The 576,716-nt window shown below is 40.0% G+C and overlaps 8 protein-coding genes, 1 long non-coding RNA gene and 5 pseudogenes across 16 annotated transcripts in view; 7 read left to right on the forward strand and 7 right to left on the reverse strand.

Moving 5' to 3' along the window:
* The window catches only part of CDC50B (cell division cycle 50 P4-ATPase accessory subunit B), a 1,100-nt gene extending 1,002 nt beyond the window's left edge, over positions 1-98 (forward strand). Inside the window, exon 1 of the mRNA XM_087814136.1 lies at positions 1-98. This exon is cut by the window's left edge and continues 1,002 nt beyond it. Coding sequence (XP_087670262.1) covers positions 1-60 — 60 coding nt within the window. The 3' untranslated portion in view covers positions 61-98.
* Positions 99-144,930: 144,832 nt separating this feature from the next.
* SLC38A6 (solute carrier family 38 member 6) lies at positions 144,931-204,577 on the reverse strand. 6 transcript variants are annotated; one of them, XM_016198222.2, is made up of 17 exons: positions 204,442-204,567; positions 203,243-203,373; positions 201,389-201,462; positions 188,921-188,973; positions 185,915-185,954; positions 174,277-174,355; positions 166,804-166,886; positions 166,270-166,328; positions 161,787-161,852; positions 161,489-161,542; positions 159,554-159,633; positions 159,105-159,205; positions 154,452-154,576; positions 153,144-153,288; positions 152,942-153,036; positions 149,156-149,237; positions 146,638-146,708 (listed from the first exon to the last, which is right to left on the reverse strand). In XM_016198222.2, the coding sequence occupies exons 1-16, from the start codon at positions 204,550-204,552 to the stop codon at positions 149,205-149,207; spliced, it is 1,329 nt and encodes a 442-aa protein (XP_016053708.1). In that variant the 5' UTR covers positions 204,553-204,567; the 3' UTR covers positions 146,638-146,708; positions 149,156-149,204. The 6 variants fall into 6 exon arrangements, 5 of the variants coding, with proteins under 5 accessions (XP_016053706.1, XP_016053708.1, XP_016053711.1 ...); XR_001602103.2 differs by lacking the exons at positions 146,638-146,708; positions 149,156-149,237 and adding exons at positions 149,311-149,351; positions 149,730-149,904; XM_016198220.2 differs by lacking the exon at positions 149,156-149,237 and having other exon boundaries at positions 144,931-146,708; positions 204,442-204,577.
* Positions 204,578-204,700: 123 nt separating this feature from the next.
* Positions 204,701-213,809, forward strand: TRMT5 (tRNA methyltransferase 5). Of its 2 annotated transcripts, XM_016198218.2 has the most exons (5): positions 204,701-204,798; positions 205,966-206,621; positions 208,651-208,775; positions 211,417-212,071; positions 212,820-213,809. In XM_016198218.2, the coding sequence occupies exons 1-5, from the start codon at positions 204,794-204,796 to the stop codon at positions 212,897-212,899; spliced, it is 1,521 nt and encodes a 506-aa protein (XP_016053704.2). In that variant the 5' UTR covers positions 204,701-204,793; the 3' UTR covers positions 212,900-213,809. The 2 variants fall into 2 exon arrangements, with proteins under 2 accessions (XP_016053704.2, XP_087676149.1); XM_087820023.1 differs by lacking the exon at positions 204,701-204,798 and having other exon boundaries at positions 205,916-206,621.
* Positions 213,810-219,516: 5,707 nt separating this feature from the next.
* MNAT1 (MNAT1 component of CDK activating kinase) lies at positions 219,517-365,478 on the reverse strand. The gene is made up of 8 exons (XM_016198215.2): positions 365,349-365,478; positions 326,890-327,042; positions 325,500-325,573; positions 315,472-315,575; positions 308,304-308,444; positions 303,583-303,708; positions 277,766-277,887; positions 219,517-219,976 (listed from the first exon to the last, which is right to left on the reverse strand). Exons 1-8 carry the CDS (start codon positions 365,435-365,437, stop codon positions 219,856-219,858), a joined length of 930 nt encoding a protein of 309 aa, XP_016053701.1. The 5' UTR covers positions 365,438-365,478; the 3' UTR covers positions 219,517-219,855.
* LOC107525934 (melanoma inhibitory activity protein 2-like) lies at positions 220,471-221,958 on the reverse strand (annotated as a pseudogene).
* On the forward strand, positions 346,424-347,002 carry LOC107525920 (large ribosomal subunit protein uL6 pseudogene; annotated as a pseudogene).
* An 846-nt stretch (positions 365,479-366,324) lies between the features above and the next one.
* On the reverse strand, positions 366,325-374,119 carry LOC148094070 (uncharacterized). The gene is made up of 3 exons (XR_015714995.1): positions 374,090-374,119; positions 371,539-371,758; positions 366,325-366,822 (listed from the first exon to the last, which is right to left on the reverse strand). It is a non-coding gene; the product is annotated as an uncharacterized LOC148094070 (long non-coding RNA).
* On the forward strand, positions 373,080-385,080 carry SIX4 (SIX homeobox 4). Its single transcript, XM_016198217.2, has 3 exons — positions 373,080-373,996; positions 376,640-377,325; positions 380,766-385,080. The coding sequence occupies exons 1-3, from the start codon at positions 373,146-373,148 to the stop codon at positions 381,557-381,559; spliced, it is 2,331 nt and encodes a 776-aa protein (XP_016053703.2). The 5' UTR covers positions 373,080-373,145; the 3' UTR covers positions 381,560-385,080.
* A 12,351-nt stretch (positions 385,081-397,431) lies between these two features.
* LOC107525922 (SNRPN upstream reading frame protein pseudogene) lies at positions 397,432-397,711 on the forward strand (annotated as a pseudogene).
* A 19,104-nt stretch (positions 397,712-416,815) lies between these two features.
* On the forward strand, positions 416,816-420,221 carry SIX1 (SIX homeobox 1). Its single transcript, XM_016198214.2, has 2 exons — positions 416,816-417,651; positions 419,597-420,221. Exons 1-2 carry the CDS (start codon positions 417,092-417,094, stop codon positions 419,886-419,888), a joined length of 852 nt encoding a protein of 283 aa, XP_016053700.1. The 5' UTR covers positions 416,816-417,091; the 3' UTR covers positions 419,889-420,221.
* A 77,057-nt stretch (positions 420,222-497,278) lies between these two features.
* LOC107525967 (small ribosomal subunit protein eS27-like pseudogene) lies at positions 497,279-497,582 on the reverse strand (annotated as a pseudogene).
* Positions 497,583-499,118: 1,536 nt separating this feature from the next.
* LOC107525966 (single-stranded DNA-binding protein, mitochondrial pseudogene) lies at positions 499,119-499,564 on the reverse strand (annotated as a pseudogene).
* A 7,822-nt stretch (positions 499,565-507,386) lies between these two features.
* SIX6 (SIX homeobox 6) lies at positions 507,387-509,157 on the reverse strand. The gene is made up of 2 exons (XM_016198255.2): positions 508,586-509,157; positions 507,387-507,555 (listed from the first exon to the last, which is right to left on the reverse strand). The coding sequence occupies exons 1-2, from the start codon at positions 509,155-509,157 to the stop codon at positions 507,387-507,389; spliced, it is 741 nt and encodes a 246-aa protein (XP_016053741.2).
* Positions 509,158-523,912: 14,755 nt separating this feature from the next.
* C1H14orf39 (chromosome 1 C14orf39 homolog) lies at positions 523,913-549,949 on the forward strand. Of its 2 annotated transcripts, none has more exons than XM_016198273.2 (17): positions 523,913-523,961; positions 524,057-524,113; positions 525,077-525,203; positions 526,406-526,495; positions 528,308-528,495; positions 528,582-528,624; positions 530,305-530,425; positions 531,605-531,696; positions 533,198-533,328; positions 534,052-534,128; positions 538,350-538,435; positions 538,523-538,581; positions 541,300-541,361; positions 542,606-542,781; positions 544,927-545,071; positions 546,470-546,527; positions 549,747-549,949. In XM_016198273.2, the coding sequence occupies exons 1-17, from the start codon at positions 523,913-523,915 to the stop codon at positions 549,947-549,949; spliced, it is 1,764 nt and encodes a 587-aa protein (XP_016053759.2). The 2 variants fall into 2 exon arrangements, with proteins under 2 accessions (XP_016053759.2, XP_087670280.1); XM_087814154.1 differs by having other exon boundaries at positions 544,933-545,071.
* The last annotated feature ends 26,767 nt before the right edge of the window (positions 549,950-576,716 follow it).

The following is a 576,716-nucleotide window of genomic DNA, read 5'->3' on the forward strand; positions in this document are numbered from 1 at the left end:
ATGCTGGTCGTCTACATTCGCTACCAGGACCAGAGCGACGAGGCCGACGACCAGGAGTGACTCCTGCCTTCGAAGCCTCCGTCCTGCTGCTTGTCAAAACTCTCCTGCAAGCTCCTCCTGGCCTCCCCCCTTCGCCCCGCACCCAGTGCCACCCTAGCCTCCCCTCTGGATGAGGGGACCAGAGAGTAATTATGCCCCAGACTCTTGCTGGGATGTTGGGGCTACCGAGGGTGACAGCCTTGAAAAATCCCCCCATCTCCTTCACGACTGACCGGTTGGCTTCTTCAGGTTCCACAGCATTTGAGAACAGAGGGACGGTGGAGACTCCTTTCCATCCATTTAATGGAGAGACCTAGAGCTGTTAAACAACTCACTCAAGATCAGGCAGCTACTCCTTGGCTCCCCACTCCGATTCCGGAGCATTTACCACTGCTACAGTGGTTTTCTTGTTTCTTTTATTTTTTCTTTTGGCTGGCCTGGGGGGTGGGATAGAGAGTGAAGCCCACAAATAACTTGCTGAGGTATGGCGGGGTGGGAGAGACCATGTTTGTTTAAAATGTGGGTAGATTAGGAGGCACCATCCCCAGAGGTTCTGATACAATAAGGCTGGGGAGAGACCCTTGAAGCTGCATTTTAACAAGCCTGTCTGGAAATTCTTCCTGCATCCCCTTAAACTGGGGAATCACTGTCCTGAGCCAGGAAACAAGTAGATTACTAATTGTTTCCCAGTTTCCTCTTGGGTCTGAGGCTGGGCCTGAAGCAGTGACCCGAGCCTGGTTTTTCAGGTAGTCCTTTATTCCCAGGGTCAGTCCCAATCAGTGCTGCAGGTTTGGTCTAGCACTCCTCCTTGAACACAGAAGGGAATGTTTTCATCGTAGAATTAGATAGCTGGAAGGGATCTTAGAGGGAAAGGGATCTTCCTAAATCTTATCTGTGTCTCCTGAGTCCCAGCTCCGTCCTCTGTGTCATCTGGATTATTTTTATGCTTAAAGAGAAAGGGCTAAAAAACAAAACAAAAACTTTTAAATCTGTGCTCTCAGATGAAGTTTGTTGGTTCCTAGTAATATGTCTAAATGAATGCTAAGGAATATAGTCTTATACATAAAATAGAATCTTAAGAATTATTTGAACATTTGAGATAATGTTAAACTCTAACTACTCTAAAATTATCCTAATATATACAAAGTTATTCTAAGAAGCAATAGAATTTTAAAAAACAAAACAAAAAAAACACAAGTTTTAAAACTTTAAAACACCAAATGGTATCATCTTAACCAGTTCATTTGCTGAAAGCAAACAAGTTATATGGTCATGTGGCCAACAGATTTCTCCAGTGCCTGCTCTCTACACAGCTACTTTCCAGTTACTACTGTCTTTGCTCAGGCCCGTGAGGCAGTGCAAGACCTTGAAGTATTTTCCTTTTAAGCAGTCAAAGAAATTCTGAATTGTAATGAGTATTTTACATTAATTTTCTTTTACTCTAGTTCTTTAAAAATTAATAATTGGTGGACAGCATGAATGTTCATGCCATCTGGTCAGATCTTTGGTACTGTGGTGTCTGTTCCACTACTTGCATAAACTAAAAAATGTTTTAGCAATTCCAGTGTGTTGGCTTCTGAATGCCTGAAGATGACACAATTTTATTGTCAGATTGCACTTTGTGATTTTAGACTATGAAACTATGATCATTATAGAGAGTAATTTTTATTTATTATGAATGTTTGATTCAGCAGATCACTAGCCTAGCCCTTCTTTATGCCGGATAAGAGAACTTGTTACATTGTTTTACTATGTAGTTGAGAACAATCATGTTTTTTGCTGTCATTTGTACAGTATCCAGTCTATTGCTATAAAGTTTTAAGTGAGACTGCAAAATGTAAGGTATCCGATTAAAGCAATGAGTAAGGTTCCAGGCCCTATCTCTGGGTTTTTGAAAGAGAATAAAGGTTATGTTTGTTTTACCTTTGTTATCGTATTTGTTAAATGCTTTCGAACTATGATCTTAAAGGCACAAACAGTACCAACCTCTCTACTCACTTATTATTAGCAGGCTTAATACTGCAGCAAGAAAATCATCTTTGAGAATGGGGCTCAGAGTGAACTCAGTCATTCAGTGCTGACTTCCTAAAGCAATTTCAGCTCATCTCAGCATCAACATCTAGTATGAGTTAGGTGACCTTCAACTATTGTTTGAATTAGGTAAAAGGAGGTCAATTTAAAAAATAGATTTAGTATTAAAATTAATGAATGTGACTGTAGCAGTCTTCTTCATTTCTGCATTCACTCAAGTTCTGAATTGCAATTATTTGTCAGGTATTTTGTACAATGCCTCGGAAGCCTTAAAAACAAAAATGTGAAACATTTTCCTGTGCTGTTAGCATTTTGTTTGAAATCTCAGGATTCTAGCTGGGCTTGCATTCTGTTGTCCAGTAAATGCATCCTACCTTAATCTGTCTTCTGGGGTGAGAAAGAAAAGAGTGAAGCTCAACAGTTGGACTGGAAATGTACTTTGATCTATCTTGATAAAATAAAACACAAAAGAGAAGCTAATGTGGCCAGTGGGAGCTCCCAAAAGGGAATAACATAAGAAAGATTTTTCCAGGTATCTCTAGAATGAAGTCAATTAAACAGCTTGTTAATTATGCAACTGTTAAAAATCAGAGGCAGAATAATAGTCTGGGAGTTCCTTTAGTAACAAATATTACTTCACAATATATAACCACAGCACTTCTGCTTCACTTTAATCCATTGCTCTCTTCTTGTCATTGGCACTCTCAACAATCATAAATTCTCAAAGAGTTATTGCTAGAGCTGCAATGTCATCAATTCCTTACATGCCCTTGGATATAAGTCATCAGTTCCGGTAATAATAGTAAATTCCTTCTTTATTTTTATCAGGCACTTCTTTGCATTCCAGATTTTTTTTTCTTTAGCTAAAACATAGCTGACTGATTTTAGATAACAAATTTTTTAAAAAAAATTTAACTTTAATTCCCCCCTCAGGAGAATTTTTCTTAATTTCCCTGCAACAAAAACAGAGTAGTCTTTAAAGTGTCATTAAGAAGGCCCTAGTGAATGTGACTGAAACACATTGAGATCCTAAGGAGATCCTACATGAGAGCAGCACCTTGTGTAAAGAATTGGCAACAATGTTAACAGCATTGACTATATACAGCCACCTGCCATAATTGCCTTAATAAGACTAAAAATGTGTATTCAGGAAAAAAAAATACTTCCCCACTGTTTTGGTACCTGTGTTACAAGTCCCACCATTAGTGGCATTGTGCAAATTAGGTCACTGCAGTAAGCCAGTATGGGGGTTCAGAACAAGTCACCCCAAGATGTGCCTCTGTTGTATGCAGATTGTTTTGGGCTAAAGACAACTTTAGCCTCTGGCTCAAAAGAAGCTTTTCAACTATCTAAAAGAACTTGAATTAGAGGCCTTGCCCATAATGAGATTACCAGAGAGAAAGTGGGGTGGGAGGAGGTAGAAGATAGTAAAGGGAGTATAAATGGTGACGGAAGGAGACTTGATTTTGGGTGGTGAACACACAATACAGTTATAGATGATGTATTATAGAAATGTACACCTGAAACCTATATAATTTGATTAACCAATGTCACACCATAAAGTCAATAAAAATTAACAAAAAATAAATAAAAATAAAAACAAGAGATGATCAGAGATGGCCTCTTTTGACCTATCTACAGGGCGGAGCAAACTTCTATTTACTAAGCCTGCTCTTACCAACCTGCAATGACTCTCTGAAGCCCCCAGGCACCTCGCCTCACCCCGAGCTCAGGACGTCTTATACATCTGTCCCCTTTCTGTCTCTGACCCTCTCGTGCATGTGGGGTCTATGACTCTCTCAGGTGTGCGGGATTCCCCTACAAATGTATGTGTTCAATTTGGTTATTTTTCTAATCTTCCACATGTCTATTTGATTATGAGACCAGCCAAAAGAACTTAAGGGTAGAGGAAAGCTTGTTCCTCCCCCACACTAGAATTTATTTATTTCATGTATGTGGCTGAGCAGGTCACCAAAGAACAAAAAAGTCCTATGGCGATGAAACCCAAAATAGACTGGGAGTGTAGAAAGGTAGGAGAGGGGAAATAAAAGGGAAAGGTGAGGTTTGGAGCATGAGGCATTTTTCTGGGCCAGCAAGGTGTCCAGAAGGCGGGCGGGCAGGCAGTGAAGGGAGCCCACGGCAGAGAGCAGAGCTCACCAGTGGACTCATTGATGACAAGGCCTTTGAGGAATCCAGTAAGCCCACGGTGGCTCACCTCCTTCTGAACCCCTCAGCTTGTCTTTTTGATCAATCTGAGTGTGATTTATCTTTTTCCTTAGAAGCAAAGGTATTACTGTCAAGAACCTTCGTTAATAGCCTTGCCCTCCGCATTGAGCATGAAAGTTCCCATTAAAGTGGCTGAAACCTTACATTGCTGATGAAAACTGTAAATGATATGTCATTAATAATGATACTTTGTTCTTCTAAAAGGCCTTTGTTCTGAAAGTCCAAGGTGCTTAACACCATGTGGTCTCATTAATCTTACCCATCAAAACACATGAGCTTTTAGAAAGTCATCGAGACTGATGGAGTAGAAGTATATTCCTTTCTATGTTCCTCAGTTTGGGTCAGAATTCTCTAGAAGTAAGTAGTGTTTTAAACAAGAACATAACTTCTGGGTGTGGGAACGCTAGTAATTTAAATGGACCGCCTGAGTATTTCCAATGAAAGACATGATTGATTCCTCGTAGGATTTTAATAAGTAAAAGACATTTCCCATTTTTGTTGATGAGTCCAACATGGGAAAGACAACACTTCCTGTTCCTAGGAAGTGATGGAATGTAAGATACTTTTTATTCTTTTCCTGCAGGGCTTTGGTGGTTAAGAATTATCTGTTATATCAACACAGTTTGCAAAGACAAAAAAGGAAGAAAGAAACTGATCTGTGATATTTCTCCAGTTTTACCTGTTCACTTCCACGAATCTGTAAAAACATTGCAACGTGTAAATGGTAGACCGTCTATCTCCACCCTAACTTCTCTCCAAACTCACATTTCCAGCAGCCTCCGCAACACGCCTAGGTTTCCTGCAGGCAGCATGAGCTCCGTGCGGTCAGCAGGAAACTCGCTGCCTCCCCCAGCCCCCGTCTTCCAGGAACGGCCTCCGTGTTCCCCTCAGGCACCCGGGCCAGAAGCCTGGCCTCCCTCCCTCCCTCCTCCCGCGTTTCGTGCCAAGTCCAAACTGGATGTGATTCTATATCCCGAATGCAGTTTCCTTCGGCTTCCTCTTTGTCACTGCTCTGGCCCGGGGCTTTGTCATTTCTCATCTGGAAGTTGGAGGAGCCTCCTAATTGGGCTCCAGTTCATTCTCCACACCCCAGCCACAGTGAGCTACCGAAACACAGCTCTCATTAGGTTGCCCTCAACTTAAAATCTCTCATGTCCATGCACAGCTTATAGGAGGAAGTCTAAATTTCTTAGAAGAGCCTACAAGACCTTCATGGTGAGCCTTGTTTTAAGTCTTCATCTCCGTTTCCTCCAAGACCCCCCCCAATTCCAGCCATATTGAATGATTTGAAGAGGCCTGAACCCAACATCCCCTTAGGTCTTTGCCTGTGCTGGTCTTGCTCACCCACCTGACCACCCAGATCTCCCCATCCATCCTCAAGACTACGCTCAGTGTCTGTGTCCTGTGTCCTCTGTCCTCTGCCAGCCCTCCTGGCCTCCTCCACAACCTGTCCCCAGTCTGCCTTCCCTTTGTGTGTATCCCATTCCTCTCTCACAGCACTTACTACGCTGCCTAGAAACTGCTTTTTGCTCATCTGTCTGGACTGTTGGTTCTTTGAAGGCACCTTTATTATTGCCAGTGCCAAGCTGAGTGACCAGCATATAGTGGGTCCTCAAACATTTGTTGAATAATTATTAGGAAACCAACAATTCCATTACTTTACTACCACTGAACATATTATTTCTTACAATATAGTTGGATGAATAGGAAATAATTGAGAAGGCAAACAAGATGTGGAAATGACACCCTAAACATTTCAAAATCTTACAGTAAGGAGTGCTGGGCATGCACAAATATTCATTTATTTATTTATTGAAATCCTCACCAGAGGATATTTTTTCCATCAGTCTTTTAGAGAGAGAGTTGGAGGTTCAAGGGAGAGAGAGAGAGAGAGAGAGAAACATAGATGTGAGAGAGCCATCAACTCATTGCCTCCCGCACGTGTGGGAGCGAACCCGCAACCAAGGTACATGCCCTTGACAGGGAATCGAACCCAGGACCTTTTAGTCTGTGGGCTGATGCTCTAACCATCGAGTCAAACCAGCCAGGGCCACAAATGTTCTTAACAGCATGGAAACGCTGAGCTTAAAGTTCCCATTTGGAGAACTTCAATGTGCAACCAGGTTTTCCTCCATAAACTAACTTGCAGAAATAAATAGCAGTTGGGTTACATTAATCCATTGATAATGGTAACAGTTACTTAATACCCAAAGGTAATCAATGTCTTTCCTATTGAACTGCAGTGAGTTAATGGAATGTTTACATTTTTGTGGTGCTTCTCAGTAAAGGAGAATTTTTACTCACTGTAGTGTTCTATAATAAAATGTAAATGAACACTGCTTCCCTCTGCCAGGTAATTACCCCAGAATCCACTTAAATGAAAATAACATTTGCAGAGAAATATCCAGAAAGGAAGGCAAAAATAAATGGAATACTCGTCCCATTTGCCGACTGGTGTTTGGTTCATAACATTTGGCACATCTTGATATCTACATAGTAGTAGTTTTAGAACCATAAATAATATTTAACAGAGGTCACACTGTAGTTATTTAAGTTTAGGGGTTTATTTCCCTGAGCACAAAGTAGCTATGAATAAATTATGTTTAGTCTGATCTGCCACAGAAGGGCCATAAACCTCCAAGTCATAGCAAACTGTGGACTATTATTCCAATACGTCAGGAAAACTGTACATGTAAAAGAATAATGCATGATAAGGGAAAGGTATTTTTATTTTTTAAAAGTAATATATGTTCCTGGGCAGGAGCTATAAAATTTTGTTATGTTAAACTTTCCTCTGATTCTGGAAAACAAGTTAAGCAGCAGCTTTGCATGGTCAGCCCTAAGCGAGCAAAGCAGGCCGTGGCACCAGAGAAAGGGCCTAGGGAGGAGGGTCTGGCCTTGAGTCAGGAATGGTTTCTCTCCCGAAATACCTGCCCCTCAACAAGATGAAAGCAAAGAAAAGCTGCAAGAACATAAGAGGTGGTTTTGCAAACTTCTCCTGACAACCAGCGCTCTCTGCCAGTGACTCCCAGGCAAGTGCTTCTGTAGATACTCCGAAGTGAGGAGATAGTTTTTAGCATTAAGGTGCAATTTACTTTTAAAATTAACTCTGGTTAAAACTTTTAAAATTGGTTTTCTCATTTAATTTTTCCAACCCTAGTATCATCCCTATTTTGAAAATGTAGAAACAGAGGCCTGGAAAAATAAAGAAACTGGTCCAAGGTGACACATTTGGCAAGAGACAGCCGCCGGGGATTGCAGCCGAGGTCAGTGTGCCTGCAAAAGCTCCCTGCTATTGAAAGTCAATAGAGACGCTTTCCAGCCAATGTCCTAGGCCCTATGTTATCACACTGTCATCCTCACCAAGATCCTGTGGAACAGCTACTATTATACCCATATGTCAGGTTGAGGAAGCTGATGCTCAGAGAGGTTAAGTAACCAGCCTCACGCAGCACAGATGGTAACTGAGAGCCACAATTCAAACCAGCTCACCAGGGTGAGAAGCCACACGAAGGCGCTCGACTTCACATCCTCTATAAATATTAAGATTAATCTTACTTGGAAATGAGAATAGACAAGACACCCCTCAAAAAGAAGAACAGGGGTTGGGGAGAGTGGGGTACCAGGGAACCTCGTCTGACCCACCGGAAATGCAGACGTACTGTACAGCTTCAGCCAGTTAGGCCAGGTGATTTTAGAACAGGGACAGACAGCTGGACCCAGGGGACAGACTAGCAGGGAACCACACTAAGAAGGAAAGCTCAGAAATGATTACAGTTCCGGAGAGTGGTTACCTCTCAGTGAGACGGAGGCAAATGAAAGGAAGCAGGAGAGGGCACAGAGGTCACAGAAGGTGCTGGTAACAGCCTGCTGCTTAAACTGGAAGGCGGCTACTCTGGTGTCCATTTGCTGTTACTCCTGAAATCGTGTCCAGCACAGTCCTGAAAATAATAACAGCTGGGCACTGCACCCTCTTCTCAGGAAAAGCTGCGGCCCGGGTTCTAAGACCAACTACACTTCCATGACGGCTTCATTTTTTCTATTTTATTTATTTATTTAAATTTACTTATGTATGTAAATTTATTTATTTAATCTCCCCCCCCCCCCCACGAAGCTGTAGATTCTGTTCCTTTCGGTGGTGTTTCCAGTGCCTTCTATAGACTCAAGTAATGCACAAGGTTAGAGTAAGTCATTCTGAAGCATTTGTCACCTCGTGAAGGACCTGGGAGGAGTTTTTATTTTAGCATTTTCTTTAAATTGACTAATAAAAATGACATTAGATGGACTGCTGCCCAAAGTACTCCATTTTAACTGAAAGTTTAAAGGAACAGAGGCACCTCGGCCGGTCAGTCCCCCGGGAACCCCGGTGGGTACGGAGCTCCCAGTTTGTCCCAATACTGTGTGAAGGCCGCGAAGCTCCCAGGCAGTGGCAGGAGGGAGGGGCAAGTTTTGGGATTAGAGAACCTACAGGCCCAAAGCCTCACACCTCCTCCTCATTGCCTCGCATCAGAACCTAAAACAGGAGGGCATGCAACCTCCGTGCAGGACTCTTGGGAAGGGAATGCATCGCATTTTAAACACGTTTCCTCGAATTTGTTACAAGGGTGAACTCCAGCAGCGGAGCGAGGGGGCTCTGTCCCAGGCCCTCACATTTTTCCCGGGCACATCCCAGGGCTGGGGCCGGGGCCGGGGGAGAGTCTGCAGGGCCGGGAAGAGGCGGCTTCAGCTCAGCCACCCGGCCCTCTTTAGCCAACTTGCTGTAGCCTTGCTGGCCCTGCCGAGGACTGTGAGCAGACGGAGCCTGACACCGGAGACACCCAGGGCGGTGTGAGGTTTCTCAGGGTAACCCGGGGCCAGCCTGAAATGGGAATCGTGCTTCTAAAGATGTGCACTACTGCCCTCCGCTGGACGGAGACAGAATCACCAGCATTTAACGACCTCTGCCCAAGTGGGAAGGAAAAAAAAATCCGCTTTTATGAGATTGTGCATGATCATGTGAAACACTAGTTTCAAGAATTAAAGTTCCCGAGAGTAAAGAAAATATGAATGCTTATAAATTGCATAATAATTCCGTGAGTTTTAATACATTCCAATTAACCTAGCAAAAAAGAAACTGGCTTGTTTACCTTTAATTTTTGTTCAAATCATATAGAACATTTTCTTCAAATATAATCTAGTAGTTACTACCAATTTAAATCTTTCCCTCAAAAAAACCCTGTGCTTATTTTAAAGCTATGGCATAAAGAAGATTCCTGATGCTAATGTTGGGAAAATGTATGTCAGCTACTTTGTTTCAAGCTTAGGCACAAAAATTGAAAAAGACGACTACTATTCTTCTTTTTACCAAATAACTTTGCCAAATAGGCATGAATATGTCATTTTATATTAGAAATTGTGGGTTTTTAAAAATGAAAGACTGATAAATATTGGCAGACCCCTCTCCCGGGAATGTGAAGCTGCCTCACAGTCTTGCCAGACAGATGGATAAAGCCCTGTCAACAGCCACTTCTTTGAAGAAGGAAACCTCCAGAATCTCTCGTAAAGCGAATTAAGTATATTCACCTAGGGTCCTATGAACTGCTCACACTGAGACAGTAATTCAAGTGCGGATGATTTTAAGCTTTGCATATTTTTCTGAGGTTGATCATTGAACCTAAGAAATACAAATAGAAAATTTTGCAAAATATTTTAAAATCTTGTATGCATGAATCTTGTACCATGCTTTGATACCAAAACATGCCATATGTCTTCCGTCCTAAGATGCATCTCCTCCCCCCACACATACATTTTAATATCTCTAAAATCAGGAAGTGTCTCAAATTCCTGGCTTCTCAGTATCCGGGACATCTTACGATTGCTGTCACTGAGACTTACTGTCAGCCAGGTGATGACCGTGTTGCAGTTGTCCTAGTGCTGCATTGTCATTGTATTTGGGGGCAACACACTACATTGTGTCCAATGGCATAGACATCGAAGATTCTGTCTCTAGGGGGATTTGGAAGAGCTGGATTCTGAATAGGAAAAGTTTTAGGAGAAACTCAGCTCATTTATTTTACATATGTTTCCCGTTTTACATCTGCTCCAATGGGTTACACGATAAAAATCTATCTGAATAAATATAAAAGAATCCTTTTAACAAGGGCAAAATACAAAACTTTAAGTGTCGGGAATTATTAGGGCTATTTTAATTGGCAGCACTTTTTATCTTAGTGGTACATAAAATAATGGTACATGTTATGATGGATGGCTTCTTAAATTCAATGAATTATAAAGTATAATAACAGGGCAGTGGAAAGAATGCTTCTGAATTCAAAACCAGATGACATAAGATGGCATTCACCGAAAAGGCACATTCACTCAATTCCCACAGTCTGCACCATCAATCAATTCTGAGAAGGAAATGGAATTTTTGAAATCCTCTCACTCCTCTGATATACCCAAATATTAGAAGAATCAAACAATGTGCCACATGCCAGCATAGATCAGCCCCTCAGCCTTCAGCATCTCGCTGTAATTACTGGATACAGGCCAACAACTTGCTGGATCACCAGGAGGACAGGTGAGGGACTCAGAGATCAAAGCCAACACGAAGCTCATCTGAAGCCCAGGCAATATACCTCACTGGAAGGATGCACAGGGGGATAGAGTGTCAGAAGAGTGAGAATACTGAAGTGTCTTGCTCGGTCCCTGAGGCCTGCTTTGGACCGGGAAGCTCTGCTGAGCAGGCATAGATCACAGCTCTGCGTATCACATCGCTCTGCGCTCTCTCGATGTGAGCTGCATGCGCGTGTGTGAAGCTGATGACCAAATATAAATCAGAGTTATTTCTGTTGACAGGAAATAAAGTTAGACCATCAGACATACTCAGAGCCAATATCTGCTTTCATGTTTTGCAAAGTTATAGGGAAAAGATGTCTTCCATTATTGTGACTGTCTTGTCAGAGCTAAGGCCCAGCCAATTCCATTCCAACTCAGTTCTCTCCTCGACCAAGAATGGAAACCATACTGTGATAAAACATTTTCAAGGGAGGCGCCCAAATAAAAGCCTCCCAGGCAATTTAGACTCCGCTTGGTTGAAGACTCCCTTCCACCCCACCCTTTACCACCCTGCTCAAGAAATCAGGTTTTGGTTTTTCCTTTAAAAACTGTGTTTCTTGTTCCCCACCACCCATCTGCACCTCCTCACCTTCCTCCCTAGGCTCCATTTCAGCAAAGCTCATAGAATCAAATTTTTTTTTAATGTACACAGACTCTTCTGCCAATTTTTAGGTCTCTGGTAGTATAAAATGTACAAGAATATGGGAAACAGCAGGTTTATAGGTGACTCGGGCATATGCAGTCAATTTTTGTTACACATTCTCATGAGACAATTCCTTTTCTGTCCCTTCGAAAGATACGTTTCCATCTGCCCTCATCTGGGATCCAGGCTTGTTTCATCCCTGAGTCACGCTGCTGGCTCAAGAGACTCAAGAATAGTTCTCGCGATGGCATTTTCCTGCAATGAACCCCATCCCTTCTGCACCCTCAAAATTTCCTTAAGTTTGAAAACTTTTTCTCCTGATCACTTTGTGCAGCTTCAGGGTCTCTTTGGCACCGCAGACTCCCTGGATCTATAATTTTCCTAAAAGCCTTATATGTTTTTTTATTATTATTATTATTATTTATTAAATATATCCTTATGTGTTTTAAAAACTCTTCCCCCGCCCTGGAGCATCCCTTTTTCTAGTTCTCGGGGTCTCGCTTTGGAGCTCCCTCGATACTTGCTCCTAGGACGTAGCTCATCCTAGGCAGATATTCGCACAGGACGCTGATGTAGCAACCTTTCAGTTTGAGGTTCTCAAGTTCAGACTAAAATTATTCTAAATTCACAGATGATTTTGAGTGGGGAAGAATCGATTCTCTGAGTGGCAGATGGTGACACAGACAAGCGCTGGCTAGGGAGGTGGAGAACCTGGGTGTGGTCAATTTTCTGTCACTACCTGAGCATGTGACTTGGATAAGTTATTGAATGTCTTGTGCTCCCTCCTTTGTAAGATGAGCTCTCAGACTAAACCATTGGATTCCTTTTCAGTGACAGAATTCTGGGACTTGGGATTTCGATGGAAAAATTTACAGTGGACTAGACATGGGACTCATTTTTTGTTTTAATGTTGAAACATTAATCATTTCCCTGAAATGTCTTCTGTAGATTATTTCTTTCCATAAGATGCTACATTTTTCTTTTCTTTTTTCTGAAGTGTGGGGAAGTCCATGGTCAAACAAGTTAAGGTTTCCTTCCTGCAGGACTTTTCAGAACCTTTAAAATGCTTATAAATCTCCAGGAAGGAGATCAAGTATTGCAAAACTATGCAAATATATTTGAACAAGTCCCTTTTTCTTGTTCAAACACCATTTACCATCTTACAAACATGGAGTTCCACATAAGGCATCTTGGAGAAGTGCCCCAGAAATGAAGTTGTCAAAACCGCAAGAGTTCATAAGAGAAGAGAGTCCTATTATTTTCAATATTATAAATTTGAAAAATGTTAAAGATTATATTGAGGTTTATTTTGGACTTGGTTCCTTCCAATGTCAATTTCTAAGGTTTATTTAAATGATATGATTATTTCAGCCCTACATGTAGAGAAGGAGCACTTGGCGGCCGTGTGATCTTAACCTCTTCCTACTCCAGCCCCAGGCCGGCCGCACCCCTCCATCCCGCCTTGCCCTTTGCACTGACACAGACTCTTCCGAAAGGCGCACTGAGCCTGCATCCCGGAATAGCTCAAACCTAGGGAATCCAAGCCTCCAAGTGTCCCTGCCAAGCCCTGTTCCGAGAAGCTCGCTGATCTTTGAAATCAGCCAGCTCCTCAACCCACGGAAGGGGGTCAAAAGAGTTAAGAGATTCCAGACGGGGCCACAGCAGCCTCTCCAATTTCTTCCACTTCTGTTGCTCATTCAGGGTGTGACCTGTACAGGTCACTAAATCTCTATGTGCTTTCAACTCCCCATTTATAAAACGTGGCCGATTCTTATTGATTTTTAGGATGCTTAGAGACCCTTGAATTGAAGTCGCTACAAAGGGCAAATTCCCCACCTGATTTTTGTGTTATCACCAGAGAAGGCCATAGGCCCTTCAGGAAGCAGCAATGGACGAGAAATTGACCAAATAGGGCTTTCTTAGCTCTGGAGCCCCTGCTACCCAATTAAATCCGCACACTCACGTTAGACAACCTCTAGTTTATAAAGGCAAATATTTAATTAGTCGGACCCTACGACTGGCCGTGCTACTTCTAACACTTGTAACAAGATACCCTAAGCTTGAGAAGCAAACCCTGTAAACTTAAACTACTGTAAAATTATAAAGTTTAACATAAAAATGGAAAATCTTTAAATAGCTGTTTTGTACAATATTCTTAACAGACAAGACTGCCACACAATGGAACTGTGTAACTGCTGGCAGCAGGCACTCCAGGAAGATAAAATAAACTGGCTTTATGGACCCGAGGAATTGATCTTTAATGAGATTCTGCTTGGCTATAATGGCATCCTGAGAGAGTGATCCAGTTTCCATGGCCTCTGGTATACAGTTATAAGGTGCAGAGCAAGGACTTGGTGAAACAATGCCCGTGCATGTGCCCTTTTAGTGCATGAGAGGAAATAAAATGAGGATGTTGTTCTAAGACACACTCCAGAAAATACATGTACACGTGTGCACATGTGCTCGTGCACAGGCTACTATACCTTCAGATACTTTTCCTAAGACATTACCTGCTTGTATATTCTGAATTTTAGAGGGTCGAATGCATCGAAATCATATGCATATGTTTGATATTTCTCTACCAGAGTGTAAGGACCCCTAAATTATTAGATAGACTTGACTGATTCTTTCATACTCCATAACCTGGGTTCCTTGCTGACATATATGTTTATAGGTATATATGTATAGCAGTGGATATGAATAAGGTGATATATAAGTATAGATAGAGATATGCTATAGATAACAGGTACTATAGAGTGGAGAAAGTAATATAGCATGTTGGTTAAGAGCTTCTGCTTTGAATCTTGCCTCTACCACTTCCTAGCTGTGTGTCCTTGGGCATGTTAACTAACTTCTCTGAGCCCCAACTTTATCTTCAATAAAATGTGGAAAAGAATACCTATTTCATAGGGTTGTACTAAAGGTTAAATGATGCAAAGACATATAACAATTTAGATGAATCTTAGCAATATAATACAAAGTGAGAAAGGTAAATCCCAAAAGATTACGGATAGCATATTTTTTCATAAAGTTAAAGGTAAGTAACGTTAAATCTGCATGTGCAAGAATTCACATAGCATTAATAAAACTGTGTGTAAAAAGAAAAGAAAAGGAATTATAAACACAAGCTTCAGGATGATGATTAATTTGAGTGGGGGAAAGGTAGGAGAATGGGAGATAGGCTCACACAACCAGATAATAGGCTATAGTCAAGGTTCTAGTTTGTGTTTGGGTGGTGGGCTTGCAAGTATATATTACAAATAAGAATAACTAGCTAACTAAATAAAACCATCCATGCATGGACCAGTGATGAGAATGTGTCGTGAGTCAAGGAATATGACTAATCCAATTCTATGCCCTGGAGAGTCAAAGAAAATGAGTAGATTAAATGAGATAATAATAAAGAGAAAAGCACAGTGCTTGGTACATAGTAAGCACTCAAGAAAATTTTAGGTAGCTGGCTAGGTATTGCTACATATATCTCCATACATTTGCATCCTTAATGAGTTTAACATGCCCCAGCTTCATCAATTTCCCCTTATATTGCTTATTTCCTGATTTCTTCATCCATTTATTTTTTCCCAATATAATTTTTGTATTTCCAAAATCTTCAACTTTTTAATTTTTAGAAACCTTGAGGTATAATTTTTACACAATAAAAGGAACAGGTCTTAGGTGTTCAGTTCGATGTATTTTGTCAGCTGTGTTCACAAATACAACTGTTATTCAAAACAAGATATAGGTGATTTTCATCACCCCCAAAAGTTCCTTAGTGACCCTTTCCAGTCAGTTACCCCTTTGCCAGAGGCAACCTCTTTTGGACTCCTGACTTCTGTCATTAGAGATTAGTTTAGTTTTGCCCATGCATGGGCTTCATATAAACGAATTATACAGCATATTCTCTTTTATATTCAGCTTCTTTTGATCAACTTCATGTTTTTGAGATTCTCCATATTGTTGCGTACGGATCAGTTGTTCGTTTTTTATTGCTGGGTGGTATTTTGTTTTACGAATATACTTCAATGTGATCACCCTTTCTCCTATCGATGGACGTCTGGGTTGCTTCCAGTTTGGAGCTATTGTGAGCAATGCTGCCATGAACGTTCTGTATGATTATTTTTGTAGACAGATCTTTTGATTCCTCTTGGGTAATACTCCAGAGTGGAACTGCTGAGTTGTAGGGTAGATGCTTGCTTATCTTTTTGAGAAACTGCCAGTTGTTCAAAGTGGTGGAATCATTTCAAATTCCTAAGTTTCTAACATCCCACTCCATGGAAAGCTGATTGGCCACACCAACAATGACCCATTTGTGTCAGGTCTATGTCTTTTATCAACTCCAAAAGGATTCCCAGGCTGGGAAAATAAATATTTTAAAAAAGAAGTGAATGTAAATGGCAACAGATGGATTTAAACTTGTCTGATGGTAGAATGTACAAAATCAGAGCCACAAGAAAGCATTTCCCTGCTGATTCGGGCCATGAAACAAATGCTTTTCAGGAGTACTACGGAGGTGAAGTGTGAGTCTAATCCTAGGTTCCTCAGCTGGGTGGATGCCCCTTTCTGCTATCGGCATCCACAAATAGAGCAAATCTATTTGGGGAGGGGGCGGGTGACCCATGGTAGGGATACTAACTGCCTTCCATTCATCGGCTGGCTGCTCTGGCTGTAAAGAGAAAGGCCTGCCCTAGCCCCAAAGAGCTTACATCTGTTTCCCATACAGCACAGCCACCCATGCTGCTCCCACCATCCCCTACTGTTGGCCAGGCTACCACTTTATTGATTTTTCCCTTGCCCTTTTAAAAAGATGAAAGTTCCTAAAAGCTTTTTGCATGCAAGCATGTGTGTTTGTACGCACGCACATGTGTGTGTTGGTGAGAGCAATGGTTTAGGTTAACAAACCAAGCAGCAGCCAGGGGAGCCATCCGGTTTGGGGGTTTTGTTTCGTTTTGTTTGTTGTTAATCAATTACTCCAGGGTTGTGCACCCCCAGCGGTGGAGCCGGCAGAAGCGTAACCGTTAGAACGTGGTGACAACAACTTAAAGATAATTAGTTGACAATGACTTGAGACCTCATTAACCCCTTTAACACCTCAAGGTTTATGATTAAAATGAAATACTTGGGGATCGTTTAAAGAACATCCTGCCTCACGACCAGCAGTCGTTTGGCTATAACTAGAATATTTGCTATTTCTTTGACGTGTCTTCCATTATTTTGTAAACATCACCGATGGTTATCCAAAAAGGTTACCCTTATTCTGTGGAAATCAATGGATTACGGATTTGTGCTTTTACCCAGAATCCTACTTTCCCCCACTACCTCCCACTCTCATCCATCCTTTCTAAATGATGTTCAAACTTTTTTTTTTTTCCAGAGAGCCAGTTTGTTCCCATAAATAACACGGATTGATAATGTTAACTGTGATTTTTACTGGAATCACTCCAATTGGGAGTTTAGTGACTGGAAAATTCCACCAGGAGAACTCACTGGTGTGCCTGTGTTTAGATGAACCTGGGATACTCGGCAAGTCTGCTGGCCTCGGGCTGCGATAAGCAGATGATAGTTTCCCTTTTTCTTGATGAGTCTTCAATAAATGTTTACCTGATAGAGGAACTGATGCTGAGGCTCCATGATCTTTCAGAATCTATTCAGTTTCACTCTGCCTCTAAAACAGACACCATTTAAAAACACTGAAGGCAAAACCCAGTGGTTCTATCCTTTGTTCCTAAATATTTCTTAAGACGTTACAGTGCTTCTGGGACAATCTATCAAACAGCAAATATCAGAAAAAATTCTAATGTTTGCTCAAGTTTTGAATAAGCTTTATTTTGAATATAAAATGTTAATCCCCTATGATGCTATAATCTTCATATTAGTTGTACTGTTTAGGCATGTAATCAGTTGTACTCTCTAGACATCCCAACCATTTGTTTGATGTGGAAGGTCCATATTAATGAGGCCAACACAACTGAGTTGGTCCACTTTCAGGACAGCGGTCCTTCACCTCTTTTGGGCCACAGACTGACTTGTTTGGGAAGATGGTGACACCTATAAATCCTTCCATCCAAAAAAGGGCTCCAGTCACGCACCAAATTTATTGGATTTTCAGGGATTTGTGGATTCTAGATTAATATTCTCTTATCGTCGGTAACATAGAGATGATAATTTATCTATAAAACAAACGAAGTGTAAATGGGCCCACTGTGAGCCGACTATACTCAAATTGGAACTATGATTTGAGAAAGCCACCTTAGAAACCCAAAGGGGGGATGAAAAGGTGCCCTGTAAGAAAATAAGGGTCAAGTGTTCAGCGGGTATTTATTGAAAAGATTGATTGACCAGAAGTTCCAGACAAGTGCTTCTTGAGACGTAATTTATATGACTCCTTTAAAAGAATTAGCAGAGATGCCTGTTTAAAATGCAGATCCCCAGGCACACAATCCCGTGCAGATTCCCAACGAAATCGGCATCTCCTCTGATGGGAGCTGGGGCCCTGCAGGCCAGCTTAACAAATCTCCAGGTGATTCTAATACGCAGTTAAATTTGAGCCTGTCTCCTGCACTCTTACTCTAAATTCTCATTCTCTGTCTTTTGCAAAGCCCTTTATTTATATTAGTATCATTAGTCAGTCAATGTGAATGAAGATCTTTCATAAACATCCGGAAAATGCTTTTGATAACTCCAGTTTGAATAGTGGATGTCTTTGGGGAGGGAACCCTTGGAAGGCAGCTGCAAACAATTGTCACTCGGCTGCATTTAGCCATCAGAGTCAGGCCACTTTAGATGGGCCCATCACACTGTTTCATTTTTTGGTACTTAGTCATTTGTTACAATAAAAATTAAGTTACAGGGAAGGAACACTGTGACAGGATAATGGACTCCTGCTCAGAAGAAACCAGCCTGCCTCCAATTCATCATGGCATTTATAGTGCATTAGAAGACATGACAGTGACAACATCATTCCTCTGGGGCAGGAAGGAAAACCAGATTGAGTGGGAAAGCGGGAATTTACTTCATGCACTTGGCAAAAGTGAAATAAAAATAGAAGCCAGGGGTGGTTTAAATGGCCGTGTTCAGCAAAGGACAAGGGAAAAGCTAACGATCTCGGGGACGAACATTCCTAAATGTTGAAAAGCTAGCTTATTTCACCTTGCATCACACGAGTAGTTTGTGGGTTAAAGTGAAGGGGTTGCCTGAGCAATAACAGAGAGGCCTGGACAAAATGGGCAAAGTTAAGGCAATTTAAAATGATGAAAGCCCACAAAATATTTTGCAAATATAAAATCCTGGAGAGAAGCTTAATGATAATATTTGTGCAATGGACTGGGCCAAAGATATCTATATTGTCTAGGTATTTTAATTGGAGGCCTGCAGTATCATTATAAAATCATAAGAAATCCATGTCTGTGTTCTCATAAAAGTAAAAATGGTTGTTTGATGTTGGAAGGTTGTGTTTTGAAATGTAGGGGCGAAAGGAATGTGGTGCTGGGTAGGCCTGTCTGCCAATTTAGACCTGGGAACTTAATAACTTTATAGCATTTTTACTATTATACCCTACACTGTGTTAAGCCTGAAAAAAAAAAAATGAGAGGGCACCAGGCAACTTGGTAAAATAGGAACAATGTCTTAATTCTGTGCTTTTTAAGGCAACATTTTTAAAACTATACTTTTTTATTACATTAACATTATTTCACAGATCTCATATTTGGGGGAGGGGGGTCAGTTTTCTCCTTAATAAAATCTTTAATTCACTTAAGAATCAATTTGAACCAAAGCCTGTGTGGTCTCATTTTCTTGCCCTGTCAATCTGTGTTATTTCCAGGGTGAAAGGTAATTTGGACCATAAACATGGTTTCCATCACACATTTCTAATTTTAACCTATTTGTCTCCGTTTGATTTACATTGGGTCTAGAGCAAATTAACTATTGTGAGCTTTTATTGAAAATTAATTAGGTGGCTAAAGTGCCCATGGCAGACTCTGCCAGTCCATGTTTCTCTCTGGGTCGCCAGCCTTCTCCAGTTAAAACACCTAGCAACTTAAAAAATCCATAAAATGAATGATATAATTAGTTCCAGAGTGGAACTCGATCTCTTTGAAATCAGATGCTTTCTTCTGGTGCTGAAGGGCCGTGCTACAGTGAGCATTTATGGTATCAGGGGATTTCCTGGGGTAAAGAGTGGCTCATTCTAGCTGAATCACCGCACATGACTTACAAAAGGTGTCCTCGTGGTACTAAATATAGCTGCCTCCAGGATCCTGATGCCTAAGTCAGAGCAAGGAGAAAGAGGAAAGCTGGGTTTACAATACACAGAGATCTAAAAAATAATAATAAGCTATCCAGGTTGGAACCTAGACCCCATGAGTGTGTGTGTATGTGTGTGTGTGTGAGAGAGAGAGAGAGAGAGAGAGAGAGATCTCATACTTAGGAAAAGCCAGGATGTAAATGTGATTTATTGTAGAATAGTTCCACAACATTAAAATGAGTTTTTATTTTCTATGTATGCCGCTTCAAAGAAGAGCTCTGTGGGCTCATAAAAATGCAGAGAACAAATAGGGGCCTCTAAGTCCAATTTATATGCCATGGCCACTGTGCGCTGAGACACATATAATCTGTAAAACGTCAGCTTCAAAGTTCCACCGAGATCGGCGTTAACCCTGACCTCTGGCCCCCGCCTCTGGCTGGGCCTGCGTGCTTTCTTTACCAGCTGTTTTAGATAAATGTGCTCCATTTTTAAGAGATTGTCTCAGCGCTTTTTACATGAAGAGTGGTAATATTATTAACTCTCGCTGGAGAAACCACCTTCCCTGAGAAGGCTTCAGGGAGGAACCCATCCTTCTGTGCCCCATGCGGAGTCGTGGATTAATAAATATGTCATTGTACTGAAAATATTTAAACAACACTGGGAGAAAAGAGCAAGGCATATAACAAAAGGAAAGCATATTAGTAGTGTTTCCTGTCAAAATACACAGAGGAAGCACTTTATTTGGGCCATTTTCTCCATAAAGAGACATGGCGGGCCAAGATAAACACAGCGAAGGAATCTGGTTTATCCCACTTTGGAGATTGGAGACCATCCGCTCAACCGAAGTTATGAGACCAAAAACCAGGTTTTCTCTCTTGAGGCTGCTGAGTGAAGCCATCCGCAGAGGCAGGCAGATGGGCTTAGCGGATCAATATCGCAGTTAAGCGGTACACAGGATTTCTCACATGGTTGCATGGAACAATTCCCTAATGAGGATCGATAACTAGGAAATTCAGAGCAACGTATATAAAATTTTAGTGGAGAGGATTTGCCCAACCAAGACTGTAAACAGAGGCTCCGCTCAGCGCCTGGGGACGTCTCTCCGTTTCAACAGAACAAAGTAAGGCCCTGAATTACTGTTTACTGAGTGCTTCCTGGAGGCAGCGTAGTTCTTGATGTGGGGTGAGTTTAAAGACACGGAAAAAAAGTGCAATTTCTACTAAGCGAAAGCATTCACTTTCCAGGATCAAAAAGCCGGTCAGACCTCACAGGGACGGCACTGTCATCAGGAAGAGCCCGCGCAGATGGAACTAAATGAGCCTGGAACCTGGCGCGCACATGCTGAGCCCCGCCGGGGAGACACGGCCCGGATCAGCTCCGACCAGCAGCTGGTCGGACCCGGGTTGGCAGCCGGGAAATGGAGCGGGGTGTATGTGCTGAGGGAGACAGAGTACAAACAGAAACGGACCACCTTCTGGTAGGAAACAGGCAGTGTGAACCTCCTGAGGCCAGGAAAGTGGGGCAGGGGAGCCCATTTCATTCCCCCCTGGGCAGGTTTTACCAGCTGTCAGTGTCCCTCATCTAGAAATTCTGACTGGTACCCATTCCGACAAGTCGTGGGACTATGATTTGCAAATCATACATTCAAAATTTAAGTTGATGACAGAAAACATGGCAAGACCCTGAAATCATCACACCCCCTTCAACTCCACATGCACTTTGAAACAGGATCCCTAACTCTCACCATTAAACTTTATGTGCTAGGACACTTAGGAATTCTTTCATGTAAGAGACAGAACATCATTTAGATAGGAAAAGCCACCATTAGTATTTTTTAACATGAAAAGGTGCCTCAAAATAGATAACACTGTCAGAAACCACTACAGAAATCATTTTGAAAGGGTAGCTATGCTGACTCCAGGACAGCGTGTTATTAGTAAATTTGGCATTCCCAAATGTGTTACTCAAAAGTATTAAGTCTACACCAGGTGAGAAGGTTGTTTTTGAAATTGATCCTGTGGAATTGTCCCTTTTAAGTGGCTGCTTTCATGAACCAGCCAGTATTTATATATTATTATAAAGATAATACCCTAACTCACCTCACAAGGGTGTTTTGAGAATTAATTAATGTTTGCCAAGTACTTTGAGCTCCACAGATGAAAGGTGGGTGGAAATGCTAAGTAGTATTATTATTTCCATCTGCATTTGAACTTGCCTCTTATAAGACCATCTTTTATTTTTAAGATAATAATCTCTCCTTTGGGGGAGAAAAGGCAAAAATTGCTTCATGTATAATCAAACTCTCATGAAGAGGACAGGTGTGATTATTAGGATTTGGGCTAAAGAATAGATTGAAGCGCATGGCAAACTTCAAAAGAATGTATTCCCAACTCCCAAGGCCTCTCCCGGGAGTCCCACAAGTGTCAAGTTCATCCTGTAATCCCTGCTGAGATAGGGCCACATGTAAAGGCCAGGACCAGCTGGGTATCTACGTGGCAGAGAAATAACAGCCCAAATCCTTTCAGTTAACCTTTTTGCTGCTAGGCGCTCATGAGGTCCACAATCTGCTTACTGAAGAGAAAGATACTCCCTTAATCCCGCCAAGAGTTTAAAGGACAATGTTGAGAACTCAATTTGACTAAGCCAGTTGGCTAAATTGGCTTGAAAGGAATTGATTTAGCTCTGGGCCCTCCAGTCAGTGCAGAGAGAGCGGCTGCTACAGATCTCAATGGGCCCATCTGAGAGTGTGTGGGACTCTGTTGAAGAAGGAACCGTACAAATCTCAAGATCCTGACAGACTCTGAAGCCTCCTGCCCCTCCCACTATGGAGCATGCACGTCTCTGGAGGGGATGGGTCCTAGTTATCAGCATTTTTTTCAATGCCTGGCAGGTACAGAGCTGGTGAAAGAGGAACTGACGTTGCCCTGATGAGTCGGGGGTGCCTGTCTGTACCACGAAGACCAGGCTGCCTCTAGAAAAGTGGTTTGAAATTCCCTGGAGGTTTTCAACCTAATCCTTCGGTGGAGATAGCCAGAGAAACCTTAAAATCAACTCATTTTTATTCTTGCCCCAAATTAAAGGGATTTAATGATTTCCCTCTCACAAGCTGACATATATGATTGCAATCTTGTAGCATGGTTTTAAAAAATCATTATTTTCTATGTCTTCGCCTCTCAGATTGAACATTTTCACCTAAAGTTTGCTGGGATTATTCTGGGGTGTTAGCAAACAGGTTTTAGAATCACAAACCTATATCCAAGTGATAAAACATCAGAGAGGCTGAAAACTCCTTGAGGGAAGGAAAGGTATCTTTTTCAGTTTCTTTTGCTCCTCTGTCTCCCGTAGAGTATTGCATTTGGTAGAGGAAGGAAGGAGAGAGGGAAGAAGGGAGGGAGGAAGGGAGGGAGGGAGGGAGGGAGGAAGGAAGGAAGGAAGGAAGGAAGGAAGGAAGGAAGGAAGGAAGGAAGGAAGGAAGGAAGGAAGGGAGGGGGCAGGAAAGGAGGGAGGGACAGAAGGAGGGAGGAAGCTGTTTGTATATAGGTTTAGCTTACTTTCAATAATCATACTGTGTATTTATTGAGCATTTAGTGTGGGCCAGCTACCATCTATGCACTTAGCACACAGTATCTCACCCCTAAAGTGAGCACTATGAGCAACTCCAGTTTACAGAGGAGGAAACTGAGGCTTGGGAAGCTTAGGAAACTTGCCCAACGTTGCCTAACTAGGATGTGGCAGAGTCAGATTAGAGACCATTGTGATGAGGCATTTTGACGTGAGAAGCAGTGAACTGAAACACCGAACTCTGTCTTCGCCACGCCCCTGAAACAGAGTGTAGAGAGGACACTGCGAAGCAGAGCAATTTCAGTGCATCAGGATATACGCTGTGAACAAGGAAACGGACTCTTTTTTAAAAAAGCATTCACCCTCCAAATTAAGGAACTAAGGATTCTGAAAATACCCAAATTCCACTGCGGCCAAGGGGAAAAGTTTGGCAAGATGTGTCAAATTGTCTTTGAACGTTCTTGACCCCATCGACCTTTCTCAAACACGTCCCTCTGCCCCAGGCAGTTCTGCAAACGGAGTCTTGAAGGCCACCATATGCTTTCAGGTTTATCAGAATCACTCCTGACCACCAAGCAGATGCCTTCCTGCCTGTGCACAGATGACGTGGAGCACTGGCAGGCAATTAGAGCAGAAACAGTTCAGCTATTAGCAGTTAAGCTGCTTGCGGAGCTCTTAAAAAAATCACTGCAGTGTCAGCATGCTGCAGAAGTAGCAAACACTCGACAAAGCTTGTTTCTGGAAACCTGAAAAAGGATAAGTCTTATGGGTTTGTTTTTTAATCCAATAAAGCTAAAAGAGACAATTTTTTAAAACAAAATCTTTTTTTTCTCCTGCTCCCGAAGCACTACTTGAAAACATTTTTCTTCTTCTTTTAGGCCCGGGCCCTGGAGGTTCGCCCCGACCCATCCAGCAGGGGTCGCTCTTGCCTACCGTACTTTTTAAAGGCGCCTTTGCCTGTCTGCTGTGCCAGGGGCTTGATTCTGAGGCCGCAGAATGAAGAAACACAGGCAACGACAACAGGCCTGAGAGGCTGAGAAGAACCTGTGGTTTGGGAGGTGGGATTGCAATGCTGGGGAAATGGATACTTTAATAATGATTCTGTGTATGAACAGTAGGCTTCAAGTCTGTACTTAGTCTCAATTTATTGGAGAAATCAGTCAGTTCTTATTGCAAAATTATTACTTGGTTCCACTCCTGCTGTTCAACCATATTGACTGTCTCTTTTCTGCGTGTCAGGATCAAGCTGGGTAAACAGGGAGAGGGAGTCGAGCTGCAGTCTTTCCACGAGCCCAGGCCATTCTCAGGCAGATGTTTCATCAGCGTTCAGCCAGACCGTGGGCGGGGTGGTTCAAGCCTCAGTAGGGCAGTGAAGGTCCAGCCTGGCGCCTTTTGACCATGTGGGCTTTCCTAGTTTGGACCCCCAGAAGGTGACAGTGTTCTGGTGGGGCTGGGACGCCAGTCTGCAGCCTGAGAGCTACTAGCCGCAAGCACAGCCCTCCCTCACGCCTCCGACGGTCCCGGGGTGCCAGCCTACACCTTTGCTTTGTTTACACTGCCGTGGTCTCTCTGTCATTAGTATCCTTTTTCTGTCAATTTTTTTGGTTTTAGCAAATAGTTTTCCAAAAAATAAGCCAGCTGCAGATTATTTTGATGGTTGAGGTAACATGCTGAATGTCAAAATGTAAGTGTCCCAGTAACTGCAGGTGGGTGAGCGCCAGCCGAATGGATGAAGTTGCACCCTAGGTGTGGTCCACCGGGCCATTCTGGGAGTGCTAGAGAACACCGAGAAGAGAGAGCCGTCTACAGAATATTGATTTTAAGTGATCAGTAATGTCGTCAGAGGAGACAGCTCATCAGAACTGGAGTCTGATCCATTGCCTTTAGCACTCCCATTTCTTAGGAACAGACCCACACCGTACAAGGTAGTCCCGTAGCTGCACAACTGTGAAACGACACCGAATGGCTGTCTCCACTAAGCAGTTGATGAAATAGCCTGTTCTTGAAGCCATTTTAGAATTATAGAAAAATTATGGAGGTCAGTCTATCAAAGCTGGGCCAGCACTGTCAGATGATTCCTAGGTAGTCCCCTTAGCCACGGGGGATATATTTCAAGGCCCCCAGTGGGTGCCTGGAACTGCAGATGGTATTAGACCCTACTATATACATTATGTTTTTCCTATACATACATACTTATGATAAAGTTTAATTTATAAATTGGGCACAGTAAGAGATTAACAACAATCACTAATAATAAAATAGAACAGTATACTGTACTAAGAGCTGTGTGGATGTGCCCTCTCTCAGCGTATCTTCTGGTACTGTGCTCGCCCTGCTGATGACGTGAAATGACACAGCACCTACGTGATGAGATGCAGGAGGCACTCAGAACAGCACGCAACTAAAAACTTACGAAATGTTTATTTCTGGAATTTTCCATTGAATATTTTCAGACTATAGTTGACCACTGGTAACTGAAACCTCAGAAAACGAAATCTCAGATAAGGGAAGAGTTACTATACCATTGTCTTCAGGTAACTGTGTAACTTTACTTCTCCTACTGGAGGCCACTTTAAAACCTCCCAACGTCAGGTGCTCTATGGCTAATTTTTCCTGTTGCTTCCAATCATCCCACCAAAACATCCTTTAATTTATCAGCTTTCAAAATTATTTGGCTTTTTATTTAAATTCATTCTTCAGGGGTTGAGATGTACCCAGAACATGCAGCGAGACCTAGTCATGATAGTTAAATACCTGTATAGATGTGTTCCTACAAAGTTAAAAAAGAAAAATGCCTGAAGCCCTGTGGAACTTTGCTGTGGGAAGCACTTCCTTTTGGGCAAGTTATCGTTTAGTTTTGTGTATCAATTATTTCCTAATGACACCTCTTGCCTCGCACTGCATGGAGAGGATCAGATAATGGGTAGGACATTGGCCCTGCCCTTACGGTGCTCCCAGCGCCTGTGGGGAGATGGGACATGTCAATGTGCCCCAGGGGTGCTGTGTGGGGGGAGGGTCAGGGTGGCCGCACCTCTGCCTCTCAGCCTGGAGTTCTTACTCTGAGCTGCTTCTCCAAATAACTCGCAGGAGTCAAGCACATGGGCAATGGGGGCAGAGGACCCAGGAGAGGACCGCACGCGTTTTGAACGACATAAGCAAAAGGAACCAATGTGGCTGGTGACTGAAGGGCAAGGAGCAGGGCTGGAAGGGAGAGGCTGTGGAAGTTCCTAGGAGTCCGCCTTGGGGTTTGGACTCCTCGCTGTAGGTAATGGGGGGTCATGGCGGGGTTTTTTTTTTAGCTAGAATATTCTGATGGTTACACAGGTGATCATGGCTTGGAGGAAGCAAGACCAGTAGCAGGAAAATTACTGAGAGGGCGTTGCCGAAAGTTCAGGACTGAGATGGGGGGTATGGGTTCATGACTCCCAAACAAGCTAAGTGGGAAAATTCTTTTCAGTGTGACTATGTTGCAGTGTGCTCCCTGATTGTCCAGTGGGTGAGGGCACTTGGAGAGGGGAGAAGGCCTGGGGCACCAGGTGTACAGGTCTCACCTGGAATCTCTCCCTCACACCACTGAGCATCCCCAAGACTACAAGCCACCAACTACTGGGTGTGATTTTGGAAATAAAGACAGACCCCACTGATGCTAGAAAACCATTTAGAGCAAGGATTAAAAATAAAATACCTGCATGAGCCTAACTTTTCTGTTATATTTACTAGGTTTTGAACTCTAAAACATTTAAGCAAAGTAAGAGATGGAACAATCCAGTGCCAGGGCCTGTGCTGGCTGTCTTCTATCTGCCCCTGCAGGAGGGTTTTCTGCCCCTCCACGGCCTGTTCTGTGCCCCGGGAGGCGGGCCACTGTAGGCAGCACCACCATAATCCTTTGCTGAAACTCCCACTGGGTTCTCATAAGGGCTCCTCCACCCTTGGCCCCTTGGCATTGCGGTGGGAACAGCACCCCGCTGGTGATAGTTACTGGGCACTCTCCCATCCCTCACCCGTTCTCTTTACCTGCCCCCATACTGCTAAATAGCTCCTTCATCTAATCCTCCTCAGTGAACTCTTGAGGAGTTTCCTGCCATTCCCCTGCCCATAGGGGTTCTTTTTCGCATCTGTACTTACTTTGGTAGGGAAAGGACACTGAGCCCCTGAGCATGAGAGTAGCCGTGGAGAAAGGAATAGGATTCCAGGGTCATAGAAGACCTCCTTCCCACCTCATCTAGGACTGCCCGACTGCCCATCTGCCCGGCCCCTCCTTCACTTCATGCTTATGCTGTTTGAGGAAAAGCTGGCCTCACAGATCTGGTTTGAATTTATGTTAAAAAAAAAAAAAAAAAAATTCTGCATTGGTTTGTAAGCTCCAATCTGTAATTCATAACGACTCCATCAGTAGGTATTTCTTGTCTGAGTGTGTAAGTTAGTAGAATCATCACACGGAGGGAAACAAGCCACACACAGCTGTCCTCTTGAACTGGGCGCATAACAGAGTCTTCAAGGGTTAAACAGCCACACGCTGCGCCTCAGGTACAGTAGGTTTACCAGAGGTTTTCCTTTGTGCTTAAACAATAAAGTAGTTGGTGGTCTGCTGGCTACAGCCTGTTACACATTCCTTGGTTTTATTAGGATAACCATAAGCCTCACAGACCCACCCTGATGTCAATGGCAGGTTTTATAGAACGCTCGCAAGTTTCTTCTTGTTGTATTCGGGGGTATATAAAGTGTGAGGCATAATAGGGAACAGGTTGGAAGGCCAGTCGAAGGCCGACAAAAGCCCCAGTTCCTGATGTGAATATTTAATAACTCCTCATTACAAGAAAAGGTTGACTACCAGATGCCTGTTACTGCGGCTCCAGAGCCCCCTAAACCTCTGAGTTACTCCAGGAGCGAGAGTGTGTTTTGGCAGATCCCTCTGCCATTCAAACAGCCTGGAGGTCAGGACATGCCCGTTTGATTTGGGAACTCGGGAGAGGAGCGTTTGCTGGAAACATCTCATCTGTTATTCGGCAGCCAAGCGGCTAATTACTTCTGATACAGTGGTTTCCTGAGATGAGAGAGCATGGTAGGTTTAAAAAAATTATTTTTTAAATAAACTCAAAAGCTTCGCAACAAATGTAAACGTCACGTTGGCGTGTGGGTTTCAGGATGCGCATTTATAGAGGTCCCTGAGATGGTCCCGAGCTTGAGCTCTGGGTAAGGGGCATGACAGTGACCTGGCTCTGCACCCCTGAGCTGAAAACACCCTCCCGGTCGGTCAGGTTCTAGGACTGTCATTTGTCCAGCTGCGTTTGGACTGCAGCTGGTCTGGGAATTGAATCGTTCCGCATTTCCATGGCACGTGAAGTTTCATGACGGAGTGGTCATGCGGTGGTCTCCCGCCTCGAGTCCCAGGGGTGCGCGGGAGAAAAGGGTCTCTGGCTGCCCAGCCTTCTGCCATGTGCCCCGCCCTTCCCCGCATGCGACACAGGGAGAAACAGGCCGCAGGGAGTGCCCGTCACTAGCCCGCCTCCCCTATGAAGGAAGCGAATAGTTCCAGAACAACTACTTATTATACAAAACACGCTTACCCAATATTGTGATATATAGGATGAGTCTATTGAATTGGCCTTAAAAATCTGAATCCAAGAACTCCTAGACTATAGATAACAAATGATTTGAAATACTGTTGTTTTCTTTCTTTTAAGTTTTTTTTTTTCCAAAATGGAAATAGCTGTGTGTCACTATCCTGCTTAAAACCCTAGCTTTCTATTCCTATTATAAAATGCAAACAGCCACTGTGGAAAGCAGTATGTAGGTTCCTCAAAAAATTAAAAATAGAACTACCATATGACCCAGCAATTCCACTTCTGGATATTTATCAGAAGAAATCCAAAACACTGATTCAAAAAGATATATGCACCCTTATGTTCATTGCAGCCTTATTTACAATAGCCAAGATAGGAAAGTAACCTAAGTGTTCAGCAATGGAAGAGCGAATAAAGAAGATGTGGTGCACATATAAATGGAATATTACTCAGCAATAAAAAAGAATGAAATCTTACCATTGGGACAACATGGATAGACCTAGAGAGTATTATGCTCAGTGAAATAAGTCAGACAGAGAATGACAAATATCATATGATTTTACTTATATGTGGAATCTAAAAAACAAAATAAATGAACAAACAAAACATAAAAATACTCATAGATACAGAGAACAAACTGATGGTTGCCAGATGGGAGGGGGTCTGAGGGGATGGGTGAAAAAGGTGAAGGGATTAAGAAGTACAAATTATGAATTATAAAAATAGTCATAGAGATGTAAAGTACAACATAGGGAACATAGTCAATAATATCGTAATAACTATGTATGGTGTCAGGTGGATACTAGACTTATTGGAGTGGTCACTTCCTAAGTTATATAAATGTCTAATTGCTATGTTGTACATCTGAAGTTAATATAATATTGCATGTCAACTGTTACTGAAAACAATTATACCTAAAAAAATTAAATGCAAATATCATTAACATAATCTATAAGGCCATGCTTGCTCTGACCATTGCCTTATCTGACTTTCTCCTTCCCCCAAAATAAAGCTGCTCTGGCCTACTTTCAGCTTCTTGAATTCACCATGCCTCAGGGCCTTTGCACATGCTATTCTCTACACACAGAATATTTTCCTTTTTCTTTCCTCCCCCCTTCCCCCTTCAGATTTTTAGCTTTTTTTTTTTTAAAATATCTTTATTGATTTCAGAGAGAGGAAAGGAGAGGGAGAGAGAGAGAGATAGAAACATCAATGATGAGAGAGTCATTGATCGGCTGCAGCCTGCAACCCGGGCATGTGCCCTGACCGGGAATCGAACCCTGATCGCCTAGGATCCTAGGTTGACGCTCAACTGCTGAGCCACGCCCGGCCGGGCAAGATTTTTAGCTTTAATATTATTTCTTCAGGGAAGCCATATCAAACCCTAACTTAGGTCAAGTCCCTTTGACTTCATAGGACCCAGACTTGTCTATTGAGACTACTGTCATTAGAAGCAATTAATTATTAGTATAATTACTTATTCAATGTCTTATTCCCTTCTAGGCTACAGACAGCAGAAGAGAATAGATGCTGTATTCTCAATGCCTGGCACACTACCTAGTATACAGACAAATGTCTAACTGCTGAATTAATTATTTAAACAATGCTTGCTTACTGCAAAATATATTATAGGAAGTTCAGAAAAATACAAAGAAAATTAAAGTAATCTACAACTGTTCATCCCAGGCATGATAACTATTAACATTTCTGTGTACTTCCTTGTGGCCTTTTAAAAAAACAAATGTATGTGGCATATAGATAAGTATTCCTTGCTGAAAGCTGGATTCTATGGACAGTTAGAAAAAACTCTTAAAATGCACCAGGCTCCAGGTGTACAAAACCAATGTCAGCAGGGAGACCTTTGAGCAGAGATATCTCCATTTATAGTTTCTAAGGCTGGTGAGGGATTAAAATCCAGCTCCCAGGAGCAAGTTCTGGGATCTTCCTACCGGACTCCACTGTGCCTCTATGAGTGGTTATTTAGACCCCTTTAGTAAAGTAACAATTTCTTAAATATTTGGAAATATGTCATCTCACTGTTTAATTTTTGTTGCTGCTATTGTTACTCTTCCCCTAATTCATATTGTAGGGGACATTTTTAAGAACTGTGGTACCAGATTGCCAAGTCCTAGCTCTTTTGCAAAGGGGGAAGTGTCTGGAAATAGACTGGGAACATCTGAATAATCTCCATTTCCAGACAATGGAGCGATTTCTAGGCCCGAGCACCTAACACAATTTATTGTATGAAACTCGTGTCTACTGATGGGCTAAGTGCATAGATCTGGTACTGCTGTTAGGCCTATTTTATACATGAGGAGATGTGGCTTAGAGAGGTCACAGAAATTGCCTATGGCCACACAGCCAATCAGTGGCTGAATCAGAGTTAAAACCTGAGTCAGCCTCGCTCCAAAGCCCAGGCTCCGAGCCACCACACCATGCCACCCGAAGTGGCTCCCTCTAGATTTCGCCAAGGAGATCAGCAGTAGGAGTGGACTTCACAGATCCTTCAAAACCCCTGAGCTTGTATACAAATTTTGAGTGTCTACAAAGATTTTGTATTTTATCTCAGGAGAAGTTCTCTATATTTTATCTGATTTGTTTGAAACAAGAATAATAAGTATTCATCTGAATTAACAATGAACAAACTACTATTTGTTGATTGGTTACCAAGTACTGTTCTAAGCACTTTACATGTATTAAGTCCTTCAGTCCTTACAATAACCTTGTACCATACATACCATTATCCCCATTTTATGGTCAAAGAAACTGGAGACACAGAGAGGCTGTTACTTGCCCAAGGTCACACAGCTGACCTCTAGTGGAGGGGTTTCATCCAAGCAATCCACTTGGCTCTGCCCTCTTCCTAAGTGCAGTGAACAAATGCCCCCTTTGCAGGTATCTCAATGCTAATCTGCATTTTCCTTCCTCGAACTTGAATGTAGCTCCCTGTATACAATCCATGTAGTAGTTTCTCCTTCCTCTCCCTAAAAGCTATTAAGAAATAAAATGGATGTTGGATCTTAAAAGAGAGGACATCCTAGAGCAGAAGAAATGAGCAACTCTCCTTGCCAGGATTAATCATACCAGTGATTCACACCTTTGGAAAAACTATTTTAACAAGACTGTAGTCCCTCTGGTATGAGATTTGGACAAAGTCTTAATGGAGGCAGGGTTCTGAATTAGAAAGGGGCCCTGTAAGTGGAGGCAGGGACAGAGAAGTGGCTAGAAGTGAGGGGGGACCCCAGTGAAAACCACTGTATGTGAGGGGGTGGTCAGAGTTCACATACAGCCCTCGGTAACGTGTACATTTATGAATACACACTTTGATTATACATACAGGCCAATACACATTTGACTTGGTTACGATAGAAGCTATTTGATTCTAATTACTCTATTTAAAATCGATTTTAGAAAGAGAGGGGGAAGAGGGAGAGAGGGAGAGAGAGAGAAGCATCGATTTGTTGTTCCACTTATTTATGAATCATTGGTTGATTCTTGCATGTGCCCTGACTGTGGATCAAACCCACAACCTTGGTTGTATCGGGATAACACTCCAACCCACTGAGCCACCTGGCTAGGGCATGACAGATGCAACCTGGATTACTTGATACTTTCTGTATACCTTTTGAGATAACAAGACACAATCCTAAGTTGTTTCCAACTGGCTTTCAGGGATGACTGCAGTTGGGAACTGGACACACTTCCCAGTTTTTCCCTTAAAAGATGGAAAAACAGAGGGAGCGTGGGGCCACTCGTTCAGGGAATCGTAGCAGGTTTAATATAAAGCTAAGAAGAGAGTTATGACTTTACTGCTCCTGCTGAGGACTTAGAATTTTCCTGATTAAGTGACATTGAGACCAAAGACTGAAATAACAGAATCTAAAAGATGAGAATTGAATCTGCCCAGAGTCCAGATGAAGTGAAAAACTAACAGGGAGCGTGTGCGCATTCGGCGTGAGGCCTTGGCCGGTCCCCACGCATCCTCCTGGCCTGAAGCTGAGTGGGTGTGGGAGAAAGGCCTGGAAAATCTACCCTCCGCTGGCTTTCGAGAGAGGAAGATCTTGTACCTTTTTTTTCTCTGAATGTTCAAATTTTGGCAGAATCCTACGTTCAGGCCCATTAAAATTCAGGAAGGAAAAAAGGGGAACAAATGAAACCGTTTCAAAGAGGGAAAAAGACAAACACACCCACCCTTGCAAAAATAAAATCCCACCCCAAAAAAACCTTTATGAAAATGTATTTGAGCTTTAAAAACAGAAGGGGGTTGGAATGTTGATGGGGTGCAGGCCACGGAATGACTCTTAAATGTGGCATTCCCACTGGCTCCCGGGGTACGTGTGTTAACCTTGTTTGATCCTTGGAGAGAAAAGTCCAGTTCTGTCCTGGAAGAGGGACTAGAACCCATTTCTAGGGATGGGCTAGAGCCCACTGTGTGTTAATGTGGTTAGCTGCAGTGTGGGGAACAATTTGTTCTAATTCACTGCCTCAAAATAAGAGCCTCTCCCTCTGGAAGCTTCCTTTCCAACCCACCCTCCAAAGCAATCCACAGTCCTGGCCAAATCCTTCCTTTAGGCTCAGATTTCGGTTATATAAACTGTTTTAATCAAACAGTCTCCTTCCAATTCAGAACAGGGTAAAATAGCTATTTACACATAGAGCTATGTAACCAGATCCCAATGCACAAATTCTGAGAAATTTGCTGGTTCATTCAGGTGCCTCCGGTGGACAACGGCAGGCGCATTCCCTAGCGTTGGTCTCCCTGACTAAGGCAAAACTGGGTTCAGGCGGCTGGGAGCCTCCTGAGAGGCCTGTTCCTCCTGCAGTCCCTGTGCAGGTCAAAGAGCCCCACTGTCCCCTGCACATTACCCACCCGCGCAGAGTGTTGTTCTTCACAGAAAATAGATGGAGCATTTATTTTTCTATTGGGGTTAAAATGCTGGACTATATCTCCTGGTGCTATGAGGTTTTCTGATGACAAAAACCATATATATTCAGAATTCAAAAATTTGAAAAATACCAAAAAAAAGAAAAGAAAATTAACTTCTGTAATTTCACACCCCAGAGCTAGTTACTTTTAACATCATGTGCATATCCTTCCTGTCTTTTTTCTATGTGTATCATATACATACATGTGATGTGTGTGTATATCTATATAGATATAGATACGTGTTAGAGATGTGCATCTATACTAATAAATAAATAATACATTGTGGCTGTACTTGGAATTCTACTTTGAAATCTGCGTTTTTACTCAACATTGTCATCGCATCGATCTCATATTTGCTCTTGTGTTTATCTTTTTTTAACCTCAGTTATCCTTATAATTCCTCTGCGAAGCTGCTGTTGTTAGGATGGGTAGCTAGCAAAGGAGGGGAGCAAAGGGGATCAGATGCTACTAAGCAAAACAAACTAGGGAGCTGCCTCGGACAGTGGGCGGCCTCCCTGGGAAGCTGCAGCGTCACACGCCCTCCGGGGAGCCACCGGTCTGTTCCCTGCAGACTGGGGGGGGGGGGGGGGGAATAAACAATAAAGGGAACATTCCTGGGCTGGTCACACGCCCAGTAGAAGTCAAGATGGTGCAGGGGGAGGTCCTTCCACTTTGCACTTCGCGGGTGCTTGGTAGGGGCGCTGAGCATGACCATAAAGGGGAGGAGTCCAGCCTGGGGGAAGGGTCGGATTGGATGCGGGACCCAGAACCCCAGAAGATCTAGGGAATGGACAGGTTAGGGGGAGGCCCCAAGGGAGGAAGCCAGAGAAAGACTGAGAAGTCGATTGGAGGTTTTGAAAGGCGCCTGGTTCCAACCAGGCCTGAGACCGTATCACCCGAAGTTAAAGAAGCGCCGGCTGGCCCTCCCCTCCCCCTCTCACAGGCGCTCCCCCAATCCTCGGAGCCTTCTCTCCCTTGCCGCCCCCGGGCCCCCGCAGACCTTGGGGGCTCCGCGCGCGCCTGGGCACCGCCCCGGCCGAGGCGCGGCTGGGGACAGAGCGGCCGGAGGGCGCGGACAGACGGACCGGGCTGCGCCCAGGCTCCAGTGGCGCGGAGCGCTGGGACCTTGGCCTTTGCGCTGGGCGTGCTGAAGACGAGCTTGGACGTTTTCCGCAGAGGAATGGACAGAGACGGGACATGGGGAACCGGGGGGCAGCCTTCTGTTTCCACCCAAACAAATCCTGCGGGACACCTCGACCTCCGTTTGTAAGTCTCCGAAAGCTTTGCTCGCACCGCCGGGAAAGGGCGTCATTTCCACCCGCGGCGGCTTCTCGGGCAGCAGGGGAAACTGAGGCTGTGAAGCCTGATCTTAGGCACTGCCTGCCTCTCACTGCTGTTCACAGACTTCTCTAAGGAAGGATTTTAGTGGCCGTTTGGCATTCTCGTTGTATTCTATTTAACCCATCCACTACTTCAGAGTGTTGGGATAATTTCCATTTGGGGGACTAGTACAAATAATCCTGTGAGGAACAGTCTCTGTTATAAATATTTATACTACTGTTCCCATAGCATAAAACCCCAGCAGTGGAATTTCTGGGTTAAGGATATGCCCGCTTCGATGGCTTTTTACTGTATACTGCCAGATTGCTTTCCAGAAAGGTGAAATGAATTTATACTCCCACAAGCCCCTGCCCATACTCTAACCAAAGTCATTTCATAAATTTTTTAAATGATTAAAACTGAAGGAAAAATATTTCTCAACCTGCTTCCTTTAGGAAAATAAAATACATATAGAAAATGTTTGATGATCTGCCTGTTCTCTCTCATTTACTACGATACAATTTCTAGAAAAAAACACACCTTGAGAAGACTAAAATATAACCGCGAGCTGCTATAGGACTGATGTGATGGATTCACTTTCAGTCCCCAAACCATAGAGCCTCAGGTTGCTCTTCCCCTTCCCGTTGGGCCCTGTCCTGCAGACACCAGCCCCAGGTTCTGATGCCAGTCCCAAGGGCTCATGGGGGCAGGCGGCCTCTAATGACACAGCAGAAGGGCACTTGCCTGATGGGGAGAAAAAAGGGCTCAGGTTCCGTGCTGTCAGCAAAAACCTCCTATAAACAGAGTGCAACACATTAAACCCTTGCTGTTAATATGCTGTCTAGACGTGAAAAGATTGCTTTTCTCTCTGTCTTGTCAGCTTCAACTTTTGACCTTGTTTCTGTCCTTGTGTCTGTACCGAACTCAAGCATCTCTTCTCTGATGGAGGTTCAATAGTCAAATTACTTGTCACCCAAACTACTGCAGCAACCGCATGGTGACAGGATCCTCGGCATTTCTCCTCTACAGAAAGGATGAAAACCCTGACGATACCTGACCCGTGAGGCTGAAAACGCGGGGAGTCCCCCTTCTTCTGTTTTAAGGGTAAAATGATACTCTCCATGGAAACTGGAGCAGACAACCCTTTGTTGGTGGTGGATGGAATCCTGGAAGGTTCTTGAAGGAGGGTTAAGAAGGAGAGTTTGTGAGTGCCACGCTTAGGGATGGAAACACGTTGCTGGAAAACGATCGTGAGTCTTTATTGTTGAGTGTGTTTCCCTCAGGGATGTTTCTTCTCCCTTCCACATCCCCAGGATTCCCAGTGCTCTCATGCTAACATCTGGCTGCTCAGGTTCCTCTCCAAGATGTAATATTTATTAAGCATTTGCTATATACCAGGCATTTCTATTGCACTAACCCCAAAACGTTCTCATTTATCCTCATAACTGCATCTTATGAGGTAGATACTCTTATTATCACTCCTGTTGCACAAATGAAGAAACTGAAACAGGGAGGCGTTATGCACCTTGAAGATCATAGAGTAAGGGCAATGGTCTGACTCCTAGAACCACATGATTAACCACTATTCTACACTGCCAATCAATCTAGATATTTTTTGTTCTAGATTTTTCTTCTCCATCGTCAAAAAATAAAATAAAATCAAATCACTTGTCCTTTCAATCTAACTGGGCCATGCCAAGGTGGCTAACTTAATCTGATCAACAAATTTAGTCTGCTAATGGCTGATGATGGAGCACTGTGTTACCCATCTCAGGAAATGCATAATTCATTGGAACTTTCACCGTGAAAAGACTAGTGATGGCAGCCAAGCATATCTGAGAAAAATATGTTGGCAGGAGGGGACAGTGGTGATAGAAGGTAGTGAGGTGTGGCGGGTAGAATGTTCTTAGGTAGGGGAGCCTCTTTCATTACCAGCCAACGGCTCACTTAGCATGCAGGACAAGACAAGCCCTGACCTAATATTTAGGCCTTTAAGAGAAATGGCCAAATGCTCAGAGGTTTACCCTCATAATTAAGAGAGCTCAGAATCTTTAGAGATGACCGTTGTCTGCCAACTACTGCCAAACACCATGCTTTATGGGAGCCACATAATTCCACAGTTTATCCAGAACATTCAGTTTCCTGGCATATTTTTTGTGATTAAGGAAAGCGAAAGGAGTAAAGCATGGTTGCTCCATACAAATCTGTCACCCCTACCTGGTATAAGCCAATCAAAATATCACAACCCCCCCCCCATCAAGTTGTCACACCCTTTTTATTTGATTGACACACAACATCCGGCAAATACTTGCCTCTCCTGACTCTCTTTGGGACCAGGCAGACTGTGGAAGAGCAAAGATGACTTGCTGAAGGGTGTGGCCAAGGAATAATATAATCTTTGGCTTGAAGATGTGTATTTTGGTCCTGGACAAATGTATTTAAAAGATTTTAATGAGTCATGAAGGTAGTGCTGACACTTAGAATAATATTTTTCATGTTCTGTAGGATGAATGTCTAACACAGTACCTGGCTCAGTGTGGAGGCCAATAAATGCTTGTTGGTTGAAAGCATGTGAGTACTGAGAAACTAACATGGTATAGTTTCCCTACAGTTAAGACTGTGCTGTAACAGAGGTGAGTCTTTAGAGGAGTCTCAAAGGGGCTGCCAGACTTTGGTAAATGATTTTTATTTAATCAGTCAGTTTTACAAACCATATCAGTTGACCTAGGTATTTTGCTTCTCATTAAAAACATTCCCTCTCCTGAGATTGCATTTATTTTTTTCAAGAATATTTAGATATTTCCACTGGAGTATGTTGTTTTGCCCTGTTTATTTTTATAAGCTGACTGAAGAAGAGGAAACTTTCCGCGTTATTGCTGTAGCAACAGCGCCGACGATATCTGCTTATATGTGGGTAGAGCGATCTTTCCCAGAACCCCGGAGAGTCTACGAATGCTATGAAGCACCGCGCTCCTTGCCCCATGACCCTTCACGGGGGCCGGAGGAGGAGGGCTGTGCTCCAGTGTCTTCATATCACACTGTCTCTGGCACCAGGAGCTGCCCATCTTTAGTCCAGTCTGTCCAGGTTACAAAGTGTTTAGCAAGATGCTCTGCTGGGACCTCATATTGTCCTCTCCACTTGGCAGGTGGCAATTCTGAGGCCCCAGAAGGCGAAAATGAATTTCCTAAGCCTAGAGAGTGGGAGTCAGTGGTAAAACAGAAATAGGCTCAAAGATTTTTATTTCCCAACAGGAAGTTCCAGAGCTAAAACTACAAAACGCACGTGCAATTACAAGCCTGTGTGCAACCCTCCCCCCCCCCCGCCCCCTAAATACTGCCCATCCTGTGAGCCACACATTTCTTTTTCCAGGACTCGGATCAAAACAAAATCCAATGCAAAGCCACCGAAATTTAATGGAGAGAGCGTTTTCCCAGTGCACACAGCACTGCGGTGCTCACCTCGTAAAAGCTGATTTCGGTGCAGAGGCATCGCTATAAAAGCGTGATTAAAATGACGGAGTGAAAGCCCAGTAATCTGGCAAGTGTATGAACTGCTCCTGAGAAGGTGTGAGTCCCGTCAGGAGGTGAGATCCTGCTGACAAAGTCTGATTGTAGAGCCACAGCTCAGAGGAACAGTCCTAGCACAAGGTTTGGTGCTCAGGAGGGCCCCACCCATTTATCAAATACAGATAAGAAACACAGCGGGCGCCCAGGAGTGTGTCTGCACTTCAGAGACTTGCTCCAAAGAGCAGAATATGAGAACGTGGAGGGGGTAAATATGAAAATGTGGGGAGGGGGTATCCTCATGATGGAGAAACCTTGGAAACAACTCCTCAGCCAGGTGATCAAGGTCAGCACCAACAGTAATAAGTCATGCTGACAGCATGGAACTGCTGATAGGATGTGATGAGAACAGCAGGGTAAACCTCCCTGGTTTTCCTCCCAGTCTAATCATGAGAAAAACATCAGACTAACCCCAATTGGGGGATATTCTACAAAATACTCAGCCCAGCACCCCTCAGAACTGTCAAAGCCATCAAAAACAAGCAAAATCTGTGAAACTGCTACAGCCAAGGGGAACCAAATACGCTGGCTAATGCAGCATCCTGGATGGGATCCTGGGCCAGAAGAAGGACGTTGGTGGAAAACCTCGTGACAGATGAATGGAGTATGAAGCTTAGTTAATGGTAATGTACCGATGTTCATTTCTCAGTTGTGACCAATGTACCATGGAACTGTAACATAATACCAATAGAGGAAATTCGGTGAGAATGTGCGAGAACTTTCAGAATTATCCCTGCAGTGTCTCTGCAAATCTAAACTATTCTAAAATAAAAAGCTTATTTCAAAAAGCAAATAGAAAAGTAAAACTAAACAGAAGCACAGAAAGGTCTTATAAGAAATGAGTAAAAGTGGTTGCACGTGCACAGGGTCAGGTTGGAGCGACACTTCTCAGTGTGTACTTTTCATATCATTTTGAGCTATGAACATGTGAATGTATTACCTGCTTAAAATAAAAAAGACACACTCTAGTTCTGCAGCCACCTTAACCATATCAAATGAGAACAATTGGAAGGATTAAGCTTATTAGACAAAATGTTAATTTGTTAAAAATACAGCCAGTGTACTATCTGAGGGCCAGACATACGGGTATAAGGTTGCCAGTTGCAAATGCACTCCCCCGCCAGGAGCCGCTTGTGGCTGCCCGACTGGGCTGTTGGATTGTGAGTGTGAAGTTTTGAAAAAGCAATTTGGCTCTGAGGGGCCTCCAGAGGGTTAGATCTTTTGCCAGCCCCTGGCCCTTCCTTTCTGGGTGCTGACTTCCCATGACTGTTTATGACAAGCAGCGCCTCTCCTTCGCTCTGCTGAGAAGATACTGTGTCAGACAGGAAGTGCAGGGTTGTATATTATAGATATGAGCCCTAATAAATAAATTCAGAGACAAATATCATGCTGTATAATGGAGTGTGGGAAAAGAGCAATAAAGATCAGGCAACAGAGTCTTCCCAGGAGGCAGGGGAGGAGGGCAGGAGTGGGAGAGGAGCTGAACTCGGGCCAAATGGTAGGAGCCAGAGATGAAACTGTGGGCTGCAGGCCGTGGAAATTGTGCTAAGCTCATCTCAGCAGGGGTCGCAAAGGCAGGCCCTCTAGACTGTCTGAAAGCTAGAGAAATGAGTTGTAGGGAAACGTCACTTCACTGTAAACCCAAGCCAAAAGTCAAAGCTTTAACCTGTACCCCTCTTCTTGTCCCTTGATGTCAGCCACTTTATGGAGCTTGATGGTAGAAGGTGTCTGGAGTCTGAGGTTGAAACAATCTTTTCTTTCTGTGTCATGTTGTAAGATTCCTTCTACCTGGCTCCTTTCCTGTGTTGAAACTGTTTAAATGGGTGAGGCTAAAAGACCTCTAGGGTCTCTTCTCCTTTTAAAAGTCTATGAAATACCTGTGCTTAGGGGGAGTTAGATTTCAGAACTTAAATCCCCTGGGATGATCTGACAGCACTAAGAGTTGGGTTGGTGCAAAATTTTTTAAAAATGAGAGTCAATGGCTTTTATTTAAAAGTTTGGGGGTTTTTTGTTTGTTTGTTGTTTTTATATTTATTTATTTATTAATCCTCACCAGAGGATATTTTTTCCATTGCTTTTCAGAGAGAGTGGACGAGAGGGGGAGAGAGAGAGAAACATTGATGTGAAAGAGATACATGGATTGGTTGCCTCCCACATGCACCCCATCCGGGGCTGGGGATTAAGCCTGCAACCGAGGTACATGCTCTTGACCAGAATCAAACCCAGGACCCTTCAGTCTGCAGGCGGATGCTCTAGCCACTGAGACAAACCAGCTAGGGCAAAAATTTGTGTTTTTTTAGGGGTGTCTTGACAGGCTGAAAATATCTCCCTGGTTTTCCAGGTCTCCTACATGTTATGGGTGTGAAACTGGCCACTGGGAATAAAATGTGGAAACAGGAATAGATAAATTAGCTGAATCTTTGAGGTTCAAATTTCATGAGCTCATGAGAGCCCTTTGGTCTTCTGAGAAGACAGGATTTATGCAAGAAGCTGAAAGCTTTTTGTCCGTGCAGAGTTTATTTTTTCAAACGCTGCTTATCCATTGTAAAACTAACAGTCTTTGCTGAAAGCCCATCTCATGAAACATTTCAGGTAGAGGCAGAATATTTTATGCAATCACATTTCCCCAGGAGTAAACCCATCCTGAGCTCAAATGATTCACACACGGAAAAGTTCATGGAGTTGTTCATGTCTGAACTCAAAATTATCAGGAGATTAGCTTGTTTGATAAACCAGAAAGAACAGTGTTTCTGTGCAAGTATTTTAATATAGGAAATATGAGTCTAGTCTATATCTTTTCAAGTCCACGTGTATAAGGGAGTTTGAAAGTGAAATGCCACTTATTGTCTTAAAAACATAGTTAACAGAGATACACACGAGGATACGTCCAATGAAGATGCTTCTCTGATCTGTACCGTGCCAAATAAATATCAGAAGTGCACACAATCCAATAAGAATGACAGCACTAAAGCAAGTTGCTGCGTGACACAGAATCATTTCAAAGATTCTTCCCTGTGAAAATCTTTTTCAGTGGTCTTGGATACACAATTTCATAATTAAAACACAACACCACACATCAAATTGTGTAGCAAAGAGTAGGGCCTACGGTGAGGCTCAGAATCAGCCTGACAACATTTCTGAGATTGGAAAAGGGAAAGACAATCACTTTACAGAATCTGTTCTTCAGAAGGTGACATGAGCAGTCCGGGGAGACCTGAGCAAAGCCAGGCGGTGCAGGGGAGGGGGCACAGGGCTGCCTCTCCCTCCCCCCACCCCGAACCCCAGAGCCAGACAGCTGACTCTCAGCTATGAGCACATCGCACTGAAGAACATCTCTGTGGACCATTTGGATTGTAAACATTCTCCCAGGCTGCCTTTTTAGCAAAAAGTCATTTGGGGAAATGGGCACCTGAAACCCTTCCTTCTCCCATCGGGCGAATGTTTTAGAAACTGATTTTCTGAGGCTGCAGCAAGAAAGGAGAGGAAGGGAGCCTGGAGCGCAGGGCTGGAGGAAGGATGCTGCCCTGGGAAGAGCTAGAAGCTGCTGCACAGCCAGCTGTGCACGGGGCACTGAGGCTCCGGGGGGGTGGCAGGCCCTGCCCCTGGAGGCCACTGTTAGCTCCAGGATGGGTGTGGGAGGGATGGGGACAGCAGCGGCTCAAACCTCAGGTGCGGCCCCAACAGGCCTCCACCCCTCTTGCAGAGAAGATGGGGGGCAAAGGAGAGATGAGAATGGGGAGGGGGCATGCGGAGGGAGCGAGGTGAGCCTCAATTTCCCCAGCAGAAGATGAGGACAATTACAGACAGGTTAAAAAAAAAAAAGGTAGGAGGGATTGAGGAACAAAAGAAAAAAAAAGAAAGGACTTGTGGATGCAGGCAATAGTGTGGTGATTTTGGGGGTGGGGGCAAAGGTGGGTGGAGGTGGAAGAGGGGCTACTGGGGATAAATGGTGATGGGGGAAAAATAAAATGAAATAATTTTTAAAAAGGAAAATGTAAGTAAAATAAATTAAGGTGTTCCTGAAACTTCAAAAGAAAAACAAAAAACAAAAAACAACAGAGCTAATCACAAAAGTATCTAACGCCCAAATACAATCTCAGTGATGTCGTCTAAGCTCGTGGCCAATACTATCAATTTAATGGAAAATCCCTAGAGAAGTAAGCGTCCAAAATGACAAGTTCCAGGAAATCGATACCTCTGCTCCCCCAGGGACCTGGCAGCTGGGTTCTTCTCGTTCTTGGTGCCCGGCAAGTTTCCCAGCTCCCCCCAGGTCAGCTGCTGCCGCCTGGCACCCCACCTGCCCTTTGCTTCAGGCCTACTTTCCTTCTTTTTTTTTTAAGACTGATCTGAAACCCTCACCTTTGTCCTAAATTTGAAGCTCAAAATACATTTTTTTAAAAATGACCTGCCCCGACAGCATGTAATATTTATAAATGCCTTCCCACCACTAGCGCACCGAGTAGTAAGACTCAGATCCCCGGGGCCCCGTTATTCTGCCAACCCCTCCTCCCCCCAGACTTCCCCGAGCGCGGGACATCGGCCAGGGAAACACAATAAAATCTGGGAACAGGAATAAATAAAAAAGTTTTAAATTCTGTAGCTCTGCCTCCTTAGTTTTCCTTTCTCACTTTAAGCCTTTTCTCTCCCTCCTTTTCCGATCCCGTCATTTATTTGGACCCCAGTTTGGTTTTGCCTCCTGCCTGTGTTGATGATGTTAACACATCCACCCCTTTTCCTGCGAATTTTCCAGGCGAGCGGCCTGCGCCGCTGAGCGGCTTCCCCTCCTGCCTCTTCTTGTCACCCCCGTGCGGAGCAGGTCCTTCCGGCCCGGCCCCTCGGCCTGGGTGTTGGGTGACACAATCCCATCTCTTGGCTCCTCTCTTGCCAACTCTTGCGGATCTTACCAGCTCTTTCACTGTCGCAGTGCTTCCTTCTGGTCCCTGTAAGGCCTCTCCCCATCCCCTGTGGTGTTTCTTAAGAAATCTCTTTAATCCTCCTGTGTCCTTCTGAATTGGCATGAGATAATTTTGGGCTTCGTTTTTCTCTACCCAACCTAAAAAGCTTTGAATATTGGTTTTTCCCCCACTCCTGTTTGGTCCATTATCTCTCTCTCTGTCTGGGGTGATCAAAAATGTTTCCCTCTTGGGTGTACACCTTCTAGCAGGACTTTGTCACCTGACAGAGGAGGTATCCTTAGAAGGGGACAATCAGGAGCATTCACCACAGGCATAAGCATTTTGGGGTGGGGTACATGCAACAGGAAATTGGGGTTTGCTGTTGGAGTCATTTGATTAAGGAGAAAAGGGGGATGGTGGGGCCCTAGGACTGCGCCTTTCTGGGTGTTCCCCAGGACCATGGCAGCATCTCTCATCACTAACCACTGAGCCAAACATACAGATGCCTCCCACCAATGCTTTCCTTATGCCCTTAGTGAAAATATACGCTGAGCCCTCCCGAGGAACCTAGTCAGGTAGCAGATTCTCAAGTCTTACATAGTAGATCTATTCTAATGTTACCACCTCCCTGAGCCTTCCGACTTCTTTCTCAACATTATGACAAAGCAGCTCTGACTTCTCTTTCTAAACAACAACAATGACAAATGGGATACATAAAAAGGTTATGTTATAAAGTTGAAAAATATGATGTAATTCTCTAAATTATTACTGCTAGAGGAAACTATAGCAACTCAAACGCTCATTTTGCATGTTTTTATTTTTCATTTAATGATGGGTAATGATTCCTTTGAGTAACATCAAGTAATACAAATAGTAGGGTAATAAAGCTCTAAGATACAAAGGAACGTGTCCACATGGTGACAGCATTTTAAGCCTCAGTTCCTGGCTTATGGAGCGGTGGTGCCCACAGGCAGCAATTTCCCTGCTTCCTCATGAGGCTAACTCTAGGTCCTCACCTGAGTAAGAGTGAAGGGGAACTGGCATTAAGAAATTATGGACAGCCCTGGCCGGTGTGGCTCAGTTGGTTGGGGATCACCCTGTGCACCGAAAGATCGCCAGTTCGATTGGCAGTCAGGCACATACCCAGGTTGCGGGCTTGATCCCCAGTTGGGGTGTATATGGGAGGCAACCAATTGATGCCTCTCTTGTTCCCTCTCCCCCCTCTCACTTGCTCTCTCTCTAAAATGAATAAAAACATTTTTTAAAAGAAATTATGGACAAATAGAACCAGAAGTGACCCAAAGTTTTCAGATGGAGCTTTACAGAAGCTTGCCAGCCTTGCCTCAGTCAGAAGGATGGAATGTCAAGAACAACACAGTTCCTTCACTCATAAATAACACTATGGTCACCATGCACTATTTACATTTATACTAAAACATTTTTTGTTAGCTATTCAAAATCCAAACTTAACTGGGCAGCCTATATTTGATCTGGCAACCCTAATAGCACACAACCACCACACAGCACGCTTCGTTCCTATGGGAGCACAAGGACAGCTGTCCTTCTGCTCATGATAACCTATTAGACACCTACGAGAGATTCAAATTCCCTTCCCAGCTCCAAAGCCAAAGGAGGTTTGTGAAATCCAATTTGGGGTCATTTCCAGACTCAGTTGGGGCTGTTTACTTCAGGGACACTGATTAAGTCATATATTACAAGGAAGCCTCCCATCGCCCCTAATTTGAAACAGCTGAGCCCGTTTCTCCTGCCAGCCAAGCCTCACGGTGGAAGCCTCAGGAGGGGACTGCGCTTGGGATGCGGAGGAGGGCAGTCGGGGCACAGGTTTAATATTAAGAGAGGACAAGTCTTAATGCTCTTGTGGAAATACTGCTTATGGAGCGTCAGGTTACAAAGCCCCAGTCAGGTGGGGGGCGAGGAGGGCCGGAGTGGAGAGGGGCACTGGAGAAATCGCTGCAACATTTGAGGATCAAAGAATGCAGCCTGTCAAGTGCTATGATATTTTTTTCAGCAAGGAAACAAGCTCACATTTTCCCCCTGAGGGCTTAGAGACAAAAGCCAAGGTTCAACGAACATTTTTTAAGACTTTTTTTTAAACCACAAACTATGTCTGTATATGCCTTGCTTCCACTTTAACTTTTTCCCCCTTGAAATGGGGGGTGGGGAGTAGAACAGTGTATTCTGAGGCTATCCTGATAGCGGCCATTTAGGAAATCTGGCCATTTTGGGATGTACAAAACTGTCCGGTGCCCATGACTCTGGTGAATGTGTTCATTCACTTACCAAAGTTGATCGCTCCAGCAGTGAGGGAGGATGTTTCACCTAAATCTACAAGGTGATGCAGGGCTGGCCACGGGTGTGCATGGAGCTGGCCCTGCCTCCTGTTTTACGTTTCCTTGTTTTCCTTCCCTGAAGCGTAGGCCCCTGCACTGCCCAGGGTTGAAGATGTATGCGGGGTTGGAGGGTCAGAAGAGAGGAGGCAGAGGACAGGAAGATGACTGTGATAGTGAGGTAGATGCATTTTCCATTCCTTGAGCACATATTTCAAGTTTTGCTTTTTTGGATAGAACCCAGCTTGTTTTAAGTTTGTTTGCCAGTAGGTAATGCTTCTATGAATGTGTTTGAACTAGAGAACAGAAATGAAAGAGAAGTCAAGGTAAGCATGCTCTGGGCTGAAATGTCCCTGTTCAGAGTTATTCCGCATTCATGTCTATTGACCATAAGCATAACATTGGCTATGCCAGAGAAATAAACAGATGATAACATCAAAACTAGATCTTCATATGGCTCCAAGGCATGCCCTATACTTACCTTAGCATGAGGTTTACAATATCTGTTCTAGCCTGATAGAAGTTTGGAAACTCATAACACAAGGTTTTTTTAAAAAATGAGAAGAGGGATTTGAGAAGAACAGAAGTTGCTTGTCAAAGATCCTAGCTGAGATTTGAGTCAGTCTGTGAATTTAGAGTGCATATCTGTGTATCACAATACAAGACCAATGTTTTCATTCTTTTAAATGTCAGAATAACCTTCTTTCCTGGCCTGGCCACCAGCCTTTCCCATAGGCATCAAGAAGATCCCAGTGGAATTCCCATCAGTTAGTGGGGAGGGGAAAGGTGATGATGTTCCTGTTGTGGCTAGGGTGATATCATGGAGAGGTCAGGAAGAAATGTGGAAACCATAGGTGGAGAACTAGACTGCACTAGACTGCATGGAGACACTAGACTGCACTTATAAGTGCTAATGGGAACTCAAAAGATGGACTTAGCACCAATCCACCCTCTACACTGTTAGGTTCTTTTTAATATTTTTCTTTAAACTGAGGGATAGCAGTATAGCTCACTTTTAGTGAAGGGCACAGACCTTAAGTACACAGCTTGATGAGTTTTTACAAATGTATGTGCCCATATAGCCACTCCCAGATTAAGGGTCCAGATTTCCCAAAAGAAAGCAGCCTTGACCACAACATTCCATGTGCAAGAGTTTCATGCTTTTCAATGCCAGAATAACCTTCTTTTCTGGCCTGGCATCAAGTATTTTTCATGGAGAAACAGCCATATTAAATTAATTACAATTTTTAAAAATTACCTTAATTTTGTAACACAAGGCTACACAAAACAACTTGAAAGCTTTCATTTTCACCCTTGAGCTTAATCAAAACCATCCATGTGACAACATCTCAAGAACCAGCCCTTGGGCAGCCCAACTTCTTTTAAGCCTAGAAAGCAGTGAAGTACTTTCCATGTGAGGATGTAAGCATGAATTAAGAGCTTGGAGAAATAAAGATGGAATTTGCTAGCCTCTCTATCCTTCAGAAGGTATGCTAATGTCTCCCTTCATCTGTTCACCACTGCTTCTTATTTCTTTGGTAACCCTTAATTTTTTCTGAATTTTTTTTTTTAATCCCAGACTTTTTGCCAACCTGACAAGAAAAGGTACCTAGGATCTGGATTACAAAATAAATGTGGAGATAAATAGCTCAGAAAGGCTTCAAACCCTGGACCACACATTTTATTGGCCAGAAGAGTATGTGAAATCTGCCAAGAACTTTCCACCACAACCTTGGACAGACTATATTGCACAGTCCTGGAGGCCCTAGCGGTTCTCCTGGACAACTCTTAAAACTTGTACCAATTCTGAGCAGTAGTCTCAATTCTGAGACTGGAACAGAGGTTTCCTATGACACACAAAATTCCTCCTTTGGGAAACCTCCGTCTTTGTTCTTAAGGCCTCCAACTTATTGATAATTTCCCCTTACATTATGAAGGGTAGTCTGTTTCACTTAAAATCTACTGATTGTAAATGTTAATCCTATCTTAAAAATACTTCACAATAACATTTAGGCCTGTATTTAACTAAATGACTTATCACCATAACCAAGAGAAGTTGACACATAAAATTAACTATCACAGCATCTAATTGCTTAAACACTGTGCTAAGGACTGTGGATGACACTCATGAAAAACAAGACACAAGATAAGAAATAAGCCTTCCTCAAGGAACTTATAACCTAATAATGTAGAGAAACTATAAATGCCTTCCCTTCCCTTTCCAGAAATATAGTCAAAGAAGTAATCTGAAAAGTCTTTCTGATGAAGTAATAAAAATAATTATTTAAACAATGATGTTCTGAATTAAATGAAAGCAATGAATCTGCAGAGGCCAAAAGTGCACTGAAAGCAAGAACTCTGGAAGGCTATCCATCCAACTCTGGTGACCTCAAGCTTTTATTATGATGGCTGTTCAGGATGTGAGATAGGAGATAAAGTCCAGGACCCAACCAAGCTGAGGAATCAAGTAGGAGCCCTTCACGTAAAGCTGAGATCCTAATGATCCACATATCTGAGTTAGAGTAGGCTAAAAATAAGCTCACACTGAACAGAGAGACAGATATCAAGGAAACTTGGCACTGGATGTAGTCAGTCTTCATATAGGTTTATGACCTAAATTCATACTATCTCTGTAGGCTAAAAACCTCACGTGGAGAATTTAATTAAAAGTAGTTGCAAGTTGTAATTACTTTTGCAAGGCAACTGACAAAAAAAAAAAAAAAAGCAAGCACAAATCTTTCTGGAGTTGTCAACTGCAACTCAAGATTCAAATAATTCCCACAGATAAAGTACTGAGAACATGAACTCACAGTCACAAATCACAAAACATATAAACAAGGCACCATGAATGATGGAAAAATTAGACCTACAAAGACTTCAGGGACTGAAATTATTAGATACAGAATAAAATAATAGGTTTAATATGTTTAAGGAAATAATAGAAAGACCTGAAAAATATAAGCAAAGAACAGGGAATGATAAAAGTGGAATTTCTAGCCATGTGTGGATTAGGTGGTTGGAGAGTCATCTCATACACCAAAAGGTCAGGGCACATACCTAGGTTGGGAGTTCAATCCCCAGTCATGGCACATGTGGGAGGCAACCAATCAATGTTTCTCACATCTCTCTCTCTCTCTAAATCAATAAAAATGAAGTAGAATTTCTAGAAGCTAAAAATTCAGTGGATATGTTCACTAACAGATTAAACAGATAAGAAAAGAATTTGTAAACTGAAGTAAGTATTGAATTTGCAGAAATTAATCCATGAACACAAAAGGGTAGAAAATACTAAAAAGTGAAAATATATATATATATATATTAAAAAGTGGCTAAGCATTATGGGTAAGTTGAGAAAGTCTACTGTAAGTCTAAAAGGAATTCCAGTTATTTCCAAAATTACTGAAAAATATCAAACTTGATATTCAGGGAAGCCAGTAATCCCAGTTAAGATAAATAACTAGAAAACATATCTAGACACATCATAATAAAACTCAGAAACAGCAAAGACATAAAGTTTGGAAAAACATCTGGAGAGAAAAGACAGAACAAATATAAGACAAGTAATAGGGAAAAGAAAGTAACAGAAGAGAAAGGACAGAAAGAAAGTAAAAATAAGGTGATAGAAATAAATGTAAATATGTTAGTACTCAAATAAATATAAGAAGGAAATATGCTGTTACAGAGATTCATAAGGACACAGAAAGGTTTAAAGTAAATGGATAGAAAACCATCTATCAGGCATATAGACCAAAAGGAAGTTGGTATGTCTATTTTACTATCACATCAAATTGATTTTTAAGAAAGAAAAAAAAGAATTGCTCATGGTAAATAGGGTTATTGCCAACTGAAAAAAAAAAAGGTTTAATATATTAAAAATATATCAATTATAAAATGTTATGCATTTGATATGTAAAATAAAAGTTAAGGAAACATAAATGCAGGAAAGTATAGTGTACATTTTTAAGTGACAAGTATTATGGAAGAAGAATGAACCAATACTATGCTAATTCAGAGGAGAAAGGCAATAACAATCATTAACGTTCTGGAACATATGGTAGAACCAGATTATGGAGGGTGCTGGGTGAGAGAAACCTGGACTCAGCATGATAGGAAATTGGTAACTACCTATATTCTTAAGCAGGAAAGTGACATTATGGGAGTGGTTTCTTAGGAAGCAAAACAATCTGGCTATTGCACACAAAATGAATTGAATGAGAGAGATCAACATCAGGGTACAAGAAAAGATGAGGCAACACCAGGGTCACAATATCTTGGATCTGGAAGATAGAGAACATAGGAAGAAACGGTAAACCCAAGAGACATTTTCAGACACAAAATCAACAGGAAATGCTGTCACTGTGCCATTTGGTGGGCTGTCTTAGTAAGGAACTGTAGGAAATAGGCTCCCCAAAGACACCCACATGAAAAGAAACCTGGGTGCTAGCTGATTCCTGAAGAACTCATCTCTATGAGCCTCAGAAAGTAAGGCCAATGGCCCCAGGCTTTGTGTGTCACAAGTCAATTTCCACCTGGGCCCTGTATAGATGATTTTAAAATGTTGATTGAATGAAGCACCCAGTCGAAGCTTATTTGCCTTTCATCATGGTGCAGGCAGGGCACAGTCAAGTTAGATCCAGAATCAAAGATTGTTTATAGAGACAGAAGTCTGGATGTACCACCTTGAAAATTTTTTTCCACGCTGAAACTTACATAGTTGTGGTATAGGGAACAGAATATGTGGCCTTGGTAGCTCACCATGACTGATGCAATAGCATAGATTCAAAGCAGGTTCTGAGCAGACTGTGTCCTGCCCACAGGTACTCCCCTGGTTCACCTCTAAGTCCAGGTAACATGGCTGCTGATTCAGGCCTGCGACTTTATTTGATTTCTCAGTTTTTACAAAATATTGTTAAACCTAATCTCAGAACAAATATGTATTAAAGCACATAGCTCTATCTTCAACTGGGCACCACAATTGAGAGACAGAATAGAAAAGGAAATTCAAGTGCATTGTGAGTTAATATTTAGCAAGCATTCCGCTGCAATGACCAATGATCTACTATTTTTCAAGCAATACTCTTTAAGGTATTCTAAAATCTACCCCTGGATCAAGCAAAGGCAGCTGAGAACTGGTGACCTGGTCCACAACATACCCATCACCCAACAGGTGGATTTTGCTGAATTGTGTTTTTGACAGGATGCCATTAGCCTCTGTTGAGGATCTTTATTTAAAACCAATTATGAGATTCATTGTTGTTGGGGTTTTTTTCTGAAAGTTGTAAGAAAGTTAAGTATAAAATCATGCAGTGGTCTCTTTCGAAAAATCCTGGAAGAAATTCCAATCTCATCTTATCGTCAAAAACAGTTGCACTTCTGAAGTTGGTATTTACTTTCTGAACACCAAATTGTACACTGGACCAACTTTATTTACCTTTCACATTATAGCCAAACACGTGGCCCACCTGGAGGGAATGTGTTGACTAGAGTACACATTTTAGTCCCAACCCTCGCTTCTTTCTTATGCTCCTCCCCCACTTTCTTTCTTCTTTTCTTAGATGTTTATGCAATCTTGTTGTATATTATATATTCTTAGCATTTTCCTTAAATCCTATGGAGAACAAATTCAGTATAAATAAGTAAATGAACAAAAATAATTTGAGATATGTTAGAATTCCCTGCCCCCCTCCCCATGGGGTTGGGACAATGTACCTTCTGTGGGATTTTGCCTAACAGTCACACCCTTGCTTAGCTGCTTTCCTTTTCCTGTTCTGCTGCTTCCACTCAGAAGCACTTTCTTCAGAAATCACTGGCAGACGAATCCTTTACTCGGGATGGGCCTGTTTATGGAACCTCCCTCACCCTCTACCTTCAAACAATCACTGATTCTGCCTCCTAAGTGTCTTTGGAGCCTGTCCATTGTCCCCACCCTAGGCCAGACCCACCATCTCTTTTCCACTGGATGACCACAACAGCTTCCTGGATTCCAAACTTATTCTATTTCAATCCTTTCTCTATGTGGTAGCGAAGAGAAATCAGATCAGGCCATTTTTCGGCTTAGAATTCTTCAAGGATGTCCTGTCCCACTGACCTTCAGACAAAGTCTAAATCTTACTGGGCTTCCCGGATTCTCCAATATCAAAACCCACCTTTCTTCCAGCCTCCTTCCTTCCTCCCCCTCCCCATCTTGCCCTCCTATCTCCAACCTACCAAACTTTTTTTTCACCTTCAACCTGGGGCATGGGCTGTTCACGCCTTCCGAGCACTCTTCCTCTCCTCCCCACCCAACTCTCCTCGCAGCTTTTGTTTGGTGAAGCCATTCATTTCCAGGTATTGAGACTGGCCCCGAGGAGGGCGTGAGTCAACCAGCCACTCTGCAGCTCTGAGCACAGAGGCCCCTTTCCCAGCGACACCCTCTCAGTCCCCCCTACTCAGTTGGTGACTCCCTGGGTTGCTTTGAGCTCCGGTAGCACTGTAACCACCACCATACTCTATGCTAACCACCCGTCTAATGTGCGCCTCTAAGTTTTTTCTAAGCTGCAAGCTCCCAAAGAGCAGGTCTGGGTCTGTCTTGTTTTCTGCATTATCCCTGGATCATAGCATAGTGGCTAGCTTTAGTAGTTGCTCAATAAATTATTGTTGAGAGAATTAATTTCTCCCATTTTTGCATTGCAAAGATGATGGCTCCTGTGGCCAGTCCTTCTTGCTCCGTCTGCATTTGCAGTAGACTCAGACGTGGGGAGAAGCAGCAGAGCAGCCTCACCTGGGCCCCTTCTTAAACCATCGGTGCGGACAGTTTGGGTTCAGAAATAACCCAAAATGCCTTTGTCCAGAAGATATTTTTCACCTACCAATTTTCGCAATCCTGTTTGTTCGAGATGAAATTTGATCCAGATGTTTCAGGTTCATTTACGTTAAACTCATCACCACGTGACAGGCTAACAGCTTTTGATGCCCATGAGGTCCTTTTTCACAAACGAGCCAGTCACCTTTGCCAGCTCTACATGAGTGCAGGACCCCAATTCTTTGCATGTGGGTCCAAATTTAGCGTGGACTGAGGGAGTGTGAAGTCTGGCAGCTGCTTGTCCCCCCTCCCTGCTGAGGTGGGGATGGGATTTTATGGACGGTGGAATGCAGATCCCCTAATGATTCAGCTGAATGTCAATATGACGGTTTAATCCACTCAAAGGACAGTGAAGCAAGACTCCGCCTCGACTTTGTGATTTTTTCTGTTCTAGAAAGAAGTGGGAGAGAGGGCAGAGGGTAAGGAAGGAGTTTTAGAAAATAGACAATGAAACCCACACAAATACACACACGTATCCAAAATTCTTAGCAAGCTAATGGTTCACTAACAGTGCCAAGACTTTGCATGTGCTAGTCCCTTCGCAGGCAAAGAGCCAAGGCTTCCCTCCCCTCCCATTCCCTGTGCTTTTCTCTACCAGCCCTCTCTCCCTGACATAAGGGTAGGTTTTGGCACTAAAAGACGACGCCTCATTCCATTGAACTAACTCAACACTGCAAAACTAACTCAAAGTGATCTGTATGGATATTTTATGGCTCACAAGGGTGGTTCCCTGAAACAATGGGGAAATGTTATCTCAGCGCAGTGACTTGCTCCCTCCTCTGCTTAGGCAGCACTTGACTCTGTCTTTGCTCTTAACATGTTGTAATTTATCTGCTTAAAAGACTGTTCCTGCCCTGACTGGTGTGGCTCAGTTGGCTGGAGCATTGTCCTGTACTCCCAGTCAGGGCACATACCCAGGTTTCGGTTCAATCCCTAGTCAGCACTGGTGTTTCTCTCCCTCCCTTCCTCTCTTTAAAAGATTCTTTCTAAAAAACGCTGTTCCCACCAATAGACCGTTGAAATCCAAGGACAGAACTTTTATCTCATTTATTCTTGGGTACTCAGGACTTAGCCCAGGGTCTGGCACATAGCAGTTGCTCATGAAATTTCTGATGAATGAATGAATGAACATGTACCTCTACCTTAACCAGAGCTCCCAGATTACTGTTCTACCACACACACACACACACACACACACAGTAGTTGGGGGTGGGGGAGAGGGAAAGAATATGAAAAAGAAAGGAAAATCTTCTATTTTTTGAAAATCCTGGGAGAGGAACTAAATAATTTTAAACTCAAGCAAGGAGCAGTAAACATAGATTCAAACATACCTATACATTGCCCTTGCATTTTACTTTATGCTGCCATTTTTTTATAGGCTTTTTAGGGAGGCAAATCCCTGAAAATGGACACTTCTCAGACTTCTGACGATGCCATATTTACAGTCTCTCTGCAACAGGAAAAATCCATGCCTTCAATAATATTGAAAAACATACCACAAATCCTTCAGTGAGCCAGGACAGTTATGCCCTTGCTTAAACCCAAAATTAATGACATCTGTTTATAAAGGGGGAATAGAGATCATAATTTTTTTAATTGTGCTTTTCCATGTGCAGCTGGATTTTCTAAGTCAGACTGAAAGCCACATGCTTGCTGGACCACGACAGTGCTCGCAAGCAGGAGTGGCCAGCCTGTCTGAGACGAAGGAAAGGGTGACGTCAGCCCCAGCAGTTAAGGGCTGGAGGGATTATGAGATTTGAAGCGGGATTTGGAAAAATCTCTGGTGCTGTGAATATTGGGGGCTGCTGGCTGTCTCCTCACCTGGGCAGAAACACCCCGCTCTGGCCCCTCCAGTCACCGAGGCTGTAATATAATAACCGCCCTCTTGGCTAGCACCGTGACAGGTTATTTTTTTGTCATTTTTTCCACTCCAAGTTTCAAGGGCTTTTTCTGCGGATCTTAATTTTTTTCCTTCACTTTTCTTCAAATCTTTTTGACAAGGTTTCAGATTATGAGCAATCTGAAGTGTGGAAGGATATTAAATGCATGGTGCACTTGGCAACTTAGGAGATTCAATGGAGAAGCAATTAAGGAGGCGAGGAGGGGGCCGCAGCCGCCTGGGATCGCTCCGACGCTGTGAAGGCTGCACAGCTGTCTTGGCTTAACTCGCGTGAGACTGCAAACCAAGGCGACTGATATTGACATTGCTTCATCAAAATGGAACATATTTATGGAGTATCCACTATGTGTGAAGCACTGTCCTAGATGTTGTGTAGAACTGTAACAGTAAATAGAGCTTTCTTGTCACCAGGATATTTTCGATGCAGTAAAATCTATGCAAAAACACATGGTGGTTTTGTGCTGTGTCAGCTTAGCCGCGCTGAAACGACCTTCCTCAGCATTTCCTTTTCTGTTTGGTTCTGGGACAGGGATGCCCACGTGAGAAGTTTGTGGACGTGAAGGTGCCTCCCTGTGTGTGCTCAGAAGGTGGATGCAGGGTACCCAGCACCGTGGCACCGTTCACACGGTCACTGGCCTGCTGGCTGGCCTGGCACAGCAAGGGGCAGCACCTAGACCCACAGCAACTCGCGCTCCTTTTTCAGCTTCTCCAGTCCTGGGCCTTGCACCAGGGTTACTCCACAGCAAAGGGCACCAGCTTCTTCTGCACCCAGAACTCCAGCTGGAGTTGTTGAGGGACACAGGCAGGTTCCAGTTTGTCTTGTGGGTCCCAGGTGTCCAGGTGGGTTTCCAAGTCACCCTTGCTCTTGTCCATGTTCATCTTTCCTTCCCAACTACAGCCCCTGCTGACCAACAGCAGCTTCAGGTTCAACAGGAGATAGGGAGACAGCAGCCGGCACTGCTTCCTCCCTCAGCTGCCGCAGTTGCCTGCGGTCTAAACCCCTCACCAGTTGCCTCGTTCCACGTCACTCCCGGTGCTTCTGCTCCTCTAACGCAACCCTGACTGGTATGGCACTTATTCGTACAAAGGACGCTTCATCTGTGTCACGTGATCACTTGGACTTCTGTACATTTATTCCAAAGATGCTGGCTGACTCAGCCATCTGGGACCCGGACAGTCACTTCATCCCCTGACCTCATCTGTAAAATGAGATAGATCAGCATCTTTCATCTTTGTCTGATCATTAGAATCACCAAGGTTCTTATTATAAGTACAGAACCCCAGTATCAAAGCTCAGACCCACCGAATCAGAATCTTCGGGGCTGCGATCAGCAAAGCTTTATTTTTACTGGTACCCCAGGTGATTCTTACCATCGGGAAAAGTCGGGGCAAGGCCGCCAGGTGTGGTGCTCAAGAAGGTACATGGAAGCTGGAATCGGCACGTGCTTCACTCACTGAGCCACGTGTCCTGGGGGAAAGCCCAAAGACGACGTTCTTTCCAATTTGCACAAAGGCTCATGGCAGCCACCTTGAACAAGGTCAGGGCTCCACGTGATGCGCAAGTCTAACTGTGGCTCTCAGGGCACTTGGTGCGCCTCCTTCCCCGCTGCCATAAAATATCCTTTCTATTGTGGACAAACAGTGCTACTTCAAGACCACGGAAGGGTCTCATGGACCCTCAGAGGATGTCAGGACGCCTGAGGGGTTCTGTTGTAGAAAAAATAAAGCCATTCCTAAAGGAGCCAGGTGCACTGGCAACTCGCCATTGCTCCCCTCCCTGCCCTCAAATTATCCTAATCATTTTCTGACATGCTTTTGGGCCCCAGGTGCTGCCCCTACACGTTCCACTTCCCAATCGCCCTTGCCCTCTTGTTTCTGGAGGAGTTTGGCCACTTGCAGGAGATTGGTGAACGGAAGGAAATGGAAGCCTGAGTATTCCCTTACCTTCCACCCACACCCTTCCTGTAGTAAGCTGAATAGTGCCCTCCCCCCCCTAAAAAAAATTTATGTCCACCTGGAACCTCAGGATGTGACCTTATTTGGAAATACGGTCTTTACTGATGTAACTTGTTAAGACGAGGTTATCCTAGAATAGGGTGGGCCCAAAATCCAATGACTGGTGTCCTTGGAGAAGAGGGGAGGACACACACAGGCGTGAAGAAAAAGGCAGTGTGCAGACAGGCAGCGACGGGAGCGATGCAGCCACAGCCAAGGAGCTGGGAAGGGCAAGAGGACCCTCCCTCGGAGCCTCCAGAGGAGCTGCACCCTGACAGCACCCTGACTCCGGGCATGAGAGAATAAATTCTGTTGTTTTAAACCACCAAGTCCCTTTCTGTTTTAACTCCCCCCTGCTCCTGCCAATTACAGCTTTTTGGGGGCTTTTTGAAGGAAGAAAACCCAAGAGGGACGATTAATGAGCAGTTACCATGGGGGCATAAGAGGCTCAATCTTACTGGACCCTCTGAGAAACAATGTAGAATTACCCCAGAATCTTCCAACAGAGAGATGGGAAGGTGGGGCGTCTAACCACTGACGACCAGCCCTGCCGAGCTGAGAGTCGCCCCTGGCTGGGGGTGTTTCTTCCTCAGCATTTCAGCTTCGTCCTAGGCAAGGGCTGAGCCAGCGCCACGGAACTGGGGGAGCCCTCAGGCAGGGGAGCAGAGGGGCATGGCGCTTGGGTGGGATGCTGCCAGCAGGAAGGAAGCTGTTCACCTCCCACAGGTAAACTCAGGCGGCAGCCGAGCGAGCTCAGGGCAAAGCAACAACAGTTTCTACAGCACAGGGCTCCAGCTCCCGCAGGGCTTCTTTCCCGCACCCCTGGAGGCCCAGATGTGGTAATGGGCTTCCCCTAGGTGCCAGTGCCTGCTTGCTCAGCTCTCCCGGTTAGTTGTCTTTATCCTGCCCACATCTTGGACATTGTCTCTTCATAAAATTGTCTTCAAAATCCCAACTGTTTCCATTTCCTGCCAGAACCCTGACTGACAGAGTGGGGCAGAGCCAGGGGTTTCTCAGAAGGAACCCCTGCTGGGCTCCCTGTAAGGAAACCCACAGGCTCCCTTAAGGCAATCAAGCCCATCTGTCACTCTTGGCTGTGGAAATACCTGTTCCAGGTACACTAGGACCTTGATGCCTGTCGGCTAGAATTAGCTTTCGTCTTGAGGGTCACTTGCTAAAACCTCACTGTTGCCCCAGTGTTGGTGATGTTGATAGTGCGGGTGGGGTGTTGCTTAACTTAGAAAATTCTGATCTCAAGGAGAATGCAGGACTCTTTCTGTATACTTATATTAGGCTTAAATTTGATTTAAAACTTCATCAAAATAATACAAAGCACATGGTAACAAATAATAATATCACCGAAGCTAACTTACCCAGTTTCACACTGTACAGACAATTTATTTTAACTTCTGTTTTTAATTCTTTTGGTGGTAACCTCCATAATTCCATATAGTATACTTACACACGCTTTCTTAGTTTATAAATTTTAAACAATATCTATTAACCCTCCAATAGAAAAGATGAAAATGATCTCATACCTTCCCTTCGCTCTTCCTCCTTCCAACATTTAATATTTATGTTCTTATACTTTTACTTGTTACTTTTGAAGCTTTAAACTTCATACAAAGTACAACATCCCTTTTTCTTATTTTGGCAACTTCATTTTGTGTCTTAAATGTTTATTATGAAATATAAAAGTATAGAGAATAATATAACACCTATATTACTTCTCAAATATCTTTTATATATACACTTGTACATATCCATAAATAATATATAGCATTTCCTTCTGTTTTAAAAACATATACAAATGGTATTATTACTCTGAACATTTTACTTTAAAATTTTCTTTTTTTATTCAACTTGATGTTTTCAAAATGCATCCCGGTTAATACATGTAAGTTGCAGTCCTTTCATGTACTCCTTCTATGAATGAACCACAGAGTATTTATTCAGGCCTTGTTGGTGAAAAATAATAATAATAGTAACAACAATGCTGAGTGCCTACTATCTGCCAGGATTGTTCTAAGTACTTTACATTGCTTACGTAATGTGATCCTATCGCAATCCTCATTTATCTATGAGAAAACTGAGGCCCAGAGAGGAAGTCATGACTGAAATCTCAACAGCTAATAAATGACCATCTAGTTCCAAAGTCTCCTCTCTCTTAACAGCTATGCAGTACCGCTTCTCAGTCTAGATCAATTCCTTTGAACTATCCCAAACAATGCTGCAGTGAGCCTCTGTACTTAAGCATAAGAGATTTTTTAGGATAATTATTGGAAAGTAGGGTGGGAGCATCTTTAGTTTGCCTAGATATATTGCCAAATTGCTCTCTGAAAATTTCTTCCAATTCACATTCCCACGAGTTTCCATTTACTTCCAACAGTATTCTTTGACTCTCTACTTTATAAAAATGAGGCAATTATTCCATTCTGGTTTTTTCTCTTTCCTTTCTCCTACATTCTACCTCCTGTTGGTTACATTTTTTTATGTGGTTAAAGTTGTTGACATTTATCACCTGTATAACCTCAATTAACTTTCTCTGCTTTGTCCATAGAGTGGCTCTAAAAATTAGACACCAGTGAAAGGTATTTACACATTTATAACCATTTAAATATTGTTCAATGCCTGGGCAAGCTGTATGTTGGGATTGCATTTCCTTCCCTGCAGCTCCTGTCACCAACCCAGGACCTTATCAAGTATAATATTCATAGTGTCATAGCCTCTTTTTTCTTACATTTAGTATTTGCTTTTAATCATGTCAAGTTGACTGAGGTACTTGTATAGCTTTCTCTATGCCTTGGAATTCCTTACTGTCTTTTATTTAAATTTCAAACCGTTTCCCATTGTCACATTCTCAAAAATTTCCCAAACTCTCTATCATACCATTTTTTCTACTGAGTGAATTGGCTTTTTCCTCAAAAAACCCCTCCATTTTAGAGTCATCTCTCCTGCGCCAATATGGACTTTCCCCCCAAGCCTACTGTACTACTGCTATCATCCTGGAATCTTTTGTCTGTCCCTGTCATCATGGGTCAGACTTGTTAGTTTATGGATAGCATGTCTTCTTCCTTCTTAGTTTACTCCCTTATTTTGCTGGAGCACATCCTTAAGTAACTTCCCACAATAAAGGGCATGGAAGATACACTTTCTAAGTCCTCACAGGTCTGAAATGTTCTTACCATTACACTTAATACTTTGGCTAGATATAAAATCTTGACCAATAGTTACACTGTGGGAGACCTCCATCTCTTAATGAGAAGAAAGGTATGTATGGGAGGTCTTAGCCTTTCCCCAGAATGTCAGTTCAGTTTTTTTGGAGCAGAGCTGGCAGATTTTTTGCACTACGTGTCAGGTAGCTGCCTGTGCTTTACACAATAAGGGGGTGGGATTACACAAGTATGCCAACAGGGGTAGTAGTCTAGTTTTTACTCCCAGTTATCACCTTGACCCTTGGCCGTACCTGCTGATTCTGAGCAGAGCCTCTCCATGATTTTGTTAGGTAGACTGGCTCTACCAAATCACCTTTGTAGCCCTCCAGGGAGACTACATGAGCTTTCAAAATTTCATTCAATAGCTTTCTCCCGTGCACTTCCATCTTACAGAAGTCTGTTGACTTTTTTCTATCTCTTATGTGTTTCCTGCTTTCTCTCTTTTGTAGTTTTATACTTTTGTTTCCCCATTTATTAGCTGTGAGACCTGAGAAAGTTATTTAACCTTCTTTACCTCAGTTTTCTCATAAAGTGAAAAATAATGCAAACATTTTGTTTTGAGAATTAAAATAGTGAATACATGTAAGTCAATAGAATGGCACCCAGCACACACTTGGCTCTGTAATACAAGCCAGTTGTTGTTATCATTGTCATCATTATTATTTGGTGGGGTGGGAAGTAGGATCCCAGGATAACTGTAGGCTGAAGTATTTAGACAGTTTCCTAAGTTCTCTGGTCTCAAACAGAGGAAATCCATGGAACAAGATCACCTGAGGTCCATAGGTACGCATTACTCACCTTTAGCTAGGGGTTCCCTGGGGCAGTGCTTCTTAAACTTTAATGTGCATCACAATTATCCTGGAACCTCATTAAAATTCAGACACTGATTTAGTAGGTGAAAAGTGAGCTCCCTATTCTGCATTTCTAGCAAGTCCCCAGGCGAGGCTGCTGCTGTTGACAGTGTGTAGGATTCTGTGTGTGCACTAGATACTGTGTGTACAGTAGATATTTTCTACTGTAGGTCATGGTAAAAAATGTTTTCAAACCACTGCTTAGAGAAATATCTTTCAGCCTTACTCTCAGCTGTCTCCACAAGACACTCTCCCCCACCAGTGCCAACCTTGGAGGTCAGGGTTTGATTTTATCCAGGAAGCAGAAGGTCTCCATACTGCTCCTAATCACCCTGCAATAAAAGTTTGGCTCGAATCCTAAGTCGTGCTATTTGAGTCCCCTCCCCAGAGTCTCTGAGATGGTACCTGGCATTTTCTGCATCTCATTGCTGGTTTTCTCAGCGCTTTTGGGCTTCTGGCTTGGCGCCACTTTCAGACCACCAGAGACCTGACATCCCCCATCCCTTCCCTGGGATATCTGGTTTCATTCTTTAGCTACTGGTATAGGGTTTCTCTTCCTTGGGAGACAGGGACAGCTGGGAATGTGGATCTCATCCTGTCTGGGTTTTCCCCTGACAAGTGGTGGTAGTGGCAGGATATGAGGTGCTTGAAGACCACTCATGATACTATTATCACAGAGCAGAGTCAGTAACGGAAAGAACAGGTGCAGTGGACCGGATTTCACTTCATGGGCAAGTGGGAACGGCCAGCCAGGCAAGCACGGGAATCCGGGCTATCACGGATTTTTAAAAAATCGATTGGGGGAGCGATGACTAGGTGGAGCCAGGGGACCTTTAGGACAGCAAAACTATTCTGTATGATACTGTAATCATGAATAAATGTCATTATACATTTGTCAAAATCCATAGAACACCAACACAAGAATGAATTCTAAGGTAAACTTTGAACTCTAAAGTTGACTAGAATTACAAAGTTATTTAGTAATAATGTATCATATAGGCTTGTTAATTGTAATAAATATACCACACTGATGCCAGATGTTAATAACAGGAGAAACTGGGCAGACAGTGAGGGTAAGTACATGGGAACTCACTATACTTTCTACTCCATTTTTCTGTAAACCTAAAACCGCTCTAAATAAGAAAGTATTAATTTTTTAAAAAGTAGCATAACTAATCTTGCTGGGCTATTGCAATGATTTTTAAATCTTGGATAAAACATTAGATGTTTTAGGTAAAACATCTGAAAGCACTAAACAAATGTCCATAACACCAAAAAAAAAAATAAAAAAATAAGAAGATCCATTACTCATGCCATCCAGGAATCCATTGTCCCTCCCTCCTCCTCTCCCCAGAGGAGCCTGCTGTACTGAAGTGGCTGGTGTCCTGGCGGACCTTGTCCAGTGAGTTTATAACATGCAAGCGAGAGAATCCTTGTGAAACCACTGGGCACTTTTTTGGGGGGAGGCTGCTTTCCCTTCCCCACCCCACCTACCATCGAGGCCAAGCTGCAGGGACTGCTGTGCCCGGAAAGAGAGGGTAAGACACAGGCCGGAAACGGAAGTGGAACTACGTCACTGTCTCACCCGGAAGTGCAGTGAAAGAGGAAAGAGGGTGAGCGGAGGAGACGGACGAGAGCGCCCTCCTTGTGCCCAAGTTCGAGCCGCACCTTGGCAAAGGTGGGGTGTAAAAGACATTCGGGGTGCTAGGAAGAGGCCGCAGACCCGCTGGGCGGGCGGCGGCGGTTACCCAGCAGCCCCTGCGGAGGCTGCCCGTCAGCCCCTGAGAGAAGCGCCTCCTCTTGCTCCGACTGAGAGGCGCTCGGCGTGCACGCGGCCGGCGGTGTCCCGGGAGGAGAACGAGGCCGCGGGCTGCGGTGCGGAGCGTGGACGTGGTTTTTATTATCGAGTGTAAAATGTGCACATGGAAATAATCATTTAAATGAAAAGGTATAAAATAAAATATAAAAATCTCACTTCATGATCCCCGTTCCAGACCCGCTCTTTACAGGTAACTGGCTTTCGTCTGCTTGTTTATAGTTTTTGTTTTCTGGTAGTCCCATAACCCAAATGACGTGTTTATACTGCTTCCTGACTTATCAGCTCTGAGAAGAACCTACTGAGGACGGCTTTGAAAAGTAATAAATTTGGCTCGCTTATATTAAGCGCTCCTCCAGCTTTTGTTAACTTACGTTTTTTACTTTTAGTTCTATTAGCTACTCTTATAACCTTAAAAATATAGCTCTTTCGATGCAGTAACATTAAGTGATATTTCTCCCACCGAGAAATATAAGGAAATAAGTGCTCTTTTCCCTTTTTCCCCTAACTTCCTTTTTTTTTTTTTTAATCCTCACCCGAGGATATGTTTACTGATTTGAGAGACAGAGAGGAAGAGAGACAGACAGACAGACATCGGTGTGAGAGACAAACATCGATCAGTTGCCTCCCCTACGCGCCCCAACTCGGGAGGAACCTGAAACCCGCTGGCCAGGGCTCCCCTAACTTCCTTCCTTTTATATTATTATTTTTATGTGGCCAAGGTTGAATGTTTCCAGTCTCTTTTGTAAGTACAGTTGTTCTGCATGCTTTAGCTATAGAATTTTTTTAAAAGATCAAGAGAATTTATGATAATTGTGTAATTATGCATTCCTGATTGGGATAATATAGTCAGAAACAATGTATCATAGAGGTGAAGTGTGTGGTTTAGAGCAGCTTTGCCACTTAAGAGCTGTGTGACTTGGTATAGTTAGTTAGAGGCACTTCTCTGTGCCTCAGCTTTTCAGGTGAAAAAAAATTGGGATAATACTACCTACGTCGTGGGATTGTTTGAAGATTTATTATTTCGGTAGAGTGAGTGGATCCGTTAGGGAGGTGTTGTAGTGCTTGTGTTATTAAGCCTGGGTTGTGCTGAGGAGACTATTCCTGATACCAAGGCTAAATGGATTGTCTCTCTTGACAATCCATCAGTTCAAAATCATGCCACCGTTTAATTTGCTTTATTTTAGAGCATGACTTTTTGTATTTCCTGACATGTTTAATTGCCTTTATATTTTCTTGTTGAGTGAAGAAACTTACAATAGACTATACCATACTGTGTGTTGAATGGTAAATTTTGAGAAAAACGAGATTGTGCACGCCCCGACAAATGGAGAGAGAGAGCCCCTGGCTTCCGACTTTCTAGTTTTGGCCCCATGTGACCTGGCTCTTTTCTATTCCTCAGACACCTGAGAGATTCCCTATCCTATCCGTATAATATGCCCCCTACCCGCGTGTGCAAGCACACACACACACACACACACACACTCATTCCTGAAATAGTACCACATGAGGGTCCTTTTCTTGAAATCCAATAATGTTGTAGAGGGAATTATAATAAATACATCTAGGGACTCTCCCGGCCCCGACATTTTTTCTGTGGTTTTAAGTTCTGGTTGTCTGCTTACCCAGTCTCTCTACTCTGGGTCAAGTTCTTTCTCTCTCTCCCCACCTTCCCTCTGTTTTTGCCCTTTTGTCATCACTGGCCCTCAGCCTTTTACAAAGCACACCAGTGTGTTAAAGGCAATCATTGTCTAACTCTAAAAAGTTCCAAGCTGCACTCAGTAGATTTAAAGGGATACCATGTAAAATGCACATTTTAACACATCCGAACCATGATCGCTCTAGGGCAGGAGGAAGGAGCATTTGTCTCTGGATAAGAAAAAGGAGCTGATCATTCTGTCCATCTTGGCAGGTATGAAATCAAAATTAGGGGGTGGGATCCTATCCAAAAATCTTGAAATATACTAGGAATGAATATCCTTGGGGTATCAGCTTGAGATTTTGCTTAATGCCAACCTTCCCCCAAGACCAAAGCGTGGAGCGGGGCGGGGAGACATCATAACAGCCCTAAGCTCCCCATAGGGAACTATCGCCTGAGGTTTCATGACGCTTTCCAACAATGCAAATGGTGTCAGTTCCCCTACATTGACTGTGGTGTTTTAATAAATCAAATTTTCAAAGCTTCATGGACGTAAAAAAATGAAATGAAAACAAGTGAAGCAAGCATAGTTTGCTACGCAAACATCAAAGGACCCCAAACCATAAATCCAGAACATTCACTTTCAAAAGCAGATGATGAAAAATATGGAATGAGTTTCTTAGATTTAATTTTAAAACAGCAAAACTATGTGAAAGCAGAGGAGAAATGCTGAAAAGCAGAAACCAGAGCAGAGGGCACTTGGTTTGAGAATGTTTAGCTTCTCCAGGGAGCGAAAGAGCTTAGTTCCTTGACTGCTGGAAAGCCATCGGCGAAGTTTGCAGGCTCTTTTTTGCACTGAGCCCAATCATTCAGCTCAAGTCAGTAAATCAGACACCCGGGGGATACATAACACATTATTAAATTTAGGCGAGAGCTCTGAGTTCATCAAGGAAAATAAAGAAAGGTGCTAAATGTCAGGAGTGATTTTGCTGGTAATCAAACCATCCAATATTAAATTAACTTTTAAATCACAGAGTCTCCTGTTCTGAAAAGTTTCATTCAGAGTAGTAGACTTGTCACTTTTTAATTTTTTTGTTTAGACCCATTTCATTTCTCTTCTGATAACATCCCGGTTTCCTTTGAAGGAACCTCTTTTCTCCATTGTGTGTCATCTTGGTGTAAAGTAGTGCCTGTCCTCAGCCCCAGCCTTGCAAGCTGATGAGGGGAGGTGGAGCTCATCCCAGCCTCTCCATGGAGCAAGCAGGCAGAAGGTGTGCATGTGACCCAGACTCAGACGATGAGACACTTTCCCCAGCCTGAGAAACTCATGATGGGGAGGGTCAGGGGGGGAGGGAGGTGAATGCAAGGATATGAGTGGCAATGAGAAGTTATTTGTCCATGCGGATTTTGCTCTCAGGTTCCATTGTGTCCTGCTCATTTTCTAAACCTGATCTTCTAGCCCTTCATTGATCTATTTCCAGTAGCCATCAAAAAACATTATTTTTTTCTTGAGATCATTGATCTATTTCAGTTGCTGTGACCAGGAGGTTTAAAAGATTTCTTGAGTATCTACTATGTTTGGCACTAGGAATATTGAGACATGGTTCCTGCCCTGAGAGTGTGGTATAAATAGATCATTACAGAGCATATAGGAAGCACTATCATAGAGATGAACAAAGATCACAAAGGAAGGAGCTAGTGATTCTGCTTAGGGAACATAGGGAATATTCCACAAAGGGGGCAAAGAATAAGTCTGGTTTTGAAGGACAAGTAGGAGCTTACCTTTGCAAAAAAGATGAGGCTAGCTTACCAGCAGAGGAAATAGCACAAACAAAGGCATAGAGGTACTTTCAGAATTAGGCTGGGGAGGAGCCTACATGAGTGAATGAGTTTGGATGAGGTTGAGTCTACATCACCAAGGATCATGTACCCAGTGCACTGGGATTGGTGTTGAAAATAGCCTGTGGAATGGCTAATGCAAAGAAAATGAAGAAAAAACAAAACAAAATGATAAACATCACCTTCAGCTACACAAGGTCTCAGAGGCAGAAGTGGGGCCGCAGTAAAACTTAAAGTAGAAAAATAGATGCTTCAAACCAATCGTGAATAACTTTCTTTTTCAAGGATTAAGTCAGGAAAAATAAAAATATTTGCAGGCCATATTTTACAAATGACACAATCACTTTAAATCTCATGGGATTCCAGTTTTAATGATCTACTCTACTGATCAGAAAATGTCAGGGAGAACACTGGTAACTCTTAACAGTTGCTAAAATGTTAATTCTTGGGAATATTTGAGAATTACCTACCTTGGGAAACAATTCTTTCTCCATGGGTGTCTTGCATTTCTGCACAGCTTGCAAGCACAGACAGTGTCTGCCCTCTGTTTTAGACTGCCTGTGCAAGACTATGTGCAAAGTGCACAACCTTGGAAGCCAGTGATAGTGTGCCCTACACAGCAAAGGGCAGAATATTGAACACCTATTCAGAGCTCAGCACTGGGCCAGGCCCTCTGAGGTATGAGAACAAAGAATGAAACAAGCCCTACTTCCACTATGTGCAGGAAGGTGACCAACAGGTCCGAAACTAGAGTGAGCAACACAAAATAACCTAATCAAGTACTATGGTCCCTAGCAACAGATGCCATTTCATTTGTATTGTTTAGATGCTTAGATGTTTTGAACACTGTCAGATTTCAGAGGAGACAAAATCAGTTAAGACTTGACGATTCAGAGGAAGCTTCTTTGGAGGGGGGGGGCTTCAGCTGGGCTCTGAATGTTGGGAGAGTTTTTATGGGGGAAGACAGGAAACATTCATAATTAGCGTGGAGAATGAGGCAGTTGAGGAGCAAGTAGTTGGTCTAGTCGCCTAGGGTGTCTCCTACACTTATCCTCTAGGTGTCTCAGTCTCCCTATCTGTGAAGTCTGGGCAATAATGTCCCTATTCCTGGGGGAAGTTATAGGGAAACAATGAACCCACAGGTGTGAAACCTCTTTTGAAGTGGAAGCACATAAAAGACAAGATAAGTAAGCTAATTAAATCAACAATCATCTTATCACTGCTGAATCTGCTCTTCTCCAGGCTAAATGTCCCTCAGCAGCTATAGCCATGTGTCCCATGACAAGGCATGAGTCCCTTCTACTGTTCTGTGTGACTATAGCATACTCTATGTATTTCTCAAGGGTAGTGCTCAGAACTCTCCAGTTAAAACCTGACAGACATAGATTGGACAGGGGCTTTTGCTTTCTTTGTTATAGATACTGTATTTGTACTAATGCAGCCAAAAATGCTATTAGCACTATTAACTCTTATAGTCCTGTCAACAAAAGTTCCCGTTTATTTTAACATGGTCTGCCACCATATTTTCTCCATCCTGTACTTCTGGGCTCAAAGGCAGGAATTTCAACTCAAGCTTCAATTTGCTGTCTCTAGATGACAGCTGATATGAAACGGTTGAGCAGATTAGCAACCTCAAGGATGTGTAAGGTGTTACCTAAACTAGACATCATCACCCAACTGGGAAGCCTGAGCCATATCATTCTTTCTCCTCAAATCCCTTACTTCCAAGTGTCACCTCATTCTCAAGTAACTTTGCTCTTACACAAAGCAGAATACCTACAAATGATTCATCTCCACTGGCACCAACCCTTCTCCTTCTCTCTGTGATCCAAGGCTATACTTTGGCTTTTTATGATCGTCATTCCAATAACCCACGTTCTCTCCCCTATATCTATAATATTGCCTTTCTTACTGGCTCTTTGACCTCAGCGCACACACACACAAAATCCTTCCTGTCTTCTCCATAAAGCCCATATGGTATGGACTGAATAGCTGTGTTCCCTCAAATTCACATTGTGAAGACCTAACCCCCCAGTGTGGCTGTATTTGGAGATGGGGCCGCTAACAAAGTAATGAAGGTTAGATGAGGTTATAAGGGTGGGGTCCTGGTCCTAATCTCTGTCTTCATTAGCATGCACCGAAGAAAGGCCATGTGAGAATGTAGCCATTACAAACCAGGGAGAGAGCTCTCACCAGAGACAGAACTTGCCGGCACCTTGATTCATAGACTTGGCTTCCAGAACTATGAGAAACTAAATTTTTGTTGTTTTAGCCACCCAGTCCATAGTATTCTATTATGGCAGCCTGAGCCAACTAAGCTGCTACACCTTGACTTTCCCTCTCTCCAGCTATTGTCCAATTTCTCTATTTTGGTCTGAGCCAAGTTTCTGGAAATAGCACCGTAGGTTCACCATCTCTACTTTCTCACTTCCCATTCATTCTTCAACCTACATCATAGAGATTCAGTCTCTACTGCCCTGCTAGGCATGCTCTCACTGAGGCTTCTTGTGACCTGCAGTGATGAAAGCCAGGAGTGAAACACTGTGTATCATTCAGTACACTTGGTCACTCCTTCCTCTGCCTAATGTCACACTCCTGGTTTTTCTCCTGCCTTTCCTGCCATTTCTTTCCATCTTCTTCCCAGCTACCCTCCCTGCCCCAAATCTTTCAATAATGACTTCTGTTTTTCTTACTCTATACTCTGATACATGGGTGACCTCAATCAAACTTTAAGGTGATGACACTCAAATGCCTATTTAAGGTCAAGTTCTCTCTGCTGAAGTTCCACATGCCAATGACCTAGGCCATTTGAATGTTCCCATATTACTTTAAACTCACATGTTTTCCAGTACTGAGCTCACATTTCTCTTCTTCAAGCCTGTTCCTCCTCCACTATTCCCCATCACAGAGCCTGAAACCTGAGGTCCTCCTAGATCTACTCTTTCCACTCAATGTTTGCATCTATACAAATGCCTGAGTATATTCATATATAAATATAGAGAAGAGCAGAATGTTAGTCTCTGTTAACAATCATTTAACCCTATAAAGTAGATACTGTCCTCTGTCTGCCCCAACTTTACAAATGAGGAAAGAGGTCCCTAGAGGCTAAGTAATACATCCAGAGTTGTACAACTAAGGGCAGAGGGGGTTTGAACCCAGTTCTTATTCCAAAACCCAAACTCTTACAACTATACAATACTACCTCGTAATAGCCATTCTTTTCAATATAGCTCATATTCCTACATCTTTATATCCACAGTTCTTCCTGACCTCTTCCTGTCTTGATTACTGCAGTAGCTTCCTAATTATTTCCTTAGACTACACTCTGGATCACTCCCTTGCCAACTTCAACATTGCCACCAGAGCAATATTTTAAAAACACAACTTAGATAAGTTCTCTCTTCTACTTGAAACCCTTCTGTTGCTCTTTGTGGCCTAACTCTTTAAGTCACCTTGTGCTCTGGCCATTGTCTGCCTGCTTGAGCATGCCCTGTTGTTCCATACTGCTTGCAGTTTCCCAAATGTGAATAACATTTTGCAGCAACAAACTTTCACACATTTGTTCCATATTCCAGAAAGGACTTTTCTCACTTTAGATTTGTGCAGACATGGTGGTTAACTAATCCAACAGCCCTTCCCAGCACTCTGCTCCCTGTTACCTTCCTCATCTGAAGCCTGACAGCTAGATGCTCCTTTGCCAGTTCCCTTGCAGCCAGAGGTGGCTACATGACCCACTTCTGCCCAGTGAGATGCAAAAAGAAGTTTTCTGTGGTACTCCTAGGAAACAAAGACTAATATGGCTGGTGCTGTCTTTCTCTCTTTTCCCACCTTCAACAGGGATGTTATTCCTGGAGCTGTGACAGCTATGTTGAAATCATGAGACCATAAAAGCATGAGGATAGAAAGCTCTCACACTAAGGACAGCATGCAAAAGAATAGAGTTAAGATCATAAATGCACAGCTAAATCAATGTCAGTGCCTCTAGACTTCTCATCTAAGCCACTGTTAGTCAGACATTCTTACAGACGAATGACTCTTAACTGATACATGAGCCTAACAACAGCTACCCTTTTAAAATTCAATCCAAGGTGCCCTGTATGGTGTGGCTCAGTTGGTTGAGTATCGTTCCATGCACCAAAAAGTCACTGGTTTGATTCCCCATCAGGGCACATGCCCAAGCTGTGGGCTCAGTCCCCAGTAGGGAGCATGCAAAAGGCAGCCCATCGATGTTTCTCTCTCCCCCTCTACTTTGCTCTCTCTCTCAAATCAATAAAAATATTTTTTTTTCCAAAAATTCATTCCAAGGTGTCTTTCCTGGGAAATATTCCCTGACTCTTTAATTCTGAAATTCTGATCTGGATGGTCTTCCTTTGGCTCCTAAAATAACCTGTGTAAATTCTATAGCAGAACTTATCACACTTGATGTAACCTTTCCCTGTCTTCCCTAAAAGATTATGAGTTGTCAAAAGACAAAACCATGTTTTATTTGACTTTTATATTCCTAGTGACTAGCTCATGGCACATGGGGGGCCTTTAAGATCTGACACATTATAGGTTTTAAGTTATAAAATGCACTGTGAACCCTCCCTTTTAGGCAAAAGACACACCGGAAATCATAAAATATAAAAAGTTTTCATATCATTGAAGTCTGTCCTTGAAGGTGGGAAAACCAATTCATTTGTGTAAATTTGAGCAGAGAAATTACCACAAGTAGAAGAAACACTCATAGATCACAGAGTAAGTTTCAAAATAAAGGCTCTCAGACAAACAAAAACTGAGAGAATATGTTGGCAGCAGACATTTACTTAAAAGAAATACTAAAGTGAGCTATTTAGGCAGAAGGAATATAATTCCAGACGGAAACATGGTAATACAGGAAGGAATGTAGAGAAATGGATAAGGTAAACATGCGGGTAAAACATAATAAATATTGACTGTTTAAAACAACAATCATAATGCTTTGTGGGAATAAAAGTATGTAGAAATACAATACATGACAACAACAACAGCCCAAACAGGGAAATGGGGGAAATGCTGTAAAGTTGTTTTATTGTCCAAGAAGAATTAACAGTATTAATTTATAGTTAACTAATAAGTCAAGGACACATGTTTGCAATCTCTGTGGTAGCCACAAAGAGAATAATTAAAGAATGTATAATTGAGAAGCTAATAGGGAATGGAAAATGGAATTATTTTTAAAATACTAAATTAATATAAGAAAACAAACAGAAGACAAGAAGGGAGAAAAAGAGGAATAAAATAACAGATGGGACAACTAGTAAGCAGGGACGAAGTGGTAGATTTAAACTCAGATAGGCAGCCGTGGTGGGCCTATTGTTCCAGCAGGAAAAGGCCTCCTGGGGAAGAAACGTGGTTTTCATGGAACAGGTGTGCAGGGGAGACAGAGAGAGGACGCCTTGTGCCTTCAGATAAAGATGAAGAGATGTATTATTAGGTCAACTTTCTAAACTGATTATACCTCCTGCACATGCATTTTCTGAGAGTGAACGTCTCCTATATCCTTACAACAAACTCTCTTTTCTGAGCTAATTTCACGCAGTTGTGTTCCAACCTTCTGTTGCAAACAAATGACCCCTGACTCAGACAGTGGTCACGGTTAATAGGAGCTGAGAAATATGGTCTCATTAGAATGGCCTCTGGGGAAAGAGAACTAGTGTCTTGGTCATGAAGCTTCTATCACAAAAATGCGCTTATATTCCAGGTTTATGTAATAATGAATCCTGTTGTTTTTTAAATACTCTGGAACACCAGACAATCACTCATTATATTAATCTTAATAGAAAGATGGCTTTGCTTATATATAACAATACTGAAATTCATAAAGTGAAAATGTTTCGTACTAAGAAAACAAAGCAAAAATAAGGCCTCTTGGTTGATTTTTCTACCACGACCATCTGGTTTTATAATTAATGTCTTGCCAATATACTAAAATATTTTCTATGTAAATCTTTTACATTCTTGCTGCATTTTCAATTAAGTCTCTGAATTAAAACTTTGTACCATGAGTCAGCAGTTACAGCAAACATGTTTTTTCCATTTATCTTCCTTTGGGAAAACCCAGCCCCAAATGCAGAATGCCTGCCATCCTTTCGTTCTTTTCATCAATCCAGATGTCCGTAATTACTTCTGGAGGTTACCACAGTGGTTTGCCCTGCCATCTGACACCGTCTTTCCCATGATTGCCTAGATGGCTTCCCTTGCCTTTCACCGTTCCCTATAAATACTCCCATTCACAGAGAAGAACATAACTGTGGTCTGCAGATCAGAAGACCTGGAGACACCTCATGTTCATGGGTGGCTTCAGGCATGAACTGCCATTTTAGATTAGTGCTGAGGCAAAGAGACTCTCTTTATATTCCATGTTAGAAGCAGCCGTCTTGTTCGCTGAACTATATTACAGAAAGCTAATATTCTAAGGCAGACAGGCAAAGTTGCAAAAGACTCATGACAAAAGTCACAAGGTTCGCACAGGCATTATTTATGATAATGTCCTCCCCTCCAATGCATGACCTCAAAGCCATCCCGACCCTCGTTAACATTGGGTTGACCTTGGACAAATAACCACCTGACCATCTGCGGTGGATGCAGGTTAGTAAAGATGCTGAATTTAGTGGTGTCTGATTACCTAAATATCTAGGCCAGCAGCACTGCTTTTCTTGAAGAAGCCCTTCTGAAAGCAGTCCTTTTGGTCACCTGGTCACTCTGGACATTTCTTTCTGCATGCTCCTCTCCACACACACCCTACAACCATGTTGGTGATGATAGTGTCATATAGAACTTCATCCAAAATGTTCCTAAAAACTAGATAGGTAGGACCATTTACCATTTGTTAAAACTCTACTATAAGCCATACATTGTTCTGGGAGCTTTGCTTACATTATCTCTACTCGCAACAACTCTGCAAATGAACATCTGTATCCCTATTTAACAGGTGAGAAAACCTAGCCTCAGAGCAGTTAGATTAATATGCTTCAAATCACATGGCTACTTATTTTCTCTTACTGACATGGCTTTTCACTTAGGAAAATTTACTACTCAGGAAATATTTGCTCAGGATTTGAAAAGAGAAGAGAAAATCCTAAGATGCCAACCAGTACATCACTTCTTTGAAAATAAATTCTCCTGCTTAAAATCTTCCTATTTCGCATATCAGAACAATACCTAACTATTGGACTTGCCTGTTTAGGACTCTGCGCTAATGTATCACCACTTCAGGTGCAGACAAAATGTTTTAGGAAAAGTTTCATGTTCTTCATATACTTTGGACATGTACCTCCCTGCCAATGATCCTGGGACAAGTTGGGCATAAATGAATCTAACCATGTGGATTACATTTTTGTGAAATACGTAGGAGCTTGTAAACTAAGAGGGGAAAGAACGTGGGAAAATGTTTATTTGGGGGTTTGATCAAAACCAAATTACTCAAGAAAAAATATATATTATCTGCAGTAATTCAACAAACTCCCACAGCCATCCAAGCCAATGGACTTTAAACAACCCAGCCAAACACACCAGAAAGAGTGGGGTAGGGCTTGTAAAAATTCGAATCCAATTGCTTAGTATATGTTATTTCCAGAATTTTCTCTATGGAAACCAAATTTTATTTTTTTAAATTTTTCTTTAAAAAAAAAGAAGAGCTCATTAGCTCATTGGTAGAGCCTGAGAAAAATTGAGTAAGCCAGCTACAGCTGATTTTCTTAACAGACCTAGTCAGTGTAGGTGTTGAATACATAAGAAATTATCATAATTACAATAATAAACCCATTCTTTCATCCCACTTTCAATGGAATCTGCTTGAGGGGAAAATTTTCATCTTCTTTAGGCTGAAGAGAAGTCAGCGTTTCTCACTCTTTTGTGAGTCCTTCAGTAGTTTTCCTGGGGCAGAATCATATCCATCCAAGCTCTGACCACAGGCTATAGACTCAGGCTTCCTATTAAGAATGATCACTTTTTATTTTAAAGACTGGTTAATCCTGTGACCCTTCCTGCTTTGAGAGCTATTGCATTTGTTTTTGTGGCCTTTTGGCTTGAGCTGATTGTTTATAAGTTATTTCCCCCCTAAATTATAGTTCCACTCATTCAATCAATGGATGAATAAATAATGAATCCCAGTGCTATGGAAATAAACAAGGTGATGTAAGTAGATGCTAACTGGGGGTGGGGTACAAGTGCTACTTTAGGTCGGGTAGTGGGATGGCATATCTGAGGAGGTGACCTTTGAGCTGAAAGAGTCAACTGTCCAAGGATAAGAGTCGAGGGGAACAGTGAGCGCAGAGCCATAAGGTGGCAGGGAGCTTAACGCCAGCAGAGAATACAAAGGCCAGAAAAGCGGCCACGCCCAAGGGCAGGGACAAGGGTGGGGGGAGGGCCTGGGTGGGCTGCGCGGGGCAGGGGGTCACTGGGGAGAAAAAGGGGCATCTGTAATGTTTTAAACAAAAATTAAAAAAATAAAAGGAAAAAAAGAAAGAAAAGTGGTCATGGAGCTGAAACAGCGAGAGGGACAGAGGTGGGAGACAGCCGGAGAGGGCAGCACAGGAGGCCGTTGTCCCTGAGAATGCAGGTTAGATCTTATTCTAAGTATAAGGGGAAAGAGATCACTGAAGAATTTCCAGAAAGGGAGTGACGATCTGGGATTTCTGAAGTGTGTTGTTTGTTTGTCTGTTTGTTTTTGAATTTCTGTTTTTAAAAGGCTCTTTGCTGTTTGGAAAATGAACTAAAGAGGGCCAACAGTGAAGGCACACAGATTATTATATGAAATGATATGGATATTTAAGTTGAAGGACCTTGAGGACACGATTGATCCAAGATCCCAGAGCCCGGTACCTGTGAACTAAAGTTTTCTTCAGGGGCAGAGAGGTAGATGGGAGGGTTATAGAACTCGTTGTATTCAGAAGAGCAGCACCTTTTATTGTGCTTGTGTCCTATGTGCTGAGTACATTATTATTTTTAATATTATATTTAATATATTTCATTAGTCCAACAGTCTTATAAAATGAGCATTATTAACTATTTTTCAGGTAAAAAAGTGGAGGCTTAGAAAGGCTAAATGATTAATCCAAGGCCACAAAGCTAGTGATTGATGAAGATGAAGATGAGATCTGAACAAGTCCCTACTCTCTCCATCGAGAGAGAGAGAGAGAGAGAGAGAGAAACAGGGGGTACCAAGTAGAGAAATGAAAATTGTATCACTTGACTTTTGGGGAAGAGGGATGGGACTCTCAACATATATTAGAAATTAATTTTAAACATTTACTTCAAATTTTGACTGCCTGAGAATGATGAGAGAGGGGGAAATAGAAAATGGCTAGGCCAAACTTTTAGAGAGCAAATAGATCTAAAAGCATGGTTATTATCAGAAAGAAAAAAAATCAAACTCTCAACCCAAAACAAAGGAAGGGAGGGAAGCAGAGAGAGAAGGAGGGAGGGAAGGAGAGAGAGAGAGAGAGAGAAGGAGGGAGGGAGGGAGGGAGGGAGAAGTGTCACCCCCCCACACACATACAGTAAGAAATAAAATTCTCTTTCCAGAGAGGCAACATTTCCAGTGCAGCCTCTCCTACGAAGGAAGCTTTTAGAGTAGGCTGACAGGAGAAAGGCCCTCTTCCTGAGACAACTCAGAGAACAGGAGTATCTTAGAGAGGGTCACAACTCATTCCCCTCTTTGACTGCCTTTTCCATAAACTCAACTGAGACTTTTGCAACAACAGCAACAAAAATTAAGGGCTTTGCTGTCAACTCTGTTTTTTAAAGAAACAGTGACCTCTCGAGAAATCTCAGCAAAGTCAGGGCCCAGAGACTGGCTAGCTGGGGACCCCCGCTGGGATTCCCAAACACAATCCACAATCGGCCTCCCTTTCCTAAGGGGCCTTGCTGGGGGAAGCGCTGTGAGCCGCTGCCTAACATTTGGTTTCGCTCAGAATAAGCAGATTGACTTTTGAATCCCATTTCCCTAGGCTGCTGTTGTTTTATTTTGTGTACTGTTGTTTTTTTCCCGTTCAAAATACACAAATGTCTGTGGGTGGGGTGCCTCGGCGGCCCCTGTGGGCCCTGGAAAAGTCCCAGCGGCAGGAGGACAGGCCTGAATGTGCCCTGAGCCGAGGGCGAGGGCAGAGAAGCGGGTGCCCCCCCCAAGCCAACCAGCCTCCCTGCTGGGGGCCCTGACACCATCCGCCCCAGGAGCCCAGAGCTGGGCCCTTCTTTCTTTTCCAGGCCTGTGAGGGGAGGAGAGCCAGAGCCCACATCCTCCTCTGAGCCCACCGCTGCCCATCCCTGCTCTGGGCCCTCAGATAACACTGGGCTGCCCGTCTCCCTCCCCAGGAGAGCCCTGCACCCCACCCTCAGAGGCGGAGGCAGAGGTGAAACCAGCTCTTGTCCTTCACAAAGGCCAGCTCTGGGGGCCCTGGGGACAAATGCAGTGGGGAGTAGAATATACGTGATATATGCCGTTCCTAGCTGCCCAAGGTCACATATCTAGTAAGTGAAGCGCTGAGATTCAAACTCGGCTCTTGATTCCAAAGCCCTGCTGTTAATTTGGATTCATGAACTGATGTGACAAATTTCTTAAGCACCTACTATGTGCCAGGGCAGGACAAAGACCAATGAAGGGCCAAGACTCTGAAAAGATAAAGGGGCCCCCACCACGCTCAATGTGGGATTTGATTTCCTTAAAGGTTTCATTGTTTATAAATTAAGAGAGCATATTTGATTTTTAATTTCCATTTTTCTGATTGAAAAGTTCTGAGTAAGTTCACTGAAGCTAAACTTTTCTCTCTCGTGTGTGCGTGCAGTCCAGCATGTGCCTAGGTAACCCAGGCCTGGGTGTGACTGTGAACAGGACATCTGAGCCCCGGCAGAGGCGGGCAGTACACCTACAAACACGCAGCAGTCCAGGGGGAAGCCGAGGCCTCACTGCAGGCTTCTCCCCTGGATCTGGCCTCCCGGTACCCCTGCACTGACAGACCCCAGAGCAAATCTGGAGGCCAGGGAGCAGGGCTGGCAAAGCAGAGCTCCCGGGGGTCATTAGGCCCGAGTTGTCCACAGGTGCTACCCAGGTGGTCTCAGCCCCCAGCGATGACCTAGGAAAAGCCATGGGACTGCTCAGCTGCAACCAATCCTCCAGGCTGCCTGCCTGCCTCCTTGAAATAGTCCAGATTTGACTTATTAAACATATTAATCCGAAGTTAACAATTTGTGGTAGTTTCACTAAATGGCTTGAAGAGAAAGACGTAAGGAAAAAGAATTCGATCTGATGGGAAGGCTTAACCCCGATGGACTAAGTGGCCTTCATATCCTGCCTTTGAAATAACTGGAAATGAAGGGACTATTCACAGAAGTGGAGTCAGAGGGTAAACCTAACTGGAGTTAAAGAAACACAAACAAAAACCCATCCCCTCTCGGCCCCAGCCTGCCATGTGACTCTGAGGACATTGCTTGCTGCAATGACAGCATTTTAAACAGCTGCCCAGAGGGATTTTAAATAGACTTGATGTAATTCAGTGATTTATAGAGCATGGGTTACCAAAATATTAAAGTTCTGAAATACCCCCAAACGAAGACCATGGCCCCAGCCCTCCCCACTCTGAACCAAATAATTCTCTGCTGAAGTGTGGTATGTGAGGCTCCTCCAGAAAACCGTGGCTGCTCTGAATGAGGGGCCAGAAAAAGATAAACAGCCTCTGATGAATAGTTACTTGGATTCATTCACACTCAACTTATCCCAGAATCACTGGCAGGGAGATACATGTTCAAAGTATGTAAAGGCTGGTGTGGTTCAGCAGTTGAGCATCTACCCAGGAACCAAAAGGTCATCGATTTGATTCCAGGTCAGGGCACATGCCTGGGTTTCGGGCTCAATCGCCAGTAGGGGGCGTGCAGCGTGCAGGAGGCAGTTGATCAGTGACGTTTCTCTCTCACTGATGTTTCTATCCCTCTCCCTTTCTCTCTCTCTAAAAATCAATAAAAAACATACTTAAAAACTAGAAAATTTTCCTAAACATTATTTGTGCGTGTGCCTAAAATGATCATGCATCAGCTCAGTCCTAAATAGACAGTTTCAATAGTTAGGTATTACTCTCCCATGTGAAAACACACTCTCCTGGTCTTCAACAACTCAGTCCACGGAAGGCACCACTTTCCAGGAAACAAGCCAGGCAATTATTCTTTAATTGCATATAAAATCCAAACACTCAAGGAAATTGCAGGGGGATAGAAGAAGAAATTAATCTGGCTAATGAAGTGCCCCCAGACCTCTATTTTATAAAATAAGCCATAATTATGTAAACATTTTACAGCCTTCATCAATAGCCCCCCAAGTGCAATGGTCTAAAAGTGCACTCAAGTTTGGAACTGGAGATCATTTCCATTCTTCCGTTACATTCTTTTCATTACCTTGGAGCAACTCTCCTTTCCCTAATCCTCATGGATCTTCCTGCCTCAAAGAGAACACCCTGAACCAAAGGCAGGTCTCAGAGCATTCTGACAGTTCTGTTTATGTCAAAAATAATGAAAGATGACAGGCTATCACATTTAGACTTGTAACATGATCATTGGCTTCAGGACTCCCTGCTAAGATTAATTTGGAGACAGAAGAAGGAAAAAGAGGAGGAGGAAGCAGGGGGAAGGGGGAGAAGAGCTCTAAAATGCCCTCCTTGAAAGCAAGGAGGAGGGATGGGCAACCTGATAGGTGCTTTTTACTTAGCTCAAGGGGCGGGAGAAAATGGAGCGCATATCTGCGTGTATGTAAGCTCTTACCTAATGTCCCTCATAGTCTAAATGTTTATTTTGCAGAGAAGCATTGCATTGAGAAACAATAGGAGCCATCAGTCATAATGCCTCAGGTGTGGAAGAAAGCAGCGGGGAAGACCACCCTCTCCTGTGTGCTCATGACCACCACCTCTACCATTACGGCCACCATCATCACTGCCTCCATCACCACCATCACTACCACCATCACTTCTACCATCATCACCACCACCTGCACCATCATCACCACCTCCACCATCATCACCACCCCACCATCATCACCATCACTACCACCATCACCCCAAAATAGGATGTATAATTTCTTTCAGGTAAACTTGTATACCCAAAATAGTTACTATCTGTCAGTCCAAACCAATTAGACAATAGACTTCAACTTTTCTATTTAGCAAGAATTCCTTCGCATTCTCAAGATAAGGCCTGACATACCAAAGGGAAATTGTGTCTCAAGGAGAGGGATTCTTCTGTGAAACGTGCCTTGGCGCAGGGATTGGTAGTTGGAAGGAGCCAAGATAACATGGCAGGTAAGGACCTTCTCTTTCAGATGAGCTTGGGGAAAGTCATACAAGATTTTCTGCTAACACGTATGGGTACAGAGACAAAACATTTAAAACTTTTAGCCTCACATAGAACCCAACATGCAAAGTCCTCCTTTGAAAGAGACACAAAGGCAATGAATTGATCCATTGATCCAATTAAAAAAGTTGCATATCAAAGGCTAATCCCCACCTATTGGTGGTGGCTCCCTGGAACACTGTATTGAAAGTTTTGGGTCTCTTTCTTTCTTTCTTTCTTTCTTTCTTTCTTTCTTTCTTTCTTTCTTTCTTTCTTTCTTTCTTTCTTTCTTTCTTTCTTTCTTTTTTCTTTCATCAACAAGAGAAAAAAATACAGACACATCACATACACACAGATAGTATTTACTTGTTACTGCATGCCCATGGGTGAGGGGGAGAAAATGGAGACCTTTCTTTCCACCACTTATTTATCATCTCCATCCCTCCTCCCTCCTTTTCCCAGGTAGCCAACGTGTCTGATAATTCCACATTTATATTCAATCACATCCTAATGCACTAGCCTCAGAGGCTTAATACCATCTTCTGAGAGCCAGGAAATATATCACTAACACACTGGTTATTGGTTCACATTACCAACCCATACAAAACCACAGGTGACTTGAACAGAGGTCTCAAACACCACCAAAATTCACCGTTTCTCATTTCTGCTCCTCTTAATTGGTGTCTGCTCTACTCTGCCAAAGGCACTTTCTCCATGCCACTGGCTATGTCTACTTAAAGCATTAGAATCACACCTGCGGCCTCAGGAGCAGAGGGGAAAGGCTCTTCATCTTCCCTCATACCAGCTTTAGTTTTGGAAAAAATTCCTGGGGGAAGGACTCAGACTGGCTTAGCTTTAGTCATGGGCACATTTCGGCATCAATCATGGGGGCAAAGGTGGGGAAAATGATTGGCCCAGCTTGGGGCAGATGCACATCCCTCAACCCATGAGTGTGGCCAGAGAGGTGAAGTCCTATAAACAGAAGTCTGCTCCTATTCAGGTCCCATGGCTGGCGAGAGGCAGTAAAGAGGAGGAGAGTTTGCTTCCCCCAAAGAAGAGTGAGTAGACTCACAGTGGCTACTGGGGCCACCAGTGTGAGTGACACAGACACTTCAATTGGAGCCTCCTACAGAAGGGATTTGGAAAATCCAGTGTGATATAGCTCAGCTAGACAAATATTATTATTAAGGAAAAGACCTGTTCTTGGCCCTGAAGACCTTGCCAGTTCCAGAAACAGCTGTGGCAGAGAGGTTGACAAGCTCCAGAACAGAAGTGCAAAAGACATAGTGGGGGAGGGGGAGGTTTATAATGCAGCTTCCGGCCCCATCCCCAGAGACTCTTTTATAGAAGGTCCAGCATTTTATCTGACACCATGACCCAAGATTAGATGCATGGCCAAGTTCTCCTGAGAGTGGGAGTGCACACAGCAGGAAAGCTCTGTCCTTTACCAACTAACCAAGGCTTTTTCTGCTGTTTCTGTTGCAGGTTGAAAGAAACTACCCTTCCTTTCCTAGGACTTTAGTCCTAAAGTCTTTTCATCAGAGTCTCAAAAGCCCCAGCCATACAGCTCCTAGCTAACCTGCTGCTCCAGGGCCTCTCCCTTGCCTTCCTCCCTAGAGTGGATCCTGGGTGCTCCACCCTCCCTTCGGGGCTGAGGTCTCATTCCCCTGATGCTGAGTCCAGTGGATGTACTCAACCAAGTCCACATCCAGAAACTACCCTTAGACTATATCTTACCTAAAGTCACATCCTTGGCAACAGCCTGTACCCAATGACCCAAGTCAATACAAGGTATAAAGACCCCACCACCTCCCTCCAGACAGGACAGCCCCAGAGCTTCCTATGGGATTAGCTGAGTCTCTGTGGCAACTACCTTGGTCATTACTATTTAAGCCTCCCTCTGCCCACTCCTCTTCCTCCACCTCACGCACCCATTCCACCCAGGTGTCAATCTTGAGGACCCTCCGCAATAAACTCCCTTAAGGCAATTTCCATCTCAGAGTCTGTTTCCCCAGGAACCTGAACCAAGACCCACCTCAACTCAAGTACCCCACCTTCCAAAGTGCCATTCTCCCTCCTCTTATCAATAGTTACCCATTTTCAAGTAACATTCTAGTTTAGCCTCACAGATGATGAAGGAGCCTGCAGGTAATGAACTTGCATTTCAGAAAAGCTTTCTGGAGAAAGGGAAAGATTGCAGGATGGACTTGCAGGGAAGAAAACATGATACGTACGAGCCAGTCAAAGTACCTCATAGTTTAGGACCTATCCCTGTCTGAGCAGCCACTCTCCTGGGAGACCACAGGAGGCAGCATAGGCCCAGGAGTGTGCATGAGCATGAGTGAGTGAGTGAGTGAGTGTGTCTAAGAGGCAGGGAACTCTCTCTTTCCTGGAAAGGACAGGGAGGGAAAGGGCCTTGGGGACTGAGGAGACAGGCCAAGAACAAATTAACCCAGCTCTGAGAGGAAATGGGACGCACAGATGGAAAAATAGTGAGGACTCCAGAATCCTGGGTTCAGTCACAGCTCTGCCAATCTTAGCTGTGTGCGAGGGCCTCAATTTCTTTATCTGTGAAATGGGAATAACAGTGACAGCCAATTTCTCTCTCCCGGGATTCTCACGACAATGAAGTGAGATAATGCGCGTGCAAACACTGTGGAGAAGCTACTCTGCCTGTGGCCCTACCACCTCCCCGCCCCTGAGCCTCACACTCTTTTACGGTCACTCCCAAAAGCATTTGGAGCAGGAATGTAGTGCTTTCCAAACTGCTTTAATAATCATAATTATGTGACTTACTGAGCACTTACGAGGTGCACTTTCTGTTAAAGGCTTCCTTGACGGAGCAGGGAGCAAAGTGCCAGCACTTGACTCATATGCTTGACGACAACCCTGGAAGGTGAGTGCCTGCTCTGCTCAGCAGAAACATGAGGATCACAAAGTTCATCAACTTTCCCAGAGCCACACATCTAGTAAAAGAGGGAGGTAGGGCTTGAACTAGCTCTGTCTGGAACCAAGGCTCTTAACCACCACACAACACTGTCTGGGGGGAAAAAAATTCAGCCCCGGCCGGGTGGCTCAGTTGTCTGGAGTGTTGTCCCATACAACAAAAGGCTGTGGGTTCAATTCCCCGTCAGGGCGCACACATCCAGTCAGGACAGATATGGGAGGCAACCGATCGATGTTTCTCTCTCACATCGATGTTTCTCTCTCTCTCTTCCTCTCCTCAATAAAAAATCAATAAAAAACATATCCTCAGGGAGGGATTTAAAAAAAGATTCAGATGTGTACTCACATTCTGCCCTAAACCATGTAATTTTAGGAGAAAACTCCTGAGTAGCTAATGGAGTTGGGTTTTCTCTAGGGTTGGGGAAAGGGTTAAAAATGTAGGATCTTGTCAAAAACACACCAGTAACTCTCCCCTTTTGTTGCATTCCAAACACACATGTACTTCCCGCCTGCTCCGGGGGCTGAAACATCCTAGCAGAGGCTGCGGCTTATGACCTATCATCACCTCCAAGATCAGCCTGGAAAGTAAGAAAAATATTATGTGAGAGGTTTTTCTCTCTTAAAGCCAGTCTTAGGGAACTAGCCATTTTCAGAGGAAAAGCAAGATTGTCGAAGGCCAATACACAGTGGGTTTATTTTAGCCCTATGTGATGCAATAATAATAACATATTTTTTAAAAGTGTTGCTTAAGAACAGGCTGAGGAGATGGGGAGTCAGCTGGCTTGGGTTTAAGAGCTGGTATGCAGCAAAACAGCCAGATATAGTTCTTTGGGGGAAAAGAAATCTGAAAAGGAGGGGGAACCTCCCTAGGTTTGGGAAAGGGCAATATGAAGGTGTGTGGAGTCGTGCCAAAAGCAAAAGAATATTTCACTGAAACCACAACCCCAGTCATGTGTTATTACTTATGCTATGCTTGACAATGACTGGCACAGGGCATGAAACAATAATGTCTGGTGGATTTGGCATCGCTCTATGTTAACAGGAAACCGTGTTCTTTTGATTCCGTTGATTGGTTTCCTGCTGAAGGCCATCCATGACAGAGCAGGGAGTATACAAGACTATTGTCCAATTTCCATTTCTCCCCGTGCCTCTTGCTTCTGGCGGGGAAAGCTGGCCGCCTTGTTTGATGTGATCAGGCCCCAGCATTGTAATAAATGCATGTGAGGCCCGTTGTAAATGCTGCATTGAGCAGGTTGGTTAGGGAAGGAAGAAAAGCATTGAAATGCAGCAGCAGACACATGTACAAACAACCACAGACGAGGCACCGTTTGTTCGGTGGCAAATGCATGGACTCCATTCATTCCCAGCCATCAACCTCAAGGCGCCAGGTCACAACGGAGCAGAAGATCGGCCTCCCACTGAGACTTGGAAATGATTCAAAGGGATAGACTGGCTCAGGGAGGTGAAGGAGAGTTGAGCTCTGGGTCTCCTACCCCCGTGGTTTCTAAGCCAAATCATCCTGAAAAGTCACTGAAAACTTGGTGGAGAGAGAACGGTTGGGCCTGATCCTGAGGAAACCTTGTTCCTCAGTTGGCGTCATCTGCCAGGCCTGTCTACGTGTGCGCTCGGGGTTCTTGGCAACATCATGGATTGAGTTCTACATTTGATGGACATCATGAATCGTTTTCATTGACTGATTTCAGGATTGGATTGTGAGCAATTTTGTCTTTGGCTTTCTATTATTTGAATACCATGTCTGTAACGAAGTAATTCTTTTAAAAATGATAAAGAAAGACAATTCATGTTAAAAATGGGCTTCACCTGGGCCCTGGTAAGGCAATGTCCCAACTGCCAGGGCATCTTCAACCTCAGCATTCCTCTCTGCTCCTCACCGGTCACTAGTCACCAGCCAGGTAGAGATCTCTCCTCTTTAACCAGAGACTAGTGAGCCCCAGAGGCCTCTCCCAACTCTGCTCACTGACCTGGGCCATCAACCACATCTCTGTTCAAGCAAAAGTAAGAGTAACAACAACAATGATCATTCATTCATTTCCAGGTGAGGCATCTTAGGCCACACAACATACACAAGGGTAGATTACAGGTTATTTATTTAATCACAGATTCTGTTGTATATGGCTTAACTCATACCTTTGGCTCACTACCCAGCTAGGAGATCCTTCTTAGCCCCTGATCCATGAAACCCAAATCTTTTTTGTTGAAGCTGTAAGTACAACATTCTCATTCCCCCCACACACAGGTACATGCATGCACAACAGCCACACAAGATAGTGCTAGGCCAAAACCACGCTCGCTGCAGCCATCAACACTCTGATTTGGCCACTCCCCTGAATGGTCTTGGTGGGTGGCCTGCGACACTGGGGGGCTACAGGGCCAGATGGACACAAGAGGACTTAGAAAGAGGAGCTGAGACCACTCCAACAGGATGGAGCTTCTTCCGAATGTCCAGGACAGGAGGGGGAACCAGCCGAGCCCCTGCTGGCTGCTGCAGTGGGGAGGGGGGAGGGTAGAACTTTTGAGAACCAAGCTGAGCTACGTAGATGGGGGACAGTGATTAAGAAGGGAGGTGCTGGAGAGAGCTTGGTGGGCTCACTTTCCTTCTCTCTAGAGGCTAAATGAAGTGCTGGACCAGGTTCCAGCCTTCTCTTTGTTAGCATTACTCTCTCACACTGTCCCTCCCTCTCGTGCCTCGGGCCTCAGTCGGCCTTTAGCTGAAGCTGTCTCTCTCCTCCCATCTTTCTTTCTCTCCCCTCCCCTGCCGCCTCTCCTCTCTCTCCTTAATGTAGTGTTTTGCTCCTGTTTTTAATAAGGTCTTTGCTGCAAGGCTGCCAGTCGGATGGATTGGTGTGCAGTGGTCACCAAGGTCAGTTGGGAGGACAGGGCCCTGAAGCGCAGGCCAGAAGGTAGGGTCAAGGGAGCAGCCAGATGGCCAGGGTGTGTGTGTGGGGGGGGGGGGGAGTGTCAGTGAGTTCTGACCTGGGTTTAGAGAACACAGGGCACCAGTGAGGCAAACCTGCCCTCACTCCCAGCAGGAGGGCAGCCGGGCAGGCAGCCAATTCCTCCTCCAGATCCTCCCTGCCCAGCCTCCCTCAGCCACAGTCCGGTCGCAGGTAGCTCCTCAGTCCTTCACTCTCTGGCTTCCTCAAGGCTCTGCGAGATGCTGGACCCTGGCCGCCCACCACAGCCCCTGCCCCTGGTCCAGGTTATTGCCAGTTTTGTCAGGTACCCACTCTCCTATCCATGCCGGTTCTGTCCTTGTCGGGGACCCTTCCCTGGGCCTCTTGACCTTCTGTTCTGTCCACCCAGCCTGCAGGACTGCCTGCCTCTCGGGGTCAGTTATCCGCGAGCCCGGATTAGACGACGGATCTCTGACTCCTGGTCCTCAGCTCTTTCTGCTTCCCAGTGTTGCCTCTCTTACTTCCCAAGCTGCTGCCTGCTGGCTGCAAACGGTCCTTTTGTAGGAAACAGCCTCAGATGCATTAATCTAAGTCAAGCAGAACTGAAGCTAATCTGGTGCAAAGTGTTTTCTGTTTTGTTTTTCCGTTGGTGGCTTGGAATCCTACGGGACTTGGGGCATTGCTTTCTGTCCCCAGACACACTTTGGAGTCCATGATTGAACTGAGCTCTGCATTTACATTAGGAGAATCCTTAACCTCAGATGAGGCTTCAAAAACACAGAATAGGTGATGTCAGGGACATCAAGAGGTGCCCTTTATTTTCCCGTCCCAACCAACTCCACACCCCTGGGGCTTCTCCTAGGAGATGGGAGCCCCGGGTATGAGGCTGGGCAGCCGGGAGAGCCAGGGCTCCAGACAAACCTTAGAGCTGCTAAAGCACAGAGCCCTCCTCAGCTCCATTCATTTCCCCTCCCCTCCCACTCAGCCAAGTGCATGTGTTTGCAGCATCCTGGAGCTGGACATTCTGAGAATATTTTTCTTTCTTTTTTGTATCAGAACTTCATTCCTGTTTATGGCTAAATAATATTCCATTATATGTTATAATATTGTGATTTATAATAAGAAATATATAACATATAATATTATAAGGGCTGGATTGAAAGATGCCATTTGGTTCACTGTTTCTTTGTTGCCTTCTCCGAGGTACCCCACCAGGGCAGGGCTTGCTCCGACTCTCTTGGTGCCCGCCTGGAACACCGAAGGCGCCCCACAGATGCTGGTGACACAAAGGAGTGAGTGCTGGCTCCATCTCCCACAGCCTAAATGTCCATAATCAAAATAAGATGCCAAAGGCCGGAGTCCTTCATTGCCACAAAGAGAGCCCAGTTTTCCCGTCCCACTGGGAGATGATCCCATCTCCTCAATGACCTTCCTTTTCTGCCTTGTTTTTCTTTCCATTCTTGCATGTCTTTAATTCTCCTACTAACAACACAAGTGACCCGTTCCCTCTGCTGTTTCCAAACCACCGTCCATGCCAGTTTCCCTTCAGTTTGCCTCTGGTGAAAAAAAATTCCGCCCAGAAATGTGACTCAGAGGTAATCGATGTAAATGTCATCCAAGGCCGTGGGGAATTTCTCAGCCATGAGTCACAGTCCCTGTGCTGAGAACCTGGGTTTTAATCAAAGCAGAAAGTTTCTAAACCAACCCTGGAGACACCCCTTTCTTCCCCAGCCCCGTGCCCATTGGCTGCAGGAATTTCCTTGTCATTGGTTTCTGTCGCCGCCCTTGGCCTCGCAGGTGAGGGCTCGGTGGCTTCCCCTCCATGGCTGCTGCAATGGACTTCACCGCCCGGCGGGAAGCACACGGCTGCTCCTTCCCTCCAGCAGCTGTGGCTGCCACTGCCCATCAGGGGACAGGGAGACAGAGCCCACAGCCAGGTCTCACCGCGGGCTCAGGGCCAGAACACCTCAGATTTTCTACTCTGGCTGGAAATAGGTCATGAAAGGTATGGGTTAGGAGGGAGCCATGGCCACGGAGTTCAGAAGCCTCATTCATAAAGTTAAAAAATATTTTGTTTTCCATTATTAAATTGGTCTGCTTTCTCTGTTTTTTCTTTTTTTCCTCTCAAATTTGTAGAGTGGGTCCCAGTGCATAAATCCGAAAACAGAAAAGGAAGAAGAAAGGAAGGAAGGAAGGAAGGAAGGAAGGAAGGAAGGAAGGAAGGAAGGAAGGAAGGAAGGAAGGAAGGAAGGAAGGAAGGAAGGAAGGAAGGAAGGAAACCAAAGGTCACCAAAAAAAACACAAGAGTGCCCCTTGGGCCCATACTATCTAAATGGAAGGGAACAAAGTCTGTACCCAGACGGGAGAGGCAGTGACAAATTGAGAAATTGTTATCCAGGTCACAGGAAGGTCATTGGCAAGTTTACAGGCTTCAGTAAGTTGGGAAACGACTGAGACTGACAGCTTCTAGTAACCTTGACTAAGACACAGGCGACCTTGAATGAGAGAAGCTGGACAGCACAGGGTTTAGTGCACAGACTGGGAGCCAGTCAGTTCAGGGGTTCAGGCTGCAAGAAGCAAATGATATAACCCCCAAAAAGAGTGATCCTGGCATATGACAAGTACCGGTGGAATGAATGAATGAATGATTGAATGAATGAATGAGTGAGTGAATACGTGAAGTGCTTCTCCGACCTGGGCATGTAGAGGTGCTCCCTGAATAGCAGCAGACCCAGCAGCAGCGAGCTCATTCCTGAGCTCATTGCTGGGAGCAGTGGGACCCCATCCTGCCACTGAACCGGGGTTTGATGGGAGCTGTCAGGACCTCACAGGACCAGGAGGAAGAGGAGGCGTGGCTACACCCAGAGCATCTTCTCGCCTACTGAGCAAGGCTGGCGACAGCCACAGGCGCAATGGCCCTGACAGGGACAGTGTCATCTGAGAGGGCAATGTCTAAATGGGTGCAAACCAAGTCGGATCCCCTCCAAAAGACGGACCACAGCTGCTCTGCCTGGGGCCGGTCTTGGCCAGCACCCAGAGGATGGAGGAATGACCTCCCTTCATTTTGTGCCTGCAGCACAGCCCAGGCAGGACCTCCTATTTCAAGGGCAAACCTTGAAATTTAGGGGGACCCTCTACTTGGTCAAGTTACAAGGCAAAATGTAACAGAAAGTCTCCCAGGGCTGGGAGAGAATTGGAACATTACCCAGGCAACTCTGCAATAGCCAAGACCCTGCATTACTCAAAGAATAAATAAAAATTTAAAAACCCACTTCAAACTACTTTAATCAAAAGAAGAAAATTCCTGGCTCAAAAAACCAAACTTCACAAAGACGGGTAGAACTGGCTTTAGGAAGTAGTAGGACCAGGGATTTAAGCACAGTCAGGACTCAACTCCAGGCAGTTCCAGGCTCATAACCAAGCTTTGGGATGTGCAGCTGCAGTTTTTTCATCTGTATAATGGGAATATTAACTTTCCCATCTACCTCACAGAATTCTTATAATGATCAACTGAGAAAATATAGGAGCAGCAGTACCCTAGACAATCTGCAATAACACTTGTTTTGAAAATGCAAGTTTATTACCATTAGATTAATATATTATGGGACAATTTGAGCATAATGCAAATTTTCACAGGCAATTTTGTGAGAAAAATGAGGTGACACAGAGGCCTGCAGCCAGCTGAACCAGGTCTCATAGGAATGCACAGAAATGGACACATGCACACACCTCACACATCTACCTTGAACACGTGTTGTCCTACCATCTGATTTATCCCAACCAAGTGCGTTACCCTGCAAGGTTGTGTTTGCTGTTCTTTCACGTTTGCGAGCTCTCCAACATTTTAAAAGATTCGCTCAACACCTGAAGCATGTCTAAGCATCCTGCTTCAGAAACACCAAACAGGTCATGAGAAAGAAAACCTTTATGTATCGAGAAGCTTGGAGTGAAAATGAATTTCGAAAGAATCACGAGAACACATGATATTTCCCAAGCAACAGACCTAAAGGAATCCACAGAACCATGCCAATAAAAGAAAATGTCCATGGAGGGAGCAACTCTGGTGTTGAGAAGTCGATTAAAAATAAGGCCTGAAGCCCTAGCCGGTTTTGCCCAGTGGTTAGAGCGTCAGCCTTGGGACTGAAGGGTCCTGGGTTCAATTCCAGCCAAGGACACGTACCTCGGTTGTTTGCAGGTTGGATCCCCGGCCCCGAAGGGCACCGGTGGGAGGCCACCAATCGACGTCTCTCTCTCACATTGACGTTTCTCTCTCTCTACCTTCCACTCTCTCTGAAAAGCAATGGAAAAAATATCCTCAGGTGACAATTAAAAAAAAAAAAAGGCTTGAAGAGGCAGAGGGATGAGCATTGTTGAGATTGAAAACCAAACAGTGAAAAATGGGGGACAGCCTCCCAAAGAAAGGTTGTCTATATACAAAGATCTTAATGGAAATTGCCCAATGCTGCACCTTTTAGTACTCTGAGTAGCTGGTTTGGTGCTTTCAAACATCCCTACAATCAGAGCCTTCAGCTGTTGGATGCAGATGAGAAAGCTAGGGAAGAATTTCAAGCAGGGATACAGAAGTTAACTGAAAACTGTACATTGAATCAGATTTTCAATTTGGATGAAGCACTTATTATAAATGCACGCTTCAAGGGGCCTGTATTTCAAAGAGAAAGAAGCTTCAGGATTTTAAGTTTGCAAATTTTTATAATCTTCCTTCTACCATTTCATAACAACTCCCAAGCTGCAAAGGCCACTTCCACAAGCAAACTTCAGGTCCTTTTCAAGATTAGGTGCCATATTTATTGAAAGATGTATGTGTTCCTTAATCATTTAATGCAGACGAGACTGTGTTATCATTTTGTTCAGATTGCCTGTTTTTTTGTGTGTGTGACTAAGTTTTACGGATTGTACGCTTGATACCCCCCCCCCATTTTTCTCTAAGCCCTGTGGTTTTTTACTGTGTAATTTTGTATAGGGAGGTGACTTAAAGAACACATGTGATATTATAGCAGAACTGACTGTACTATAATGAAATATATAAATGTACTAGGATATTACTATCTGGATCTTTTTATTTCCACCTTTCTCCCTCAATCCGTGTTTGGCTACTATAGGTTACAGGTATGAACCCCTAAATTAGACCTGTCTCGCTCTCTGGGCCCCAGGACAGGAATCTCCCAGGCTTCTCTTCACTCCCTGAGGCCCTCAGGGCTCACTAACTCTCTTGACGACTCTATACTGCACAGCTACTTTTCAAAGGACACCCGGAATCCCACTTGTCCTTCAGCAGCATGTTCTTTCATCTTCAAGTCCATCACCTTGTCCTTTACCCCTTGAGGCTACCTGCTAGAAGCGTTGTGTGTCTGTGTGGCTCCTATTGCTTATTTTCCTTGTACAAGCACCTCCTCCCCTTCTCCATCACCATGGGGTGCTGCTTGAGTGTCAGGAGCTAATGGAAGCTGGGGCCCTTTCCTGTGTAATCAAGGGAGCAGCCACTGAAAGCTAGTGTAGCTCTTGGGTGACACAGACAAGGTCTCAGAAGGAGCCTGGGTCGTGAACTGGGTGTCCTCCAGACTGTCCTTGGGCTGTTCTGGGAGGCTTGGCTCTTCTGCAGGACTCTGCGGACCTGTCTCTGCAAAAGCAACCTGAGACCAGCCCCGCAGGAGGTGAGGAGAATGGGATGGAAACCTGACCCATGGCCACCTAGAAAACCACATTTTAACCACTGCCATTTGTGAAACGCTTTTCCTGGGGAATTTTATTATTCTTTCCTGACTACCTAACACATGCCAGAGTTTGGAGAGTTAAGGAAATCCCCCACTGTGTAAGCTTTATTTTACTTTAAAAAGTGAGTTTCTAGCCCTTCCTGTTTCTGAACTCCAGTAGCTTTGTCTACATAAGAACACCACTGTGCAGCTCAGCTAAGACAACCCCAGGATGAAAGGTGTAAATTATGTCACTCCAATGAGGCAGAAACTTCAAAACTGTTTTAGTTTTAAAGAGTCTAAAGGTAGGGATCAATAGAATTCTCCCAAAACACGGCTTTCTTTAACCCTTTAGTTCAGCTGAAGTGGGTGTGTGTGGTTTTGGAGTGGTTTTCAAGGGCATAGCATTAAACTTTATCAGCAATTAGCAGAACTGCCTTTGATTCTGAATTCATCTCCTGACCTCTTGGCATGTGGCTATTGCAGCTCTAAATCACAGGCCACAGTAACGCAACGCTCAACAGCATCTAGCACCAAAGGGAAAAAGTCATAGTTACAGCCTGAAGGAAGTGTGTGTGTCGGGAAGGGTGGTTGTGCAGAAACATTTGAGTAAGTGCATTGGTTTTAAGTCAAGGTCAGACATCTACACCAAAGGCCAGGGGTTTGCTGAGGAACACCCCTGCTCGGGAAGATGGTAGAGTCCTATATGCAAGAGTGAGCTTCCGTGCCAGGCTGCCCGGGTTTGATCTTGACTCTGCCATCAGCGAGTCCCCTGATCTTCAGGACATCACTTTCTGTCGTCTTTCCTTAACTGTAAATAAGCATCATAGTAACACTTGACTCATACGTTATTATAAAAACTCAATGGGAAGTTCAGGGAAAATATCAGGTATGCAGTAAGCAGTCAATAATTGTTTGCTATTTTTAGCCATCTCGAGCTGCCCTGTGAACAGTCTAGAATAAGAAGTAGTTTTATTCTGAAGTACTCACTGTGGTTATTTGTTTAGGAGGTCTACTCCTCCTCCTAAGTACATTTCTCATAAAGTTATAATGAAGATTAAATGAGTTAATACATGTGAGGTCCCTAGTGCATGGCGGGCACTCAATAGAAGTTACCTGCTATTGATTGTCAAGTGGCGTGTGACTAGCTCTAGGACAGCATAGGGAGAACACTCAGAAATATTTGTTGTTGTCATTTTACAAGAGGTGTAGCCCTCCATCCTTTCTGCCTATTTGGATCCAAATACAGGTTTGGGTTCTGCTAAATGAGTTAGTTTAAACGCTGAGTTCACAAGGTCACACTTGAAGGAATCATGGTCGAATGTCGGTTGTTTGTGTTGAAAGAGGAGAGGGAACAGACACACAGCAGAAATCTGTAGAAAACACGCGGCGCCCGCCCTCCCTCCTGCAGGGGTCGGCGGCTGGGCCCACGGGCAGGGGCATGCCAGAGCCCACTCGGCCAGCTTGCCAGAGTCAGGCCATTTTGACATTTCCCCCTGGCTCCTCCTTCAGTGACGCCTTCCTTGTTCACTGGGGAGCCTGAGAATCGGTGACGGTGAGAGTGTTTACACCATGAAAATTTGCCCATGCTACACATTAGAGATTTCTTTTCTGGACAGCCATTTGTTCAGTATTTACTGGCATACATGGCATGGTGGTGCCAGAGACTTTATCCCTTAGTGTATGAATCGTCTTTCCAGGGATCCTCCGCAGGCTAGGGGCCATCTGCCACCCCTGTTGCTGGCTGCCCCGAGGGGCCTATCACCATCTGGCCCTGTGCGAGCTCTGGTCCTCGGGTGGGCTGCCTGCCTTTTCCCCTGGAGAAGGGGAGGCAGGACGACTCCCTCATTACTATATCCCCTCGGTCAGCACAATGCTAACACACACGCTGCAGAGACACAGGTGAATTTCTTTACTAATGGGTTAATACACTTTTAGAAAGAAATAACAGCATAGGGGAGACAACGGCTAAAATCAAAGTCAACCTGGACTTTATGGGTCCAGGACCCATCCCCAGAGAGAAAATTACATCCCTTCCCCTGGGAGAGCTCTACACGAGCCCCTCCCCATAGGAAGGGATCTCACTCTCAGAATGCCCAGTTCAAATGGGTCCTTCCCCTACCACCTTCAGAAGAGTAGACATGGATGTTTATTGCCACCTCTTAGCTTGGGGGTACAGTGGAGACACAGAGGGATACCTCTAATCCTATGGATGAGGGTAGATGTGAATCCTTGAATTCAAGTTTCCCTTGCAACATTCCCACCAGTAAAAGAGCTAGGACTACCAGTTTTCAAACTCATTAACGCCTTAAAGCACACACAGCTCCAAAAGACAAATATATTTTTCTCAGACACAATATAATCTAAACCAGTGGTTAACTCTGGTTATACATTAGAATCACATGGGGAGTTTTTGAAAAATGCTGATGCCTGGGTTTTGGGTGGGTTTGGGCCCAGCCATGGTTCTATTTTAAGGCTCATTAGGTGAGTCTAGTGGGCAGTCAGGTTTGGAAGCAACCAGTCCAAACCCACGGTGAAGGATGACAATTTCCTAATCAGCAGGCTCGGTCTCAGTACAGTGGGCCCCCATTCTTATATCAAAGCACTCTCTTGATTACCAGTGAGGGGGAAAAAATTGGTCTTCATTAAATTCTTTTCATTCAACAGTTCACCTCTGATTGGAGTGGGAAGGAGGGGGAGAGAAAGATTACCAATCCTCCCAACATGTCCTTTCCCTTTTAAGGCCCTAGTTGTCACAATTACAAAGAAAATCAGTAGAAGAGAGTAGAAAAAGCCCGAAGACCTGGTTAATCAACACCCTGAATCATTACCATGGTTCTGACTAACTGTCCTTCACCAATATGCTGAACAGATGGAGGAGTTTTTGTACCTACCAATACCTTTCCCAGGAAATGAATGTCATTGGCCCAGGGCACCCAACAGAATTTTCCTTGTCCCAGTTCCATTGACAACTGCCTCTGGACATTTCTGTAGCTATTCATCCCACACCAGTAGGAATTTCTCCTCCCAAGACCTTAGCCTAGAATTCATTGAGTTCATTGGAGTCTCCAATAGCTTCCATTCCTTTCCATGAACAGCAAAGCCCAGACTCAAAGTAAGGCTCCCCCAACAAGGAGTTGGATGAGGGAAGAAAATGGGGTTTGTCCCAAAGAGCCAGAATTGAAGATACCCCACTGATATCGGGAAAGAGCCAGATAATCAAATTGGAGCAGAGTCTGGAGAAAGAACAAAAACTGAAGATGGAAACCCTGAGGTCTAGGAGGAGAAGTGAATTGAAAATGAGAAATAGCTCCATGCGTGAGTGAGGTCCATCCACAATGGCTGCCACAGCAGATGACACTAGGCTCCTATAAAAAGGCGGCTTGGGGACCCGTCCAATAGAGAAGAGCTACTCTCAACTATCAACAGAATCTTTCATGTCTCTGAAAACTGATTTCATTTCTAGGAAAAAAATATGAAAATTTCCCATCAGTGTGATGGTTGAGGTATAAATACCAAAAACTGATTCATATTTGTGGAGACAAATTCAAGTGTTTTGTTTCCCATGTAAAATTTAAACAAAACATGAAATAAAAACATTCCAGCTTGGAATGCAATCTGAGTTCCCTGAATGTTTTGAAATGGTTTGTCAGGTATTTAAATCTAGCTCCAAACCTAAAATTATGTTTGATTATTTCTTAATTATTAAAATTTTGGGTAAATTTGAAGGAAATTTTATCTCTAAATTCCTGATCCGTTTGCATTCAACTCACCCAAACCATATTGAAATGCTACTTCATTTCAAGAAATCTTTACAGAACCCAAAACAAGAAGATCCATTTTCCAAAGAGTAAACAAATTTAAACACAAAACAGTTCTCGTTTGGTGGGATTTGCCTAGACCAAAGAGACCGACTGAATTCAAAACTTGGCAAAGCGCAGCCCCCTCCCCACCAGACTTACTCTATCACATGCAAAAAGTTATGAGGTGCTCACAGGAGAAAACATTTAAATGTAGCCTAGATTTGTGTACTAAGCTTTGTTCATATCAAACAGGAGTAGAAACTTTCAAAGCATGAAAAGTTTCTGTCCTTTGTGTGGTGGTTTTCATCTCAATTTCTCATGGGATTCCAAGGCACTGGACCACTTCCATCATTTTACTGGAGTTCATATCTCTCGGGAAGAGAGTCCCAGCATATCACTCTCACAGGAAAATGCCGAAGGGTTTTATTCATTTACTACAGTACCTGCAACAGCTATAATTTATTTTGTCATAAATTGTAGTGATTATGTGAACGGCCTTGTTGCGTTTACGGAGAAAGTATATTAAAATCCCTAAATGGTTTTTCATGAATGCTAACTCATTCACTTCTTTTTCTTTCTTTAGTTATTCAGCTTTTCCACTGGGAAAGATAAAACGTGAAATGCTGGCATTGCAAATACCAATGAGTTTAAGTAAAGATCACTTTTAGATTGACCAGATGACCATAAACCTTTGAATTCTTAGACTCTTAGAAACTACTCGAGACACAAGCGCAAAAATATTAGACATAAGTTCAAGAGGCAATAAGAAATGACAACCTCAGAGGACCAGCCAAAAGGCTGGAAGGAAAGGAGACACACAGACGAGTGTGAAGTAGCAGATTCTTTATCAAGAGTGATTATTTTGTAAGCTCCAACAATGGAGAGGTTCTATTATAATTAAACCCAGTAGAGCAGATTGATTTTGTTAATCACTCCAATTCTTTACCTTCCCTGTACCCACACAATTCATGGTGCAGCTTTCCAGGGCTGTGCCACCTTGGAGTGAAGCCTAATACCTAGACCCTCTTAAAAAAATCAGCTTTATTGAGTTATAACTTATATACCATAAAACTCACCCATTTTTAAATATATAGTTTGATGAATGTAATAAATATGCCCAATTGTATAATCGCCACCACAATCAAGATGTAGAACATTTCCACCCTGGCTGATTAGCTCAGCTGGTTGGAGCATCATCCTGATTCGCCAAGGTTTCGGGTTCGATCCCCCGTCAAGCTACATACAAGAATCAACCAATGAATGAATGAATAAGTGGGACAACAAAGGGATCTGTGTGTGTGTGTGCGTGTGTGTGTGTGTGTGTGTGTGAAATCAACAGGGGGAAAAAGACATAGAACATTTCCATCACTCAAAAAGTACTCATGTCCCTGTGCAATCAATCTCATTTCACCATCTCCAGCCCCAGGCAATGACCAATCTGGTTTCTGTTATTATAGCTTTGCTTTCTCTAAAATTTCATATACGTCGAATTATGTAGCATGTAGTCTTCCACATCTGGCTTCTTTCACTTAGCATAATGCCTTTGAGATTCACAGGCTGTTGCATGTATCAGTAATTCACCTCTTTTTGTTGCTGAGAAGTATTCCATTGTAAGGAAATTTGTGTATGTATTTAGCAGTTAATAGATTTTTGGTTTTCAGTTTTGAGCTACTGAAAATGAAGTTGCAATAAACATTCATGTACATATCTTTGTGTGGACATATATTTTTTCTTTTTCTTATGTAACTATCTAAGAATTGAACTGCTGGGTTCAATATAAGGGTACCCCTGACAAACTGTTTGCCAAAGGACTATGCCATTTCCCATTTCCCATCAGTAATGGAAGATAGTTTCAGTTTCTCCGCATCCTCACCAACACATGGTAGTATAAATATTTTTAATTTCAGTCATTCTAGTGCACATGTAGCAATATCTCATTGGTTTTAATTTTTATTTTCTTAATGATGAATGACATTGAGCATGTTTTCATGTCTTTATTTGCCATTTGTATATCTTCTTCGGTGAACTGTCTGTTTAAATCTTTTGCCTAATTGCTTCTCTTTGATTACAGAGTTGCTAGAATTTTTTATATATTCTGACTACAAGTCCTTTATAATATATATGTTTTATAGGTATTTTCCCCCAACCTGTGGCTTGCCTGGCCATTTTCTTGACGGTGTGTTTAGAGAACAAAGATTATAAGTTTGAAGAAGTCCAGTTTATCAGTTTTCACCTGTCAAGGTTCGTGCTTTTTGTGTTCTAAGAAATCTTTGCTAACCCAGTTCAAGTTTTTTTTTTTTTTTCTGCATATTTTCTTTATAGATTTGCTCTTACAGTTAAGTATATATTATCTACTTAAATTTTGTGTATGGTATGAGACAAGGGTCAAGGTTCATTCTATTTCTTTATGGATATCCAGCTGTTTTGATTTTTTTTTGTTGTTCTTTTAAATTTTTTTCTTTATTTTCTTTTATTTCTTTTCCATCACCATTTATCCCTCCATACCCTCTTCCACCTCCCCCACCCCCTCCCCCTGCAATCACCATATTGTTGTCTGTGACCATGAGTTCTTTCTCTTTTTTTCCCTTTTTGCTCAACCCCTCTACCCCCTCCGAACGCCACCTCCTCCCCAACCAGAGCTTCTGCCTGCTCTCTATGAGTCTGTCTCTATTTTGCTTAGTAGTTCAGTTTGTTCATTAAATTCCACATATGAGTGAAACCACATGGTACTTGTCTTTCTCTGACTGGCTTATTTCACTTAGCATGATGCTCTCCAGGTCTATCCATGCTATTGCAAAGGGTAAAATGTTCTTCCTTTTTACGGCTGAGTAGTATTCCACTGTGTAAAAGTACCACAGCTTTTTTATCCACTCATCTACTGATGGGCACTGGGGCTGCTTCCAGATCTTGGCTATTGTAAATAATGCGGCAACGAACATAGGGGTGCAGATATTACTTTGAATAGTGTTTCAGGTTTCTTTGGATAAATTCCAAGAAGTGGAATCACTGGACCATAAGGCAGCTCCATTTTTAATTTTTTGAGGTAACTGCATACTGCTTTCCACAGTGGCTGCACCAGTCCGCATTCCCACCAACGGTGCACTTGGTATACTTTTCTATGAATTTTTACAAACTCATGCTGTCATACAATCACCACTACAATCAAGACACAGAACATTTCCATCACCCCAGAAAGTTCTCTCATGTGCCTTTGGAGACAGTTCCATCTCTCCAAGTTCAGGTCCCTTGTAATCAATGATCTGACTTCTGTTCCTACAAATTTATTTTTTACATACTGTCATACAAATGAATCTACCTTCCTTCAACTTAGCATGCTATTGTATGAATAGGTATTCCATTCCTTTTCACTGCTGAGTACTATTCCACTGTATAGATGTGCCGTAATTTAGTTACATATGTATTCACTAGTCAAAGGAGATTTGTCTGGTTTCCAGCATTGGTAATTGTGAATAAAGGTACTATGAACATTTCGCACTGGGTTTTTGTAAAGACATATGCTTTCATTTATTTTGGGTAAATATCCAGCCGTTTTAGCTTCATATTTTTGAAGCTTTCTTATTAGATACATGCACATTTAGGGTTATGTCTTCCTGATAAATTTACTCCCTTCTCATTAAGAAACGCTCCTCTATGTCTCTGGTATTGTTTCTTCTCTTGTAGACCAGTATACAGAGTTCATGGAATAGTCTGGTTAAAAACCCAGAGGTTTCTGGCAGGTCTTTGGCCCAGAGGAGTGGATGGAAATCAAGGTTGTCCAGGCACCTCAGACTCGGGCTGCAAAGCGATGCTCAAGCACCTTGGGATCAGAGCGCAGCCAAGGGGAGATCCAGCCGGCGAGAAAGCTGCACTGCCCTAAAATGTCTCCAAGTACCACAGGCTCGAGTCTCTCCAAAGCAGCCGGAAATTAAAATTTATTGAAAACTCCTACTGCACCAGGGCTCAGGGATCGGGATGAGTCAAAGATGAGACGATGCAATGTCAGGACTGGCTCGCAAGGTTTTGGTTCGTAAACTCTTGGTCACTGCCTGTCTTTTCCTCTCGTCTCGGTTTCTTCCAAACTGCTCACAGATTCGTGTGAAGCAGGGCCGGCTGTGCCCATGATTTGCACAGACATGGGGGTCAAAAGGCTGTCCTCATGGGCTTCTGCCGTTCCTCCCTGCTCTTCCTCCCCGTCTTCTCTGGCACCCCCTTTCCTTCCCTCCCTGTCATTAATCATTTATTCAGCTAGTCCCGCTGTGCACAAAATAGAGTAGTGCAGCTGCTCTCAGACTTTTTCACCATGACCCACAGTAGAATCATTTTTACATTTTTACATCAAAACCCCATGTGCATGCTCCCCTCCCACTCCCCTCCCTCCTCCCTTCCCCTCCCCCTCCCCAGCCTTCCCTCTCCCCCTCCTCTCTTCCTCCCCCTTCCTCCCCCTTCTCGCTTTCTCTCTCCCCCCTACTTTGAGGGTGGCACTGCACCCGCTAACAGAATAGTGTACACCAATGCCACAGCCTCATCCTCACCCAATTGCCGAGCAGAGCTCATTTACCATTTTTTTAAGATCCCAAGTAATTTTAATATAAAGTCAGGGTTGAAAGGCATTCAACTTAATAGTGTTTAAGGTGCGTGCATCTCCCTTCCTGGGAAACTGAGACTAAAATATTGAAGGAATGGGCGCCAAGTGACCCAGCGAGCCAAGGCCAGAGCCCTGCTGTCCTGCGCACCCACACCCCACCCCTACACGCCCGCGGAGGCTGGATGTACAGGCGCTCGGTGCCCTCTGCCTAGCATGCCTGAGAACTCCTGTCTTCTCTTTTGCTGTAGCTTTTAGGTACTTTACCTATTAACAATATCCCTGCTGTCAGTGGTTTTTAATAACTTTTACACTATCAAGAGCCTACAGTGTGCTCACTAATAGCTGGGAAGCATCTTAATAAATACCCAGCCTTTTCAGCTAATCGGCCTTAGTCATTTCCTCTGGTTAAACTGGCTGAGACAAAACCCAGAGCGGGCTTGTTCTTTTTGTAATTAGTGAGACTGTGAGGAAGTGCAGGTGATGTGACTTCCAGGCCTGTTCCCCACGGGAGAACCCGGCTGAGAGCAGAGAGGAGGTGAGAGCACACACATCCCTCCGCTGATGTCCAATTACCCGGCAGCCTGCCGACAGCTCACGGGCCCGGTTCAGACGCTGCTGCTGGAGCTGAGGCTGGATTCCTTCGAGCAATCCACACAAAAGGAAAAGAAATCAGCGTGATTTTCTTTGACACTTTTCCCCCAAGTTCCTTTTCCATTATTATTGTTAGAAATCCCAGAAAGAAAAACACTGAATGGAGCATTAGATACATTTCTCTCTTGAAGAGAATTGGGTGTGTGGGTTTGGGGTTTATAATGAAAGGCTTTTTGTACCAAGTTACTTGGTAACCCAGGAAAAGCCACAGAAACCCCACGACTGGCTTCTCTGACTATTAAATGGGGTCAACAAGTTGCCTTCAAAGGCCAGACTCTAACTCTAGCCTTGCTTGACTCTGATTGACTGTTGGGGCGACCCAGGAAGCCGTGGACTCTCCTCAGCAGAAGCTAAAGTGAGCTGGACCGGCAGCCCGGGTCCCAGCAGGAGACAGACGGCACACTCAGGAGGGGCGACTGAAGAGGGTTTATGAAGGGCCATTTGCAGGGGCACGGGTCAACCTACAAAGATGCCAAAGCACCCCGGGGCTGACAGCAGTGCTGTGCCTTCCCATCCTCTGCCTGAAAGGACAGGAGAGCAAGTGGTTCCCAGAACTGCTGAGGCCTGTCATCAGCGGAGGGGTGCAGCCACCGCAAGCCCGGTGCGGGGAAGGGGGAGCAAATACCCTAATCTCACTCTCCTCCACCTTGTGATCTCCCCCTGGGCCTCCCTTTGGCTGAGCCCAGCAGGAAATGAGGGCGAAGGAGAGCCCAGCTGTGCAATCCATACGGAGCACAGAGCAGGGTGGAAAGCGGGTAGAGTGGGTCCAAAAAGCAAACAGACTGTCCAGCAGAGCTGGACACACAGCCTCAGAGTCCTCCAAAACAACAAATCCCAAAATATACATCTACAGCATATATATCTCCTTTAGCATTATATCATGATGTACCACTGTTAAACGTGACTATGTATGCAAAAGCACATGACCAACCATAAAGACCTCTACATATTCCTATTATTATTATTGTTCCTATTATTATTATTCACAAAGGACTTAGACAACTCTACAGCCATTGGATGTCAGGGGCAGAGCAAACAAAGCAATTCAGCAACTGTAACTTGCAGAGGTTATGAGGCCGCCCCCACCCAGTGCTGCATTTGGCTCCATCTGTAACACCAAGTGGCCCCCCTGGAAATTCCAACAGCCTCAGCTACAGTCACTCTGCCTGCTCACTGTGATCTCCCTCTCTCCCCAGCTCCTGCAGGGTGGAATGTCAGCGGAGTGGCAGGGAGCCTGCTCACCAAGGGGCTGGATGATTGCTTTGGAAACCCATCCCTCTACTGGAATTTAATAAAAACCACCCACCAGATGCAGGGGGGGGGGGGCATTTGCTCTTTAAATGATGCTTTTCTTTAAGGGGGAAAAAATCTATCTGTGCCAGTAAGAGAAAGAAGAGAAAAAAATCTAGTTATACAAAAATGGGAGAAAAAATGTTTTTAATTTGTAACTTTGCTAATTCCATTCCCCTTCTCCAGATTCTTTGATGGCTATCATTGCTGAGGGAATACATTTCAAATGCTTTCGCCTGAGCTCTGCCCAGGTTTTTCTACCAAAACTCTCATCACTCTCCTTCAAGTATCCCCCTTCCATGAAGTGATCGAGTCAGTGGATATTTTCTGGGTAATTCCAGGTGTTTTCTCACACTCGTGCTGTAGACGAGTGGTTCTCAACCCGGGGCAGTTTGCCAATATATCTGCAGACATTTTTGATTGTCACAATGTGGGGGGGGGGGGGAGAATTGCTACTGGTATCGGGTGGGTAGAATCTAGAGAGATTGCTAAACATCCCACGATGTACAGTACAGCCGCCCATAAGAAGTTAGATGGCCCCAAATATCAACAGTGCCAAGGTTGAGAAACTGGTCAAGACTATGCCTGGATGTCCTCCCACTGTCCGCATGGAAATTCCGTCCATTCATCATCGTCTAGAGCTACATTGTCCAATAGAGTAGCCACTTATCACATGTGGCTATTGAACCCTGGAAATGTGGCCAGTCCCAACTGAGATGTGTTGTGTCAAATACTCATCAGCGTTCAAAGACTTAGCATGAAAAATGGAATGTTAAATGTTTCATTAATCATTTTTACATTGATTACATGTTGAAATGATAATACTTTGGATATTCTGGGTTAAATAAAATACATTATTAGAATTAATTTTGCCTGTTTATTTTTACTTTATTTATGTGGCTACCTGAAAATGTTAAATTACGTATGTTACAGATGAGAGAAATATAAAAATGATTCTTGTTGTTTTTCTTGTTGTCATAACTATGTTTTTAAAACCCAAGTATTTCATATTTCTATTAACACTGGTCTAGACCAGGGATTGGCAAACCTTTCTATAAAGGGCCAGACAGTAAATATTTTAAGCTTTGAGGGCCACATATTGCCTGTCACATATTTCTTCCTCCCCCTCTTCCTCTTCCTCCAACCTTATAAAAATATAAAAACCATGCCTCGCTCTGGGGCTGTATAAAAATAGGCCTTGCTTTAGATTTAGCCTATGGGCCAACCCATGGGGATCAATGAGCTACAGAAGCACCTTTCTCTCCTGTTCTTTCACTGTGAATTTGGGCTCCTCCACACCCTTCCTCCTATAAATTCTAGGGTCCCCATCTCAGCCCTTTCTAAGTCCATTGGCTCCTCGAGAGCTGATAACTGTCTTTCCCAAGCACAGGTCCTCCAGAGAGAATGGTTAGATGCCTCTCACCAGGCACGGCGCACCCAGGGAGCGAGGCTCCCAGACTGCCGCTGGTTCCCACGGCCTCCAGGACTTCCCATGTCTTCAGCTCCAAGTGGCGCTACCGGCAGACCCCGGCTCGGGGACTGAGCATGCGGAGTACTGACGAACAGCACCCAGCACTGTGCCGCGAGGGTGCTCCTCACATCATCATCATCATCATCATTCCTCTAGGAGTAACTGCTGAAATTATTAAAACGTGTTTCAGTTACAGAGATGAGAGAAATATAAAAATGATCCTTGTTATTTTTCTTGTTGTCATAACTCTGTTTTTAAAACCCAAGTATTTATGAATTGAATTATAAAGTCTATAGAATTATGGTCTACTGCTTCCAAAAATCTGATTGTTTTTCCAGGGAGTTATACACATGCATGAATGTGTATATGTTGGCAGCTCAAAATTAACAGAGTATTTTTTTAAGTTCTAAATTCCTCTCAAATGGGAACGAAGTGTTCTCCTGACCCTTCATACACTCCATATTACTGTCGACATCTGCAACTAATTGATGATCTATAAGTCAAAACTGTGACCAATGCAAAAAACCTTTAGCAAAGCTTGCCTGGGTTTGACTGACCCTTCTTAATGTATTTCAGATTAAGACTAAAACAAGCCACCTTTTAACTGTTCAACCGAGTACCGAACAGTGGCAGTGAATATTTATCAAACATCAAATAATAACATGATCAGATAAAGTGTTTACCAGTGAAAATCTAATTTAGAGCATTTTAAAGTTTTCATTTGGATTTTTTTAAACCCAGATATTTTTTAAAGGTATAGAGGAATGTATTGTCGGCATGCAATTTGACTGATTAAAGCAACCCTTTAAGTCAACAAATCAAATTATGACCATCTGAATATCTCTGTAGTAAAGGAATGACACTAAGGAACCACAGGAAGAGGCCACGTAGTATTTTAGTAGAGAATTTGGGCCCTGGCACAGACAGACCTGAGGCTGTGCCCTGGCTTTGCCGTTTACTCTCTGGACGACGCTGGGCGATTGCTCAACCTCCCTAAGCCTCTGTCCTTATCTTTGAAATGGGGATCATAGCAGCTTCCTTGCGAGGGAATTCTTGTGCGGATTAAATGTGATACCCTGGAAGGAAAGTGCTTGGCACACCGAGAACTCCGCTTCAAACCGGAGGAACAAAAAGGCTACCCAATGCAGAGTCCTGACAAGAAACAATATCATTTTTAAATTAAATTACATAAAGGTAATGGCTCGACAGCCTATCCGTGTGTTTACGGACTGGCCTCTCCTGTGTTCTTCAGGAGAATGGTGAAATAAATCTCCGCTCGGCTCACAGTGGAGCCAGCTACACAGAGTCGCCCATGTGAGAAGCAGCTTGTTGCAAATCAACAACCACATTCCAGCTTAGGGCTCATACGCAGCTATTTGCTTTCTTGGCCCAGTGTCTTAATTCTGGTGCCAGTCCTCCCCAGCTGCCAGTCAGGGCTACCTGTCACCAAATTTTAGTTTCATTCCCTCTGAAGAATGACGGCTTACCTCTTTGGGATCCCCCCAGGGCAGAGCCTCGATTTTCTGTGAGACCACCCTAATATCTCCAAATCTGGTAAAACCCGCCTAGCTGTTTTCCCGAAATGTGGTAAAGTCAAGCAAAGCAGCAGAAACTCCATTTCTAAAATACAATGTTGTTCATTTATGATCCAATTCCCCAAACAGGTTTTTTTTTTTTTAAAGATATCTTTATTGATTTCAGAGAGAGGAAAAGAGAGGGAGAGAGAAACATCAATGATGAAAGAGTCCTCATTTGCTCAGCTGCCTCCTGCACGCCCCCGACTGGGGACCGAGCCTGCAACCTGGGCGGCAGGTGCCCTGCCCGGGAATCGAACCACGACCTCCTGGATCCTAAGTCGATGCTCAACCGCTGAGCCACACCTGGCTGGGCTCCCCAAGCAGATCTGATGTGACAGATGTGTATGCATTTTAAAAGCATGAATAGCCTTGAGAATGATGACTACACTTCAGATTTTTTTCAGACATCTCTGCGTGTCTCAAGCTCCAGGTCAGGCATCTGCATAACTGTAGACATTTCCATCCACACTTAGGAGGAAGTTGTCCTCTCCCACCTGAAGTCACCAATAGGCTGGTCCAGCCTTGCTTCCATGATCAGGGTAAGATATGTTCCTGGGGCAATGAGTGTCAGTGGTGACACCCTCACTCCTGCTCCAGCCCAAGCATGTCCTGCAGCAGGGGAGGGAATGGTAGCCATTGACACAGTGCTTTCAAAATGCTTGGCAAGGTGCTTGGTGATTTGTGTACATTATCTCATTTAATCCACAACCTTTGGAATAAGTCATTTTTCTACCCATTTAACAGCTGAGGAAGTTAAGGTTCAGGGAAGGTAAATTGCTTGCCTGAGGTCCTGTAGATCATAAGTGGCAGAATCCAACCCTAGTCTGCCCGAGGTGTTCATACTCAGACCACCACAGCAGGCCAGGAGAAGGGATGCCAGAGCTGTCCTCTGACGGCCACCTGTGTCAGGGTCACTGTGACTGGGTCTTTGTTCCAATGCTGAATGCACACGCACACTGAAGGGTGCAAGAGGAGCACGGCTGTTTTGTTGTGCTCCGAGTTAGACTCAGGGCCCCGGAGTCCTCCGCTCGGCTTGCATTCATTCGGAGCTGAGGGCTGGCCAGGCCTCAGAAGCCCAGGGCCGTCCATCACTCATGTCTCAGGTTTGCTCCTCGGAGAGCCGGAGTTGACCACAACTGCCTTGGCTCAGGTCCACTGTGAGGGAGTCACAAAACTGGCATTTAAGTCCGGAGCGGAAAAAACACCCCAAGCTTGTTCGTTTTTCTGACAGGTGCTGGAGCCCATGAAAGGTCAGATTCCAGCTCGCAGTCACATCCTGGCTTAGCCGGCTCTGGGCGCACAAAGGCCCGTCTGTCTCAGCCAGCGCTGGGAGTGGGGACCAGGCCAAGGGCTTACCATGGCCGCCTGATGGCCCGCGCCTGCTGATCCGGCCCTTCACGGGCATTGGCCTCAATGAAGCATTGGGAAGCCCAGCTGCCAGGGGTGTGTGAAGCGGGCGGGGGAAGAAGAATGCAGGCTTTTTTCGGATGTGCGGTGGCAGGAGATATTAACCCCCCGGCAGCCCATGAATCCAGGCCCTGACGGCCAGCCTGCTGCGGCTCATTTGTAAAAGCCCTGGGACGCTTCTGTTTCATGTTCGAAGGCTCGCTGGGCTGGAGGCCTGAGCGAGAGCTGTCCCTCCAAGGCCCAGCCAGGCTGCTGGGGAGCGAGGGAGCTGCTTCTCTTTGCTGGTCAGCAGGGATAGCTCAGCACTGCGCGTCACTGGAACACAGGCTGTGTGTTGAAATGCACGTAGCCACAGGCTCTCGGTTGGGAGCGTTTGATTTTGCAGCCTTTGTGAAAACACCCCCCAATTCAAAATGGCTCTGAGGACCCACAGTCCTGCATTTTCAGATCCCCATCAGCAGCTGTAAGCTGAGGCTCTTCAACATCTCCAACTTCCTTACAAGACTGTCACTCCCAGCTCTCCAGCCTCCCTAATCATGTGATTTTCCCCCTTCCCCATAACTCTCCACCAAACTGTGATGCTGACGGAAGCCAAAAGCTATGGTGGCTGCTCCACGCCCCCCTTGTGAGGAAACATGGGAGATCTTGATCTTATAAGAATTTCATTTAAAAGCTTCTGTTAAATAATAAGCTCAGAGGACCAATGAAATTCTTTTTTTTAATGAAAGGGGGGATAATAAACTTGCTTATGGAATAAAAAACAGTTGCTTTGAAATAATTTGTCCCCACCAGTTGAGACTCTCACTCTGACAAGATCCTCAGTAAAAGAAAGCACAGCCTGGAAACCGGGGTCCTGGCCCCCGGTCCTGGCTGTGCCGGGGAGTTCTGGGTCAACACGTGCTCAAACCCAGGCCACAGGGACCCCAGTGGCGCAGTGAGCAGCAACAAGACACTGACTGTAAAGCTCTTCCTTTGGCCACTTTGTGTCCTAGATATGTCCCCAGTCCCTAAAAGCCCCATCTCTGCCACATTCAGTTGCAAAGATTCCATCTCATAAACTCTACCAATGGTTTGACTCAATGAACTTTTGCTAGCAGCCTCTGTGAAAAAGGCAAGGTGTCCTTGGGGCCTGTCCTGCAGCCACTCTGTCATTGAATCTCTCTATCTCTCATTGAGGAACACAAACACAATCCTAATAAGCATATTGATAGTCACACCTACTATGTGAATACATTGTGCTAAGCTCTTTCTCATCATGGTCATATGCTTCTCCCCCCCGCTGTGTGAAGTAAATATGATTTATTCCATTCTATAGAAAAGGAGCCTGAGGTTCAGAGAGGCCCCCTAATGTGGCCGAGCCAGCACACAAACCGGCAAAAAACTGACACCAAAGTTCATGCTCTTAGCCACCACTGTGCAGTGCCTCTCATCCTAACTAGGGCTATTAGGAATAAATAATCCCCAATTATCTTTTGAAAGAGTATAGAAGAAAACACTTTGATCAAAACGACGATCATTTCATTGGGCTCTCTGTATGTGCCAGGCACTGCTAGAAGCTTTGTGTAAATCATAACATTCCTACAGGGTAGGTATTGGGTCCCCATTTTATATATCAGTAGTTTGATAGACATAAGAAGGCAAAAACCTGAGTTTGATCCTAGCATTAGAGGACCTGTCAGTACAGCTGGACTGTGTACACTATAAAATTGGCAGCATTCAAACACGTCATTGCTCCATCGCTATTATTTATTATTATCAGAAATAATCACTGTGGCATTTACTGAGCCACATGCTTTAGTGTTGGCTCCCTTCCTGCTAGGTTTGTGGTCCCGATCTGGGGATGTCAGCTTTCAAAAAATGTGATTCCTGTGATTTCCCAGACTGCCTAGGGCTCCATGCATGTGTGTGCGCCCGTGTGTGTTTGCACATACCTGCTCTGGGTGTCTGTCACACTGCAGGGAGCTTTTCCTCATTTAAACAGCCAATTAAAACCCACTTTGACACTTAACGCATATCACTGCTTCTCGGCACTCGGCGGCCTTCCCAGCAGGCCTTTAATTTGATAAAGAGTTTCTATTAACAACTAACAGAGCCCCAGTAAGTTAATTAAGCCTCGTCCTTTATTTTGCTTTCAAGGTGTGCCCTCCTTGTAAAAGGCCCAAGGTTTGAGCTGGCAGATGACTTCAGACAATGTTCCATGCTTCAATGAGAAAAGTATGTCTGTCATGTCCTGGCAAGTTACACTTAAAGTCTCAATTTCAGCATCATGTCAGGCTTTAACGGAGGCCAGAAGCAGATGGAAAAAACCTCTGCACCCAATTGTATGGAAGCCAGAGTTAGCAATGGAAGATGAGTTTCCTCTGAGAGTATAATGCTGAAAGACGACCTGGCTGTCACAGCAAACCCCATTTATCCCATTTCTTTAAAGTAATCTGAGAGTCCAGATGGGTTGTATAAACAGGAGAGGAGGTTCCTGGGAGTTCACTAGCTTAATGAAGCCCGTATGTTTAACTCATGTAATAAGTATTTAATCATGCTGATGAAATTCATTTAAACTCAGCCACACACGCTGTTGCCGAAGCCCTGATAATGCCTTACATCACTCGGGCTAGCGGCGCTGGAGCAAGATAGGCGAGACAGAGTTGGTGACATTTCACATGGTAAATGGCTTTGGAGGGTGGGGCAGGGGCAGGACACTGAGCCCGGAGAGACTGACTTGTAGTCCACTGCATCTGGGTCTTTGAAGTTCGATTCTGCATCCGCCCGTGGTAAGGTGCTAAAAAACAGGCGACAACTCATCTGTTCTCTCTTCTTAATTTCTGAGTGGTCAATGCAGAGAAGATACATCAGTCGGGAAGCTTCCTGCTGCTAATAAAGAAAGCCTAACTCAACCAGGTTACACAATCTGGGATTTTTCTGAGTGCACGTAACTAGAAGTCCTGATACACGGTGCTGTCAGACCTGGCTAATTCAGCAGCTTGATTGCATCACCAACAACCCAAGTCCTTTCCCTGTGTCTTTTCTGCAATTCACGATATGCTCAGTTGTCTACAGGCCAGCTGCCCTCATGACCACAAGATAGCTGCCAGTACCACATTGCAGTGCAATATGAATTATTGTAGTCTGTCATGCCTAGTGGAAAAAAAGAAGCCACTCATTCCTTTAGTGATAAAGAAAACTTTTCTTAAAGTGCTAATCCCATTCCAGAATGTTTTTTGCTCATAAGTAGATTACTGACAGAGGGATGGGATCACCATGATTGATTTAGACTATTGATCCCAAAGTGTTGATAGGGCAATGTCAGCGTGGAGCCAGTGGACACCAGCATGCAAGGCCTGATAGTGTGCATCACTTTCCAACCCTCCATTTAGTGACCTCATGTTGGTAGCCTGAAATTGGCAATAATGAGCATATTTATACCACAGGAACTGGCAAACATTACATACAGGGCTTTTTTTCCCTGAAGAGCCAGTTGATAAACATTTATCAGTACATCAATGCAACAGAGTCATCTTCCTTAAGGCAGGATACCAAAATAAAACTGGGATTCTTTTAGCTAGAAAAAAACAATAACACAGGGAAATGGATTCAGAACGAGCCTTCAATAATACCTGTGTGAGAAGGGCTCAGTTGTCCACTCATTCTTTCTAGAAAACACAGCACTTGGAGGCTGAGCAAGGTTGAAACACCTTATAAAAGTGTGGGGAGAACCCAAAGTGGCTTATACCCTAAAAGAACTTGCTCAGGTAAGAAGCACTTGTTTTGTTGGTTTCCCCATTTTTATGCCAAAATTGAAAAGATTCTCTAAGAAAGGTCTTAGTTTCCTTCTGGCTAAAATGGTTCTCCACACTTAATGAGTTTCACAACCACCTAGGAAAATCTGGTAAAATGGCAGACTCCTAGACAGTTTACCAGGTAATTGGTTCAGTGGGTCTGGCCTGGGGACCAGAAAGCTACACTGTCAACAGACATTGCCCTCCACCCCTCAGCGATTCTGATGCAAGTTGCCTGAAAAGCATTTCCATGAAGCAAAAGAAAAGACCATCCACTTGGTGGTCTAACTCAGAGGTTGGCAGACAATAGCCCACAAACAGAAAGGCTTTTATATTTTTAAATGGTTTAAAAAAATCAAACGAAGAATACTGTTTTGTGATGTTAAAATAATGTCAAATTCAAATTTTAGTGTCCACAATAAAGTTTCATTGGAACACAGTCACACATTTGTTTATGTGTTGTCTGGGGCTGCCTTCATGCTATAACGCAGAGTTGAGTAGTTACGACGGTGATCCTATGACCTGCAAAGCCTAAAATATTTACTATCTGGCCCTTTACAGAAAAAGTTTGCCAACTCCTGGCCTAACATGCTCCATTCAGCTGAAGAACCAATGAAATGGGAAAGACTTTGTCAATCCTCGAGCAGAGGGTTCCCAACTGGTTGAAGTACAAGCCACCAGCCACATCAAAGTCAGCCTGGGAACCAGCCTGCAGCTCCATTTCCTTTGGCTCAAGAACTAAAATGGCCAGGTGTCTTTCCCTTTTACTGTGAGAGAGCCCTAGATGGTATGGAGAGCAGGTAGTCACGTCTTTCTCAGTAATATGCTCCACTGCATACAAAATCAGAACCATCTTGCCATTCCATTATCCATGAGGCCTCTACTCTACACACCATTTTTCTTGCCCATGGTCGGATCAGTGGGAAGCGGATACAAATACATATGGCGCTTGGCTTCTGCCTTCCCGGCGCTCACACTTTAGCTGGAAGAAAATACAGAGAACCTCCAGGCAGGGCAAAAAACAGCAGTGGTTCCCCTTCAGGGGCTTTTCTCAAACATAGTCAGAAATGTATTCAACCATTGGCCATCCCAGGTTGGGGCTCTAAGAAGTCAGTGTCCTTCATGAGAAAGGGACCACAAAGGAGAGCTTCCAGGCCCACAGGTCTTTGACTAAGGAGTCTAGAAAGTTTCATTCCACGAGTATTTGCTGGCAGAATGTCCCTGATGAGAAGGACAGAGAGTGTGAATCCAACTAAGAAGGGAACTCAGAAGAGGGGCTGAACAGGGATCACAGAAGAACACACAGAGGAAAAGATATCTGAGAAGGTATTAAAGGGGCGGACAGAGCATCAGACAAAAGACGCAGAAGCAAGAAGGTGTCTGATGGGTGAAAAGAATTGTGCATCTCCTGGTGGGGTTGGATGAGGGTGGTTAGGCTGAGAAGGCAGGTTGGGTCATGGTGCAGAGGGCCCTGAATGCCAGAGTCAGAAATTGGTTTTTTAATGCCATAGAAAAGGGGGAACAGTATTTTTAATATAAATTTTACTTTGAAATATAACATATACAAAACGGGGCACAAATCACAAGTGGATTTTCATAAAGTGAGCTTATCCGGGCAACTAGTAGTTCTATTCCCTGCCATACACCGATCTGCAAGAAGTCTCCCCACCCTAGTAGATAATTAATAGTAACAGTGATCATGTGACTTACATTTATATAGAATGTTATAATTTATAAATCGTATGTACGTGCATTATTTACGCCTCTAAAATTATGGGATAGATATTATTACTATTGTCCTTGTTCTACAAAGCATAAATCAACAAGGTCATGTGAAGATTAGGTAGAAGACTTTGGACTCTACCTTATGTATCTTCACTTCATTAATGGTTCAGTCATTAAAATGATGCTATAGATACATATTTATTCACATAGAAACATGGTCAAATATATTATGGGGTTTAAAAAAAATAGGCTACAGGGACAGTCATATAAGATCTGGTGTATGAAAACATCATGAGGCATTAGAATATACAAGAGTCAGATCACCTGCGTTCAAACCCTGACACTTACTGGCTATGTGACTGCTGTGGATTGAATATCTGTCTCCCCACAAAATTCATAGACTGAAGCCATAATCCCCAGTGCAACATAATCCCCAGTATTTGGAGGTGGGGTCTTTGGCAGGTAATTGGGATTACATGAGGTCATGAGGGTGGGGCCCTCAGGATGAGATTAATGTCCTTGTAAAAAGAGAAAGAGATATGAGATCTCTCCCTCTCTCTTTCTATCTCTATCTGTCTTTCTCTGTCTCTGTTTCTCTCTCTTCCTCTCAGTATAAGCATGTGAGCATTGGAGTCTCAGCTCTTCCAATTACTGGTCATGTGATCATTGATAATTACCAAGCTTCTTGAAGCTCAGTTTCCTCATCTACAAAAGTTGGAAAATAATACATTCCTGAAGGTTGTTGAGAAGACTCAATGAGATGATGTAAAGTACTTAGCGCCGTGCCTGACAGAGTATGTGCTCCAAAGTGGTAGCATACATTACTAATTGCCCACAAAATGACGTCACTGGGGAGCAGGGACACCTGAAACTCCCCACATCCCATGAGGCTGCAAAGCATCTCAGAGTCTTCAGCCACACTTGTGCTTAGCTCTGCTGATGGAAGAGGCTCATGTAGTCTGGTGGAGGCCACAAAAGCTACCAGAGACAGAGAGATGGCAGCCACCTGCAGCAGTCTGGCAAAGTCAAAGAACCAGCCTTGGCCTCCCTGAGCCCTGACATGTTCCGCTGCTGGCGGCGACATTTGGAGCTGAAACCCAATCGGCCTGGCTTATGTCAGTTCTCCTGAGTAGAACACGGAGGGGCTGCTGTGGGGTGAGAGAGGGGATCTTGGTGCTGGACTGTCTACCCTTCCTCCCCGTCACCCCTCCCTCACGAGGGATAGCGGAGGGGAAGAGGCTGCCCCCACAGGGTAGCTGTTCATTGCTTTTTGCTTGTGATTTTCTGTAGATGCCTCAACCTGGTAAATGCCCAAGCGTCCCCTGCGGTTTGAGTGAGTGAAGACTCTTTGCCAAGGAACTCTGGCTTCCAAAGCTGGCGAGGCTGGGAGGAATTTCCCAACCTCCCCCCTGCTCTGTTCTTGGCTGTGTCTCTGCCATGTCCCAGGACCCGAGGACACCACTGCCCTGACGGGGCACAGAATGATGCGGGGCATGTGAGAATAACAGAGAGAGTTGGGTGCTCTTTTCTTGTTCTTTCTTTGACCTCCTGGAGCAAAGGGATGATTTTGGAAGGAGCTCAAGGTCAGTTCATTGTGCGGCACACACAGCGGGCTCAAGGCCCCAGCTGCCTGGTGGCAGCCCAGAGAGGGCAGCTTTCATGACTGTTCTACTCTTATGGAAGGAAACCCCAACCCCTCGGTTTTCAGGCCAAGAAAGCAAGCTAAGATTTATGGATTCTTATAGAAGGAAAGAAGGAAGAAAGGAGGAAAAGATGGAGGGAGAGAAACACTTGATCTCATAGTCTTGAAACAGACCTGCAATACACAGACGGGCAGTAGATCCTGGCAACCAGCCAAGCCATGGCAAGCGTGAGGCTGGCGCTGTGGCTCAAGCACCAAAGAGCCAAGGATGCCAGCAAAATGCATGTGGCCACTGACCAACAGCCATCATTCCCCCAGAGCAGGTGCAGAGGGGAGATGGGTAAATGGAGCCTCTTTGTCATCGTATCATTGTGCCCACGATGCTGTGAAACCCCTTTGTCCCAGCAGGAAGGGACAGAAAGAGGAGAAGGAAAGAGATGGCTGCTCACTCCGGACCCATAAATCACTGGAAGGGAGAGACCTTATCCTGTGACGTTGGAGGTTCTACCTGGCACCACCCTGATGGTGAACTGGTGAACCCAGATACCGTAAATCACCAGGGCTCTGCCAACAACCGCCCCACCCTCTGGCCTGGCGCAAAGGTGGTGGTTGTTTTGCTGGCACTGAGGCAGGTGTCTGCCTGCCCGTGGATGTGGGCCCATTCTGTGTTTTCCCTTGGGTGCCATGGGGAAGGGAGCAGAGTGGGTAGCTGTCCTGGGAACTTGGCCCGGCGGCCTGGCAGAGATGGAATGTCCTTGGCCAGCTCTTTGTGAGCAGTCAGAGATGGTCAGGAGATGAGTCTCATGATCAGATGATTTAGGCTTGCTGGAGTATTTTCCCCAGGTTTCAGAATCATCTGAGGTCACTTGAGTGTCCTTGCTATTCTTGTTGGGTCCCTCAGGTAGCTCTCTGAGTTTTAATTGTTCAGCTTGTTTAGGTTGGATGGGGTTGGCCATGAGGTATATGCCTCAAAGTAGACTTAATAGTTTACCTCTTTGTCCCATCCATCAAGGAAGGCTGTACACAAAAAAGAACAGACGGGCTGCCAATAGCAGTTGTCCCCGCGCCCTAACATTCCAGGTGGGCTCCACGTAGCCCTGTCCCCAGCCTTCACCACCATCAGAATCACATCCACGCTCATACACCTGCAATGGCCCTTCCATGGCAAACACTTAATGCTACAAGGCCCTACTCAACAGTCCTGCCTTCTAGGAAACCTTCCTTGACATCTCTCCAACCCCACACCACCACATACTGGAGAACCAACAAGAGCCCTTCTTTCCTTCATTTGCTTAACAAATGGTTATTAAGCCCCTACTATGTGCCAAATGTTGTCGATAGGGATGCAATCTCTGCCTTCATAGAGCTTACTCTGCTATAGATTAGAGAGAGAGTAAATATAAATAAGATGGTCACACTTGACAAGTGCTTTAAAGGAAATAAGAAGATGAGAACACATAATGTGGATTAAAGTGGAGAAATTACCACATGTTGGACGATGGGAGAAGGCTACTTTGAGGAAATGATATTCACTGGAAGCTGAAAGATGAAACGGAGCTGGTGGCACATAACAGAGGAAGAGCACCCCAGGCAGAGGCCCATGCGATTGGAGAGCAGGCAGATCACACGGGGCCAGGAGTCACAGGAAGGAGTCGGGCGCAGTCCATGCTCGGGCTCCTTTGATAATTTGTCATTTCACGCTATTTTGGCAGGTGTTCTGTTGTACTGTTCCCATTGGTCTTCTTCCCTACTTCCAAGCTGAGTGTGAGTCCTTTAAGGGCAGGCTTGTGCTTCGTTCATGGTTCATCTTTGGCAATAGCCCATTTAATGAATCGTGAATGAATGAAATGGCAGCACTTGGTCCCTGACCACCGGGTAGATTTCATACCTGTCTGCCCTCTCCCCTTTTCCTCCCCTTTCAAAGGCGATGAAGAAGCCCTTGTTGGCTCCACCTGCTGGAGCAAGGGGGTGCAGAGCCAAGTAGCCAGAGTAACTGACCTGACCTTTGTCCTGAGATAACCCTGGCACCTGAGACTCGAAGTCCCCAGGCCTGGAACTGCTGCTGGCTCTTGGTGCCTTTCAGCTGTGGGCAGTGCCAAAGGTTCTCCTGTAAGACTGAGCACCTTTTATGGCCTCAACCATTTCTTGAATGCATGCCTGAAACTCATGGTCAGTTCCCACTCAATGTTTGGGAATTGTTACCATACACGATATCTGATAAAAACATATCAAGTGATACATGTTCATCAATAGATGATTCAATCTGTGGCAACAAGCATTGAACATGTGTACACTTTTCTATTTCAATCCAACACATTTTTCCATGTCAGGCACAGAGATGCTAGGAACAAGCCCTTGCCTTCAGAGAGCTTACTGTCTGGTGAGGCAAAAAACAAAAAACAAAAAAACAACAACCTGTAAGCAAGGAAATGCTAGAAAATATTTTAATTGCTATGATGTAGAAAGATTCTGGAAAGTGAAGGAGTTGGAATCGCTACTGAATGCTGCTTTGGTGTTGGGGAAGGACTTCCACTCTCAGGGGTTAATGATGGTACCTTTCGTGGAGGCGAAATACAAAGGGAGGAGTAGATTTTGTGGGAAATTCATCATGTTTTAAATAAGTTGAGTTTGACATGCTTGGGACCAGACTTAGACTTGGGCAACTGGGTCCCTGCCCTGGGCCCCAAGCTTTGGGAACCCATTCTAGCCCTTCCTGACCCCACTTTCCATGAGGCAATGAGAAGCCTGTGGGACCAAGGGAATGTGCCCACCTAGATCCAGTGAAGTCTCCTAGACCTTGCTGCAAATAACTGGAGCCTGGGAATTCCCGGCCCAAGCAGTCCCAGCCTGTGACCTCTCCCCAGGTTCATCCTCTCAAGCCTGGCCAAGTGCATGCTGCTGCTCCTGGGCAGTGGCCAAGTGGCAGCCCTTTGGTGGGGTATGGAGATGCAGCTTGGATATGGGTTGTCCATGCACATTCACGTGTGTAAGCACATATGTGTGTGGGACAGGGGAGGGGTTTGGAAGAGAAGCAGCCTCCATTTCTCTCCCACCAATATTAAAGGCAGGCCTGCAGGTAACCTACAGATTATTTCTTAGTGTTCTGAAGTCTTCTCTTTTCTAGACTGGTTACAATATCTGCAATACCTCCCCACCCAAGTTGCTCTGACTTGGTTTCCAGACCTCCAGGCCACCCCCCCCCCCCCCATCATCCTGGTTACCCCTTTTTGAATTGACTCTACATTTTGCATAACTAGGAATTTGGATACCTGTTGCCCAAGCTCCGTAATTGGGACAATTGGGGAATATGGATATCCTAAATCCCCCCCCCCCCAAAACACTGATGGATGTAGACAGAGGTGACTCAGGGATTATGTCAGTGGATGGGAGGGGGTGCTACCTGAGGAGGGGTTTGGAGCTGCCAAGCTATGACTCAGAGGAGCAGGTAATGAGCAAAGAAGGGAGAGGACGGGAAGTTGAGAGCAAGCATCTCAAAAGACTCCAGAAAAGTCAAAGACACACCTAAATGTCCCATAGGCAGCATCAAAGACAAGGGCAGGGCCCACATCTCCTTTAAGCCCGAGCTCCTCACCCAGGCTCCTCACTGTCTTCCTTTTGTCTCTTTCATGCAAATCAGTAGGTCTCCCTGGCCCTTGCCCTCTGCTCCTTACAGTGTGTATCCTAGGGAGCAACAGCCACCCGGGTTATCTTCTCTGCTTCTGGCCTCTCATCATCTCATCATCTTTTTAATAATCTCATCTGAAAACATCTGTCTCTTCATTTCTCCCTCCTCCAGCACTTTCTTCCCTCCCTCCCTCCCACACCACCTCCCCTCTTTCTTGGAAACCTTATTATTACTTTATAGAACACTAGGGGATAGATAGCCTGGAAAACACGCACTGTAAAGTAAGCATATATGGCTGTGTCTCCGAATTATCCAGATCTAGTCCAGCTGTGCAGCCTCACAAGTCCAGCTGTTCACTGGTGCACAGCCCAACAGCTTTGCGATGTGGGGACAGGCTTAAAAGTTACCCTGTTCCTGGTCAGGAGCTTCCTGAGCACAGTTCACCTTACACCACGGTGATGAACTGAGCACAGCCCTAGTAGATCACCCCAGCCTAGTCCCCTGGCGAGCCCAGTCGGGAGCACCGCACCAGCCGCGGCTGGAGCAGATATTAATTCCAGGCCATCAGGAGCCGCCTGACATCGGTGTCCCCGTGGTGTTTCATAAGCCCCGACAGCTCCTCACCATTGTTTTGGGGAAAGCCGGGCTCCTCTCGCTTCCCCACCCCACTGCTTCCCTGGAATTGAACACTCTCTCCCCATTTCGAATCTTGTCCCAGACGAAGGAGGGGAAATGACTGCACATATCAAAAAAGGGCAAGTGTGGCCTGAAAGAAAAGGGTGCTCCATCTGCGTTTCGCAAGAGCCCTTCCCAGTTCCTTGCAATTAGCTTGTTTTGTGCTCCTCTCAGGTGGGGCGAGCCCAGGATCACTCTGTCAACAGCTCTATGTATAGCAGGAGCCCGGGGACCCGGCCTTCACCCGGCCCCGAGCCTGCAGGGCGCTCGCTGACCCCAGGCTCAGCTGTGAGAATCAATCACCTCCTTCCAGGGCTCATCATTCAGCAGCTGCGGGGCCTCAGCTATTTTTATCGCCCCAGGAAGCCGCTGGCCAAGGACGTGCTGGGCTACCTTCGGGAGGTGTTGCTGCAGAAATGAGCTGCGGGTTGTCAGGGCAGCTGAGCCTCTGCCTCAAGGTTAAATCCAAAGTGCCGGCCTGGAACAGAAGAGCACTTGAGCTTCCTCTGCTTTGCAAGAGTGAAAGCACCCGGCGGCTTTGGCTGGGGAAGCAGATGCTCCAAGGAGGGCTGGGGGCCAGGGACACCGTGGGAGGACTTGGGGTGAGAGGGAGCAAAAAATCGGGTGCACATGAGTGTGCAAGTGCCTGGGTTTCTCCTACGCAAACAGGGATATCAGAAATCATAACATACCCGGCAGCTGGCCTCAATCACCTGCGTGTCCCAGCCAAGGAACGCCCATCTCGCTGCCTTCCCATCAACAACCAACACTCATGGGGCACCTTCTAAGTGCCAGGCCCTGCACTGGGCCTGGGGACCCAGGGTCTGCCGTGGGGTTGTCCAGAGTCTAGAGAGGCCAAGTTAAACAGAGCATCAACAAACCCACGAGGGCCCCCTGCTTCCCAGCCTAGCCTGAGTTTACAACCATCTTCCTGTTTGGTTCCCAAGGGAGCAACCTGTGTGGTGTAAGAGCGGGTGACGCAAAGCATTTATATTTGTAAAGGTCCATCCGATACCCTACACAAGTCCCCTTCAGCACAATTCTCTGAGGTAAGTCAGTATTTTTAGCCTGTTTAAAAATAGTCTGAACGGCCAGAGTCTGGGCAGCCTGTGCTCAGGCGTGCTTTGCTCACAAAGTGGGAAAAGCAGAGCTCACCAGACACGTCCCACCAGAGCGGAGGGTGGGAGAAGTCTCGGGTTCCGTGGCTCTCCCATCTCTGGAAAGGAAAGAAGGGAATCTGGAAAGGACAGGGGAGCTATAAGACTCCGTGTGTGTGTGCTCCCATGGCTTTAGGGAGAGGGAGAGCAGGCCCATGAAACAGTCTCCTGCAGGGACAAGGGGATGTGGTAGCTGAGGCCCCTGACCCCGTCCACGCTCCAGTGAGGGAGAAAGGATGAGTTTGGTGGGCCCAGAGACCCAGTTCCCTGCTGAGCTGGGGAGAAGACTGGTCTGCCCAAAGCCACCCAGGCCTGTTGAGGAGCAGCTGGGGGGAGTGGCTGAGGGCACCGTATCCAAGATGGAATGAGGGCTCCCCCAGGGAATACTCTATCCCCAGAGCAGGAGGCAGGGGGTGAGGACCTGTTTGGATTACAGGAGCCAGTGGGCATCCCTGCTGGGGCAGGGCAGCAGGACCAGAGGTCCTGAGAGGTCTGTTGATGGTCCGACCCTAAGGCCTTGCAGTCCAGCCAAGCCAAGAACTCCCTCAGTGCCCCAGGCTCCCTGTGGCTGTGACTGACCAGACACTTAACTGCCCTGAAATAGTCTCTCCCACAGCCAACGCCAAATTAGCAAATCATTTAAAGAATAAAGTCACTTGACACTCTCACTTACAGCTGGGGAGTGTGTAAATTGACATAACCTCTCTGAAGGACAATTTGGCCATTAGTATCGAACCTTAAAAATATTCACACCCCTTGAGCTGATCATTTCTGCTTTATATATTTCCCCAAAGTAAAGAATGCCCAACAATAGCAGAAAAGTGAAATAAATAACAGTGCGTCTCTTTAATGAAAGACTGTTATTACATACTTAATGAGATGGGAAAGTGCTAAAAATGCAATGTTCAATTAAAAAGGGCAAACAGAATAAAGACTGTTTATAGCGTATGATCCCAAGATTTTTATATTATAACAGAAGAGAAGTCCTTGTTTAAGAAAATTCCTTCCCCAAAAAAGTCCATCAGGCACTTGTATTAGAAGGGAGGCCTTAAAGGTCAGTTGTTAACGGGTGCAAAGCGACGGGAGAAGTTTGGGGCCTACGGTGGAGAGGGTGGGGAGAAGGGGGTATAGAACCGAAAGAGGAGCGAGGGGCCGGGAGTTTCTGCAGCTCACGTTATCAGATCTGTGGAAGGGAACCTATTTCCCTGCAAACTGAGGCAGTTACAGTTGTTGGAAGGATATACTCAACCACTGTCTCCTGATTTCTTTGCCTTCCTTTGGTCTCTGTTTATATGTATCGCCTAAAAGCTGTAAGGAAAACATCATCCCATGCTGGTTTTTGTCTCTGCATATCTTTCCCCTTCTTATAATAGAGCAGAAGCTTACACTGCCGAATCAGTTCTCTTTTTTCCGTCCTTCTATTGAAGGGAAATTCTGCACAGAGTAAGTAGAGATGAAGAGACAAACTAGCCATATGCCCATTGCATCTTTGGCTGGACAAAGCAGATATTTCTGCCTTAGACAATAATATACATTCATACTGTCATACTTAGAATTTTTCTACCATTGCCTATGTGGGGACCTGAAAATGCCTTACTGCCCAGCCATGAATTCTCAAAACCATTTTGAGGAAAAAGAGAAGAAGCTGGGGAAAATTATTTGCTGCATTCTTTCTCTGGATGGTGCCCTCATATTTTTTGACTGTGGCCAATTTAGGCTTGGCAGAAGTCCCCACAGCTTGTTCCAGAAGAAAAATAAAATAAAACAAAACAAAACTTAGTAATAATAAAAAAATTTAGAGGAACAAGAGGCCATATTCACTTGACAAAAACATTATAAACATATATACATGATTTTACACTAAATTATTTCTGTTATATATAATACCTATTTCTCATGATATGTATATATTTTATAATATGTATTATTTTATAATATGTACATTTTTATATTGCAATATATTTTATAATATGAAACAATGCTTTCTTCAAAAGTTTAGTAGTGCTTAATAATTCTTAGTAGACTTCAGGAACTCCTTTGGGAGTTCACAGTAATGAAAGTTTGTAGAATTGGGCATCATTTTCATGAAAGAAATTGGCATTTTGGATTTCATGATCCCCTCTTGGACCTTCCATGGGCCTTGGACAACAATTCAAGCTGTGTTTTCCTGGAAGGCAACAAAATAGGCACTTTGAGCACAGACCCTTTTCACTGGGAAACTGTCCCAGCACAGCCAGGCTCACACTGGCAGGACACAGGGATGCATTCTGATCACAGGTTTTCTCTTTGGGTCCTCAGAGGATTCAAACTCTCGGGTGCTTTTGCCCAACCAAGGATCTTGGGGTGGTAGAGTGAAAAGCAGTGGAGAGCCCGGGCAGGGAAAATAGTTAGTTTGCCAATTTCTTCCTCAAATGCCCAAGCTCTTCTCCTGGGGTCTCTGGTCAGGATATTGAGCACTGAGTCAGGAGAGCAGCACAGAGAAACGGAGGGGTAGAGTCTAAAAAAAGGTGAAACCGTGCTCACTGGAAGGCCTGATAGAGAGAAAAAGATGAGATAAATGAAGACGACAGGTGCAGGCTCAGAGGCCACCGCACATCACGAAGGCCAAAGTCAGGGAACGATCAGCCGTCCTAATCACTGAATGGTTAAAACTGATCTTCACGAGCCAGGGACACACGGAGCACAACAAACGGAACTGCGAAGGGGCTTCAGTCCCCGGGGGCCTGGCAAACTTCTACCTCCTTTCTTTTCTCTTCCTTCTAGAATTTGGTTTGGATGTAGGCTTCTCTTGGATTCAATGGAATCCCAGGCCTCTAAGAAAAGAGTTTCAGAGAGGGCTCACTAACCCTTGTTAATGCTACAATCAACCCCAGTGGAGAGGACTCCTTTCTTTCATATCTCCCTAAAGTTTGGGGCTATTTAAGAACACCAAATTCTGTCACATATAACTTAAGACTCACAGTAGCACTAACCCTCCCTCTGTTTTCACAGATGAGGACACTGAGGCTCAGAGAGGCTGAGAAGTGAGTTTAGGGATGCACAGGAAATAAGCGGCAGAGGCAGGCCTAGCATTGAGCTCTAATTCCAGAGACTGAACTTATCCTTCAGCAGGGTAGACGCCTCCTCTGGGTCATCAAGCACAGTCCTTGGACATCCCTTGGGGATACGAAAAGAAGGGCAGCATGGAGATGTGGAAGGGCTGGAGGAAGCAGCGGGGTTGGAAGGTCATGAGCAACCGTAAATGAGTATGTTCAACCAGCGAGTGAATGGCAGGCACCCCCTGTGGCCCCGTCCCCATGCCAAATGCTGCGGAGAGCACCAAGGAACCAGAGGAGGTGGACCCTTAGTCACATTAGCGAGGCCAGATAAGTGAGGTCAGAGGGCAGATAAAGGGGTGGTCATTATGGGGCTGAGTAGGGGAATCTCAGGACTGGGGGTGGGAAGGGAGTGTTGCCTGGTGAGGAAATGCATGAGGTCAGGGTTAACACTGGGCATGCTGTGGTGAGTACAGTTCATGGAAAACATGCCACTGTTCACCTTAACAAACAATTTAGACTTTTTAAGTGACCCTTGCATCCAGGCTGGGGCACAGATTTCTTTTCTTGAGTGAAGAGAAATGGCCTGTAGGTGGACTTCCAGGCCCAGGGCTGATTTTATTTGTATTACAAAAGTATAAACATCAGAACTTTTTTTTAAATTGATTTTTAGAGAGAGAGGAAGGTAAAAGGAGAGAGGGAGAGAAACATTAATATGAGAGCAAAACATCAATCAGCTGCCTCCTGCACCCTCCCCACCCAGGATCCAGCCTGCAACCAGGCATGTGCCCTGACCAGGAACCAAACTGGCTACCTTTCAGTGCAGAGGATGACACCCAACCAACTGGGCCACACAGGCCAGCGCCGGAACATTTTTAAGATAGCAAATTAAAATAAAGAAACACAATGATACTGGGGGTGGGGGAGGCAGGCTGTGTGGAGGGATTGAACAAAAATGAAAAGACAAAAAAGAGAAAGAACTCATGGACAGGACAACAGTGTGGCGATTGTGGGGGAGGTTTGGGGGAGCAGAGGTAGAAGAGGGTACGGGGGGATAAATGGAGATGGAAAAAGCAAAATAAAATACAAAAGAAACACAATGAGCCCCTGATGCAACTCAACACACAAGGTCACAAAGCTTCTCAATGCAAGGTCTACTGTTCTCTGTCCCAGGCATTCAGTCCCCGAAACAGCTGCGCCAGGCCCCTGCCCCCTTGAGCACTCTGGGTTCTCTGTGCTGCACACTCCAAGTGACCTGTCACTCATCCTCCCGAGGTCCTGGCTCCTCGGGACGTGCCCTGGCGTAGAATGCAGCTTTTCCTAAGGTGGGTGTCACTCTGGCTTTTGCTGTCTTCCCTTGTAGTTAAATATCCACCTCTGTGAAATTAAGTGATTTGGTGGATGCTCTCCCACTTTTTATATTCTACAAGGAGTGGGCACTGTCCCCGTGCTCTGAAAACCCTGTGAACTTGGGCTAGCCTTGCCCGCAGGCCAGTGGAAAGGCCTAGATGGAACTAAGGCTGACGGAAAGGGGTTGGCCAAGCCCCAAAGAAAATAAAATGATTCGACCCCAAGGAGGCAGACGGTCCTGATTCCGGGCACACAAGGTGAACGCCGAATGGAAATCCAACTGCTGCAGAGAGTGATTACTCAGATGGAGCAAATGTGCTGTGAAATCAGCCCTTGGAAAATCATCTGGAGTTCATCTTAGTGAAATCCAAAAACAATAACGGACTCCCCGGCCACTCCGGAGGGAGCCTCAGGAGCTCCCCTCATCAGAAGCCCGGAAAGCCGCGGCAGGAGCTAGGCCTTGGGTCTCGACTCTGCTCTTGTTTATTTACAAGCCTGCTTTTCTTTCCCACCTCAGTTCATGCCTCAGCTTTGCTCCCCGGGGAGCTCAAGGCATCCATCACGCCTCTCACTGGGCGCCACAGAGACACAGATGAAAAAGAGAGACAGTTAACACTGTGCCTGCCTCCCCGGCCCAGAGCCTGGGCCCAGGGTCCCTGCTCCAGCGTGGGAGGTGGGCACACCTAAGACCTTCCTCTGGGCCACTGCAACAGACACCAGATGAGAGGCGCGTCAGAGGGAGATGCTGAGATGTCCTAGAAAATAGAAGGACTTTTGGTTGGGCTTTGCCTGTCACAATGCACATTCTTAAATGTCAGAGAAGCACTTCTGGTCCCTGGTCCCTGATCCCCGGAGCCTATTTCATTCTTGCACAGGCCTGAGCTCATCTGCATTCCTGAGGCACCAGGAGCCAGCCCAGGGAAGCTTGCATCACTACCAGCCAGGAGAGCCAGAAGGCCTGTTGGTGGGAATGTGTGCAGCGTAATTGCTGTGATGGGTCCCACAGATGAGGTTGGAGCTCTGAGGGACTTAGGGATTAGTTGCCTTGGGATGGGCAGGCTTTTAATATCACAAAAGATAGCATGAAATGGGGGACTTTCCTGAGGACGGATGGCTCCTGTTCTCAAACCTCACATCTCCCAGACACCCTCCCACTCTGGGCCTGTGATCTCACTTGGAAAATTCAGAGTCCGGCTGAAGCAAGGAGCTGGAGGGAGCCATGGGAAGGAGCAGGAATGTTTGTAAGCTGCTTAGCAGATGAAAGTGACAAGGCGTCAGGTTTTCCAAGCTGGTTTCCAAAGCATCCTGTTAATGGCTCTTCCAGAAAGCTCATCTCTTAACAACATGAAGGAGTTTTGGTTCCCAACTTTTTCTGCCACAGCATAAAGATGATGACATTTATGTGGGCAACATACTCCCATGGACCAGCCCGTACTGATGCCCAATTCCCAGCATAGGACCTATCCTCCACCCTTCCTCTCGCTCCCACAGAAGCAAATTGCAATAAAAGTGAGTGTGGGAGGGCTTTGTTATGGGGTGATCTAGAAGCCACTCTAGTTTTTTAAAAAAATTAGTGAACAAGCCTTTCACACACTTTGATACTTTACTGGAAGGGACAGACGACAGTTGTCCATGCACAGTCCTGTTGGGACGGTGATGGGGAAGGAGAGCCGGAACTGCGTCAAGCTTCCTGAGCGTTTGTGTTTGACTCAGGGTCTGGGGTGGGGGCCTGGCCATCATTCCAGGCCGTGTCCGCAGCCTCTCAGAAGTGGTAGCCCATGGCCGGTGCGCCCACTACAGGAGCATTTTAGCTTTCTGCACTCCTGTTGTTGTAGACTGAGAATTTCCATGTCTAGCAGGGGCTGGGGTAACTAAAGTATAATTACATGATCAAGATGATGATCTCATGGCCCCAAAAAAGACATGAGACCCAGCTTCTGGGCCATTTGAGAAAGTAGATGAGACTGAGGAAGGTGGGCTGGCGATGAGGGCCTTTGGACTTTGAGAGGAACCAGAGGGGAAAACATGGGGAAATGACGCCTATAAGAAGAATTCCCAGGAACTGGGCTGGAAGGACTCAGCAGATTCTAGAATCTGCTGTCCTTATTCTATATCCTGGGTCTCCAGCAAGCTGATAACTTCTTTCCCTGTCTTTCGTGCCTCTAACAGGGAATGCAGCCGAAAGTATGTGTTTCAGGGCAGCGACTCAAGCTAGCAGCAACCACACCACACACGACCGAGCCCTACTTCTCACACGAGAGCCAGAGGTTCTTGGACGAACTATCACTTGGGAGGCCGCTGCCCACACCCAGTGAAGGCTGCTGCGAGCTCCAGGCAGGCCCAGAGTTCTCTCAAGCTAACTGGGTATTTAGATGTGACTGAAACCAAAATGGATATTCCACAGAAAGCCTAAATACGTGTCCCTCTCTTTGAAACACCTCTCAAATCCTCTGAGCAGAAGTCAGGGCGTATGTATACCAAATTAGAAACTGGGAGCTATAGGCATTAACAATAATATAAACTGCCTTAGTTTGTCTAATTTGCAGCATCAGGGTCCTGGCCCCTGGCCCTTACTGACCTTGGGTAGGAGACATCAATGTTTTTATCTTAGTTTCATTTTCGTTCATTCTGCAAACATTTAAGTGTCGTCAACATAACACACACAGCCCTGCTCTCATGGAGCTGCCCTTCTGGTAGAGACAGACAAGAGGCCAATATAGAAACATCAATTGGCTGCTCCAAGACAGTAAGGAATTTTGTCCCCCCAGACCCCAGAAGAGTCTTTGGCAATTGATAGGTTCTCAACAAATGAGCATGTTAGTAACCATGGAAAAGTGTCAGAGCTCTGCGTGTGATGGGCAGAATGAAAGTGGTGAGCTACAGAGGGGCCAGGGAAACACCTGCAAATGCAGCTGCTGGGAGGTCAGATCTGTAAGTCACTGCTCATGGGCGCGTGGCCTTCCATGACTGATCAGCGCATGGCTGTTACGTGGGAGAGCTAGAGCTGCTGTAGCAAATGCTACGGGCTAGGAGGCTAGACGTCCAAGATCAAGGTGTCGGCAGGGTTGCTTCCTTCTGAGGCCCTGCGGGAAGATTTGTTCCAGCCCCTCTCCTTGGCTTGTAGATGGCCACCTTCTCCTGTGTCCGTTCACACCATCTTCCCTCTGTATGTGTCTCTGTGTCCAAATTTCTCCTTCTTGTAAGGACACCAGTCGTACTGGACTAGGGCCTCCCCAAAAGATTTCATTTTAACTTGATTACTTTGATAAAGATCCTATCTCCACATGAGGCCACACCTTGAGGTCCTGGGGGTTAGGACTTCGACATGTGAATGTTGGGGTGGATGCGATTCAACCCGTAAGTGTTTCATAAATATTATTAATGATATTTTGACGATGACAATAAAATCAATAACAAAGTAGAAACAAAAAACAACAACAAAATAAAGCCATTGATAATAAAGTTAAATCTTTTGCCTCGTTAGCTCAAAATCTTTCAGTAGCTCCATGTGGCCCAGGAGATGAAGACCAGGTCCCTGGCCTGACAGTCAGGAGCTTCCATGATAAGTCGTCATCTTTTCCAGCCTCCCGCCCCGTTCCAGCAAAGTCTCCCAGCCTTCGCTCAGTCTCTCCCGGCACCTCTGCCTGGGCTGTGCCTCCCCTGGAAAGCCCTTTTGTCTCCTCTCTGTTTACCAGCTTCAACCTACCCTCAGAAGCCCAGCTCCAGGCTCTGCTCCCTCAGAGGGCATTTTCTAAGCTGGTTTACTGGTGAGTGGCCAAGCACAAGCAAGGGGACTGGGAAGAATGAAGGGACTGTTCCTGCTGTTGCTGGAAGCAGGGGCCCGCAAGAGCAGGAAGCCACACCATCCTGCGCCTCTACAGGAGCTGTGGCTTTAGAGGGTCCAGCCAAACCAGAATCGCAGCAAGAAGGGAGGAAGCAGAGGGAGCACGTCAGGCCTCACTCGCCTCCTGCCCTCCCATGTCCTGCCTGTGGCTCCATTGGCAAGCCCAACTGGAAGCTGGGGGCAAGGGACTGGTCAATGTGGTCTAGAGCGGTCTGTCCCAAGGCACCCAGCAGAAAAGAGAGGGGCTCTGGGGGTGCATAGCAGGCAGACAGACTCATCAGCACACATGCTGTCCCATCTATCATGCCCTCCTCCGAACCCACAATGCATTACCTGGACCGCTTATGTGACCTATAGCCAAATAGAGTCACCCTGGCTGGTGACCTCAGTTTCCAAGTGTATGGCTGTCACTAAGGCTAAAGTATAAGCCCAAAAGCAGAGAGCATGTCAGATGCTTCCTCTGTGCTCTTCCTACTCCCCTCCTCCCTCCTCCCCTCCCCCCGCCCCCCAGCCCTGAGTACAGAGCTAGGCTTGTAGTACGTGCTTAGTAAATCAGTGTTGAATACAAGCTGGGGTTTTGGATGAGGCGTGGGTGGGATCGTACAAATGCACACTGAAAAATCACCGGCTCTGGAAGAACAATTGTCAGGCCCATTTCCTGCTGCAGATGGAGCCAGGAGACGCTCAGGGCTTGGCAATCTGACAGCTGAGGAGCAGCCAGGGAATTTAGCAGGAGACAGAGAAAATGAGCCCTGCGGGTCTGGCTCAGCCCCATCAAAAGCAGACTCAGGGCAGAGTCTCTTCCCAGATTGGGGGCCAGTGTGGGGTGGGGGGCTGGCTCTGTTTGCTCGGGTCTGCTGTGAGCCAGAGTGTGGGGGAGTCAGGGAGGAGGCGCAGTCAGGGAGGAGGCAGCATCGTTTTTTTGGAAGCTGATGGCTCAGCCTGAGGTCAGCTGCTTAAGGGCATAGAAATTGTCAGCTGAAGGGAGAGCACTGATATATCAGTTGTGGCTCTTGCCATGCCCTAGCCTCTGGTAGAAACTGTCTGCCCTTGACCTAGGCTGCTTTGGGGCCAGCAGAGGGCACCTGCCTCCATGGCAACCTGGCCACAGGCCAGTCATTGACATGTGATGGTCACTGTGGTTCTCACCTTGATGCCCTTCCCACCCTAGAGGACCTTCCAGGTCACTTCATTTCCCTTTCCAAGGAATGAACATGTGACTCAACTCTAGCCAATGAAATTTTAAAGAAGTCTGCTGGGGATTTCTAGGAAAAGAGAAAATGACGACGACCATCTCCCTTATTTCTCTGAATGCTGTGTCAGTGAGATCCTATGACTGGGCTGCCATCTTGCACCACCAGCTGCACTGAGGCTACAAGGACACAGGGGTGGAAAGAACTCAATCTTCGATAAGATAATTAAGCCTCTAAAACAGCCAGTCTTCATACCTCACTCCAGTTGTGTAGGGTAATAATAACTAACCTTATTATTTAAGTCAGCTGCAGGGGAGTTTCTGTCACTTGAAGCCATGAGCACCCTATCTGTTCTAACCTGAGAGGTGATCAGCTAAGCCAGTGGTCTATCTCCCTCCAGGACAGGTAGCCCACCAGCAGCTCAGGAGATGAATTTAACTGGTACACATTTATTTTAATAGTTATGTGTTAGTTTTAACATCAATCAACATAAACATATTAAGTAGACTATCAACCCAAACAATGTTTCTTTTCTAAATAAATTTTTAAGTGTAAAAAATGTGAGTTATTTTAAAGGAGAATATTAGGTAAGTAATAGTACAAGTGGCACAGAGTGAAATATGGTATATGGAACATGACTCTGAAATGTGGGCAAATTGGATTAAAGGCTGCTAAGGAATTGGCCTTTAAGGAGTGAGAGAAGGGAGCAGAGACACCAAGACTAAGAGACCTTCAACTCAACAGCCACGAATTAAGTACCTTTATGTGCAAAGCCTGGGCCAAGCACTGGGCATGCAGCGAACAGCAAAACACTCAGTTGCCCCCCTGTCCTGGTGCTTCCCGTCTAGGGGGGAGGTGGCCGGTGACTAGGTAACTTTACAACACATTGGTTCACTACAGGGCTGCTAAACTCTACGTGGAATACATGGGGATTCGGAGTGTGTACGTCAGAAGGACCCGGCTTCATCGGGAGGAAAGAAAAAGGCCACGAGAGATTAAAAATGAAGTTGTTAGGGTAGGGCCTAATCCAGGACGACTGCTGGGGCCATTCGGGCACAGGGACAAGCACAGGGAGAAGACGATGTGAAGACACAGGGAGAAGACAAACGTCTAAGAGCCAAGGAGAGAGGCCTGGAGAGATCCTTCCCTCACAGCCCTCAGGAGGAAGCAAACCTACTGAGACCGTGATTTTGGGCTTCCAGACTCCAAAACCGAGATGATCGATTTCTGTTGCTTATGCCCCCCACTCCGTGGTAACATCACAGCAGCTCCAGTAAACTAACACAGAGGCCTGAGTGAGGCTGGTGTCCTCTACAGTTAAAGAGCCCCACTCACCGTGGGAGCAAACAGACTTGAGTTTGGGCAGGGAGGGTCCTGGCTGGGCCTGGGGACTTAGCAGAGCAGCACCCTTGTGCTCCGTAGGCCTCACGGTTCTCCATCCCTCAGCCCCCAAATGGGAGATCTGCAGCGGAAACCCTCTTCCCTCCCGGGGAGCAAGCAGGTAAGGAAAACCCCCGGCCCTGCCAGGTTATGGGCTCCCTGATGTTCTAAGCTTGGATCAGTTATAACAGTCCCGCCGGGACCGTGGGGTTTATTGCCAGGAAGAGAAACCCCAGGAAGCCAGCCTTCCTGCTTCTGGGGCAGTGGGGGCAGTGGGGTGGGGTGAGATTCTGCAGCCATGACTCATGCAAGGTTTCACGGGGAAGGAAATGAAGAGTCATAATGACCATACTGAAAAGTAGTTAAGATCATTTTCATGGCGGCCTTACACAGAATTAAAACTGAAGATTCGATCCTGTTTGTGACTGCAGCTGCCATGAACTAACATGCGAGCAGACGGGGCAGGGTGAGCTTAGTGCCCGGACCCAGGCCGGGCACAGTGAGCATATAGGCCTGCATCCAGGGCAGGGGGACTCGGAGCTTCTGTGGAAGAGGCTCACCCATCCGTTCCCTTCCTAGGCCTCGGATCCCTTGGAACCTCACGGGTGTCTGCCCCTTGGGTGGGGTCACCATCAGGGCTGGCCCTGGCCGGTAAGAGAAGGGCAGGGGCCTCCCTTGGCCAGACTTCAGAGAGCCCGAGAATGAAACTCCCTGTTGTCCTGGTAAGAAGAAACCCTCAGGCTGCTGAGAAAGCGAAGAATTTGTAGCCAGGCCTAGAGCTGCTAGTTTTTCCATTCCCAGTGTTCCTGGACCTGAGCAACACCCCCGGCAGCAGAAAGACTTGGACAGACAGCACTGAGGAAATCCCAGAGAAGTGGGGGGCCCAGCAGGGAGAAAAACAAGCTTTCACAGAGGCCAGGAGATTGACAGGTGCTAAGTTGGGGGTGTGAGGCTGAGCCAGGGCTGTGCCACACACCAAGACTCAGAAGCTGGGAGAACCTCTCCTCGCCAACAGCCAGTGCTCTGAGGGCTGGGCAGGCAGTACTTTCAGGCCAGAGGTTGGCATCAGTGCTTCCGTCTGTCTGCTAGCATTTATTGAGTGCTGAGTGTTTACCAAGCGCAACATTAATAACAGAGAACTTGACAAGTAGGAGGTTGTTCTGTGGTGTCCCTGCCTTTGAACGTGGTCTAGATGGGCAGAGGCATCCTATGCCTTCTTTCAATGGAAGAAAACAGCAGGAATGGTCATAGAAAAAGGAGTCATTTGTCCAACTGCTTTAGCTGTCCCTGGGCTCATCCAAGCCCTATTTGCTTTGTGCTGACCCGGCTTCCAAAGTCAACCGGTATTTGCTGTGTGCCCTGCTGAGGGAAGTACAGAGCAGTACATGCTGGAGTTCACGCCTACAAGGAGAAATGCACACGTGAGCTATCACTAATAGCACAGGCATTGAGGGTGAGGGCCCAAACCTTTGCCCTTTGCTCCACCACTTCCTCTAGGCGCCCTCCAATGACCCCTGTCCTTGCCTCTCCATGATGCCAGGAGGAGGAAACATTTTTAGAAGGGAGCACAACAGAAAAGACCATATTCCCCCAGACCCCCTCACCCCTACCCCTGTCCCTGATGGGGAAGAAAATGCCAAAGGATCACAGAGGAGCGAGCTGGCTTGCCCACCCTGAAAGTTCTTGGTAACCACGACCAGAACTATTCAATGAGGGCAGGGCCTGCTATGTGTCAGGCACTGTGCGGTTCTTCTTTCCAATCTTCACAATAATTCTGTAATATAAGTGGTATCTCTCCATTTTATTGGTGTGAAAATACAGACAATGAAAAGATTAAGTCACTGCCAAGGGTACAGAGCTGGAGGCAGGATTTAATGGGGGAGAGTCCGATGACAAAGGTTTCCTCCCAGCCCGCCTCGAAATTGTTCACTGTTTCCACAGTGATTACAACTAATTCAATTTTAAGAATAATAAATTTGGAGTGCGTCTGAAAGGGAGTCAAGCAGCTATAAATAAAGGCTCATTTCTATTTCTCCTGAGCAAGATCCAGGAAATTGTACGGAGCCACAGTTCTACCTGGAATCCATTTCTCATCCAAGGCGCGAGTGAGCGGCGGCCGTCCTTTCTCTGGGCACCGCAATGCGAGCGGAGAGGCCATCCGCACTGTCTCCGTGAGTGCTGCTGTGCGTGCTGTGCGGTGGCAGTTTATTCCAGGAACCACGCTGCGGAGCATGATCAAAAATAGAAATGTGGGTTTTGCACATTTCATTCCCACTTTGACCCTCTCCATAGTGGGTCGGATGGCTGCTGTGGTTAATCAAACTTTATTGACACTCGATGTGTCCCAAGTTAGCTTGAAATGCCAGGTGCCTCGAAGGTGACAGTTACCTTCAGAAGAGCACTTACGTCAGTCTAATTTCGTAAGCACATTAGCCTCACTTGAGGCAGTTTCTAAACTTCAACAGGCACTTAGAACTGTGTTCTTCAAAGCTTGGGCCGTGGTCAAGCATGGGTTTTGACTTAATGTTTTGAAACAGTGAGGATGACTAACCAGGGAGATTTGATATGGCCTAACTAACAACAGGTCCATTTAGGTTCATTCCTGACCCTCCTGGTTTGGACAGTTGATCCTAGCAACCAAGGCTCAGTTCCCATAACAGTCGTGAGCTGGAGGCCGACAAAGTGAGCTACTGAGGCCTGTATGGAGGGAGCCAAGGGGGAAATGGAAGGCAGGGCAGCGAAGAAACCCTGCATTTTCTGGTCTGTTCCCACTCAGCCCCTGCTGGGGTCTGACTTCCCACCACTTAGTATTTATTCATCTCTTCTAGTCAGTACTGAACTTCCCAAACGACCACCACCGATCAGCAGCAACATAAAGGTAGATTTTCATAAGCCAATTATATGCCATGTAAAAGACTATCCTTTATTGTAAAAGTCTACCCTTTTCATTATTTCTTGTTAAAATATGCTTTTAGGAAGTATTGGTGATATTAGGTGGGAATTTGTTCTCTTTTGAATGTTCTCACATAGCAAGATTAAAAGTTAGCACTTTGTCAGGGGTTGCTAAATTTGAGGAATTTTACTGGATCAGGAACCTTTGCATTAAAACATTATTCTCAGAAAGCCTGCCTTTGGAGTGCCAACGGCATGGTGAGTCCAGTCCAGTCCTGTGAGAGTGAGCTTGCAGGTTCCTCCTGCTCTGAAAGGTGGGGCCCAGTTCAGCGAGCACAGGGAGAGGGGGTGGGGAAGACTTCATGCTGGGGGTGTCAGGCAAAGGCACGGGGTGTTTACTTTATAATTCCGCCAAAGCTCTTCCTAGCTGCCTCTCCACCAGAGCGAGATGGAAAAAAAGATGCAAATAAATCCCCTGAGGAAAGAGAAGGAAAACTGGGCAGAGTACAGTCTGGAAGGGAGGTTATATTATGGGTGATTTATCGTCAGTCAAAAAAGACGGGTTATTGTCAGGGCATCTCTTATCAGTGTTTTCTATCTTTTCAAAGTCCTGAACGAGAGGAAATTGCCTCAAAATGAAACAGCAACGGGTCTAGTTAGGACTTGCTCTTCCCCCAGTCTAGAAAGCTCTTCCCCACCTTCTCCATCTTTCAAGGCCCCAATGAAACTGTTCTTCACCCCATTCCAGCCTTCCCCAGGTAGGCCCACTGCCTCCTTACTCTGGGCCCCCTCCGTACCTTATTCATAGTTCTAGTACAGCCCCTCTCGTTAGATATTTTTAAATAGGTCACTTCCTTCTGATTATGAAAACATAAAAGTTAAAATGTTGAACCTTTGAAATAATAACAAAGCTCGCTAGGAGCCTGGCCCTCTTGTAAGCAGTTTCCAGATGTCAGCCAAGTTAATCCCCTCAATAACCCTATGGCTCAGCAGCCCCAGGGGTCACCCCACTTTCATAGCCAGAACCGGCCCGATTGATCTCCCCGCCTCTGGTGCTTGACACAGTGCTGGCCACAGTCAATGGCTAGTAAAAGATTTCTGAGTTTACAAGAAAGAGAACAGTTTAATTTGGATTTTTCACGTGTTGCAAATTTAGGACTCTGGGACTGGTCTAAATGATGTTTGGAAGCTTTGTCCAGCTGTTTAGTTGTGGAAACCAGCAATTAACTTGCACACTCTAGTCTCATTGAGTGTGTATCAGTACACTCAGATTTGCCAATTTATTGATGACTGACTGGCAGTTCTGGGTGGGTATGTAATTCTATCTCCACCTTGGATGTGCTGAAGTTATGTGGGTGTGTACAAAATTAGTTATGTGTGTGTCCCAAAGGATTGGCAAATTAGTACATTGTGCCTGTGTCAACACTTCTATTTTTAAACTCCACTATTTACTTACTTAACTAGCTTTTGGCTTTACTAACAGCTATTAGTACAGCAAACTGGTATTTAATGAAGCAGGAAAAATAATAAACCATATTGACGTTATTCCCCCAAATCACTGCTTTTTAAAAACATCTCTTTGCTGGGAAGGCAAAATGGAGCTGGAGAAGATCCAGAGAAATGCAATAATATGGTCAAGAAAATGGAATTATAGAGCCAAAAAAAAGAGTCTCTTTTTCCTGGAAAGATGAGAGAAAATGTAATAAAAAGCTATAAAATTGTGAAAGGTACAACGAAGATAAACATGGAGAGTTGGTTCCAAATTCCAAAATAACAGAATTACTTTTCCTTTCTACCTTGGAGGTCAAGGTAAATTGAGGTACGTAAAGGAAAATATTACTGGGGGGAGTGGGGCGAGGGGTTAAGATGGTGGCGGAAGAGGTGGATCTTTCTCACACCTCCTCCCAAAACCAAACTGGAATTAAAACTAAGTGCCCTCTACCAGTCATGCCTCAAACCAAATATAATGCCCAATGACCCATGAATCAATGCATGTATTTCCTATTGTGCTTGTATATCAGATGATGAATTCGATCTTCCCTAGTATATACGTTATTTTCCCTTGGCCAGCTTCATAGCATCACTATTGTATACAAACAATTATCTTCTAATAACAGGTATTGTTTTATTGACGAATGACAGTCTTTCCCAACAGAACTGCCAGCAGGACACTATAATGCATGGGCTATTTGGCTGCTCTCTTGGTTATTAGTTCAAGTTCTGCCTTTGGCCGTAAGACATCTCTATCCCTCATTCTAGTGAATCCCAATCACTAAATTACCACGCGTTCCAGGTGCAACAGCCATGTCAAGGACCCCTCTGCCCATGTCAAGGACCCCTCTGCCCATGTCAAGGACCCCTCTGCCCATGTCAAGGACCCCTCTGCTCATAAACTCGCCTTTGGCTTGAGACACTGAGTCCTGGCACCCATGCCATCGAGGTGCCCCCAGACACATGTTCTAACACATAAGAGGGGTTGATGAAAAAGGGTTGGAAACACGGGTTTTGGTTGGGCATGAAGTTGCCCTTCTGCTGGCTTCTCCCCACACAGCCTTCCCTTAGCAGATAATCACAGTTCACCCACATAAGATGGATATTAGCGCTGCAGCGCTGCCTCGCAGGGGCCCTCCCCCGGCTGCAGGGCGAGTGTGGAGCGCGTCCACAGAGCAGGCGGCGCCAGCATCCACAGCTCCACGTAAATCTTGGAGATTCTGCTTTCAATGGTAATTATTCTGGATACCTTGCTCTAACCGTTATCCTCCCAAAAGCGGGAAATGACTTTGTGGAAAGTCTTTTTTTTTTTTTTTAATAGTTTTAGTAAAGGCATAGTGGCTTCAGAAATGGAATATGTGTATTTCCATGAGCCGTTATGAAATGAACTTGCAGTGACTAGTAATTATTTCACATACCCACTCACCTCCTTCAGAGGCCTTCCAGGAGTCAAGACCCCAAACCACTCTTAGGCTAGGGAGAAATTCCCAGGAAGCCCCTTCCTCCCAGACGCAGCACCGTGGCCATGCCAAGGGAAAAACACTTCTGAAACTGTGTTTCCCAATATTAGGGTACATTATGGATATGAAGTCTTAGTCCAAATCCCCTTGGTCATATAAAACATGTCACATAATTGTATTTTTGGTCAGGGAGGAGTGTTACAAAATAAATATTTCCCCATTAGAGCACACTGGGAAATGTTTGCTGACACCTACACTCAACCCCAGCAGGTTCCCTCGGAAGAGTTTGGCAAAGAGCAGGCCCCTCCTTAATGAGGTGCCGGAGTTGGTTGAAAATTAAATACTAATTTACAAAAAATTGTTGCATCTTAAAAATCAAAACTGAGGCCTGCATGTGGGTGTCTGCGCCTCTGCATTCCTCTGGCTTCGGGTCTGTGAAATGTCCCGGGTCAACGAAGGGTCACCGTCTTTTATTGAATTGTGTAATTCCTTCTCTTTCTAAAGCAGGCTGTGGAAGACATCAAGAAGTTGTGTTGCTTTTTTTTTTTCTTTCTCAGAGTTTTTTTCTCTATTTTCCCTACTGGAAAATTCTTTCAGAAACTATTGATTTTTTTTTCATTTGCTTCCAAGAGATTCATAGTTTCAAGGGCCATGCGAGTACAAATCAATGGGTGAGATACGTGCCGGTTCCTCCTGTGGAACTTTTTCCTCCAGCACCGCCCCCGCTAGTCCTTGCCACCCTGTTATACCCAGGGGCTCTGAGGAGTCTTGTCTGCCCTGGCTCCTGGTTTCCTCTGGCTGCCAAGTTCAAGTGCGATGACCACAGAGCTGGCGTGGGGCTTGCACTCCCACTGCCCCTCTCCACAAGGTGGCTTAGTGTCTCATTTTCCACGACTCGGGTGCTCTCAGTTCCAGATCCAGCAATTTCCCCTCCAGCTTCCACGTTAACAGAATTCCTCGCCCTTATTTTCCCACACATGCACACCCTCACTCATTGGATTCACATAAAACTCGGGCTAGCTCCGTGGCATGCATTTTTAAGTGGAGTGATGGCTGCAAATTAGTTATTACACTGGTCCTTCCAAAGCAAACTGCATACATTTTTAATCCCCTAAGGTTCTAGAAGTATTTCTTTTACCTCTAATGCAGGCTTTTCGAGGTACCAGGGCCAAAGGTGAAGATGTAGCAGCAGGCTGGCCTTGGAGGAGTCTTCCAGTCACAGTACTGGCTCTGGCTGCTATGTTCAGATCTTAGGGATGGGAGTTCTGACACTATCCGAGACCCAAATTCATCTATGTATTTTAACACCATTTTAACCAGAAAAGATCCTTTTTTGAGAGGTTGGAAGATGAGGAGATAGACAAAAATGATTCTAAATACATGAGACTAGCCAAGAAAAAATTTTAATGAATAATAAGGAGGGTATACGTGCTTGATTTGATATGAAAACATGAGTTCCACTCCTGCATAGTATTCAGAAAGCTGAAAATAGTGCCTCTCCCATCCTAACGACAACAGAGAAGTCAGATAAACCACAAAACCATATATTTTCTTAAATGAATCAGAAAGCCAAGGCCATACAGAATCAAAAAGCCTGAACTCTCAGGAAATACAGCACCTCCAAGGAGAGATGGGACATAAGCACAGGCTTACTCGTGCTGAGCACAGGAAGAAGGTACCATGCAAAAAATAATAAAGAGAATTCAGCTAAATTTTTAAATTGCTAAAGGCCAAAAGCTGACAAGCATGAGTATATCACCCCTCCCCACATGTGCAAATACGAGAGGAATCCACACCCCCTTTCAGGCTCTTCTCCAGGGCCCTCCACCTTGCTCAGGGCTTGAGAAAGGGCTGAGAGCAGGGCAGTCCAGCAAAGAATCCCCCTCCCTGGCGAGGGCCAGACGAAAACAAGACAACAGCCCCAAAATGGAGGCACTTACGCTAAGTTCCACATCACCAAACCAAGACTTAACTTAGTTTCTGCCAGAAACGGATGCTGCCCAACTCATGAGTCGCTCAATAAAGCCAGTAAGATCTTTAACATTTACTCAGTTGAATTTCATTTTTTAACACACGTAAGAACCTTACCACAGTGTATTGCCAACTGCTCTCCCCCAACATTTGTACAATTTTATACATTTGACATACACACTTTATGCGCACATAATATACTGCTGCTATGTTTTTACTCCACACTTATCTTTTAGAACAAAACAAGTTTTAATGTATTGTACTTTACCTTCAGTTGTTCCACTTCCAGTGCTCTTCGTATCTTTGTTTAAACGCGGGTTTGTTTTGTTTCACGTCCCTCCCGCCAGAACGGAACTTCTCTAACATTTCTTGTAGGGCACATCAGCTGGCATTAGTCTCAGTTTTTCTGAATTGTCGCCCCTAGGTTAGCGTGGAGGGTTCTGTTTTTGCTTTTCTGCTTCCTCCCCCGTTTTCTGCCAGTGCTCTAAGGAAAACAGTGCTTCGCCTTTTCTGCCTTTGCGCCTGGAGACTGAGGCTGCTGTTCCCGAGGGAGATGGAGGAGGGTCTGGGTGGGGTTTCGTGCCCTGGGCAGAGGCTGTTTTCCCCTCCCCAGACCCGCACCACGCAGGGGTCCTTGCTCGGGACTGTGGCCAGTCTTTCCTGCAAGCTCGATGCTTTCCGTGGAGAAGAGCCTGCAGGAAGCTGCAAAGCCCCTCAGGCGTGTAGAACCCCGAGACTCCGGCCCCCGCCCCAGCCCCCGCGGAGAGCGCCACCAACGCTCACCTGTCCCAGGCGCGCATCCGCCGCATCTGAACCCAGTTAAGCAAGGCTATGCCCACGCTTCTCCGCAGGCCCCGTTCATCCTTAGGTTTCAGGCTAGTTGATTGCCCTCTGGCCTCAGCTTTCTGATGGGTCCAAAAAAAGAAGTAAACCTGCCGTTTGTCTGGAGCTTTTAAAATAAGAGTGGAGGTGACACTCCTTCTAAATCTCTACATCTTGAGCTTTCTATCCTCTTGTCACCTGGTTAACCCACGAGGCCATTTCATTCCTCAATATGCTTTTCGTACCCACAAGAACGCCTTAGAGACAGCCACAGCTGACGACAATTGCAGATAACAGTACACTAGCAAGGAGGGCCTCCCATCACCCAAGGGAGCATTCTTCCAGGGGCCTGCTCTACCCTGGGGGGAGCCCGAGGCCCAGCAGAGGGGGAACCCTGGGTCTCTGGCCCCATGCTGGGAAGGGCCGGTAGAGAGGACAGCTTGCAGAGGGGACAAGGCTTCAGGAAGGCACCGGAGCCCCTCCCTTTCCAGGCCCCGGCTCAGTCTCCAGCACCTGTCTTTCCCCTGGGAGGCTGGGCCCTGCCCCACGCTAGCAGCATCCCCGCGTGTCATGTCAGGATACCCCTCTCTGCAGCCGGGGAGGGGGGTGTTTCAGCGTTTGCAGGTGGAGATAACATGGTTGGGAAGCCTCATTTATTGGCATAGAAACAGGGACCAGAAGACATGGTCTGCTCCTACTCCGAGCTGCCTATTGTTTAAGGGTCTGAGCTGCCTTGGCCTCCAGTTGGTTCACTTGACTTCTCTCTCCTACAGAAAAGGGGCACAAGGCAAAGAGAGGCGCACATTCACCTGCTGTGCCGACGGGGCCTGTATCCGTGTGCAAGTCCATTTCTTTCTTAATGAAGAGCTAATAGGGAGCTTCTGAATTACACTCAGGGCAGTCTTTCAGAGCAAAAGTCACCATTCTCTTGCCTTCAAAGTTTTCGATCTTTCTGTGTTTTTATCAATGAAATTGCTTATGGATATGCTACCCAAGAGCACTTTCATTCTTAGCAGGGCTCTCAGTTAATTCAAATTAGCATCCAACATGCACCTCAAAATACCCCCAAGAAGTAGCTTTTGTTTTCTATGCTTTACAGACAAAAAAATTGAACCTCATAGGGAATGACTAACCCAAAGTCACTCAGCTCCTAAGGAGAGGAAACACATTGGGTACCCAGGAGGGTTCAGGAGGGGTTGGTAGGGCACAGTTTTAGGGGGCTGCTTTCAGTGATGTACGTTCTTGCCTTTGTCACTAAGTCCTCCTGTTAAAGTCTTAACTTATCAGTTTTGGTCCCAGCAAGAAACAGATAACATGCCCAAGAGGAAAGTTTAGTAAAGGGACTTACTTATACAATGTAATAAGCAAGGTTTGAGGAAATCACCAGGGGATAGTGAAGAACCCTCAGGCTAATGTATTTGTTTGCTAGAGCTGCCATACCTGTAGCAAAATACCACAGGCTGGGTGGCCTAAACACCAGAAGTTAACTAGGTCACAGTCTGGAGGCTAGAAGTCCAAGAGCAAGGTGTTGACGGGTTTAGTTTCTTTTGAGGTCTCTCCGGGGCTTGCAGATGGCTGTCTTCTGTGTCCTCATATGTGTCTCCTCTGTACATGTGTATCTCTGGTGCCTCTGTATGTACTGACTCCTCTTTTCATAGGGATACCAGGCAGAGTGGACCAAGGCCCACTCAAATGCCCCCTTTTAACTTAATCATCTCAAAATATAGTTACATTCTGAGGTGTTGGGGTTAGGGCTTCAACAAATGAAATTTGGGGGACACAATTTAGCCCATAACGGTGGGGGGACTGTTACCGCCCTATGACTGAATGGGCAATAGGAAGCGGAGATTACCAGGATCCAGGCCCCAGCAGGGATGGCGACATGGAGAGGGCCACCTGATAGGAGTGGGCATTTGGTAGAGAGGCGCAGCCCACGGGCCTGGCAGGGAAAGTGGGGGGATAAATACCCCGACATCAGTTTCCTCCCCTCTCTGAGTTCCCACTGGCACCTCTCTTTGGCTGAACCCAGTGGGAAGCGAGGGGCAAGGGAACCCATTGACGGTCCACTGCAGTCACCTCCTAGGCTTAGAGCGGGCGGGCCAGGGTAGAGGGACAAGTACAAGATACTCAGTGGCTGGCAATCTGAACATTAATTCTGCTCTGCAGCAGTGGTGACTTATGGGAGGCGCATCCACATGCTTGGCTTTCAATTATTCCTGGGTGTATTCAAAGGTGAGAGGACACTGAGGAAACAGCCGTCTGCAGGGTCATTCTGAGGAGACATTTCCTAAGAAAGCAGTCGTCAGCGGTGTCTTCCCTGAGATTAGTGTCAGAAGTGTCACCACACTGCTCACGCAGAGAGGTTGCAGGTATGACCTGGCTTCCCCCTCTCCTCGAGTCCTTGCCAGTCACCGAGTCCAGCTGCGTTCACGGGGGCACACGATTGAGCCTCTGGGCCTTTGTCCTTGCCGCCCCCTCTGCCAGGGGCACCCCTCAAACACCTGGGCACTGGCGGACTCTCATCCTCCCAGAACCCGTGCCTGGACCCTTGGGCCCAGTGCGGTGCCCTCAGGGTGCTCCGCCACATCTGACACTCCCATTGTCATACCTGGCTGCGTGGCTGGAACACACTGGCAGAAGAAAATTAACAAGTCCATTTGGGGGGCACCATGACAATAGGCCTTGGTCAGATTCAAAAACAAAATCAAGGCAGTCACAGGACTAAAGACATTCTCTGAACTTCCTGTAATGTTAGGAGACTCCTGTTGGAGATGTAACAGGCACCCCAGTTTTACTGTTTTAGCCACGTGTCAGAGGACAACAGCAAGTGATAGGAGTGGTTATCCACAGACCTCAACGTTTTAATATGTCTTAGGGAGGAAAATAGCATAGGTGAGGGTGGAGGGGGCTGGTATCCATGCATCCCTCTGAGCATAAGCTGGGGGACACTGCTAGGAGGTCAGAGGGCCCAGAGAGGCAGAAGTGACGGTCCCTGCCCTGCAACCCTTACAGCCGGGCAGCGGGACAGCGCTACGCACGCGAGGCTCCGGCAGCCGCGCGGCGCTCCTGGGGCACCTCCTGGAGGCGCGGACCCTCTCCGGGCGCACAGCGAACGCGGCACTGACTGGCCCACTCGCGGTTCAGAACGCAGGCTGGGGACCGGCTTCCCATCCTGACTCCTACCGCCCTGACACTGGACACATGATTTAATCTTTCTGAAGCTGTGTCATCATCTGCACAATGGAAATAACAGTGCCTTCCGCAGAGGATTGCCGTGAGGGGGAAATGAGCTAGTAGCGCAAATTAAGCACTCAGTAATGGTTAGTTGTCTTATTGACAAAAGTATACAGGGGCTCAGGAGAGAAATCCCCATGGGCTGGGCGGTCAGGAAGCTTCATGGAACCCGAGACTGGAATTAGGCCTGGGAAGGTGGGTTTGAAATGACTGTGGGTGAAGTGCAAAAGGATGGGTCAAGAAATGACCCAAAACACCGGCCTAATGAGAGTAATTCCTATTGCCTCTGGGTTTAGACCCTTGTCCAAGTTACTTTGGTTTCTATTCTTCAATCAAGACTTCGGCCTCAGGCACCACCCCCTCCACAGCCTGTTTCCAGGTCTGGCTAATTCCCCTCCGCTCCAAACCTCCATGATTTGCTACATGCCATGTGGCCCTCTAATTCCATCCCAAGGCTCCAGAGGTGCAGATCTGCAAACCAGCATGATTAGCCACCACTGCTGGCTTCCCATTCAGCATATAAATCTAGTGCCTGGGATTACCTCATGCCAGAAAACCGAAATCCAAGTCAGATGGTTAAGGCATTAATAGCAGTGAGTGTTGTAAAGACTCAACAATGCAAACCTTCCCAAAATGAACCATCCTGACCTCCCTTGCGCTGACAATGCGTGTGTGACATCATGTGTAAATGAGCCTTAAATTTGAACCAGGTGCCGAGAGCTGTCTGGCGTCTCCTGGCTGCTGTATTAACCACTAACATGCACAGGGGGATTCTGAGGCAGTAAAATGGAGCAAAACGATGGCAGTGACCAGCCCTGGGCGCAGCAGCTGTGCAGCGAACATTCAAATCACGCCCACCCTGTTGGGCCCAGGCCCCCAGGCCCTGTAAGGCTTATTTCCGGAGGGCTGGGGAACCCAGGGAATTTGGCTGGCTTCACTCAACCGACAAAAGCCTTCTATGCAAATCAAATCACTGAGACTTGCTTCCCAGACTTGATTCTGGGCTCTGTTTTGATTTGCATCCATGAGGTAGGACTCTGAAGCTCAGGCTAAAGCTTGGCAGCTGGTACCAGTCAAAGCCACCGCATGCAGGGGCAGGCAGCCTAAGATATATTTGTGAAGGGCACCATTTCCAAGGAAGAGAGCCAGCTCCGAGTCTTCAGGTGCTATGATTTTTACCAGGTTGGCACCTGAAGATAAAAGTATGTCTCTGCCCATCGGGCATCACCAATTCCCCAAAGCAGGTCACATGACAAACAGGCTCTAGAGATCACTAAATAAAATTTGGAGGGGCTGGAATTAGGTATGTATGCGGGGTGGGCTGTCGCTACCATTGTTACTTGTAGGTATGAGAAAGTAGATGAAGAAAGGTAAAGGTAACAAGAAACTAAGCCTGGATAAAATTAAGGGTTTGGTTGGTTGGTTTTTGTTTTTTAATGCTTACTACTCATGGTGCCCAACAGCATGTTCATGTTAATAACCTGTATTCTGATCATCACTAGCAGGCCAATACAACCGGAGACAGTGAGCATAGGAAGGAGGCATATGAAGTGACTCTCTCTTGGTGGGGACTGTTCTAGAAGCTGTACATATGCTAGTGAAAAGAAGCTGGAGCCAAAGAGAGGTGAAAACCCACACTCCATAGGTCCTATAGGATTTCAGCTCCAAAGAAGTCCCTTGTTCAGGGCAAGCTCTTAAACCACTAGCACTCACTGCACTGTACTGTGAAGTCGGGTGTGGTGGGGTGCGGATAGGAGGCAGGTCTCAGACAGAGGGTATAAAGGGGCTGGTACATGTAACATCTTTCCTAAAAGCTATCACAGTGTGGTTAGATATAAATATATAAGAATTTGTATATTTTGTAAAAAAAAAAAAGGGAAAAAAAGTAAAAGTAGCATCAAGGTATTGGGGATGGGTCTCCTAAAGTTACATGAAGTCACAGTCTTAGAGGTCATTCAAGAAGACGGAGTATTGAGTAGGTTTTGAGGACGAGCAGGAGCTTGGGCAAGGAAGCAGAGCACAGCACAGAGGGCGGTGCAGAAGTGTGGAGGCAGGAACGCATGGGAGTCCCTTCAGGTAACAGAGTAAGACCCCTTACTGCTAACAGGCTCTGAGGGCATGAGGGATTCCCCAAAACTCCTGAAAAAGTTCCTCATGACCCCTGGAGCTGAAACTCTGGAACAAATTAAGTGTGGGTTTATAGATGACCAGCACTTGAAGGCTCAAAGTTGTTCTTTTCATATGGCTTTTGGGAGATGATGATGGTGACAGTGCAGAGAGGCAACTGATGTTTCTCTGTCCTGCCCCTCTCAAAGGCCCTCCACCAAGACTTACTTTTTATTTGATGTAAAGTCCAAACTCAGCCTCGCTTCCAATATCCTCTACAACCAGGATCCTACCCTTCAGCTTTATTTCTCAAACTGCCATTACATCTTTGCTTCTGGCAAAATTTTTACTTGTCATTTCAAAAATATACCATTTTCATGTACACTTGTTAACTATTTTCTTTCCAAACCGGAATGCCTTCCTCCCTCTCACTTCTACTTTGGTTATCCTGTGATTTTGCTCAGTTCTTACTTCCTCCTCAAAATTATCCCCACTCCCCCAGAAGGCAGTGAGCCCCCATCCCTATGAAATTGTCCAGCAGAGCTTTTAATGTTCATATTACCCATCAAGCTACATCATTCTTTCAACAAGAGCCCACTGATGGCCCAGTATGCACATGGCGCGCACAATGGCCAACCCTGTCCTCGGGATATTACAATCCTAGTCATTATACAGAGGTCATCTCTACTAAATTGTCATCCCCAGGAGTGGGTTACCAACTAAAGAACAAATACCATATATGCTGAACAATGCCACGGACCTATGTGACAGGCAAAATCACCCTCTCACAAACGAGGTTGGGAATGGAGTTCAAGAATTTTCTCTCGCCAGAATAAAGTTCTAAGTTGCCAAAGTCTGGCTCTCTGATTTACTGAAAGCCAGTTTTTGTTTTACTATAGAAGTGACAACATTGTGAAATGTTTAAGTAACAGTCTGGGAGTGATTAGACATCTTTTGGGAGATTTGAAAAGAAAAAAATCTGGGAAACCATTTTTACATTGACATTAAAATGCCTGAATGCAACTCTATTTAGTCTGGTTAGCTAATACGTTGAAAACTATTCTGGATGAGTGGAGGGAAAAGAATTTGTGTGAATGCAAATGAATGACAAATCTTTAGACAAAGACATGGGGGCCCAAGTCTCTAAGTATTTTGCTTCCCTATGAAATATGTTACTGTGAAATGTAAATACATTACTGATTGACTTTCTATATAACATTTAAACCTATGAAGTTTTATAGTAAAAATACTGTTTATTTACTAAATCCTGAAATGTTGACGAAACTTTGTAAAGTCTATAAATCAGGAATCGATTATTTAGATATTTTCCCTTCCAAAGTTTAGGATCAGCAATTACTGGGGAGAAAGTCAACTAAATCATTAATCCATTTCTATAACCAACATCTATTTATATACATTTTTCTTTCCAAATATAAGATAATTGAATTCAATGAGAATTAGAGGTGAGAAAATCTTTACTGAATTTTTAAATATAGACTCTGCTTATTTAGATCAGTAGTTTTCTAATGCTGGCCCACAGGAGAGTTTTCATTGGTCTTTGAGAAAAATAAGAAATATGTAGCAAGTTTTTAACAAATGTAGACCTACTGAATTTAAGGAACTCTATTTTATATTATGACCTTCCTTACCTTTTCATATGAAAGGATGGTGATAATAGGTGGCAAGTTTTTTTAATATCCTCAATCAATTTGCAAAATAAAAAGTTGATAATCTTAAAAATGTCCCCCAAGTTTATTTTCAAGTTCTAAGGATCCAAAAGAACTCCAAATTCTAGGAAACACTGAATTAGACTGTTGATAGTATGAGCTATATTTCAATTTTTTAAAAAATTGCATTTGCAGAGAGTCGTAGAACACAACAAAATGGGTTTATTCATCCCTTTTTTAAGGGATCCAAGATTTTTCAAAGTCTGATTGACAAATATTGGAACACATACTTGGTCTATGTAAAAGCCCACATACCTCTCCTTTGCCTAGAATTTCCTCTGAAATACTTAATAAAGAAGAAACAACAAACACTGTGAAAATAGACCATGACTCAGGACGGAGACACAAAGCGGGCCAATGCTGTCTGGCTGGTGTGATGGAACAAACTTAGGCAAGTGCAACATTTTAAATGAAAAAGCAGCTTTCAGCACAGTTAATACTGACTATGTATCTACTATGAGCAGAACCTTTCTGTGGGAAAAACTCCAACAGTTGGATATACTTAACGAGTGTTAGTGTAATAGTTAAGCACACGTTTTATAGTCAAACTTGAGCTTAAATTATGGATGTGTGACCCTGCACAAGTCACTTAACGTCATAACCTCTCTGAACTTTAATTTGTAACCTATTAGGAAGTGGGAGATAGGACAAAAGCAAATGTAGGAGATGTTTCAAAGGAAGAACTGATATGGTGACAGATTGGAGTAAAGAGTAAAAAGATATAGTGTGTAGATTCCATTATGCATTCATTCAACAAATATTTATTAGCCTCTCCCAGGTACCAGGTACCAGGTACCAGTTTAAGCTCTAAGGATTTGGTGATGAACCAGACAGACAAGTCCAAGTTCTTATGAAACTTGCAGTCCGGTGGACTCACAACAAACAAACAAGCTTGCTGGTAGTGACCTGCACAGCACGGTAGTTACGAAGCATGACTGCATGTTGGGGGTGGCTTGTTTATGTAAGAAGGTCAGGGAAGACCTCTCTGAGTGGGTAATACCTGGGCTGATGCTTGAACGAGGAGCCAGGCCTTGCAAAGAAAGGCTTTGCAGAGAATGTTCTAACTGGGGGGAAAGGTGCACACCAGGGAACACGTTTGGTGTGTTAAAGGGACAGAAAGGCCTGTGCGGCTGCAGAAGAGTGAAAGACATATGAGACGAGGTCAGAGGAAGATGCAGGTACAGACGAAATAGAGCCTTGTAGGCCGTGGTACAGGTTTCACTCTAGGTGAAGCAGGTTAGTGACATGATCTGATTTACATTTTAAACAACTAGTTTGGCTGCAGTCTGAAAATGGGTTACAGGTGGCAGAAATGGAAGCAAGAAAACCAGTTGGGAGGTTAGATCAAAACAGTGGGGCCGCTGACAGACATAGGAAAACTGCAGAGAATAATCCTGAACACGTTGGGTTTGAGGTAACTGTGAGGCACCCAAGCGGAAATGTCCCGGAGCAATGGGAAATATGGAAAATAGGGGAGACTTTAGGTTGTGCCTACTGACTTGGGAGACCCTTCCAGGGGGCTAAGAAATCAAGATTAGAGGACTCCATGGGGACATAACAACCTCACCCAAAGAGACTAACAGCAACTTAGAGGAAACATTTCTAGTGGTGGGGTTCCAGGCTCTGTAGTCACTCTTGTCTCATTGAACATTTTTATCTGTGAATGAGATAAATGGTAGGATAGTGAAGGATGGCAAAAAGCTGGGAACAGCCCTGGCCGGTGTGGCTCAGTTGGTTGGGTGTTTTCCTGTGGTTCGATTCTCCGTCAGCGCACACACCCGGGTTGTGGGCTCGATCCCTCAGCATCAGTGTTTTGCTCTCACATTGATGTTTCTTTCTCTCTCTCCTTCTCCTTTCCTCTGTCTCTAAAAATCAATTAAAAATTTTTTTTAAAAGTTGGGAACAATGATGCACTAGAATCAAGATTCAAAAAAGGATCTTGACCGCTGAAAGGATGAGCTGAAGCTAACAAAATGAAATTCAGCAGATATATAATGTAGATAACAGGTATGTGTATACAAATATATGCATGTGTGTGTGTGTAAATATTCCTTCATACTTAAAAAAATTAAAATCAATAGCACAAGTCCCAGAAAATCTGACAGTTCGCTTGAAAAAGAGCTGGAGCTTCTTATTGACCACATACCTTATCAGCCTAAAGTGCAACATCATCATGAAAAAGCTGATCGGAGTATATTGAAACATACTCAGAGTAAAATCAGAGTGTGTTGATAACATTTAATATAAAACTACAAAAATTATTTTTCTGGGGAAGAATATACATCAGTAGTGCAAATTAACTACATCAATCAGGATTATTTCTAGAAAACTATTTTCTGATCAGGATGCTGAGTAGGTGAAAACTGTGATTTGAAGAACAGTCAAGTAATAAAATTGTACATATATTCAAGTCAGTGCTTAACAGCGTGCTCGAGCTCTTCCCAAATATCATGTAATCTAATTTATCTAATTTAAAGAAACAAAGTGTATTTCCCCTGGTTGAGAGAAAACTCAGTCTTCAAACACTGAAGGTCTTCAGAGAATTCAGAGAATTAAAGTAACTTGTCCAAACTTAGACAGAAAGAGGTAGAACTAGAATTAGAACACAAGTAAGACTGACTCCAAAATCTTCTTTAAAAAATATAAATATAAACCTGGCTGGTATGGCTCAGTTGGTTGGAGAATCCTCTGGTGCACCAGAAGATCGCAGGTTCAATTCCCAGTCAGGGCACATATGGGAGGCAACGGATCTATGTATCTCTCACATCGATGTTTCTCTCTTTCTCTCTCCCTTCCTCCCTCTCTTAAAAAAAATAAAATAAAATGTGTAACCTTAAATATTTATATAAATACAGATATATATATACATACATGAAAAAGTGTATATATAATTCTTCCTCTGAGTTAAGCAGTTTCACTTATCAAGTCTATCTGAAAAAGTTCAATCAGAAAAATCAAGATCGTATCTGAGCCTTTTCCAGGTAAGAAATGTGCCTAATTTAACTTTACAACTTTAGGACTGGTACAACCCTTAATACATAATATGTGATTAGTAAATATGTGCTCAATGAATTAGCCAGCCCCTTTGCTTAAATTTGTACATCAGTCACATTTTAGCTTATAGTGTGCCTAAGATAAAACACATACACATTAAAACACGTGAAAAACATTTCTCTGCAAGGCTTTTTTTCTTTATAGCATCCCATATTAGAATGTCTTTTAATCCATGTGTCTTTTTTTTTTTCCTGGCAACTCAATTTCCCTTTTCACCCATTTATTTCGTCCCACAGGTAAATGAACCCCTCATTCCCACCTGGTCACCTGGCCATCGGCCAAGATGAGTCTTCCTGCTCCTCATAACTGCTCACCTTAACTGACGGCCCGGCAAACTAGGACAGTGGGTCATGATGACAGTAAACACAGATATCAGACTGTTTAGGAAGGGGGAGAGGCAGCAAGGATCCTGATTGCAATGAGGAAACCACACCCACAATATCTTTATTCATCCTTTATCATAACTTTGCTTTCCTATTTTTCCCACTTCATATGGAAAGACTATAGAAGGATTACGGTAGGAAAAAAAGGATAAATTGTGTGTTTAAATTGGAAAAACAAATTTCTTACTACTATAGCAGGTTCTGAGAAGTTCTAAGACCAAAAATTATGACACCTAAAATTCAGGCAGAAGAATTTGCAGGAAACAAGTTGTTTTCAATAGTGCTAATTCTAACAGAGCCCCTGAGTACTGTCGACATGCCAAGAAGAAAAACAGGTTAACACTGATTGTTTGGGTCCCTGTGTTTCTAGCATCTACTTTCCATTTCTATATACTGCGCTGGCAATGTCAACGTGAGAGGCAGCCCAAATAGAAATACTCTCCACACCCAGCTACCCACAGATTATCCAGTAATTTGATCCTGCAAATACACAGGGCAGAGAAAGGGAAGAGAAAAACCGGTTTACCTTAAAAAGAGACCTTCCAAATTCATTAACATCTCATACAGTGCTCACAGAACTTTATTCCCAGGCTCTGCAACTGTTTCAGAGTCAATGGGCTATAGGACTTCCACCAATGGGAGGAACACACATCTCAAATATAACTAACATAGGACACACTGAGAAAGAAAGGCATTTTCCCAAAGGATCTCTGCTCACTTCACTCCCACCCCATCCCCCAGTGGGGAAGAAAATAGTTGTTGAAGGGGGATGTTTTATGTGTTAGGCAAATACAGAACAGGGAGATGTGAAGATGATGTTTTTAGAAGGCCGAGGATTATTTCATAACCCATTTAAAGGCATGTGTAAAGTTTACCTGAAAATGGATGGCTTGTTTCTGCTTTTCCATTGGTGAATTACTAACTTTAGTATAAACAGCGCCACGGTGGGAAGAAGCACTAGAGTATAGGAACAAATAAAGCCAGGTGGAAACTGCCAGATAATAGAGAATCTATGGTGCTTTCAAGACTTCAGCTCTAGACCTAGATTGTGCTGAATTTCAGATTCTGCTTCTAGGTGAAAAAGAAAAAACAACAACAACAAAGATTTCCAGGCCTTGGGTGTTTAAAGGGCCTTCACACAGTAAATCAACCCACTGCTGTCTTGTTTTCTCCGCAGCCAGACTGAAATAATACAGCACCAGCAGAGGTGTGAATTACCCCCATTCATCTTAATGGAGTGTTAACTTCAAAGGCTTGTTTTAACCATTTAAATGCTAAGCTCATGAGTAAACATTCCGTTAAAAAAGTACAATTTAAACATTCACCCTCAACATATGAAAGTAATTTATATTCTCAGCACTTCGTCTTTTAATTTAGCAAACAAGTCTCCAAGTGTTGGAAAAGTATATATTTTGTGCTTAACTTAGTTTTATTTTAAATAGTTATTACCTAATAAATTATGAACATTAAGCCCATAATGAGAAGGCCTATATTTCCCAGGAAAAATGCTGAGGAGCAGTTGAACAACGTTTTCTGGTAATTCCGGTGAAGGGGGCACAGCTCTTACCAGCCATCTTATTAGCCTCTTCCAAATTCATAGGCAAAGCTGTGACTAAACAGGCAACTAGATAAGGCAGAATATTAAAGTAAAATGAAAATAAACACCTCCACAAATAATTTCTCTTGATATTAACTAAATTTTGTGCAGAGTGCTCAATAGGTTACTTGTCCCTTTGCCAAACCTCCCATGATCCTATCCCGGGAGCAGGTGACAAATGTATTAATTGATGCCCAGCTGTCATCACACTTAACATTTGCCCCAGGGGGCATCCTTGCATCTGTTGCAGATTTAGGGTTATTTTGGTATCACTGGAGTTAGATTTATTTAAGCAGCTGAACACCTATTTGTATTTGGATCTATAATTTCATAAGCAGAGAAAGAGGGTACAAGGATGAGCCTGCCAGGTTGATGGACTCCGGCTGACCTGAAGCCACATGGGAGGCCAGGCCTGGCTATGCCTCTGGGGCCAGGCTAAGTGCCCAGTTTCAGGAAGGCATTAGGAGAGTACAGCTGGGGTAGAACTGTGGGAAAGCACTAAAAACAGAGCTCATGGGGCCAGTTCCCCTGTGAGTAGAGGCAAGAGAAGGATTCTAAATATCATAGTTGTGCAAGATGGAAGATGAAGAAATTCCATGTCCCTGAGTGAAAGCAAATTCATTTTACTGCTCCAGATAAAGGGATGGGAGAAAGGGGATAAATAGCTAATCTATGAAGGGGGTCTGTTTCAGACTGTACCTAATTTATACAGGTCACTTAATCCTTTCAACACAACCCTGTGTAATGGCATTAGCTCCATCTAATACCTATGTGAAAGTGGATGCTGAGAGAGGTTAAGTAGTTGCCTAAACTCACTGAGATTTCAATCTAATCTTTCTAACCCCCAAACTTGGACTTCTTCCATTACACCATGCTAATCTCAGGTTGCCTAAGTATCTTAACTCAAAAGAGAAGCTCAGTTGTCAATTTTTCTGCCCATTTCCTAAGTGGGAAGCAAGGGGGCACCTGCAAAAGTGTGGATTTCCATACATGCAAATTGGCACTTTGGTTGCAATTCCCTACTTTACCTGTGCACAGGGGCGGGGTTACATTTGTACTGATGCACCCTGGCTTGGTGGGCTGCTCAAGTGCCCTTTACATAGACTACTCATGGGGAGGAGAGACCTAGCTTCTGGTTTCCAACCAGAAATAAGCCACATCAATGGGAAGACTGGAATGATTTATAACCTCCAAACAAAATATGATATAAATCATCAATATTTGTCTCTGTTTGCCAAGTAGAGAGTCACATGTTTTAGTGACAAACAAGAAAGCTCAGAGAGCTTTCAAATCCACAGGCAATCAGCACACCTCTATCTCCTAATGCACAACAGAGAAAAATCACAGGCGTTTCTTAGACAGGATTTGGAGTCAGGGCAAAGCACCAAATGGAATAATCCCACAGTTTTGTTATTAGTGATTGATGTTGAAAACATTAGCCCACAAGCTAAGATTCAATTTTGTATATAAGCTTAACACACAGATTTCTTAAAAAACAAACCAAAGCTTGACTTAACATATTTAATAGCACAAAAAACCTTCTGCTCTGTGAAAGACACTGTTAAGAGAATGGAAAGAGAAACAGACCAGGAGAAAATCTTTGCAAAACACCTATCTGATAAAGGACCGGTATCTAAAATATACAAAGAATGTTTAAAACTCAACAATGGGAAAACAACCCAATTTAAAAAACAGGCAAAAGATCTGAACCTCACCAAGAAAGTATGCAGATAGAAAATAAGCATATGATAAGATGCTCAACATCATATGTCATCAGGGAAATGCAAGTTCAAGCAACAATGAGATATAACTATACACCCATTAGAATGGCCAGAATCCAGAATACTGACAACACCAAATGCTAGTGAGGAGGTGGAGCAACAGGAACTCTCATTGCTGGTGGGAATGAAAAATGGTATAGCCACTTTGGATGGCAGTTTGGCAGTTTCTTACAGGACTAAACATATTCTTACCGTAAGACGCAGCAATTGTACTCTTTGGTTTTAGCTCAAATAAGCTGAAAACTTACGTCCACACAAAAACTTGCAGTTTTATTTAAAACTGCCAAAATTTGGAAGCAACCAAGAGGTCCTTCAATGAGTGAATGGGAAACAAACTATGATACATTCATACAATGGAACATTATTCAGTGATAAAAAGAAATGAGCTATCAAGCCATAGAAGACATGTAGGAAACTTAATTGCATATTGCTCAGTGAAACAAGCTGGTCTGAAAGGTTAGATACTATATAATTCCAACTATATGACACGCTGGAAAAGGCTCCGAGTTTTTAGGAAGATCGTAGAAAGATTAGTGATTGCCAATGCTTGCATCAAGAATGAACCCCAATGTAAACTATGGACTTTACTTAATAATAATGTATTGGCTCAACAAGTATAATAAATATACCACACTAATTCAAGATGCTAATAATATGGGAAACCTTGGGGGTTTGGGGAGTGAAGGAGTATATGGGAATTCTGTACTTTCTGCTCAACATCTTCTGTAAAAATTAAAATGACCCTAAATAATAAAGTCTATTAATTTTTTAAAAAAGCAACAGACCCACAAATAAACAAACACAAGATTGACCTAATACATTTAAGAGCATTTTGAGTTTGTTTCTTATTTTGATTAAAACTGCTATGAGCACACTTTCCCCTGCCCACTCCCATTCTGTTCCACTTTTCTGTTAATAATGTTTATAAAAATGTCAACCAATATTAAGAACTTTCATCCAGGTGCCTTCCAGAATTATTCCTTTTTGTATATGGAAGTAAATTATTCTTCATAAGAAATGGGAAAATATATCTTTCATTTATTATTAACCCAATTAAAAATGATGAGTGCTAAACTAAAACTCCCAACCAAAATTCCAAAGGTGAGCAAAACAAAAACCTGTGGAAATAAGAAAAAAGATAAGAACAATTAGAGTATTTTTTTAAAAATCTCCACCCTATCCGATACTGTACATTATTCTTGATGTAGATAAAATTATTATAAAATGACAAATTATTTCTTAAAATAGGATTCTTAAAAGAAAAAAAACAAAAACAAACCTACCCCAAGCTTTTTCCATGAGAGTAAATCCTCTCTGCTAAGTTTCAGATAAAACAGTCCTGGAAACACAAATATCAAACACGTGGATGTACTGGAACCTTTAAGGGGGAGGGAAAGTGAGGATTACTGCCAGACTCAGATATGAGGCTGGTAGACAATTTTATCTATTTTATTATGTGGATTTTTTTTGAAATAGAAAACTTACCAACAACACCAAATACATTCTTAATGTCAGGAACATATATTGCAAGTAAAACAATGATAATATTGAGTGCCAGAGTGATCAAAAAATGAGGAATCCATAAGAAGGGGAAATTGGAGAAAAACACCATCATTAAAGCTTTTCTTGCCTGTATAACAAAAAGAGAAACAGATGTAAGCAAAGGGAAAGTGTGAAAGCCAAAATACTCGCTTAGGGAAACACATGAACAGTACCGCACCCATGATATTTCTGTCCCCTAAACCACTTAGTTCTCAAAAATATAACAAATTATTATCATTAAGTGCTAACTATTCATAAATTAAGAAATACATATTTCTGTGTGATCTTCATACAAGTTATTTTGCTTTAATTCTTGAAAAAATTTCACATGCAATTGCAAGTTGCATAATTTTCAAAATTATCAAGAGTAACACTGTGTGATGAAATCTCCGAGAGTCATTTTCATTAAATTCAACAGAAAAACAAAAGATTTAAAACAAGAAAAGAAATCGTGCCATGGGAAAGAAACACCATTTACTATTTTATTTTATATTATCTGTTTCACAGCATGTAAATATGAAAACTAATTCCTGACACTTCCCACTGCTAAGGCAGGCTGCAGGCGGTCCCATGCACAAATGTTTACACAGCCCCTGCTGCACTCCTGGCCCTGCAGTCTGCACGGGGAGGGGGCAAAAAGTCTTGAAGGCCCACTTCTTAAGGAACTCACTGTTCAGGAATCTAAGACATCCATGCCAAAGCATTTATACCCAAAGCCTTTGTTTCCATTTTCTCAGAAATTCTTAAGATTCTTACGTATGGTAGCTAAATGCAGAATGAAGATCTGGTCTGTCCCTTAAATTATAATTGTAGAGCAAATAAAACAGCTTGACTAAGATTAAACTAGAATGTCTATGTGAAAATAAATTTATAATAAACCAGAAGGAGCTTCTTTTTGCTGACTTGGCTTTTTCCTCTTCATGCACATTCTTTTGAAAACAGAATACAGAATTAAAAGGGGGGGGGGGGGGCAAAACCTTAGAAGAACTATAGTCTTTAAATTGGAAACAATGCTGTGGGAAAGCGTAAATCTAAACTAAATCTCAAAAAGCACAAATTAGCTTAGTGGTTCACTGTTATTTCAGTGCATTCATGGGGCTACATGCAAGTATGAGGTCTTTGATCAATTACTTAGCAAATGAATGAGATACACAAGGCTACACGGCATTCAAACATTCTGGTCTGCAAAGAATTAGTGTTGCCACATTAGGGAGCTGTACACCAGGCAACAAAACCTTTAAGGGTACTTACAGGGAAGTGGATTAGAGGGACTGTCAAAAGCACAGCAAACAGTATGCATAACTTCACAGTCCTGACAACAACATCATGTGGCAAGTATTTACTATAATCTTGGAGTATATCAGACGCCACTTTGTCTGTAAATTTGAAAAAATAACAATAAGGATCACGTTAAAAACTACTAAGATATCAATAACAGCAAAATTATTTTCCTTTGCACACAGGGATCTTAATAGATTTTGGATTCTCAGTACCCAATTAATCTCTGGCCTTTTTTCTCTCCTATGAAACAAAGAGACATTAGTTAAATATCTTCTTGAAACCCACAATCTCTTCTTTTAATGAAACTAGAAATCAGCACAGGCAGAACCTAAATTATTACAATAAATATACATATATAAAATCCCTCTTTAGAACTTTTCCACAATCTGAAGGTTTTGAACATTTGTGCTGTTTGTTTTGTAAAGTGCTTTCATGTGTATGTCTACCGAATTTGATCCATATGATAATAAGAGATTGGTAGCTCATAGGGGCAGAGCTGGCACAGTCGTACACCCAATTGTTTTTTGGTGCCAAAGCCAGTACCTTTTCTTCAATACGACAATTTTTCTAGTCTCATAGAGTTGTGCACATTACCAGCTTCATCAACATTTCATCTGTAGATTCATCTTTCATAAACATTTTAGGAAGCTGGCTTACTTAGCAAGCCAGTGTGGCAGTGGGTGACAGAATCTGCACATGCTAACCATGCCTCGCTCCATGATGTTCCTCCATTCTCATACTTTCCACACCCAGGCCAGACAAGGGGTATTCAAGTGTGGGTGTTTAAGAACACTGCAGATCACTGCCTTGTAGGAAAAGATCAATTTGTACTTAAAATGGAATGGTGCTTTTTTAATTTGAATGTGTATGGTTTGGAAAAGATGCTTTGGAGGAAATAAGAAACAAATCAAACACACCTCTGTTTTCAAGGAACTTAAAATTTAAAGGGCAGACGACACACACACACACACATATAATAGTGTATAAACACAGATACACACATAATGGCAGAAGAAGGTCTAAACAAATAGCTACGGTGATTCTGAACACAGAACGGTAACTATGGCCTTGGGACAAGCAAGGAGACCCAGGAAGGCTTGGGGAGGGGCCTCATAATGTAGTGGGCAGCAGGGTGGGAGAGGGGGTTTGAAATCTAGAACCACACAGACTAATGTTCAAACCCCACTACTTAATAGTAAATTAACTTTTCTGAGTCCCTTGGTTCTTACATATGTAAAATGGAGACAATAATATATTGACCTATAGAGTTACTGAGAGCATTAAATGAATTAATGTGTGTGTGCTGACACTCAAAGACATGGGGAAGAGATTCTAGGAGCAAGAACCAACACAAGAAGCAGCCTGAAGCAGGAGAGGGAATATGCATCTGAGAAAACGAGTATTCCAGAAGGACCACAACGGCTGAAGTAGACTGTGCTGTAGTTAGTGCAAGAGCAGTGGGTGAAAAGGCTGGAAATGCGTTTGAGACCCAGCAATGGAACTCTTCTGTGGTAGGGTCTGGGCTCAGTTTGGTAGGCCACAGAGATGCAATGACTTATGAAGAACAGTGTATTATGATCTGAACTAAGCAGGAGGACAGACTGGTTGAAAAAGAGATCCAAAACAGGCATAGCAGAAGGCAACTGTCATAATCACTGAGAGGTAATGCGGATCTGGACCAGACTAGTGATCATGGAAAACTAACTGTCTGCATTATCAAAGATACACTTTACACAGTGCGGAACTGTGGACTAAGCAGGGGGTTAAAGTTGAATTCTATTCCCAAATCTGTGAGGTACTTGTGAGTTTTGGAGAAATATGGCAAACTATTTTTTTTCTACTTTCTGAATCATAAAAATGAGCTATTAACACTTATTGCTTAACAACCTCATAGACTTTTTACATGGTCTGGTTATTATGCAACATTTGGGCATTGGCCTGGCTCACCAGAGGAACCCTTTTTTCCCCTCACCTTAAAATGCTTTAACATCTGTAATGAGAGCCAATATGAGTAATCTAGGTACATACTCATAGGTCTCTTTAATCTGACAAAATTTAAGTATTAACTAAGCCTTAGAAGCCCTGAATGAAAGAATCCCAAGCAGCTCCTGAAGAATTAGATTTATTATATATTCAAAATATCTGTTGCATGTCCACTTCCTACTTTCCCAGGATTAAAGCTTTCCTCTGAGCCCGACAGTTCTGTGTTCTTAGCTGAGCCTTACCATATGTAAAGAATAGAGTACGACACGCTTCTCTGGATTCAGACAAATCCCTACAAATCTCAGTAAGGACCCGATGGTGATCTCTGCAAGTTGTGTATGCTATTGAAGTCAGGAGGCTGTCCTGTTTAATACACATTGTCAAACTGGTATGAAGTTTATAAAGATACCACAGAGCAGCGGAAAGACCATGGGATTAGTATGCAGGAGGCCTGCCACTAATCATGTGACTGGTCCCTTTACCTCTTTGGGCTTTAGTTGCTCATCTATAAAATGAGTTGAAGCCTTAACTTGTGATGAGCCCTTCTGATTATGGTCTCAGACTTAATTAGCTATTTATTTCCACAAGACTGAGCACTACTGTTGTACAGATAGAAATATACCATAAAGTATTTTCCCTGGTTATGATTAACAACCCAAAAATGAAACACTGTGAACAGCAAATCAGTATCTGAATCTTCTGTCTTTGGAGAAGAAATTCCTTTTCTTTATTTTTATCTATCTATCTATCTATCTATCTATCTATCTATCTATCTATCTATCACCTACCTACATACCCACCTACCTGCCTGCCTATCTGCCACGTGACTTGTCTTAGATGTGCATTTTTCCGTTATATAAAATGTGGATACTCTGAAGAATCTGCATTGGCGGAGAAGGGTTAAGTCAGAGACAACATAACACCTTTACTTGATAATCAGGAAAATCCCTGTGTAGTAAACATTACATTTACACAATGAAAATGGTTAGCCTCTGTGTTCAAGCATCAGTGGGTGGGTGGGTGGGTGGGTGGGTGGATGGATGGATAAGACAGACCGAGACAGATAGATAGACCGAGATAGATAGATAATGAGCCAGGTTTTTCCAAAAGTCCACTTAGACAAAAACTTGGAATGAAGGAAATCTGGGTTCTATAACATATTTCCTGAGGAGGTAGCCGATAAAGGCATTAACTTTGGAGAGAGTTAGAATTAGATTCAAATCCCAACTTACTATTCATTAGCTGGCCTAATTACTCAACCTCTACGAACCTATACCCTGCAGAGTTACAAGGACTGAGGCAGGCAATGTATGTAAAACACCTGGCACTTACATAATAAATATTAGCTCCATCAATGTATTAGCACCCATCCTTCTTCCACCTCTCTTTCCATTTAATACAGCTCCTAAGCATCCCCTGGTAATTTATGTAACTATTTCTCAGCTATCCTGGGGACTTGCAGGCCACCTGAGGTTTCTTCCAGATAGTTCTATTTATCCACAGGGGGAAGAAGGAACACCATCTTTTGGGTTTTTTTTCAACGCTGAACACTCCTAAGTATAATAGTATTTGTGCCGGCTGACAATTAGGAGATGAAGATACTGTAAGGTGTAGTATTCCATTCAAAGTCACACAGCTCTTTAGAGCAGAGCAGTTATTTAAACCCCATCTGTTGGATTTCAAAATCTATACTCTTTCCACCCGGCTTAGGAAAGGTGGCTATGCAAGTAAATGTTGTCCAAAAACTTGTGGGTTGTGGACAAGCTCTGAGACATAAGCAAAGCCCTGTTACAAGTCATCAGGGATGGCTAAAACCGGAAACAGGAGCACAGGCCATCAACTGTGAAATCAGTCACAACAGCTAACTATCACCAAGTAATAACAGCCATTTACGTGGAGAGTTGTTATAAAAGCATCATAACTGAAAAGTATACTGAAGAGTTTGACAAATTAAGTGTAATTTGTTATAACGTGTTTGTTTTCAAATTAAATAAGAGAGCTTACAGGTTTTTTTTAATCTTGTTCTAGACTTTTAAGTTTTACTTTTTCTTGAGGTTCTTATCAGAAGAGAAAAAAAACACATACCAAGCAGACAATTTTTCAAAAATAAATAAAAAACATTTACTTTTTAAATTTATGAATTTGAAAGAATCCTTTTAAAAAGTATGAAGAAAGGTCCTGGAACTGTACGAGTCGAGTGCGAAGGCAGAGACCTCTGACATGTAAGCAAACAACTACATTTCAGTGTAAAACCCTTTCCTTCCTCAACTCGTCCTGCAGTTAAGATGACCAGTTCTCCCAAACTGCTAAACTAGAGTCTGATGTATTGAAAATAAGATCCATTCTAAAATATTTCACACTTTTCTTGCAGAAAGACATCAATGTCCCTATGCCTAAGGTTTTATTCAGGTGTTTAAGGAAATCTGCATACAAAGTTATTAATCTCGAACTTGATCTACCTTTATAAGAGAAAGAAAATCAATTCTTTAGGCCCACAGAGCCACCACAGTATTGCAGCGAGTTCTGGCAGCCTGAACAAACTAACTTAATAATGAGAGGCAGAAACAAAGTTCATATTCAAGTGTGAGATCAACTGTAGAACCATTTATTTTGTCATCTATAATTAAATAATATACTTACCATAAAAAGTGAGGTACCCAAAAAGTGCCAATATAAAATAAATGAGAAAACTTAAAGCAATTGCTGTATTGGTTACATTCTGCATTCTTTTCTTTGAAGGGCTAAAAGACAAAAATGGCAGAAGTAGAATCAGTGATCTGATTTATATTTATAGAAATAAGTCTTCCAAGCTAGTCAAAAGGATTCCTTAACCATTCAAGACCTAGTTCATTAGTTATTCCACACTAGAATTTCTGATTTGAAATTACTGCACAAAGATTACGCTTCCAGGAAACATTCTCAATTTGGACAGAATTAATTCTCGGTTGTTTTGTTTTGTTCTAAACTGACCCTTAGAATCCAGTGATGGAGGGAAAGGATTCATAAAGGAGAGTGTCATTCAGTCTGAAAGGCCTAAAAGTAAAAAGACATACTTAATACATTGAAAATATTCCGGGATTCTATGGTACCTTTGAAGTTCACAGTATATGGGCAATACTGAGGTATGGCAGAGAAATGAGAAGGCCATGGTGGGTATGGCATAAGCACTCTGAAAAAAAATTCAAAGACAAAATTACTAAATGCTACTCTGTTGAAACCACTACTTCACTTGACAAGAAGCTCAGTTCTTCAAAAAATCAACTGGGTTAAGTTTATTTCATTTTTCATAAATCATCTTTATAAAATAAGGTTTTATTTAGTGTGGATTTTGTTGTTGTTGTTGTTTCTAAGAGAGACACAATTATGGTAATCAGCAAATCTTTTCCTTGATAGATGGGCTGTCTGTCCTAGCCAGATATTTCTTGTTTGGCTTCTATATAGCATGTTACTTTTACTACAATAGCTGCTGTTCATACATTATTTGGGTAAGATAAAAATAGTTTAGATGAGAAAATAATATTTAGGTAAAATTCAGAATAATAACATATTAGAAATAATCTTACTGTAAATCTCAGTCTCTCCTAATAGATGCATTAGGAAACTTAAAGACATCTTACTACTCTAAGCGGAAATAATCGTTAATGCTTTTGAAACTGCTTTTACCAACTCAATCCAAGGCAATATCACCAATTTAATCTAAGGAAATACTGAAAATATTAATCGCATCTCAGCATCTTTGCCTAGGTTCTCTTTCAATGAGAATGAACATGCTTTATTCTAGACTGGCAAATTCTTAGAGATCCACTGGAATTCATGAACCTAACTTGTTTTTAAAAATTAGAATATTTACGAGCCAGAGATAGTTACAAAGCAAACAAAAGTTACTATCTAAATGAAAATACTGTTTCTACAAAATGGATGGAGATGATTTACTTTCTTTTCTCTGCTCTAAAAAAATTTTCCCCTACTAACTTCAAGCTCTTCAGCAAAAGAAGTTCCAGATGACTGAGACCTATCTTGGGACATAATGCTTCCTCAAATATTTGAAGGGAATTGGGAGGAAGGAAAGCTGTAGTGTTTCCTGAGGCTGGATTAGGGGAATGAGACTTTAATTCACAAATTCTCTTTCATATATTGCTCAATTTCCTGGCTTGTCAATTATCCTACCTAGATCTTCAAGGCACACAGAGGCCTTTACCCTGTGAGATGTGGTAACCTCCCTTGTGGGGCCAGAGAGACATTTCTCATGTAAAAATTGTGGATAAAAAGGAAAATTCTGCATGGAGGAGTTACTGCACCAACATGCTACACTGACAGAGTTGTACATGAGTGGAGGGGATTCTAGTAACTGGAAGCTGCATTTAGCGGAATCAGAAAGTATAGATGAAGAAACTTGCAGCAACAGGGAAGACTTTTAGCTCTTCCAGAATGACAGGGATTACCCAGATCACAGTTCCTGTCGCCTATGCTGATGCCAGGGGCTCTCGCAGACATTTTCAAAATCCTGGGGCTCTCAGAGAAGGCCAGGGGACTTGGTCTTCTAGTTTCCACTTAAGGCATCATAAATTTCAACTCTGGAATGTCTGCCAGAAGACATACTGGCAGTGCTCAATTGCTGGTCCAATGATGAGGCCGTTTTGCTACAGACCAAGGTTCTACTCACAAGGGAGGAGTTTTTGATATAATTGGCTATTTAGCTTTACAAGTCCAGAGGGCAACAGGAAGTCTGTATCCACAGAGGACCTTATTGGCCAGACCAGACATTTAGTAAATCTGTTCTTTTAGGCAGTTGCCCATTTAAAACAGGCTCCATTTAAAAGCATGCCAAAAAAAAGGTGGCTGTTTCATAATAGGCCACCCTGTGTTAAATAATATTATTCTTCTGGTAGGCAACCCTATACTTAGCACTTTCATGAAAATTAATTAGTTACAGGTACAAAGACCTAAGAGACCCTGTTACACAAATCTCTTAAAAGTTGAAATGTGAAAAATCAACCAAAAGTATCTGTTAATAACTTACACACCTCTTTGGAGAAATGAAAGAGCTTTGGTTTACAATCATCTGTAGCATTTGAAATCTGTTTAAGAGGATTGAGGGGAAAAAGAGAAACCAACAGTCATTAAAAGTCAGAAAACATCAACAAACATTATGAATTTATTATTACCAGGCTTTCAAATAAAAATATTTCAAAATAAAGTTCCAAATGCAATCTAGTCATCACTTTTCCTTTTATTAGGAAAAAGGATATTAGTCTGATTTTTTTTTTTCTTTTTAGCTTAAAATAAAAAGAAAGAAACTGAAAAGAAAACATAAACTATTACCTGGAAATACTGCTCTGTACAATTTAATGTCAGAGGACAAGGGATGGACCACTTTTTAATTATTATCTGTAAGAATAAGTAGAATCAACACTAGATTATTTCTTATAAAACTCATGACAAGAAATTGATTTCAAACAGGTCAGTATTATTTCAATTAATCTAACACCATGCCAAACCACATGCTGGCTAACAGAGGATTCTTTGCTTGTATGATTTCCCCCAGTTAGAATGGGTCGCCTGGGGGGGGGGTGAGGCTGGGTGCTACGTATCTGTTTAGTGGGGACCTTCCCCATTAAAGACAGAGTACTCTCATGTCAACTTTCAAAACTCCAATAGCATCAAGGCAGTAAAAACAAGCGCAACACTAAATGCTTTTAGTGACAATGGTACAAGACTATGGTTATTTGTGGGCCTGGCATCAGTAGCAGATAGAGAAATTTTAACAGCCGTTTTGGAGATAGCCACAGGCAGAAGGAGACCTTATGCAAAGGATGGGCTCAGAGACTTCTGACATATAAGTACTGTCTCTCCTTGTTTCTTTCAGACTTACATTGCTTTCAGTGAATGCACATAAAACTGGCTAAGAATAAGGGCACGTGGCTAGGGAACCCCAGCTGTCAAAAATAAATTTAAAAAAAAAATCCCAAGGGATGCCATTTCCCAGAAATAATCAATTAAAATGTTTCAGAATTTTACTTTTATTTCTTCCTTTTTTCCTTCAGGATTTTACTTTTCATTGTGGGCATCCTGTTCCTAGACCTACAGTTGTGGTTGTGTCAACACTGCCATTGTTGCCCTTGTTTCTGGGCACATAATTACTCTGTAAATGTTTGCTCTAGGCTGAAACCCAGCACACAGAGGGGCAGGGAGAATAGAAGAAGCCTGTCCTTTGCAGGAGACCAGTAAGTAAATACTGCTCCTATTCCTATTGCTACTTGGTATTTATCTAGCTTTGGATTTAAACTAATTCAACCGAGATTTTATATAGTGATAAAACAAATCTAAGGAAAACATACACCTTTAGGATTAAGTTAATGAGTACACTAAAGAAAGACTCTTAATTAAAACCCTCCCCAAGGGGGTGGTGCTGGGGGAATTATAAGGATAAATCAGGAAAATTGCTTTGACATTTCTAGATAGGTTTTTAAAATGTAATAAAACTAAATGGTCAACTTACCAAGAGAAAAGAAAAAAAATTAAAAGCAATAATCTCACCATCTTTTTCTTGGTATGTTTTCCAAAACAGGAGATATATGGGTGGGGTAGAAGCTAGTCTCCTCAGCCCGGCTCCAAGCTCAGTGTCTTTCCTTTTATTCCTCACTAACAGTGGGGTGGTGGCAGCAACAACCATTTATTGTGCATTTGCTGTGTACCAGGTACTGCAATAAGGTCAGTATGTGAGCTACCTCATTTACTTTGTCACTAGACTTGCAAATCAATATATTTCAAAAACAGTGCTCAAAATGCAAATATAACCATTATTTTTCATTCATTAGAAGATATCATTAGTAACCTGATTTTATATTAATATAAAATTAGTTACTACAGCTAATTTCTCTGCAGAGATCCATCCCAACCCCAAGCCTGCACAGTGGATTGGGGTGGGTAGGGGTGATGTCCTACGCAGCAGAAGTACAGAACCGGAATGGAAAAATACCCAGTGACAAGAGTAACAGGGAGTCCTTGCTCAGGGTGAAGATAGGATATGGTAAAGGATAATTCCAGGGGTTAGAAAGGTAGATGGAAAAAGATGATTAAGTATTAAAAATACTTTTCATGTGCACAAAAGGCCCTTCCCTTCCTTCACTCTTCTCCCAGTCTTTCCCATCTTTCAGTGCTCAGCTCAAGTTTACTTCCTTACACAACCTTCTTTACTCTAGCTCTCAGACCCTTAACTCCTGCAAATTTTATTCTGAAGCAAATAAATCAATACTTAATTATATATTACCTATACCGTTCTCTACTTTTTCTAATACATTTATCTTATCTCGCCTCCTACACTGACAGATCCTTAAGAGCTGTGTCCAGGTTAAACTCCCACATGCCTAACACAGTGCTCAGTAGAAGGAAAGCTTCCGACTAAAATACATTCAAATAGTTCTTAATTTTGATTTCTGACTTATTAAAATACTTCTTAGAATACTAACCTGTTCTCAAGGCAGAACTTTTGGAAAAAATGGAAATACATTTGTGTTCTAAAATGGACCAAAAAGGTAAAGCCATCTGGTTAGTCATTCTACGCCACTGCTAAAATAAAATGTTTTTTTAATTTTAGATATTTCAGAGGGGGCATAATTTATGCTAAAAAATTTTATGCTAAACAAGGATGTGGGGCAACAGATAAGAGTATAGGTTTTGTAGAGCATAATTTAAGAAAATAATTGTTTTCTGGATTTTTTAATGTAATCTAAATGTTATACAGATTTACAAACACATTTACAAAACTGACAAAAACAATTAATGAAAAATTGGCATCTTTTAAAAAAATTTGTGGTAATACATACACATGCCTTTTCCCTTACCACTATATATTCAAAACCTAATACTTAGCAACTCTAAAATAAATATGCCAATTAAAAAGGGAATTTGAAAAAAAGTGCACAGTGTCTTCATCTTCCCACTTTAGACCAAATTTAAATTGTGCTCACAGGTAAAAATATGAGCAGATGGTTTGTAAAGCATTACAGTAAGGGTATTATTTCCATATGACTGCTACAGTAGAAACCTGCATCGAATTAAAGAGTATCTGCAATGACAGAAATTAATCCAGTGAAAACTATGTACAATAGACATATTGTATCAATACATTTCACCTGCTTCAAACTATCAGCAATAAAAATCAAACTACTCCTACCTATGCAAAGTTTAGGATGCCAATTATCTGGGAGGAAAAAAATTCATTAACTATATGGATTCTTGTTAATATCCATATGTTCATTTGCATACATAGGCCACTCCTAACCATGTAAATGCTTCTTAATCAAATTATGATGAAAATATTTTGTTGTTTCCCTCTTCATTGTGGGGCCTAAAAAAATGTATGTTCATGGATGTTAACTAAACTCACTGTGATGATCATTTCACAATATATATAAGTCAAGTGATTATGCTGGACACCTTACATTTATACAGTGCTGTATGCAATTATATCTCAATAAAGCTGGAAGAAGAAAAATAAAAGAAAGTGTATGTTCAATTCACTTGTAAGATACAAGTCAGACAATTTGAAGAGGGAGGACAATGTTGATAAATTCGACAAATGATTAAATGTAAAATTGCTGAGTATTTTGAGTTTTAAGAGCATTCATTAAAGTATAATTGTTTTTTGTACACAGAAACCAATGTCGCTTCTACTCATTAAAGTGATCTGGAGTTGTTTTATCCCTGTATCCCAGAAGATCAGCTCAGACTAAGTTAAACGCTTCTTAGATTGTTTGGACAGCACAGAAATCTGGCTACTTAATATGGTTTAACTACTGACGTAGTATCTTGCTCTTTTAGGTGGCATTTTTCTTTTACTCATTTCTCATTAATAAGGGAGAATTTAATCAAGCTTATGAATTTAAAAGTTTAATCAAGCCATTTAAATATATATTCTTTTGGCAAGTTTAAAATGTTTAATCCTACTTAAGGTTTGACAGAAACTGTGGAATAAACTGCTACGCAAAGAGAAAAAAAGCTTTTTCAAAATTTCACACAGAGATACTAACTTTGAGAGGTTAAAATCTGTTTTAGAAGAATTAGAAGGAAATAAGAAATTCAAATTCTCTTTTATCTTTATATTAAATTATTTTATGAATAGTAAATTAAGTTTACCATCTGATATTTTTCCTATAATAAAATAAGCTAATTTTTAAAGTAAGAAAAAACATATTACACATGTAAAGAAAAATATTTCTTTGCAGTAGTAGTTTTATGATAACTTATCTATATTGAATATACCAGTTTCTCTGCAGTAGTAGTTTTATGAGAACTTATCTATACTGAATATACCAGACATCCCAGTTCCTACTAGATCTCAACAGTTACGTCCCAGAAGCTCTTGCTTCATTAATGGAACAAAGTTTCATAATTAAATAACTAGTGTCAAATTATTTTACAGATTAGAAACCAGACTGATTCTCATGCTTGAGTACCCCGAGACACACACACACACACACACTCACAGAGTATTGTACTGAAATAAAGTGATACACAACCTACACCAAGAATTACACTCCATCTAAGGTTTTAACAGAACTGGCATGCTCTCCTTTCTAATTAACCACAAGTGATACTGAACTTGAAATGCTGGTCTAGCTAAACCTCTTCAAAACAGATAAAATGAAGAAAATAATTTTTTGAAATAAAGCGCTTTTGAATAACACATTGAAATAAAATGGGATACCTCCCCAAAACAAAAGAGTTAAAAGAAAAAAAGACATTAAGACAATGAGTTGAATTTTAGTGAGGAGATAAGTAATACACTATATTTTAAACTTACCACAAGAGCAAAGAACACCATAAAGAAAAATGATAAACTACTTGTGTAGCCAAGAAAGCCTGTAAAATAACAGTAAAATAAAAAGCAATTTATAAGGAAAATGATCCTAACATACAGCTAAAGCTATACATCTTGGGCATGTTTTCTATTACAGCGCTTGGTGTCTGGGGCTCGGGGCCGAGAATAACATTCCAGCTATCTGTCACAGGCCGTTTACGCAGCTCTGTACGGCAGAATTGGAACTGGCTTACCACTAATGGCACACTGTAAGGAAAGGCTGCTCTTTAATGTTCCGCTGTAAAGATTTTATTTTAGTGGGGCAGACAAAATACTACTGCAAACCAAGTGATAGGTTAACTAGACAGGGCTGAAGGCTGAACAACCTAAAATAAGTCCAAGTTCAAAACTACGCACAACCACCACCTTTCTGCTGAAAATGTGGTACTGTGAACTTTCAAAGCCCCTTAATATTATTTTCTTTCTTTCTTTGTTCTTTCTTTTAAACAAATAATGTTTTCTTCAACAAAGACTCACCCATTTTAGGAAGAAGTGCCAGAGGGAACACAATGACAACACAAGTGATGATTAGTAGTGTTTGTCCGTCAAGATACCAAGACCTATTAGAAAAAAAGTTCTGTTTTAGGCACAGGACTCCAGTGTTTGGGTACACACACACACACACACACACACACACACACACACACACACACGAAAAGCCTACTTCCTTTTGTTAAAATGTGTGTGTGTGTGTGTGTGTGTGTGTGTAGGATTCTGATATTCTTACTAATGAAGTTATATTTTAAAAATGTATCAAAACAATGAAATGCCATTTTTCAATGACCAAATTAGCAAATAATTTAAAAAATAAGATAATAGTCAATGCTGCTGAGGAGTGATGAGGTGCACAAAACTGGTGAAAGTAAAAATTTTGTATATCACCTTTCTGAAAAGCAAGTTGGCAATAGATAATGAGAGCCTTCAAATACATAACACTTATAAAAGACCATTAAAAATAAGAAAACAGCCCTGGCTGGTGTGGCTCAGTTGGTTGAGTGTCATCACATGCACCAAAAGGTAACCGGTTTAATTCCCGGCCAGGGCACATGCCCGGGTTTCGGGCTTGACTCCCAGTGGGGGGCTTGCAGGAGGCAGCCAACTGATGTTTCACTCTCACATCAATGTTTCTCTCTCCCTCTCCCTTCCTCTCTTTCTAGAAATCAATAAAAAATATTTTTTTTTAAGTTTTAAAAATAAGGAAACAATCAGTAACAAGAACAAAAATTTTTGTAAAAAGATGTTTTTTGAAAACATTTAAAAGAATAACCACTGGAAACACACATCTAAAACCATGACAATTTAAAAATAAATTATGGAGCCATGGTACAATCATAAAAGGTCATTTCATAGACATAATAATATAATGAATATTCAGTAAACATATATATAGAGCATGATAGCAATTTTGAGGAAGAATATAGATTCATTAAAAATATAAAGGAATTGCAATAAACCAACAGCCATTATCTCTGGGCAGTAGAATAATGGGTAATTTTTCTTCTTTATAGTTTATAATTTTCAAATTTTCAGGAAAGGACAAAAAAATTAATAACATTTTCATATAAAGTCATTAGAATGTTGAATTAGAAAAGATAGGTTTAAAATGTGATGATGTATTTAATTATTTTAAAAAACTGAGTGCACATTTTTTAAAAATCTGAAGAATATACTTAAAATACAAAAGGTAGATATTTCTATGTGGTAGCAATATGAGCAATTTTATTTTCTCCTTGTTTGCATATATATGATTTTAATTTTTCAATATAAAATACCTGTGCAGAAGTTTTAAAAAGTTAAGAGTTAATTTCCCAAGACTTTAATAGTAAAGACTTTACTTCAGTATGTAAAGGACAAACAACTCATGAAAGAAGTACACCTAGTAAATACACATGACGAAAAATCCAATCTCTGATGCAATTAAAGAAAGAAATAATGAAGCTGTTGAAATTAAACTAGTAAAATTATTTTAAACACGATATTTGAGGATGTAGCATAATTGGTCCTTCACATGTTGCTAGTGACCTTGTCAATCTAGTACTATCTTGGGGGAAAACACTGATAATATGTAGCAAGAGCAATGAAAATGTGGTAATCTACTCTAAAAAATAATCTAAAATATAAAGAATTCTACATGCATGAAGTTGTGAATGCAACATTATTATAATATTAAAAAGCTGGGGGACATTCTATATATCCAACAATAGAAAATGTCAATAACAACATACTCAATGAAATACTGTGCAGCTTTTTTAAAAAGAGGGTTTAGTAAAATGGAAAATGGTAATCACAGAAATACAAGATGTATTATTATTTGTTATGTTTTTTAAAAGCTTTTGTGGAAAAATTCAAAGGAAATTAAAAGATAACAGTGATTAGACAAGAGATGGTATTATGTATCATTTTTATTCACTTTCTTTTCTAAATTTTCTGTAATAAAGCTGTCATTTTTACACTGAAACATATATATTTATATATGTAAATGCACAACAATAACAAAGTAAAATCCATACTAATATGGGAGCCAGGAGCATCAAAGACAATAGGGATTACTTTTTCAAATAATTTGGCAGATGTTCTCAGAATTCTAAGTTGGTGATAATCAACCTCTGTCTCTATCAGATAACCAAAGTGTCCCACTGCCATATTCTATCAAGAAAATGGATAAATTCCTTGAAACATACAACATACCAACACTGAATCCTGAAGAAATAAAAAATATGAACAGACCAATAATAAGTAAGGCTATTGAATCAGTAATCAAAAGCCTCCCCAAAAAGAAAAGCCTAGGACCAGATAGTTTTACTAGTGAATTCTACAAAAACATTTAAAAGAATTAATGTAAATCCTTTTCAAACTCATTCAAAAAATTGAAGAGGGGGGGAACACTTCCAAACTCACTTTACAAAGTCATCATACCTTAATACAAAGCCAGATAAAAACACGACTAAAAGAGAAAATTACAGACCAATATCCTTGATTAATATAGATGCAAAAATTCTCAACCAAGTATTCGCAAACCAGATTCAATAGCATGTTAAAAGGATCATACAACGTGATTAAGTGGATTTATCCCTGGAATGAAGGGATATTCAACATATAAAATCAGTAAATGTGATGCAGCACATTAATAGAATGAAAGATAAAAATCATATGATCATCTCAATAGATGGAGAAAAAGCATTTGACAAACTATAACAGCTTTTCATGATGAAACCCCTCAGCAAATTGGGTATAGAAGAAACATACCTCAACATAATAAAGACCATATACAACAAACCTACAGCTTACATCACACTCAATAGTGAAAGGTTGAAAGCATTTTCTCTAAGATCAGGAACAAGGCAAGGGTACCCACTCTCAACACTCTTATTCAACATGGTACTGAAAGTCCCAGCCAGAGCAATCAGGCAATATAAAGAAATAAAAGGCATCCACATTGGAAAGAAAGAAGTAAATAAATCTGTTTTTATTTGCAGATCATATGATCTTATATATAGAAAAACCTAAAGACTCAACACAAAAACTGTTAGAACTAATCAACAAATTTAGTAAAGTTACAGGATACAAAATCAACATACAGAAATCAGTTGGGTTTCTATATATTAACAATGAAATATCTGGTTTATGAGGAAGTCCCCTCTAATGTATCCTTAATGGGCACTGTGGGTGCTAACAGCTTCCTCTTTAACAGGACAGAAGGAACAACAGCAGAAATAGCGCCATGATCACAACTTGCCCTTTTCCACCCTAATCCATGTCTTTAGGAAATGCATGTGCCAGAAACGAAAACTTATGGACAAGTACTTCTAGGTCTAACGGACTTGAAGCTGTGCCCTCTGCATTTTCACATGCCCCTCAGTTCCTGGTAGGAGGGAGGCCTGAGAGAGGACACATATTAACAAAGCAAAACGGTATTCGGTGTGTTCATCTTCTAGCCACCCTTAACCAGGTATGAATCAGAATGAGAAATGCAAAATACCCCTCACTGAGGAACACCTGGCAACTAAACTTCTTAAGCTGGCAAAAAGCCCAGGGCTCTGTGCCTGAAATCGCCTTCCCCGGGGACTCAGTATCAGACCCAGACAGTTGCAACGCCAGGAGGAGAGAGGCCCAGAGGAGCGCCAGAGCAGAATCCAGCTGTTGGTGCTGCTGTCCCTGCTGTCAGGAAGGTAGAGCTGTGAAGGGAGCACGCTAATCCTCAGGACCAGGCTCTTTTCTCTTGCGTAAGGATAAAGGAACACTTTGAAATCATTTCAAATCACAATTTCACTCATGTTCAGAGAAGCCATGTGACCGCCCCCAGCACTGAGCTGGCGGGCTGAAGATGACTTCACCTCCTCCCAGCAGTCACTCAGAATCACAGAGTTATGGCACATTAGAGCTGGAAGGGACCTCACAGATCACCTGGTTCAACAGCTTCATCTCATATGTCAGCACAATCAGCAGAGGAATGAGGGTGATCTTAGGGAGAAGCAATGGAAATATTCCCCTCTCCTGAAGAGTCACTTTGAGTTTATGGTGTTTTCCCGATACTGCCTCATTTTTCTCAAGACTGTGCTTCCTTTACTCTCCTCTTTACTAGAATGACTTTAAATTCCTAAAATTAAAAAACCCTATTCAAAATATAATTTATCTATCCCTGTGTGGCTACTGGTTATTATTAATCATTTCTTACCCTTATTAAGTTACATTAATAATGTCAACAATAAAGGCAATATAGTAATACACAGCCAAGTTAGTTTACATTTCACCATGCATGTCACAGAGGTGAATAAACTTTTAAAATACAAACCAGTAAAAAGAAATCTCAAAAAGCACATATTAAGTATGTATATTTTATAAATCAAGATTTTAAAAGACTACCCTAATCTTAAGTTCTTTCCTAAGCAGGGGAAAATAATTATCAAAGAGAGCCCCTGTTTTCCTACTGTGATATAAACATACACTCTCTTTAAGCTAATAGAATTAGAGTAAAAGGTTCTATACTACACTTCCTAGAAAACCTGTTTGATCTGTGGATTTAATCCTATATGATAAAAGTGTTCCAAGTATGAAATATAGAAGCTAAACCCTAAGCTGTATTTCAAGTGCTTTGGCATGCAGATGTTTTCTTCCCCCCATATTTTAATGAAAACCAGATTTATTTATAAGTTGCTTTAATTTCATTCTCGAATGGAATGGAACAAGAGTATCATGTGTTCTGAATTAGGGTCTAACTCACATCCCATATCAATTCTGTAACTCAAATGCAAGACAACTTAATTGGGTCAATCATATTCCCCTGACAAGATCATTAAATGTTAACAGAGCGCTTCCAAATTTTAACAGCCATAGATTTTTAAAATATAAGTTATCCTATGAAAAATATAGATGTCTTATAATAGTTTGGTATACCTGTTATAGCTTCTGACTTCTAATAGTAATTTTTAAATTGGTATATTATGAACATAAAGTTTCTTTTAAATAACATCTTTGTAAAGGTTTATGTTTCACAAAGATACATCAAATCTCACAGACGACTCAGAAAATAAGCTCACCTAAGATCTTAGCTGCAAGTCACTGTAAATCAAACTCTAAAACAAAAGCCTATCAATAGCAGATTGATCTCATTGAAAAAAATATTGCTATGTAACCCTACCCAGAAATAAACTGCCCTAGACAGTTATGTAAATTATCATAACATGTTTCTTAATTATTTTACAGCATTAAGCTTTAAAGACTAATGATTTATCTGCATTCTAACCAATATAGTCACTTACTAATTTTTCCAAAACTTTGAAATCCAAAATAAGCAAATATATATTAGATTTTAAACCCAAAGCTGTTAAAATGTGCAATTTTAAAACATCATAACAGAGATAATGCAAATTGGCCACAGTATTTTTACGTATATAATTTTCAAAACTCAACGTGTGACATGTAAAAATAACATTTTTATCAATTTTATACTAACATAAGTAAGATGAGAGTTAATTTTTATTTTTTTAAACAAGCCAGGAAAAAAAGCAAATAGCAATTGATTTAAATGAAGCTATGGTAAAAGTATCACTTTTAGAGAAAAAATACCTAAGTTTTAGTAGCAGTTCTGTCATATGCTACCTTAATTATTTCTAAAATTGAATATGTATTTTTATCCCTCCTCTTTCCACAAACACATATAACAAATAAAAAATGTGAAATTCAGCACAAAGAAAAAGGAAAACACATACGTGTGACAACAATTAGGATTAACATAGTTTATGCAAAACATTCACATTCAGAATTGACTCTGACCTTCCTGGCAAGCAGAGCAAATAAGAAAAAAATCATCTTTAATGTAGTCATTATTGAAATTTCTTCTCTTTTAATTCTGCATATTGACACTATGCTGTCAACTTACAAAAGCATGTGTACGTATAGTATTTTATTTCATCATCCCAACCATTTTGTTAAAAAGGCGATACCAGCACCCCCATTACAGCAGCTGCAGAAAACTAAGGCTCAAAATTAAGTTCCATGGTGAAAAGAAGTTAATTTCCTGAGTTACTGAATATGAAATGGGTAGGACACACACCCCCTTACCCTGAGTTTAACATTCATTTTACCTCATGTTGCCTTGAGTTCTTAGCCCTGAGTTATAAAAGAAATATATCACATAGAACTTCTTGAGTAACAGAAGTTGTCTGCGATATTTTTACTGCAAGCACAAAAGTGATTTTCACATAGCTATTTCTTATAGGAATTATTTATCAAACTAAGAGCATAAAATTTAAAAGTAACTATAAAACAGCTGTAGATAAAACAAGGTACTTGTTAAAAAAACACACCAAGGTACTTGTGAGCATCAAGTGTGATAATGAATGTGGAAACCTTGTGAACTAATAAAGTACTAAACAATTTTTCTGGTAATGAAAATCATTAAGAACTTCTACCTATCTTTTTTCAACCACATTTTCTTGATAGTCCTTAGTGAGATCTAAAGTATACCATACTTTTTATTAACAAATGTCACCCCAATAAATTTAATGAAAAATAAAGTATACCATACTTTCCTTATAAATATGTATTTGCAGTTATCTTAGTAGAACTCTTTCAAGAAAGCCAAGTTACAAAAGCTAAAAACTAAATTTTGAAAACTTGCCCTTTAAACCAGAAAAAGTTCAAATACTGGAGCAAAACAACCAAATATTTAAATCTAAAAGTCTGACCGCCTTTTTTGTTGTAGTTTAGAAATTACGTAAAATAACTTGATAACAAAATAATTTATTCTATCTTTTTGAGTTTATTTTTCTCAAATTTTCTTGTTCTACATCGTTGAAAAGTATAATTAATCTGTGTTTCCCCCCATAAAAAAGAGACGAGTCACTGAGAAAACAGTGTTTTTAAAATAAGGAGAAAAGGTATAATGTGACTTGGCATTGTTTATAATATTGTTAAAAAAAACAGTGCCTGAAAATAATTTATTTTTTCAAATCATGCTTTATAATAGGAATCTCACACAAGTATGGCTGTAACTTTCCCAAAGTGATTTATCCTTATACTGTGGTTGGCTGAAAGTGACAGAGGCACTATCCCCTCCATGCTTGGCTGGCCTTCACTCTCAGTGTTTGTGTCTCCCTCCATCCCCCCGCCCAGCCTTGCATATCCCAGGAGTGTCTCCTTTGCTCTTCTCCAAGACCTAGCTCCTACCTGCCCCGGCTGTCACCCTTTGCTCTTCTCCAAGGTCTAGCTCACACCTGGCCCAGCTGCAAGGGTCCCACCTGCACCTCAGAGGGTTCGCAGCACAGTGCTCTGTACAAAATGGATCATCAATAACCGTCTGCTGAGTGTTTGCTTCTCCATTGCTACTCTGCTCCTGCCTAAGATGTAAGTGTCTTGAGGGCAGGGACTACGTTTGTTTTACTTTCCACTCGCTTAATATTTATTGAATTAATAAAAAAATGGACACAGTGTGACGTATTTTTTTCTTACCCACTATAGTCGCCAGGCAAAAACTCTGAAATAGCAGTAGGAAGCTCTGTTTTAATAATTAAAAGATAAGATGACATAGCTGCAAAAAGAATAAAAAGAATTCCTGTTAGAATTCTATCATTTCCAACCACTTAAAGAATAACTTATCCAGAAACACAGATCCCCACTGGGACTATGTGGAAGATTAACTTATACTGCACTGTCCTCAAGGTACATATATACATGTATACCAAGAATGGAAATAACTAACTCTGTAGGGAAGAAGAATTCTAAGTTCACTAAGTATCCTTTGTTTACATTTCAAGTCCAAGTTACATTTCAGTGATTCAAGTTTCAAATCATTTTGGTAAGAGAAAGGGTATTGATTATAGGTCATTTATAAATGAAATTTTGGTTGAAATTTTGCAAAACTTTTGTTATGTCACCCCTGTCCAAGGCATTAGAGGTTAGTTTAGCAACAACTGATATAGAAACAGGAGTATAAGTATAGCTAATAACTTTGATAATTTGTTCTTTCTTACTAGAGAGGGACCTCCCTCTAGAAGTCTCCCTCTCTTGCCCTTTCTCTGTTCCCCCGCCCCCACACACATATGGACAGGTTATGGCAAAACAAAAACAAAGTGCATAATGAATTACATTTTTAATTGTCCTCTAAAACAGATTATAAAAGATTCAATGGAAACCATTAGGCACATTAAAAGAATAAAACTTATAACTTTTATTCTACTTTATTAACAGGGCTCATCTGTATTATGTTACTGAAACCTGAAGCTTGCATTATTTCTCACATTTTACCTGAGAGGATTCAAGAAAAAAAACAAACAGCTTTTACAGCATTTTAATAATGATGTTATTTCTGATGTAGCTATAAAAAAAAAAAAAAAATCCAAAAACGAAATCCTATAAACCTTCCATTACATACTGGGAAATAACTGTTTTACTATGGCTACAGAGTACAGAACTCACTGATATAGAAATACTTGAGTTTAAGCTTAAATGCTTAAGTATATAAAAACCCGGATGATTTGGAGTCAGAATGTCAGTTTAACAGAGTAATTAATCTCTCTTTCCCCCAGAGATTAACTATATATGGAAAAAGAGCCAAAAAGAAGATGTCCATGGAGAGTAAAGAGTGCACTCTGCGTGCACGTTAATTTTATTACTTATATATTTCAGACACCCCTCACTCTCTCCTTAGACCTACAGAAACTAAGAACACGAATGAATGCCAAATCTGAAAGGCAAAAATCTAGGGGGAAGTGATTAAAAGGTTCAAAGAGTTTAAGAAGAAGAATGTATATTTCTCAATCAACATATTTAAAAGAAGCTGAACTTCTGCACAATTACAGTGCTATCTGACCAGTCAACCCTGGAGAGAGAAAAAAAGAATATATATGTACTACTTTGTGTATAAATTTGTATGAAGATAGAAAACACACAAACAAACATACATTCAATTTTTTTAAGTAAAATAACATGTACCTATGGCAAAGTAAGATTTACAACAGTTAAGTAACCACTTCTTTGTAATGAAAATGTACATATACACATTTTTCACTTTGTGACTATTTGTTTTCCCCCAGCAGTACAGTACATTTCTTCACACCCTCTTTGACTTGAGGGTTATTATAACTGACTGTATGTGAAAAGGTGTTTTATACTGTTTACACTCTCACAAGGAAAAATGCTACCAATTTGGTTTAATTTCTTCCACTCAAGGATTTGAAGTCTCTGTTTATAATACTTTATCTAGACCAAAGAATCATACACATATGGTGTGATGATAAAAATCAGAAACTGAATTTTCTGAAGCTGGCCTAGAGCTACTTAAATATATCTTACCAGGAAAAAAAAAAAAAAAGACAAAAATACCCTGAGAACAAGGAATGCAGACTTCCTACACAATGTAACTTATTATCTGCCCATCAGTCTTTCTTGCTTGGATTAATCCAACACCACATGGATTTCTGAAGTTTCAGACATTCATCTCTTTCAGTAATTTTCTATTATTTCTTTTAGATCTTTAGTTGTAAAAAGCTTCAATGAATATGAGATCATATTTCTTTCTAATATACAATCTGTCATTCTTCCCAGAATTCTATTAGCCCCTGGCTAATCATTTGATCACTTTTATCCCCTGTTGTAGCCTTAACTCTGGTTTTCAAATGGGTGTCCGATTTCATTAGATTCCAGTCTCAAGAATCATGTATATTTCAAGAAATGTAAACTCAGCAAACAAATGTTTCTCTCTCCAAAAAAGATCTCAGCATACAAGATATAAAAATATAATAAAACAGGCAAAATACTGCTGCTTTCTGAGAGAATGCTGGTGCTTGTTTTAAGAGCTACAGAAGCACAGAACTCATGATAGGGAAAAGCCCCACTGACTAAGGAAAACAAAGAAAGACACTATCCTTTCCACTGTCTAAATTATTTTTTCTTAACTGCAAGTAAACTTTATTGCAAGGACTAGCACCTTAACATATTATATATAATACAGAAAGGAAACAAAACTATACATTAAGCTAGGAAATACATCTTAATTAGATTCACATGAAAAGAACAATCAGCTTAGTAAAATAAACTGGAAAAGTTTCAAAGATATGATATGAATAAGAAAGCTCATATATCTATTGATTTTTAACCAAAAGGCTCACTAGATCAAATAGCTGCCTGTCACACCTTTTGTCTTATGTCTTCTATTAATGGCATAAGGAAGTGTTTAAAGACATCTTAGAGACAGGTCATAAGCAAGAATTTGTAAATGATTTTTACTGACATCCATACATAGAATAGACTCCTAATACAAGACACACCATGTTGTACTCTAAATTAATAGCTGTAACAGGGTCATCCATAAGAGTCATGGTTATGGTTAAGTGGTTCTGGCCTACACACCACCAAAGCCAGAACCAGTGCTAGAAGACATACCTTGATGACAGGTATTCAACCATTACACATCATTTAGTTTCACCACATTAACTAAATAGGTGTTCTTTTCTCCTTCATTTTAAACATAATAGAACTCATTTAATGGAAACTGCCCTGGGAAGAAAATTTTTAAAATCTGTCAACCTAATCAAAACATAGAAGTTAAAAGTATTCTTTAAAAACCATGTGGGAAAAGCAATTCTTATATAAAAAGAAATTAGTAAAATAGGGTAAGATGTGATGAGGCAATAGCGAGTGGTAAGGTATTAATGCTGGCTGTCTAACCATAAAGAGGAACACACGAGCTGGCAGTACGGAGGCTGAGGGGAGAGAGGTCAGAAGCAGAGAGAAGGGGAAGGGGATCCGCGGGACAAGCATGAGGACAGTGGACAGTGTGCGGTTTGGGTGCCTGCTGCGTGCTTGACAGTGCTCCAAGTGCTTCATAAGGCACCTCTCATCTAACCTTCACCACAGACCCGCGAGGCAGGTATTATTTATCTCCAGGTGAAGAAATGGAGGCACGAAGGAGTAACTTGCCCGAGCTAGCGGTGGTGGGAACAGCCAGGCTGGCTTGAGGAACCTGCACTATTAACTGTTCTGCGGTGGGAACGCAAGGTGCAAAGTGAAGAAATCCGCCACTGCAAAGGAGAAAGAAAGTCTATCAAGAGGATCATTCCCCAGGATTATCCTTTTTTCTTTTATCAGCAGCATTTAAACAATAAATTGTTTCTGGATGCCAAGTTTAACATTTGGGTTCAAAGAATTTATACAGCACAGAAAATTAGAAGCTTTAGAGCACTTACAATGTTCATTTCACGTTGAAATGTATTTTTAGCATACTTCATTTTTGTAAGAGGGGTTGGTGAAGTGCTTAGTCCTAGATTCCTCAGACAGGCTGAGGAGTTTCGTGGTAGGACTCAACCTGCTAGGACACTATGGATAGGACTCTACCACTATGATTCTACTGGATCAGCAACTATTATTGTAGTTCAGAAAAGTTTCCTATTCTCACACATTTGAGACATTAACACTATGCTGAAATCTAAAAAAATTAAAACAAAAACCAACTCCTCTTCTCACAAACTCTGTACTCTTATGGACTATTTTTCTCAGGACCCCTTAAAATATATATATATGCAAATGTAAATACACATATATACATACACATATATACATACATACATACATAAAGCTCCAATTGGAGTTTGGGCCTAAGGAATCATTAGTTTACAAAAATAATTATCCTTTGTGTTAAACACTTGAAATACACACATGAAGATAAGATTACATACAGCTATTTTAAAAACAGAATTAGGTTTTCAGCACTTGGAGGAAGTTCAGCAGCTTCTTAAAGGATTAGTCAGCCAGCCCTAAACAGATGTACTATGAGAGGAAATAATAACTTTGCCTTTCCATCTAAGAGAGGTTCAATTTTACTTCAAACATGTTTTTAGTCATGGATGGCAACTAGTTTATTATATTCAACACATCTCATTAACCTGGTGTTCCTACTAAATGTTTAAATACCATGAAAGTCTATCCCCACTCAAAAGAGTACACAAACACAATCTGTCTTTTATAAAAAAGGATTTTTTTAAAAAAAACCCTGACCACAATGTCATTTCCCTAATTTGTACACAAAAGAAAATCAAAATATATGGGGAAATTTTTTCCCCCTTAACTCTAGAAAAATATATAACTTTGTTTTATCATTATCAAGATCTTTGAATAAAAAATGACCAGAATATTTACTATTCTGAAGTTCCTATAAATAAAAATTATTACTAAGAAATGCATTATTTTCTATACCTTTTTAAAGTAACAAGTTATCAGTAAAGTTTGCCACAGGAAGTACGTGTGAAAAAGACTCCTTCCAAATTTCCTCTCCTAAGGGAGACAGTATTGTTCAGGCTCAATAAAGCTGCAGTTTGACTCCAGATGATCTTACCAGCAGATGGCATTGTAACAGCGCACCCAATCCTTGGTTCCCAGGAGACAACACAAACTAGTACATCTATCACTATCCTACCGAAAGAAGAAAAAAGGGAAAAGCAAAGATAGGGGAAATAAAAGATAAGGGAGAGGAAAGGAGAGGAGAGGGAGGGGGGGAGGGGAGGGGAGGACCAAATAGTTTCTAAATTATCTAATATTAAATCAGAAATTTGGAAAATACTGAGAATCTGAAATGTTTATAGTTCTTGACTGAAAATGATCTTATTTATACTTTTCTGTTTATGAATGAGATTTAGTAACTATGTTGCTTAAGGACATAAAGGGCTGCCGAGTTTCTCTTAAAACTTAGGTTCCCAAGCTGAGGTGTTAATTGAGGCTGCTGGAGTAAGGTTAGTGGGATCCCCGCCACACTAGAAAAGCTGGGTCATTCCAGCTATTTCAGGTTTCAGTAAGACTACTACTGTCTAGGGTTTTCCTTTCACAATATGCAGCAGTGATTCAACCTCCACATTCTTTCTAGGACTGTAAAGAACTAAGGAAAGAATATCCTATCCATAGTGGTCTTTCATAGTTTTAAGAGCAAAACAAGAATGCAATATACTTCTAGGAGCCACTCACATTTCCACATTTTGAGTTGAGCAAGATATAAAACCAGAAATAACATCAATTAACTTCACTTTTATCATGTACTTGTAAAAGTTCATAGTTAATAGGACTTTCTCTAACTTGACTAAAGATAATTTAGGGTTTACTGCTTGATTTCCAGGGATATTTTAGCCTACTGGGTGGTCTATCTCAGGAGTTCAAGTGAACTGAAACAACGTAACTACTTACCTTGGTTCTTAAGAATTTCATAATGCAACACGGATAGACAAACTATGTGGAAACTATACTACCTATACTTATTTGCTATTACAGTTCTTAATCCTTTTACTAGTAGTACACTAAATTCAAACTCTAAGCCAGAGTTCTCTTGCCCGTAACAGGATTAAATATTTAAAACTTCCAGATGCCCCTTTTCTGGCTTTGTGTCCCAGCAGCAACAACTCTCAGCAAATATCACTGGGCTCCTGTGGAAAGGGGCAGCTAGGGGTTCTCTCTGGCTCTGGCCTATTTCAGGCCCCTAATTCACTAGTGTTGGGAAGAGATCAGGAATTGCTTTTCAGTGGTATTTTACTATGTGGCTCTCCATTTTCCAAAGGCAAAGTTTCCCATAACCTTACAATAAAAGCACTAAACTTAGTAAGCCACGTTTGTTTCTATCGTAAGTTTAGAGATTGTTCAAAGACAGATTTTTTCCAATCAACTTGTTAGGATACATTAGTGCCCAGGAACAAATGCTTAGTGCCTGGCTGATGGTGGGGAAACAAGATTTCCTGGGACGTTCTGACAGTAGACTCTTTCCTACAGAAACTCCATGTTCACTTACACATTCTGTGGCCTTCCCTTCCTAGTGAATAAGCTCTCTTTTCCTTGAAAGGGGTCCCATGCAATGTCGCTGGCTTTTTCCTTCTTGCCCTCCATCTCTTATTCCCTCCTTTCTTCCTATAATAAACATTACTGACTAAATGCCTACTATGTGCTAGATACTAAGGACATCAATAAGCAAGTTACTTAGCTTTGTGGAATGTGGAGATGTAGGGAATAAACGGGGTTTTCAATGAAAGATCCAGGTAATAATTATTGATCAAGAGCAATTCCTGACCACTTTGTGGGTAAAGGTTTCTCTGTTCCATTTTTCTCATAGATTCATCAGGGGCACAGAATCCCAAGAAAGCTGAGAAATGTTTAAATGTTACAAGGAATGAAAGTCAGGAAACATTAATCTAAGACATAATTACCTAACCTAAAAACAGTAGATTTCAAAATACCTTATTTTGTATTTGACATAACATCTAACTCTCCTCAATACTTTCAACCTTTTAATTTTTATATAATTCTAAACTACAAATCATTCAATGGACTTTCAAGTCTCTTTCTATCATTTATATAGTATATAAAATTGTCTCTTTGAGGCAAAATCTTAGGCTTTTAAGTAGAACTTTTTTAACTGTCTCATTCACTCAACAAGTATTATTTACTGAGTTGCTCTACCAGAAACTAGGTCAAGTTATGAAAACATAGTTCCTGTCCCCAAGGAGTTTTTAAAATCCTCAGCGTTCAATCTTTTCATAGCTTTTCAAACATTTACCATATCATAGCAGAAAGAATAAAGGCTTTAGACGCAGACAGAGCAAGGTTTGAGTCCTAGCTTGATTAAGGGGCAAAGGGAAGCAAGTTACTCATGCCGTCCGAGCACTGTTCCCCGCCTCTGTAAAACGAGGGTACCACCTACCCTGAAGAGTCGTGGTGAGTAGAATTAAAGTGACTAGTGTGACACTTGACCTAGACAGAAGCTATTATATTATGTTTCTCTAAGAAACCACTGCAAAAACTCAGGCCATTTATACTAATAGATTATAATACCAGAATATCTTGCCCTGGCCAGTGTAGCTCCGTGGTTAGAGCATCTGACCACACACCAAAGGGTTGAGGGTTCATCCCCTTCCCGGTAGGGCCCAGACACATAGATGGTTTTCTTTCCTCTCTCTCCCCTCCCTCTCCCCCCTCCCTTTCACTCTCTCTGAAAATCAATGGAAAAAAATATCCTCAGGTGAAGATTAAAAAAATAATAACAAAATATCTTATTTTTCATGCTATCCGAGTTATATTATATGCAAATAGGCATGGAAGAAGTGTAAAAATTCAATCCGATGCTACACACTTTATATCCTTATAAATATCCAAAGTATTTCTTTTTTTTCCTTTTTTTTTTTTTGTTAATCCTCACTGGAGGATCTTTTTCCCATTGATTTTTAGTGAGTGGAAGGGAGGGAAAGAGAGAGAGACAGAGAAACATCCATGTGAGAGAAACACAATGACTGGATGCCTCCCGCACACACCCTGACCAGGCCCGGGATGAATCCATAACCAAGGTTTAGGCCTCTTGTCTGAGAATTGAACCTGTGACCCTTCAGTGCATAGGTGGATGTTCTAACCACTGAGCAACACCAGCCAGGGCTCCAATGTATTTCTAATTAATAATGAAAAAAGTCAAAATCCATTCTGAAGAAATAACATTAAATAAGTTATACGCCCAACATGTTAAAGATCTTCCTAAATAAGTGTTTCTTCAAGCATACATGGTCTAGTAACTGTTCAGGGCTTCCACAGACCCAACTTACATCAATCATGGAACTACTTCTTCAGGCTGGAGCTCCTAGTCATTAAGCTCAGAGGCTCAGCGGCCACCCTAAAGTTCCAAGAACTGACACTTCCCCTTTCTGACCAGAACCAGCATGTATGAAAGCTTTTAGAGCAGCAGTTGCTGATTTGTTAAAGATACCTAAGAAAATACCAAATCATCTTTTGAACCAAGCATAACCCTCCCACTGAAGTTTCCTGTAATAAAAAAAATTTAATGCTCTTAAAGAATTAACATGCCTTCCAAAGTACCAAAATTAGAATTCAAATTTTGGGATAAGAAGGGATCTTAAGCTCCCTGCTTCCCATCCTACCTCCAGCAACTTAACAAAGAGAAAACTGAGGCAAACGGAGTGGCTACCCAATGGCAGAGACTGGAGTAGATAGAATTCAGGTATCTGACTTCCAATCCAGTGTCCTGCTCACCAGAGCAAGCTTCCAATTCAATTAAAATAAGAGAATGACTGATGTATACACAGCTAAGACAAAAGAGCTGAAATATGTTTCAGTTATTACTTAGTGCATGGTCAATAAATAAACTTTTAACCAATGTAAAGAAAATCATGGAAACGTTCTTTTAAAAACTAAATAAGCATTACTTGCTTTTCTGAATTTGAGGCACATTAAAAATCGCCGTGACTGTTTCTAAGTCAATTTTTTTTAAAAAGCTTCTAAAACAAAGCAAGCAAGCAAATCAACAAACTCAGAGTTGAGAGAACTGATGACTTATCTGCCACCTAATGCAGGAATCCTTTCTAGAACATTCTGACATTTGACCAACCAGCCCTGTTTGAATGTTCTCAGAGATAAGGAGCATTTTCAAAGGAGTGTAGGTCATCCCCAGTATTACACAGCTTAGTTACAAAGGTGTTCCAGATGAGCCCAAATGAGCTTCACCGTAGTCCCACCAGAACCAGCTCTGCTCTCTGGAACAATACTGAATCAGTCTAGCATCTTCCTTTGCATTTCATGTTCAGCTTTTCATATCTTTAAAAGTAGCAATCAGTCTAGCAGTCCCCTTTTCTCTTCCTAATAAATATACCTAGAACACGTAAAAGTACTTGGAACTAGCTCATACAAACCATATTCTGCGCCAATCAGTTCAACAGAGGTTCATCAAGCCTCAGGTGTTGCGCGAGGTTCGGGGAGTACAAAGAGAAATGAGACATAATCCTTGCCCTGGAGGAGCTTACAATACAGGGGGGGAGAAAAGCATATACAGAGGTAACTTTAATAACAGCAAGTGCCAAAATAGAGTCATGTTCAATAACGGTTACATACAAGACTAGAGAGCAAGGAAGGGATCAGGGTGAAGGATCTAGAGAATATAACAGCAGGCATTGTGCCAGGGTCACAAATTTGGATCCAAATTCCTGGATTGAAAATTCTACATAAAATGCTAAACAGTAGCTCAACCTAATCTATACAAAATGTGGTGGTGCTTAGTAGTCACATGGAGAAGATAATGACGGACTGAAAATAACAAAATACACATTCATATTAGAGACAAGTGCACGGTTAAGCAATACATATTTGCTAAAATAAATTATTCCAAAGAAGATTTTAAAGTCAATGGCATTATATAGATTCCTTAAAGAAGAAACTAGTTTTACTGAATTCTACTCTGAAGAGTGAAGTAGTGTTCGTTAGAAGTAAATTATTTTGTATGGCATCCGCGAAAGCATTCCTCATTCAGTAACATTCGTTTCCATGAATGTTGAAAGAATTAAAACATGAATGTTCGGGATTGCCAAAACAATGGCAACTACAATTTATTGTTGGAATGTTAATTTTTTTAAAGTCATGGAGAAGTATTTTATTTGTGAGGCAATGGAGAGTCACTGCCTGATCCAGAAAGTCACAAAAATAAGCTACAAATACAAAATTAGGTTGGAAAGGGCAGTTTCTCCAACATATCCAAATGCTTGTCTTCACAGGCTCAGCCATTCCCTCCAAGAGAATCCTGGAACTCCATTGGGTCAAGACTCCTTTTGAATGGGTGGGGAAACTAAGGTTTGGAGTGAGAAAATAATTTGCCTCAAGATATGACTTAAAGTTAGTCACAAAGGATAAGCTAGAAGCAAGGTTCCTGATCACATAGAGCTGAGATGAAATATTTGGCTCTAAAGACCCAGATTCAAATTTTAGCTCTATAACTTAGCTATGTGGATCATGAGCAAGTTCTTCAATGCCACGAGCTCTTAATTACCACATCAATAAAATGGGAATAACAACAGTGTTTGGGGAAGATAAGATAACCTGGGTAATTTGCTTAGCTCTCACTAAATGTTAGCCATGGGAATGTTAATTTTTTCCTTAGCCAAGAAACCCATTAAAAATAGACTTCGGCTGAACAAAACTTAAAGTGAAATAGTTCAGATCTCTAGTATCAGAGTTGGACTTTATTAAAGCTGTCATCTTTAAATTATTTTGAACTGTTACATATAAGAAGTAAGATTAAAATTTCCTCTGACCATACAATCTTGTGTAAGATCCAAAGTGCATGTCAACCTTCTCTGTGTATATTCCTTTAAACCAGCGATTTTCAACCTTTTTCATCTCATGGCACACATAAACTAATTACTAAAATTCTGAAGCACACCAAAAATTTTATTTTTTGACAATCTGACAAAAATAATAGGTGTAATTTGGATTCATTCACACCAGGTGGCCAGTGTTGTGCTAGCTGTTGTCATTTTTTTCATTTAACAGTCTAAGGGAAAAGAGGCCAGTGTCTCTGACTAAACAGTCAGGTATTGCATGTTTTAAAAAGTCTTGCAGCACACTGGTGTGCCATGGCACACAGTTTGAAAATCACTGCTTTAAACTAATAGAATTTATTTAGCACTCTTGTCAATGCTAAACGCATGTTCAGCACTATGTAACTTCTTTACAACATATACAAACATAATTCCCACATTTGGGGTTTAAATGTGTAGTTGTCTATAATTAACACTAATTTTTGGTTCTCGATATTGGGATTTTCTAATGGGAACAAGATAACAGATAAATGTGACAATGTTTGTCTCAGGTTTATTTTTAAACCACTTTGTCATTTTTAATTTCTCTGCTACAAGAGGACATTGCTTGTCTACACCTGATTGTTCACAGCTCATAGGATACCATTCCCACTAAAGCAGTACCCACCAATGGGGGTGGTTAGGACAAAGTAGAGGGGAAGTATTTTAGCATCACCTGGAGAGTTTCTCTATACAGTACCTCAGTAGTATCACAAGTACAGAAAGCAAATGCTTTAGTGGTGTGTTGCAGACCTAATAGCAAGACTGTAATCAAGGGTTAACCTGGAACTTATTTAGAAACTACTGTCCAGAAGGGCTGCTAAAAAAAATTTACAAAAAAAAAAGATTGAGGACAACACACATAGTTTTTGAAGCTACCTGTGTCTACAGTGGCTCATGTTCCCAGCTAGACCTGTGGTAAGGCAAGAAACCAAAAGAGGAAATAATTTCCATCACACCTATGCATAAGCAGTGCACTTGCAGTTGCTTACCTCCAATATTCTGAATTACTATGGTGCCTGCCACCAGCACCTATGAAAGAACAAATGTACTTAGAAGATGAAAGGGGAAATAATATAAAAGGATCGGTATTTTATTAAAATCCAATAACTATTACTAAAAAACAGATGCAGAAATCCAGAGAAGAAAAATTGGAAAGAATAAATTTTGCCAGGCATTTGTAATACATAAAACTAATAATCATAACATAAAAAGCCTTTCTTTAATAGTTCCATGGTTACTATAAAGAATACTTTTGAAAATTTTCTTGGCAGTCATTTTTAAACAGTTAAAAGTGTTAAAAAGCTAGTAATCAGTGGTTATCAAAGTACCAAAAAGTTGAAATTGAATCTGTCTGGTCTCATTCTCTCATTTTTACTGGTTTACCACATTGCTCCAGTAGGTAGACCGAGACAGCGTGAGGTGTGCTGTGCCAATGCCATACTTCATAAAAGGAAATGATAGTCTTCTGAGTGTATCAGCTTGGCATACATCAAGGCTTCAACATCCCTGTCCCAGGGAATAATAATCTAGAGCAGAATACATGAGAGCCCACATATTCTCAAATCTGAAAATTTAACAAAGTTCCAAACTCAATATTATGCAATGGGCTGTAAGTGTAAGACAATATGAGGTTGTAAAGACTGCAGAATAGAATTGGTGAACTCCTCCCTTTCAAAATGGGGCAGCTGCTGCTCAGCTCTGATCAGCTGCTGGCATATGAGCACGTGGATCCAATGCAGCCAGATCTTCTGATTTTTGAAACAAAGTCAGAAATTGAATTCTTTCAGAATTTCATAATTCTTAGTTGGCAATCAGTTAAAAATAAAAAGGGTTTGAACCAGACAAAATATGCTTGAGGACTAAGTTCAGCCTGCAGGCTGCTAGCTTGTGATCTTTGATGAGATTCCTGGGAAACTCAAAGACAGCACTCGATCCATTCTTGGTAATCACATGTACTAAGAGGAAATAAACATTCTGCTCCCACTTGGGTCTTTCTATCACTCAAATTTTGGTGGATCTGCACCCCCAATGTATGTTTGGAGCTGACGAGCTACCTAGGATCAGGCAGTCCTACATGGATTGGGAACAGATCACCCTCAGACCCACCTGTACTAGGAATTCCATTACTGGCACCGCATTTGCCTATTCCGGGAACAATCTAAGTTTCTGAGACCTAGAGGCCTTGGAGTCTGCAGAGCAAGACTAATGACAGAAAAATTTAGAGAGAAGTCTTTGAAGTGTGGTAATTGCCACTCTAACATTTCCCAGGGGGGTAAAAAAACAACTCTGCATATCAACCCACTAAAAAATTAGTTCCCAAATTCAGTTATTTGTGAAAAGACTATTTTGAACTTTTGTACACTATCTTTTGTACGCAAGTGATGCTTATTGTCAGCCAAACATGAAAATTGATTTTTCTACTATATTGTAAAAAGTAATAATATCAACTTATTGATGATTGTTTTCCATTTTTGTAGCTGAATTTAAGCATTTAAGATCTAGAAAGTCTGTCTGTCTATCTGTCTGTCTTCGGTGTCTACCACAGAACATGACATATGGTATTTGCTCAATAAATATTATGTGGTGAGTAAATAAATCAATTTATAGACAATTTTAAAATTCTTCCTTAAAAAGTTCAAAAAACATTTCAAAAATATTTCTTTAATTCTCAGAACAATGTTATCCTATCATATATCATATCCCTATCCATATCATATCTGGGAAGAAGGAAATAGATAGTTTCAACCCAATTGTGGAAATGAAGAGAAAAGACTTAAAAAGCAAACAACTCCTTATTTAGAGTACCCTCTGCCTGTGTACCTGCCTACTAAGTACCAGGTGCATACATTAAAATGATAATGCAACTATTCTAGAGTTTTACGAAAGACAACTCTCAACAATCCATGCTCCTCTTTTAGACCGTGCTGCTATATACAAGGAATTCAGGAAATATTCATGTGAGATAATAGTGATGACACTTACAGTCAAAAAAAAAAAAAGACAAGGTCCAAACCAGGAGGCTACATAGTATAATTAAAATATTCCTTTTTGTACTTCAACAATGAAGTTAATTTAAATGCAAATACAGTTTTTTCCCTATTACCTAGCTATACCTTTTTCCTTCCAGACTTCTTAAAAATTAGTTCAGTCATCTACAAATACAGTATCCTTTGAGATTAGAAACAAAATAAACAAGCAAAAAACATAAACAACAGATTTACAAATAAAAAGAAAAAGGCCTGTTTGGAACCAACGTGAAAATAGGTTTTAGAAGTATGATAGCTCTTCAGAAACGAAAAAAAAAAAAGAAGGTTCTATGGCACTAACAATAATATTTACTTCCTGATTGCGTGTGGAAGAAGAAAGTGTTTCCCCTGCTTTTTAAATCAGTTCAGTATGGCTCTCACCAATGAATGCCCAACCAATTGCTGTTATGAGGAGGAAACACAGATTTGGACTATAGAGCCCTTTAAGTGACTGTGGACAAACAGGCCCCTCCATTTCTCTGGGTCTTAATTTCCTCACCCATAAATGAGGGGATGGCTAGGTAATCTTTCAGCACTCTTCAGCTCATAAATGATATGATCTTCTAATTATCAGTTTTGTAAACAGTCATGCTGTCATTTTAATTCTATGCTGCTTTATTCTCCTGTCTTTATGGGGATTTACTCAGAGAATATAATCAAAGTTAATAAGTAAAACTTAAAATAGGTCATTGTTACTATTTTAAAATTATTCAAGTCATTGTTCTCCTTCATTAGGGTGAAAAATACTAAAAGATTTAAGTGCTGAATTAAATTTATTGATGCATTTTTAGGAAGGGCGTATAGGGAGATTTCTTCTTTCACTTCCTGTTCCCAACATTCTGCCTTCAGTTTAGTTTCCTCCTACTCCTCTGATTTCTTTTTCTGGTACCTACTTGTCTCTTTTAACTGGAAACAGAAGGAAAGTATGCCTCTCTGGATTCTGGACTAGAAAGGAGAGAAAAAAGTTACCTTTCCAGATAATCCAAATGCAAAGAGTCCAAGATCTTCATAAGATGTCACAGCTGTAAGAGAAATTGTAATTTTCATTTTTACACAAAACTGTTTGTGTGCCAAGTCTTAAAGGGAAGAAAGGTATTCCACTATGACCTTATAGCTATTGGCTGGTCACACTAAACTTAAAGCAGAAGTAACCACTTTGGGGAAAACTTTTTAAGACTTATGGTCTGTGAGGACACAGTTCTCTTAGACTAAGTGGAGCTTAGCAAATCCCAAGGTCGTCCAACAACCACCCAGGCTGCATTAATCCAAATGGAGTAATTACTCAACAACAACCGCACTTCTCACTGAAGAGTACTTGCCTACTCCACTGTCCAAATGTAAGTTTTTGTTGGCAAGTTTCTGAAAACTGCATATGTAAATTAAGTTAAGGTATGAAAGCTGTATCATACTTTCAGAAGTTACCTTTCCAGCTACCTAGGATAATGATACCACGTTCATGATAGAAGAAACACCCTCATCCCACAGCTAGTAGGTCATACATTTTCTTTTTCATCATAAAGGAGTATAAAATTATACTTCCATTTCATATGTTGAAGAAATGGGGTCACAGAAAAGATGAAAATTAAATGGTTCATAAAAGAACTAAATTTTTCTTTAACCCATATAGCTTCAAGCTCTAACTAGTGACACCACTGGTAAAAATAAGAGAAGTAAAAACATTTGTATAACCCTACAGTTTGAAAAGTGCTTAAGCTCATACTTCTTGCACTAAAAAAAAAGCACATTAGCAGGTGCTAAGGCTTGGTATAGCAACACACATCTATTGAGTCAAAGATATCGCTCATCATTTCTTAAAGCAAGTCTTCATTTATCCTCTCAAGATATACATGTGTTTTCTTTAAACTGCCACTAAATTAACAAAAAATTCCTCTATATTTTCATAAACAAAAATGTCCAGGTATGTAAAAATAAGCATTTTAAAAACCATATATGGTCTTTACATGTGATAACTACATAGTCATAAAGAAAACAGTGAAGTGTTGAAAAAATACGTTTTAATAATGAAGAACAAAAATATTAACTTTTCTTGCCAAGCATATATTTAAAATTTTAACTTTATTATCAGAGTTGATCAAAGAATTTAGAAACTTTTTGGATGATACAGCTAATTACACACTACTAAACATAATGGACAAGGACAATTTAGTTTTGAATTTGGGATATATAAGTTGACTTTGAGTAAGAAACTTCATGCTTTAACAAAGAAAGACTTCAATAATATCTTACAGGGGTAGACTTTAAGTACTACACAGTTGGCCCTGAACAAATGCGAGGGTTAAGGGCACAAATGCGCAGGCAGTCAAAACTCTGTGTATAACATTTGACTCCCCAAAAACTAACTGCTAATAGCTTACTGTTCACCAGGAACCTTACTGGTAACAGAAAGTCCATTTTTTGTATATGTATTATATACTTTATTCTTACAATAAAGTAAGCTAGAGAAAAAATATTACTAAGAAAATCATAAGGAAGAATACATTTACAGTACTATACTGTATTTATCGATGTAAGTTCATGTCATCTGTTTTACAAGATGCATCACCTGTCAGTATCTACATCAATATTGTCTTATATGATACCAAACACTATAGATGCTATATATATTACTAACACTAGGCATCAAAAATGGAAAGATAATGTGAAAAAGAAATTCATATTTATTTACACATATAACGATCCATGCACCAATAATGAGGAAGCAGCAACGTGTATCTAGCGTAACTGATACAATTGTTTCACAGTAGTAAAAAATTCTCCAAATATTTTTCCAATATAGTAGCTGAAAAAAATCTGCATGTAAGTGGAGCCACACAGTTCAAAACTGTGTTGTTCAGGGGTCAACAGTATTTTAGAACATAAAATTTAAAAGCAGAATTACAAAACTAAGAACTGGAAATTTTTCCTCCTATGAAAAATGCTGACATTCTTTTTTTCTCAAATGCACATAATCTAACATGAATGCATCACAAAAATTAATAATTATTTTAATCAATAAATCTTTACTAGTTTAATATTCCTAAACACAATTGAGTGTTAATGTTATATAGGGGCACAATTCCTTATATTTAACATTCCAAAGCTTTAAACACACACACACATAATACATATATACATATATAAACATACACATATATATATATTTTTAAAAAGCAGAAAATTCACACATATACATATATACATATATAAACACATATACACATATACATATATATTTTTTAAAAGCAGAAAATTCACATATATACATATATACATATATACGTATATAAACACACACACATATATACATTTTTTTTTTTTTAAAGCAGAAAATTCTCTAAATGTTAGCTTCTATCTAATCTGGCATGGGGAAGGTGATTCCATTATATAATATGTGCATGTGAACCAAGTCTCCAGAAGGTCTCCTTTTGTTGTTGTTGTTTTTAACCCTTACCCGAGGACATTTTTCCGTTGCTTTTCAGAGAGAGTGGAAGGTGGGGAGAGAGAGAAACATCGATGTGAAAGAGGCACATTGATTGGCTGCCTCCTGCACATGCTCTCACCAGGGCCGGGGGATGGAGCCTGCAATGGAGGCACGTGCCCTTGGCCAGAATTGAACCCGGGACCCTTCGGTCCACAGGCCGACACTCTAACCACTGAGCCACACTGGCCAGGGCTCCAGAAGGCCTCTGATCTGTCACTATAAGGCATGAGATTAAAGAAACATCATTGTTCATTTTTAACACCCTTTATTTTAGCCTCACCCAAGAATACGTTTATTGATTTTTTTTTAGAGAGAGGAAGGTGGGGGGAGAGGGAAAGGGGAAGAAAGAGAGAGAGAGATGCAAGAGAGAAGAGAGAGACGTCATCCGCCCTGACCTGGGAACTGAACCCACCACCTTTTGGTGTACAGCCCGATGCTCCAACTAAGCCACCCAGCCAGGGCAACATTCCTCTTTCATATTATAGTTAAATATGTCTATTCTTTCAAAGAATAACTTTCCTTCCAAGAATTTAAAGCAAGGAGAATTTTCAGTGTTAATATCAAATAACTTGCTTTTATTTTTAAATTAAATTTATTTTTATTGAATTATAGTTGACATACAATAGTATATTAGTTTGATGTATACAACACAGTGATTTTCTATTTTTGTACGTTACTAAATTATTACGATACATCTAGTTACCATTTGCCACCATATAAAACTATTACAATATTGGTGTCAATATTTCCCACACTGTACATTATATTCCGGCGACTTATTTATTTTATAACTGAAGTTTATACCTCTATTCCCCTTCACCTGTTTCACCCACCATGCCATTTCCCTTCCCTTTGGCAACCACCCGTTTGTTCTTTGTATCTATAAGTCTATTTCTGTTTTGTCCAAATAACTTGCTTTTAAAATAACCTATTTTCCAATAGTCTCTCGGTGAGCATGCTATAGAAATAATAATCATCAAAAAGTTTAACTAGGGTTTATTTTTAAACAACATAAACAAGTATAGATTATATATTTAATAAACATAAAAAGCAAATAACTTTCCCATAAGCAAAAATCATATTAAAAGGTTCTGAAAGGAACTGGTATTTCAGTTATCTAAATTTAAATAAATTAAACATTTATTCTTAATTTTTAAATTAGAACACAACTTTTATTATTCCAGAAAATATAATCAAACCAACAGCATACTGAAGATACCTATAATTGCGACTTCTGACAATAGTGGCACACATTTTAGCAATCTCAAATTGCTCTCTATTATTTTCCAGTTTTATAAAAGTATCTCTAAATGCAGCACACTCTTAAATTTAGAGTGAAAAAGGCTTAGACTTTTAAGTGGAGACTGAGTACAATGTTCATATCCTAACTCTGTCTTTAAAGTAGCATGTCTGGCTAGTCATTCAGTCCAGTCACTGTCACCATACTTCTTTTATGTTGCAAAAATCAGAAGCACTTTTCCACATCTGAGACATCATGAATATGAATAATGGCTTCTGGCTTAACATTGAGACTGTACTAAAATATGTACACAGTTACTCAACTGCTTTTTCTCCACATATTCACTTTTTAATGATTTTCTGGATCAGCTCAACACATAAACCAAAACACCACCAGTGAAATACTTTTAAACTTCTGTCATTTGGGCAGTTGAGATGCTGGAAACAGTATAAACTGGTACTGACTTCTGGACTTCAATTTGAACAGTGAGCCTTTAAAATACTTATAACATTTGACCACTAGGAGCCTACATCTTAGGAAATAAAAACAAAAACCAGAGAACAAAACAAAATAAAAACAAAAATCATTACATATATGCAAAAATACTCACCATTCATTATTTACATTGAAAATAAAAAACTACTTAAGTACTCAACAATGGTAAGGTAATTAAGTAAATTATGATTGGTATACCTGATGAAATAATATGTAGCCATTAAAAACTATGTTTATAATAACAAAAAATGTCAATATAAAGTAAAAAAATAGTATTCAAATATGACTTATAAAGCAAAACACAAAGAGTGGAATGAATTATAAACAAATAGTTGAGCAGTCTTCTTTTTTTCCTTTTTTGAGGGGGGGTAATTCAAATATTCTCTAATGACTATAATGGAGAGGTAAAACTTTACTTTTAAAAACCGTATCACTTGAATAGTTCTGTTTCCGCCACCAAATATCTGATAGGGTTTATTTAAGCTGCAGTTTTTAATTTCTCTGGTATTTAGTACTTTAAGTATCACTTCATCTACTAATAAGGGATATTTCTGCTGCTCTTTCATATGATCAGTATTTTAATATCTATAAAGTGAAAGATGTTTTGAGAGATATCGGAATAAGATGTGGTGATGACCAATTACATTAATAGCATATTCCTACAGAATAGGAATAACATTAATTATGAAAATTATGAAACTAATTCAGTCTTTTACGGGAATTCACACAAGCAGCACTTGGCATGATTCTCCTTAAATAAATAACTGAAAACAGTCATGGCGATCTATTTTTGGAAATTATTTTTTGATATTAAAGAAATCAATGTTATGTTTTTGAGGCGGCAGAAAGGCTGTAAATCCTAATGAAGTAAATTGGGGGAAATTTCTTCTTTAATGTACCATCAAGGTACACTTTAGTGCTATTTTGGCCAGACCAAGACTTTGGCCTCCACAGGAATCATCTGGAAAGCTGCTTCCCATGAAGCAGTGGAATATTTCCAGCTAGTTACTCTGGTGTTCTGTCTGCTTTGCATTTTTCCCTCAGTGAAACAGGACAATTAATAAACTGTGGTTACAGTACAAAACCCAAGTTTCAGCAGCAGCAATATTATCTTTGGATCTGGATTGAGGGACATGAGTTATTCAAATACAGTTCAACTCTCAGAAAGCTGGCCATTTGGAACGCACTCCTGTTCTTCTGAAACCCTTTTTTTTCTTGTGTTTTCCATCATTTTCTGCTCACCTTTTTTCTAATAGTGTCATGCGGCCATTCATTTCTTGAATGTCTACTATGCAATTATATTGCCATTTCTCATCTTTCTTAATAAGTGCTTAAGTGTCAGTTTATCAACTAAATGTGGCACGTTTCAGAGACCTCGATACAGTAAAAAAATGGAATACTGGGAACACTCTCCTTTCAAATGGCACAGAGACTGTGACAGCGCATCCATAAAGAGCTCTGGGATCCTGGGACACCGCTTGGCTCTATGTAAACAATATTTACATAGTCATATCCTATAAATGCTATTCTTAAGTTTTCAACTTTTAGAGTCAACTTATAGATACAAGAATCACTTAAATACGATTACAAAACAGAAATCTCGACAGTGTGAGAGTACAGCAGAAGGACTGTGGGAAAACAGGAAGAGCACAGGTGAGAGACACGATGGGAGCACTGACATCACATACGGCAGAGAGTCGATAGAACCTATCTGAAGTACACAGAACAAAAATAAAGGTTTAAATGTATTATTTAGAGTTATAAAATGATCAATGAAACTGGATACAAACTAATGAAAATTAGAAACGGGAAAGGAGGATTCGTGTACCCAAGCTAAATCCTGACCTTTTGTAATGAAGTGTCAGCAAATAATCTATTAACCCTATGCGGTCGTTTGTCTACTCTCAGCCACCAAAGCTTTTTTACTGTTCTGGTCATATGTCTACTCTCAGCCACCAAAGCTGTTTTACCGTTCTGGTCGTATGTCTGCTCTCAGCCACCACAGCAAGGAACCGTACGAATCTTAACTCTATTCATTCATGTATCAGTTCATAATTTCTCTGAAAGCTCTTAATTCCCACCAGTACGACACCCATGTCCAAATTTAATATGGCCGCAAAGGGTTAAATCAATAAATAAAAGTAGAAGAATATTATTTAGACTTAGGAAGATAACACCAAAAAAAAATTAAAAACAAAAACTCTAAATGTTGCTAACTGGGAAATGAGACCAGAAGTGGAGAAGAGCGGGTGCAAAAATGCTCCAAGTCCTCCTGTAAAAGTGCACACGTACACACTCATGCACGCGGGTGTGACCAGACTACTTTCTAGCAGGTTAATTACAAAATATGTTTAACCCTACAGAGATTCACACACACCCTTTCCCCTGTAGCCCAATAGCAAGCTGAGTCTCTGCTACAGGAAGCACTACTCTAATGCCAAGGCAAAGGGCATGAAGGTGACACCACATGAGCAGAGCACGCGCACAGTCTAGCCCAGGGCTTTCAAACTTGCCACTTCTAACGTTTTTGATTCAGGTAATTCTTTGTAGCACAGGGCTGTCCTAGGAGGGTTAGCAGCACCCCTGGCCTTTATCTCCTAGTTGCCAGCAGACCTGTGACCACCAGAAATGTCTGGAGACATTGCCAAATGCACCTGGAGGAGAAAACTGCAGCTCAGCTGGGAGCTACTCATTAGCAAAAGGGTGCGACAGGAGCACCAGCCCGCCGAAGGTGGGGTCACTGCTCAGCCCACGGACTGAAGGGTGTGTCTACCCAACTGTGCTCGCTCGCTGAGGATGAGAAGAGCGATGAAAGCGCGCACAGTGGACGCTGGGATGAAAAGGAGTCCACTCCTTCTGGTCAGCTCCATCCCATGCGCCCTCCCAGGGAGAGCCGTGCAGGGCTGACCGGGGCTCACCGTGGCCCTGGGGCAACCCATGCCCTTCACACGGCGCCCAGACCAAGGCTCGGCCGGAAAGAGAAAAGGCTCTCAGCGTCGCTCAGAAATGGTATGTTCACGTCCAACCTGCCATGTAAATGTTGAACGCTATTTTATATGCTATATAAGAAATTTTCAAAGGGAATTTTGACTATATGTAATCTTTGCCTTGCGTATTGAGTTTGGAGCTTTTAAAATAGAATCTCTGTAGCTCTAATCCATCCATCCATTTATTGCCCATATATCCAGCTTTTATTAAATACGCTGTGTGTCAAGAACAGTTCGGTAGCGGTGAGGAAATAATGGTTGTTTGAATATACAATGAATTTTCAGGGAATATAGTTACATGTATACGTGTATTTTGTTTTGTTTGGGACTTTTGTCAAAAATTGCTCACCATTCAGGAAAATCACATAACCAACAGCATTTACTTTGGTTTCGGTTCTCCTTTACCTTGCTGTACAGCACTGCACCATGTATGGGTAGTATTTAGTTTCCCAGGGCTGCTGTAACATACTGTCACAAACTTGGTGGCTTAAAACAACAGAAATTAACTCGATCTCAGTTCTGGAGGCGTAGTTTCAGTGGTTCAAAATCAAGGTGTCAACAGGGCCACGCTCCCTCAGGGGCTCTAGTGAGAACCCATTCCTTGCCTTTTCCAGCTTCTGGTGACTGCAGCCTGCCTTGATTTCCTTGATTTGTGGCCATACCTCTGCCTCTGTGGTCACAATGCCTTCTTTTCTGCTGCCTATAATCTCCCACCAGGATCATCTCCCCATCTCAATATTCTTAACTTAATCACACCTGCAAAGTCCTTTTTTGCCATAAGTTAACATTCACAGGTTCCAGGGATTAGGATATAGGTAGTTTTTCAGGGGCCACTATGCAGTGCACCACTGGTAGGTTACAGTACCTCTAGGAATTTCATTTCCGATAGTAAAGGGAGCATCTAGAGTTCTTTTATATATATAAAAGAGGGGTGTTGTAATGGATGGTATGGAGAATTACTTCTCTAGAGGGTTTAAGTAAAAAAACAAAATGCAGAGCGCAAGGGACCATTTTTTTCCTTGTTTATTTCTTCACCATTGCTAACAATTAAAATACTTGTAAAAGGACTGTAACCTTAGTTCAGGAAAAGGAAACTAGGAGACTATGTTCTCTTTCTCAATGAGCTCCAGGAAGGAGCAAAATTCTCACTGGAACTGACAAGTGGTGAGCCCCAGTATCTACCTTGACTCTTTCAAACACATCGGTGCCTTTTCACTGCCTCAACAACTCCAAATTCTTTAGGGTCTGACACTTCCTGTTTCTTCAGTTTCATTTTCTTCTGTGTACTTACCTTAAGTAAAATATGCAGTATATGCCTTTGCATCTTTGTATATGCTGGAATAGTCTCTCTTGCCTTGTCTGTTAGTCAAATTCCTTGTTAGCTCAGTCGTCCAGTAATTTTTACTGACCCTCACTCCCCAACCCAGACAAGGCAAATCACTCCCTCCTCTGAGTTATCACTGCACCTTGCACATACTTAAATTGTTACACTTATCACACTACATTACAAATTAATTGCTCATGCATTTGTCTCCCCTATGAGGCTATAAGGTTTTTTCAGGGAAGTGAGTCTTATTTATCTCTGTAGATAAAAGAGTATTGAATAAATAAATGAACCTCTATTCTGGGCTTCAGTTCTAGGACCTGTCCCATCTAGATATACTTCAAAGTCCACATATCCAAAACTGAACTAATTTTTATTTTGAACCAACACCTCCTGCTGAGTTCTTGTCTCCATTAATGATACTATAAATAACCCAGTAACCCATGCCAATAATCTGGGAGATACCCTTAGACATCTTCTCCATTACTTTCCACATTCAGCAAGACATCAGCTTCTCTCAATTCTAATTCCCACATTCCTTAGCCTGTTTATTTCTTTTACTTTCTTTGATAATACCTTGTTTCCATCTCCCACTATTTGATTCTTAGTCCTTTGTAACAGCCAGGCCTGATGCTAACCTCCTCAGATACTATTAGCGCAAATTAGAGCGATAGAGATAAATGAGAAAGGTATTCCCTTCAGGAAAAAGAAAAAAAGAAAAGGGTTTCTATCCTGAACACAATCCTGAGGGCAAGGCTGAACTGGAGGGCTAACTGTGCCTATGTAAAAAGAACTACTCCCATCTGGAGGTGGCTATTAGATCTGCTGTTCAGTTGTTGTCCTGGAAATTCCCTTTACGTCTCTCCTGTGCTAGATTCCCTTTTCTTTGTTACTCCCTAACTTTGGTAAATGGCATCTTTCATTGCTCATCAAGTAAGGGTTCATGGGAGATAATTTTTGAGCCCTTGCATGTATGAACGTGTCACTATTCTACCTTCACATTTAAATGATAATTTGGCTGGGTATAGAATTCTATAGTGAAATATTTTTCCCCAAGATTTTTGAAGGTCATTGTCAGTATGAGGGACATGGAAGAGAAAAGAGTGGCTACTTGAAAGGACTATAGTATCCTCAGAAAAGACTTGTGTCATCTTAGAGTAAGAAAATGAAGGAAATACGGAAGAGTTGAGGACACAGGAGTTTTGTTGCTGATTGACCGTGAGTTCTGGAGAGCAAAGTGCAGGGGCTTCAGGAGTCTGGGAGGAGCAGAGATGAGCCAAGAATATGGATGACAGAGCCATACAGGGTGAGTCTGGGAAATGAAGGATAGCCTAGCATTCCTGGAGTGCTGATTATAAACTGAGATCACGGGTAAATGTAATTAATCCAAATGATGTCAAGCCAAATAATGGTAACAATTACATGAGCAGTAGGGGTAAGGACTAGAGAGCAGGGGTTTGATGAGGCGCATGCAGAGCTCTGAAGCTCTCACTCCCTCCTGGTGAGGGGATGTGGAGGCTGGAGGAGGGGAACTATGAGTTTATTCCCAGAGCACTGAATTTTCCCAAAGAATCGCAATAAGCCAACTGTTTCTCACACAGCAGTGTAAAAAGTCCTTAAGGGTTTCACTCCCATGAGAGCCCATAATAATAAAAGTTAGTATTTACCAAGGACCTGCCATCTTACAGACATCATTTTATTTCATTCTCACAACAATCCCAAGAGAAAGATATTATCATTACCATTTTATAGATGACAAACTAAGGCTAGAGAGATTAAAGTACCATATACGCTACCTCAGCTCCCAAGAAAAGTCCTTGACAGACCCCAAACATTATATATAATCTAAAATAGTGAATTCCATATGAAGGCGTCCTTTACTTTCATAAAGATAAAAATTTCTCTTCACCTTTTACCTCCAGGCAAGTAAATAAAGAAGGTATTTTGTAAAGATTTATCATAATGCTTTTTCTGAGCAATGGATTCTATCTAAGCACAATACTCCTTTATGGTAGTTCAGTAAACTGGGGAGAAAGTTTAGCTACATGTTATTCTATAGTATATAGGTATTTTTTTTAAAAGCCTACCTCCACAGAGAATTTTACAATGACTGGAGGAACTCAAGCAACAGAAGACAGGTGCCTCAGTGTGTATGAAGAGTCATGAAGAAGTTAGTTCACAGACCAAGATAACCACAAAAAATCAAAGAAAAAGAAAGGAAAACAGAGGCTTTCACTTTACATGCCCCAAAGTTACAGAAAACAAGAACAGTTTTCAGAACTTAAAGTTAAATACAGACGAGCTGAAGGAGAACAACATATTTAGCCTTACTCGGAAATCTTTACAAGCTGAATATTACTCCCAAGTAATTGAAATTAATAAAACAAAAAATTTTAGCTAGTGAAAACACAATTGTGACATAGTTGATTAAGGTATTAATTTTTTATAAGTATCCATAATAAAATATCTTATTAAGGTGGTAGGTAACTATCACAATTTAGTAAAAATACTTTTTTCAGAAAAATAATCAAAATTTCAAAATATATCACAAAAACCTAGTCAAGTTGCAGGAGGATTTACAAATAAACTTCTTTTAATGCTATTATTCCTGACTTTGGGATGCTGATATGAACAACTTGTTACTTTGAGATTAACATCTGCATTGTTTCCTAGCCTTTTCACCTGTCTGCACTTTTTGTGCCACCCCCATGAAAGTAGGTTAGATGGCCAGAGCCACTGGCACAGTTACAGCAATGAACTATGGATCCTAAACCAGTTTTGCATAAGAATCACCTGAAGAACTTTTAAAAAATATACTTCTGAATCCCAACTCAGATTCTTGGAATTAGAATCCCTGAGGCATAGGAATGTCTGTTTATTAAAAGATCTGCAGGTGTGTCTGAGGCATAGACAGGTTTTGGGAAAATAGACCAGAGCTGTGAATTTAGAACTGCGTTCTGAAGAGTCATAAAATTGTCATGAAACACCACTGGGCATCTCTCACCTGTTTCAGCAAGAATAATTCTATTTTTATTTATATCAAGTATCTCTTACGCTTCTTAAAAATTTTAAACTGCAAGACTGGCTGGAACAAAGTGAACTCACCCACATAGATACTAAACTCATGATGTTGGCATAATAACTGACCGAATTCGAAGACAAAGAGACTAGACAGAAAAAGGCCAGAATTGAGGAACATAGAATATCTGTTAATGCCAAAAGGAAAGCCTTGTAAAAGCAGTTCTGTAATTCATATACTGTACTTTTTTTTATTACAACTTAAAAGAACTTATTCAATACATGACTGAATTGCATAATAAAAGTTCTCCAAATGGAAAAAACACACATAAACATAATGTATTAATTGCATATATAACTGTCACTTATTAAACAAAAAACTACCTTACTCTAGACTTGCAAGTAAAACTACAAACTATTTAAATAAATCCAAAGCTTAGTGACCTTTCCTCGTACAATCCTCATTCTGGCACACAGAGAGGAGGCAGGGAAGGCAGTAGTGGATCTGGGAAGGTGTGCTCCTGGAGGAAATGATCACCCTCAGAGAAATATGATCAGAATGAACACCTATCTACTGCTTCCCCATAAGCATAAGGTTTGGATCCTTTGAACTCCTTTCTTGTCCTTCCCCAATATACTCTAACCCAGAAAACTAAGTGTGTCGTGGAGAAAGGCAGGTAAGAATGTTAGTGTCCTCCTCCCGTCCTGTCCTTAGATATTTCCCAATAGAACTGACTCTATAGATCCTGGCCTTTTGAAATTCTCCATTTCAACCACACCACCTAATAATAATGTATGCCCACTGGAAATAAGATTTGAGACATCCAGTCTTGTACAAGGATACCGTCTCAAGGGGCTGCCTCATCAAATGAATCAGCATGTTTTTACTCACCTGTCTGAATACACATACTAAGCAGGAGATGAACTGAGAAAGAAGCCAGGAGAGCAACTATCAGCAGCAAAAAACTAAAATATAAAAGGGTACAGAAAAAGTTTTTTTATGGTATCTCATTACAGCAACAATTTTTTTTCACATTTAAATGCTCATAGGGACTGTCTTTGAGTAGTTGGATTATGATCATTAAAGAAAGTAAGAAGGTACTTTTCTGTATTTACCAAATTTTATTTAAATGAAAACGCACTGTTTTTAAACTCAAAAAAGAAATCAGAAAGAAACAATCTTTATTTAAAGTAAAAACAAATTTCCCCTCCCCCACTAAAAATGTAGTTAACACACTTCTAATAACACAATTTGAAAAATGTACAAACAACGTAGCAATTGGGGTCCTGGACCAACAATGTGAAAAAACAGCAACATGTATATCCCCTACTTATTCTCAGGATGATACTGACAGGATAAACTTCTACAAAGCTGTCCCCAGTGGAGTGCCCCAGTAGTTACAGAAATTCTACCTTTGTGCTTCACTTAATACTTGTTAATAAGTAGCAAAACTAAGAGGTCAAAGTATACTTGTTAGTAAACTAACAACAGAGACTTCACAAAATAACAGTTTGGTGTCACCAAATGGGACGTGCAATGTATGATATGATTCAGCACGCACACATTCGGTGGTATACATCTGCATGTAAGAACCTGGAGTATAAAAGGGATTTTTCAGAGGGAACCAAAAATTAAGTCCTATGATTATGTCTTGCCTAAGGTGTCACATGAAGTTTGAAAATACATCGATGCCATAATAAAAGCAAATTGAGTTACTTAAAAGTAGATTTGCTGATCAAGAAATTCAAAATTAAAAAAAACACACACACACCTAGGGAGCACGTGGGGGGTGGGGGGCGGTCCCTTCCCCTCTTCTTCCCCCAGGCACATTTGCTTTGCCTTTCTCTCTCCTAAGCTCCAAGGGCACTTCTTTTGCCTCTGTATCTTGTTTCCCGAGCCTACGCAGCCCAGCTAGCTCACTTCTACTACCCATTAACTTTTTCTAAATAAACTTTCTCTTATAATATGAAAAATTAATTAATTAATCATAATAATAATAATAAAGAAACCTAAATGAGACTCTGTATGTTTTAAATTTCCTAGTAAAACAGATCTGCTTCTCCTGGCAAAAGAAACTTGTTCATCTATTAACCATGGTGCTAAATGCTGAAGTTAAGGTCCAGTTGTAAAGGATTTCAGACATTAGTAGGGAAACTAACTTGCAAACAAACCATTATATTACATGACACTAACAAAATGAATATACAAAATAATATGGGAACACAGAAAAGCCAGGACTTTCTTTTATTTTGGGCAAACTGGCATACGAGCAGAGTCTTGAAAGATGAAAGGAACAGACAAAGGCCACGTCTGGCCTGGGAAAGGAAACAGACTGCCTAACAGTGGGAGGAAAGGAGGAGTCAGACAGAAATGAAAAGATCATGTGCTCACGTTCATAAAATTGCTATTTAGAAGTAATTAATCTGCATGGCTAATAAATTTTTATTCACTTTGGCCAACTTGACACAACAAACAAGCAACTTCTTAAGGTTATAAACTAGAGTGGATCAAGTCTCCATTTTTTTAAATTAGCCACACTTTTGGATAAAAAATGCAAATTATATAGCATCCCTCCAAGCTACAGACTAGCAACCACATAAAAGTATCAGGAAAATGCTAAAATCCCAGAAATAATTTAACTAAAAATCGTATAACACCAACTTCTGGAACCTATCTCGTTTTTCTTATTGTACTATCAAAATGGAAAAGAAAACAAAGTAATGGTAAATTAAGAAAAAAACTCACCTAAATCCAAGGATACCAGTATGAGCCATAACATAAGCTAAGCCAAGGACACCACTTCCCATGATGGCATTCATCACATTAAACACTGAGAAACCGTATGAAACACCAGGGGATCCCTGTCTGTGAAGTTCCTGAAAGTGCACAAATTTAATAGTGTTAAGTGTTTGCATGGTGAATTCAAGTTGCATCAAGAAATGACTGACGGGTTATGGAGAAAATCTGCAAACCACAGGCACTGTGGGACACACTAGCTGCTCAGTCAGCACTGGCTGGTTTCCTTTCCTTCCCTTCTCACCCCCCACTAGCAGCTCTAGGAATCCAGTTTCCACGGAAAACCATCTCCACCAGTGCGGAAGCCAGGCTTTAGGAGGAGCCGCGATGAGCCTGTGACTGTAAAAGACTAAGGTAGGAGAGGAAGGGAGTGGGGAGGGAGAGCAGGCAGATGGCCTCGGCTCATGTGATTCCTGAGGAACTCCTGAGTCATCTTGAGGCTGCTGAACACTAGTGTTGCTCCCAAATTACTAGTACTGAAACACTAATTTTTATTTATACACTTAATGAATTAAGCCCACCCAACTGGAAGGATGGTCAGGAATACCTTCCAATGAGGGTATAATCGGCAATTTATGATGCTCTGGAAAGGATATCTCTATAGTTCCCAAACTAGAATCTGTTACAGCTCAGGGACTTGAGTTAAAAAGCCGAATGCCCACTGGGCAGACTTCAGGGTCAGGACAGCGTTATGAACTTATTCCAGGGCCACCTCCACTCCTTCACCTAAGAATCTCTATATCAAGATGTTTACAGGCTCCCAATGACTAAGTCGAGAAAAGAAAAATCTTGTGACCCTGGCAAAAATCTCACAAGACTGGTGGAGGAAACAGGAAGCTGACAAAGATACCAGCGGACGGCCGCGAGCCGCAGAACCCCAGGGGCGGCTGCTCCAGCCGACGCCCGCCGCGCCGTCCCGCCTGCGCCCGCCCGCGCCTGGGGGCAGCTTCCCTCCTCGGGCGCCTCAGGCTGCTGTCACATTCCTCAGCTCCGCCGGGTCGCGTCTAACTCTCGGCTGCTGCCTCTGGGTCCCGCGCCCCACGCCCCTCTTCCCGTGCCATGCCCCTTCTCTTCCCGGTCGTACTCGGCAGACACTTCAGCGGAGCCGGGCGGCAGTCAGCGCCCAGGAGCCAGCGGAGCAAACTTACGTTGCCTAGCAACGGGCTGGACTCTTCCGCCTCCGCCGCCTCCTCCTCCGGCTGCTGGGAAGAGAGGTACCAGCCGGGCTCGACATTAATGACACCCCAGGGCGCCTCCATGCTGCTCGCTGGCCGACTACCAGGGCCATCTGCGAGCTCCTACCCCTGCCCTCCAGCTGTTACTCGCGCCAGAGGCGGAGCTGTGGGCCCGGCCCTTCTGGGTGCCCGTACTTTACCCGGGCCGGGAGATCGGCGGGAGGCGGCGCGACCTGGGGACGCTCGCTCTTCAGCGGCGAGCCCTGATGACGTCATCGAGGGCCAGCCCTTCCACCCGCGACGCGCCTCCGAGCTGCACCGGAGCATGAGGTGAGGGGTCTGTCTGGTCCCGGAGCAAGATGCAGAGCGACACCACGAATTAGGAGGGTGACCTTGGTGAGGTGGCCGCTGCGGGGCCCTTTTTAGTTCGTAGCGGCGGAGGGCCGGCTGGGGGTACCTGCCTGCCGGGCTGCCCTCCGCCTCGCGCTGCCCGGGCGCGGAAGCGTCGCGAGGTCGCCGGTCGCCAGCCCGGGCGCTGAGCCTAGGTCCGCGCGCTGGGTAGGGAGGACCGGTTCCTTCTTTTCGAAAGCCTTCTGACAGATCCTTTACACACGTTTTACATGAGGGAAGCCGAGACTCATGAAGTAATTTACCCGGGATCACACAGCTGGTTAACTGCTAGGCCCAATTTGAACCCTGGCTGTGAAGTTTGGTTTGCTTTACAGGCTCGGGGCAGGGCCCTTTCCTCTTACAATTCTCTCTTTTGTATTCTAGAAGGCAAAGTGAATAACTGATCATTTTAATGGCATGTGTATGTAACACTCGGCAAAGTCCGCGTCCTCAAAATACTGAAACCTAGTTGTAGGCAGGACTTGTGGCAATAAAGCATCGAAGGTAACATTGCAGTATGTTAATAACACAGGCACTGAAGTCAGTCAGACCTGGGTTTTAATCCTTGCGCAGCCATTTACCAGCAAGGAGAGTGGGTGAGTTAACCTACTTCTGAGCTTTAGTTTGCTCATTTACAAAATGAAGGTGTGATACCACACACCTCCCAAGGTGGATGTGTGTAAAGCATTTAACTTACAATAAGCACCCACAAGAAAATCCTAGGAAATATTGCCATTGGTAAAGCCATAAATATGACGACCATTTCATTTAGAGATAATCCCTTAAATCTCAGTCTTCCAGTTCCAAATGTATTCTGTAGCAAATTGTGGGTGGAGAGGTTCATTAAGTATAGGGAGGTTGATAGATCAGTAAGCCCTCATCGTGGCAGCAGGTGGGTTGAAGGTGCTGGTTTTATTATTTACCACTAATAAAAGTCATTCTGTCCTGGAAAAGATGGTATACCTCTCACACACCACTGAAAGTTTTAATTATTAGCATTTAGTGGGTTATGTAAAACAGCAGAATTTAGATTTTCATTCTCAAAACCTATTGGGAACACTAAGTTGGTTTGTAGCTTTATGGTTTTTAAATGAATACTTTTTTTAGGATCTTATGGCGGCCATTTGGATTCTTAAGAAGACTTCTCAAAGTGGAAAGCTGTAGAATAACTGAATCAGAATCATTGAGCCCACTAGCTTGGACATCACTGATACAGAAACTTAGCAGAGCAGCCGGTATTTTCTTGGTGGATCAAAGAAAAAGACTCTCAACCATGCCTGAAATGGAAACAAGTGAGAGAGAGTCAGAATTGTTTTCACCACCCTCTGATGTTCGAGGAATGACAAAACTTGATAGAACAGCTTTTAAAAAAACAGTCACCATCCCAGTGCTTAAAGTAAGGAAAGAAATTGTCAATAAATTGATACGGTCCCTTAAAAGGGCAGCATTGCAGCGACCGGGCATAAAACGTGTTATTGAAGATCCAAAAGATGAAGAAAGCAGACTAATTATGTTGGATCCCTATAAAATGTTTACTAATGATTCCTTTGAGGAAGCAGAACTCACTGTTTTAAAGCAGCTTAATGTCAGTCCACAGATATCTAAGTATAATTTGGAACTAACTTATGAAAACTTTAAATCAGAAGAAATCTTGAGAGCTGTGCTTCCTGAAGGTCAAGATGTGACTTCGGGATTTAGCAGAGTTGGACATATTGCCCACCTGAACCTTCGAGATCATCAACTACCTTTCAAGCATTTAATTGGTAGGTATGTCTTAGTAATATTTTGTACTGGAAAGCAATTACAAAGTTCTAATTTTAGTTTTTTAAAATGCCAAATTGCAGAAGTTCAGAGAGAAAGAGGGAGAGAGAGAAACATCAACAATTAAGAGAGTCATTGATCTGCTGCCTCCTGCACGCCCCCAACTGGGGATCGAGCCTGCAACCCGGGCATGTGCCCTGACCTGGAATTGAACCCCGACTGCCTGGATCCTAGGTCCACGCTCAACCACTGAGCCACGCCCAGCAGGGCTACCTTTTTAATTTTAAGCAGGCTCTTAAGCTACATACTCTCTTTTGAGGGCCATTCTGAAATAAGCTTTCCAGAGTGTAGCCAGCTTTAAATATCAGTTCAAGCTTTTGTGTACACAATACATAAGCTTAGATAACACTTGAATTACTTGCTTTGGCAGAATTCTTTGGCAGCTGGTCACTTTGGTACACAGGCCTTATTAAGCCTCAGGACTATGTTGAATGCTAGGTTTCATAAATTTGAGTGTTTTATAGTCAAAATTGCAAAACACCGTTTACTCATACTTTCACGGATTCAGCTAACTGAGCCTCCTCTGTATGTCAGTATAAACTTTGTTTTGTAGTGCTCCTGCTCTTTTAGAAACAGTGTTTGTGTATGTTGTACCTCTGGAGCTCCAACTTTGAGCCTGGATCCTTTATTCTTTGGGATAAAAGAAGAGTTAAAAATGAATCAAAACTGCGCTTGTCCTTAAATGAATATTTGATGCCCATGCATCCTCCAGATTATTTTAATGTAGAGTAATTGTCAGAACTTCTGGGAATTATTTTCAGCTTTAAAATGTAGTGGTCAGTATTTTGCATGGGTAGGATTTCAGAAATAGGCTATTATGCATTTCTTTGTTTTATTGATGAAAGGGGCTGATAATGCATAATGATAACATAATAAATTCTTAGGCAGATCTTTATAGTTATGACTGGGTGCAGATGTCAAGTCTAGGTTTTCCTATGAGTCACTGCCTATCCTAACTCAAACATTACATTTGTCAATCCTATTTTATAAACTCTTTCATAAAGGGGCACTTACAGAAGAGAAGTGAAACAGTTTCATACAGTGGTAATTTTTCAACTTTTATTATAGACCTTCAGAATAGGTGTTTGTGGGGTTTTTTAATTTGGTTTCTCATATCAAACTAACATCTGTACCTTAAAAACTGAATTCTGATACCTGATGCAGAACAAGATAAGAACAATGACTGACTAGAATTTATTGATGTAACATTCAGAATCAGGTATCTAGTTAAATATCAGAGAGAAATCAGACAAATTCTGATTGTACTTAAGCATATTTGTATTATGAGTACTTTTTACTAACTTACAAATCAAATTATTTTCCTTATGCAATGAGATAGAATGTAGATTCTTATAAAATTTTTAACTGCTGACAAAAGTAGACCTTGTAAAGGGCATCAATATACCGTTTCTGGTGTATTTTATGTATTATCTTTGTAGCAGCTTCTGCTGTGGCAAATATTTGACAAAAAGAACAATTTAAGTAAATGAAAATTTTATTTAGCTTAAGACTGAAGAATCCGTTTCCTTTATTTGAAAACATTATTTTGCTGTATGTGTTTCCAAAGTGGAGACATGTATTTTAAGTATACAGTAAAACAAACAATTGGTTTGAAGCCAGTGGCTACAGGACTCGTGTTTTCTGACACCATTTTTTGCCTCAGGCCTTATAGCTCTTCTTTCTATTCTTCACCAATTCCCTGTGGTCTAACCTTTTTGCTTATTGTAGTACACATGAGATTTAGTAAAAAAAGTGGAAAATAATAGGTAGACCCAAACTCCTCAAAACTGTTTCCTTAGAAATGTACCCATACATTTATTGTGTGTTTCTATTGGAGGCTCTCAGACATTAATTTTTAGTAATCTGTTGAATTAGAATTGCATGTCACTTTACACACACTAAATGCAGTTTTCATTTTTCTTTTGCAATCAATAGGCCACATTTGTTATGAATTCTCATCCTTTCTTTTAGGCCAAGTTATGATCGACAAAAATCCAGGAATCACCTCAGCAGTAAATAAAATCAACAATATTGATAATACTTACCGAAATTTCCAAATGGAAGTGCTATCTGGTGAGGAGAACATGATGACCAAGGTATAGAGTATTTTGTCTCCTAGTATGGTGTTATATCAAAATTAATGTTTAGAATGAGAATAGATGACAGAGTTTAAAGTGTTTTTGGTATCTAGTATTTAATATGTGAGAATGCGAGCATTTATATATACTATTGATGGGAGTACAAATTTGATGCATTCAGGAAGAATGTATGCTAATATGCAGGGTGGGCAAAAGCAGGTTTACAGTTATTCGTTTGGAAAATAATACAATAGTTAACAAATAACAACATAAGAATAAACTCTGCTTCACATGCAACTGTAAACCTACTTTTGCACCACCCTATATTGCAATTTTGAATAGGTATGTCCTATGACCTAGCATTCCATTTATAGGAGGTTATCCCAAGGATATAATTAAGCAAAACTGTAATGATGTATGTATTAGGTTCTTCATTGTTATTTTTATATTAACAAAATAAATAAACAAATGGAAACCACCTAAACGTTCATCAGTAGAGAACTGATTAAATTCTGGTATAACAATACAATGGAATATTCCATCATTAAAGGTTATTTAGCTCTATATATATTAAAATAAATTGCCTATTGATGGGTGAAGCAACAAAAAAGCAAGTGTGTAACATAGTTCAATTTTAACTAAATATCTATGTAAGTATGTACATACATCAGAATGTTCACAGTGGACATATTTTTATTTATGTAGTTATTGGTGACCTTTGTTATCATTTTTATACTTTTCTACTGACCACATTTATTTTATAAGAAATATATATTTCAAAGAAAAAAGAATTTAAAATATGTAGGAACAGATTCCTGATATAAAACACTTTATAATCCTCTACCCCCCAAATCATCTGGAGTGCTGGATATAACGAACTGTTTTTTAGCCAGAAGTCTTAGATTGTGATATGTTAACATGAAATTTTGTACCATGCTAGGAGATAGGCTAACCTTTCTTTATAACTTGACAAAAATGTTAATAACAAAGGCCACTCTTAAAATGTTAAACATATCTTTTAAACAGGACTTTATGAAACTCAGGACAGAATTTATGCAAATTAATTATTTAAGATTCTAGGCCACATAGCCTTAGATGAATATTATTTTTAAGTATAATATTATTTCTCTATAATTTCATAGTGTCACTATTAAAATACCATTTACTACACACTTACTGTTAGGCCCTGAGCTAAATGCTTGAAATATAACAAATCCGAAGAAGCCCACAAAATAATGATTGTTGTTATTAATATTCTCTTTATGCAGGTGAAATAACAAGGAATGACTGGGCAGGGTGTTTGGAGCCAGGCTTCTGACTCCAGAGTCCATGCATGGTCTTTCCCTGTATACCAAACCTCCACTGCCTACTACTTGTGTATAATGCATGAGGTCTATTATGGCAAATAAAATCTGGATGTGAATCCTTTGATAATAACTGCTTATTTCAGCTGCCATTAAGGCATGCCCTTCAGTCATATGCTGATTGAACATTGTGCATGTTCTTCATTTGGTACTGACTCTTAGGGTAACAGGTAACAACATCATCCTTCTCAAGAGAAGACCAAAAAGTTCTGAGGAACTTCTATAATTTTATCAATGCCTTGTAATTGATTTCCTAAGTCATGAAGTTTGTTCTTAGGGCATATTTTATACCTAATTTTTTACCATAAAATATACGTTAAAGGTCAGTATAATTTCTGTGCTCCAAACAGAGTCACATTTAAGTTTAACTTTAGGAGCTCATGCAACATTTAAGTACCATGTATGAATATTGTGAGTAAAAAGACTCCTGAGAGTGAATTTGGCTGAAATTAATGCTAAGGGAATGAGGTATCAAAGACAGCATGAATAAACCAGCATACTTAGAATCTAATTTTTAAACTAGATCTGTGCCTCACAGTAAGGACCTTAAAAGGGGGAATGGAAAGGAGATTTCAGGAAAAGTAGTCACAAGACATATTTAAACCTTCTAAGTTATGTAGCCAGAAAGCCTTTTAGTTGGCAGAATCATGAGGAAACATTTCCAACTCTGGAGCCTTAATAATATAGCCAGAGCATCTGATATGGTTGGGGGGGGGGGGGGGGGGAATATGTTCAAATGTGGAATTAAAAGTCCATGAAAGCAGAATATAGAAGATACATCTCTATTGGATTTATAGAACTTTCTGACCTTTGATTCTCTATGAATTAGAATTGGGAAAGGAGAAAACAGGAGAATGATTTGTTCTGTACACTGGTTCTAATTTACAAACGTGAAACTTGCAAAGTCCAAGTAACTATCTAAAAACATAGCAAAATACCTGCAAATTGAATGACACGACACATCTATCATGCCTCCCTCTTACAAATTGAAAACTAAATAAGGGAAGCTTGTTTGCTGTGTGGAAGTGCTGTCTGCAACTTAGCTACCAACCATGAAGATACATGTAGTATGTATTCATCAGGTCAGCCAGCCAGTTGGTCTATCTGAAAAATTCCTCATGTGACTTGGGAACCACTATATGGCCTCTTAGGATGGATGAGATAGGGAACCATTTGACTTTGAAGAGATGACTTCTCGTGAAAAAGTCTCATGCAGGATTTTAACTGGCCTTAAGGATAGCATGAACACCAGAATTCTAATTAAAATGTCTTTAAATGCACAATACCTTTTTCAGGTTCGAGAAAACAACTACACCTATGAATTTGATTTTTCAAAAGTCTATTGGAATCCCCGTCTCTCTACAGAACACAGCCGTATCACAGAACTTCTCAAACCTGGAGATGTCCTGTTTGATATTTTTGCTGGGGTTGGGCCCTTTGCCATTCCAGCAGCAAAGAAAAACTGCACTGTATTTGCCAATGATCTCAATCCTGAATCCTACAAATGGCTATTGCACAACTGTAAATTAAATAAAGTGGACAAAAAGGTAAAAGTCTTTAACTTGGATGGGAAAGACTTCCTCCAAGGACCAGTCAGAGAAGAGTTAATGCAGCAGTTGGGACCACTGTCAAAAGAAAGAAAACACTCTGTGCACATTGTCATGAACTTACCAGCAAAGGCTATGGAGTTTCTCGGTGCTTTCAAATCACTTTTGGATGGGCAACCATGCAGCAGTGAGCTCCTTCCCATAGTGCACTGTTACAGTTTTTCCAAAGATGCGAATCCTGCTAAGGATGTTCAGCAACAAGCTGAAGCTGTGTTGGGCATTTCCCTGGATGCGTGCAGTTCAGTTCACCTAGTAAGAAATGTGGCCCCTAACAAGGAAATGTTATGCCTCACCTTTCAGGTTCCTGCAGCTATACTCTATAAGGACCAGACCCTAGATCTAGGTGAGCAATTTCTGGGAAATTAAATGTAAGCTATAATACTTTTCATGTAGTTTTCTTAGACTATATTATTTATTTAGTTTGGAATAGATTAAACTAATTCTAGTTAGATATTTCAGTTTAATACCCCTTGCCATTTGTGACTAGTTTCTCCCAATTAAACAAATTTTAGTGTGTCACACTGTTCAATCTAGTGGAAGGCTCTTTCATTAAATAATAAATCCAGAGTCTAAAGAACCTAATAAACTGATAAACAAAATAGATTCAGTGACATGGAAGCATGGATCAGACTGACGAATCTCAGAGGGAAGGTGGGAGTAGGTAGGTGGGTGGGTGGGGAGAGATTAACCAAAGAACTTATATGCATAACCCAAAGACACAGACAATAGCATGGTGAGGGGCTGGGGAGGGGAGTGGATGTGGGATGGAAGGGGTCAATGGGGGGGAAAAAAGGACATCTGTAATATTTTTGAATAAAAAATAAAATACTTTATTTGATAACTATTAACAGATCAACTGAATAAAATATATAGCTCTCAAATAATAATAATAATAAATCCACAGGAATGTTACTATTTCATACACAAATTGAATAGATTAAAAACCTTTACCTACGTTATTTGCTTTTTAGGCCTTGGGCCGGACACTGGGACCACTGAGCCAAACCAGCTAGGGCTACATTATTTGCTTTTTTAAAAGTATTTTCAAACATTCAGTATCTTATCTAATATGTTTTCTGGATCTATTACAGAGAATCATGAAGATCCTCCACCTCTTAAACGCCAGAGGACAGATAAAGCCTTTTCAGAAGACAAAACCACCTTTGCTTAAATCACTTTAATTGGAAATGTTTTCTCCATCTCCCCACTAGATTGTTATGTAGTAAAATATAATTTGTATGATTTCATAAAATTTTAGCATTTGGTTACTTTAGTATTGAACTATTATATTTAACCCTTTCTGTTTTATAAATTGAGGATTATCAAATAAAAGTTTAAATGAAATAAGCCTACTAAACATTTTTATTACCTAAATTATACTACATAATTATAATTTTATAATCTAAGTTACTTAAACGTGTTTAAATATGTCTGTCTCTTGGGAAAATAGTTTTTGAAGGCAGGGTAGTTACGTGCTAACTAGGAAAGCACTAATATCACTGCAGTTATCCTTAGCTGAAGACTATAGCTAAGTTTTATATAGTATTCTTATACTATCACTATAAAAGTAATAAAAATGAGATTATTTAGATCAGGGATATGCAAACCATGTCTGGCATGCCAATTCTGGCCTACCACCTGTTTTTGTATGACAAGTAGCTTGAGAATGGTTCTTATATTTTTAAATCATTGATAAAGAATCAAAATAACATTTTGGATATGAAAACTATATGAAATTTAACTTTCAGTGTCCATAAATAAAGTTTTATTGGAATACACCATGTTCATTTGTTTACATACTGTCTAAGGCTGCTTTCATGGCATAAAGGGAGAGTTGAGTAGTTGTAACACAATGAAGTGTAATTCTCATCACTTCATACTTGTGCTCAGTACACTACAAATCACAATGATACTGTAATAATTTAATAGTATTTTCACTGCTATTTATGTAACTAAGCTATAACATTGTATTTTATTACCAGTGTATATCCATCATTTCAGAACAAGAAAGGTGGGCTTTTAATGTGTTTTTGAGGCAGTAGTGGAGTGTGAATTATTTTGGTATTGAATTAGATGACAAAGCACCTATTCCTGCACTAAAAAACAGCAATATCGACATTACCAAAAGAAGTACTCATCTCAGCATTTCCAACTCACAGACAAGCTACTGTCAGAAAAATTAGAAATTTAAACTGGAAATATTATAGTATAATTTCTTCACAATTAAAAATAGAAAACAAGGCTGCAACCAAAGTAAGTCTCCAAGTGACTTGTAAGCCAAGCAAGGTCAGCCATTTAATCAATTCACTAATTGTGAATTAACTGTGTTTGGATACAGCAGCCAAAGAAATGTGTCCAAAGAAAGTAAACTTTTTAAATCTATTGGCCTTTTGGCAAGAACAATTGCTCAGAGTTGAGAACACTGGGAGCAATATCAATTGTCAATTAAAAAGGTAAATGAGTCCAAATGGTTCTTTGACACTTGATGAGTTGATAGATATTACTAATACTGCTCAGTTCTTATTTATTTGAGGCATTAATGCTGAGTTTGAAGTTACTAAAGAATTAGCCCTGAATACTCTGCATGGAACACCTACTGGTGAATATTTTCAAAGAAGTTGAGAAAAGTAATTCTGTACAAACTGAAGTGGAATGTGCTAAGATGTTATAAGTGATGGTGGTAAGACCTAGTTGGAGAAGTTTACAAAGCTTGTGAAAATGTAAGGTGTTTAAAACCTACGGTTATTCACTATCTTTATCAGCAAGTACCTTGCAGAAAATTTTTGAATCATTTGTTCCTGAACCAATAGTATCAATTGTAAACCATTTGTTTTCATGGACTTGAACCATTCTGTAGTTCTTGAGTTTGGTCAGATACTGAAGCTGAATTTCCTGACTCGCTTGATCTAGGTTTGATTTGCTTAGAATTGTAAAGTGTGATTGCAATTTTTTTGAGATGAGGGTCAAGACTGAAATTTTTCTTTAAAAAAACCACCCTTAAACACTATTCTTAGAACAATGAATGGCTTTGGAAATTAGCTTTTGCTAAAGATGATAATATTTCTTAAAGATTTCAATCTACAATTATAAGGCAAACATAACTTTAATGTGTAATATACTGCAGTAGCCATTTCAACAGCGGACATTTGAATCACATTATCCTGTGTTGTACATTTCTCATGCTATGAAAAATTAATATAAGAGCCCTGGCTGGGTAGCTCAGTTGATTAGTGTCCTCCTGATATGCCAAGGTTGTGGGTTCAATCCCTGGTCAGGGCACATACAAGAATCAACTAATGAAAGCACGAATGGGTAGAACAACAAATCGATGTTTCTCACTCTCTCAAAACATAAAAATAAAAAATACTAAAAAAAAATTAAAACAAGATTTCCCTTCTCACACAAATTAGCAGTGGATACACTTTCTGAGTTCAGCATTTTTGGGACCTTGATGCAAATGCAAAGGAAATTTCTGTATTTCAAAATCCACTGAACTACAATTCAACTTCCACCTCATCTTCAATTGAAAGCGAATAATGTGCTATGTAATCACATGCTAAAAGACAGATGTCAAGGGAAGAATCTAACAGTTTTACAAATGCCTTCCAAGTGGTGAATCATATCCTTCTGGATTGATACCAGTATTAAGCAGTATCTGTGTGAAAAGACATTTTTTAAAAGGTGAGGTGTGTAAAATCTCATTACAGATAACCATTAACAGGTGATCGTTTACAATTGATTTTAATGATAGGAAACACTTAGAACCCCAATTAAAGGAAATGTGATTCCCAAAAAAAGACATTACAAAAAATATACTCAATTATATTTGGAATTTTGCTAATTAAAAAATTGTGCCAATTTATTTTTTGTTATATAAGTACCCACTTTAATGTCCTCAATTTTGCCTTAGTCCACAAGGCCCAGTATATTTACTGTCTAGTCCTATGGGAAGTTTCAGGACCCCTGATCCAAGTCATTTGATCCAAGCTCAAATGCCTCCAGAAGCCAGGCAGGTAATATAAGTAGATGAAGACAATAAATGATAAGAAGTGTAGGGAAGTAATGAATTGGAGCCTTTATTCCTTATCTAAAGGCACTTAAAATTGTTTTGAAACTCAACCCAACTTATCCGCTGCGAGAGCTTGAGGGCTAATTCAGCCAGGAATTGTAGTTTGGGACTTCTAATTTTCTTACCCTCCCTGCCCTCTCAGGGAGAAGTAAACTGGTAGGGGTGAGCAAACTTTCTCTAATGGACCAGATAGTATTTAAGGCTTTGCAAGCCATAAGGTCTTTAGCTTCTCAACTCTGCCACAGTAGCCCAAAAGTAGCCATAGATAATACATAAACACTGTGCTCAAAAAAAACTCTATTTATGGACACTGAAATTTGAATTTCGTATGCTTTTCATGTGTTAAAAAGTATACTAATCTTTTGGCTTTTTTCAAACTTGAAAAAAATGTGGACACCAACCTTAGCTTACAGAGCATACAAAAACAGGCAAGCAGCTGGATTTGGCCAGGGGTCAATAGTTCCTCCACTTTCTCCTGATCTAGGTGAAGAGAGTTAATTTGCAAGTAGGAATAAAATTTTCTTCTAATACTGTACATTGATGTGCTAGGTTATGTGAAAAGTTAAAGTTGGTGGTATGCGGGCAGGCTAAATAGCCATCTCAGATGGTGAATAAAGAAAAATTAAATTTACTTAATTAAAGGGAATGGGAGATGGGGATAACCCAAGGGAAGGTCTACACAGCACTGAGTCAAAGGGCATTGGGTCCATGGTGGCAGCAAACCTTAGAACGGTGAAACAAGGAAGGTGCATAGAAGCAACAGGAGAGCCCAGGCTGGGCTGCTCTGGCTCACTGAGGAGTCAGAGAAAAGGGGGCCTTGGAGACAGGTTCAGGGGGTTAGCCCGGGATGAAATGCTGCTGCCCATTGCTCCCCTGGTTGCATGTCTAGTGGGGTCCCCTCAAAGGGAAGGAAGGAGATGACACTGAATCCTTTGTCCTGAGTGTATTTATCTCTTCCTTGCAGGTGGAAATCTTATGGAAGGTCTCAGGGGAGTGTCTCAATAGAATATTCATCAGCCTTCCAGGTGTGCTCTTTCAGGATCATGGTCTCCACTGATTGGTTGGTGCCAGGGCAGGGGGTCATTAGTCAATGTAGTTGGTCCTGAGGCAGCCAAGGCCTCACTTGACTGGTTATGCTGCTTTTCTGGGCCTGAAGCTGAAATACAAGTGAGGCCTACAAGTTATCTTTAGGGAGGAACTGCTCAGGGGGTCTAAACCACATGACCGGCGATAGGGGAGGATAGGTTACCCTGGGGACAAGGTTTTTGTTTTCCCAGTTTTGCCCCTTGCTAGGCATCTGGGGCTTTCTGCCCTGGTGAGTTTCTGTACCTAGCTCATGGTCCTTGGTCTGCTCATGTTTGTCTAACATTATGAATATTAAGTGTGGGTACAAATGATGTTCTTATTTGTACATGTAAAGTGGTACAATTCCTGCCTCCATTTAATCATGCCTTAATTAGACAATATGTAGTATATTGATGTAAAGAAAACATAATCCTTAAATGCTTCTATTAACATCTTAACCCCTCCCCCCTTTTCCCTCAGCATGAAAAATTTTTAATTTTGTTAATTTTTAACAAGTTTTGTGCCACCTTAATTTGAAATGATTATCTCACCACCTGTTGATTAAAGATAACTTCTAAAGAAGCTTAGATCAAATATTTATTGAATGAAATTAAGGAATACTAAGTAATAATGCATCCTAACTATGACGTAAATGTATTCAATACCATTAATATCTGCTTAAAAGGGAGTAGTTAATAGTCAATCATGTTCTACATAATTAATTTCTTAAAACTCTCAAGGGTATCTATCTAGAAGGTTAGTTGATATCGTTTATATCTCATGAAAAACTAAATACTTGATCTATAAAATTTCTTGAAGTCTTAAGAAATCTTCTACTACACAGCTGTTGCTTGCAAGTTTGAGCCTGACAGTCATCTCTAGAGCATGAACTCTGGAGTTTGACCACTTGGATTCAAATCCAAATTATGCTACTTTTAAGTTGTGTTGACCTTTGGCAAGTTACTTACTCTTTCTATGCCTCAAGTTCTTCATCTGTTAAAGTGGGGAAAATAAGACTAGCGATGTTGTAAGGATTAGAAAACACACAAAGCAGGAAGCACGGTGCTTGGCACATGCTTAGTAGTTGTTAGCTATTTCTGTGCTAGTGTTGTAAAATGTTAAAAGACTTAATTCATGTAGATGAAAGACTTGTACAACCTTTTGTCTCAGGAAATCACTTGAAGGATAGGAAATAACCTCATCAATTTAGAATATTTCTGTTATTTAGTGAACTGTTATTAGGTTATCTTTCACCATTCCCTTTGATCTAATAGGATCATTTAACAACTTTTAAATCCTGCCTATTGAACAAAACATGGCAATAGTAAAGGACAAACTATTTACAAATGTATAGAAGTTTTGGAATTTATTTGCCAAATCAAGTGCAGGCAATTCCCACAATAATAAGGTAGACTCAAAACAGTTTCAAAAGCTTTTGAAGTGTTCTATTACTCCATTAATTCCATTTAAATACATCATGCAAGGTACTGAGAACTAGTAATAGTGTTTCTTTTTTAAAAACTGGATACCTCACTTTGGCAGCTAAGTAGATAAAGCAAAGCCTTAACAATAGGTCCAAAGTTCTCACTGTTCTTTGAATAGATTTATAGATTTTACTGAAAATGCTAATCCTCAATTGGGGAATATTAATAGATATGAGAAACAGATGCAGACTGGTATAGATAAAACTAGACTTCAAAACAAAACAAAAGACCTGTTTTCTAATTCTGGCTTTTTATTAACTTAGGTATAGGATCTTGGCCTACTCAATTATTCGATGCCTTGGTTTTCTCAATTATCAAAGATAGTTAGTTAGAAGTACAGTACTGAAAGATGAAGGTGTTTATACCTGCTTAGTCAGAGAAGATGGAGTTATTACATACCTGAAATTAATATCTGCTTAGTCAAATAAGATGGAGTCGTTATAAGAATATTTCACCCTAATGAAACCAATCATCTTGTTTCAAGTAACTTTCTACCCATAAAATTAACATCTATTGTAATGGAGATTGGATAGGAAATCCCTTAATTTGCTTGAGAAACTATGTCCCATACCCAGCGGCCTATATAACAGTCATACAGTTATCCATCCTATCCACATCCAAACTCTTTAAGCAAAATCCTGGGTATACTAAGTGCCTTTCAAGTTTCCGCAGAAACTATATCAGAGACCCAAAGGGAAATTTCATTTAAAATGTATCCATTCCAGTCTCCAAGATTTCATCATAAAATGAGTTCACTTTTGAGGTGAAAGGTGCCATTTAAATATTAAATTTTATTAACTAACTTCTTTGAATTTGTCATGAAAGCAGGTTTTAATACTCTTCTCTGGTTTATCCTAAGTGTGGCTCACAGCCGGGAACTATAACACCTTGATCAAGGTTTGCCTCACTTTCCGCTGCTCAAAGCAGGCACTGAGTCCTTAATATTAAGAGAGTGACATTATCACAGGTCAGGTTTTACTTGCCGTAACTTGCTAGTAGAAGGAAATATATCCACTTGTCTGGACTAGCATTAAGAAGACATTGGGAAAAAAAAGGACATTTTATGAGAAGAAATAATAGGCTTGGATAGTAGCACTAAATGTTGTATTCAAAATGCCATTTTATAATATGTTCAAGTAAAACACTGTAATAAGAGAAAAACCATAAAACTTAGCATAAAGGCTAGCTTTATTTTAAAAAAGATTTTACAAGTCTGTCAACCTCAAATATACATAGGTAAATTATTCATATCTTCCATCAGATGAGGCTTCCGGCTTCAATCCTTCTCAAAAAAATACGTAAAAAATAAATCTTTTCCCACAAATCTTTATCCACTATATTGCTCAGCTTAGTTCTGAAATTTCCTCTTTATAAATACTTTAACACAGCTGCTATGCTAGTACTGTTGTTGTGTAGCAGCATATGGCTATAATTTTACAAGTCTGCTTTTCTTTAGTCAGCTCCCTAGGTCTGCTCCCAGGTCCAAATCTTATAAAGGAGAAATAAAGATTAACTGGCCTTCCAGAAAAGCCCACTGAATGCATCCTGTAGTGCTCTGTGACAGGCAAGAGAAGAAGTATAGCCTCCAGCAAGGTCCTGTGGAGAGGCAGCTCTGACGTGGTTTAAATACCTAAAACAAAACAAAAATGTAGCATTGATATAGAAAACACATAAAACTTGGCAACATTTTTAAAAGCAATAGTAAAGCTGTGGAACAAAAATGGGCCACATACTAAACCTGACATGCTCAGGGGAGGCCTGCATGGCAGCCTTACAAACTCAGAGACCTAAAGTAACCACACAAGATGGTCTGAAATTAAAACTTCCTAACTAAAAGCAAGTCATGGTGGGTAGTCCCTGTCCTAGGCAGGTATCCTCCTTGACAAAGGTCAATCTTTACCTTAGCTAAGTCTGTCTATAGTCTTTTTGCATCTGTGATAACAGAGGAATGCCAGGGTAATTTCCTTTTTCCAGACTCTTCAGGGCACAATCTCACAAAACCCTTCATTGTTATTGTTATCATGTTAATTGTTAACTGTTAACTATCCTAAACCCACCTATGTAAAAGAAGTTTGTGTCTATTCGGTTTACTTGTTATCCAATCCCAGAGGTTCCCGTTTTGCTTTTTCCAGCCTCCCTAATCTATCACCAATGGATTCCAGGTACCCCCCTTTACGCCTGCCTCCTCAGACTGTAATGTATAAAATAAGGTGCAAAACTGCCGTTCTCTGGAGCATTTTCTCAATCCGTTGAGATTTTGCTTCCCGGCAACTGTCGTCAGTTTGGCTCAAATAAACTCATAAAAATTCTTACAAGTTTGGACGTTTCTCATGTCGACAAGTAGATTCAAATTTTAAAGAGGAATTCTGATTTGAAATGTACATCTGATGAGAAAAGCTCTTGTTTCAGATGAAGGTCGACCCAATGGTGAGGGACCATATGGGGAACGCTCTCTGCCAAATGCTGTATTTCGAGCATCAAGTGCATAAAGATCTTTTTCCAAAAGTTCAAATTTAAGTCCTTTTCAGTTAATTTTTGTATGAGGTAGGAATTTTCTTTCTTTAAATCACTGAAGTTTCTTTCAGCAGTCTGAGATGCCAAGCAATTATCATGTGCTTTTTTCTCAGGGGAAATAATCTGTCCTTGATAAGAATGAATGGTTCTCTCCAATTCTTCAAGATCTTTGGCTCGCTTTCTATAGGTCTCCAGCTCTTCAGCTGCACGGCTCATCTTTTCACCTGCTTTACAAAGTTTTTCCTCTTTCTCTCAGAGGTCATTTTCCTCTGTTATTTTCCTGAGGAGTATGATTTCATTTACTTGATATAGCTTAGCCGTTATTTTACATCTCTGCTGAAGCTTTTGGTTCTCATTTTCAAGGTGTTCATTTTTTTACTGCAAAGATGCTTGTTCAGTCTGGAGATTTTCAATACACTCTATAAACTCTTCCTTTGTTTTATCTACTTCAGTTAATTGCGTGTATATTTGGTTTGTTTCTCCTTCTAGGGTTTTTAAAGAAGCCTCTAACTTTGCAGCATGAATGGGCTTCTTCAGAGCTTCTCTTTTGATCATGTACTGTGCATCACTTTCTCAGTCACCCGTTTCCAATTCCAAGTCATCCGTTAGGTCTTCTCTAAGCATAACAGCCCTCTCTTGCAACTTTGGCAAGCACTGCATCAGAGACTTGATCTGATTTTCTTTATCACATAGAACTGGTTTTGCATATTCTTTGGAGTCTTCAAATGTTATTTTCTGTTTATTACTTTCACTCACTTATCCTTTCCATTCTTCCACTTCCTGTAAAAGCTGTTGCTGAAGTGGCTTTCCTGAAGCCGGGAATTTTTGCTCAGAGCATCTCTGATAGCTACCTTAAGACGTTCTTCATTGATCTGAAATACTCTGAAGGCCGTTTGGCTTCAGCTACCTATGATCTGAGTGATTCTGATTCATCTTCTAAGAGCTGTACCCTCTTTTGAAATATCCACCATCCATTCATCTTATTCAGAATGTTTAGATTTCTCTCCCTTTAACTCTTTTTCTAGAAAGTATTTCTACCTCAAATTCAGATTTGGAACTGTTCAGCTTTTCACATACTGCCTCCAAACTTTGAGCATGTTAACTGCTTCTCAAAGCTGGAAACCTTGAATGGCTAAGCTGTGCGGAACCCAAAGCCCAAAGCCGCGCCCAGCAACAGCAACTAGACACCCGCCCGGGCCTTCGGGGGAGGAGGGGGTGCTGGAGGAAACGGCGCCTACGGGCCTCAAGTGTCCACGCTGCTCGCTGGGGAGCCTCGGCCATATGACCCGAAAGTCCAAGCCCATCCCACAAGAGCCGGCGACTAGCCCACACCTCCGTTTAGGGAGGCGGTAAATTTCCGCTCCTCCTTGCGTGAGGGTCACAGCCCGGTGCTGGGCGTCTGCTCTTTAAGGGGCCGCCCCCACCCCCGCCCCCACCCCCGCCGGCCAAGCCACCCGCCTCTGCAGGGCCAGCAATCGGGGCGGAGAAAATGGGATTCGGCCCCAGGCTCTGCACTGCGTGTGGGCCTCTCGACTTTGGCCCAGGACATACACACAAACACTACGGGGTGACGGTGATGGAGTGAGGATTCCCCGGGAGGCCCCTCCACGCAGCCGGGCGGGGCGGACACCGCCCTCTCCACGGGGCTTTCCTCTCGCAGCCCCGCAAGAGCCTTCCGTCTGTACCCCAAGGAAGCCCTGACAGCGTCCTATGCCGGGGGACCCCGCCAGTCCAGGAAAACGGGTCACCGACCTCATTCCAGTTACCCTAAAATAAGAGTATTTATTATTTACATTTGTTCCCAGGGTTTCCTTCTTTTTGAGTCCTTAAGTTGTTTGTATGTGAAATTCAGATAAGCCATTTGGGAGGGAACTATTATGTTTTTAATTATTCACTTTTTTATTTTATTTTATTTTTTTATTTTATTTTATATTTTATTTATTTTATTTTTTAGTTTAATTTTATTTTATTTGCCTTTATTGATTTCAGAGAGAGGGAGGGAGAGGGAGAGAGAGAAGCATCAATGAGGAGAGTCATTGATAGGCGCCTCCTGCACGCCCCCTACTGGGGATCGAGCCGCCACCCGGCATGTGCCCTGACCCGGAATCCAACCCCGGATCTCCTCGATCATTAGGTAGATGCTCTACCGCTGAGCCACGCTGGTCGCACTATTATTGTTTTTTAGAAAGTCATTTTCAAATGATGTGGTAGGATCTTTGACAACATTTTATAAGCCCTTCAGATCTATATTTAATTTATAAAGGTTTTATTTACAATGATGAACCCTTAAAGCACAGGGCTTGGGACAACAGCAGCTTGTTTCTGTCCTCATTACAAAACCAGGATCTTTGGTTTGACTGCTTCAACTAAATTTACGTTTATTTGGGCAAAGATACATTTACTTAAGTCTTCTTTTATGAATACTCTGCTGAGTTCTGCTCTCTATACTTTTTCTTCATTCTTTCATTTGCTTTATGTTAGTGTGATACTGCCAACTAACCTATGATAATTTATGTATTTTTTCATTTTCTTTAAAAAAGGTGGTTACTTTTGTTGAAATTTGAAAGCATTCTTAGAGGTGATTTGTGGAGCCTCCTTAGATGACCACTGGCAGTCACTGTCTTTGAAAGTTTTACTACTTTCTATTACATAACAATTGAGTCTTCATGCAACTGACCTGATTCTTTATCATTCATTAAATTTTTAAAAACCTTGAAAGTTTTGGGCTTTGGTCTCCATTTTGTATCCTTCCTACTTTGTATAAATGAAATTGCCCTAATCAATTAGATTAAAATATAATCATATTGTGAGGAAAGAGTAAGTCTACATGGACAAAACACTGTACTCATTGTCAAAGGGCATCAGAATAGAGAATGACCTTGGAAGATTGTTGTGTGACAGACATCTGTACACTGAACTCTATCCCTCTTATTAAAGAATTACAGATGGGGAAGGCTTATCTATTCAGCATTTACAGGGGTAGGCAAAAGTAATTTACAGTTGTAATACAAATAAATACAATCATAATAATAACAATAATAAACTGTTTCACGTACTCACAACTGTAAACCTACTTCTGCCCACCCCTGTATGTTCTGAAACAAATACATAAACAAATGGAAGAAGGGAGAGAACATACCAGTAGCTTCAAAATTACAAAATATATTGTGTCTACTTTACAGGAAAGGAAACCTTAGAAAATTACATATCCAAGAAATCTCTGAGATTGAGCCTGAGTTGAAAAGAATATCCCAATTAGTAAATACAGAAGAATCTTTTGAACTCACCTCAAAAGACAGTGTAAAAGACACTATTTTTCTTCAATCAGACATACTTAGCAATTCAAACTTTCTACCTTACTAAAGGTAGACAAACAGACCTAAAAAGATGGGAGAATCCTAGCCAAAGGAGGGCAACTTGTTAGCATGACTACCAGCACTGTTAGAAAACAAATATTTCCAGCTTTGCTTTAATGCCTAGTTTAAGAAACCACATTGTTTCTTCAGGCCTCAGGAAGTAAAGGAGCTTCACCCACCTTAGAATTACGGGTATGGCAAATGAATAAATCAGGCACCAGAACATTTTAATAACTTGGAAACTTTTCTACTCATTCATTCAAACTTCCTGTGTGTCAAAGTCTTGATGCATGAGCAACTTATTATTTCTAACATAATAACAAGTCTGTTTTTCATTTGTATCCATGTTTAATAAGCTTGTGTGATTAAAAAAATATATGGCAATATAAGAGGCCAAATAGAAAAAGTGGTCAAAGTAAGACACGGCATAAGCTCCTGGAATTGGCTATAATTTATTCACATTGCCACAAATCAAGGTGTTAACTCAATTCTTTGCTTCTCTGCCAAGGGTGAAAGGGAAAAGTGGAAGGAAAGGGGAAATTAATATTTATTAAGCAATGATCTCCAAACTTTTTCAATAGTATACTTATAGTAGTAAAAAAATATTTGAGCATGCATCTCCAAAATCTGTATACTTATAAATTATATACATGTAGTATTATATAATACCTAATTATATACATAATATATTAGTATATTATATAAATATTTAAGGATGAGATTAAAATACTTAATAAAAGTTCCAATAATGTCTCCCTAATTCCCATCTTACATACCTTGGTGGAATGCATCCCACTTTGGAGACTACTATTATTAAATAGTCATTGTCAAACTCCTGACAGAATCTTAGGTCCCACAGAATTTAAATACAAATTCACCAAACCTACTACATGGTCATAAAAATATCTGTTTATTACCTCCCATAACACAATAAAATGTCAAACTGTTAAGACTCTGATGCACAAGAAATGAGGTAAGTGTTAAATCACCTTAGAAAATCTAAAAATCAACCTGGAACAGCATAAAATTATTAGGAACTCAATAACTATCACACAAGTAAATAAGTGAATAATATTTTTACAAGTATCTTGGAAATGCAATGTTTCATTCCTGATATGTTTCCAGCTTATTTTTATCGTTACTCCAGATAATGTATCTGTCACCCTTTTTCCTTTCCTCAGACTCTCAAAAGAAAAGCATAGTCTTGGCTCCAATGGCAGTTCACTCATGGCAAAATTCAAGTACCACAGAGGAATGTCTGTCAACCTTCTCAAGCCAACTATTGTAAATGAGAACTGGTTTTCATAGTGGTAATGCAAACCACTATGCAACTTGCTGTTTTGATTCATCACATTTTGGTACAACTTGCTTCTGGGAAAGTTGAGTCATACACCATCTCTGGCTTGGCAATCGAAGCATAAACCTGCAGTGTACATACAGCTTTTTATATGTTATCCTGAGAAACCTGAAACAGCTGCACTGCTGGCAGGAAAACACAGGACCACCAGTAAAATATCCAAAACAGTTGCATCTTTTAATTTATGACTGGGCACTGTTTCCATAAAGAGTATATAAAACAGTTCAACTTTTTATAGGTAAAATGTAATAAACAGTCATACTCATTGATGCCATAAATGTGTAAAAAAAGTTTATTTAAAATGATTAATTAGTGTTTGAAAATAGTGTTTCTTGAACACAGTCATAATCCAGAGCAATGAACAAATATTTTTAAATTTGAGATATTAATGCTAGGTTGTAGATTCTCATTGCCAAAACCAAGTCAATTAAAATTTCTTTGCATAGCACTGAAGAAAATGCATTTCCTTTCTAGCAATCATTTACATGAAACATGTCTGTGAGAAAGATTCTTTAAAGACCTGCCTATTTACATTGCTGTTTTTGATCTCTAGGGCTGCACAAAACAGTTACTGTTAAGTATTTCAACCTATTTTCACCATGGCAACCTACATTAATTCCAATTTTCAAAAATAAAACATAGTTCATTCTTGTTATTCAACTGTGGGCTTTATTTCCTAGGTATCTTAATGTAATGTTCTTAAACACTTTAATTATTGTGGTACACCAAAGTATTTTAAAGGGTCTGCCACATTGAAACCACACAAAGAGAATTTTGTGTTTTGCCTACTTTTTCACATTAATCCACATCTGTGTTATTTTAATTCTTTCATGACCGTTACAAGTACATCACTGAATAGGATTCCTGGGGTTTCTGGCAGAGGTCAGTATCATTTCATGTACACCTTTATACAAATGAATGAGGAAGAAGTCTTAGCCAAATTTATTTCCAAAAGTCAAGCTCAGTTGGATTTTGGAGCCCAGAGGTAATTGCTCTGACTATTCAGCCAATCCCAGAGCACTATTTCTGTTTTTCATGGGTTTATTTTAAATACCTGTAAATCTTATAAGCAGAAAGCAAGGGGGGTAGAGGGGGAAGAAGTCTGCTTATTTTGGTACCCATACCTTATTATACCTTTTTACTAAAAGCAGACTAAACTCAAAGATTTAAAAATCACATCTTTGATTATTTTCTTTTTTTAAAAAATATATCTTTATTGATTTCAGAGAGAGGAAAGGAGAGGGGGAGAGAGAGACAGAAACATCAATGATGAGAGAGTCACTGATCGGCTGCCTCCTGCAGGCCTCCGACTGGGGATCGGGCATGTGCCCTGACCGGGAATCGAACCCCGATCGCCTGGATCCTAGGTCCATGCTCAACTGCTGAGCCACGCCTGGCCGGGCTGATTATTTTCTTAATAAGGCTTCTTAAAAAAGTATGTTTTCAAAAGCATGTCTAAGATAATTCCTTTACAAAGGGCATCTTATGCCCTGATTTATACTCCGTCTAAAGTTGCCTTCCTTTGCCATTACCCATCAAAATCCCTTTCAAATAGACTTGGGAGAAGGGGGAGGAAAAGGAGTCAGTGGATCCTGAGAGGGGAGTAAGAGTGGATTAAGCATTAGAAAACCACACTTGAAGTTTGTTCCTGAACTTTGATTTCCTACACTGTCATTTTCTTGTTACATTTAGCAGCTTTTGCTCCCAAAGAAGGTGGTATAATTTACACTTAGCTTCAGAAAGACTTCATTTTCTCAGTTCTTTAACATAAGAGAGTTCCTCTGAGATTACTCTTTTACCATTTCCCTTCCTTTAAAAGCCCTATATTGACCATCTGGCTGAAGTCTTGGACTGAGCTCATTTTAGTGCTATTCAACAATGCTTTGAGTTCTGAGCTAGGGGCAGAGGGCAGGGTCGTCACTCAAGACCAAGAGGCAGCACACTTCCCCTCCAGTCATAACCTCCTCATGAAAACCCCTGAAAAACTCTGGCTCCAGAGATTCAAAGAACCTTGGAATTTAAATTGAAATGAAAATGTGAAGTTCATATTAGTTCCCTCTACCTCAAATTACCAGGCCCTATGGAGAGTTAAAAGAAAAAAACCATGGAGTTAAAAACTTGGACTGGTTTAAACTAAGAGAGAGTGAGCTCTAGAGACTAAGATTTTATTTTTACAAGGTGGCCCATTTTTTAAAGTCTGCATTTAAAGCCATCATGCATTAAACAGACCAGTTCCAAGTAGTTCTGCCTCCCAGCCTACAAAATTTAAATATAAGTGCCATTAAGAGAGATCAGCCATCTGATCTCAGCTGTCAAGACCAAGAGCTCTTGTAAGAAATTCAGCCAAAGCTATAAAAGATTTACATTAACAACCTGGAGTCTATCTCAATGAGATTTAAAAACAATCAGAGCAATACTGTGCTCACTAGAAATTACCACTAGAAAGCAAAAACATTCTGAAAACTGAGGTTAGTGCTCAGGTACCCTAACCTAATCATGATGTCCAGAATAACAGACAAACTGTCTACAGAGGGAAATTGATCATCATATATTCTAAGATAAATGAGGAAAGCACTACAAGTCAGAAATGTCTATAATTTCTGACCATAAGGGCAGTTTGGTTATAAAAACACATGGCTTCATGAATTCCAAGCAAAAACATAATAAACTTCCACAAACAGTCATGATGTTACTCTTCGCTTTATTATCGAGCCATCAAATGAGAACACAACTTGAATAAATTAATTATTAAAGCTGATTTCAGATGTATACTAATACACTTGGGAATCAAGTGACCAATTATTCCAGACATTCAGACCATCCAAACACAAAAGCTCAGGTTTGACAAAAGCCACATGATGCCCAAGTGTACAGCTGAACACAGCTTGCTCAGATAAGCCTTTCTGAATTAAAACTGAAGTAAACTGTGCAATTTTTCACTAGGTATTTTAGGACAGGCAGCCACTGTTACTGAAAGTTAATGTAAATACACAGCAAAAGGAATACTTCCTTAATTTGAATGTGAACTGTCAAAACATAGAAGACAGAACTGTAACACATCCTATGAACAACTGGCAGTTGGCAGTTCTGGATACCTCAACCCACAGACCTCTAAGAACAGATTTCATCAATTCAGTACGGACAAATACAGGAATGTCTCAGGAATCAAGCATGATGAGATAAATCTGAATAGAGCCATGAAAACAGTAGTCAATAGATCAAATGATTTTTTATAAATCTTAAATATACTTCTGAAAATCAGATGTTTATCTCAGCAACAATTACATTTGGCTAATTTCAGTATTGTTCTTATATGCTTAGATGAGATTAAGCAGAAAAATGGTATAAATGTTTTTACTTACTGATTTTTAAAACATGATACTCATTCCTATGAATTTATTCAAGATAATAAACAGGGGAGATAGGAGAAGGCACAGTTCCATGAAAATCTAAAAAGAAGTCACATCAGAGTCACATAAAAATAACTAATCATATGTAGATTTTTGTATATCCCAGTGAGGGACAAATGCCACTTCTGTGGTGGAAATAAAAGAGATATTATAAAAATAAATATCCTTGTTTCTGAATTTCTTAAATAAAGTTCCTTAAAAAAACTAGTGCCTGATTCTGGTCTAATTTTTTTACTATGAAGTCTATGCTGGGTGGGTATTATCCAATCTGTTGAGGGCCTGAGAACAACAAAAAGGTGGGGGAAGGATGAATTCACTCTACCTGGCTGTTTTAGCTAGAACTTCGATCTTCTCCTGTCTCGATGCTCCAGACAGGCATCTACACCATTGGTTCTCTTTCAGGCCTTTGAACTATGCCACTGGCTTTCCTGCGTCTCCAGCTTGCAAACAGCAAACTGTGGGACTTCTCAGCCTCCATAATTGCATGAGCCAATACCTTATAATAATAAAGCTCTTCTTCCTATCTGTAGTCTCCTCTCTCTTTCCCTCCCTCCCTCCCTCCCTCTCTCCCCTATAGATTCCATTTCTCTGGGCAACCTTGACTAATACTGAAACTAAGATATTTTGAAGAAAAAGATGTGTTCAGGCTTACCATGTGCTGCAATCCTCTCCCAATACCTCATACAGTCCCTTCCCCTGGACTAGCAAAGGAGGTAGAAGCGAGAGAGGTGTAAGCAACTTGGAAAGGAGTTAGAACCTGCTTCTTGGCTTGACTTCTTCTTGTAATAATAGCAGAGACAGGGCCAGGAAACTTATTAGATTTCCCCATCTAGGCTCCAAGGAGCTATTCATGGTATATGTAGCAGTAGTGTTTCTTATAGCAAAAGAACAAAAGGAACAATCCAAATGTCCATTGACGGGAGAATGGACAAACTGTTATTACTTACATAGAATACTACATGGCAATAGAAACAAAGGAGCTACAGCTACATACATGCATCAACACTGCCAAACCTCACAATGCTCACTTTAAAACAAACAAAAACAAGTTACAGAAAATATGTAGAGCATGTTCCATTTACATAAAGTTCTGGACATGTAAAGTAAAACTAAACATGGGCTATACAGATATGACCAAATTATAAAGAAAAATAAATTATGATAATATTTAGGGTGAGTGAACCTCTGATGTGAAGTGGGGCCACAGTGGGGGCAAGAAGAATGAACACGGGGAGCTTCCACAGCATTGGTTATGCTCCATCTCCTAAATCAATGACTGGAATTCAAAATACAGGACTTGAAGGAGTACAGGAGGGCGAAGCAATGAGAATGGAAATGATTCCGCAATTGTTTCATTATTATTCTCTGTAAACTATATAGACTATGTATTTCCTCTATGTATGAAATATGTCATTAATTTTAAAAAGTAGTGCACAGAACATTGTCACAACTGCAGCTGCCATTAATCCAGTCAATAATCTGCACGAAACACTGTTCAAACCATTCTTAGTTGGCCCTGGTTTCACTGAATATTACTACTTCTAGCTACTATGATTCCATTAGCAGCCTAAGTGCTGACCAATGGTTAAAAAGGTGACTTACCAAAGCAGCAAAAACAAAGTGGCAGATAAAAATCAGTTAAGTGGTCAACAAAACCTCAGCCAAGGCCCTAATAATCTGGAATTTTTCCCCATGATAATACTGCAAATTTCTATTTCTTTATCAGAATGAAACATACTTAGCTCTCTGTGGCTAATATTCAGTAACAGCCTAGATGGAGAAACCTCTCCCTGTTAAATGGTAGCTAGTCAAGCACCCTCCCAAGTTTGCAAAAGGAAAACTCTCCCTATTAGTGTTGTTTTCTGCTGATGGCAAACTCTCTTAACTAAATATAAACAACCTCACTCTTCTACCTTGTATCTTTTCCCATCTTTCCCTGTACCACATAAATACATAAAGCCATCATGGTTTGGTAGAAAGGACAAAGATTTTGGAAACAGATACATCTGAGTTTGAATCCCTCCTTGGACAATTATTAACATTATGATTTAGAAAGTGCTTCTATTTTTCAAGCCTCAGTTTCCTTATCTGTAAAAGTGAGACAATACCTCACAGTATTTTTTAGAAGATTAAACAAGAAAAGGTATTTAAGCGTCTGGCACAGAACAGACATTCGATAAAGTATAATGTCCCTGTCCACCTTATATATTCTCTTTGATACTATTAATACAAAGTACGCTTTCACAATGAATAGGCTTTCATAACTCAAATTTCCAAAGTGTTTTACCTTCTGCTAATTAGTATGTACTTCTCCTTTCCCAACTCTGTGACCTTCCTGTCTATTCCCACATCTATTCCAACAATAATGTTGCCCTCTCTCTTCTGCCTTTCACTGTACCCCAAATATGAAGATCTAAGCTGAGGTTATATTGCTGGTGTGTGTTTTTTTAATTAGACAAAACATAAGGAGTAGACTTGCTTGTTAATCTTTTACCAGAGGGCAACAGAGCAATCCAAGGACACAAATACCTACTTATTAAAAAAACAAAAGGGAAAATTTACATACATACATAGGCATATATATACAGAATCATGTATGTACAGATCCATATTTCACAAATCCTACGCATACCCTAGTAATATTTTATTTCAAAAGTAAAAATGCTACATTATTTTCACTCTCACTGACTTTCCTTCCTCGTGTTCCTCATAACCAGTATCTTGACTCCCATTACCACTGAACAGCCATTTCCCTGTCCTCACCCTCCACTGCCTCTCTAAATTCTGGAGACAGCCTCCAGCTGTGAAATGCTCTTAGCCTCTGATTCCATAACACTGCCTATAATCTGGGCCATACTTCTCCCCTTTGACAAATGATTCCCTAAATTTCTCATTTCCCACCTGCTCCCTAATTACTAGTTTTCTTCTTGGTTCACCTCCTCTTTTCCTGCACTTGACTCTCTCTCTGAAATGCATGGCTTCATTTGTCACCTCCGCTCTACTAAACCCTACAATTCTATCTTTTGCCCTTTTGCCCATCTTAGATATAGCCCAGCATTTTTATCTGTTTGCGTGTCCCACTGGCACTGCAAATTTAGCATTCTCATTACTGATCTCATTTTCTTTTACAAACCTACTCCTCTCTGTGTGTCTTAATTTCTCTTACTGGTTTCGACCCACTCCTAGGGTCACCTCGGAATCCTCTTTCTCCTGCGCACCAGTGAGAAACCTGCATCGCACTCTCTGCAAACATCTAATTCACACCCTCTTCCTCACCTCTGTTGCTGCCTGTTTCAGCTCTTTATTGCCTCTTCCATGGACTACTACTGTTAACTGCCTCATAACTGATCCCTCCATGCACAGTAAGTTCTCTCTTACAACCTATTAACGGTTACTAGATTAATCTTCTTACAGGAAAACTTTACATCACTCTCACACAAACAGCCATCCATTGGCTCCCTGCTATATAGTCCAAATTCCTTACCCTACCACTCAAGGCCTGCTGTACTTGATTCCAACCCACCTTTCCAAACATATTTCCCATTAGTCATTTCCATGTACGCTAAACTTAAGCCAAAGTCAATCATGAGGTTTTCAGTTACTTCCTATGAAAGCATTATAGCACTATAACTACTCACTCCGTATCTTTGCTTACCGTGTTTCATTATCTTGGAATGCCCTCACCATTGCCTATCTTGCAAAGCTTTGGTTCAAATGTCAATCCCTCAATTCTAAACAGAGACATGAAGCTTCCCTATGCAACACGAAGTGTTTATATTTATACATATAAATATAACAACAAACAAAAATAATAAACAACTAAGCTTAAAAGCAAGAAAACTCTCAGGTGCCAGAAATTATATAGGAATTCAAAGTTAGAGCATGAGCAGAGGCTAAAGTTCAGAAAGGTACTGAGTACCAGTGACTCAACACCCATATAAGAACAGGAGATGGGCCTCAGTCCTGTCAGAAGTAGGAACTGGGCTTGGCTCCCTGCCTATCAACCTGGATCTACAAAATGCTATTCCATCTGTAAAACAACTTGTAGGAAAATTTTGCTCACTTGCCTATGGACAGTCACAAGAAAGTCTAGGAGCATGGGTAGAAAAGAAATCATAGAACTATCCCTTGTGGATTCCAAAGGACTGTTGTTAAGTTTTGGGGGAGTCAAAAGTTATGCAGAAAGAAATAGATGCCACAAGGCAAGAAAAAAGAAAATATAAAAAGAAAAGGTATTTTCTTTTAAAAAAAAAATCAAACAGCAATTCTGGGAATAAAAATCTCAATGGACAGGTTAAGCAGTTGAAATTAGCGAAATGGAAGATGTATGTGAGGAAAAACACAAAGAATTTAGCAGAGCTAAAAGATAGAAACTGAACGCAGCATAAAAGGAGGTATTTCAGCAAGAGGGCAATTAAACCCCAATGGGAAAAATAGGATATAAGGATCAAAGATGAGCCAAAAACACCACCACCATACACTGGTAACAAAAACAGCAAGAAAAGTAGAAGGAGGAAGTGTAAGGTTAAGCATTCTACAGTCGGAGGAAGAGAGGTATGACCTTTTGACTTCTGAAAACATTTGTTAATACTGAGTGGCAGAATTACAATATTTCTTTTTTATATTACTCTCTGTATTCCTCTATGTTTGAGATATTTAACAATATTTTAGATGCCACCTCCTCTAGATTGCCCAGGTAGAATTATTTCTTTCCTCCTCTGAGTTTGCATAGCACTTTATCTCTACCTCTCTTGTAAGTACTATGGCTATTTATAAATATCATATATTTCCTGCTAGATACGTTTCTTGATAGCAAGATAAGCATCTACTCACTAAACAGCCATCACTTTTTAAAAAAATAAATCATCCTAACTTGAAGTAGAGAGTATAGAACTTTAAAAGTAAATCAAGATTCTAGGTCTTTAAGATATAGAGCTAAAGAATGGCCAGGATAATAGAGGGCAAATAAAAATACAGAGGATCTGAAGAATTATCACCACAAATTATGAAGCTGTAGAGGAAGATGGGAGAGGATTAAATGGAACACAGGTTGTATATCAGTCACTGAGGAAGACAGGAAAGTTTCCTGGAAATAAGAAGATGCCTATAAAAATGGCAGAGAGATGGGATGTAATGTATAGTTTAAAATAACTTTATTTATAAATATGAGCATTTTCTTTAATAGATATATTTAAAAATTGCTTTGAGATTTTACCATCCTGTTTCAATAAGCTGAATTCTCAGTGTATTAACCAATTTTATACTAAAAAAGACATACTATAATGGAATATAGCTGTGAATGAAAAGAAAAACAAGAAATTCAAACAGAACTGGACACACCCAAAGCAAGATATTTTGTAAGATATTTATTTTTCCATTCAAAGCACCTTCTCAAAAGCTCTATTTTACACACTGGAATCTGAATCATGTCAATAACTTATATAAATCTCTAAAGCAAACAATAACAAGCAAAGACAAAGTCAAGTGGATAAAATAACTGACGTTTTCTCTTAATTATGGAAAATTCTATTTTCCAGCAAGTAGAAACAAGTTCATAAAACATCTACTCAAGGGACGAGTGGCTATAAGCAATAAAATATGAAAAAGCTCCAAGAGTTCTGGTTTAATGCATAACAATTTCATGTTTTTAAGAAGTATTTTTAATACTTAAACCCACAGAAAACTTGCACTCTCTTCCAAAAGCAAAACCACAGCATCACTTTGGGGAAAAAAAGAAAAAAACTATGCCCATTACCATAAGTAATGTGCTAATGCAATCAATTTTATCAAAAATGAAGCTTTTCTGGAACAGAATGCTTTAATAGACTAGTCAATTAGTTGGTTACATACCATTTGAAGCAAAAACTTCATGTGTAAAGAAACTATTTTCCTCTTATTTAAAAAATTATAGCATTGTTTTCAGGATTCTATTTTGTTTCCAGACTACATTTTTTGGCAATGCATTGTGACTCTGCACATGCTGGTATAATATTTTAATTAAAAACACATTCTAGTCATTTATATATGACTTGTTTTGAAAGTCATAAGCTTTACAGTTTAATTTAATTTTTAAAATGTTTAATTCAAACCTACATTTCTTACTTCATTACTTTAAAAGGATGAAGGAAAGAAGGAGGAAAAAAACCTATTATTTTCTTGAATTCTATCTTTTGGAAGAAAAACTATTTCCAGGTTCATAAAGTAAACCACATTGTTTTCTTATTTCTAGATCATGGTTTGGGGTGAATCTGCCACAGTGAGTTAACAAAAGTAAAAAAAAAAAAAAAAAAAAGAAACAATATCCAAACCAAGATTATTTTGGTATATTTTGTTCCTAATTGGCCTACATTTGTAAAAACCAATGCTTTATGGCACTAAAGATAGGATTTTATTTGAAATGATATAAAATAAATACCAATGAAATAAATCCCACACTTAAAAATACACTTCAGATTAATCCTACATGAGGTTACTGAAAATAAGTGTTAAATGTTTTATAAAATAAATGAGAAAAATAGTAGGTAAAGACAGTATACACAGTACAATAAGGGAAGTAACTCAGAATCCTAAAACTGAAAGGGAACATTATAATGAGATCATCTTATCCCAGGCCCACACCAAGACACATCATAATTAAAATTGCAAAGGTTAAAGACTAAGGGAGAATCTTAAAAGCAGCAAGAGAAAGACAGTTACCTACAAGGGAGCATCCCACAAGACTGTCAGCTGATGTCTCAACAGGAACTTTTCAGGCTAGAAGGAACTGGCATGAAATATTCAAAGTATTGAAAAGCAAGGACCTATAACCAAGCCTATCATTTAAAATTGAAAAAGAAATAAAAAGCTTCCCAGACAAGAAAAAACTAAAGAAAGAAGTTCATCACCACCAAGCCATTGTTACAAGAAATGTTAAAGGGATTTTTTAAGAAGAAAAAAAATCATCTTTCCCCACTGCCTCATAAACAGGTCAAGCAGCTGACACCGATAGGTTAAAATTTTTTATCTTCTGGGAAAGAATCCATTTATTCAATAAACATATCTTAAACACTTACTATGTACTTGTGTTGTGCTAGGTGCTAGATGAGAAGACAGTCCCTATTCCCAAGGAGTTTAAGGTCTAGTGTAAAGAAAGGCATGAAAATATGCAATTTTTAAATATAACAGAACTGGAAACGTAGAGAAGTCAGGAGAGTGTTTGTAGAAAACACAGTGCGTAAGTTGATATATGAAGGGAGAACAATAACTTGACAGGCAGACAGAGGCAAGGAGGGTGCCTAGAAAGGGAAAAGAACACAGAATGTTTGGAAGCCTGAGAGAACACGATGCATTCTGAGTGTCAAATGTGAAGGGCACTGTATGCATTAAATATTTTTTAAAATAAATAATGGGGACTCGTGAAAAATGTTGGTGGGTAAGTAATGCACTCTGGCCTGAATTTTATAAATCTTTGTATAAAAGACAGATTGGAGAGAGAAAGGGTGACAAAAGAGGCAAAGAAAATGATTATGAGTCCCTCTAGGGGTTATGACCCTAAGGACCTTAACTATCTAATTATATTCGAGATAGCAGCAAGAAAAAATCTTTAACAACTCCCAAGTCTTGGACATATGAAACTGGCTGGTTTAGGAAGATTCACCACAACAGAATGTACAATAGTTAGAATAGTTTTCACAAAGAAGATAGTTTCCTTTTGAACATAAGGAACAGAGGTACTTGTCAAACACACAGGTAGAAAAATAGAAATTCCCAGGATCCAGCTGGAAATCTAAGTTTAAAACAAATAAACACAGGCTTAGGATTTAATGTAAATCATTTTACCTTTTAAATTGCCTTTCTCAGTTCTAAGTAGTAAGTGCTTTTAGGGCATCGTGAGGGCGAAATGGAGAGGAGGCCAAGCTGGACCCATCAGCCCACTGTAACAGAGTAGTTATGCTTTCATCTTTTGGGGTCCTAGAAAGATATATTTTTAAAATATTCTGTTTCTTTTAAAAGTTTGAAAATGATTATAATATAGCTTTAGAATCAAGCAGATAGGATGTTAAGTCCTGACTACTCTCTTGGTAGTGAACTCAGGAAAATTACATGACTTCATATAAGTTAATATAAATTGTCAGGAACAATGTACAAGAAGTGCCTAGGACAGAGCCTAGCACATAACAGTTACTCAATAGTACATGGGACCAAAACATCAAAGAAGGACCTTGCGTAATAACAAGTTTAGCAGAGGGAGAGAGTTAGCCAAAGAAGATTTAGAAGGAGAGGGCAGAGAGGATAAAAGAAAACTTAGTGTCACAAAGGAAAGGAAAGACACAGTTTGAGACAAAGAAAGTAGGTTCAGCAGAGAGATAAAATAAGACAAGGGCTACATGATAACTTGCCAAATTTTGAACCGGGGAAATTAATGAGAATTAGCAAAATCAGATTCTAAGTAAAAGCCAAAATGGACTTGGTTTGGGGAATAAATCAGAAATAAAGCATTGATGATAGAAAGCATAAAACTTCTTTCAGAAGTATGTTGATGAATATGTGAGAAAGGCAGTATTTAGAGGAAGATTTAGGATTGATGAAGTAAGTTGTTTCACGATGGAAATTTGAGTATGTTCATGTGGTAAATTAAAGATCTAACAGGGAAGAACTGAAAAAGAGGTGGAGGCTAACTTGATGTTATAATATCCCTGAGTTGAAAGTCAAAGTAGACCATACAACACAGTTGGCAGGAGTAGCTTCAGATACAGAATAGGCCCTTCTGCCTCTAAGGATGGACAGAGGAGTTAACAATGTGTACAAACATAGACAAGTTTATGGTTGGGGGTGACTCAAGAGAATACATTCATACTTATATTTTCTTTGTGCAGTGGGTTAAAAGGTTAGCTGCTGAGTCTGAAGGAGGGAAGGTAGGGGTGAAAGATTTGGGAAGGGGGTGATCTGAGAAAGCCATTGTGGAAAAAGAGAGAAACCAACCATGGGTTTGTGGAAAATGATTGGTGAGTGGCACCAAATCTACTCAGTTGTATGATTTTCTCCAGTTGTACTCAGCAGAACCCATTTAATTACTCATATAGTTTAAAAATATTTCCAATTATTCCTTGTATGTAAATGCCATATACTAACACAATATAATTAAAACACTAAAATTACTCATGTGATCTTGATTCATAAAAAATAAAGTATGTGCTTATAAAGGAATTTCAGAAAGTACCCCAATGCTTTATGCCCTTTTTGTCTTGTGACTGCAGAGAAGAATGACCAAAGATTTATTCAGCCTCAGGTCTGGGCACAAATTGTAAAGTGTTGCTTATAAGAAATCTATTTTGTATTCAAATTTATTCCAAATAAAAACAAAGAATACACATAATGTTAAAATTCCTTCATATAGAGACTCTATCTTTTTCCTGGCAAAGAGTTCTGGATACAGGCCAAAGTACCTGACTTCTCTCTTAAATAACTTTTTTTCCATAACTCAAAAGATAAAATTTTTAAAAAGGAAATGCTACCAGTGTCTCAAGAAAACATTTCTGAATACAGTAGGAGGCTCTAGTTTTGGAAATATCCTTACACCTAAAGAAGTTTACCTAGAACAAGAAAGCACACTGCTGAGACTTGATAAGTGAAAAGCACTTGAGCCCACATGATGATAGTAAGTGGTTTTTAGTAGCTTTGAAATTCTGATTAATGTCTTCACATTAGCAGCTTAATTGCATGGACTGAATTTTTCATTAGCTGACCAAATACTTACTTTATTGGCTTTGGGAAACTGTTAAATCATATTTACAGTAAGAATTTTCTAAACATTAATTTCCTCACAGTGAACGAAGACTTAACACTCCTTAACAGCTATGTTTACATGAAAACTCCTTGAGTTCTCATTATTTATTTTTCTATGAATAGTTAAGACAATAAAATGGTGCTCAGTACTAGCCAGAAAACCAGAGACAATTTCTCATAGAAAATTATTAGTTCTAGAAACCAAAATTGAAGTGCCTGACTTACCAGAACTTGGACAATTTGTAGTTTTGTAATTCTTATGGAATTTTGTAATTCTTAAGGCATTAGGAGAAAATCAGCTTTTATGCTGGAATAAATCAATATATCTTGCAAACTTAAAAAAACAGTCACATGCTGACTAATTTGGGCAAACATTTTAGATATTACCTAAACAAGAAACTAAAGATCTCACTTTTAATATCCTTACACCTAAATAGCACAGCATAAAGAAAACAGAGATTAAGAATGATTTGTAAGATGCAGAAAACAGTACAGCTTTTTAATCAATTTATACAATTTTAATCAGCTTTAATACTGTAGGTAACTGGCACTGTTTAATCTCAGATTTAATTACAAAAGATTGAAAAAAGTTTGATGATGCGAGTTTCCAACTAGTTTGCTTCCTTTTCTTTCTTTGCTAAGGGCAAGCATTTTAGTCTGCAGTGATGCAAAAAATATGCACGTTCTGTTGTAACCATAATCTGCTGACAAAATATGTAGAACAGAGAATAGATTCAGAGCTCCCTGTTTAACTTATTTCTACTTCATGGTTTTTGATGACTCATATTTCAATGACAAAAGAAAATAAGCCATTGATAAGGTTTCACATTAACAGACTATATAATCAGATTAACTGTGTACAAATACTTTTATGTTCATATTCTTCTTTGGTCTTCATAAGAGCCCACTGAGGGAGGAAAGAGAGGAGGAAAGGAGAGTATCCTCAATTTCTAAAGAGTAAGTCATGGCTCAGAGAAGTTAAATATGGCCAAGGTAATGTCACCTCTGCCTACCAGGAGAGGATAATAGAAACATGAATAAGACTCTCTATAAAGTGATTACATATGGTGGTCTAAATGAATTATAAAAGTGAATGAGGGACCAGAACATTAGGAAAACGGTAGCGAATACAGTTCCAAAGTCCCATCCTTCCACAGAGACACTGAAAACATGTAAAAACTGTCAGAACCAACTTTGTCAAACTCTGGAAAATAGCTAAAGGTTTACAGCAACCAAGGCCATGCTGAATCAAGGAGGAAAAAAAAGTTACTTAAAAATAGGAGGACAGCTTTGTGACATTTTTACTTGCCCTTGTCCCATACCCTCCCCAGCTCGGCAGCCCACCAGCCTGTGTAGGACCATGACCCCTGGGGTTCCAGAGGGCACATAGCAGACATTACAAGCAAATTACTGTGCTTGTCTGTTCTATCCGTCTAGAGGCGACTTGAAGAAATGGCACAAGGCGCTCATCACTATCTGGGGAAAAAGATATGGTTGAGAGATATAGTAAGATGCCTAAAGTCTGGGAGGAAATGCTAGGGTGAGAATATACTTTTTTTTAAAATGCATATGAAACACTTTCTTGGACAGAGCATATGTTAGGCCACAAAACAAGTCTTAAGATTGAAATCATACAAAGCATCCTCTCTGAAATGAAGCTAGAAATCAATAAAAGAAGGAAAGTGGAAAATTCATGAATATGTGGAAATCAAACAACATACACTTAAACAAGCAATGGGTCAAAGAAAATCGAAAAGGAAATTAGAAAATACTTAGTGATGGATGAAAATGAAAATACAACACACAAAACATGGATTATAGAGAAGGCCGAACTTAGAGGGAAATTTATAGAACTTAATGCTTACATTAAGAAAGAGAAAGTACTCAAATCATAACCTAATGTTATACTTTAAGGAAGGAATATAAACTGAAAGCTAGCAAAAAGAAAGAAATAATAATTATTAGAGTGAACATCAATGAAAGAGAGAAAAAGAATAAAGAAAATCAATGGAAAAAAACTTGACAGTTTGAAAAGATTAGCAAAATTGACAACCTTTAGTTAGACTGACAAGGAAAAAAAAACAAAGATGCAAATAACTAAAAACTAACTATAAACAAATTAGATACCTAGATGATACGGACAATTCCTAGAAACACAAAATTTGTCTAAACTGATTCAAGAAGAAACAGGAAATCTCAACAGACCTACAAGTAAGAGATTGTATCAGTAATCAAAAACTTTTCAGAAAATAAAAGTCCAGAACCAGGTTGCTTCACTGGTGAATTCCACCAAATATTTAAAGAAGAATTAACATCAATCTTTTCCAAACTCTTCCAAAAAATAAAAGGGAAGGGACACACTTCCTAATTCATTCTATAAGGCCAGTATTACCAATATCAAAGCCAAATAAAGATTCACAAGGGAAAAAAAAATTACAGACCAATATTTCTTATCACTGAAGATATAAAAACCCTCCACAAAATACTAGCAAACCAAATTCAACAGCATATTAAAAGGATTATATACTATGACCAAGTGGAATTTATCCCAGAAATACAAGGGTGGTTCAACATTAGAAAATTAATCAGTGTAATATACCACATTAATGGAACAAAGTGAGGAAAACACCTGATCAACTCAATTGACATAGAGAAAGCATTTGGCAAAATCCAACACTTTTTCATATAAAAACACTCAGAGAACTAGAAATAGACATGATTTAGGGCATTTACCAAAAATGCAAATCAAAACTAAAAATGAGGTTAAATTTCATACACTCACTAGGATAATTATAACAAATTTTAAAAAGGAAAATAAGTGTTGGCAAGGATGCGAAGAGATAGGAACCCTTGTACATCGCTGGTGGGAATGAAAACTGGTACAGCTGCTGTGGAAAACAGTTTGGTAGTTCCTCAAAAAGTTAAATATACCACATGACCCTGCAATTCCACTCCTCAGTATATGCTCCAAAGAACTAAAAAGTAATGAAATAAATACATCTACAGGTAGGTTTATAGCAGCACTTTTCACAATAGCCAGGAGGAAGAAACAGCTCAATATCCATCAACAAATGAATGTATATACAAGTTATGTCTATCCGTCCAATGTAACACCATTGTCCATAGAAAGGAAGAAAGTATATGCCCGGCCGGCGTGGCTCTGCAGCTGAGCATCGACCTACGATCCAGGAGGTGGAGGTTCGATTCCCGGTCAGGGCACACTCCCAGGGTTGCAGGCTTGATCCCCAGTGGGGGGCGTGCAGGTGGCAACCAATCAATGACTCTCATCATTGATGTTTCTCTCTCTCTCTCCCTCTCCCTTCCTCTCTCTGAAATGAAGAAAGAAAGAAAGAAAGAAAGAAAGAAAGAAAGAAGAAGAAGGAAGGAAGGAAGGAAGGAAGGAAGGAAGGAAGGAAGGAAGGAAGGAAGGAAGGAAGGAAGGAGGGAAGGAGGGAAGGAGGGAAGGAGGAAGGAGGGAAGGAGGGAAGGAGGGAAGGAGGGAAGGAGGGAAGGAGGGAAGGAGGGAAGGAGGGAAGGAGGGAAGGAGGGAAGGAGGGAAGGGAGGGAAGGGGGGGAAGGGAGGGAAGGGAGGGAAGGGAGGGAAGGGAGGAGGGAAGGGAGGGAAGGGAGGGAGGGAAGGGAGGGAGGGAAGGAAGGGAGGGAAGGAAGGGAGGGAAGGAAGGGAGGGAAGGAAGGGAGGGAAGGAAGGGAGGGAAGGAGGAAGGGAAGGAGGAAGGGAAGGAGGAAGGGAAGGAGGAAGGGAAGGAGGAAGGGAAGGAGGAAGGGAAGGAGGAAGGGAAGAGGAAGGGAAGGAGGAAGGGAAGGAGGAAGGGAAGGAGGAAGGGAAGGAGGAAGGGAAGGAGGAAGGGAAGGGAAGGGAAGGAAGGGAAGGGAAGGGAAGGGAAGGGAAGGGAAGGGAAGGGAAGGGAAGGGAAGGGAAGGGAAGGGAAGGGAAGGGAAGGGAAGGGAAGGGAAGGGAAGGGAAGGGAAGGGAAGGGAAGGGAAAGGGAAGGGAAGGGAAGGAAGGGAAGGGAAGGGAAGGGAAGGGAAGGGAAGGGAAGGGAAGGGAAGGGAAGGGAAGGGAAGGGAAGGGAAGGGAAGGGAAGGGAAGGAAGGGAAGGGAAGGGAAGGGAAGGGAAGGGAAGGGAAGGGAAGAGGAAGGGAAGGGAAGGGAAGAGGAAGGAAGGAAGGAAGGAAGGAAGGAGGAAAGGAGGAAAGGAGGAAAGGAAGGAGGGAAAGGAGGGAAGGCAGGGGAGGGGAGGGGAGGGGAGGGGAGGGGAGGGGAGGGGAGGGGAGGGGAGGGGAGGGGAGGGGAGGGGAAGGGAAGGGAAGGGGAGGGAAGGGGAGGGAAGGGGAGGGAAGGGGAGGGAAGGGGAGGGAAGGGGAGGGAAGGGGAGGGAAGGGGAGGGAAGGAGAGGGGGGAAGGAGGGAGGGAGGGGGGAGGGAGGGAGGGAGGGAGGAAGGAAGGGAGGGAGGGAGGGAGGGAGAAAGTACAGATATAATGTGGATGAACATTAAAAATATCAAGAAAGAAGCCAGAGATAAAAGGTCACAAATTGTATGAGAGATAAACCTATAGATACGGAAGGCAGACTGGTGGTTATCAGGGGCTGGGGATGGGAAAATGAACAGAAACTGCTTAATGGTAAAAGGTTTTACTTTGGAATGGTGGAAATGTGTGGAACTAGATAGAGGTGGTGGCTGTACATTTTGAATGTACTAAATACCACTTAATTGTTCACCTTAAAATGGTTAATTTTGTTATGTGAATTTTACCTCAATAAATTATTAGAAAAAGAAAAAAATGAATAGCAATCCATTTTCAACCCAAATAAGGGGTTCAGGATCCCCTCAACACATACCAGAACTTAAGACTGGAAATTACACCTTTGTTTTAAAAAGTCATTAATTACTATGGCCATGAAAATTTTAAAAAATCTTTAGGTAAAGCTTAAAAGATTCACTATTTCTCAAGGAAACGCACCGAACAGCAAGACCAAAAGAAAGGGTGGTGGTGGTAGGAAAAAGTTGACTGTTAAAATTAGCTGAGTTCCAGTGAAAACCATGGATGGGTTCAGAAAGCCCTACTGACCAAGCAGGAATGGTCTGACTACACTAACTTGGGCTTTGGATTGTGTAACAGTTAGGATTCCAACTAAAAACAGATGACACACTCTACTTAGGATAACCTCAGGAGGGTTCATTTACAAAAGGACTATTTATAGAAGTGAAGACGTAGAGAAATAAAGGGATAGTTCAGTAACCCAGGGTAGCAGCAGAGACACGGCCACTCTAGGCAAGAGAAACAAGTGCAGTTCTAAAAACCCAAAAAGAGTTTAGAAAGGGTTGTCTTGAAAAGAGTGGTGACTTTTTTGTTAAAGGACACAGCCAGCATATTGCAACCTGGTATAGAAATAAATACCTTTGTCTCACTCCCCTCCCTCTCTTTGATTTCCTGTTGAGGCTGCCTATTGCCCACCCCCACTCCAACCTGAAAACCAAAAGGCACAGGAGCCACTGATAAAGGCCATACAAATCAGTCTCCCAGGGTACAGAGCAGGGTAGAGAAGAGAGAAGAATGGATTTGAAGGAGCTAACAGAAGATATCCATCACGAAAAGTATTCCAAATACTTTTGGAATACTATGTCCCATTCCCAGGTCTCCAATCAAGAATCCCAAGCTATTAACTCAGTTCCAGAAGGACTAAGATAAGTAATTCTTTTTACCTTGGACAGTGAGTAAATATTAGTCTTAGGAGAAAAAGTAAATTGAAACTACATTAATGACACTTTTGTGTAAACTATAATTACATGGATATATACAAAGGTTCTATAATTAATGGGCTGTGTTGTATATACTGATTTTCTTTTTAAAATGTTTGAACCACTTGAGATAATTTGTTTTACTTAATGTTTAAGTCATATTTATTCTATTTACAGGAGTTTGAGTTCTTGAAAGATTTTGTTAGATTTGTAAATCAGCTATACTGGGAGTTTGATGTTCCTTAAAAAAATCAGACTTTTAAATTTGTAATTAGGGTTCAAAATGAATTTGAGTTAACTGAACATTAAGAAAAAAAATTCTTATTTTATATAAACAATCATTTGATTAATAAATAAAATAAGATCTGAAAATTAGGATTAAAAGCTTACGAATAGTTAGGTTTGTATTTATAGTTTAAGTTGTATAGTAATTTACACATCAGCGATTGTGTAAATTCCTTCCAATACACAACAAAGGCAATGTATATTTTATTTACAAGTGATATAAAATAAAACCACACGAAAGATGGAAAAAACATATTTTCAAAAACCCCACATACATGGCAAATACTATCAAGAGAGGAAGCTAGTTTAACATATCGCTATTGTTTACTTATAATTTTAAAATGCAAGCCATTATTAATAGGAATAGAGAAGAAATCTACACAATAATAAAAGGAGTAATCCTCTAAGATTTAATGTTTACATGCACCTAAAAAATAATCCCAAAGTATATGAAGACAAATAACTGTAGTATCTCTATGTATTAGTTTTTATAGTGAGTCAGGCAATTTGTTTTGGATAACCTGTCACTTAAAAATGTGACGTTTTGCCCCAGCAGATTTGACCCTCGTTAGAGTGTCGGCCCACGGACTGAAGGGTCCCCGGTTTTATTCTGGCCACGGGCACGTACCTTGGTTGCAGGTTTGATCCTTGGCCCTGGTCAGGGCACCAACTGATGTGATGCCTCTGTCTCTCCCACCCCCTCCTCTCTCTCTTTAACCCCCCCCACACACGTCCTCCCCCCCTTCCTCTCTGAAAGGCAACAGAAAAAATACCCTCGGGTGAGGATTAAAAACAAAACAAAATGAAACAAAAAGGGGTGTTTCAGTGAAAATTCAAAAATAGTAAGGTTTAAAATTTTTAAATTTACTTTTAAAGTAGAAAAAAGATAATCTCTTTCCTTATATCTCATGATATTTCCTTCTAAATATGTTTGAAATTAAACTTCCCCAAAATGTTCATGATCAATAAATTAGCCTCCGTTGCCTTCAGTTTTGCTACCGACACGACCCCAGCCCACGATACCCACAAAGTGCTGTACCAGCTGTCTTTCTGCACGAGTATTTCTTCAAGTCATCTCCCTGCTGAACACCCTTTAATTAGTCTCCCAACACATACTATAATAAAATCCAAATTCTTCAGCAGGACTCGGAAGACCCTAATCTGGCTTGTCTCTCTCTCCATTCTCCTTTCCCAGTGTCCCTTCCCTTCTCCCTAACCTCTACCCCACTAATATTTTCTATTCTAGCATCAACAAACACAATCTTCTGGATCAGGTTCCTGAGCCTTCACATATACTTATCTTTCCACTTAGAATGTCTTTCTCCTTCTAACAGTCTTACAAATATCTAGTCATCCTTTACACCCTACAGGCACCACTTCTTAAAAACGTTTTCCCAGGTCAAGTTTCCACTCTCCCTCCAAAACAAACATAATGATTGCCTCTTGCTTCTGAATTTTATCCCACTTCTAACATAATTCTATTTCTACATTTTCCATATTTTAAAGGGTTTGCAAAATTAGCTTTGGATTTGAAAATCCTTATATCAGTTTATATTTTCTATTTCTATTCTAAGATAAAATGTTTAAGACTTGCTATGGCTATAAAACAAACAAGACAAGAAAAAAGGAAAAGAAATAAAGGGGTCACAAAAACAAATAGTTTTAAGATTAGATACAATGAAAACAATACTCGTGTGGCATACTTATTAAATAGTGAAAACATATTTTGATAGAAATAAGAAATAGAATGGCTTTATATACTGAGTGACCACAAACTGTAAAGCTGAATACTTCTTACATAAATGACTTGACACTTTGAAATGAATAAATGTTTTCTCATATAGTCTACTTTTTACATTTCTATCCATTTTAGAAAAGAACATTTAAAACATACCCTTTCTGATAAACAGGAACCCTTTTACTAACCAATTTCAAGTGAAGTCATCCATAATTAGAAGATAACATAGATACTTTATTAAATTTTTTAACATCTTATTTTAAAAATATGTTAAAACAAATATAAAATATAACCTTTTTGTAAAATGCAGTAAGAAAATAGCTTTCATAGCTTTCAATGCTTTTTAAAAAAATATCAGAAGCAAAAGGGGCTTTTCAAAACCTATATGGCAATAGATTTCTCATACAATATAATTAGTAATGTAAAACTAATTCTTAAAATTTACAAAATTCTTATTTCTAAGAAATCTACGACAGACACAGTAAGTCCTTCTTTTATCTACAAATCACTTCCATACTACAGGACTATATAAACTGAAAGTCTTTGATGAGTAAGGGCACCTGGCTGACCATTTGTCATTTCCTTCAGAATCAGAGCCAGTTAACTGTCTACCTTCTCAACACTACAATACAGAAAACATTCTACCTCCTTCCATAGTTAATACATTCTGCTTCACTCATATTTCTAGGTCCAAATCACCAGATACGGTAAATCTTGAGCTAATCACAGAAATGCCAGGAACAATTGTAAGTAAGCATTTTAATAGCGTCAGGGAAAGCAAGGATACTAGCCCTAGCTAGAGATCAGGAAGAGATCACTCTATGTGCATAACCTGAATGGGCAGCACTTGAGAATTCCATGATGCCCCAAATTCCTATCTCCAGCTGAAATTCCTGTACAATTTCTAAGCTTACCTGAATCTGTTCCAAAGAGTAGAAAGAATATACACTTTGAAGTCAGACAGTTCTAGGTTTAAATCTTTCTTCCAAAACTCTGTGACTTTGGAAAGTTTTTAGCCTCTTTTAAAGCCATGTCTCCTTATCTATAAAATCGTGACAATTTACCAATCATAGAGGTGCTGTGCAATGAATTAATGTAATATATATGCTTAATACAGTGTCTGGCAACTAGTGGGTGTGTTCAATATTCCATGTTAGGAGCTAGGACTGTACATGGTCAAAATGAGTTCTCCTTCCTCATTCCTTCCTCTGAACCCAGTGCTCTATATCTATTTTCTTATGGTTCTTACTTTCTACTTTGTCTTACACTCATTTATATAACTAGTCTGTAAGCTCTGAGAGCAGAAATCATGTCTAATATATCCTTTAATTTATCATGACACATACATCATATACCCATAATATACTCAACAATATTTGTTAAATGAATTAAAAATATTGGAAAATAAAAGATACTACCTTCACGATTAAAGGGAGTAACAGCAACACATCTGGAAGTTAACACAAAATAGTTTCCATTTCCTTCAACTAATGAAAAATGATTATCAATAAGAATCAGAATGCCAACTTTTCATCAATGCCACATCTAGCTATACTCTTGTACTTTACATAAAGTAATTCAATATCAATTTTTTTAAAAAAAGGCAGTTGCCTAGAAAGTCACCACTATCTACATAACACAAATGATCCCTCCTCTTTGGGAACACATTTTTTTACTAGATATAGTCACCCTAACTGGCAAAAAAAAAAAGGAGGAGGAGGGAGAAAGTAAAAAGGAAAATCACATTTACCTAGATGATTTCTGGGGCTCATTTAAAACTCAGTTAAATTTTCTGCAGTATATAAGACAAACTATAAGACTTTAATAAACACTCAAGTTACAAACCAGAAAAACAGTACACAATTTGGTTTTTCCAAATCAGTACTACACCTTCTCATTACATCATAATCTAATATTATTTAACATGTATATTTTCTGCTGGTATCAATGAGTACATGGTTAAAACATTTACCAGATGCTTTTCCTTTTAAAGAAGATGACTATCTAATTGCCGTGGGTGTGGTAGTAGAACTCAACCGTGGTGGTGGCGGTGGCGGTGGCGGTGGTGGTGGTGGTGGTGGTGGTGACAACAGCTAGAGCAGTTCCCATTTATTAAGGGCTTACTATGTGCCCAGTATTGTCCTAAGCCCCTTAACACTTTATCTCATTTGTTCCACACAACAGCCCTACAAAGTAGGTATTACATTTCTCCATTTTAGATGTGAGGAAACTAAGGCTTAGAGAGGTTAAGCCATTTGTGAAATGTTATACAACTAACATGTGATGGAGTTAGGTTCAGAACCTACTAAGCATGACAACTCCATATCTTCTCTCATATGTATGCCTTAATTTTACCATCTAAAATACAAAAAAGGAAAAATAACACATAAACAAATACCGATGTACTAAGGTACAGAAAATTCTACTTTACCTGAATTCCTTTCAGGAAAAGCATTGTCTGTATTTGTTTGCACTCTTTATTTGTTTGGAAGGAAACCTTTGATAATCTGGGGAAGGTGAAATACCCTGCCCCTCCCAAAAACACTTAAATGTGGGACAAACTGCCCTCCAGGAGGCAAGGGATGAAATTTCTTTAGGTTATTGAAAAGAGGAAAGAAGAGGGAAGAGAGAAGAGGTGAAATGCAAACAAAGTGACACAATACTGTAGTTGCAGGTAGGGGATATGATCCCTCTGTTTGTAACCCTTAAATCTTCAGGAAACTGTGAGCAGACTTTTGGGGGAGTCCACACAAAAGACAAAGTTGTATATCCAAGGATATGACAAAGTTCTATATCCCCAGGGTGGGACAGAGCCTGTAAAGGAATGCCACACCACAGAAGTAAAGCAAGGAGGTAAACAAGAGAAAGCAACAAAATTAGGTGGAGGGCTTTAGATGCCATTATTCTCTTTATGTATTTCTTCAAACCATTCAATCATTGTTCAACTTTATCTCTAAGGAAAGGGGGTAAAACCCCAAAATTTCTAAAAATGGTAACTCCCTCTTAAAAACGAAATAAAACGTTAAGCTATGTGAAATTAACAGTTCTGGGATGCAAGCCAATTTATGATGAACCAACACTGAACCCCCATGGCATAATTTAAGGTTGTTGTAGTTTTGCAAGGAAAAAAGAAAAACTAAATATAATTCTCTTAAAAAGTATTTTTTTAATGGAACACATTTTAAGAAATAAGAATCAATTAAAAAAGAATTTGTCAGTCTAATTTTAGACTGCACTTAACATAAGAAAAAAAGGTAATGGAACTTTAATAAAACCTGTTTGAGAGAAATCATTTCCCAAAGTTAAGTAATAATAAATTCCTGATGTCATTGGGTGGCAAAGTATTAGTACTAAAAGAAAGTGCCTGCATGTTTTTGGTAAGAAAACCTCATTTTTCCCATCTGCAACTGGAATCAATGTCATGCCAACTTGGAAGTACCTGTCTTTTATAAAGCTACAAAGCAAGAAGTAGAAATGAAAAATGCAGTTGAGTCCATAAAATGAAAGGGATCCCTATCATTTTTTTCTATTTGATATTCTTGATCAAATAAGTTATGGAAAATAAAATAAAGAACAAATAGCAATTTTAAAAATCTACTGGTCATCAGAAAAGTAAAATGAACATGATAATAACTAATACTGAAAGGTTCAACTTCTTTTTAAAAAATGAAGATGTGATTTTTAAATACTAAAGCAAGCTTATACAGGTAGAAATACACCAAATGATTAAGAGAGATTTTGCCATTTATTAAACATTTATTTTTACTGATTTTTAGAAAGAGAGGAAGGGAGAGGGAGAGAAACATCAATTAAAGAGTGACACATGGATTGGCTCCCTCCTGCATGCCCCCTAGTGGGGATGGAGCCTGCAACTCAGGCATATGCCCCGACCAGGAACTAAACCAGCAACCCTTTGGTGCATGGGACAATGCCCAACCGAGTCACACTGGGCAGGGGTAGATTTTGCCATTTTTAAACATGATAGAAAATGGCTCTAGTCACCCAATGAAGATGGTACTACTCTCCACAAATTTGGAAAATGAGAGAAGGGTAATGAGCAGGTGTGGAATGTCAACCTGATACAATAAAATATTTTGTGTCACTGAATGTATATTTTACAAAATTTACATAGTTATAATCTTAGATGATCAACAAGCATAATAAGTAGAATGGCAAACCCAAAGATAGTCTTTGAAAGATCTTTAGGTCTCCTTAGACAAAGATTAAGAGAAAAGGCAAAAAAAGAAAAAGAAACAACTTTTGTTTTTCTAGACAGGAAAGCCCAAGGGGCTTGTAAACAAAGCAAAAATAAAAGCATACTGCATTGGGGGTGGGGGCTTGATAATTAAATATAAAATGGATGAAAACTATTAACCTTATAATATGAAGTTTGGACTAAAGAAAAATTAGGAAAAATAAGTTTGAACATTTCATAAATGGCAAATATTTAACTACAAGCTATCCTATGAACAAACAGCATGCTTAACCCTAAAATCATTGAGTAAAACATTTAAATAGCTGTTTATCTAATAAAAAATAATTAATTCACCATTATTTTAAAAACTGACTTTGAGAGTGTGTAAAAAAATCTTTTACCTTGACAACTATGCAATTCTTCTCAGACTCTAATAGCAACTCTACAACTATATTATTTAAAGTTATAGATATAAAATATATATAATATGTAAACATATATTTATATCTGGGCTTTAAAACAAGTAGTAGTATTCACTCACCCTGACTAAATCATGAACATTAAGGGTTTCAGGATATTAAATGAACAATTTAGGTCTAAGATATTTATCTGTAGACAGGTTTCTAAAATAAAAGGACACTAGGACAAAAGTTGGAGAAGTATCACGAACACAAAATGTTAAGTTACCCTCAATGCTGCAAAGGGCTTTGTTATGACAGAAGTCTTTACTGTCTACCTACTTTGGTCCCGCCCAGCAGCTGTGGCAAGTGGTGGTGGTGAATCAGGAGGAAGTGGCAGCTGCACATACTCTCTGGCAGCAGAATAAATGTGGTCCCTGTCCCCCACTGACTTCTCTTCCTGCCCCCCGCCCCCACACGCAGGAGGCAGCAAGAGTGAGCAGGGAGAAAGGAAGCCTGTAGCAGCTGCCTTAGTCATTCAGATGCCTGTTGCGGCTCTCAGTCTTGTGTCCCAGTGTCATATTCCATAGGCCATGCAAAACTTTGAAGGAGGCCTTCTCCCTCTGAAAGTCATAATTGTCCAGACACTCAAGCCAAAAACCATGGCATTTTCCTAGACTCTTCTTTACTTTCCACATGAAGCTAGTTGCCAAGCCCTACTAATTCTGCTCCTTACATCTCAAATTCATCCTCTTAACTCCATCCTCACTGCTGAGCCATCTCTAAGCTTTCATTGCAGCCCACTCAAATACATTCTCCACATTGCTGCCTTCAGGAGTATCCTTCTAAAATGTAAATCTGAATATGTCACCTATTAAAAGTTCTTCAACAGCTCCCTGTAACTGAGTGAATGGTCCAGGGCCCAGCTATAAAGAAATGGTGGTTTTTCAACCTTGACTTAACACACAGAAATACAAAGGGAAAGCGTGTACCCTCCCAAATACTTAATATGGCAAATAAAACTTCATAATCTAGATCCCAGCTAGTTTCTTGTCCCTCTCTGTACAAACCTTTTGTTCTAGTCAGATTGAACTACTTATATTTCTACCATGCTCTTTCAAATCTCTCTTCTTCTTGTCTAACAGAAAGGTCTATGCATGCACTACAGACTCAAACTTATCCCTTAAAACGGAGATGAAATTCCACCATGTCCATGACTCTCCCGTATAATGGCATGCTTGCTTACGCAACAGGCCCCCTTCCAGATGTCAGCTCTTGAAGGAGGAACCATGGATGACTGGTGTTCATAACTTTAACACCCAGCAGGATTACATTTAATTCACTTCAGAAGGAAGAAGAATCTTGGCACTTGGCACCCTCTCTGCTATGCCTAAGTGGTCTTCAGTTTAAAATGTCATTTTAGAACATCTGTGCTTTCAAGGCTCTGTGGGATCAAGTGGGATGGGGTGCAGTGAGTGAAAAAACTTAAAACGAATAAGAGATGTTCCCAGACTTAGATGAATTTACAATCTAGAGGGGAAAACAGGCTCAAAAAGATAAAGAAGAAAGATAAGTCTTTAGTAATAAGGATTTTGAAGGAGGGTGTCTTCTTAAGCAAATACTCCGGAATTAACTGATGACAGTATTTGTAACACAGCCAAAACAAAACACTGCCTCAATGACCTCTAATTTTTGACCTGGAAAAGTAATTAAGGGAGCTAGTTTTGTTTTACCAAGGCATGTTATATTTTTCTGACCTTTGAATACAAACATTTTGGGTTCGAAGACTGAAACAAAATTTAGACTTCTTGACATTAGAAAGTTAGGTGTTTGCTTGTTTGAGGTTGAAAGAGGGTGGTTCCTGTCAAAATGTTTCCTCTTTGAGGATCTTGGATCTAAAACAGTAATAATAAATATTTATTTCAAGATTTAATTATAAGTTGACAGGAAAGATGTGAAATGTTCCCTTATAGTTTTCACATTTAAAATTAAACATTCCTCAAATGTAATATACACCTCTTTCTAACACTCACTATTCCAGATAGGTTTAAAACTAAAAGACAACATTCCTCAAGTCAAAGAAAAATTCAGGACTCAATAATCACATAGCTTTGCTTATAGTAAGAATTACTGAGGATAATATGCAAAACACATGGCTTTTTAAAGGAAATTCAACAGAGAAAGGATATTCTTTTCAACAAATGGTACTGGGGCAGCTGGATATCTATGTGCAAAAAGATGAACTTAGACTCCCTATATCACATAATACACAAAAAGTAACTCGAAAGAGATCAGAGATCTAAATGTAGAAGTTAAAACTATAAAACTTATAAAGGAAAACAGCAGGAAATCTTCATGGTCTTTGGTTAGGCAAAGGTATGTTAGATACTACACTAAAAGCATGATCCTTGAAAGAAAAAAACTGGTCAGGTGAATTTCATCAAAATTTAGTATGTTATGCTTTAATGGACACCATTAAAAAATGAAAAGATAAACCACACTCTGGGAGAAAATATTGACAAGTTACATATCTAATAAAGAATTGGTATTTAGAATATATAAAGAACTCATAACTTAGTAAGACAAATGACCAAATTTTAAAGCAGGTAAAGGAACTGAATATTTTAACAAAGATGTTAAATGGTTAATAAGAATATAAAAAGAGCCCTCCTGGGGTGGCTCAGCAGTTGAGCATCGACCTATGATCCAGGAGATCAAGGTCCAATTCCCCATCAGGGCACATGCCCGGGTTGTGGGCTCGCTCCTCAGTGGGGGCCGTGGAGGCAGCCGATCAATGATTCTCTCATCACTGATGTTTCTATCTCTCTCCCCCTCTCCCTGTCTCTCTCTGAAATCAATAATTTTAAAAAAAAAAGAATATAAAAAGATGCTCAACATCAATAGTCATGAGGAAAGTGCAAATTAAGTCTGCAGTGGGATACCACTTTCACCCACTAGAATGGTTACAATCAAAATGACAGGTAATGCTACCTTTGGACCATGCACACACCTGGGCAAAAGGCAAAAGCTTCTCAGAAATGTATTCTATTTGGGGAATTGGAAACATTTTACATCTTTTCAAAAGCTAAACAGAAGCCCACCCACCTCTTCCTTTACCACTACTCTCCACACACTTTTTTTTTAAATGACAGGTAATAATAAAATTTACTGAATGGGGAAAGCATCTTAAGGGAATGCATGTGTCTGTATTTTATGTCTAGGCCTAAATGAGTATCCCAACCTGAGGGCCTTTTCCAGAGCCAAATAAGGAAAGGATCTCGTCTGGGAAGAAACTGTATCTCTGAAAGCCACACATTAGAAGACAAGGTTCTCCTTTTGAATGTGTAAATCAACAACTCTTTGTTGTTGAATCACTCTTAGAATAAGGGTGATTCCCAAGATAATGAGTCTGTCTCAAAACTGGAGAAGACCTTTTAAATGCTAAGGTTTCTAAACAGAGTAAGACCAAATAAACAGCATTATGATTAAAGTCCACAATTAAGACTGAATCTCCATCAAAAGATCTCCAGTGCTAAATTATTTCTGACTGAGCCTACTCTAACTCAGTGAAGCAGAGGCCTATACCTCTATGCTGGCATGTCTTTACTAACATAATGTAAGTGTTCTTGTTCACATTCTGTCAAATGTATACGTTAAAATTATGAGTAAGACTGGACTGAGAAAGTCCACACAAAACCTATGAAAACTTCATAATCAGAGCACTAACAAAAACGTTAGCAAGCCTCCCAAAAGTATTAACACAGTTTATGCGAGTGTGGCTCCTGTGGTTGAGCATCCATCTTCCCAGGCACTGACAGGCCAGCAGTTTGATTCCCGGGCTTTGGGCTCAATGCCCAGTAGGGGGCATGCAGGAGGCAGCTGACTGATGATTCTCATTGATGTTTCTCTTTCCCTCGCCCTCTCCCTTTCTCTCTCTCTACAATCAATAAAAACATATACTTTTTTAAAGGTTAAAGTCCAAATAAATAGATAATACAGTAAATGTTAAGTTTTATGATAAAAGGGGAAAAAAGTGAATGTAATTTGAAGAGAATGAGTTGTAAGAAAGGGGTAAAGTTGCCAAGGGCAAAATATATAAAAACTGGGGAGAACTCCAAAAACAGCCCTTCCAAGAGAGAATGCATGGCTAAACTAACCCAAAAGAAAGAACGTGGTAAGAATGGACATCTTGTATAGTACTTCATTCATTCTTCTATGACTTGCTGCACTGAGCTATGTTAATGTATCTGTATGTCTGAATTTAGCTGCCATTACTCCATAATGTAACACATTTACCTGCAGGGGAAGATCATTCCATTTGTGTCCCAGTTGTCAATTCTTCCTCACCCATTCCCTGGCTTGCTATTCGCAAGACCTCCAATGTTGGACACCTATCAGTGATAACATTTATGGAGCTCTCTTTGACATTTTTTCTGTAGAAGTTTAGTACTTTGAGAGTCAGGAAAGGGGGTGCTGTTTGTCAGAATTTTATAACACAACAGAGAGATTTAATATATATATTTCTATTTCTTAATCTTAAATTTCTGAATTGTTTTTATTTATTGATTTGAGAGAAAGAGGGACAGAGAGAGAAAGAAGCATGGATTTGTTGTTCCACCCATTTATGCATTCTTTTGGTTGATTCTTGTATGTACCCTGACTGGGGATTAAACCTACAACCTTGGCATACTGGGATGAAATACTAACCAACTGAGCTACGCAGGCTTATTTCTTAATTTTAAAATTGGCTGAATGAGTATTTCACTTTTTTCAAATTCAAAAACAATGTCTCTATAGCTCTAGATAGAAAAAAACAAACTTCCCCACATTAATCTATATCACAGTTTTGCTATTTTCAAAGCATGGAGTACTATTTGTTTTAAAACACAGGCACTGAATTTGAATAGTTCTTTAATACTAACACAAACTTAGTTACATAAATTTTCAGTAAATTGTATACTCTATGTGTATGTGACATACCAACACAGTAAAACAAGGCCAATATCTTCCAATTATTTTTTTAAAAGCTATTATACTATTCTAGAAATTTCATTTTGGTTACAAAAATTGAAATAAATGTTTTAACTTAGAAAAATCTACTGGTCAAACAAGTTTTCATCATTAAAAAGATGCAAACTGCTGAACCAAAAACAATGTTTTTTGTTTTACTTTTAAAACTTCTCCTGTCTCTTTTAAAGTGGTGGTCATTACATTTATTACCATTCAGGTGCTTGCCAGATGTTAAAAGTCATTTAGCCTCAAATGGACCTTAGAAACATATTTTTCCTTCAATCTGGGGATTTTGCTAATAAAATAATTGGAGGATTATACAAAAATTTAGCAACAATCTATTTATAAAAACAATAAATGAAAAGTGACCTAAATGTCTAATAGGGAACTAGTTAAATAAATTATGATATAAAATACTTTAAATGATACTATGGATAAATATGGAAAATTACAGTAAGTAAGGAGGTCTGAGTTCGATTTCCAGTGAGGGCACATGCCAGGGTTACAAACTCGACACCCCCTAGGGAGCGTGCAGGAGGCAGCTGATCTATGACTCTCTCATCATTGATGTTTCTATCTCTCCCTTCCTCTCTCTGAAATTAATAAATACATATCTTTTTTAAAAAGAACTGTGTTCTTTTTTAAAAAAAAAAAAAGGAGGTAAATTATTATAGCATAAGTGTTTTTGTAAAATATACATTATATATGAAAACAGGAAAAAGTCTAGAAGGCTCTTTACCAAGGCTATACCAGTAGTTCTCAAAGTGTATCCCCAACCAACATCAGTATCACTTAGGAACTTGTTTGAAACGAAAATTCTGGGGCCCCATTCCAGTCCACTGAATCAGAAACCGTGGAGGCAGGACCAAGCAATCTATGTTTTAGTAAACTCTCCAAGTGATTTTGATATATGCCAAAGTTTGAGAGTTATTACTCTATTGGGATCAAGATCCCATTGAAACCGATGAAAATTATGAATTTTCTCCCAGAAAAGTATACATTTGGACAAATGTTCTATTTTGTATATATTACAAAGACAAACAAAGCAGAGGGTATCTGCAGCAGTACAATACTATTCCCAAGTAAATTATATTATCTATTGAGCCCTAGGACTCTACATACAACAAATAATGCATACTTATTATGTATAAGTTGCCAAAATTAAATTGAGAAAAATGAAAGAACGAGAAAACTGTAAACCAAACCCCCAAATCTAGCACATCAATATTTCTTCTGATTTGTCTTCACTTACTCAGATTCCAAGGCTGACACAAAATCTCCTGGGTTTAACCTTCCGAAATTCTGAACTGTATTGAGTTTATAGGTTGAACTAATGGCCTTTGCAATGGAGAAGTCTCCCATGATCACTATTGCATTTGACTGTCAATCTGTACTTCCTGGTCTTAAGAGGAAAACTTTTTCGAGAAGTTAAAAATTTTTTTAAAATTTTGAACTGTGTATGTTTTAGAAACAGTAAGACATAGAATTCACATATCCTAGGATTTAAGCAGATCCCTGATTTCCTTTTAGCTTATAGTAAGAACTAATATTAAACTACAGAGACTTCAATTAAGAAAACAAAGACTAAAAATTAATTAGGCAATCAATAATCATCTCCTAATTTTATTTTTTCATATCAGTTGCAGGTTTCTGTAGCAACATATGCATCTCCTATGATAAGAAATTTTAATCATATAAAAACATTAATGTTATTCTAAGAAAAATATGCCAATGCTTTTTTAAAAACACTATATGCACACCTGCTATTCTCCTATCAATCCAAGCAGGAAACCATTTCTCCTCTACATCATGAGCAATAGAAAAGTACTTATTAAAACATTAATCACAGTCCATTATATTCTGACTCACTGCCAAAAGTTCCCATTACATCACTGAAAATATCTATTAACCAAAACCTGCTTCTGACAAGTTACAGGAGTGTAGTGTTTAGAATTTAGTAATGTAAAAGTCAGTTTAAAAAGAACAGTTACACAATTGATTTTGCAGTGGCAGCAAAAAATGATTCATTTTTTTCCGACATTTATTACCAAAAGGTTGATTTAACTGGTGTTTCTACTGTAAAATTATTAAAAAATTATTTCAAATTTCACCTAGCATTATTAAACACATTCACTATAAAAGTATTAAATACAGACGACTAATAAAAGAATTTCAAAATGTGCTGAATATACCAATGTATATAAAACTATATTGTCTTGTGTAAATATGGGCCTTGTTTAGAGCTATGTCTCACAGGAAATTGTAGCAAATGAAAACCATCCCCATTTTTTCCACTCCCACTTTTTAGGATTTATGTTTTTACATTTAAAACCAGTTACAGAGAAACAAAAAAACATGGTAACATTACTTTCAAATCAAAATAATGACTACTTTGAGCATTCTTATCATGCTAAAATAATTGAATATTATTAGAAGCAAAGCTTAAATATACTTTGATTCTGTATCAGCAGAACCAACTATCTAGTTTTCACTTGCCGCAATTTTGTTTGAGTAATGACACTGGCTTCTTCCAAACCAGGAAGGAGGGGCTGACATTTAGATAATAAAGTGCTAAGAAAAAAAGCATAGAGTATATGGGTAATTATCTCCTGAAAGTAGAGTCCACTTAATGGCTTATGATGATTTTGCATATTGAAAAAAACAGTAACTCAGTAGTTGAAAAGTGGGTAACTTTTCTTCTGTTTACTTATATTTCAAAGTTTTTCTATAATGAACAAGTAATTACCTTTATAACAGGGAAAACTCAATGAACTTATTTATTTTAATAGAAGCTCTTAAGAAAACTACATCCATAGGACTCCAATAATTGGGGGAAACTCTTAGAGAAGAAAAAGCTTACAATACAGGGTGGGGCAAAAGTAGGTTTACAGTTGTTCATATGGAAAATAATACAATAATAAATAAATAATAATACAAGAATAAACTGTTTTACATACTCAGAACTGTAAAACTACTTTGCCCTACCCTGTACTGTATGTATCTTCTTTCAAATCTAAATTTTTATAATCTCTATTCTTTTTGAAAACAGGAGTGAATGACAGTTTCTAATAGCTTATATAAAATCTAGTATTTCTCATACTAGATATTTAATTTAATTGGTAAATTCATGGTAGAAAAATTAAGAGAAATTAAAAGCATGAATTATATCTTAATTAATGAGACAGAAAAAGAAGTCAGACCTAGGTTAAAATCATTGAACATGATAACTAGAAATTAGCAAGATTCTTTAACCCAAGAGCCAACATGTTTTACATCTGAAAGGTTAAGAGAGTCACCAAGCTACATGTGTCTAATAATTTCCTAACAGCTCAATCTCCAGATTATTTTTCTGTTTTAAAAAACTTGAGTCTCTTTAAATGGAAATATAATTTCTACATACCTAAAGAAAATAAAGCTATCTCTACTTGCAAGTGGATTTTAAGAGAACATGAATCCTTCAGTGCACACCTCCAAATAGTTAGCAGAATCCTAGCCTGTGATTCCTGAGTTCTTGCCAAAAAAAATGAAGAATTAATTAGGGATTATACACTTTACAGTACCTTCAATTGACAGGCAAGTCAATATATAATTAAAAGAGAAACTCCTTTTTTGCTCTTGTTTTTAAAGACCCTCACTTCATGCAAGCATGAACATATTATCCCTATTGAGAACATAAATCTTTAAGTGATTAATTTTTGTCCTGCATTTTATTACTAAAATCATTATTTACAAATCTAGAAACTGCCACTAAAAACACTTAACAATTTCCATTAAGTGTCCTTTAGAATAAGTATAAGCAAAAGATAAATGACAAAGACCTACAAGCACATTCATCTCACTTCTTCCTTACCTGTGTACGCCTTTAACAAGCATTCCTTGATTACTACTCATGTTACAGAGCACTGACTAGGAAGGAATTCTGCTTGGTATGATATGTGCAAATTATAGATGTTGATATTTGGATAGAAAACAAACTACAAGGTCTGACTGTCCTTAATAGGCTTTTAAAAATCCCATTACATTTAATAAAAAACAGAGATTATAGAAATAGAAACAGTACCTATATTAAAAATAAAACAATTTTGAAAAAGAATCAAGCTCATATAGATCACATAGGACAATTAAATTCCCCATAATTTTATATTGTTTTTATATTAAAGTAACTTGGCCTGAAAATGAAATTTAATGATGAGAAGTTGTGATATGATTATGAGAAATTATGATTATGATAATGTCACAATGAGAAAACAAACAAAACCAATCAACAAAGTTAAGATAAACTTTAAAAATACACTCAAGTTCAATATTTATGGAGCTCACTACATATTAGCAGTATTTCCAGTAACAAATGTTAACTCTAGTGGTAGGATCTGTCACTCAAATAGCTAACGTTTATGTAGTACTTACCATGTGTCAGATATTACTCTGAGGGTATATCATTGATTAACTTTTTAATCCTCACAACTCTAAGAGATAAGCACTAATATTACCTGATTTTGAAAATAAGGAAAGACACAGAGACAGTAGTAAACTTCCCAGGGTATTAAAACTAGTTAATGAAAAGCCCAGTATACAAGTCCAGGAAGATGAGCTCCAGAGAATGTTCTCTTAATCCCTACATTAAAAGGCTAATGTGATAACATTTAAATAGTTTGGTATTATTACTCCTTATGTTTGATAAATTAACATAGGGATAGATGACATTATTCCTACTGGTAATTTATCATCCTGGTGATCTTCATTAATCACACTGATTTTTCATCAGGCACAGGCAGTTGATTCCCAACTATAAAGGGCATTCCTTTAATCTACAGTAACTAGTCCTCATTCTTGGCCAACCAAAATTAGGCTCATTCAACGAATGTCCACCTCCATGAACCCTCCCCTTGCCTCTAAAGCCACATGTGACCTCTACCTCTCCCTTGATCCATAAAACCTTCTTTACTATTAAAACAATAACAATTAACATTTATTGAACTCTTCTGAGTATTAAAAGTACTATGCCATATGCCTGGCTGGTGTGGCTCGGTGGTTGAGCAGCACCCCATGAACCAAGAAGTTGCTGGTTCGATTCCCGGGCAGGGCACATGTCCAGGTTGCAGGCTCTATCCCCAGTGGGGGGCATGCAAAAGGCAGCCAGTCAATGACTCTCTCTCATCATTGATGTTTCTATCTCTCTACCCCTCTCCCTTCCTCACTCTCTAAAATCAATAAAAACATATTTTTTTAAAAGTACTATGCCTTAAGTACCACAAATTAACTTATATAATCATAACAATCCTGAGAGATAAACTCTATTATCACCCCCATTTTACAAACAAAAAAAGTGAGGTTCAGAGAAGATCAGTTCTCACAGCTAAGGAACATGGTTTGGATTTGAAGCCAGATATATTTAATACTAAAATCTATGCTGTTGAACAGTATACTCAGTGCAGTGAGACTGTGGAAGCATATATATAATACTGCATTGTATCCTATTTATTTACACACCATCACATCCCTCCACTCTATATCAAGAGTTCTTTGATGATCAAAACTATGTCTTATACACATTTATTTCCTAAAAATTAATTGGACTTAATAATAAACATCTGAATAAATGGATGAGTAAACAGATGATTACAACAAATGCTGCACATGTAATGAAAAAATAGAACACATTAGCAATTCTCAAACTCTGGGGGCTTATGACCTCTTTACACTCTTAAAAATTACTGAGGACTCCCAAAAAGCTTTTGTTTAGGTGAGTTATATCTACCTATATTCTCCATATTAAAAATTAAAACTAAAACATTGAAAAATATTTATTACAGTTGACCTTTGAAGAACACAGATTTAAACTACATGAGTCCACTTATATGTGAATTTGTTTTCAATAAATATTGTAAGTGTATTTACTCTTTCTTATGATTTTCTTAATTATATGTTTTTCTAGTTTATTTTATTGTAAGAATACAATATGTAATAGATTTAACATACAAAATATGTGTTAATAGACTGTTTATATTATCAGTAAAGCTTCTGAGTCAATAGTAGGCTATTAATAATTAAGTTTGGGGGAGTCAAAAGTTATACACATATTTTCGACTGCATAAGGAAGAGGGGTGTGGGTGCCCCTACCTCTCATATTGTTCAAGGGTCAACTATCATTCACTTTAAAATAACAAGTAAAGCTCATCACATGTTAACATAAATAACAAGCCATGTTAACACTAGTCAAAAGGACTAGTTAGATTTCATAGCAAAGAATATGACCAGGAATAAAAGGGATCATTTCATAGTGATAAAGAGCTCAGAAAATGAAGAGGCTGGGACAAGCCTAACATCAACGCTACCAATAAAAGAGCATTTGCAGATGACATGATTCTTCACACACAAAAATCCAAAAGATACTATAAAAGACTATTAGAACAAATGAGTTTTGCAAAGTTGCAGGCTATAAGATCAATATACAAAATTTAACTGTATCTCTTCATCCCAGAAATAAGCAATCATAAATTTTAAAAAGTTTTAAACCATTTACAACATTAAAATATAAAATACTTAGGGATAAATCTGATAAATTATATACAAGACCTGTACCCTAAAACTGTACATTGCTGAAAGAAATTAAAGACCTAAATAAATAGAAAAATATACCTTGTTCATGAATCAAAAGATTATTTTTTAAATTTTTTGTATTGATTTGAGAGAGAGAGGAAGGGAGACGGATAGAGAGATAGAAACATCGATGTGAGAGAAACATCGATCGGCTACCTTCTGCATGTTCCCTACTAGGGATCGAGGCCACAACTCAGGCATGTGCCCTGAACAGGAGTTGATCTGGTGACCTCTTAGGTTCATGGGTCGACACTCAACCACTGAGCCACACCAGCTGGGCAGAAGACTCTACAGTATTTTTAGAACAGAGCCAAGTCTCTCCAAATTGATCTATTGATTCAGTAAAGCTACTCAAAATTATAGCAGATCTTAGGAAAGTCTGAGAAAGTGTCACAGCCAAGGAGCCTAAAACTCTGAAATATGCAAACTAACCTATAGTTACAGAAAACATGAGTGGTTCCTGGGGGGTGGGGGGCTGAGGTGTGAAGAAGAAATTATAAAGTGGCACTAGCAAACTTTTGGAAATGATGGAGATGTTCATTCCCTTGACTGTGAAGATGACGTCATGATTGTATGTATACATATGTCAAAGCTCATCAAACCATGCATTTTAAATATGTGCCATTTATTGTAAAGCTGTTTAAAAATAGAATAAAATTATTCTAAATTTCCATAATTAAATTTCCATACAGGTAATTTAGATTATGAGATCTTAGTGACCTTATTTTTACTATAGTATGAAACATTATTGTGTTATCCTCTTACTATTTCAATTATTCCCTACAATGCTAAAAACAAAACAAAACTAAGAATAAGCAAACAATGAAATCACCTGAAGAATGATGCAATAGTTAAATAAACTGCAACTATATCAACTATACCAAGTATATCAACTCTTTTATACCAACTATACCAACTCTTAAATAAATTGTAACTATATCAACTATACCAAGTATTACCAACTGTTTTATACCAACTATACCAACTCTTAAATAAATTGCAACTATATCAACTATACCAACAATAAATTGCAACTATACCAAGTCTGTTTTTTTACTGCACTGCCCAAATTATTGCCTTTTTTTTTTTTTGCATCATCTCTTAAGAGGATATGACAATATCCTGGATGAATTTTCTCAAACTCAAAAATCAATGAGTTACCAATATATTCTATATATTTTTAAGTGTACAATTCAGTGATTTTTAGTAAATTTATCGAGTTATGCAACCACATTTAGAACATTTTCATCACCCCAAAACAGATCCCTGATGCCCATTTTCAGTCACTCATGTGTGTATTTTTAAGAACAGAAAAGAAATACTATATTCTCATCCAGTCCGTCAGTAAACACGATGGATTTCATTCCACAAGAACATGAGCCAAGAACTTGACTAGTTTTGCTGAAAGAAGATGTGTCAACATTTTTTTAATTTTCTATGATGTTTGTATACCATAATTTACTTGCTACAGTTTTTAAGTGTGTAAGTGCTATAGGCAGGTAAGTGCATATACAAAGGTATTTGAAAAGAAGAAGGTGTAGAAATGAACAATTAATTGGATTGGTCATTCTAACTGGTGTTTACAAATCTAAAAATGAGAACCTTTTGTAATTATAAGAGATGGTGGTCCTCTCTTCAACCAAATTACAAAGCATCAAAGTTTTCAAAAGTATTTAATTTTGACAATAAACATATAAACAGATAATAAGCTCAAACTTATTATTGATGTATTTGCATTTTGATACTACAAATACAAGAGGAACCAGAATTAGTGATAAGATAGACTCTATTAGAGATGAACTTGAAAACTGGACTGTTTACAAAATGGATATGTTCCATGTTCATGCATAACCACTGATCTGTGGTTAGTTGCACTCAAAAGATGCTGTCAAAGTATATCTACCTCTAAACCAAGGGCATCTGGAATAAAAATTTGATTGTGCTATATTTAAATCTCTAGTAAATTTTCTACTAAGGTTGTTTTCATTAATTGATTTATTTTTACATCTGCAAATTATTCATAAAATAACTTTAAATTATTTTTAAAAAAACTAACCAAGGTCCATTAGACCTAGATGATAAATGGTGATAACAATTTTTCCTGATAAAAAGAGAGTTAGAAACTGATGAAATGCCATAAAGCATTATAGCAGAAGAAAATCAGAGGATATGCCCACCTATGCCCATACAAAATTTCCCTTAGGCCTCAAAAGGACGTTTCCTAGCCTTTATAAATAATTGTAATAACTCGTTCTACTACTATGTGCTCTGTCTTTAAAGCAGCATTTCTCAAACTTTTCTTACCATAATTAGTATATATACTTTATATGAAAACCCACTACAAATGCGTATACACACACATATAACTAATACAAGAATTTCACCAACAATACTTACATTTACTAAGACAATGTCCTTGACTAGTTTATTTTCTATTTTTTAAAATACTGAACATAATCCACAATCTGAAAACACTAATAATATAGCCGTTCAATATAACATTTTAAAACATTAAGTGTAAATCAAGAGCTATGATGGTACTGGATAAATGTGTAAGAAATAAGTAAAAACTACCAAGACCAGGAGGCAGAGAGAGAAACATTGATCAGTTGCCTTTTGGATGAGCCCTGACCAGGGATCGAACCACAACCTAGGTGTGTGCCCTGATGGGGAATGGAACTTGCAATCCTTTGTTGTATGGGATGACGCTCCAACCAACTAAGCCACCCAGCCAGGGCAGCTAGGAAATATCTTAAAGATAAGGATGTTTGATCATTTCATAAATATCCATTCGCAATAAATTCCAGGAATTGTAATACTGTTCACGTGTTTGTTTCTTTACGGTTGATTGTAGCAGCTTTCAGATGTCCCCCAGTTGAAAGCTTTAAACACAAATAAAAGCTCCAAGAACTTAAGTTCTATTTCTTCACCTTTACAATCGCTGACTGGGCTATCACTGTTTACTTCAAATCTACTACTTAGCCCTGGCTTAGTATTATAAGCCACTACCATCTTAACCAGGACCGCTACAACTTTTCTTGCTTTCACCCACCACCAATTTTCCTGTAACAAATCTAAGTCAAATAACACACCTAAGTCCAAAGTTCTCCTATGACTTCCCATCTTCTTCAAAGTAAAAGCCCAAGTCTTAATCATCATCTAAAAAACCCTACATGGCCCAGCTGGGGTGGCTCAGCAGATCGACCTATGATCCAGGAGATCAAGGTTTGATTCCTGATCAGGGCACATGACCGGGCTGTGGGCTCTATCCCCAGCGAGAGGCATGCAGGAGGCAGCCAATCAATGACTCTCTCTTATTGTTGATGTTTCTTTCTCTCTCCCTCTCCCTTCCTCTCTCTAAAATCAATAAAAATAATTTTTTTAAATAATAAATAAAAATTTAAAACCGGACGTGATTTAACTGGGCTCAACCTGCCTCCTACACCCCTCTGACTTCATTTCCTACCATTTCCCAATTCACTCTGCTTCAGACATTGGCCTACTTTCTCTTCCTTACACACTCCCACCTCAGGGCCTTTACACTTACAGTTCCTTCTGACTGTCCTGGTGGTATCACATAATTAGCTTCTTTGCTTAATAAATTTCGGTTCAATGTCATCTTACAAAAGATTCCATCACTACCTACACAAAAATAGTACTCTACTCCAAGCACTACATATCTCTTTATCCTGCTGTATGTGTCTTCAAAGTACTAATTGCTATTTAACAGATCCAGTCATGTATTTTTATTGTTGGTTTCACCCCTGTCGAATGACAGTAGATTTTTTCTCTGTTTTGCTCACTGCAGCAACTAGAAGAAAGAGAAACTGGCACAGGAGATGCCTGACAATCATATGAATAACTAAAGTAAAGGAAGTGCTAAATAACCAATTGTTTTCTCAATTAACGTGATGTAAATACTATGAGATTTCATTTCCCAACGGAGACAATCATATACTGACATACAGGGTCTATTGAATCTTATAGTGATTTAGAAGGAATTGAGCAAATTCCAATAAACTGAACTTGGTTTTTTAGGTCCTAAAAAAATCTGAATTAAAACTATATTTCATTGTAGTAATTTGGTTTATTTGTTGCTGCTTTTCTTTCTGAGCTTAATTTTGGAATATATATATTCTTTAAATTAATATTGTGATTTAATACTTTTAAAGTCCTTACTACAAAAGACTATTCTGGAATCAACTGCATAATTACATTTCCTCAGTGACCTTGTAATCTCGTGAGCATTTACTCTAGACTAAACAGCCTCATTCAGCTGCCCTGTGTCTGACTGTCGATGAAAGAAGCTTGTTTGACAACTGCTTCAAGCAGAAACATATTTTTTTCCATGATTGCCTAAAAAAGATTTAAAACTTACCAGACTAGAGCCAAAGTAAAACTTTAAGTAAAAAGGTTCATGTTAGATGTGTGAGTTGATTTCTAAATAAATGCCAACAGAAACAGATACTAAAGACATTTTGCTGTCACAGACAGCAAAAAAAAGAGTTAATTTAGTAATACCCTCATAATTAAAACAAAGTATAATATATATTATATATTATAAACACACACAAGTTGCAACCATTTTTGTGACTTCTGTATTTTTCCATATTCTTTAATTTTGTGGTACCCCTGAGATTTTTTCTAAAACTAAATATAAACTTAAGTGGACAGCATCAAAAACAAAACAAGCATAAAAAAACAAACAAACAAAAAAAAAACACCTTTTCTTCATTCTTAGGCAATCCATGTATAATTTAGTCAATAGGTAAAGACCTTGACCAAAAAAACAAAAATGTCTTCAATGTGATTAAAAAAAAAAAAAAATCACTTAAACAGCCAACATGATACTTAATGGTGAAACACTTAAAGCATTGACACACCAAAAAAAATCAGAAACAAGAAAAAGTAATTATCAGAATTATATAACACCAGGTAAAAAGTTCTAGCGAAATGTAATAAAATATGAAACTGAAGTTATAGATAAAGCATTTAAAAAAATATATCCATTTCTTCAGATGACTGACTTCCAAATAAAACTCCAGATGTTTACCTAATAGAACAATTAAAATTATTAGAGCTCAGGGTAAAGCAGCTTGAAACAAAATAAAAGTATATTTAAGCAAGAACCAGTCAGAAAACATACTGAAAATTTTGTAACAGCATCACAAGTGTGATATAAGAAAAATTAATTTCTAAGAAATGTGTGATATATATGGAAACTCAATAAATTTTAAATGTTCATTCTTTTCTAATAAGTTTAAGGCAATTTCAAATAAAATCCCAAAAGGAGTGGTGTTTGGATGTTACCTAGGGGGATAATAGGGATAGCTATCTTAGTTAAGTTGTTGGTGGGTTTGGTTTAATTTGTTGAATTATTTATTTCAAAATATTTTACTATGAAAATTTTCAAATGTAGACAAAACTTGAAAAAACTATACAGTGCTTTGGCCAATAAACTTTACTTAGAAGAATAAATGTATACAAATGCTAAGAATACTTTGAAAACTCTAAGTAGCAAGAGACTTGCCACACCTGTGGTAGGCAGAATTCTGAGACACCTCCAAGATTCCCACCACATTGTGTGCATCCTTGAATAATTCCTTCCCCAATGATCTGATGGATTTCACTCCTGAGATTATATTACAGTAGTCCCCAGCTATCCGCAGTTTTGCTTTCTGCAATTTCAGTAACCAGCAGTCAACCGTAGTTCAAAAATATTAAAAGAAAACTTCTAGAAATAAACAATTCATGTTTTAAATTGTGCACTGTTCTGAGTAGCATAATGAAATCTTGGACTGCCCCACTCCATTTCACCTGAGATGGAATCGTCCCTTTGTCCAGCATGTACACACTGTATGCGCTACCCACTCATTAGTAACTTAGTAGTCATCTCGCTTATAAGACCAACTGTCATGCTATCACAGTGCTTGTGTTCAAGTAACCATTATTTTACTTAATAATGGCCACAAAGTGCAAGAGTAGTGATGCTGGGAATTTGGATATGCAGAGAGAAGCTGTAAAGTGCTTCCTATAACTGATAAAGTGAAAGTTCTCAACTTAATAAGAAAAAAAATCATATGCTGAGGTTGCTAAGTCCTACAGTAAGAATGAATCTTCTATCCCTGAAATTGTGAAGAAGGGAAAATAAATTTGTGCTAGTTTTGCCCTGGCCAGATAATTCAGTTGGCTGGAGCCTCATCCCATGCAACAAAAGGTTGCAGGTTCAGTTCCCAGTCAGGGCACATATCTAGGCTGTAGTTTGATTCCCGGTTGGGGTGCATACAGGAGGCAATCAATTGATGTTTCTCTCTCATATCAATGCTTCTCTCTCTCTCTCTCAAATCAATCAATAAATAAAAAATTCTTGCTAGTTTTGCTGTCCTACCTCAAACTGCAAAAGTTATAGCCAAAGTACATGATAACTGCTTAGTTAAGATGGAAAAGGCATTCAACTTGTAGGTGGAAGGTATAAACAGAAAACATGTTCTGACTGAGGCAACATGCTGTGCCAGAAAGCAATGAGCCTATATGAAGACTTCACAAGGGATGCCCTGACACGAGTAACCGAGCCATTTACTACAAGTAAAGGGTGGTCATACAGATTCAGGAACAGGTTTGGCATTTTACCATCTCACATCATCACAACAAGGGTGAATACAATACATTAAGATATTTTGAGAGAGAATCCATTCACTTAAGTTTTATGACAGTTCTCTTACTTTGCCTAATTTATAAATCAAACTTTATCATAGGTATGTGTATATAGGAAAAAAACCTAGTACATAGAGGGTTTGGTAATATCTGCAGTGTCAGGTATATACTGGGGGACTTGAAATGTATACCCCACAGATTGGGGGGGACACTGTATATGGCAAAAGGGATTTTGCAGATGTAGCTAAGATCACAGATTGGTTGATTGTGAGTCAATAAAAAGAGAGATTATCTAGGCAGGCCAGACTTAACTAGGTAGGAGCCCTTAAAAAGGAAGAGATTCGAAGAGATTTTTCTCCTGCTAGCACTGAAAAAGATCCAAGCCATTGTGAATTCTACATCTACAAGAAGCCTAACTCTACCAATAATATGAAAGAGCTTGGAAGACAACCACCCAAGCCTCCCTTACATGGAACTACAGCACCTGTTGATAACTTGATTGCAACCATGTGCAACTAGAGTAGAGGATACTGGTAACCCATGCCCAGACTGATTAAATGTGGCTCACCTAGATTTAAAAAAATAATAAAATATAAATGTTATTTTAATCCACTTAAATTTAACACACAGCAATAGAAAATAATGCACAATTTAATATTAAAACATCATGATTTTAAATTAATAATAATGTGATACTATTAGAAATTGTAACAGATTAGTGAGAAAAAAAGGGCAGCAGAGAAAAGCATATTAATATAACACATCAATGGAGAAAAGAAGGATTGTTAAATAAATTATTCAGAGCCAACTAATTTACTATGTTGAAAAAATAAAAATTATTTCATATCTCCTCACAACAAAATAAATTCCAGATGGATTAAGTGAATATAAATAAAAATATAAAAAGTTTGTGTTGTTTTAGGATTTCCTAAGTAGAAGATCAATGGAAAATTAACAGGACATCATCAATATATTTTACTGCTCAGAGATTAAAACTACTTCACATCATAAACAATGTAAGAATAGCGGTAGCGCAGCAGAAGCGTGCTCGGCCAATAAACAATATAAGAATAGAAAAAAGGTTAGAATTTCAGGGGTTAATAGTGTTAGTACATGACTGACTCACATAAATAAAGAAAACAATACTACACCAATAGAAAAGGGGACACAGAGCATGAACAGACAATTCATGCATAGGGGAGAAAAGAGGGAAAAGTAATTACTAGGGTGCCACAAATACAATGGCACAGAATCTCCTAGCGAAACAAAACAGCATATGCAATGGCACAAAAATGTGTGAGACACCATAAGGTTCTTAAGAAACACCAAGTATGAGAGGGGCAGGATATAGGGCTATGAGGGTGGACAGGGGTTAGATCATGCAGGTGAAGATGAGATTCACCATCTCAGCGAAAGGCAACAATGAGGTAAGATCCAAGAAGGAAGACAGAGAGCAATATAAGAAAAAAAATGTTAGAATATGTTTTGTCTAATTTTACTTTAGAGAGAGATAGAGAGAGAAAGGAAGAGAGAAAGAGAGGAAGGGAGAGAGAGATAAACACCAATTTGTTGCTCCACCCACTTATGCATTCATTTGGCTGATTCTTGTATGTGCCCTGGCCAGTGATCGAACCCCCAACTCCGGCGCATTGGGATGACGCAGCAACCAACTGAGCAAGGGCCTAGGTTATATTTAACATCTCATCTCAAATTCTTGACATATAAAGTTGCAATTTGTCAATTTTTAGGAGTAAAAGAAAGTATCTCCAAGATTATCATAAAGGTAGATCTTCTATTTTGGGGGACTATACCCTATGTTAATCCCTCAAGAATGAACATTTAATTACTTTGCTATTGATAATAATGGATTTCTAATAGGTCAGTTACTTTTTCTCATAGTGAGTTGGTTTTTATCAATGTAGTCTATGGCCACACAAGGGAAAAAAAAAAAAAAGTTAGGTGCTGATAAAGATCAAACAAGAAACTTTTTTCTAATTACAATCAGGTTATAGATAGCTGAGTTAATTTAATACTGCAATTACTGCCACAGTTTTTTTCATTACTAATTTTGTAATAATAATTGAATACTCTATCAGCTGGTTAGAAAGAACTTAAGAAATTAAACCATCATAGTTTAAATCTATTTTTTAAAGCTATCATAATTGATAGCACAGAACTTACATCAGTTATGTTGGCAAAAAAACAGATATAAACATGCATTTGGCTACAACGCTCTACCACAAAAAAATATACAAAAATGTTCTACAGGAAATGTTAAAATTTTATTCTACAGAACTTTGGTGGCAAATAGTTTCATTTAATTTCATAAAGAAGGATAACTGAAAACTATACATCTTGCTTAAAAATCATATTTTATCTTATAAAATAAATTTTTCCTTATTCCTACAATAGGCTCATAAATGGACAGCTCATGTTTAGTAAATCGCATATGTATTTAAAACTTAGTGATATCTGATAAAATAATTTGAAATTAATGAATAAAGATGATAAATGCTTATAACTTCTACCAGTTAAGTGAATTCTTCTTTGGGTGGAAGGTAGTAAAATATTCACTAGAAAGCCAGTTGATTATTACAAAGACAGTCTCACAGGCCAATCAATGAGACTGGACTAACAGCTACAGCCGCGGTCTGGGGAATTTCAATTAGCAGTTAAGTTTTCCCAGTGCTCGCTCCCACTGGCACAGAATTAATAAAACATGTTTACATATTGCCTTCAGCAAATCAGAAAAGTACTGCCAGTGCAATCTGAACTATAACTATATATTCATAATACCTTCCTAAATGAGAAATTCTCACTTATTTGTCATCTACTTCTCAAGTTTAACTAACTTTAGAAAAGATCTCAGTAAAAACCACCTAAAATCTCATGGCAATGTACTTTTGATTTCATCCTTTATCAAAATTATGCATGAGGACAAAAATGTAGTTTTTAGGAGGCATTCTCCCAAGGCCTTATGTCACCCACTCCCAAAAATATATAATTAAAATTATTTTGAAAGTGCTTGCATCCACAGTTTTGCACCAACTAGAGTGAAGCTACAAATACACTAGTCTTAACTTCATGTCATAAAGATTTCAAAGCAGATATAAGAAAATGGAAATGAAGTAATTTATTCTCTATTTGCCTCTAAAGAAATTAAACTTGTTCCCTCTGTAGAACAGCATAATATAAAACGGAAATTTTGATGTACTAGAAAAGAGAGGATAGGAGGGAGAGGTTTGGGTGTAGGGGGAGAGCCTGCTGTAAAGAGATAACTGGGGCTTATTAGATACAATCTTCTAGCAAAGATGTGGACAACTCTTGGGACAGATGTGTAACAATTACACCTTTAGTCAACTGAAGTTAAGAGTCTTTGTATCTTAACAGCAGTACCTTTGAGGATACCAAATCATTCTCTGAAAAGTCACTTCACAGAGCAACTTCTTCAATCTCTCCCTAAATGTTTCTGAAAATTACAGTAGGTAAAAATGTATTCTTAGATCTAGAATATTAAGAAAAAAAGTAAGAAAGCATATGCTTTCAAATAATAGTTCCAGAATAGAAAATGAGAAATCAGTTTGGGATTTATTTTGGCGAATGTTTAAGTGCTAGGTCATAACATATTATCAAAGAGATTGCTTGAGCTAATCCCGGCTCCAAAAACTAAAACCGTTTATATAGAATGTAATCCTTTTCTCAAGGTAGAAGGCTGAAGGTACAGAAGGTGTGAGATACATTCTATTTTGGTATATAAATAGTTCTATGTGAGAAGAAGTCAATGTTTCTTAAGCAATTCTGATACAACTGTTGTAGATCTAAATTCCTCTACTCCTTAGCCACAGATGTCTAAAAGAAACTTGTAGTCAAGGTCCATTGCTTGAAATACACACATGTTTATTTGTAATTAAAATAATTTGCCTTGAGAATATTATGCTAAGCAAGTCAGAAAAGGCAAAGAATCATATGATTTCACTCATATGTGGTATATAAAACTGAAACTCATAGACACAGACAATAGTCTGATGGTCACCAAAGGGAGTGGGGTGGGGAGCAAGGGTAGTAAAGGGTAAAGGGGGCCAAATATATGGTGATGGAAGATTATTTGACTTTGGGCAGTGGGAACACAATGCAATATACAGATCATGTGTCATGGAAATGTACACTTGAAACCTATATGATCCTATTAACAACCAATGTTGCCCCAATAAATTTAATTTTTAAAAAATAAAATAAAATAGAAGAAATTGTAATCTGACACCATGAATCACCATACTTAGCTTGGACTGCTTTTAATCAGGTGATAACCTGAAAGAGAAATAAAATACTGTCCCAGTTAACCCACTGTTATTTCAAGTTTCTTTGTTGTAACACCTCAATCAATATCCTATTACATGTTCCATTCTTTTAGAAACATTCCTAAGTAATTCAGTTCTATATTGTGTTAACATTTATTTCAAAATAAAGCATATTCCATTTAACAAACAAACAAAAAAAGAACAATTTGCCTTAACTTTTGTGGATATAGAATATATGTACAGTCTTTTTTGAAAGAGAGAAAGGCCTACTGCTGGAATTCTGGAACTAAATGTATTCTAAATAGTCAATGGTTAATAATGAAAGACCTTAACCACCATTCCCCCCCAAAACAAAAGCAATCCAGCCTCCTTTATTTAAGTTTAAATAAGATTTTAGGTATGAAAAACTTGAAAAAAGTAGAAGACTAATGTTATACCTTATCTAAAGGACACTTACCCTATTTTTTAAAATAAAAGCCATAATGGTAAAGGCAGAAGGAAACTAAAAGGGCTCCAAACAATCAAAAGTATTACCAAAGTTTATTCAATTTAATAATTTACTCAAAAAAAGGGGGGGAAAAAAGTCTATTAGGCTACATCTATTTTACACAGAATTCTATCAGGATTAGTTAAAAATTCACATACACATATACAGGGTAGGGCAAAAGTACTCAAAACACAGAGTGTATTCTTGTATTAGTATTTATTAATCATTGTATTATTTTCCATACAAACTATTATAAACCTACTTTTGCCCCACCCAGGATATAGCAGCACCACCACCATAACAGATTAGAAGAGGAAGATGAGGAGGATATTCCTTTAGAGAGATTCAGTAAAAATCAGCAATAATTGAACACTAAATGGAAAAAGAAATGAACTATTTTTTTAAAAATGTCAGGTAAGACTCAGCTGATGAGGAAAGGCAAAGATTAGGAGCTACTGGGAGAGGAGTAGAAAACCTACTGCAACCCTCTCCAACCCTCTACTGACACAGACGAAAGCCTTCAACCACTGAGGAAAGGTAGGACACCCACTCTTACCCAACCTAACACACTGATGCAAAGCAGAGATCAGGAGAGGGGCAAGAAACTGTCCTATGCTCAAGAACCCTGAACCCCACCAAAACAAGACAGAACTCACTTGTGGGGTTGGGAGAGGAATAGCAAACCCATCTGCACCCTGATGTAGGAGACAAATGTTGTTTGCCTCTGGGAAAGAGATAGGAACACTGAGAAAGTATCACCCTGAGGCTCCAGCACACAGGACGTCCTAAGACTAAAGCTCAAACAGCAACACTAAAAAAGCCCTTGCTCCCACAAAACTTATTCCAAGTAAAAAGCAAGAGCAGTCTACCTCTGGGGAGGGGCATCAAAAGAAAAAACCCCTGTAGCTAACTAAGGCTTGCAGAGCCTGCTGAAAGCTGAGAGTGGAACAAGAAGACAGAAAATCCCTCCAGCACTCCAGGCCTCATATTAAGCAAAAAGTGACAACAGACCACAATTGAGAGAATCTGAAGCCTATGATACACTGATGGTAACTAGAGCAACCATGAAACCCAAAATGAAATCAAACTAGACAATACTCAACTCCCTACACTAATGGCCTGACAGAAAAAAGGGCATAAATATTATTTACCTCAGTCTCTATTGTTCTGTTACACAAAATATCCAATATGCAAGCAATAAGTACAATAAACACAAGAAAGCAGGAAAAACAAATCTATCATCAAGACATAAAATAGTCAACAAATGTTGGAAGTATCAAAGAGGCACTTTAAGTAACATAATATGGCGGGCATGGCTCAGTTGGTTGGAGCATGGCCAGCCCACCGAAGGCTGATGGGTTCCATTCCAGTCAGGCCACATAGCCAGGTTGCGTGCCGGGTCCTGGTCGGAGCATGTGCAGGAGGCAACTGATCAATGTTTCTCTCTCTCTCTCCCTCTCCTTTCCTCTCTCTCTAAAATCAATTAACAAATAACATAATAAGTTAAAGGATCTAGTGAAAAGAATAGATAACGTGTAAACACATGGGGAATTTCAGCAAAGAAATGGAAATCACAAAAAGGAGCGAAATGGAAATGCTAGATACAAAAACTGCAGTAACAGAAAGAATTCTTTTGATGGACTTATCAGCAGAAGGACACAAGAAGAAGTGAAGTTGAGGATAGGACAAGAGGAATTATCCAAACTTCTGAAACACAAATTTAAGAAAAAATTTTAAAAAACAAAATAAAACATCCAAGAACTGTAAAACAATATCAGAAGGTCAAACATATGTGAACTCAGGATCTCAGAATAAAAAGAGAGAAAAATGGAGCAGAAGAAATCTGTGAAGAGATAATGGTTGAGATATTACAAAATAAAAATATTGAATTATAGATTCAAGAAGTTCAGAGAAACTATATCTTTATATATAATGCACAATCCTTATAGAAAATATATAGTAAATCTTGCTTTTTAAAGTCTAATCTGGCAATCTCAGCCTATTTTTTGGAGTATTTTAGACCCTGTGCTATCCAATATGGTAGCCACAAGCCATATGTGTTTACTTAAATCAAATTGAACAGAATTTTAAATTCAATTCTTCAATTTCACATTCAAGTGCTCAGTAGAAACATGTAACTGAGCTACTATCTTCAACAGCACTGGCACAGAATACTTCCATCACTTCAGAAAGTTTTATTGGATGGTGTTTGTTCAGAACATTTACACTTAATGTAATTACTGATATATAATATTAAATCTACTATTGTACTATGATATTTGTTTCCTAATTGTCCCATTTATTTTTTGCCCCCTTCTTTTCCTGCATTGCCATTTCCATGATCTTTCAAGCGTAATTCTGATTACAAAATTATTGTAAAATCAGCCTGTAACAGAAGAGTACTATTTTAAATACTTCACTGACACAAAAGTAAAGATTTTAAGAAAATTTATTTTAGAGATACAGAATTCTGCCTCTTCACTACCAAGTAAGAGATAAGAAATCAGTATCACTTATAACTTTTTAAATCAGACAATCCTATGTTGTCTGTCTCCTCAAGCTTCAATTTTAGCATTTACACCAATTATTTGATAAATTTGTTACCTCAAACTCATATGGGGATTTTAGATTTTGTTTCACATTCCCTAGGACATTAAGAGCACACAGAACTAAAACAAAATCATAAGATCTACCAAATAGCAAGTAAATTATCTTTCATTTTAATAGTAACTTGACCTTGCAGCTTCCATATGCAAAATACTATGTATCATCTTCAAGACTCTGGTTTTGGTTTTGAAGACGCATATAGATTTTGTCTATTTCATCTATCTTGTTTTTGCTATTAGGATCTTTTTTTAATTACTTGGTTTCACAATACCAATTATTTTCTTTTCACATTATATTTTACATTATTTTATTTTTATAGAAAACAACCAATTCTGGATCATCTTTTCATTCAATAATCTATGTTGAAACACCACAACAAAATAAGATTTGCTCCATCCAACAAAGTCTGTGTCTGTACTTTTCAAGTATACAAATACCTACCTGCACCCCTGAAAAAGACTGTGATCATCTCCATCATTCACAAAAACCACAATCCCACATTCATTTTCAAAATGGATGCATATAACTTTTGAGCCACTGGCCAGCCCTACAACATACCTTTTCACAAAATATATTTTGTGGCTCATTTTTCATAAATACAGTTTCATTGTATACAGCAGCAGTGAGTAAATCTACTCTTTTTCATGGCAAGGAGCTCAACTCTCATATTTTTACTGGCTTACTACTGACTAAATTAAGCCCCTTTTTCTAAAAAGTATACAGTAAGTGGAAAATGAACAGCTACTTCAGTATGGCTGCCAAGGACAGCCTTAAAAAGAAACTAATACAATACAATCTCAAAAAAAAACCAACAAAACCATTAAAAAAATGTATTAACCTATACTAAGCACCATTCTTTTTCATAAAAGAGTATAAAATTCTGTAAACTCAAAATCTAATAATATTAAAGTGTCAGTTAAAAACGGTAAAAACAAAGCCCTAAACATCAGCTCCTCAATGAGAAGTTCTTTTGGGCACTTACCCAAGTCTTCCTAGCATTTCAAACTCAGGAACTTGTGGTCCACATGTCTCTACTTGGAGTGGTTGGTATTCATACAGAGCTTCTTCAAGCTTTTGAATAGGTGCTAATGAAATATGTTGACTCTGTTAGAAAAATGAAGGAAAGCAATACCTTTTAATATTACTTTCATATTACTACTTACTTGAATCATTTTTTAAAATGGACTAAACTCCTTACATTAAAAATAGTATGCATTATGTCTGCTATTCCATGGGTACGATTCATTATATTACTGAAACCCACATTACATAATTAACGCACAGTCACTGATGTGATTTACAGGAGGAAAACCAAATTCATCATTAAATTCAAATTTAGCCTTAGAATATAGCTGTTCAATGTCATTGGTAGAACTCAGCAAATATATAAGCATAGTCCATCCTTACCTTTTCCTATTTTTATTATAGAACTTTGACAGTTTTGGTGATCAGTGTTTTGTTGAAAGCCCTAATTAAGCAAGGACACTAATGAAATTATTCTCTGTAAAGTTTTGCCACATAAATGTTTAAGTCTTTACAATAGAATCAAACTTACCACATGTATGTATATGATGTCTACTTACGCACACACACAGCTAAAATGAGAAAATTTTATGCTAAAAATTAACTTGAATGAAACATCCAGCTATTTTTCTGAACGGAAAGAACTATTAGATAATTAAAAGGACAATATTTAATCATAAATATACAAAATAAAATACCATTCACCACTTAGTATCATTACATTCAGATTTACATAATTATCATACATCTGAGCATCGAATTCCAATTTTTAAAATTCCTAGTTTTTTAATGTAGTCCATGTTTCTGATTCTAACTCTAGTTCTGTAATTTTTCTTGGCATAGTTCTCATCAACTTCTCTATTTCCAAATTTTTTAATAACAACTAGTTATTATAGGTATTACTTCCACTATTTTCTAGTTTATAATTTATTTTTATCATTACCTCCCCTGTACTTCTTTACTTTTCCCCCTAAATTATTAAGTTGGACACATAGTACATTTATCTTATTTTGGCTTGCTTTTTAAAAAAAGTAAAAACCATGACTTAAAGGTGATAAAGTGCAATTGAGGCTATGAGGAAGGACGATTGAAGATGTCTGCATCTGACTCCTGGTTTTTCTCAACAAGTTTAATCCCATGTAGCATCATCCTACCTAGTTTACTGACATATCAATATCTTCTCGGACTCGGTGACCTCAAAAGTCCTTCACCAAACACAGGCAAAGGACTTGAATAGACATTTCTCCAAAGATATGCAAATGGACAATAAGCATATGAAAAGATACTTAACATCACAAGTCATTAGGGAAATGCACATCAAACCCACAATGATATACCACTTAACACTCAAGGCTACTTAGGAAGACTATTATCCTCCCCCAAAATAAATAATAAAATAACAACAAAAACCACAGTAAATAACAAGTGCTGGCAAGCATGTGGAGAAATTGAAACTCTTGTGCATTGCTGGTAGGAATGTAAAATGGTGTAGAAACTATGAAAAATAGGATGGTGCCATCAGGCCTGGCTCAGCGTTGAGCACTGACCTATGATCCAAAAGATCGTGGTTGGATTCCCAGTCAGGGCCATGCTGGGGTTGCAGGCTCCATCCCCAGCAGGGGGCGTGCAGGAGGCAGCAATGACTCATCATTGAGGTTTCTGTCTCTCTCTCCCTCTCCTTTCCTCTCTCTGAAATCAATAAAGATATATTTTTTAAAAACACAAAACAATAGTGGTAGTTGTTTTCATAAACTGGTCCTCTCACATTTTAAATTTATCAAATCCTATAGAATGTGTCACACTGCTAAAAGCAATTAGAAATCAGAATACTTCACTGCTCTTAGAGCATTAAACCAATACAATTCTAGTGATTGTTTCCAAAGAAAATATCTACATTTAGACCTTTTAGAAAATCAGTTAAGTTATTCCTGAAATACTGTTTCTAGGTTGGTAAATGTCCTAACAATTTAAACATGTATGTGCACGTATGTGCATGTGTTTTCTATTTGTGCATACATATTTTTTGTGTGTATGTATGTACTCACAAAATATTTTAATGAGATAGAGAATACTTTAAAAATATACCTGGTACTGCCTTCAAGATGCTCAATTTAAGAAAATTTGGGGGTAATTTAGTTGTTTTGTATTTATTTTAGGAGTTAGCAAAACAATTTTTATACTATGCTGTTTGGTCACTTTAGAGGGATATTGGCCTGTTATCACTGCAACAGCTGCATGGTGACAACTTCCTAGTAGCACATGATTTCATGGTAAGCTCAATATATTTTCCCCCACAGAAATGGCTATCTCTAATTTCTTTCAAAATTTATAATAAACGACATAATGCAAATGAGGGACAAGATTCTGTATGGTAAGAGGTAACTACTATAAATTTGTGCTGGCACCTTCTCTAAACTAAAATGAACTGAGGTAATACAATTTTCTAAGCTTCTTCATCTTCATCTTTAATAGGGGTTGCAGGGGGCAGAGTGAACTGGGGATTTGAACTAGTGTTCTTCCAGGTCTAACCTGCTATGATTGCATGACCACCAGGTGGAAATAAGCCACTACCTCATATTGTATCATAAAAAAATACAAAGAATTTTCCCAAAATATAATGTACAATAATTTGATTCTATATATACTAGGGAAATAGTCAGTGGAAAAAAACAAACAAGCACTAACTCCCACATTCCCAACTCTCTACTAGAATCATCAGACTACATTCATTCCCTATTTGAATGCATGTTTTGGAATAAGCAGAACATAAAACTTTTTTAAAAAATTGTTACGGGTGTGCAACCCCTCCAAGGATCATGCTGCACCTTTCCCTTCCCTCTCTTCTTCCCTCTCAGGCATGTATCTCCTAAACTCTAAGGGACCCACGAGACTTGCAACAATGGGAAGCGGCTAACCCCCTGAGCCTGTCCCCAAGGCCCCCCTTTCTCTGACTTTCCAGTGAGGCAAAGCAGCCCCACCTAGGCTCTCTCCTGGTGTTTCTTCTATCCTAAGCCCTTCCTTGTTTCATTGTCCCCACCTTTAACAAACATACTCTTAGAAAAAGAAAAATTACTATGGCTAGCTTTTTGCTGACTTATTCCCACAAGTCAGCCTTTATGAGCATTTCTTGTCTTTTAAAATACGGTGCCTAACAGATTGCCAATTCTTCCCAAAAACTGTGCTTCTCAAAGAAAACAGGCTTTTCCAGAATTCATATTCAACCCTTTCGAGAGGTTTCATCCTGAATACACTGATAGAACTATATTTTTCTGGCTCTTCAGTAATGATCAGTTCCATTCAAATATGTAAGATATGCTTTAAAACATCAAAGAATAATTTATATAAACCATTTAGCTGGGCTTAAGCTTCTTGTTAAATAAATTAAAAGTCAAATAGCCCTAAAAGAGTTATATTCTCACTTGCCTAAGCCAAGTCTCTGAAACTATTTCTATCAGTTGGCCCTGGAAATTTCATCAAAATCTGTCCACTACACTAAAATTACTTTAAGGTTTTGTTAAATAAATTTATTTGCAATCCCCTCTCAGCAACACATACCATTTAGTCTTCATTTTATCGCATAAAAAATTAATAATACTTCTTAACATCAACTATATTTTGAAATTCTTATTGTTACACCAATAAAAATTATTCCTTGAGAAAGAATTCCAAAAATAAAATGTAACACGTTTAGAAACTTAAAATGTTGGGGAGAAATAAGGAAATAATATCTATTTTAAAAAAGATTAACATCATTAAAGCATCTCAAATATAATTACAACCTAACCCTGAATGTTCAAACAAAGATTTCTATAAATTCCTTTGTATTAGGGTAGTACTATTACAGTTCATGTGGAAACTAAGTGCAACAATATATTTGTGGACACAAGCAACTCATTTTCAAAAAGCCCAGCATCTCAAACTATAGGTGAACATGAAATAAAAAGAAATAGCATTTTTTCCTTCTGCTTCACCTGTTGTGAATATTATTGCATTCAAAAAAATTTATCTCCCCAAAAGTGCAAAAATAAAGGCAGAAAAGGAATTAAGCTAGTCATCTCTGTCTCAGATAATTCTGCACTTAAAACATTCCAAAGAGATCCAAATGTTACCTAGAAGGGTCCTAAGTGACGTGACTGGCTCAAATCCAACATAGCTGTAACAGTAAAGTTGCATCTTGCCCAATGATTAGGTTCTGAAGTTAGAATAAGGCAAAAACTGGTCAATATAACCCCTCAAAAATCCCTCAAATGGTCCATAAAGTACACTGTACACTGGTCTGTGCATATTGTAATATCTTTATATAAATCCGACTCAGGTTTCCCTCTAGCACTGGAATAGGTTACTGTGCTGTGGAAACCAGATAAAGTAGTTGGCTTGCTTTTGGTAACCATGTTATTTCAAAAACACTTTTTACTGGGGGAAGAGAATAATTTTTTTGCTATTTTTCTCCCTAGTTTGGAGTTTTTTCAACTTTAGTTAAATGTACATATGAGTCTGCTGAACATGACAGGTATTTGAATGTTCATTCAATTGAGTTCTTGGAAAAAAAATGATACTTGAGGTGGGCTATGAAGACTGAACGGGGCTGAAATAGAGGGGAGAGGGGGTAAGAGCATTTGTAGTAAAGGGAATTTCAATACCAAGAATAGCTTCATTATAGTAGTGAAAATAGGAGCCTGAATATCAATGCTAGAAGAAAGAATGAGAGTTAAGGAAGTAGAAACACTGAGTGAACTTGATTACTGTTTTCATCAAATTATAAGGTAAAATGAAAATAGGGAGATGGCAGTAGGTTAAGAAAAGGTAGAGTCCAAAGAAGAGATTTTATTTTGTTTGTTTTTGTTGTTCTAGGTTTTATTTTTCCCTGAGCACTGATAAATGAGGCAGTGTTGAAAATAAGTATTATTTTAACATTCTTTCTCTGATGCTTGTCTTGCTACTGAACCACCATTTGCTGCCAAGAGGACAGAGTGTCCAGCAAATCTTGTCTGATTCTATAAAAAGATCAGAAACGAAAAACATCAAGGAGTCTATTTGGTGACACAAAACCTGTCTCCTTAAAAAAGTCTACATTAATTTTAAGAACAGTATATGCCAAAATTTTTAAAACTTTTCAGGCATATAGCATTTTAGCATTTTTATTTTTAGTAATTACAAAAATAGCTTCCAAGAAAGAATTCTTATCTTGGCACTTTAAGTGAACCTTTCGATAATCAACATTAATGACAACTTATACTAAAGTCTAAATTTCTGAATACGATAAAATATAAAAATTACTTTATATAAAGTTCTCTAAAAGAATTACTATTATTATATACACAAAACAAAAAATAGCACATCATAAGATTAGTAATCTTCTAAAGCAAAAATATTTTTCAGTGAAAAGGCAGCAGAAGGCTTATTTATGCAACAATAGAAACAATAATTCAAGAGACCATATTTTATTTAGACAGTGCTCTTATTTAGACCTGAACTCTGCCTACTACAGTGCCTAGGAATGTTTGTTTCATGAATGAACAAACATTTTGTAAGGATACAACAATATCCCACTCTCTCCAACCCCCTACTCCAGGCCATCCCCCCAAAAACCTACAAAAAAATCTGGTTCTATTTGAGGTCATTTAACTACAGACTGGGTCATTCCTGTGTCATTTCCATTGTAGAAAATAAGTAAACAGCTAAGCCAAGCTGTAGCTGACTTCACCCTTCTTCTGTCCTAACAGGACACAACATATATTATAAATACCCGAAGCATCCCCATCTGCCTTCCACAAACAAATGTCACCACCACCACCACTGCCATCACAAAACCACCACGCATTAAATCTGGGCTGTAAATGCAAAACAGAATAGAATATTTAGGATTCCCTGACTCCCTTTCACTTGCAATTTCCCATAAATTATCAGGCACATATGGAACGTCATTACTAGCAGTGGAATTCTATGAAAAGGACACAGATATTTATTGAATATCTACTATATGTCATGCTAGGCTCTATACATGCATTAGAGGTAATTATAATTTTGTCTGTTTCATAGGAAAAGAAAGTGAAGTTTCCACAGCCTAGTAATCTACCCAGGTTTTAAACCCTATATTGCCGGAATGCACCAAGCACTTTTCTATTATAGGACTACAGTATGAAAATTCATTTATCTAAACATTTCATGGATACTAGGCACTGTGAAGATATGATAGAAAGGATATACCACAAGAACTGATTCTATTTTCAAGCACTTAACAATATATATTTATACTTTTTAAACAAATTAGAAAGTGTTTATTTATTTTTAAAATATTAGTATACGAGTGGTGTTTAAATCAGTATGTGCTACTTCAATAAAACATAACAATTTTTTTAGAAAATACTCAATTTGACTTTTCCATAATACATTTAGATTGATACAAATTTCACCTGTACTGAGATACGTGCTTCATCATTTTTAATTTTTTTAATCCTCACACAAGGATATGTTTGTTTTTTAAAAATTTTTATTGATTTTAGAGGGAGGGGAGGGGAGGGGAGGGGAGGGGAGGGGAGGGGGGAGGGGAGGGGAGGGGAAGGGAGGGGAGGGGAGGGAGATATCTTGCCTACCGTCCACTCCCGGACTGGGAATCCACAACCTAGGTATATGCCCTGACTAGGAATAGAACCCACAACCTTTTTTTGTGTATGGGATGAAACTCTAACCAACTGAGCATGGCTAGGGCTGTGCTTCATCATTTTTAGATGCTCTCTTAGAAATTCAGGCTTCTTTTAATAACAAAGATATTATCTTCCTCAAGTAATATACAAATTGAGGGTTCATCTATGAATCTATGTAAATTAATACATTTTAAAATATGAACCCGAAAGACTATTTCAACAAGAATAATTCCTAGCAATGTAGAAGTAAACTACCTTCCTAGAAAGTTGACTATAATGACCAATCTTTTAAATTACATTTTACTGTACTTTAACAGATCATTTTTCAAAATTGACAGATATGTTTTATGTTTATGATATGAATTACAAAAGCAATGCAGAGAAATCACTTGGTAAATTTTTCATCTGGGAACATTATGTGTTTACTGAGCATAAATTATGGTTCCACAAACACAGAAGTGCACAGTTTTAGTTAAAATAAGATAAAAAACTAACTTTATTTTACAACCTTCATAAATAAAATACATAAATACACACATAAATAAATAAAATTAAAGAGGTACATTTAGTAAAACAGTGCCCTAGAGGACAAATAAAGTAATTAGTATGGGAGACTTTAATGAGCACAGCTTTGAAGCACTTCTGGAAATTATAGGCTTGATAAAAGCACTAACATTCTACCAGTTGCTGAGACAGGTGATACTGCCAATCAGCTGCATTTGCTGAAGCATATTCTAAAGACTACTAATTAATCTGTATACTGAAACCAATGGCTCCCTGCCATTTTGATTACCATTTAAAAACAAAAAAAAGAAACAGTCACTCTATGAACAAACACAACTATGTAAAATACAACTCTAGATAAACTCTGCATCTGCTTAAATCCTTGGTTGTATCACTTTCTGGTGTTGTTTATGCTAAACTCAAAGCTACTACTGGCTGGAGAAATGAAACTGTATTACAGTCCCTCCACCTACTTTTTCTGAGTTATTTTTAATTACTACCAAAAATGAAAGTGTTTCTGAGACACTTGGGAAGAAGTCATATTATATAAGATTTTCTTTGTTGTTAATTTTGAAACTTTCGATCATAAGTTCAAGAGAAATATGACTCAGGGAGGCATCTCCTTCAGATCACATCTGCCTTTTCATTAGAACTTAACTCCCACCCCCTGACCCCACTCCAATACACACACGTGCGCACACACGCACACACACGCACACATGCACACACCTCCATACTTTGTTCTCCCACCATCATAGTCTACCTTTAATATGTGAAATCTGTTCAGAGCACTGCCCAGAATTTAACATTAAAATAGTTAATGTTTCCAAGTCTGAGCAATTACTATAAAAGTGATTCTGAAGTTCTTTTAAAATATGCTGGCACAACGTGCCAAAGAATTCGTTTTAAATTCACTTGAAAACATATAAACATATAAAGTGAAAATTGTATGTAAGAGTTCTTTTCAGGATTTTCCATCCTTTTAATGTTTTAAATTAAGATTAATTTTTGAATCTTAAGTAACACTATCTCGTCTGTTTTTAAAGTTACTTTCATTCAGCTGTACATGCCTATGACCTCCACAATGACCTGTACAAAAGCAGTTGTGCATTTTACTGTGGTGCAAATCCTCACAGACAAGTTGAACCTGTTCTTTTTGGCACTGAGCCCTTGTGCTGAACACATAGCTGAGATTTATTATAAAAGGAAAACTAAGGGGCATTATTGTGCAACATTTATCCTTCACATATAGCCAAGTATAATCTTTTACAACTTTTGAGAGCCCTTAAATAAACAGATCTCCTCTTAATTGCACAAAGAATTTCTTATTTGTCACCAATTGGATGGCATATTGAGATTCATTTTACATTAGAAAAAAGTGAGCACACAAATCATTTATACTAACAGTTGTTAAAGTTGATCTCTTAATATTTATTCAAAAATAATAATATTTTTAATATGTTTTTATTTTAGAGAGAGGAAGGGAGAGGAATAGAGAGATAGAAACATCAACATCGACTGGCTGCCTCCTACACACACCCCCTACTGGAAATCGAGCCCCCAACCCACACATGTGCCCAGACTGGCAATCGAACCGGGAAACCTCTTGGTTCACGGTTAGAACACTCAAGCACTGAGCCATACAAGCCAGGCAACAATAACACTTCTAATACTCAGACCTAAAGATAATTATCTCCTTGTTGTCCCCTTAGCAAGGTCAATGCAATGGAGTAATTAATAAACACCTGTCTTTAAGAATCTATACTTTAAGAAAATAAGTTTTAAAAAATCTCCTACAGCACTCCTATAGGTGTTTTAAAAACACTTCCCATAGATGCAGAGAACATGGCTGCGGGGAGGGGGGGTGAAAAAGGTGAAGGGGTAAGCACAAATTGGTAGTTACAAAATAGTCACAGTGATATAAAATACAGCATAGGAAATACAGTTAATAATATTGTAATAACTATGTATGGTGCCAAGTGGGCACTTGAAATATTGGAGGGAACCACTTCATAAAGTACATGATTATCAAACCACTGTTCTGTACACCTGAAACTAATACAAAATAATACTGAATGTAAATTGTAATTGAAAAATGAAATAAAAAAATAAAAACACTTCCCATTCTAAACAATTTTGAACTGATACACAAGACTGCTGCCAGGCTACTTTCTCAACCCAACAGTAAATCTGATACCCTGAGGAAAGGAGGAATTTCATATCTAAGAAATATCTCTTATAACAGAATTACCACAATATTTACATAATTCTTCAGGATTTGCTAATTGATCTATCATCAAGACTCGTCTTGTTGAAATAAAAAAAAATAATATAACCACAAAAGTATTTTATCCTGAAAGTCAGGTTCAAACTAGCTTATCAGCTAATTGCTCAACATAAAGGAAACTGAAATATGTTGATTTAGGTGAATATTTCCTTGCTCTAAATTCTTCCAATTTTTTTCTTTACTATTAAATGTAAAAACAGTTGAAAAATGCGTGTAGACCTATGGTGGAAGGGAGTATTGTTTAATGGATATAGAGTTTCAGTTTTACAAGAAGAAAAGAGTTATGGAAACTGATGGTAGTAAGAGTTGAATTATATGAATGTATTTAATACCACTGAACTATAAACTTAAAAAGGATTAAGATGGTAAATTTTATGTTATGTGTATTTTACCAGAATAAAAAAAATTAAATTTAAAAAATAAAATTTTTAAATTGCTAAAGATTGACTATTGAACTGATTTCTTTTTTTTATGATTTTTTTTAATCCTCACCCGAGGATATCTTTTCCATTGTTTTTCAGAGAGAGTGGAAGTGGGGAGAGAGAGAAACATCGATACGAGACACATTGATTGGTTGCCTCTCACACAAGCCCCCTCCGGGGCCAGGGATCGAGCCTGCAACCCAGGCAACCCTTGGATGGAATCGAACCTGGGACCCTTCAGCCCAAGGACAGATGCTCTAACCACTGAGCCAAACCAGCCAGGACTGAACTGATTTTTTAAATGGTGAGAAAAATCTAATGATACATTTTTAGAAATTACAGGCTTAACAGTAAGCAAAACAGATATGTTCATAGATGGCACCAAATATATTTTGTGAAGACAAAATAACTGAAGAGTTAAATAAAGATCTAGTTCATTAAAGTTTAACATTTTATGCAACATATTCATATTTTTCTAAGAAGAGATGTTTTAAACAATTTATATCCCTAATACTTTCTCCCTCTGTCTAGGGAATACAAGCAGAAGAAGTTTGTGAGTTTGGACACTCTTTTAATTCATCACCAAAACAAAAAACGTTTTCTCTTGAAATACATAGTCTTTCAGAAAAAACTAAATATATGAAATTTTAAGTGTTTAGCCAGCCAGCATTACATCTTTAATACAGCTTTCAAAAATATTACTAACCAGTTTTATTCATAATATTAATTTATACATTATGAGGCAACATAAAAATTGAGAATAACTGTAAAACATAGATCAAATATGTTTAAAAAATGCCTCAAGACCTGACCTAATACTATGTCAATGCTGATGGTTATTTTTTAAATGCCTAAGCCCTCTATTTGTTTTGAAATGCATGTGCTTCAAGATTTCCATAATATCCAAAACTACTCTTGATGAAGTCATATAATTAAAAATAACATCCAAAGAACCCACAGTTGCAATGTCAAGCAGGTTAACCCAAGTTAACCTCCAAATAAGTTAAAGCAGCTGCAAGAACAATCCCAGTCTCCATTTATTTTGGTTCTTCACACCACAACAGCTTTCCCATCTGTATTTCTTCCTTCAATCAAGAATGCAAGCATATGCTCTATTCTTTTAAAGTCCCTGTGTTATATAACCCCCCTGAATAATACAATGTTAAAAACATTGGCATTGGAGTCCAAAGAGTCAAATACAATTTTACCTTGAGCAACTTTATTTTTTTAACAATCCTCAGTGTCACCTGTAAAATTACTTTAAAGGATCAAATAAAATAAAAATATATTTTAAAAACAGCAGAATCAAGTGTCCACACATGCTACCAATAATTGTTATTATTTTTGTATTGTCAACTTCATCAGGAGCCAGAAGAGGGGAGATATTTTGCACCATCTCCACATGCTGTCTGTTAGTCACTACCACCAGATAAAATCACCACAGGCAATCATCACCACATGAACAGTAACCTTTCAAAAGTCTGCTTGAAAGTAAGTTAGAAATTGCCCTGGCCAGTGTGGCTCAGTTGGTTGAGCTTCATCCCATGCAACAAGAGGTCACCAGTTATATTCCAGGTCAGGGCACATGCCCAGGTTGGGGGAGGCAGCCTACTGATGTTTCTCTCTCATCGATGTTTCTATCTCTCGCTCTCCCTTTCCCTATCTCTAAAAATGAATAAAAACATATTTTAAAAAGAAAAAAAACAAGTAAGTTAGAACTCAAAACATCTTCCTGCAGAGACAAAGTTTTGAATGATAGTACAGTCCTCTAGGCTAACAATATACAAAACCCATTATTTTAAATTTAGTCTAGAACCCTGAAGCAATATATAGGAGGTAAAATAAAAAAAGTTTATTTTCTCTTTCCTAGATGCAACCCTGGCCTTAAGCTAAATTTTCAAATGTCTAAAATTTTAGCAACTCGCATTATGCCTTTTGCATTCCTATCCAGCACCTAGGGCGTTTCCCAGGCATTGTATTTCCCCACAACACTTTAACACTAACCTCCTAATAGGAAACACTCCACTCAAACCCACTGACTCCTAACATGCTCCCTGATTTTAAGTCACCAACATGCATCTCACAATCAAAACTTCTTGATATTACTAAGGTGTTAGGAGGAAAAAAATTGCACTGCATGATTTTGCTTAGTGGACATCTGGTTTTTATTGGATTATTATTGCTTTTAAAAAGAGCATTTCTAAAACATTTTTTTCCTGAAACAAAATACAAAGCAATAGCTGGCTTTCAAAGATATGAGCTAAGAAATATTCACTGATCATTTTATATATTGCTTAAAGTTTTGTATGTTTAATAACTGTCAACAAATTATCTGGGCCAATTTTTTTCACCTTTATATTTCCCTACCTGAAAAAATAGATTCTCAAAAAACATTAATATTTTCACAATGACTCAATTAGAGTAACAGTAAGAATTTCATGATGAGGACTGGGAAGGGTATTGACACCCTGGATAAAATTTGAGTGTCTAATAAATAATGAAATTCAAAGAAATCTCAGAAGTAGACAAGACATTAAAGACAATCTCCAGTCTTACCAGCCACTGAATTTTTAAATACTTCCTTCAATATCACTATCTCTGGCTAAACACCACACAATTTACCAAGACAGGCCAAAGGACAAAAATAGTCTATAAAGATATGCCTCAGAACCCAAATAGATGCATAAAAGTACACATCTAAACTCAACGAAGGAGTGATGAAATCTATATGACATAGTCAAAATTCTACATATCTACTAATGCAAACCACAGTATTTGTCTTACAAATGTTGAACCAGAACTTCTCTTCAGTTTGTCTCATAAGACTTTCTAGGATACATAATTCTTACTGAAGACAGACGTTTTTGCTGAGGAAAATGCATTGACATGAATCACCATGGTAATACAAAATACAAATTATAAATATTCAGGAAGCTTCTTCACAATATTTTAATCAAGAAAGCACCAGATTGTTTCTTAACTGTAATGTCATTTAAGGCTTTGACTCTCTCTACATTCTTGATTTCTGCTTCCATGACCAGGAATTGAACAGGCAACCTCCTGGTGCTTGGGACAATGCACAACCAACTAAGCCACACTGGCCAGGGCTCCTATTATCCTGTTTATAAGTTAAAACAGGTCATTCTTCCTTTGTCTTTAGACTGCTCAAAATTTGGGGAAATTCTACATCCAGTCCTAAGATTTATTTTGTTCGGAGTTGGTCACTCAATTACTCTCTTCCTTTACTTTGTTGTTAGCTTCTTTATGTGTGTGGTTTTTGTGTGTGCTTTTAATCATCTACTATGTTATCAATGGGAGAACTAGTAGGTTAAATCTAGGAAACAGGTTATCTTTGTAATTGACAGTATCTAAGAAAATCATTCAAAGTATCTTCTCTGAGTTTATTTTCATTTCATTTGATTCTCACAAATACCATATTGTGAGGTATATTCCAATGAATAAGGTTTATACTATTTCAAGTGAATATCGCATAAGCATTAATTCACAGAACCAGAATTTGAAACTACCTGGTTAGATATTAAAGAGCTTATCTATCCCTAGTCACACTGCTAATCTGCCTATCATCTGTAAAACGGCAAGGGGAAAAAAGGCTCCTTGATTGTGCCATCAAAAAGAATGACAGGAGGCCACAATTACTCCCCATTACTTCTCATTCTCAACTCATACGACTCTCCTACTGAAAAAAAGTACAAGTTGCTACTTTATGGCGCACAAGGGAAATACCTTGATAACCCTTGATAAAACATAGTGGAACTTTGCTAGAACTGGTAACAGCAATGAAAAAGTATGCAACATTATTTATCATTTCAAAGATAACAGGCCTTGGAACAGAAATAGGTAATTACATTTATGGCTCTAATTTCTAAAACTAAAACACTACAGAAATAAAAAGACGTTTACAACCATATAATTATCAATAATCCTCATTCAAGAAACGAGGACAATGTAAGAGCTCCTACCACTGATAATATGGTTGGTTCAAGGTGTAACATTACTTCCTATATTAAATTATTTTTCCTTCCTTCATTTCTGTCTTTACCCATCTCCCTGTTACTTTTTTTTTTTTTTTAGTATGTTTTTATTGATTTCAGAGAGAGGAAGGGAGAGGGAGAGAGAGACAGAAACATCAACAATGAAAGAGTCATTGATCGACTGCCTCCTGCACACCCACTACTGGGGATCGAGCCTGAAACTCAGGCATGAGCCCTGACCAGGAATCAAACCATGACATCCTGGTTCATGAGTTGGCGCTCAACCACTGAGCCACTCCAGCCGGGCTCTCTGCTACTTTGCATGTTTAACTCAAGAGACACTGGTAATAATGGGGGGGAAATGAACTAAGCATCTAAAGGCTTATTCTCTCACTCTGACTTCCATTTTCCTGCTGGGGTTTAGGAAAATATCAGTAAAAAAAGGAGGGGTGATATGATTAATAATATCTATGTTTAATATTTACATTCAAGTTCATTCAATGGTATAAAATACTCTTTGATCACAATATTTTATTAATATGATTACAGATACAGAAATCCAACTACATAGACATTTCCAAACAAATCACTATATGGACTTTAAGTGCATTCTGAAAAGTCCAATCCCACTAAAAACATTTATTTTAAAAGCAGAATATAATTCAACAAGACTATAAATACTCAAGAAGTTTTAAATGAATGTCTGTCATTTATTTGCATTAGCAACACTCAATTTAAATTTGTTTATGATCTTCTAAAATATAGTCCGAATATGATTTGAAAGAAGGCACTGATATTTATCTTATTAAAAAGTAAGACCCAGGAATGAAAAGTTCCAGTAAAATAATCTATAATTGTGTTTATATTACATGAATGATTTGCTGTTTCTCAAAAATAGCATGTAGGAAGTCAGTAATTCTCAAATGTGCAAAGTATTTCCATGTGTTTAGCAAAGAAACTACCCCAAACAAACAATGCTTAAGAAATTTTTTATTTTTTTTTATTTCCCTACCATCTGTTTTAGTCTATTTTTTTTCCTTAGTCCCAATCACCTTCTTTCATTCTGTTGCCTGCCTATTGCTCATAGTAACACTTCTAAAAGAATAAGGCAGCAAAATTAGACACCCAGTTGGGAACTCTAGTCCCAGATGTTACTTGACAATGACACAGTCCAGAGCTAAATATTTATGGACATAAATTCCTAAAGAAACTAATACATGCCTCAATGCAAACACTAAATATACTGCAGTATGTTTTACCTAGTCCTAAAGATTATCATTTAATATTCATCAAAAAGAAAATATATTAAATTAAGATCATAAATTCCTTAAGAAAAGTCAATATTTTATTCCCATAAGCCTTATTTTTACACATGTTTTAATCTGACAAATATATTTAAAAAGGCATATATGGGTGTATATGTATAAAATCTCATGAGGGAGGAAAAAAATCTGAAAGCAATGGTACATAATGCCTCAACATGAAATAAAACATAAAACTGAAACACTATTAACATTTCTCCCTAGCAAAGATGCTTAAGTAGCCCTCGTCAAACAGGTATTATTGAATTACAGGACTAGGAAAAAAGAAAAGAAAAAAACGCAAGCATATAAGAAATAAATTTAGTCTATAAGTATTTTAAAACAAAAAATCTATGACATATTCCTTGAAAATTTACCACTTTAACCTAAAGCCCTAAATGAGTGATAAAATTTAAAAAATTAAAGCCCTAATGAGCCCTAAAGATGCAAAGAGACAAACACAAAGAGAAAATCTTGAAAGTAATGGTTCCAGATAGACAAATGAACTCCAGTAAGTTCAACAACTGAAATCTCATCAGAAACCACAGAAGTCATAATGTAGTGGAATGATATATTCAATGTGCTGAAAGGAAAATACTGTCAACCAAGAATTCTTTATCCAATTACACTAACCAACAGAGGCGGAATGGAGGCATTCCCAGATAAACAAAGACTGACAAATCTATTGCCAGCAGACAAGCATTACAAAGAAAAAAATACTAAAGAAGTCCTTCAGGATAAAAGGAAATGACAGTAGACATTTCTCACAAAGGAATAAAGAGAACTACAAAGGTTATTACATAGGTAAATACAAAAGCCTTGATGGAAACGTTTCTTCCTCTTTTATTCTCTTAATTTTTAAAATAACTGCAATAAAATAATAAAACTGTATGGCTGGGCTTATACAAAAATATAATATGTGACAATAATAGCATATGAGAGGAAAACGAAATGGAGCTATTATAGATCAAAGAGTCTGTATTACTGGTACTGAATTACTATCAACATGAAATTATAGAGTAAATTAAGACGCACACTGTAACCACTCAAAAATAGTCATAGGATCAGATGGCTTCACCAGTGAATTCTACCAGTCAAAGATTTAAAACCTATCCTCCCCCGGCTGGGCGTGGCTCAGTGGTTGAGCGGCGTCAACCTACGATCCAGGTGATTGAGGTTCGATTCCTGGTCAGGGCACATGCCCGGGTTGCAGGCTTAATCCCCAGTAGGGGGTGTGCAGGAGGCAGCCGATCAATGACTCTCTCATCATTGATGTTTCTATCTCTCTCTCCCTCTCCTTTCCTCTCTCTGAAATCAATAAAGATATATTTTTTAAAAATAAAAATAAAACCTATCCTTCTCAAACTCTTCCAAAAAACTGAAGAAGCAATACTTCCTAACACATTTTATGAGGCCAACATAACCCTGATACCAAAACCTGGCAGACAGAAAATCAACAGAGAAAGGGTGGCCTTAAATGACCCACCAGATCAGAAATATTTAATTGATATCTTCAGAGCATTTCACCCCAAAGCAACAAAATATACACTTTTTAAGTACACATGCACATTTCCAGGAAAGACACATATTAGAGTACAAAACAAGTCTCATGAATTGACCTAGAGTATATTATGCTAAGTGAAATAAGTCAGTTAGAGAAAGACAAATACCATATGATTTCACTTATATGGGGAATCTAAAGAACATTATAAACAAACATAAAAATAGAAATAGACTCATAGATACAGAGAACAGATTGATAGTTACCAGAAGGGAGAGGTTGAGGGACTGGGTGAAAAAGGTGAAGGAATTGAGAAGTACAAATTGGTAGTTAGAAAACAGGCATGGGGATTTAAAGTACAGCATAAGAAATGCAATCAATGATAATGTAGTAACTGTATGGTGCCAGTTGGGTACTGGAAATATCAGGGGAACACTTTGAAAGTATATGATTTTTCTAACCACTATGCTGTGTACCTGAAACTAATACAAAATAATATTAATTGTAAACTGTAATTGAAAAACATTTAAAAATAATGTACTAATATGAAAAACAAACAAACAGTAGTCTTACGGAACATAAACACAGTATCTCTCCATTTATACAGTTTTTAAATTTCTCATGATTATTTTGTTGTACACAATTTTTTGTATACGGTTCTTATACATATTTTATTAGACTTACCCCTAAGTATTTCATGTTTTGATGCTATTACAAATAGTTTTCATATTTAAAATTTTGAATTAAGGTGTTATTCTTTTCTCCTTTTCAACCTTTATTCATTTTGTTCTTACTTTGTTTTTCTTTGTTTGCCTTACTGCACTGATAGAACTATCAGTACTATGTATAATGGAAGTGGCAAGGTCAAACATCCTTGCCACCTTGTTTCTGTGAAAGAAAGCATTCATTCTTTTTATTATTAAATATTACATTAGCTATAGGTTTTGGTATATTTCCTTTATCAAGTTAGAAAGTGCTATTCTGTGTTCAATTTGCTAAAATATTTTGTTATGAATAAATGTTGAATTATAGTAAACATTTTTTCTCAAAAAAAAAAGAACTAGATAAACCATTCCCCGCATTAAGCATCTAGAAAACTGAAAAAAGTATACGAATCAATGGTTTTCAGAAACAGTATCAGTCAATTCAGGCCTGAGATCCCCAAGGGAAGGGAAGCAAATAAGATTAGCCCTATATCATCCTGGCTCACTCCATGGAGGCTGTTTCCAGGCCATAATACATGGAAGGGGAACCTAAACAAAGCCTGGCTGTCAGGGTGTCTGCAATCTGCAGGGCAGATTACCAGAGAAGAAAATGCTGCACAGAGAAAACTCTAAATGTCTAAAACATTTTCTGTAAAGGGCAGATAAATATTTTAGGCTTTGCAGGCCATATGACATATGTCATAAATACTCACCTCTTCAATTAAAACACGAAAGCTGACAAAAACTATACATAAATGAATGAGCATGGCTATGTTCCAATAACACTTTAGTTACAATAACAGGTGGTAGGTGGCACTTGGCCTGTAAGCTGTAATTTGCTTGCCTCTGTTCTAAAGATACTAGAGTGATGTCCTTAACTTTTGCCTGGGTAATGATCTGCATATGAGGGAATGTAAACTACTCAAGGCCAAGTAAATAACCTGCAAGCCAACAGGTCAAGCAATTTCCAAAGTTTGCACAGGAACAGGATAGTTCATATTCTCAATAATCAAGGTAAAAAGGCCCCTCAATTCATGGAGCATCAGGTACAGTCCTCAAAATGATATCACCTTGAAAGTGGAGCTAAAATAGCCTAACATTAAAGTCTGCTCTCGTATGCTCTAACAGTGCTTAAAAAAGCAATCCTTGCACCAGGGGAAAAAAAATCATTCAAAAGAAGCAGACACAGAAATGGCAAAGATGATTAAACAGGCAGACAAGGAGGTCAAAACGGCTATTATAAATACGATCCATATGTTCAAGAAGGTAGAGAAAAACATGAAAATTACAAGAAAATGCATGGAAGATATAAAAAAAGGTCCAAATGGAACATGTAGAGATTTAAAATACATATTAACTGAAATGAAAATATAACAAGTTGGATAAACAGCAGATTCGACACTAGTGAAATAAAGATCAGTGAACTTAAGGGCACATCAACAGTAGCCACCCAAAGCACAAAGAAAATAAGACTATTAAAATAACGAACAAAGCACTGATGAACTGTGTAACAACATTAAGTAGTATAACTTATATGTAATTAAAATCAAAGAGGAAGAAGGGGAGGAAAGAATAGAAAAATATATGAAGAAATATTTTTCAAATTTGATGAAGATAAATTTAAATCCAACCATGCCAATAACTGCCTTGAAACAATAAGCAAAGGAAGATTTCCAGATTTAATGAAAAAGTAAGATCCAACTATATGCACACTGTCTTTTGGAATGCAACTCATACCACAAAAACATTAATCAAAAAAGCTAGAGTGGCTATATTAACATACGAAAAAGTAGTAGTTAAAACAAATAATATTATCAGGAATAAAGAGATATATTTCACAAAAATAAAGATGTCAAAGTATAAAAAGAATGTAACAATTCTATATATCTACGCAACTAAAAACAGAGCTTGAAAAGATATGTGCAAAATTAATTTTTTAAATCCATAATTATACTAAAATATTTCAACACTGCTCTCTCAGTAACTGAAAGAAAAAAGAAAAAGAAAATCAGTAAGAAACAGGAGACTTAAGGAAATCAATTAACTTGACCTAGTTCACACTCATAGAACATTCTGCTCAAGAGCACAATACAAATTCTTTCCAAGTTTACAAAAAACATCATCAAGCATGGGAAAAACCATACAAACTATGTTCTCTAGCTACAAAGGAATTAAACCAGAAATCAGTAGCAATAAGGTATTTAGAAAATCTGAAAATATTTGAAAATTAAATAACACATTTCTAAAAAATAACCCAACTAAATGAAAATGAAAATACAACTGTGATGGCCACATGAATGCACCTCTCAGCTCTCCAACTGCAGAAGCATAATGAATCAAGATTCCAAGCTGCTGCACTCTCAAACCCATCTCCACATCTGCACCAAGTCCACAATTTGCAAAGGATGCTTCTAGACAAAGTCTAAGTGAGGCAAGAATACCAAGGCAGTTCCATACTTAGGAAATGCACGATTCCTCTGCCAAAAACTTTTCCATAAGGACTCCCCAGATGCTTTGCCAAACTTTCCTTAGAAATACACTATAGTATGAGACACTTCTACCCAACCTTTCTTCTTTCATCACTTGGGATCAAACCTACATCACAGTCTGGTGATGTTCTCAGCCTCCTATAACTGTCTCCTCATTTTCTCTCTCAGGCATTTTCCCTAATATATTTCTTTCACATTTAAACCCATCTTGGTAACTGCTTCTCAAAGGACCCAATCTATCAAGACATGTCAAAATGTGTCAGATGCAACTAAAAAATGGTTAAAAGAACATTTATACTATTAAGTGTCAATAAAAAAAATCGGAAAGGTCTCAAATCAATAACCGAAGCTTCTACCTTTATTTTATTTTATTTTTTTAATATATCTTTATTGATTTCAGGGAGAGGAAAAGAGAGGGAGAAAGAGAGAGATAGAAACATCAATGATGAGAGAGCTATTGATAGGCTGCAGCCCACAACCCGGGCATGTGCCCTGACTGGGAATCGAACCCTGATTGCCTGGATCCCAGGTCGACGCTCAATCACTGAGCCACGCCTGGCCGGGCAGCTTCTACCTTTAAAAACTAGAAAAGCAGAGTAAATTATAGCCCAATTAAGGAGAATGAAAGAAAAAAGAGCAAATATAAGTGAAAATAAAAAAACAAAAAATAGGAAAATAAATCAATAAAATTAAAAACTGGTTCTTTGAACAGCATTTAGATTTTCATCTACATTTTGTGTCAATCTCCACATTCAGTAAGTAACATTAATTAAATCCACTATAAAAACTGTGTCATTTAAAATTTCACCTGAAATTTTCCCTGAATCTAATGCTGAATTTTGCCATAATAATCAATAAGTATTCCATCACACACTAAGTTATATCAATCTCAACATGCATTAAAGTAATTGGATCACCTACCTCACACCATACCAAAAAAAAAGAATCAATCAATTCCAGACAGATAATAGAAAAGTAAAACAATAAAGGCATCAAGAGAGAAGAAAAAAGAACATTAAGAGAATAGAAAAAAGAATTTTAAGAGAAGAACATTAAGAGAGTAGAAAAAAGAATATTAAGAGAGAGCATACTGCTGGTATTTATTTTTTAAAATCCCCGTATAAGTGGATCTGCACAGTTCAAACCCGTTGTTCAAGAGTCAGCAGTATATTCCTCCAATGAAACATTAACCAGCAATAAAAAATGAAAACAATCTATAGCTATATGCAAAAACCTGGATGAATCTCACAAATATAACATGGACAAGCAAACATTAATCAGATTAAGGCATATATGCTTAGATGTTAATGCTATTCGTAAGAGCCAGAAAAAACTGCCATAAAGAAAAAAAGTGACACCTGGCTAGTGTGGCTCAGTTTGTTGAGTGTTGCCCCAGGCACCAAGAGGTCACCGGTTCAATTCCTAGTCAGGGCACATGCCTGGGATGCAGGCTCGATCCCCAGTAAGGGGCAAGCAGGAGGCAGCCGGTTCATGTTTCTCTCTCATCAATGTTTCTATCTCCCTTTCCTTCTCCCTTCCTTTCTCTCTAAAAAAAATCAATAGAAACTTTTTTTTTTTTAGGTGACTACATTAGGGAAAAGAAACTTAGTACTGACTAGGTAAGAGGGGTCCTGAGGAGGGTCTCTAAAGCACTGACAATATTTTTTTTATTTTACTTGACTGATAGTTACACAGATGTTCACTCTGTGATAATTCAAGTGAGCTGCATGACTTGGTTCTGTGCACTTTTATATATACAGGGTGCCCCCAAAAATGTATACACTTTAACAGATGATCGCTCAATTGAAAATGAAATGTATTTTAATAAATACTGCTTTTATAATTATGCAAAGTGTGTGTACACATTTTTTGGGACACTACATATATATATATATTACATTTCATAAAACAAAAGGTTATAAGAGAGGGAGGAAGGGAAGAAGGAAGAAAATAATGTCATAACACGTTCTAGTAGATATCTAATGTATTAAGTTAAATGCTAGGTCAAATGAAATATTGATGGCAAATAAGCTCATAAAAAGATGGTCGACATTAGTCATAAGGGAAATGCAAATTAAAAAGACAGTGAGATGCCACTACACACCTGTTAAAATGCCTAAAATATTTTTAAAACTTATAATACTGAATGTCGTCAAGGATGCAGAGCAACTAGAACATTCATACAATGTTGGTGGGAAAGCAAACTGGTACAGCCACTTTAAAAAAGTTTGGCAGTTTCTTACAAAGCTAAACATACTCAATCTCATTCTTAGTATTTACCCAAGAGAAATGAAAACTTATGTACACACACAATTGTATGCAAATGTTTACAGAAGCTTTATTCATAATCATTAAAAAAGGAAAGAACCCAAATGTCATTCAACTGATGAATGGATAAAGGAACTGGTAAATCTATACAATAGTATATTACTCTATTACTCAACAAAAAGGAACAACTAAATATGTGCAACAACATGGGTGATCTCAAATGTGCTGTTAAACTAAATGTGTGCTGTTACACTAAAAGAACACATCACTAATTGCTGGGGGGCGAGGCAGGTGCAGGGTTGACTATGAAAGGGTAGCACACGGGAATTGTGAGGACTGATAAAACTGCTCTATATTATAATTGTGGTGATAGATATACAAATCTGCATTTGTCAGAACCCTGTACACATCAAAAAGAATGACCTTTATGTGAATTGCTAAATAAATTTTTAAAACTTTAAAACAAAACAAAACACCATGGTAACAGCAATACCACAGTTGACAGAAGCATCAAAATGCCAAATTTATCATAAAATTCCCTCAAATTCAAGAATCCTAAAAGTATGTATACCTGATTATACATTTTATATATATACATTTTAATCCTCCAAATAACCATATAAAGTTAAAAATATCTCAACTTTACCAATGAGAAAACATACTCAAAAAGAATAAAGTAAAATCTTACCCATGGATATACATTTAGTAAATGGTGAAGCTGAAGTTCAATCCAATTGTATCTGAGTCTTTCCGTGCCCATTTTCTTCCCTCTATATTATATTGCCTCTTAATTCAAAAGCTTTGGTAATTCCTTAATTAGCAGTGTTTTTCTTTACATTTGAAGATGTGTTACTACTTCCTACATTTGTAAATTTAAAACTGATCGTGAATATTTTATACTATTCAGGTACTCACATACCCATAATCAAATAATTCTGATTGCTTCCTCCCATCCCTTGTATTATCAATCATTCATTTCACTTACAGATAAGCATGTATGTATGTATATAAGCAGATACATATATACACACACACAGCAAACATAGTTAAATACAGTGTTGCTATTATTTTAAACAGTTATCTGTTCAATTAAGAAAAAAATAAGTTTTTATTTTACCTCACCACATTTCTTCACTGATGCTCTTTCTTTATGTATATCTGTTTCTGACCTACATGATTTTCCTTGTCTCTAAAGAACTTTTAATATTTATTGCAAGGAAGGCCTACTGGCAAAATATTCCCTCAATTTTGTTTGTCTGATAATCTTTATTTCTCCTTCACTTACAAAGGATAATTTTGCAGGGTACATTATTTTCGTTGGTAGTTTTTTTCTCTCAACATTTTAAATATTTCGTTCCATTCTCCTCTTGCTTGTGTGGTTTCTGAGGAGAAGTCAGATATAATTTTTACCTTTCCTCCTCTACAGGTAAGGTGTTTTTCCCCACTCTGGCTTCTTTAGAACTTTCTCTCTATCTTCAATTTTGTGTAACTTAAAAAAATGATATACATAGGTATGAGGTTTAATGGCATTTATCCTACTTCGTGTTCTTCCTGGGTCTTTGGTATGGTGTCTGATACTAATTTTGGGAAGTTCTCAGTCATTATTGTTTTAAATATTTCTTCTGTTCCTTTCTCTCTTTCTTCTTTTTCTGGTATTCCCATTTTGTGTAAGTTATACCTTTTATAGGTGTCCAAAGTCCTTGGATATTCTGGTCTTTTTTTGTATCCCCTCAGTCTTTTTCTCTTTGGTTTTCAGTTTTCAAGGGTTCTGTTGAGCCAAGCCAGAGTGGCTCAGTAGATTGAACATCTTCCGTGCACAAAAGGTTGCTGGTTCAATTCCCAGCCAGGGCACATGCCTAGGTTGTGGGTTTGATCCCCAGTCAGGGAGCGTATGGAAGGCAACTGATCAACATTTCTCACTTCAATGTCTCTCTCTCTCTCTCTCTAAGCATGTTTAAAAAAATGAGGCTTCTATTGATATATTCCTACTGCTCAGAGATTCTTTCCTCAGATGTGTCCAGTCTACTAATACGCCTATCAAAGATATTCCTATTTTTGTTAAAGTGGGTTTTCCCCACTAGCATTTCTTTTGGTTCTTTCTTAGAATTTCCATCTCTCTGTTTATAATGCCCATCTGCTCCTGCATGCTGTCTACTTTATCATTTAATACCCTTAGCATATTGATCATTGTTGTTTTAAATTCCCAGTCTGATAAGTCCAACACCCCTGCCATATCTGAGCCTGGTGCTGATGTTTGCTCTACCCCTTCAACGGTGCTGTCTTTTAGTATGTCTTGTAAATTTTTTTGATACCCAGGCATGATGTACTGGGTAAAATGAAATGCTATAAATAAGACTTTAGTAATGTGGTGGTAAGGTATTGAGGATGGCAGAGCATTTTATAGTCATATGATTAGGTCGCAGTGTGTTCTTCTAGACTGTGAACTTCACACATGTTGCTCAGTCCATCTTCCTCCTCTTATGTGGGTCAGGATGGCAAGAGTGGTCTGAAGTTGTGTATTTCCTTTTTCCTACATGGAAGGTGTGAGCAGTGAGAGTTGGGCATTTCCCTATCCCCATATCAGTTAGGCTCTGATAAAATTCCAACAGATTAAGCTCTGGTGAAACAGTTTCTCCTGAGTGCAGGCCTTGTTAAGAAGAACAGAACACTCTGGTATATTGCAAAATGGTTCGTTTTCCACTTCATCTGCCAGGAAGATGGGATTTTTCTCGATATTCATGGAAAGAACCCGCTAGAGATTCAAGAGGCAAAACAAAATTGTGGAGTCCTCCAATGTCTAGTGACCCCTGGAGTTTTGTTTTGTTTTTTTGTGTTTTTTTTGTTGTTGTTTTTTTAAATATATCTTTATTAATTTCAGAGAGAGGAAAGGGGAGGGAGGGAGAGAGAGAGAGAGAGAGAAACATCAATGATGAGAGAGTCATTGATCGGCTGCCTCCTGCACGCCCCAGACTGGGGACTGAGCCCACAACTCGGGCATGTGCCCTGACCGGGAACTGAACCCCGATCGCCTGGATCCTAGGTCAATGCTCAACCGCTGAACCACGCCTGGCTGGGTGACCCCTGGAGTTTTGAACTGTCAAGAGTTTTCCACACTGAGCCTGCACAATTTGTCGATTACAATTCCGGTTTCCCTACAATACCACTGGTTCCCTGCAAGGTTGCTGCCCTAATAAGTTGTGATTCTCTCTATTCTCCGCTGGTCTCTCCAATTTTAAGGGCAATAATTAGCCTTGTGACCCCTCTTCACTTACGGATCTAAGAAAAGTTTGTTGTTTCTCAGTGGCAATTTCCAAGTCTTATTTGTGAGGATGTAGTGGCAACTTCCAAGCTTCTCACATGCCATACCAGAAACCAAGAGTCTGCATTTTCCTACACTGTAAACTTAAAATTTTATGTAGAATAACAAAACACATGCAAACCATTATTATATACAACAAAATTGTGTTGCATACTTAGAAAATTATTTATTACTTTTCCCTTTCCTCACATACTGCTCACGTTCGTATTTCTAGACAACTAGCCTAGATCAGACACTATTCTTAAACATCTAAACCTTTCAGTTTATCTGTAGAAATCAATATAAAATTACAAAGTGTAATCCTTGAAATATATCTTTCAAACAAGCAATTAAAATGTGGCTTACCATTTTGATGCCTGTGGAAAATGTCACTGGTTTTATAGGTTTGGGTTTCTCAAGTTGCATTTCCAATTGGGTAGATCTACCTTTATGCTGAGCCAAAAGTAGAGCAACAGGGAGATCAGAACTCTCCTGTAAGAAAAGTTAATATGTAATATAAAAGTTTAAAAAAAAACTTAAGAGCAACAGGTCTATTATTTTAAATTATGCCTTTCCATAAGCATTTGATGTCAACCTAAATATTCACTTTATGGAGAACACTTTACAAAAAAATTAACATTCTATAATAAGAAAAGGCTGTTTTATACTCATAAATCAAAACCTGCAAAAAGTTATTTTTATAAAATCCACTTTAAAGAAAATATAATAGGGTCCTATTTCATCTAGCAATGCCAACCATATTTATTAAAATAAAAAAATTAGAAGCTAATCACAAAAAGAGTAGTACAAAGTACTGTAACTTGGATCAGATGTTTATCTAAGACACATTCTTTATACCAGTGAATTCAGACCAGTTTGAAATTGTTTCCCATTAGATTTCACCTGAGGCCGTTTGGAAATGATCCTTGTTCTGTTTTGCACAATGGAACGATTGTTAAGTACAACCAAAAGTACATTTATTTTCTCTTTTACTGACTTATTTTTAGAAATGAAGTCTAAATTTTTTTAATTAACAAAATAATAGTAAACATTTTAATATCTATGTTGATGCTAAATCAGGGCTACTATTTACACAAATCTGTACACACACACATATTAATAACACAAACAAATTACTAACTAATTCTTATATGTAGCTGTTATTTATCCTATTTAACATGAAGTCCTCTTACATGTTTAAAGTGCTGTGGAGCTAAAGTCTAAACTAAATGATATCCAGACTTTTTCCCTTCTGAGTTGTCAACTGAATAAGAATGCAGAAACATATGCAGAGGGAGGCCAGGAGGGAAGATTATACACACACACACACACAGTACTTCCTATATCTGTGAACAAACATAAAGGGCACAAATGCATTTCTATCTCCTATATCAAGGTTATTACAAAGATAAACATATTCTTCAAATGGCCTATCAATTTTTAAAGTAGTAACTACCCATAATTTAATATTGAAAAATACTATATTGTGTTAACATTTCATAGTATGAAGGTAAACATATAACAGAATCTAATTTTCTTTCCAAATTTAATAACTTAATAATATTTTTAGACACAAATGTGGCTAATTACTCTAGTTAAAGGAATTGTTTTAACGTTCTAGTACAGAAGTGATTCAAAAAACAAGCCAATTTATTTCAACAAAATTGTCCTAGAATAAATCCGTATCTCAAGACTTTGCAATAGAAGTTTTCTGCAAGAGCAACATTACAGAGATTAAATCTTTTAAAAGTAAATGGAAGAACACATTTTATTTATAAAATAGAACCATATTAAGGAGCAAACTCCTTTCAACCTAGCTTTAGCAATAATGGAGAATGAATGAAATATACTATGAGAATATACTTGAATACCTTTCATATTCTACAACAAAGCATCAGTAATGCATTAGTAACAGCACTGCTATGAATTCCTGGAGCTACTCTAGATTTGCACTAAGAATATTATACTAAAGTAATAAAATTATAGGACACTTTAAATAGGCTGTGGCCCAAAATATCTCTTAAAAGCTATTACTACCTTATCATATGCAAAAACACTAACAGAAGAAAAACTAATTTCCTTGGCTAAAAAGTTAAAACATTGCTTCCCAATTTATACTCTAACTGAACTCAAATACTCTTGCATACCTGGTATTTACTCTTAAAAACTAAAGGTTCTTGTGTAAAAGCAAGACAATGCGTTCACTTCAAAAACCTGCTAATCAATATTTTGGCCTGGTTCCACTATCACATAAAAGGACCTAACTATTAAAATGTCTTGGTAAAACAGCTTAAATTTAATAAAAATAAACATTCTAGGAATCTAAAACTAATTTTGCTACTATGGCATACAATTTACCTCAAATCTGCTTCATTCCACTTTAGCACTCAAAACTTTGGAGGCTGAAAATCTTTGTGAATGTTAAACTAGAATTAAGCAGGAGCTCTAACAACAACAAAAGCTATAGAGTAAAATAAACTATGAGAAACACACATCCTCTTGGGAATACATAAAATGCAGATTCAGTCTTTCAAATTATTTCATTCTTCTTAGCTTTCCATTTTACCTTGAAAGGTTCCCTAACCTACATTAATTGCCTGAAGGTACCTTGTTTAATACTTAAAGAAATTTTAATAAGACTGCCTGTAATACTCATTAAAAGCTTTATAATGACCATTTTTAAAAGATTATTTTAACTGACTTTAAGCAAGCCATCTGGCAAACAATATTTCTAATAAAAATCAGCTACTGCATTTGACAGAAATATTAGCCCATACAAAATTTCAGACATAAACTGAAGAGAATTTTTCAAACAGGAATATAAAAAGGTTTACTAAGTCAGGACCTGTTTTAAAATCTTTTTCCAAAGTGTTTAAAAAAAACTGAATTTACAGTTAGGATTAAATAAATGGACTTTTTAGGTAACATTATGGTAAAAAGTAAGCCATAAACATTAATACCGTAACATTAAAATCCTGTCATCTACAGTATAATATAATGCTAGTGCTTTACAAAAGGTTAAAAAGTGACTTTTAGCACAAGGACCAAACCCAAAAAAACGAGGAAAAATTCTAATAAGTAGTACTTGTTGCCTAAATTAGATCCAGAGAATAACCCTAAAATTTAAGCTTCTAGACATTTTTACAAATGTCAGTGCTATCTTTTTTTTATAAAATGTCACTTGTTAACATGCACAGAAAAAGAAATACAATGTATTCTTTACTTAATAAGGATTCAGGAGGAAAAAAAGAAATTTAATAAATTCTTTCAATTAGTCAATAAGGACTAAATGTATGTCAACATTTTAATAAAAAAATTAACAAATATTCAAAAATTAAAGTAACAAAGAATCTTTAAAAATAAATTTTCAAATGGAACCCAGAAATTCAAACTTCATTGGTATTCTAAACCAATGTGATGTAATTAATTGTTCTAATGAATATAGTAAATTGCTAAGAATTATTTAACCACCATGTTACATGATCTAAACAGTGAAGAAAATATGTGCAGTAATGACTTACAGGTGAAGAAAACAGGAAGTGGGGGTGGTCCTCACAAAAACCAATTATTAACTCCAGATTATACACAATGTACAACACTCGCAGTTTCACATCTTGCTTCGTGCCCCATGGAATTAAAGGGGAGCTTCATGCCAATAGCAACTCAATGAGGCAGCAAAACTTAGTACTTTGAGGAGTAAACGAATATACAAGTATAATAGCTATGCAAAGCTAGCTAAGCTCAAAATAAAATCTAAAAACTCTTTATATTAGATGAAACATTTTTTTAAATGTTAAAGGGTATTTTCATCTTATGTCTAAGTTCTGCATTTGTAACTAATTCAATCACCTGTGTAGAGGAGAAGCATTACCAAAAACAAGTGTGTTCCTCTTTGTATAAAATGATGAGGGAAAGAACCTTTCAATAAATAATTACAAAATCAGCATTTACTAATTGATTTATTAAAGGTTTTAATTTCCCACAAAATATATGCCCACAAAAACTGTAAAACACAACATGTGTCATTTCACATGTTAATGCTTTATGCCACTTAATAGTTTCAAGAAAAATTAATGGAAGTTGCTAAGGAAAACACCATATTCTATTTTATATGCCATTGTCCTTACTTTTAGAACCAGTTTACATTCCACTCAAAGTACATATGGTTTATGATACGCATTTTCTACCTAAGCCTCATTAATGCCCTTATCTTTACTTTTCCTTTACTGTACTTTCTCCCCTATCTAATTTAGATAATCTTGCTTTTCCTTTTTATTTCTGGTTAGCTGGCTTAAATGCTTCTGGGACAAAAGCATAGTAGAAAAATATACACATACACATTTACCAAATCATAGAATAACAAACTGTATATCAACTAAACTGAAGAGTTAAGTGTTTAACACCTCATGGAAATTAATTACATGGACAGCAACAGAAAGGGAAGAATACAAAAGATCTTCCTGGAGAGGATGATTTTCTAGTTGTGAGTTTATCAATATCACACTGGGTTAAAAGTAGCAGATATATTGTTCCATATATCAAATAATATATGAAATCTCTGAAACACTTCATAAACTTTTGCTGTTATTATTATTCCTGTTATCTAACAATGTCAACTACTAGAGGAGCTAATTGCTAGAAAACACCAATAACTTACAAAACATCACCATTTATTTTCATTCTTTTTCATGCAAAAATATGAAATATAGCTCTCACAGAGTAACCAAAGTCACTAAAAATTTCAGCATGGAGCCGAAACAACTGAAAATGAGCCAGTTATTACAAAACCAGTATTAATTAAGGGAAAAAATACTCTGAAAATAATGTTTTAGTCAGTAAGCTTAGAAACACGTAAATAATCTATTAACAGTACATTGGATTATGTCAGTTATATTACTCTCACTTCCGAAAATAAAATAAATATTGACAAAATTTTTTTAAAAAAATAAAGAACCAAAGTTGAATATGCCAGCACAAACTGCCAAAATGCCATTTAAATGCCATTACCCAGCATAACGAATGAGAAAGACCACCCTGAAAACTGATTTTACTGAAACTGATTTTACTGCAACAGCATCCACACGCACCAGTTCATCCAAAAGAGCCTGCTTATTCTTCCTTTTGAGAATCTGCTGCATTTGCTCTTCTTTTTGTATAAACAGTCTCCTTTGTTCATTTTCCTGTCGTTCTACCTCTAAAGCTTCTTCCAATTCCTCCTGTTCCCGAGTCTAAAACAGAAACATTTAGATATAGTATAGAATAAATTTAGTAACCAACATCAATCCTGTACCACATTCCAATTTTTTTTTTCCTTTGGAAGCATAAAACACACCAGTCACTTATTGTTTAGTAGTGCAGCAATTCCACTTTGAAGGAACTAAATTTATTTTATTTCACGTGGACATTTTACTATTAAAAAGAATGATATCTAGCACTAAACAAATACCTAAACGAAGTACATTAATCCCAGTTGCAGAACTGCAGGAACTGTGCTTAATAATGGGTTCATTTATTTATAATGATTAGAGACAGTTTCAAGCATTCATTTTAGGAGATTTAACAAGGAAAACAAAACAAGAAACACAACAACAATCTCCACACAGAACTACTGACTGAAATACTCCATTTAAAAAGATTGACTTATTTAATAGCAACAATTTCCCAAACATATAAGATAATGAAACTTATCACAGCACTTTGCTTGTTTTTCCCCAAGCTAAAATAAGTCTTTATGATACTAGAGTTCCAAAAAGCACTCATTAAGGTACATTTTTTTTAAATGAAGTTAATTTCTAACACAGGCATTTAAATTTCAAGAGTCCTCTTTATGGACTGAAAAATTCTAAATTCAAAGCTAATTTGTACACAGAATTAACTACAGGTCTACTCACTCCCGTTTTACAAAGTTCTTCAGAAATATTAAATACTTCCAGGCTCTGAAATTTATTCCAACTCTAACTCATACTTAAAAGCAATGTTATACCAAGTCTTTGCTCTTTAAGTCTTATGAGGAAAAAATACAGTAAAATCTGAATGGTTTTATTTTAATACCTAGACTCCTGCTCTTAAAAATGTTGTAGTGCTTTTTGTTTTAATTCAACAGAATATTGAGAATTCATGGCATCTGAAGGCAAATATGTAATGGGGGAGAGAGCACAATAGGTTTGGGGATCACTAACATAATATAGAAATTAACAGAGACCTCAGACAAAAGCATATTTTTATGTAAAATAATATTTAAAACACCCTATTGGGTATTTTTATTTCATACATTAGATAAACACCACCACCACCAAAAAAACCCACAAAGTTCTCACACACAAAAATGTTTCACTTAGCATCTGGTCTCCCAGAGCGGGTCATCTTCCCACAGTCCTCAATTCTGCTGAATGCACACCTATATCTCAGTCAACTCGGGCTGAAGCCTCAAGGTGATCTTCATTTAACCCTGCTCCCTACCCTGCCGTTCCCCTTACATTAAATCAGTCACTAAGTTCTGTTAGAACCTCTCCCCATAACTGTACAAACGTTTCCTCCTCTAGCACTAAGGCTGCTACTCTAACTCAGGCAGCCGGTGGAGAAGAGAATTCAAACTGATCTAGAAGGATTAATAGGAATAAACGTAAAAAGTCAGGGTTGGGGGCTGAGGTATAAGGGATAGAAAAGTGAACTACTTGATTTGGAGGCCCATAAGCAGAAAAAGATGAGCTTCATAATAAAGCAGTGACATATAAGCAATTAAGTATGGAAAGTGTTAGAGAAGTATACACAGGGACAGTGGGAGCAGAATTGATAGAGTGGTAAATTCTCTTTGAGATAATGGAGGACAGGTAGAGTCAGAAAAGATTTCATACAGGATATTGTGGGCTGAATGTGTCCCCTGAAAATATACGTTGAAGTCTTTTTTTTTTTCCAGTTTAAAAATGTCTTTATTTTTTCAGTGCCTCACAGTGGAAATCAAACCATCTTTTTCAAATATCTCACTCTTCATCACCAAATCCTGCCAGGACGAGCTTTTAAAAGACTAGCTATAATTTTCAACTTGGGGAACTTCGGAAAGGCAGCTGGCCTCTCTCCTGTGCCATTTGTACATCTTCCTCCCTTGCTTTTCAAATGCCCTTTTAGAGTGCTGCAGGCATTTGACAGATCAAAAAAGTCACAGAAATAGACTGTGTGAAAGCACCTAGAGTAGATTAGAAATGATTCTGTGAGTGATTAGAACATGAATGAGTTCAGTAGTTTATTGGAAATTCCAGAAGCATCTCAGGTTCACCCTACTACACAGACCAGAAAGTTCAGAGGCCTAGGAAAATTGAGAAGAGAAGAATCCATATTTAGAGCTCCCTGCATCAAATTTCAACCACTTTCAGGTTCATCATCATCATTTTCCCAGACAGAGAGCTGAGAGCTCCCCTTGCCAATTCCTACCATTGAATTCATCATTGTTTGTTTGTTTGCTTATTTGTTTTGTTCTTTAGATTCCACATATAAGTGAAACCATATGGTACTTGTCTTTCTCTATGTGACTCATTTCACTGAGCATAATACCCTCTAGGTCCATCTATGTTGTCGCAAAAGGTAAGATTTCATTCTTTTTTATGGCCAAGTAGTATTCCATTATGTATATATGTACAAGAGCTTTTCTACCCACTCATCTACTGATGGGTACTTAGGTTGCTTTCATATCTTGGCTATTGTAATTATGCAATGAACACTGAGGTGCATATATTCTTCCAAATTAGTGTTTGGGTTTCTTCAAATATATTCCCAAAAGTAGAATCGCTGGGTCATAAGGCAGTTCCATTTTTAATTTTTTGAGGAACCTCCACACTGTTTTCTAGAGTGGTTGCACCAATCTGCATTCCCACCGATAGTGCACTAGGGTTCTCTTACATTGAAGTCTTAACCCCTGGTATCTACAAATGTCATCTTATTTGGACACAGGGTCAACTGGAAATTTGGACACAGACACGCAGGGGAGAAGGCCAACAGAAGACAGAGGCAGAGATCAGAGTGGTGCCAAAGGTTGCTGGCAACCACCAGAAGCTACAAGAGGCAAAAAGGATACTTCCCTAGAGGTTTCAGAGGTAACATGGCCCTGATGACACCTTGATTCCAGACTTCTGGCCTCCAGAACTATGAGGAAATAAATTCCTGTTGCTATAAGCCACCAGTTTGTGGTAATTTGTTACAGCAGCCCTAGGAAACTAATATATGTAGGGTGAACTAAGACTTCAAACAGTAGGTATTTACCTGCATTGGAGAGTGGAATGGCCATTTAGACAGAAAAAAACAAAGGTTCAAAGATATGAATTAAGATGAAATGCTTGGCCCTGGCCTGTGTGGCTCAGTTGGTTGGGCTACGTCCTATGTACCAAAAGGTTACGGGTTCAATTCCCAGTTAGGGCACATGCCTGGGTTGTGGGTTTAATCCCTGGTAGGGGACATGCAGGAGGCAGCCAATTGATTTTTCTCTCCCATCAATGTTTCTCTCTCCCTCTCCCTTCCTCTTTATCCAAAATCAATTAAAAAAAAAATTTTTTTTAAAAAGATGGAATACACCCTTCCTGGCATGGCTCAGTGGTTAGAGGGTCAGCCCTCACACTGAAGGGTCGCAGTTCAATTCCCAGTCAAGGGCACATACCTAGGTTGCAGGTTCATTCTCCAGCCCCAAGAGGGGCACGTGCGGGAGGCAACCAATCAATGTGTCTCTCTCACATCTATGTTTCTCTCTCTCTCCTGCCGCCCCTCGCCCCCCCCCCCCCCGCCTTTCCACTCTCTGAAAATCAATGGAGAAAAATATCCTCGGGTGAGGATTTAAAAAATAAATAAAATAAAAAAGATGGAATGCTTGGTATGGCCAAGTCATTATGTGGGGCGGAGAAAAGCTCTAGATAAAGCTGGGCAAACAAGCAGAGAGGAGAAGATGGAAGGTCTATCACACCATGCTAGGGGAATTTGTACCATACTAAGGCAACTGGGAAGAATTCAGGAAATTTGAACCAGTTCAGAAAGATGACTAGAAGCAGATATAGATCAATGGGGTTCAAGACTGAAGAGAGGAAGACTAGTTAGAAAAATATTTCAATAACCCAGGTAAGAAATTATGAGGGCTCTAAAAGAGGCAATAATAGTAGAATCAGAAGAGGAACCAGATTTGAAAAATGATAAGGAGAGACCACCAATAGTACATGAAAACTGAGTGGATATGCCTTGAACAATTGGGTGAAGGACATAATAAGAGAAATAAGTGACCACAGAGATTAAAATGTTCAGTTCTGGAAAGCTGAATTACAAGTGCCTATAACACATCCAGAAAGCAATGTCTATTAACCACTTCTAGATATCTGAGGGTATTTCCAATATAATTCTAGAAGCTTGGGAGAAAAACAATGGGCTGCAGAGACATTTGAGAGTAATCAGCGTAAAGGGGTCATCATAAAGAGAAGCACTAAGAGGAGCCTATGTTTAAGAAACAAGAAGGAAAGAGAAGTCTATGCAAAGGATAAAAGAAGAAAGTGAGAACAGCAGGGAAGAAGGAGAGCGAAGCAGCCCCACAAAAGTTAAGGAAAAGTTTTAACACCAAGGGAGAAGCCTGCAACATACAATAACTACAGGCCAAATGAAATTCAGGCCAAGAAAGAATCTATCAGCTTTGGCAACGAAGAACTGGCAGACTCAATTTTCTCACTGAAGTGTTTTGTACATAGTAGGCCTTAATAAATATTGTTTGACTAGCTAGCTGACTAACTGGCAAAATAACCGTCATTAAAAATCAAACATGAGGGAGGGGAAAGCAAAGAAGACGACATTAGACTAAGAGAAGGGAAGCCGGTTGAAAGACTAAAAGTCTGTGTTCTTCCTAATAGCATAACCTTACCCAATCAACTTTCCTTGCATTCACCTCCCACTTCATATCCATCAGCAGAGCTTGCTATTTTAAACTCTAAATGTTTCTTTAATTCATCCTTACTTCTCCAATCCTGTTTAAGTCACCTCTGAACTCACCTGCATGACTGCAATTAACTTCCTGAACTCCAGGCTTAATCCTCTCAAATTCAACCTCCACAATAACCACTAACCCTATTCCAATAAGGGCAATACCTTATTATCACCTTGCTGAAAACCCTTGAATGACCAAGTATAGTCAGGTTCTTATAACATTACCCTAAGGAATCCTAGGAATTCCCTAGTAAAATGCCTTAAGGTACACTACAGCAGAGATTGAGCAGATCCAGCCTATCTCTCCTGCCATTATCACTTCAACCAAAGTATTCTGAGCAAGCTTTTATTTGAAAAAAAGGTTCACCTGATAAAACATAGAAACAACTGGCCTATATAAGCCCAAATTACTTTCCATAATACACAAGGTTTTAAATGACCTAGGCCCTTTCTACTTCTCCAACTTCCAACTCTCCCTATTGAACTTTAGCAATACAGAGCTATGTACAACTCTCAGAACTCTGTGATTATCCATGCTTTCTTGCCTTTGCTCATGATTTCTTTCTGCCTGGAATTTCCTTGTGGCAGCCTTCCTACACTCACCCCCGTCCCACCTTCTTCATCTGGCTAAATTCTACTTGTCCTTCAAGGCTCCATGTAAGCATGACCTTGCCTGGATTACCTTTCCCAATTTTCCCAGAGTGGGTTAGGTACCCATCCTCTATACTCCCATAATACAAGCACACAGCACTTTCCATGTGCTCATGACATTACATTGAAATTACCTGATCCCTAGCAACTAGGGTTCTTATTCATCTTTATACACTATATCCTTAGCAGATGTTCAACAAATGTTTATTGAACCAAATATTTTTGTGCTAAATTGATAAACACTGTAAGGCAGCAATCTCTCCTGCTCATGAGAGTCCAGAAAGTGAAAGTGAAAATTAAGCTAATCTTCACTAAGCCTCTATTTCAAGATTAAAACACCTTTAATCAGTTTCTCATGCTCATATTGACTGGTGTTAGGTGACAGCTCCATGAAACAAATATGATCTCCTTAGCAAACAACTCAGTAATAGTTTCTCTATGACAGAAATGGGTCATTTTATGAGCCTAATCATGCAAAAGATTGCTTTGTTTCTTTTCTTCTTTGATACAACTCCCATGCTTCTGGAAGAGTGAGACTTCAACATTCACAGAAACATTAAAGGCAAGTTACTACCTCAGTTTAATAAAAAGACATTAGCTATGTAAGTTAGACCACGTGCCAGGGACCACTTGAGGGCTTTATCCAATAATACCGTAATTACTTATATATGTTAACTAGCACATCTTTAAATGTGATCATTCAGAATGATCAATTAATAGTAAGTTATAATAACTACTGACCAAACGGTTAGTTATAACATGTCCAGGTGCGAAAAAATTAATACGAAGAACAGAAGTAGTCCAAATAATCTCACTGTAACATGGATAACATAAATTGTTTTATTCAATAACTTATCATTATAAAGTTTTCAGATATCAGAAATTCTTTAAAATAATATAACCAGCCTAAAATTAGATTTTTCTTTCATTGCAACTTTCAGTATTATTTCCTAGTTTAAAACTATAAATGAAAAAAGCACTCACTTGAAAGGAACAACCCTCCACTATCCAGTTAAACAAGTTACCTAGGCATACCTATTTTGCATGTATCTTCTGATGCACTCAGAAAAGGCTACTGAGCAAAGGCAGTCATCTTCATTACACTCTGATGCTCTCACCTTTTTAAAGAAGCCAAGCTGGGTATGAATGGAATGAGACTGTAGTGTGAATTCCTTGAGAACTTTATGGCAGGAAAAGAAGTGCCTAAATGAAACACTCTCAGACTAAAAGGAGGAAGTCCTCTAAACTCAAGATAAAGATATAAGCTATGTGATCCAAATATACTTGTATCATTTTCATCAATTACAAATTCCTAATTGAGTAGCTCAAAGATAAGCACTCCTACTTTCCCCAAAAACTAGAAAGCCAGGTTATACTAAAGAAATAATAGCCTAACTGTATAAGCTAGACACTTAAATCTCTGCATGCATACAATTCTTTTAACTTTAAAGAATACATTTTAATAATGCTACCAAAGTTGTTTTTGCTATAGTTATGTGTGCCTCCTATTTATATGCCTATATACATTTATTAGCATTTCTGGCCTAAATTTCAGCTAAGTTCTTTGTAGATATTACTTTAAGAGAATGATAGCTTTTTTAAAAATCATGTAGAAGCATTCATTTCTAAAACAAAAGAGCAAGAAAATACTTAGCAACTAACCAGCTTTAATTTATTTTTCTGAATGACATCTTTGTTTTCCTTTTGGTATAACTCCATTTTCTTTTTGGTGTTTTCCAAATCAACATTGTTGGTCAAGTTGAAAACTATAACAGAAAGGAAACAACAACATGAAATATAGCTTTAATATAAATCTTGAGTATGTAAAAACCAAATATTCATCATAGTGACTTAATTCATCAGGTTGTCATTCCTTACAGCTCTATTTGTGTCCACTTACCTATTACCTATTTTAAAGACTAGCTCTACAGCAATTATGCTTTCTGAGCCAAATATAAGGGAACTGTCAGACTATCACAAAATATGTTTGTGCCATAATCATATTAAATTTGATTTTTATAGTCCCTACTCTAACTTTAAAAGCATATAAAAGAATGCTTAAATTTTTTAAATGAAAATAACCCTGGAATCTACTATCCTAGTCAGAGTCAACAGTCAAAAGAATCTGTGCTCCAGAAACAAACAAAAAAATTATCCAAAATGATAAAAAATATTATATACTTATATAATTTATATTTTTTAAAAACAGGTTTTATTGACACTCTAATGGTCTCCAACAGGGCGAGTTACAAGCCTTAATTATTTCCCATCTAGTCTAGATCTGGAACAGTATGAAACAGACAGGAGTTGAAACCTAACAGAAAAGGTAAGGGATAAACGGGCACCAACACCTGACTGAAATAATCCTGTAAAAGAAGCCTCTGAGACGTGTTACGATAGTTGATACATTTTCTGTGAATTAGATCTGCCTTTTTAAATTCCAACTCAAAATAATTTGAAGTATAAATGCCTTTACTCCCTTCTAAGTTTACATATATAAAGCAAAAGGTTGCTATAATACTCTGAACAAGAAAATAACCTCTTTGGTATATATAAATTCACATTATAAAGTACCGCCCCACTACCCCACCACCTATAGTCTAAAGAAGGATCCAAATCATTAAAATTCTTCTGTTCCATAATTCAATTCAGACCTCCTTTGGCTTCTTCTGTAATCTTTCTCCATCCATTATTAGCCCTTCTCTCCCTTCTCCAATTACTTACCACTACTTCCTGCTGTTTATCCTATAAAAAGGTTTGATCTGCCCTAAATATACTCCGTGTTCCTACAAATTCCTTCCCCATCTCACTCCTTCTTTTAACTAACAACCATCTAAAATAGTTTCTATACTTCTGGATTATAGAGTCCTATCAGATTTGAAAAGTAATATTAGAGGATCAACACAGGCCATCAAACATATTCAAAAGACCAATCTCATCCATTTTTTATCTCCTCAAAAGGCCAACTTACTTCAGAACATCAATTTATCATAATCAATGTTGAAAATTCAGGCTCATTTAGGTATGCAGAAAAATAAAAGCAATTCTATCATATGCAATTTTAAAACTCTGGGAGAAACTAGAGAAAATGAGAAACAATAGCCCTCTAGCAACTTCTCCACCTTTTTTACCATAAAGTAGAAAAGCAGTAATGATGGTAAACCAGGGAATTTGATAGGATGCAATGTAGGGCATTCTCCATAAATTACATGCTGGCCCCAACACAAAACAGAGAAGACGGCTCAAAACTAGCATTGGCTTCACAAAGGCAACTGTGTGATCCATTAGCTAATATGGTCTGATTCCACCTTTCCCAACCACTCACCACGTACGCCTTGTACTTAACAGGCCATCCACTAAGTCACCAAATCACAACCTCCACCATCCTCAACATCTATGCACACTTAATTTGATCACTTTTCCCCCTCAGGCACTTCTTTCCCTTGACCAACTTGTTAATACATTCTTCTGCTCTTCCTCCTACTACTCCAAATACTCATTCTTGTTTCCATCTCTGGCTCTTCTTGGTCTCTAATCTGTATGATTCTGGTTTTTGCCCTCTTTCCTCCCTCTATGTTCCCTGGGCAATCTCATCACTTCCCAGTTTCAACCAAATAAGTGCCAGAAATTGCTGACACTAACTCAAAGTGCATTTTAGAAAACCAAACAAATAATTATCTCTAAATTTGCTCCTTCTTGTAAATTCTTTATCTGTTAATGATAGGCCTATCGTGCTTAAACACCAAGATTTAACAATTCATTCAATAATCCATTCTCCTTTGCATTCCACAAGCACCAGTTGCCGAATCCTACAGATTCTACCACTAAAATATCTTTAAAACTGCCCTATTCTCTAGGTCCCCTGACAAGAGACCAAGCCAGGATCTAATTTCTCCCTGAGTAATTTATAATAATCTCTTTAACTTACTTTCTCCAGGATCTTGGCATCTCACACTATACCCTAACCCCATCCATAATATACAGTGCTGCCAGACTAATATTTCTGAAGCACACTAATATCACCTTCCACCTCTACCATCCTATAGTCCTCTGTCATTTCTCCTTTTACTAGGGAGAAAAAATTTTTTTTAGAATTCAGAACCCTTCTAACTACAACTACTGACTATAACCTAAACTAACAATCTGGCTATATCTACTTTTATTTCCCCTCAATAAAGACCTCTCTTGAAATACGAAAGCTCTGCATTTCCCAAATGTCCCCTCACTTCCTGCTCCAATTCACACTATTCTGCCTAGAATGCCTGATCCCCCTTTGTTACTACTAAAAATATACCCAATCTTTAAGTGTCTGCCAAATACTTTTCCATGAAATTCTCCGATCCCTCTAATCAGAAATAACTTCCTTCTCTGATAAATTTTGAAATTATTTACAACTCATATAAAAACATTCTACTTTACATGATTGTACACACATACACAGCATTCTTTACTTTGTACTTCATCTTGCACTCAAAGATCGTATTTTATACAATCTCTATATCATCCAGACATAAAAGAAAGGAGAAAATAATTTCATGATTAGATTCCCAACACTATGGTGTTGTGAGCATACATAAGAACTTCCTGTTTTCAAAGACAGACACTCTTATTAAGGAGATCACCCCTACACACAAGAAATTAAAGTAATAATACAAGACACTATATGATCAAGTGATAATAGCAATCTTGATCAGTGAAAATAGTAATCTTACATCACTCATTAAATAATATTTAGCACTGTGCTAGTTGTTGAAGAAATGTTTATAACGAAATAAACTGTTCTTTCTTTTAATGGAATCAACTACCAATAAACCCTTCAAAAACAAGTTCTGATGGTGTTATTCAGCCATGAATCACCAAGTTCACTCAACTGCTTCTGCATCCATAATGCCTTGAAAAAAAATCCAGTCTTATCTCTCACATTCCTTCCCCCCCACCCCCTCACTCTGCTTTGTGAGTTCTGCAGATTCCTCAGAGCCTCTTCGAGAAACGGGAAAGACCAAGCAATTCCAGCTAGTGTGGCTTTCCCTCATTTGTTTGCTTAAGTGATCTCCTCAAAATTTTGCTTGAGGAATACACTCTATAGTGTGTGTGTATGTGTGTTTGTGTGTGTATCAACCAAACACCTATGAAATACATGACAGGCACTAAATACCACATATGACCTAATTACACCACTTAATCCTCCTAACAACCTTTTGAGATAGGTACACTTTACAGATAAGGTTTAAAGATATTAACTATGTCCAAGGTATACAGCTAGCAAATGATGGAACTAGGATTTTAACCTAGGCTGATTCCAAAGCCTGAACCTTATCTACAATGCTAGCTGTATTGCTTCTCTCAATGCCTAAAAACCACTTCTAATCCAGTTCAGCTATTCCACTGCCCCACACTTTCCTATCTCCATACCTATGACCAAATTGGTCCCAGAGACCCCATCTTAGTACCAGCCTCAACCCAGAACAACTGTGGATACCTATATCTGGCTCACCTTTCTATACCCAATATAATCCCCAGATCTTCCTTATAATTCACTTTGCAAGTATAATCTCTCCATCCCCAAATGCCCACAGTACATAATCTAATGTTATTCTGGTAGCACTTATAATTATTTTCAATGTACACATCTACTTGACCTACTAGAGTTTGCCTGTGGGCAGATTCTAGGTTTGCTTTGTCTTTATCACTCCCAGTACTTAAATTAAAAACTTCCAATATACACCCATTAGGATGGCCAAAATCCAAAATACTGACCATAACAAATGCTGGCAAGGATGATGAGCAACAAGAATCCTGATTCATTGCAGTGAGAATGTAAAATGGCACAGCCACTATGTGAAGACAATACAATCCAGCAATTGTTCTCTTTGGTATTTATCCAATGGTGTTAAAAACTATGTCTACACAAAAACCTGCACACAAATATTTACAGCAGCATTATTCATAATTGCCAAAACATGGAAGCAACCAACATGTCCTTCAGTAGGTGAATGAATAAATGACCTGTGGTATATACAGACAAGGGAATATTATTCAGCACTAGAAAGAAATGAACTATCAACCCATGAAAAGACATGGAGAAACCTTAAATATGTATTACTAAGCAAAAGAAGCCAACTTGAGAAAGCTACATACTGTATGACTCCAACTATACGACACTTTGGAGAAAGCAAAACTATGGAGACAGTAAAAAAAAAACAGTTGTTGCCAGGGGTTGGGTGGGAGGAGGAAAGGGGTGACAAATAGGCAGAAAACACAGAGGACTTTTAGGACAGTGAAACTATTATATACAATAGTATAATGGTGAATACATGCTATTACACATTTGTCCAAACCCATAAAATGCACAACATCAACAGTAAACCCTAATGTGAACTATAGACTTTGGGCAATAATGATGTAGCAACGTAGGTTCATCGATTATAACAAATTTACCACTCTGGTGCAGGATGTTTACAGTGAAGGAGTCTGTGCATGTGTGGGACAGGAGTATTATGAGAACTCTTTACTTTCTGCTTAATTTTACTGTGAATCTAAAACTGCTCTAAAAAATAAAATCTATTAAAAAGGGAGGAGGGACCTTCCCATCTGTTAAGAGCTCAAGAAATATTTGTTGAATTATCACAAAAAGAAAGACTAAAGAAATAAACCAATGTTGACATTTATAATTATCTTTACAACTATAGATTTAATTAAAATGACCTTTATAATTACAGAATTGAATGACACAGATGGCAAAATGAGCAGATGTAAAATTACAAAAATAAATAATTTTGGTTTCTTATAGTATGAATCTACTGAGAAGTAAAGGTAATCAAACTGATATCCTATGTTGAATTCTACTAGAATGTTTAGGTTTATCAGCAAGCTAGATAATGTACTGATTTAAACTTTCCATTAAATAGAACCCAGAAATACGAAGGTTAAATTCTAAGTGAAATTACCTGTTTATACATAATTTATTTATTTTATGCTTATTAAAAACTTAGATGAATTCCAATAAAACTAAAATAACCAATTTGTTTATTTCATTTTGTAATTTGGAAAGCAAAGGTAATCACAACGTAACAGATGTGAATCACAATCATAATACTATCTCTTCCTTTAAAAAGAAGGAAAAAAACACAAAAGTGAATTATTATTTTAAAAACTTTTCAGATGGAGCAAGTCTTATTCATGCCGCAATGAATGAGGTTGGTATAATAGCCTTGAAGAAAAAGAAATAGAAGATAATTTTCAATACAATCTTTTGGCCCTTTATCTGGTTACTGGTGTAGCTCAGATGTTGACCTGCTTTTAGTCAAGAATTAAAAGCCAACAAAAAACCTATTGTATTTTCTGAAAGATTTAATGTTATTTAAGTACAATTCTGAAGTCTTTTTGACATCCAAAATCCATAATTAAAGCCCTTAGGACTTTCTCACCCTTTTAAAATAAGCAATACCCTGAACCAAAAGAATAATCTGTTTATTATGAAACTAAGAACAAACCTTTGAGATAGCCCCCTGGGGCCAAAAAGAACAAGAATTTTTATGTTTAGATTGTCATAACCACAGAAAAAAGCCTATTGTTAATGCCATAAGAAAGTTCATCTTCATGTGCGCCCCTTATCTTGTAGTTTTTATGCCATTATTCAAATTCTAATATTTAAAATTTTTTACATTTGTGATGTTCAAAGGGTTCATAATGAAATTTACATAACAAAATGACCAGTCCCCAATTTATAAATCCTCAAACACTGATTCCTTAGCCACACTAACAACTCTATTCCTCACTCTAGGCGTAAGCATCTTCAAGGGAATGCTTCTACCTATAAGATCAAGTTCAAGCATATGATCCTTCAAAATATGGCCATGGCCAACTTTTTTTTCTCTTATCTCCCACTATTGCACCAATCAGCACCCTATGTTCTAGATTCAGACTATTAACTACTCTCAAACACTACCAAGCACTTTCATGGGCTCTTAGAGTCAGAAAAACTTATGTTTAAAATTTGGTACCATTATTTACTAGCAATGTGATCCTGGGCACAATACTTAAGCTCTTTCTGCCTTGTCTTCATATGTAAAATAGGGATAAAAATGTCTGTCTCTCTTAGAGTTGTAAAAATTATTATATGAGATAATATGAGCACAGCTCAATTGGGCACTTAAAGTATCTAATTAAGTTAATATTTTAAGTATGGTGATTATCAGAGGGAAGAGAGGAAGAAGAGGAAGAAGAGGGTAATGGGGGAGATACATAGTGATGAAAGGAGCCTTGACTTTGAGTGATGAACACACAATATACAGATGACGCATTATAGAATTGTACACCTGAAATCTATATAATCTTATTAATCAATGTCATCCCAATAAATTCAACAACAAATTTTTTTATTAAAATTTTATACTTTTAACACAGAGATAGCCAATACAGATATAATAAACATCTAACTAATTATCTTATGAATAACATACAAAGTAAATAGCTTTTGAAACGAGGTATTTAGAGGAAGTTTATTTATACAACAATCAGAGCAATGACATACAACTAATGGTGGAGCCACACCCTGACAAAACTTCAAAAGGCTAAAACTAGTCTTTCCTTCATTTCTACACTTTCCACACAACAAAACAAAACAATAAGAAATACTGCCTATTCTCCAGCTTTATTTTCCTGATGAATACCATACAACTGCTCAAGGTCAAATTATTTTAATTTATCCTTGCTGCTCCTTCCTATATCAGTCACTTGAATATTCTATCTCTAAAACATCTATTACCCCTGCTACTGACTCCAAGCTCTCATTATTTCTCATCCAAATTACTGTCTTAATAGTCCCTTAAAAATGGTTTCAAAGCCTTGAGTAACTCCTGTCATTATTCCACATCACGACGACACTGTCCCACTGGCTCACTATCAGTCATAGAATAAATTCTTACCCTGACAGCCTAGCTGACGGCCTAGTCTGTTTTTCAAGCCTCACCTCTAGTCATTCCTCAGTTGTAGCTACCTGTAGCAGATTACATGCTTATTCTCCAACATGCTCACCACCCTTTTATCTCTGTGACTTTGTCTTTTGCTACAAAGGTTCTTCTATCCTTTCTACCTGGTAAATTACTATTCATCTTTAAGATCAAAAACTCAAATGTGACCTCTTCTCTGAACTTCACCAAACTACACCTTTATTCCCTAAATGCTGAACTGTTCTGTTATCTGTATTCCATAACACTTTTTAAATAAATGCTTATACTACTTTCACATTAAATTATAGTCATTAGTTTACATAATTATTTCCCCCTTTAGAGTCTGAACTTACTGAAGGCAAAAAAATCGTATGTTCCCAGCAAGTGAAGCAATTCACATAGAACAATTAATATTTGCTGAATTGAGATGAAGTTCAGAAAATAAACTATAAGTCTATGAGACTAGGTCCCAAACTTCATCAATATTTTAAAATACAATAGAACTGCTCTCTACCCAACATAACAAGTAGCACTGGCATAAGGTTTGGTCGCCAATGCATACAACTCTAAGTGTATAACTGAACTGGTGTACTTGAAGACATCTTCTAATGGAGAGAATCCATCCTGTATTCATTATGTTTTGGGCATCAGTCAGTACATTTTATGGGAAAACTGGGAAATGTCAGTTACTCCAATGAGTCAATTGCATGGACGTTGATTAAGAGAGCTTCAACATACTGCAACTGAAGACAGTCCTTCATAAATATACATAATAGAATCACTTTCAAATTAAATGCTCTGAGCCACAGTTTCCTTATCTGGTAAAGAAAGGATTACATATTGTATAGCCCTAATATCCAGATTTGCTCTTACCTGCCAATCCTAGCTCCCACTTCTAGATATGAACCTCATTTTTCCTATGGGCCCCAGGTTGTTCATTTCTTCAAACGAATTCATCTCATAGCAATATATATATATATATATATATATATATATATACACATATATATATACATATATATACACACATATATATATATATATTTTTTTAAATCATGACTCAACCAGAACCTTCTTCCAGAATCAAGATCTCTTCTTCTCCACCTTCTTTATCCATCAGTTTCTTTTAATTATCCTGCCTGCCTGGTTAGACTTGTGACCATATATTCAACTTGCTCTGTAACATCTATGATCTCTTTTCTCTTTATTGTCTGACCAGACTTTTTGTCCTATGCTTAATATCTATGTGTATAGCCATATTTCTACATATCTGCATACTTGCCCAGTTCTTACAGATTTCTTTTTGGTTTATCTTCACAGTCTATCTCTTAACTTTTCTACTTTGCCTTGGCTTTCCCAATTCCATGATCTTCTCAGCTAAAATCCATAGCCATTCATAGTTGCTAAGATGACATTCAAAGTGCAATGAACAATTATAATGAAAAAGCAATGACTCCAAAGCACTAAGAAATCCCAGGAAAAGCCTAAATTATGTTCTGTATATGCTATTTGCTATGACATAACAAATGAACTTAGATATTTTAGAAAAGTTTCAGTAACAGTGAAAATAAAAAAATTTTTCTGGGTTTATCTCAGTTAGTAAAAAAAATTAAAGGAATTAGAATACTCCCTTGCTCAAGAATTTGAATTTTCTAATAATTTACCATATATAAACTTTCTCAAGAATAATAAATTTTATTATCATCATATTTTAAATGAGAAATAAGTGAGTATAGCTTGGCTATCAGGTTTGAGAGAAAAATTAAAAAGATGATTGTTTAATTCTTTTAGTCTCATTCTAATTTTCACAGTCCATGATTTTTTGTATCATTTCTAAGCTTGTATTGAGTAATAATAATTATGGCAACTTTAAAAACATTAATTTTTTAATTGACATACAACAACTTTCAGATTTTTTAACATCTCTGAAATCTTACTTAAGAAAACAGAAACAATACTTTCTTTTGATGACATCCTTTTAACTAATCACCAGAGAAATAAAAGGCACTAAGATTACTCTAACCTCTGATTCTAGAATAACACTAAATAGAATGCCACTTCAACAGTCAACTGCCTCAAAGTATTTTGAAACTATTGTATCATAGAAGCATAAATGATGATAAACACATGGCTTTAGTCACCATGGATACAGTTCATAGAAATCCTGTTTTTAAAAAATCTGAATATTCTTTCTTTTTGTTTACTCTAATACATCACCAACACACAGATGATATATACAGATCAGCCTTCTTTCCCAGCTATAAAGTGATATTCATTATATTTTTCCTAAGACAAAATGTTTATTACTTAAGTATGTCCTTTACTTAAATATGTCTTCAATATAACAAACATGATTAAGTGCAACAGAAAGTAATTAGGTAGGTGGCCGGTGTGGCTCAATGGTTGAGTGTCGACCTATGAACCACAAGGTGCTGGTTCAATCCTAGTCAGGGCACATGCCCGGGTTTCAAGCTCAATCCCCAGTAGGGGGCGTGCAGGAGGCAGCCGATAGATGATGTTTCTCTCTCATCAATGTTTCTATCTCTCCAACTCTCTCCCTTCCTCTCTGTCTAAAAATCAGTAAAAAAGAATATTTTTTCAATATTAAAAAAGAAAAAGTAATTAGGTAAACATCAGCTATCACAACAAAGCTTGCTAGAGTTGTGAAATGTTCTTCTTGGTGCCTAGAAGATAAAAGCACAGGTTAGAACACCAAAAATATAAGCATTGAAAACTTACCAATTTCTTCCACTTCCTCTAAGAAATCATTATATTCTCTTAGACTAGGAAAATCTTCTTCTCTTTTATTGTATCTTTAACAGAAAAAGAAAAATTAACATATCACTTGCTTTCAATATTACCTAACTAGTTTGTTTATTCTTACTTAATTTATACATGATACATAGAAAAGGATTGCTTACTATATAAAACACTGTTGTTCTTAAATTCATATGACTACAGAGAAGGAGTAGAATAAGGAGAGAGTGGTACAGTACAAAATCCTTCTAAGACTTATGGCAAACTATGGCCCTGAAAGAATGGAAAGTGAGCTTAAACCAGGTCTATCATTGAAAATCATGATACTGCTTACTTCTTACAGATTCGCTAATTTCCAGAAAGCTAAAAATTAATTCAAACACTACACTACTATTTTTCAAGACAGTCATAGTCTAAGGAATGCTACATCAGGAAAATTTGTAAATACTGTATTACCTGTGAAGAATTAGAAACCCATAGGCATTAATGATAAAAGACAAGAATCTAAGAGAGACTGTCTCCTAGAAGTAATCCAAATAATAAAAGAGCAGCTTAGGGCACTGACAAAGTAAAACTGGTTCGGTACCTGGAAAGATGCTGCTAAAACTCTGGTGACCAGGTTGAAATGTAACCACCAAAATAAATAAATTAATTCTTTAAAATTCAAAAACAATAAGGTGGCTTATAACAAGAGGACAAATAAAATGAAACCCAAAGCTATTAACAAAGAGTAAAAAACTAAATTTATAAATGAAAAAGAATATGTATGTGCACACACACATACATAGAGATATATATCAAAATAAATTATAGCTAACACATGATTTTCTTTAAGAACCTTAAAATCTCAACTTAAATGTTAGCTCCTCGGGCCTTATCTGCATCACTGACCCACATCAACATTCAGTCACTAGCCTCACAGTATTTTTCTCAATTTGTGATCCCACATGCATTTTGTTTGCCTGTTTTAAATTGTCCACCTCTATGGTCTCCTATGCCACCATACTGGAAGCCTTTGAGAGTAGCTGTTTCACTCATTCCACACTTAGTGCATAATGAGTATAATGCAGTGTTTGCACATAGTAGGCACTCAATATATATATATTAATTAAATTAATGTAAAAATAGCAAATAAATGAATTGTGAAACCATCGATCAAGAGGATCTACTCTTCTGCAACACAGGCTAGATAATTAATATTTCTGGGTTCTCTAAGAATTAACATTTGTTGAACAAATACATAGATGAATTTATACTTATTTATTCACATACCAAACTGTCCACATTTCTATCTGAAAATAATGATATCAATTATTGAAATAATTATTAAAGTCCTCTTTGTGAAATGAATCATTCAAGCAATAATACTTACATCTTTAGCACTTTTTTCCGAATCTCAACCTCCTTGTCAACAGTAGGATCTTCAAAGAGCTGCACCCTAAAGTTGCTCTTTCTGAGAGGAGTGCCACACTCAGGACAGTTTCCAGCTCCTCTCACAAACAGTAAATCCACACAACTTTCACACCTGTACGGAGAAAAATACAATATAATTTTTAAGCTATTATGCAAATGTACAAGTCTGTACACAGTTTGCCTTTTTATGTTTTGGTGTGTTTTTGTTTGGATGGGCTTTTGTGGGGGGAATTAGTCATTGCTACTTAAAATCTTACAAAAATTTTTGGAAAATGTTTATTTTCATTTGGAGGTTACTTTTCAGACATCGGTATTCCAAGGAATACCAATTTGGTTTTCCAAATTAAACAAACTTACAAATTAAAACAAATAGAGTTGGGGACTAGGAGGATTCAGAGGTAGCAGGATAGGGAGAGTCTATCACCCTTAGACCTGGGCAAGAAAAGCCTCTGCCACATCTACACTTGAGAGGACACTGCATAGCACAATCACTAAGACCAAAACTTTTTTTCCCCTTTCAGCCTTATAAGAAAGTTTTTTGAAAGTTCAGTAAGCAATTAAGCAAATGGAAATTACAAGAGAGAAGTGCTAGCTGAAGGAGGTCCCCAGGCCACCACCACCACGTGGGTATGTGTGTGCACAGAAAGGAGAAAACTAGCACCACTTCTGCCCAAGAAATCCTGGAAAGAGTGGCTACTTACAAAACTTTAACCAGTTAAAATTGGCTGCCCCAAATCTACCAAAGTGATTACCTACACGGGTTTCCCAGATACCTGCATCTCTCTCCTTTCTCCTCTCTTTCTGGACAGTTTGATATGGGGAAGAGCTTAGAAGTCTTGAGTTGGAAAAATAGGAACTTGAGAAGCCAACCTCTCTGTACCAGATTCCTGAGGACTTGACAGGATCAATTACCATACTGTTTTAGATGGATGCATGTATCACCCAATCAACCCTGCCCCGCCCCAAAAGATCCATGCTACTAATCAGACTAGCAAGTGGAAAGGCTGGCCAGAGAAGAGAGCAGCTCCTTTAGCCTCTGGATCTTGAGGATGCAGGCAACAGGGAACTCAGGATGCAGAGTGGAAACTAAGACTGTGCCGGGGATTTACCTTCATTCATAACTTTTAAGTATTTACACATTTTGGTATGCAGTCATCCAGTTGTAATCTTGCCCAACTCCAAATACGTTAGGGCCACACACTACTCCTTTCTTAGCATTATCTGAAATTCTTCCTTTCTTTATGTGCTTATTTTCTGTAACCCCCGCTAGGATATAAACTTCATGAGGGCAGGAATTTGGCCTATCTTATGCTCTATCCCCAGTGCTTGACAATTAATAAGTACTCAATAAACTATACATAACAAAAATTATGATAGAAAGAGAAAAATTCTAACAATAAAAGTTGATTTCCCCAAATATGTAGTCAACTTATGGAATAAGCTAAATGAGAAGAATGAAATAGGGAAATAAGAATTTTTAATCCTTATTAATAAAATTAGTAAGTTACTAATTATATCATTAATTAGTTGGTTATTAATAAAATACTAACATTCACCTTTGCATCATTCTATCTTTTTTTTAAATTTTATTTTTGTTTAAAATATTACAGAAGTCCCTTTTTCTCCCCAATGACCCGTTCCCCCCCCCGTTCCTTCCCCCTCCCCAGTCCCTCTCCCCACCGCATCATTCTATCTTAACAGTGTCATCAAAATAAAGAAAAAAAATCCCTAAGAGGGAGAACAGAGATCATTCTGGGATTGGGATGACTGAGAGTGGTGCATTTCCCCTCATCTTTGGGGTTGAAGAAAATTAAATCCAACTACAGAAGCTGAAAAGGAGCATACTTTATAACTACACTGACTAAAGATATTTATAGGCAAGGAGCATTCTGAAATACTTAAAACTATAGAGCCACAAATAATATTCTGTATTTCAGTGACTTGGAGAGTAGTCTATCGATAATTCAGTCAACAAGGTAATATAAACATTTTAATATTTCTAAAGGTCAGACTGTATATTAAACATAATCCATTATTCATTTCCGCCATCAGTTCTACATCTCCGCTTTTAAAAAATCTGCCTTAAATCATAAGGATTTCAACAGTATTAAATAATTTTTAAAATAATTTATTTTTTGCCCTGACCAGTGTGGCTTAGTTGGTTGGAGCATCGTCCAGTGCATCGAAGGGTCGCAAGTTTGATTCTTGGTCAGGGCACACACCCAGGATGCAAGCTGGATCCCTGGTTGCTGTGTGTACAGGAGGCAACCAATCAATGTTTCTCTCTCACACCAATGTTTCTCTTTCTCTCCCCCTCTCCCCTCTCTCTCCCCCTCTCCCCTCTCTCTCCCACTTCCCCCTCACCCCAATCCCTTCCCTTCCTCCATCCCTTCCTCTCTCTTTAGAATCAATAAAAACAGATCCTCTGGTGAGGATTAAAAATAATAATTTATGTTCCTATACCACTTTCCACTTTTTCTCTAATTTTAATTGCTGAAAAGAACAAACAATTCCTCTTTTTTTTTTTAAGCTCAAATACAGAACACAGAGAAAAAAAAGTTCTACTTCATTCTGTTCTACACCTCACCTCCCACAGATAACATACTACTGTTAAATTTAGAGCTTACGTGGCCAGATCTTTTTCTACATATTTACAATATATATTTACAAATTAGACACAAACACTAATCATATAAAAAAAAAGAAGAAAAGTTGATAATTGCTAGTTCACTTCATCTGGCAACAGAGCAATCAAAACAGCAGTATGTGGGCAATCTTTTGCCTCAGAGTGCTATGAATTTTTTCAAACAAAATCTTATATTCTGCAGAACGGGAAAAAAAATTGCTGAAAAAGCCAAAATTCTCAGTCATTACCTATTCCCAAAGACATTTTTATGGTTTTCTTTGTTTTTAAAAACCAGAATAGTGCCTACCCTCTTTTGTCTCTGAACAATTTATTTTAGATTTTATTTTCTTATATCAAGAATATTTAACTACTTATTCTTCTGTCAAGATTAGTAATCAACCTGTTTGTTTTTACTTCTTCAAGAGAGATTATATTCCATGCAAAATTTCAATAATTATTAAAATAAACAAACTTAAGAAAACATAATCACAAACACTGTATGTAAGACTTTCTTTAAAGTAACCTAGTTTTATCAGCACTTTCCATTCTTCTTTAGCCCCCTGGCTTCTGGAAACAACTCAAAACAGAAGCCCATGGTCTTGAAAAATAAAAACCAAATGATAACTTCTGTTAAAAATTTACTCCTACAAAAAATTATTTCTTGCCCAACTGGTGTGGCTCAGTTGGCTGAGCATCCTCCCATGAATCAGGAGGTCACAGTTAGATTCCCGGTCAGGGCACATGCCCAGGTTGCGGCTCCATCCCCAGTGGGGGGGTGTGGGAGGCAATCAATCAATGTTTCTCTCTCATTGATGTTTCTGTCTCTCTCTCAGTCTCCCTCCCTCTCTCTGAAATTAGTAAAAACATTTTTTTAAAAATTATTTCTAAAACACATGTGTACTGAACTTTCTAGGATAGGAGCTGGATATTACCAAGGAAGTTTTTTCTCCCAAAATATGCTGCCTAACATTTCTGTACCAGTGACCACCGATTGTAAAGCCATATCTAAAAACATTTTAGGAATCTTAACTAAACAGACCATTTGAACAAAATCTTTGCCTTTAAAGAATGAGGAAATTTTTGAGGTAGATCACTTAAATGAGCACTAGTTAATTAGTTAACACAACTGATCACTTCCTCCACCTGAGAACACCATATCCCCTACGCTTCTGTGACCTCATCCATATCTGGTTTTCCCCTTACCTGCCTGCTCTTCCATTTCTTTTGCTGGCTCCTTCTTCTCTGTAAGACAGCTAAAAGCTGAAGTGCCTACAGTTATGTCCTGGGCATTCTTCTTCCTCCATAAATAATCACATCTAGTATAAATGGCTTTAACTATGACTCTCAGAACTAGACTACAGACTTGAGCTCATTCCTGAGCTCCAGTTTCCAGCTCGACTACCTAATCAATAATTCCACTTAGATGTCTAAGGTTATCTCAAACATAACAAGCCCACACAGGATTCTTGGTTCTTTCATCCTGCTCTACCTGCTCCTCACCAGGTATTCCTATTTCAGTAAATGTCACCACCACCCACCCAGTTGCTCAATCCAAAAATCGAAAAGCCCCTTGATTTCTCTCTGCCTAATTCCTCACAGCTAATTTACAGCAAGATCAACTGACATCACATCTAAAACACTTGCCAAAATGCATCCACTTTTGGCCATTTCCAGTTATAAGTCACTGTCACTTATCATCTGAAGTACTGCTAAAGCCTCCCAACTGCTCTCCTTGCTTCCACTATTGCCTCCAACTCTCTCACCTCCTTCTCCCAAATTTATTCTTTATAGAATAGCCAGAATAATCTCTTTAAACTGGAAATTCGCTCATTTCAATTCCTTGTTCAAGACCCAATGAGGTCACATGTTAAATAGCATACAATCCAAATGTGTTACCAGACCCTTAAAGATACTACCTGACCTGACTCCCACCTAACTCTCCAGCTACATGTCCTATCAATCAACGTAATACTGTCTTCTTTCTGTCCTTTTAACATGCCAAAGTCATTCAAGTTTCAGGGCAACTGTACTTATCTTCTTCTCCCCAATCTTCCTACAGCTGTCTCCTAAATCAATGCTCAAACCAAATGTCTTCTGTTCAGAAAGACTCTTACTGAAAAATTGTCCCTATTCCTATCTAAGGTCATCCTCCACTTGTGCCATAAAATAGGCAAAATTCTTTTAGAAATTAACCTCTCCATCTTTTAAAATATCTTATCTATCAGATGTTTCCTCTTTAGAGACACCTTCTTTACCACCGAAAGTTGGTAACCCTGTTATTTTTTTCTCATAGTTGACTATGGTATATTGTTTTCCCAGGGACTCTGAGAAATCTGGGAACTACATTTTCCAAAAACCTGGCAGCAAGATGGTAGAGTTTTGACTCTACCTCTTGATAAACATCTGCAAAAGATTTGGAAGACTAAAGGGCAGTAGAAACATTATTGCTCCATCAGCAGCAATAGATGGGCATGTGGGCATAAGCATATGCCACATGAGGTTTCATTCACAGCTTTTAGGTGTTCCCCTATGAATTACTGACTGCAACGATAAAAACAACTGAGATCAGCCACAGCAGTTTTCCTACAATTCTTACTCTTCCTGACTTCCTGAATGTGGCAGTTTCCCTTCCCTCATTCCTAGGGAGTTTGTAAACTGGTAATTGCCTGTATTAAATTCCTAACGGCTTAAAATACCTAGGGTGGCTTTTGTTTTCTTGTCTAAACCCCAACTGATATACATTCTGCTCTCTTATCACCCACTCCTCAAAATCAATAATTTTATATCTGTTAATTTTTGTATTTAGTATCTGTCTCTCCTACTAGATTATTCGACAACCATAGGAATCACATTTGTTATGCTCAGTAGTATCCCAAGTCTTGTATTTCAGGACAAATATTAACTGAATGAATACAACACCTTAGTATAGTTCCACTCACAACATCAAACATAACGGCTCCAACTCTTAGTTTCTCTATCATCTACCATAATTTCAACTCATCAAAAACAATAGCTTTTGGATTTTGCCTTCCTCTCTTCATTTGCTTATTCAGCCACCTCAGAGGCTTGGAATTACTCTTCATTTCTACCCAGCACCCTGGCACTCTGCAACCTGTACTAGACTACAACCAAGAACTCTCAAGTTGTTTTTTTTACTTTAGATCCATTAGATTGTCCATTTGTGATTAACATGAAATGAGGTTATCTCTGATGAAACCAACAATGCAATCTGAGTTTCTGATCTAAATTCTCATTTTGATCTTAAAATTGCCTAGTGATTATTCTGTTATAAAACTCATAATCAAAAGTAATTAGATCCCTTAAACATGTGCTCTTTAATTCATCTAAACAAATGTTCAAGAAAGGAAAATTAACTGAGAGTATAACTGAAAGTATAAAAGTGCTGTATGTTATTGTTTAGTTTTACAGAAAATTCGTATTTATTCAGAGAATGAAAATATTTTGAGGAAAATCTACACACCATAAAAACTGGGCATTTATTTAGTTGCCAAATTCAAATTTATACAATAAATATTCACTAAGTGCCTACTATGTGACAGACACTTTTGGAAGCACTGGGGATGCCTCAGTGAGCAAAACAAAGACCCATGTCTTCATGCAGCTTATCAGAGAGACTGTAGAAAGGTCGTACAAAACAGAAAGAACACTGTAAGGTCTCTGGCTTTTATTGTACAAGAAATGGGAAGTTACTGCAGAGTTCAGAGCAGAGGAGTGACATGATATAAATTACTATTTAATAGATCATTCTGGCCTCTGTACTGGGGCATGGGCAAACAAATAAACCAGGTCATGGGCTATTATTGTAAATGAAAATACTCAAACCAAGATGAAAGCAATGAAGATAGAGTGAAAAGTGATCAGATTCTCACCACAGAGAGACATTAATAGAAGAGGAACCACAAACTACCAAGAAGCATGAAAAGATGAACATTCAAGGAAATACATAACTAGAGTAAAATACCATTCGATATCTGAAAATTTGTTTTAATTTTAAAGTCTGACAATACCAAATGTTGACAAAGATGTAGAAAACCGGGTTTTCACACTGCTGATAGGAATGTAGACTGTACAACCTGTTTGGGGGAACAATTTGCTATTTCCTAGTAAAATTAAACATGCACATGCCTTGTGACCAAACAATTCTATTCTAACCCATGTGCCCCAGGAGACATGTACAAGAATGTTATAGAAGTATTTCCTACAGCAAAAACAAATTTGGAAACAACCAATATATCCATTAACAGTGGAATAAATAAAATGCAATATTGTCATGTTATACTATATAGCAGTAGAAATGAATAAATTACAACTATATGCATCAACATGGGTGAATCTCAAAATTATAACTCAAAAACACAATGTTGAATGAACAAAGTTGAAAAGAACATATATATAAATTGGAACCCTTTGTACACTGCTTGTGAGAATGTCAAATGGTGAAGTCACTCTGGAAAACAGTATGGAGGTTCCTCCAAAAATTAAAAATTACCATATGAGCCAGGAATCACATTCTAAGTATATATACTAAAGAACTTATGTAAGGATCTTGAAAAGGTATCTTCACTCCCATGTTCACTGTAACATTATTCACAATAGCCAAAATATGGAAACAACCTAAATGTCCATCAATGGCTGAATGGATAAACAAAATGTGGTATATATACCCAATGGAATTCAGCCTTAAAAAATGAAGGAAATTCTGCCACATGCAACAAAATGAGTGAACCTTGAGGACATTATGCTAAGGGAAATAAGCCAGTCATTAAAGGACAAATACTGTATGATTCCACTTATATGAAGTATCTAAAGTAGTCAAAATCAGAGAAACAGAAAATAGAAAGGTGGGTGTTAAGGGCTAGGGAGTAGGGCAAGTGAGAATGGATGTTAATGGGTATAGAGTTTCAGTTCTACAGATCTTTTGCACAACACTGTGAATATACTTAATACTACTAAACAATATACTTTAAAAATCTTTTTTGAAAGAACACATATACAATACGTACACTTACATAAAATTCAAAACTAAATAACATACTGCTTAGAGACCCAGCAATATGTGGCAAATCTATAAAGAAAAAAAGAATGATTAACACAAAATTCAGGGTAGTAGTCATCTCTATGGGAGAAGGAGGAAATATGATAGAGAAAGGATAGAGGCTTCAAAGTTATCAGTAATATTCTATTTCTTAATCTAGGTAGTAAATACACAGGTGTTTGATTTCTTGTTATTATGTATTAAGCTACACATTACATATATATTTTGTATGCAAAAATAATTTAAAAATGTAAACTCAACATTACAACCTTGGGACTAGGGTAACTTTTGAAAATGCACATAGCCTTGGCATCACTCCCATTCTGATATAGAGGAGAAAGACAAAAAGGGTTTGTGGGAAGTGAATTATAGCATGGTAATTTAGAAGCAGAGATTTGTCATCAATTAGACCTAGTTGAATCCAGGCTGAGCCATTTACTAGTTTTGTTACCTTAGGCAAGTTACTTAAAGTCTCTCAGCCTCACTTCCCACATCCATAAAAAGAGGATATTAACAGTACCTACCAATTAGAGTTATTATAAAGATTAAATGAGATAATGAATAAAGAGCATTCAGTATTATGCCTAAGACACAGTAAGCATTTCTATTACAGCAGTAGTACTTTTTAAAAACATTCCTAGTTTATTCTAGTCCTCCTCTTGCCCTACCTCCATTTGAAATATTTTGTTGTTATCCTGAAAGAAATGTTAGAAAAATCCTGTTCAGAGATATAACTCTAAAACCCATTAGAATTTTTCCTTGTGTTTCTGTGGGCCATATCATTTACATAGACCAAAAAAAAAAAAAAAAATTATTTAAGGTCAACCAAGATTTTTAAAAGTCAACCAAGAGTAAAGGTATTAAACATGCAACTCTTCAAAATTACAAATACTGCCCTAGCCTGTTTGCTCAGTGGTTAGAGCATCGGCTCCCGGACTGAAGGGTCCCAGGTTCAATTCTGGCCAAGGGCACGTGCCTCAGTTGCAGGCACCATCACTGGCCCTGGTCAGGGTGAGTGTGGGAGGCAACCAATTAATGTGTGTCTCTCATATGTTTGTTTCTTTCTCTCTCTCTGTCTCTCCCTGAAAAAGCAATGGAAAAAATATCCTCAGGTAACAATTAAAAAAAAATTTACAAATACCATTAAGGACAACCATACAATTTTTAAATGGATATATTCTGGAGTTTTTAATAAATCAGTACTATAATAATACTATATACTCAACCTCAAGCAGGAATAAAGTTACTCATAATTCAAAAGCTGAATCATTCTTGCCTTCAAGATCATTAGAAAACCCAGCAGGGTCTGACAGATATAACTATCAACCACTTGGATTATTTTTCCCCTCAGCCATCCTCTTTGTTCTATGTATCTTAAGTTCCTTAGACTAGGCCCCAAAACTGGCCTCAATTCTCCCAATAGTAACGGTATCCAAGAAAGATCCCAGAGGGATGAACTATAGTAAAAAGAAATATTGGGCCAGACTAAGGCTGTAAGCTCGCCAGACAGAACAAGGTGTGTTAGACTCCAGGTTTGTGGGGGAGTAATTTGCATGTACCAGAAACTCACAAAACCATAAGTCACAAATCCACAAAGCACAAGGGTTTCTTGTACATATTACACTGAAATGCTCCTCTACTCACCTTTCAGAATGTAGTCCAGGTTTATATTGCATTCCCAATCCAAAAGTGCATTGTTAACACCTCAAGAAGCATATGGAAACCATTTCCCTGATCTGTTCCTATATTAAAAATGTTTACTATAAGAGAAACAGATCTCTGAACCCAAACCTTAACTACTTATTAAAACAGAAACTCTCAAATTTGATTTAGGTACAAACATTAGTTTTTATTATTAAACTGTAATTCCCCACACTTTCCCCATGTTATCTGAAAACACTTCCTATTTCTAACTTTTTTTTAACATTCCCTATTTCTTAAAAAACACTATTCTCTCATTTTTTTATTGTTTCAAATTTCAACTGTAATATATTTGAAGTTCTAACAAGTACCTACCGATACATTTTGTTTTTAATAATTAAATTATTAAACTATGTTAATAAACCTCCCAAAAATAAAATCTAAGTAGTCATAAAATGAATGGTATTACTATTCGTTAATTTATTGTTTGTCTATACCTGAAAGCTTCTCAAAAAGATTTTGAAAATCAAGATTGGTACCCAAAAATGGGGGTAGGGGATAGTTTGTATTTAACAAATGCAATCCTTTTATGTTAACTGAATCATCATCTTAGGACATCAGCAAAAACAAGTATTGCAAAGTTAAGATTCATTTAAAAAATAATCATTTTCAAGTTATGTTTATACTTTTGTAAGTCAAGATTTAAAATTTTAAAGTATATACACATATAAATAAATATTTTATATATCTATATTCTAAAATTACAGGTTTTAAATTGTATAGTGGCAGAAAAGGATTCTACACTTAAAAGAAAGTTACATTCAACCTCTGTTAAAATCACAGTTATATGACAAAGTTAAAATTTTAACACAACAAAATTTTAACATTATGTCTTAGGTTGGCAAGAAAGAATTCTTACATTCAATTTAACTGTAAATAGAAGCAATCAGCAATAAATTATTCTGGTTATGTCTCTGTTTTCCAACAAATCTTAATTTTAAGAATGGTCTATCTTTTAAATCTTTTAAATCTTTTTTGTCTGTTGTTTAGCTTTCTTGCCACTAGCTTCTCCAGCACTGGACACAGCAGCATCTTGTTTAGTTATATTCCAAACTCTGGGCACAACCTTCTGAAATACCAGCTCTCAATTCCTCCTTACCACAGTGCCCTCCTTGATCTCATCCAGACCTCCAATTCTTTGATATTTCCTTTTTCTCCTAAATACAGTTTACTCCTAATTTCACTACCTTTCATAAACAACTCAGACTCCAAGACCCACCATTTCAGCTATTATCACTTGCTAATTTATTTGCCTGTTTATTTACCGATACATTTCCTGTCTTGTTTCAGAAAGAATTTCACTTAAACTTCAAATTCCATTCTTCAACTGGTCATCAAAATCTCAAATATAAGAATTATTTTACACTACTCATACTTACCTTCATAGCCAACAGAATCACCAAGTACTTTCAATTTACTTCACAATTCTGTCTCAAATCTTCCCTACTTTCTTCAAGTCTAATGCCTGAGTGAATGTCCTTTTCACACATTAATTCAACATAAAAGTGGCTAAAAGTATGGGTTCTAAAATCAAATAACCCATTAACTTGTAACCATTTATGATAAAACTTTATCTATTTCTTAGACTATTTGACAGCTAGTAAGCAATACAAAGTCAAGACAATTAAATTAGCTTCACTAAACAGACAAAGAGGCTTCCTTAGCAATCTGTCACTGTTATGGTAGACATAAATACCAAGTCATAAATAAGAAAAAAGGAAGAATGTATGAACACAAACAGATCCTCCAGGAAAAGAGGGCTACATCAATATTGTACAATTTAAATGTATAAACCTAATGTTTCTTTTCTATTTTTGAACTTTACATTACTGCAGTAAGTACCACGTACACATAAACTTTTCATTTTACATATATTCAGTAGTTTACATATATACACTAGTTCAACAGATATATCATACCACTAACAATTCTCTCATAACACTATAAAGACAGAATAATTAAAGCAGGTTTAACTGCATTAAAAAAATGAACCTTAAAAGACAGTACTGTGTATAGCTAGCCAAACCAATCATTTTCCATGCTGGGCAATAAGTCAAAAATCTCAAACTATCACCAGCACCTGCATTAAACATCAACCCAGACAGTAAACAATTGTCACTGAAAGATAAATCCATGTGACTATATCTCTGGGGCTTAGGTGAAACTAGTTTACACGAAGCAAAATAGCTTATTAAATGACCATATCTAAAGTAGTTCTTTGTTTTGACAATAAGCAATTTAATCATTTTTTCCATCACTGTGGATCTAAAAGGTATGTTAAAATGTTACACTCTGCCAGGTGGATTAATATGGATGTATTGAACTATGCTTATACTAACACTGCTTCCTGGTCATTGTAATTCTAAATTATAGATAATGATAGGTTTAGAGAAATTATTGTGCTCAATTACCACTCACATAAATTCTGAGTTTTCATTGCTTGATAACTTACACTATGTAGGAAAGCAGATAATACAACACATTCAGAAACTGGAATTTAACCAAGTGAAAGCTGAAGTCAGATAGCATTAAGGGCTCTAACCTTACTAAATCACAATGGAGGCAAGCATACAAAATGCTTTATAGTCATAGGAGATTAGACAAATCACTCAATCACTCTGTACCCTAGTTTATTCATATAAAAAATAAGAACACAAAATAGATGCTCTGAGATCTCTTCCAACATAGAGTCTGTGGTTCTAAGAAATTAACATACTATGTGTACGTGTTGGAAAATAATAAGCCATTACTCTTTAATTATTCATTGAAAATGATACAGGCTATAGCTGTTGCTCTAAGGTTGCAAAAAAATAAAGTACTAATCAGCAATGCAGCAATGGCCATTTCATCTATAGATTAACAACTAAATATGGATAATAAACAAAGATAACTGCGCTCACTTGACCCTCACTAAGAAATTTTCATTAGCACCAATGAGAACTGGATAAACTAACTCGTTAGATTTTTTTTTGTTTAACTTTACTCATTTAACTGAGGAAGACGCCAAACTGAATTTGCAAGGTTTCAAAGCCAGAACAGCTTTACCAAAAAAAAAAATCATCCACTAAAACCAAGAAATTGTACTAGATGATTCTTTGTACTAGAAGGTTCTTTTTAACTTTAAAAAGTCTATACATGAGGATAAGCTGTCTCTATACAGCAAATGATAAACTGAACTGCAAATTGGGCTAGAAGAAACATGTTTATGTATTTGCTTATATACAATACCAGAGCTCAGTAAAAAATTTCTAGGCAAGTGGTAGTCACAAATTATTTTTTGGTGAAGCATACATAAAACTCACAGAAAAACCACTTTAAAAAATACCATAATGTAGAATTTTGATATTTTATTTCACTTTATTTTCTTTTATGTTACCACAGAAAGTCTTAAAATACTTTCCAACATTCGCTCTCTTCTAAATCTACTTAAAACCAATTACAGTCCATTATAAGGTATTGGTGTAAAGAACTAAAAATTTTCTCCTGAAGATGAGACTTGCCCAGAAAGTACAGCAATTACATCCAATAATTCTATAGGGCTTTTCTCCTGAGAATTACACATGAGATTTCTAACACAGAGAGAAAATAATGGTCTCCCAGTTGATATGCTATAAACTTCAAGCTACTGACTCAAATTGAAGCAGCAATTTGCTATGTGATAAGAGAGCAGATGATTTATATAATAGAAAAAGGAGGGGAAACAAAATCAAAAAATGTGGGGGGGGATATATAAATACACGATTGGGGGGGGGGAATGCTGAAACATATAAAGTACCATAATTATAACTTATCAACTTACAGATCCAGATAGTTTGATCCCATGATTAGCCAGGACATTAACTTACATATGCTAAAAACTGTTAACCCCACACACACAAAAAAAGCTTAAATAACACATTTAAACTAAACTGCTATTTACAAAACAAGATTAAAGATGGGAAAAGCAACCCACAGAACCTTTAATTAGAGTGATATTTGATAACCAAAGAAACCTAATGACCAGGGCAAAAGATACTATCATTCTGTAAACTACGAATATGCTTGGCACATAGCAGTACTCAATATTTGTTGAATGAAAGAAGTGATGGAAACTTTAACAGGAAAATATAACCCTAAAAAGAAATACGAAAAAAGGAAATATAACCTAAATCAACAAAGTTTCACTACAACTGCTTGAAATACGAAATGTCGACATAAAATAAACTTGCAGTGCTATGACAATTTAACCTACTACCTCAGTGCTAACAATTAAAAAACCTGAAACAACTGCAAGTCTGAAAAAGACAATCTCAAACTTTAAATTAGTACGTACTTTCCCCCAATTACTAAGGGCTTTCACATAGACTATAGTTTTTACTCACAAATCTGTTCAAAGATTTCTTACATTAAGATTACTTTGTAATGTGTGACTTAGTTAAAACCCAATATGTATTTTATTTTAGTATTGTGATTTAAGGACAAGGTGAATATCAAATGATTGGAAATCCTAGATGAGTATCAGAACTTGACCATCTCTAGACTCTGGGACATGGATAACACGGAATCCTTCCCACCCTAACTTAACCCAGTTTATGGGCATGGGTTGTGTGCCATGATCTATTTATCTAATTTGGAATGTGAAATTTCAATATACTTTGTTTCACATTCCAAATTAGATAAATAGATCATGGCACACAATCCATGCCCCCCGCCAAAAAAAACCCAGCTACATGCATTACAATCAATTTTCAAAAGAGTCACAGTTCATAAGCATCTAGCAAGAAAAAGTACAATGGCCAAAAAGTTGAGGAAATTCATTTTCTTGCACTCAAAATACGAAAATCTCTGGTTATTCCCTTTGTGCTCTTTAGAGAATTTGCTAAAACTGCTGTTAAATGGGAGTACCTACACTGCCACCATGAAGATCAATAATGCACCTGGTAAGAACACAAAAGACTGACTCACCTGTGGAATCCATTATCCTTTGAAAAAAGCCCAAGTCTGGTACTAGAGGGCACAATGTACTTTTTACTGGACAAGAGGAGAACGATTTTTCCTTGTCCGGCCTTCCAGCTGCCCAAAGAATAGATCTCATACTAACTGTAATATGACTCTTCTACAGAAATAAAAGGTGGATAAAGTGCTTACAAACAATAGTTATTTCATACAATTATACTTCTAAATGTCCTTTCATATTTTTATTACTCAGAAAGTTAAACTGAAAATTCAACCTGTGTTTTGCTTAAAGAACAAATATCAAGGAAAAAAATGCCTTACGTCTGCATTCTTACAATTATATTGGAGACTTGCTGTTAAATAAGAATATGAAACACAACAGGTAGAGCTGATCATGGTGGATTACAACCAACATAGCCTTTATAAAATCCTCAGTGTGTGAGGAAACAGACACTTTATACCCTGTTGCAGGTAACTGACTGGTATACTTTATTACACAATAATTTAGAAAAATAAATATTCCTATTTTTAAATTTTCTTCAACAGGAGAAACATCCATACCAAGAAATATTAAGTGCTGAAATAGAGGTAAAGTGGTATATGCTAATACCCAAGATCTTGCTAATTGAAAAAGCAAGGTAAATGTGTACTATGACTCAACTTGTGCAAATTTCAAACTAATATGACTATACCATTTCATTTGGAATACATTATATTGTCTAATTGCACAAAAACAGTATGTAACTTTAGCCCTTCATATTTCAGTTTCTCTCATTTTTTCATCTTCTCCCTATCCAAGCTGGCTTCAATTTTCTGCTATTATTTAAATAAAATCTAATTAGAAGACTTACATCCACATGATAGTATATTCCCCTAGAACAAAAGAAACCTAAGTAAGAAGAAATTGCTCTTATAAGTTAAAAAATCATTTTTAAATCACAGAATGATTTATAAAATCTATGATTTTAAAGTTGTTTAGGAGACAACATGGGCAGGATGTGGTGCTACTTGGATACAAGCCAAGAATATATAAACCAAGAATGACTCTCACAATTCTGACTTGGATCCTCTGGTGTATTTGTTGCTGCCACTACCCTCAACCATCTGAACTATGTCCTCAGATGGCTCCAACACCACTTATCATAAAATTAGTGTACTGTGTTATAACATTTTATTTGTCTATCTTCCATACCTAACTATGAGATCTCAAGGCAAAGATGATCTCTCATTCAAGTTTGCATCATGAACTCCAGTTACCCATATTGACAACTTCTGATCTTATCAAGAGTAATTCTTTCACTATGTATGATTTCTACCTTACACAACTCCACACTATAAATTCCAAATAAGATTCAACACTATTGTACTATAACTTAAAAAAACAAATCTATACACAAACTAAAGTACTATTATAAAGAATTAGCTCCTCGCTCTGGCCAGTGTGGCTCAATGGTTAGAGTGTCAACTGCCACACATCGAAGGGTGGCAGGTTTGATTCCCCATCAAAGGCATGTACCTGGGTTGCAGGTTTGATCCCTGGCCCTGGTCGGGGCTTGTGGGGGAAACAATCAATTGATGTGTCTCTCTCACATCGATATCTCCCTCCCCCTTTCTCTCTCTCTCTTTCCCCCTCCTTCCCTCCCTTCTTCCACTGTCTCTAAGGATCAATGGAAAAAATATCCTTGGGTGAGGATTAAAAAAACAAATAAAATAATTAGCTCCTCAAATTGCTATTTCATACATTATCATAAAATTTAATCAAGACCTTAGTCAGTAATAGAAAAGTTACAAGGTTCTCACTAAAAAACACCAAATTATTATCAAAGCTTATATGATAAAAGATTTACCTTTGCAATTTACAGTTATAGCAAAACAATATTACTGAATTCCCTCTAGATTGCTTTACTTCCAAAAGTAGTTAATATGTCCCTGAACAAAAACCACTTCTCTACACAATGACAATGGCTTATTTGACATAGCCCCCTGGAAATCTCTCCCCATTATCATAAAAAAAAAAAAAATCCCTCATAGTGTTTTGGTAATGTGTCTTTTTCTTTGTTTTAATAAAGATGAAGTGATTGTACTAGTTATTACTGCATAACAAAACACTCCCAAATCTTGGAGCTTAAAACATTTAATAATAAACATTTATTATCTCATACTGTTTCTGAGTGTCAGGAATCCAGTAGCAGCTTATTTGTCAAGATGTCAGCCGGGACTGTAATCTGAAGACATGACTGGGGCTAGAGAACCTAAGATGATGACCTACTCACATGGCAGTTGTCAGGAGACCTCAGCTCCTTGCCACAGGCAACTTTCCATATGGCTGCTTACAACACAGAAACTGTCCTTCCTAAGAACAAGTGGTCCATTAGAAAGCCGCAGAGTCTTTTTATGACCTAGCCTTGGAAGTGACAAACCATCACTTCTGCCATATTCTATTGGTCACACAACCAACTCTGATACAATTTGGGAAGAAATTACACAAGGGCATGAAAACCAGGAGGCAAGGGATCATTGGGAAGCCTCCTGGATTTGGCTATCACTGTTGTGATGAGCTGACAGGTATTATGGTTCATGTGCTTTTACACATGTCCACAAACTCTTTGATACATCTCTCACCAAAAGGTGAAGCCTAATTCCACTCCCCTCTAGCATGTGAGCTGTACTTACAACTCTAACAAACAGAATGTGGCAAAAATGACAGTATTAGACTTCCAGAGTAGTTCATAAGACATTATGGCTTCTACCTTTCTCTCTCTTGAATCAGTCACTCTAGGGAAAGAAAGCTACCATGTTGTGACAACACTGAAGAAACCCTTAAGAGAGGGACATATAGCAAAAAACTGAGGCCTCTAGACAACAAACAGTAAACAATTCCTCATAAAAGCCACATGAGCAAGCTTAGAAGTATATCCTCCATGCCCAGTTGAGCCTTCAGATGACTACAGCTCATGCAAGTAAGTTTGGAAGCTGATCTTTCCCAGTAGAGTCTGAGGATGACTGCAGGCAGCACCAGTTCATACCTTAACACAGCTTTGTGAGAGACTGTAAGCCAGAACCTCCTAGCTAAGCCACTACTGAATTCCTAACTCACAGAAACTGTGAGATAATGTTTTTGCTTTTCAGATTTTTAAATAATTTGTTACAAAGACATAGATAGCTAATACACAGCACAACTAGTTTTATGAGGCCAAATTCTAATACCAAAACCTAACAAAGTCATTACCAAAAATAATTACAAAATATCCAAGCAAATATCCTTAACAAAATATTAGTAAACCAAATTTAACAGTATATAAAAATAATGATACATCATGACACATTAGGGTTAAGGCCAATATTGGGGGTTTTTGTTGTTGCTGTTTTGGTTTTTTTTTTAATCTTCATCCGAGGATATTTTTTCCATGGCTTTTCAGAGTGGAAATAGGGACGGAGGGAGGGAGGGAGAGAGAGACACAGAGAGAGGGGGAGAGAGAGAGAGAGAGGGAGGGAGGGAGAGAGGGAGGGAGAGAGGGAGGGGGAGGGAGGGGAGGGGGGAGGAGGGGAGGGGGGAGGGGAGGGGTGGGGGGAGGGGGGATAGGGAGAGAGAGAAACATCATTGTGAGAGAGGTACATCAATTGGTTGCCTCCTGCAGTGCCCCGACCGGGGGAGGGGGATCAAGCCTGCAACCGAGGTACATGCCCTTGGCCAGAATCAAACATGGGACCCTTCAGTCCGAAGGCCGACACTCTAACTACTGAGCCAAACTGGCCAGGGCCACAATATTGTTTTAACACCTGAAGATCAAGCAAGCAAGATAAAGGAGAAAAAACATACAGTAATTTCAATAGAGTCAGAAAAGGTGCTGACAAAAGTCAAAACCAATTAGTGATTTAAAAAGAAAAAAAAACTCTTAACTAGGAATAGTAAGGAACTTCCTCAAATTGATAAAGGGCATCTTTGAAAACAGTCTATAATTAACATCATATTTAATAGTCAAGGGCTGAATTTTATAAGACTGAGATGCATCTCCCCAAAACCAAGTAAAAGGCAAGAATGCCCATCTCACCACATCTATTCAGCATTATCATAGAGATTCCAGCATTGTATTAAGGCTAAATAAATAAAGATTGGAATAAAAAAGTAAGACAGCCCTATTTACAGATAATATGTTATTTACAGAGACAATCCCAAGGAATCTACAAACCAACTACGAGAATAAGTGAATTTAGCAAAATTGCAGGATATAAAGTTCATATACAAAAATCAATTGTATTCTTACATACTAATAGCAAACAACTGGAAAGTGAATTTTTTTAAAAAAGACCATATATAGAACCAAAAATACAAATTACCAAAAATAAATATAATAAAAGTTGACCAAGACCTCTACATTGAAAACTACAAAACCTGGCTGAGTGAAATTAAACACTTAAAGATATATCACCTTCATTGATTGGAATACTCAATGTTATCAAGATAGTAATTCTCCCCAAATTTAAAGCAATCCCAATTTATATTCTAGCAGGCATTTTTACAAAAGTTGACAAACTCATTCTAAAATAGTATAGGTATACAAAGAACCTAGAATGACCAAAGCAATTTTTAAAATAAAAACAAGGTTAGAGGACTTGCACTACCTGATTTCAAGACTTACCATAAAGCTGCAAAATTTAAACAGTTTAGTTGTACTGGCAAAGATATATATAAATCAACAGAAGAGAATTGAGGGTCTGGAAAGAGACTCACACTTATTTAGTCAATTAATTTTCAACAAAAATGCTAAGGTAAAACCCAACGGAAAAAAAGAAAGACATTTCAGCAAATGGTGCTAGATCAACTAGATAGACTTATAGAGGGGGAAAAACAAAAAACAAAATAACCACTCACATCACATGTAAAAACTAACTCAAAATGAATCACATATCTAAATGTAAAATCTAAAACTATGAAAATTAAAATGTTAAACATACACCTACCATACAACCCAGCCCTGACACTCCTATTTATCCAAGAGAAACAAAAACTTATGTTTACACAAAGACTTTTAACATGAAAGTTTACAGCAGCTCTTTTACAATACTAACAACAAGAAACAAGTAAACTGTCCACCAACTGCTAAATGGATAAATAAACTACTAAATCTATACAATGGATACTGCTCAGCAATAAAGAATGAACCACTGCTCTTTGCTGCATCTACTGTGAGAATGAAGACCATTCTCAGCAATCAGACTGTCCACATCCCAGAAAATGCTGACATCAGTCTGAAGAGATGCACAGCTACTGTAAAGGGCCCAAGAGGCAACCCTGAAGAGAGACTTCAACCGCATCAATGTAGAACTTAGTTTCCTTGGAAAGGAAAAGAGGCTCCGTGTTAACAAATAGGAAGGAACTGGCCACGGTTCACACTATCTGCAGTCATGTACAGAACATGATCAAGGGTGTTATACTGGGCTTCCGCTACAAGATGAGGTCTGTGTATGCTCACTTCCCCATCAGCGCCATTATTCATGAGAATGGTTCTTGTTGAAATCAGAAATTTCTTGGGGGGAAAATACATACACAGAGTTCAGATGAGGTCAGGAGTCGTTTGTTCAATATCTCAAGCCCAGAAAGATAAGTTGATTCTTGAAGGAAACGACACAAAACATGTATCAAATTCAGCTGCTTTGATTCAGCAAGCGAAAACAGTTAAAAACAAGGAGATCAGAAAGTTGTTGGATGGTATCAATATTTCTGAAAAAGGAACAGTTAGTTCAGCAGGCTGATGAATAAGATCTAAGTTGTCCAGCTACAGAAACAGCAAGACGTCAAATGATTCCTCAGACTTCATGATATTTTAAAGATGTGGTAAAAGCCAAGTATTGAAAAAGAATGAACCACTGATACAAAAGCATGGATGAATCTCAAAACAAGTAAGTTGAGTGAAAGAAGCCAGGCCAAAAAAGAATACAGACTATAGAATTCTATGTAAGATTATAGCAAAAGCAAACTATGATGAGATAAAGCAAATCAGTTGTGGCCTGGAGAGGAAAGTAGAGGGGAAATGGATTACAAAAGGCATAAGAAAATTTGGGGGGAGGTGAGATAGAAATATTTGTTATCTTAATTGTGGTGATGGTTTTGCCAGTGAACAAATATGTCAAAACTGATTAAATTATATGCTTTAAATATGTACACTTTAGTGAATGTTAATTCAACCTCAATAAAGTTGAAAAAAACAAAACAAATAAAACGAAAAAATATTGGTAATATCTACCAAAATTTTAAATGCACGCTCTGCTGTTAGAAATTTCTCCTACATACTCACATATACACACAGATAAGAATGTGCACTGAAAATAGAATACATTTAACATACAAAATATGTGTTAATCAAATGTTTATGTTATCAGAAGCTTTCTGGTCAACAGTGAGCTATTAGTAGTTAAGTTTAGGGGAATCAAATTATATGAGGACTTTCAACTGCTTGGGGGTCAGCATCCCTAACCTCCCACATTGTTCAAGGGTCAACAGTAATACATTTTCAAAAGATGGAATGCTCTGTAAGCACAGCACAGGAATATAGTGAATAATATAGCGATAACTATGTATGGTGCCAGCTGGGTACTAGAAATATCAGGGGCAGGGGGAAACACTATGTAAAGTATATGACTGTCTATCTAGCCACTATACTATACACCTGAAACCAACACAAAATAATATTGAAAGTAAACTGCAATTGAGAAATTTATAAAAAACTTAAGAGCCAAAAAAAGTATGCTCAAACATGAGAAGTTATCCACGATATACTGATAAATGAATGAACTAAATTACAGAGAAAGTCATATAGCACAATCCTGTGTTTAATTTTTACAAAAAAAGAAATGCATATGTATAGAAATTGCTGTGTGGTTACATATGGTTGACCAGTACCCTTAGAATACTTAAAATTCCCTATTATTGCAAATATTTTATAATTTTCACAAAGAAGCACTACATTAACAGTTAATATTGACACCACCACTCTTAATAATAATAGTTAAGTGTCCAATAAATATTAGCTGCTACATGCCAGGCATAACATGCCAAGCACTTCATACAACAACTTGCCATTTACTTTTCACAACAAACCTGTAAAGTAGGTAATATTATTTTTATCACCATTTTAGAGATTTAGGAATCTGAGGGTCAAAAAAATCTTACTAAATATCACTCAACTAGTAAATGTGTGGTACCAAAACAATTTAACTCAAGTCTCTTTGATTCCAAAGCTGATGCTTTTAACCACTGCATTAAAAATGTCTCTCTGAAAGCATAGTTTAGAAACCAAAAACCCATAAATGAATGCAGCAATTGTGTGCACAGTATTAGTAAAGAGAATATAACAATAAAAGGAAAAAAAAGCGGTTTTAATTTCTGGTTCTATATTTTGGTAGGAAAAAAACCTCATATTGACATATGTATAAAATTGTCCTCTGTGAGGTATTTTATTAATCAACCCACTTTGGCCATGTGTTTTCAATAATTTCTAGTTTGTTACATTCTAATTTCTACATATAATATATAAATGTTAGTTTCTATTCTAATTCCAAATTATATAAACCCAAAATACATAAAGCCAACAGGAGACACAAATAATATATTTCCCAAGGGGGAATTACAAGCACTAAACTTACACTAGCTGTGGCAATTTATTACTATTGACACCATTCCTACTACAAATAGTATGTTTTTCCATTTTGTTGCAGCACATCACATGGATTGCTTTTTGCAATTAACCTCCAAAAAAAATTAAATATTAATAAATGTGCCAAATACAATTATAAGAAATAAGACATTCATAATCTGAATAATGCAGAAACATCTATTGTAACATATTACACTTTGGATCTTAAAAATATATTTAAACAACCTTAAGAGTAAGAAATTTTTGTCTTTAAATTTTTGCTTATAAACCCAACTTTCTAAAAAAACTCACTCCCTTTACTATCAATTGATTGGGGTTAGAGCAAATATGGATAAAGAATTTTTTATCTACTAATACCATATTTTATTAAATGTTAAGATACCAATTATATATTCGTTTGACTGGCAATATTATCATTTTTAGAAAATAAAGTAATATGTAGCAAGTTCCTGTTCCATAAAAATCGCACATTATATAATATTGATTTCTACCTAATTGTTCATTTGCATGTGTGGGCAACACACCAGAATCAGAAAGAAAAAATTAAAATAAATTCTCTGTAAAAATATTATGTATTCTTTTCTGTTGTCAAAAATATTTTAATATGTTTTCAATAAAACTAACAAAATAAACACCTTTAAGTAAAAGTATTTTAAAACTAAAAATAAAGCAAGTATCAAAAATTACATTTCTAATGCCAAAGAATATGGAAATATACCCTTCAGTGGTTCTCACATATGCTCCAATAGACTTCAAAAATATAACATCTGCCATGTCACACTTCAAAATCCTATTACTTTTTTACGTTATTTTCCTCATATTTTCCACTCCAACTCCAGATCGATAGCAAGAAATATGATTAAATAAAACCACCCGTTTTGGTAACATTATCTGAAACAGTACTAAAAATTGATGCTCTGTTTAGAGACAAGTTAATTATACCCATAAAGTAAACACTGTACAAATATTTACGAAGAAATTATACTAACATTGGTAAACTTCAAGACATTTATATTTTAATAAAATGAATTGTGTCTAAGTAAATCAGAGTTAGTGCTAGATGCCGTTTGCTTCAGTTACCTGAAATTAGAATAGCAGGCTCATTAAATATATATAAATCAGTGATGCAGAGGCACTGCAGCATATTGATGGAGCCCTCATTAATTTTCAATGATATAGCCACTATCATATTTGTGTTCTAAAAATACTGAGTGAGGTATACAACCATTTTTCTTCATTTCAAAACTGTTTTTTTACATATTTTAACTTAGTAAATAAAAGGAAACCTAACAACCCAAAACATTTCTAATGAAGTTCATTAAATTTTACACTTTCTTGTCTTACTTGGAGAGAATACATATGTTTGTAAATGCATATAATATATATTTCTTGATATACACAACATCTAAAAGTGAAATATGTGAAATAAAAATACTAGAAAATAAGTTATCTTTATGAAGTGGTTGATATAATCTTTTTAGACACATGAATATAAGACAAAGTCTAAATTATGGATTTTTCAGAGATATTATAAGATCTTTTGCTCTCCAAATAAACTAAATAACAGGAAAAAAAAGGAAATATAATTTGCTTCTAACTAAACTAAAAAGAAAAAAAGTTTTCCTCCAAATCATTTCATCACAAACAGTACAATACAGTAAGGTTTCCTCCTTTGCATATGACTATACCTCAAAAACAAAGTACTATGACATTGTTTATATATTACCAATCAAAGAAAAAGATATGGCAAAATACAGGAATGGTGGAAAAATCATTACAGAATGTTTAAAGTTGTTTTTTTTTTAATTTTAAGCTAGTATCCTGGAAACTAAATTATAAAGAGAGAATTGTTCAAGCATATTAAATTGATTTTGATAATATCGTAGTGTTTTTCATTTTTTACATAAAATAGGTTTGAGTTGCAATCTCATTGCATTACATCAATAAGAATTTTATTTAGCAAATGTGATCAAATTTTAATTGAATAATTCCTATCTGGGATTTACACAGAAGAAAATGGAACTGGCAGGTGGGCAATAAAACTATACAACCTTTCTTAGGCCTCAGTTGCCCCATTGTTAAGAAAGGGGGGACAGGTGTAGAATAGAACTAAAAAGATGATTGCTAAACTCCTTCCTTTTTTAATTAGCCGAGTCTGCCAGCTTCCTATGAATCCTTTTGACAAAACAAATAGTACTCTGTAGCATGTACTTTTGCATAGGCTTCCATCCTCAGCCTGACAGCCAAATCAGACATCACATTCCACTTCCCTAAAGGGTCTAATATTTCAATCTTTACTCTTCAGTGGCTGCTCCACAAAACATTCATGCATTTCGAACCACCTAAACATTTTTTGTTCCCTTGATGCTAACTTTGAAGTTTAGGGTATACGCACCAAAATTATTTGCTTCCCCAAAGGCCCTATTTCCCAAATCAGGAGAATGGTTACAATTAGGTTTCAGAATTTCAGGTTTCTGTTTCTTTAACAGTACTTTTTATTAACATTTTCTTTAAAAAAAAAAAAAATCCTCACTCAAGGATATGTTTTTCTTAATTTTAGGAAGAGAGAGGGAGACGGAGAGGGGGAGAGGAAGAGGGAGAAGAGAGAAAGGGAGGAGAAAGAGAGAAGGAGAGAGAGAGAGAGAAACATCAATGTAGAAGGGAAATACTGACTGGTTACATCCCGTACGCACCTCAACCAGGGATGGAACCCACAACCTGAGCATGTGCCCTGACTGGAAATAGAACCCTCGACCTTTCAGTGTAGGGTTGATGCTCCAACTAACTGAACCACATCAGCCAGAGCTAATAGTACGTTTTTAACAAATAGTTTGTTTCACATATTGCATAAAGCCCACTTTCACATCTTAATTATAAAAAATATATTTATAACTCTAAACTTCCTTTTTCTTCCTTATAAAGAAGAAAGAAAAACTAATTTCCTTTCAATGACTCAAAAGAAGAGCTAAAATACTATAAGATTAAGGAAGGCAGTAACCACATCTGCCACATTCACTATTATATACCCAGCATAGTGTTTTCCAAAAACTCCTTGAGCACAAGGCTCTCCTAGATAGGTAGTATAAAATGCAAGGTCCCTCCCCCAAAGATGTATGGTAGGGTACAGAAATTTGTATTCTAAATAGGAACCCAAGATGATTCACAGGATTAAGTAAGTCTGGCAATCAGTGTGACCACTAGTCAAAAAGAGTCTAACATAGAAGTAACTGGAGTTCCAAAATGAGGAGAGAGTGAAAATACAGGAAAAAAAATCACTGAAATTTTCCAAATAGAATGAAAAAAGATAGACTTACAAATCTTAGCTCAGTGAACCTCAACTAGGATGAATACAAAGAAAACCATACCTAGTTTTATCATACTCGAACTGCTAGAAACCAAAGGTAAAAGGAAAATCTTGAAAGCTGCACCAAAAGATTTTTACATAAAGGAGACCAAAGATATGAGTAACAGCTAACTTCTTATCACAAACAATAAAGATCATAAAACAATGGAATGTAATCTTACAAGTGGCGAAATGCCAACCTATAATTTCATATTTAGCAATAATATCCTTCAAACAGTAGGACAAAATAAAAACACTTTCAGATAAACAAAATCTGGGAGATTTCAGTAACAGTCCTGGACTATCAAAAATATTCTTCAGGCAGAAGAAAATCAATACAACTGCAAAATCATATCAAAGAATGGAAGGACACCAAAGATGGTAAATAAGTAGGTGAATGTAAAAGACTACATATCACAACTTTACAATAAGTAGGATGGCTATAATAAAAAAGACAAATAATAACAACTATTAGCAAAAGATGTAGAGAAACTGCAACCCTCAGACACTGCTGGAAGAAATGTAAAATGGTGCAGCCACTTTGGAAAACAGCCTTAGAGGTCCTCAAATGATTAAACATAGGGTTATCATATGACCCAACAATTATACTCCTAAGTACATACACAAGGGGAGAAAATCATTTGTCCACACAAAAACTTGCAGAAGAATGTTCATAGCAGCATTACTCATAACAGCCAAAAAGTGGGGGTGGGGGACCACAAATGTTTATCAACTAATGAATGGATAAATAAAATATGGTATATCAGTACAATGGATTAATATTCAGTAACAAAAAGAAACGAAGTCCTAATAAATGCTACAACATGGATGAATCTTGAAAACATTATGCCAAGTAAAAATCAATCATGAAGAACCATATATTGTATGATTCCATTTATATGAAATGTCCAGAATAGGCAATCTGCAGAGATAGAAAGTAGATTAATGGCTGCCTAGGGCTGGAGAGCAAAGGGGGAGGGAAGAGGGGAAAGGAGGAGGGTTAGAGGGTGATGATTAAGTGATAAGGGGGTTCTTTATGAAGTAACAAAAATGGTCTAAAATTGACTGTGGGGATAGATGCAAATCTCTAAGAATATACCAAAAGCCACTAAACTCTACACTTTAAATAAGTTAAATTTTATGGTATGTTAATTATATCTCAATAAAGGTGTTTTTTAAAGACTATTTTTTTTACTTTCCCCATTTTCTCAAAGACAACTAATTAAAGCAAAAATAACAATATTGAGTCATATATAGAAATAAAATATAGGACATCATCAGCATAAAGGATGAGAGGTAAATAGAATTATTTTGTTCTCATCTATGGGGTACTAAAGTGGGATGTGAAAAATAGGGTGTGTCAGATGTTGACTCTAAATAGACTTTGAAAATAAAAAACTCTATTATACCTGGAGAAACCTCTAAAAAATAATAAAATAACAATAAAAACCTACTGTTAACAGGCCAAAACTTTAAAAAATCAAATTAATCCAAAATAAAGGGAGGAAAGGTACGAGAAGAAAAAAACAAAGGGTACAAATGGAAAGCAAATAGACTTAAACCCAATGATAGCAAGAATTAGATTAAATATAAAGGGACTAACACACCAATTAAAAAGCAGAGACTGTTGGACCAGGTTTAAAAAAAAAAAAAAAGACCCAACTAGGTACTGTCTATAAAATATAAGACACACATTGGTTGAAAGCAAAACAACGGAAAAACATATAGCATCAAACAGAAAGCATAATAAAGCTGACATGACTATATTAATATCAGGCAAAACTTCAGGACAAAGAGTATTACAAGAGACAAAAGAGGGCTGTTGGCAACTGTGCTTCAAGCAGTGCCTGCCTTCCAGGCAGAGTATTCATCAGAGGCTTGCAGAGAATTAGGCTTTTCCAGCAACTTGCTCAGCAGCAACTGTGATTTTCTTAGACAGGTCAACCTGCTTCAGCTGGATCCTGACTATAGAGGATGCTGTCAGAAAGAATGACAATTTGAAACCAAAAAGAGCTTGACCCAACTAGCCATACAAGCAGCACAACCAAAGGGGGATCCAGGCAGGCATGAGATCTTGCTGGGAACAACTCCACCTTGGGGGACAGCCCCTGCACAACACCTCATACACAACAATCAAGGTTTATCCATATAATCAGACAGCTTGAAGGGTTACCACCACTCACAAAAGGGCCAACAGCATTCAAGACTCAACTACAGCCTGGCTGGTGTGGCTGAGCGGCCAAACATTGACCCATGCACCAAAAGGTTGCCAGTTTGATTCCCAGTCAGGGCACACACATATGTTCCAGACTTGATCCCCAATAGGGTGTGCAGGAGGCAGCCGATTGATGTTTCTCTTTCTTTGGTATTTCTCTCTCTCTCTCCCTCTCCCTTCCTCTCCAAAATTCCATAAAAACCTATTTAAAAAAAAAAAAAAAAAAAAAGACCCAAGTACAACAGGAGGGTGCACATAACACACAAGAAACATTGCTGGAGCACCAAGCTCAGGTGATCTAGAAGATTGTGTCACTGAGCCCTAAAAGATACCAACAACATAAAGCCATCATAACAAGTTTGAGAGTCACAGTAGAGCTACTTAATAGACAGAGACAAAGTTGGGAGACAAAGAAATAAGCCCCAAATGAAAGAACAAGAGAAATCCTCAGGAAAAGAATGACATGCAATGGAAGCAACCAAGATACCAGATTCAGAGTTTAAAACAATGGTTATAAGGATGCTTAAGAACCTTAGGGAGAGAGTGGATGATCTCAGTGAGAACTTAAAGACATAATAAGCATTAAAAAGGGCATAGGAACCATAAAAAAGAACCCATTAGAAATTAAGAATATATTATCTGAAATAAAGAATAATACTAGAATAAATCAACAGCAGGTTAGATAAAGCAGAGGATCGAATCAGCGATTTAGAGAACAAGATAACAGTAAGCACTCAAGGAGAGCATCAAAAAAAAAGAGCCCTGGCTGGTATGGTTCAGGGTTTAGAGCATCTCCTGCAAACCAAAGGGTTGCAGGTTCAATTCCCAGTCAAGGGCACGTACCGGGTTTGCAGATTCTATCCCCGGCCCCAGTTGGGGTGCGTGCGGGAGGCAACCAATCAATGTGTCTCTCACACATCAATGTTTCTCTCTCTCCCTCCCTTCTGCTCTGAAAAGCCACGGAAAAAATATCCTTGGGTGAGGATAAAAAACAAAATAAGAAGAGGAAAGTCTAAGGGAACTCTGGTACAACATCAAGAGTAACAATGTCTGCACCATAGGGATTCCACAAGGAAAAGAGAATGAGCAAGGGAGAGAAAACCTGCTTAAAGAAATAATGGCTGAAAATTTCCCTAACCTGGTGAAGGAAAATGTCATACAAGTTCAGGAAGCACAGAGAGTCCCAATCAAGATGAACCAAATGAAGCCCACACCAAGACACATCATAATTAAAATGGCAAAAGTTAAAGACAAGGAGAGAATCTTAAAAACAGCAAGAAGTAAACAGTTACCTACAAAAAAGCTCCCATAAGGCTGTCAGCTGATTTCTCAAGAGAAACACTTCAGGCCAGACGAGATTGGCATGGACCTATAACCAAGACTACTCTATCCAGCAAGGCTATCATTTAAAATTGAAGGCAAAATAAAGAGCTTCCCAGACTAAAAATAAAAAACATAAAGCAGTCCATTACCACCAAACTAGTATTGTAAGAAATGTTTAAGGGCCTGCTTTAAGAAAAAGGAAAGAAAAAGAGAAAGAGAGAGGATATAGGTATAAATAATAAAATGGCACCCGGCTGGCGTGACTCAGTGGTTAAGCAGCGACCTATCATCAAGGAGATCGTGGTTCAACTCCTGGTCAGGGCATGTGCCCAGGTTGAGGGCTCATTCTCTGGTGGGGGGCATGCCGGAGGCAGCCGATCAACTCCTCACTGATGAGTGATGAGCCGATCTCTCATCACTGATGTTTCTATCTCTCTCTCTCTCCCTCTCCCTTCCTCTCTCTGAAATCAATAAAGATATTTTTAAAAAGAATAAAATGGCAATAAATAAGTATCAATCAATAATAACCTTAAGGGTAAACAGATTAAATGCTGCAATCAAAAGACATAGGGTAGCGGGGATTCCTTTTCTCCACATCCTGGCCAGCACTTGTTTGTTCATTTATTGATGATAGCCATTCTGGCAGGAGTAAGGTGGTACTTCATTGTCATTTTAATTTGCATCTCTCTGATGATTAATGACATTGAGCATTTTTTCGTATGTCTCTTGGCCTTTCTGGAGAAGTGTCTATTCGGGTCTTCTGCCCATTTTTTTAATTGGACTGTTTGTCTTCCTTTTGTTGAGTTGTATGAGTACTTTATATATTTTGGAAATTAACCCCTTACCAGATGTATCATTGGTAAATATGTTCTCCCATGCAGTGGGTTCCCTTTTCATTTTGATGCTGGTTTCTTTCCCTGTGCAGAAGTTTTTTATTTTGATGTAGACCCATTTGTTTATTTTTTTCCTTTGTTTCTCTTGTCCTAGGCAATGTATCAGTGAAAATTCTGCTCTGTGAGATGTCTGATATTTTGCTGCCTATGTTTTCTCCTAGGATTTTGATGGTTTCATGACTTATATTTAAGTTTTTTATCCATTTTGAGTTTAATCTTGTGTATGGTGTAAGTTGGTAGTCTAGTTTCAGTTTTTTACATGTACCTGAATGAATAATAAAACATGATCCATATATATCCTGTCTACAAGAGAGCCACCTCAGAACAAAAGACACACACAGATGAAAAGTGAAGGGATAGAAAAAAATGTTCCGTGCAAATGGAAACAAAAAAAAAAGCTGGGGTAGCAATACTTACATCAGACAAAATAGACTTCCAAACAAAGGCCATAATAAGAGACAAGTATGGTTAGTACATAATACTAAAGGGATAGATCTAACAAGAGGATATAACCCTTGCAAACATATATGTACCCAACATTAAACTACCTAAACATAAAGAAAATCTTGGTGGACATTAAGGGAGAGGTCAAAAGCAATACAGTCATAGTAGGGGATTTTTTTTTTTAGATAAAGAGAGGAAGGGAGAGGGGGAGAGAGAGAGAAGCACAGACGTGAAAGAGAAACATCAATCTGCTGCCTCTTGCACACCCCCTACTGAGGATCGAGTCTAAAACCCAGGCATGTGCCCTGACCAGGAATTGAACCAGTGACCCGTTGTTGCATGGGATGATGCTCAACCAACTAAGTCACACTGGCCAGGGAGATAGTAGGGGATTTTTAACTCCCCACTAACATCAATGATCTTCCAGACAAGAATTCAACAAGACAACAGCGACCTTAAACGACACACTGGATCAGATGGATTTAATTGATATTTACAAAACATTTCATTCCAAAGCAGCAGAATATACATTATTCTCAAGTGCACCTGGAACATTCTCAAAGATAGACCACATGTTAGGACACCAAATAAGTCTTAATAAATTCCAGAAGACTGAACTCATATCAAGCATCTTTTTTTTTTTAATCCTTGCCTGAGAATATTTTTTCATTGCTTTTCAGAGAAAGTGAGAAAGAGATAGATACAGAGACAGAGAAACATCAATGTGAGAGAGATACATCAATTGGTTGCCTCCCTGAACTGGGCTGGGGATTGAGCGTGCAACCAAGGTACGTGCCCTTGGCTGGAATCGAACCCAGGACCCTTCAGGCCATAGGCCGACACTCTAACCACTGAACAAAACTGGATAGGACTCAAGCATCTTCTTGAATGCAATGGTATGAAACTAGAAATCAATTACAATAAATAACTGAAAAACACATGTAGGCTAAATAACATGTTACTAAACAATGACTGAGTTAAAAATTAGATCAAGGAAGAAATCAAAAGTTACCTGGAAACAAAATGAAAATGAACACTCAACAACCCAAAATCTATGGGAAACAGCAAAAGCAGTCCTGAGAGGGAAGTTCAAAGCATTACAGGCCTTCATCAAAAAGCAAGAAAAATCTCAAATAAACCAGCTAACCCTACACCTAAAAGAATTCGCAAAAAAACAACAAGCAAAGCCCAGAGTAAGTAGAAGGAAGGAAATACAGATTAGAGCAAAAATAAATGGCATATGAATTTTTAAAAATTACAAAAGATCAATGAAAGCAAGAGCTGGTTCTTTGAAAAGATAAACAAGGTTAACAAACCTTTAACCAGACTCATCAGGAGAGAGAACCCAAATAACATGTTTTTATAAATAAAATCATAAATAAAAAAGGAGACATAACAATTGACACCACAGAAATAAAAAGGATTGTAAAAAAATAGTATGAACAACTATATGGCAACAAATTGGACAACCTGGAAGAAATGGATAAATTCCTAGAAACATACAATCTTCCAAAATTGAATCAGGAAGAATCAGAAAACCTGAATAGACCAATTACAACTAACAAAATTGAAGCAGTAATCAAAAAACTCCCAGCAAACGAAAGTCCTGAACCAGAAAGATTCACAGGTAAATTTTACCAAACATTCAAAGAAGGCCTAACACCTATGCGTCTAAAACCATTCCACAAAGTTCAAGAGGAGGGAAGACTTCCAAGCTCTTTTTACAAGGCCAGCATCATCATAATTCCAAAATCAGATAGACACTACCAAGAAAGAAAATTTCAGGCCAATATCCCTGATGAACATAGATCTAAAATCCTCAACAAAAATATTAGCAAATCAGATCCAGCAATATATTAAAAAGATCCTATACCATGACCACACTGGATTTATTCTGGGAATGCAAGGTTGGTGTAATATTCACGAATCAATAAACATGATACATTACATAAACAAAATGAAGGATAAAAACCATATGATCATATCAATAGATGCAGAAAAGTATTTAATAAAATCCAGCACCCATTTATGACAAAAACTCTCAGCACAGTGGGAATAGAGGGGTCATACTGCAACATAATAAAGGCCATATATGGCAAACCCACAGTCAACATCATACTCAATGGGCAAAAACTAAAAGCATTTCCCTTAAAATCAGGAACAAAAAACGGGATGTGAGCTTTCACCACTCTTATTCAACATAATACTGTAAGTACTAGTCACGGCAATCAGACAAGAAGAAATAAAAGGCATCCAAATTGGAAAGGAAGAAGTAAAACTGTCATTATTCGCAGATAATGATAGTGTATATATAATACCCTAAAGACTCCACCAAAAAACTACTAGATCTAATAAATGAATTCAGCAAAGTAACAGGATATAAAATTAGTATTTAGCAATTGGTGGCACTTTTATACACTAATAATGAACTATCAAAAAGAGAAGTTAAGATAACAATCCCATTTACTATGTACCTAATAAGATAGCTTCAAAATACATGAAGCATGCCTGAACTGAAAGGAGAAACTGACAAACCCACAATCTAGTTGAGTAACTGATAAATGAGTAGATAAATTAGTAAGGATATAGGAGATCTGAGTAACACTATCAACCAAATTGCCCTAATTGACATGTATAATACACTGTACCCAACAGTCACAGAATATACATTCTTTTCAAATACACATTTATTGCTCACCAAAACAGACTATATAGTACACCTTATAAAAATTTTCAGAAAATTTCAAAAGATTAAAATTTAACAGAGTATGTCCTCTTACCACAACACAATAAAATTAGAAATTAACATCTCTAGAAAGTCCTCTTTTCTAATTCTTGTACCCAGAATGAGTGTTTTTTCCTAATTATTCTGCCTAGAAGAGGTGTTTCCTAATTTGTGCAGCATATCAGTTAAAACAAATAAATTAATATCACTTATGAATTATTCTTTCCAACAATAAATATAACCTTAACCTGATAAAGCTTCTAAATATAACTAATAATTTACAGAAAATACAGAAGAACATATTACACAACACCATAGAGATGCAATCAGTAAAATTCAAATGGGTAACTCTTGCAAACTAACCAGTAACATTGATAAGTAAGAGAGAGAGAGAAGAACAGAGAAAAAGGGAAGAGATAGAAATTGACTTTTATATATTAGGACATGTTTTTGCTTATTCTACTACATTGTCTTATATATGTTAAAAATGAAAAAGGTAGATTCAGTAAAATCAAATACAAGTAACGATCTCAAAGACAAGCTTTGCCAAGAATGGTTGGGATAGAAATTAAATTCTTCAAAACTGTAGTTAAATGAGAATCAGATATAACTGACTCCACCTAATGCAATATGCCTTCAGAATTCTACGAAAGAATTCTGTGAAAGGCCCATTTCTTAAAATAGGTGACCCTGGTTAACAAAGAAAAAAATTATCTTTTTCTGTAATTAAGGCAAAGTTCATCCTTGAATTGGTAAAACAAACAAGGAATCCAATCTTGATGTGCATGCAATCAATTCATTTGGGTGTTTGCTGGATTGAATTGATACATAAGGGAATATGCTTCCTCAATTGCTAGCAGTAAAGAGAGATATGTATTTTCATGTTTCACCTCTTTTCTCCTTTCTACTCCTGTATTTTCTCCCATAAATAGTATTCCCAATTCATCTTTCCATAATCCTATACTTCCTATCTTTGGGAAGCACTACTACTCACTCCATCACTTAACTCCTAAAATGGCTTTGCTATTTGCCCAAAATGTCTTTGCTACTTGAAGACAGGAACAAAAAACAAAGTGAATAAAATCCTGTGATAGCCAGCATCAAGATAGCCCAGTCCTGCCTTATGGTATTCACACTCCTGTGTGTAAATACCTTCCCACATTGCAAGAAGTGATGGTGATGCCACTTCTGTGATTAGATTATAAAGGTTCTATGGCTTCTGGTTCTCTCTCATCATTAACTCTGGGAAAAGCCAAGTCATGAGTAGCCCCATGAAAAGCCGCGAGGAGGACATGAAGACTCCTGCCAAGAGTCACAGAGTGACCTTGGAAACAAATACTCCAGTCTCAGACAACAGCCTGAGAGAACCTCATGAGATCCTGAGCCAGAATCACTCTGCTAAGCCACTCTCAGATTCCTGACCCTCAGAAACTGTGTAAGATAAAAAATGTTTGCTGTTTTAAGCTAAGTTTGGGGATAATTCATTACACAGCAAATGATAACTAATACAAATAGTAATGCTAAATAATACTACATACCTGCTCCTCTCAGATTAATGTATGTATTATAAAAATTCCCAAGTTCAATCCTGTGAAATACATGCTGTACAAACTCAACATACTATCAAATCAAAAGTATTTCACATCAAATACATCATATTTTATTACCTACCAGAATAGTGAGATTAAAAAAATAATAATGCCCAATATCAGCAAAGATATATGGCAACAGAAATTACCATACATAGTTGTTGGGGACATTATCGATATAATCTTTTCTGAGAACAGAGCAATATTTATCAAAATTTAAGTCATACACAATTCTATTACTTAGGCATTTACCCTATGGTCTGCCTGTCTGCCTGTTATATCTCATGATATAATTGCCTAAGTGCTGAAAGATAAAGATAGACAGACAGATAGATAATTTACTCCAGTAAAAAACTGGAAATCTAAATATTCATTTTAAAAATTTGTTAAATCAATTATAGTACAAATGTATACAAATGAATGATGGATTATCATCCAACTGTTAAAAATAAATTAGACATAGACATACTGATTTAGAAAAGATATCCAAAATAAAGAAAAAATTAAGAAGATAGAGTACCCTTGGCAGTCCCGAATCTGTCTCTTGCTTCAACAATGTTTGGACATAACAGACCCAGGGACACCCTTTCTCCCAGCCTCTGACCACCCTCCAACATCTTCTCCAGTTACCACCTTTGGAACCACCTCAGCCATCCTCAGCCTCCCAGACCAGCCAACACCATTTTTCAACCTTAACTCCTCATTGCTGAGCAACCATGAGCTCCCAAATTCGTCAGAATTATGCCACTGAGGCGGAGGCTGCTGTCAACCGCCTGGCTAACTTGCATCTGCAGGCCTCCTGCACCTACCGCTCTCTGGGCTTCTATTTCAACCCCGACGATGTGGCTCTGGAGGGCGTGGGCCACTTCTTCGGCGAGTTAGCAGAGAAGCTTGAGGGCGCTGAGCATCTCTTAAAAAGATGCAAAACCAACGCAGTGTCCGCATTATCTTCCAGGACGTGATGAAGCCTTCCCAGGATGAGTGGGGCGAAACCCAGGATGCCTTGGAGAGGACCCTGAACCAGGCCCTTTCGGACCTGCATGCCCTGGGTTCTACCCGCACAGACCCTCACCTCTCTGACCTGCGGAACCACTTCCTGGATGGGCTGGTGAAACTCATCAAGAAGCTGGACAACCACCTGACTCACCTCCACAGGCTGGCCGGCCCCAGGCTGGGCTGGGTGAGCATCTCTTTGAAAGGCTCACCCTCATGCACGACTAGGAGCACTGGAGCCCAGAGGCCTTTGAGGGGGCCCCTCTGCATTCCCCTGGTGTCTGGCTTTTACTTGAGCCTTTCCCCAAAACCTCTAGCCATTCTTTTAACCACCCTGGAGCCCTCTCCCATGTATTGGACCAAATGAAAACAATAAAGCTTTTTGCAGCAAAAACAAAAAAATTAAGAATATATATAATCGCATTTCCATGAGAGAACATGATAATAAGCTCATATTTTTAAAAATTAGTTATCAATTGCTGTCACTTTAAAGCTATATTTTCACATTTTATAGTCTCATTCATTTAAAGGTAATAATTATTGCCTGGCCAGCGTGGCTCAGTGGTTGAGCATCGACCTATATGATCCAGGAGATCGCAGTTCCATTCCGGGTCAGGGCACATGCCTCCATTGCAGGCTCATCCCCAGTGTGGGGCGTGCAGGAGGCAGCCAATCAATGACTCTCTCATCATTGATGTTTCTCTCTCTCTCTCTCTCCCTTCCTTTCTCTGAAATCAATAAAAATATATTCAAATAATAATAATAATAAGGTAATCATTATTGTGCAAGTCTTCCGTAGCAGGCCAAATAAATCCTGTTTTAATTTCATTTGTGCTTAGCACCTATACCATCCACAAATAATAATGACAATATGATGGCAAATATATATTGAACAAATACTATGTGACAGAAATTATTAAACACCTCCAAATATTTTACACATATTATTTAATCCTCAAATACTGTAATATACGTAGCACTATTATCTCTACTGTATAGATAAAAAGAAAACCACAAGGAGTTAGAAAAGCCACAGAGCCTACAAGAGTAAAGAATTCAAAAACAGAAGTTTGTTTTCTTAGTCAATACCCTATAGTCTTTTACTCATTTGTTTATATTTCAAGTGAAAAATAGACTATAAAATGTGGTCTATATCTAACAGGTTAGCAAATAAACCAAAACAAATGCAACACCAGAATGACTGGGACAATTCTTAACTCTTATGAGAAAGCAAAAAAGACTAAGGATACAACAAAAGCAATTTATAATTAAAAATAGGTATTTTATAATTGTCTTAAAAATGCCATTTATTTTACTGAAATCACATAATCTTCCCTGAATGGCTAATTTCTACTAGGCAGAAATTTCTTCCAGTCAATTACATTTAGTATCCTTCCAAAAAAAGCAAATTCCCTTTCTTAGAGCACCACTGTAATAAATGTGATACAGGAAAATGAAGAGAAACTGAACAAAATCTCTCTAAAAACCTAATAGGCTGCCCTAGCCAGGTAGCTCAGTTGGTTACAGCATCCTCCCATACACAAAGGTTGCAGTTTCAATACCCAGTCAAGGCACATACAAGAAGCAACTAATGAATGCATAAATAAGTGGAACAACAATTTGATGTTTCTCTCTCTCTCTTCCTCTCTCTCTAAAATCAACCAATCAATATTTTTTTAAAACAGGAAAATTATTTTTTAAAAAAACAAAATCTAACAGTCTATATATGTTTGCCTCACTTCCCTTTCCTATGCATTCCACTTATTACTTTTAACTTATTTTTAATCTTAAACCATTCAATCATGGATAAAGAATAAAGATTATATAAAATACAGAAAAAGAGACCAATTAACTTAATAAATCCCATTAAGTCATTATAATTACAACTAATCATGCAATTTATGCTTACCCAAAAATCTTGTCTACCACACTGTAAATTATCCATCATTTTTATCTCTGAGAAACCTCAGAGAAACTACAGGAATACAATATATGATCACCATAATACAGCATCTTACATCCCATGCTTTATAGAACTGCCTTTAGTGAACCACAGCTAACCACACAAATGTGGTAAGAAACACTTTAACCAATCCCTGCACTTATTCTTCAAAATACACAAACCCAACCTCCCTCCTCCCACTCCACCCCACCCCACCCCGCCCAAAAATGGGCATTCCAGAGTTAGGCATCCTGTGTTCCAATTCTGGCAGGGCCCACTTAATAAAGGGCGCTGAGCAGTCTCCGTTTCCCTCCCTGTGAAATGGGTATGATACTAGTATCTACTTCACGCAGCTGTTGTGGGAATGAAGTGAGATAATTCATGGTTAAAACGCTTATAACACTGCCTGGCACATAATGTGGGCTCAATAAATGCCAGACATTATTATGTCTCCAGAATTAACCACCTAGAGTGTGGAATTTTCTTCCTTTTGGTGATGAAAATCTAACCAAATTCCATCAGGACAAGTGGGCATATAGACAGGGTTTTCAAATGAACTCAGAAGCAGCAGTATATTTTCACAGTAATTGTTTTCGTAGCACTTTCGTTCTTTTCAATAAAATAATTTTTCATGAAATTCAGCACTCCGATCTCTCCACGCTTTTAACCAGCGGTATGTTTGGACCCCAATGGACAACGCAGCCTGGAAACGCAGTCGGTTTTTCGGCTATGGAGCAGGAAACCTGACAAACTGCTCGACCACGTCTGGGAACCGGCAGTTCAACGCAGGCCAGAGGGGCTTGGGGCTAACGGCTACAGTCGGTTTACAGAAACAGCGTTCCCTTTTCCCATTTTCCTCCCCGTGTGTCGAAACTAATGACACCTTTTTCTCCCCTGAACCGAGGCCAAACATCTTTCGGCTCTCTCCGCCAACCCTGCACGTTTCACCTCTATGATAGCCACTGTCTTCCGACTCACAGAGTGTGTCCGCACACGTTCACCATCAGCTTCAGGGAAGGGTTCCGGTACTTGGTGGTCTTACACCGCGGGCAGCCCTGATCGTCCATGGCGCCTTCTTTCCTATGGACTCCCCGACGCCGGCTTCACCACAGCTTGAGCCACTTCCAAGCCCCCTAAGAACCGAGGCCAAACAGGTTCCTACCAACAGGCACCGGGCTGAGACGGTCCCTCCGCGAATGAGCACCGGCCGGGAAGAGGCACTGCAGCACAAACGTTCCGGCAGCGAGTTTTCCGGCCCTGCGCCGAGGCTCGCTCCTAGCCTGCGCAATACCTCGGACTTCGGGGGAGGGCTTTTAAAAAGGCAAATTGTACACAAAGCCTCATCTCTGTGCACCTAACTATTTTTTCAAGGAACTGGTTCACAATTAAGAATATAGATTCCATCTTGTTCTGTCTGAAAACATTCTCATAGTTTGAAAGATTTATGCTTAGTGTACATAACATATTGGATAATGCGGACTAGTATTTTGAACGATTTCATAGGCTGTGCTTTATACTTCTTTATACTTGCACAGTCACGCAAGCACAGAAATCCTATGCACTCGCAGACAGAAAGTTTGGAAAAGTTAGCTAGAATGAAAGTCTCTGCACCGCGGACCCTAAATATTACAGATTCTCAGTAAATGTCAGAATACTTCTATGTATAATATATGGCATCTGCTCTGCAGAGATTAATGGTGTCACCTGGCTTTAATATCCCTTACCCTCCCCGCGTCAAAAACAATATTTATTTCCCCAAATTCTGAGCAGGTAAGTTGGGGATCACACAAGAATATACACTTTAGCCCGGCCGGGCGCGGCTCAGCGGTTGACTGTCTACCTAGGATCCAGGCGATCCGGTTCGATTCCCGGTCAGGGCACATGCCCCGTTGTGGGCTTGATCAATGACTCTCCCATCATTGATGCTTCTATCTCTCTCTCTCCCTCTCCTTTTCTCTCTCTGAAATCAATAAAGATATATTTAAAAAAAAAAAAAAAAAGAATATACACTTTATGTCAGCAATTCTAAGATCTGAGAGCCTGAATCTCTTGGGAACTTGTAAGCCGCATTCGCTGCATTTATCAAGGCTGCAAAGTGAAGTCTGTAAACAGCTCTATTAGAAAATAAAACTCTTCCCACTATAAGGGACACATCGTATTCATCTGCATAACAAGGATTTGTTGATACTTACTGAATAAGTAGACTAAATGAAAAATGAGTGATTGACTATCAATAGTAGTGTAATGTGAAAAATTTTTTATGCCAAGCATTATCTTGTATAATCTGACCCAAATACCATCAAGAGAAGTGGACATGAACACAAAACTTTTCACAACCCATACAATGAAAACCAGCTGTAGACATTCGTAGTAATTTAAACTTTTTACCCTGGCCAGGTATCTCAGTTGGATAGAGCGTAGTCCAGATACACCAAGGTTGTGGATTCAATTCCTGGTAAGGGCACATACAAGAATCAATTAATGAATGCATAAATAAGTGGAACAACAAGTTCTCTCTCCTCTCCCCTCCCTCCCTCCCTCTTTCTCTCTCTCTCCCCTCCCTCCCTCCCTCTTTCTCTCTCTCTCCCCCCTCTCCCTCCCTCCCTCTCTTCCTCCCTCCCTCTTTCTCTAAAAAAAAAATCAGTAAACTAAACTTTTCATAGCACTTCTGCTCTTTTCAATAAAAACATTAAAAGGAACATTCCAACTCCCACCTTTTTAAACAGTGAACCCAGTAGGCAACCAATCCACAATGTGAAAATACAGTTTGGACTTCCATGGGATATGAAGGGGAAACCTAACAAACAACTGAGTACCACATCTGGGAAACAACAGACCAAAGCAGGCCATGGCAGCACAGGGCTTTATATTAGTCTATAGATGTCAGAGATTCACCTAATAAATAAGTCATGTCATCTGCTTGATCATAATATTGTTCACTAACAAGATCAAACCAAAGGTAAGTTTACTAAAATAGGCAATACCAAATGCTGTGCTAACCTGGAGGCTTGTTATGCTGCTATTGTCTTATTGAGAGAGAACACATCCAGACCAGTTACATGACTCAGAGTGAAGCTCTCTGAGAATAAAGACAGCTTTTAGGGTCTTTATATTTTAACATAGCAGAAAACTTCTGTTGATAGAATAAATATGATCAGTGAGAAAATAAAATTTTTCGCCATTGCAGCAATAATTATAGAGCTAGAGATAGTAGAAAGTACTGCTTACAGATTTGGCTGGATTCAAGTGTGCGCTTCATCACTTACTAGGTACATGACCTCAGCCTCAGTTTTCCCAACTATAAGCTGAGCATAACACTTGTAAAGATTGAATGAGATATTTAAAGTGCTTAACACAGTACTTAAGAGTACAAGCTCAGTAACTGTTAGCCATTATTAATAGTAATAGTATGAATATTAATAGCACTAGTATCTAAAAGAGGCAATGTAATATAATGGGAAAAGCCTATCGTTTTAAATCAGACAGTCCTGTTTTTGAGCCAAATTTCTTATTCTCCCTTGCCTGTTTCCTTCCTCCATATAATACACTGCACAGGATTGCTGTAATGATTAAATTTCACAATATGTACATAAACAAAGGCTCTACTACAACGCCTTATACATAATAGAAACTGAAATGTACACCACTATTACTGGTGGGTTCACTAACACAGAATGGTCAGAAAACTTTGAGAAGGAAAGCACTGATAGCACCAGGTTTCTGAATCAAACAGAACCTCAGCTTATGTTAAAACCACAAAATTATCAAGTTTCCTACATTTCTGAAGACAGATGCATCCCAACAATGGACCACTCTTCCCAAATCTGCTCATCCTCTAGCATTCCTACCTCAGTTAAGAGGAGATTCTAGTCCTAGCAGATTTGGCTCAGTGGTTAGAGTGTGGGCCCACAGAATGAAAGGTCTCAGGTTCGATTTTGGCCCAGGGCATGTAGGTACCTCAGTTGCAGGTTGACCCCCACCCAGTCATGGCGCATGTGAGAGGCAACCAATCCATGTGTTTCTCTCACATCAATGTTTCCCTCTGTCTCTCCCTCTCTTCTTTCTCCCTTCTACTCTCTGAAAAGCAATGGAAAAAATATCTTCGAGTGAGGATTAGAAAAAAAAAAGAGTAGATTCTACCTCTCTGGGGCAGTGTTTCTCAATGGGCCTAAGAAGGCAGTGCTGGCCCTCCTACCAGGGTGCTGACATACAACCCTTACTGGACCAATCAAAGATCTTCCCTAGAGCCCTGCTGGGTGTGGCTCAATTGTGGAGCATCCACCTAAGATCCAGGAGATCGCCCTTTGATTCCCTGCCAGGGCACATGCCTGGGTTTCAGCTGGATCCCCAGTTGGGGGGATGCAGGAGGCAGCTGATCAATGATGACTCTCATCATTGATATTTCTATCTCTCTCTCTCTCTCCCCCCCTCTCTCTGAAATCAATAAAGATTTTTTTTTTTTTAATCTTCCCTAGAATTTTTCAAATTAGCGGTAAGGGAAAAGCAGCTCAGCTTCATTAAAGAGGTTGGAAAATGTGAGCTGGAAACTACTGAGAGCCGTGGTTCCAAACCTTCTGGGGAAAGCCCTTTGAAAAACGAAAACTAACTTGAATAAGGCAGAGACAAGTGAAATGGGACAGCGGGTCTTCCAGTCTAACCAGCTGCACTCCTGCTCTTTACATTGTTTGGTATCATGATCCAATAAACTCTTCTTTTGTCCTAGGCCAGTTCAAGTGGGGTTTCCAGCCCCTGGGGAAATTCATATCACCACAAAAAGGCAAGAATACTGCTATACCTAGGAGATGACTAGAACCTGACACTCATTCCATCTCCGCCAGGATCTTTTCTCTCCACTATTACCTGTGCAACTCCCTAAGTCACCCTCCTGTCACCTACTGTTCATCAGCATCCCCACAGGCAGGTAGCCTGGTCACTGAAGACTCCCAAGCATTACATCCAAGGCTCCCTCTACCAGTCTTAACTATTCTCCTCATACAAGTTTTTAAAACCCCAGAAAAGTATTGACTGTTTTAGTTTAGGGCAAGTGACCATCCTTAGACCTATCAACTATGGCCATGATATTACAGACGTAAGCACTGTAGAAGGACTGCTCTGTCCACTATCCCACAGCAAACTGAGTGTTTCACTCAAAGTCCTTCGTAATTTGTCCCCAACACGCCTTTTAAACTAATCTCTCACCACACACTTACATAAAACCCATACTTCAGACACACTGGATTACTCAGTATTTCAGAAATATACCACATAACTTCATGGTTCCATGCTTTACTCAGTTTGTTCCCTCTGCCTCTAATGAGCTCTATCCTTGTTCTCTCAAAATTCTTGTCCTTAAAGCCCAGCTAAAACTCCACTCCTCATTGCCCTCCTCCTTTCAAAATGAGTCTCTTTACCCTCACCGTTCCCATACCCTGGAAAGTATTTACTTATGAATGTTTTTTCTCTCCCACTAGCGTTTACACTCATCAGTATCAGAGACCCCAAACTATTCATCTTTCTATCCTTCAATGCCTGATACAATACCTTGTACTTAATGAGAACTTAATAAATGTTTGGCAAATGAATGATCCTTTAGAAATGCTGACTACATATCATCACCCACTGGTCACTAAATAATGATGGAACACCTCCTCTATGTGGAAGATTCAAGCAAAGTGTAACATTTTGTGCTGGACCAAGTTTTCTTCAGTACACTAAAAGGGCAAAACATTTTCCTATACTCTCATCGCTATCTTCAGGCAGGAAGGAAAAGATAAAGAAACAAGCAGCTTGGTTTTCACTCTCCAACAAACCCAGCCTTAACCCTGTTTTCCCAACTTACAACACGGCTGTAGACTGCATATCAGCACAGCAGACTCCACGTTCACAGCACGGCAGACATAGAAGTAGAGGCAAGTACTCAACAATTTTACAAATTATTTGGCAAAACCAATGTTCTAAGGTTAATTCTACACACCCTCAAGTCTAGTGTTCCATTCTAGCTGACCACGTTTGAGTCAAGGACTTCCAATCCACTTTGAATTGCTGCCGGAATGAGCTCTGAGGCTCAGCCCGCTAAAGGAATCCAGAGCCTGGTGTTGGATTTCATTCTGGTCCTACAGGAATCTCCTCCTGGAGCTATAGAATACCAATGTAGTTCAGGCTACAGATATCAACAAAAGGTCACTGTTGCTTCTATATAATCTGTTGAACTTGGTGCTCTGCGGGGCACTATACAGAAGACATACAGAGAAACCCAGTAAATGGTTTTCCAAGTCAATGCACTATATTTGATAGATAATACATCTGAAGAAGACTTCTATGACCTGAACTTGGATAGCCCTATAACATAAACAAGTGAATTTTCCTGAGGTATATACAACTGAAAATTTCCTACTTTGCACTATCAGGAGGAAGATAACAAATATTTAAAAGATTAATATAAACAAATATGAAAGATTAATTATGTGCCAGGTGCTTTTTGGCACATCTTATCTCATTTAATCCTCACAACAATCCTGTCCACTTTTTATAGTTAAATAGCTAATAAATGGCAGAGCTAGGATTAAACCTATGTCTAGCTAGCTGATCCCCAAATCCACATCCTTTCCACTAAACCACACTACCTCCTGTCTACTTCACTTTGATAAATATGCTTTTAAAATTCAAGGAACTAAATGTAATGTGGTATACTGGATTGGATCGTAGAACAGGAGGTAGACCTTAGTGGAAGAACTGGTGAATCCAAATAAAGTCTAGAGTTTAGTTAATAGTATTGCACCAACATTAATTTGTTTGGATAAATGTATTATTACAATGTAAGATGCTAACATTAGGGGAAATTAGGAAGAGAATGTATGGGAAAGCTTTGTACTCTTTTTTTAATTGATTTTAGAGAAAGAGGGCAGATGGGGGAGAGAGCGAGAGAAACATCCATTTGCTGGCATATCAGGACGATTCAATAACCAACTGAGCTACCCAGCCAGGGCTTCTATACTCATTTTTTTACCTTTTCTGTAAGTCAAAATTCTTCTAAAGTAAAAGGCATAAATTTAAAAATTCAAGGAAGATATGAATCTCAGATATTGTCCTGAACCTCAAAATCTAACTGGGCATTTCCAAGGGGGTAGAAACACATGGTTTTTTCCATGATTATGAATTTTAAACCTACCAGAGAAGTCGGTGCTAGCTTCATTACGGTTGTACAAACGTAAATTAAGTACAAAATCCAAGGACATTTTGGTTGACCAGCAATAAAATGCAGCCTGTCCAATGAAAAAGAGAACTTCACCAAGTTCATCATGACAGCAGGTGACCTAAACGGCTGCTTTAGAATATGCTGAAGTAGGCAGTTATGGGTAATTGCGAAGCAGAAGCAACACGAAGCCACCCTGAAATAAAGGTAAAGATGATGTCATTAAATTGTTGGATTTTGAGAAAAAGCACCATCAAGTGGACCCAACCGACTCACGGTAATCAGAGAAACGGAGATGGGTTCAACCTTTTTTGAGCTAAGACCTTACACAAAAAACCTGAAAGTAAGAGACATAACTGCAGAGCAGCAGACTCCACCCCCAGGCACTTCACCTCAAACCAGAGGGCAGTCTTCCATCTGTCCATGCTGTGGAAAAGAGCTGCTGATCCTGCACTGATCTCCCCAAGACACCTGCACGCAGAGATGATGTTTTTACCGGGAATGTCATCTCCAAACAACTATTCATACACTTACATTAAAAAAAAAAAAAAAAAAAAGTTCGTACAGAAGACTTAAATTTACATAGTTATCTAAATCTAAAGCTTGGATCTTTTCCACCCTACTCACCCTGGATAAGCATGGTTAAATATTCTATATGCTTATGTTAAACTCAGCTGGACTGGCAGCCTTTCAGGTGACTTAAAATGAAACACATTTTTTTGAAACACACTTTTTGTTTTTGTCTTCTCCTTGGGCTATCTGTACCCCTTCCTTTAAGGTTCCGAGCCGGTTTCTCTCTTTGTCATTTTAATTTACTGTCACTGCTTCCCGCTTAGGACATTCCCTAGTGCCATCCTATTATTGACCCTTTTGAATACTCATAATAAAGACGTCAGAAAGACGGGGAGGAAAAGGGGAGTAGAAAGATAGGGAAGCTTCTGAGATGTCTTTGAAATTCTGACATCTGAATACTGACGGGGGGGTGGGGAGGTGTCTCTTTGTTAAAGAGTTTCGCATGCGGACCTTTAGGCCACACAATTAATATTCCCTCTGGAATCGCGGGGACTGTCTTTGAAAGAGTCTGTTGTCCAGTTTTCAGGCCACATTAGGTAATTTCCCACCCGGGAACACGGCCTGAAAAAAAGGTCGGTGTTTTCCTCCAGGTGTAGGTGCCCGGGGTCAGGGGGAGAGGGAAAGGCGAGGGGTGGAGAGGGAGGCGGGCGGGCGGCGAGGGCAGCCGCCGTCCCCGCCCCCTCCGCGCGCCAGGCAGCCAATGGGGCGGCGCGGCGCGGCCGGCGGCGGCGGTGCCATATAGTATGCGGCCGGCCGCGGAGTCACGCTGGGGGAGCGGCGGCGAGCGGCGATCCTTTTACACTACTTTGCTCTAGCAGCTATCTTAATGGTGACTGCGTGGCCGGGGGGAAACCTGATCGGCCAGATCCAGCCGAAACCGGGAGGGAGGGAGTGGGCTTTCCGGAGGGGGGGAGGGGGGAGGGAGACGAAGAAGGAGGAGTAAGAGCGGGGGAAAGAAAGAGGAAAAGAGTGCGAGGGAGTGAGGGAGGGAGGAAAATAAACAACAAAAAATGTCCTCTTCCTCCCCCACCGGGCAGATTGCAAGTGCGGCGGACATCAAGCAGGAGAATGGGATGGAAAGCGCCTCGGAAGGGCAGGAGGCGCCTCGAGAAGTGGCGGGGGGCGCGGCGGCTGGGCTGAGCCCCCCGGCTCCAGCCCCTTTTGCCCTGGAGCCGGGGGACGCCGCCGCCAGGGTGAGAGGAGAGGAAGGGGCCGCGGCGGCGGCGGCCGGAGCGGCGGCGGATCAGGTACAACTCCGCTCGGAACTTCTGGGCAGGCACCAGCACGCCGCGGCCGCCGCCGCGCAGACCACGCTGGCCTTCTCGCCCGACCATGTCGCCTGCGTGTGCGAGGCGCTGCAGCAGGGGGGCAACCTGGACCGCCTGGCCCGGTTCCTGTGGTCCCTGCCCCAGAGCGACCTGCTACGTGGCAACGAGAGCCTGCTGAAGGCGCGGGCGCTGGTGGCCTTCCACCAGGGCATCTACCCCGAGCTCTACAGCATCCTCGAGAGCCACAGCTTCGAGTCGGCCAACCACCCGCTGCTGCAGCAGCTCTGGTACAAGGCGCGCTACACCGAGGCCGAACGAGCCCGCGGCCGGCCGCTGGGCGCCGTGGACAAGTACCGGCTCCGCAGGAAATTCCCCCTGCCCCGCACCATCTGGGACGGCGAGGAGACGGTGTATTGTTTCAAGGAGAAGTCGCGCAACGCGCTCAAGGAGCTCTACAAGCAGAATCGCTACCCTTCGCCCGCCGAGAAGCGGCACCTGGCCAAGATCACCGGCCTCTCCCTCACCCAGGTCAGCAACTGGTTCAAGAACCGGCGGCAGCGCGATCGGAACCCCTCGGAGACCCAGTCCAAAAGGTGAGCGCCAACTTTCCTCCCCCTCCGCCTTCGTCTCCCCCACCCCCTTCCCAGCTTTCTTTTCCTCCTAGCGCTCGCAAACATGGCGCTTACCTTCCCCACCAGCCTGGTCCGGCTGCCCACCTCTCCCCGCCCCCCACCTCTCTCCCGGACGGGGAAAGGGGGGCGGCGGAGGCTAGGGGCGGGGGAACCTCACTGCTTACCCTCCCCCCCAGAAGTTTCTCGTCGCCCGCCTAGGTCTCAGTCCCCGCCCCCACCCCGGCTGGTCACTGCTGCCCCGTTTCCCACCCCCATCTCTCTGGCTTTGAAGTTGCCACTCTCTCCCTGGTTCTGGCGGGGCGAAGGAGCGTGTGCAGGCGCCGGGAAGGCCACGCTCGCTGCCACCGGAGGCCGGCGGAGGTTGCCAGCGCCGGGGGTCCGCACGTCCGCGGGGTCGCACCCTCGGGGCGCGCGCGCGCCCTCCCCGACCCCCAGGAGGCCGCTGCGCCCCCTGCCCCCCCCCCCCGCGCGTGCGCCTGCGGGAGGTCGCTCGGGCCGCTCTAGAGCGCGGAGAGTGTTGGTGGGGGCTGGCTGCGCAGAAGGGGGTCTGGGGCCGTCGAGGTTTTAAATGACAGAGTTAATCATTCACTCTGCCCGCCGAGGTTCCCTTCGCGGCCGCGGCAACGTGGGGTGCTGGTGCGGCTCGGCTCTGCGGTGTTTTGAAACCTGATTCTGAACTCGTTCGGGTCGGGTTTCAGTGCCGCTGGGGTACTGGGGCTGGAGAGCTGCTTCCTGGGCCCCGTAACACAGCGTGGCTCCCGCCTGGTACGGCGGTTGGAGGAGGGGGCTTGCGGGCATAAGGACAGCAGGGATGAGTGGGGGTGCTACCAACTCCGCACCTCCAGAGCGCCCACCCTGGCGGGTTTGAACTTTTTGACTGGTAGGGCCTTTTTTTCCTCCGACTGGTAGGATATAATCGGGCTTTCCACCTCTTTTGTGGGTTCTCCCGAGTTAGACACCTGGGGTGTGTGTGTGTCTGAATTTTGGGCGACGTAAAGTCAGAAGGTCGCCTAAAGAGGTGGTGTCTCTAGCCCCTCGGGGATAGGAGAGAGAGAATCCAAACGCAGCGCTAAGGTTCTGCTCGGGGAAGACATCTGGGAGCCCGGGAGCCTGCCCGGCCCGGCCCCGGCGAAGGTGCTCGCCGGGCGCATTCCAGAGCCCGCAGCGGCCCGCCCCCGCCCCTGCGCTCCTGCGGGGCGCGCCGGCTCCGAAGTTCCTATCCCCAGGTGGGGAGCGAGGCGCTGGCCGCAGGCCGGCCTCGCCGTAACCAAAACAAAACGCGCACTGCGACCTGCGGGCACCCTCCGTCGGGCCTGCCAGAGACTCGGAGGAGATGCACTGGTAACGCCACGCCACCTGCCCCGGTTCCCGTTTGAAGCCAAGGATCCCGGGGATTTGGGGACAGAGGGTGGAGAGCGGGCGCCGGACGCAGGCCAGCTGCCCTGCAGCCTCCGCTCCCGGGCGAGGCGCGTTCCCTGGGTCTCCTTCACCACATTCTCTCTGCCTCGTTCCTCCCCCAACCCTACACCCCCGCCCCGAGCCCAGTTGCCTGGTTTAGGCCCCTCTCCGGATCTACCTCCTACCCGTACCCCCGGTGAGTCACCCTCGCAGACGGCGACGGCGGCTCAGCCTCAGCTCGTAAATCAAAGTGCTTTCTGCGCTCCTGGCCCCGCAGCCCAAAGCCCGGGTAATCCCCTCCCCTCGGCATGAAAGCGAACGACCGCCGGGCACTGCAGGGATGTCGGATCTTCTGCTGGGCCAAGTCTCGCCGCGCTTCCAATCTGCCATCATCCTCCCCCGCCCACCCTCAGACCAAATGGGAAACCCCCACCACTACCCTTCCCCAGATTTGTTATTCCCCCCAAGTCAGGGAGCTAAGAAACACAGTCCTGTCTGGAACCAAAGGACCGAGGGTGCTGGGGAGGAGTCTGGTAGTTATTGGGCAGCTGAGTGACCCACCCTTTCCCTCCACCTCACCAGGGCCCTGGATGGTGTATGTTAAATAGGCCCCTATGGCTTCCTTTGGATTCAAGGGCGACTGCACAAAACGGTTCTTGGGTTGAAAGTGCCTTTCCTACAAGGCCAGCCACTTTGTTGAATGAAAGAGTTGTCAGTCTTGTGGAGTAGAAGTTTGGGAGCAGGTGAGAAAATGATCTCTTGTTAACTAACTGGCAAACAAAACAACACTTTCCACCTCCTGCTCCTTTGGCACTTTCATTTACCTTCAAAATTACACTAATGTGAATTGGTGTAAAGGGAGGGGAAGGAGTTCCTAAACAGGAAAGACCCACCGAATCATTTAATGAGTTTTTTCTGTGGTATAGATAGTGGCATATTTAACAGTGAAGAATAACTCCAATGCTATAAAAACAATTCTCCTGTAAATCCTACTACAGTAGTTGAGTTTACATCTTCCCAGATTTTCTGTCTGGTCAGAATCTGCTGAAAGGCCGCATAGCTTAAAGGAAAGTAAAAGATTTCCTGCTGTGCTTTTCTTAAATGCTGTCTTCAATGGGGTTAGAAGCTGGTTTTCCAAACAAATGGCACTATGTAGAATGTCAGCCTCCTGACCTTCTTAATGTCTTGATCTCCCCCTCAATGCAGTGAGTCAGACGGCAACCCCAGCACTGAAGATGAATCCAGCAAGGGTCATGAGGATTTGTCTCCCCATCCACTCTCCAGCTCATCCGATGGTGTCACCAGCCTTAGCCTTTCTGGTCACATGGAGCCAGTGTACATGCAACAAATTGGAAATGCTAAGATATTAAGCTCTTCCGGAGTTTTGTTGAATGGAAGCTTGGTACCTGCAAGTACTTCACCTGTCTTCCTTAATGGTAATTCTTTCATTCAGGGACCTAACGGAGTTATCCTTAATGGACTAAATGTGGGAAATACACAAACAGTGTCATTGAACCCACCCAAAATGGCATCAAACATTGTGAGTAATGGTATATCCATGACTGACATACTGGGCTCTACCTCCCAGGATGTGAAGGAATTCAAAGTCCTCCAGAGTTCTTCAGCTAACTCAGCAGCCACCACCTCCTACAGCCCCAGTGCCCCTGTGTCGTTCCCAGGGCTGATCCCCAGCACTGAGGTGAAAAGAGAAGGCATCCAAACAGTGGCTTCCCAGGACGGAGGCTCTGTCGTGACTTTTACTACACCAGTGCAAATTAATCAGTATGGCATTGTCCAGATCCCCAATTCCGGAGCAAACAGCCAGTTTCTTAATGGGAGCGTTGGATTCTCTCCACTGCAGCTGCCTCCTGTTTCAGGGGCCGCTTCACAAGGTAAAATTCTCATTTGGTACTATAAGGCACCAGTAATGTTTAGCCAGCTGCTGTAAGTGACGCACTTGGTGAGAGCTGCGGATTGACGTGACTGTTCAGGTACCCTATTGGCGGCCACAGCTGCAGAATGGCCGTGATTTGTTTCTCCTTCACAACGTCCATGTCATACGCAGCTTGCCTGGTTCCCTGGCATCATGGGGATGGGCTTGTATTTCCCTAACAACTGAATGGAAAAATACAGTTCATAGCAAGTCTTTTGAGGTCTCTGAGTATAGAAATATGATAAGTCAATCGGTGCTTACAAAATAACCCATTGTTTGACATTTTAAGATTAAAAATTAATAACATTGCTAAGAACACAAAATTAGTGAAGCAGTTGATAAGAATGTGTCCACTTTACCTAAGCATTATTTACTTGACCAAAAAGTGTTTTAGAAGAGCAAGACTGGATCAACTGTGTGATTCGTGTTCCTTCTTTAGCTAAGACTAATAGATCTAGAGACAGACCAGAAGAATACGTGATGGAGGGTCTGTTGCTCCACATGTCTACTCACCTTCTAAATGCAGGTTTATTAGTGAGGGCAACCATAAGCCTCAATCTATGCGTTTGTGGCTTTACTAAAGACAATCTGCTAAGGAAAGCACTGATCTAAACTTGGGGAAACCGGAAGCTGATATGCCAGTCCTTCACTGACTTTAACCAAGTCTGGATGGCTCTATGTCATTTTTTTCTATATAGAAACAGGAATGGTTAGAATGGCGGTGAAGTTTACATATCCCCTTGACTTCAGGCGTATGAGATGTTAACGCATGTTTACCTTCCTGCCAACAAATCTGAAAGTACAGATTGTTTTACCAACACAAAATAAGTAATTGTTTGCCTTAAAGGTCAGCTTCCTATAAAATGGTTTTTATTTAAAAAAAAAAAAATCAATTTATAACAACTGTGATCTACTTTAGCTTATTTGAGGCATTAATGGAAAAATTGTTATGGAGTAAATTCCATTCAGTACGTTTGTTTCTCTTCAGGTAAAATGGCAGTAAAACAACAGTTCTGCAGCATACTATTTATTTTTTCATTGTTCCAGGTTATGGAAAGGATTAAGCTAAGTCACTGTCCAACATAGGACAAAAATATGAAAACCACAGGGAAACCCAAAGTGCTTAGTTTTATAATAATTTAATGTGGATTTAAACTCTTTTCTTTAGGAAATTTCCAAGCAGTATGTAACATTTTAGAGTACATATTTGACCAAAACCCCCAGTATATAGGTTGGGCAAGGAGAAAAGCAGAAATATTTTTCACATGTAACCTAGAAAAGTGCTACCATAGAAAATTATTGCAAACTATTGACTAATTTTTAAAATGGGGTGTTTAATATGAATAAGAATAGCATTTTCAGTTTAAAAAGCTAAGCTCAAATAACAGAGCTGTCAGTCCTTAGACTGTCTGGGTGACTTGAAGGTTTAAGTTTAACCAGATGGGTCCAGGAAGCAATGTTTCTTTATAGTAGTTGTGGATTGAAGTTCTTAATAGAGAACTTGGGGATTCAGCCTTTCTCAAAAAGAAATACCTGAGGCTTTCTTAAAAATATCCAGACAAGATAATCTTCCTATATAGGTGGAATTTATATGGGAAAGCAGAATATCTACATCTTTTTCTCACTTTATAATCTGAAAAATAAGGGGTTTTTTTCTTTTATTTTACCATCATTACAAAGTTATACTTTGTACCTGTATCATTTTTCAATTGGATATTTTAGCTGATTTTGAAATTATTGTTCAATTTGTAATTTAATTGTAGTTATATTTAAATGTCAGCTTTTAGATCACATCAGCTTTTCACCCTTCACTTATATAATAATTCCTACACATTCAGAAATACTACTTTATATTCAATAGCAATTGGGGAAAATGTCACGTTTATGTTGTTTATGGCTCTATCAAAAAATAACTATTTTGTTCACATATGCACTGACAATTTCACAACCACATAACACAAGAAAATAAACATTTACTTCAGATATTTTTTGCTACAGTTTAGCAGTCAACAGGAATTTTGAGGCATACTTAAGTTGAAGATAAACGTTTTCAAATAAAAACCTTTTCATTCATTTGGCCTAGAACAAACATTTGTTAGGGAAGAGCCCAGACATACATAGAAATGTTTTTCTTAACACGGTTATTTCCATGATGAATACTTTTGGGTGGTTAATTTTTTTTAAGTTCAAATATAGTGCATTTGTTTTCCTTTCATTTTATTTTAAAGACATTCTTTTGCATTGAGGGTGCTTTAAAATGTTTGGAAAGACATAAACAGCCCTGTGACATGGATTTATCAATATAGGTGGTAATATAATCACAATTACTGTAGTATTTCAAAAACAAATGTTTTAGGTGAATTGCCTTTATTATTGGACTGTTTTCTCAAAATAGTAAAGAGTTTACTGAACATCTAATTCAAAATCAGGGTAAACAGCCCTTCTGAAACTTCTGTCACAGAATTCCCCCAAGTCCACTTTTCTATCGGTGGCAAGATAATTGCCATCCTTTCACTGTGCCTATGTAAAGACTCAGAAAGAAAAGGGTTTTATTTGACGGTGGGAGTGGGGCTAGGGTCTGATTCATTGACATTGACTGAATTACTTGATTTGAACATCTCAGCTTTCTACTTACATTTCTTTTTCTACTTCTGGTCTCTGCAGACCAAAATAGCAAGAGCCTCAAAAGACTTAAACCTTTCAGAAAAGCATTAGCTCTAGTTCTTTATATTAACCTATATTTTTAAAAGCATGTTTCATTATTATCATTACAACAGTGAAAATTCAGAACTGGCCCAAGAAAAGAAAAACAAAACCTACTGAATGTTTTGTTGACTTGACATTACTTTATGGTTAGTTTGGCAAAAGTTTGCAACTTGTCTGTACAGGTTTATATGGTTAACATTAAGCCCCAGGGTAACTCATTTTATGTGGCATTTTCTACATTTCCATTTATATTTTATGTGAGTTACTGAGCTTGTCCTGAACAAAGGCATTTTATTTTGCATTTGTGTTTTCTAGTTCTAACTGGCAGAGTTAGCAATAACTATCAATTAATTGAAAGATAACAAGTTGGGTCTTATGGAAATTAATGAATATTCTTTATGAACTAGGAACTTGACTAAAATTAGATCTTGGAAAAGATTTTTTTCACACTTGGTTTCTAAAACCAGTAGTTCTCACTCCCACTTGGTCATCAGAATTCTTCAGGGGGTTAAAAATGCACCTGTTCTAGGACTTACTAAGCCAGATTCTTAGGGGAAGAGCCTGGGAATCTGTAGTTTTAAGTGCTCAAAGTGATTTTTCCTGAACCTGAGGAAAATCATGTGTGTAAAAAAGTAACTTTTTTTCTTTCCTTATCGGTTTAATCAATGATAATCTGTACTTTTTTTTTTTTAGGTAATATTTCAGTAAATTCAAGCACTTCAGATGGGAGCACATTTACAAGTGAGTCTACCACAGTCCAGCAAGGAAAGGTTTTCTTGAGCTCCCTTGCGCCCAGTGCAGTGGTATACACTGTTCCTAATTCAGGCCAGACTATAGGATCTGTTAAACAAGAGGGCTTGGAGAGGAGCCTGGTATTTTCTCAGTTGATGCCTGTCAATCAGAATGCACAAGTAAATGCAAATCTGTCCTCTGAAAATATCTCGGGGAGTGGCCTCCATCCACTTGCCTCCTCATTAGTTAATGTATCCCCAACTCACAGTTTTTCCCTGACTCCCCCTACCCTACTAAATCCCACTGAACTAAACCCTGACATTGCTGATAGCCAGCCAATGTCTGCACCTGTGGCAAGCAAATCTACTGTGACATCTGTCAGCAACACTAACTATGCAACTCTTCAGAACTGCTCCCTTGTTACTGGTCAAGATCTATTGTCTGTCCCCATGACCCAGGCTGCCCTTGGGGAAATAGTTCCTGCAGTTGAAGATCAGGTGGGTCACCCCTCCCCAGCGGTACACCAGGATTTTGTCAGAGAGCATCGGTTGGTTCTGCAATCAGTAACTAACATAAAAGAGAATTTCTTAAATTCAGAGAGCAAAACCACAAGCAACTTAATGATGCTGGACTCCAAATCCAAGTATGTCCTAGAGGGCATGGTTGAAACTGTTTGTGAAGACCTGGAAACAGACAAAAAAGAGCTTGCCAAGCTCCAAACTGTCCAATTGGATGAAGATATGCAAGACTTATAAACTTTATCTCCCCCCCCCTTTTTTTTTTCTGGCATCAGCCAGCAAATCTTTCCACGAAGCCCTGAGGACATAAAGCATTTTCCCATTTAAAGGGAAACACTAGTTTTGCAAGTAAATGCAGTCAAGAGACTTTGGATTGATCTGCATGAAGATCACAGTTAAATATACAGGAGTAGAACTGCATTACTGCAGCCTTTCTTCACATATGTTCTCTTTTAAATAGATGGAGACAAAGGAACAAGATGGAATATATCAAGTCAAAGTGTATCATTTGGTTGACTTAATATAATTCTGAGGTCAAATGGAACTTGATAGTTTTTTAAATTAAAAATGTATGCACCTAACAAAATTAAGTATCACTGCAGAGCATTAGAAACAATACAATCCCTTTTGTTTACTTTTACTCCATGGGCATTGATAAGGTTCAGTAGCATAAACGGTACTCGACACTATTCTAAGGGTATATTTTTGAATATTTGCATTTCTGTTTTTCAGCATTTTTGTGAAAATCTTGGTTTGTCTCTACACATTTCCAAATGTGATTGCTAATAGTTCTGTGTGGCTGAGAAAGTTTGCAACTCCACTAAAAACTCTGAAACAAATTTCAGTATGAGTGTAAATATATTAGTCCTATAAGCAAGGATTTGAGTAATTACAGTGAATTTTATTTATGCTGTATATGTTTCTCTTATACTTCAGACACTATGAACTGAAAAGAAAAAACGTTTTCTTACTGTTTAATTTATTTTTATTGTTTGAACAGGAAGTGAACATAGTTATTTCCAACGAAGTTTTACTTTTTGTAGGATTTTAAAAGTAATGATTTTTATCAGGAATCTATTAAGGTCAATATTAATAACACTGAAACAGGAAATCCAACTCCCAATATTGGAATTTTGGTACCTTTTTTCACATCGTTCTTTATTTAGCAGCTCTCTGATTCATTTAAATATGTTTTATATAGAATTCTATGTGCCTTTTTACCTTGTGGCCTTTTTATTATTCTCACTAAGGTACAGGAGTGTCAACAGAAGCACTGATGGCTCTTTTCTATTCTCACAGGGTTAATTTCACCACAGAATTGCTTTAAATTCAAAGAACTTAAGTTTCACTTTTATTATCATGTATAATGTTTATAATGCAAATGGATGAACAACTAATTATTGCTAATGCTTTTCATTACAATGAAAATAACAAGCATAGACCATGTAGAATCAGTTCTGTAGGCTATGAAAACAACCAATTTAAAGTAAAGAAAGAGTATGTAGAGCCTATTGAGCGGAATTCCGTCCTGTTGAAACTTAGTTCTAAATGTTTTGAATCAGTTGTTACGTTATGACATATGGCTGTTGTTTGCACTATATTATCATGTCTTTAAAAGTAAATCTTTTGGGGTTTCTGGAAGAAGCTTGTTGGCTAATGTGAGCTGTGGTTATAGTTTTTATCAGGACTCTGAACACAAGTTGTAATAATGCAAATGCCTTTATGTAGTGAATATAAAGCCTCTGGTCTCTGCAAAGCAAGAAAAGTGGGGAAATGGTCTCAGGATGTCACCACATCTTGCTTGCTTTCAGATCAGAACAGAGGATCCACTCTAGATCACTACATGCGGAGCATGCTGAGTAAGGGCCATAGAGGATTTAACTTCTGTCGTTACTGCAAATGGAAGGTGGCAGGCATAGATGAAGAGCCCTATGAAGAATTCCTCTCCCATCATTTTGATAACTTAGATCCAATTTTTTTATAGAATTGGGGACTGTTCCTAAACTGCTGAAACTACATGTTTTTCATTTGTTTTTTACAAAGTCAGGTATTTTAAGAGTTCTGTTCCACTCCACCACTACTTATACGGCTTGTTTTTTCTTTGGGTGTGTGCTGATCATGTTACTGAGATTAGTTACGTGGTGTAGTTTACATGAAAATGATGTTTTCCACTTGATTGCTGCGGATATCAAAAGTTTGTTAATTATTTAAAAATACCCATCCAATAAGGGAGGTGGGAAGGTTTTAAAAGTTATGTATGTTATACATACATAACTGGAGAAGTTTCCTATGTCTTCCAAAAATATAATCAGCCTCTTTTATTCACAGTTCTTCCTCTTTTTTCCCTTAAAGAAAAGATAGCACAAAACTTAAGACTTACCTAGGAAATCCATTCATACTCCCAACACAATGTAATTATAACCCTACAATTACTACAGGTAGCTACACAATATACCAGGTAAGAATCAATGCACATTATAAAGAACTTGTTGTTCTTTTCTGTTCTTTCAGTAAAATACGGGCCAGTTGGTATATAGCCCATATATATGTGAATGAAATAAGATAAACCCCATGATCTCCATGCACAGAATTGCAAATGTCTTTTGCAATACCAAGGGCCAGACTCAGAACCCTTGGAGTTCATGTGGCAGAACTTCTCTCTTACATAAACCAATGCTTGAAGATGCTGCAAGTGACCCTCTAATGTTCCCCACAGAGGAATCAGAATAGGGGTAAATGACTCTCCCTGCAAACCCCAACCTCTGTTGCTGGCTGTGGGATTTTTGGTGTGAGCCTAACTATGCACTCTTATCAGCCAGAATTTGGCATTTAGCTCTTAGTTACATCTAGTAAAAGACAGTCTATTGTTTAAAGAGAAGGTGCATTTGTTCCTCAATCAAGCAAGAGCACCTGTGTTGTACTGCTTTATAGCTCATGTATATTTATAGTAATGAAAAGACGAATTGTACACGTTTCAGTGCCTTTCTTGTGTTACGAAAGGCAGGTAGACACTATAGCCATAGATAAAAATCCGTAGATAAATTGCACACTGACCTTAAATCACCTTGTATATGCCCTTCCATCTTGCATGGTAAAAGTTGGATTATTGGGCATGTGTTGCAGCCTGCCCTGCTACATCTTAGACAAGTGTGCATTAGTACATAGCCAGAAGTTCTTCATTCTTTAAAATGTTTTTCACAGATCATCTCATCATAAGAATAGAAATAATTCAGGAAAACTGGGGGAAAGAATTACATTTTACAAAAGATGTTTCAAAGCCTTCCTAGAACTTAGATGATTAGAGCCTAACATTTATTTTGTATCTAATTGATACATCATGTTGATTTAACATTACAACTATACATTTTATTAATCAAAATTATATAGCATGTGACTCTTTTGGCTTTCAGGGTTCTCAAAAAATTTTATTCTTTAGTTGCATGTACTGTATGTTTAGAGGCAACCAGTTATATACTCAATATGGTTTTACTGTGCCTTACACAAAGAGAAAATCTATACAGAATGTATATCATGGGATGGGGTAACAAGAGTCTTTACTGCACTGTTAGGTGATGGCACACAGAGCATGTCCCAGAACATTTCTGTGCTTAATTACCCAACCAAAGAGATCTAAAGTATGTATGTTGTACTGTAATAGGGGTTTATGCCTGGACAATTAAGTGTTTTATTTGTTTTCTGAAATGATGTGAACTTATTTTTCTAAACACTATGCTAAATAAACTTTATATTTATACATACCTTGTGCTGAAAGTGATTTTTCCCTGAAAAAAGCAACAAAGGAAAAAGAAAAGCAAAAACCCACACAAACATTTCATAGACTGGCAAATATAAAGACAAAAGGAGTCATTTTGGGAAAATGATCTGTTGGTCTCTACAAAATTATGTCATTCACTTAACTGTACTGCATCCTCAGAGCTAAATGATTAATTTAATTTCCTGTTTTCTTTAAGGAAAGAAATGTTTCTTACTCATTTGGGTACCCCAAAATCTGAATCTGGTACTCCAGAAGGTCTAATGAAATTAAATTGAAAGGTCCAAAGATCTTTCCATTCCCAATCTTATTGAAAGAGCTCAGTATAACCCACCTTTTAAAGCACTCCCATTAGCCAAAGTCTGGTTTACTAAACAGTCGGATCCACCAGTGGTTTGACATAAAGTTAGGGACAGAACTGCATTACTGAGTATGTAGAAGACTCGCCTTGGTACGGTTTGGTCCTAATTTTAAAATTACATGGTATCTGATTTTGTATGCCTCCCACAATGAAATGAAGAGGAGACTAGCAATTAAGTAGAATTGTCCAATTCTATTACAAAACTAGTTAAAACCATCAAGTTAATTTCAGATATTACTCCTAGGTTTTTTTATGTTCTTGTCACTCAGTTCATTTATTTAGTTTAGCAATTTCCTATGTAGTTAAACCAGTTAAAGTGAATAGTGTCTCAGTAAGTGAGTATAGGGTCAGAGTATTATGAAGTGATTACATTTTATAACATCTTAACCAAACAAATATTTTAAAACATTTGACAAGGTCACTGACCTACTTCAAACATTTTTTGGCTCCTGGAAAACTAGCAAATCAAATAAAACCCCTCAATGGGAATTTGAGACCTTCAGCTGTATGATTGTATCTCACTTTTCCAGTTTCTCTTAAGAAATAATAAATGTGGAAATTTACCTCTGCACATCACCATTGTCAATACAAGAGCTAGTAAAGTAAGTAAATAAGGTACATTAAGTCAGTGCTATAAAGTCAACAGGGTCATAGGATTAGGAATGGGGAATGGTAGAGATGGGGATATACATTAGATTGGTCAAGGAAGGTCTCTGAGGAGGTAACATTTCAGCAGAGAAGCTTGAATGATTGAAGGGAGCCAGCCAGCAAGACCTAGAAAAGAGCATTCCAGACAGGGAACAGCAGGGCCCCAGGGGGGAGCAGGGCGGCTACATCACAGTGCTAACTCGGGGAGTCCTGTGATAGGGGATCCAGCCAGAGAGAGAGGCAGGGATCACATCACAGGGAGAGCTCTACTGTTCGGTGCCAAATAGTTTGGATTTGAGTCTAAGAAGTAAGGGAAATATAACATGATTTACACTAAAATATCGCCAGGCCTATTCCTTGAAGAATGGCATGGTAGGAGGCAAGAGTGAAGGCAGGAATTTCGAAACTATGTCAGGTTGTCCTAAGCTGTTGGACAGGAAATACTTGAAGCACATATAGCAGTTTGTCCCCAAGTGTCTCCAGAATTTCATGCTCTCCAAGCTTTCTATCTACTCTGCCTCCTGCTGTTAACCAAAGCTGCCGGCTTCCTGCTGGGATTGTCCCAGCCTGAACCTGTTCCCTGAACTCCAGGCTGATAGGTTCAGTTCCCTAATGGATATTTTCAGAATGACTCCATAAATGCAATTTTAAACAATTATTGCTCTAAGCCTGTTCCCCACTCTGTATTCCTCATTTGTGCAGCATTCACTCGCCCATTGGCCAAATAAAAAATCTGGGCTTCGCCCTGGAGTCGTTTCCCTTTCTTCCCACCTCCACCAGATGACTGTGTATTCATGTCTTCTCTTTCATTGTCTCGAATCAGTCCCTTCCCCTCTATTTCTAAGGTTACTGCTATAGTCTAGGCACCTAGCATTTCTCGACTAAATTATCACAACAACCTCCTACCTGGTATCCCAATGCCCGGGCCTCATTCCAGGCTACATTACAGCTATATTCAGATGGAACTTTCAGAATTCAAGACATTATCCGAGCCTTGTTTTCCAGTTTAGAACCTTCAATGGCTCTCCGTTGCCTTTGAAATAGCATTTAAACTCCTTAACATACAAAGCCCCCCAAACCCAGGCCCTACCTCTCTGTCCAGTTGCATGTGTATCCATGTGAAACTATTGCCCAAAAGGACCAGGTTTTTTCTAACCACCCAATCTTCAAGACTCCCTAGAGGTCACATACTCCAGGAAGCTCTGTCTCACCCCCGTAGCCATGCCCCATTCTGGGATCAGACAGGGATTCATGCCCTCCTTTAGCGTGGCACTTATCACATCACTGTAATTGTGTGTCTGCCGTTCTACAGTTTCACCTTTTTTCTGACATTTAGTATAGTAGAGCATAGTAGGCACTTAAATATTATTTGTTAAGTGGATAGTAACTCTTAACAGTCATTTATCCCTTTAAATCATTTTACTTGCTATGGATTAGGGAACTTCATGGCTAAACTGGTTAAAGTATTATCCCTATTTAGAACACAAAGTAAATACATTTGGGAGTAGGGCCAGAGAGTGGTTATGTGAATCTTCTAGCATTAGTGGATGGTCTTTGTAGTAATTATTTTCCTTACTGCTCCAAGGTTTTTTTCCACTTATTTCCAAATGGTTCCAGTTGATAGAGGTTGGCTAAAGTTTGACAGACAATTGGGCCATTAGCAAAAATGTACTCATTAAGCCTTTTTAGATCAATGCTTCAAAACAGCGGTGATGTACAGAAAAGTTATTTATAATTATGTATAGATATACTTTCTAAAAATACTCTCTCTGTGGGTATAGTATTTGAACTGAGCAGATGTCTAAAGAGGCTATGAGGAACAGTAAATGGGACACAGAGCACAGGCATCAGGAAATCTGGATTCTAATTAGTCTTTAGATGTGGGAAACGCCAATTCACCTCTCTGGACCTAATTTTTTCCCATTGTAATGGGTGTGTTAGCTATGATTATATTTGAGGTCCATGTAGCTATTTTAAAAAAAAAAAAAAAAAAGTTAATAAAATGCACTCCCTCCTCCCTACCTACAGGCTAAGAAGACCAGATGAATTACAGAGTGAAAGTACACTGTGCCTTGCCAAGGGCTACAGACATAAAAATAAAACAATTGATATTGAGTCAACAAGCTGTGCCCCCTAGAATTACTTAGAAGTTGCAGAGCTGGGTGAGGCAGGTCTAGCTTTGCCCTCTCGCCTTCTTCACCTGTATCTACCCTGTTCCCTAAGGGGCCTGCCCTTCTCTCGGGTGTCGCCCTACCTCCCTAAGCGCCTTAACTGAGAATCATCCTGGTCTTGGTGGTTATAATGAGCCCAACCCCTCACCCCTGGGAAATTTGCATTTCAAGGATCGCTTTTGAAGACTCAAAGGAACCAAGCTGTAATCATGGATAAGTTACAGATTAATAAAACTAAGCAAAGTGTTCCCTATTTCTAAGAGCGGCAAGTATGTGTGTGTGTGTGTGTGTGTGTGTGTGTGTGTGTGTGTGTGTGTGTGTGTATTTGGGGGATAGGGAGAGAAGGATGGGCGATCGGAGGAAAGGAGAGAATGTCCCCATTTTCCCCTTCTTCATGTGCTCCCCTTTCCTGCTGGGTATCAAGGACCAGCCAGTGGAATCTAAGCTGTTGGATCCTCTGACAACAATGAACAGTGTTTTCCCCACAGCCATCTCATCTAGAGCCTTCAAAATTTTCTTCAAGAGGATTCCTGTGTTGAAAAATCATTTAGCTACAATAAAACCATAAAAACTAGCCATCGAGAAACAAAGGTTGCTCTGGGATTTTGTGTTTTTATAATCCTCCACCAGAGGGTATTTTTCCCATTGCTCTTCGGAGAGAGTGGAAGGGAGAGAATCTCACATTGATCCGTTGCCTCTCCCATGCCCTTGGCCAGAATCAAAACCCGACCCTTCAGTCCACAGGCCCTAACCACTGAGCTCTAACCACTGGTGCTCTAACCACTGAGCAAACGGCCTAGGGCTTGTTTTGCTTTTTAAGATGTGCACTACATAGGAGATGTGCTAAAGAGAAACCCAAAATATGCATTTGGTTGAAAATTAGGAAATATAATACAGGTTTGTATTTCTTTTTATTTAATTAATAAGTACACTGTTACTGTGTTCTTTAACAGATGGATGGCCTTCAATATCTTAGTACAAATGTATTAGCTCTAAGAGAACTATAGTCTCTACCTGAGTGGCCATAAGCCCTACTAAAAGGTGAGATAATTCTATTCCCAAAAGGAAGGAGGGGACAAGAGACACTGGGAGTCAATTAGTGGTGTCTGCCGTTGTATTGAGCCTACTTTCTTGAAGCCCATGGACTATCCCTTCTAGATGACAGAATGAAAGTAGTCATATAAAGGAGCCAGGAAATGCCATTTTCCCACTACAGATCTAAAGGTTCGACTTCCCATTAGGCTGATAGGCATCATCTTTAAATCACTATCCTCTCCTATCTCCCTAAAAAGTTTGAGGCAATGGCCCTGGCCGGGTAGCTCTGCTGGCTGGAGTGTCATCCTGTACAACAAAGGATTGTGGGTTCAAGCCCCAGTAGGGGCACATTTGGGAGGCAACCAGTGGATGTTTCTCTCTCTCCCTCTCTCTCTCTCAGATCAATGAAAGGATATCCTCAAGTGAGGATTTTAAAAAAAGTTTGAGGCAATGCACAATTCCTAGTTTAAAATACAACTTGAAACTGTCATTTTTTTTTCATTTATTTTTTAATTGTTGACAGTATTACAGATGTCCTCCATTTCCTCCCCTGGCCCCTCTCTACCCAGCCCCGACCCCACCCCAGGCCTTCACCACACTATTGTCTGTGTCCATGAGCTAAGTATATGTGCATACATGTTCTTTGGTTAATCTTTTCCCATCTTCCCCACACCTCACCCCTCTGAGATCTGTCAGTCTGTTTCATGCATCCACATCTCTGGACCTATTTTGTTCATCAGTTTATTTCATTCATTAGATTCCACATATATGTGAGATCATGTGATATTTGTCTTTTTCACTTAGCATAATAATCTCCAGGTCATCCATGCTGTCGAAAAGGGGGGGAATGCAGACTGGTGCAGCCACTGTGGAAAAGAGTATGGAGTTCCCTCAAAAACTTAAACATGGAAATGCTGTTTGACCCAGTAAACCCACTTCTGGGAATATATCCTAAGAATCTCGAAACAAAAATCAGAAAGAATAGATGCAGCCCTATGTTCATAGCAGTGTTATTTACAATAGCTAAAAAACTGCTCATTTTTAAATATTCAAACTTATTAGTAATAAAATTTAAAAATGTAAGCTCATTGAGGGCAAGGAAGTGTCTTACCACTATTGTCAGAACAATGTCCCACACTTTAAGTGCCTGGAAAATAAATGTTATATGAATGTATAAGATGCAAGCTTTAAAAGTGAGCTACTATTATCTCCTATTATATTATTAAAGATTTAAAATAATAATGATGTTTAATGCTGATAAAGATGCAATAAGGCAGACAGTTTCACAGATTGCAGATGAAGTATAAATTCAAATAACCTTTCCAGAGGGCAATTTGAAAAATTACAAATACAAAAAGAAACAAACGTTTATTGATCTCATAGGCAAAATATAGAAATTTGTTAATACATTATCTTAGTGAGGTATCAGAAAGTGTGCTCTTTCATATATTATTGGTGGGAACCTATTTGGAATAACCAGTGTGGAGACATTCTGGGAATGCCTAGCATTAAAAAAAAAAAAATGCACATACTCTGACTCAGTGTTTCTCTCTAGAGATCTATTGTACATATACGGGGTGGGCAAAAGTAGGTTTACAGCTGTGAGTACACAAAACAAGAGTTTATTCTTGTATTATTTTTATTAATTATTGTATTATTTCCCATACGAACAACTGTAAAGCTTTTTTTGCCCCACCCTGTATGTGTGCCTTCAGATGTGCATATAGACAGCGAGCGGGTTTCTTTAAAGGGGGCAAAGGAGGACACGCGCGCGTGCACACACACACACAGACACACGGAGAGCCTGGGGGAGAAGAAACGTGATGAAACAAGACTGAGGACAGGAGGTAACTGTTCACTTTTATATCCTTTCAAATTTTTTAGTTCTTTTTACCATATATCGTTTTTTCCGCAAAAGTAAAAAACTTTAACTGTCCTTATTAATACTCTATGACTTTGCAATTGCCTATCTAGCAATATATCTTAAAGAAATACTTTGAGATACAAACAAAAATTTATGCCCACAATGCATCAAAAACTTGGATGCAACCTAAATGTCCACTACTATGGGAACAATTGCAAAAACTATAACTATTTATTAACATCTTCAATGATACTGGAAATTGATATAATGAAAAACCAAGGGGGGAAATAAAGCTCAGTGAAAAAGATCACAAATACATATAATAGCTGTTGCCACTGGGGAGTAGCACTATGAATGTGCATTATTCTGTTTCTTTATACTTTTTTGTTTAGTATAGTCAGGGCTTCTGATTGTAAGTGACAGAAACCCGAATCAAGCTAGCTTAATTAAAGGATATTTATTGGCTCACTGAACCAGTTACTATTGTAGAACTGCCTTCTCCACAAGCTTTGTAACTCTGTTGCCAGTATCTCCTGGATTCACACTTTTCCAGTTTTGCCACTAAAGAAGCAAAGAATGTTCCCCATTCTTTGGGACAGGCTAGGGGCAGATCCAGCTAAAGGAATCCAAACGAAAAATTTGCATTGGCCCACTTTAGACCACAGGTCCAATCATTATCCAATTACAGTAGCCAGGGTGGTGGTAGTGAGACATGTGAGTCGTCAACTTGGGTCAGGTATCTACTCTTAGACCAATCACTGTGGACGGGAAAGTAGGCTCATGAAAGAAGACAGCACCAAGGGGAGGTAAGAGGATCTGTTCTGCTTGAGTCTGGGGCCAGTCAGGGCCTCCCACATTCCTCATGCTGAACAGAATTTAAAAACAAAATAGCAGCACCCACTCTGGCAAGACGGTTAGTGTGATGAGGAGTGTGATGTACCTAGAAGAGAGCTAGCTGCTGGGCCATCAAATAACAACAGTCTTAACCAATGTCACCCCAATAGATTTAATGAAAACATTTTTTAAAAGATACCAAAAAATAGCAACTGTCCATTGCACTGAGCATTTTAATGAGCATGTTTTACTTGGATAACCAGAAAAAAGGTTTTAAAGTGAAGAAAAAAACACCACTTCCTTCGCCCTCCCTCTTGCCCTGGGGTTCAGTCATGCCTCTGGAATACTTCCTTCCAGGCCTTCTGATTACTTGAACAAACAACTATATTCACCTTCTGATTAGAAGTTGAACTCCACTTTGCCCTTTCTGTACACATCACTAGACTCCTTTCTTAATAACTTATTATTTCAATGTTTTGAAAAAAATTATATAATGTGCTCTATTCTCTTATGACTCGATTCACTGCATAGCGTTTCTTTTATTAATCCAACAGTACCAGGCATTGAAAACATGTAGTTCATTAAGTATCAACCCTGCAAAGTTTATATTATTTTCTCCTATTCTACACATGAGGACACTAGGGCTCAAAGAATTTAGGTACCTTGCCCAACCAAAAGATGAGAAATGGAAGCTTTTGGATTTGAAGCCAGATCTGCCTCCTCTTTGAAAAGCAGTTTTCGGTCTAGAAAACTATTCATAAGGATCATCAGCACATAACAGTGGGTAGAGAGGACCTGCTGCTTTAGGAGTCAGGCAGAGCCCATGCAATTTCCAGGGCTGCTGCTGGCCAGCTGTGAGGCCTTCTTCAACTCACATAACTATCTCACTTTCCTCAACCAGAAATAGGAAGAGTGGTCCCTGTCCTATTTACCTCACAGTGTGATTTAGGCGATTTTTATAACCCGAACACTTCTACAGACATGCTTCTGCAGAAAGTCCTTTCCCATGGCAGCAGAGATAGAAAAAGATGGGCAAAGCTTTTTCAGGTCCTGAACAGATCCAACAGAAATATTTTTGACAAAATGGTGGGAATCACTGGTTCCAGAGTTGAAGTAATCTTTTCCAAAGCAAACTGAGTTTGAGAGAAATAAATGATAAGACTATTAAGATATTCGCAAATAAAGCATATATTCATCTAAAGTTAAAATTTTATACAAAATATAATTGTCAATGTAGTCAAATCCTGAATATTTGAAGTTGAATATCAGAGTTGGTAAAATTGGAGTGTGTTAAAATATTGCTGTAATTTATACTCCAATAGATTGGAGTACAAACAACTTACCTAGTTTTAAAATTATTGAACCAAGAAAGAATGAACCACTCCTTCCAATTATATTCAGCCCAGAACATTGCAGGCTTGGAGTATCAATTGTGTTGCTTTACCTTCACATGCTCAACCATTTGCTTCTAAGGCACATCCTCTGTGCGGAGGTGACAATGTGAGACATCCAACCTCACCAACACTCTGTACCAGGACCACCAGACCCTCTGAGTGCCAGGCCACCAGGTCAAGACTTTCCTTGCCTTGGGGCAACTTACATCTGGAGGCTGTTGGTGCACTTTCCTACCGATTGGCTGCCATCAAGACTATGTCAGTCCTTCAGAAATGTTCTAATAATGTTGAAACACAGAAAAGAAAATGTTGGTACTCCAGAATTTCAGCAAATCCACTCGTCTCACTCCCACCTCCCCTTTCAGGGTCCAACTCTGCAAACCAAGGGCTCCTTATAAGTAGCCTTTGTCAAGCCACAAAAGATCCTGTTATACCCTTTCCTTAGAGCCCAGGGGGGGCCTACTTGACATACATCGACATAATTATGTTTAGCTTCTCAAGTAATACTTGAGAACAAAACACAGCAAGGAGAATCTGCACCAAGGGGTCTTGCTGTTTTTAAGCAGAGCCCATGTTTAAATGCAGCTTATTTGGCTGAAATTATGTCTAACCAGGCAAGCTCACCACTAACATAGTCAGGCATACACACAGGTGTATATACATGGACACATGTGGGTGTACGTACACACACACACACAGAGTTAGGTTTAGTCCCCCAACTCAGATCCATAAATGTTTCTATGATTGTGTATATCTAATAGTTCTTACTTAGAGAATTTGCCAGAGTCATAAGAAAATTTGAACATGTTAAACATTTTTGTGAATTTCACTATTACAACTATAGAATCTAATTCAGCAAACAAAATTTAGGGTTATGGGGGTATCAAAATTTAACAAGATAGTTTCTGAGACTTTAATTAGTGAAATATAAGAGCAAGTAATTGGCAAACTCCAGTATCTTTCTGAATATATCAGTCTTTTGGACTTTCTACCCTTTAAAGCTCCATTAAAACTCCATTTGTTTAGAATGTCTAGACTCATAATTGCTAAAACATAGCAGACAGGTATGGGCTTTGGATCCGTAGTCAGCAGATCTGGACTTCAACCCAACTTGTGATTTCTTGGAGGTGGATCATCCCAACCTCAGTACATGCTTCATAAAATTGTTGTGAAGATTAAATAAGAAAAATAAAATAACAGTGTCAAGCACCCAGTAAGTGCTTAAAAACATCAGCCATAGCACCCAGCCGGCGTGGCTCAATGGTTGAGCATTGACCTAGGATCCAGGAGATCTCAGTTCGATTCCCGGTCAGGGCACATGCGGGGTTGCGGGCTCCATCCCCAGTGGGGGTCACGCAGGAGGCGGCCGATCAATGACTCTCTCATCATTGATGTTTCTCTCTCTCTCTCCCTCTCCCTGCCTCTCTCTGAAATCAATAAAGATATACTAAAAAAATAAATAATTTTAAAAAAACCATCAGCCATAGTAATTACCATAATCTTTTGTCAAATTTAATGCTGAGATATTTTAGTTTTACAAACTATACTTACTACTTACTGCTCAAACCTGTGCCACTGCCGTCATTTCTATACTACAGCAAGGTATTTACACTGTTCTTTACAACAGTAGGTAATTTTCACCTCTCTTAGATACGTTCAATGTTCTAAAATGCAGAAAGCAAAAAATAATTCAATTGGGAAGACTCCTCTCTTGTTAGTATTATGATATTTAAACATTTAGCTCAACTATTGATTCTTTCTGCATTTAAACCAATTTTAGATGTTAACAATGGCTAATCTAATTGCTAGCGACCCTTCAATTAACACATGAACACAAATCATGGACATCAAGTACGTATTAAAGTCAAATAACAGGTACTTCTTTTTTCTTTTAGTTCTTTGAGGTTATTGATCAAGCCCAATGTAATTTCTCTTTCCAAATGGAATTCCGGTTCTTATGTAAGAAAGGGGAAGTAACGACATCCCCTGGACCTCCCTGGCTGGGTCAGGATGTCGATGGAAAGGAGGAAATGAAAATTAAACATCCCAGCTAAAGCATAGATGGGAAGCCGGATAAGCTGATCACTCTCTATTTTGATTACGATGTTTGCTAGGGCTAAATGCCTGATCTGTGTTTGGAATTGTCAGTTCCTCTGCTAAAAAGAAAGTAAATGAATGATCCCATCAACATTGTGATGTGGTTGAGATTTATCTGCATGGAATCTCCCCATGTTTGGGATATGTTGAAAATCTTGATCTATTTAAAAGGTTCCAAGTTAGCAGAACTTAGCTCCTTGTCAGCACTCAGAAAAGCCTTTGAAATGGATAGGAATGGAATACAGGCAGACTGTAAAACAGCCCAAAGCATCCTGTGAAATCCCAGTGTCTTTTCCACAGCGGCATTCCCCTCCCGTGGTCACCCTGTGCCCACTTCAAGGGAGAGCTATTCAGGAAATCAGAAGCTGGGAGTTGGTGTCTAGTGATGCCTACAGCATATTTGCTAGGATGCGAGTGACTTTCAGAGCTTCTCTCTCCTCAGGCATCTTCCTCTCCACCCTCAACTGGTGTGAACTGGGCCAAGGTTAAGTTGATGGAAACGCTTCACCGTTTCCTCCAGCTTTTCCAGCCCTGGTCAGCACAATGCTGCTGTTTATATTAGGTTGATTACTGTATCATATTATTCCTCATTCTTAACCTCCACGAGTCATTCATAATATTTTACCAAATGCACTCATAAAATGGGGTTAATCACATTTGCCTATTATAGTGGACAGTCATGGCTTTTGTCTTAACCTTCAATAAAAGCATCTGAATCTCCTCTAAGGGATACAATTTCCCTGCTCAACCCACGGTGTCGTCAGTGCTGATGCCCTCATTTCCAGCTCTAAAGATGGGGACATGTATCAGGATCGACGGAGCCAAAGCCTGGAGTCCCGCTGCCCTCAGTCGTTGGTCCCAGCTCGTATCATTCTATATAGCAATGATTTTTGCCCTCAGGCCAAGTTAGAAACATCATCTCCGAAGAAATGTAGGTAGTATGTGTAGTGTATTTATGCAGTAACAACTCAGAGTACAGGTTTAGAGCACCAGCGAGATCCCACTTTGCTGTGGCATTTGAGGAGAGGCTCAACCTGACCGCCTGCCCCAGCACCCTAAAGTGAATCCTATCATTCACATTTTTACCCCAAAACGCAAAACCTAGCTCTAATTCAGGGTCTGAACAAAGAAAAGCCCACCCAAGCCACCAATATCAATCAAATTTGTCCTTGATTCACAAAAGGATACGTAAAAAAACATGGATCAGTAGGAAATTCTGTAGCTTGAGTAAGAATAACCAAAAGGAACATTTTTTAAAAATGGACACAGCCAGTAGAAATACAGATAATTCATCAAACATAAGAAACTATGAGGAATTCCCACTTGTGTCCAAGAAGAGAAGATACGGTATCCATTTAAATGAGAAGAGACTGCCATGGAAAAGGAGCTAAGGAATACAATGAAGAGTTCATGGAGATTTAAAATAACCAAATAAAAATAATACATCTGAAAACACAAGAAAGAAAAAGTCAAGAAAATCTCTTGGAATATAGAGCAAAAAAGACCAAAAGATGGAAAACACAAGAGGAAAATGTGAAGAGAGGTACAGCCAACTAAAAGAACCAAAATCTGTCCAACAGGAGCTCCAGGAACAGAGAACAGAAGGGGAAATCGTAAAAATAATAGAACATCTCCCAGAGTTGATATAAGGTATAAAATTTCAGACTGAAAGGGCCTGTTAAATACAGAACAGGATAAATTTAAAAAAAAAAAAGATTTATTCTTAGACACATTGTGAAATTTCAGAACACCGTGCATAAAGACAACACACTAAAAGCTTTTGGGGGCAGGGGTTAGGAGGAGCAGGTTACTACAAACAAATTATAATTTCAGGGATCCCACTGTCACATGGGATGCAAGAAAGCAATGGGGTAGAGCAAAGCAGCTGTGGGAGATGCCTGCTGTTCTGGCCGGAGGAGTGGCCGGTGGTGCGATGGAGCAGCCCAGGGCCTGCCTACACCTGAGACAGACTGCAGACCAGCGCCTGTCAGAGGTGGAAATCCAAGTCAGATACAGACGGACTGAAGGACAGCCTCACTGAGCAACAGAGAGTGTCAGCTGTACCCGAGGCAATCGAGCAGCTGCAAATGCATGTGGAGAATTTTCAGGTAGAACTGAGAAGGGCATTCTTGGCTGACACCAAGAGGTGGTTAAAGCAGTATTGGCACATCAAGATGAAGCACTGTACTTTTGGAACATCAACTTTTCTATAGGGCTTTGTATTAGTTTCCTAGGGCTGCTGTAATAAATCACCACCAAATGAGTGGCTTAAAACAAATTTATTCTCTCGCAGTTCAGAAGGCTAGAAGTCTTAAGCGATGGTGTCAGTAGGGTTCGTTCCTTTATGGAGGCTCCGAGGAAGACACTGTCCCATCTCTGCCTCCTAGCTTCTGGTGGGTTGTTGGGCAATTCTTGGCACATCTCTTGGCTTAAGATGCATTATTCCAATCTCTCCCTCTACCTTCACATAGTCTTCTCTGTATCAGTGTGTTCTTTTCTGTCTCTAATAAGGACTCTCATTGGATTTAGGGATCACCCTAATCCTATATGATCTCATCTCAGTCTTTATCTTAATTACATCTGCAAAGACCCCTTTTCCAAACAAGGTTACATTTGGGGGTTCTGAATATAAATGAATTTTGGGGGGGATATTATTCAACCCACTACACGCTTAATATGACCTAAATAAATATCTTGTGTTCCTGATTCGGAGGACTTAATATTTTAAATATATCGTTTTGCAATTACTAATAAAACACTAAATAACAAAAATTAAATGAAGACAAAAAATAAAATAAAAACTTAACTGCTACAAAAGAAGATAGGAAGGAGGAATAAAGACAAGATGGGCATCTGGCCAGGTAGCTCAGTTGGTTAGAGCATTGTCCCAATGCGCCAAAGTTGTGAGTTCAATCCCAGGTCAGGGCACATGCAAGAATCAACCAATGAATTATAAATAAGTGGAACAACAAATCGATGTTTCTCTCTCTCCCCCCCTTCCTCTCTTTTTCTAAAATCAATCAATAAATAAATAATTTTACAGACAAGATGAAACCAACAGAAAATAATTAGAAGATGGTAGATTGAAAACCAATTGTATCAATAAGCTCATTAAAAGTAAACGATGTCAGACAGTTTCTCGGAAAAGACTAAATTACACGCTGTTTATTAGAAACCCATTTAAACGTAAAGACACAGATAACTTGCAAATATAAGGATGGAAAAAGACATAGCATGAAACACTAATCAAAAGAAAGCTGGTATGACTATATTTATGAGACAAAATGTACTTTCAGGCAAGAAGTGTCATTAGAGATGAAGAACATTTCATAATAATAAAAGTGTTAGTTCAATAGGAAAACCCAACAATTCTAAATTTGTATGGGTATAATATAGCTTTAACATATATTAAAAAAATAAAGTAAAATAAAAGAATAGACAAAGTCACAGTCATAATTGGAGGTTTTAACACACATCTCTCAGTAACTAAAAACAAGACGACCAAGTAGTCAATAGAAAGATATTTAAACATTATTAAGCAACTTAACTTAATTGATATTTATAGGACACTATACCCAATAAATAAAATCAATATAAAATCAATCAATAAATCAAAAATTTTAAAAGGCAAGATGAAACCAATAGAAAACAAATAGAAGATGGTAGATTGAAACCCAGTTGTACCAATAAGCTCATTAAAACACAACTGCAAAATACACACTCTTTTCAAATGTACACCAAAGATAGACCATATGCTGGGTCATAAGGCAAGACTCAGCAAATTTCAAAGGACTGAAATCACACAGTATATTCTCTGACCATTAGAAATCAATGCACAAATATAAGGAGAAAGCTCCAAAATGTATTAAAATTAAGGACAAACTTCTAAATGACCTGCAGGTCAAAGAGGAAATCACAAAGGAAATTAGAAGATATTTTGAACTGAAGAATAATAAAAATAAAACACCAAATGTGTGGGGTGCAGCTAAAGCAGTGCTTAGAAGGAAACTTATGGCTTCTAATGAATACCTTAGAAAAGAGGAATGCTGGAAGATCAATACTCTAAGCTTTCCTTTTATGAAACTAGAAGAAGAGCAAATGAAACTCAAACTCAAATAGAGGAAGCAAATAATAAAGAAAGCACAGTAATCAATGAAGTAGAAAGTATATATACAATAGCAAAATCATCACAGCCAAGAATTTGTTCTTTAAATAGAGTAATAAAATCTAAAATCTTCTAGCAAGAATAATCAATAAAGGAGAAACACAAATAGCCAATATCTGGTGTTTCAACATGTGGTGTCACTACAGATATTAAGAGAACACAATGAACAACTTTTTGCCAATAAATGTGACAATATAGACAAATTCTTTGAAAACTACAATTTTACCAAAACTAACACAAAGAGAAGTAAAATACTAATACTCTGATATAGTTTAAGAAATGGAATATAGCACTGGACGGTGTGGCTCAGTTGGCTGGAGCGCTGTCCTGCACACCAGAAGGCGGCGGGTTCGATTCCCAGTCATACACATACCTAGGCTTCAGGTTTGATCCCCAATAACAAGGCAACAGGGCAAGGTTTTTCTCTCACATCAATGTTTCTCTCTCTCTCTGGACTCAAATTTTTTTTTTAAAGGAAATGGAATATATAAATATATAGTTAAATTCCTATAATGATAACCCAGGACTAGGTGCCTTTCAAGGTAAATTCTGACAAATGTTTAAGGGGAAATAATGATATTCTCTCTCAAATCCTTTCAGAAACTAGAGAAAAAGAGAACCACTTACCTACATGTTTTATGAGGCTAACATAAATCTGAGCCAAAACCAAAGTTCTTTATGCATATGGTTGCAAATATTCAAAATAAAACATTAGCAAATTGAATATAGAGATAAAAATACATAATAACCAAGTATGCTTTATCCCAGGGATGCAAGGTTGGTTTAACATTCTAAAATAATCAATGTAATTCACTACATGAACAGAAAAAAAAAAGGAGAAAAACCATTTAATGATCTCCCTAGACACAGAAAATGGCATTTAATAAAACATAACAGGCACTCAGAAAAAAAATCCTCAACAAATTAAAAATAGAAGGGAATTTTATTAATCTTACTATAAAGGTATCTACAAAAAAACCTATAGCTGACATATTTAATGGTGAAATATTGAATATGAATACTTTCCCCCTATGGTGCCAGTGTAATTCTGTGGAAGAAAGTAAGTTTTTCCCCAACATATGAGGCTAGAGCTATTGTATATCCATATAGGAAAAAAATCCTCAAAAGGCTGACTCCCACCGAGACACCATATTCAAACATTAATTAAAGATGCTCTTACGTGGAAATGTTAAATTAAAATATTTTAACTTCTAGAAGAAAACACAGGGGAACATCTTCCCGCCCTTAGGGTAGATACAGATTTCTTAACTGGAATAGAAAAGAGTAACCATAAAAGTATAAATACATAATTGGATTTAATTGAAATTCAGAACTTTTATTAAAAATGCCAGTTTGAGAGTAAACAGGCAAGTCGCAGACTAGTATAATACTTTATCTCTCTGTTTATCTATCTATGACAAAGGGGTTCTATCAGGATGTATAAAGAACTCACACAAATCAGATAAGACAAACCAACGGCACAGAAACAACTGAAGGCCCTGAAGGCCGGGCAAAAGGCTCGAACAAGTTATCACACAAAAGAGAGGCTCCACACGGCCGACAAGCATATGGCAAGATGGGCAACATAATTGTTCATCAGGAAAATGCAAATTAAAACCACACACAAAACTATGATGTATCCACCAGAAAGTCTAACACTTAAAAGGCTAAGAACAGCGAGTATGGGGGAGGAGGGGGAGCAGGTGGAACTCGCATCCAACTGCTCGTGGGCGTGTAACTGCAGAAGGAAACTTCTGGTAGCTGCAGCTACCAGAGCTAAACACACCCTGCGCAGGCCGAGAGAAATGAGTACTATGCCCCAGGAAGGACAAAGGCGGGAATGTCACAGCAGCTTTATTCGTTACAGCAACGAGCTAGAAGCAACTCAGACGCCTATGCGCAGGACGACGGGTGACTCACCTATTGCATATTCATCCAATGCAATAGAAAACAATAATAAAAAAGAATTAACTGCGGGTACACACAATAATATGGATGAGTGTGCATATTATGTTGAGCAGAGGAAGACATACAACGGTATGATTTCATGTAGACTACATTCAAGAACGGGCAAAATGAATTGATGTTGACACAAGTAAAAAAAGCGATTACCCCTGGGGGGGGCGGATGACGTGGGAAGGGAGAACCTTCTGAGGGAATGAAATGTTTTAGATCTTGATCTGGGCGGTGGTTACTCAGATGTATACATATGTAAAAGTCATTGAGCTGTATGCTTCAGATTTGTACACTTTCCTACTTACCTTATATCTATTTTAGACATAAAGATGCTAAACTTTAATAATAATAAAATTAAAAATTAGCCACATTTTTCCAATCAGGCTGGCAAAGATTAAATAGTATAGGCAGGCATTTGGGGAAAGATAGCCTATTGTATAGTGTCATGTGGAGTGCAAAACAGTACACATTTTGAAGGCCAATTTAGCAATATTTGTCAGAATTTTAATATACATACCCTTTGACTCAGTAATCTCACTTTTAGCAATTCACCCGATTAAAATAGTGACACAAGTACTCAAAGATATATGTGTAAAGACAGTCACAGAATCATTATTTATAAAAGAAAAAGGTTGGGGCAAAAGACATGTCCATCAATAAGAGAATAGTTAGATAAACTTTTTAAATCCATGAAATATTTTATAGCCATTAAAAAGCTTGAGGTACATGATATATTTTGACCTACTAGGAATGAGACTAAACAAGGTAAACAAAGATGGGAAAGCTCAGGCTTATGGCCTCCATGCTACCACATATCCAGTCACTTGTACACTCCTGGTCTTAGTTTCTTTATTAGTAAAATGGAGATAATAATATCACTCCTCCTGATAATCAAATGTTAAGAAACACTTTGAAAAATAGAAAGCATTATAGAAGTGCAAGCCATTATTCCTGAAAAACATTATTTTATTAAGCAAAACTTTGCATCTATTTATCTTAAATTATCACTTAGACCAGATTTCTTTTCTTTATTGTGTATTTAAATCAGTGTTTCTCAAAATGTGAGGAACAGACAAATCTCCGTCAAAATGGATGCGGAAAAGTTACTAAAAACACTAAGCTCATTTCCCAACCGATCAACATTATGGAATCCCTGATTTAGATGGAAACAGGCATTAAGTCAGCATTTCCCCTTTCATAGGGAAAAGCCTGGGCTGAATGCCTTAATGGTAGCAGGCCCTCAGGTTTGGCTTTGATCTGTCTTGGCTTATGGTTTCCCCTCACTGCAGGAGTCAAACAGGCTGGTAAAGTAGTACAAGTGGTGCCCCATTTATTCAACCCCAACCTGAGCCAAAGAACATTCAATGAAAAGAACAATGTGATTTCCTCTTTGTAGACAAACATGAAGCCAGTTTAGCTTTAAGGGCTGTAGCTGTTGGAAAACACCATCTCCTGGGCAGCTGCTTTGGCTACTGTCCCCAATTAACTTAGCAGAGACTCAAAAATAGAAGGCAACCTCTGTTCTGTTATATAATAAACAGCTCTTTATTTGAAATGACAATATTTACTTCTCCTATAGTGAACTCCAGCAGCCTACTAAGCAGTGGGCAAACAGTAGAAATGCCTAAAATGGAAATTTGAGAAAGAAGTTTAGCTAGTAGTTTACTCTAACTTCCTAACTTGACCAACAGGTAATTAGAAGATCCCCTCCATGTTTCTCTCACATTTTATCTAGTTTGTACAGGATCATGGATTCCATGTGATTTTGTTACCACCACTAATATCTTTCTTGTTTTGGTGAGTCTTGAAACATGCAAAACAGATGTGAAGTAGTGAGGTCTCCAATACATGTGTGTTTAAGCAGCGCTGGGGGTTGTCTCAAGAATGTTTTCTGAGGGATTCTACTTAGAGTTAGAGTAACAGGTTCAACTAATTACTTCTTGGCCTCTTCCACCAGCAGAGTCTGGTGTCTATGTTCCCATGATCTCATTTTCAAATGGCATTTAAAGGAGAAAAATAATAATAGTTATTATTAACTTTTCCGTTATTTAATCTCCCTCTTAAAAGCAAGAAGTTGATTTACGTGGTTGTGTTCTTTATTGTAAAAACCCTTTCTATACCTTTATAAGCAACAAATGATAGCTATTTGCAGTGTAGACAACCACTTTTAACTTCCTCTTAGATTTTATTTTCTACTCCTTTCATCATATTGTGGTAACTCTCTAGAGCATTTCCATTTCTTGCAAATCTTGGGGGAGGAGGACCCAACTGGGTTACACTGTTGTAAAGGGGGCCGTGCACATTGAGAGATGTTTAAAAACATTTGGTTTTTCAGGTGGCATTCAGAAGGCAATGCTGGCTCCTTGTTTTCCATGACTCTCCTATGCACTGTTCTTTGGCCAATGAGATTTGCTTACTTTTTGGGACTGGTGCTTAGATTTTCTTTGGAGATTTTTCTTTCTTGTCTCATGTTCCTGATCTGGTGTCACTTTCCTGCTAAGCCATTCAGCAGAAGCAATCACTTAAGGAGAACAAATAATTTCCTATCTAATTACTAGCTAGAAACATTTAATTCCTACAAAATTCTTCAGAAACCCAAACAGCCTCCCTCCTATTAAAAACCTAATCTAGAAGTCCTCTTTCAAAAATCATACAAAGAAAAGTAAATTCTGGTTAGGTCACCATTTGCAGTTTAAACTTTATTCCTGCTGATAGAACCTTCCTTTTTTTATGCTCCTACCTCAGGCAGAGTGAATGTTGATTCTCAAAGAATAATAGCCCAGGAACAGAGTGCATTAAAATTACCTGGGGTGCTTGTTAAAATGCAGATTACAGTTTTCCACTTTAAATTTAGGAAATCAAAACCTCTAGGTATAGCCCAGCCGGCGTGGCTCAGTGGTTGAGCATTGACCTAGGATCCGGGAGGTCGAGGCTCTATTCTGGTCAGGGCACAAGCCTGGGTTGCAGGCTTGATCCCCAGCAGGGGATGTGCAAGAGGCAGCCCATCAATGACTCTCTCATCATTGCTGTTTCTCTCTCTATCCCTTCCTCTCTCTGAAATCAATAAAGACCTATTCAAACAAAACAAACCTTTAGGGGTAGGGCCCACTTGCATTTTTACAAGTGCCTCAGGTCATTTGCATGCCCCCTAAGATTTGTGAAGCACTGACCTCAAGATTAACCAAATCCTTAATTTCCTGGAATGTCTAGTATTTCTTCTCCTAAATAAGCCAAAGAAAGAATTGTAAGCATTGAAGGTATAGGCCAAATCTTGTCATAGAATAGAATATGTATTCTAAGGTAACCCTGTTTATGAACACTTAGTAGCTTCTCTGTGGGACAGTTAAGCTGTAGTAATTACCTCATGGTTCTGTCATCTGTATGTCTCCTCCCACATGACATTTGCACCAACTAAGACTATGGCTTATTTCCAGGATGGAAGAACTACCAGGCCTTTGTGGACTGAGGCCACTTCATGTTACATTTTCTTTTTCTTGGTAATTTAAAGGCATTTGTGAAATTACTCACAAATCTTAAACCTGAATTATAGAGTCTAAATTAAGGAGATTAAGATTTTACAAGGACTCACTAAATCCAAATCATTTTAATCACTGATCTCTTTTTGCAAAACTGCTTTTTAGATAAATTGGGAAGGATCTGGAATTAATAGCTCTTATCCCCAAACTGCCTCTGATTTATAATTCCATGGGCAAATTATACAATCTCTTTGCCATATTTTTGTAATAGGGATAATCACTCTGTAATAAGGATAATGCCTCCCAAAGTTCCCCGAAGATGAATGAGATCAGGCTTGTAAAATGTTAAAGGTTCTTGAGTGAGGGATCCTATAAAAAGTGTAAATTATTAGTATTCCTTTTATAGGCCTTCAATGAGTTATCGGCCTGTCAATGATGAACCTGCCTCTTAAAATATTCCACTTCCTGTTTTTCAGACTTACTGGAGAGATGCCAATCTGCTCTTAAATTTTCCTGGGGTATTTTGGGGAGCTTTAAAATTTAGTCAAAACCCCCAAAAATCAACACTACCTTCCTCTCAAACATTCATGCACTCCTAAGACTAGTGTCTGAATCTTTATCTCAACTTTGTATTGACTAGATTGATTGGACTTCCTAAACCATTTGAGTCATCAAAGCCTCAAGTGCTTTCGGTTAGCTAAAGTATCACAAAGTCCACTAGCTTATTAGCCGTAATGTAGGAAAATGATTAGAAATAAATTATTTACTTGATGTCATTCTTGGTTATGAAGTCATCCTACCCATCTATAGTTTCAGTTGCTATTGTGCAGACTGGTTTGTTGTTGTTTTTTAATTTTTACTCATCCAAAATTAAGGATTTTTGAGAATCTAATAGAAACAAAACAACACCTATCTGCATATTATGATCATTAAATCCTTTAGTAGTGAGGAACCCCTAGTTGGCTCAAGAGGATGTTTGAAAGTTGTTCCAATGTTTTCAATTTGCAGGGGGAGAAGGAATTTTTAAATATCATTGAGTTTCTGTTTGAACCTGATTGTCATACATAGTTGCCTTACTTGCTAAAGTTTAATTACAAGCACAAAGTATGTAACTTTTATGTAAAAGAAGAAAATACTGAAGAAACAGCTAAAACTGGGATATATGATAAACAGATAAAATGGGTTGACAGATATAAAGAAAAGTAAGAGGAATGCATGTAACATTTAGTGAGGCTGCTCCTCTCGGACAGTAGATCAATATGGAAAAAAGTATTTCTGGAACTGAGTAAATGACAAATCACTATTGAGAAGTCCCTTGCAGAGTTACATGAAAGAAAAATATTTACATCCACCTTGACAGTGGCTAAAAAGAGATCTAGGGATATAGTTCAGTGGCTCGGGTTTGGTTGACTTCATTTTTTTTTTTTTAAACAAATTGGAGGATTAAACACTTGCAAATATTCCTAATATTTTGTGAACAAGGAAGTGAGATATTAGCACTTTTTTTTTTTCAGTGCTGTATCTACCATAACATTGTCGGTTAGCCTTAACTTTAAGCCTTATGGAAGAATCAACATATTCTGATTGGAGAGTTCCCCCCACATGGTAAAAATAAAATGTGAAATTTCAGTAACTGGCATGAAAATTTTTTAGCATTACCCAGGAAGTTTTCAGAAACTAGAGCTTTTACATAAAATGGAAGTTTTAATGTTTTGAAGGTTCAGTAAATTATGTAGTGTACAAGAGTGAAGTCTAAATTACCCACTCAGAAGGGTAACCTTATAGCCCACATGTCTGGATCCATGTATGCAGATGGACAGATACACTTCATTTCTCCTGGGAAGTTGAGTTCTAAAAAGCTATCACTCAGAACAGACGATTTTACGATTGCATGAAAAGAAAAGGGAAGATGACAGAGTTGCTATAAAAATGAAAGGCCTTTGGAGTATTAACAGCTGAAAACATTACAGCTTCAATGAAGATGTGAAACAAAAATCAGCTTAAAACTGCAAATTAAAAAAAAAAAAAAAAACTTACCCAGAAGGTTTGAAGCATATGGACACCCACCCAGTTTGCAATGAGGGCAATGGGAGCCCCAGACTTTAGCTTATTAAAGATGACCTTTCCCCTCTCTAAAATTTCAAAGCTGACGTTTCAAGTGCTGAGCAGACTGTGTGCCATATGTAACATGACCTCAGCTCCACTCTGCCGGAGCACTGATGGCATCACTAATGAGAGGTGAAAGGTCCTTTTCTTGCAGCTTTTCAGAAACCCACCAAGTCTTGCCTGTGAAGTACGGCTTCCCCCCACCCCGCCCCCCTCCCCTTGATTGCAAGAGAATTGCATTTAATGCACAGCCTCAAAACACTTTTATTACCAGTCGATTTGCTTATAGCCACAGCCCAATGGCAGGATGTACAATCACATGCAGAAGAAAATATTTATTTTGACTCAGAAGGCAAAGGGATTAAGAGAACATTGTATTAACCTTGCCTTTCATCTGTGTTTTAAAGGGAAATTCTCCAGAGGCATCCATTGAAGTTCTATTTTTTTTTTTTTATAAAGAGTATCAAAGACTTTTAGGAGACCAGGTGTGTGTTTATCTGAAGGGGAGGAGAGAAGGGAAAGGAACCATATTAAGGGGGAAAGACAGCTTTCCTAAAGCTGCCTTAGAGACTGCAAAAAGGTGTGTGTGCAGGCATCTGCTACAGGCATTCCTACCAGCCGGCTCCTCCCCACCCCCTTTTTCCCCTGCTGCTTGGAAACAAAGTCGCTTTTTTTTCCCCCCAAGCAGGTTTTTATCATATTCGTGGCATGGTCAATTTCCGTTTGCCAAGAAAATATTTAGGCTGATCAAAGAAATTACAAAATCGGATGAATAGAAACAGACGTTCCCACAAGAGAAGCGTTTCTCGATGCGAAAAGGCAGGCGGGTGGAAGCCCACCCAGTTACTCCTGGAAACAGCTCCCTTGCCGACGGCGGAACTACAGGGCCACCTGGGTTCTGCTGACAGGGCGACTGAGAGTCAGGACTGTCCAGGAAATTCACCTGGAGGCTGGGGCTTGACACGCTCAGGTGGCCGGCGTGCAAGGGGATGCTCCGCTCTAGTCCCTGGGCTCGGGGCGGGAGGGCCTTTACCTACGCGGGTTAATACCCACGGGCCTTTAAGGCAGAAGAGGAGTGCGTTTGGACGCCTTTAGTTTTGCTTTGCCTGGTTTACCAGAAGCACGAAAAGACAAGAACACAGGATCCTTTGCAGATGACAAAATTAGTCGGTGCTTTTGGAATGGAGGGGTAGCAGTTGCTCCCGAATTAATGTAAATTCGGCTGTTAGATTTGCGCGTTTGGGTGGGGAGTGGCTGATGGACGCTGTCTTCGGGACCCTGTGGTCTCCGAGGATCCGCTCCGGCCAGCTGGGGACGGTAAGCGAGAGGGTCTCCTCTCCCTTTGTGGTCCCTGGGCAGAGTGCCGCCAACCAGGTGAGGCCACCTGCCTCGGCGCTCAGATGTGAGAAACAAACAAACAAACAAAAAACTAGCTGGCGCCGCAGTTTCCTTCCGCACGAAACTGAAAACAAGGGCTTTGCTCCCGGAGGGGGTGTCCCGACTCGGACACACTGGAGCACCCCGATGGCCCACGAGGCGTCGCCAGCCCTGCCGCTCTACCCCCAGTGCTCCGAGGGAGAACGCGAGGGAGAGGGACGGCCTGAAGGCAGGCACCTGGGGGGAGCTAACGTGGGCAGAGGTTCCCCTCCCGCGAGACCCACCCGCGGCGACGCGGTGCGGGCCAGGCCGCGGGCCCCCGCGGGTCCCGGGCTGGGGCGGGGAAGCCGCTCTGCCACCCCAGCCCCTGGCGCCGCGCGCCCCTCTCGCCCGCGGCTCGGCCAGGCAGATTTTCTCGTCTTTCTTTTTGTTTTCTTTCGGTTCCCGTCGGATCAGAATCCTTTGCCAGGAAGACAGCGCCCTCTCTCCTCCAGACGCTCCCGCCGCCGGCCCGCTTCCCCGCCCTGCTCCGCCGACCTCCCCGAGCTTCGCCCTTGCCCCCGCCCCCCCTGGCCCCGTCCCCTCCTTCCTCACGCCCCAGTTACCGCCCTGGGGAACCACCCGAGGGAGCGGCGGGTCGGCAGCCGGCTCAAGTCCGGACCCCTGGGCGGGAACGCGGGACCTCTGGCTGCCCGGCTGGGCGGAGCGGGCCCCGGCGCAGACGCGGCCCCGGGGAGGGGTTCGTGGTGCGGGCGCCCGGGCGTGGGGTGAGGCCTGGCTGCCCGCGGCTGGGCACAGCCCGCTGGGGGCGGGGCCGCGAGCACGCGGCGCGGCGAGCTTTCCCCAGCCCTGGCGCGCGGCGAGTTGGCCAGGCGCGCGCACCTGGCAGAGCGACTTACCCGGGACCCCAGGATGGGCCGCGGAAGGTGGACCCGGGCTTGCACGCGGGGTGATAGGTGGGGGTGGCGGGTGAACTTCAGGAGAGGCGAGGGAAACTCTGGCGGCCTTGTTCCGAGCCCCCAAAGCGCCCCTCGCGGTCCGCCGGCTGCCTGGAAGCCTCAGCCTGCCGGCTTCCAGGAGGGCTGCGCCAAGTACAGCAGCGGCATTGGAAACACTGTTAGAAACCCATGCCGAGGCGGGTGGGCCAGACTTGCGGAGAGGCAGATGGGTGAGTGGGCACCTTCCCAGCACCCTCCACCCAGCGTGTCTTTGCCCACAGCTCAGAGGACTGGTGCTGCAGACAAATGCCTCACGGCCCAGTCGGGAGCAGAGGCAGCCAAGCTTCTGTCCGCGAAAATCTGGATCAGTTAGAACCCAAACAATGCACTCGTATGGGAATGAAAACATTCGCCATGGCGCGGAGGTGCCCCGACGTAGGTGCAGGCCTGAAGCGCTCCCACCCCCACCCCTCGGCGCGCCCGGGCGCTGCGCTGGGAGCTCGCCTCCCGCTGACCCGGCCGCGGAGCTCGGGCGGCTCCCAGAAACGCACTAATTGGGTCACAAACCACCCGCCGCCCCTAACAAAGCGATCCATCTCGTCAGCTCAGCGCCCAATTTGTCTGAAGCACTTTCTTCCGCAATTCAGAAGCATTATCTTGTTTTTAAAAGTATCGCGGCTGAAACGTGGCAATTATCCTGGGCTCGGGTTACGCTAAATGGCGTTAGTCTGAGAAATGCAACAATACAAATGCCGCGAACGTGCGGATGGCCCGCTGCGCGGCCTGCACCGGGGGTAGCGGGAGTCAGCGAGAGGGCCGCGGCCCGGCCGGGGGGCGCCAAGCAAGTTCCACCCCAGGGCCCCTCTCCCAAAGGCGCCAGCAGAAAGGACTGTTGGGCCTTTGTCCCTAGAGGTTAAAAATTCTGAGCGATGGACCCTAGAGGTCGGGAAAGAAGGGGTCATATCCAGATACGGATACGACCTGGCCACGCTCGTGGCCTCGGCGTTGGGCCTGGAACTGGTTGGGAGCGTCGGGCACCGCGGGGTAAGGGAGCGAAGAGGGGTCAGGGGTCAGGGAGGGAGATAGGGAAGAATCCAGTTTCTGTTCGGTGACAACTACACTGTAATTGACGAGGGTGGGTGGTACTGGGACAAAATAAGCCGGAGGAAAGAGGAGCGGGCTCCCGAGCCAGGGGCAGGCCCGGCCTGGGAGCCGGGTGCGCGCCGCGGGGCAGGAGCCCGAGAGGACTGGAGAGGCCCAGAGACCACGAGGCGTCTCCGCACCCGGGGGTGGGGATGGGGGTAGGGATACTCTCAGAATCTTCATCTCCATTCGCCAGGGTGAGTCTGGGCCTGGGAAATGGGGAGAAAAGAAGAGAGGGAGAGTGGCGAGAGCGGCTGGGGTGCGGGCGCCCGCGGGCGGAGTGGACGCCTCGCCCGCCGCAGCCGCCTTCCCGCAGCGGTAGCCACGCTGCGCGCGTGTGTCTCTCCCCTCCTGCTAGAACCAGCCCCCCACATCTTGAAGTAATCAGCGGCGGAGAAGGGACTCGTCCCCCTGGCATCTCAGGTTAAAGAAGGAGGTCCAGGAAAATGTGGTAGAGCCATTACAAGAAACCCGAGCCGCAGTCATCAGGGACTCCAATTGCCATCGCATTAGGATTGATTAGAGACCAGCAGTACCGTAATGACCCGGAAAGAGGGGCAGCCGGGGATTATTAATATCAGAATGCGGCGGGGCGGGGGCGCGAGGGGGGGAGGGGAGGGCAGAGCAAAGTGGGGAGGGAGACGTTTTAAGTTACGAGGATTTATGTGTAAGGGCGGGCTTACCTGAGGAAACCGGATAGTCCGTGAATCACGCAAACAATAAATCTAATTGCATCTAAAATTTCACGAAGCCTGATTTTTTTTTTTTTTTGGAGGGGGCGGGCAGTAAAACCGTCGTGAAAACCAGGTTAACATCTTAGTTTTTATAAACACGCGGTTATATAAACTTATTGCACGAATGCAAGTGAGGAGACGGGGAGGACTGCTGGATGTCCACCTTCCTTACCAACAGGCCTCTGGGAAAAAGATTCGGGGAGCGCTCTTTTGGGTCACTTTGGGTCTTCACTCCCGGGTTGTGGGGCACTGGAATGGGCATTTTAGCAGAGTCTGCAGAGGAGTAATAAACCGAATTTTAATCGAAACAGGGACACCTGGGTAGTGGTTTTGGAGTTTTGTTTTGTTTGAGAAAGCAATGACCAGGATCCCTGAGAGATGTAGAGAAGAGAGCGGTTTGTCTCCTTCCTCGGACTATGAGCCAAAACAAATCAGCCCCTGATGGTCTGGGCTGAAACGCAGCTCACTGGATAATTAACTCCATCTTTCCAGTCCACCCTAACTGTTTATTTAGTGTCACCCTGCATTACTGTCACTAGCACTTTCCTCTGAACAGGAGGAGCTGCAGGCTTTCACCTCCCAAAAGGAAATTCTTCTTAGCTTAGACAGATGCGGCATTCAGGATGTACATTAGTTGAGGGGAAAAAGGCTGATTGGGAACTCAATGGAAGATAAGAGTATCTTTTTGTAAACTTGCCCTAAGGCAACACTAATAAAAAGGGGACAAGAGTGTCTTAAATTCTTAAAAATGGGTTCTTAGAACACTCTCCTTCGCTTTCCAGAAAGGTGTTTGGCATCTTCTGGCTCAAGCCTGGCGCTAGGCGCGCCCTCGGGCCGAGCCTCCTGGGAGCGCGGCTGCAGTTGGCCCCTTCCCCCAGGTGGCCAACCCATTTTCTTCCGCTCTATCCAAGGGCGCCCCCACCTTCAGTCGACGCCCCCACTCAGTGGGTCGGGGTCCCGTCGACTGAGCCGACACCCCTGCCGGGACTTCAAAGTCACCTTGGTGCGCGACAGCAGCAGGACGTCTGTGAAACCTCACCGCGCCTGCAGGGTCTGGTCCGGGGCAGAAGGAAACTGGCGCAGGCGCCCCGGGCCGTGCGGGACGGAGAAGGAAGGGAAGGAGAAACCGAGAGGGAGGGAGGGAGGGAGGGAGGGAGGGAGTGTGTGTGTGTGTGTGTGTGTGTGTGTGTGTGTGTGTGTGTGTGTGTGAGAGAGAGAGACAGAGACAGAGAGACAGAGAGACAGAGAGACAGAGACAGGGCGCCGACGCGGGTACACACAGCGAGGGAGAGGGGAACCCCTCCGAATACACACTCCCCAGCTCAGTTCCCCGGGCGGTGTCCCTCTGCAGGTCTCTGTCTCTCTCTCCCTCTCCCTCCTTCCCCCGACCCCGGGACAATGGGGAGACTCTTTTCAGGAGCCGCACTGGGCGGCAGGGCTTTCAGCGGCGAGCGCGGCTGCCAGCTCTGTTTGTCCAGGTGCGGGAGGGGGCGGCGGTCCGGGTGCCGTGGGCGGGCGGTGAGCTTGCGCACCGAGGAAGCGGGAGGCTCTGCCCGCGCGCTTCCCGCTTCCAGGGCTAAACTCCCTTCCTCCCTCCCTCCCTCCATACATAAATATATTAGGGGAACAGACAAATCTTCTTTGTTCAGAAATAAGCCGAGGAGGCCGGCCGGCTCCCCTTGGCCCGGCCTAGCGCGCGGCTGGAAGACAGGGAGGGAGAGAGGCGGGGACCGCGCGGATCCGGTGTCACGTTGCAGATTCCCACTAAAGATAACGAAACGTGATCTATTTTTCAGAACAGCAAGTGGATGGGAAAGAACCTTGACAACACAAAACTCATTTACTAATGGACTGGTTTTGGGTTTCTCTTCTCCCGGTCCGCAAATCGCCCTGCCTGAGCGCTCGGCCTATTCAGACCCTGCCGGGGGCAGCGTCCCCCAGGAGGCAGGTGGGCGGCTGCTCCGGCGCCGCACCGGGCGTCCCAGCCCAGGTCCCAAGGGTGGAGGGCACCCGGAGTTTCCGAACAAGCAGAGGAAAAAGATGAATGTTGTCACTTCAACCAGGATTTGGGGACGTCTCCACACTGCCCCAGAGCGACGACGCCAATGTGTTGAAGAAACACCTCCCGTGGTCCTTCCCTTCCCTTCCAAATATCTGTAGTTGAAGTAGGATCCCCGCCGTTCCTGACGGTGAAGGAATTCCAAGACGGCGGGCCCAGGGCCCCGGAGCGTCTCGCTCCAAGCCGGAGGGAAACAAGCGGGTCCCAGCTGGAGGTTTTTGAACCAAGGCCTCATGTCACCCCAGCCAGAAACTCCTGCAGCAAATGGTGCCTCCACTTCGCCCCTGCCTTAGACAGAGTGGTGCGCGCCCGGCCGCTGCCTGCAGGGAGGCGGCCTAGGAGAGCCCGGACCCGGCGTCGGGACCCCTCGCCCGCGCGTCACCCTTGGGAGCCGCGGCGCGGCGAGGGCGGCAGCTAGAGTGGCCGGTTCCCTTTAAATCTCCGACGCATCTCTGTTTTTCGTGTGATTTGCATTGACAGCAAAGGTTTTAAGTTACTAGAACAACTCAGACCTTTCTGTGCGCGATTTAAAATGGATCGTTTGGTTTATGTGGTTTGTAAATTCATGTCATTTTACCTCTTTTAGTGGTTTTCAGTGAAAGGTTCCATTTTGGGAAACCTTATATATCCGAGCCAATAATTAACATTTATAACAATTGGTTCCCCTAACCAAGGGATCGAAATAGCAGGTAGGCTCGTTAGTACAAAGGGAATAGCGCTTTTCCTTTCTAGTTGCGCGATCTATCTATCGGATCGAACGCAAGGAGAAAGGCGGACTCTGCGACGCAACACTGCTGCTCACCCACCCTGGTGCCCGCCGCAGTCGCCGCATCCGCACCGTCGTCTTCCCCGGTTGTCACCAAAGTCTAGTACGTCCTGACTCCTTTTGAAGAGAGATGAAAAGATGTGGGGAGGGTGGTCTGGGGCAAGCCGGGGGAGGCGGGGGAAGGTGGTCATATTGGTGTCTAATTGCCATCTCTCTGCTCCCAGTCATCCCCTGTAAATTTATACCTGCCCTTATTTGTCCAAGCTATGCCTCATTTCCTTATACAAAATTGTTAATTATAAAGTACACCTAATACTCAACTTACCCTTTGTCTTTTAAGAGACACTCCCCCCCCACACACACACACACATTGTAATTCTGCGCACTTGCTCCAGACTTTAGGGTATTAACTGAGTTTTAGAGCCGAGTTTAAACCTCCGTTCCGGTCCTCACACAGCTGCCATGTCAATAAGGACTGTTCCAAGCAGAGACATTCCTTCTGGCAGGACACTGCAGCTTCTTAGGGCTCCATCTGAAACATCATGAGTACTAAAATAAGACCACGAGGGAAAATTACCAGACACATGGGTTTGGCTTCAGCCATGCCAGGCTTCCAGTTTAGAAAGTAAGTCATTGGGCACACCATGTGGTAGGAGCTCTTTCGAAATACTATGCACCCATTAACTGCACTTAAAAAATAATTCTAAAGGTAATGAAATATCAGCATCTGTTTCCAAGGTCTAATTGCATGGGATACTGCAGAGTTTCAGGGATGCAAAAAGCATTGTGTGGGGGGATTTCAGTGGAGAAGTAGCTTCTCTCTACTTGGAATCTCTGGAGAGGCAGCCAGGAGGTGGAAACTGTTCATGAGTTTAAAATGTACATTACAGGGTACCCTGGACTGGGTGCATTATTTTAAAACCATATAAATAATACAAGGGGAAACCCACACAGTGCTCTCTGTCTCCCACTTATGTCTCAATGTGCGAAGGGTTCTGTGGAACTGGGCTTTGGCTGGTGGAATCAAAACATTTAAAGAAGACAAGCAAGTTTAAAGAGCCTAGAGTCTGTTCTTTGCATTCACTAAGAGGGTGCATTTAAATCAAAAGCATTTTTGAAGTGTACTTACAATTCTGTTTTGAACTTATCTAATCAGAGATAAGTATAGTCATAAAGTCACTCTCTTTCCACCATTTGGCTCCCCTTATCTCCACAGCATTGTTCTTATCTTCTGCCAGTCTCAGCTACTGACAATAGATTATGTTTGTTTAGAGACGCTAATTGTTTTCAAAATCTTTTTAGTAATTGCTTTGGAACAAGGTGTGCAAATGAGGCTTAAGATAATTACAGCTTCATTTGTTTGTGCAGTTTTACTAAACATTCTCCACACGTACACGAAATAACAGATGATGGGACTGAAATTGCAGGACATCTCTCATTCCCTGGCAGTAAAATCGACCAGTCTTGCAACCTACACACACACACACACCTCTTTATTTAATCTTCTAGGAGCTGCTGTCCTCCTCACTTTGAGGGAAGTGTCCCTCCTCTGTGCAGGGCAAGGATTAGGTTACAACCGAACGGCTGTTGGAGCCGGACCAGTTTTATTTAATTTACACCCCATCCAGCGCCTTTCATACCAGGTTCCCAAAGCATTTTTGCTAACAGCAAGTAAAGCTTCTGGGCATTCCTCGGTCGCAGAGGTGGCTTTGGAAACGCAACTGCATAGATGGGGAAACCGTCCAAAAGCCTGCAGGTTTAAACCATAGAAGATTAAGATACCAAGTCACAAATTAACCCTCGGAATCTTTCTCTGCTCTGCAACTATGCTCCAAACAGCTCTCTGCGTGGTCCCAAATAGTCTCGGGCTTCTGACAACGAGGGAAGCGCCATCCAGATGGGAGTACTCTAGCCCTTTGGAGGGTGGGGGGGCGGGGAGGGGGGGAGCAGGGAAGGGAGGGGGAAATTAGGTTTGGCTCCTGGAGCTGAAGCCAGCAAGGAGAGAAGCCACTCTTCCAGCGGCTGCAGCACCGAGCTCTAGTCTGCTCTTGTATTATTTATCTCATTCCATAAGCTATTCATCAATCCATTATTTATTCATTCCAACATTAAGGTAATTAAATATGAGCTCACCGGGAAAGAGCCTGTCTGCAAGGGACAGGGACCGGGGTACCGAGGGAGAGGAGGGGAACTAGAAGGTCTGGAGTCGTTGATTTGCGCAGAGCTGTGCGCGGCTGCCCTTAGGTGACACTGGAGAGGGGGCTCACGTTGCAGGGTCCTGACGCGAACACCTACCCCACCCCTCTCCCGCTCTCCCGCAGCGCGGCTTCCTCCTCACCCCTCCCATCCCCCCAACGCCACCCCACCCCCGCCTGCCCCCCGCTTCCCACCTCTCTGGGTCCGGCTCCTCTCACCACTCCCAGTCCCCCCGCCGCAGCCTCGCCCTCCCCGCGCAGGGCGGCGCGGCCTCGGGGCCGGGCCCGGCGGCGCGCGGGCTGGCCAGCCCCGGATAGGCGCCTCCCGCAGCCAATCAGCGCGCTGGGGACGCTGCGCGCTTTAAGGCAGCTGCCGGGAGAACAGAAACCAAGTTCCCCGGCAACGAGCAGCATCCACCCCGCGGAAGGCTGGAGCCAGCGGGGCCCGAAAGGCTGCGGAGTGAGCCTGCCTCTCGGGGTCCTGCGCGCGCCCCGCTCCTCGCCCTGCTCTCTCTGGGCCGCCCGCCCCCCAATCTCGACTTGCCTTTTCGGCTGCGGGTAGCCTAGGAAGGGGTTAGGAGCAGCCGCGCCCCCCTCCCTGCGGCCGCCGCCCCCTGCGTTCCGGGCTCTGCTCCCTGCCGTGTGCGCCCGGGCTGTGCGCCCCGGCAGGCCCCAGCCATGTCGATGCTGCCGTCGTTCGGCTTTACGCAGGAGCAAGTGGCGTGCGTGTGCGAGGTTCTGCAGCAAGGTGGGAACCTGGAGCGCCTGGGCAGGTTCCTGTGGTCGCTGCCCGCCTGCGACCACCTGCACAAGAACGAGAGTGTGCTCAAGGCCAAGGCCGTGGTCGCCTTCCACCGCGGGAACTTCCGCGAGCTCTACAAGATCCTGGAGAGCCACCAGTTCTCGCCTCACAACCACCCCAAGCTGCAGCAACTGTGGTTGAAGGCGCACTACGTGGAGGCCGAGAAACTGCGCGGCCGGCCCCTGGGTGCCGTGGGCAAATATCGGGTGCGCCGAAAATTCCCGCTGCCGCGCACCATCTGGGATGGCGAGGAGACCAGCTACTGCTTCAAAGAGAAGTCGCGGGGCGTGCTGCGGGAGTGGTACGCGCATAACCCCTACCCCTCGCCGCGTGAGAAGCGGGAGCTGGCCGAGGCCACCGGCCTCACCACCACCCAGGTCAGCAACTGGTTTAAGAACCGGAGGCAAAGAGACCGGGCCGCCGAGGCCAAGGAAAGGTACGCGGAGTGCTTCCCGCTGCTGGGGCGACCCCGGGACGCCTTCCACTCCCCGCCGCCCCTTCCCGCCCCCGCAGGCGCTCGCCACCGCGCGCTCCCCGCCTGCTGGCACCGGTCCGCCGGGCGGCGCCCGGGTCTCCGCAGCGCTGCCGCGAAAGTTCATGAACTCTGAGAGCGTTTGCTGGGAATGGGGACTCGTTTGATTTGAGCGCCCGCGCGTGGGCTTCTTGGGGTGTGAATGTCGAGAAATACTGGCGCTAAGTTTTTCTTGCTTCCCTGGCTGGTCGGGGCGAGGTGTTGGGAGAGGGGGTAGAAAGAGAGTTTCTAGATCAACTGGAAGGGAAGTGTTGATCGGTAACGTTAGGAAAGGGGTTCGGTGGGCGCTCGGGGTCCCGACCCTCTCTCTCCTCCCCCCCGGGAGGCGCGGAGCTGGCCTGAGACCTGCTCTGCCCCCGCTGCAGCCGGCGCTTTACTTGAGCTCTCGCGCTAGTTTTTTGGCAAGAGGTCGCCCTTCCGTTCCGCAACCGCCTCACGAAGGGAAGAGAGCTCTGGGAGAGGGGGCGCTGCCCGTCCTGCCCGGCGGGCGCCCCGAGCCCGGGGAGGACTGCGCCTCTCCGGGCTCCCCCGCGCGCGGCCGGACGCCGGGGCCCGTCCGTCCGGCTGTCCGGCCGCCGCGCCCCACGAGGGAGGGCTCTCCCGCCGCAGGCTCCTCTAGCCTTGGGGCTCGGAAGGCAGTGTTTTGAAAACCGGCTCTGCCTCCACGCTCCCCGCGCCAACACCCCGCCACCTGGCCGGGCTCCATGCGCTCGCAGTAGTTCCCGACCGAGATTGGGAAGAGCGGGCGGGCGGGCGCAGGGAGAGCGCTCCGGGCGCCGACGGGTTTCGGGGGAACCTGGGCGCCCCGCCGGCTGCATTTCCTTTGTTTGCTTTCGAGCCCGGGGGGGGGGGCGAAGATGTAGCCTCCGCTTTCCACTCTGGGTGGGAAAAGCAGGGAACTTGGAAACAGTCAGCTGCGGCGGGCTTTCTGGGAGAGAGAGACTGTGAGAGAAGGGGGGAGAGGGGAGACAGGCTCTCGGGGTGGCAGGACGGGCGGTCTCTCGGAAGGCGGAAGCGCCCCGAGCGCGGGGACTGACGACCGGCCACCCCGCACCCGCTCGCCGGCTGTGCGGGGCCGAGAAGTGTCCCCGGAGGGGAGGCGCGCTGGGGTGGATGTCCGGGGGGAGCTGGAGAGGGCGGCGTGAGGAGCTCGGGGCTGAGTGAGGAGCGCGGGGCCAGGGACACAGCACGGTCCAGTTAGACTTCAGTTACAAAACCGCGGCCCCGCGAGCCAGGCCCCAGGGCCCACTACTTGGTGAAACTGGAGAGACTGGCTGCGCTCCCTGTGTTTACTCAGGTCACTGGGCCGCTCTGGACACCACTTCCCATGACCTATCCTGTGTCTCAGAAAGCACAACCTTCGGGCAGGGAAACTCGACGTTTAATTGTCTCCTCAGATGGGAACAGGACAGTTGACTCGGTTCACCCCAAACGCGTGCGTTGGGCACTGTTTTCCCCTTGATCATGGTCTTCGTCGCCAGCGACCATTTGTGGGAAGGTTTTCAAACTTCTAAGCCTAGTGCTAGTTGATAGGTATTTAAAAATAACTATTTAAACAAGCATTTTTAAATAATTGTGAATTTCAAATAAGCCCTGCCGCTCTGGTTTTTTAAAATCTGGAAGAGGAAGGGACTGGCTCCCCTTTTCTCCAGTCTCCCCGGTGTCCTGCTGCTCCCCAGGGCCCTTGGGGATGGTGGGAGAGCAGAGCTCCTCCATTTGGGTCTGTGACTGATGGCACATCGGCCCTTTCCTCTTTCCAGCTCCCCTCCCTCCATCTCACACTTTCTTTTTAACCCACTTTTTTTTTTTTTTTTTTTTTAACCATCTGGTGTTGTCCTCTATTTCTTAGGGAGAACACCGAAAACAATAACTCCTCCAACAAGCAGAACCAACTCTCTCCTCTGGAAGGGGGCAAGCCGCTCATGTCCAGCTCAGAAGAAGAATTCTCACCTCCCCAAAGTCCAGACCAGAACTCGGTCCTTCTGCTGCAGGGCAATATGGGCCACGCCAGGAGCTCAAACTATTCTCTCCCCGGCCTAACGGCTTCACAGCCCAGCCATGGCCTGCAAGCCCACCAGCATCAGCTCCAGGACTCCTTGCTGGGCCCTCTCACCTCCAGTCTGGTGGACTTGGGGTCCTAAGTGGGGAGGGGCTGGGGCCTTGAAGCAGGGACTAGGGACACTTGTAAATAGAAATCAGGAACATTTTTGCAGCTTGTTTCTGGGGTTCTTTGTGCATAAAGGAACGGTGGACTTTCACAAATGTCTTTTTAAAACTCAAAACCAACAGCGATCTCAGACCTAGTCACCTTTTTCTCTCCAACTCTTTCCACTTTTGCATTTCCCCTCCCAGTGCAGAAATCAGGAAAACGCGCGCACATACACACACAAAAAAAAACCCAAACAAACAAAAGCACCCAGTCACCCAGTCTTGGTTCTGGGCAACCCATCTGCCTGCTTCTGTAGTCTTTTTTTTTTTTTTCTTCAGTGAATGGGAATTACAAATCAACTAGACTTTAATTATTTCCTTTTAATTTATTTATGGAAAAATATTTTGAGAAAAGAGGGAGAAGGAAATGAAAAAGAGAGAAGTCAAAATAATGAAAATAAGAGCCAATAGCCTGGGAGGAAATGTTGCATTCTTAAGGTGAAAAGGAAAAATATGATCTTACAACTTTTTTTGGATGGGGAAAATTAAGTTTACATTTTTCATATTTAGTGTTAAACAATTTTATGTAGCTTAAAGTGAAATAACAGTATTAGGGGGAAAAAACAAGTGCCTAAATGTCTTAATGTTCTCTGTGTGAGGCAGTTAGAAGTGACCATTAGTAATATGACTATTTTTGTCAAATTTAGTGGGTTTTTTTGGTTGTTCTTTGTTTTCTTGGGTTTTTTTTATGGCAAACTTAAAATACACCAATGTGAAAAAACACTTTCCTGAATGCCATTTCTTCTCATGCCCTCGAAGCTTTCATATCTACATCCTACTCCTGTTCCTAGTTTCTAGCTTGCAACAAATATGGGACGAATCTGGCAACCTGGTATTTGTTACTCAAACAGCATGTGTTTTCAGGTTTCTTTTCTATTGTACCTAAACCTGTCTAAATTAAAACTTAGTAGAACACCAGGAGTACGATTCTGTTTCTCAAAGGTGAGTTGGGTATTGCTGTCATTGGGCCCTATTTTTTTTTTAACAGGTAGTTTTGTTGCTTTCCTACTTAATGGTGGTTATGAATTGCAGGGTAATTTGAAGGCCATCACTTGAGCAAAGAATGGTGACTGAGTTAATTATATGACAGAAAAAGAGTGAATTTAGCTTTGCGATATTAATTTATTTTTTTTTATTATTTAGATGGCAATTTTGTTTACCACTAGCTCTTCTCCACAGCATTCATATGTTAACTCAGCTCTTGTATGAACAAGTTTATGACCAGACTGAAAGTAAAATAATTTATCTGCTTGGGGGGCAGGGGAAGGAGGGGAACTCCAACAAGGATAGGAACCTTGTGAATTAACCTGTACAAGTAGAAAGCAGACTAGCAAGACAGGAGCTCTTTGCAGTGCTGCCAGATAGTGTTCAGAAAAATCACAGTAATCATGTAGATTCCATATTATTTTTGCCTGGGGCAAAAATGATGTATCTTTGTATTTAGCTTTTAAAATTAGTGAAACAAATGGCATTATTTATTAAAATTCTCAGGATAACAGGATTGGCTTGCTTGTGCTTTGTAAAATATTGTTCCCCAGAGAGAGTCTATTTATTTCCTGACATGACAGTTTCATAATTTTTATTTTTCCGCATCCGTGTCACCATTAATATAGTCATTTCTTTTTTTTCTGGCTCTTTCCTATCTTTCTGTGCTGATCTAGGGTGGGGATTAAGGCATTATTATTATGAGGGTTTTTTGTGTGTTTTTTAAATGTCAAACGGATCTGACGGAGTTCAAGGGAGAAAGGGTCACTGTACTTAACTGTAGTCACTTTTACTTATAAAGTCATTTTTCCCCTCGGTGATGGACAGATGTGCACGCAGCTGCTCAGAGACGATCATTTGGATTGGGAACTCAGGGTCCCAATCTCCCTTGTTAGTGTTTTGGATCATTAAGTTGGTGTTTATTTAAGTCACTAGGGTGTTTATTCTCCGCGTCTTGGGCCACGGAGAAATGCCACCCTCTGCAGGAGGGGCTCTCACGGGGGATCTCCGCACATTCTTCACATTCACTCCCCAAAACAAACACCCTGCACAAAGATAGCTTTCAGTGACCCTGACAGGCTTCAAAGGACACCGCGGAAATCTCCCTGGAAAATAAGGAAGGGCCAATTACTTTAATTTCTTACATGCCCTCTCTTCCTACTCCGATGACTACCCCCCAGTCCTCCAGCTCTGCTTCGTATAATTTTAGGCTGGTGGAAGGTCTGTCTCCCTGGGCACCGGCGCCCACTTCCTGCTCCCTGGGTTGGTGAATCTTGGAAATGTCTGCAGATCTGGCGACGAGCAGGGCAGGCTGATCCTGTAAAAGCCTCTGTGATTACTGCTTGTAAACTCGTTAAAAGGACAATTTTCTGTCACAGTCGTAAACTCTTTGTAAAACCCCTGGCACTCCAGCCGGGGCGCGCCTGGTCCAGATGTGTTTAATAAGGCACTGCCCGGCGCGCCCCAGCCACCGCGCTCACCCCCAGCCCGGGGCGGGGGGCGGCGGGAAGGCTGGGCGTTGCTTTGCGTTTTCTTGGCAATCATTTTAGAGCGATCGTTAGGGGGAACTAACCATGTATATATATATTTTTTTTCCTGGAGGAAATCTTCGAGGACCAGCTGTTCAAGGACCTCCAATTTACCTTCTCGGCGTCCCAGCTTAACCGAATCAAAGCCACTTTTTCTCTCTACAGATTTCATAACAATAGCCAAAAGTAACGAACCACGGCTTATAAATAAAGTGTTTTTAGGACCAAACCTTACAGCATTTTGCCAAGAAAAATGAAAAACAAAAACAAATACTAGGTCGATTTTTTTTTTTTAATGTCCTAAATCTGAACACAGGATTGTTCAGCTGGGCTGCCTGCTCGCCTTGACCTCTTGGCTGAGAACGAAGCTTCCTAAATACTCGGAGGCCATGGGGTTTGGCCGGCGGCTCCCCAGTTTTTGGCTTAGCAGGTAGGAGGGGGCCTCAAGAGCCCCCGAAGGCCCCACGAGCTGCGGGCAGGGAGACAGGCGCCGCCAGGCCGGGCATCGCCGGGCGAGGACGCCTGGTCTCAACCCCCAGCTGAAGCGGCAGCTCCCAGGAAGAGGCCGCGGCTTTGGCACTGACGGGTGGACTCTGCGAACAGTGACCCTTGTTACGCCGACCTCCCGGGCACAGAGGCCTGGGGCACCTGGCGCGGGCGCCGCGCGGAGCGGCCGGTCCTCGCCCCTGCGGCGGCGCCTGCGGCAGAAGGAGCTTCACCCCGCCGCCTGCCCGGCCTGTAAGTCTTTGGTAAAGTGCAGGCAGAGCTCCAGGCTGGGGATCCAGAGACCTCCCATTCGTTCCTGGAGTCTCCGGCTGCAGAAAACGGGGGGGGGGGGGGGGCAGCTTCCCCTGCTCCCCGCGCACTCCGGAGGTCGCGGCGGCCCCTCTGCCCTCCCGGAGCGCGGGGAGCGGGGAGCCGCTGCTCCCGCATCGCCGCGCAGCTCCAGGCGCGGGGCCGGGGCCGGGGCCCGCTGGGCCCTGGAGAACCGGGGCTCCGAGGCTGGCCTCGAAGGGCCGGACAGCGGAGGAGGCCGCGGCCTGAACCTCGCAGGACGACGCAGGTGCGGTCTCCTTGAGCACCCCGGAGCCACCTCCCAGGCCCAAGTCCCGGCTCCCTCGCGCCGTCCTCGAGCGAGGCTGGGGTCCGGACCAGGCACGTGAGCCGCGCGGGACTGGGGACTGCGGGGTTGGCCCGGGCCCGCCGGCCTCCGCAGGTGTGCGCGCGCCCTGGTGCTCAGACCCCGCGCTTTGCGCCCAGGGGGCGAGCTCAGGCCTCTGGGCCCCGCTGCCCGTCCCCTGCAACCCCTCCTGCTTCAGAAAAGGCCCGTCGCCTCTGCTTCCTGCAGCCTCGGCCTTGGCCCTCGGACCTGGGCTCTCGACCCGCGCCCCTCGGCGGAGGGGTGCCAGCCGGGGAGGGCGCCCCTTCCCGGGCTTGTCGCTAGAGCTTCGGGGCCAAGGAGAGCTGCCCCGGGTTCCCGAGTCTCGGGCAGGACCACGCGGCCGCTCCGCTTCCTCGGTGGGCCGGGCCTTTTCTCCCAGGTCCGTGGTCCTGGGGAGAGCATCGGCCTCTGCCCCACGCGCGGCCCCGGGGCCCCAGCAAGGAGACACTGGCCACCGCCGGCAGCGCGCTTTGGGCCCCGCCGTCGGGGGCAGGTGGCGTTGACGGGGAAAGCGAGACTGAGTTAAGGCGGGGAGAGGCGCTGGTGGTCCACGTTTCTCCGTTTTCTGAGCTTTTCCCATGAGTAGAAACCTGAAAGTTCTCCCAGATTACCTCCTCGAACCTCCTGAAGCCAGCGGAGCCTGCGTCGGTGCCCACTTCGCCCCTGACGGGGCAGTTCGCACTGAGGGCACCCGAGGGCTCAGTCCCTCAGCCCGCAGGTATGCTCTGCGACCTTAAGTGGGGACTTTTGAGCCCCCTCAAGGTCTAGTGACCCCTTCCCCAGGCTGACTGAATCCAATAGCTCCACCTGGAAAATTCTCGAAAGAGGTGAGTGGGCCAGCCGCGAAAGAAAAGAGCCAAAATCGGGGGGTTACCGTCTACCCAGAAACAGCGCTGCCCTAGGAAGGCCGCGTTTTCGCTAGCGTTTTAAACCAAGTGTACACACTCAACTTCGTTCCAGCTGATGAAATTGGAAACCTGTGCTCCCACTGAGGATGACAATCAGTGTTTTAGACGCTGTGGTAACTTTCAGACAGCGAGGAACAACACTGCAGTAGCATTTAAAAACAAAGAGAGAGAGACTGCTGGAGGCGCCTGGACGCAGGTCTCTTCCCAAACTGAGTCTCGGCAGCCTTCCTTTTAACTTGTTAATGAACAGCTGGGACCCCAGGCACAGCAGGTAGAGGGCACAGCCACCTTAAGCTTTGCCGCTCTCTAATGCTTTAGCTAATGGGGATCTTTTCCTCCCCTCTCCTTTTGAGAGAGTGCTTACTAATTGTTTTCTTTTGCCATAACATTAAAATATTCCTAAAATCACATCTCCCCCCCCCCCCATCAAACAGGAAAATACAGAGGGGAAAACAAACAAAAACAAAAACCTTAAACCCAAACAATCTTTGAAAGAGAAAACGGTTCACTTCAGATTTAACACACACGTAAGTGTACCTGAAATGGTGACCCAACTGTAATTAAAATACTGTTCAGTGATACTGGCTGCTCTCCCGTCTTCACTGCCATTAGTGGTTGTCATTAAAATGACGGATAAGTAGAAAGATAGATAGATTCTGGCCCTTTACTTACTATAATAAGGAGGCACTAGAAATGTATACCAGCTTCCTCCATCTGGTCCCCCGTCCTTCCCACCTGCCTTAACTCAGAAGGTAAATCTTTTATGGGACTGGCATAGGCAGATCCAAATAGAAACACCCACGGATTTACACAAGCACATCTATAATAATTTGCTATAAAGTTTATTTTAATTTAGGATTGTAAATGGATTACGGCTTTTCAAAATGCCATGGCTTATTTATAATACATACATGGTGGTGGTTCAGGATCTGAGCTGATACACATGTGGGATGGTAAAGCAGAAAACAGCCCTAAACTACGTAGGCCATTCGACGTCTTAGGATTCTTAGAGAACATTAAAGTGTTCTTTAACATTTCATATTGCTAGTCAGCATCCCTGATACAAGATCTGCAGATTCTAGCCACAGGTCTGTAAAGTTGACTTTCTAGGTGTTCTTCATATTAAGTATTTTTACAAACTCTACTCTCCTTATTACTCCCCTGAAGGCATGGCTTTAGCTGCTTTGCAACACTTCAGTTCTAATTTGAGTTGCCAGTTATCCAAATGATCTAAATACCAGGAAAAGGCAATGGGACTGTGAAAAAATAACAAACCAAACCCACATAGCTGTGACATCTTTAGTTGGCTCTTGCACAGATATTATATTTAAACTGTAAGCATAAGTATGCAATAATGTTCCCTTTAACATGTGCAGTTTTTCGGGGGTGGGGGTGGGGGGTAGTGGTGGGGACTGATGTGGTTGGAGGAAGGGAGCAGGAACTTTCAGTGCTTGTACAGAAATGCACATTTTGAGAGAGCAGCGGCATAGTCAGAAATATTTTGCAAAAGGCAATTTTACCTCTACGTCAAGGAGGTAGTTACAAGGAAGAAGCACTGTCTCTATTTATTTAGAATGTTGTAAATATGAAAGAAGGCAACAAGCTTTAAAAAAAATTGAGCTAGATAGAAGGTAAATGTGCCTTAGTATCTGTGAAGTAAAAAGAACATTTAAACACTTGAAGCTTTGCCTGTCTTCAGATATGTGTGATGAATATTTTCTATGCGTTGCTGATGCTATATAAACATAACATGCTTCCTCCTAAAGTCAAGTTCTTGATTTTAATTGAAGAATAATATTGCTCAGGGCTCTACCTCTGAGTACAAATAGCTAAAATAAGAAAATCAGTTCTGGGAATCTGGAACCAATGTCTGTTTTCAAAATAAACAGACAAAATCTTCATCAAGTAGGCCAGGAGGATTATTTTTACATACAGTATATCTTGATTTCACACACACACACACACACACACACACACACACACACACACACACACAAAATCCTTTATGGAGAAACTAAATGGCAGAATGACAATGCAGGCCCCTTACCATATTTCTGTTTTAAAAAAATCAGTCTGACTTAAGGCCTTCAAGCTGTCCTGGTTAACTTTTCCAACATTAATATATCTTAGAAGCAAATCTGTGTTTCCTCTTTCCCTCTAATTTTATGATTTTTCTAGGGAGGGAAAGAGGTATAGGAAAAAGAAAAGTAGAACAAAATATAAAATAAAGGTATAACTTAAAACTTGTATTATAATATTTAATAAGTAGCAGTTAAACCGTATCCACACAACAAAGAACACCAGTATGTGACTCTTTCTGCTTTTGCTCGACTAAGGCCAGAAATAATTTTTAAAAAATTACCGCTGAATTAAGTTAGAAATGAAATGAATGGGGGAAATTTTGAAACTGTTTGGATTTTCTAATCTAGAGCCCAACTTGGATGCTCAACAAAGTTGATTTACGCAGAGCCGGGGAGAGGAGAAACACCGATTTACAGGAATTTCTTAGACACTCGTGTCAGGGTAGAGATTTCCCTCCTACTAGGATCAGCCCAGCAGGAAGCAGATGCCGAACCCCCCTCAGCTCAGAGACCGCACCTGGGGCTCCTCTCCGTGGGTGGAACCCGGCGGCTGGGAGACGCCTCTTCTCCAGGTTCCCCGCGTTCCAAGCCCCGCAAGGGTGGGGACCCCGCAGGCGAAGGAACTGCCTTCGGACCTTCGGTGTGAATGCGCATGTTGGGTCTTCCGAAAATGTCTTTTTTAGTTCCCCTGGGGGGGGGGCAAGAAAGAGTTAATTTGCTCTGTGACAGGTTTCACACTGTGGGCAGGTCTGCCAAAGAGGAGAGGAAACGGAGAACAGCCCGTGATTGATTCTACCTGTTCTTCCCGAGAGCGATCACCTGCTCGGGGTCACGCAGAGCAGGTAGCGCTCCCTCTCCGGGCTCTGAGAGCTCCGTTTGTTCGGTGACAGCTGAGTGACAAGGCCTGAAACCCGAGCCCCTCGCCCGGCCCGATGGGGGGATAAGAACCCTGGATGTTCCCTCAAACATTTCAGGAAATGAAAGTTGTAACGCGATCCCTCCAGCGCCCACATCTTCCCCAGCGAACACAAAAGCTCAAAGGAGCCTCCTCGGATTGAATTCGGCCCGGAGCTGATGGAGGGAAAGCGGAGCCCGGCGCGGGGCGGGGGGAGCGGAGCGGAGCCGGCTGGCAGGCTCCCGGCCCGGAGGAGCGGGGGCGCGGAGGCCCGGGCGCCCCTCGGGCCGCGTCCACGCCGCGTCCCAAGCGCCTGCGCCTCCAGGCCGCGCGGGCCGCCGCCGCCACGGCCGCGCCTGTCTTAGGGTCCACCCGGAGCAGGAAGGAGAACCCGCGGCCTCGGGCCCGGAGCCCAGCGCGGGCCCCGTGGGGCAGCGCGGCCGCGGCCCGAGGGCCTGGAGCTCCCCGCGGGCCGGGCCCACCGCGCGCCCGCGCTGGCCCGAGGGCGGCTCCGGGACCCGCGCCGGCTCCTGCGCAGAGCTGTCCCTCCCCCGGCCCGGCCCGGCCCGGCCCCGACGCAGCGCGGGCGGGCGCAGGGGGCGCTGCGGCACTTGGAGGCCGGGCGGCGGCGACGCGCGGGCCTCACTCAGCGCCCTCGCGCCCGGCCGCCCCCGTCAGTCAGCAGCGTCCATCTGCCTCCGGGCCTCGCGGGCGCGGGCGGGGGGAGCTCCGGGGCGGCCGGGAGGTTGGGGGCGGGGGTCATGGGAGAAAGGGGAGCTCAGAGGTGCACGCCCCCCCCCCCCCCCGCCGGCGGACCCTCCCGCGGAGCTACTCTCCTGTCAGTCAGCGCGCCGCGCGGGTGCGCCTCGGGGCGGCGGCAGGAAGTGACCCCAAGGCCCCTCCAGGCCAGTTTTTCTCCCCAACCCAGACGGCTGCTTTGTTCCCCGACAGACTCTTCTCTTTTCTTCCTGCGTGAATTCAGGGATCTTTCCCAGGCAGCATTATCAGTCCCCATCTCTGCCCCCAACCTTCATGGGGACTAGGTGGGGGTGTGGGTGCAGAAACACGTTCGAGGGAACCAGCAGACAATGCCTGGTCCCTGATCCATTACTTGCACACACATGCGAGCTGTGTGACTCTGGGCAAGGTACCTAACTTCTCTGAGCCCCCTCCGGGAAACTCTCATACCTGCTGGGCAAGGGTGCTGTGAGGCTTACAGGAGCTGAAGCACTGCATGTACAGTGCTTGGCACAAAAGACGTTAAGTCAGTAGCTATAACCGTAACAGCCTGGAAGCCGCCTCAGACTTTTACAAAGCCGCCTGGGAGAATTCCCATGATGCTGGCGTCTCCAGGGAGGGCAGCTTATGGCTGTTTCCTCCCTTTGTCTGAACCACTGAAGGAAGCACAAGTTATTCTGACAGACACCTGAGGTCTGACTTGTCTTTGAGGACAGGCAGAGCCGAAACATTTCTTGAAACTCTCAATCTAGGATATAGAAGTTTAACTCCAGCAATTTAACTCTGAAATGATTATTTAAACCTAAATGATTGTATTTTGGTCATCTCCGTTGCTCTTCATGATTTCAGTGATTGCAACACTTAGGCAAATGCCATCATATACAGTAGAATTCCACTGATGAACACGAAAAGCCACTTAAATGTGCCTGAAAATGACAAATTACCTAGGAGGGAGCTAAAGCATTCAGCTGAGTAGAGAATTTAAGGCCCCACCTAAATGTGTCAACATAAGTGTAGAATAAGGACCTACTTTGAAGATTTAATGCCTTGCTGATGTTAACACAGCGCTGGATATAATAGCACCTGATAAATATTTTTTGAGTAAATGAATGGGCTGTTGAAATGACGGAGAGTCTTTAGATAGAACACAATTCCCAGAGTTGGAATTTTGCAGGACCCTCTTGGGTACATTTCTTCTCTTGTGACACTTGCTAATGATCACCAGGGATGAATAGCTCATTTTGACACATTGCACATCCTGCTCTGATTTCAAGGACTTTCTCATTTTCTCATTCAGGTATTACTGAAAGCAAAATGCATAGCTGAAACTTGCCTGGGCAAATGTGTGTGTGTGGGGGGGCACACCTCTGGGTTTATGCTGGGACTTTTCCCCCTAGCCTGACTGAGTAGTAGAACCAGAGATCAGCTGACAGGAGGAACAGTGCCAGCAGAGGTAAATATGAAACCTAGAGAGTAGGTGGAACACGCATGTGGTAGGTGTCTTTTAAGGATGGATCCTCAAGCACTGTAATCCCTTCACAACGACTTCATTGTCTTTACTGGAGGAAGCATTTTGTGTTCAGTTCTTTAATACTGAATTTTCCTCCAACATCTTCACTTTCTTCAAAAGTATCCTAGCCAACCAAAAACTGTACATGTTTAGGTTTTTAGTTTAGGCGATTAATCAATCTGTAGTCAATCACCATACAGGGGCAGGAATTGTTCAACGCTTCTTTGTTTAAAAGTTTTTTGTTATACTCATAAATTTCCTTGAGGTAGAGGGATCAAATGTATGTTTAGAAATTTACTCTAAAGGTCTTTTACATACATATACACTGCTTTATGCCTGCAGAACTGCACTTGTCCATACAAATGCTTATTTTTGGCAAATGCATGTTCTAATATTACTTTTATTTGCAAAGTAAATATAAATGTAAGCAGTACACAGACGGAAATGGATAGAAAAACTGAGAGTTCAGGGCCATCACTTTAAAAATTTTTCTCCAACAGCTTCCTATAATTAGAGAAATATTTGGTAGTAACTATGACTATATTGCTGCTAAATCATTTGCATGTTGTGAAGTGATTTGCATAGTGCCAGGGCCAGGAGTTCTTAGAATTATGCTCTCTGCCATTGCTTTTAACATGACTGAAGAAATATGTAGGTTTTTTTTGTTTCTAAATTGTTCCATCATCCATGTATTAGAAACAAAAAATGTGCTCACTCAAAAAATAAAGAGAAATAAGAGAGCATTTTATACTGAGGAATAAGTTAATTTAAATTAGATTAAACTTCGCAGAGGGTGCTTCAAGGAGGTTTGGATAGGTTCCAAATTTAGCATATCATTCAAGAAAGAAATGCCTTGGGGAATTCCAAAAGGCATGTCCACTCTAAATCAGTTTTAGTTCATTTTAAATAAAAAAATATATGATTGAACTTGAAGGCTGGATAAGGAGGGGAGTCTTATTTCTATGCTGCAGATGTATTACAGTGAAATAAAATCAGTGTGGAAATCCAGGTCTCTCAATTTTAGAGTTTTTTTTAAAGGACTTACATATAAGTGCTGAATCAGTTGTTCCTGTTCAAGCACTTAACCTCCCAGAAACTGAAAGACTTGTCAATACACTCAGAAGTACAATAACTTTCTTTCTACTGGAAGTTAGTTATAGCTAAAATGAATTAGCCCCCATGGAGTGCTTATAAGATAACATACTAGATGTTTTCAGTATATTTATGATGCATGACATTTCATGATTTTAATTCTAGGTCAATCTCGGCTGACTGATCCTTCAACTGTTAAAAGCATTTTTTCCCCTTTTGACTAAGGCCAAAAACAATGGAAAAATAAGTCAATTTCTTATGAAATTTAAATATTTCAGTACTGGTTAACTGAGTTAAACAAGGAATGAAATGAAACAAGCTTTATTTTTCAATGTTCCAGTTTTTAGCATTATACGGTGGCAAGTTTACTGTAAAAGCATGCACACAACAGATGTTTTAATTTGTGACCACTGTGTCCCTTCCCCCCAACTACATCATGCATGACTTTGGATAATAAAGACTTGAAAATGAATAATTACCTGAAATGGATACAATATAATAAAACAAAAGCACCAAATTCTTGTGAAGATATGAAGAAAATTCCCAAACAAGTCTCAAGATTGATTTTAATCTTCTATACACTTCTTATGAACAACACCAATGATTAAGAAAGACCTATTTTCGTTGCTGGTTCTCCCAGCCATACTTCCCTAGAGAAGTGTACCAAAGGAAGTATGGTAATGAGGATTAGGAGAGTCAAATACTGCTAGCCAGTGGGTGTACTGTGGATTGTATTACCTGCAGGAGTGGAGGCAAAATACCCATAAAATAGCCTTTCAGATTCAGTTTGTCTCAAGTTACATTGTGAAATTCAGCGGTTTGGTACAGTTGTATGCTCATTGGCTCTGAAGAATTAAACAGAGTTGGGGTGGGCCAACCCTTGTGCAGAAGGACATGCAGGTGGTACCAGAGGTTTTGGGGTTTGTGGTTTCCTATGGGAAATTCTTTTGGTGATTGCATCCCCTCCTGAATAGAGTGAATAAGAAAGAAGGTTCAGAGCCTCATCAATAGCTCCTTCTTGTTTCACAGGCCAGTCTATATCATGAAGACTAACTGGAGGCGCACTGTTATTATAATTCCAGCATTGGCCCTCTTTCACCAAACATACCAACTGGTTAAAAGCTGAAATCATATCTTTCATCTATTAAGAGAAGAGAGTTCTAACATGCCATATTTCTTAGCTGAGAAATAAAACCTCAGGTTCTGACCACATAATTCACCTTAACATTCTTTAGTTCTCTTGGAAATAGTATCAACAATGTTGGTAGCCTGGCTGAAATTCAGGTTTAAGACCTCCCCTCTGCTCATTTATGCTCATAACTGAAAGTGGTATTTATTTTTAACTCCCTGTTCTAGACTGTAGTGTGGTATTTTTCTGTCGATGGTTGTTAAGCTGATGGCCAAGGAAGTTTTGAAGACTTTCTGTTTAGATATACTTTAATTGATTTAATTTCTTAAGACTGAACAAAAAATTATAATATTTACAATACTTTTTACGGAAGAAAATATAAAAATTTTTTTTTGCAAATTATTGAGACTATGATACTAATGGCTATATGGATACGGTATCTAGTTGGGCTACCAGAATGATAATTTTTTTTACTGAGAAAAAATCGATTATTGGATTTTATAGGAATCAGTGGATTATTAGGATGAATGAAGTAACATCTCAGACAAAGTGCATCCATGGTTCAGCTCAACGTCAAACAAGGCCTCATGTTGGGCCAGCTATTTTAGAGACAACAGACAAGAGCACTAGTGAATTTCTAATGTCCGTAGTTTTTATAACGTACAGGAAGACAGAGAGTACTGTAACTTATTTTCTCAGCAATCTGATTTATCCAGTCATTTCTTAAAACCTATATCCTTTTGTTTTTATGTCTTCCTCTTTCACACATTCTCATTACCATTCCAGTAGATTCAATGCAAGTAATTGTCTTTAAAAATGGAAATAAACACTACCTTTATTTATTTATTGATTCATTAACAGTGGGCAATTAATTAAGGCTAGTGGGAGGAGACATTAGAGTTGGTAATGAAGATGGATTAAAAGGGATAAGAGAAAATATTTTCTCTCCTTTCCTGATAAGGTTGTGCTTCTACTTAGCCAAAGATTTGAAAAAAGGAAAAATGTAATGCTAGAAGGGATTAGATGGTTAATTGAACTTTTCTGTGCTTGTGCTGCCTGGTTGAGCCAATTGCTTTGCATATAGGAGGCTGACATGTCAGCACAGTGATCTCTGCTAAACTTCTGGCCCCTTTGCTTTCACCAGAAATGAATCCAAATATTTAGATATGCTATCAGTGTTGCAATTAAATTAGGAATTTTGCCTAGAATGAAACCCCAGAAAAAGTGAGATCTGTGGCCATGTATGTACAAGCAATGATAGATAATAAAAGTAAGGTTTAAAACAATAAACATGAGATTTCAGACTCAGTAACGTCTTTGTTTATGATGGATGCAAGGGAAAGGAACGGTGGAATGTACCTTTAGCTTTTATAGGAACATTTTTCTACCTTGAGAATTTGGCAATAGTTAGAAAACCACCATCAAGAAAGGCCTCTCCCCTCCTGGTAGTATGATTGAAAGTGGCTGTCTCAGAAAGAATCTGCCCATGGCCACTAGCTACTTCATAGAACTGAGGTCACATATATTTTAAAGAGTTGACCAGTTAAATATAAAGAAAGCTCTCCTTTCTAACAATGAGTGGAGAATTATGGTTAAAAATGTTATTCATGAGCAATCCACAAAATGGTTCTTGGCTCAAATACAGCATTAACAGTGGGGATTTGGCCATGGACTCTAGATGCAACCTTATATGGGATAGCCTTATCTCCCTGCCCAATCTCCCCTGATAAGATTGTGCTGCTGGAAACTGAGAACTGTTCAGGTAGCTGAATGACTGGCCTGAGACAGGCTGTCCCTGTGAAATGGGAAGCGAAATCACACAGAAAAGCTTCATCGTAACTTCACATATTTCATAACAAAGTACAAACTGCATTCACTGAACTGCTTATAATATATGTATATTATCACTCATGTTTGGGGGGATAAATATTTTTATTATAAAATATTTTTAAAGAGGATCTTTATCTTTAGAATGTGACTCCAGACCTTTGCTAGGTACAGTTTTTATGAAAAACAAAACAAAACAAAAATGCTGTCAGAGCACTCAGGAAGGTGTTAACCATAGTAAATATTCATAAGATAATGAGAGAAAGATTTTTATCTAACTAGATTTGGTGACTGTATGGGTGTTTAAATGTGCATTAAACCAGGAAAAACAAATCTAATATAAATAGTGTTATCTTTTTGGAACAATTGTACTTGTATTGGTTAACAAGTATAAGCATATCTAGGAGCTATGGTTACACTTTTTAAGCCAGCTTCTTCCAAGTGCCTAAGGTTATGCCTACATAAAACCAGTATCTTAATTTTATTTAAAAAACCAACTACTTCAAACCTAGTGAAACTGATCACTTGGCAGCACAGGAAGCAAAATACCTATCTGACTGAATGCTCCAATATTATAAATAGTTTATCAATTTACCTTAGCAGTTCCATCACTCTCTTCCCCACCTCTTAGAATACTATAGATCTGTTAAGGTACACTAAAGCTTTTAGACTGCCAGGGTTCTATTTCTATATTATTTCTTTATTTCTTTTTAAATTTCTTTCTGAATTTTAAATCAGAACCACATTTTCTAGCAGCCTGAAAACCTTACTGTGCCCAACATACTGGCAAAGTCAATTTATTGACAGGGTAACTTGTACATAATGAATAATTTCCTTTATTGCAGTCATCTAACCTATTGTTTGTCATTTTGTTAAGAGTTCAGGGTGGCTAGGAAAAAATATTTGAGGTTCTAGATAGCTCCTGAGAAAGGCTGTTACTTACTGAATAATTGATTTTAAGGCTCTTGGCAGAAGTGTTTAAAGCTTTACTGTAACCCTTGATGCCCACTCAAAACACTTCAATATTTATATTTTTAAAAGAATTTCTGGTATTATTTCTAGAATCAGTAATTATGCTCTCCATAAACTCCTCCTAGTCTCATTTCCGGGGGGTTAGAGAGGTGAGTATAAGCTTAGGTTCGGCACATTAATTAAATATCAAAGGGTCTAGGATGGGCTAAAACCCCAACAATATCTCATGAATTCTCAAGCTGTCCACCCTTCAGATGGGACCAGCATACAGTGACTTGGGGACCTTGTCCTGGTCAGCTTCGGAAGTTGGCATTGTAGTTCCTTTTTGTTCTGTTCTCCCCTCAACAAGAACACATGGACCCCGGGGGGTTATAAACAATCTAGACACACAGTTCCCTCTTTTAAGTATTCAATACATGTCTCTGGGGTACTCTCCAGTCGTCAGATGTTGTCCTGACACTAGAGGCTGCTGGTTCCTTAAGGTCCAAGTAAGAGATTCATGATAAGATCCCTTCCACATGCAGGATCCCAGAAGTCTCACATCAGTCATACTTTTCTGAATTCTTGGTCCTGAATATATCTCTGCTCCTATTTTAGGTTGAGTCTAATTTCCCTTTGCATTCTGTTTGATTTTTCCTTCATAAAGCTAAGTTTTATAGCATGGATGGCATCTGAGGGGAGGTAAAGGAAGAAGGTGGACATCTATCATATGAGAGAGTATGTTTTATTTACTTTGGTATGACCAATGCCTAGCTCATTGCCCGACACCTCTATGGTGCTTAATAGGTGTTCTTTGAATGGATGAAAAAATGATGTTCAGGAACATAAGGGACAGTAAGTAATAAAAACCTTTCTTCTTTTATTGAATACAGATTGAGTATAGCACAAGGTCTCCTCACAAGACCTTGCTGGGAGAGACTGAGGTGAGACTATAAGGAAAAACCATGTGGTTCTAAGGAGTTTGGGACTCAAGGCCTTTTTACCTGGGAAATCTGGAAGCTGCTATACTGGGAGAATTTAAAGAATGGCAGATGATTATTTTTGGAAAGTGGTCTTACCTAAAGGGTTTTGGTTTTTCCCCCCAATCCTCACCCAAGTATATGCATTTTTATTGATTTTTTAGAAAGAGGGAGGGAGAGAAAAACACTGATTGGCTGGCCCTTGTTGGGGATGAAACCTGAAACCTGGGTAGGTGCTCTGATGGGGAATCGAACCAACAACCCTTTGGTGTATGGGAAAATACTCCAACCAACTGAGCCACTCTGGCCAGAGTGAGATCAAAGATTTTAACCAATGTTTGTATATTGGTGTCTCACAGGTGTGGTCTGTAGACCGCCTGCATGAAAACCCACTGGTGTGCTTACTTGTATTTTGAACAAATATCCCAAGTGATTCTTCCGTGAACTGAAATTTGAGAACTATTCCAAATAATATTCCCATAATATAGCTTATGCCATCATTATCTCTTACTTGGATTCCTGCAATAACCCCTCATAGTCCTCCCACTGCTATACTCCTTTTCTCCAGTATGTTCTCCAAGCAGCAACAGCAACAGCCAGAATGAGTTTGGGATCATGTAATTTCTCTGCTTTAAGTCCTTCAATGACTTCCCATTACACTAAGAGTTAAGTCTAAACTTCTTATTGTGGTCTAGGAGGCCCAGAATGATCATTTTTAAATCTCATTTCACGCTCCCCTTCACTCACCACAAACTTCAGTCCTATGAGCTTTTAGTGCCTCAAACAAGTCAAAGTCATTCACTCTTCAAAGACTCTACGAATACCCTTTCCTCTGACCCTTAAGATCGTCCCCTCTTCCACCTTAATTCTACCTGCCATTTCTGAAAGAGGCCCTTTCTCTAAGATCTACATATTGCAGCAGAGAGTTTAGGTGTGTATGGCTGCAAATATCAGAAAACCACAATCCAAACTCGCTAAAAGTAGGGCAGGTTCCAGGCATGGCCTCTAGGCTGTCTGCTCACAGCAGTCCTCCTGGCCAGGCCACCCTCTGGGTGATGTCATCCCTAGGCTGGTTGCAAGGTGGCTGCAGTTCTAGGCACCCCATACCAGTCTCAGCTGCATCCAGAGGGACAAGAGGAACTTCCTCTTCCTCCAGCTGTCAGGAGAAAGGAGCCTTTTCTAGAAGGCTCCTCCCCCAACAATTTTTCGTTGCCTCATTGGCCAGAATTGGGTCATATGCTAATTTATAAACCAATCACTGGTGTGGGGAGTGGGGTAATTGAAATCAGCCTTGGCCAGGGAGTCTTATTCTCAGTTTTGTGAAATCTACAGGCCTCTTCTCAGAATATTTTTAAATGTACACCACTGAAATAAACTATAAAGGACTATTAATAAAATTACTAAATTTGTGATCTAGTAACATGTTATATTTTATTCATTGCTATTAGACCCTAACAGCAATTAATAATAATTGGTCTAATAATAATTAGTGTAATTTTAAAGTAGTGACTAGTATAAGTGATATTCTGAGATATCTGCAACTGTGACTTGAAAATATCTGTGATTTCTATTGGTGACAAAGTCACAGGTACTATGAATACTATTTGGTTTGCTACCTACAGTGATATTTGAAAGAGATGCTAAATTTCATTTAGAGGTTAACTGAAATATAGATGTGATTTTTTTTCTCCATTCTAATACATGGACACCCTAAACCTAACCTAAGATTAAGAACCCCTGGCTTAGACTAATCATTTGAAAATTAAATTATATAATAATGTATTTAAATTGTAAGCATAGTGCCTAGTACAAGGTAGGTATTCAAGAAATGATAGGGTAAAACACAGACATACACAGAAGTTTTAGGAGTCCAAAATCCAAAATAATACAACTTAATTCATTTATCACTGATAAACTAGGAATGGAATATTGGTATAACGTATTAATGTAGTGCTCCAAAAGAATTTTGAATATAAATTCCAAGGCAGTTAGAAGAATGGCAAATGAGTGAAACTAACTTGGTGTATAGATTAGAACCATATCAAGAATACTGGCCTAGCCGGGGTGCCCAGTGGTTAGAGCATTGGCTGGCGGATTGAAGGGTCCCAGGTTCAATTCCGGCCAAGGCACGTACCTTGGTTTCAGGCTTGATCCCCGGCCCTGGTCCGGGTATGTGTGGGAGGCAACCCATCAATGTGTCTCCCTCAAATCGATGTTTCTCTCTCTCTCTCTCTCCCGACCACTCTCTGAAAAGCAATGGAAAAAATATCCTCCAGTGAGGATTTAAAAAAAAAAAAGAATATTGAAAAATCACACCAAGCCCGGCCGGGTGTGGCTCAACAGTTGAGCATTGACCTAGGATCCAGAATATTGCAGTTCGATTCCCGGTCAGGGCACATGCCCGGGTTGAGGGCTCGATTCCCAGTTGGGGTCATGCAGGAGGCAGCCGATCAATAACAACTCTCTCATCATTGATGTTTCTCTCTCCCCCTCTCCCTTCCTCTCTCTGAAATCAATAAAGATATATATTTAAAAAAAAAAAATCACACCAAGCTTATTAAGGGTATTAGTCAGAGAATTTGTCCCTTAATCTTATGGTTTGGTACCACCATTCATTGTGACTGATGTGCCCGAACTATAGCTCAATCTACAGCATGTTGCTGATACTGGATAAACCACAATCAAGACCTGGCTCTGCATTCTTTGGTGTGGTCACCTCGGCTCAGTGCTGGGTGGTTCTGGCTTGCTCCAGTCATGGTTCTTCATTAAATCCTAGCTACTTACACTCCTCCCTTGAGAAGGATGTAACTTTATGGCCATTGAGATGTCATATTTTGGTCAGGAAGATGAAAGGTCAAGATGACCCACAAGATGGACTGGGGGAGGTGGGGCATTTGCTTTATGCGTGCATTTTGGGTCTGGAAAGAGAAACTTAAAATGATGGCTATTTTCTGATGACCATTTTTGTATAGTCTCTCCAGAATAGGGAGTAACTTCCATATTTCCAGAAATATTATTTTATTCTCAGAATCACCCTGGTTTAGGCCTTCAGGGGAAAGACAACAACGTAGTAACCGAGGGAAAGGGGAGGGGAGAAATGGGAACAGAAAGAGACTTTGCTTGGGGCAGTGGACACACGATGCAGTGCACAGATGATGTTTTGTTGAGTTGCACACTTGAAACCTGTATGGTTTTGTGAACCAATGTCACCCCAATAAATTCAATAAAAAAATTAAATTGCTGGATGTTGCAGGTTTTTCACTGTATGACATAGAAGTGTTCAGTGAGTGGGAATATTCATTAGTATTAGTGCACCTTGGTCTTATACAACCAGTAAGTCCTTATCGTACTTCTGTTTATTCTACCAAATAATACAGTGATTGATTTTGCTTGTTAAGGAAGAGATGATATGGATTAACAATAAAAATTAGTGCATGTGACTCAGGGGCAAATAAATTGTAAGCATAGTCTATGATCATCCCTTTTGCAAAACAATTCCTGAGCCCTCATGAACATGATCTGGCAAGCAACTGTAGCCACTTTGTTACATTAAGAGAATCTTTAACAAGGAATGTCTTTTTGTTTTCCCTTTTTCTCTGTTCAGTTCATTCTTTTTAAAAAGGCTTTTGACTTGCTTTTTTAATATTCAAAGTGGTATGTGATTCCTTAATCCTATTCCAAATATTGCCAAATCAGGAAAGGGACAACAGAAATATATTAGGTCGAATCACCATAGACTGGGTGGCTTAAACAGCAAACAATTATTTTTCACAATTCTGGAGGTTGGAAGTGTGGGATTAGGCTGCCAACATGGCCGGGTTCTTGGTGATGAGTGCCCTCTTCCTGGTCTGGCCCTCACACGGCAAAAAGAGGAGAGCGCTAGTTCGCTGGCCTCTTCTTCATATAATATATATACATATATATGTATATACACATATATAATTAAAATTTTAATTTAAACAACTTAATTTAAATAATTAAAAAATATTTTTTAATCCTCACCTGAGGACATGCTTATTGATTTTAGAGAGAGAGGAAAGGGGAGAGAAACATCGATCCCAAATGGGGACTGAACCCCAAAACCTAGGTATGTGCCCTGACTGGGAATCAAACCTGAAACCTTTCTGTACAGGACAACTCTCCAACCAACTGAGCCACATTGGCCAGGGCACTGGCCTCTTCTTATAAGGGCACTAATTTCATTCATGAGAACTCTACTCTCATGACTTAATCACCTCACAAAGACCCCTCTATCGAATACCATCGCATTAGGGATTAGATGCCAACGTATGAAGTCTGGGGGGATACAAACATTCAGTCCATAACATTCCACAAAGCTATATTTTCAGTATGGGATTTCTCCATTCTTGGATTACTTTACACACAAAAAAAAGACATAAATTTACAAAACTTCCTTTAAGAAGATTCCAGGAGTGTTGAAGATCTTTTAATAAGAAGGAATCCATCTACCCTACTGAGTGTAATGAACCAATTTTTCTGTGAACAAAGATTTCCCTGACCTGCAAGAAAGCTTCCTGTAGCCTTGGGTGTGAGTGCCACCTGGTGGATGCTATACACACTTTCCTGTACCTCGACCCAAGAATGGTGAATCTTTTGCAATTCTTTATGGGGAAGTGCCCAAGTAACCTCTTTGACTTAGGTCACAAGGACAGCTGTAATGCCTGTCAAGTAATGTGATCTTTGGGTAAGCATGCAGATTTATTAAAACACATACTCAGGGGACAAACCCCATACAAAAATACTGCACTGAGCTATAAGCTTGCACTGAGTTTATAAGCTTGCCAGTGCCAAGAATATAGTCACTAGTCCTCTGTTTTATATTGTGAGCTCACAGAGTTTTACACATTGGTGATATAGGCAGTTGTGAGTGGTGACTTACCTTAAGGAGCCTGTACCTATATCTTGCAGAAGGGTGGGAAATTAGGGACCCCCTGGGTGTGACCATGTGTCGGCTTCAATGCCAAATACATAATTTCATCCTAGAATTTTGGTTTTGCCACCATAGTCCCTGTTAGGGGTCTACAGGAGAAGTGTCCCTTTGCATCACTTTAGTGGGCTCTGTGAAGACAACTTCACCTGTGACTTACGGGGTACCTCAATAGACTGGGACTCACAGGAACATTGGGACAACGTAATTTCCATTGAGGGCAAGAAGGTAGAAATGAGTTTTTAGGGAAAGTTATTACATGCCTTGGTCTATTAAGAGCTTCATGAAGTTTCTGCCAGATTGGTCCATGGGAAGAACATGAAAATTGCATGGCACTGTTTGTGTGCTAGCTATGTGGGAGAGGTGGAGGGAGAGAGGCCCTGGGAAAGGGACAATCATTTAGCCTCCTTAGGTCATTTTAATCACTTTTGTGGAAATTTTAAAGTTCCAGTTTTTCCCTTTGATATCACAGACCCTAGAGTTTTCTTCTTGACATGATTTGATCAGTTTTCTGCTCTCAGGTTTTTACAGAAACTAGTGGCATATATTTCTCCTGTCCTGGTTCCCTTTTCCTATCATTCAAAACATCATGAATAATTCACGAAAGAGTCTGTTGGGCTAAAGCAAAAATTATCTTTCTCTGTTCCAAAGCTGGCTAATGGGTTTTTGCGGCTCAATTTCTAAACCTACAAAATAGAATTCAGATTTGGAAAGGGCTCAGAGCAGATAGCTTTCTTCTTTTTATTTCTGGTTATGTCCAGTGCAGGACCCTGGTAACACAAGGTTGTTGGAATTCAGTATTTTATGGGGAAATTATTGCTGCTTGGTGAGACTTTCCCAGATTTCTAGTTGACAAGAATCTATATTGTATGAGATCACATGACATTTGGTACTCTTGCCTTTCCTGACATCAGTGCCAAGCTAGTTTACAGAATGGAGATGTTACTTCTTACGCCTATAATGGCAAAATGAGATTGAGTCACTCTGTCCTTGCTAATGATTACACATCCAGATTTCCGGCTTCTCTTTACTGATTTAACCCAGGTTTGTGGGCTGGAAACACGAAGCTGCTTGTCACAGGGAGTAAATCCCCATTTGTTATTTGTCCCTTGGGTCTCTCACAATGCTATACAAGTTCCTGCACTTCTAGTCTAGGGCAACATTTGGCAACTCTTGGGTTTCCTTCCTCCAGTTCCTCTACCTCATGATCCCCAGCCCCTCAGCAATTTTATTTACTGTTAACTTTCAAAGTATTTGAGTTGTTGTTATAGTTGGTCTAAGAGCGGTATCATATAGATTTGCATTACATCTGTAGGATCGTCTTGATTTTACATTGAGTAAATTCCCATGGTATTCTCTGCTTTTTCATTATTGGGCTCTCAAAAAATGTTGCTGGGCAGAAATTTGGTTTTGAGGTCATGTGGAACACAAGAGAAATCGCAGTTACACAGTCATATTCTATAGGAGTCATCGGGTTTTGCAAGAAGTTTGAAACAAGATGAGAATGGAAGTGCAAATCTCAGTGGGTTCTTAGTGTTTCATCACAAAGTTTTGTGGTAAGACCAAGATGAAACCACAAGCTCTACTGTTGGCCAGACCAGTACTGGAAGAATGATTGATTGCAAGGTTAGCCAAGGTCAGGCGGAAACTTGGCCTGTCTTATTCACATGTTCAAACCCCAAACCTACTGAGTTTTTGCACGGTTTGGGGTTTCCAGAGCAGAAAGCATTTTGGGGCCCAGTGCAAAGCTAAAGCCTGGAGACTTAAGGGGAAGGTAAAGGTGTTCTGTCTTGGTTTGTACTTTAGCAATGCCAAGGTGAGGAATTTTATCTCCAGTTACTATATGAACCTTATTTACTTACACTGTTCTTTAAAAGTTTACAAAACCACAGCATGTCTTTTCTCCATTTCTCTACCTTATAAGAAGGCCAGGATTCTTTCCCAGAGTCTCCAGACATTTCAACAGGCCACTGACAGATTTATTTCTTGAAAAATTTCATGGCTGCACTGACCAGCACTCATAGACTAGATTCAATTTCTTCAGCTTAACATTCGGGCAATTCTCTAGGGATAAAGGTAGCAAGGTTGTCTAATCTGAAAGTATTGGAACTAGCTCGATAGTCTGAAAAAAATCATGGTGCTCTTCCAGAATAAGAACTGAAGAAAATAAAAGAAACAGTCAAACTCAGAGCGTAAGGCCTGTCCCTCAGTGGAGTGTGGGAAATGTGGCATGTGAAAGATTCATCCCCTTGTCAACTTGTGGGCAGCCTAAGTTCTGATTAGGACATCATCAGTGCGTGGTATGAGGTTGGGAATGGCTCTAGTTATGTCAGGCCCAAGTCTTCTAGGAGGTGGTAAAATCTATCAAGTCAGTTAGGTATGTTTCCAACTACATATTATAGATAACTCTTCTACACAAGGTTTCAATCTTACAGGGTGTTATTTTCGACAAGAATCCTAAGATGGGCAAGGTGGCTTACTTACTGCTGCCATCAGGAACACAGACTCTATTTCTTCTTTTTACTCTGTTGTCATCTTTATTCTGGTCACTTCAGGATCTCAAAATGGCTGCTGTGGTTCCAGACCTCGTGTCTGCATCCCAGACAGGGAAAAGGGAAAAAGGGGTGAAAGGTCAAAGGGCAAAGGCTTAAGGGTAAAATGGCGAAAATTGTCTTCCCATTTTATGAGAAATACAAGAGCTTATCCAGAAGACTCATCCAGCAGATTTTCACATATGTTATGGTGGCTAGAACTATGACACATGCCATCTCAGGAGAAGTGACTAGGGCTGGGTGGCTAGGCTGCAAATACTGGTTGGGTCATTCAGTCAGTAATACCTACTTCAACTGGCTCAAGACAGATGGTCAACAGTAAGAGGTTACCTTGGAACCACACAAGAGAGCAGGTGTGATGTACTCATGCTACGGCAGGTCTCACCTACAAATCAGACCCATGGGATTGAACAGTGGCCGGGAGAGCATTGCAGCTAAACTTCAGAGGACTCTCAAAAACATACTTTGTGAAAGTTCATGAGCTCCAGGGCAGTTGGTGTCAAAGGATCACAGAGTGGTTGTGCAAATTACAATAATTCAACAGGAGGAGATTAAAATGTAATATTATGAGCAATTGTTGATCATTAGAACTCTCGAAATGAGCAAAGCAGCTAAGCCCCACACCTTTCAGGGTCTTAAGGAAGCTTTTTTTCCTTCTTCCTTCTATCCTTTATTTCTTCCTTCCTCCCTTTTCTTTCTTTCTTCCTTCCTCCCTTTTCTTTCTCTTTTCTTTCTCTTTTCTTTCTCTTCTTTTTCTTTCTTTCTTTCTTTCTTTCTTTCTTTCTTTCTTTCTTTCTTTCTTTCTTTCTTTCTCTCTCTCTCTCTCTTTCTTTCTTTCTTTCATCTCTTTCTTCCTTCCTTCCTTCCTCCCTTTTCTTTCTTTCTTCTTTCTTTCTTTCTTTCTTTCTTTCTTTCTTTCTTTCTTTCTTTCTTTCTTTCTCTCTCTCTTTCTCTCTCTCTCTCTCTCTCTCTTTCTTCCTTTCTCTTTTTCTTTTTTTTTCTTTCTCTCTCCCCCACTCTCTCTCCTTCCTTCTTCCCTCCCCTCCCCACCCCTCCCCTCCCCTTCCCTTCTTTCTTCTTTCTTCTTTCTATTTCTTCCCTTCCATTCATCCGTTTAAGCTTTGAATCATGAAAAAATTTCAGCGTACAGCAAAAGAGAACCAATACCCACATACCTTCCATTAAGTTTCAATAAATTATTATTTACCTATTTTATCTTTCACATATACAAACTTGTATAAACACACGTATATAAATTTCTCTGCATATGTACATGTGTATATACACCTATATGCATATATACACACCTATATGTTTATTGACTATCTTTGAGCTGTTTAAAAAGGTTGTAGACTCTTTACCCCTAAACACTTGAACATACATCTCTCAAGCAGACATTTCTGTCTGGATGGGGAATTGCAGGGCAGTTATGTGGTAAAAAGACTGAAATAAATAAACATGATTTATAAAGAAAGTGAAATAAGAGGAATCCATGAAGCAATTATGCACTGAACAGGGAGTGTCATCATCTGAAAAACACATGCTCTCTGCATTTAAGTCACCTGAGAGAAAGATGTGGTTCAGAAAACAGAAATTTAATTTTCTAAATAGTAATTTTTCTAACTATATCCTAACTTTAGGAAGAGAAAAAAGTCAGAATATGAAACATTTTCAAGTTCTTCTATTACAATTCTCATTCCTTTATAGTTATGAAAAATTTAGAGAAAAGTTATTAAAATAAATACCCATGTATGTGCTACCTAGAATTAAAAATGAAAACTTAGGGGTAACTTTGCATTTGCAAAAGAGAACAGCAAATCTTCATCTTGGAGTGCAAATGTATTGGAGGGAAAGGCGTAAAGGTGTAAGTAAAATATCCCAGAGGAGGGTTGTCTGGTCATTACGACACTGGAGGAGCAACGGGAGAGAGGGTCAGTTTGCCCTGTGGAGACCTGAAAAGCCTCGGCATGAACTTACATGAAGAGGGCAACTCAAAGCAAGACACCCGGTCCAGGCGCTCCTTCGGGCCCAGCCTTGGGGTGAGCTGCCCTTTGTTCTGCTGTGGGGCCAACGTGCCCGAAGCATCGCCCAGCAAGGGCGCCCCGTCTTCACTGCAGGCCAGTCCCCGGCGGCCACATGCGCCTGCCCGGGACACACGGCCGTGCCTTCCTCCTCGGCCAGGCCGGCGGGCACACCCAAAGCGGGGAGCCAACCTGCGGCCGGCCGGCGGTGCCCAGGCCCGTCCCATTCCTGCCAAAGCGAGCGGCCTGTGGTGACCGACCGACCGACCGAAGCGCGGGGGCGGCCTGCGCGCCTGGGCGCCGAGCGAGCCGGCGAGGAGCTGCTCACGCGCGTCCCTGCCCCGCGCGGCGCCCCCGCCCCCGCCCCCGCCCCCGCGCGGCTGGACGGCGGGTCCGGGCCCCGCGCCGGCGCCCTGGCGCTTGCACGCACCTCGCTTTCTGACCTCCAGCATTAGGTGTTCCGGCTGCTGACGGGACGAGCGCGGTTCCTCCCCTCGAGTTTTCCTTGCCCGCTCCCCGGCTGCCCTTCTGTGTCCGCTGTGGCTACCGTTTCTCGTCAACTCCCCGCCCGCACGGGCAGCGCGTTCACAGGGGGAGAGGCTCCCTCGTGGGCGGCTCCTTGGGGCCACTGCACCCTTTCCTCATTGCGCCCCTCTTCCTGGGGCGCCTTTCTTTTCCATTAGGCACAGCTGACCCGGGCCGGTCGGTGGGGAGGACTTGCAGCAGCAGCCTGGGGGGGGGGGTACCAGAGAGGTGAGCCAGCAAGCACCGGGCTCTTGTGCAAGCCCGCGTGTTCTCTAAGGGTTAAACCTCCATTAACGACCTTTTTGTGGCCGGAGGGATTTTTATTCTTTCCTCCTTTCAGACTTAGAAGGATGTCGAAAGTGTTTATTATTCGCCCAAACTGAGAGCAAGTGAGTGTCCTTATCATGCAAAAACAAATACACCTGTTTGGCAGCAGGAGCTCTGCCTGGCTTTATGAACCAGGAAAATCAACACTGTATTCAGAGCCCAGCCGGTAAACAGAAGGGGCCTGTAAAGTCATGTTGGAGAAGGGGCGCTTTGTGGAAGGGTCCGAACCCCCACAGGCTCAAGGGTCCCCACCGGAAGACCAGGCTTGGTCGTCACTTGCCTGCACGGACTCTTAGGTGTCCTGTATTACTCACTGTGATACAAGAACTCGGATGGGTGGGAACACACTGAAAAATTAGTAGGGAAGGAACCGGAGGGATAAAGGAAAACCGATGCGCTCTGACTGCTTTCATTAGTGCTTCTTCCTGGTATCTTCCAAATGCCCCAGCCCTTCACTTTCCTTTTTTGCTGAAAGAGGAGCTACTTTAGTTCTAAAACTTAGTCATGCCATTGTCCTCCTGACTTCCTTTCTTCTAGAGTTAAAAATAAAATTTAAGAGTAACTTCATTTTTTTTTTTTTTTTTAAGTATATCTTTATTGATCTCAGAGAGAGGAAGGGAGAGGGGGAGAGAGAGAGAAACATCAATGATGAGAGAGTCGTCATTGATCAGCTGCTTCCTGAACGCCCTGGGCTGGGGACCCAGCCCCCAACCCGGGCATGTGCCCCGACTGGGAATAGAATTTCTATCTCCTCTATACCAGGTCGATGTTCAACCACTGAGCCATGCCTGGCCCAGGAGAGAGTAACTTTATTTTTCAAAAGGAAAGGGACATCTTGATAGTGCCCCACTTCCCAAGGCTGTAACACCCAATATTTATTTAGTTATTTGACTTTGAGTGTCTGTGAATCTTAAGGTACTGTGCTGGTTTGGACAAAATAAAAGTGCAGTCTGTGGTCTCCACCTTCTAGAAACTTATGATCTAACGGGGATGTAAGTTATATACCCACACCCACACCAGACCCATACACAGACTCAGGCCCATCACACACACACACCCCAGACCCACACTTAGGCCCCTAACACACACACACACACACACACACACTCACTCTCTCTCTCTCCCCCCTCCCACGCTTTCATCATCAGCTTCAAGGACATTTTCACACTGGTGGCAGTGTTAGTCACCTGCAGTTCCTGACTCTGTCCCCCTGTAATTTTAGGCCTTTTCAGATTAGTCCCACAGGAATGTTTTTTGTTGTTGTTGTTGTTTGACAGCTTTAGAGTCACCTGAACAGGTGGGTATTATTGTCTCCTTTTACCTTAGCTGCTTGCACCTGGTTAGATGGTTTACCCATGTGGGAGAGATTTCTAGGTCAAATGTAGGAGTTTGGGTGGGGTGAGAAGGATACTATTTTTGAAGGAATAGAAGCATTCAGGATCCGCTTTAAGAAATCACCCCAAATTAAGGCATAATTGAATGTATGGTTATTAGTATTAGTGAATGCAACCAACCAAATTTAGAAGTTGTGTTTGTTGTATTTTTAAACCTGGGATAGCCTGCAAGAGTATGGAAGTTTTGAAATTAGCAGAGCTGCGTTCAAATTCTGCTTCACCATTTCCTACCTGTATGGCCCTAGACAAATAACTTGTTAGGCTTCTACGCCTCTGTTCTCACCTCTGCAAAATGGAGATTAGCAATATCCACTTTTGAGAGTGGTGTGAAGATTACACAAGAGAATGTGTATAAAAGCTTTCAGCTTTATGCCCCCAATTCTGTCCCGGACTTTTCCTCTACTTTTCTTTAGATGATTATGTCTGTATTTTATGTTAGTCCCACTCTCTCTCTCTTTTTTTTTTCCTGTTCTTGGCTTTTCTCATTTTTTCTGTTCTTATTTTTTCTGGCTGATCTTGTCTCTTTGTTTTCCCCCCTCTCTCCTCTCTGTGGATGTTTGTTTTGCCTGTGTTTATTTTTCCATCGTGAACTTTCCTAGAATTCCTCTCATTTGCCTTTTTGCAGGCCGTCTTTTGTTTTACCTGGGTCTCCAGCCCTTTGCACATTGATGTCAACACTAACTGCTGATTTTGGACTTGGCTGGGGAAAGGGAGGTGGAAGGTGTGGGAAGACAGCTCTTAAGGGGCCTAGAGAAAGGATATTGGGGGGGGGGTGTCGAAGTGGTTACTTTGCTATACAGATTTTGCAGACATATTTTTCAGTTCTTGGCCAGAAGTCTGACACTTTTTCCCACAGGTCCTCAGGGTTTTTGGATCTGCCCTGATTGCATTCTCTTTCTCTTCCCTCCCTATTTCTGTACCCAATTGCAGTGGAGCTCGGCTTCCCCCTCCCCAACTTCCTGCTCTCTTGCTTTCTCTGAAACATGTTTTACCTATTACTGCTCTTCTCCAACATTTCACTTATGTGGAACACCCACTTGGAAGGGGAGTTGTTTTCGAAGAGAAGGAGGTCATTATTGATAACAGCAATAAGGATAATAGTTGAATATGAAGTGCCAATGCTCACACAAAGCCAAAAACAAGACAGCAGAAACTTATGACCCTGTTCCATTGGGCACAGATTCCTAATAGAATCCAGAGAGTCCAAAGGAAAGAAACAAACCAAGGGAGTAGTGGGTGTGACAGGAAGGAGAAGCCAGGGAGTATTTCTTGCATTTTAATTTCCACAAACATTTATTCATCACCTACACTGAGCCAAGCAGTATGCTGGCCTCTGGGTATCATTTGATGAACAATATACAGAAAAGTTCTGTCTTTAATAGCCTTTGATGATTCCAGTGTGTTCTGGAAAGTTAGAATTTCCTGGCAACTTGTTTAATATTTTAAATTTGGGCCTCGTTTTCTATCTTGAGAGACACCATGGAAGGGGACCTGGGGCTCCAGTGGCAGCAACAGATCCTGCGGTGCTTGTGGGTGACGTTTGGTGGCATACCACAGTTACCGTCACATGTCCTTAAATATTTTTATTATGGAACTTTTAAGCAAATGTAGAGAGAAAAGAGGGATGAATGTTTACCACCCACTGCTCAGCTTCAATAGTTATCAACATTTTATCAATCTTCTTATATCTCCTCCCTCCTCCACTATTTAAAAAAAATTTTTTTATTCTCCACTATTTTCTTGAAACATTTTCATGCAAATTCCAGATATCCTGCCATTTCACCTTTATTTCAGCCTGCATCTCTAGTAGGAAGAGGTTTTTCTTTACATAATCACCACGCCATTATCACAGGGAACAAAATCAATGATACTTATGTAATTTCATCTAATACTCATTCCACATGCAAATTTCCCCAGTTTCCTAAAAGATGTGGTTTGTGTGGACGGAGATCAAAGCAAAGTCCACACATTTCTTTTGGTCCTTCTGCCTTTTAACTCTCTTATTCTATATAATAGTCCCCACTCCCTTTCCCCCTAGACCATTGTTTGTCTTTTTCTTTCCTTCTTTTTTTTTTTTAATATTTTTATTGATTTCAGACAGGGGAAAGGAGAGGGAGAGAGAGAGATAGAAACGTCAATGATGAGAGAGTGACTGATCAGTTGCCTCCTGCACGCCCCCGACTGAGGATGGAGCCAACAACCTGGGCATGTGCCCTGACTGGGAATGAAACCCTGACCTCCTGGTTCATGGGTCAACATTCAACCACTGAGCCACATCAACTGGGCTAGACCATTGGTTTTTGTAGAACTTGATGTAGTAGATGTTGTAGTGCTCTGCCCAGATCCCTGCTTCCCGACCAGAGCCGCTGATGGCCCACAGCATGTGTCTAATGACTGGTTGTTTACAGACAAGGCCTGGCTGTCTTTCTTCCATTCAAGACAACTCTGAAGGACCATCTCAAGTCCAGAGCTCCCTGTGAGACTAGCTGAGACCTCAATTGTGACTATATCACATATCAGTTTCCTCCTTTGCCTAATTTTGTTTCCCTTATTCCCTTTCAGGTATGTTCCTGAGGCTACTCCCCAGTAAAACTCCTGGTCCCTATTTGTTTCCTAGGAAACCTGACCAAGGACAGTTATTACTGCTCCTGGCAAGCGAAATCTAAAATGGGGTTTTAGAGCTGGATTACCTGCCTCTCATCTGGCAATACAAACACTATCACTGGTGGTAGGTGGAGTACTGATCACGTTCATGTAGTGTAGACATGCAATTTTTAAACAGCCATTTTATACTCTTTCATTATAAAAAAGACCTTCCCCTTTCTGCCCTCTAACTTCTCAAGACATAATTATTGGCATGGCCTCACTCTCACTTTCTGTTGAAAAAGTATTTTTTCTTTCAATAAACTTTTTATTTTGAGATAACTACATTTGCCTACAATTACTGTTTCAAGTATATAATACAGTATTAACTAACTATAATCATGCTGTACATTAAATCCCCAGAACTTACTCACCTTATAACTGGAAGTTTGTGCTCTTTAACCAACATCTCCTCATTTCTCCCATCCATGTCCCCTGGCAACTACCTTTCCTACTCTCTGGTTCTATGAGATTGACCCTTTTGCATTCCACATGTGAGATCATACAATATTTGTCTATGTCTGACTAATTTTATTTAGCAAAATGTCCTCCAGGTTTGTCCATGTTGATGCAAATGGCAGGATTACCTTTTTTTTTTTATGATACTAAGTATCATGAAAAGTGGAACAATGAGTCCTATGAGCTTCCTGATAAAATACAATTTGAAGTACACATCACTACCCATAAAATACTCTTGCCAAACAGTTGAACATGAGTCTAATCAAGGTTTTAGAACTAACTTCCGGTTTACAGGAAATAGAGGGAGAAAGGGACAAACTAAATGATGCCTCAGGGAATAAAACAGGTACATGCAAACTGTGGAACAGTCTATAGGACAGCTGATCTGTTTTCTGCAAGTCAATGGCATGGAGGAAAAACAGATTTAAGAGACAAAACAACCAAACGCAATGTGTGAACCTTGTTTGGATCATGATTCAAACACACCAACTATGAAAAGATATTTTCAAGACAATTGTAGAAATTTGATCATAGACTGATATTAGATGATTCTAGAGAATTATTGTTAATTTTGTTAAATATGATAATGGCCTTATGGTTACATAAGAAAATGTCCATACTTTTAAGGGATGAATACTGAAGCATATGGGGGTAAAATGATGTGTTGTTTTAGATTTTATTTAAAATGCTTCAGCAAACAAAAAAAAACCAAAAGAGAATAGATGATATAATTGCAAATGGTAACTCTTGAGTGTGAGTAATGTGTTTATGGGAGGGAGGTCATTATCTATTCTGTTTTTGTGTGTGTCTGAAATTTTTCATTAGAAAAGCAATAGAGAATAGAGCATAGTTTTAGCTTTTTCTAAAAATACTGGGTCTTAAGTTAAACACCTATCATTATAATGTCCAAATTTACATGAAGAAACACTTCTTGTAAGACAAGATGAAATGGCGGAAACTGCACTGCCTTCGAAGTCAGACAAATGTGGTTTGAATCCTACCTGCACCCCAAGGTCCGAGGAGGAAGAGAAGGTGGCTGGAACAAAGACAGCAAGGCAGGAGGATGGCGGCTGCCAATGCTGTGCGCGCGCGTGTGTGTGCTCTGAGGCAGGCTGGGTCATGTTTGGGGCAAGAACACACTTTCTCAGTTTGTCTTTTCGTCTTGTTTTCTCCAACATTATTTCACCAGTTGTAAGGACTGCCTCATCAACAAATTATCTAAAAGGAAATTGTTGGAAAGTTGTTACTTTTGGAGACAGATCATGACCTGGAGGCATGTCTGCTATCGCTCCTCTCTCCCCAGGAAGAGGGAGGCAAGTGTGAATGGAGGCTGGAGAGGTGGGTAGGGGTCAGACCATGCGGGGCACTGTAGACTATCCTAAGGAGTTTCACGCTGATCCCAAGAGTAAAGGGCAGTCATCTAAGGATTTTAAATGAGACATGCATGTGACAGACTGGTTTTGTGTTCCAAAATGTTGTCTCTGGCTAAAGTACAGAGAACCGATTGGAAGGGGCCAGAGTGAACGCGTTTAGCTCTGTGTGGAGGCCAATGTTGTCCGCGTGAGATAGAGTGGGTTGGGTAGTAGTGGTGGTGAAGATGGAGGGGAGAGACATTAAAGAGATAAAACGGGCAGAATTTGATGATACATTGTATGTGGCAGAGTGAGAAGATGATGTCAGACCTGATAGGTTTCTCACTGGTACAATAGGATGGATGGTGGATTAATTCACTCACAGATCCTTGGAAGGGGACCAAGTTTTGAGGAGTGAAAGAAATAATGATTTTGGTATTGGGCACGTTGAGTTTGAGTTTAAAGTGCCTTTGAGACATACAAGAAGTGATGTCAAGAATGCAGTCAGTGCTAAAGTCTGGAGCTCAGATGAGAGAACAGTGTAAGTCTGTTAGTTTGGTAGAAAAAGTTCACCTTTGGACTTTACTATGTAATTGTGTTATTTCTATAGCACATGCAAACATTTCACAGCTATAATACATTAAAACATTTCAACATTTCACAGCTATATACCTGGGAGAAGCAAGGACACGTATGAGCCAACATAAAGTTTTGTTTTATTTGTTTCACAAATGAGCAAGTTCATTTTTACAGGAAAACAGTTACCTTTCCTCTGCTTTTTATTTTTTATTGCAAATGTCGAGGAATTCTGGCAGTTGCTAAGACTTGTGAGCCAAGTATGCCTTAGTTTTCTCCTATTATTACAGTTTCTGTTTTTCATGATGCATATTGCCAGTTACTAGTTAGATCAACTTTCTGTTGAAGGAGATTGCTCTGGAATTGCAATCTAGCAATTTCTAAGTAGGATTGCCCCTCTCCACTCCATTAGAGAAAGCCACTCCAGAACTGTTAAAATGATCTGAAGAGTCAGATAGATCTTAAGTATATTTTAGGTTGTAGAACAGAAAATAAGCCGGTGGAGAAGGAGTGGTGGTGGTGGTGGAGGAGATGCTAGCTCTAATCCTATTTTAAAGAAGGTCTGTAAAATGTTGCTTTTGTAAATAATTTGATATCTAAAAGGACTATAACTCCCTCAGAGCCTTTGAGAAACTCAGACATATCCTGCAGTCAATTGTCCAGTTTGGGGTTAATTTTGCTTAATCTCCCAGAGAAGGCTTTGCAGTGATGCCATTTTTTTTTTTTTTTAAATAATGATGCTGTATTTTTAATTGGGAAAGAAAGACAAGTTGATGGTGCACTAACTGGTCCTTTGATAACACTTGAGTATTTACCTCTCTTCCCTTGCTATACCTATTTATTCACTTCTAGGTGTTCCTAATTGCCTTCTCATTTTGCAGACCAGTCTATGATTCAGTTAATAAATAAAAAATTATCCAAATAATACCTTTGATTTACCGAATTCCTTTCCCTTGATTGATTTTCTATGAATCATTTCATCAGAATTGACATGATGTTTCTGTCAGCGAGTTAAGAGAAGGGCAGGTGCTATTATTCCCATTTTTCGATGAGGTAAACAGCGCCCCAAAGAGTTCGTGAACATCAGAACCAGAGCTGGAACACAGGTGTTTTGATTTCTATCCTAACAAGGGAAAAAGAAGAGGGGAGGTGAGAGAGGAGAGAGGAGGGAGAAGAGAGGAGGGAGGAGAGAACAGAGAAGAGAGAAAAGATAAGGGGAGAGAGCAGGAGAATGATCAGAAAATAAAAGGAAAGTGAATTTGCTTATTTATTCCTTCAAAAAACTTTTTAAAAAAACATCTTTAAGGTTCCTGTTCCTGAGAACACAATGATGTATGATGCATGATTACATGCCAGAAGCGAAAACTCCAGTGGGCGAGAGAAACCCATAAATATTATAGTACGATGGGAAAATTAAAGAAGGGCCATGGAAGATATATTGCATAAAATGAATTATAACACAAAGTAATTTTTGTCACCTTGGCCAGTGTGGCTCCGTTGGTTGGGCATCGTCCCGAGCACCAAGAGGTTGCTGGTTCAATTCCCAGTCAGGGCACATGCCTGGGTTGCTGGCTGGATGCCCGGTTGGGGGTGTGCAGGAAGCAGCCCATCAATGCTTCACTCTCACATGGATGTTTCTCTCTCTCCCTCTCCCTTCCTCTCTCTCTAAAATTCAATAAAAATATCTTTTAAGAAGTAATTTTGTCAATGGTCTCAGTTTCTCAATCCCAAACCTCTAATACTTTCTTTGTCTTGAAGTGGATACCATGTATTATCTGATGCTATTATATTTTATTCAGGCACTTTTGTATCCTCATGCTATTTCCCCCATATTTTGGCACAAGAATCTTTGATTTTTCTCAAATGTGTATCCTCTCTTAGCCACATTAGCCCACTGAGGTTGTTGTAAATTCCTGTTTTCAATTTTATGTGCCTAGAATTATGGGTTTGGAGCAAGGTAGGACTTGCAGGTGATCCTCTGACCCTGTCTTTTGGACTCTCCTTGTATCACTATGGAAAACCTTGATGGAGCACCATGTCACACTCCTGGACTTCCAAATACTATTTTACCTATTACAATCTGGTTGATCCAGGGATAACTAATAGCTAGATACTATACCTATGCTTACCTTTTTCTAAAAATATATATATGATTTCATAAATCTTGTTACAGGGTTGAAAAGTAGAATTGGCTTGGTTTGAGTATAGAACAGGTATGGTAACTGTTGTGATCCACTTAATAAAATATAATTAAAATAAAGTATAATTAACCCTCTTCACATGCTGCTTTGTGTATGTGTGTGTGTGTGCATATGTGTGAATTATCAAGAAAACTATTGCTACTTCTTTACATTTGGGATGTGATTACTGACATATTCTTGTGGTCAGTTTTCAAGAGGGGAGTTTGTTTACATATGCATTTATTCAAAAAACATTTATTGAATACCTACTACATTCAAAGCACTTTTAGATACATAGGAGATACAGATGTACCTGGCTCCCAGGGTGGTGGCAGGGGTCAAATGAATTAATAAGATAATATGTTTATGTGAAAATTGCTTTATAAACTACTAAGTAAAAGCGAATATTTTTACAAAAGAATCCCAAATCAGTACACCTTTTCCTATTGCTTGTTTGGCACAAAGGTTAAATCTTTCTAATTCTGCACCTTCAGATACCCTGGGTACGTGGAGTGGCAGTAAATCTGTCTTGGACTTGGTTCATACTCTTAGATCTCAGAAGCTGTGGGAACTATGGTTGTGACAACACTGTTCATCTTGTCCTCTCTAAACCCACAGAGTTATAATCTTCACTCCGATTTGGGTAGAAGAGGAAGCTGAGACTAGTTTTGCCTTTTGAATCATGCAGACATTGGATTTTCATCCTCACTGATTTCTTTTGCAAAATGCCCTTGCAGGTCAGGTGTGGGCACAGAAACCATGGTAGGACTCCCTCCTCTTGCAAAGCAAAGTGGAGTTTTACTGTCACAACAAATGCACCTTTTCCTTTCCTCTAGTTTTCATAAATGCCCAGGTGCATAAACAAATATCCTGGGACTATGTGTAGCTTGCTCAAGGTTGTAATAATTTCTATATTTTCTACATTTGTGGTCTTTTTTGTCTCCTTCCCTACATTCTGTTATTTGGCATACCAAGGAAAGATGTTTATTCTCAAAATATAAAGAAAACCAAGGCTCTATGTAGGGAAATCAGTGACAACTGAATCTGTTTGGCCTTTGTTCACAGCAAGAATTGTGTATCTTGGTTATGGTCTGTTAGTTGCTCTGAAATCTTTGGTTCAAATTAGTAAGGACCTTAGTTGTATTTGGCATTGAAAGCAGCAGAGAATAAGACACATTTTATTCTATAGAGTAGTTCCAGCTGGTGTTGACTGGAGCCACCTGACTTTTAAACAGTGTTTATTGCAAAGGTCATCTTACATCATTGCTCTATTGTCCAAGGTTAATTGCCAATTTGTTTTAAATATTATGCAAAAGCCTTGGCTTATTTGTAGAAAACTCAGTCTTGGCGAATTTGACTCTCTTAGGGATGATTAATTAATGTCTTGTGATGTCACATGCCTGAAAGAAAATTCTAAAGTTCTCCATGAACTGTCCTCCTTCCTCCTCCTAAGTGTAAGTGTATCCTGTTTTTTAAAATTCCTGGAAACCACTTTGTGTTAAAAAAGAAACAAAAATTTAAAAGCAAACATAAGAAAGTATTTACAGAAAATATGACAGACAAGAGATTACTAATTTTGTTACATAAAGAGCTTTATATAAATTGTTAAGAAAATCATTAAGACTACATTTGTTAAGTGGGGAAAGGATATGAACAAACATTCCACAAAAGAGAGAGTTTAATTAAACATGGAAAATTGGTGTCACGTGTCATAGATATATAACAGATGTTACTTTGTTGTTATTGTTGTTAATTAAATTAGCACAGATTTGAGAAGATTATAATATGGCGAGAGTATGCTGAAATAGGCATTGTCTTAAAATAGTTTTGGGTGCATAAATTCATAGATTCTTACTCAAACCCTTTGTTTCCAGTAATTCTACTTTTAGTAACCTATTCTAAGGGTATAATGTTACATAAAACATATAATGCATAAATACACTAACCTAAAGCAAAAAATTAGAACCACAACGAACATGTTCAATGATAGGAAATGAGTCAATAAACTATGTATATTAAAGGGCAAGTATTGTATCATTTCACTTATAGGAGGTATATAAAGTAGTCAAATTCATGGAGATGAAGTAGAATGGTGATTGCTGGTGCAGGGTGTGGGATGGGTAATGAGAAGTTATTCTTTAAAGGGTATAGAGTTTCAGTTTAGGAAGATGAAAATGTTCTGGAGACAGATAATGATGATAGTTGCACAACAATGTGAATGTGCTTATTATCACTGAACTGTACACCTAAAAATGGTTAAAATGTTAAGTGTATGTTATATATACTTTACCACAATAAAAAATTTCAAAGTCTTTATAATAGTATGAGTAATGTTTGTTATATGATTTTAGTTTTAAAAAGCTGCATACATGCTCTGCAAAAGACATTGTCAAGAGAATGAGACGACAAGCCACAGACTGGGAGAAAATGTTTGCAAAAGACATATGTGATAAAGGCCTGTTATCCAAAATATACAAAGAGCTCCTAAAACTCAACAATAAGAAAACATGCAGATCAGAGGAAAAGAAATACAAATGAGTTTTAAAGATATGAATAGATGAAAGAAACATGGTGAACAAACACTGACTAAATAAAACAATAATTATTTTACCCATCAATACTTAATTTTGGAGTAAAAATATCAGTTACTAAGGATAAAATGAAAAGCTTAACATCTATCTAACTGGAGTCCCAGAAGTGAAGAATAGAGAGAATGAGAAAGACACATTATTCAAAAAGATCTTTTCTAAAGATTTCCTAGAATTAATGAAGACATGAATCTTCAGATTCAGGAGACACAATGAATCCCAAGCTGTAATTTACAATTAAATGTGTCTTGGTTCAACTGTAGAACACTAAAGACAAAAAGAAGTTTACAAAAGCAAACAGAGAGAAAAGACAATTTACTTACAAAGGGTATGACAAATACACTTAGAACAGACATCTCACCACTGACATGGAAACCAGAAGACAATGATACATTCAGAGTACTGAGAGAAAATAACTGTCAACCTTAGCTAAGCCATTATTAAATAAATATACTTTCTGACAAAAAAACTGAGATTTTTAACCTTCATAGATACCAAAGGTACTTCTAAAAGGATATACTTCAGGAACAAGGAAAATGGTCTCCAAAGCAAGGTATGAGATGCAGTAAGGAACTGTGAGCAAAGCAAAGAAATCAAATAAAAATACTAGATTAGAGCAACATGTAAGATGGAAGTAGGGTGAGCCTAATTCAACTGCTCCTGGTTAAATAAAGCATAGTCTCCAAGAGGACAGAATGTGGAACCAGACTGCCTGGGTTTGAATCCCAGTCTAATGATTTATTATCTATGTAACCCTGGGAAAATTACTTAACCTCTTAGACCTTACATGACTGGTAAGTAAAGTGCTTAGAACAGTGCCTAATAAATAGCAGGAACCCACCCAATCAACATTAAGTTTATTATTATAAAGGTCCTGAGATTGTTTATAGAACAGTTGACACAGCAATTATCTTTAGACATTAACCAAGTACATGAGTTAAAATGTTAAGGGCAACTAATAAAAGTATAGAAATAGAGGTTATACTTTTCTCATCATGGTGAGGGGGAAAAACCTTAGTTAATCCAAAATGAGTCTGCAAAAGTAATGAAGAAAGCAGCTTACAAAAATAGAAAATTAGAAAGTATGAAATAAGGTGGTAGACATTTATGTGAGAAAAAAAGAAATGTAAGAAAATATACATGAATCCACTCATTTGTGTAAAAGAAATACAGGAAGGTTTTTTGAAACAATAAGATGGTGGCATAGGTAACCGCGGTAACCACTGCCTCCCACAACCACATCAAAATTACAACTAAAATACAGAGCCATCATTCAGAACCTCTTCACGTCTAGCTGAACAGAAGTCCTACAACTAGGGCACTGAAGAAGCATCTAGGAGGGGAGGAAATGGGAGGGTGGAATCTGGGCTGAATCATGGAGAAGTGGCTGTGGTCCCACACCCAGTGCTGCAGTTTAAACCTGGGAGGGACATCTAGGTGGCGGAGGTTTTCCAGAGAAGCAAGGGGTCCCAGCCCCACATCAGGCCCCCAAGCCCAGGGCTCCAGTGCTGGGAAGAGAAGTCCCCACCCTGGGGCTGTAAAAACCAGCAGGGATTGTGGCTGAGTGACATGGAGGCTGCAGGAGCCCAGGGCAGCTCCTCTTAAAGGGCTGGCACACAGACTTACTCGACAGGCTCCCTCTGAGCTCCAGAGCTGGACAGCAGCTTGAAAGGAACCTGGGACATTTGGGGAGGAACTCACCTGGAATCAGGGCAAGAGCTGGAGGGGCAGCTTTCTCCCAGACAGAAGTACTAGCAGAGTCCACTGCTCCTTTGGCAAGCCCTCCCCACATGGAGCCGGCAGGCAGGCGCCATATTTGAATCGCCAGCACCTGGCTCACACCTTTGGGCCCCCCCCCCCCCCCGATGATTCCCAGACACCCTGCCCCTCCCTACTTGGCAAGCTCATCCAAGCTGTTTCCAGTGGCTTTTCTATGCAAGTGGCCTCTCTGGCCTCATGCTTAGGACTTTCCTAAAATCTCTCAAACAAGCAGCAGCTGGCCTCAGCATGCCCCATACCTATTGATAAGTGGCCCCAGGCCTGGGACTAGTGGCAGCCTGCATTGGTTCATAGCTTGGCCTCTCCTGGACACCTCCAAGCCCAGCACAAGTAGCACCCACCTACGGTTTGCTGTGTAGCTCATGCTGGGTGGCCCTGGGTAAGGCACAGGCACAGGCTGACTTTGCACCTCCCGGGAGGCCCCAGAGACAGTGCACCCAGTGGTCAGCTTCGACCACGTTGGATTAAAACCCTACCATATCCATGAATGACACACTCAAGGGGTGGACTTGGTGAACACCAAAGCTCCACTGAAGTAAATCCTGTTCCATAGGGATGTAGCCAGCACAGCAGCTCTTCAGCTATAGCTGCAGATGGTCCTACAGCTGATTGGCCTGAGGGTCAATTCCTCCCAGTGATGCCAATAGCAACCAAGGCTCAACTACAATAGGACAGTGCACGAAGCCCACACAGGGGAACACCTACAAGGTCCAGCTCAGGTGACTGGGGAGACTGAGCCACTGGGACCTACAGGACACCTAATACACAAAGCCTCTCTACCAATTCCTGGAGACACAGCAGTTCTACCTAATACATAGAAACAAACACCAGGAAGCAGCCAAAATGTGGAAGCAAAGAAACATGTCACAAAGGAAAGAACAGAAGAAATCTCCAGAAAAAAAGAACTAGATGAAATGGAGCCAAGCAAGCTACTAGATACAGAGTTCAAAACAACAGTTATCAGGATGCTCAGGGATCTTATTAAGACTATTAAGGAAACTAGTGAGATCATCAGTGACATAATAAAAAGCCAATCAGGAATGAAGGCTACACTAACTGAAATGAAGAATAATTTACAGGGAATCAACAGTAGAGCAGAGGACACTGAGAATCAAATTAGCAATTTGGAATATGAGGAAGCAAAAAGCACCCAATCAGAGGACCAAAAAGACAAAAGAATCCAGAAATATGAAGATAGTATAAGGAGTCTCTGGGACAACTTCAAACAGCCCAATATTTGCATTATGTGAATACCAGAAGGAGAAGAAAGAGAGCAAGAAACTGAAAACCTACTTGAAAAAATAATGACAGAAAACTTCCCCTACCTGATGAAAGAAATAGACTTACAAGTTCAGGAAGCACAGAGAGTCCCAAACAAGAGGAACCCAGAGAGGCCCACAGCAAGACACACCATAATTAAAATGCCAAAGGTTAAAGACAAAGAGAGAATCTTGAAAGCAGCAAGAGAAAAGCAGTTACCTACAAGGGAGCATCCATATGACTGTCAGCTGATTTCTCAACAGAAACTTTGCAGGCCAGAAGGGAGTGGCAATAAATATTCAAAGTGATGAAAAGCAAGAACCACAACTTTACCCAGCAAAGCTCTCATTTAGAACTGAAGGTCAGATAAAGAGCTTCACAGATAAGAAAAAGCTTAAGGAGTTCACCACCACCAAACCAGTATTACATGAAAAGTTGAAGGGTCCTCTTTAAGAAGAAGCTAATGAACAAAATCATCTGACAAAATAGACCCAGAGGCATTGAAGCATCAACAGACTGTCATATCTCAGAGGGAAGAGGGAAGGGGGTGGAGGGTAGGAAGAGATTAATCAAAGAAGTTATATGCATAACCCATGGACACAGACAATAACAGTGTGAAGGCCTGGGGAGGGGGTGGGAGTGAGGTGGAGGGGGTCAATGGGGGGAAAAATGGGATACCTGTAATACTTTCAACAATAAAGACAAATTTAAAAAAAATAATAATAAAATATCATCTCTTAAAAAAAAATACAGGAAGGAAAAACCAGAAGTTAAAGAGTCTGGTGTGAAAGGGGTGCAAAAAGGTTGGTTGGGGGATGAGAACAGAGTAATAGGCATGTGGAGTGACACTTCTCTGAGTATACCTTTTTTCATAATTCTATTAGAACCACAGTAATGTTTCACATACTCTCAAAAATAAACAATTAAAACCAACCAGGATGGCAGAGGGAATCCAAAACAAAACACAGATAGTGACAGATAAACCTGTTTTACAAATGAATATTATTACCACATTGAAAGGATGGGGAAGAAGAGCTAATGCAAATAACTTCAGAATGCAATATTTTGACTGAATACTATAAGAAAAACTGTACAGGATGCTGTATTCTAGTTAGTAAATTCGTTTTTCACAGGGGTATGGGTAAGCAATTTTGAAACTACATTATGTGTACACTAGGATAAAACAAATAAATAATAGTGTAGATCATGAGAGGAGGATTTCTCACTGTTAGGGAAAGAAGGAATAAATAAGGAAAGTGGGAAGGTAAAAAAGAGTCTGTGATGTTGGATTGGAATCAGAGGTATCAGTATGAACTCATGATTCATATATATATAAATATAGGGGTTAGTATACACACAGAGTGCAGTAATTTAACACACCTATTTACGTAATTGATAAAGCAGAGAAAAATACTTAAGTGTGTAAGAGCTTTTAGCAACTGATAAGATAGAACAATATATTCAATGATTACAGGATGCCCATTTTTCTCAAGCACAAATAGAAGGTTGTGGAAACTGAACATCGAGGATCTCAATAGATTTCAAAGAATTAGTAATATACCAATCACATCCTCTGATCATAATTCACTTAAGTTAGAAGTCAACTACAAAAAACAACCAACCCTGTGGCTGGGAGTATAAATTGGTCTAACTACTTTGGAAAACTGTTTGGCCATATCAATTAAAGCTGAATATACACATAAACTATGATCCAGCAATTCTTTTACTCTAACAGAAACGCATGAGTATGTTCAACAAAAAATATGTACTAGAATGTTCACAGCATTACTATTTATAATAGGCCTAAACTGGAAACTACCTAAATGTCCATCAACAGTAGAACAGTAGAGGAATTGTGGTACATTCATGCAATGAAGTATTCTACAGCAGGGACAATTAACAAACTACAGTTATATGCAACAACATGGATGATCTCGAAATACAAGGTTGAGTGAAAGAAGATAAAACAGCTTTACATGTTGAATGATTTTGTTCATACTAAATACAAAGGCAGGCAGATCTATGCTGTCAGACGTCAGGATAGTGTTTACTCTTAGGGAGTATGTAGTGACTGGAAGGGAGCACAGGGTGGCTTCTGCAGCACTGACAAAGTTCTGTTTCTTGATTTTGGTGTTGGTGACATGACTGTATTTAGTTTACAAAATTCATTGAGCTGTGCATTTATAATATGTCCTTTGTGTGTGCATATTATTCTTTAATGAAAAGTTAAAATTAAATCCATATGACCCTTATATATTTGGAAATTTAGAAGCATTTACTAAGTACCTCATGAATAAGAGCATAGTCAACATGGAAATTTGTAAATGTCTAGAATTACTGTAAAGAAAATACTGAATCAAAATGCATGAAATATAGCAAAAGTAGAGGGAAATATCTATTTTTTAAAAAATATGGGTTTTTTGTTTGTTGTTTATTTCAGTTATTTATTTTTAATTTATCTTTATGGTTGAAAGTATTACAGATGTCCCCTTTTTTAAAAATATGTTTTTATTGATTTTGAGAGAGAGAGAGAGAGAGAGGAACATTGGTTGCCTCCCTGCCTCCCAGGCCCACCCTGACTGGGGATCGAAACTGAAACCTGGGCATGTGTCCTGATCAGGAATCAAACCAGCGACCAACTAAGTGGCACAGAGCAGGGTGGAAATGTCAATTTTTGAATGTTTACATTATAAAGGAGGAAAGGCTGAAAAATTAATGAGCTAAGCATCCAACTTAAAATAGCAAAAGATCAGCAGAATGAACCCAAAGAAAATAGAAAGAAAGAACTAAAGATAAGAGCACACATTAATGAAACAGAAAAAATAGAGATAAAATAGAGAGTATCAACAAAGCCAGAAGTTGGTTCTTTGAAAAGACTAATAAAATAGACAAATCTTTGGCAAGGCTGATGATGAATAAACACTATTAGTAATGAAAAAGATATATAGTGCACATTTAGCAGAAATTAAAAGGATAATAAAAGATAGCTATGAATGACTTTATGCCAATAATTGAAATTTGCTGAGGGAGTAGAACTTAAGTGTTTTCTTTCTCTCTCTTTCTCTCTCTCTCTCACACACACACACACAAGATATGTGATATGATGAATATTAATTTTCCCCCCAGTTTTAAATAATTGACATACATCACTGTGTAAGTTTAAGGTTTAGGTAAGTTTAAGGCCATTCTACCAGGCACGAGGTGATATCTCGTTGTGATTTTAATTTGCATTTCCCTAATGACTAGTGATGTGGAGCATCTTTTCATGTATCTGTTGGCCATTTGTATATCTTCTTTGGAAAAACATCTATTCAGGTCATTTGCCCATTTTAAAATTGGATTGTTTTGTTTTTGCTATTGAATTGTATGAGTTCATTATATATTTTGGATAGTAACCCCCTTATCAGATATATGGTTTGCAAATATTTGATGGATATGTTCATTCACTTGACAGTGGGAATCTTTTCATAATATATGTATAATAAGTCATCATGTTGTATACTTTAAATATATTAAAGTTTTCTTTGTCAATTATACCTAATTAAGCTGAAAAAAGAGAGGAGGAAAAAAAATAAAAGAATACTGCCATTTGAACCACTTGCTATGTTAAACAAAAAATCTAGATATACTGTTTATAAGGGACACATCTAAAACATAAAGACACTTAGCAAAAGGATGGAAAAAAGACACCTTGGGCAAAAGCCGTAAGAAAACTTGTACAGCTATATTACTATCTGATATGATGGACTTTAAGACAAAACATGTTCTTAGGAATAGAGAGGGTTATACTATAATGAACATACAATGATTTTCATGCACACATGCACTGAATAGCCTCAAAATATATGAGGCAAGTCTACAGAGAGAAATAGATACATAAGTCCATTATTATTGTGGGAGATTTCAAACAACTGCTGTTAGACCGTGCAGGAAAAAGCAGCAAAGATAGAGAAAAAGTGGTAGCACAATTAATACACTTAATCTAACACACAAATGCAGAGTTCTGAATCCAACAGTTAGAGAACATATAAATTTTATCAAGCACTTTTGTAATGTTTCCAAATACTATTCATGTACTAGGCCATTAGGAAAGCCTTAGTAAATTTCAAAGACTAATTATATGCACCATAATTTCTCAACACAATGCAATAAGTTAGAAGTTAATTACAAAAGTAAAAATTTTAAGTCCCTGACAAAATCTAGAAAACATTTTGCTAAGTAACTCATAATTTTTTCAAAATAGAAATTTAAAAACTACCTGGCAGTGAATAGTAATTACTACACAGAAAACCTGTGGGATACAAGAAAAGTTTAGCAAAACCTGAAAATTAATGACATAAATGTCCATTTCTGGGATATTAGTAAAAGAACATACCCAAATAAAATAGAAGGAAAATACAATGAAATTAGAAACACATACTCAATATAGACCAACAAAGCCAAAGTTGATTTTTCAAAACAACAAACAATATAAACAAACCACTGACAAGACTTATCAAGAGCAAAAGGAAGAAGGCACAATTTTATGAGTGAAAAAGGGAACATAACTAAGATAAAGATTAAAAAATAAGAGAACATCCTGACCAGCATGGCTCAGTAGTTGAGCATCGACCCCTGAACCAGGAGATCTCGGTATAATTCCTGGTCAGGGCATATGCCCAGGATCCTGCTGGAGGCAGCTGATCAACGACTCTCTCTCATCATTGATAGTTCTAATTCTCTCTCCCTCTCCCTTCTTCTCTCTGAAGTCAATAAAACATTTTTTAAATTTTTTTTAAAAAAGAGAGAATACTACCAACAACTCTGTGCCAATAGTTTTTCAAATTCAGGTGAGGACAAAACCCTAGGGGAAAAAATTTACTGTAAGGAATAAAAGGCTTAATAAACTGATGAACAGAATAGATTCAATGACATGGAAGCATAGATGAGACTGACGAATGTCAGAGGGATGGAGGAGGGTGGGTGGGTGGAGGGGAGAGAGTAACCAAAGAATTTATATGCATATATGCACAACCCAAGGACACGAACAATGGTGGGGAGAGGGACTGGGGAGGGGGGTGGACAGGGTGGAACGGGTCATTGGGGAGAAAAAGGGACATCTGTAATATTTTAAACAAAAATTAAATTAAAAAAAAAAAGGAATAAAAGGCTTGAAAAGCCTTCTACTATGATAGTAGTTGGAGTAACTGAAATAATAGTTAAAATCTTCCCACAGAGAAAATAGTAGTTTTATGGGAAAGTTCTATGAAATTTTTAAAGAACAGATAAAATATGCAAATTACTTAGGACAATAATAAAGGAGAAAATACTACCCGATGTATTCTACAAGATCAGTATAACATTCCAAATAAAACAAGGAACACATTATGAGAAAGAAAAATAAAGGCCCATTTCACTAATAAGTATAGATACAATAATCCTAAAGAAAAATATTAGTAAATTGAAAATATATATATATATAAAAAGATAATACACTACAATCAAGTTGGGTTTACCTCAGATATGCAAGGATGGTTTTATAAATGTGGAAAAACTCACCACATGCATACATTAAAGGCGAAAAATCCATATGACCATCTCAATAGTAGCAGAAAAAGAACTCATCATTAAAAATAAACACTTCGGCCGGCTGGCGTGGCTCAGTGGTTGAGCATCAACCTATGATGCGGGAGATTGCAGTTCGATTCCTGGTTAGGACACATGCCCGGGTTTTGGGCTCGATCCCCAGTGGGGGTTGTGCAGGAGTCGGCCAATCAGTGACCTTCTCATCAATGATGTGTGTGTGTCTCTCTCTCCCACTCCCTCTCTTTCTCTCTCTCCCCCCCTCTCCTTTCCTCTCTCTGAAATCAATAAAGACACACATATATATATATATATATAAAAAAGAGCACTTTGTAAATAGAAATGGAAGGGAGCCTCTTTATTCTGGATAAAAATATTTATCAAATACCTAGCACAGACATCATCCAAAATAGCAAAACATTGGAAACAGTGCCTTTAAAATCAGAAATGAGAGAAATATGCACATCATTACCACTTGTGTTCAACATTGCATTGGGGGTTTAAACCAGTGTAAGAAACAAGAGACAATGAAGGCATAAAAGAGTGGATTCTAGAATGTGGCAGAAAGTGACTTTCTGGGACTTCCAAGCCCAGGCCTTAAGAAACCTATCTACTTCCATGGTCTCTAGGGGTCCAGCCCCACGTAAAATGTCCAGCTCTTCTGCTTGAGAGACTACATGGAGAGGGAGAGGCCCAGAAACTGAAGGAACTGAAAAATCCTGCCACCAAGAACGAAGGCCCCACAAATATGACCCTAGTTGGTTGTTCCAGCCAGCCCTAGCCATTTGAGCCATCCTAGCTGAGGTTCCAGTGATGTGAGTAAAGATGCCATCTTGGCTATTTCAACTCCAGCAGTTATCAGGCAGAGAAGAGATAAGCTGTCTCTGCTGTACCTTGTCCAAATACTGACCCATGTCTCATGAGCAAGAAAAAAATGGTTCTTGTTTTAAGCCACTAAGTTAGATATTTGAGACACCAACAGTCTAACTCTAAACACTATTCTTTTAAGGTCCATGATATACAGGACATGTGTGGTACATATATCAGGGAGAAATGCTTGAGGCCTTTTATCTGAACTCTGCTATATAAGTTTTCATTTGTTTGACAACTTGTATATGATATGGACTGTGTCGCAGACAGATGCCATGGTCACCCACCCCCATTGATAACCAATTCCCAGTGTCTGTGCCCTTGTGCAATCCCCTTGAGTGCAGGCAGGACTTGTGACTTGCTTCTAACACACATGTATATAAAAAGATGATGGGATGTTACTCCCATGATTAGGTTAGGTTATGTTGTTCAGGAGCTGGGATGTCACTCCTATGATTATGTTAAAATATATAGCAGCAGACCGGAGCTCGAGATTCTCCTTGCTGGATGAATTAACAGCCATATTGAGAAAGCCTACATGTCCAACAACTATGGGTAGCCTCTAGGACCTAAGGGAGGCCTCCAGTAAACTATCAAAAAGACAGGGCCCTGAGTCATGCAGCACAAGGAAGTGAAGTCTGCCAACAACCTGAAGAGCCCTGAAATGGATTCTTGCCCCAGTGAGCTTCCAAATGAGAATACAGTCTGGCTAATGCCTTGATGGCAGCTTTGTGAGACTCTTAAGCAGAAGATCCAGTCAAGCTGTGTGTGGACTCCTGATCCATGGCTGATTCATGGGACCTGTGAGATAATAAATGTGTGGTGCTTTAAGGCACTATATTTGTGGTAATCTGCCACATGTAGCATTAGTACACAAACACAGAAAGTTTGTGTTGGGGTAGCAAAGAGCACTGCCAGGCAAATAAGAGGTTATAGTAAATTCCATACATTACTTCATTCCTAGGATATAGCTGGTGGTCATCAATACGCTACCTGACTTTGATTTGGAGCTGAATAAAATAGTGGAAATAAATGATTCATTTCAGTAGGCTTAAACTTTGGAAATGAATTCTGATGACAGCTGGTATGTTGACATACGGGGTTGTTTGTTTGTGGGGGTTTTTGTTTTGGGGTTGTTGCTTTTTTGGTGCTTGCTGTGCTTGTAGTTGAATAAGGTACTTTCACGGACCTTTCCTAGGATTTCTGGTGGGTTACTTCTTTCTAATTTTCCCTGTATCCATGCTCCCAAAACCAACAAGGATTTTTAAATTCCAACCCATGACGTATTAGGTACAGAATTTCATACCTTCCTTGTTTTCTCAAGAAAGCCACTAACATCTAGTGTTTTATGATTTTTTAAAATTTTTTTTTTGGAGGAGTGAGGAGGTGGTATCCTTTTACTGAAGGTTTGGAGAGAATCAAAGTGGGGAGTCATAAATGTGCAATGTCCTGTCTGACATTAGCTTGCTGGCTCTTTTCCTCTCTTCCTCAGTTTCTCCCTGTCTGCTTTGGGAGCAACTAAGTATTTCCCCTCTTCCTCTCACTCAGGGTAGTTTTGCCCTCCTTCAGCTCCACTCAAGGTCTTAGCTTCTGTCTGAATTGACTAATTAAGAGATTTCTTCAAAGTAAATATTTTGTATGTGGCAGGCTCTGCCACTTGCCTATCCAATATCTACTCTCTGCTTTTCCTTACCAGCAGAAGCCAGGTAAGTATTAATTTTCCTAAGCTCTTCTTAGGACCATGAGATGTATGTAGCTGTACAGAGCTTTGGGGAAAACGGATTTCCTGATATAAAGGGACAGACTCAGCTGGCATTACCCTTTTGCCCTTTCCCTTTCTTCCTGCTTGGACAGACACAGTGGTTCACAGGGCTGCAGCCCTCTCGTAACCTTGAAGGTGAATGGTAGAGCAGGAAAATAGCAGGAGAACCTTGAGACTTTGCTGAGCTCCTTCACCTGCCCTCATTATCTGCCCCTGGAACTATTGTCATGGGAGAGAACAAAATCTCATATTTAATTAAGTCATTGTTTATTGGGCTTCTGTTATGTCACGTTGGCTAATGCAGTGCTCTTCCCAAAAGGAGTTCTGGTGAGTATTTTCCTCTCTACCTGTATCTTATCTTTTCTGAAAACTGGTGGCTTGTGATCCAAAAAGAGCCAATTCAAATAAAATTGTTTCTTTTTGCACCTTCCTTAAGGCCTCCCTCAGCATGGTGATTTATCTCAAAGAAACACAAATCTGACTTCAAAAAGCAGTGGTGGTGTTTATTGGAGCCTCTTGAGAACAGAGAGAATGGCCATGTATAGCTCACAGTAAAACTTCCCCCAAATTCTTTTTGCAAAGCTTTCTCCCCGAAGTCACACATTAATCTACATTTCTCCCCATCTCTTTGCTAATCCCTCCTCAAAACTCTGCCCACCTTTCTTCCAACCCCTTCCTTCAGCCTTTGAGTTGAATCTTTTCTTCAAGAGAAGTTTCACGCCACCACTTTGGTAATTCAGTCTATTCCCTTCTCTCTTCCTTAATTTTTCAACTTTACTATTAGCCCTTGCAGCACATCGAAGAATCCATGTGCTCAGACTTGTACTCAGAAGACAACTGAGGGAGAGAACTTTGAAGAAGGACACTTGAATATTTCCCCCCATGTGTTATTACTCAAGGTTCGCCAGAAAAACAGAACCAAGAAGATTGATTGGTTGCTTGCTTGCTTGCTTGATTATAAGAAAATGGCTCACGTGACTATGGAGGCTGACAAGTTCCAATATTTGCAGTTGGTAAGCTGGAGTCCTAGGAAAGTTGATGATGTGGTTCTAATCTAAATACTGGTGGCATTCGATCCAAAAAGAGCCAATGTTTCAGCTTGAGTCCAAAGACAGAAAAAATAAATTAAAAAATGATGTCCCAACTAGTCAGGCAGGAGGAGTTCCCGTTTACCCCAGAGAGAGGGTCAGAATTTTTGTTCTATTCCGTGGCCTTCAACTGATTGGATGAGGCCCACTCACATTAGGGAGAGCAATCAGCTTTATTCAATGTACTGATCCAAATGCTAACCTCATCCAGGAACATGCTCACAGACATACCCTAAATTATGTTCAACCAAATGTCCGAGCACCCCAAGGCTCAGTCAAGTTAACACATCAAATTAACCATCCCAGTTCATCATACTTGTATCTTACACAGCTCTCCACAATATGGGCCAACTTCCTAGGCTCATTTCTTCTCACTTCCCTCCTTCTGCCCTTGCTCCTTTCATACCAGGGTGATAGTTCCATATCCTGGAGCATGCTCTTTCCTCCCCACTTTCCCCTCTTCAAAGCTCTGTTCATCCTTTAAGACTTAGCGCCAAAGTCACTTCCACAGATTCATGTCTTCCCCCACCCTCACCCCACCCCCGAGAGCATTTCTTCTATTATCTCCCAACAATAAAAGTGTTTCTGTTGCTCCTTTTCTCCTGTTTTCTCTCCTTGAAAAATTCTATTAATTATTATAATAAAAACCTTTCTGGAAAAGCAACACCAGGCACCACATGCATTCCAAGCCTGGTTTTTGTTACCAGGTTTGCTTTCTACACTATTCTCACCATGAATGTGAAGTTATGGTGCCTTTTTTTGTGACAGGATGTAGTTGGCTCTGCTTTGTGGTTGGTGCTGCCAGCCTCTGGATTAAATAATAAAGAGCCAATTGTATATTTCAGAGCTATGATACCATTTAATCAGAATTTTTAAAAATTGTGTAGAGTAATGGAATCTGTAAATACATTTATATTTAATGCTATTTTCATTTCACTTAAGTAACAACACATTATATGGATTATCAAGAGAGGACTATTCTAATTTTATTTTCTAGAAATGAGCAATTTTCCATCTAGAGTCCTCTTCCTTAATACCATCCCCCCAATTATTATAACTTTCTTTTGGAAAAACTGGGATCAGTCAATTCTAATATATTTTATAGTCAAAATTAAAAGATAGCTAAATATCTAAATAATAGGATATTTCCCACATTACCATATATAAATAAATGTAGTGCCTTTATTTAATTTTTATACATTGCAATATGAGAAAAGAGTACTAAAATGAAGTGAGCACTTTATTTTTTTTTTTAAAGAAAGCATCTTTTTAAAAGAATGTATTTTTTTTTTATTTCAGAGAGAGGAAGGGAGAAGGAGAGATAGAAACATCAATGTTGAAAGTTATTCATCAGCTGCCTCCTGCATGCCCCTGCTGGAGATTGAGCCCCCGGGCATGTGCCCTAACAGGGAATCGAACTTCCATCTCCTGGATCATAGGTTGATACTCAACCACCAAGCCATGCTGGCCAGGCTAAATACTTTATTCTTATAATTTAATTCTCTTGTCAGAAATTTTCTTGTAGGAGTCTTGTGAAATGTGCTATTGTGGGGAGAGACATTTACCTGTAGGGGAAATAAATCAGCATCTAAGTCGCCACTCTCTATAAATCATGGTGTTTTTACAGCAAAATCACAGTTCTCAATTTTTTTCATAAGCAAATGAAATTAAGTAAAATAACTTTATAATTCACAAAACCCTTTTTGATGGAAGAACACCTAAATTGAGCATTTAAATGTAAGAATGTAGAAATTTTCAAGAGGATTCCTTGGTGCTTGTCCATATGCTGTGGTTTGGGGCCAAGAAGCTGAACTTACTATGACACTTTTGCTTTGAGGGAATAGAATGGGCTTTACAGCAAGCCACCTATTGTAAAACAGCTTAGGGAAGGCATCTGGAAGAAAATATGAGAAATCTGCTATGTATTTAGAAATGCTCTTTCCCAGATATGGAAGGGACATTACTTGCAAACTATTTTGAAAGAGAACTTACTGGCCCATGTTCACTTAATTAGGACATTTTAGGAATCCTTACTCTGGGTGGCAGAGAGAATCACTTCTATTTCAGGAAAGTCTGATATTCCAACCACAAAAATGTATATATTTCTTCTGCCTTTAAAATTCTTTTTGGTGACTTGATTCATCAATTCAGGCTATTTCAAGAAGAATTAGAGCTATAGAGCTCGAATCAAACTGTCTTTGGTCAAATTGGATTAACCCTGGAGAAGTCATTGACCACCTTGGGTTTCCCCCCTGCCGCATTTAAGTAAACTGGACAGGATCTCATATTTGCTGCTCTGGTAGAAGAGGAAAATGTGTCCTTGGCTAGAGAAGTAGGAGGTGATGTGATATTTTTATGTTTCACTTTAGCTATTAAGACTTGCTTTCTAAACCAAAAAGGTAGGATAGTGATATGTATTTGTCAAGAATTTGATCAATGAATTAGCAACAATGATAGACATGCAAATTATTGCTTCTATGTGACTTTCTTCTCTCAAAGGATCATAGGGACAAACCTGCCTCTAATTATATGTCACTTAGATACGGCATTTTTCATTAGAGGATGTCAAAGTGTTTTGCAAACATTAATTAAGACTTGCATCTTCCCTGTGAAGTATGATTGTTTTCCTGGTAGACAGAACAGCAAACTGAGACGCAGAGCACTTTAGAAGCTGTCCAAGATTACTCTGTGGAACAGTGCCATTGAGAACCAGAGGGACTGTTTATGTTACTTGCTCTAACCTGCAACACTATAGAGTTACTTGGTGGAGGTCAAGAAACTTTTGAAAGAAAGCCAGTCAGTCTTGGTGCTGCTGGCTAAAGTTCTCAGACACATGGGAATGCTCGCATTCTCTGCAGAAATGGAGTCAACCCTATCTAAGGGAGGGGGGGATGTTACCGAGAGACTGGTTCTGTCTTCTCTAGGGAAGTTGCAGGCTTCATTCCCACGTGGTATGTTTGGTAGATTCTATAGAATTAGGTGGAGTTTGTGAAAGCAGAGTTTCTGAGGAATGGGGATACTCCCCAAGGTATTACTGTGGGTACCACTTGGGGGTTTCAGGGTCTAAGCGGAACAGGCTAATGGTTGGATAAATGGCCTCTTTACCACCTAATCTCATTTTTCACAAAAGTACTAAAAATCTTAGTCACTCCAGAGACTGCTAGAATAATCCCTAAATGCCTTACAGGACCATTGAGCCCTTCTTTTTACAGGTTCTTAACATGGGAAGATTTTGCTCTCAAGTGTTCACTTGGTGGCTGCATGGAGAAATGGCTGATGGATAAAAAAATAGTAGTTATGGTGGAATTTATTTTTTCCTTCCTCCTTCCCATTGCCTCACTTCTGGACCATGGCCTCCTCATTAGCTCTGTCATGTTTAGCTGTTCCTTCTTTGCTCTCTCCTGTGCACAACTGCCAGCTTTGTGGAAAGCATGCTTTCACGGTACAGCTCTTCTTAGAAAGCTCCCATGGCTCTTCATTGCACAACATTAGCAGTAACTGTAACTAATGTAAGCTGAGCCCTAAATCACAAGTGGACACTGTGCTAAGGGCTTTCATACCATGTTTTTATTTAATTCTAAATATTTCTGTATAATTTTGAAGGCCCCTCCAAAATTAAATCCTTCTCTTTTGTATTTTCTCCTATTCTAACAGGAACTCTTTGCTCTGGTGAGACCTTCGCATTTCAGTGCCCATGCCCACCCCCTGGCCTGAATACCATTGTCATGTCATGACCCTTGGCTCATTTTGTTTTCCACTCATTGAATGGGCCCACTTTCCTCTACCCATTCAATTCATCTTTCTTCTTTTTTTAATCCTTGCCCAAGGATATGTTTTTATTGATTTTAGAGAGAGCGGAAGGGAAAGGAAGAGAGAGAGAGAGATGAAAACATTGATCAGTTGCCTCCTATAAGAACCACAACCGGGGATCAAACCTAGGTATGTGCTCTGACCAGGAATCAACCCGTGACCTTTTGGTGTATCACATGATGCTCCAACCAACTGAGCCACACCAATCAGGGCTTAATTCACTTTCAAGGATCAGCTTGAGTCCCACTTAAGGGCTTCTATAAACAATTCTATTTTCTTTCTATATACTACTTACTGTTGTTATATTATTATCACTCAATTACCTGCCAATCTATTTTCAGATAGACTATCAGGACACGGAGTACCAATGTGTAAGATGTTCCTTGGTCTCTCCCTTTCTCTTGGATTATCATCTCCTTCTAGAATTTACTTCCATATCAGGCAAGATAGGCTAAGTTATGCTACAGTAATAAATAAGCCTCAAATTTTAATAGTTTATAACAACAAAGGTTTATTTGTTATCTATATTACACTATTTTGAGTTGGCTGGAGGCTCTGCTCCCTGTCTCCTTGTTCTGGGTCTCAGGCTGATGGAGAAGCAACATCTGAAACATTATCTAATGCAGCAACAGGACAAAAAAGATGTGGCTAATGGCCAGACTATGTTTCTTCTCATTTTTCATTGGTTAAAACAAACTCCATGGCTATGCCTACCTTCCAGAAGTACAAGGAAGTACAGTTCTATCATGTACCTGACAGAAAGGAACCAGAGTATTTGCCAGAAACTCTGATGATTAATACATCTTCCTTTTCTGTATAACCTATACTAGTGGTTCTCAAATTTTTTGACCATATCCCATTATAAAAGCTACCTTTTACATCACAACTTAGTATATAATATATGTGCCTATACTTAATTGATACAAAAGTTGCTAAAAGTGATTTACTGTTATTTTTTGTTCTATTCCATTTAACTTCATTTAAAAAATATATATATATCTTGATTTCAGAGAGAGGAAGGAAGAGGGGGAGAGAGAGATAGAAACAACAATGATGAGAAAGTCATTGATCAGCTGCCTCCTGCACACTCTCTGCTGGGGATGGAGCCTGCAACCCAGGCATGTGCCCTGACCGGGAATCGAACTGCGATCTCCTGAATCCTAGGTCAATGCTCAACTGCTGAGCCATGAAGGCCGGGCTCTTCAATGCTCTTTATTTTGCTATCACCCATAGTTCTATTCTTTTCTCACTCTACTTGCTATCCCTTGGGTAATCTCATCTGATCTTTTAACTTCTATATTTAGCCACCTGTATGTGAATGACTCTCAAATTCAGTCTCTAGCCCAGATATTTCTTCCAAACTCCACACCCATTTATGCAACTACCAACAGGAAATTTCCACCTGGACGTTCCATAGGCATTCTGAACAAAAAGCATTCAAAAACAAAAAGTAGTCTTTCCAAAGAACGGACTTCTGGCTCTGCTGATCCTCTGTATTTTATCTCTATTTTTTCTGCGTATAGCTCAGGGGTCAGCAAACTAAGGTCCACAGGTCAAATCTGGCCCATGGTTTTTACATTTACAAATGGTTGGAAAAATCAAAAGAAAAATATTCCATACACATGAAAATTATATTAATTCAAATATCAGTGTTTATAAGGAAAGTTTTATTGTAACAGCCCCTCCCATTTGCTTATGTTATTGTTTATGTTTATCTATAGCTTTCCACTACAATAGCAGAGATGAGTAGTTGCAACAGAGATCAAATGGTACACACAGCCTAAAATATTTACTATCTGGCCTTTCACTGAAAAGGATTAAATCTTATATTTTGTTTTCATATCATGGTACCTAGCAGAGTGCAGAATATACAAGAAACCCTCAGCTTGACTGAAACTCAGGCTCCACACATGCCAATCTCAGATCTGCCTGGTGTGATCCTGATTAGGTTTTCTCAATTCGTTGTGTTTGGATTTCCTCATCTGGAAAAGGGAGGGAGGTCAGTTATTTCAATTTATTTTCCAGAACTGCTATGAAAAAAAATGTCCACATAGCACCTCAGCATTTCTAGTGTGCCTTCAATTTGCAAGAATTCAAAGGAAACAGACACAAGTTTCCCCACAACTGGTGTTGGAGCTCTGAGTTAACATGGCTGGTATCACCAGATGTCTTAGTAAAACCTTTCACTGTGATATCTCATTGTGAGCCATCATTTTAATATGAATTGTATAAAGGCCCAATTATAAAAAGAATTAAGTTTTCAGACACAGCTGCTTTTTAAGCCTTACTCTTGCCCTCTTATATTCCTCCTCCTAAAATTCCAAAAGGCATCTATTCTCTAAGATTTAATTGGCTCCTTTAAAAAGGAAAATAAGCCTGGCCGGCATGGCTCAGCTGTTGGGCATCGACCTATGATCCAGGAGATGGGGGTTCGATTCCCAGTCAGGGCATATGCCCAGGTTGTGGGCTCAATCCCCAGTAGAGGTCGTGCAGGAGGCAGCCAATCAATAACTGTCATCATTGATGTTTCTATCTCTCTCTCTCCCCCTTCCTCTCTCTAAAATCAATAAAGACATATTTAAAATAAAATAAAGATAAAAAAGGAAAACATTATAGAAACACAAAGGGCCACTGTATAAATCTCATATACTTTACAGGCTAAGAGTTAAGCAGATGAAGATTCTGATTTTCATCCATGATGACATACGTGAATCTTGTTTCCAGGACATTGGTGTAGTTGTTTCAGTAATCAGGGCTTTGTAATGATGCCACGTGCATAATTTTTGTCACTGAATCCCGTTAAGGAATGACTGTCACCTTTGAAGGCTTGTGGTCAGCAATCAGTACATCAGAAAGTACTCCCTTTGAACTGTTGTTAAAGCAGAACTCCAAGAGTCAGAAGCAGGCTGGAGTTGCTCTCACACTCACCTCTCCCCACTACCACTACATTCTGTACCTTTCTCTATGCTTACTGAAATCACAAAGCATTGCTCTTAAATTTTAATAAATAGTTATTACATTGCTTCAGACAGCTGGTTTTTATTTTAGTCAGAATTAGTCACACTGTTCTCTGGCCTTGGAATTTGTAAAAGTTTTGGATGGAGAGACTGTTCTTGGAGGCTGAGGCCTATATAATTTTGTTGAAGTCTTTTTGGCTTGCTGAATTCACTGCTGTGGTCCTCAACAGATGAAGGGTGTGTGCGAATTGGGTGTAATTTCTTGTTGTATCAGGCAAAACTCTCCACTGGGTGAATTTTAATAAATCAGTTTTACTGACTTTCTGAATGTTAGAGCACTATAGAGGACTCCTAGAAGATGGGTAGTTATGAGTACTCTTTGATTGTTTTATCACTGTAAGAGTCCCCCAAATCCTCTGTGTCCTGATATGAGATTTGATTTAGGTTTATGAGCATTTGTAGGATGATCTCTAGGCTGTTTGTGCATTAGGGTTTGGGTTATCTATTTAAGAAATTCTCATTTATATAATTTATCCTTCAGATAAATCAGTTAGAAATCACATAATTTTCCACCATTTAAACTTCCAGTCACGTCATGTACCTTAGTATTTCAAAGTTGATTTAATTTCCTGTATTTGATAAAATTCTAATGGTAAATCTTGCAATTCAACCTACAGAGCTAGTTGGTGGAAAACATTCAGTTTTCCCATCTAAAAGTTTCAATGAGTCCTTCCACTTGTCAGACATTTGTTGAGTCTCTGCCATGTGTCAATCCCTGTGCTAAAGGCTGGGATATCCTTGAAATGCAGAGATGGACACAATCTCTTCTCTCAAGAGCTCACATTCAAGGAAGTATCAGGTAAGTAAACAAACAATGTAATACAATGTGCTAAGGGCTGTGCTGGGGGCTGTATTTACAGCAAATTCCTTTCTGATCTTTCTCCACTTGCCACCTCTCCTGAAAATTAGTGAAGACTTCATGATTCAGAGCACAGAGGGGTGTAGGCTTTCAGTTGGTCCTCGAGGAAACAAAATAAAGCAGTAAGATTTTGCACACGAGGTGGTGCTGCTGCTCTGTAGCAAGAACTGGCCATCACGCCTAGAGGCAGCTGGGAGTCTCCAATTGTCTCTTGGCTTGTGCTGAAAAACTGAATTCTTAGACTTTACCCTCACTGGCCTTCTGGAGCTTGTAATTTCTAGGTACACTTATTTTCTGAATGAAAAGACCTACTTCATCTCTGAAGTGCTATTCATCTCCCATCTTACAAGGGAATGCTTTTGCTTTCACTAAAAGTTATCAAGGCTTTTCTAGGAGTGCACTTGAGAAATATGGGATTTACTACCTAAACGCCCAGGGGGTTTTGTTTTGTTTTGTGATTTTGCTTGGCCTGACAAACTTTTGGAATAGGCTTAACTGTTGAAAAACGTTTTTGGAAGGGTAGAATGGAGCAGGAGAGGGAGGCCCCAAAGCACTGACTTGCATTAGAGGGTTTTGTGGGCTTTTTTTAAACAATTGCTGCAGTATTTCTGGTAAGAAAAGTTATTAGGTGTTTATGGATGTTTCAAAAGACCAAGGGAAAAAAACGCAAATTCCATGTTAAAATATCCACTTGGGGACCCTTAACACTCAGAACAGAACCTAAGTTGGGAATGCTAAGGGGTGTGATCAGCGTAAAGCAGTTGTTTCTAACATGGGGTGTTACCTGGATGCGGTCCAAGAGGAAAGGGGTTGCCAGAGCATTCACAGGAGAGAGGATGCATTGGCTTGGCCAGGTGGATCAGGAATACAGGTTTTCTTCCTACTGAGTCACACCCAACTTCATCCCAGACAGGGAAAGCCCAACTCAGGTAATGGAGGGTTCTGTCTTTGTCAGCCTCCTTCTGGAGGTGTGGTGGGAAGCAGGCTAATGGGAAAAGGTAAAAAATCAGAGTTCCATGAGGGGCATAAACAGGAAGTATTAGGCTAATAATTTTGGGTTGCCGTTTTAGAAGAAAATAATTTCCCTCCACACTGGAGATAAGGTTGCTTTGAATTGGTTTTTACAGACCAGGTGGGGTCTGTAACCTGGTCCACTCCCTCATCTAGGCCACAATCGTTATTCAGAATTTAGCATTTGGTGATGGGTTCCTTTAGCATTCAAGTTTTGGAGTATTCTGGGGGGAAATCTATAACATATGTTTAAACGGTTATGAAAGTTATGAGACATTCTTTTCAAAATATTGTTTGAATAAGTGGTATGAATAATGGGGCCCTATACTCATATCTTTCTAATCTCTTCAGTGTAAAGGTGGTAAAAACAGAGTATACTGTCATATTAACAGCTCATGATACTGTTTGTGCCTAAACTGATTTAATATATATGCAATATACTATATTATGTAAAGTACATGTAACATATGCACATTGTATGAGATGATTAATATAATACGCTGTCCATGTGTGATGTATGTAACATTAATATAGGCATATAATACATACTTTAGTTATACATAAATGTATGTAGCTGCCTCTTATTGTATATTGTGGGATACAGCAAGCAATAAAAACCTAGTATTTAGTAAGTCTTAGGGTTATATAAATAAGTAATTATATATTCTAAAGTTCAAATCAAATTAAATACTAATTTGGCATTCCTTCTCTATAAAACTTCTCTAGTCACTATCTGAGATACCCATAATAAGTTCAGGACAAAATAATGAAAATTAAATGAATTAGCCAATACCCAACTTATAAATGGGTTGAGTTCCAAAAGTTTCTTTTAAATCTTTGATTGTAAGTCAGAACACATTCCTATTAAAACAATTATAAATGATAGCTAGTTTCTCTGGATAACCAACAAAAGCTCAATCAAGCCATAATGACTGTTATAACAATTTTAACCTGATTTCTGGGGCTTGGAGGGAAGGAGCCATCTGGTGAGATAAGAAGGAAGTAGAGATGAGAAGGAAGTTGAATTTTTCTGCTGTTATGAGTCAGAGCCAACCATGGGCAAAACACTTTAAAACAAGAAAAATTTATATTTGGCCAGTGTCAACTTCCCTTTCTGTACCCTCTCCCAAGGATCCAGCACCATGCTATCCTAAATGTTTCTCAACTTGTGGCTCCCCACTCAAGTCTAACATATTCCTCATGTGCTCCATGTTCTAGAATTACCTATCCCACCCACTATATCAATGATTTGGGAAATATAATCTTTGCACCACCTGCTTCAGAATCACCTAGGTGCTTGTTAAAAACAGATTTCTGGATCCCACTCTAGACCTCCTGTGAATCAGAATATCCAAGGATGGGGAATGGGAGTATATCTAGACTTATAACAAACTCCTTGAATCACATTTAGATTGGGTGCCTCTGAAATGAAGTCTCTTATTTCACCAAAAGAACCAATGATGCAGAATATTATTTAGCCTTAAAATATAAGGATATTCTGCCGTTTATGACAACATGGATGAACCTGTGGTGGGGAGGTGGGAAAATGAGATGTTGGTCAGCGGGTACAAAGTTGCAGCTGTATAGGAGGAATAAGTCTAGAGGTGTCTAATGTATAGCATGATGACTGTAGTTAATAATACTGTATTGTACTTGGAAATTTGCTAAGAAAGTAGATTTCAGGTGCTCTCACCACACACACAAACAAAATGGTATAACTATTTGAGGAGATAAGTACATTAATTAACTTGACTATAGTAATCACTTTACTACATATATATCAAAACATTCATGTCCACTTAAATATATACATTTTTTAGTTTTAAAAGTGAAAAGTAAATAAAAATCACAAGTAAAAAAAGAGCCAATAAGTTTACAATAGCTAAGATCTGGAAACAGCCCAAATGCCCATCAGTAGATGAGTGGATAAAAAAGCTGTGGGACATTTACACCGTGGAATACTACGCAGCTGTAAAGAAGAAGAATCTCATACCCTTTGGGACAGTATGGATGGACCTGGAGAATATTATGCTAAGTGAAATAAGCCAGGCAACAAAAGACAAATATCACATGATCTCGCTTATACGTGGAATCTAAAAAACTTAATAAACTGATGAACAGAATACATTCAATGACATGGAATCATAGATGAGACTGATGAATGTCAGAGGGATGGAGGAGGGTGAGTGGGTGGAGGGGGAGAGAGTAACCAAAGAACTTATGTGCATATATGCACAACCCAAGGACATGGACAATGGTGGGGAGAGGGCCTGGGGAGGGGGAAGGAATGGGGTGGAACGGGTCATTGGGGAGAAAAAGGGACATCTGTAATATTTTAAACAAAATTTTAAAAAAAAAGAAAAAAAAAGAGCCAATAGTGTAAATCAGTGTTTTTCAAGCTTTGGCATGCATCAAGAATCTCCTGGTGGGCTTTTAAAAACCCAGACTACTGGGCTCTCACCCCCAGAGTTTCTAATTTAGTAGGTCTGGGATGGACCCCAGAATTTTCATTTCTAACAAGTCCCCTGGTGACCTTTCATGCTGCTCGTTTGAGAAACATACGTGGAGAACCATTAATCTATTATTAGACTCTGTGGAATTGAGATATTTGCATTTTTAAAAGAGTATGTTTACTAACCCAAAAGGATCTCAGACAGTGGAGCATTGCAAAATGAAAATGGGAAAGACTGCAGGGGTTAGAACTATTTGGTAGAGGTGATATCTTGAGATCTAACTGGATTCCCCTACCACAACCCCCAAATCAGGCCCTGTTTTTCCACAGCTTCTTTTCTATAATCCAATCCCGTATCTTCCCCTAGTATTTCCAATCATGATGATAGTAAGAGGACAAGCTGGGTGAGGAGAGGTAGGGCATGGAATTGTTCATTTCTGGGAATCTATTGTGCTCCATTTATTTAAATTTGCCTGTTAGAATTTTACTTTGGCCACTAGAGGGCTCTCCAAACATTGTATAAACAGACCGTTGCACTGGAAGGGAAGACATCCTTTACCTGAAAGGATTGGATGGAGTGTTTGACAAAACTTGCAATTAAGGAGTTTCTACACTATTTTGATTATTTTTTCCCCTGAAGTTATAATAAAATTTAAAAATCACTAATTGGTAAACAGAAAAGAACAATAATAGATAAGAACAATAAGTAAATGTAGGCTTGGAAGTTTGAGTGTTTACTATGGATGTTGGATAATAAAATTTGTAGTGTGATAATTGCCAGATGTGAGAATTACTGAGTTTTTAAAAGAGACTAACTATTCCAGACTCAAGGACTTTTGTTTTTATTTCTAGACACACACAAAAAGGCCTTCATTCAGAGTTAATATTTCATAGGTAAGATGCTTTTCCTGTTGTGGGTGAGGATAGGAAGTGCAAGCTTCAGTGTCTCTACACATTGGTTCTGTAGTTCAGCCTTTTATTAGTCTTGTCAAAGTGAGGGAGCCTTCAAGGCAAATCAAGTTGTTTAAATAGACAATAATATTGTGCAGGGGTTAGTTATTTGTGGAATGTTAGAGACACAATAAACACAACACTGAGAAAAGATAATATATTTTCTTCCATTCCAAGAAGACTTATTCCTAAAAAATCAAGTAAAATAGTTTGGTTTAGTAAAGAATGGAATCAAGGCTGCTTTCATGGGTGAGTGACTTGTGCAGTCACACAGGGCCCTGCACTTAGAAGGACCCCCTGCTTGGTTTAATGCTCTCCTGTTGTCTTCTTGAAATCTTAATAAATGTTTAACAAAGGGACCCGCATTTTCATTTTGCACAGAACTCTGAAAATCATGTGCTGATCTTGAATGGAAGAGATGACTGTCTTCCATCCTCCTGTTTGGTTTTTATTTAGAAAAGTAGTTCTTGTCCTTGGTTGCACTTTAGAATCATCTGGGGAGTTTTTGAAAATCCCAGTGCTCAGGCTGTCCCCATACTGATCACATCACAAGCTTCACGGGTGGGTTCCAGGCATTGGTATTTAAAAAAATTCCTCAGGTGATTCCAGAGTGCAGCTCAGGTTGAAAACACTATGAGTTTGGAGCCTAACTTCCAGAACCTTCCTTCCATACCAATCTCACCTATTTGGATTGCCCTTGTAGTTTAATGGACTTATAAGAGTCTAAATTCTTCACACAGGTTTTGTGTGTTAGAAGAAAAATTATATGAAGTTTGAGTTCTTTATATGTATTTTATTTTTATTACTCTTACTTTAAATATTGTGGAGTTACAAAGGAAACCATCTTTCTTAAATACAGGTCTAATCACCCTTGTATTCTTTAAAATGTACTCTGGGGGGAAAAAACACCCTCAGGTATTTAATGAGATTAAAACTGAAAAGGGAAATACACAGACTTTCTTGTCCTTTGCTAATGGCTGAATAGTGACTAAGCGCTTTGCCCTGGCTGAGCCCGCATCAGGTTTCCTTAAATGTCTCTTTTCTATCTGAAGGGTTTTTGGGGACACTAATTGTTTTTCCCCCATGAATCACCTGTAGACTTTGACAATAATCTAGGAGCGTCTGGTCCCAATCTTTCTGGATTATAGGAATTGAGCGTCCCAATTAAAGACCTGGGGTCCTGCAAGGGCAGATCCTTTTAACCTTAATTCACTGGGGGCCTCCTGTGAACAGAACTGTTTTGCTGCCTTCAATCTTCTTGTTCCCTTACAAATCAACACAAAAGGAATTGCTTTCTCCTTAGCATGTCTTCCAAAATTTATGTCTATGTACAGGTAAATTAGAGATTAATTCCAACTCTGGATATATTATGAGTTATATTAAATCTTTCCACTTGTTTAGCCTTGAATTGAGCATTGAACAGAGAGTCCCTTAATGTCAAAGTAATTAAATGTTTAATGAAAATATTAGTAAGCCTGAAACCCAAGGGGAGATGAAAAATAGAATAATCCTTTGGCTCTTGGAGCTCAGAGATTCAGACCCACAGGGAGGCAGCGTTTTACTGCTATGATTTATGGCCCAATTAGACATAAGAGATGATGGTGAATCTAAAATTTGGAATAAGGTATTTTGATATTAAATAGTTTCTCTTTAGTAAATAGTCACTGGTAAAAGTAATCCAAATAATTTATGTATATAAATTCAACTTTTGAAAAGTAAATTTGTTTTTGCATATATCATCCTCTGAAATGAAATGTGTATTTTTTTAGTTCATAAAAATACCATTTAAGCCCGGCCGGGCATGGCTCAGCGGTTGAGAATCGACCTGGAATCCAGGAGATGGGGGTTCGATTCCTGGTCAGGGCACATGCCCGGGTTGCGGGCTCAATCCCCAGTCGGGGGCATGCAGGAGGCAGCCGACCAATGACTCTCTCATCATTGATGTTTCTATCTCTCTCTCTCTCTCTCCCCCTCTCCTTTCCTCTCTCTGAAATCAATGAAGATATATTTAAAAAAAAAACCAACCATTTAATGAGCACCTACTCAATATCAGATATGATGCCAGATGCTTTACATATATTATCCCTAAACCTAAGAACAACCATGCAAGGCAGGGATTATTGTCCCATTGTAGGGATGAGGAATTGAGCCTTGGAGAGGCTAAATGACTTTCCCCAGGTCACACAGCCTATACATGTCAAAACTAGAACTTTCAACTACCTCTAATTTCTAAACTCTGCTTCTTTCTACTATATACCACACAGTCTCTAGAAGTTGCAGGCATAGAATTTTTTTTTAATTATGGTAAAATATATGTAACATAGAATTTCCCAATTAAACCATATTAAGTGTACAAATCAGTGGCATTAAGTATACTCATATTGTTGTGCAATCATCACCACACTCCATCTCAAGACTTTTTTTCTTTATCCCAAACTAAAATTCTGTACCCATTAAATAACTCCCTATTTCCCCCTCAGCTCTTGGGAACTGCTATTAGACTTTCTGTCTCCATGAACTTGACTACTCTAGGTGCTTCATATAAATGAAATAATACTTATCCTTTTGTGTCTGGTTTATTTCACTTAGCATAATGTTTTAAAAATTCATCTATGTTGTACCATGTACATTAGTTCACCCTCATGGTGGGGGGGAGAAATACGTTCCAAACCCCCAGTGGGTCCCTGAAATCTTGCATAGTACACTAAATCTTGTATGTACTGTTTTTTTTCCTATACATACCTATGTTAAAGTTTAATTTATAAATTAGGCAAGTAAGAGATTAACAACAATAATAATAAAGTAGAGCACATCTATAACAATATAATAAAAGTTATGTGAATATGGTCTCGCTCTCTCTCTGATAACTGACTAGTAACCAAGATGGCTACTAAGTAACTTAAGGGTAGATACACTTAGCCATCAGTGTGGATCTACTAGACAAAGGGATGATCCACATCCTGGGCAGGACAGAGCAGGATGGCTCAAGATTTCATCACAATACTCAGTACAGCATGCAATTTAAAACTTATGAATTGTTTATTTCTGAAAATTTCCATTTAATATAAACCTAAAATGGCTCTAAGAAATAAAATCTATTAATTTTTTTTAAATGGTTTTTAATCCTGACCCATAGCTCAGTTGGTTAGAGCATCATCCCCAATACGCCTAGGTTACAGGTTTGATCTCCAGTCTGGGTACATACAAGAATCAACCAATGAATGCATAAACAAGTGGAACGACAAACTAACATTTCTCTCTCTCTCTCTCTCTCTCTCTCTCTCTCTCTCTCTCTCTCTCTCTCTTCCCCCTTCCTCTCTCTCTCAAATCAATCAATAAATAAAAAATGTTTTTTTAAAAAAGCATATGCAAGATCCAGCACAGGGATATGGAGAACTTAACATACTTAGGAGTTTTTACTTTAAGATCTTTCCATTTGGTGGTCCTGAGGTTGATCATGACGAGCTGGAAGATGCTAAAGAGGCAGATGGTGCCAAAAAACACCCCTTGCCCACTTTGTGAAGATAGATAATAATGTTGTATCCAGAGAAGTGTTTCAAACCAAAAGCTGCCAGTGTCTGGGGCATTCCTTTAGACAGGAGGGATAGGTAGATGGCTGAAGTCAGATGGGTGAGAATCAAACTGGTAGACTTGAAACTGCATCCACTGAAGTTTATGAAGATATAATAACAAAGAAGTAAGAAAGTCTCCAAATTCCAGTTGTAGTCTGTGATAAGGAGAGGATGAGATAAACAGTGATTGTCAAATCTCTGGAGGCCATTGTGCCACTTCCCAGTGATTGATACTCATCTTCAGAGCCAGAACATCAGCAAGGGAACACAGGGTTTGTAGAGAAACTAAAATCCACTCTTGTCCTCTTAGAATTTGTTCTCATTAGGAAATGCTTTTAAAATACATTTCGCTTTAATAATTTATTTTGAAAGTTTTCACACACATATTATCCTTCAGGCCATAGAGAAAATTAACTGTTTTATGCTCTATTAATAATTACTTTTTAAAGCTTCAACTTTCTAAAGAAAACCCCACCATCTGTGACTATAGCTTCAACTTTCTAAAGAAAGCCCCACCATCTGTGACTATAAGATAGGCATCAAACACATTAGAACGGTTACCCATTTGTAGGGAGGGGAATGGGAGTGAGGAATGGGAATAAATAGTCTAAATATATAATACCAGAGATGACCTTGCACACACTGATGACAATGGTGTGCCCTGAACAGAGGATGACTCCTGTAACTTTTAAAAGGTTAAAAATTATCAGTTAATCCCCATTTGGGGTGGACAGTGGCATATCAGAATCTCTCAGATAAGTGAGGGTGGGTCAAAAGCTGAAGAGGAATGAATTAAGAAGGTCTTTCCAACTATAAACTTGTCAAATGTAGGCTGACATAGTGAAAAGAATGTTGGGTTGGGAGTCAGAATTGAGTTCTGCTTAGGCTACTGCAACAGCACAGGCAAGAGATGGAAGCCTGAATAAGGCAAGCGATAGCCAGGTTGGTGCAAGAGACGCTTTGGAGGTTGAATCATTAAAATAGGAGTTATCATTGGGTGTGAAGGGTGAAGAAGAGAGAAGATCAAGGATGACTACATAATTTGTTTTGAATGACTAGGAAAGTAGGAAATACAGGAGGAGAGGGAGGTCTGGGGGCAGGGCAAGATGAATTCAGTTTGGGTATATAGAGGTTGAGGTGTGTGTACCCTGAAGAAGCTGCTGAGCTGACCAGTGATAGTGTGACCAAGAGCTCCAGATGCTTCTGCACTCAGACATCTAGGTCACTTAGACCCAGGTCAAACCTCCCATGAGTTGCTCCTGGGCAGTGAGTGGGCTTTGAAGGAATAGTGACCAGCCCCGCCCCCACCGGTAGACTTAGAATTTGGCTCCTTTAATCAGCAGTATTGGCTTGAGGACTCTCCATTAGCTTTGCCATAATTTCTTAGAGCTGCATAGCAACCTAAGGTTCTTCCAGTCCACCTGCCTTCCTTCCTTCTTCATAAACAACTTTTTCCAACAGGCAGTAACCAAACTCAGTAGTCCAAGAGATAATATGGACTAGGAGTTGAATTAAATTCAGGATTATTCAATTCATACCAAATTTTAAAACGTGGGCTGGTTTAGAAATACACAGAAGTATTTTGAGGTTGACGCCAGGGGCAACCATCATGCTCTTCCATCAAATAACTTTATGTCATGTTTGGATCTACTGACTAAAATTAGTACTTTTTATTGATTAGTAGTCACCTGTTCCTCTTGGTGGACAGTGAGCAGATCCAAAATTATGAGTCCCCTGGCTTTTAGTTTTATATGTGTCTAAGAGACAATTTTACACCTAACTACTATTATGGACTGGCTTGTGTTCCCACTCCCAAATTCATGTTAAAATCCTAACCCCCATTGTGGCTACAATTGGAGATAGGGCCTTTAAGGAGGTAATTATGGTTAAATGAGGTCATAAGCTTCGGGCCTCAGTCCCACAGGACTGGTGTCCTTATAAGAAGAGGAAGAAACAACAGACTACTATGTGGAAACACAAGAAGGCACTGTCTGCAATCTGAGGAGAGAGTCCTTAACTAGAGACCAAGCCAACCCTGCCAGCACCTTGATTTTGGACTTCTGTTCTCCAGAACTATGAGAAAATAAATTTCTGTTCTTTATGCCACTCAGTCTGTGATATTTTTGTAATGAGCAGACTAATATACCCACTGAATCACTAAAATTCAGTGGTACTAAAATTTGGAGTCCACAAACAAAAATTAGTATATAATAGGGAGATATATAGATACAGATAAAGATAAATATAAAATATATTGACTGCTTACTATGTACTAGGCACTGTTCTATGTACTTTACATACAAACACTCCTTTAATCTTTACAATGACATGAGGTGTTATTAACTCCATTTTAAAAATGAAGAAACTGAAACCCCCCAAAATGAGTAGCTTGTCTAACATCATAGAACTGGGCTTATATGTGACTCCAGACCATGCTCCTAATCACTAAACTTAGTATAAAACAGTGCTGTTCAATAGAAATATGATGTATGCCAGTGATTTTCAACCGGTGTGCCGCAGAAATTTTAAAACATGCAATACCTGACTGTTTAGTCAGGTGCACTGACCGCTTTTCCCTTAGATTATTAAAAAAAAAAGGCAACAGGCCTGGCTGGTGTGGCTCGGTGCAACAAAAGGTCGCTGGTTTGATTCCCAGTCAGGGGTTGCAGGCTCATTCCCCAGTACGGGGTATGCAGGAGGCAACCAATTGATGTTTCTCTCTCATCGATGTTTCTACCTCTCTCTTCCTCTCCTCTCCTCTCCCTCTCTAAAATCAATACAAAAAAAACATGTTTTTTGTTTTAAATGTATCTTTATTGATTTCAGAGAGAGGAAAGGAGATGGGGAGAGAGAGAGAGAAGTATCAATGATGAGGGAGTCATTGATCGAGCCCGCAACCTGGGCATGTGCTCTGACCAGGAATTGAACCCCGATCGCCTGGATCCCAGGTCGACGCTCAACCGCTGAGCCACGCCCGGCCGGGCAAAACATGTATTTTTAAAAAATGACAACAGCCAACACAACAATAGCCATCTGATGTGAATGAATCAAAATTGTATTTATTTTTTTGTCAGGTCAGCAAAAAATATATTTTTTGGTGTGCCACAGAATTTTAGTAATTAGTTAATGTGTGCCATGAGATGAAAAAGGTTGAAATCGCTGATAAAAACCAAGCATGTAATTTACATTTTTCTAGGAGCCACATTTTAAAAAGTAATGAGAAATAGGTAAAATTAATTTCAATCTTTTATTTAACACAATACACCCAAAATATCATTTCAATCTGTATTTAATATAAGCAATTATTGTTTCAATTCTTTCTTCAAAATCTAGTGTGTATGTTAAACTTACAGCACATCTCAAGCAAAATTTGTATTATCTTTCAAGTATTAAATAGCTATCTGTGGCTGTGGCTACTGCATTGGACAGCACATGTATATAAGGGACTACAGCTTAGTAAGAAGCCTGGACAGGATACTGTAAAGCTCCTACTTTATATATATGCACGCATAGTTGGAATTCTTCTAGTTTTTCTGAAAGATGTTTTATTATCACAGTACATCACTAGTGTTATTTTGAATTGGTTGTGGTTTTTAAATGCTCTATTGGTATATTTATGAAAACATTTATAGAATTGCTGTTATTTTTTGTTGTGAGTTTATGTGTGGTTGACATTTTGTTATTATCTAGCTCTTTATTCCCTAGTAAGTGGGAACATGTAAAGTAGGAGGACTTCTTGATCTTTTTCCTACCCAAATAAATTAAAGAGTTACAAAAAAAGAAAATCACTTGAGCAGATTGATCATTGCCCTGACCTAGACAAGCATTGTTGTTTTTTTAATTTTAACAATACACAATTGTGAAATGTATTTAAGGGAGATTCCATAATGGTGAAACAGAGTAATGCTGACCAGTTTACATCAATCCATTGTTGAGTACAGCAGAACTGTCTGTTCTCTCATGATGGTTTGGAAGTGTTTCTGAAGGGGTCTTTTTTCTAACATTAAGCTTAACTCCAATGTTATAGGGAAGTGGTTATTTTTAAACCAAGTAAAAAAGAATTTCACCATGTTATAATGGCCACCTCCCGTCAAGACTTAAAAAAATGATTTTAGATTATCTTCTTCTGTTTTACTATATACCCAATTATTCTCTCTAGATTCTAAGGCTAAGTGGATAAATGTAATGGTTTCCATTTGCCTTGTAACTAGTTAGAATTGGTTCTCTAAAGCCAATGTTTCTGCTCCTTTGCTTCAGCTTTACCAAATGATCTGAGCTGAAGCAGTCTTTTAAAATGGCTGTGATGCACTCAATATTTTTGAAAGCAAAGCACTGAAACCATTTAGTTTCTTCATTGTTATGACAATGTGTCCAGTGGCTCTTCTTGTAGATTAATGCATGAGCTTCCATTAAGCGTTCTCTGAATCCACTCATAAATAGGCCAGCCTATTGTCCTTTCCACTAAGTATTCACATGTAAGACTTGAAAATATTCAGAAACATTGCCAATCAGGGAGGAAAAACCCCATACACATCAGCTTTGATAAGAAAAAGGGAATCTCTAGAAAGTTCTTCGGAGCTTCAGGGGGGTTCCCAAGGGAGGTAGAATAAATAGACTATCAGGAAAAACAGCCAGGAGTTTGGAGATTTGATAGTAGCCCTCCAAAACCCCCAAATGGTTGTCAGTAAAAATACTTAAAAAAATGAACTGATTAGGCTAATAAAAAAGAAGAGGAAATATTATAGCAATCTTCAAATATATGGACTGTGTGTTAGACAAGAAGCCTAGGTGCAAGTGTAAGAAACTTTATGCAAACTAGTTTAAGTGAAAAATATATTTTTATCTGTTCACATAACTGGCAAGTCTGAGGAACATCTGATCTTGGGCATGCCGTCTAGGGTCTCAAGCCATGCTTTCATGATTCTCTTTCCTTATCTGTCTATTATTTCTGCTCCTTTCAGCTTAGTTTCATCCTTTTCTACTGTATGTGGCATTTCTCATTATGGCAGAAATACAGTCTTAGACAATGCTGGTGTCATTCATTATGCCACAGTTCCATCTCAAAGGGAGAGAGAAAACCATTCCCTGGCCTCCAATTTGGAAAATTTCATAAATATTGATCATTTGGGGTTTGATTCCTTGCCAAACTGGGCACTCAGACCAGTCACTGTTTCCAGGGAGCTCAGCCTGGCTTATAGGCCTGCCCCTGGGTAGTAGTGATGGGGAGGGGGGACACTATGATTAATAGCTCCAGCAGACCCACACAGAATGGGGGAGCTGTGATACTTCAAATTGTAATAGTGCAAAGATGAAAGCAGTTACATGTTTTCCAAAACAGTTGAAGAAAAGACAAGTAGTTTAGGATTCTAACAGTTCTAGAAAAGTGCTTTTCAATTTTGGAGATTTTACAGAGCAGCTTCCAATTCAGTAGGTGTGGGGTGGGGCCTGAGATTCTGTACTTCTAGTCAGCTTTGGAGATCACCCTTGAATAGCAGTAGTCTAGAAGACATCTGTAAATTGCATATAATTTTACAGCATTTGATCAGCAGAAAACTGAAGAAGGTTACCCATATGAGGCTGAATTTAGAAGGTTTTAGACTTGATTATTAAAATTACTCTTCGTCTGGAGCAGCATCATACAAATTTTGATGCTCTTTTGGGCAATACTGTTTTGTGATTTGTTAAATGCTCTTGTCTAGGAGAGCAATGGTTAGCACATTTCATTTTGAGAAATACTAAAGAAAGATACATCAGAAGCATATTCTACTTAAGACATGATATTGTGGCCCGGCTGGGCGTGGCTCAGTGGTTGAGCATCGACCTAGGGTCCAGGAGATGGCGGTTTGATTCCTGGTCAGGGCACATGCCTGGGTTGTGAGCTTGGTCCCCAGTCGGGGGCGTGCAGGGGGCAGTCGATCAATGACTCTCTCTCATCATTGATGTTTCTCTCTCTCTCCCTCTCCTTTCCTCTCTGAAATCAATAAAAATATATATTTTTTTAAAAGACATGATATAGTGTGAGAAAGAGAAGGATGTGGGGCTGGGGCTAGGGCTGGGACTGTGGTCTGCAGTGGAATGATACACTAACAAAGGCAAGGCTGAAGAGAACACCTTGACGCGGGCAGTGGGAAGAAGTTTGGGTGAACAGAGCATGGCTTCTAGGTGCTCAGTATCAGAGAGAATTGGTAAGTAGTAAGAGGGCTCCAGCTCCAGGACTGCGGTTTAGGGACCATATTCAAGTGATGTAGGTGGGGATGGGGGATAACAATGGAGACTGGTGTGAGTGGGGTAACGATCAAAGTATAGAAACTGGGAGAGTGGGTAGATTATCAAGATAAGTAAGTCTTTAAGGTACTAGAACCAGGAAAAAGACAAGGGTTTAGTTATAGAAGTACAGTTGAACTTCACATACCAAATCTGTGGTATAAAATGGAAAACAGGCTGGCTTAATGTCCATTCCCTTAGTGCCAGAACAGAGCTGGTCAGATCCTATGCTGGACGGAGGAGATGTTTCAGAGCTTAAGAGAGTAGAGAGAGTAAGGCCACCGGTCCTCATCAAAAGGTCCTAGGTATCAAAGAAGGATATATGGGTAAGAAATTACGAAAGTTTTTACATTTGGAGAAAGTTCTGTGGTTTTTATGGGTAGCTATTTATTGCAATTTTACAATTACTAAGTTTAGTCATTGTCAATTTTTCGAGTTGAGAAAGAAATGTATTCTCTCCATCAGAGTGGTAGTGATAGTTGGTAGATAAACAGGTTTGTAATCTGAAGTTTGTATAATTATTCATTGGTCCTGCAAAGAGGACAGTTCAATCAGACAATCTTCTGAATCTGAGATACTTACTTTAAATTATAGTATTTCCTCTTGTCCCTTTGGTTAACTGCAAAGGAACCAATCTAAGATACAAATTGAAAGCCTTACTACTTTTTACTTCTTTGGATTTATTTCTTAAAATAATAAGGTTTGAGATCAAAAGGAGAAGACCAATTGGTTATCTACCCAGAGTATAACTCAAATAATCAGAAATGTAATATATTTGTCTTCAAAATTCAGAAATTTCTATACCAAAAATTTATAGAGAAAGGAAATTCTCTTATAATATATAGGAAAGTGTGAGGACTTTAAATGCCAAAGGATACCTGCTTTCTTCTCTAATTCCACATTTAAAATATCTGCCATTGCTTTCACTCTGTACCTATTCACCCTTTCTCTTCAGGCAGTACTGAGTGCAGAAGTGAATCAGCTCCCTTTGGAAGCCTTCAGGAATTCCTCTGAGATGGTGAGGGTCCCTAGGACTTGCCTCAACTTCTGATTCTACATAGCAAGAGGAGAAAAGAATCGGGAATAGCCTTTATTGTCATATCTTACTCAAGATATAAAAGTCATGGGTCTTTGACTTTCTTGGGATAACTCCTAATCCCCTTTGGAAAAACAGGGAGAGCAAAGAATCTAGACAGAAGACAATTGCAGTCATTCAAGTTTAAGAAGTAATTCGGAGGCAACAACATGTTGTTTTGTGGCTCAGACTCAAGAGTAAGAAACAGTACATTTTAAAGGGGTCTAAAAAGCATTGATTAGGGAATGCCACATTAACAAGTAGGTACAAATTAAAAAACAATATGCCCATGGTGATTCATGGTGACTCAGCTAAAGTAATTTGGTAATCCTAACACAGGATGTTCTCTGATGTACCTCTTTTTTTTTTTTTTTTTTTTTTATGAGGGGAAGAGGGGGGAAAGAGGAAATCAATTTAATGTTTCTCATTTAGGTAAATTAAAATTAAGCAAAATTAGTTTTTTGGTTTTGGCAGTTTGATTTAACAAATGAATAAGCACATGTCTATTGGACACTTCCATCTGGAAGCACAAACATGCTGAGCCTATCACAAAGTATGTATTGACTTCAGTATAGGTCATGATATATTTACTTTTTATTTTGTAATAATTTTAGACATAGAAAATTTGCAAAAGTCATAGAAAGATTTTATATATATGCTTCTCCCAGCTTCCCCTAATGTCAATTACTTACAAAACCACTGTACAGTGGAAAACTCAGGAAATTAACATTCATACATTACTATTATCTAAATTATAAGCCTTATCGAAAGTTTACCAGTTTTTCTCCAATGTCCTTTTTTATTTTCCTGTTTCAGGATTCAATCTAGGATGGCACATTGCATTTAGGTGTGTGTCTCTTTGGCCTCTACAGATCTGTGACATTCTTTAGTCCTTCCTTGTCTTTCATAAACCTTGACACTTTTGAAGAATACTAGTTTGTAAAATGTTCCTCAATTTGGGTTTGTCTAATGTATTCTCATGATAGGATTATGCATTTTTTGGCAGGAATACTATACAAGTCATCTTCTGTCCTTCTCAGGACACAACAGAGGAACATGATGTTGATATGTCTTATTATTGGTAGTGTTAACGTTGGTCACTTGATTAACTTTGTCATGTCAGGTTTCTTCACTGTAAAGATATAATTTTCCCTTTTGCAACTGATACATATCTTTGGGCAGTTTGAGAGTAGGCTAATATCCTTTTTAAAGTTTCCTCAAACTTTAGCCCACCAAATTTGCATCCATAGGTGAATTTTGTCTGCAACAATTATTACTGCAGTATTTCCCTAATAGTGACTTTGTATTTCTTATTCTCTATATTTATGAAATCTTTCTATAAGGCAGAACTCCCCTTTCTTCCTCATTTATTCATTCATTCATTCATTCATTCATTCATTCATTCATTCAGTTGTTTATACTAGTACTGACTCATGGTATGTAATTTATTTTATGGATTACAATCCAATGCTATTGTTATTTAATTGTTCAAATTGTTCCAAATTTGGCCATGTGTGGCTCCTTCAGGTTAGCTCCTGTATACTTTGCACTTGCCTCATCCTTTTTTGAGAACTTCTTTGTTTTCTGGTACCACAAAATTATCTAGGCTTATTCTGCCCCAGCCTTGGAATCAACCGCTTCTCTAAGGAGCCCTGATTCCTTTTATTGGCTTTGCCCTGGGGTCCTGCCATTGCTCTCTAGACAGCCTTTTGCATGAGATGTCCTCCTATACTCAGTTCCTTTCTCTGACTTTGGCCTTGAAAGGTCAATTCCCAGATACAAACTGACCTAAGAAATAGCTAATGAACCTCTCCTGGTGCTTTTATTGTGCCCCAAGTTTCCCTCCGAACTATGTTTTTCCTTTGGCTCTTGGTGTCTCCTAGTGACCTTTTGACTGTTTTATCTGGCTGGGACCCATGGATCCCAATATTGGAACTTACTCTTTTATTCACTGTACTGACTCTGATACCTCTGCCTCAGTTTCTGTCCAGCCCATATCTCACTAGGTGGCATAGCTAAATGCTATGGAGGACTTAAACTTTCTCACTATCTTTAACTGTGCTGATTAGACTGAGGGGTTGGGGTGGGGTGAACTCGTTTCTCTTTCTGGGCCTTGGGGAGAGTGAAGCTTAACTCTTAGGGGTAAAGATATCAAAGCACTCTTAGTGAGTAGATGGTCCTGGGAAGTGGAGCCAGGCCAGGAACCCTACGAAGGACTGGGCAAGGGCTCAGTATATGAGCTCTGGTAACAGTCACTTCTAGTAGCAGTTGTATTTCTTGTTTTGTACTTCCATTCTGGTATCCTCTAACCATTAAGTAAAATTTTATTCAGAAGTTGTGGCTTGGCATTAGCTATACTTCAGGGATGTTAGTGGAGTTTCCCCCACATGGGTGAAGGTGAAAAAGAACAGAATCTTTTTCCTTGAGCCAGAGAGGCAGTTACAGTGGGGGAATCATAAGTAGAGGTGGCTATGTTTGGTGGCGTGGCAGTCTCCTGCAGGAGGAGGAGTTTAATATCATAAGAAGGTGATCATAGCAGAAAATATAAGCACACTTGTAGCACAATCTGGGGAACTTTTAGATAGTTTCCTTCAGTCAAGCCACTATTTTTACAAGTTTCTTGTGTATCATTTTAGAGTTTATTTATTCAGATATGAAGATATTAAGATCTCATTTTCCTATCTTTTAAAAAACTCTGGTACCCTTTACAATTCACCATCTTTCCCTAGCAATCAATGGGTCATTCCTTCTTTTATTTTCCTTTTGGAAAAAAAAAACACAACAAACTCTTTTTAGAACTTCAGATTATTCTGACTAAAATTTCCTGAAGTGAAAAGATTCTAGATATCCTTTCTATGTTCATTCATCCATTTAATTCATTCATTTAGCAAAAATCTATTGATTTTCTGCTGTGTCAAAAAGATCCTGCATTCAGTTCTTACAGGTTTACAGAGATTTTGCATCTTGCCCTTGAAGAGCATGTAGTACATTAGGAGATATAAGACATGAAGCTAAATAACCATGACAGGTGTATAAAATGCCACAGCAGTTCAGAGAAGGAGAGCTTAGTTAAATCCTATGGATCAAGGAAGGCTCTGAGAGGAAAAATGGCCTTTAAGTTGAGGCATGAAAGTTGGGTCTATGTACCTGTAGAGATGAGGTGAGGAAAAAGAAAGAACATTCGAGGTTATATCTCAGCACTCTTTTTTACACGTGAAAGAAATTCAAAGTAGCTTAAACAAAGAAAGAAAAAGTAGGATAATATATTAGCTCCTGTAAGAAGATGGTAGGAAAGGATGCAGGGCAGGCAAAAAGCATGGAGGTCTATTAACACCTGCATCACGAGCAAAGGCATTAAAGCAGCAAATTGTAGGCCACACTCTGAATATGGTAGGAAGCTCAGTTATGTTTCAGAACAAGGCTGGGACTAGTGTGAGGGGAAATGAGACATCTAGAGTACAAAATTTAAGGAGATACTCTCAGATGTCAACCCTGAACTTGCAGGACTCTGAGACAGCGTGCTTCCTTAAATTTTGTAAGTTAGACACCTTGCTTGCTTCAACCTAATCCTGGCCCTGATTAGAAGAAAGAGATGCTCAGTGGTGTTGAAAATCAATAGGTTGAATAGTTCGATGACCTAGTAGAGTGACCATTGAGGGAACAGTTTTTGTGCTTTTTGTTGTTGTTAATCCTCACCAGAGGATATTTTTTTCATTGATTTTTAGAGAGTAGAAGGGGGGGGGGGGCATCAGTGTGAGACACATTGATTGGTTGCCTCCTGAATGTGCCCTGACCAGGGCTGGGGATAGAACCCACAACCCAAGTACGTGCCCTTAACCAGGAATCCATCCTGCAAACCTTCAGTGCGCAGGCCAGTACTCTAACCACTGCACCACACCAGCCAGAGCGAGGGGACAGTTTTGATGGAATGATGCAAGTAAAAGCCAGATTGCAGGTGGTTAAGGAGTGAGAATATAGTGAAGAAATGAAGGCAAAGAATGTAGGCTACTCCCTCTGAAGTTTGGTGGTAAGGGAATGATAGAGAAGGCATTGCAACTTGAAGGAAGAACTGGGGCCCCAACAAATATATTTTACTTTATTTTATGTTTAACATTGGCAATATCTGACCCAAAATGCAGTTCTCTATTTCCATGGAATGACCTGAAGGGTTCCTGGCTCTCTTCCAACAAAAAATAATTTTCTACTAGCCTACTAGTAATGTCTGAATTGCTACCATTAGTGATTTGGGGTTATTGAATTAAAAGGATTATCTCCTAGCAGTTAGTAAGTACCCTCCCAGGTCCCCATCTGTAGGTAATTCATTAAGCTTTTAGCAGCTATTTGTGTAATGTGAATTGGTTTATCTGATTTTTCTGTGTGTGACAACTAAGAATAGATTTTTGACAAAGGAAGGATGAAGAGCACTGAGGATTTTTGACAATTTGGGATATGGTACCCATAAGGAGGCAAAGTGAAGAACTCCCAAAAGGAAAGTTAACCAGGTTCTAAGGGGTAATCTGTCAACCTCAGGGGTCTTCCCAAGGCCAGCTCTCCATTTTCAATCTTAAACTCTCCCTCCCCACATCAATGGATCTTTTTTTTTTTCCCCATAATCAAAACTTTATTGAAAAACCGACACCAAAATAGGAGATCACTGTTGTATACTTACAAAATTAAATGTAATCACATTATCCTGGTAGATTAACTAGAATTATTGAACTGATAAGGCTTTCTGTGATATAACACAAATTCAGGAGGTTGTGTGGGTCATTAGTGCTGCTTTCTTCTAAATGAATACCCTTCCGTGAGTCTAGCCATTCCTCCTGTCGGCTGGCACAACACTGTTGAACAACCTACACAAAGAACGACTATCTGAGCATGACTGAAAACTGTGGTGATCTTGTAGCAACCTGGACATTTTACATCCATGAAATAATTTGGACTTTGAACTAGCTGTTTCTTTTTATGTTTTTTCTTTTCCTCTTCCAAGGACGGATGTAGTAAATCTCTAGCCAAAGGCTTGATCCTCTCGCAAGCCTAGCGCGTCAGGATCTCTGAGGCGACACCCTCGGCGAGCAACACGCGATCAGTCAATGGATCATTTTTTAAGACAGCTTTTGAGTATAACCTTGTCAAAACTTTCTGTGAATATACTTTTTGTTCCAGATAATGGAACAGTGTATTGGACGTGGAGTCAGAAAACCTGTTTTCATTGAACACTCACTGGGCCTATACAGAGGCAGAATTACCTTGAAGCAAATGATGCTTAGGTTTCCAGATACCTCACTTGCCTAGGCCCCTTCCCAGACCCTGGGAGGCATGCTAGCAATATCTTCACATGATCATGCATTTGGGGTAAATTTTCAAAATAAGATAATTACAACAGACCACTGTCTCTTTCCACTCCTATTTTCCCTTTGTCACATTTCTCCTAGTGCTGGGTAACCCTGGAGTAACCACAGTCATTTTTGTGATCCAATAGCTAAAGGGAAGTTGAGTTGGATTCAATTAGTTTAGGTTTACTGGTATATATTTGTATGGTTTGCTGTCACTTTTGTGTATTTCTTTGTTTTGTTAATCATCACTTGAGGATATTTTTCCATTGACTTTGAGAGAGATTAGAAGGGAGGGAGGGAGGGGGAAAGAGAGAAACACGCTTGTGAGAGAGACAAGTGCCCTGACCGTGGCTGGGGACTGAACCTGCAACCCAGGTATGTGCCCTTGATTGGGAATTGAACCAGTGATCCTTGGGTGCACAGGCCAATGCTACACTCTAACCTCTGAGCCACACTGGCCAGGGCACTTTTGTATATTTTTAGGTTATTGCTAGCTGCTTCAGTGCAGAGATGTACTGCAGGAATATTCTTTCTGCCCACTGTGCTGATTTATGTGTCACAACATGAATGCGTAAAGCCCTTGATCATAAACTGGTTAGTGAGTGTTATTACTTAGGATGGGTCACTATTCAAGGAAACTTGAAATGTCCTGCTCACATATGAAAGAAACTTCATAGAGACTTTCCCAAATTTGATAACAAACCTAAAAATTACATATGGCATTGCCCATACTGAGCTTTAAAGCTGAAAGAAGCTCTTCTAAATTATGAATGAAAAAAATCAAAATCAACCCATACTGGAGAAAATTTGAATTATCTTTCTATTCGAGATTATATTATAGAATTGTTGTCATATAAAGACATAATCAAAGAACATACAGAAAAAAAGGTAGAGAGAAAACTATTCTAGAGGTGTACATGACAGGTAATTAATACAATGATTTTGTTACTGTTTGTGGAATTCTGTTATTATTTGTTGTATTGATGTTTGTTGTATTTGCCAGGTTTTAAAATTTTGTAATTGTTGTGATTTCTTTTCATTTTATACAAAATAATGTCTTAATTCTTGTCCTTAGAAAATATAGATTACATATGATTTGGAAGTAAGACTGTACCAAACAATGGCCAAAGAAAAATCATCCACTCTATGTCTTCTCTTTTATCTGGTTACTCAGAAATATAATGTTATCCGCCATGATTGCTGTTGCTCGTCACCTCACATCATTTTTATCCAGGTATCCATCATGGTCTACTTACCCTTCCACATAAATTCAAGAACCCCTTTTCACATACTGATATGCCACATCTCTAATGCCTGGTTGGAATACTGAAATTCTGTGCCATGTTGACTTCTGACTGACATCACCCATTTGGTATGCTTCGCTTTCCCCTGATTTTTCTCATTTGTTGCTGCAGAAAATAATGTATCTGGGTTTTTTCCTTCCACCTGTCTCATGACATAGAGTCCCAATCCACTCACCTAAGTAACTGCACACGATTCAAAGATCTTTCAAGAACAAAACTGCTAGCTACTTTAGACTCATGTCTTACAAAACTGATGAAGCACCTGTAATGCAAGTCTTCAAAACATGGCTTCTATTTTTCTTTTCCTACAATCTAATCAATCTTTAGTCTTTTCCCAGCACAGGACTCATGCCTTCATCTCTCCCTCTTACAATTTCTTTTTCTTATACCCAATTTTGTACTCATAATTTTGTATCCTTTACTTTTAAAGAGTATTCTCCCCTCCAAATTGCATAAATCTCAAGCCCTACAAAATCTGGATTCTTCTCTGATCTTTTGACTTTGAACAATTAATGTGAGACACTAGTTTCCTTATCTGGAAGGCTGGAATCACCATATCTGCCTACTTAACTTCCCAGGGTTCTTGTGAGGAAGTAAGATGGTGCAGGTGAAAGGATGTTATTATTAGCTATAAAGAGCTATGCAAATGTAAGTAAAGTGGGATCACTGCTTCCTCCTCAAAGAAATGGATCTTTCATTTCCCCTAAGAGACTATGTTATCTTTTCAGTGATCATAATTTACATTTGGGATTATCCTGACTTGCAGGATGGGCCATGATCCCTTTGGAGAACTTCACATAGATGACCAGCAGCCCCAAGCAGAGTAAAAAGCCTAGGAAAGAAGATGGTGCTAGCACAAGCCCATCCATTACCACTGTTGGAAAACTAACACATTGGGTTCTCTCTGCTGTGGGTGGTAAGTAGAGCTGTTTCTGATACTAAGAACAGCATTTAGCATTTAAATTAAATAATATTCCAAATATGTAGATGACATCTATTAAAAAATTATTTTAAGGGGAGTTGTACAGCTTATTTCTTTGCTCTAACATTTAAGGGAAGTTCCAGTCCTGACCACCTATTATTTATTATGTGAGAGTCTGTGCTAGGTGCTTTATATACATTATCCCAAACTCTCACAATATCCCTAGATATTATCAACCCCATTTTTCATAAGTAAAAACTAAGGCTGTCTTTAGGTAGCCTTGCCACTGGTTGAAACATTAGGGCTCTGACCCTCCCCCAGATATGCAGAATACGTGCTGACCAAGTGTCTCTTTTGTCTAGCTACTACAGGAGTGAATCTCAAAATCACGCCCAGAGATTTTGTTAAAACACAGATTGCAGGGCCCTACACCCCAAGAATTCTGATTCAGTACTTCTGGGGTGGGACCTAAGAATTCTGCATTTCTAACAAGTTCTCAAGAGATGCTGATGGTCTGCTAGATGGGGAATCCCCTTTGAGAACCACCTTGTTCCGATTCATTCTCACCTACCACCATTGATATATCTCTGCTTTAATATGTTAAAATAGTCACATTCTGATCCTGGCGTTGGAACCTGGATGTTTGGACAATTTCTAGGTTGTCCTTTTTTTTTTTTTAAAGTATTTCCTTTCATTAAAATATTTGATTAGTTAATTTATCAAATCCAAGATGCCCTTGATTGAGACACACCTGGACTTTAAAAACAAAACACAACAAAAACTTAAAGCTCAAAGGGTTGAGTTGACTTGCTCATATTCAGTGATTAGGTATTTTAAAGCAAGATCTGTTTGATTCCACCCTTGCTACATGCTGCTTACAATACAGTTTTCCTATTTGCTTTTCTGTTGTAAATTGATGAATTTAGCTCATTCAGTCATAACTGCCTGCAAAAATAATTCTGTAGATCAGATGTTTAGTATATACGTATGCATAGATCTTTAGTAAAAATGCATACTTTATCATGAATTTATGGAAAGTCAGGAGTATACCCAATGTAATAAAATATGCTTTAAATGGACAACTCTTTAATACAAATTTTAAATACCTGAAAACGTTTGGAATACATAATAAACTAGTTTATCACCAACCAGACTGTTCATATATCAAATTAAAATGCACCACCTGAACTTAGATATTTTATTTCATGCTAGAAAAGTCAAGACTAATCTCTTCAGCCAGAAAGACAAGTAAAATCAACATTCTCAAGTTGCGGATTGACAATGCCAGGCTAAAATGACTTTTCAAGAGACAGTTTTATATGTATCTTATCAGAACTTAAAATTACACACAGTTCATTTGCTTTCGTCCATTACATTTTAAAATTGAGATGAGTCTGGTAGCAAGTAGATTTTCATGGGGCTTTAGTGATTTAAGATTTTAATGAAAACTCTAGTTCCCCCACTGGGTTAGTCTGAAGCATGGATTAAAATTGGACACCTTATCTGACTGAGTTTGTGATTTTTTGTGCTTACTTTTAAATTTGTAGGTCAAGACTAAAGTGGGGGAGCAAGGAAGAGAAAGAAAGAAAAGAGTTATCTTGGAACAGGAAACCCCCATCATCCTATAACAGACAAAAATATTAGGAATTCTATTTTATAGGATTCAGAGGACATAACAGCTAGACTTCGAAAACCAAGGGGTAACCTTTACCTTACTGTTTGGGAAAATGTGTGTGTGAGAAGGTAATTTTCATGTTATGAACGCAAAGCCACAGGATGCTAAAAAAACATAAGCCTAGAGGGAGAATCATCCCAGACAACCTGACTAGTAGATAAGAAGCGGTCACCTGAGCTGGGAGGAGTTAAATGAACTTTGGGTCCAGCCTCTATTAGTCACCTTTGTGGTTCAGATGAGCTCAGAGCTAGCCGCACTTTACCACTAATTCAGAACAGACTGGCTTCAAGGAAGACCTGTTAATTCATTCCGTTTTAAAATATTTATTGGGCACCTAATAATTAGCATAGGTGCTGGGAATACAAAGACGACTATGATTTGGTCCTTGCCCTTAAGGCGCTGACGCTCTGGCCGGGGGAGTCAAACAGAGACAAGAACGTGTGTTACGACCTTTAACACAGCGTTCGGACCGGGTGCGGCGGAAGCACTAGAGAGGAAGTGGGAAAGTCTCGGGGCGCCCGGCAAATCACGCAGGGCCCCTGCGAGGCTGGGGAGGCCCGACCGGGGGCCGGCGCGCCGCCGAGGCGGGGAGCGGCGTGGGCCAGGGCGAGCGGAGCCTGCTCCAGCAGAGGCCCGCGGCCAGAGCTGCTCGCTCTGCTCTGGGATCGCCCTCACGCTCCTTTGTCTCCAGACAAGAAAGCGAAAAGGGGACGAAAACCAGTTGGATCCCTCACAGTAGCGCAGGTCTAAAAAAGTTTGGGAATATAAATCCTAGCAACTAGAGCCGCAAGGCAGGATCTAGCCTGAGGAGACTCATACGAGCTGAAATGGGAGCCGCCAAGTTTCCAAAAGGAGGGGTCTCCGGAGGCGGGGGGCGGGGGGTGTCTGCCAGAGTTGAACTGCGAGGCCGCGGACATTAGGTCCTCAGGGCGTACCGCCCTGGTTCCCGCCCCGACGGCCGGGACCCCCGCGGATCTGCCGGGCGCGCAAAGCCCTCTCGAGGCCTCAGCGCCTGCGAATCCCTCTCCCTGAGTCTGGAGCCTACCTGCTCTTCTGTCAGTTCTCGGGGACTCGCTCGGTGCCGCCGAGAGCGGGCGGTGACAACCGTCCTCCGGCCGGGCCCAGCCGACAGCTCACGGCAGCCGGCGCGGCGCAGGCCCCTCACGCGCAGGCCCGACGGGCGCGGACGCACCTCGCGCAGGCCCAGACCCGCGCGGCGCCGCCGCACCGCGCACGCGACGCTTTCCCGCCCCCGGCCGTCGGAAGGGCGAGGGCGAGGGCGGGCCTTCGCTGCTTGCCGAGCGCCAGTTAGTGTGTCTTTCCCCTCGCCTTGGTTTTTATTTAATTCGTTCACCCCTTGGTGTTGAGGGGTGCTTGCCCTCGTGCCACTAGAGTCAGGCAGTCCTAGGTCTTACACGTGTGAGAACTCCCGGGGCGCTGGCGGGAAAAGGTGGGTGTGGTGTTGTCATCCGCAGAGGACCCCGGAGGAAGGACGCGCCTTCCGCGTACTGGGGCCCACTCGGGTCTGATCCCAGGGGAAAAGTTGGGGCCGACGTCCTCGCTCAGGGCCGCCTCCTCTAGGGGACCCGCGCGCTCGCGCCCCCGCCGCCGACTCCCAGCTGGCCTCGGGGGGGGGGGGGTGCGCGGCGGAGGGACGCGCCTCGGCGACCCGGCCAGCGCGCGGACAATGACCCCTTCTCTCCCGGCCGCCACCCCCTCCTCCGCGACACCGCCCCCCTCGCAGCCCCCGGGCAAACCTATTAGCCATTCAGGCCGACAAAACCCCGCGGCCCCGCGCATTGTCCCGGGGAGCGCCGGGCCACTGTCATTAGCCCTGATTACGCTGAGCCGCCTGACAGCCCCGCGGGCCGCCGGCAGACCCCCCATTCACCGCCGCCCCGCGGCCCCGCCTCACAATAGGAGCGGAAATCGTCCGCGCACCCGAGTCCCGGCTGAATAGAGCGAAAAGCTGCTGCTCTGCTCCTCCCGCCCCCTTCTCGTTGTCTTTAGATACAATATTTTTTCCCTTTTTGTTAAAATTAGGGCGAGAGAACGAGGTCAAGGAAGATTTTGCTTGAGCTCTTTGCCTGTCATTTGTTTAATGTAAACAAAGAGCACGTCCTCCCCCACCCCAGCCTCTCACCCCCTCCCTTCCTCCCAGGTTTTTATAAACAAGTTGGGGACGCGGAGAGCCGCGGCGGGGGAGCGAGCGCGGCGGGTGGAGCGGAGGGGCCATTCAGGTGGAGGAGCCGAGCCGCGGCCTTCGGCGAGCTGGAGCCTTCGCGCTTCTGGCGGAACTGGCGGGTGGTTGAAACATTTACTGCCCGTGAAGCAGCCTGAGTGAGGCCTGAGCGTATAACCCTCAGACCGGTCAGGTCTGTTGAAAGATAAAAATGCAGCTTCTTTCCACTTTGCTGGAGTAACTGGGTGTGTTTTTTTTGCAATTGTTACAGGAAAGGAGTTTCAAGAAAGGAAGGAAGCCCATCATACGGAGATTTCTCCAAATTCAGAAAACTTCCACATTGCTACTACCTGAAATTAAAACAAACAAAAAACCCAACAACAAAAGAAAGCACCTTTGTAGGCTAGGATAAAACTAATATGGAAAATAATTTTTTAAAGAAAATGAAACTTTTACAATACCCGTCCATGGGAAGATTTGGACCAGCTTCCAACATGGGATCATGAAGGACTGGATTCTTCACAAAAGCAGTTAGGTGCCACTGGTAAAAAATCTCTTAAATAACAGGCCACCTCTTAAGAGTCTAAAGTGGAATTAGATAAATCTCCAGGTTGGTGAAACTGAAGAGCTACTTTATAACGTAATCCTTAGCATGTTACTTTAAGTAAATGAGATGTACTGTAAAGAAAGATATACTTTAAAAGCTTTCACCAAAGCAGGAAGAAAAATCCTCCATCACTGTTTGACCTTTTTTTTTTTTTTTCCCCCTGAGCAGTTGTTATTTAGAAGTTATCTGTAAAGAAAAAGCTTAGATTGTAGCAGTACTATCCCCCCCCCTTTTTTTTTTGAGAATGCAGAGTGGACATTTCCTTTTGCTTTTTTAAGCATCATTTGAACTGGTGAGTGGGGTGGGATTTCAGAATTCCAAATTCCTTTACATCAGTCCACTCATTAGTCCTTTCCTTCCCTCCTGATCTGATCTGGAAGCATCAACTGAAGAGATGAAATTTGCTAACCATCTCCTTCAAATGCTGGTTCTCGACAGCTCCATGATTAGGATGGAGTGAGGCTGGGAAGCAAGGCTGGAAACCCCTTGATTTTTCATTGGGAAGTGCGGTACTCTCTGGCAGATTGAGGACTAGAATGAGGCAAGGGAGGCACTTAAGAGTGCAAAATTTAAGGAGGCACTCCATCCTGGATGCCTTGCACTTGCTGCATTTGCTTGACCTTGAGAGTGAATGCCTTCTTAAATTTCAGGTGCCTCCTTTGCCTCTTCTGGAGACCCAGCCCTGCTCCTTGGCATTCTAGGAACTGCCAGGGACTCTAGGAAACTAAATAGAGTCTTGAGGAAGCTTTACCATCCTAGCCTTTCAGGACTCACAGTAGGATATTTGCTTGCTTTTTGGAAGAGCATGAGCTTGATCACAAAGACGCCCCTACTCCTTCCACCTAGAGCGCTTGTGCAAGAAACAAAGGTTTGATTGTCAACAGTTCTCTGGATAAGTGCCACTTTCTACAATGACAACCATTTATTATTAAGCCCCACTGAGGCCAAATCTGTTTAAGCAATTTAGAAACCAAAAATCAACCTTTATTTATGTCACGGGCTTCCCCATATTTCTTGCCATTTGACTGCCTTTTGTCCTGCCTGACTTCACTTATTTTTGTTTGGTTTGCACATTGGCACATCTATCCAAGTAAGTTAGCAGGCTTCTGAACCAAAGAGCATCTGTTGACAGGCAAACTGAAAGGAGTCCAATGGGGAGGGGAGCTTGAGGAGGGAAGTTCAGCTCAAGTTACTTAAAGATCAATCTCAAATTTTATAATATGCTACCCTTTTCACTAGGGGGGAAAACAAAAAAGCTTAGAGACTCTCTGGATAGCATTTATTTTTTTAGTGCAGGAACTGCTTTTCTTTCTTTTTTGGGGGGGGGGGGGGATGTGTCTCTGTGCCTGCATGTGCCTGCACACTTTGGGAGGGCAAATTAAATACTATGAATATTTGCTATTTTTAATTGAAGCCATTACAGGACAATGAGGTTCTGGATGATTTCTTTCATATTTAATACAGAAATCAGATTTTTAAAGTACCAGTCATTTCTCTGCAACTTTCTATTTCTCCCTCAGTATGTGACAGGATTACATTCTTCCCCCATATCTCAGTATTTTCCTTTTGTTGAAAATAATGCATTTGATTAAAACCTTCTGCAGCAAGAAGATGCTAGTCTAGTTATTACAACCTCTCCTATCTTCTTGTGTCTAATTTTAATTAATCCTAAATGTAGTATATGCTCACTCTAGCATGATCCTGGGTACCTGCTGCTTTTGCATGGGAGGGGGCCTCAAAGGAGATGGAAAGTCTTTCCTCATTGCAGAGGCTATTTCAGAATAGTCTGACATTTTTATAAAATAGGATTCACTACTAAATCCTAGAACTTAGCTTTCTAAATTGTTCTTGAAAGCCGTTGACACTTAATAAAAGTGTTTCAGGTGGATAAGCCATAGCTACCTTTGCTGAGGATGTGGAGAGTTGACTTATGGGGATGATCACATTGCCAATTTGTAGGTTTAAGTATATCATACACATGTACATACATACATATATACATACATGCATACACTCAATTTGACTTGGAAGGTGGTTATGGACTTACCATAAAATATACCAGGAGACATCAGAAAAGGCAAAAGATGCCATTTGTGCTAGAGTTTTTGCCTTCCTGGTGTAAAGAAGGATTTTTTGGGTAGGAATCTGAGAGTAGTTCCCTCAATTAGGAAAGGTTGATTCACCAGATTTTTATTGTTTGACTTCACACAGAACCCCTCGGCTCCACCCTGCGCCTTTAGAAACAGTAAGTTTCCAAGATACAGAGAAACCTACCACAGCAGTCTCTTAAATAAGTAAATAAACAGCATATATATGTTTTTTAAAAAAAAACTTTAAAGCAAAAGTTATACATATAGAACAGCGTCCTTTCGACATGAAATACCCACAGGAGATTCAGGGCAGGCACTCAGCGTGCAGTTCGGTTCCCGAGGCATCTTTGCAGCACTATCCTTGGGAAAAAGCAAAGCAAAGAGAACGTAGCGCTGTGTCGGGCCTCACTGTGGGCCCTTGTAATAGAGGCTGGAGGATGCAAGTGGAGCTGGCAGGCCATGAGGCAGACATGGCAACCTGAGCTCGCAGGCCTCTCATTCGGAGTCCCTGGCCACCTGGCTTCGAAAGCACTGGGTTTGTTTGGTCGGTCTCTCCTCTTCCCTCCCTCCTTCATTTTGTTTGTGTCTTTTTATACACTGGATTCTGTTTCTGAGCCTGTTGTGTGGGCAGCTCAGATGTCACACTCACTGTCGCTTGACGTGATGGAGATGGCTGAAGTGGCTGCCTTGCTGGATAGACTGGCGGCTGGGCTGGCTGTGGCTCCCTGCACCTCGGTGGTGCCCTCTTCCTCTGCTCTTAGCACCCGCCCGGAGCCCTGAGACAGGACTTGCTGCTGGAGTCTACGGGGAAGGAAAGGAACACTCGAAACATACTTCCTGCTGCCCCCTGGTCCGCATCCCTTAAGCCCAGCGGGCAACCGCTCTCCCTCAGACCATCGCTGTTACAGCGAGTAAGGTGAGGCAACAAGGGGTCTGGCAGGGGTCCTCAGCCGCCTCTGTCACAGCCCTGCAGTTTCCCCACCCTTCTTCAGAGTCCTTTCTGGGCTCCTAGTCTCCCCAGTCTTTGGGATGCTGGGCTCGCAGGATCATTCCCAGTTGTTAGCCCCCTTTGGGAGATTTACAGTCCTATCAGGATAAATGAAGTGTGGGTGAAAAGGTCAGTGTAGGCTCTGGGACCGGGATCCCCTTCCCAGGGTGGGTTTGTGCCTCCAAGGCCTGGTGGGCCCAAAGCTAAGGGCAAAAAGGGCTGCCTGGGTGTTGCCAGGAGTATTCGGGCCTGGGGGAAGAGGCTGGGTTTTTGAGTAAAATGTTTGACTAATTGAGATCCACACACTGGAAAATAAAAAGCCATAGCCGACTAACTTGCCGTTTGAGACCGGACTGCCCATGCATGGGAAGAGAAGAACTCCACTTCCACTTCTTAGAAACAGAGGTTCATCGAAAACTGTTTTGATAGCGTCAGAGAAGGATGGATCTGGGCTTTAAAAATGCCAAAAAACTCCCACATTGCCAATAAGCCAGGCTTCACTTAATAGTAAGAGCCTGGGCCAAGGCTAACAAGAATTAGCTTTGGGCCTTGAGGTCCCTCATTGTTCCTGGGATTTCAATTTGATTTCTTTCCCGTTCCCAATGAGCCTTGCTTTGGTGACTGGAACCAGCCGCTGGGTCGATCCCCAGGCCCTCAGAGCGAGGGTGGAGCACCCAGAGCCGGGGAGGCACTGCCCGGATCCCAGAGCACCCGCTCACAACCCGGGAGCGCGCTCCCCGCTCACTGCAGAGTCCCGGTCGGCGGGCCCGAGGCGAGGCGCCCGGGGTGCCCTCGCCCGCCCCGCCCGGGTGAGCGCAGGGAGAGGAGGCCCTCGGTACTGACCTGTTCTTGGCAGCAGCTGCCCGGTCCCTTTGTCGGCGGTTTTTGAACCAGTTGCCCACCTGCGTAGGGGTCAGTCCCGTGGCCTGGGCGAGCTCGCGCTTTTTGCTGGGGTTGGGGTACGGGTCCTGCAGGTACCACTCGCGTAGCAGGTGCCGCGTTCGCTCCTTGAAGCAGTGCGTCTTCTGTTCGCCGTCCCAAATGGTGCGCGGCAGTGGGAACTTCTTCCTCACGCGGTACTTGTCCACCGGCCCCAGCGGCCGTCCACGCACCTTCTCGGCCTCCTGGTAATGGGCTTCGAGCCACAGCGCCTGCAGCTTGGCGTGCGACTCCTTGGTGAACTTGTGGTTTTCCAGGATGTGGTAGAGCTCGCGGTAGTTGCCGCCGTGGAAGGCCACGATGGCTCGCGCTCGCAGCACCGACTCATTCTTGTTGAGCGCCTCGCAGGCCGCAGGGGCCACGGGCAGCGACCAGAGGAAGCGGCCCAGGCGCTCCACGTCGCCGCTCTCCTCCAGGGTCTCGCATACCCCCGCCACTTGCTGGGGGCTGAAATTCAAGATGGGCAGCTGGAACATCGAGGCAGCGGCGGCGGCGGCGGGAGCGCTGAGCCGGGAGCGGGACGCGCAGCAGATGCCCCCCGGCCCGGCTGGGCGCGCCAGGCTCTCCTGGGGGGACCGGCTCTGGGCAGCCCGACCGACCGCTGGGGCGGCGGCGGCGGGGCAACTGCAGGAGGCAGGCGAGCCGGGGGGTTGGAGGAGGTGCCGGCCCCGAGGCTCAGGTTCGGCTTCGCGCGGTCCGGGCAGCAGGCGGGCGAGCTGGCTTGTCTACTGGGGTGGGCGGATTGGCAGCGCGGGCGCCATGGAGACCCCCTGTCAGTCACCGGCCCGCTCTGCCAATCAAGACCGCAACCCGGGCGTCTGGGCCATTTCAGCACCTCCCCGCTCTCGACAGCGCCCGCCGCTCGCTCGCCGACTTCTCCGCAGTATTTTGCAGAACCCGGCGGAGGAAAACACTTGGCGAGTGGCTGGGCGAAAAAGAGAGGCGAGAGCAGCAACGTTTCAGCCCCCTCCCTCTCTCGCCTTGTTCCTCTGCTCTCCCCCTTTTCCCCCAAAGAGGCAGTGACGCTGCAGGAATCCACTTTGGGGCACTGCTTTGCCTGGGTCAAGAGGTCTCCAGAGGACAAAGAGGACTGGCCAAATCGAAATCCTCCAAGAATTCGTCAGGTTTAGTCGTAACCTAAAGGCAAACAGTGCGGGGGAACGCACTTACGGGGAGGGAGGGAAACTGGATCACCCCATTTCTTCCCAGCACCCATCCCCGCATACCTTTCCTCCTTTCCAGCTTCCAAAGCAGCCCAATGGGAAGTGAATTTGAAGCAGAAGGAACCGACCCGACCGGGAATCTGTAGAAGAGGTCAGTTTGGACTCTGTACCCCACCACCACCTTCAAAAGCCTCCTGAAATCACTCAGAGCTAGGTGCTGACGAGGAAGTCAAACACTCCCAAGAAAAGGGGCATCGCACCCCCCAAAAGTTTGTACCTTTCAGCCTCCGCCCCCTCCCCAGTTTAATGGACTTGAACAAACGTGCAGCATAGCCACATCTAAAGTGAGAAGTCATTGGCAGGTCAGGGCAGCAACTTAAAAGCTTATTTCAAAGATCTTTTTAAAAATATCGATTTGCTCTTTTTCTTGCAGGTTAATTTTCCCCTACCCTGTGTTAGGACATTTCTCTTAAGCTGGGGATAGAAACTCTAACCTTGGCCTTTTAACCCAAAAGTAATTCAGAAGAAGTAAGACAGAGAGGGGGCAGGCAGGGGGGACCACAGCAATGGTTTTGAGGGGTGTGCGGAAAGCACTAAGCCCTAGAGCACTGACCCCTCCTGCCGAGGAGGGCCTTCTTGGTGGCTCTGCCTCTGGGCCAGCAGATTGAATTGGTAACTTTTATTGATTCCCAATTGACAATCACATCATACGGCTTTCTGAGGCCTAGGTCAAAAGAAACCACGATCTCACAGGGGTTGTTTAGTTTGAAGAAAATAATTGGGAGGGAAGTCCAAGGAAAACCATCTTTGGAAAGCCCATCCCTAGAAAGGAATCAGATAGGAATGTTCTCCTGGAACTGAACTGGGCCCCGGCTGCCTTTTCTTTAGTATCAAGTACAATTTGTATGCGGCCTGTACCGCGGGGCTAATCAGAAGGCGGATAGATAGCGCGGATGGTTGGAGGTGTCGGGTCAGATCACGCCACGCCTGAGTGCAGGGCAAAGCTCGTTCTGACGGAAAACCCTGATATAATTTTCACAGATCTTCACAGTTCACTCGAAAAATGTAGCAGAGGGGAAGGAAAAAGCCCTGCAACCATTTACATCGTTTCTGTGAGATTGCCAGCCGCCTCAACGGAGAGGCTTTCTTTTCTAAGAGCTCATTTTCTTGAAATGCGACAGGGCAGGGGCAAAATAAAGAGGGAGTTGAAGATAATGACAGAGCACAAACCTTCTCTAGCTTGGGGTGACTTCGAATCCGGAGGGAGGACAACTTCTAGTGAGAAGCACCGCACGCAAGGGCGCACCATTCGCCGTGTAGGAAACCCGACGGCCTTGGCCGGGCCGGGCGAGCGGGACCTCCGGAGGGCGGCGTTCCGCGCTTGTGGGCTAGGAAGGAAACCAGACCGTGCTCCAGTCTGCAGAGGTTTCCTAATTCCTCCCCTCCTGGGGTGCCTCCCCTGCCCACTTTCCCGGCAGCAGCGCTCCCCGTCCGTGCGCGCAGAGGCGCCGCGGGTCTCACTGCCCGCGAGCCCAGAGCCGCTGCCGCAGGAGGCGAGAAGTCGGAGGTGCTCCAGGGGACCGCGCCTTCTGCGCCCCTTTTCTGGACAGTTTTGAAAGCAGCGAATTCGGGGGAAACTGGTTTCTTACCCTTAGTCTTTCTGAGCGAGTGGTGTTCATTTTCCGGGTCTGGGTGCCCTATCCAGGAAATGGGCATATTTATCCCATTTCTGGGCCAATAGTTATGCAAATATTAAATGAGAGGGCGCTTTGAATTTGCTTGTCTGGGGCTCTCGGACGACCGCGGCGCAAACCAGGGACTGGCTGCGCTGGAGCCACTGGCAACCGGCGCAGGCTGCGCCCGAGTCCCACCAGACGCGGTGTCTGGGTGCCGGGTGACTGGGGTCTAAGAAGCGTCTAGGGGCCCCGGTCGGCTGCCAGGAAATCCTATCTTCGCCATCGCAGGAGGACTTGGTTTAATTTTGTTAACTCAAAGGAAATAAACTGCCCCCGCACTCGGGCGTGGGGGTGGGGGGAAGACAAACGGAAGAAATATATGATCTCCCATCCCTGGAAATGAGACAGGCTCTGCTGGGTTCCCTAGGAACCACCTTACCGTGCAGAAGGCAGGGACTCGCGCCTCACCCTTAAAGCGCGTCTCTCGGGTTTACCAGGTGAAAACTGGACCTTCGGGTTGACTTTTCTTAATGTTACGGAAGGACAGATTTTTACCAACTTCGGAACTTTGCTCCTTACTACTACCCACCCCCTCACCAAAACACACTGGATTTTTTCTTTTGCGCTTGACCAGGAAACCTAGAAAGCGCGGCGGCAGCTCCTTGGACTCAGGCCTCTCTGTGCAGCTTTGCTACTTGCTGCTGTTGGTTTGCAGCGAGTAGATTTGGGAGGCCTTGGGCCAATGCTCCATTCTCACTGGGAATCCACAGACGTCTGTTCTGCTTTCTGCAGACTCAGAGTTTTACTGTATGGGAAAAATATGAAGGAAAAAAAACACAAACCATGTAGAAGACATTGCCCCTCGGGGCAAATTCTATGTCTAACTGTTAAGTATGGAGGCAGCGGGGCAAAATGCCTCCTGAGTTGTGAGGGTCATACTGGAAATCTTCAGAGTTCAGTCTGGGGCTCCTTGCACGCTTCCATTTGCCCCTCTTGACTTTCCTCCCTGGAGCGGAGGGACACCTGGAGTCCTGGTTGTACTCTGCTGAACAGGGCACTGCGTAGAGGTCAACACTTACCACTAGGTTCCAATCTCTTGTCTTGTTTGGTCTTGTCTCTTGTCTCATCTTTTATTTGACTCTTCCTAAGTTAAAGGCCTGTGATAGAAATGTTGTCTTTGTTTTATTTCCTACACAATTTTATAGTCAGGGATTTTAAGAATGTAGTAATTGAATGTATCTGAATTCCTTGATAAAGACATTTGTGCTGCCTGTGAGAGTCAGTCACAGACTAGAAGACAATGAGGCCCCAGCCTTTTGTGTATGTCCCATTTTGATTTGGGGGGGGAGGAGAAATCTTGATACTCCCTCCCCCCCTCCTCAAAGCTGTATGTTGCCAGCAGGTGAGAATAATAATAAAAAAGAAGTCTAGAAAAGTAAAATAACTGTCTTTAGAATTACAGTATTAAAATTTCACACTCCCAAGCATTTACTAATGAATTTAGGTTTCTGATTTTTCAGATAATATCATATGCATAAATATAGGTAAATTTGTTTATGTATTTGATGGTCTAGATCTTCAGATTATGGAATTAATTCAATATCCTCGTTTTAAAGTACTAACTATCCTAATAAGCCCCCAAGGTAGACTGCCCTATTTCATGCATTCTTCCCCTGCCAGTATGCACCTTGTAACAAAGAAGAGAGATGCCTCTTTATTGTGTATTTCTGAGAACAAACACCATTGGGGAATGTTTTAGATTGGCGCTGTAACTGACAAAAAAAGTGTTACTATTAAAATATTCATCTAATTTTAAAAGATTAGGATATTTTTGTTGTTATTTGCAAAATTATTCACCAGCTATTTTTAGAATGATGCAAAATTGCTTATGTTAAGTGGAGGAAATTTTTTATGTTTAAATGTGGGAAAACATACCATTTGAAAGTAACAATTAGCACTAGTGTTTAAAAAAATGTTAGGCTGACTATGCAACTCTGTTTTCACCTCTTGTTTGTGATTATTTCTAGACATTTGGATGAGAATTTGTATTTAAGCCAAAGAGTGTACTGCAAGTCATACTCTTTGTTTGAACTATGGTCTTCAGTTCACTTTTCTCCCTCTCTTCTGCTTTTGTGGGATAAGCCTAAATCTTCACAGGCTTGTATGTGTCAATCAGTTGCTTCTTGTGTGAAGGATTAATATTTAAAAATGTAACCAGTGTGTCACTTATAAACATTTTATTACCAGTAATGAAATATTACTTAAGTGACTGAAAGAATGATTAATTCATAGTTCTCTGCTTGAACTTTTTTCCCCCTACCAGCAGGTTATTTTTTTACTATTTTCAAAGCCAAGATCAAAGTATCTTTCTAAAATACACATAGAAACCTTAAAACTCAATGAAGTGAAAAATGTGAGTTTGTTTATGTCCTCTGGGGTGAGCCAAACATTATCACATTAAATTATATGTGTGTCATATATATGTATTAATTATGTGTGTTATATGTGTAGCAAATAATAATTCCCTTCCAAGTACTGTAAAATCGAATAGAGGCATTAGCCTCCAATAAATACCTTAAATTCTGAGTTGATTGATTTGGTTAGCAGAAACTACTTTTAAAAAAAATTGCATTATAAAAAATTACATTTACATGGCATCTTACCCTTCAAAGCAGCAAATATCACCAGAGGGCAATTTTACTCCTCCCTTCCAAGGGACATTTGACAATGCCCAAAGATATTTTTGGTTGTCACAACCATCATCTAATAGGTGGAGGCCAAAGCTGCTGCTAAACATTTTACAGTGAACAGGATAGACCCCACAACAAAACATTAATAGCTCCACTGTTAAGACCCTGCTTCAGAGGATTCCAAATAATCAACAAGGCACAGGCTTTACTTACACTTGCTAAAATGCTGTTTATTCTGGAGTTGAAGCGCTTTCAAAGGCATCAGTCCCCTTTTAATTTCACCTTAGGCCTAGGCCACACCAATAAAATTTGTTCCTAAGAACCCACTATAACTTTGTTTCTTAAAATTTACTGTAAATGATACTCATAGTGACTGAAGACTTAAAAATTTTAAAACATCTTTGGTAAAAGTGTTTCTATCATGTTGCAATCTATGTTTTTTGAGTATTTGCTGAGATAGACAACAATGATTGAAGATTATTGGTCAGGCCCTCTCTGTTTTACAAATGAATAAAATATGAAGACCAAAGAGGTTAAATTGTTACTCATATTATATAGCTAGTTAGTGGCAGAGAGCTTTAAAACACAGATTCAAACATCTGTCCAGTATATACTTTGCTTTCCCTACCCAAGGAAGATGGTATAATTCCACTTGAGTTTGAGGGGAGAGGATTTGAATCACACATGAATATGTGTATGGTCTTATGCTGTTTCCTGCTCTTGTGACTTTTGGAGTTGTGTGCACTGCGGTTATGGATCTCGGAGAGATTTAAACTATTCTGAGTCTTGCCAAGTGGTGTAGCCTTGCATGCCCTAAAATAATTCTTGAATCTCAAATGTGGCTCTGAGACTTCAGTTGTCTTCTTTGGGAGGTGGGAATGTTGACATCTGGGTTTACTGACGACCTTTTCCTGAGTCATCACATTGTATATTAGCAGGAAAATGGAACTAAATCCAGCCTCTTGGGGAGGAGATTGGACTTGAGGTGCTGTAAGGCTTGGTTTAAGTAAAAAAAAAACCACTCACATACAAAACAAAACAAAACAAAACAAAACCCACCTCCAAACTCTTTTGTCAGGTCTTTCAAAAGAATAACAGTGATGCTCACTAGCATTTCTATAATTAACAAGCTGTCAACATTTCTATTACAACTACAGAAGTCTATTACAGACCACAGAATTGTGATAAATGTTTCTTTAGGTCTGAAATGTTAGCCTTCATCTTCTTTTCAGCCTAGGGGCAATTTTTGAAACCAATTTTGTTTCAATCATTTTGGATCAGTTGTGTGGTAATTTTGGAAGTGCAGATGCTCTAGGCCCACCTATTGAAATAAAGATTTTTAAATGGAAACACAGAGAGGAGTCTGTTTAAGCCCCAGTGGGGACCAGCTGCAAAGCTCTGGCAGGGAATTATGTAGACAGACAGTGGGAGTAGATTTAGAAAAAAATGAGGGACAGAGAAATGTGTGCATGTTTCCTTTAACAGCAGATTTTTTTTTCTCAGTTTCTTCAAACTATGGAATTCTGTTTTGTATTTTAACTGTTAATTACTTTCTGTACTATTTCTAGGTTTGGGTGAAATTAATATAAGAGAATTTGTCATTATAGCTATTAAAATTTGGGCTGAACTGATTTTTTTTTACCTTTCATTTAGTTAAATTTCCTTTCTGCCTTTTTCATCTCCTTTCTCCTATCAGTCCTTTTCGTGGACTCTGAGAGTTCTTATTTCCCAATGATCGGCAGTTCTCTGTATTGTCGTTGCTTGTGTTTATTTTCCCCCTTCCTTTTCTGTTTGTTGATTCCATGACTCTTTCCTTTCTGCTTCCCATTCTCCATTGCCAGATATCTCCTCACTAAATGAAGCCTTGTTAGAACTGTGAGGCAGACAAAGACGAACTGAGTGCTCACTCCTGAGAGCAGGTGGGGGGTGGGAGTGTTTATCAAAGAAGAAGGGTAGCCCTGGCTGGTTTGCTCAGTGGGTAGGGTGTTGGCCTGGGACTGAAGGGTCCAGGGTTTGATTCCAGCCAGGGGCAGTACCTTGGTTGCAGGCTCAATCCCCAGCTCTGGTCCTGCATGAGTAGGGCAAGGGGGCAACCTATCGATGTGTCTCACATGGATGTTTCTATCTCTCTCTCCCCCTCCCACTCTCTCTGAAAAGCAATGGAAAAATATCCTTGCATGAGGATTAAAAAGAAAGAAGTATAACATCTCTATAATCATGTTTTAGGGCAGTGATGCTACTCAAACTAAACTTGATAGAAGCAGATAAAATAGTAAAAATAGCAAGGACTCTGAATAATTTGAATTTAAATAATTGCACTAACCACGTGATTTTAGGCCCCAATTTCCTTATTGGATATACTTATACAGAGTAGTTGTGGAGATTAAATGAGATTATGAATGACTGTTCCTTGCATAGTGTCTGGCTCATAGTAAATTCTCAACAAATGTTTGTTCCACTCTTGTGGAAAACCATCCACTTCATCTATTAGTTCAACCCTTTATATGAATGATGTCTCACTTTCTTTTTCTTTTTCTTTTTTCACTTTCCATCTTTCCTTTGGTCTCATAATCTTTGGTGTTCTGCTTAGGTCTCCAGAAACTTTCCAAGTAATGGGTTCTTTTGAGGTTGGACTTCCTGTTCTGTGAACCACTGATTTTACAATGAGTTAGCCTAAAGAAGTCATTAGATAGTTTACTTGAAATTCCCCAAATGTTCACTCTATTAGTTTCTTGTGGCTGCTGTAACAAATTGCACAAACTGGGTGGTTTAAAACAACAGAAATTTCTTCTCTGACAGTTCTGGAGGCCACAACACTGAATTGAAGTACCGTGCTTCTTCTAGAGGCTCCAGGGGGAAATCAGCTTCTTTCTTCCAGGTTCTGGTGGCTGTGGGCATTTCTCAATTTGTGGTGCATCTCTCCAATCCCTGCTGCCTTCACTCTCCTCCCTTCTCCTAAACTGTCCTCTCCTTTCCACCCCTCCCACCCTTCCCTTGCTCTTGTTCTCTCTCTGTGTGTGAAAACTCTAATTTTATAAATACATATAATTGCATTTAGGATCTACCTATACACTCCAGGATAAGCTCCTCCTCTAAACTTAATCACATCTTTTTCCATATAAGGTGACATTCACAGATTCTAAGGGTTAGGAAGTAAATATATGTTTCAGGGGCTTTTTTCCAGCCTACTACACTCATTTATATGAAAAATGTACTAGTCTTGAATGTTTCTTGGAAGTAAATTGAAAGAATAGAGCATTATAAGTGGTCAATCTACGAGAAAGAAAATAATCCTGTTGGCTTTGTTTTTATAAATTATAGGCTTTTCACCTCAACATTATTCAGTGTCAAGATTGGCAAGATCCCAAAGGAGAATTTCCATTAATTTCTTCATTTTCACATTGAGCTTTGCTTTTAAAGCTTGCCTTTAGACATTAACAGAAATGAACAACTAAAGTAGTCAATTTATCTCATAGGATAATATAAAAGACAAGATTCCAGACCTCTCTGCACGTGTTTAGTTAGAGTGAAAACATATTACTGTATCATATCAAAGTACAATTCACAGATATAAAAAGAAATTTACAGTTCATTTGTATATTTCTTTTAAAAATACATATATATTTTTATTGGTTTCAGAGAGAGGAAGGGAGAAACCGCTGAGCCACACCGGCTGGGCAAGAGAAAAATAGAAACATCAGTGATGAGAGAGACATTAATCAGCTGCCTCCTGCACGCCCCCTGCTGGGGATTGAGCCCACAAGTTTGACTTGTGCCCTGATTGGGACTCGAACCTCGATCTCCTGGGTCCTAGATCAATGCTCAACCTCCAGGCCACGCCGGCCGGGTTATTTCTTTATTTCACTGAATTGAAATAATAATTTGGAAGTTCTGTGATATTTACCTATCAATGTTTATCTTCCTTTTCCATGCTCTCTTAATTGTTACATATGACTCTACTATTGTTTATAAACAAGACACAGTATTTCCTCCATCAAGGTGCACTGTTTTTCCCACTCTGACACTGCTCTCTTTCTTCTCCTCATGCCAATAGGATCAGACTTTTGAGTATTTTCACTTCCCTACTTTCCTCCCTCTCCTGTTACCCCAATTCCAAAGTTTTCTGAAATGGTAGAGTACCTAGAGTTTTCCCTGGAGTCTGTCCCTCTGTTTCAAGAATACTTATTTAAAAGTATGTCAAACAGTTCTGGACAGTCTTATTATAGAAACACATATAGACACACACACACACACACACACACACTCATTCCTCTCCATTCTTCCTCCTGCTCTGGTTTACTTGTTGATATTTAGATTCTTTTCTCATGTATTCTCCTCATCTGGAGTGCTAGGCCCCCCCACTGCTCCTACTGGAAATACTTTTTTGCTTTCTTTTGTTTTCCTTATAAAAGCAATACATGCTCATTACAATAAATATCCATATACTAAGGTTATATGGAGTCATAGGTGAAAGTGTTTTATTTTATAATGCCATTATTCCAGAGATAATCATTATTGCTTGGTGCATATCATTGTAGACATTTTCCTACACATACAGACACACATTTTTTTCCTTTTCACATACATACTGTCCTATTATTCATACTATTTTATAGCCTTTATCTCGATAACATTTTGTGAACATTTTCCTGCTAACAAATACACATTATTTTGAATGGCTGCATTGTATCCCACAGCATACATACCATAACTTATTTAACAAGTTTCTATTGACAAGTTTGTTTAAATTGATTCTAGTGTTTCACCATTAGAAACAATGAAGCAATGAATATCTTTATGCATTGTCCAGTCTTTTTCCTTCAAGTTCTTGGAAGTAAAATAAATGGGTTAAAAGTTTACACATTTAAAAAATTGATGCATATTTCCAAATTGTCATTTAAAAGAATTTTTACCCATTTTTATATCTTTCCATACTATACAAGAATGCCATTATCCCCTCACCTTGGCCATTATTCCTCTTTTAAATCTTTGCCAGCTTGACAGGTGAAAATGGTTTCTAATTTTTAAAATAGGCATTTTTAAAATTAATAATAAGGTTATGCATTTACACATATTTATTGGTGACTTATATTTCTTATTTTGAGAATTTCCTAATTATATCCCTTGATTGGGATGTTTGGTTTTTTTATTCAGTTTTGTCAAATGTTTTTTTTGCCACCACTGAAAGTCCAGTGGGAATTTTCATGGACTTGTGTTGGTTTGCAAACTGGCCTCATATGTGAAGCACAGGAAGAGACCAAATAAAGAGGCAGACCACTCCAGGTTGGTAGGTGGCAGATTTAATAAGCAAGGTAACTTACACAGTTTGTCTTGGGGGACCAAGGTGAGTAGATCTCCATACCTGCCCGCCAAATCTTACAAGTTTATACATATAGAGGTTTTAACTGGGCTCAGTCATATATTGAGTCCAGATGGCCTCCACAACATCTTACTCTTTCGAGGCTACATCCTGGAAAATGACTCCCATTATGGAAATGGTAGGCAGAGCATACTGTCCAAGGACAGGGCGGGTGGTGAGGAGCCTCTGATTGCTGGGGTCCAGCTTGTGGGTCAACTGGCAGTCATATCCTCTTGAGGACCTCCAACACTCCACCCCTCATGAGTGGGTCTTAAAATCTTACACAAGCCCTCTTGTCACAATGTGACCTAAGCGGTCAGCAAAGGGGTTTCACTAGCAAGGAGTTGGCTTGTTTGGCAGGTATCTGGCCATCCTGGTGGGACATCCTACTGCAAATTCCAGTAGATGTCACTTTTCCCAGGTGTGATGGGGCTTTAGTGTTCTCAGCAGCATAGCACATTGATCCACGGTGAGAGTCAGGGCAATGGCTGTTTCCTGCAATTGCCATATCTTTACAATACTGGGTGTGTTGGCAGGGGTCCCCAGTCTGGCATATGGGGCAAAAGACCCTACTGGTTTATTATTGAAATGTATTAGCCTGGGACAGTACTTTATTTCAGCCGGCCATGGTGGTTTTACCTGTTAGTAATATAATCTGCTGCTTTAATAGTCTGTTTTTTCTTTCTACCAACCCTCCTGCTTGTGGATTATAGGGGAGATGGGACCTCCATTCAATGCCATGTTCTTTTGCTCAGTCTTACATATTATGACCTTTGAAATGTGACTCCCAATCACAGTTTATTTGATGATGGTATCTGTATATGGTACTCACCTTCTCTAAACCCCTAATAGTAGCAACTTGGTTGGTGCAGCGACAGGGAAAAGCTTGGGTTAGGCCAGATGCAGTGTCCACACAAACCAAGGCATATGTAGAACCCTCACTCAAAGGGAGGGTGCCAATATAATCAATATTTCTTACAGATTGGGAACTCTGGTGGATGGCCTCAGACTCCTTTGTTAATTGCCTCAGACATTGTTTAAAACACATAGGACATGCTGTTACTGCATTAATCAAGTCATTGCATTTTAAGAGCAATCCAGCATCCTTGGCAATACACCATCCCACTTGGGTGCTATGGTAGCCACTCTTTCTATGTATTTAGCCTGCTTGCTGTATCTACTGAAGAGTCAGTAGAGGTAGGGCTCATACCTGAGGTAGGGCATCATCTTCCTGATTGCCAGAGGGTGTCAGCACTTTATCAGGATTCAGAAGACAGTGAGGACTGCCTCAGGCTCTTCTGGGTGAACCCAAATGTCTTTCCACAGCATAGGGCCTGGCATTTTGGGGGGATCCCCAGATTCAAGTGGCTCTCCAAAAACATCTCACATACAGGCCACCCTTCCCCACAAAGGTTGATGGCCAACTAGGGATTTTTTCCACTGATGCCACTTTCCCAAGGCCCATTTCTTCAGTCTCCTGGCTGGGTCATCCACTGTCAGTTTACAAACTGGCCCCTGTACCTGGAAAGCAAGGAGAGACCTAAGAAAGGGGCAGATGACTCCAGATTGGTAGGCAGGAGGTTTAATATGTGAGGGAACATAATTATAAGGCTTGTCTTGGGTGGCTGTAAAGTGAGTAGATCTTCACAACTGCCTGCCAAATCTTAAAAGTTATGCAGAGAGGTCTTAACTGGACTCAGTCCTGTATTTAATCCAGATGGCCTCCCAACAACTTACTCGTTCAAGGCTATGTCCTTGAAATGGCTCCCACTGTGGGAATGATAGGCAGAGCATACTTTCTAGGACAGGGGAGGGGCTGAGGAGCCTGTGGTTGCCGGAGTCTAGCTTGTAGCTCAACTGGAGGTCATGTCCTCTTGACCACCTCCTCCAACAACTTGTATTGCATAAATAGTTAACTTGGGATAAATTACATCTTTACAATGCTAAATGTTCCCATTCAGGTACATGGAACGGCTCTCATTTATTCAAATGTCCTTTTATGTTCTTCAATAAAATTTTCTAGTTTCCTCATGTTGGAAAAGCAGACCAGATAACTGAAAAAGCGTCATGATTTGAGGTTATTATTGTAAAGGTCTTAAGTCCTATACAACTCCATAGATTTTGAAGGCATCATTGTATTACAGCATGGCACAAATAATTAACATTTACTATTGTTTAAAATGGATGAGAAAGTTTTTCTATTGAATCCCCCTGAGTTGGTAGATATAGATAATTGGAAGGGAAAGAACAGAAAATGAGGTTAAAACCTAAAGAAATGTGAAAAGTAGGGCTATGATAATTGGCTTTTCTATCCCCCCTCCCCACTCCAGTGAATGTACCCAGGGTGCAGTCTAAGAAATAGTCTTTAAGGAAATTGAATGATTAGCTTGGGAAGGTAAAGGTCACTCAAAGTGGAGTGTTTGGGCTTACTCTGGGCTCAGAAATCATGACAGAGCATTCAACAGTTAGTAATGAACCTGAGGGATTTAATGATATGGTGAAGAATACATATGATTTTTCTGTATATAGAAAGGAAAAGTGTAATTAGAAACTCCAGGAAGAACAAAACCTGTGCAAGAAATGGCTCAAATACGAAACAAACTAGAGCATGGCATGAGTATGATCAATTGATGAAAATTTAATTGACTTTGATACTTGGAAATTTGATGCAAGTAGATTTTCAAATGTTCTATGACATTTCAAATGGAGCATGATATTTCAATGGCGAGATTAGAGGGGAGTATAAAATTTATTGTTTAAAACTCTCCAGTTGATGGAACAGCATCTTTATTGCTTTTCCAGGAGGGATTTTGGAGATGCAAATTAAGAGCATAAATCATCTAAAGACAGCATATTGGACAGAAAATGTTAGTGTGCATTTTATTCGAAACAAATGACTCTCAAAATGTTTGTTGAATGAAAATGTATTTGAAATCTTATGCTAGCTTTTCAAGAACTTTTGAAAAATGCTGAATGCAAATTTGAATTTTGGTGATTGATTCGAGTATTTTTTTACTGTTAAAGTTGATATCAATTTTTTTTTTCTGTTCTCCTAAAGTTTTAAAAAATGGTTATAAGAGGAATGAGTAGTCTTAAAAAAACACTTTCTTAAGGAAAACAGGAGGGTCCCCGACAGGTTCCCCACCCCTTCATTTAGGGTTCCGCTGTGACTCAAGCACCCGCTTGGCACGGAGGAAGGAGGGGAGGGAGGGCCTGCGGGTAGCGCTGGTATCGCGGGACTTGGGTCTCGCTCTTCCGCGCGATCTGCCACCGGAAGCGGGCCTCAGAACCAGGCCTCGTGCAGTTGGTCTCGTGCAGTTGGTGTTGGGGGTCTGCCTTCCCGCCCTCGGCCTTCGACTCTCAGTGGATTCTGGAACCCGGGAAAGGAAGGGCGTGGATGTTCGGGTCCCAGCGGGGCCATTGAGGTGGATAGGAGCCATTGAGGTGGATGGGAGCCATTGAGGCGGATGGGAGCCGTTGAGGTGGATGGGAGCCATTGAGGAGGATGAGAGCCATTGAGGTGGATGGGAGCCATTGAGGTGGATGGGACAGGTTGCTGTGTGTGGCGGTTATTCCCTGGCCGGAGGCTCTGAGGGGGTTGGGGGACGGGCGGGCCCTGTCTCCTGAGAACGTTCGAGAGGCTTCCAGGCGCGCGTGGCCGTGCTGTGCCACAGCGGGACCTGAAGCGGTGGCCGCCCGCGGGTGGGCGGGTGGCGTGCGGGGGCGGCCTCGGTGAAGGGCAGCGAGGGAGGAGGCCGCGAGTGCGCCAGGGTAGCCCTCGAGCGAACTTCCGCCTCAGAGCTCCTCCTGGAATCTGGGGAAGCGCTGAGACGAAGGAAGCCGCCTCGGGCGAATTTTGTAAAGCGACTGGGCTGTCCTGTGAAAACCTCCACTTTTTGGATTCTTGGTCGTAAATTCTTAAGCGCACTGTTCCTGTAGGTTGGTGAAGGACTTTTTTTTTTTTTTTTTTTTTTTTTAAGCGAACTTGCTACTCTTAGTAGGACACACGCCGAGAAAGGGCATATTCAGAGATCTGTATTTTGTAGGGCCTATCCTTTTGAGAATTCCGGGTGTCTGTGGAATATTCAAAGACGAGCACATGTGAGCCTTGGGAAGGCTCCCGCAGAAGTTGGCCATGCAACTGCGTTCAACAAGTATTGATTCAAGTGCCTGCTAGGTCTGTGCCCAGTACTGAGCTGAATGCGTCTCTCCCCGTCCGTTCTTGCTCCATCCACATTTTTCTGTAATAATGCTGTCAACAAAGTTGTTACTGAATATGTAGTTTTGCATATGACCTCAGAAAATCCTTCCTTATAAAAATTTTTTTTAAAACAGTACCCAAGATGAATGACAGCCTGTTTGTCAGTTTGGACAGACTTTTGCTAGAATTTGGTAGGTATAAAATAAAAATAAAGAAACGCGTTAACTCTTTGTAGTATCATTTGCTATTTTAACAATGAAGTGAAGTCACAAAAGAGTTCTTTTAGTTTTTCAGTATGAGCAAGATATAAGTACTAAAGAAGATATGATTCAACGAATTAATAGTAAGTAGTTTTGCATGATAAAAATGTCTTCGTTTTTAATATTTTTATGGCATATAAGGAAATAGCAATTGCCTTGCTTAGGGTAACTTATAGTTGGTGCCAGTTCTGTTTAGTGCCTAATAATGAACTGTTTATCCTAACTACAGATTTTCAGTAATAAAATTATGTATTCAGTATTTAATTTGTGTTGAAGAATTTTGCTTTAAGCTGAAATGACCCTTTTACTAAGTGCAGTTGAAAATAATGTTATTTTTCTCAAATAACACAGGTGGTTATTTCAAATATTTGAGTGAGTCAGAGACCAGGATTGATGGATGCCATATTTTTCAGAAATAATACTGAGAATATTAAGAGTGAACTGGCAAGCAACTTACATAAATATAGTATTTTAAGATTCTACAGAAAAAACTATCAAAAGAAAATAGAACCATTAGTTTCTTAATAGTTCTGAAAAGGTAGAATTTGGTTATCTTTTCTGTAACAAAAAATACAGGTTATTAAGAATTTAATTTTTTAAGAAACTATATTTTTATCTTGTTTTAGTCACTAGTAAAAAGAAGGGAGTTGAAGGTACATTTAATAATTAATTGATATGGAATTGATGAATAGAAATTTCACTTTTGTTGAAAATAAAACATGTTAGTACTGTATATGAGTAAATATTTACATGAACTCATGGCATCATAAGATGCCATTGATCTTAGATATCACTTATTCTAACCCTCTCACAATAAAGGAATGCTTATCTTTCTCTTCAATCCCAAACACAAATCCTTAGCTTTAAGGTCTAGGAGCAAGCCTGGCTCTGGTTCTGTGCTTTCAATATAGGGCCCTTCCCATTTCAAGCCTCATTTTCTCTCCATTCTCTGGCTGTCTTATTTTTAAGTAAGTTGCCAAACCCTTTTTTCTACTGTATTTGTTTAATTTATGATTTCTACCTTAAAAAATTTTTTTCTTTTTCAGAAAGCTTTGAAGATATTAAACAAAATAAGGCAACTATTTGTAAGATACAGGAAACGATAAATACAACAGATGAGGAAATTGGTTATTACTGTAAACATAGTAAGGAAATAAAAGACAACTGTAGTAAGTGAGTATTTGAAAGAAAAGAACTTTCAGTAATTGTCGCTAGATTCTTCTTGGGGTTTTTTGCTTGTTTTTTTAAAAATATATATTGATTTCAGAGAGAGGAAGGGAGAGGGAGATAGAAACATCAATGATGAGAGAGTCATTGATCGGCTGCCTCCTGTACGCCCCCAACTGGGGATTGAGCCCATAACCCAGGCATGTGCCAGGACCAGAATTGAACCATGATCTCCTGGATCCTAGGTCGATGCTCAACCACTGAGCCATGCCTGGCTGGGCTTTCACTAGATTCTTCTATCAAGGTTTCTGAGTTTATAGAAGCTGCTGTTTTAAAATAGTATTTTATATCAGCACAGTGATGAATTAAGTCTTAAATTGCCTTGTAAAAAGGGATCACAGGAAGTTCAAAAGAAAAAAAGAAGTCATCCTGGCCCGTGTTGCTCACTGGTTAGAGCAGTGGCCTCACACTGAAGGGTCCCGGGTTTGATTCCTGGTCAAGGGCACATACCTGAGTTGCAGGTTTGATCTCCAGCCCCAGTCTGGGCGCGTGCAAGAGGCAAACAATTGATGTGTCTCTCTCATGTCGGTGTTTCTCTCTCTTCCCCCTCTCCCCATCTCCTCCCCCCTTCCACTCTAAAATCAATGGAAAAAATATCTTCGGATGAGAATTCTAAAAAAAATGTATAAGAGGAATATTTTGTTCTTACCGTCTGATTTTATAATTCATTTTAGCCTAGTTTTTTCTTAGTTCAGGAGGGTGTAACAACCTGACTTTTAGTTTCAAAGGAGAAAAAAGCCTCTCGTTAGCCCTTATCCTAGCTCTGTGAATGCTTACTCCAAAAGAATTTCTTAGGCAAGATCTTAGAAGTATGATGAGAAAGAAAACCTGATGTTGCAGTGTTACAGAGTATATTCTAGAAATGCCATAGCAACACAGTCCAGCCATGTTACAGTTACTGCTTCCCTAGTCATGGTTCCAAAACAGGTTTTATACAAAAATTAACAAATAATAATAATTGAGCATATGTATGATTGCAATGAAGGGTGGCAGTGGTGGTGATGGGAGATGGGAATATTTTTCTTGATGGAAGCTAGTTTTCCCCAGGAAGGAAAAGATTTGTTTATTTTTAAGTGGTTACATTCATTTTCTTTCTCTCTTACAATTTGTTTATCATTCTGAGATGTTAATTATATTTTTTTCCATAGCTGGAAGCCAACATGTGATGTTTTTCATAAACATGAAGACTATATGAAGGACCGATTTACTGTTTATCAGGAAACAATTGAAAAAGACAAGTACACCACATATATTAATTTAAGCTTATAAATTCCATAAGTATTAATAGGATATGCTTTGTAAAAATATGAATTGAAAAATGCAGAAATTTTGTACCCTGGGGTGGTTTTTTGTTTTTGTTTTTTTTTTAACTTTATTGTTTACACTATTACAGATGCCCCTCATTTTCCCCCCTTTGCTCATCTCCACCCAGCCCTCGTTCCCCCCTTTCCTCTGGCCAAGTAAAGCCAGTGTTTTGGACTCCTGGGGTGCCACTGGAGGCCTACCTATTTGTTGTATAGCTCTATTTTCCCTGGATTTGTTTAGGTATGTCTTTAGAAATTATCAGTAGCAATTACTATAGCAGAGTACTTCAATTAATGGTGCTTCAATTATGACTGAATTGTTAGAGGCAAACATCTGGGGGAATAGTTAGCTGTAGATTTAGCTTATGAAAAATTTGGAGTATAGGTTTCCCCCACTACCCAAAAGTAGAGCATTCTTCTGAAACCTTTCATACGTTGGAATGGCATAAAGTGAAGAAACAATTAACATCAATTGCCAAAAAGTTTTAAAATATGTTTAAAATAACTATAATAATTTGTTAATGGATGCACAATATAAAAAGATGTAAAATATGACATAAATAGCATAAAATGTGGGAGGGGAAGTAAAAGTGTAGTTTTTGTATGCAGTTAATGGTGAGTTGTTATCAACTTAAAGCAGTGTTATAGCTGTAAGATGTTCATGGTAGTATCCACACACAAAAAATCCTATAGTAGGAGACAAAGAAAGGAATTAAAGCATACTACTTCAAAAAATAAGTCACAAAGGAAGACAGCAAGAGACAGGGAAACAAAGGAACTGGGGGAAAAAACAACCACTCAGAAAACAATAAAATGTATACCAGGAGAGAAGTAGCTAAACTGGGGAGAAAGAGACTTAACTTAGGGGGGATAGAAATTCAGGAAGTGGCCCTGGCTCCTTTGGTTCAGTGGTTAGAACTTTGACCTGAAGACCAAAGGGCTTCAGGTTCCATTCCTGGTCAAGGACACGAGCCTCAGTTGCAGGTTCACTACCTGGCCCGAGTTGGGACTCATGCTGGAGGCAACCAATCAATGTGTCTCTCTCACATCAATGTTTCTCTCCTCCCCCTTTCACTCTCTCTAAAAATCAATGGAAAGAAAATCCTCAGGTGAGGATTAAGAAAGAAAGAAGTGATCAAAAGAACCAGGTTCTGCCCTGGCTGGTGTGGCTCAGTAGTTTGGGCATTGTCCTGTGCACCAAAAGGTTGGCAGTTCAGTTCTGGTCAGGGCACAAGCCCGGTTTCCGGCTCAATCCCCCAGTGTGGGGCTCAGTCCCCCGGTGTGGGGCCCGATCCCCTGGTGTGGGCGTGCAGGAGGCAGCCTATCAATGTTCACTCTTGCATCAATGTTTCTCCCCCTTTCCCTTCCTCTAAAAAAAAAAGCACCAGTAAAACATTTAAAAAAAAAGAGAACCAGGCTCTGCAGTGTCTTTGGGAAGAGAGCTAAAAAGAGATCACTAAGTGGGACAAGTTCAGTCATTGGTGACCTCAGGGAGGGTAGTTTCATCGGAACGGTGGGAGTGGATGTTACATTGAAGAGTGAATAACTCAGGTAGTGAAGAAGTGCGAGTTGGAAAGAGTGATGGAGATAAGGAAAATCTGAAGGGCAAACAGCGTTGAGGGAAGCAGGGATAAGTAGATATTCCACTTGCCTTTTATGCTTCATTTAGTAGACTTTGACAAGTGATATTTAGAAAGTTTTAAAATATACTCATAATAATGACATCATTTTTTAAAATTTTAACAGAAAAATGTACCAAGGTTATGTATGTCAGTATAAAGATGTTTTGAAGCAATACCAACTAAAATACTCAGAATCACCCCTTTCACGTGAATATTATGAGAAGAAAAGAGAACATGAAGAAATTCAAAACAGGGTGTTGGCATGTACTGAACAACTAAAAATGAATGAAACTATTTTTATGGAATTTCTAGGTATTAACATTTTATTATATATTGTTTATTTTAATAGTGGCATCTTTATAATTAATAACAATCTAATATATGACTTTCTTTTTCAGTGCCTGCTCCCTTTCCATCACTTACTAAATGGACATTACATATGTATCCACAATAGTATTTCTACTTAGAATTTTTATTAGATAAGTATTATTTCTGTATTTTAATTGTTATTGTGTTTCTCTGGTGAGAATCACATGGATTTGTTCTTTGTTTAATTAAAAAATTTTAGAGTTTATAAGTCATCTGGGATTAGTTTTCATATATGTGCATGTGATCAGAAGCATGCAGTTTTAATGAGAATAAAGTGGTATATGTATATAGTTTAAGTGGCATATCTTAGCAACCAAACCAATGAAAAGTCATCTTGCTCTGTCTTACCAAAGAAATAATTCCAATTAAATTAATTGGTTATTACTTGTTAGGATGGAAGGTGGTAAGGAGGTGAGTCACAATTATTCACTCATCTGTAGAAATTCATTGGGTACCTGCCTTGTGCCAGGCAATACTAAAGACTATACAAAAGCTTTCTTTGCAAGGAGCTTTTAGTAGAGGCGACATATGTGTAAGCAAGTAATTCTGATACAGTGGCATTGTATTAGATGCTTAAGTAATTCTTCATTGGTCTAAGTCTCATTTGTTTGTCAAGATCTTTCCTGGTGATGAACTTGGAACTTTAATCCTCTTCCAACCTCCACAATCCTTCACATGCTTTCTGTCAGATTATAACTCCACTGTTCATACTGTCTTCTTTATCCCAGCATTCTCCCTTTCTTTATTCTGCTTCATCCTCAGTTATCTTTTTACTCCTTTGCTGCTTGCTCTCTCCATGTTTGTGTTTTAGCTTATTCTGTTCTTAGTTCATTTGCTTTGCTGCCCATTTATGTCTTAGCTTCTCAATGGGAAGGGGCAGAGGTTGGTAGATACAGAACGTACAGCAGGGGTTTAGGGAGTTGGATATAGGGTGGGATATGTATGAATGCATGGCAAACAAGAAGCTGTGCTAGAGGTAGGAAGAGGATTTAAATGTCTATATCTAAAAAGTTAAATTGATACTTTTGATAACAGCATAGCATTATAAATAATGTTCATCTGAAATTTTATGTTCTAGCATATAAGTCATATTTTAATGCAGAATAGAAAAGGTCTGACAGATTTTCTCTGGAATTCTTGTTTAGTATCCTATTTATTTTTAAATTCTCCTAAATGGATTGTAGAGCAACTTAGGAAATTGTAGTAGCTAATAACCATGCATGATGTCTATTAACAGCTAAGAAATTCTCTACTTGAAATTGGGTATAAATTCAGTTCAAGCAGAAAGTCCAGATAGAAGATCTGGCTTTCTTTTGAGATCTGCAGGGTACACTAATGAACCTTACAGAGCAAGAAAAGGGTGGATTTTTAATGTTGACTTTGGAAAAAATAAATAGTGGAAATGCAAGAAGTTAGATTTGAACCTGAATTGGCTTTTTTTAATTAGTCATGCCAAATGACATGATAACTTGGCTAAAAAAACAAAAGCACGAAACCACACTGTAAAAATATTTAAGTGAAAGAAAAAATCTTAAGTGTTTTGGATGAAATGTTATTTTTAAGCTCAAAATATAACAAACAATTATCTTTGTCAGTTTGACAGATGTTTATATTATTCTGTACGGTTATTAATATTGGTTATTGCTCATGTGGAACATATATATAAATAATGTTACATTAATTATTTCTGATATAGTACATATATTATAAATGTAAAGTTTGTATGCATAACATAGTTCCTTAACATATAAGTGTTAACTTGAGATGTAAAACACAGGATATTCTTAGACATGTCAACAATTTTTCCAAAATTTCATGTGAATTGAAGAAAGAAGTAGATGAAGTGAAAATAGAAATTAATTATTTAAACCAGGTATATATTTTGTTATGTGTTTCTAATATATATATTAATGTATAAGTGTAATGGTATATTACTTGATGGCCTTAGAAGAGCTGTTTCTAAAGAGCCTAAATATGGACAAAGGCTTATGATAATTTGTTTGCCTCAGATTGCCTTTGGAGCCAAAAATGTAGATATTGAGTATATTTAACTCTGTATTTGGGGGACTAGTTTAACTTTCTTTATGGGCTAAGGAAGAAAATGATGAAAGAACAAGATATAGCTTAATAACGGGAATTTAAAGGCGTTAAAAGAGCCATAAGTGTTCTCAAAAAAGACAAGAAGACAGTAAATGATTTAAAGAACTTAATCTTGAAAATGTATGACTAATCTTTATAGAACTAGGCTAGAACTAGTTTAGCCTTTAAGACTGATGGTGCATGATATTTTTTTGAATATATTTTTAAATTGATTTTAGAGAGAGGAAGGGAGGGAGAGAGAGAGAGTGAAACGTTGATGTGAGAGAGAAATGCCGATTGGGGGGTTGAACCCAAAACCTGGGTATTGTGGCCTGACTGGGAATTGAATCTGCCACCTTTGGGTGCACAGGACGATGCTCCTACCAACTGAACCACACTGGCCAGGGCTCTTGAATACATTTTTAGTGCCATTATTGAAATGTGGCTTCTATTGATAGGTATGAGAACTCATCAAAATCCAAAATTTTTCAGATTTTGAGAAAAATTTAATAGCTAATTTTCTAAATTTTCTGAAAATTCTGTTAAAGATGGTATATTTATCATTCGTAGATATGAGGTTCCAGATAACAGTAATGCCATTTGGCTTTCTTTAAAGTATATGGTAATTAGGTCTCTATGTGGGGAATCTGTGTCTATTCTGCTTATGACTATCTTTTTTAAAAAAGAAGGTGACACTATTACAGATGTAATAGTGTCGACAATAAATAAAAAAAATAAGGTGGAAATTCATTGAAATCTAGGTTTGCTAATGGAGTTGTAAGGATAAGTTAAAGGAGCAGGATTTATTGTTAATTTTACTTTGTTTTAGCACCTTTCACTAAACAGTAGCTAATATTACCAAAAAGATAAGTCTTGTGATTATATAGAAAAAATTATATTTATTAAGATAAAGCATGTTCCTTAATACTTTGCGAGTAATTATTTTGTTTTGCTTTATCATTTCTCTTTTTAGCAGATTGCAAGACTTTATGAAACAAAGAATCTCTCAGAAACTCTGGAAGAAAAAGCTAAAAATATAGAAAAAAGGAAAGAATTGAAAGAAAGGTATAGGTAAACTTTAAAATGGGATTTTATGTGAACAGATATTCTGCATCTAGCAATTTTATTCTATATTCTATCCCAATCCACTAATATTTACGTAGTATCTATATACATATTTTTGTGCAGGCTATTTTCAATTCATTTCTTATGAAGAATATTAATTTATACTTTTAACTATTATGGACTAATTTTTAAATTTGCTTGTTATTTAGTACTGCCAAGGATAATTGTAGAGAAATAGGGTAGCAGCATCATACTCACTGTTCTGTCGCCTGTCGGTTGTATATTTTATCCAGTTTTCCATGATGATTCACTAATAGGAACAATGGTGGGGGCAGCAATGTACTTACCTTTGTATCATCCTGTCACCAGCTTGACCAGTTCTTCCTCTGCCACAGAGAATGATGAGCCAAAATGCTACTGCATTGTGGCATCATATGTCTCCTTGTCATTCATCCTAATGATGATAAAATAGACATCAGTGGTGGAGGCATTTAAAAAAAAAGATTGATTTTGTCTGTTACTGTGTGATGAAAAAACAGATATATTACTATTGCTATTTCTGATAAACTTTCTATTTTTTCATCTCCCTGTACCTTTTTTTCTTAAGTTCCTCTCCTCAGGCTCCATTGCTCTTATCCTGATTTTTTTACGCACTCCTCTCCCAAGTTAATTTTCCCCTACTCCCACGTCTCACATTCATGGTAATGTGTCTTTAATTTTGTAACCCAATTGGTTAGAAAAATAATAAATGTACAGAATTTCACCTTACTGACAAATTTTTAATATAAAAATTCTCTGTGTGTAGAGGAACTTATATAACTAGTGATTTTTACTTAATATAGATTTTGATAGTTATCAAGTAATGTAATTATTTAAATTAACCATCAATAATTAAAATTATTTCTTTAACTTAGGGAAAATTCAATGAAATTATTCTCCCAGTAAAAAACTTAGACTTATTTATGATCATAATGTTGCTTTAATGGTTTCTATATTCATGCTAGTTGATTTATTTCTAAATCTTTTTAATTTTGAAGTATTTCAAAATCTAAGGCATGCTATTTATAAAGTTTTAGTTTAAAATATTTTTGACATGTTTAAAAAGTCTTTTAAAATTATAATGTTTTAAAAATGAGAGTGTGATATACTGAGAAGAACACGACTTAATCAGGAAAGGTGTGTTTTAGCCGTGACACTAGTAAGTAATTTAATAATATTGGGTAGATGTTAAATTCTCTGGAACTTAGTTCTATCTGTGAAATATGGAGCTTTAACTATGTAATATTTAAATGTCTCTTCTGGCTTTAGTATATGTTAATTTTATTGAATTTATTGGGATGACGTTGGTTAATAAAATTATATAGGTTTCAGGTGTACGGTTCTATAAACATCATCTGTATATTGTGTTGTGTGTTCACCACCCAAATTCAAGTCTCCTTTCGTCAATATATGTTAATTTCTTTCTTCACTAATATTTTATGTAATTCACTCTTCTCTTTAGAATTTTTGAAAAAGATGAACATGTACTTATATTGAATAAAACCTCTCAGAAAAGTCAATTATTTCTTCCAAATGAATCTCAGAAATTAGTCAGACCAATAAATATTCTATCTTCAGAACCAAGAGTTATAGGTACAGTATCTGTTTATTTTCGAAAACTTAGTTTTCTTTGCAAACACCTAGAAGAAGAAATAGAAGCAATTTTAGTTCTCATTTGTCGTAACCAAAAACAGAGTGCTAGACATCTATTGACGCGGGAACGTACCACTTTGATTTTTTCTGAGAGCAAACAAGACATGCCTTTTATACTTTTTTCTCTTTGAAAGAGAAATCTTTTTTATATTACATTTAAAAAAAGGGTCCTGTCTGGTTGCATGGCTTATTAGAAGAGAATGAATAATTAGATATTTTTCATTTGAGAGGTTGTGTTACTGAGATATGTGATTAAAGGTGGGTAGCCAACTTGTGTTAATGATATTTGTGACTTAGTCACTAAGATATTTGAATCATGATTCTTTCAATAGATGTTCAGATTAGATTAACTACATTGTATTAGATTAAGTACATTGGCTATTTTTGTCCCCTGGTCATTAATATCACCACTCTGTCTTTGGTTCCCCATTATAAAGATGTAGTTTTGCCAGCTGGTTTTCATTTTACAGTCATAGTTACTGTAACAACTATTACATAATGAGGAATTAAGATTTTTGTAACAATTTCATAATTCTGTATTTTAATTTAAATTACATATTCATGTGACTTGATTTTTTAAATTACAATGTTAGGTTAAATGTTGAGTATGATATTTCAGTCTTTCTCTGGAATTGATTAAAGTTGTACAACCTAATAACCTAGATAAAAAAGAAGACAGTTCTGCGAATCAGTCAAAGCTTGCCAATGTTGACTCCAAACAAAAAGAAAACAATGTACAGGTAGGTATTTCTTTCTAATAGTATAAATTAAATACTTGCTTGCATTGCCGTAGTCTGGCTCAGTGGTTCTATTCCAACCAAGGGCACGTACCTCGGTTGCAGGCCCAGCCCCCGTCAGTTGGGGCACTTGTGGGAGGCAGCGAATCAGTGTGTCTCTCTCACATCGATGTTTCTCACCCTCTCTTTCTCTCTTCCTCTTCCCCTCCCTCCCTCCCTTCCACTCTGTCTTAAGAGCAGTGGAAAAATATCCTCAGGTGAGGATAAAAATAAATGCTTGCATTATATGAGATAGTGCATTTAGGACATGCTGTGTGTGTGTGTGTGTGTGTGTGTGTGTGTGAGAGAGAGAGAGAGAGAGAGAGAGAGAGAGAGAGAGAGAGAGAGAGAGAGAGAGAGATAAATGTATTAAACCAGCCATTAGTACAACCTCAGGGTCTAAAAAACTTAAGAGAGATTCAACAGGGCAGCCTGAGCATATACTGTAGCCTTCTCATGTACTCCTAAAAATAATAGGAAAGATATTTAGAAATACCAAGCCCTGTACCCAGTAGACCAAAAAATGAGACATTTCTGAAGAAGGAAAACAGGATTGGATTGAAGAGGGAAATTGTGGCCCAGGATTTGCATAGAATACTCTTATAGAGGTTATGGGCCTGAAAGCAATGAATAGGGCAGTTGATTGGTTTACTTTAGTGGCTGTTAGTTTAGCTAACATCTGTTCATCTCATAATCCTTCTGCCTTTGGCCGGGCATCAGCAATGGGATGACTGTCTCCAGGTGGAAGCAGTGAGTATAAGAGCTTGGGTTAGGGAGAGATGGTACTCTGGGTGGTTCTTGATTTGCATGAAGAACAAGGAGCACACCACCCAGAAAGCTATCTGCTGGTGTGGCACATCTCTCTTCCTTCATTCTTTGAAAACAGTCCAGAGGGGAATTCTCAATGAAAAGTATAATTGTTTTCCATGAACTCATAATTAGTACACACAGATAAAGGGGTAGTGATGACCAAAGTAATTAGTGAAACTTATTAATTCTAAATATATATGAATTATTTGCTTAAAAATCTGGTACTAAAATTCTCGATGATACCGATATGGGATGAAGGGAAACAAGTTTACTCAAGTTCTTTTATTTGGGGATGGAGGTAAGGAGAAGATACAAATACTAATGAACTCTGTGTATTGTTGGAAAAAAATGTAAATTTATGCATATGTTAAACATTTAAGGGTAACTAACAGTAAAGAAATGGAATGTGTACGTTTTAAAACAGTAGAAAAAAAGATGAAACAAAAATTAGTCCAATAGAAGGCAGCATGGGGGAAAAATAAAACAGCTAGAAAGTATTTCAAATAGAAAACAAATAAGGTGACAAAAATAGTTCTGAACAAATCAGTAATAAGAAAAATACTATGGAATGTATAAACAAAATACAGCTATATACTATTAAAACAATACCTGAAACAACTTGCTTGACAAGTGAAGGCTGAAAATAAAAGGGTGGAAAATATATATCAGGCAAATGCAAACAAAACAAAACCAGATGTAACAGTGCTATATAAGAGTTCAAGATTTTAAAAAAAACATTAGTAAAGATAAATATATTCCATATTTTTAAAAAGAATAATTCACCAAGAAGTCAAAACCATGAAGCACCAAATTATACCTTCAAAATATGTAAAGCAAAAACCGATAGAATTTCAAAGAAACAATTGAATCTACAGTTAAAACAGGATAGCTCTATCAAAAAAAATTGCTGACTCTGAGTTTAGGGGTTGTTTGGCTACATGTGAAACAATGTATAACCAAACCATGACATAACGTTAAATAAGATAAACATTTATTTTTCTCTTGCCTGCCATGAGATTATAAATTGACTCAGATTCACTTATCATGGCTCATAGCACCATCTCCACAATTTCATTATTTCTTAGGTTACATGTATGCCTTCTTTTCCTGCTATCCTTAAATGCTAAGCTTTTGCTTCAAGGTCACATCATGATCAGAAGCTAACCATTTCAGATTTGCCATTATATCTGCCTTCTAGGCAGAAAAGAAGGGGAGAGAGGCTAGCTGATTCAGCCCCATTTAAAAAACAATTTTTTAATTGATTTGAGAGAGAGAATGGACGGAGAGAGAAACATTGATTTGTTTTTCCACTTATTTATGAATTCATTGGTTGATCTCTGTATGTGCCCTGACGGGAACGAACCCGCAACCTTGGAGTATCAGGATGACACTCCAATCAACTTAGCTTCCCTGCCAGGGCTCAGCCCCATTTTTACAGATCCATCCTAGGAGCTCTTTTAAACAATTTATAATAATGTTTCATTGGCCAGAACTTAGTCATATGGTTACCTCTATCTGGGGAAAGGTTGACAAATATAGGTGGTTTTGTTTTGGCTTTTTTAAAAATCAGAACACAAAGGGAAAGTAGATTTTGAATAGGATAGAAAACAAGCAGTTTCTGCCACAGGAAAAAATCAAGTAAGATAAAAAGGTGAGTAAGGATGTAGAAGATCTGGATAACACAATTAACAAACCTTGTATCTAACATACACAGAATTCAGTTAAATTTTCTTTTGTAGTAGTCACCAAAATTGACCAATTAATATAACAAAGGATATCTAAACCAATTCTAAAAAGTAGCAATCTTTACTTTTCTTAAGGAATGTTATGATGGTTTAGCATTAGAAAAACCTATCAGTATGTAACATTAATAAATGACTGCAGAGGTAAAAAAATTTAAAATAGATTTTAAAAAAATAATGTTAGGGAGACTCCATACTACCAGATATCAAAATGTTTATTTTTTTACACTTGTTGAGATAATTCACATTTAAAATTCACATAATATGATTCAGTGGTTTTTAGTATATTCACAAGGTAGTGTAACCATCATCACTGTCTCATTGCAGAACATTTTCATCATCCCAAAACACTTTACAGTGTTATCAAAATGCAATAATTATAACTCTGGAACAAGAAAAGACAAACTTATTAGTGGACTACATTAAAATAAAAAACTTCTATATGACAAAAGATACTAACAAAATTAAAAGACAGTGATGGAATGGACAGGAGATTGGTATCCAGAATGTATAATACATAAAGAAATACATAATTCTTAAAAATTAATAAAAATTAAAATGGGTCAAAGATAAGGTATTTTACAGAAAAGGAAAGACAAAGGGTCACTAAACATAACAAGATGCTGACCTTAGGAGTACAGGGAAATGCAGATTAAACCAATGAAGATACCTGGTTTCACCTATCAGTTTTCAGACATCAAAATTGCTAATGTCTAGTGAGGTCAGTGATAGTGGGAGTATAATTTGGTAGGACTACTTTGGAGGACTGATTCACAGTACTAATTGAAAGTAAAAATGCACATACTCAGCAATGTTACTTGTCATCTAGTGTAAACAAATACTTAAAATACTTGTACTAGGAGACATACAAACATGTATATTATATAAAACATACATCAAAAGAACACTTGTTCTTTAAAGGACAGATGTTCCTTAAAGGACAAGGTATTTTTCTGTGATCTGAAAGCACAACAAGATAACAAAATTAAGAGCAGTGGCTGTTATAACAAAAATAAATGAGATAAACTTTTCTATTAAGTTATTTTCATCTTTGGTCAAATAAGGAAAATTAGGGACTCTTTAAAATGAGTAACTCAAGAATTAAAGACTTGAAACACAATACAAACATTAGTAAAGCAGTGGTTTAGATATTATTAACATTTAAAGTTAAAAATGAAATATTAACTCTTTCATACATATGTAAAAAAGAGTCTCAGGTTTTAATCTTTTAACCTGCCAGTTTACTTTTCTGAGTTCAGTTTAAGAGGTTATAGAGGATAGAGAGACGTAGAAATCAGGTAATCGAGAAAATGATAAATTTACTTGGTTAGCCATGAATAAGGGATAAAATATTAAAAGGTTTACTGTAAATGTAGAAATACTACCAAGCACAGTTATTATACTTGTCAAAAACATCAAATTGCTTGAGAGTTAAATCTTTTTTGTTTCCCAGTTTTTATTTAATGTTTCATATATAGTGGTTTTAGTTAAAGTTTGTAATTGTTGATAATAATGATAATGATGGTGATGGTGAGGGTGACAGTGCTCTTGGAGAGCTCTGAGTAGCCATAGCAAGCCAAAAATTTTTATTGTTTTGTGTATCCAATTCTAATGCTTAATTTCTTTTCTTCAGGTATCTAATGACTCTGCTGTGAATGCCCACTCAAAGTGTTCACATGTTACGGCTGTTAAAAGCGCACATAATTTTATGCAGTTCAGGTAACTTTTAAAAATAAAATGCTTTAATTTCTGAAGTAATTTGTCAACTTACCAAATCACATAAAAATTATATTTATTGTATTTTAGATTGTTAACCCCACAGAAACAGTCAAATTTCAATCAGTGGTTTGAAAAAGGAGATACAGGTATTTATTTGCTGTTTATATTTTTCCGAAGAATTGGTACTAACAAATTATATCAGGTTTTGATACTATTCAAATAAATTACTTGGATTGTTTGCATCTTTGGTTAACTGGCCATGTTTGTTTGGTTTTTAAGTACATTTTCCTCTAAATATAAAACAAATACATTTCAGTGTAGAAAATTTGAAAAACAGAGAAAAACATAAAAGATACAAAAATACCACCACCCAGACATAACCAACTCTATACATACTAGTGCATATTCTTGACTTTTTTCCTATGTATATGTATGTTTTGTTCTTTTACACTTTTCCCACAAATTTGAAACATGCTATGTATATCATTTTATATTTTTTTCTTCGCACTCGGTATACAATTGTTGAGGGTCTTTTTCCATGCCATTCAGTAGAATTTATTTATAATGACTGTATAATATGCCATTGTATGGATATGCTACAATCTATTTAGTAATTCTCTCAATCTGAATATTTTTGTTTCCAGTTTTTTTGCTATTAAAATAATGCTACTATATTCTTTTACATAAATCTTTTACTATCTTGGATTATTATCTTTGAATAAAATTATAAGGTCACAGGATATATATATATGAATTTATTATCTTAGAAACAAGTAGCTGTTGGAATTTTGACACAACCTTGAAAATACTAACACATTCTCTCTCTATGTGTGTATATATATATACACACACATGTATGTATATATTTTTAATATATACATATATATGCATATTTTGGTAACCCAGTAATGAATAATAATTATTCCACTCATAGGCTATGTAAAAGTCTTCACTTCTTCTTGTCTGTAGCATGTAGATTATTGACTTCTATTTTAAAGTTTTAAACATGGCCCAATCTGGTAGTATAAAAATTCTGTAAATATATGCATATTCAGAATGGTCATATAATATACTATTTATCACACTCTCGATATAGGATTCAACCAATACAATATGCTTATTTCATGCAGATCGATATTCTTCCTGCTTTCTTCTGGAATAAAGAAATATATCTTATCTGCACAGGGGATCTGTTCCACCTGTTTATAATTCTCCATATATGCCAAGCTGACACAGTGTTAGACAAGGAAGGAATGGCTAATCTCTAGAAGCAGTATATCACTAGTACACTTAGGTGGGAAAATGCATATATCTGGTGTAATTCTAGTTGCCATTGAGCAGATACGGTGAGATTTCATACTCAAGAAGGCATATAGTTATCTTAGAAGAAAAAAAGGCTGTTCAGTAATTTCCAAGCATATTTTTTGAAGAAGTTAATATATGGTAAAAATAATAGTTGTGACTTAAATGCAAGAGGCAAAACTATAAAGCCTTCATATTATAAAGTAGAAAAACATCTACTCAAGATAAGAAAGGATTTCTATTAAATAAGAAATAAAAAGCCCAATCATAAAAGAAAGATTGATGAATTTGGCTGTATTAAGATTCAGAATTTCTATTCATCAAAAGACAGTTAAAAAGGATGGCTAGGTCACTAAGCCATCATCAAACACTATAAAAAGAATGGAAGGCAAGATGATTTAGAACTGTCAAAAGACTAGTTTCCAAAAATGTATAAAGAACTTCTACAAACCAAGAAGAAAAAGACAGACAATCCAATTGGAAATATGTGCAAAATACACAAATAGGCACTTCAAATAGAGAAACTTTTGTGGCAGGTAAACATCTGAAAAGTTGCTCAGCAAATCAGGAGACTGAACCATAAAACCACAATGAGATATTATTACACATCCATCAGACTCGCAAAACCCAGAAGTCTGACAATACTAAGTGTTGATGAGAATGTAGGGCAATAGGAACTCTCAACTATTGGCAGGAACTGCCATTTATAAATGACCATATATTGAGATCACACCTAAATTATAATTGGAGCTAATAATTTTGTCTGGTGATATTGAATTATTTCCTAGAGTAGCTCAGGATGATCAGTTGCCACAAGAAAAATTGGTAAATAGTTTGGAAACTAAACTTAAAAATAGTTTAACACCTGGTAAAATGGAAGATACACATACTCTATAACTTGTAATTCCACTCCTAGGTATATACCTAGAGAAATACAAGTGCATATATGCAAGTATATATGTAAAAGAATGTTTACAATATCAGTTTGTAATAGCTTCAAAGCAGAAACACCTCAAATGCCCATTTGCAGTAGAATGGGTAGATATATTGTGTTGTGTTTGGACAGTGGGATACTTTATATCAGTAAAAGTAAGTAACTGTCTATGTGTAACAATACAGATGAACCTCACAAGCATATACTAAACAAAAAAAGTAAGATAAAGAGCACTTATAATTTCATTGTGTAATATTTTAAAACAGAAAAAGTAAGCTATATTGCTTAGGTGATAATTATATAAGGCAAATCAAGGTAATGATTATTACAGGAGTCAGGATAGTTAGTGGTTACCTCCAAGGAGGAGGATATGAGGAATATAGGACCTTTTAGAGTACTCACAGTTTTCTCTTTCTTACATGTATGGTGGTTATGTGGGTGTTCTCTTTATAATTTCGTTCTTTAAACTGTTCATATAGGTTTTATTCTCTTAGTATTGTGTTGAATTATATGAAATTGCCACTTTTGTAGATCAAAAACAGTTAAATATTGGCAATTTCATATGGTCTTACCATGCTTTATTTATAATTAAATTGCAAAAAGAAAAAATAGTTTGCTCTCATAACAGATGCTGAGTGTGGAGATAAAGGGACAGTAAGACAATTGAAAGAATCAAAATGTACTTCACAAGTAAGTCAAATGTTTGGTTTCTAATTTCTCGGCAAAATATTCTAATTTAAAATATTCTTTTTACATTTTTATTTCAGATTTAGTATAATGAAGATTATGTGAGGTGTAGATGTTGTTAGCTTAGTAATCAAGTAGCTATGATGTTCCAGAATCTATTCCTTAGAGGAGTTTTAGATTAAGCTACAAAAAGTTTACATGAAAATATACAGAAATAGTTGTCATTAATAATTTGACTATATATTGACACCAAAGCTAAATCATAACTGAATAAAACAATTTTGTTTGGTAAGATTGAATAATTTACCAAGGCAATTTAAGATCAGTGAGCCATAAAAATATCTTCAGAATATTATGGAAATCTATAATGATGATATGTGTAGATTATAATATATACAAATTTGACCACACTAGAGGTTAAAACAAGAGAAACAAATTGGTAGTTACAAAATAGTCATGGGAAAGAAAGTATAGGAAATATAGTCAATAATGTTGCAGTAACTATGTATGGTGCCAGTTGGGGTGCTAGAAATATTGTGGGGAACACTATATAAAGTATGACTGTCTAACCACTAACTGTACACTCAAAACCAATACATAATAAAAAATTAAAAATTAAAAAAGAACTTAAAAAAGCAACAAGAGATACAACATAATAGTATTTTGCTGTAAAGAAATACAGGTAGAAAGCACATTTAAATTTTTTTGGTGGAGTGACCCACACTGTTTCTGTAATGGGATTTGGTATAACAAACATATTTTAGAAATCGCATTGCTAGTGTACAAAATAATGTAAAGGAAAATTAGTTATTCAAGCTCTCAATCTTTGCTGAGAGAGTATAATGAATTTGTAAGGGGGAAAAAAACTGCAAAGAACATAACCAATGAGAGCAAGATGGCTTAGAAATAAATTACTTCTCCTTTTCAAGGAGATAACATGCTCTTGACCCAGAGCATGATGTGGAAATTTTAAAAGAAAAATCATTCCTATCCATTTTTTTCCTGGTTATCATTTACTTTTTCAGGTAGGAATAGGAGAGATGGAGCTGGGAAGAAAATAAAATTTTTCCATTTTTTGGACAGAGATATTTGGGTATTTCACCAACTATTCTTATTTTACTTATTTTGCCTATGAAATAACATCATACATTAATACGGTATTTTCCACCTCACACATTTTTATATATATGAGCTTACTAATGCAATAACATTCATTTTTATAGTTTTCTGTTACTTTGAATTTTCAGATTATATATGAAGAACATTTTGGGAAGCCAATAGATAATAATGATGAAGTAGAAGAAAGGACTGAGAATTTTCCACAGACTCCTGAAATTCCTTTATTTTTAAGAACTCCTGAAGCTGTGAAAACACCTGAATCTTTGGAGAAATTACTGTTCCCTAAAACTCCCCCATTTGAAATGTAGGATTTTAATTAATTACAGTTAAAGAATCTATATATTGAGTTATATAAATAATTGATAGGAATAGTAAAATGCCTAGTACCGTTAAAAAGTTTATTATGGAATATTTCATATATGCAAAGGAGATAGACACTAGTATAATGAACCTATGTACCTATAACCCTGTTTGAACAATTACTCAGTTATTAACATTCTGCCATGCTTGTTTCATATATCCTCTACCCCATTTTTCTACATTTAGTTGAAAATGGCATAGATCCTAAGTACTTATCTAGTGCAATAGTTTATATATTTAAGATTTCCAAAGGATAAAAAAACCTATGGGGGAAAAATTTAAATGCCAAGCTAAAAAGCTACTATCCCATGTGGTAGATTGTAGACATCATTGAATAATGTTCCAGCAGTCATTTTTCCTTACATTGTAATGTCTAAAGCAAGAATTGCTTTTCTGTTAAATAACTTCAGTAGACATAAATATATCTAAAATGATTTTTTAATTTTGGAAATCACAGATTTGTAATTTACAGCCAAGAAAAGAATGCTGCATTTTGACCTTTTTGTTTTATCTCCCTGAACCCTGAGATTTCTCTAAAACATGTCAGACAGATTTCGCTTCATTAGGAATCTCACCTGTGTTCTTCCGCTGTATTTAAAAACAATTTTTTTAAATCCTCACCCAAGGATATGCGTATCCATTTTTTAGAGAGAAGGGAAGGGAAAGAGAGAAACATCAATGTTTCAAAGAGAAACATCAGTTGGCTGCCTCCCGCCCCAACCAGGGATCAAACCTGCAACCTAGGTATGTGCCCTGACCAAGAATGGAACCCACAGCCTTTCAATGTATGGGATGATGCTCTAACCAACTTAGCCACGCTGGCCAGGGCTCTACAGTGTACTTTAAATTGCTAGTAAGAGTTTTATATATATGAATGTGATGCTGTTGACTCAAACACAGCATGTTCAAGTGGAACTCATCAAATCCAAGAACTATAAAAGGATGCAGCAATCACATGCTAAAACCTCTTTTTATGGATGAGAAAACCGATCTATAAAGTTAAGTGACTCATTAATGGAGGTAGTTATGGAAGTTATCTTCAGACTTCTATGATATTTAACAAACACTTCATAGCACTATGTCTAAGAATTTATAAATATTGGTCATTGAAGATTCACAACAACTTTAAGAGACATAAGTACATGGTTATCCCTATTTTATAGATGAGGAAACAGAATTACAGATGATATAACTCATTAGTGTTGAGATTCAAACCCAGGCAGTTTTGCCTCCAGAATCCATGCTTTTAACCACTGTGTTATATACTGCCTTGTCTAATTATTTTTCCCAAATCATTTTATATTTAACTCCTTTATGCAACAATCTGTAATGATTGGCTTCTCATAAAGATTAAAATTTTGTGACTGGTTTTCAAGACCTACAGAATCAGGGTTAAGTGTCTCAACTTTGAATCTCATTGCTGCATTCAAGTCCCAACTCTGGTGCTTACATTCTTTGGAGCAAATTATTTAACCTTTCTATGCATCAAAACCCTCTTCTATAAAATGGAAATGATAATAATAGTACGTATATCATAGGGTTATTTTGAGGAATAAAACATGTTAGTGGTGATGGAAATACCTAGAATAGAGCCTGGCAATATATTCTTAGTAGGAGTTATTATCATTCCATAATTGGTTATTCTGCTTTATTTAACATTATTTTCTGCTTAAAACCATCGTTTTCTCTATAGGCTTGTCACTTCAATAGCTACTTCCTCCCTTTCCCTAATGTGTCAGTTCTTACCTCTATGCTAGTGATTTTCAACTGGTGTGTGGCAAGAATTTTTAAAACCTACACTACCTGTTTAGTCAGGCGCACTGACCTCTATTCTCTTAGATTGTCAAATAAAAAAATGACAACAGCAACAATAGCTGTTCAGTGTGAATGAATAAAAATTATACCTACTTTTTTGTCAGATCAGTAAAAAATATATTTTTTGGTGTGCTGCAGATTTTTAGTAATTAGTTTATATGCCATGAGATGAAAAGGTTAAAAATCACTGCTCTATGCCATTTCTTATGGTATTTACCACTCTGTAATATTAAATAATATATTTTTAACATTTTGGCAATTTCTTATTTCTCTGTAACAGAAACAGAAACACAGTGCCTGAAGATCAAACACAAAAGGAATCTCCTGGGATTTCTTTTCTTATGAGTTATACTTCTAGATCACCTGGATTGAATTTATTTGATTCTTCTATATTTGATTCAGAAATCTCATCAGATAAGGTAATATAAGAAGCTAAAGTTTTATTTCTAAAAAAGAAATGTACACTGGAACCTCAAGTACTTTTAATTGTTTAGTACCAAACTATCTTAGGGTAGAGGCACATTTTTAAAAGATTCTGAATATTGATAATATAGCAGAGTTCACCCATTATCTTTTTGTTTTCAAATTCAGGTGCCCAAATTGACATATTTATATAAAAAAATAATCTCAGGTTAGGAATGCTTTGAATTGCAGTTAAAGGCAGTTTAGAAATTAATTTGGCTTTATAGTTTGTGTTTAATTCTAAACAAATTTCCCATATTTTCAGTGTAAAAACTGTTAGTCTTTTCATCTACATGTGTGTATATAGCACATCTGTGATATTTTCAACTACAAAGATAATTTTTTTTAAAAAGCTTGTTTTACAGAGAAAACAGGCTTTGGGTAGCAAAACTTGATCTGAAGTGACATGAAGCTATCATACTTTCTATCACTTTAAAAAAATTATCTTTATTGTTGCCCGGCCAGGCATGGCTCAGCAGTTGAGCATCAACCTAGGATCCAGGAGATCGAGGTTCAACTTCTGGTCTGGGCACAGGCCTTGGTTGCGGGCTCATTCCCAGTGTGGGGCATGTAGGAGGCAGCCGATCAGTGATGACTCTCTCATCATCGACGTTTCTCTCTCTCTCTCCCTCTCCCTTCCTCTCTCTGAAATCAATATATATTTAAAAAAAAAAAAAATTATCTTTATTGCTGAAAGTATTACAAATGCCCCCTTCTTTCCCCCTTTGACACCCTACACCTCGCATCTGCCCCTACCCCCAGGTCTACTGCACTATTGTCTGTGTCTGTGGGTTATACATATATGCATATAAATTCTTTGGTTAATCTCTTCCCCGCCCCGCCCCGCCCCGCCCCCCGCCCCCTGTCAGTCTGTTCCATGCTTCCCTGTCTCTGGATCGCTTTTGTTCGTCAGTTTATTTTGTTCACTATATTCCACTTGTAAGTGAGATCATGTGATACTTTTCTTTCTCTGACTGGCTTATTTCATTGAGCATGAAGGCGGGAAAACAATAACAAGAACCTGATCTGTAAAAAGCTTTCAGAATAAAGCAAGTTAGAATTTTAGGTTATATTAATATTCCAAAGTAGGAACTTCCTCAGTAAAACATATGTCGTCTACTAATATTTTATCTATTGCCAGAATAAAATCAATAAGCCTTATTTTAATATAAGTAAATGATAGGTTTTGAAGATAAATCTGTTTTTAAGTACGATAGTTTCCTATATAGAATGTTGCTCTTTTGTCTGCTCTATTTATGTTTATTAGAAGGACCAGGCTTTAGATTCAAATATAAATGCTATGTATACTGTTCTACTGATTTCATGAGTAATATTTAATGGAAATTATTTTTCAGTTTAATGAACACTATTCTCCAGCAAATTTAAATCCTCTCTCATCACAACAAGAAGTTGGTAAGCGATGTGTAGTTTGCATCTATATTCATGAGGGTTATTAGTCTGTACTTACTTTTCCAGTAATGTCCGTTTCTGGCTTTGGTGTCAAGGTAATGCTGGCTTTATAAAATGAGTTTGGGAGTATTCCCTCCTCTTTGATTTTTTTGGAAGAATTTGAGAAAGATTGGCATTAATTCATCTTTAAATGTTTGATAAAACTCACCAGTGAAGCCATCTGATCTTATTTCTGACTGTGTTATTAATATCTCTTTGTATCTAAAATATCTGTTGACATTAAAGACTCAGTATAATCTGACCAGTGTGGCTTAGTTGGTTGAGCATTGTCCCATGCACCAAAAGGTCTCCAGTTCCATTTCCAGTCAGGGCATGCCTGGTTGGGGTGCATGTGGGAGGCAACCGATCATGTTTCTCTCTCACATCAATGTTTCTCTCTTTTTCAGTCTCTTTCTCTCTCTCAAATCAATAAAAACGTATTTTTAAAAAACAGGGGGAAAAACCCATCTCAGTATATTTGATATATTTGATAAGTGAAATAAATCAGACAAATACCATATGACTTCACCTATATGTGAAATCTAAAAAACAAAATAAAGGAACAAGCAAAACAGAAACCCATAGATACAGAGAACAAACTGGTGGTTGCCAGATGGGAGGGGGGTTGGGAGGCTGAGTGAAAAAGGTAAAGGGATTAAGAAGTACAAATCAGCAGTTACAGAATAGTCACAGGAATGTAAAGTATAGCTTAGGGAATATAGTCAATAGCATTGTAATAACTATATATGGTGTCAGGTGGGGTGCAAGACTTACTAGGTTGATCACTTCCTAAGTTATATAAATATCTAGCAACTATGCTGAACACCTGAAACTAATATAATATTGAATGTCAACTGTAATTGAAAATTTTTTAAAAATTAAACAAAGCCAAACAAACAAAAAAAACCTAAGCATATCTGAAATCAAACTTGTTCTCTTTCTGCTGTACCAATGTTCTAGTTGTCAAGACTCAGAACATCAGTGATAATTTTAACTTCTGTCTGTGTCTGTGACTACATTCAGCTAATCATCAAGTTTTATCAGTTCTTGCTGAAATATTTCTGTTTTCTATTTTCATTGAAATCATAATTCAAACTCTTACTACCATTCATTTGGGCTATTGCAGTGACATTGTAATTAGTCTTTTTATTTTTTCTCCTTACCTAAAGATCACAGTCCAATTAATCTTTATGCATGATGTTGACCATCTCACTTCCCTAGTTAAATACATTTAGTAGCTCCCCATACAGTATCAAATTGTGCTCCTCCTTTTCTAGCCTAGCTCTAACTTAACATTTAAGACTTTTCTCTTATAAGAGTAACTGTGCTTTGGCCAGACTGAAGAACTCTTTGCAAACCAAATATGCTCACACTTTCTTCTTCCTGGTATCCTCAACTTTGTCTCTTTCTCAACCATTTTTTCAAGACCAAGTTCTCTTCCATAAAAACTTTTATTTTCTCCTTCAATCTTCTATTTCAAAAAGATCTCTCCTTCACTTCTCTGAACATCTCTTTTTAAAAATACTTCTTACATTCTACCACTTGTCATTATTTATGAATATATATAAAATCTCTTCTAATCACAGTTTATTTGAAGGTAGGAACTCTGTTTTATTCCCCCTTGAATTCTCCACAACACCTAGACTTCTGCCTTACACAGAATCTCATTAGGAGATTCAAGATCCGAGTTCTTTCTACATCTGTGGCTATATCTAATCTGTTAAGTCTCACGTCTGTCTACTGAAGTCAATGGAAAAATAAAGTGAGAAAGGGAGAGAGGAAGTACTCAAGTATCTGTAATCAATCCATCCATCCACCTACCCACCCACCCACCCTACTGCTGGTTGGCTCAGATTTATTTAGGGTGAAATAACTGAGATGTTTAAACATATATGACATTTCTAAGTGGCACAAAGTAAATTGTCTTGCTTAATGTACTCATTGAATTGGTTTTCTGTGAAACAATATAGGTAATTTAAAAGACTTGTTTCAAGTAAGTCTGGATTACTGTACATTTTAAATTGTTTAACAACAATTAAAATTATAATTAAGCCCTGACCAGTGTGGCTCAGTGGTTAGAGTGTCGGCCCTCCCACCAAAGGGTCATGGGTTGGATTCCTGATGAAGGGCATGTACCTGGATTGCAGGTTTGCTCCCTGCCCCCGGTATGGGTGCTTTTGGGACACAACCAATCTCTCACACATGGATATTCTCTCTCTCTCTCTCTCCCTCTCCCTGCCCTGTCCCTCTACTCTCTGAAAAGCAGTGGAAAAACTATCCTCAGGTGAGGATTAATGAAAAAAATTATAATTAAGATATTGAAAAATATATTTATAGTATTCAATAATAAGATGAATGAAAAACAGTATTTTTCCTTAATAACAATTCTCGGAATTATTTTTTACATAAAGTTGATTTTTAAAATTTCTTTTAAAACTATAGAACCCTTTTCACTGTTCTGTCAATTTCCTAGAACAATGTCATTTATAGTAATTGTAGTTACTCATAAATAATAGTTGAATTAGTTTCACTTGTGCTATGTCTCTAGATCCAACATTTCTTTCTCCATTCCCTTTGCTACGATTTTAGGTAAGGCCAAGCTTTCTTCTCTTTTCTATTATTACCATTTCTAGACACTCTGTTCCAGCCTTTTTACACATTCTCTTCCGAATAACCCTTATATAAAGAAGTACAAATCCTGCCATATCTCTGCCTGAAAATGTTTAATGGCTTCCTGTTACCTACCAAATGAAGTCTAGATTCTATAGTTGGACATACAGCAGTTTTTTCCAAGCTCACCTTCATTAATTCCCTTTTAATAACTCCTCATTATTTCTCAGTGCTCCTGACAAGCTGAACTGATTTCTGTCACCCTTATATTTTCTGTGCATACCTGATTTTGTGCCTTTGTGCTCTGCTCTCCATTTGAGGTCTTTACCCCTCCTTCTACCTTATATGCTTGAGTTCAGATTACTTTAAAGTAGCATTTAAGTTTGAATCTCTGTAACTTCCATACTACAAAGGATAGTACTTTGCACATAAGAGGAATACAGTTAAATTATCTGCACAATAGATAAATGAATCAGTGTTATTCTATTTATTGTATGCAGTGTACTGTAATTTAGTAGGTTATACAAATTACATAACATGAATAGCATGATATTGTGTATGTATTTTCTTCAGGAAACTTATTTGGGAAACCAGAAGGAGAAGATGGCTTTACATTTTCTTTTCCATCAGACTCTTCATCTCATACATTTGGAGCTGGAAAAGATGATTTTAGTTTTCCATTTTCATTTGAACAGGATCAAAATGCAACACCTCCTTCTTCTGTAAAAGGTTTTTCATCTTCCTCACAAAATACAACTCAGTTTACTTTTTTTTGAACTACTAATTCTTGAATTACTAATTTCTTGAATTATTTTATGGCTCTATAATCCTCTAGGGCATAAATTTACATTATTAAAATATGAAGACCACTTTTTTGTTGATTAAAGCAATAATGGGTTATCATAATTATATTATTTGATTATATTATTTAAATTTTGAAGGAAATTAAGCCCATGTAATTTAATTTTGTTTTCATTGTGGTATTAGCTATCACTCTCATTATTTTGGTTTTGATTTTGCAAACCATATTCAGGCAGAACTTTCATTAATCTTAATAGAATTTGATGCGTTTTCCTTTACTCTATATTATAAATATTAAGCCTGCTTCTCCACAGAGCCTAAGTTTCATTATGGTAGTATTTTAGATGCTTTGATAAGAACAAGAACTCCTTCAGGCCATCAGAAGACCTTTTAGCAGTAACTGCAGAATTAATGTTGAGGTCTACTTAGTACTTTACTGAAAAATGCTTTTAAAATTACTGTGTTTCACTTCACTGTCCTGTTACAATATAAAGAGCAGTACCTTACCTATAGTGACTAACACGTGTTTTCTTCTAATACAACAAGGGATAAAATTAGAATTTCATCAGTTTTTCCAGTATCTTTAGTGGAAGAAGAGGAAATGTGAAACACCATTTTCTGAAAATTAGATTATTGTCTTAATGGTGATACTGTTAATGTATTTTTTGCTTAAGCCTTCTTAAAGAACATTTAAAATTTTGTTTCTTGTCTTCAACAAAAATATATTTTATGTGCAGCATTTGCTTGTTAATCAGTTATATAGCTTAAATGAAGATACTTAAAATTTCATGAAATCATATAAACATATTGCTCAATATCTTTGTATTTTCTGTTTTTGAAATTAGTTCTATTGTTATTAAGTAATAAAGAATCTGACTCCATACTCTGGATTTTAAACCTCACCCTGTTTTCTTCCCCTTCTGCCCTACATCTGGTCAAGCGGATAAAGTATTCCCTCTTCTGGCACTCAGTTAAAACCATCCACAGGAATTCTTGTCCCAGCCCCACCCCTAATGATACAAAAACCCAAAGCCAGTCTCCTTTCTATGCCCTCTCAAGCCATTTTCAGACCAGCTTGGAAGGCCTGGCCTTCTTTCCCCAGAAAAACATTATTATGCAAGTAACAAGACTTTTCATACCCTGTTGGAGTGTGTTTGTTGTTATGTCTCAATATCCTAAGCAAATTTGGGGTGAGATGATAGCTTGCGTCTTCGGGGTGTTCACAACATATCACAATTGTATTAAGACTTCTCAAAGTCTATTTTTAGAAGTAGAAGGATGATATATAACTAATGATAGAATTTAAGGGAACTTTGGACTGTGTTTTTTTAAAAAACAAAACCTTCAACAATGGTTGAAAGATGACCATTTCAGTTAAACTGGAGGGTGGTTTTTTTTTAAATCCTCACTGGAGGATATATTTTTATTGATTTTAGAGAGAGAGGAAGGGGGGGAGAGAGAGAAACATCGATCTGTTGCCTGCCGTACTCACCCTGACTGGGGATCAAACCTGCAACCTGGGTATGTGCCCTAACCAGGAATCCAGCCTGCAACCTTTTGGTATGGGATGGTGCTTCAACCAACTGAGCCACACCGGCCAGGGCTGGAGTTTTACTTTTTATATCAAGTATTTATTTTATTAACTCTACAGTTGAATTAATTGATAGTTTTGATAAAAACATTGACTATGAGAAGAGAAAAATATAATTGGTTTATTTGTTATTTATTAAGAGGTTCAAAACTGGTTTTGGCCTTGACAGAAGTGATTCCATGGTTTATTTTTACTTTAAATAAATGCCGACCACACCAGTGTAGTTAGATTTATCATTTATCAATAAAAGAGGTAAAATAAAGTACATATTTTAAAAACATCTACAGTGTGTGGGGTAGAAAGAGTCAATGGGGAAAAAGGATCTGTAATACTTCCAACAATAAAGATAAATTAAAAAAAGCAAAATACAGTGCATGATATTTTGAGGGGATATAGAACAGCTAAAAGACATAGTCTTTTTTAAAATTGAATTTATTGGGGTGACATTGATTCCCAAAACCATACAGGTTTCAAGTGTACAAGTCAGTAAAACATCATCTGTACACTGCATCATGCACTCATCGCCCCAAGCAAAGTTTCTCTGTAAAAGACATAGTCTTATACTCAAGGAACTTATATTTTAGTTGAGAAGACAAAATTTATGAAACAACAAAAATATTATAATAAATAGTTTATAATAAAATTTGATAGTTTATAATTTGGTCTGTGGTAGAGAAGAGATTGAGTGCTTTAAGAGTCAGAAGAAAAAGGCCATCATGGGATGGAAAGCCTGGGAAGGATTCATTGAGGAGGTAGGATTTGAATTAGGACTTTAAAGTTACATAGACTAAAATTCTTCAGTGTAAGGTTGATGCCTTTTTTAGCTTTGCATTTTTTATTGCCTAACTCTAGGAGAAAGTGTTAAGTAGGGTTTTATTAAATGCTTATTGAATTAATAGAATTGACTGGGTTGGTAAAGGAGGCAGGGAAGACTTTGGAGGTAAGGGGAACAATATGAGCAAAATAAAAATGCCATCAAATTTAGTATGTGTGGAGGAAATTCAGAATAGGCCTAATTGGAGTGGAGTGTAAGAGTAGGAAATTGAGTTTATTAGATATGATAGGACTGATTTATGGAGGATCTTCAAATGTTTTGATTTCTGAGGCCAATAAGGAACTTATATCCTAAATGCCACAAATGCAAAAGAAAAAGATCGGCTAAGAAAGATTAAACTGACAATACAGTCAGAGGAAAAATGAAAGTCAAATCCATTAGGAGGTAATTACAATGGTCTAGGTATGCAAATAAGCATATGAAAAGATGCTCTGCAACAAATGTCATCAGAGAAATGCAAGTTAAAATAACACTGAGATGCCACTACACACCTATCAGAATGGCCAAAAACCCGAACATGGCCTGGCCAGTGTGGCTCAGTGATTAGAGTGTCGGCCTGCGCACCGGAGATTCCCAGGTTCAATTCTAGTCAAGGGCAGGACCCTGGGCTGCAAGTTCAGTCCCCACCCCCAGCCCAGGCTCATGCAGAGGCAGTCAATCAGTGTGTCTCTCTCATTGATGTTTCTCTCTCTCCCTTGCTCCCCTCCCCCATTGCACTCTCTCTCAAAATCAATGGGAAAAATACCCTCACTCCTTGGGTGAGAATTAAAAAAAAACAAAAAAAACCTGAACGTGGATGTTTAAAGCAGCTTTAATCATAAGTGCCAAAACTTGGAAGCAGCCAAGATGTTTTTCAGTAGATGGATGAATAAGTAAACTGTGGCACATGCAGACAATGGGATATTATTCAGTGTTAAAAGGAAATGAGCTATCAAACTATGAAAAGACAGGAAACTTAAGTGCATATTACTAAGTGAAAGAAGCCCGTCTGAAAAGTGTACATACTGTATGATTCCATCTATACAACATTCTGGAAAAGGCAAAACTATGGAGACAGTAAAAAGATGGGTTGCTATGAGGGGTTAGGACGGAGGGAAGAATGAACAAGCAGAGCACAGAGGATAATGATGGAGTCACGTCATTATTAATTGGTCCAAACCCATAAAATTTACAAGACAGAGAGTGAACCCTAATGTAAGCTATGGACTTCGGGTGGTAATGTGCCGATGCAGGTTCATTGATGGTAACAAATGTACCGCTCTGGTGCTGAATGTTGGTAATGGGGGAGGCTGTGCATGTGTGCAGGTAGGGGATAGATGGGAAATCTCTGAACCTTCTGTTCAATTTAGCTGTGACCCTAAAACTTTTCTAAAAAATAAAATCTATTTTAAAAAATCAATGGAAAGACAAGACAATTAAGCTTTCTACTACCTTGCAGGGTTGTAAATGCTTTTTGGGTAATAAAAATATAAATATTAATTTTTATTTATTGTGATTGAGTATTAGGATTTCAGGGGCCTAAACAGGCAGCTGACTAGAACTTCAATAACTGACCAGAGAGTGTTAGTAATTTTGAAGTGGTATTATTACAATTTTAAAAATAAAGTTTTTCTCATCTTTTGAAAGAATGAATGAACAAGCGATATATAAACCTGGCTGGCATGTTGATGCTTTCTCTTTGAATTTTGATTGCTACCATATAACTTGCCTTGGAGGCTGAATGGCTCATTTAGAAACATTCCCATTGCCTTGCTTTTATATTTTGCTCTTGATTTCTCCAAAGTTGACACAAGTCACATGCAATCAAATCTATATCCTTGGTGGATAGGCCTGTCCTAATATTTTCTGACTCACACCCAGGTTATTTGCAGCTCAGCAGTCTCCTTCCAGATACATTACTTTGTATTCGGATGTTAACATCTGGCTGAGAATTGGTCTCTTAAAGCATGATTTCTTTAATAGTGTACCTTTTTTGTTTTGATATGAATATGGTACTGTTTAGAACTTAAGTTACCTTACTTTTTAGAAGGTAGTTTTACCAAAGAATCAGCTCACCTTTTTATTTTTTTTGGTGTGTTTTAGGCAGTGTTTTTTAGTGAAGTATTTGTAGCTCCAGATTGACAGATCATAAGTATAACAGAGAAATGACAGGTAGAGTGCTGAATAGTCTGGGCCCTGGAGTTCTGTCTGGGTTTAAACACAGAGATTCATGCGAAAGTCTGACTCTGGGCCAACTATCCTCCTTGCTTCAGTTTCTTCACTTTCAAAATGGGGTTGATGATCCTACCTATCAAATAGGGTTTTCAGGAGTGTTACAGTGTTTAGCTTATGGTAAGTGCTTGACGAATTGTGGTCTAGTTTGTTTTACAGATAGAGATTTTCATGCAAAACATGATACGATAATTTGATGTTCAGATTTTTAAAACGTTAAGAAATGCTAAGCACATCAAGTGATAGAGACAAAAGATATTTTAAAGTAACATTTAGAGTCTGTTCAATGACAAAGCAAATATTCAATAGGAAGGTATTTTATATGAACTCAGTTATACTATGGTCCAAATGGGTCTGAAAAATAACTACTTGCCAAAGTTATACATGTTTTGTTCCAGCCAAGGAAATAATTCTGTTTTCCAACATGTCATAAAACAGTAACATTAAAACATTTACTCCCTAATATTACTTTTATTCTTTTACCTTTTATAACTAATTGATACCTTCTGATAATATAAAAATATTTGAATTGTGCATTGAGGCTTAAAATAACAATATTGTTATTTAATTAGTCTGTCTTTTTCTTACTCTCTGTACTTGATGGGTAGAAAAATAAAAGGATCTCAAAAGGGAAAATGTGGCAAATCTAATAATTCAAGAAATATTTGTTAAGGTCTAAGTGGGAATGATAGTGCACAAAAATTGCATAAATATTTAAAATGTGCTAGGTAATGGGCATAGATTTTTGAGGCAGGAACTTGGTATTTTTAGCAGGTGGAAATCAATTGTGGCTGGAGCTTAGTGAATGAGAGGGAAGATATAGTGTATTAATCCTTTACCACAATAGTAGCATCTCTGTAAGAACCTGAGTTTATTCATACAGAAAACCAAGCTGGTCTCAAATACAGTTAAGAGTATAATATAATTTTTTTATTCCTACATTTCAGCATTAACACAATGAGAAAAACATTATGAATGTATCTCTAACAGAGCTTAAATCAAACAAATGTAATTAACATCCCATGCCCACAAAAACAAAATCAATAAAATAGTGTATATCCTTTCCTTTGTGATTAGATAATTATGGGGCAAAAAGTTTCTTATTTGCTTCCATTAATTAAAATGCTATTTGCTATTTACTCCTACTTATTGTTTACAATTCAGCTCAAAGACACCTCTGCGAAGCCTTCTCTGATTTCACTAAGTAGATCTCAGCACATCTTGTATGCTCCAAAAGTACTTTGTCTATACCTGTTTGCATAGCTTTTAAAATATTCACTTATTATTTATACATTTGTAAAATAAGACCTTGTGTTCCATGAGGACAAGGGATATGTCTAGGTATCTTGGTATCCCCAAGTGGAATAGAGGGGAGAGAGAGCAAGGGATCGAGAACCTATTTTAAGAAATAATGAATGAAAACTTCCCTAACCTGGTGAAGGAAAGACACACAAGTCCAAAGAAGAGAAAGAATAGCAGAGGAGCATAGTTGAAGGAATAAAATGGCAATAGCCCTGGCCACTGGGGCTCAGTCGGCTAGGCGTCATCCCAGGCGCTGAAAGGCGGCCGGGTCAGCTCCTGGTCGTGGCGAATGCCTGGGTTTTGGGCTTGAGCCCCAGTAGGGGTCTGCAGGAGGCAGGCGGTCAATGTTTCACTCTCACGTCAATGTTTCTCTCTCTCTCCCATCCTCTCTCTCTAAAAATCAATTTTTAAAAATCTTTTAAAAAGGCCATATTAATCAAAACAGCATAGTACTGGCATAAAAACAAACGTATAGAGCAATGGAACAAAATAGAAAGCCCAGAAATAAACCCATGCCTTTATGGTCAGTTAATATTTGACAAAGGAGGCAAGAACACACAATGGGGTAAAGATTGTCTATTTAATAAATGATGTTGGAAAAATTGGAAAGATGTGCAAAAAAATGAAACTGGACCACCTTCTTCTACCATATACAAGGACAAACTCAAAATGGAATTAAAGACTTAAATGTTACACTCGAAACCACAAAAATCCTAGAAGGAAACATAGGCAGTAAAATCTCAGACATCTCTCCGAGCAATATTTTTTCTGATATATCTCCTTGGGCAAGGGAAACAAAAGAAAAAATAAACAAATGGGACTACATAAAACTATAAAGCTTTTGCACAGCAAAAAAAACCAATAAAACAAAAGACAACCTACTAAATGGAAGAACGTTTTCGCCACTGATACAACTGATAAGGGATTAACATCCAAAATTTATAAAGAACTCATACTACCCAACACCAAAAATATAAATAATACAATTAAAAATGGGCAGAGGACCTGGATAGACACTTCTCCAAAGAGGACATACAGATGGCCAAGAGACATGAAAAGATGCTCAACGTCGCCAATCATCAGAGATGCAAATTAAAACCACAACGAGGTGTCACCTCACACCTGTCAGAATGGCACCATTGATAAATCAAGTTCTGGCGAGGGTGTGGAGAAGGGACCCCTTGTGCACTGCTGGTGGGAATGCAGACTGGGGCAGCCACTGTGGAAAACAGTATGGAGGTTCCTCAAAAAATTAAAAATGGAGCTGCCTTATGACCCAATGATCCCACTTCTGGGAATGTATCTAAAGAAACCCCAAACACTGACTGGAAAGAAAATATGCACCCCGATGTGCATTGCAGTGCTATTTGGAAGCAGCCCAAGTGCCCATCAGTAGATGAGTGGCTAGAAAAGCTGTGGGACATTTGAAGAACCATAAGAGAATAGCTCTGTGAACTTAAGATAAACAGATTTATTAGAGGACACAAAAAGCATTAACCTTAAAAGAAAAAAATGATAAATTGGACTTGATCAAAATTTAAAACTTCTCAGCAAAAGTCAGTTAAGAAAATGCGAAGGCAAACCACAAACAGTGTGCCAGTTATCAATTTATGGCCTATAAGCTTCAAATTCACCCTTCTCTACCTCTCTGGGGCATTTAAATGTTTTTCCTTTGCCCTCTTTGTCAGTAGAGGACTCTGATGTGCTGGCTCACAGGCCCCTACAAAAGCTTCAGGCTCCTGCAAGGTGGCCAGCAGCACCCAGTGGCGAGCAGCTTCACTGTCACCTTCCTCGAGCGTTTTTGTAGCAGCGCTTGCGAGAGACATTTCCCTATGAACAGCCTTCGTCAGCACCCTAGAGGGCATTTTTCTAGCAAGTTCCACGGATGTGGCATCCCAGTGACTTCTCTGTACCATTATATAGGCCATAGCAGGTACCTTCAACAAGGTTTGCATCTCCGCTCTGGTGGGGCTTCTTCCTTGGGTACTGCGTCTCAGTCCTAGGGATGGTCGCTGCTCCTCCTACCTACTGTTTCTGTATTTTCAGAGCCCTCTTCATTTCTTACTAGCCAATCTTTTGTTATTTCAGTCCCCTGTTATATGTAAGCATCCTTAACTATGTTAAACTTTTCCTGTTCAAATTACTATGTGACTTCTCTATCCTAATAGATATAAACAAGAAAAAAATATTTGTATGGGACATATCTGACAAAGGATTTGTATCCAGAATATATTAAAAAAATTCCTACAAATCAGTAACAAAAAGACAAACGATTCAGCAAAATATGGGCAAAAGACATGAACAGACCCTTCTCAAAAGAAGATATGTAGATGACCAATATACACTAAAAGGTACTAACATCGTTGGTCATCAGGAAAATGCAAATAAGAGGAGATAATATTTCATAGCCATTAGAATGGCTAACATTAGAAAGACTGACAGTTACTACAGTGTCTACCTAAGGCGCTGCCGTGTGTCAGGATGGCGTTGGAATGGCTTTCCACATGCTCCCCCGGGCGCTGCGCCAGCTCGGCCAGCAGCGTGGCAGGAAGGACAGGCCAGGGTCCGGAGTCCACAGCACCACACGGAGACGTCCTGTGGCGCTGACGGGCGCTCGTGAAGGTGCTGCCTCCTGGTAGCCGTGCCCCATGTGATCACTTTCCTTTGAATTTGGGCAAGGCCAGGGCTCCTCCTAACCGTACAGAGCTGGGATGTCACTCCCGTGGTGAGGTTACAGACGGGGTTGTGTGTCCCTCCTGCAAGCACGTGCTCTCGTCCTTCCGCCTCCTCTTTCTGCCTCTGGCTCGCACGTACCTCCTCTTGCGTAAAGCCAGCTGCCTACTGTGAGATGCTCAACGGACAGGCACGTGTGGAAAGGAATATTTTAAAAATACTAAGATTTATTAGATCCCCGTGTTTGTAACCAGGAAAAAATATGACTAAAGAGGCTTTTTTATACAGAGAGACCTCAGATATCAGCATTTAACATGCCTGACACATAGAAGATTCTCAATGAATATTTGTGAGGGAGGGAAGAATAAATGAATTGTACAAAGCCTACACAGGACCACAATGTGTTTTACATCACAACAGAAGTCTCATTATCACTACACTTTGTCGAAAACACTTAGCAGAACACTTTGAGGAGTGAACAGAAAATTAAATTTAAAACGATGACTTTGTTTGACTCTAATGATGAACATGCTAGGTTTTCTAAGAGTTAGAACTAACTTTTGAAAAGGTAGTGAAGGGCCTTAGCTATAAAGTAGCATCACATAAATACAAGGAGACAAGCAGAATTATATCTTTTAAAAATAACTTTCCAAAAGAGACGTATTTGGCAAGGGCAGTTAAACTTTGTATTTCATTAGATGCCAGCATTGTGTGCTGAAGGCCGTAGGTAGATACTCAGGCGTGTCATTCTACCCGTGATAAAGCTGCACGCGTCCCTCACTGCTGCAGATACTCTTTTGGGCTTGGCATACCACTAGCTTAGTCCAGTTTGTTAAGTGACAAACATAAGCTCCAAGTACTTTTAGAATGATACTGATTTTCACCAAGAGCCTAGTGACTGAAGTTTATAGGACTATAAGATGAGACGAATCAAATTATAAGATATATTCCTTTTTAAAATGAAGACCATTATTAGACACCTTCCCTGTTGGTTGCAGTTTTATATCTAAATAATCATTACCTATTAGGCATGTAATCATACTGAGTATAAAGAAAAATAACACAAAACAGACACAAAATATGGGGAAAATAGCAAAATAGGAGGCTTTATCCAAACAGCCATAAATTTCTGAAAAAATTGCAAAGGGAATATTAATATAATCCTATTAGTGCATAGTTTTCATTATGCATACTTACGCCAATTATCCAAACTGATTAACTAAAAGGTGTATTTTTAGCGCTAAATGAAAAACAGACTCCCTGCTGCAAAATCGAAAATAATCAGCCGACAAATTTCAAAGTTTATTAATGAACTTTACTTGATAATTTTCTCTAATTATACTAGTATGAGAAACTAATTTAATAATGGCTCCTGGTGCATTAATATAACTATTTGTTACATTTCTTAAAAAATTCATTAGGCTGAAAGGAAAAATATATATAATTTCCATACTTTCAAGTTTAAATTTAAAATTTGAGCATTTTATCTATTTTTTAATTGTCACAACTACCTAAATATTAGAAAGTAAGACCAAACTTTTTTATTTTAAACATTTCAAAATTTTAGTTACTTCTCCTCAGGAAAATGCAAAGGATAGAAAGGTTTTAAAATTACCTTTTTAATTTTGTTCCATTCTATTATGGATGCAGAGAAATTAAGGTGATAGATTATCTTTGCTGTACTCACTTTATTCTATGATTTTAAACCTATAACCAATCAAATCTCTACAGTCCACTGAAAAGCTGAGGATTTATTAAAAGGAGATCAGGAATAAAAATGAGAAACTTAAAAGTCAAATGTTAAGCAACCCTTTACATTTATTTGAAAGAGTTAGATTTTAATCACTTTAAGAAAACTACTGGAAAGGAATGAATTCTAGGGAACTAACAGTAGACAACAGCTTCTTTTAAGTATATTCATTAATTCATTCAGTCACCAACTTATTGTTCAACAGATATGAGTGAACACCTTCACTATACCGGGCACTGTGCTGACTTCTAGGGATATAGTGGTGAATCCAGAGACATAATCCCTGCCCTAATGGAGCTCCAGCATCCGTGGATGCTTTCTCTGGCAAACAAAGAAACATGCTATGGAGACTCACAAATGGATTGTAGTTTTAAAGACTGTTTTATTATTTTGGAGAAAAAATCTCATAAAAATTTCAAAATGTAAAATAATTCTATAGGTTCAATTGAGATGATCACTTAGACTTTCTGAAAAAACAGGAAAAGAAAGAATTTACCTATTTTATCTACACCGCACTTGAATCAGCGAGAACCAGCAGAGAGGCCGCACAATGCGAGGCCTGAAGGGAAACCTACCTGTCCTTTCAGCACTCCTGCTACAGGCCCACTGAACCATTTTGAGCAGCTAAGCCAACAGCTGGGCTTACAATTTCTCACTTATAAAATGAGGTTGATTATTTCTGAAGACTTAAGTTAGTGAGATCATATGTGAGTGCTCAGATGCGCCGCCTACTTCAAAATATTATTGTACATTAATTTATCATTGATGGCCGATAGGACAGATAAGGAAGCAGTATCGACATAAAATCAAGTTCAGTGTGTTGTGTAGAATCAAGTGCTTGTTATAAGAGGCTGGGGCTTTTAGCTCCCTCTCAGGCTATCAAAAATAAAAGTTTTCTGCCTGCCCCATTGTATTTGGTGGTAATAGGGAGCGCTGGTGTGGGCCCACTTTCCCCAACAATGTGAACTCGTCTCCGTCATCGGACTTGCTGGCAGCCGCATTTCACCGACACGTGTTAAAGAGAGTCAAAGGCAAAGAATTAACACCTGCATAAAGGATGCAAACCCGGCCATCACATTAAAGGGTATAAATTGATAAAATGAAAATGTAGTAAACGACATCCTAATGGTCCTTACTCTGGCTTCCTAATTCTCTGCGCGCAAGATGCTTTTATGCACCGCTGAAGTAGAGCCACCGCAGCCTCCGACCAGCCCCGGTTAGGCTAATTACGGCCTAATGCTCTCCGAACGTGGCTGCGGAAAAGCCTGCATACCCTCCTTTCCTTCATTTAGACGGCTCAGGTTGGGCGCTTTTTAAAATCTCAACTATAGTGTATAGCCTTAGAGTACACACAAAATACACATTCTTAAGGGAAGTGTGCATTTAAGCTATCTTTTGGTATGGTAACCTGTCTCTTTGTAGTATGAGAATTTATGAAACTAGAGGAGTCTGATGATTAATGAGGTCATATAATTAAACTGCTGTGAAAACTCTAAGTAAAAGGTATTATCTAATCTCCATACCTTAATTTTTTATTCACTTTGGGCACATGGTTTGGTCATAGTAAGACATGGAAAAGTTAGTCAGATAATTGTTTCATCATATCAGTATATTCATAATAGCTGATAAGCACTAATTGCTTTACATAAGTTGATTTATTTAATCCTATAACAACCCTAATCAGAAGGTACTATTATTATCACTATTTTAGAGATGAGGAAACCAAAGCATAAGAGAGGTTATCTCAGACCACACAACAGGTAAAGGGTAGGTCTGGAATTTGAACCCAGGCAGTCGGTCTGTCTCAAGGTCAGATCTTTTAACTACTATACCAGACTACCTATTTGGGTGTAGAAATGTAAGCCAAGGCCTATTGAATCACTAAGGGTTCTTAGAATGTACCTGAGCTCACAATGTCCAGGAGGGTCAGAGACCCAGGTGTGGGGCCATCTGTCCAGAAACGGTGTTGAAAATCATGCCACAGACCTGGTTCCTTAAAACCACCTTAGTTTTCCCTCTGGGTACATCACACCTGAGCCTCCATCTGGTTGCTGCTGCTAGAATCTACCACAGCATCCGACACTGGACACAGCCACCACCTCACCAGAAGTGACTCTGCCAAGTCTCTACCTCTTTGCATCCAAGGCCAGCCTCTGTGGCTGATAATGACCACAGAGAAAGTGTCCTACAAAGACATCGGAGGCAACACATTTGTCTCAGGTGAAACAATGATGTCAACCTTTGAGAAAGGAAGCAATATTTAATTGTTGGTATGTGTCATCACTGAGGAATTTCAAGTCACCGAGAACATTTCCATTAATTAGGCACAATCAAGCTGTAGAGATAATGGAAGAGGGGGGTGTTTCCTCAAGGATACATTTTCCATTCAGATCAGCAGAACGTATCTGGGAAAATCCTCAGAGGAAGTGAGTAATCAGTCACAGGAGTTTACATCTTTCTTTGCACTCACTGCAGAATTGTTTCACCTCGTGTGACGCTAATGGAGAAAGAAATAGTTTGTTGTTTGAGTGTAAAGACTAAATAACGATAAATTGGTTGCCTGAAGTGCAGTAAAAAAGAAACAAATGGATGTGCGGCATTAACGGAGTTAATTATAGATGCAGATTAAAAGGCAAGATTAAGTAGTGGAAGAAAAGCAGAGAGTCACCTTCGCCCAGGCCCGCCGGGCGGAGCGGTCAGTCACCTAGCAACAAGTTTCCTCTCCCCGCTGCGCCCTTTAATTCAGCAAATCTGCTCAGGATGGCAGGCTGTTCTCCTGACAAAACGCATTATGTAGGAGACTGAGGGATACAAAAATCCACTGTATACAGCACTCTGCTCCCTATTGACCACTGATCCTTTCTCTCAATCCACAAAAGAGGCTCACATAATGCCCTGAAAGGAGAAGAGTCTCCACAGAGAAAACATTTGCTTGTAATTGAGATTGACTACATAATGAAAATGATGTTCTTTTTAAAATTCTGCTTGTTGAGGCCACACTTTTTGTCTCCTGGCACTCAAAACACATCCCTGCTGGGAAAAGGGGCAAACATTGTAAAAACTCAAAACTGTGATTTTTTTTCTTTGCATTGAAAACACCCATTCTATAACAAAATGGCCAGGTCTCTCTCCTTAGAACTTAAACAAGTGGCGAGAAGGTAAACAGGAAAACTTCTATTCAGGGTTGCTGTCACAAATGCCTGCTTTGCTGAAGGCTCACAGGCGGTGCATGCTCATTCATTTGCACAACAACTAGAGAATTTTGATTTCTTGATTGTACTCTCTGTGAAGAGACCATAAATTGCTGGTCAAAACACAGTCACCATTTCAAATATGTGCGTAGAAACGCCCATTGAAATGTTAACCTGGCTTGGAGGAAGGGGCAGACAAGGAGAGGGCAGAACAGCTCATCTTCTTAACCTAGAGTACACCATGAAAGCCACCTGTGTGGGCCTTAAATTGATTTCCTATAAAAAGATTACACTGGGATCTTTGTGAAGGCTGAGCCGGCAGGCTCACAATTGTTTTGAAACCAGAGAGTTAAATTTATTAATTTTGAAATAATACTGAAATTATTTTTAAATAGATTAGCAAACATTAATATATGTGTCTGGGTTTCTGTATTTCAAGGATTTTACATAAAATAAGTGATTTCCACACATTAACAAGATACTGGGACATGATTCAACAAACATTTGCAAGGCACTTACCTGTGCCAGGCACTGGTCTACAGGCCAGGGTTTCAGAGATTTTAAAAAAATGAGTCCTAGCCCCCAAGGGAAACCGAGGAGTATACAATTAAAGCATGGTGTGAAGGGTGCTGGGATAGAGTTTGGCACAGGGAACATGGTGCTTTGAGTGACTGAGAGGAGTTCAGTATGGCAGGAGGCTGGAGGTATAGAGGTGTTCAAGGACCAGATCATAGGTGGCCTCATGTGCTGGGCTAAGGACTTTTCTTTCTTTAAAAAAAATTATGTTTATTGATTTTTAGAGAGAGAGGAAGAGAGAGGGAGAGAGAGAAACGTCGAAGTGAGAGTGGAACAATTGGCTGCCTCCTGCACGCCCGAAGCCCAGGCCTGTGCCCTGACCAGGAATCGCGCCTGGAATCTTTCCATGCCCTGGACGGTGCCCCACCAGCTGAGCCACACTGGCCAAAGCCTAAGGACTTTTCTTGAAGGGAGTGAGGAAATATTAATAGATCTTAAGGACGATTAGATTTGCAGTGACATTAACAGGAGATTTTTATTTTCTCTTCCTGAGGAAAGCTCCCAAGTAATACAGGAATGCAAATTCCCCATTATGAATTACCATTTAAATTAGATGGTAGAGTTCAGGTTCTGCTGAAAACTCTGATGGAGAAAGAGGATTATTGGTCTTACTGAACGGTTGAAGGTGAAAATAAGACTTCAGTGTCAGGGCAGAGTGAGGTAGCGAGTCCTTGGTATTCCTGAGTCTGCACCAGAGCGGCACAGCATGAACCAAAGCCGAATATGGTGAAGGCATCTGAGCGTCATTATTTTGCTGGTTAATAAAAATATGTCAGTGACTAAATCAGAATAACAGGGCAAAAGAGGTTATTTTCTGGCTTTCTAGCCCCAAAAGTGAAAGTTGTCATGTCCCTAAGATGAAAAACACAGATATTTTTGACTGTCTCAGTTAATGGCTGAATTGATGGATTGCGTGCACTATGCATCCAGGCAGAAAAATGGAAGATTATATAAAACACAAAACAGATCCCAAAAGACTAGCTTATTACCTGCACAGAGACATGAGTAAAGAGATGTCAATACACAGGATAGCTATTGTCTAGTAGTTAGCACAGGAAGGCAGCGCTGTCCTGTCTGCAACAATGAGCGCCTGCTTCCCCCTCCTGCCCATCCCCTCCTCCCACTCTCTCAGGATGCAGCGTCTAGGCAAGGCGCCCAGGGAGAGCCCGGCATCTCTATCGGCACCAACGATGAACCAGTTCTAAAGGACGATTTTATGTCTCTGCTAGGTGGCACATCCCCCATATTTGCTACCTTGATGATGGCACCTTATGCAAGGCCCCGCACAAAGCAGTCCAGGCATAGCACTTCTAGGTCGCCTAATTAAACACACACACACACGTCAGAACTCAAGAGGTAGATCATAAAAGGTGACAACACTGAAATGCTCAGTGCTGTAAGGCCAGTGCTACATGAATGGCAGACCCAGGGCCATTCCACTTGGCAGTGAGCAGTCACTAAACTGACGCTGATGGGCTTAGGCAGCGTCAGCATTGGCTTCTTAGTTCCACGGTGGGTATTTCAAGGCCTACTCCGCAGCAGCTTTCTTCTCTACCGGGCAGAATCCTTGGGAAAAATGGGGCCACAACAATGTGATCTGTTCCCTATATAAAATGAATTTAAACTCTCAAATGAAGTGGGCCACATCGAGCCTGCATGATGGGCTATGGGGGATTTATGAAAGCATTAGCTCAAAGGTTGCAGAAATGAAAGAGTTAGGGGGTCTCGCTCCAATAGTTTCTTTCAGAGAGTGTGCTTAATAACTTTGCAAATATTACCTTCTCACATTTATGTCTAATCAGTTAAACCACATTATCCACCCTCTTAGCTTTCTCATCGAAGATTATCTGACATTTAGCATTCCCCAGTTTTTCTGAAAAGGTTAATAGTTCACTAGCCAAAGTTAGAACTGAACAGAATTGATCATTCCTAAAACTCTTGGCTGAAATGTGAGGGCTTTGTGTTGACAGCCCAGGGGTTGTAATGAGTCTCTAGTACATTCTTAAGGCTTGTTTCTTTTGCCCTGTGAATGGAGAGAGTAAAATCATAGTCTCTAGGTGTTTTCCACGGTTCTTTCACATGCAGGCTTTCCAACACCAATTAAAGAGATTATGTCATCAAGTGAAAGGAAAGCTATAACTTGTATGTTAATGCTATGATTACTTGGGACAGGGTCACAGGGCCCAATAGCATAGGAGCTGACCTTCGAAAAATTAACTTTGAGCTCAATTCCTAATTAACCTTTTTCAATACAAGAAAGTATAATTTCAAGCCATTGGCCCCCTAAAATACTCACTTTTTCGTATACAGTGACTGTGTTACCAAAATCAATTAGTAATTGTCAAAAGATTTTTTTCCCTTAATGATGTTATCTTTAAGGATTAATTTTTATTTCCACTTAGAATATTCTGTTTTCTCAGTGAATAAAACTGCAGGAAACACACTTAAACCTACAAAAAATGTAGTGTTAATACAAGTTCATGCTGATGCACAAAAATGTCAAATAAGTAAGGATTGTACTTTGTCACTGCAAACTCAACAACGTGAGATTATAATCATGTGGACAAATGGAAATATATGTAGCATTTTAAAGATTATGTTGGATCCAAAAATGTCATCCCTTTGAATTAAAGTTTTTCTGTAATTCTTAAAACTGAATCTGCTATACAATGTATATTTTATTCCAGAAATTGCTCTGTGGTAAAAGTGCTTCAATTATATTAGCTCTTATTTAGTCAGGCCTGAAGTTAATAGCTGATGGACTTCACATTTCTTACCATCTCTGGTACCCTCTGGCTGAACAAAAGAGCAAGTGCCGTTGAAGGGTTTGGTCCTGATACTCAGGATTTGCCTCTGGAGATTATAAGGATTCTCTGAATAGATGAATTCAGTAATAGTAGTAATTACTCTCTTATGACCTCTATATTAAAGCAGCGTTTATCAAATTTAAAATCAAAATGAGCATTTTTGTGCCATAGGTTTAAATGTGACCCTACTGTAGGTTCTACTAATTGCTTCTTTGGTTGTTTTGAATTGATTGTAGATAACACAGGCCAAGATGCTGTTTTATTAACAAGTTATTCAGAAATTATCCCAGCAACATCTTTACTTTCTATTTTACATTCCCCCAGTTTTGCTACAGCTGCACTTTTTATTGTGTTAGTAATGCGCAATGCTACACGAAATCCTGCAATATTTCAACGGAAAGAATTTTTAATTTTTATCCTTCTGGTTAAAACACCTCCATCCTTGGGTCTGAAGTGGTATTGTGGTAGAAGGAGAGCAACCGACTTTTTAAAGGGCCCCACATAATGCCTGAAATACTCTGGCATATATGAATTTTTCACATACTCTCTGCCTCCTGAACAATGTTTGGAGGAATACACTGCTGTTTTGTTTATCGGTTTTATTTCTCTTGGAGCATTCATACATACCAGGATTGAAAAGAAGAGCAAGGACCAGTAATGAGACGCAATTAATGTCTTGCATAGGTTTCACTCGAATCAGAGAAATGACACCAAGGACATGGAAGCAAGCACAATAGAAAACAGCTGGAGCACAGCTGGAGCAGTTGCCTTGATATCTAAGTATGCAATTGGCATTGATCCTTAGGCTTTTAGGATGAAATGGGGGGGAAAAAGTCTTCCAGGTCTCAACCTGATCTATAAAATAAAGAAACATAATGCTGGAAAAGCAAACAAAAAGTGTACATTTTAAAAGCAAATTTTGTGGAGGTTTAGCTTTGTTCCAAAATAAAGCATAACACTGCTAGAGAGGACAAGAGGACAGTTCAGGCTCCTTGTAAAATGCCTGTGTGTGTGTGTTCATGTATGTACTTGTCAGTAGAGGAACCAGGGATGGGCACAAAAGGAATTTAACATGGTCATGAAATGAAATTTTTAACTTCAGGGAAAGGCAAAATTCTAAAATCACCGTCAATACTTGTTCCAGTCCTGGTGGATTCTTTTGTACCATTTAATTTCCTTGAATTCATTTCAAAAGGAACAGTGTTATGACAGGATTCGAGATATGCCAAGTAAGCCCCAACCTTCTGCTGGTGACTAGAGTGACTCAGAGAGAGAGGGCAAGGAGACAGCTAATGCTCACGGTGAACATTTACCTCTGTTTGGTCAGCTGAAACACATATCAACTCGCAAAAGGTATGTGATTCTAGAAGGCCCAATTATTAATACATGTTTATTAAATATTAGCAGTTATATGTGTTAAACTATTTATAATATAAATAAAATAGTTATTAGGTTTTAGTCTTCAGCTAGAATTATGTCCTTGTTACATAAAGGAGATGAAACGCAAGGATTCCTGGGTTCCTCTCCCAGCGCTCGCTGAACTCTATTCCACTCTTCAAAATGCTCTGGAATTAGCAGGAAGGCACTGCTCTCAAGTTCCCGAAGAGAACGCTTTGTTTCAAACCACCACCACCCGTGAGGACGCGTGTCCTCCAGCAGCTGCACGCCACCGCCCCACGCAAACACGCATTTCCACCTTTTCCCATGAGCCTTTCTACTTTCTTGATTCCTGTAACAGCTGCCCACCTCACTAACACATCTTTTAAAGACTCACTGAATTATTCTCCATCTTATTTAATTCACAGACATTTAATGAACACAGCCCTATTCCAATTCCTCTTCAATCTCTAGTTAGCTCTCTGCCTTTGAGTAAAGCCATTAACCATTCTGGGCCTCAATCTTTTCAACCTTAAAACAAAGTTTCTCAAGTCCCTAGTGATTCTATATGAACTCTCTTGCAACTCTGTACGTCGTTTTGAAATCTGTTTCTGAAAAAAGACAAAAGAACATACAAACAGATATTAATATGTATAGTCTCAATGTGCAGTTTTAAAACTCAATTCACTTATGGGTGCCTATATACATATGGCAAATCTCATATATAAAAAAATTAAACTACAGATAAAATGTCTTTAAGTTTCTAAGTTATAAGTGATAGGAAATAGGTGGTGTCCCTTGGTTCAGATCCCTTACAACCTAGTTTATTTTATTTAGTTGAAATATATTTGAGGCATCAAAAGTCCAAAACAATGTGTGGAGCTGGATAAGCCAATGAAATTCGCCTTAGTAAGCTGATACTTACACAACCGCACGCGAAGGTCCCCCCGTGCCTGCGAAGGCAAACGCGCGTGTGTGGAAACGAGAGTGTGTATGGGCACAATCCCTGTATGTGATTGTGCTTCAAGTTGCTGAAAATGTTTGGATGGAACCCCTTTTCATCACTATGGGTGCTTGCCAAGAAGGCGTGGAAAGAGCTAAAGAAAGGACTTGACAAGAGTCTGGGGGTCTCAAACCCTTTCAGGCATAGCACCGCGAAGTAAGGCCCGAAGGAGAGGGAGGCGCCAGCTCCGCTCCCTCGGAGCTCAGGCTGCCGCGGGGGGGGGGGGGGGGGGCCTTCCCGGCCGGGCTGCGGGCCCGCCCCGCGCCGCCCGCCAGGGGCCCGACCAGCGCTCAGCAGCGCGCGCTCCGCAAAGACGGCCCCGGCCCCCGACAGAGCTGCGCTGTGCGGCCGGCGGCCCCATGTCTCCCCGAGCTCAGCGTGGCGGAGATCGCCTCTCGGAGAAAATGCGCTCCAGCGAGTCACACGCCAGCATTTCCCTCCGACTCACTAGCACAGCCAGAGGAAAAGAGAGAGAGAACTGGAGTTTTAAAAATTAACTTTGCCATTGGAAACAACCTAAGAAAAGGAAAAGCTAGCATGAGCATTTAGCCCGACAGTGGACTTAAAGTCTCTATATGAAATACTGTTATTGCTGATATTTTAATGAAACCTGGAATGCTAACGTCACTTGAGCTGATACTGAATTTCTTCAGCCCTTTTTAAATAACCGTCGCTGGAGTAAATGTGGGAACAAGGTTGACTCCGCCACCTGCTGGTCATTTGGAAGTACTGCTGCGCCCGGGAGCTGGCCACAGGTCCAGCGAGGCCCAGCCCGGGCTGTGGAAATGCCAGGCTCTTAGAGAGGGGAATTCACCTGGCCTGGTGCTGGTAGAAGCAGCACTGGATCTAGCATCAGAAATCCTGGGCGGGGGTGGTGCTGGAGTCCCAGTTTTACCAGTTCTTCTCTGGCCAGCTGCCTAAGGCTCCCTCCCTAACCAGAGCTGCTCTCTTTCCACGTCCGTGGATAGCTCACACCCTAATTTCCTCCTCCCCAGGATAGGTGTTATGAGGCCTGCCTTACATAGATCAAAGGGGAAAATGCTTTTAAAACCGTGGGCATTGCCCGGTCGGCATGGCACGGTGGTTGAGCATTGACCGAGGATCCAGGAGATTGGGGTTGGATTCCCGGTCAGGGCACATGCCCTGGTTTCAGACTGGATCCCCCAGCAGGGGGCGTGCAGGAGGCAGCTGGTCACTCTCATCATTGGTGTTTCTATCTCCCTTACCCTTCCTCTCTCTGAGGTCAATAAAAACATATTTAAAAAACAAGCAAACAAAAACCCTAGGCATTATGTAAACAAATACGCTGGTCAGAATTAGGGGTTGGCCTCCTGTGTTTTATGTGGGCATTGTCACAAAGCTTTTCAAGTCCAAATTCTAACTGGAGTCAAGTTAAATCATCTTGAGAAAAACGGAAAAGTATAAATTCATGTGCGTGCTTGCATGTATATCGAACCAGTTCCCAACAATAGCAGATCCCCGACCAGCATTATCATTCCATCTTGCAAAAACACCTATTCCAATTAAAATGCTAACAGTTTCCAAAATTTGTGCTTTGAATAGAGAAAGTACCAGTAATCGTAAAAACAAAATTACCTTCACAATTTTTTCTAGTTATACCAAGTAGTATTCAAAGGTAGCCTTAATGGAACTCAGGGAAACAAAACCAAGATACACACAAAGCATAAAGGCCAAAATTGAATTGATTCAAATTACCACATTGAACTTTCTCTTTTTTTCTTTTCCTAACAATTTCTTGATTTCCTAGCTATGGACTATTCCGTTTTTAAAAGCTCCAATAAAATTTCCACAATTTACCCTTGTGAGGGACTCTGTTGTTGAGATTTAATACAAATTTGCAGGTATTCACAAAAGGCAGGTCAGACAAAACCACATCCTCCCAAATTGCTTTATTTCTTCACATAAATATCCCTTAAAATAGGCTTTTTCATGCCCCTGAACAGCACCGCAATCACTTTCACAAAACAAACATAGAATTCTGAACCTAAGCAAGCCACTTAGTCTGCTTGAGGGAGACAATGTCTTCCTTGTCACTGATTTTGTCTTTTTTTTTTTTTCTAGCAGAGGAAAGTTTTTTTCCCCCCTCCTGTTTGCAGACCACCCATGAACCTTTTCATTTTTCTCTTTTAAACCAAGAAGGGGGAGATAAGGAGACTTGTTGCCCTTAGCAGTTCTTGGGCTTTTCTCCCAATGCGGTAAGTTAATTATTTTAACCTACTGATGAGGGGTGGGGGAACATGTGCGTTGGGGGGGAACAGGTGTTTCAAACACCTGCATTTCTGGGCTTAATTACCCTGAAATCTTGGAGGCTCTCAACTGCATTCTCCTTTCTTTACAGAGGCTCAGGGGGAGGGGTCCATTTGTGGAGTTCTTAACTAATTGTAGCATAAATATGCAACCACTTTGTGCTGAACAAATTATTTTCCTTAAAATGAACTCCAGGTAAATTTAATTAGGAAAAAGGTGATTGACGGGTATTACTCTGAATGCAAGGATTAAAAGCTCTGCTGCTGTTAAAAGAAAAAGGCAGTCAAGAGTCCCCATATTCTAGTGGTTCTCTCCTTACAGCAATGAGTTCAGGTCAAGAAAACCGGGATCAGTGACTCTGGAATTCTCCATGTTGTGTGACCTATCCACCACAATTAAGTACCAAAAAGTAATTTTTTTTTTTTTCACTAGAGCACACAGAAAAATCTGCTTTCAAAAGATGTTGAAATAACCTGTGTACCAAAGTGAGTATTTAATGTGGTGTTTTCTATTCAGACTAAATGTTCTCATAAACAGAATTTACAGTAATTGAGTGCTTACCACGTGCCAGACACTGTTTTATATGTACTGTCTCATTTAATCTGCACACCAGCTCTGTGGGATATTTCCTACTATTCCCCTCACTTTACAGGCGCAGAAGCTGAGGCATGTGGAGATTAATTAATTAATCCGAGGCAGATAGTAAGTGGCCGAATAGGGATTCCAACTCAGGCAGCTAGATCCAGAGTCTGTGACTCCCATTCATATCATTCAGCGTAAGTCTCCCTACGCTGAAGTGTTCCCCAGAAATTTTTCTTCTTGATTCCTGAGGGTGGTAGAGGCGACATAGGGATTAAAACTGGCCCTGAGCAAAAAGCTCCAAGAGTTCCATTACCTAGCCCGCCCTGGGGCATAAGAATGGCCCCGAGTCACACACAGTAGTTAACAAATGGCATAGGAAGATTTTAGAAAAAGCGCAGGACCCCAGGATATGCCAGGCCTGAAGACAGGAAATACTGGAAAACTGCTTAATTTGGAACTAATGCCCCTGCTGACTGAGGAATCTGTGGTCCAGAGAGTTGGGGGGTTGGTCAAGCTTTCACAGTGGGGCAGTGGGTGCAGGCTGGTAATCCAGAAATACGCTTCCCACCCAGCGCCTTTTTAATCCCAGGAACCAATTTTTCTTCCTCAGGTGAGGATAACTAGCCGATCAGTTACACCGACGATTTAATGACCTTGCCGTGTGACTCACTGCTTGGGTATCGGTAATACAATTCGTTACTGACTTAATGGTTCTCATCAGGCAGCGGCTCACCCGGGCTCACTGGCCACAGGAAATCAGGTGTCAACACTGGCTGACCGCGGCAGGAAACATCCAGCCTCAGGCCAGGGAGCCTTAGTGCTTGCTTCCGTTTCCTTTCTGCCTGCCCATTTTCACCTCTGCCTTTTCAGGGTGTGGAGGTGTGGAAATAGGTAAGTGGGGGCTCCCCACTGGGACCAGCCTGGAACTTCCCTCTGCCTCCTGATGGATCCCAAACAGCCTTCCATTAGGCCTGGCTCGCCCTCATTTCCCTTCTCGAAGCCTGTTCCCAGCCTCTCTTATGTCATCTTAGGATGGAAGTCACTGAGATATATTAGAACCATGAAAGGGAAGGGGTGCACCACCGCAGCGTGAGTAATGTGACTAAGCTTCCACTGGGACACGCTAGGCCTTAATGTAGGAGGTTACAATACAGATTAAATGGGAAATTTCAGAGGAAGCCCTATGTTGCGAGGAGAGGAAACTTACTTGATTTGTTGCATCACAGGTGAAGGGCAGGTGTGTAGAAGGTTGGTGCGTCAGATAAAATTTGAGCACTGAAAGCTCATTCTAACAGCTCCTGGGTTAGTCCTGTTATTTAGAGTTTCTTAGACCAACGGCCCTAATCACAAGACAGGAATACCTTGTTTTATGCACTTTGCTTTGCTGTGCCTCACAGGTGTTGCATTTTTTTTTACAAATTGAAGGCAAGGCCCTCCACCAGCAAAAGGATTAAGACTCACATTGTTGCAATACTTACATTACCATTTGAATTATTGCAATACTTGCTTTATCGCGGGGACTGGAACTGAGTCCGCAATATCTGCGAGGTATGCCTGCACAGAGTTGTCATCTAATTAACCTTTCCCACGCTTGCACTAGAGCACGGAGCATTGGATAGCAGTGCTTCTCAGACTCCAGAGGTGCTTGCAAGCCATCTGGGGATCTTGTTAAAGATTCTGATGTAGGATGTTTCAGGTGGGACTCATGATCTGCATTTCTAAACAATTCTTAGGTGATGTTGAGGCTCCTGGTCTGTTGACCCTACTTTGAGTAGCAAGGTGAGAGAAAATTCAGCTGGGTTAAGAAGTCAATTCAGTTCAATTTTTAATGAATAAATTTAGTGTTTGGGAAGGTATTTTTAAATATAATAGTTACCCTTTTATGTACCAATGAGTTCTGCTATCATTGTGTGGCTTGGCTTATGTTTTTCAGATATTTGAACTAGTTAAGAGAATTCAAATTACAAAGTTGATAAGTAACTTACATGCTTAGGAAGTTCTTGTTTATTTTGATGTATAAGTCTGCATTTTAGATGTCTGTAGTTTGAGATGTCTAAGGGAATTTGAATAACTATGTAAATGGTATAAAAATTTAGGGGAATGTAATCTTTTAAATTAATTAAATATTAATCAAAGAATAGGACAAAGAAAGAAATATACTTAAATAATTCATAGATCAGACAAGAAACTATAATGAAAATAAGAAAATATTGAGAATGGTATGGCAGTAAAATACTACATACCATAACGTGTGGGGTAAAGCTAAATTGATAGTTATAGAAAAATTCATAGTTTTCAATACTTATGTTAGCAAGGAAGAAAGCCTAACTATTAGCAGTTAGAAAAAGAACTTCTAACTTTTTAGAAGGAATAGGAATAAAATAATAAAGATAAGAGCTTAAATTAGTGAAATAGAAAATAAAGAGAATCAACCAAGTCCCAAATGGGCTATTCGAAAAGATATAAATCACAAATTTCCATAAAGATTGATCACGTAAAAATTAAAGGACACACAAGAAAAATCAGGAATGAAAAGGAAACACAAGTACATGCTGCAGAGATTTTTAAAAAGTTATGAAGATATTATAAACTGATTCAAACGCATTTGAAAACTTAGGAGAAATGGACAAATTCTAAAAATTATATGTAAATCGTAAAACTGACTCAAGAAAAAATACAAAACCTGAATGGTTCTGTAAATATTAAAGAAATTTAATTTAGTAGTTTAAAAATTCCACAGAGGTTAAACACCAGGCTCCTTCACTTTTAACAGTTTACTAAACATGAAAGGAGTGTTAAAAAAAAGAGAGCGAGCACTCCAAAACCCACATCTAAATGGGAATTCCAGCTGGATTAGAGACTTAAAATGTGAAACGTAAAACTACAAAGCTTTTAGAAGATGAATATATGTTTATGGCCTGATGATGGGGAACTGTTTCTTAAACAAGATACTAAAAGCACAAAATGTGGGGGGAAAGACTGACAATAAAAAATGTCAGAACACCATACAGAGAAAATTTAAGGTAACATTTAACACTCCCTTAGTTGGCAAAAATTTTAAAGTATGACTAAATCAAGCGTTGGCAAGAATGTGGAGAAGCAGAAACTCTTACACACCGCTCATGGAAGTATGGATTGTTACAACCTCTGGGGAAAACAATCTGCTCTTATCTAAAAAAACTTGAAGACATACATGCCATATGGCCCAGCTATTAGATACCAACACAAGGAAAATGGTACATATGCACCAGGAAACATGCACAAGAGTATTCGTAACAGCAAAATTCATAATAGCAAAAACTGTGGAAATAGCCAAATGTTCATTCATGTTAGAATAGATAAACTGTGATATTACTCATGCACTAGAGTATTATACAATATTGAAAACAGAGCAAACTGAAACTACACCAACAATGTAGATGAATATCAGGAACGCAGTGTCACGGAAGAATATAAGAGCAGCAGGAAGCCTTATACACATTCATCTGCCTGGCACTCAAATCATTCCATAATCCACAAAGCTCATTTACTCTATCCAATCTCATATCCTTCCTCAAAGCACATTAAGTCAGGGAATCTCCTAGGCACTGCTTTTTTCATAGCCCTTCCTCCTGCCCCGACTTCACGTCGATTATCACCACTCCTAAAGTAGTCTCCACTTCTACTCACCAGCCAGGCCTTCAGAGCCCCCCTGGAGCGCGACCCCCACAGGAAGCCGCTGACTGCTCAGTGCCTCTCCTCTGAACTTCCACTGAATTTACTATCAGGCCGTGACTTTTTGTGATGAACTGTTCTCCAGGTAAATTTAACATATACACAGTGAGCTTCCATTATGTGAGCAAGCCTATTGAGGAGCTGCAAGGGGCTCAGAGATGATAAGAGGCCTCACTCTCCAGTTCTGAAGAGTGATCTATCAACACTGAAGGTGACCTTAGCCAAAGCTTTCCAGCTGAGGCTTCTTGAGACAGGTGCACAGCACCAGGTGGCGAAGTGGTTTGGGCTTAAATTCACACACCTGACTTCTAGTCCTGGCTCCATCCACATCCAGTGGTGCGACCTGAAGGAAGTTAATTTACTTTTCTGTGCTTTCGATTCCCACCTGTAAAAGGCAGAGTGGTATTACCTACCTCCTGGGTTGTGATGCACTATGGGGTGCTATGTGCCCCACATACAGTAAGCATGGGGTGAACGGTGGCTATTAGCAATGAGGATGGCTCGGATTTCAACAGGTGGAGATGTAAGCAGGGAAAGCTGTGATCCACGAATTGTCCGGTTTGCTGGAGCACAGAGTTGAGGCAAGAGAAGTCCAGGTAAGAGGAGCGGTTCACATCTGCTGTAGAAAAAGAGGCTGCATCTGCTAGGTGTGTGCTCAGTTGTACTGGGTGGGTAACCAACAGGGCCATGCTTGTCTCTGAGAAGGCCCTGTGGAGAGAAAACAGAAGCAAGAAAACTGATTGAAAAAACCACCATTGCAACATTTTACTGTTTTGGCTATAGTGCAACAATAATAATGCCATTAATAGTTGAAAGTTATAATAGTAAGTTTATATTTTGCTTCCATGGAAACTTAAAAATA

The sequence above is a fragment of the Miniopterus natalensis genome, chromosome 1 (assembly GCF_054644295.1).
Source record: "Miniopterus natalensis isolate mMinNat1 chromosome 1, mMinNat1.hap1, whole genome shotgun sequence".
In the NCBI taxonomy this organism is placed as follows: domain Eukaryota; kingdom Metazoa; phylum Chordata; class Mammalia; order Chiroptera; family Miniopteridae; genus Miniopterus; species Miniopterus natalensis.

What these genes read in the sequence shown, in the direction of transcription:
- SLC38A6 (XM_016198219.2), bottom strand. Translation starts at nt 204,552, where the DNA reads ATGGAGGCGCCCTGGGGTGTCATTAATGTCGAGCCCGGCTGGTACCTC. An exon ending in ACTGGTATCCTTGGATTTAG is followed by an intron (nt 201,463 to 203,242) that starts GTGAGTTTTTTT and finishes TTTATATTTTAG; the next exon opens with TTTTTTGCTGCTGATAGTTG. An exon ending in TGGTGTTCTTTGCTCTTGTG is followed by an intron (nt 161,853 to 166,269) that starts GTAAGTTTAAAA and finishes TTATTCTTACAG; the next exon opens with ATAATAATTAAAAAGTGGTC.
- TRMT5 (XM_087820023.1), top strand. Translation starts at nt 205,949, where the DNA reads ATGAATACTTTTTTTAGGATCTTATGGCGGCCATTTGGATTCTTAAGA. An exon ending in AGGAGAACATGATGACCAAG is followed by an intron (nt 208,776 to 211,416) that starts GTATAGAGTATT and finishes TACCTTTTTCAG; the next exon opens with GTTCGAGAAAACAACTACAC. An exon ending in GGACCAGACCCTAGATCTAG is followed by an intron (nt 212,072 to 212,819) that starts GTGAGCAATTTC and finishes GATCTATTACAG; the next exon opens with AGAATCATGAAGATCCTCCA.
- MNAT1 (XM_016198215.2), bottom strand. Translation starts at nt 365,437, where the DNA reads ATGGACGATCAGGGCTGCCCGCGGTGTAAGACCACCAAGTACCGGAAC. An exon ending in AGGCTCTTTTGGATGAACTG is followed by an intron (nt 303,709 to 308,303) that starts GTGCGTGTGGAT and finishes CTTTTCTTACAG; the next exon opens with GAGAGTTCTGATCTCCCTGT. An exon ending in TTTCCACAGGCATCAAAATG is followed by an intron (nt 277,888 to 303,582) that starts GTAAGCCACATT and finishes TTTTTCTAACAG; the next exon opens with AGTCAACATATTTCATTAGC.
- SIX4 (XM_016198217.2), top strand. Translation starts at nt 373,146, where the DNA reads ATGTCCTCTTCCTCCCCCACCGGGCAGATTGCAAGTGCGGCGGACATC. An exon ending in TCGGAGACCCAGTCCAAAAG is followed by an intron (nt 373,997 to 376,639) that starts GTGAGCGCCAAC and finishes CCCTCAATGCAG; the next exon opens with TGAGTCAGACGGCAACCCCA. An exon ending in TTCAGGGGCCGCTTCACAAG is followed by an intron (nt 377,326 to 380,765) that starts GTAAAATTCTCA and finishes TTTTTTTTTTAG; the next exon opens with GTAATATTTCAGTAAATTCA.
- SIX1 (XM_016198214.2), top strand. Translation starts at nt 417,092, where the DNA reads ATGTCGATGCTGCCGTCGTTCGGCTTTACGCAGGAGCAAGTGGCGTGC. An exon ending in GCCGCCGAGGCCAAGGAAAG is followed by an intron (nt 417,652 to 419,596) that starts GTACGCGGAGTG and finishes TCTATTTCTTAG; the next exon opens with GGAGAACACCGAAAACAATA.
- SIX6 (XM_016198255.2), bottom strand. Translation starts at nt 509,157, where the DNA reads ATGTTCCAGCTGCCCATCTTGAATTTCAGCCCCCAGCAAGTGGCGGGG. An exon ending in GCAGCTGCTGCCAAGAACAG is followed by an intron (nt 507,556 to 508,585) that starts GTCAGTACCGAG and finishes CCTTCCCCGTAG; the next exon opens with ACTCCAGCAGCAAGTCCTGT.
- C1H14orf39 (XM_016198273.2), top strand. Translation starts at nt 523,913, where the DNA reads ATGAATGACAGCCTGTTTGTCAGTTTGGACAGACTTTTGCTAGAATTT. An exon ending in AGGAAAGAATTGAAAGAAAG is followed by an intron (nt 531,697 to 533,197) that starts GTATAGGTAAAC and finishes TCTTCTCTTTAG; the next exon opens with AATTTTTGAAAAAGATGAAC. An exon ending in GTTTGAAAAAGGAGATACAG is followed by an intron (nt 538,582 to 541,299) that starts GTATTTATTTGC and finishes CTCTCATAACAG; the next exon opens with ATGCTGAGTGTGGAGATAAA.